The sequence below is a fragment of the Ursus arctos genome, unplaced genomic scaffold, assembly GCF_023065955.2.
Source record: "Ursus arctos isolate Adak ecotype North America unplaced genomic scaffold, UrsArc2.0 scaffold_4, whole genome shotgun sequence".
NCBI lineage: Eukaryota > Metazoa > Chordata > Mammalia > Carnivora > Ursidae > Ursus > Ursus arctos.
The window spans coordinates 61,842,644-62,419,359 of NW_026623056.1; the positions used below are offsets into that span (position 1 = coordinate 61,842,644).

The window sequence follows — 576,716 nt, forward strand, 5'->3', positions numbered from 1 at the left end:
CCAATCCAATGACTGTTGTCCTTATAAGAAGATGGTCATGTGAAAACAGAGACACAGGGAGAATGCCAGGTAGTGAAAAAGGCAGACATTGACATGATGCATCTACAAGCTAAGAAACACCAAAGATTGCCAGCAAATCACCAGAAAGTAAGACAGAAGCATGGAACAGACTCTCCCTCACATCCCTCAGAAGGAACCAACCACGTAAAGATCTTGATTTCAGACTTCAAGCTTCCAGAACTATGAGAAAACACGTCTCCTTTTAAGCCACCCGGTCTTGGGAAACTAATACAGGGTTGTTGCAGCAACTTATATTCATGAGGGGAATAGGCTGAGCACAAGAGTCAACATGCCGAGGATGACAAGACATAGATGGAGAGATGGCACACTGGGGATATATCGACCCACTGAGTTTACCAAATCTAAAATGGTACCTTTGGATTTCTTACCTGGGATAATAAATCCTCTTATTGCATAAGCAACTTCGGACACTATCCTCTGTTACTTGCAACCAAAAGCATCAAAAGTGATATGCCACACAGCCTGTATTTTTTAAAGCAATCCTGACTTCAAATATTCTATTTCACTGTCCACATAAGTACAATCAAAATTATTAACAATTGCTTTCTTCTCTTCGGTTCAGAAACTGAGGTAACTGTAAGCAATCCTGGTGCTGTGAGGTAGGTAGAAATGAAGGAGGGAAAGGTTTGCAGACAGAGGGCAAGGCAGTGATACACAGAACCACAGAGAGTAAGGCAGCCAAGCTACCGAGTGATTAGGACAGGTATCAACTATTACAATCCAGTCTTCAATTATGAGATGTGATGAAGCAGAGTAGAAATTTTGAAAACACTGGTTTGTTATCAAAACTGATTAATACTTCTCTAGTGAATGGCAACTTGATTTCTTGATATGTATATAAAAGCTAAAGGATTTTTAAATTAACAAATTAAAAAAAAAACCACAGACACTCTCACTAAAGAACATAAACTGGCATGATTTTAAATGCAAAGTTTAAGAGAAAGCCATCTAACTATCTGTGCTCGTTTCACTATACCCATTTGCATATATACTAAGGGATAGGATACAATAAGCATTATGAAGTGACAGGATAGGTCTCCAGGCAGAAAAAACGTCAGTAACAACTGAAAGATTAAATATGCAAATGGACCATGGCCAGACCACGTATAAAAATAGAACTCTGACCCACAACCTGCAGCAACATGCCCAGGAAACCAACTCCCTTATCGACAACAAACAGCTCAGGAAGCCAGCCTGCTGTAGGTCAGACTTGCAGGAGGCCAGATTGCTATCAAGTGATAATCCAGAAAGCTAAACAATAACTTCTGTAACAGTCAGCCCAATATGGCCAGGACTTGATTAATAACTGACGGCTTCCCTAGTTTTTGTTCCCACTTCCAACGTAGCACCAACCAGAGAAAACTGAACATGTATCCCTAACCAATCATATAGGACAAACTGCTTCTAGGTAGCCTGTCTACAACTTCCCCAGGCCAACAACCTCCAAATCGGGGCACACCTGAAGCCTTCCTTTTTTCCACTATAAAGCTTTCTCAGTCCCCTTCCTGCCTTTGAGTCTATGTGGCTTTGTTTTTTCTTATTTGGTTGGCCTCCATATATTTGCACACAATTAAGTTTATATGAAGAAATAACCTTACCACCTTCCCTCAAGAACTCCATAATCAATGATTTTCATAATTGTGGTTTTAGGGGGTAAGTCAGGATTCCAAATTAATACTTGCAAAACTTTCTGAAATGATAACAACCCTCACTACCACTCACCGTCCACCCCAGACTCACAGAATCACACCTACAACCAGCCCAATATTGGTGGTTTATCATACTCCTCAGTTATATGAAGCAGAGAATTCTTGAGAACCATCAAGCACTATCTTTAGCTGAAAATGAGGTATCTCTCAAACTCAGCTCAAACTAGTCTCGAGGGAAAAAAAATTACTTAAGGCCCAAGGCGTAGACAGTAATATGATTTATAAGTTAATACCATTTGATTATTATTCAGAGTTCATTGTACATAGAAAAGAATAAAGAGAGAAAGATTTATTTTTATTTTAATTGAGATGTTTCCTAAAAGTTGGCATTTCTCCTAACCCCACACAAATCAGCAAGCATTTCTACATCCCATAGTCCTGCTTAAATAGGTAGTGATATCTCTTATTGACTTGACTTCCTAAGGCACTCCCCTGAAAAGACACTAAGATACTGAATTTATTTATTTAAAAAAAATTCATACAGAGAATTGAGATTTGATGGAGAAATTACAGTTCCTATCCATTTCTACAGATTGGGCTCGTAACCTTTTAATGCTTGAATTGCTCTGCTGATCAATATGGCATATGACCATATTCTGTAGTTACTAAATGAGTCTTTCCACACCATTTGCATGCCTTCTATCATCTCCAGTGTCTCCCTATTAACTTTCTGTATCAATTCAAAACACCTAGTCCTCAATCCATTTCTCTAATGTCATATCTCAGCTCTTTATACATCATTTTTATCAGTTATGTAACTGCTCTAAATAATACTTGCATTTTTTCTGTTAACCTCTTTTCATACCATAAATAAAGGTTTTCCTGCTGAAATTTAGATATACAATCTCCTTCAAGACTCAGTTAAAACTCCTCTGCTTCTGGAGGCCTCTGCTTTATGGCAGTCCAATTTTGATAATTTGATAACTCTCTCTGACTCTCTCCAACTTTCTCTCCCTCTCTCTCTTTCTTCCACACTTGGATATGCGTAATACATTTTCCAGGATTCTTTCTGCCTTCAAATGCTTGTCAAGTGTGTATTTTTTCTTTTCATCTCCATGCTAGACTGGAGACCTCTCAAGGGTAGGAATCCTACTCTTTTGAGTTGTCCCCTATCCCCATCAGCACCACACAATATAAGAACTTAAATGCGTGCTGACTATCTGACTTACCCATGCTTTCTTTCATCTGAGTGTATTAAGCTCATCAGCAGCTGGTTGAGCATGCTGATTTGAAAATGTATACAATAAGTGATACATTTCATATTTGGTGAATAACTGCTCCCACTTTAAAATTCTAAAGTGTAGCATAAAAATAGCGTATGACAAGGCTGTCCATCTGGAAGTAGCGTTCTGTGCATTACAAAGTGAGAAGACACTAAATCCTGAAGAGGCCTCAAATTGGAGAGATCAGTGAAGTGTTTTGCCAACAGGAAAGGAAGATGATTGCTTTTCTCAAACTGTGCCATGTTGCCAAGTATAGGAATCCAGCTGTTATGTGAGATTTATACTCATTTCACTTAACTATAAATGCATCATGCATCATTTTTCTTTAATTACTCAGATTAGCTGGTAGGTGTAGGTGATGCACTGAGGTCTGAGCATAATCAAAATGAGCTACTGTGATAAAGTGAAAGGAAAATATTTTTGTAGTCAATGGAGGAAAAAGTATGTTTATGTGAAAAAACAAGATCTTGTCACTGCAACAATCTAATTAGTGTTAAAATCTCTTTGGTTATCCGGAACTGAGAATCTTCCAATTATAAATGAAGTCATTTTGTAGAAGAAATCTATACCACTTTTTTTAAAATTCTGAATTACTTTTCTATTTTGTGCCCTCACGTTCAGGGCATTCCACTGGGCACCTTTATCCCCTGTGTGCATGTTTGCATTCCTTCTTCCTCAAATCTCTGAAAAACTTTAAATTTCCTGAATTTTGACATCAGCATTCCTGGCCAGATTTTTCAAAACATCTATCCAATTCTTCAACCCTACCTAAAACAACTCAGTTCTTATATGAATTTCCAGCTGTTGTGTGAGTTTTATACTTGTCCAATTTTCTCTGTTGAATACTTTTAAGATTTTTCTCAAAGTGTTCCACATCCTCAAAGTAGCCCCTATTCTGTCCACCATATTTGGAAACAATTTTTATCTCTTACCGGAAACCTTCACTGACTGTTTAAACTTGGTTCCACATTCTAATGTCACCTGCTTCAGTAGCGTATCTACTATGGGCAGCCACATATTTCCGTTATCTATGTATAACATCTGTACACATATGCATGTGTTTCGTTCATCAATAAATGGCTGACACATTGAATACAACTTTGTTACTGTTTGATGTTCATTGCATTACAATTTTATTGAAAATAAAGACTATGTTATCTTATATTGTGTCAAACCTCTTAGCACCTAGAATAATACCATGTACAAAGAAGGTATTAATGATTAAAGTGATTAATCTAAGATAATGAACTTTCCACACAACCATTATAGCCTCCTTCAAGCGCACGGCTCCTGTCGAAATCCCAGCTTTGATTCTATTTAGATGACTCATAAATATTTTTCTATCAGTTTTTATTATGTAGCATATCCATATAAGTACAGGATTCCACAACCATTTATACTTTGTGTTAATCATTATAATTGCCAGACTGCACTGAAATGGTTCAGTTGCTTCCTGTGACTAGAGAGCCTAATAGCGCTGCAATAAGCTCTGTACATTCTCCATCCCACTTTGAGTCTTGTGAGCCCTCAAGTCTCACATGATTTATAAATGTACAGCCTTTGTATAACAACATACCCTGTCTTGTTTTGCACATGTAATCATTTGCACTGTCTTCAGCCAACTGAAATTTCTTAGACATTTGCCTCGAGTCTCACATAGTGCTTCTCCAGGGCAAGTAAGTACATTAATCAAGGATTTGTGAATGACATGGCTTAAAAAAAAAAAAAAAGAATCAGCAGGGTAAATACACGTAATGATATCTGCAGAATTATGGTTACTTTTAAGTGACTATTTTATCTTTCCAATGACCGATCTACGAGAGAGAGAAAGTTTTAATATTTTTAAAAATTGGCCTGGTTTTCAGTATTCTCTGAGGAGGCAATGACCTGCCTGACATCAAATATGAAAGGATAATTTAGTTCCTTAGGCATTCAGTCAGGATTCAATTGGGTCAGAAACAATACCTTACCTTATGAAGGGAAGTACTTCAAATTTTACAAGCAGGCATAGGACTATGCTCCAGGAAATACATAATTTGTTTATTTACTATGCCTCTAAGCTAAATAATACACAAAGCTTTTAAATTCTCTGAACTTTCTAAAGGTACAAAGCTCTCACTTTGTCTTTCTCTCTCTCTCTGTCTCTCTCTCTTTCCATATATATACATTTTTCTAACTCTTCTAACTTGGGAAGCAGCAGTAATGAGGCATTTTGGAATGTCTCTACATTGAACACAAATTTTGTAGTAGAAAAAAACGTGCCACAAGCATGTGACATATTACACCTCCTTTTATTTTACAGGGTTATGTTTTGTGTGTGTGTGCTCTTTCTTATTAAATGCTATTTCTTTGAGTTATCCAAAATATTAGAGAGATTGCTAAAGAGTTTCAAGCCCCTTTCATATAAGAATTGTGCAACAAAAATGATACCATAAATAAGAATGATTTTTTTAAAACACTAATGTTTGGAGCTTTTAAAATAGAATTCTGGAGTGTAATGTTTCATAAGGGTCATACAAAATCCTATAGAGAGCAATATGACTTGAGTGGGGAAAGAGGGATGTACCACATATGGCTTACAAATTGCTTCATCGGATTCTTCACGTTTGCAAAACTCAAGAACAGCAATTCCGATTGGCTCAACAAGTTTAGGCAATTACCTTACAGATGCAGTAACAGTGAAGAAAGTTCAGTTCAATTTCTGCAAGCACTAGTCCAAATGAGAACTGCAAGCAAAGCAATGAGTAGTGATTTTTTTCCCCCAGTTCTTAATGCTCTAGGCAAGGGATTCAATCCTAAGGGCTGTGCTATTGAGAACAGGGAAGAATACTGAGCAATGGGGAGTGATTTCAGTGCATGCTGTTGTTGGCGCTGGTGGAGAAGAAATAACAAATCAGAAGGAAAAAATAAAGGGGCAACTGGGAATAATAAAAGATAAGTAAGACTATCAGTGAAAAATAATATTTTTATAAAATGATAAATGAGGAGAAAAGATTTGTTCTCTTGAGACACAAAAACTTTTAAAAGAAGTCGTCCGATCTTCAGAGGGCTGGAAGTGTTAATAATGTACTTGGGGATATTTAAGTTATTGTTACTGGTTTGCTGATATTGCTGTTTTTAGCTTCCAAATGGCTTTGGGTAAGTAACAATCTTCCATTTAAAATCTGTCTGCCCTGCTGACACTCTCTGATCACATTGCTTACTCAGAGCAGGTGTTTCATGAAACCAGCTTTCAGTGCCAATAATGAAGCACCTTAGAGGGTCCATATCTCAGCACAGATGTATGTAGTTTTGAAGTCTGAAATCTCTGGTGTGCTCGAATTTGGAAATTTAAAGCAAAGAGCAAATAGTTTTCTTGTGTAATGTTAATGTCTTTCTCTTCTTCTTTAGAAAATATGTGGGCTTCATGTGTTAGAAATGGATGTTATTTTCCCTGCATTATGGCACGGTAGGAAAGATCTGTGAGGCAGAGAAGCTTTTATTCTCATTATACTGTATATGTGGAAGCACTAAGAAATATGAAATCCTTCACTGGGGCAGACTAAAAGATTTCCATTTCGTCTGGAGGGGAAATGTGCCAAAGTGGCTGAAAATAATTCAAGTAATTGGCAAAGAGCTGTACTCGAAGGAGCCTTTTGGTGTAATTTGATTTTGTGCCTTTTAGGGGAGCAAGTGAGATGTGATTCTACCTGCCCCTGAGGGCCAAGAGATTTTAAACATTACAGAATCCTTAAGGTAGATGATGATGAACCACAATGCCAAAAGACACCTGGAATTGTGATATTCTTTAGAAATAATAATAATGATGATAATGCTCAACTGAGTTAAAGTATGTCCCTTACCATGCGCAGTCTGTATTTTGCCTTAACACTGAGAAAAGAGTCTCGCTTAAGACCTACACGCTCCTCGGCCTACAAATTTATAGGATTATTGCTAAATTCCATAAGTGCTGTTAGTAATAACGGATGGCAATAACCAACTCAATCAGAATCAGGCATTTGTAATTTATAGATGGGCACCCATGGCATTACAATACAATGACCCTGCTTACCGCGAGTCCTAAACTCGCAGGGCAGCCAAGCTTGTTGTGGCATACTCCTTCGTAAGTCACCACCAGCATCCCTTCTCATTACGGCTTCTTCGTGCATCTTGGATCTTCTTCACACAGAGACTTAGAGTCTATTAGTTTCCAATTTATTCCTCCTAAGGAAAAGACAGCTTTTTATGTGTTGCTTTTACCTTTGGGGAAATGCCAATTTCTTTAAAATAATTTTAGTGGTAGAATTTTAAGCAATTTTACACAAGGAATCCTTAAACATTTCTCTTTTTCTGAGACCTGAATGTAAGGCAGCCTCTGACTCTATTAATATTTCTCATATGGAAATAAGTAGAAGATTTGAGTTCCTATCCACCCAAGACTGTACGACCAACTTGTAACTTCAGCACTGAGTATGCCTACATTCTTTTCACTGCTTACCCACAGAACTAAGGAATAAGAAGAAAAGGATGAAGGAGAAGTCTCAGGACAAGGCCATACATGTATATCACAGTGTATCAATGTCGGAGCTCTGGAGATCCTCCCACCGGCAGGCCACACTAAACTGCAGGAGTCCTCAGGTATTCCCTTAGCTCAGTGGTTCTCAAACTTTAGCTCAAATAAAAATCACCTGAGGGCTTGTTTAAAAACAACTTGACGGGTCCCACTCTCAGAGTTCTTTAATCCACAGGTCTTAGGTGGGGATGGATATTTATATTTTTAACACTTGTCCAACTGATGTTAATGCGGTTTGTCAGGGGACCACACTATGGCTCAATAGTCCCATCCCCCCAAACATTTTATTCCCCATACTCTCAATTTTATTTAGTATACCCTAAGCATCACACAGAAATATGTAATATATGAAGTTCAGAACTAACATTGTCTAAGAAAAAAAATCTGTGTTCATGTTTTTATACAGTTCTATGAGTAAAGTGTCCCAAATTCATTATTATGTTCAATGAAAAACATAGGATTTGAAAATTAGTGAAGGACTTCCAGTTTTAAATACCTCATCTGATAAGGGGTAGATATATTTTTTCCCTGGTGTGCCTATTAAGAAATACTAAAACTCTGGACATTATATATAAAACAACATAAGAAAGACTGTAAAGGGAGGAGAGAGAAAGGCAGACCAGCTGGGGACCTAAGAAGTAACATGGCAGTGAATTCACTGGATTTCCTTTTGGCTCCATTTATCCCAGACTAGATGCTAGAGAAGCAGCAGTCCAGAAATACCACTGGGTGCAAACCAAAAATATCCAACTAAAACCTGCTCTCACAAGACAAAGGACCAGGCAAGGACAACACAGCAAAACAAAAATCTTTTACGGGATAACTGATCTACTGCAGCCAAGCACCATGGAAAAAAACTATAGAAGATGGGGAAAATGGAGAGATGTTGGTCAAAGGGTACAAAATTTCACTTATAAGATAGGTAAGTTCTAGGTATCTAAAGTAGAGCATTGTAACTATGGTTAATAATGTATACTTGAACTTTGCTAAGAGAGTAATCTTAAGTGTTCTCACCACACACACGCGCACGCTAAGTGGTAACTATGGGAAGTAATGGGTATATCAAGTAAACTTATCATTATAATCATTTCGCAATATTTACACATATTAAATCATCACCTTGTATATCTTAGACTTACATAATTTGTCAATTATATCTCAATAAAACTGGGAAAAAAGATAAAAACCATGGCCCCATTTCCACTCTGATCAACAAAGGCCAGTGGAAAGCTTAAAATTCACTCTTCCCCAGCAGCAATGAAGTGCTCATCCTTGTCAGGATGGCACTGGAGCTGGGAATTACGTGTCTTCCTCGAGATAAAAAGCTTCCTCACTTTATGGTGTTAGTGGAGACCACATGGGATCCAGGACTGGCACCTCCAACAGGCTGTGATGAGGTAATCCATTCTTCCTACCAACGTGGTATCCCAGAAGACCCAGTGGGAAGCCTGGACTTTCTTCACTTTCCAACAATAACAAGTCTTTCCTACTACCCTATGATGTCCATGCAAGTCACATGGAGAGCAATATCAAGGAGACACTCCCCCTTCCAGCTCTGATGGGGTCAGCATAGGTCTACTAAGGACCCTAAACTTGATCCCACCAAGCAGCAGCAAGGAGGCAATCCTATCTACACAGCCAACAAAAGAGTACCTGGGCTTGTACCTCCTTTGGCAGTGATGAGGTGACCTGGTACCCCCAACCTGTGCCCACCAGCACAGTATCACGAGGAAGCCTGCTCAAATGTAAGATTTGAGCATGACCCAGAGTCTCATAAGAGAATACACAAAATGTCCAGGATACAATTTAAAAAACACTCAGGGGTGCCTGGGTGGCTCAGTTGACTGAGCATCCCATTCTCAATCTCAGCTCAGGTCTGTCTTGATTTCAGGGTCGTGAGTTCAAGACCTACATTGGGCTCTCCACTGGGTGTAGAGCTTACTTAAATAAACAAAAAACAAAAACACTCATAATTTTTTATTGGTCCTACACTTAGTCACTGGAAAATCAGAGACAAACGTTTTGTTATAGATTCCAACAAAAAATTTTCTACCGTTCTGGTCCAAACCTTACAGTGATTAGCTTTCTAAGCACAGCGAAGATTGTCCTTCTGAAGAACTTTGTCCTTTACAGAGGTCAGTGGAGTGTTTATTACTCTAAAAATCAAAAGGTCTGAAATGGGGATAGCATTGTTTGCTTCTGATAAAGAGTGTGCAATGTACTGAGAAGGTTTTAAAGTCAGTCGGAAAAATCCATTTTCAAATCCTTGTTTTCCCCTTTACCAGGAATATGATCTTGGTTAAATTTATTAACCTATCTAAGCTTTTAGTTTCTTTGCCTATAAACTGTAGTAGTAGTAGTAGCAGTAGTAGTTGTCGTAATAGTAGAAACCTGGTAGTCATATAATAGTAGCATTAATGGAAGCAGTAGTATGTGCTAGTCACTTTACCTATATTATCTAACTATCAGGACCGGGTCTCAAAACCATGGCTGTTAATTTCAAAGTCTGTATCTCATCAGGGACACCATACAACCTCTCAGAGAACTAAATGCAATAGTTTTGGTAAAAGAATTTAGTGCACTGTCAAATCACTATGTTTTATACCTGAAACAAAAATAATATATATCAATTATACTTCAATAATATAAAAGGATGAAAATTTTTTTAAAAGTAAAATTAGTGCCAACATAGCACTGAATGTTATCTCTCTTCATTTTCAAGTGGTATTTATATATGTATATGTATTATATATAATACACGTATACATGTATAATACATACTATATGCATACATATTATATATATCATATATATACATACATATGTGTGTATATCTACACACACACACTTTATGTCAGTGCTTTATGTCAATGCCTTACCAATAAAAAATCTTCCAATTCATTTGGCAAATTTCAATGCTTTAATGTTCTTTCTGAAATCAGATAAACCTAATAGATATAATTTCCCACTAATGTAATTTAAAGGTTATTATAGAAATTTAGTAAGTTTATATTTACAAATTATTATTTTATTCAGAATATTTTATTGAGTGCCTTATGAAGGCACTTGACTAGGTTAATGACAATAAAAAGAAACTCAAGAGTCAGTTACTATTCTGTGTACCTGGAGCCTTTAGATATTCTTATTTCCAAAGCACAATGCACAGAATAATACCACCAACCTTTTCAATAAATTCATTCATAAATAAAGTTTCATTTGATTGGCATCAAAGCCATTTTTTTAAATATGCAAAGGCAACCAATAAAGAAGTCATTAAATCAAGAAATAGAGCTCTAGCAACAGAAGTCTAGGGAGGGGAATTTCCAGGATCATGGCTGCAGAGCTGGCCTAGAAAATCAGGAGCCTATTTTCAAGGAGTAGATAATAATGTGTTCTGGGGGGAATCTGCTAGAGAGACAAATATAATGGAAAAATAATCTGATGTATTTGATCATTTAAAAACAATACTGAATGCTGCTGGAGGGTGTGCAAAAAACTGATAGACAACGAGACAAATGAGAACAATAAGGAAATTTTTAGCTCTAGGGGAAAAAAACATGTAAGAGGAAATATAGTATGCTCCTTGGGTCTACAGTGAATAGTGTTTATGATAATATAAAAATTAAATAGAACTGTAACTTCGAGTTGGGACATGATGCTATTGGGATACTGAAGGGAAACAGAGCAGGATGTTTAAGAGAGCTAAAACCTCATCTGCCGTAATAGGAAGGTAACAGATGAGACCTAAACTACACAAATCAACAATTAGCAATATTATAATATTACTTAGAAATAGGAACACAAATACGCAGAAGAAAAGGCTAAAAAGAGTTGAGAATAACACTAATAAAGAACAAGGCAGAGAGTGAGAAAGGGCAAGGCAGAGAAGTCTATTTTTTTAGAAATAAGATTTTAATAATGTTTTCATTTATTAACTAGGTGTATACTAATTTATTTTTTAAATAAGAAAGCTATAAAATAGCATATATGGTATTAATTTTATTTGTGCAAAATGTATAAAATTAAACAAATATATTAAAGCTTTAGTATTGGGAGTTATAAAACCAGAGGAGACTTCTTGACCTTTCCTCAACATAGTGTATCAGATAAGGAATGTGATCAAGTTTAATAATTTTCCAGTGTATCAGGGAAATGCTTCAGCCTTGTAAAACCAAACACTCTTCTAAATACAAACCTTCCTTTGCATATTTATGGAGTAGATTGCTCAAGGTTGTAGTGAGTTATAAGTGTGAGCAAAATCAAGTTGCCCCTTAATGTTAGGTCTTCTTTGCTTTATTTACCATTTACTTGGTTTTTTTGTTTGCTGTCTTTTCTTTTCAGGTTTTGGTTTTTCCTTTTAAAAAATCTCACTGTATTGTCTGGGCCATCTACATCAATACAGAATTCTGTTCTGTTTCGTTTTCAGACCATGCTATATTTCTCCACCAGGGAAATCTACACTTGAAATTGTGCTATGAAGAAATGAGGACATCGGGGAGAAAATGTGTGAAGGTAAGAGAGCAGTGATCAAGGAGCACAGTTAGGAGGTGGAAATGAAGAGAGAGAGGGAACAGCAATCACTTTACCTCAGGCTACAGTCAGTAACTAGCAGAGTAATAGAAGACAGAGGGGAAAGGTGCCACAGATTTATCATGAATACAACTGCTCCGCGAAATCCAGGGAGACGCCAAGCATCTTTTTTCTGTCTCTTTAAACATTTTATATAATTAAAGAAATAAAACCTGCCTACAAGTTACTTTTAAAAATACTTTTCTTTCTGGTCCCCAATAATTTCAGGAATCCTAAATTGTCAGAAACACACCATGATTTCAAAAACAGAGCTTCCCCTCACCAGAAGGCCTGGTAGGGAAGTAAATTTCAGCCTTTAGTTATGGCTACTCTGGCTTTTCCAGGCTTATTTCTTCTTCAGACAAATTCCATTCCCCCAGAAGCTACTCTATCAAGAGCTTCTCAACCATGCTATTAATGTGAAAATGAAAAATCTGCTTTATAGAGGCAGCACTCATGGGAAGAAGCATGCTGGCTCAGTGAGCTTCTAAGACTCTTGATTACCTGGAATTTCTGAAGCTTTTGCAGTTGTTAATGTACCTCTTGCAAAATAATGAGATTTCAACCTTTTCCAAACACAGTGGCTTTGCTTTTCCTTAGACAAACTCCTGCGCACATTTTACATTTCTAACTCCACTTTCCTCTGGCCTTCTTCCCAGCAATCCCTACTTGCATTCTACCTGCCATTTGCTTTTAATCTAGAAACCAAAATAACAATAATTATTCTATCAGATAACAGGTGATGTTTCCAAATACATGGTAGGAGAGGGCTGTTTTTCTTTTGCTACTCTGAGTTGAAATATGATGGCTAATTCAAAGAAAGAAATTATACAGTTTAACGTTTTATATTATCCAATAACTATTAAAAGAAATACGTGGGTAGGAGAATCCTTACTTTAAGGGAGGTCAAGTTTGCTAAGGTAGCTTACCTAGATTTCAAAAAAAGGGAAGTTTTTAAGGATTCCTGATATGTGTAGTTTTCATATCATATCACTGTAGCCTTAGCTTTCCCTCAACATTTTGGGGAAAAAAAATCCCAGTAAACAAAAATTCAATCTTAATGTCTGAAATCTCTTTACCAAGCCATAGCATTTTCTTTGAGCTTCTATTTTTTGGACTCCTTAAAATTTTCACATTTCTCCCTGGGATTTATCAGAATGTTTGCTATTTCTCTAGTAGATATTGTGAATCCCAGAAGCACATACTCTTACACAAATGAAACTCCTCTTCACCTTGAGCATGTAGCCAAAAGATGTTTATAGCAAAGCAGCTCAGGGTCCAGTGTTGTAACAGTCATAATTGTTTAAGGTTTGGAAGAATAACCAAAACGAGTGGCTTTTCTTTTATCTGCCAGACTCTGTCTTTAACTCCAATTTCTTCATTTTCCTTCTGCGGATTTCCAGTGTTCTACTTACAATTTAAATAGGGGCTGAATTTAGACTGTGAAATATATTAAACCCCAGTAAAACATACACCACAGGATTTTTTAATATAGAAGATGAATATGGATTTATGAGTAAAAATCATCAGACCTAATTTGATAAACTGAACAACACTGGAGAAAATGGTAGATCAGTGGTGATATGTGATCATAAAAATATCCTACTCTTTCTTTTATTAGATTTTGGTATAAGTTGGCATCTCTAAGTCCCAAGATATAACTGTCATAAAATGCACATGATAATTATATTAAAATCCTTAGAATATTAAAATTTACAGTTCAGATTCTTTTGTTAGATGGGTAACTAAATTTAATTGATATTTTGTACACAAAATAATGCTCTAACTTTCTTCCATAGTGAGAGAACAGAGTTCCGCATAGATTAATTTTCTAGATAACTGAAGCTTATAGTACCATTACCTTGTTAAATTATTTTTCTATAGCTGCTATAAATTTACCATTACAACACTCAGATATGCAATAATATCCTCCCATTATTCCTCGAGAGTAATTTTATTTCACTGTTCCCCATTTCTGAAGATTAAGGAAATTTCAATTTTGCAAATTCAAGAGTAGACACAATCACTTCCAATTTAAATCCCAATCTCTTTGAGATCATTATGCAGTCACTAAAGTAGTCCCTGTTCCCTCTTTGGCATGCCTTCTTCTTGGATGGCTCTGGCTCAGGGAAGGCTGACAAAATATCATGGCACAGAGGGACAGCAAGGGCAGAGGGGAAAACACAAGAGCGCTGCAACAAGTCTGTGGTCCTTACCATTCCCTGTGGCCTCCTGAGTGTTTTTCATCCCCATTCACCTACTGAGGATGTCTGAGGTTCTTCCAAGGTCTCTGCCTTTCTGGTACACTCACTCTGCAACCTGTTTATTCTAAATGCTTCCACTTCAAGAGTCTTGGCTGCCCCCCACCCCGACCCCCCACGCACGCTGCTAAGATGTCTGATACCAAGCCATCTAACACTGCTTTCAGGCCCACTAAAAAAGGTAGTAAAACAGTCAGTGCTACTTTACCTGTTAAGCACCATGTTGAGCATGGGGTTTCTTCCCAATGCTTGCTGTTTCCCTGCACACACAAAGTCACCGCAACTAACTCCAGTCACATCTCCAAATCTCCCTCTTACTCCTGTCAGTCAAATTCTTACCTCTTCAGGAGTTTTTACATCATCCTAGAGTTCTCACTCTAGTTGATGCTATAACTGGATCAGAGTCTTCCCATGCTGTGGCTCTTGATATTTTAAGCCAAGGTTTTAGAAATAAAAGTGCCTATTTCTTTATCAAAAATAACGATTAAAAATTGGGGGGCTTTCAAGTTCATAATCTCTGGAGAATTTTAAAATCAATCTACAAATTTAAAGCAGAAAAATTACTTTGTTTTGTCCTAGACTAAATCCGTCCTTCTGCACAGACAATGAATACTCCTAGTGGAGAGTTGCAATGCAATTATTAAAATAATAATACTGATGATGAAAAAAAGAAACTGGCTAGAAATCCCCAAATATTATCCCATGATAACAAGTTTTAAATAACAAAGTCTCTTAGACTTTAACACTTTCCTGCCTCTCCAGGTAAAATCACTTAGCCTTCTATTTATGATTCGGAGTCAGTTTTAGTTATCTCTTTAAAAATGTGTATGCTGCAATTATGATGTTCTAATTTAATCCCTTACTCTACCATGTATTAGCTTGGCAAATGACTTAGGCTCACATGTAAATTAGGGATAAAAGCAATATCTATCACATAAGATAGTTGTTGGGAATTAGTAAAATGACTCAAATAAAGTGTCTAACATAGGGCCTCCACATAAATGCTCAATAATTGTTAGCTATCATTGTTTTAAAATTATTAACTATACAGAGGATTTCTTCAAGGTGCACAGAATGTAGGCTTATATTCTGAATAAAGCCACATAGGTTTACTGTTTGAGTTCCTCTCTTCCAATCAGGATCAGTTGATACTGTCCTCTTTTTTTCCAGATTAGATTATAAGACAGAAGAAGCAGAAACTAACCAAGTAAGAATGAGGGCCTTGAATTTGAGGCTATTATTACAAAAACATAATAATCTCTAGAAAGTAGTTTGGGTACCAGATTAAGGATGAGGTGGTATCTTTATCTTTTTCATCATTAATACATTGAAAAAAAATACTTGAAGTTAATTTTGATTTTAAAAAAAAAAAAATTGCATTAATATACCCTTTATTTATTTGGATTACTGAGTGTTGCCATCTTAAATTTTATGCTCAAGGTAAAATCATCTCACCCTAATCCTAGCCCTGTTGGGTACTTTAGAAGAGTCATGGGTGGAACAAGAGTAAGCAGAAAAAGGAGCCTATCTTTATATGACATATCAGGATAAGAGTTGCAAATTCAAATATTTTCATGGGCCAAGACATTGAGATAAGTGATTCCAGTAGGTTTGGGGTAAAATGGCAGTGTGTGATAGGACCTGTGATTAAAGCAAATGCTTGAAAATCTAAGGGCATTCAAGGGGCGCCTGGGTGGCTCAGTCCGTTAAGCCTCTGCCTTTGACTCAGGTCATGATCCCAGAGTCCTCCACTCAGATTGAGCCCTGCATCTGTCTCCATGCTCAGTGGGGAGGGGAGTCTGCTTCTCCCTCCGCCCTCCCCCTGCTCATACTCTCTCTCTTTCACTCTCAAATAAATAAATGAAAATCTTTAAACAAATATTTAAATAAATAAATAAAGGCATTCAAATTCAGAATTTTAAAGACACTAGCCAGCCAAATTAAAAAGACTGAGGTTGAAATTTTGTGACCTTGATTTAAGAGAATGGTCTTGCACTCACCTAAAGTCAGAAGAAGCTGGGATTGAATTTTCTACTGTTTGGCTTCTACAGTTGGATTTTGCTACTATTAGAATAGTGCTAAATCCTCCAGAGTGCTGAGGTTGGGAATAAAGATTTGCATTATTTCCATTGCATGTCGCTGTGTGTCTTCCATGTGATCTTAAGATAAGAGAGGTTGCAGACCTGTATTTAGCATTAATGTCTTTCCTCTGTCTACTTTCTATTCAATATCTCATGTTAGGGACTAAAAAAATCTGTTAAGCAAGCAGTAAGATTTGTTTTTAAATAAAAGATGTGGCTCTAAGTGAAGCCCTAAAAGTTCCTTCTATAGATAAAATTGCACATGTTTTAAATCTAGAATGTTTTAAAGTTTACTTTGAGAGATAGAGTGCCATATCAGAAAGAGTATGAATAGCTTTGGAGTGAGCTATAGCTAGGTTCAAATCCCAGCTCTGCTACTAATGAATTATGGAAGTTCAAGCAGGTCATTTTAGTTCTATTGCTATATTCCTCCTCTGAACAATAAGACTAAAACTTCCCATCTCATAGGTTATTGTAAAAAACAAATATCACAGCATACAGCGCTCTGTATATGATAGTTGCCAATAAAATGTTCACACATCATAAAATAATAATTAAGAGGCAATGTTTTACCTACTCTTTCACCTCTTGGTTATATTGCAGATTAATAAATTCACAAAATAATAACCACTGAAAAGCTGATGGGCTGCTTTATACATAAAGAATATAAATGAGCCACTGTATATGAGTCTGTGTATAATAGGGAGACAATTATAAGCGATTCTATTTTTGATGTCCTCAAATGTGACTTTAGACAAGTCATGTAGGCAGAACAAAATATGTTTAAAATATATCACTACTTCTCAATTCTTACTTTGTCAGGACTATGCTTTTGGTTCTTTCCTATAAGAGTAAATAAAATCTTTAATAAATGTAAGTCCTCCCCCCAAATTAGGTATTATATGTTGATTATGCCACTCAACCAATAAATGTGTTAGTAAGCCCTTTAAGTCATAAAAAGATTTATAAACAAATATTCACTAAAAGAATCTAGAGTTCAAAGTACACCCAATTAGAATTCAGAAAAGAGATGAGTTTTTAAATGCAATTTTAAACTTGGAAAGGGAATCTATCAGGAGGTAATTGATTCCACCAAAGAGAAGTAATGATTGAAAATGTTCTGTCACTAGAGGATCCTCTGGAATATAAAAATGCATGGAAAAAGCAATAAGTAGGTTACACATTTGAGAACACATTTGAAAAATAAAGCTTTGTAGCGTACTCATTAGCAAACAGCAGGAATCCCTAAAACAGTATGAGATTATTCAAACACTTTTTTCTTAAGCAATATTCCAAGGAGAATAGTGGTGTGGCAAATAAATGTATAATCAATTAGAAGTGTCCTCAACTACATGAGTGCACATTATTGCATGTCTTGTTATACTAGTGACATTCCAGCCCCGTGCGAGCCCAGTAGCTGATTTTACAAGATACACAGTAATACACTCCCCTGTATGAGAAAGCAAGATGGAGCACTAGGGGGGTTGGTGACATGGGACTAAAACTTGCCTGTGCAATTGTAGATATCCATAGTGCAAGTCTCATAAAATTCGGAAACAGAAGGAACACTGATTTGACTGAAGCATATTTGGCTCTGATCCTTTTCCCTTGGATTTCTAAGATCAAAGCAGATGATGGTACCAGAAAATATTATAAAAATCAAAAATAGTATTTACTAAAAAAAGAACATGTGGCTAAAAATTAAAATTGAAGGCCTATAGTTTCTTAAAATTTGGGATCCTTTGAAAGATTTGAGATTTCAAGGGTTATTTTGTGTGGGCTTTTTCAAATGTCCTTTTTTATTGCCTAACTTTGTAATGATCTTCCTATTTATGGTGTTTCTCTTTGTTAGGCTGCAGCTTTGCCCTTGCTCTAATCAACTCCTAGTATAAATAAATACTTTGGTTATAATGTTTCAAAAAAGCTTATGAATGTTAAAATAGAAAAGGGCTTCTTCCTCTCTAAACCTATAATTCCTCCTCACCCCCGCATCTCCTGACCAAACCAATCCTCTTGTCTCACCTCCTTTGGCCTCCAAAGTCGTTCCTTCCAATTCAGAAGACTTCATTAAATGTGATTTGGAATGCTGTACCAATGTGTTCTTTAAGGGAAAATATACTAAAGAAGTAGATATAAATAGAATAAATAGATGTATAAAATCGTATTGGAGAAGCTCAGAAGTGCTGCACTCAAGAAAAGCACGGCGATTGACAAGCAATTTAAGCTGGAGTGTGAAAGGATGCAGAAATAACAAGATTTGCATGAAAAATATTGAGATCATGAGAACATCAAATTTAAACGAAAAACTCATGTGCCTCATGATTTAATCATGAGGGTTGACATTACTGTTATAACTTTCAATATCCTTGGCTTTTGAAAATAGTTCTATAATGAGGGTGGAGTATATCTATCTATACAGAAAACCAGTGTTATTTTATCCAGTCAGCTCATTACTATGAAAAACAGGGTTACAAGAATCTTAAATCTTAATCTGTATGTTGGGATGCCCAAACATTAGGTATGGCTGAGCACTTATTTTTGGTCAGGGACTCAAAGCAAAAGAGAAAAACTAAGTCAGGTTGTGAAACAATCCATTATGTAATCAATTATGATTAACCAACCCACAAAAAGCGAAAGGAAATTGTTTGATGTTAATATTTCTGCACTTATCATATGAAAACATTTAACAACTGTCCAGGAGCAAGGATGGAGATGCTTCTGTAGAAGTCATTTAAAGGGCTCTATATTGACCTGGTAAGCATCATTCCCACGGATCAGGCAGCTGACATAAAGTAGGTCTTATTTTTCTTTCCCTTTTATTTTTTATGGCATAATAGGTGGTCTGAAAATCTAGATGCACTTGTTATCTCAGAGGAGAAATGCAGTTCCGACTTCTGTTTATACTTTCATATCATACTGTATTGCTGTGAACCTGGATGGCACTTCCAGTGGGACGCCATGTTTAGCCCATGAATGAGAAGACTGTCACAATCAAAAGTGCTTCAGGCACAAACAGATTTGAAACAATCTTCCTACTGACTGGAAGAGAAAAGGCTGGTTCTGAAGATCATTAAAGGTTCTATTGATGTGGTTTAGGGGGCACACATTTAGATTTTCAAATGTGTTTTACATTTGGAACAGTTTTACTTGCATTAAAGCTCAGTTGCTTTCCCCGAGAACTCTCCTTCTTTGTCATCATTTGCAGAAGCTTTCACAGAGAACTTACTGTTCCAACTGGGAAGGAGGTGGGAGAGGTGGGGAATGCAAAGCTGGCGTTTGAACTAGCTCTCTTGACTCCGAGATGCCAGGATCACCTGCTCGGCAACATTCTGCAGAGTGTGAAGCACAGAGATGAAAGGGGCCACCTGCAGTGTCCCAGAAAAAAAAAAAAAAAAAAGGAAGAAAAAAAAACTTTTGGCATTTAAATGTGCTAGCAGTCTCTGATTTAAAAAGTAAAAAGGCTTTCTACCAATATCAATTATATCGAAAGTAATTAGGCCGAGAAGTTGCCATGTCATTTCTTGGTACGCATTTGTGTTATGTGTATATGGTATGTGTACTCATCTGTTGTGGTGACATTTGCTTGACCACTTCATTGTAAAGACACCTCGTTACACAACTTTTCACTGTAGGAACATTTCTCCATACAGCATCTTATCACTGACATTTTATCATTAATGTTGTCAGGGGCCTTTCGTCATGCAGTACTCCGTCATTGACATTTTATCAAAACGGCTGGCTGTGGTGGCCCTAGCTCGGTGCTGACAGTCAGTATGCTCAACCCCTTAATTACATTATTACACATGCAATTAAGTTTTCCAGTTTCTGATGTCACACTATCTCTGTGAAAAGAAAGAAGACACCTTTTATTTCTCACTGCCCTGAATCTTTTAAAACAACCATGAGAGTTTCACTTAACTAAAATGTTGTTTATTAACGTTTTATGTCCTCAAAATGTCTTTGAAGGCCATTTGAAAAGAATCTTCTAGAGCAGGAGTGGGAAAACTACTGCCCTTGGGCCAAATCCACTTTGCCACTTATTTTTGTTAAAAAATAAAAAGTTTTATTGGAACAGTTAGTGCCATTTTACGTGTTGTCTGTGGCTGCTTTTGCACCATGGCCAGAGTTGAAGAATTACAAAAGAGATCTACTGACACACAAGGCCTAAAATATTTACTGTCTGCTCCTTTACAGAAAAAAGTTTGCCAACCCCTGTCCTAGCAGATGCTTATTTAAAATGTGGGTCTTCAGCCCCAAACCCATGCGACAGAATCAGAATATCTGTTGATAGGATTTGGTCATCTGTATTTCAGCAATTATTGTGTAAGATTTTCAATGGAAAACAAGCAATTATAACTGGGAAGGAGATGCAACTGGAAGAGGTGGGGGACACAGTCTTCAAGTTTCCTACCTACTGTCTTTACAAAAAATAAATAACACTTGGAAGGAAATTCATAATTCATCTGATTTAGTCCCATGCTCAATTGTCTTCTGTCTTTTATAAGAGAAAGTAGGTGTAGGAGATACATTCATTCATTACCTAACCAATTAATTGGTCCTATAGCCTTGACAGTTATTTAAACAATATGTAAGCAATAGTTCAGTCCATTTTTTGCTTTGAAAAATGTTTAATCTTTGAATTAAAAAGCTATGACATATTCCTATAAAAATTCAAACAAAACTGATGAAAATAATCATTGAAAATCCCTCTTTGCCCAACTCCCCCATTTCCATTTCCTAGGGCTTACAACAATTCATTCGGTGTTTATCCTTTCAGAATCCTTTTTCTTTTCATCTCCAAGGAATTACTATGAGTATTTCATTTTATAAGGTCTTCCTACACTCTCCATATTTACATTTTCCCCCAGTGCTAGATTAATTGCATAACAAGTCTCATTCAATAGAGCTTTATTCAATGTTGACTCTGAGCAACTTCTGATGGTACATGACTGGTATCCCAGCAAAGAATGGTCGTGAAATGGGCTGGGAAGCAAGTCACAATTTCTCATTTGCTTCTTCCTTTTTGTTTCATACTCTTTTATCCTCCTGGCATTCACTTGATTAAACCCTAAAGATTTTCTGCTTTCTCAGGTACATTTCTGTTCTTCTTTTCCCCTTTCCATTTATTTCTATTCTCTTCCTTTTGATTTGGTTGGTTTTTTAACTATAGATGATCCATACATTTTCTCCTTAGCACTGCCGTCTCAACCAAAAGTCCTTTTCCATGACTCTCAATAAATAAATACATACCTTTTCTGGAAAGGTGTTTTATGGCTGCCTTAGACATTTATAGTAACTTTAACTAGTAGCCTCTTATTGCAAAGCAAGGCATATGCCATCATTGTTTTGTTTACTTTTCATTTCATTCTGCCTCTTGAAATAATAGGTATTATCATAGTCATCCTTTCCATCTATGTCAAGTTTAGTAAACCACAGACTACCCCTTATAACTTGTTGTTTATAACTTTACATTTTTCTTACAGGGACCTTTTTTTCCATGTTATCATCTACTTACCTTTCTCTTCCTCATTTTTTGAAAAATTATTTCTGTTCTCGCCAACCATGTAACGAAACTTTTAAACCTGGCCAATATATCACTCCGCTCGCCTACCTTTGAAATACACAAATATTTACCTGTGAAATAAATCTGCATTGGTGAAATCTAGTTTTTGATCAATTGAGAAACGTTGGGTTTCTTCTGTCAGTTAACCTTATGTAGAAAGAAACTTTACAAAATGGATATAAGGGGAAATATGCATCAGAAACTGCTTAAATCATTTTTTCTGTCCTCTAAAATGCTTCTCTATTCATCTTTTCTCTCTTCCTCTTCCTTCTTATAATGTAGATTAAAAATTGTCACTAGTACCCCTTATTACAACATGCTAATTTTTGTTATTATTTCCCAAATCCTATGATTTGTGATTACAGGGTGTTTTTATTTTGTATTATATTTTTTAATTGAAATGTAGTTCACATACATCCAGAGTGTTTTTGAAATGAACATTCTTCTCGTCTTTGTTGGAAACTGACAGTAGGATAGGAATTAGCAGTGAAAATGCCAGCGAAGGGGAAAGGGGGGAAAAAAGAATAAAATAAGGAGGAAAAGCTTAATGGAAACATGTGTAAAACTACAAACCAAGAACATGAGAGTATCATTAGTTTGTTGTTTTTTCTTTTTATATAGACCAGGGATAGAGAAACATGCTGATTAATTGAATGAATCGTATGGTATAAACTTTCCAAGAATCATTTGCTATATATGATTGCTACAGTCAGTAAAAAGTTGAAAGTATGGTCATTGTTCTATTTATTTCTTGAATAAAATTGTACAGTGATTAATAGAATAGCATAAGAAATCTTCATACCTCTTCCTAGTGTATATCCCATAGATGAGAATGATAATGAAAATGTTAGTTTCTTATAACCTCCATGTATAAGATAAGAAAAAGAACAAGAGGGCTTTCTATCTGCCTATCATTTGTCTTCCCTCATCTCCCCAGCTTGCATAGAGGTGGTCCCTTGGGCTTCAGCTGTACTGGGTACAATTCTCAATTATATAAGTTCTCTGACTACACTGTAACTATTTGTGTACTTGCCTGTCAGCCCTACTAGACTGGAAGACAGCTCAGAAATTGATGCTCATTTATCTTTTCATTCCCGTGCACCTTGCTTTATTTTCTCAGGAAATGTTTGATATATGGGTGGGTGAAAGGATGAATGAGAGAGTAAGGGCAGATAACCAAGAAGATCATTCTCCTGCTTTTGTTATTGTATGAAAATGACTAGACTATCATTAATATATCAACTTCCACTATTTTTGTGCTACTCATTCCAGGTTTGTGTGCCACTCAACCACAGGCTCTCCTCAAAAGGAGCATGAGAGAATGAATCTCTTTGATTACTGAAAAGGAATACCATGACTAGGGCTCTGATTCATAATAATTAATAATAATAATAATAATAATAATAAATAGCTAAACTGTATTGAATGTTTGCCATATGCCAAATGTTATTCGAAGCACCTCATGAAGTAGGTTATATTTTCCCCGTATTACCAAAGAGGAAACTGAGGCAACAAGTAGTTAAGTAATTGCCTAATGACACAAATAATCAATAAAGTTATTGAATGGGGCGCCTGGGTGGCACAGCGGTTAAGCGTCTGCCTTCGGCTCAGGGCGTGATCCCGGCGTTATGGGATCAAGCCCCACATCAGGCTCTTCCACTATGAGCCTGCTTCTTCCTCTCCCACTCCCCCTGCTTGTGTTCCCTCTCTCGCTGGCTGTCTCTATCTCTGTCGAATGAATAAATAAAATCTTTTTAAAAAAATAAAAAAAAAATAAAGTTATTGAATGATAAGCCAGCATTATCATTATCAGATGAGATCAGAATATTCTCATGACACTATGTTCCTTGACATTTATCACACTTCATACATTTAGTTCTTTTGATGTATGGCTAACGTGTGGCTTTCCTACTATACTCTGCACTTCTTCAGGACTCTGTCTGGTTTTGCTCATCTGACACATGATAGGCACTCAATACTTCTTGAATGAATGACAAGACTAGCTGCTCAGAGGCCAGCACCCCATAGATGTGGTACAAGATAAGAGCAAATTGTCCTGGAATTTGATCTTTCTAAACACTCATTGAACATGAAGGATCCTAGAAGCATTAGTGGGAGGAGGCTTGACACTTAGACGACATACACATCTTTTAGTCTGCATGTTGCCAACAGCATGAAGAGCCTCAAACATGACCAACCTGAGACATGACTCAGGTGTATTATTTTCCTTAAACTCTGTAGAAGGATATTTCAGCTTCTTCAGCGTTTTTTTGTTTTTCTTACATTATCTGAAAGACATCATCTCTTTATACTATACTATTTTCTCCTGAAGCCCCAGTGAATCTCATCTTCTCTCCTTCAGCAGAAGATATCCCTGAACATACTCAGATACTGAAAGTTTCTCAACACCAGTGCCCAGCCAGTTAAAATAAGTGTCTTCCTACCTAGGTAAGAAGTCTCTTTGTACAGAAAAGGTGACTATATCCTCATGTTCTGTAAGTAAAGTTTTTGTTTTAGCTCATTTACCTCCAGTGGATTCTGGAGTCATTCTCTGGCTGTTTCCTGATAAGCTGTGATTCTGCTCTGGTCATCTCACGTTTCTTCATTTCCACATGTGCTAGTGCATTCTTGTAACCCCTTGTGTTCCACTTAAACTGCATTTTACTCTCCCCAAGACCATTAACATCACAACACTTGCCCATCAAATGACTATTTCTGCCCACATCAACTTTTTCATTCTTTAGGAGAATTTGATCCAAAAAGCATAAATAGAATATCTATCCCTCTAGACATAAGACACTTTGGGGGAATTCCTAGATGGATAATACTCTTAGGTTCCACCTCACAGAGCTTAAAGAGCCTTTTGGGAGATCAAATACAAACAATAATAAAAGTTAGAATGGGTCCTATTCTACAATACACGTAAAAATAGACTGTTGTGAAAGATTAATCCAGCCATAAAATGGCTTCACAGGGGAGGTGGCTGAGTTGATATTTAATGGAAATGCGAGATTTTGACAGAAAGAAATGAGGAGGGAGGGGGAATAACCCATAAAGTAGGAACACCATCAGCAAAAGCAGTGATTATTGAGTCTATGGCACTTTCAGAGACTAGTGGGAAGATGAGGATAGCAGCAGAACCAGGGTCATGGGGGCGCCTGGGTTGCACAGCGGTTAAGCGCCTGCCTTCGGCTCAGGGCGTGATCCCGGCGTTCCGGGATCAAGCCCCACATCGGGCTCCTCTGCTGTGAGCCTGCTTCTTCCTCTCCCACTCCCCCTGCTTGTGTTCCCTCTCTCGCTGGCTGTCTCTATCTCTGTCAAGTAAATAAATAAAATCTTTAAAAAAAAAAAAAAAAAAACCAGGGTCATGGAACAGGTTGGAAACATTGTTTAGGGCCTTAATTGTCTTAGTAAGAATTTTGGACTTTGTAGACAATAAGGAGGCATCAAAACTTTTTGAGCAGAAATATGTCATGATTAAGACTCAAGTTGAGGAAAATCACTCAATATGTATACCAAACAGATTGGAGAAAGTTTAAAACAGGGACAAGAATTCTAAAAGGGAATACTTTATAGTAATTTAAGTGACAGAGGATCTTAACAAGGGCAGAGGCAAGCAGGAAGGAAAGTAGGGATGAATGAGATGCCCTTAGGAAGCAGAATGGACAAGTCTGAAAAATTAAGAAAGAAAAAGAGTAAAAGATGACAATATGTTATGGTTGGCCTGCACAGCAGAATCCCTACAGAATTTCTCTGACAGTCTCAATATTTTCCACAGTACTTTTCCCAGAGAACCTTCTATTATAGTCCTTACTGCCAGAAGTCATAACACTTCTACCTTTAAAGGCAAAAACTGTGTAAAATTTCACAACACAAAGAATGCAGTCAAATCATCTTACAGCTGGCATGACCCTAGAGATCTAATTTAACCTTAGAGAGTCTAATACATCTCTCTTATTTTGTAGTTGATAAAACCAAGGCACAGAAAATTAATGTGAGCCAGGACTGGATATACATGACTGCTGGTCTGCTCCAGTACTTTGCTATTCATTGTCCTTTTGTAATAACCTGAGAGTCAACTTCTTAGAAGAAATTAGTTGAGAGCCTATGTGAGCAAAAACTAGACACAGAATAAAGGATCTAGGAAAAAAGAGTAACAACTAAGGATGGGGACACTCAAAGATGAACAAGAGCAAGGGAAATTAGACAGACAAATAAAACCCTGTTGAATGTGTTACATTGGGTACTTCAGGAGAGCCCTATCAAATATTGTGTGCCACAGCTTTGCCTTATGTCTCCTAGAAAGTACCTTTTCTTTAAACCTGACTCTGACTTCATGCAATGTGAGCCTACTTTCTAGTAATATGGAGAATAATTATTTAATATCCCGATTAATTTAACCCTTCAAACAAAATATTAAATGCTCTCTTATATGAAATGATATCGCCATAATTAATTTATCTTGTCTTATAAAATACAAAGTTTTGTTTGTCTTATCTATTTCCTTCCCTATTTTTCAACTCGTTTGATCAAGTGAAGAGATCGGGCTGAGAGACATAGCTGTAATAGGGTCATAATGAGAAGAGCTCATGGTTTATTTCTTGATTTCTCTTTGTCACACTGAGTCATGCAACATGTTAGGAATTTTTTCTTACTAAATGTGTTATGTGTCCTTAATATTCTGTCCAATAAGTCCTTTTTTTTAGTTTTGAACATATTTATGCCCTGATAATAATACCCTGTTTTGTGTCACTTTTATTTTCCCCCATTTTTTTTACCTTATCCCTTCATTTTGCATTTATAACTAATTCCTACCCATGTCACAGTGAAAACAATTCTTTGACACCAGACCTCATACTGGAGTCTCCTGCCCACCACCAACCCTCACATTTCCCAAACACAAAGTGGGTTATAATGGTATTCACCTTCCTTGCATTTCTCTCTTTAGCAGGGGAAAGGGGAAAGGGGTTTAGGTAGAGGTATTTGAAAAATGAAATCTTCCACATGTTTATAGTAAGGATCCTCATGCCTTCAAGCCAAGGCCACACTTAGACAGAATTGCTTAATCTTCATTAGAACTCAGTGAAAGAACTATAGTTCATGGTCTCCTGTCTATCTCTACTCTGACTTAGGTGATTTCATCAAGACATGGGACATAATTTGGCTCTTTAATCTGGTATTTCCCAAATTTCTATCTCCAGCACTTATCTCTTCCCTTAATTCCCAACTATATAATCAACTGCCGACTTACCATTTCTGTTTTGATTCCTCAGAGGCATCAAAACTAATCTAAGTTGTCCAAAGAGTTGTGTAGTCCTGGTGAGTTCCCTAATTTTTCTGAATCTTGGTTTTCTTATCTACAAATTGGGGAGAATGCTATCTACTTTAAAGGGTTGATATTGGTATGAAATGAGCTCATGAACATAAAATATCCAGTACTGTATAGGCATCTGCACATAATACTCAGTGACTCTTACTGTATTTCCTCCCTTGTTACTCTCTCTTAACTCATTGCATTCACTCCCAGATCATTCCATTTCCCTGTCCCTACGTTATGCACTCATCTTATTTCCTGGTTCCCTGTTCTCTCATTCACAAGAAACTGTACAACCACTTCTGTGTCCCAGGTAATAATGATGCTATTCATCCTCCTATACTTACTTCATCACCCACCAAACCCCACCAGCAGCCGTGTGCAAAACAAGCAAATAAAAAAAAGTAGATAAGTAACAATTTTTTTCAGAACAGTTTTTTTCTGTTTTATTAGATATTACTTTTGTATTCTTTTGAATATAAATATATTTTGCTGTATTTATAACACTGATGGTTATAACTGCTTGAGATTTCAGCACTTTCCAGTTATAGCAGAACAAAACTGCAGAACATTAGTTTCTACTTTGAAAGATGCATATGTTAATTACTGTAACTGCCTAATCTACATATTCCAATACATTATGTGGCTAATCCATGACTGGGCTTTTCTACATTACTCTGAGAAATTGAGAATTGGCTATTTTTAAATAAATGTCAAAACTATATTTGAACAAAATGAAATTATTTATCCTAAACATAAATGCCTCCTTGCCGAATACACAGATAATGAGCACTAATGATAAACTCGAGCATTGTAACAAAGCAGCTTAAAACCCTTTTAGGATTTCTTTTCAAAAACATCACTCTCTCGCTAAAAAGTACGTAAAGTTTTACCAACAAAGAAACTCTTTAGACAAGTGGAAATGCTGTCTGCAGCTATGCTTGCCAAGTGAAGAAAAGATAATGCCCAAGACATGCAAATCCAAGCTTGTTGGGTGAAGAATAGATTTCAAATATGTTTCCAAAAACATTCATTACAAAACAGTCAGGTTTACCTTTTTGAATTGTTAGTTACTAAGTCATATAAAAAGTTCATGTTCTGAAGATTTTTCAGCTTGCTGTGAGCAAAATACTGTGTGTCAATTCACATTTGACACACTAAAATACTTTTAAAAATATTCTGAATTGGCCTTTTAAAAACAATTCAGGCATTCAACTTTATGTATTCACCTCTATTCCTACTTAAATATGAACATGTGGAAAAGAAGTTCACCAGGGGATAGATAATATGCAGCAATTTGAAGCAAGGAAACATGACTTGACATCTTGTCTGGTTGACAGAAAACCAAATAATAGACAGCTCACAATAGCAAAAACTGATGCTAGAACTGTTTCAGGGGATTATGTCCTGAAAGCATAAGTAACCCTTTGAATCAATTTCTGAGACTAGCTGCAGCAACCTAAGCTTATGCTTCACATCCAATAGAGACTAGAAGAAAAAATAATCATTTTTATATCCTTTCATGAGCCATAATCTCCATAATGGATATATGGGAGTACTGGCCTCTAAGAGATAAAATGTCTCCCAGACTTGTTTAGCATTCTGAGTTTGTAGTGTCTTGAGTCCCAGTTTGCCTTACTAGGAGTGGGGTATCTGCTGTGCTCTTTCCTGAGAAGCCAGCATGTGTTTATTCCCTAGGACACTTTGTCCTACATACCCATGTAAGGCAATGCAACTAGAGAATGCTGGAGGGATCTCACAAGTCGTGTGCACATATCCTAACTGTACAGGTATTTAAATTCAGAGGATAGTTGAGCATAATAAAGGTAATTTGTTCATTATATAGATATTAATAAGGAGAATCTATGTTCAGGTTCCTGAATCTTCAAAGGTAAATGAAATCCACTCTCTTCTCCTACAGCAAAGGTTTATCCAGTGGGACACTTATCTAAAAAGATGGTTCAGCACGTTCCTTTTTAGGTGGTTTAACTCCCAGAAAATATTTCTTTATCATCTATCAGTAATTTGCAGTAATCTTTCCAATTTGCAGTAATCTTCCTCCCCATTATTTTTATCTCTTCTAGTATTACCCTTTGGAGAAGACAATAAGAAGTTTATTTCTTCTACCTGAAACCCTTTCAAGTATTTGGAAATTATTATAATGTCATGGTTATACATTTTTAATTTTGCTTGTTTTTGTCTTTTAATGCTGATATTCCCCAATTTGCAGTAATCATTTCAGTTTTTCAAATGTTTTTCAGGCCCTTTACTATCCTGATTGCACCTCTGGATTCTTCTGATGTATCACCCCCTTCTTTGGGGGTATCCAGAATTGAAAGCAGTGTTCCATGTGTGTTCCAGTCCAACAGTAGAACCATTATCCTGAATTTGTTTATCCAACAGTAACATTTCTTTTAATGTGAGCTATAAGAACATTAGCTTTTGAATGGCTTTGTGATATTTGGACTCCCACTGTGTCTTTGACTAATGAAAACTCCTGCAAACAAGAACATGTCTAAATCTCCTGTTGAGGACATCAGCAAAATGGCCACAAAGGAATTTCTAGTGTTTGTCCCCACCTACCCTGCAACATCAATTTGAGCCATGATTTGTGCATGAAAATACCTTCAAAAGAGCTAAGGGTTCCAGGCGATGGATTGTTGCACCTGAGCGAAGCACAGGAATAAGAAAAGACACCTCGAGGAGGTTAGCAAAGATGGAATCACATTACTGCCTTCACTTCTCTGAAGCCTGGGAAACCCAACACTGAGAAAGACCTTTCTTGTGAGAGAAAGAGAGTGAACCGAGTGCCCTGACTTCACCACAAACCCCAGAGTCGAGCTGCCCCAACACCAGACCAAATCTTATGAACCTAACTGACTCCCTTTGGCTCCTACAAACCCAGATACCAGTCTTATTCCAGTGGCCTGCTGGCTGCAGTGGCCCGAGTAGGCTTTCATGGCCCCAGGCTACCAGCAGGCTCCCACAAATCTAGGCTCCTCCTCATCCTGGTGCCAGTCAGTTCCTGCAGACACATGGCCCCAGGATCCTGATGGAGTCCAATAATCTAGAGCTCCAGGCAGGCACTCACAAAACTGGGTTCCTGGCCAGGCCCACCACCAGGCCTACTATCACAGACCCAGGCTTTCAACCCACCCCAGCAGCAGGGCAGCTCCCACAGTCCCAGGCCCACATCTCATCCCACTGCCAGGCTAGTCCCTGTAAACCTAAACTCCAGACCAGACCTGCAAAACCAGGTTTGCGGCCTACTCCAGCTCTAGGCCAGTCCCCATAGTCCCAGCTTCAAGACCAGTTCCCAAAGATTTGGGCTCATGATCTGCCCCACTACCAGACTAATCTCCCAATAGGCCTCCAAGGCTCCAAGTTATAGGATGACTGACTCACAACCTCACCCTCGAGGCTCACCCTAGCACCAGGCTGGCCTCTGTGGACCCAGTCTGTAGTCTAGCTCCTGCAAAATCAGGTTCCTGCCCATCCCAGGACTAAAATAAGCCCCCATGGAACCAAACACCAGGCCCATCTCAGAGTTCCCCAGCACATATTTGGTCCATGTGAACCTAAGATCCAGGTCTGTACATGCAGTCCAGTTCCCAGGCCCATCACTATGGACTCAATCACAGGCCCACCCAGTGAATCCAGACCCCAGGCCCAACCCTGCAGATATAGGCATCAGGCTGGTAGCCATGTACCCAAACAACAAGCTTGCCCACTTGCTGACCAAGGCACCAGACCTGCCTACTCAAAGACTTCAGCAGCAAACCTGCCTACAGACAGCACCAGATGGTCCACCCAGAATATCTGGGTGGGTTGGCTGGTAAAGAGCTTTGCCTGCTGAAGTCAGTCTATAAAGACTGGAAGAGGTGCCTACTTCCTCAAGTCTACAGACATCAATATAAGTCTACAAGGATCATAAATAATCAAGAAAACATAACACCACCAGAAGAAACTAATGAAATTCCACTGACTGATCCTAAAGAAATGAAGATCAAGAAACAGCCTGACAAAGATTCAGGATAATCCTCTTAAAGAAATTCAGTGTGTGGGGGGGGGGGGGGGAATATATATATAAAACTAGACAACAAAATGAAATTAGGAAAATAATTCATGAACAAAATAATAATTTCAACAAAGAAACAGAAACCAATAACAATAGCAATAATAATAAATTAGAAATTCCAGATTTGAAGAATACAATGACTGAACTGAAGAATTTAATAAAGAACTTCAACAGCAGGCTCAACTAGGCAGAAGTAGGAATTAGTAAACTTGCAGACAGGTCATTTGAAATCATCCAGTTAGAGAAGCAAAAAGAAAAAAGAATGAAAGAGTGAAGAAAGCCTATGTGAATAATGGGATACCATTAAAGGAAAAAAATCTAGTATAATTAGAGTCCCAGAAGGGGAAAGAAAGAAAGAAAGAAAGAAAGAAAGAAAGAAAGAAAGAAAGAAAGAAAGAAAGAAGAAGAAAGAAAGAAAGAAAGAAAGAAAGAAAGAAAGAAAGAAAGAAAGAAAGAAAAAAAAAAGGTAGAAAGCTTATTTTAAAGAAATAATGGCCAAGAACTTCCCAACAAATTTGGACATCCAGGATCAAGAAGCTAATAAGTCATCCCAAAATTTCAACCCCAAATGATCTCCAAAACACATTATATTACAACCATTTGAAATAAAAGACATAGAGAGACATTTAAAAGCAGCAAGAGAAAAAAATTCATACAAATGAGGGAACCTCTATAAGGCTACCTACAGATTTCTCATCAGAAACCTTAAATCAGAAAAGAGTGGGATGATATAATCAAAGTGCTGAAATTTAAAAACAAAAAACAAACAAACAAAAAAAAGCCTGCTAAATGAGAATACTTAGCCAGCAATCCTGTCTTCCAGACAAGGAGAAAAAGAAAGAAAAAGTCTTTCACCAAACAAACAGTAGCTAAGGAAATTCATCACCACCAGACAGGCATCACAAAAAATGCGAAAAGGAATTCTTCAAGTTGAAATAAAAAGATCTTAATTAGTAACATGAAGATATAAAACATACTACTAAAGGGTAATCATATAGGCAAATTTGAAACACTCATATTACTCATATTATTACATACTGTAATAATGGTGTGTTAACCATTTAACTCTAGTATAACAGTTTAAAAGAGAAAAGTTTTAAAAATAACTACAGCTTCAAAAATTTGTTAATGGATACACAATAAAAAAGAAGTAATTGTGACATCAAAAATATAAAATGTGGGGGGCACCTGGGTGGCGCAGTCGTTAAGTGTCTGCCTTCGGCTCAGGGCGTGATCCCAGTGTTCTGGGATCAAGCCCCACATCAGGCTCCTCTGCTAGGAGCCTGCTTCTTCCTCTCCCACTCCCCCTGCTTGTGTTCCCTCTCTCACTGGCTGTCTCTCTCTGTCAAATAAATAAAAAAAATCTTAAAAAATATATATATATAAAATGTGGGGACAGTAAAAGAAGTTTTTATATGAAATCAAACTTGTTATCAGCTTAAAATAGATTATCAAATGTACAAGATGTTTTATGGAAGCCTCAGAGTAACCACAAAGCAAATAAAAAGATACGCAAAACATAAAAAGAATGGAATCAAAGTATACTGCTACAGAAAATCATCAATTCACAAAGGAAGACAGCAAAAGAGGAAGAAAGAAACAAAGAAACCACAAAATAGAAACCAATTAATAAAATGGCATTAGTAACTTCTTACCTATCAATAATTACTTTAAATATAAATAGATAAAATTTTCCAAGCAAAAGTCATAGAATGGTTGAATAAATTAAAAAACAAGACCCAAATATATGCTGCCTTAACTATAACTTAACTATAGAGAACAAACTATTGGTTATCAAAAGTGACATGGGTGGAGGGATGGGTTAAATAGGTGATGGGGATTAGGAAGTGCAGTTGTGATGAGCACCAGGTGTTGTATGTAAGTGTTGAATCACAAAATTGTACACCCGAAAATTTTAAAAAAAGGAAAAAATAAAGAGACAAAGAAGATCATTATGTAATGATAAAGGGGTCAATTCATCAAGAAGATATAACAATTATGAATACATATATACCCAACATTGAAGCATTTAAATAAATTTAGCAAATACTAATAATTCTGAAGGGAGAAATAGACAACAATATAATAATAATAGCAGACATCAATAACTCACTTCCCCACTTTCAAATGGATAGGTCATCCAGACAGAAAATCAATAAGGAAACAATGAATATGAACTATACTTAGACCAAATGGACCTAACAAATATGTATAGCTTATTCCACCCAAGAGCAGCAAAATATACATTCCACTCAAGTGTACATGAAACATTCTCCAGGATAGATCATATATTAGGTCACCACACTAGCATTAGCAAATGTAAGAAGATTGAAATCTTATCAAGCATCCTTTCAAACAACAATGGTATAAAACTAGAAATCAGTAACAGGAAGAAAACTGGAAAAATTCACATAGGTATGGAAATTAACCAACACACGCTTGAACAACCAATGTGTTAAAGAAGAAATCAAAAAGAACATAAAAAATATCTTGAAACAAATGAAATGGAAACATAGCATACCAAAATGTATGGGATTCAGCAAAAGCAGTTCTAAGAGAGAAGTCTATAATGATAAATGCTTGCACTAATAAAAAATAAAGATCACAAATAGATAGCATAACTTTACACCTCATGGAACACAAAAAGAAGAACAAACTAAACTCAAAGATATTAGGAGAACAGAAATAACAAAGATCAGAGCAGAAATAAATGAAATAGAGACCAGATAAACAATAGAAAATATCATAAAACTAAAAGCTGGTTGTTGGGTTTTTTTGTTTGTTTTTTTTTTGTTTTTGTTTTTTTAATGTAAGCTCTATGCCCAACCGGGGCTTGAACTCATGACCCCAGAGTCATGAATCGCATGCTCTGCAGACTGAGTCAGCCAGGCATCCCCGTTCCAAAAAACCCAGTTTTTTAAAGATAAACATAATTGACTAAACTTCAGATAAGATTAACTTATAGAGAGAAGGCTCAAATAAATAAAATTAGATATGAAAGAGCAGACTTTACAACTGATATCACAGAAATAAAAAGAATTAGGGCACCTGGGTGGCTCAGTTGGTTAAGCAACTGACTCTTGATTTCAGCCCAGGTCATGATCTCAGGGTCGTGAGTTCAAGCCCTGCGTGGGGCTTTGCACTGTGTGTGGAGCCTGCTTAAGATTCTCTCTCTCCCTCTACCCGTTCCCCACTCATGCACCCTCTCTTTCTCTAAGAAGGAAGGAAGGAAGGAAGGAAGGAAGGAAGGAAGGAAGGAAGGAAGAAATTTAAAAAATACATGTATATATATATATATTTAAATTTAAAATTTAAAAATTTTAAAAATACATATATATATATATATATTTAAATTTAAAATTTAAAAATTTTAAAAATACATACACACATATATATATATAATGGAATATTACTCAGCCATAAGAAAGAATGAGATCTTGCCATTTGCAACAACATGGATGGACCTAGAGTGTATCATGCTAAGTGAAATAAGTCAGACAGATAAAGATAACTACCATATGATTTCACTCAGATGTGGAATTTAAGAAACAAATCAAACAAAAAGAAAAAGAGACAATTAAGAAAAAAGACAAACACAGAAAATAAAATGGTGGTTGCTGGAGAAGTGGGTAGAGGGTGGGTAAAACAGATAAAGGGGATTGAGTACACTTATCATTATGAGCACTGAGTAAATATTGTACACCTAAAACTGATATCTGTTATTAATTATACTTCAATTTAAAAAAGAACCAGATGATTGTTTAAAAAAACAAAACAAAAATAATCTTGTGTTAATTTCTAATCTCCTCACCCCAAACAGGGTTACATGTTTAGTGAAATAATGTTCTGTTGTCATGTGTAAGTCTTATGAAAAATCATAACATCTGTTTTCTTTTAACATTTTCCCCATGCCTAGTGTTATTTAATTTAATGAATTATGAATGACCATATTATAGGGGATTCTAAAATGGTTCAGACCTGTCCTCAAGTAGCTAGTCTAGTGGGAAGGAAAGATAAGTTTACAAATATTTCCAGCTCAAGAAATTGTGTTCAAGGTATTATATGAGAAGGGAAAAAACTAAGCAGAGTTATACAGAATCAGAAAAATGAAAGACAATGAGATATTACCTCACATCTATTAGAATGGCTATCATTAAAAAGACAAGAGACAACAGTGTTGGTGAGGCTGTGGTGAAAAAAAGAAAAAAAGAAAAAAGCCTGTGCACTATTGGTGAGAATGTAAATTGATACAATCATTATGGAAAATAGAATGGAGTTCCTCAAAAAACTATAAATAGAACTACCATATATATGATCCAGTAATCCCACTTCTGCATATTTATCTACGGGAAATGAAATAGGAAATCAAAGATATATCTGCACTGTCCTGTTCATTGCAGCATTATTCACAATAGCCAAGATATGATCTAAATGTTCAGTGAGGGATGAAAGGATAAAGAAAATTTAACATTATGCTAAGTGAAATAAGTAAGCTATAGAAAGATAAATACTGTATGTTCTTATTTATATGTGGAAACTAAAATGCCAAATTCATAGAGAGTAGAATGGGGTTGCCTGTGGTTGGGGGGTGGGGAAAAAGGGGAGACATTGATCACTAGTATAAACTTCAAGCCATAAGATGAATGCAGTGGGATCTAATGTGACTATAATTAACAATACTGTATTTATCATATACTTGAGAATTGTTAAGAGAATAGATCTTAAATTTACCACAAAAAATTATGTCACTACCAATAAAAGTGTAATTATGTGAAGGAACAGAGATAACTAATCTTATTGTGATAATTTTTTCATGATATATACATGTATCAAGTCATCATATTATATACCTTAAACTTACATATGCTTTATGTCTGTAAAAGCTCAATAAACCCAGAGAAGAAATAAATAATGACTCTATCCCTGACATATATTCATGCTTAGCACATACTAATTACTAAATAATTAGTTGTTAAATGAGTAAATGAATAAACTTTGAATCCTATATTTGATGGTTCTTTTTTAAAAAATCTGAACGCATGACTTGTAGTGAATTTTGTCCTCTGGTTTCAGTCTATAATTTCAAATGTTAATGTATATCTTAACTATTTCTTCTAACTGTATGTTATCCACAACATTGAAAAAACATGTCTTTCTTATCTTCATTTGAATCGATGTTAATGATATCTGAATTGTTTGACCAAGTAGCTTTGCTTGTATTTAGACCATTTAATAATTATTCAAATTTATTCCTCATTCTCTACGCTTCACACCTGTGGCAGAGGTATTTTTGTTCATTTTTCTTCTCAAGGTGTAGGCAGTAATGTTCACCAAATATTCCATTTATCCATTTTCACATTCAGGGACCTCACAGTAGTGTGAGTTGGCTGTATTCTACACCTACTGACCGGATCAGAAACTCTGGGGCTGGGCCTCAGTAATTTGTTTTAACATGTCCTCCAGGTGTTTCTGTTGTATGCTGAAGTTTAAAAATCACATGTATAACCTATTCTGACCAAAAAATACCTCTAACTATTCTGTGATCACCGTAATGAATATAAGCTCCACAGCTGAGATACTCATTTTTCTGTTCAGTGCTATATCCTTACCAAATAGGAAAATACCCAATACATAGAAGGTGTTCAATAAACTTTTAATAGATGAATACATCTTAGTCCAGAGTAAATCATTACTTCTTGAGATATTCTTCTTTCCTATCTTCTCAAAAATAGCTTTGCCTAAAATCAGAACTGATTCTAAAAGAAGAAATAAAGGTATTGTCGAGAAAGAATTTGATTTGAAAGATCTTTCACTTTCTTAAAACTCTTGTTTATCATCATGAGTATTTTTTTTAAAAAAAGATTATTCTATAGTAAATAAATACCTTAGACTGTTTTTTCAAAATTCTAAGAAAAATTTCTTATATGATTTCCCTTAGAAGTTGGTATCTTACAACCTACTTTGGTAGCCATGAGAATGTACCTTTCTAACCTCCATCTAGAGGAGTGTAAATAACCAAGAACCACAGCAGCTAAGCTCTGAAAGCCATCACTGAGGCAAATGTTTTCCACAGACTCCTCAGAGGCAGTAACTCAGTCGATGGAAATACCAAGGCGGCCTCATACCTGAGAGACTCTTCTGACAGCCAACTTTGTCTGAAGGAGTCCCCAACAGCTTTGTGGAACTCTCCTTCAGTTGTGTGGCAGTCCATAACATTTCCACTCAACTTCCCCTTCCTCCTTCACTCAGTCAGACTTGTAACCATGTGAGTTCAACCAATATTTGGAACCTAGTTTTATCTAGGGAATTTGGTGACTTCTCTAAGCATTTGAATGAAGGAAATACTATACTATAATAATCATCTTAAATAAATCTGATTGTGAACCCCGATATAAGGATAAGAAAAGAAATTTAGAATTAATGACAAAGGAAGGCACATAAAAAAACTTTAGCTGATCCATCTAAGTCAGGTAAGAATCTTTTATTCAGCATTAGTCTCAAGAACAGAAATTTGTATGTGATATGACTTACTAAAGACGTTTTCCTACTCACCCTCCACTCACTGCCAAAATTCTCCCATTGCTAGTTTATGACTCAAACTCCACAATTAACACTTTCACTTTCGACAAAACTTTCATGCCATATGAAACATGCACGATGTTTTGAATTGAGATTACTTTTTAATATACACACACACACATATATATAACTGTTAAATGAAATGTATTTCTTAGTAAATATTGATAGAAAGTATGCAGTACTGGTAGCGGGGGGGAGGCAGGGCAGAGAGAAAGGAAGAGAGAGACTCTCAAGGAGGCTCCACACCCAATACAGACCCCATGTGGGACTCGATCTCACAACCCTGAGAGGGGACCTGAGCCAAAATCCAGAGTTGGATGCTTAACCAACTGAGCCATGTAGGTGCCCCTTTCAGTAAATCCGAATAAGAAAATACAGTGGATAGAGTGGATGAGGATACTAGAGTCCTAAATAATTGATGTGTTCGTTGAAGACAGGTAGCACTGACAGGAGTGACTCTGAGAAAATTATGTAGAAAGCAAGGCCGAGAATACTGAAAACTTACTTTAAAATTGTGTACAGCATTGGCATTACTAATAACTTGTAACTACTACGTCCATTAGGAATGCATTCCACAGCAAGTATCAGAAATACTGACCAAGTGTAGTTCAAACAAATTAGTTTTTTTTCTCACATAACCAAAAATCTAGAGATAGCAGTCCAGTGTTGGCACAGTGGCCATCAGGGAATCAACATAGGTCCTTCCACTGCATCGTGTTTCAATGGCCTACTTTCATCCTTATGGTTGTTACCTCATAAGCACAGTATGGCTGTTGTATCTCTAGCATCATACCCACACCGCAGGCAGGAAGAAGAAAGGGTCAAGGGGCATGCCAACCTGGTCTATCCACTTTTATCAGGAAAACAAAAACGGACCCAACAGAATTCCTCTTATATGGCATTGATCAGAATTGTGTCACATAGTCAGTCCTAGCTAGAAGGTAGTCAAGAAAAAGGTGCTGTTTGTCAATGCCAACCACATATCCAGTACTAAGAGTAGCCAAATACTGTGGCCTGCTCAGATACTCTCTTAATGAGAGCTTTAAAATACATTTTCTCAGTGTAATGGAACAAGCAAAACAGCAGCTGTTATTATCTGTCTTTTCCTCGCCTGCATTTTACATTTTATTCTCTTTTCTCATTCCTCATTCCTCCTCAGTCCGGTCATTCTTAGAAGTATTGGCTGAGCCCATAAAAAGTATGAAGAACTATTTAAAGCAAAGATTATGTGTGAAGAATCTTGTACTTCACTTCCCATATGTATGCTTAATGTAATTGCATTATTATATTTATACACAATATATTTCCTGACTTGTATTATCAGTTGTGTGCAAGGGGTAACTTCCGTTTCTCTTATGTAAATAAGCCATGTTCATTGTCTTGAGCCACTTTAATATCTCTCCTCAAGATAGCTAATAATATTACTTAGGAGTTCCCTAGTATTTTTCATGGGGGGGGGTGGAAAGCTTTCTGTAATATCCAGAGCTCTCTACCACCTTATTAGGAATTGCGCCAGGGTTTCTATTATATATTCAGTTACATCTGCTGCTTCCACACATTTGGGATACCAGGAACACAGATGTTCTTGGCTCCCAGCCATCTCCAGCCTTGTTTCCTCTGCAAGTAAATTTTTCATTACGCATTTATCAAAGCGTGTTACTTCCTGGTTGGTCCTCATCTTAGTGCTAGATCAGCCATATTGCAGCAATTGTCCCTTTAGCTCTTTTCTTCTCCTCTCCTCTAGTCCATCACAAGTAACAAAAGACCCTAGAGTTTCACCTCAAAGAAGACCGTAGCTGAGCACAGGCAACTTCAATTCTAAAATGAAAGGATTCAATGGAAATGACAGAAGCAGTTCCATGAAATGTGAAGCACAAAATACTAGAAAGAAGAAAATGAAATAACAAGTGCTGATAATCATTTTGGAATATCAAGTGATGTAATTGTCTTTAACTTGTCAAATTATAGGAGATAATTCAGTATTTCCCGTACTTAAATCACCCAGAAATATTAAAATTACTAATTCTAAGCCCTACCCTAGACATCCTAAACCCAAACTTCAAAAAGAAAGCTGGAAATGTGTATTTTCAAATTTTTATGATCAGAATATTGAGGAACATAGTGGCTCTTGAATATTTGGCAGCACAGAAATGATCAAAAAACCTCAAAATTTCACCCTTAAAATGGAGTTACGATGACTGTCTGATGATGCAGAGAAAATACAGGTAATGTAAGCAAACGAGAGTAGCTACTAGAGGTTGGGTTTTTTGCTTGGACATAAGTCTTAAGATGTGGTTTCTTCCTTATTTTTTTTCACATCATATCAAATGAAAGATTGATTGGAAACACAATAAGAGGGGTGAAAAAATTCTTCATAAGAGTTTTCTCAGGAAGGAAAAGAAAACCCAAGGGAAAGAATAAGAATGTCCTTACACTTGAGTGAGCAAACCCTGCTGATCAATATGAGCTTGTTCCACAGAAGACTAAAACTTCCCTCCACAGGACGCTGCCCTGCAGGGGCAGGTAAATGGGGCTAAACACAATGGGTGGGGTTTCTATGAAAGGGCCAGAGGTGGGATACATAGAGAGTCAAACTCGGAGGAGGAAAATCTGTTCCTTTAATCCTTTTCAAAATACTTTTCAGTTGAAAGAAAACCAAAATCACAATATTCTGATCCTCCCCTCTCTCTCTCGAAATTAATAATATTATTTATTATGGCCAATGTGAGAACATCAGTCAGCCCCTTAAATTATTTAAATGAAACTATTCCACTTGATTTGACACTAATGCTCAAATGGTTTTAAGAAGTAATAATAGCTATTGGGGGGATTTTAAATGCAGAGTTAGAAAATCTCTGCTGGTACCCTGCTTTCTATTAAACAGAGTTATAGAAGCCTGCTGTCCCCATTATAACTGTAACTCACCATGAGGCTCTGAGCCAGTAATATCAGCTCTGCTCCCTGTGGAAATCTGTAGAAAGAAAAAAAATTCAAATATATTTTATATGACTTGGTTGATAGATACATACAGATCTTTCAGGACTCACAGATTAGATAGATAGATAGATAGATAGATAGATAGATAGATAGATAGATAGATAGATAGATAGATAGATATAGATGATGGATAGACAGATAGATGATAGATAGATAGATAGATAGATAGATAGATAGATAGATAGATGATAGATTAGATGAATGATAATGCATTTTAGTTGTTAGTTTGACATTTGACAGCCCTGGTAAAGTATGCCTTTTACCTGCAAACTCTCCCAAATCTACTCTCAGCATCTCACAAAGAACAATAATTGTTTATTGATTTAAGTGTTAACAATGTATCGATGAGGTCTAGAAATAAGACTCAAGGGCAATAACTGCTCAGGACAGTAATCTTAAGGTACTTTTCCATTATCTATAATATGACATGAAATATATATACTTTTGAAATCCCATGTGAATTTTTTTAAATAAACAACTGTTTAAAAACATGGCAAAACTTAGCATGGGTGATCAAAAACAAGTTGTTAAAAAAAACCTAAAAATATCTGTTTGAGAATTCCTAAGACAACAGATATGAAACCATCATGAAAATGCAAAGCACACTTATTACTTGTTAGGATTAAAAAGTAAATAGTAGCTCTTGGAACCATTTGCTATCTAAAGTAGATATTTAATAAATATGGTTTCTGTATTTGAGTAAAGATGATAATAAGAACTAGTTCAATTTTCCCATATCTAAGCCACAAAACATAACCACCAAATACATTACGGGCAAAAAGCCAGATAATATCATATGTGCACACTGCAAAAGGGTTTAAAAATAACTAAAATAAAATAGCCCTCTAGGTATGCTAATTGTTTGGTTTGCTATACACGTAGCAATATACGCAGATCTATATTTTAGTAAATATGGTTTTCCTAGCATGTTTTCTTGTACCCCTACTTCTAGTAGCAGGACACCAATCTTCCTGTGCTGAGCTGTCCTCTTCCCATAGAGTAGGAGAGTCAGTCACAGGTTTGGGATACCACCTACCAGCAGAGATGAGCACTTGATCCAGGGACTGAGCCAGGGGGTGGCCATGGAATCCTTATAGGCCCCATCAGAATACTTTCCCATAAGATATTCTATGAATTCTAGGAGGGAAAAACAATCTCTTCTTTGTGAATTAGGGCTGCCACTAGCCACTTTTCACATCACATGAAGAGAGCTAAGCTTTGGCAGGAGAGTAAGGGCAACACACAGAAAGATGCAGAAACAAGCAAGAAGAGAAAAAAGTGGGAGGGGTGAAGGGGAGAGAACCAGAAATAATTAGCAAACTGCTGGGGTTCCTGAGTCCTGTCATCCTTAAAGACTTCCTGGTTTAAGCCAGTTTGAGTTCAGTTTCTTTCACTTATAAGTGAAGAAGTTTTGATTAATACACACACGCAACAATCAATATCCACAGTTCTGTAGACAAATCCATCTGAACAAATGTATTAAAAACATAAGTTTTTATCTTCTCAAGACAGAAACTCTCCACAAACCATTTCTTTGAGACTCCTTTTTCCCATTTCTCCCCTCTTCCAAAGAAGACCTCTAGATGGATTGCTGTCTTACTCTGGGCTCCAATTGATAAAAGAAGAATCAGACTCAAAAATATTTTGCAGCGAAGGACAATGCACCAACTTCTCAAAGGGTCGTTCCTCCAGCTCTACAACTGTTCCACTGAGAGCCAACCTGGAGAAATGCTATCTCCTTAGCAACAAATTACAAAAGAAAAAAAATAATAAAAGACAAAAGAAAAGAAAGGCATCGAGAAAAAGACAAGTGTCAGCCAAGGAGACATCTCACTGAAGATGTCCCTGAATTTGTTTCTTTTTTTTAAATCACCTCTGCACGGGTCTGGGAGACAGAAAGGAGTGAGCCAAACACCCAAGCAAAGGAACAGGTAAGGCTAACAGGAGGATTAAGTTCCTGAAGTGCGAAGACATTTCTATGATTACATCAAAATTAAAGTCAAAGTCATATGAAACACCCTTCAGATCTATGTCATCATCCCATTCGGGTGCCTGACAAACCTTGAGAAGCCAGAGTGACAATTACTGATTTACCTTTCTGTGCTGAAAATGGAACTTGAAAGCTAAGTGGCAACATAAAGCTAAGCACCTCTGAGACTGAGTTTCAAGTCTGGACTAGACAGAAATGACAGAAAATCATTAAGAACAGAAGGCATTAAAAGGTCAGAAATAAATTGTTATCAAGCCCTATTTAACCATTTTATCAGTCAGAATTTTCTCTTTGCTCTCAAGAATGTGGTAGCATTTTCTTATCTCTGGAGATGACTATGATATTAGGAGGGGTGTTGCCTATGCACCGATATTCCGACTCTGAGAATGTTTTGTGCAGAAAGACTGTTTGCAACAACATGCAATCTCAAATAGTTTTTTTTTAAGATTTTATTTATTTATTTGACAGAGAGAGACAGCCAGCGAGAGAGGGAACACAAGCAGGGGGAGTGGGAGAGGAAGAAGCAGGCTCATAGCAGAGGAGCCTGATGTGGGACTAGATCCCAGAATGTCGGGATCAAGCCCTGAGCCGAAGGCACAAGCTTAACGACTGCGCCACTCAGGCGCCCCCTCAAATAGTTTTTAAAAATACATTATTGTCTTGTCTCCATCTGTCTGGAATGTTGCTTAGTGTTCAGGTGCTGTGAAGTTTATCCTTTGTGGAGGAGAAAGCCAGCAATGTCTTCATGTGTTTAGATTTCAGTGCAGTTCTTGGTGAGATTGACAGATTAGCCCCAAGTAAGTCCTGCAATAAGCAAATCTACCCCCCCCCTTTCCTCCCATTCCCCATTCTCTCTCCATCCATTTGGCCAAGAATGGTGATTTGCCATATCAGTATCAAGAGACCACAGATAATCGATGCAGATATCTTAGAAGCAAAATTTATCTTTAGCTAAATGAGCATGTTAGTGAATCACAATTTCTACACTCTGAATTTAAATTACGAAAGTGGAAAATGGTGGGTTAAGGGATTGAGTACAGGAGAAGGAAGAGCCTTAATCATTTTAGCAATTAGTATGTAACGTCCTAAAATGATCCTCTAATCACAGCTGGTACACTGAAAAAACATGGGGTACAGAAGCATTCCTCAAATGTCATAGTCCAAAGGGATCCACACTTTGAAGAGTACGTGAAAAACACCAGAAAAAGGAGAACCTGTAGACTTGCCTTCTGAAACACACAGAAGCCTTGAGTAAACTGAGCAGCCTATGGCTTAGTTCATTTTGAATGATATTATCACACGTCAATGAACATAATAATTATAACTATCTTTAAAAAGAATAATATATTTACCAAGAGAAGACCTTGCACTAAATCTTCAAGGGCTTTTCAAGGATCTTTTTAGGTCCCAATCACAGTGGTCAGCGTAATGTAATTTTTTTGGACCTACTTTATCAAAATTTGTATATGCTACTTAAACAAACAGTTCCATCTGCAGGTTTTTCATAATCATATGTCTTAATACTTAAGATATCATATCTACCAGACACAAATTTAAAAAAACTTAAAAAAAAAAGGAAAGAAAGGAAATGGAAGGGAAAGCAAGGGAAGGGAAGGAGGGAAGGAGGAGGAGGAGGGAGGGAGGGAGGAAGGAGGAAAGAAGGAAGGAAGGAAGGAAGGAAGGAAGGAAGGAAGGAAGGAAGGAAGGAAGGAAGGAAGGAAGGAAAACCACCTGAAAATAACATTCAAGAATTACACTGGAGTTTTTGCTTCATGTAACACAAAACATAATGTGCTACTCAAAGGTAAGAGCTTTTCTTTCAGTAGAAGCTAGTAATACGCACCCACCCACAGGTAGTTGATGATAATGATGACTTAAATAGTTATATACCTCTAATTATCTCATGTTTTATTCTTCAGATTCCCACATGAGGATATTTTTTGCTTTGGTATGAATTTGTATGCTAACCTCACTGCTAGCTACAACACATTCCTAAAACTACCTGTCTCTCTACCTTACTATATAGTGTAATCAAAAAGAAAAATGTTGGCTGGGCAATAGCTATTTGGCTCTGATGCTGCCTTCCTTTAAATTTAGTAAGAAGGTCTCGGACCATTTCAGTTTGCTTCATTATCAGAATTGGTATCCATTTACCTATGATTTGTTCTTGACAGTGATCGAATTCAGAGGTACTGCACTGGGTGTATGGTAAGCTGACAATTGTCAAGACTCTTCCTATGGCCATCAGTGGCTCCTTTTACTCTCCCCGACTGTAGATTGTAAAACTGATTCAAATTACCTAGAAGCCCTTAGGTTATAATGATGTTCATTTATTGAGAGCCTTTATTCGACAACTCAAAATGCTGTGTAGAAAGTCACTGTGACAAAAACTCCCTTATCAAATTATGAAGAGTTGTATCTATGTATAGTTAAATTCAGGCAGAAAATATGTAAGTAATGAACCAGTGTGAAGAAATGTGGAATTACATTGATTATACCTTCATTTTCAACCCATTGCAGACTATTGTTTTTCTCAAGTCGGCTTTATTTCTAAAAACGATTAACATATGCGTGTTCATCCACACAGTTTGCCATGCACAGCTAAGAGCAATTCATGGATGGTCGTATACTTAGTGTGCAGTTAAGCCACCATTCATGCACAAGAGTTAATAGATTCCTATAAAACTTCAGCTACTTTATTCCTCCTGTCATCTGAATAAATATTGGGAGTCGTTTCTGGAGAAAGGCATTGCTTTCTCCTTTCTTTTTCTTTTCGCCTGAGGTTGTGTTGCGTGCCTGTGCCCGTCACTGGCAGGAAAAGAGATATTCGCTCTTTTATAAATAAGAACACAGTCTTTCTCTGTATATTAGATTATTTTCCAGCTAAATGGATTATTTTGGCTGGGCTAAGTTTAGTAAGAACCAGAATAGCACTAAGTTCATTGATCTTTAGTTACTTTAAAGAAAGAGGGAACAGAAATTCAGAAATGAAGGAGGCAATTCTCCATTCCATGCATAGAGATTGCAAGAATTGGAGGTGAAGAGGACGCAGCTGCATTTCTTAACTTTTGAATGAAAAGCAATTATGCCAAGAGCCTTCATTTTAGATTGTCAGCATGGGCCTATGTCATACCCATCCTGACACTCCCAAACTGACGATTTTAAAGGCCTCCTGCCTTTGTCATTGAGACACCTGTCACCAACTACACTGAATCAGCATCTCTAGATGCTGGGAAATACATATTCAACATGAATCTATGTAAGAAGCAACAGTAGGGAGGCTGGAATTCTTCAGAATTCTTAAAGAAAAAAAAATGAAAGGAAAATTTAAGCCTAAAAAAGAAGCTGAAGTTGTGAGGAAATTTTCCACCCCATAAAGCATCCTTCTGATGCTATTTTCACTTGTTTGCAATTGAAATAACTTAACCCCAATGTCAAGTGAACAAAGAAAATTTCTGCAGAAATTGTAAAAATATACTAACTACAAATATTAGTGGAAGGAAGTGTTAGGGGAAATATGGTTTTCTACATGAGATTTGTAACCTGAAGCGCCATTTGAGCGTATTATTACAACAAGAAATATTTCTAAAGACTATTTGTATTTTAAGATAGAATAATAATTAATAAGGATGAAATAATCGATCAGTCACATACTCAATTCTCTAAGAAGCATGCTAAAGAAAAAGAAACTGTATCTTTAGAGTACTGGAAAAATTGTGGTACTCTCTACATGTTAAATCTCATTTTCAAATACATTTATTATTCATTCTTACCCTCTTCATCCTGGCCCTCCTGCTTAGGAACACATCTATGAGTCAATTGCAAAAGCAGTGCTCATTTCCCGCTTGCTCAAGTATATCAAGATATTCAATTTATGATTTCTGAATTCAAAAGAGAGACATCCCCCGGAACTCCAAGTGACACTCAGAAGAACTCGAAATTTTATAGTTCACCAGCTTAGATATCTTTCTGAAGAAAGGCTAAATGATTTCTTTATACCTTATTAGCTATTTGATGGCACATTTACACGAATGTATTCAGCGTTAAAAAAAATAGTAATTTTATATAACCAATGGGGTAACAAAATCAAAATGTATCATTTCATACTAACTCTTTCAGGAAGCACCAAATCAAATCTAAAACACATGATTTTATGCATTACTAAAATTAGAAATATGGCTGTACTTACAGTTTCTCCAATTGTAGCCTATTTTATCTTGAGAAATCAGGACCAGCCAAAACACTTAAAAAAATAAATTTCTAGAATATTTAAGGCAGCCACTCAAAGGGTGCATATTTCCAAATTGTAATAGCTCTTCATATCTCGTGACAATTAAATTATAGTATTAGATCAGGACTGAAAATAAACTGAATGCAGGGAACATGAAATCCATATATTTACATAACAAAATCAAGAGGGGAAAGTTAGGTGTAAAAAAAATTTTTGACAGAAGTACTTGCCAATCTGTCTTAAGGTTAAAACTAACTATTTTATCATGTAGAGTTCAATTTTTATCCATTTCTTCTGGATGTAACTATGATCTATTTATTAACTGACTAAAACACCTATTGGCTCTCATTTGTTTTACTTTTTTCAACCGAATCTATTTAATTGAAGATATTAATTTGATTAATGTCCGGTCACCAGCCCATGAGATCATAGACCTAATACTTTCTGATATTAAACATTCAGCTCTGCATGTCTTTCTGATGAAGACTCTGAGGCAAAACTTTCCAGCAAGAAGTGAAATTAGCCAAATGAAATTTTATTTTCCCTTGTCTGCCTTATCCTAGCAGGTAAGAGCATACAATAGAACATCCGCGCATCCTTCTTCTCAGGGCCACACCAAGGACTTTCCAAATGCTACCTTTCGTTGTATTTAATAACCAACCCATGTACTTACCAAACAATGCACTGACAAAATTAACAATTAAAACTTCAGGTCTTCCTGTTTAGGTAGCTAATGAATTAGAAGTCAAGAAATTACCATGCTAACTGTTAATAGAAAGAACAGCATAAGGCTTTCCAAAGAATCCTATGAGGTAGGCATTATAAGTTCACGATCCAGGTAATAAAATCGAAGATCACAAAACCTTCAGGAAATACCCAGCAGTAGCGTGATTAAAACCCGGAATGATCAAAAACCTACTTTTTCCACCCCATGAATCATCATATTTACTCAATTTTTAATTTTATTGTTTTGATGTTGAAATAGTCTTCTGTTCTTCTACTTTGAAAATAGCATCACAATGTAAAATTACCTTTTAAAAGAATTTAAAACCTTATTTGTCGCCTGTGATAGGCAAAGTAACTCCCACCCTCAAAGACGTTCACATCCTCATCTCTAAAACCTGTGAATTATTACCTTATATGGTGAGAGAAACTTTGCTTCTGCAGGTGTGATTATGTTAAGGGACTTGAAATTAGAAGAGTATTCTGGATTGTTCAGGTGGGCCCAGTACAATCATAAACTTCCTTAAAAGAGTGAGACGGGAATGTCAGAGCTGAAGAGAGATTCAAAGATGCTATGCTGCAGATTTGAAGATAGCGGGATGGGATCGTGAGCCATGAAATGAAGCTGGAAACTGGAAAAAGCAAAGAACCAGATTCTTTCCTAGAGCCACCAGAAGGAATACAGCTCTGCTGATCCTTTGATTTTAGCCCAATAGGACCATTTCGGACTTCTGACCTTCAGAACTGTCAGATAATAAGTCTGTGCTGTTTCTCATCACTACATTTTTGGTAATTTTTTTATAATAGCGATAGGAAATACAAGTGCTATAGGGCTATTTACAGGGCCACTTCCCTGTGGTCTTGGCAGTGATGAAGCTACCATAAGCTTGTAAGCATCATAATCGGCGTCAATATCCACATTGACAATATGAGGAGAACCTAAGTTATCCAGTTTGGCTCTCTCTGCAGCATTTATTTGAGTCTCCACTCCACTTTACACCACAGAGGCCATTTTGTGCTTTATTACAATACCATCCCCAGTACATAATACAAATTGGAATTAACCGTGTGTCAATTACTTAACAAAAGCGTCCTCTCTTTATCGAAAGAGACTAATCATTTCAGTTTTAACTGCTTGGCTTTCAGATTGGAGCAACTCTCTCCTTTCTTGCTTTGGAAAGGTCACCATAATTCTATTTTAAAATCCTAAGGATCACAAAACATTTAAAACGCCTCCTTGAAATTTTTGAAAGCTCCCAAAACACAGTTAGGTCAATAAGGAATTATCATTTAATATTTGTTAAGCACTCACAGTCTGGAAAATATCATATCAGACAAAGAAAAAGAGACAAACACTGAAAAATAATGAGGGCTTCTTTTAAAGAAAATAACCCTTACCTATAGGTCCTGGGAAGAGATAATTCTAATTGATCACACGTAACGACCCTGCAACTTGATTACAACCAACAAACCATGATTTAAAAAAAAAAAAAAAAGCCATGCTAATCTCTGTTCCTGGTTAAAATGTCGAGGTCTATGATTCAACTACAGGAGTCAAAGATCTGAACCGTTCTCTGATCCGTTTGAGAGAAAGGTCAGCGTATTATGATATGTACTTTAGTAACGGCCTTGCAAATTTTGTGAAAATAATTTCCTCATCCTCTCTACTTGTGGCTAATCTCTGAATTATTTTGAACAAAGCACTGTGCTACATTTTATAGAAGATACAATAATTAACAAGGCCGTTCTTTCAAGGATATCACCACCTGGCGGAAGACAGGAAAATATGTATGCTTGCGTATGTTTCTATTCCTTCACAGTGCGTAACAGAACACTGCCTTATTAAAAAAGGTTCTTAATGCTTGACTAATTATGTAATTTCAAAACAAGGCAGAATTTGGTAAATATTTAGTTAGAGGTACAAACAAAATGCGATGTATTAAAAAGTTTCCTAATATCTGAAGAGTTACTAATTTATATAATTGCCATTTGCTAAATTATAAAACCAAGCTTGGCATTATATCTTGCCTAAGGTCAAAGCCTTTTAAAGTTGAAACAAAAGCAAAGAAATTTTTAAAATTTAATGAACTTTTGGCTTGACTTTAAAGGAACCCCCACATAGATGTGGTGACAGGAATTTGCAACCCCACCCTTTCATATCAGAGGAGAATCTAATACCAGAAATTAATTTGAGACTCATGCCATTCCCCATCCAACAGAGAAAGCAACCATTAAAAGTTACTGTGTTTCTTTGTGATGATGCCAGACCCCAAGTGCTCCATTGTGCAATACTGCAGACCCAAAGCAGGGCATAGTTTTGCTAATAGAAGAAATATTCTTTCTGCAATATAGGTTTAGATTATGTTATATTTAAAAGGAAAAAAGTTTGTATTTTTATGATGAGTTTTCTTAAATGTTTGTCTAACCATGAAAACAATGGTGTGAAGGGAGAAATGAAACATAAAGTTGAAAGATTTACTTTAAACTTCTTTCAAGGGACTGGGACCTGGGAGACGAGTTGCAAACAGACATGCCCCCCTAACCAAAACCGGGGAGCCCTGTCGTATCTGTAGGACTGAGGAAAAATATAAACAGTGCAGCTGCAAACTGTTGGGAGAGTTAGCATTTTCAGAGGGAAATAAGATCAAATTTCAGACAGAGAAACTTGAAAGGGTAAATAAAGAACATAAACAAACCTGAGGTCAGGAAAGGAGGGAGTACCATGGCAATCCCCCTCCAAATTAAGATGTATTTGTAAAAGATATTTTTGACTTGGGTAGCAGGTTCAAAAGGAAGTCCCAATTGGTTAGAACTTCAATTTTTTCTCCCCTGTGAGTAATTTCCTTATGAAATTTCCCTGACTACATATATCTGCAGTTTGGTGCATTAGTCTTCGGGAAACTGAATAACAGGGTGAAAAAATAGAAGGGATCTGTTCCATCCATTCGCTTCAAGACCCAATCAAGAAAAGCCATTAATTCACTAAATAGACTATAACTTGCAAAACAGGTGACAATCAACAGTAACCAAAAAAAAACAGTCCCAACGAGCATTGGTGAGAGACCCATAACCACAGAGGAGCATTTGCATAGAACATGTTAAGAGACATCTAAGCTTAAACTCTTAAATACCCAGCAGATTAGGACAAGCACTAAATGAGAAGGAAGGGGGGGGGCATATGAAACCTTTGGTTTATATACATTCAATATCAACATTTTGAAATAGTAACCCAAAGGAATTTTTTGTTCTTAGACGTGTCTTTTACCGTGGCCTTTCTGTAGTTAAAGCTGGACCTTACAGGAGAGCCAAACTAGGAATACAAAGTGTTGAATCCTAAAGTTTTGACTGTCAAAATAGAGATGATCACTTTAAAAGCCTAAAAATTTGATTGCAAGATCCAGTTTTCTTATTGAAAGAATTTTTTTTTTTTGAGTTCTGACTGGGTCAAAGATTAAAATGTGTACCATAATGAAGAAAAATGAATATTAATATGATTCCATTTTCTTACCCAAAACTATATAAAGTTCAAACAGACTGGAGGAGAGTGTTGAGGTGAAGGAAGCTGTAGTAATGCTTGCCTTTAATGGATCTTGACATATCTCACCCCTAAACCAAGCAAACCAAGTAGGAATATTGATCATTGCTTCCAATGATCTCGTTTTTATCATATTCTTAAAGTTAAAATATCTTTTTAACTTCAGTTTACAATCTCTTGTTTCTTTGGTAATAGCATCCTCTTGATTATGTTTTGCTTTCATCTTGTGATCAGTTTTCTGGATAGCCCATTCAATGGTCAAACAAATCTTAAAATAAGGTATCCAAATGACTAAGGGAAAGCAGTTACTATGTTGTGTAACAATGTCTGTACTAACATAGGAATACAGATTTCCCGATACTTATTTTTTACACAATACTGAGGTTATGGTAAAAAACGTTTCAACTTAAAAGAGATTATAAGTTATCAAGTTTCTCCATTTCTTTACTGTTTGTAGTTCTCTTAAGAGCAAAATTTTCCTCTCTCAAATTATGGGAAACACTGAAAGAAGCAGAGCTGACCACTCTTCCTTCTAAATCACTGTACTTCTTAAGACTATTCAGGTGGAACCAACAGAAAACACAGCTAACACTGGCTTAAACAATAAAATGAAATCCATTGGTTTTCCTGCTTGGAGGTTTGGGGAGCCTCAGAAGTGACTTAATTCCACAGCAAGATGAACTTATCAAGAACCAAGTTCTTTCTGTATCATGGATTTGCCTCCTTGAATTGCTGCTTCACCCTAAGGTTGACTTATCTAATGCAAGCCGGTCACCATCAACTCCTAGGACTACCTGCTTCCTAATCGAAGCCCGCAGAAACAAACAGTTACTTTTGGAAATTTTCTTGAAGACATAGTTTAGGTCCCAGAAATCTTTCAGCGAACTGCTTCTCATGTCTCATTAGCCCATATTGAATCAGGTACCCTCTCCTGAATCTATGCCTAAGGGATGGGTTTATACTAATGGACTTAGGTTTGAGCCACTTGACCTAACCCCAGATCAAGAGATAAAGCCAATTTCCTCCAAGAAATCTTAGGCTTCTCAGAAGTTGCATAAAGAATTACCTAGAGACAAAAGAAGATATTTGAGGAAGGAACCACAATATCCATTACACGTATTCACCTTTGGCTCACATCTTGTACGCATTTATGTTTTAAAAGCTTTGTCCCCTACCCCACTCCTCTCCAGTTCAGAGTAAAAGCTCATGTTAATAAAATTACTAGGTAAACACATAGTATTTTTGGCATCCAAGAGATTTTTAATGGTATAACTAAAATAAAGTATGAGTAATATAATGAAACATAAATGAGAGTTGATTATTATTTTTTAAAGGATTTCAAGACTAAACTTAGGGAGATCTAGGGAGTTTTAGAGTTTTCCTTATAGGCTTTGTTTGCCTTCCTCTCCAGAGTAAAGAAGAAATATGTTTTGGAAATTTGTAGAAAATAGGAAGTTAAAATAAAAGTCATTCTAAAGAGCGCTAAATTATCCATATTGTGATGCCAGAAAAAATGAATGGTTTAGAACTTTCTACTTATAAAAATGATTCTGCTCCTATTAGGATGACTAGACATATCAGAATATAATCTAGCTGAAGATAACCCATATTATCTGGACTGTGGTGTTAGCATTCAAGACAGAGGTTATGTGGACAGGTTTATTATAAACTTTGGAATAATATTTATTGGACTATGCTGGTGGATTAGACATGGGATATGGGAGAAGAAAAAGAATCAAGGTTGACTCTTAAGATTTTTGCTTGGATGTCTGTCATTTCATATAGTTGATCTGAGGAATATAGAGCGGCAGGGAAATTGATCAAGAATTCTGTCTAAAACAAAATGTTTAAGATGATTAGGAACACAGGTATTGAGAAGAAAATGGCTATGTGAGTCTGGAGGGATCAGGGGTAGAAACATAGATTTGAAAATCACCTAAATAGGGATTACACTTTCAGCTATAGGACTAGATTACTCAATAAGAAAGCTCAGGAATGATCCCAGAATCAGTCTATAATTTGAAGATTTGGAACAGAATTTCTTAAAGAAGTTTGAAGTAGACCACACTTGAAGTAAAAATAAAACCACTAGTGTCTATGTCTCAGACCACAAATAAAGGAATGTATCGAGAAGGAAAGGCCAACACGATTGAATTCTGCTGAAGTCAAGATAAGGACATAGAAGGGACCACTAGATTTGGCAACTGGTAACATGACAAGAGAAATTTGAGTGTAGAAGAAAAATAATTGAGCTTAGAAGGTTGAGAAGAAAATGGAAAGTTAGAAAGCATAGACAATTATTTTGAGAAGTTTTGAAATGAAAAGGAACAAGCAAAATATATAGCAGCAGACACAGAAGGTGGAATCAAAACAAACTGAGTGTTTGGTAAGGTGAGAAATAATGTATTATGGATACATGTAGGCGGAAGAGAATTATCCCATAAAGAAGAGAAAATCAATGATACATGAGATAGATGATATATTTGTAGAATGGAAGTCATGGAGTCTTGAAATACTGGGGTCCTTTTTTTGGAAAACCACATACTTTACCACATGGTTAGTTGAAAATAATTGGGTTATGTTAATCCTACATTAAAATTGTGATTCCTGAAATATCTGATTTTTACAATTAAATTTCTATATTTAAGTTGATGTTATACTTTGTTTCCTCTTGCCTATAACTGATATGAAGGATTGAGATCTAAGAACAAAGGGGTATCAAATACCGAATATTCTAACAACTGAGAGCCAAATACCTTGCTTGTAACCAGACTCACTTTGCTACCCACACCACTAACGTCCACTGCCTTCTCTCTCCCTCTCCCTCTGTCACCTCTATTAAACCAAATACCAGGGAAAGAACGGGAGGTGAATCTCCTTGGTTTTGAAACTTCATCCTAGGAAGAGAGGGCTATGGCTTACTCAGCTCACAAGAGGGAGTCCTACAAACAAAAGTGCTCTCTACCTTCCCATTAATAAGGTAACACATCTCTGTATTTGCCCAGGAAAATCCTGGTTTATGCCTCTAGCCCCTTCTATTCTCGAAAGTGACTTGGTATGGACAATGAAACATATGGTCACCCTACCCAACAGCCAAGTAAGGAGTTAACTCTTTCCAGATGGGGAGATTGGAATCGTAGTTCCCTGGAAGGAAGTCAGTTTATGCCAGACGCTCACTAGACTTCTTCTGGGACCTATATGAGCAGACAAAATAATAATAATAATAATAATCTAGAAAAGACAATGTGAAGAGATTTAGAACAATAGAACAGTCTGCATTTCCATGGTCTGAGGTGATGAGAATGCAGCAGATTTCTGAGTCAAGTAGACATGAGAAAAGGTACTCAGGTTTGAGTTGTCTCCCTGGTCCCCCACCAGTGAAAGCTGGACACAGAGAGGAGAGGCTGTGAGCTGAGAACAGGGCTGAAGATTTTGGGCATGGAGGGAAGAAAGGAAAAACAGAGGAATTAGAGTCAGTGAATGTCCTGCCTCTGGGATTGTGAGATGGGAAGGAACATCTCATGGCTCCTAAAGAATCTCACTTGTGCCTAGAAGAGCAGCCCTCCACAGCTGACCGTTATTATGTTCATAAGTATTCACAGCAGGAAATGTACCAGTGACGTTAAAAGATTTCTGCCTGTTTCTGCAATGCCTCCTACCACCATTGTCAATGGGGTCTTCAAATCCGGAAAGAAGAGTGAAGGGGCAAAGTCCTGGAAATGAAACATTCCTTGGTCAGCATTGGGAGGACAGAAGGTGATGAAATAGAAGTTTTAGACTGAACAAGACTTTTTAATAACAGAAGGTGACAGGAAAGTGATGGGATTTTCCAAGATGTCACTATGGGTTGGAAAAAGGATGATCAGTGAAGCATGGTTGAAGCAATGATTGGAGAGAATTAAATTATCTTGGGTTTGTATATCACCAAGTTTAGTTTGTCCAGTAAACTTATTTGATTAAAAACTTACCTGTTCTTCCACCAGGTCATTATTACAAGGCTTATTTGGGGTTTGGGGGATTTGGGGTGTGTGTGTATGTATGTGTGTGTGTGTGTGTGTGTGTGTGTGTGTGTGTAATTGTTTTCACAAGATTTTTTTTAAATTGTGGTTTATTTTATTCATGAGATTAATGAGTGGCTGGTGATGAATTCTGAGCTCTAAAAACAGAACGTCCTTCCCTTTCTAGAATACAATATTTTCAATCACCAAAAGCAATAATATCTAACCCAGAAGGTAAAAAAACATAAAAAGCTGACACATTAGGAACCTGCATTTCCATCTTGCCCTGCAGTGCACTAAATAAATGCAGAGGTTTCAACTGTTATCCATTTTAATTCTCAGATACAGAAGGGCAAGTCAAGTAGGTAACTAGCTTCTATAGATCTCTCCAAGAAAAACTGAAATGATCAACTTCAGGCAGCTAATCTAGCACCGGATCAAAACCCCTCAGGGAAATATTTATGTTTTACTAGTTTACTCAGAGAAACAGCTCTAGGGATCTGCAGATATCCTCTGTGATTTTGACTGAAGGAAACACCGATGCCAGAGCTGAAGCTTGTGATTTAATCATAGAAGCAATTCAGCCTTTAGCAATCCTATCTCCTAAGAAATCAATAGCTACACTTTCAGTTCTATTAAAGGATTTTTTTAACTTCTCCACCTGACCAAGATATTAATTTGTATATGTTCCATTGTCTGCCTTTCTGGTTGGTATTTTGAAAGGTTGAAAGACTAACTCAATGATTCAGTTTGAAACACTTGCCCCAAAAGATCATCATTATTTTAATTATTTATTGATTCAAATACCATTTTTCAAACACTACAGTGCTTTAAAGAATTATCTCCAACATCCAAAGATAACATTTCACCATCAGTCTCCCAAACATAGTCTTCCCGTCAGTTGAAGGTGGCACAAAATAGCTTTCAGAAACAGATTCTGAAGAATTCTCTGTTCAGAAACAAATTTCATTGCATTTTTAAAAAATTAACAAAAATCCAATTGAAGAGCCAGAGAAATTGGGGCAACTCAAGGAGGATCATGACCTATCACAAGGCCAAGGGCATGTGAAATCTGGGTCCATCTAAATTGAAGTTCTCAAAATTTCCACATGATGGAGCTCTCCACAACATACACATTATACAGAGGCTGAGGTTTTCCCTCAATTAAGAAAAATATGGCTGCCTGCTCGGATTTGCTTTACATGAAGACTTTTCATTCTACCTAATGATAATGGTTATTCCATTTGGGTATATGTGGATTTCATTAAATTATGGAGTATACCGAACAATAGGGGTGTACTGAAACTGGCATTAAATGTGGGAGTCAGGAGTCATAGATTCTCTTCTGAGGGCTCATCTAACTGTGTGTCCCTGCTCAGTAACCTAAATGCTCTACGTCTCATTCTATTATCTTAAAACATAGGGTTCTGGAAATAATGACTTTCTAAGCTCTAAAAATTTCAATTCTATAATGTTAAAATTATTAGATACACGTATATTTTACACATTGTTAAAGATAGCCATTCTCTTTGCTGTGGAAACTCTGCAGACAACTCAGTAAACACTTGATTTCTGACAGTATATATTGACAATATTTATAATTACATCTTCTAGAAAATATGTTTTATTATATTACAGTTTGAGTCAATGTTCAAACTGATTTATTAGAAGAAATAGGCTAATGTTCCTATCAATTTGGCCTCTGGACTTTGGGGATAGAGACCATCACTGCCATACTCACAATGTCTTCTAATCAGTTTATTCTTACTAAATACTAGACAGAGAACAGAATGAAGATATTTCTAATTTTAGCAGAAAGAGTGTTTAGAGAAACTGATGAAAGTATATGTATTACAGGTTTTCTAGTCATCTAGGTATTACCAGCTACCAAAAAAGTACCATGTCTTCTGTTTCTATGTGTAAACTAATTTGGTAATATACAAATGTATATCCATTCACAAATATTTATTGAGTTCTTACTATGTGTCGACCACTATTCTAATGACTGGGGATAATAGTAGTGAAAAAAATATGCCCCCTCCAAAAAAAATCCTTGTCCAAACAAGAATATATACATAGAGAGAGATGAAGAAGTGAGGTGGGGAGAGAAAGAGAGAGAGAGAAAGAGAAAGTTTAGAACTAAGAAGTTGTGTGTGCTTACACTAGTAGTTTCACTGAAAGAACAATTTCTTTCCATCTCCTTGGTCAAGTTTGCGCTCACATACACTTAAAATTCAAAGGGGTGAGAATAAATATGCAAGTAGAATTACTTCTGTCTACATCTGTTGAACTCAGTTCAACACCTTTTAAGAGTGCTCAATCATTCGTTCTGGATACAATTGGTACTTGATATCCTCAAAACTTACTCTGACATCACTGTGTTTGGTTAGTGGTTAAAGGTCACTAAGGTAAATCTAGAAATACATTCTTCTTTTCCAAATGCTTAATTTTTTATGATCTTTTCCCCTCACTTTTTCCGAAATAATGGTGTATTTAAGTGAAAGTTTAGAAAATATTTATGTCACAGTTTTTTTCTCATAATGTTTGAATTGTACACTTTTATCAATCTGCAACTTATATCTCTGTTCTTAGTCATTTTTATTCTTTATTTACTCTTTCATTAAGATATAATAGTAAATCATGGAGGGTGTTCATAGCAGAAGTAAGAAATAAGCACTTCCTAAGCTCAAGATATCAACTGTGCCCCTTCTTGTTTCTACCGCTAAGAATATAAATTTCTGTGCTTTTTATATATTTTTAAACTATGACTCCTTGTGTCAGGCATTGAACTCATTGCTGGGAATATGATGGTTGAAATATGGCCCTTGCCCTTGCTGAGATTTCATTTAATACACAGAAACAAAGCACACAAACAAAAAGTTAAGATGCAATGTGATTAATTAAGCTCTGCTCCAAATAATAAGAACCCTAGCAAGGAAAAGGGTTATTTCAGAATAAAAGGCTTATAAAATCTTCACAGAGAAAACACTTTACTTGACTCTTTAAGGATGAGTAGAAGCTCATCAGTTCAGGAAGAAGTAGAGGTCAATATAAACTAATTCATAAAGATTTTTACAGGTATCGGTAATTGCAAATGATCCAATATGATTTGTGATCAACTTTTGAGTGAACACTAAATTTAATGATTTTCACAAGAAAAATTTTTATAGAGCCAAGTTACTTGATGGCTAAATATTCTATGTATTACCTTTTTGAGAACCTAATCTAATACAAAGGTCAGATTAATTCTTAATTTTTAGGAGATGCATGCATTCTATAATGTTATCTCTACGCCTAATCATGATTTATTGGCACCACCCTGTTTTCTTTTTATTGTAACTTCTCTCTCCAAAACTCTGGATCTGCTGCCTAAAAAATTATCTCTACGGCTACTTCTGAGATTAAAAAATATATACGCCTCTATGTCAAGGTTGTCGATTTTTCTGTGAAAATTTGTGTTATATTCAAAATTTAGAGGAAGAGCCATTTAGGCCAAGATATTTCATTAATATTTTTGGTGTAATACACTAACATTTAGTTTTAGTGACCCAATTTATGTGTGTTTTCTGTTTTCCAGCAACAACAAAATCTTATATTAATTTATTTTCTTCAATAAGCTTTGTAGTTTTTTTTTTTTATGGCTTACTTAGAAGTAAAAAGAAAGAAGGAAACATGAGAGAGTGAATGGAAAACATGGTCTTATGATGGAAAAGAAGAAGTTTTATTTCTATGTTTAATCGATCTCTAAAGCTTCCAAAAAATTCCCACAATCTATCTCCTCAGACAGATCAAGGAGGTATTATAAGAAACCTATAGCAGAAAGAAAATGTCAAGGAAACATCACAGATATAAAACAGATTTTTTCCATGAACAAATCGTCTCTAGGACATATATTCTATAAATGTCCAGCACTTGCCTTGTGCAAGTGCTCTTGACAAATAATTCAGACACGTAAATTCTAAAATGTTAAAATCTGATTTCTTTAATATATCTTTTCCATACAAAGGAAATCTAAATTCAAGTTAAAATGCTAATAAAGTATATATGCTTAATGTTTGCTTCTGTCATTTGAACATGGAGAATTTAAATGTCAATACAAATGATTTTATAAATATGCAATACTTTGGAAATCACAGATTCTAAAGTTTATAATGCAGGAATGTCAGCACTCTTAAAGATTCTAAAATACATCATTTACTCTTATTTCTGTTATATGGTTTTATAATACCCATTTTAAGTAGCAAGAGACTGTTACTCTAAATTGAGTTTCTTGGGGAATTTTTTAAACCATAATAACAACAAAGTTATTACTAAAGAGAAAGGATTTATTCCCCAAGTTTCTTTGCAAAAGTCAGTCATGCCTGCAGAGGAACTTGATTAATGGTGCATAATCTACAGATGTTATGGAAGCATTGTAAGTGAGAATGTTAATTATCTAACTTTTTAGCAGAAAGATAAGAGTTTAACCTTCAGAAAAAGAAAGACAGGGCTAAATAACTCATGGGAATTTGTAATGGGATGGTGAGCTTTTTATATTCACAATGGCAACTGAAATCCATCCCAGGTGACAACTGACAGAAACACATGAACATCAGTTTCCACCAAGGCTGACACATGAAGTGTTGGCAGCCTCTTCGGCTTCATCCTAAGTAAGAGTCTATATCTCTAAAGTACTCAAAAATACCAGCACGCACACCAGAGGAAATTTCTTTCTATGGGTTACTTGAAGACAATGGAAACTCTAATAAAGACTAAGAATTACCAAGCCACTAAGCTCTAACTTTTCAGGCTACTTTGTAATACGCTATTCATGATGAATCATACTTTTCCCATAATTTATTGTGTGTTACTTAAATGCTATTTCTTGTGTTCATTTGTTCCTTGTTTTTCTTTTCTTTTCTTCTTTTTTTAAATGATTTTTTATTATATTATGTTAGTCACCATACAGTACATCCCCGGTTTCCGATGTAAAGCTCGATGATTCATTAGTTGCGTATAACACCCAGTGCACCATGCAATACGTGCCCTCCTTACTACCCATCACCGGTCTATCCCATTCCCCCACCCCCCTCCCCTCTGAGGCCCTCAGTTTGTTTCTCATAGTCCATAGTCTCTCATGTTTCATTCCCCCTTCTGATTACCCCCCCTTTCTTTATCCCTTTCTTCCCCTACCGATCATCCTAGTTCTTATGTTCCATAGATGAGAGAAATCATATGCTAGTTGTCTTTCTCTGCTTGACTTATTTCACTTAGCATTATCTCCTCCAGTGCCGTCCATGTTGCAGCAAATGTTGAGAATTTGTTCTTTCTGATAGCTGAGTAATATTCCATTGTATATATGGACCACAACTTCTTAATCCAGTCATCTGTTGAAGGGCATCTCGGCTCCTTCCACGATTTAGCTATTGTGGACACTGCTGCTATGAACATTGGGGTGCATATGGCCCTTCTCTTCACTACGTCTGTATCTTTGGGGTAAATACCCAGTAGTGCAATGGCTGGATCATAGGGTAGCTCAATTTTTAACTTTTTAAGGGACCTCCACACTGTTTTCCAGAGTATCTGTACCAACTTGCATTCCCACCAACAATGTAGGAGGGATCCCCTTTCTCCACATCCTCTCCAACAATTGTTGTTTCTTGCCTTGTCTATTTTTGCCATTCTAACTGGCGTAAGGTGGTATCTCAGTGTGGTTTTGATTTGAATTTCCCTGATGGCTAATGATTTTGAACATTTTTTCATGTGTCTGTTAGACATTTGTACGTCTTCATTGGAAAAGTGTCTGTTCATATCTTCTGCCCATTTTTTGATTTGTTTATTTGTTTCACATGTATTGAGTTTGAGAAGTTCTTTGTAGATCTTGGATACCAGTCCTTTATCTGTAGTGTCATTTGCAAATATATTTTCCCATTCCGTGGGCTGCCTCTTAGTTTTTCTGACTGTTTCCTTGGCTGTGCAGAAGCTTTTTATCTTGATGAAGTCCCATAGGTTCATTTTATCTTTTGTTTCTCTTGCCTTTGGGGATGTGTCATGAAAAAGTTTGCTTTGGCCGATGTCGTAGAGGTTGCTGCCTATGTTCTCCTCTAGAATTTTGATGGATTCCTGTCTCACATCGAGGTCTTTCATCCATTTGGAGTTTATTTTTGTGTATGGTGTGAGAGAGTGGTCAAGTTTCATTCTTTTGCATGTAGCTGTCCAATTTTCCCAGCACCATTTATTGAAGAGACTGTCTTTTTCCCACCGGATGTTTTTTCCTGCTTTATCAAATATTAGTTGCCCAAAGAGCCGAGGGTCCATTTCTGGGTTCTCTATTCTGTTCCATTGGTCTATGTGTCTGTTTTTGTGCCAGTACCACGCTGTCTTTGTGATCACAGCTTTGTAGTACAGCTCGAAATCCGGCATTGTGATGGCCCCAGCTTTGTTTTTCCTTTTCAACAGTTCCTTGGAGATTCGGGGCCTTTTCTGTTTCCATACAAATTTAAGGACTATTTGTTCCAGTTCTTTGAAAAATGTCCTCAGTATTTTGATCGGGATAGCATTGAAAGTGTAGATTGCTCTGGGTAGCATGGACATTTTAACTATGTTAATTCTTCCGATCCATGAGCATGGAATATTTTTCCATCTTTTTGTGTCTTCCTCAATGTCTTTCAAGAGTGATTTATAGTTTCTAGAATATAAGTCCTTTACGTCTCTGGTTAAGTTAATTCCAAGGTAATGTATGGTTTTTGGTGCTATTGTAAATGGGATGGATTCCCTAATTTCTCTTTCTTCAGTCTCATTGTTCGTGTATAGAAATGCAACTGATTTCTGAGCATTGATTTTGTATACCGCCACATTACTGAATTGCTCTATAACTTCTAATAGTTTGGGGGTGGATTCTTTTGGGTTTTCCATATAGAGTATCATGTCATCCGTGAAGAGAGACAGTTTGACTTCTTCTCTGCCGATCTGGATACCTTTGATCCCTTTTTGTTTTCTGATTGCTGTTGCAAGGACTTCTAGTACTATGTTGAATAATAGTGGTGAGAGTGGGCATCCTTGTCGTGTTCCTGATCTTAAGGGAAAGGCTTCCAGCTTTTCCCCATTGAGAATAATATTTGCTGTAGGCTTTTCATAGATGGCTTTTATGAGATTGAGAAATGTACCCTCTATTCCTACACTCTGAAGGGTTTTAATCAGGAAAGGATGCTGTATTTTGTCAAATGCTTTTTCTGCATCAATTGAGAGGATCATACGGTTCCTGCGTCTTTTCTTGTTGATATGATGTATCACGCTGATTGATTTGTGAATGTTGAACCACACTTGCATCCCAGGTATGAATCCCACTTGGTCATGATGGATAATCCTTTTAATGTACTGTTGGATTCTATTAGCCAGGATCTTGTTGAGGATTTTGGCGTCCATATTCATTAGGGAAATCAGTCTGTAATTCTCCTTTTTGATGGGGTCTTTGCCTGGTTTGGGGATCAAGGTAATATTGGCCTCATAGAATGAGTTTGGTAGCTTTCCTTCTGTTTCTATTTTTTGAAATAGCTTTAGGAGAATAGGTATTATTTCTTCTTTGAATGTTTGGTAGAATTCCCCAGGAAAACCGTCCGGGCCTGGAGTTTTGTTATTTGGAAGGTTGTTTATCACTGACTCAATCTCTTCATAATTAATTGGCCTGTTTAAGAAATCAATTTCTTCCTGTTTCAGTCTTGGTAGTTTATAGGTTTTCAGGAAGGCCTCCATCTCTTCCAGATTGCTTAGTTTTTTGGCATATAGCTGTTGATAATAGTTTCTAATAATCCTTCCAATTTCGTTGGTGTTGGTCGTGACCTCTCCTTTTTCATTCATAATTTTAATAATTTGGGTCCTTTCTCTTTTCTCTTGGATAAGTCTTGCCAGTGGTCTGTCAATTTTATTGATTCTCTCAAAGAACCAGCATCTACTCCTGTTGATTTGCTCTACTGTACTTCTGGTTTCTAATTCATTGATTTCTGCTCTCATCTTGGTCAACTGCTTCCTCGTGAGTGAATTAGGCCTGTTCCTCTGTTGCTGTTCCACCTTCTTGAGGTAAGAATATAAAAATTGCATTTTAGATTTTTCTATTCTTTTGAGTGAGGCTTGGATGGCTATGTATTTCCCCCTTAGGACTGCCTTTGCAGTACCCCATAGGTTTTGGACCGTTGTGTTTTCATTCTCGTTGGTCTCCATAAATTGTTTAAATTGATTTTTGATTTCCTGGTTTATCGAGTCATTCCTGAGCAGGATGGTTCTTAGTCTCCAAGTGTTTGAGTTTCTTCCAAATTTTTCCTTGTGGTTGAGTTCCAATTTCAGAGTGTTGTGGTCTGAGAATATGCAGGGAATAATTTCAATCTTTTGGTATCGGTTGAGACCTGTTTTGTGTCCCAGAACATGGTCTATTCTTGAGAATGTTCCATGGGCATTAGAATAGAATGAGTATTCTTTGGTTCTGGAGTGTAGTGTTCTATATATATCTATGAGGTCCAACTCGTCAAGTACGGCATTCAAAGCCTTTGATTCTTTGCTTAGTTTTTGCCAGGGTGTTCTGTCTATTTCTGATAGTGGAGTGTTGAGGTCCCCTACTATTAACGTATTTTTATCTATATGTCTCTTTATTCTGGTTAAGAGTTGGCTTGTGTATCTTGCTGCTCCCCTGTTGGGGGCATATATATTTATAATTGTCATATCCACTTGTTGAATACTTCCTTTAAGAATAATATAGTGCCCTTCTGCGTCTCTAACTATAGTCTCTAGTTTAAAATCCAATCTATCTGATATGAGAATTGCTACCCCAGCTTTCTTTTGAGGTCCATTTGCATGAAAGATGGTACTCCATCCCCTTACTCTCAGTCTGAATGCATCTTTGAGTTCGAAATGAGTCTCTTGTAGACAGCAAATGGATGGGTCATTTCTTTTTATCCAATCTGCAACCCTGTGGCATTATGGGAGTGTTTAAACTATTTACATTGACACTAAGAACTGAGAGATAGAATTTTAATGATGCCATGTTGCCAGTAAAGTCTTTGTTTGTATCAGTTGTGACTTTCTGTTCTGTATCACTCTTGGGGCCTTTTTACCTTTATAGAACCCCCTGTAATATCTCCTGTAGGGCTGGTTTCGTGGTTACGAAATTGGTTAATGACTGGAGATTCTGGAATGTCTTTATTTCTCCATCAATTCTGAATGACAGCCTTGCTGGATAAAGGATCCTTGGCTGCATGTTTTTCTCTGAAAGAGCTTTAAAAATGCCCCCCCCCCAACCCTATCTCTCATTCCAGGTCTGTGTAGACAGGTCTGACGTAATTCTGATGCCTTTGCCTTGGTACGTGAGAAATTTCTTTGCCCTGGCTGCTTTCAGTACTGTATCCTTGGATCTAATATTTGCGAATTGCACTATGACGTGACGTGGTGTAGGTTTGTCGTGGTTGAGGTTGGGAGGGGTCCTCTCTGCCTCTTGGACACGAATTTTTGTTTCCCTTGCTAGATTAGGGAAGTTTTCAGCTACAATTTGTTTAAATATCTCTTCTAGACCTCTGTTTTTCTCCACCCCCTCGGGGATGCCGATGATTCTGACATTGGATCATTTCATTGAGTCAGTAATCTCCCGTAACCTACATTCATGGGCGTGGATTTTTTTAAGACCAGCTTCTATTTTCATTTTTTCCTCTCTTAACCCATCCTCCAATTCACTAATACGTTCCTCTGCTTCAGTGACCCTAGCCGTCAGAGCCTCTAGTTTTGCCTGCATTTGGCTCATAGAATTTTTAATTTCTGTCAGATTCGCTCTCATTTCTGTCCTTAGGGATTCTATATTCTCAGTAACCTTTTCGTTAATACTTTTTCAATTCTACTCATCATTTTGACCATCGTTACTCTGAATTCCATTTCTAATAATTTGGTTACATCCATATCCATTATTTCTGTGGCAGAGGCCACAGACTCACTGTCTTTTCTTTGCTGGGGGGGGGGGGGCTTCTCCTTCTTGTCATTCTGATGAGGAGAGGTTGTGGGGTTGTCCAGAGCCCAAATTATTGACTGGGTCCCAGGCCGTGCGCCCTTGTTTTATAGGGATCTTAGGGATGTGGGCTTCTTCTTTAAAGATTTTATTTATTTATTTATGTGGCAGAGAGCCAACCAGCGAGAGAGGGAACACAAGCAGGGGAGTGGGAGAGGAAGAAGCAGGCTCCCAGCGGAGGAGCCTGATGAGGGACTCCTTTCCAGAACGCTGGGATCACGCCCTAAGCTGGAGACAGGCGCTCAATGACTGTGCCACCCAGGCGCCCCGGGTTGTGGGCTTCTTGATTTTTCAGCCTACTTTCTGTGTTCTGGGGGAGGGGCCTGCTGTGCCGATACTCAGGCAACCCTGTTTGGGTAGAATCTCCGTGTCCCCTGCGAGGGGGGATGGGGATGGGCACGCTGTGAGCCGGTATTTCCAGGCTTTTGTTCTCTGGCGGTTTGCTGTGCCTCTTCTGAGAGTCAGAACAGCAGTGGCCGAATTTCAGCCTCTGTCACAGAACAGAGGGATTGCGGCCCGTTCTCTACTAATGTTCTGGCCACTTTAACTCTGTTACTGTTGGTGCTGCTCAACCCTGCAGCGTCCCGGGATGTGCGCCCCACACCCGGCGTCCCAGCCCTCACTTCCAGGGCCGGCGTCTCTGTCCTTTGTGTTTCTAACGCCGCCGGCCGCCAGCCGCCCCGCGCGCGCTCCGGGAGTTCCCGGTCTCAGTCTGGATCCAGTGAGCGCACCGGGATTCCGGTGTTCCGCGAGATGCCTGGTGGCGCGCGCACCCAGCTCACGGTCTCAGTCTGCTGTTTTGCGGGTGCCGTCCGCGAGCCCTCCCGCTCCCCCGTGCAAGTGGCTGCCGCTTCCCGGCGCCCGAACACGGCGGCTCCCTCCCCCTTCCGTTTATCTTCCGATATCTGTGCACGGTTTCATGGCTCCCCGCTTCGTACCTCAATACTCAGCGCTGGAGATGTTCATTTGTAGAGATCCAGATGCATCTTCCTGCGTCTCAGGCTGATTCCGTGGTTGTTTAGGCTGGTCTGGTACCTATCCAGCTCGACTCGGGGGACCGGCTGAAAACGGTGTCTCCTACTCCTCCGCCATCTTAACTCCTCCTCTTTTTTTTTTTTTTCTTTTTGAGGGGTGGGGTAAACACTGTTTTGTTTGTCTGGTTGTTTTAATAAAACCTCATGGATATGTTTATATGTACTAACACTCAAATTCCCCTTTCTGACTGAAGTCAAAATTAATATAAACCAAAGAATTGCAGGAGTCATTTAGCTGAATTATGTGAATGACAAAAGGCAAGAAAGCCATCTATTTTAGCAATATATAATATTTCCCATGAAACTTAGACACATTAGATGATAAATCTTTTGAATTGAAATTCAAGGCCAGCAATGTTAGACCTTCAGACATAGTCCATGCCTTCAAAAAGTTACTCTAAAAATGCTTCTTCAATATTCTTTAAAGGGTCATCTTCTTCACCTGTTTTAATCTTGGTGTTCTTCAGACATTTTTGCCCTTAACCTGTTTTTCTCCTGCTCTGCATGTTATCAAGGTTATCTGATTATTGGTAGGTTTTCAACCACTACAGAAAAATTGGTGACTTCCCAGTCAATACCTCCAGAAGAGCCTTATCAGTCGTATCCCAGGGTAACATATCCAGTTGCCCACTGTATATAGCAGGTAATAATCCCAGTCTACAAAACTACACACTAAATACATGGATTGTCTTCATCTTTTAGTAAATGAACATATATTTTTGAGAGTCATTTCACCTGAAAATGGAAACTTAATTTCAATCAGAGCAATCTGCTTTCTCCCTAGACTTGCTTTTAAATTCTGGAGACACAGTAGGGTTTGAGGACAATCTGTATACACACTCATCTGTCACTTGCTGACGTATCCCTGTTTCCAGTTTGTACTTTGTTCATCAATCCACAAAAATCAGTATTGCAACCTTCTCTAGATTTACGTAATCATAATGTAAGCATGATATACTAATCTTCCAAAATGATAGGAAAAACTGCCAAGGTTAAAAAAAATCTATGGGGAAGTAAATAGCTGGAAGTCAAAAGATACTATCTAAAGGTGAGAGGTCACGAAGAATATAAGTACATTATTTGGAAATATAGAATAATATACAAGGGCTATGGAGGAACAGAGGAAGGGCATGGAACAATCTCGAGGGAATCCAGAGATTCTAATGGTTTTTCAACAGACATCCAACAATGCTACTCCATCCTGCTTCACCTACATTTCTACGTGTTGGTAGAGCTAGTCAAACCTCTGTGCCTGTTAATAATTCTTTAGTTAAAATAAATTGATTGTCAACTGTCCCATTGTGGAGGACTCAGCTTTCTTGGTTCTGCCTTGTCTGTTACCACTTGTCCTGCTGGCTTTCAGCCTCAAAAGCTTTTACTGCTGAATCTGCTATTGCCTCCACTCTAATCCCTTTGTCCCAGCGGGTTTATGCCTTAAAAAATGTATAAATATACACACATACATATTTATATGCTTTTATTTTATTTTATATTTATTATATATAATATATTTATTATACATAAATGTATAGCATTATATATTCACTAAAGTTTTGGGGGGAGTTTCAGATAGAGAAGAGGTAACATTTATACTCGAACTGACATTTTTTTTCCCTATGATTTTTCTCATCACTTTCAAAAATTCTGTCATTTTTATTCACAAAACATTTTCATTCAGGTAATTTAGTTGTCCAGTACTTGTAATAGCAAAACTCAGAAATTCATTTAATTTTGAAGTTGGGCTCTGGCTCAACACTGGCATTCTTCATGCTGGAACCCACAGTACATGTGGTTGGCTTTTTCTCTATTTCCCCATTTTGTGCTCTTCCTCCTCTTCCCACCATCTGTCCCTCAGCCCCTGTAGGAACTAGGAAGGGGAAGAGGCAGACAGGTCTTAGTTGACTCATCTACTTGTATGTAAGAAATCTAGAGTTGGTGCTTTCTAGTTTGGGTGTATGTTCAAAGATGAATCTCTACTTTGTGGACTTCTTTTGTAGATTCTTTGGAAAACACCATCCCTACTCCTTATCCACAGACCCTGGGAACTTCCAAATGCTGCTCACCTGATACTGCAATGACTCTCTTTATGGTGTTGCTTACATGTCCCTCCTCAATCTCTGGCAATCCGCCTTTCTTAGTCCTTTAAGTCAAACCTGCTAACACAAAGCTATCTCTCAAGCCCACTCTCAGTCTGTAGATCTGCTGACTTCACGAATGCTTGGAGTGCAGGTGACTTCCAACGCAGCACATCCCTTCACTCCAAACAGAACTACCCAGCCACAACCTCTGCTGTTAGGATTTTCAGGAATGGAGCTGGTGCCATCCATTGTGCCTAAAGATGCAGGCAACCCAAGCAGAGCTCTCCAAAGCATTCCACTGAAGCTCCTCAGATTCAGCAAAAGGTGACAGAAAAGCACTTTATTCCCTTCTCCTCTGGGTCATGGGAATACTATCAGAACGCAAAAAAATTTCTCCAAAGGACTATTTTACTTTATCTCTTCAAACTCAATACTTTGTTCCCTCAAATGGACATTGGGCTCAAAGTTATAAAAACCTGTTTGGAGTTCTCCTCAGCAAGTTATGAGTAAGTGGTCTAGAACCTGTTTGGAATGGTATGCCCCTCGTGTTTCTCTTCATCTTGGGGCCTCAGTCAAACATGAGATACAGGGAGTCACAAATTTACATACTCTTTTCCTCTAACTAGCCCCCTTTAGCGAATCGCCTAAACTCCATAACATGAAAAGTTGACTGTAATGATCTATGGGAGTCTTCTGATCTACAAATAAACAAGAGTTTTATACATAGACACTATAGAAATGCTTACATTTACTTTCACGACTGGCAAAAAGCATCAACACAAGAATATCCCACTGTAAGAAAGTATAGAAAATAGCTTATTTAAATATGTTATGTAGATTTTGCCTTCATTTGAATCTTTAATATCAAGAAAACTGAAAGCTGGCTAGGATTTAGAATAACTGGGACACCTGTTCACTGCCAGTGGAATTGTAAATTGGTACAATCACTTTGGGAAACAGTTAGGTATTACCATGTAATCCTCAACATTTATGTGGTCTCTAGCCCCAAATGTTATATGTACTGGAGAAACTCTCACACATAGTTACCAGGAAACACAAAATGTTCATAGTAACATGTTCATAAGAGTGAAAACTGGAAACAGACAAAAGTCTTTCAACATTAGAATGCATAAGTTGTGTTATTTCATACTGTAGATTACTATGCTATAGAGAAAATAAACAAACTGATACATATACAATAGGCATGGGTCTTAAAAATAGATGGTTGAGGGGAAAAAGCAAGTCATGTAAGAGAACATACTGTGTGATTCCACTTATATAAAGTGAAAAACTTAAAAAGTAAAAAAGTATATAGTGTTTAAGGATATATAGGTTATAAAGAGAATGCTAAATTTAAAAATCAGAATAGTGGTTACTGCTGGGGTTGGGTGAAAGGTGTGATCAAGGAGGAACACACAGGGCTTTTAAGGTCCATTAATCAGGATTGAAATATTAAAAAATGAAACCATTTCAAGAATTTGTATTACAGGAAATTTAATAAGAAATTATTGACGTAGGTGATGGAAGAGCTGAGAAACCAAATACCGGAGAGTGAGATAAGCCCAGAACTAGTGAAAGCATGAATCCACTATCATGTCTAGGCCAAAGCGAAAAAAGAGGAGCTGGTATTACCAGAGCCTAGACAGGAACCACAAGGGCCTATTCAAGAGCGATGGAGAATACACAGCTACCCCAGGAGTGTGTATAAGGCAAGACCGGAGACAGAACATGCCCCGGCTTCTTCCTTCTTCCTGTCTTCCCATCTCCTGCCATGGTTCACACTGATCTACCACAGGTGAAAGGGAACTGGGGTAAGGTAACCTGCAAAGTCCTTCCCTCTAGTGATACAGAGCATAGATCTAAGGGCCAATAAGCCCAGGACTGGCACATCAGGATGGTAGGTTCTTTTTCTTAAGGGAGTAGTGAATACATGTGTGTCCATTTTATCATCATCCTTTAAACTAAATATATACATTTTTTTCTTTTATGTGCAATATTTTTTTTTTACTTCTGCTTTTCCTAGCATGGGGAGAAATGTTTTGCTCTATAGAACATATCAGTAAATTTGGTATACTACAGAGATACATGAGCTTTCCAAATTAAATATTTTTTAATGTAAGATCTTTTAAAATTCCAATCAGTTTCCATATTGGTAAAATGGACACAATAATACCCACTGTCCAGAGTTATTTCAAGTTCTATGGAAGACAGTGTGCATGAGAATTCTAACACTGTGGCTGTCATAACTTCAATGAAAGTGACTGGTCAAGCCTTTTCCTCATGAAGCTGTGTAAAAGCTAGTGAGGCTTTTTCTGAATTCAGGACTTGACCAGGAAAGATGAAAAAAATCACAGATTTCCTTTCATATTCTTAAGGAAAGCAATTAACATATTTCCATGACTTTTTACTATTGTATTCATGCTTTGCTACTGGCATATTCAAAAGCAGAAGCCAACACTATGAATTATTGCAAAAAAAAAAGATGTCACTGTTACAGTACCCATTATTCCAAGGGGTTAAAGGAGAAAATATGCTAAGTGCACGGGGAAGATTGGCCACCCCACCCAAAAGAAAACATTTAAAATGAAGCAATAAAGACTTAAAATCACTCTCCATAAACAATGGCAGGAATGTGTAGCTTATCGAGGACTGAAATAATCCCACAGCAGTGCAGTGAATTTTCATTGATATATAAGTGGTTGCCTATTATTCGCAACAATGAAGAGGACTAATTTCACACAAGAATGTAGCAGGAGAGGCAATGCCGGCTTAATAATAGGTTCATTCTCTGCAGGAATTCATATGAGTGAGTAGGGGAAATAAGGATGGTTGCAGAGTGCGGAAGAGAAGGCAGGACGAGATGGCTGCAAACCGCATGGCATCTTTGCTGAGAAGTCTATTACACGAATGTGCTGAGGAGCTGTTTCAGTGCCCTACTGTGGGAGTCAAGAAATGTGACTACAACTTGACAAAGTACAAAAGGTAAAGACTGGGTAAAGCTGACAGACCTCAGGGATCTCTCTTACTGGCTGTTCCCCTTCAGAGTGTCATTGGCAGAAGATGAAAGCAGCCCCTGGCACCGAGAGCTGCAGGTGCACAGCCCTAGCTGGGCTACAGAGCAGCGGGGGAAGGAAAGGTGTACCCTTCCCTGGAATCCAATTTGTTAAAGGAAACTGTACATTCTGTGAAACTATTTACCCTGATTTGGAAATTAGTGGTTGCCTTAGCAACACTTGAATCCCATGAGGCTCACACACAGTGCTAATTTCAATTCATGGACACCTTCACGGGTGAGGAATGCGAACAGTAAGTTGAGTGTCCCATTTGGCATTCCTCTCATCAGAAATGAGATTTCCCTCCACCTATAAAAGTTTTCTGATAATGACCCCCATTTATCAATATCTTCTATGCACCAGGTGATATGCTGTCAGCTTCACACTGAATCTTATTTGATGGTCACTGCAAGCCTGCAAGGTCAGCAATATTATTCCCATTTTCCAGATGAAAAATTAGCTGTAGAGAGGATACATAACTTTTCCAAGGTCACCCAGTGGTGGTTTAAGGATTTAATTCAGATTTGGCTGACTCCAAAATTCCATGTTCTTTTAGCATTTCTAACTTTGTTAAGAATGATACAAAAATTTTTTTAAACTGCAAAGTACCTTTGGGATTATCTGTCACAGTGTCCTTATTTAAAACATAAGGAAAACCTAAGAAGGCCAAGAGATTTACCCAAGGTCACATGGCCAATAATGGCAGAGTTGAGAATAGAATTCAGGTTTCAGGACTCTGAGCGCATTCATTTATTGAAGCCACCTCTGAGCCATCTAAATTATGAGCCTCTCACGGCTGGACTGTATCTCATTGATTTTTGCATGCCTTTTTCTACGTATAGGTAAATATAGATAAAACGGAAGGAGACATAAAAACTGGGAGGATTCCTCTATTTTGTTGGGACAGAACAGTAAGATTTCAACATTTTTAAACCCAGAACATTAAAGGTGACTGATTTGCACGGGCCCTTCCAAACGGTGGGCAGGCACAGCTGCTCATGTCATAAAGTACCCTTGCACAATTTTCTTTCTGTAGTGAGACGCCCATCTGTGTCTGCAGCAGTCACCCTGAAGTTGACAGGAATATGAGTCAAATGGCAGATTCACTTTGCCCCTGGGTTTTCACAGGAGGTAAGGACTAGCCTGAAACAAAATTGAACAGTGAGGGTTGTGTATGATGCTTCTTACTAAACACTTTTCTGTGCCACTGCTTCTTCCATGACCTAATACTCCCTTCCTCAAATTACCAGACACCCAGTGCCACCATCCTGTCAGTCTTGCCATACTGTCGTCTAGCTAGCCAAAGTCCCCTGCTTTAAAATCCCATTAAGACCTGGCCTCCTCCACAGTAACCTTATGCTCCAAAATTGCCTCTCATTCTTCCTCTTCCTATTCTTATCACAATTGCCATTTCCTTAATGATCTCAGCACATTTTTGAGAAAGAATATTTCTGGTTAATTCTGAGACACAACAATAGAGGCAATCTGTACATAAAATTCCTCTTGTATAATGTAGTAAAAGATTTTGTTTCCCTGATCCACCATCCTCCTAGGAAGCCTTTGTGCCTTGCTGAATGTGTAGGTTGGCCTGGTTTTGTTTTCTTTTCTTTTCTTTTCTTTTCCAAATACTTTAATCCAGTGCTGGATTCAGACTTCAAAATCTTGTTAGGTGGTCAACCAAGATATGAGAACCACAGTCCCAAGGTTGAGGAATGTGTCCAAAGGCAGAAAACTTGGGAAGGATGCCTTTGAACTGGAAGAAACTGGTTACTGTTCACAGAGTCACTGAATTGGTCAAGATCTAGCAATCCATTCATCTATCCAACACTTGTTATGTGCTTACCCTGTGCCAGCACTATACTAAGTACGGGACATTTTAAAAGAAAAAAATGAGTAAGGAATAGTATTAACCTTCAAGATATCTATGATATAGATGGACAGATAATACATATGTTCATTGCAATTCTTGGTAATAACTGTTTTGATGAGAGGGCTATTTGGCGAAAAGATGGGCTTAGATATGGATCAATGTGAACTTGAATATTGGCTCTGCCACTTACTAGCTGTGTGGGCCTCAGCAAGTCACTTAACTCCCTGGGCTTTAGTTTTTTGTTTGTTTGTTGTTTTGTTGTTGTTTTTTTAATCTTCAAACTACAGAAAATGTACATTTACTTTGCAGGATTGTTTAGAGAAAGCACATACAAAACACTTATCCTGGTACTAGTGTGCCTGGCGTAGAAGATATTATATACCTGGCAGCTGTTTTTTATAACTGTTATAACGATAAAGATAAATGCACGTATTACAGACAGACACACAAATGACTCAGAATCTATGAATCTAAAGAGATTTCCCGAATTCAGCAGTGCCTTAAAATGACAAGGATAAATCTGGTAAGAGAATGGAGAGAAAAAAATGAGAATTGTTAACAGTTGCATATTCAAAGGTACAGAGAAGCATAATGCTTTAGGGACTGCTGGTGGGTCTGGGTAGCTGCAGCAGAAGACCAGAAACTAACCGGTGAGGTTGAAAACAAGATCACAAAAAGACTTCTCTGTAATAACCATAGGTGCCTGTTTACCTGCAATAAACCTGAGTTATGCCTATTGCCCCAAAGTAATTATTAATAGTAGATATTTTAACTCCTATGCTTAAATGATAAATCGTATGGTCACTCTACTTACATGCTGTGGTGAGAAATGTTGGTCTAACCTGAAAGCTATGAAGAATGCCTGAAGAAAACTAACCTGGGGAATTACATAATCAATTCTGGTTTTAAAGAGCATATTCTGGCAATTCTGTTACCAATGGTGAAGGATGGGTCAGAGAGGGCAACCTGGAGGCAGAGAGAATGTGGAAGCAAAGTCGGTATAAGCCACACTTTCAGTTATTTGATCTGGATGACGACCATAGATGACATATCTCTTCAATCAATTTATCACTTACTCTATGTCAAAGGATATTTACTCTAAATGCTTCTGTGAGTTCTATCATTGTTATTATCTTTCTTTTTTTAAAGAAGAAACTGAGACCTAGAGAAGTTAAATTATTTGCTAAAGATGAGGAGGATTCAAATTCAAACCCACAGAATCTCTCATCAGATCCCATGTATGTAACCATAACTTATACTGCAATTACATAGGACTCAAGCCAATGAACTGATGTCAGGACCCCAACCAGAACTTGCCTAGGTAAACATGAAGTCCAGTCTTCCCTCAAGTCCCACGCCTCCTTTATTGTGTCCTAGAACCCGTAAAGAGTTATTAAATTATTATTTTGTATTCTCTGTTTGTTTTCTTGTTTTTTCCCCCTCACTCATCAAACTGGAACTCAGACAAATCCCCTTGACCCGCAGTTGCTGTCGAGATCACAAAAGGCCAAGGTTAAGGTTTCCATTCCTAATCGAGGGGCGTCAGTAAAATAAGATGTTTACTTTTAAAAAGAACATTTTGACAACTTTTCCATATCTAAAAATGAGACATGATTGTCCACCACTCCCATTCAGATACAAGAGGAAAAATTTCTTCCCACATTTGTCCCAGTCTCTATTTCTATTGCTATTTTATAATTAACCTCCCCCAGGATGATTAAAAGTTATAATATTTATCCCCTTTGTGAAAAATGCATGCATACAATCATGAAACGGTGACACTGGTATATTTTTCAAAGTCTGGGGTATACGGTCCTATTTATGAGCATTTGAATACAAAGGGAAGAATACTGCTGGCATTGGAAATTGGATGACTTATCTGTGATATGGACGAAATAGAATTAGGAAGGCTAAGAACAGATTGCATGTGAGAGGTCAGTGAAGGGGAAAAATCCAGGATGATTCTCAAGTTTTTGTCTCAAGTGAATGAGTGAGTGAGTGGATAGTGACTTCATAAAATTAACCAGGGAACATAATCAGAGGAACTGCTTCAAAGGTTAAAGAGGTGATAGTGAATTCAGTAAATATTTGTTGATATAAATGAATAGATGAATTAAAGATAACATCATGAAATGAAAAGATGATGGAGAAGTTAATTTAAAATGGAACCAGTTCAACTAATTATTTCAAGGTTACCTGACAAATTTGAAGCAAAATTATTTTGGTGCTGTTTATTAGCTGGGCGATGGGTAGGGCAAATGGAAAATACAGACATATGTGCATGTGAGTATAGATCAGACACATCGTCCTAAAAATTTCTGAAAATTGATTACACAGAACATTTAGGACATCTGCATAGTTCTGTTTCAAGTAATCTATTATTGTAATTTTAATCAATTAAAAAGATTGGTTATTAGGTTTTGGGGTTTTTTTAATGCCCTTCCCGATATTGTGTTAGAAAAACTGTTCTAGTTCTTCGTAAGCTTGATGTATACTCTCCTTGGCTCAATTAACTATTTTTTTAATAGTAACTTTTTATTATGTTGGCTCAATTAACTATTGAAGACTATTTAAAGTCTTGGCTAAAATTATCATGCATTTTTTCCCTATTTTACCTGGATTTTTCCTGTATTCTAAAATATGAATAGACCCTTGGCTTAGATGATAAAGGTAATTCCTAATTTTTATTTCCCTGGACATATTTCCACAGCCAATGGTAACATTCTTGCTAACATACTCATATCGTCTATCTCTGTCCCAGAGGTGATGAAGAGATCTGACAGATAGAGACGCATCAGCAGCCATGCCAACTGGCTGCCAACCTGGACATATGTACAGAGAAGAGAGCGTGCTAAAGTTCCTAATGCAGAGAGCCAAGAGCCCACTGACATTCACCAATGACTGAAGAACGTGTCAGTATCGCTACAGCGTAGTCAAGTTTGGAGTGAGCCATGTTAAAGGTTTGGAAAGGAGACGATGACCACCTGGGTAGGGCACCACTCTGCTATGTATATGTGCCTCATTTGGCATCCATTGTGCATGTCTGCTGCTGGGCTTCCATCTGTCGAATCTCAATGTAATGTCAGAGATAAAAACTGAAGACTCCATGGCTTCAAAATGCATTTTTCTGCTGGCTGCCTGATGGCCGTCTGGGTGCATAACATTTAGAAACCAATCCCTGCTGACTAACTCTCTTATATGATATGTATACTTTAATTTCACTTTGCAGAATGTTTATGTAATCTAATCAATATATATCTTCAGAAAGAGCTTTACAAATTTAAAGATACGAAAGTAAGAGAACACAGTCCTTCATCTTTTTTTTTTTTTTTAAGATTTTATTTATTTATTTGACAGAGAGAGACAGCCAGCGAGAGAGGGAACACAAGCAGGGGGAGTGGGAGAGGAAGAAGCAGGCTCCCAGTGGAGGAGCCTGATGTGGGGCTCGATCCCGGAATGCTGGGATCACGCCCTGAACCGAAGGCAGACACTTAACTACTGCGCTACCCAGGCGTCCCCACAGTCCTTCATCTTATCATAGAATCAAATCCCATATAACTGAGTTAAATTGTGAAATATTTTCCCTTTTATCTATTGAATGTGTACCTAGAAAAATATAGTATTAACTGGAATGGAACTTAACTTGTACTACATGTCTAAATTATAACTGAATCACAATATCTAATGTTTTTCAGAATAAATAAATCTAGGGCTTTGAAAATAGTTCACCAATTGTATCTAATTAAAATCCCCCAAATTCATCTATAATAGCATCTTTGACCTTTTCTCAACTATATTTAGTTGTAGCTCTCATTGAAAGAACTAATGAATTAAAAATATGTCAGTAATTCTGATCAATTATATTTTTCCTTCTTTTCATTCTTATAACTTAAAAATGTTTTTATTTTTCAGCCCCATGTAATTATAAACATTTTACCTTTACTTCAGGTGCACTCCAGAAGTGTTTAAGTGTATCTTTTCTGTGTATGAGAAATGGCAATATAGTCAATCATAAATTGGGAGAAATTGAAAAACCAAAGGGATTTTGAAAGAGTGACAGTGGACATTCCAGAATATCTTGGCTAGACTTGTACTAGTTAATCTCCTCCAGGTAAATACAGCTTTATATCTCTACCTTCAGAACTTGATCATTATAGAGTTGCAAGCTCTGTAATGCTATGATTATTTTCTAATAGAACAACTGACCTGCTTCTATTGTTGAATGTGTATGTGTGTGTATCAAAGCTGATCATGTTTTCTCATTACTAAAAAATATTTTTAAAAAATAAAAATAAAAAATATATATTTTTAGGTATTTTGATCAATTCACTGGAGGATGACCTCCAATGAGTTCTGTCCTTGTGCAATTACTTCCCCTTGAGTATGGGCCAAAACTATGAATTTATCTAGCCAATAAAATATGGCAAAGGTAATGGGACATTACTCTTATGATTATCTTACATTATATAAGATTCAGTCTTAGTAGACTGACCTGCTAGCTTTGGGCGGAAAAAAAAAACAAAAAAAACAAAAACCAGTCCTGTCGTGAAATGACTATAGAGGAGAGTACTTAAAAATGAGCAGCAGAGAGCCTCTAGGAACTGAGAATAGCTCCCAGTCAATAGTTAAAAAGAAGAAAAAAAAGTGGGGGTTGGTGGAATGCGTCAGTCCTACAAGCACAAGGAAAAGAATTCTGCCAACAACCTCAATGAGCTTGGTGGTAGATTCTTCTCCAATCAAGCCTTCAGTTGAGAATGCAGCCAAGTTAACACCTTGATTGAGTCTTGCGAGAACCTGAGCAGAGGTTCCAGATCACCTGTGCCCAGACTCTTGACTCACAGAAACTGCCAGATGACAAATATGTTTTGTTTTAAGCTGCTAAGTTGTGGTCATTAGTTTTACAACAATAGAAGCCTAAAATAGATTTATACACAATTCTCCCGAACTCGTATCTCAATAAATAGTCTGAAGTTGTATTAGTTGACTGGAGCTATCATAACAAAATGCCACAAACTGGGTGGCTTAAACGATGGAATTTTATTGTCTGACTGTTCTGGGGCTAGAAGTCCAAGACCAAGGTGTCAGCAGGGTTCCTTCTGAGGGCTATGGGGATGACCTACTCCACAGTCCTCTTCTAGCTTCTGGTGGCTTGCTGGAAATTGTTGGCATTCCTTGGCTTATAGAAGCATCATCCCAATCTCTGCTTTCATGTTCACATGGTGTTTTACCTGTGTGCATGTCTGTGTCCAAATTTCCCTTTTTGTAAGGACAGTATTCATATTTGATTAGAGACCTACTCTATTCTAGTATGACCTCATATTAACTAATTACATCTGCAATGATGATATTTCTAAATAAAATCATATTCTCTGGAAATGGGAGTTACAATTTCAACATAAAAATTTGAGGGGACACAATTGAACTCATAACAGGTGTTTGGCTCTCACTATAAAAGGACTTCTAAGAAAGAAAGAGAACACTGCCATTTTAATTTAAGGTGTCATTTCTTCAAAATAATGAGCTCTCCTTTCATCGCTCACTTTGTCTGTCATGGCTAGAAGAGAGGGGGGACCAAAAGCATTCACATATCCATTTCTTTTTTAAATGTATTTCTTTGAAGACTTGGTTTTCACAGTGACAGGAGCCATGAAAATACATTACATTAAAAAGCTATGATATCAGCTTCACTCATTAAAATACAGAACAAGTACTTGTCTTGGCTTATATAATTTGGTGCCCCAAAATAGTCAGACTTTGAAGACGGTTTGAAAAGTTTGTGAATTGCCAATATTTCATTAGTGGTAACTTATTTAATATCATATTTTAAGGGCAGAAGGCATGAAAATCTATTTAATATTACCTAAGTTTGAAGAGATCATCCACTCCCAAATGATGAAGAAATTAAATAGTGAAGAGAATTGTGGGCTACAGAAATAGCTGTTAGCCAATTAAGAATCCTCTACCTGTGAGGTGCCCTGTAAGCAGTTAACATAGATCATTTCATTATCTCTATAGCAGCCATATGAAGTAGATGTTAACATCTCCATTGTATAAATAAAGAAACTGAGGAGAAAGAATAAGCACTCTGTCCAAAGTCACACTGTTGGAGAATATTAAATCTGAAATTTTAATCAAAGTCAAAAATTTCAAAAATTCTTAGAGACCACTATTACCCACCATCACTTCGTTATACAGGTAAATACTTAGTATTAATAAACACATTGTGTCATTCAGAGATTTCTGTAAACGGCACCGCTGAACTCAAGGAGGAAGCATATTGAAGCTGACAGGAGGAGAGTGCTGGCCTTATTCAACTTCCAACATGTTTCCTCAGCCAGCATTCCAGACACTTAAATTATCTCCCTGAAGTAGAGTTGGAGGAATATCAGATACCAAAAGAAGTTTTTAAGAGGTCCACACGACACTATAATGAAAGGCAAAAGCCTACAATTGTATTTATGTGTCTCTGATTCATATACCTCAAGAGCTTCCACCCCGGCCGCTGTTTTTCAATTTCACACTATTTAGCTCCCTCTCCTGTATTGTTTTCTATGTATCATAAATTGTTACTCGATCTGAGACTGGCATATTTTTGGTTGTATTTAAGCTCCTTATCTAAAAGCATCCACGGATTATAAAAGTGATTCCGCTCGTGCTCTCAAGCTGCAGAAATACCCACACTTACTACAAGTTAGTTACTTGGGAAGGGTTTCCGCAATTTTGTATCTATAGCCCTGTAATCAAATGACCAGATCTGTTTCCTTCATCAGCACAGCATGACCTGATGAGAAGCAATCTTTCCCTCTCTATTTCCCAGCTTAGGCTGTGATTAATTTGATTGGTTTCAAAACCTGTTGTGTCTTTCCTCTGTGCCCTGCCTGAATATTGGCACAATATGATTGCAGTAGGCTGCATTATTTCCATTTTATCTTACATACTTGAACTTCAGGCCACTTAAACCCAACATGTAAATTTCCATAATATTAAATGCAAGTGAACATTTTAAGCCAAAAGCCATAGTACTGGAGGAAGGGTCTATGTAACTGCTCCTAAATTACCATGAGGCATGTTGACACAAAGATATAAAAAATAGCAACATAAAATATAGGAAATTTACATGAGTCTTGGGTAGTATATAATCAATGCATTTGGGTCTACTATACATCATATCATGTTTATTGTAATCCTGATTCTCATCTCCAATCAGCAGAACTAATGGGCTGATTTCTATGATTATATTTCCAAATTAAAGGGCTACATAAATTGAAAGGAAACCGGTTCATTTTTTTAAAAAATTTACTTAGTGGCAATTATGCTTGGAAGAGCTGATCAGGAAATAGATATGCTAGTTATAAACTTTACTGTTAAAGAAAATGTAATCTAACTAAAGTAACTTCCCTCTAATAGTTCTGCACCAGACTTGTCAGTATGTTTAAATGCTTCATTTGGTTCTTAAGATTACCATTTATCCTATGTCTTTTTGCCAATATCTAAAGGTTATTGATATTTTTAAATTATTTTTAATGAATGAAAATAATCTAGGTCTGGTATGTACTACACTTAACATATAACTGCTTTGTTCTCGTAGTTTGAAATTCATATACTTTTAGGAATAATACACTCTTTCCCAGAATAGAATGACTAAAATTTTAACCCCAGCAGTGAGAGGAAAGGCTCATAACTCAGTATTATTTCTATCAATAAAAGAAAACAATTATTTCATTCCTATCTTATTAGCCATTTGAGATTTTAATTCTATAGCAGTTAAGAATATTCTTCTGAGAGCTAGTTGCTTGGTGTACTTTTGTGTTAACACTTTTAAAGAAGTCCTGGTGATGACAGATACAGATTTGGTGGTACAGCTCCCTTGTCACCTTTTCATTCTGCTTGCTCTTGCACCACACGGTTTGTGCTCTGCACTTCAGTGTGTGTGTGTGTGCATGTAGAAAAATTAAAAATTTCCAAAATATGAAATACGCAAATTATATAGTTTTGCTCTTCTAGTAACAGCTGTTTTAGTGGTTTTTGTTCTATTTCTTAATCTGAATATTATTTCATAATTAACTTTTTGGATATTTTTTCATATTTGTTAAATATATGATCATTATTTTCTATTACCTTTCTCTGTAATATGTTAAACATTTGTATGTAATTAGCAACATAGACGAATCATAATGATTGAGGATTTATGATTTCAAAGATAAATGTCACCTAACCATTTACTTTAAAAAATATATTTAAAAAAATGTATGGCATCTTTCGAATAGACGAGTTTACATATAATGAGATAAACTCCTTCCAGTTTTCATAACTTCAGATATCTTACTCGTATTTAAGTTGTATACTTGTTGCAAAGTAAGATGTTTCTATTTTGAATGTTTATTTTTGTGACCTTTTATGTGTAACTGTGAAATTGTCATTTGAGTCTATTGCAACCAGCTGTAGTAAACAGAAACAATACAATAACATTAAATGAAGATGCTTAAATTTTACATAATGAGTGAGTGACAATTGATGATGGAACAGTGAACTTGATTAACTAAGTATAGAGACTAAAATACAAAGAATAATGGTGTTATCCTTCCATGTCACTCAAAATTGCACAGTAAGTTCACTTAGACCATCCCATTACTAGTCATGGAAGCATTACAGTTTCTCCTACAGAATACAGACAATATGATGTAATCAGCTCTTCCCAGAAACAATAGCCATAGAGTCTCCATATTGTTTTGTGTTGGCAAAGAGCTATTCTTGTTTATATCTTGAAATTTAAAATGTTTCCCTTCTTCCTCAGATTATTTTTAAATTGCAAAAAAAGTGGATGAAGACTACAGTAGCAAATATTAAAATCATTTACTTTTAGAACTAAAAATTGACTAATAGATTCCCCTTTACTTTTTGGAATATCATGCAAATTTAGTAATTAAGTTTCTTATGTCACAAATGGAATTAGTAATTTGAAAGCATCACGAATATCATCAACAATGCAAGTACTTTTTACCAGGGATATTGGAGTGCTTCATTTTTTTAATTAGAAAAAATAAGAAAGTCTAAGACTGCTCTTTAAGAATTGATACTAGTGTGCTTGTGAGAATCATAAGTATAGGCACTCTCCTAATTATTTATTTATTTCTAACAAGAAGATAGACCTTCTTTTTTAAAAAGAGTCTGAAGAAATGTTTCAAAAGCCCACCAAAAAGTAATGTGTGACTTCCCCCTGCTGGCTTAGCTGAATAATAAAAATAAGAAGACCCCTATGAGAATTTCTAAAGATAAAATAGTAAAATCCTAGTAATTTAGACAATCTAAGAGGTATACCTTTTGTAAGTTATAGAACATCTTCCAATAGCAGCAACATTCATTTATCTACCGAATGTGCAGACCCATCAGCATTCATACACATTTCCAGCTGCACACATTCCCTTCCAACTGGATCCAAAACATATTAACCCCTTAACCCAACACTATGTACAACATACACACAGGCACACAGCACATACACTCACAGACACATGCCAAAATCCCTCTTTTCCCTAGTGCCAATTTGGGTTTTTGCTTTCTTCTCCCTGGAATTCTGCAATCCTCTCTAGTCCTCGCCAGCATGGGCTGGTTTCCAGGTTCCAGCCTCTGCCTGCTGTCTGTTGGACCTTGGAGCTGAGCATGTCCCTGGGACCTCATGTGCAACACTACTGAGAAACTAGTTCAGTATTAAATTATATATTTTAAATCGCTTAATTATTGTTGCATCTTATTAAAATTAAAAATAACCCAATCTGATGAACCAAAAATAATAGATGCATATTTTATATTACTTTGAATAAAATTTGCATGTTAATCAGCTAATTGCTAAATGCCAAGAAATAACTTTTCGTATTTCCTCCTCTCCCCCTGCCTTGCAGTGGGTATAAAATAAAGATGACCCAAATTAGAAATACAAGATTTTGAGTTACACATAAGAATTAACAGCTCTGAACAGAGCACAGTTATTTGGGGCTAATTCTTTCTAAAGTCACTGCATATGAATTTATCCTTTCTAGAATTGTTTAAGCTGTGCCTATTCACCACCCTTGTTCCTACATTCAGCAAATGAATCAAAGGGTCTATTATCAATAAATAAAATCTGTAAAGGGGCTATCAAATCTGGATGTTGAGACCATTGACCTAAGCGAATCAAGTCCTTTCCATTCTATGAATGCTATCCTGATAAGTAAAGTGACTAAGTAATAAGCTTGTCAGCAGCTTAGTAACTGGTCTGCTCATGACTAAGATTACATTTTATATCAACCTGGTCATAAAGTAAAAATGTACTATGTGGTTACTGTTGTAGGTTGAATTGTGTTCCCTAAAAGATACGTTGAAGTCCTAACTCCCAATACCTGTGACTGTGACTTTATTTGGAAATAGGGTCTTTGCAGATACAATCAAGTTAAGATAAGGTCATAGGGAATTACGGTGGGCCTGCCTAAGCCAGTATTACTGATGTCCTTGTGAGAAAAGAAGAAACACAGACACATACACAGGGGAGAACATGTAAAGACAAGACGGAGACTGACGTGATATGTCTATAAACCAAGGGATGCCGGTGATTGCCAGCAACCACCAAATGTTAGGAGAAAAGTTAAAACAAATTCACCCTCAGAACCTCCAGTAGGAATCAACTCTGCCAACATCTTGTTTTGGGGCTTCTGGATTCCAAAACTGGTGAAAATACACTTCTGTTGTTCTAAGCCATCCAGTTTGTGGTATTCTGTTATAGCAGCCCTAGGAAACTAATACAGCTCTCTCTCTCTCTCTCTCTCTCTCTCTATATATATATATATATATATATATACACACACAGCTATATATATATATACAGCTATATATATAGTTATATATATATAGTTATATATATACATATATATGTATATATACAGCTATATATATGTGTGTGAGTTTTTGAGCCCACAGCATGTAATAAGATCTTAGTCTTTTCCTCAAGGGCACTTCAGGGAGTGGATGACAAAGAAGTGAACCAGCCATTACAATTAGGCATGAAACTATCGTCAAAAGGTGTTACATGAGCATGTAGGAAGAGCCTTAACATAGTCTTGGGGAATCAGACTGATAGTTCCAAAGAATGTGACATTCCAACTAAAATCTAAAGAACAGATAGAGTAAACCAAGAAATATTAGGGACAAAGTAGGGATGGAGATGTGAAGAAATGATGAAATTATTCCAAGCAGAAGCAACAGCATATGGAAAACTTAAGAGGAAGAAAACAAGCCATATGAAGAGTGTGTTAAATTTCCAGAACTCCAAGCCAGTCACTCATTCAGTGGAAAAAAATCACATATATTATTTGTAGCAAACTTATTAGAATCTAAGCAAGATTTCTTTTTCTTTACATGTTTTGAGTTAATAAGATAGTTTCCCAATAACGAGATGTGGTCTCTCCTGTAGAACAATTCCTCAGAACAACATATTCATCAAATGACTGATCCTTTTTACTTCAAGGCATTTTCTGAAACTGAAAGTCTAAGTCCACAGTTACTTAAACAAATATTCTATCACCACCTCTTTACTATTCCCAAAGTCTTTTTGAAAGTGCTTTTAAATTATTTCCACCTTTAAAATCTCCCAAACATCAGAGGCTTGCTCTATAATATAAACAGATTGTCTAAAAATACTCAAACTTAATAAATCAGTAAAGAAAGCATTTTCTTTTATAGTCCAAAGTGCAAGAGAGCATATGAAATCAGCGTAGCTAACAGAATTCAGATGAAAAACTACTCTGAATCTCAGAGGTTACATAAACAGAGTATCAAGATATACTAGTTACTATGGTAACATCACTTTTTAATTAGTAAAGTAAATAGTATTACAAATCTTTACTAATCTGTTAACAAGTTAAGGTTAACCATAGAATTAAATTATAAATATCTCTTTTTATTTTTACAAATATAAAAGACAAAATTAGTGACCAATATTATTCAGAAGAAAGGTACGAGTACTTACATAAAAGTGTAATTGCTTTATTTAGAGTACTGGTTTAGAACTCAAGATATTATAAATATCACAGTGATTTATTATTGAAAACTACTTAAATGCAAAATTGTGATTCTTCTCCATTCTGATCATTCATACCTGCCCATATTATTTGTCCATAATAATCTTTGGTAACTTTTTAAGGATATCTTACACACACACACACACACACACACACACACACACACACACAGGTTTTGTCAGTAGACTATAAAAAAATTGCAGGAGTAAACAGGTAGATCTACTTTAAGATCTCAGGAATTCTTTCATTCTTTCATCACATGACTTCCTTCTGGTAAGGTACTTGCTTTTAGACTGTGGATCTCTAAGAAAGAATAGGGAGGGAATGAGTCCTGGCTCAAAAAGGAAGTGTACTTAAGCTCAAAGTTCAAATCTAACCCATTCGTCATCAGTACTTTGCATGACTAAATCTATTATCTAAACATTCAAAGAGTATTTAAACAAATGAAACTAAAAGCAAGTCAGCAATATCTTTAACCAAATGAAAAAATTGGAAATGTTAGTATTAAATAACCATTACATATCCAACATTATGCATAATAGGTATTTTCAATTCTGTTCAGAAAGACAACTCTTTAAGTATTCAGTAAGCTGGATATTTTTCTACATTTTTCAATATTAGTGGTTGAGAATCTTTTAAGGCATAATACACTCATGCAACTCTCAATTACCTGCTTTATATTCTCATAACTGCCTTCCCCAGATCTTTAAAGATGGGCTCGTTTAAGCTTCCACTTATAGGATCAGTTTCTGACACATTACTCTTTCTGAAATACTTACCTCTTAGTATTAGTTACTATTTATTGAACAATTGGTATGGGCCAGGTGATTTACATAAATACCCCATTACATATCAGAGGAGTAAATAACATTACTTTTTTATTCTTACATCTGCGGAAATTGAGACCTAGAGATGTTAAGTTACTCGATTTAATGAGCATAGCTGTTAAATATTGAAAGCCAGTTAAAAGCTAGGTCTTCTTGACCTCAAACCCAAGACCTGTAATCTCCATGCCAACTCTTCTCAAATTTTAGCATGCATTCTTAAAATGCAGATTGTTGAGCCCCATTAATTTAATGTTTTTACTTTTCTAATATGACGTCAGATGAGAATGATGCTGTTGATCCTAGACCAGACTTTAAAACTATTAAAGTACACCAAATTCTATCCTTCCCACATCCATCCCCACCAAGAGACATATAACATTGTATAACAACAGTCCTCAGGTGCCTGGGTGGCTCATAATGTTAAGCGACCAACTCTTGATTTTGATTCAGGTCATGATCTCAGGGTTGTAGAGATGAGCCCTGCAATAGGCTCTGCACTGAGCACAAAGTCAGCTTGAGATTCTCTCTCTCCCTCCCCCTCTTCCCCTCCCCCCATCATACGTGTGCATGCTCTCTAAATTAATTAATTAATTAAATTTTTTTAAAAAAGAAAAAAATAGTCTTTAATCCCAACCACACCTTTGAATCATGGAAGAAGATTACCAAAATAAGTAACATACTCATACCCGGGTCCCATACTAGACAAATTACATAAGAATATCTGGGGATGGTGTCTGGATATGTTATTTTTAAAAGCCACCCAGGAGATTCTAATGGATAGCTAGGACTGAGAACAACTTAGAAATATTGAAAGAACAAACTTTGTAATTTAACCTTTGAGTTCAGATTTCAAACTTGTGCACTTCCACACCATGACCTTGGGAACAACATTGACAGTTATCTATTAAATCTGGATGCCAACTAAGTGTTAATAATAAAGATTAGAGGAAATGCTTGATAAGTATTTTGATACTACTAAGTTAACTGCAAGGTACATAGGTCATATTTACCTGGGTTATTTTCTCCCCCAAACCCCCACTTTTGTTTGGTGAGACTTAGAATAAAGCCTTCTTCCCTGACCCAGGGGTAATGGCCTTGACTGGATATCAGGACTTCTATTTTTTTTTTCTCATGTATCAGTGTGCCCTAAATTCCAGAGCACACATGATAAACCTCATATCCTCAGAGTTTTAGCACTTGCAACCCCCTCTGCTCACTTCATCTTCCATGGCCCCAGAACCGGATAGCACTAAGCCCTCTCTCTTTTGTTCTGACCTATCTCCCTTCTTGGTTCTTTAGTACACCATTCTAAAGCTCAGCCCATGGTACCACGCTTAGCTCTTATCAATCTCCCTCAGGAAGCCTCTGTACCCCTATGGACCACTGGCAAGGTGGAAACACCACAATATGCTAAATTCTGTCTTCCTCCCCACCAAGACAGAATCCCACCTAACTCCTGATTCACCTCTGCAATGCTTCCTCTGCCTCCCTGCATCAACTGCCAGCATCAACATCTTTGAGAATTAACACATGGAATATTGCACTCAGTGGAAACTATGCTTAGAGAGCCAGTGTCAGGCTCTTGGGCTAATCAAGCTAGTTTTGCTAGCGTCTGTCACACCCTAAGGAAAGAGTCATCTAAATTGCAGCCTCACTTTTCCTCACTGTCATTTCTGACTTTCTAGCATTTCAATTAATGATGTTATCTTACTCATCATTAATGATGAACTTGACTACTCTTTAGGCTGGAGCTACATAGTATGTGGACAGACAAAACAAAGGTTTTTTTTAGTAATTTAAATAAATCAAATGTTCCAACACCTAAATACACTCATTTAATGACCATTCATTGAATGCCTGCTGAGCACCAAACATTCTCCATGTGCTGAAAAATAATGTAGAAAACAGGGGGGAAAGAAATCCTTTTCCCGTGGAGTTTATACTCTAGCAGAGAAATACAAATAATAAGAATAAAACAGGTAAAATTCATAGAATGTGGAAAGTACTACTGAGAAAAGTAGAGATAGGGAGAGCAAGGAAGAAGGAATGATAACTTTTTTTTTTTAACAGGACTCTCAAGGACGTCCTCACTGATAAAGTGACATTAGAGTAAAGATCAGGGGGAAATAAGTAACAAGCCATGAGGCTGTTTGGGGCTGAGGAGCATTCCAGGCAGAAACAAGGAGTATATTTGACTGGAAGGAGGAGCTTTTGGAAATGAGGTTAGTCTTTACCGAACAAGAGGAAATGTAGTAAAAGAAAGTATAGTAAGATCAAAGAAAAAGTTGAGTTTTAGGTCACTGAGTCTTTCAGGAGCTATTTTAGGCAGGTTAGCCTTTATCGTGACATGGGACTCTATGGGAGACCTTGGTCAGAGAAGTGACATAAATAGGATTATGTGAACAGAATCATGCCTGCCACCACGTGAAGAACAGATCACAGGAAGCCAAGTGTGAGGCAGGGTAAACAGGAAGTTTTAGTGATAATCCAAATGAGAGATTACACTGGCCTGGAAAGTTGTAACAGAAATGATGGAAAATAGTCCGTTTCTGAATATGTGTTGAAGGTAGAGAGGAAGAATTTTCTAGTAAATGTAATATGTGGTCCAGAGGACAAAAAAGGACTCTAAGATTTGCGGCCTGAGCCCCTGAATGATAGGGTTGTCATTTATTAAGGTGGGAAAAACTTGCAAAGAAACAGGCTTGAGGGAGAAAAATCAGTCTTTGATGTTGGGTAGAGTGAATTGAGATGCCAATTAAGTTACCACGTAAAAGCTACTGGCTAAATGATATGGTGTTCAAGGTAGAACTCCAGGGTGCAGATTGCATGCGGAGGCCTCCCTGTAGGCCACTAGATGAGATCACGGGGGAGTAGTGATGGGACAGGAATCCTAGAACTGAGCCCTGAGTCACTCTGGTGGTTGAGGAAGAAAGGCAAAGGTATATGTTGTCCTAGAAGCAAAAGAAAATGTTTTCAGGAGGAAGGACTAGCCAACGGTGCCAAACTCTGCCAATAGGCAAAGTATTGGCCCCTGGACTTAGCATCACGAAGGTTACTGGAGAACGTAAGTGGTTTTGTCAGAGAGGTGGGGGCAAAAGCCCAGGTTGGAGTGCGTTTATACATTTTAAAAAAGGTTGCATTCTCAATGTTGTTTTCTAAGTAGGTCAGACATTGTTAGGCACTGATACAGCAAAGATAAGCAAGATCTCTCAAAGAGTTCATAATCTAGAGAAAAACATTTGTAAGTAAACAGCTTTAAATTTCTTCATTAAATACAAAAATAGCGGGATAGATACAGTGTCATGGGAACGATGAAATGAGAACACCCAGCTCTTTGCTTTCTCTTTTTTTTTTTTTTTTCTTTTCATGTAAGCATTTCTTAACATGTGCTGTTTCTGTAGGTGACAGAAAGACAGCATACCAAGGAGAAGCAGTAGCAGGGCACAGAGTATCCGAATTCCTGAAAGGCTTCTGATTCTAGTGCAAATAGTACATCCTCTTCTTATCAGCAAGTTAAGGTTATACAGCTTAGAAAATGTTTGCATATTACATCTCATTAATATTGAGCCCAAAATAAAACATAATCTTCGTGGTTATATCCAGTGCCAAACCTAAGCCCACTGACACGAAACTGATCTGACTCTGGACAGGCTTTGTCAACCAACCTGCCTCCTTGTCTTATTTGTTTTTCTCTCAGCAAACAGACCTCTCCCTTACAGCGGGTAAGAGGTTCCTAAACTTAAGTGGAATCAGTGACTGGGATTTTCTTTCAAGTAAGTATTGCCTCCAGCAAGGGCATCCCTCAAAATGGATCAGATCCTCCCTCTGTAGGAATTCCTCACTTTTCAACTCTCTAGCTGTTTTTCCTGATAGGGGGCCAGAGGAAGGTTAATTGGTAATTTCTCTTTGAATATGAAGCCTATTTAGCTAATTACGTGGTTTTTTGATGTTATTTTTAGAAGAATGATTTAGAGAAAAATTTTTAGAGGTTCTTTTCTTTCAATTTACTTTCAGATGTATTTTTAAACTTAAAGGCAAATAAAGTAGTCTGATTTAATTCCAAATATTATAATTAAGTGGATGAGCCCATTATAAGTCTGAAAAGATTAGACCGTCGTTTTATAGAAGGAAATGAAATAACTCTCTTTATAAATTTTATTAAAGGTTCATGACTAAGAAATAGGAAACAGGCTATAAAATATCAATGCAAAAATTCTGAATCTTTTATCTAACAGAAGTTGAAGTGAGCTCAACTAAATATCACTTTCACGCAGTCACCTTCTCTGATCACACCTTCTGTGTTATGTCACCTCTGTTTAGTGTACAGCAAGCACACTGACTCTTTCCCACACAACCTGAATCATAACAAAATTATTCTTGGCTTCCTAAACTTCTTTATTATTTTTCCCATTAGAACGTAAGCTTCCTGAAATCAGAGACATTTTTTTTTCCTTCTAACTCAAATACTTTTCCCAGTACTTGAAGAAAGTTGAGAATTTAATATGCATTTCTTGAGCAAATGTAAGAATAAATGAATCAACCACCCACCCACCCAAGTGGGTAATTCTCAGGTTAGAATTATACAACTCCCTAAAACAGTAGCTTTCAATTCATTTTACATGACACACAGTAAGATATGCATTTTACATTGGCATAATTTATTACTTTGTTTTAATGATTTTAATAAGCTGTATTTAACAGATTTGGGATTTGTTTTAAAGCCTATTCTCAAATTTTCCTTCAAAAAAAGTATTGGATTTTTTACAATTTGTTGTACTTTGTAACAAATATTATATTTGTTATATAATAATTTAAATAATTTTACTTTTTTAAAAGATTTATTTATTTATTTTGAGAGAGAGCGAGAGCATGCACATGCACGTGTGAGCAGGGGGAGAAGCAGAGGGAGAGAATCTCCAGCAGACTCCCTGCTAAGCGTGGAGCCAGACTCAGGTTCCATTCCATGATCCCGAGATCATGACCCAAGATCATAACCAAGAGTCAGTCACTCAACTGACTGAGTCACCCAGGCACTCCTAAACAATTTTACTTTTTTACTTTAGTTCATGTTTTTTGTTTATTTTACATTGCTCTTTTTTTTTAATTTTTTCTGTTTTGACCAAGTTGCCATGTATTATTTCTTTCCGTGTTGGGAGTATGCAAGTCCTATTACCCTTTCCCTTCCATTAATGGCTACCTTCACTCTTCCTGCTCACTCTTCATTCACCAGACTTAATTCTTCACTAACATTTAAAAATGGGAAAACTGGGACACCTGGGTGGTTCAGTTGATTAAGCGTCTGCCTTCCTCTGGGAAGGTCATGATCTCAGGCTCCTGAAATCCAGTCCCGCATCGGGCTCCTTGCTCATCAGGGAGACTGCATCTCCCTCTGCCTGCTGCTCCCCCTGCTTGTGCTCTCTTTCTCTCTCTGATAAATAAATAAAATCTTTAAAAAAAATAAAAAAATAGGAAAACTCTTTTTCCCATAAAGATGTACTGTGTTCTTTACCAAGACACTCAGTTTCCATCCCCCACTTCCACAGTACTTTCCATATGAATGTTTTAAAATACTATACTTCTCCCATTTTCTCCCTTACCCCCAGATGAGACCCCTGAAATAATTTCCTAGTCTTCCACTGCCCTGCCTACAATTCTTAGCTGTTGCTGAGATATTCTAAAACTAAAAGCACCAAACATTATCAGAATTCCCTTCGTTATATCCCTTGAATCTTAACTGAACTTAATTGGAAACATCACATATAAATTGAACCTAGGTTCATGTATTTAAGTTCTGTGAAGCTACAGGTACCCATAGCATTTTCTACCAATTCTACTCAATTTCATTATTTACAGTGATGGCCACAACATCCTAGACTGATCACATTACTCACAAAAGGATGTAACGCTTTGCTTCAGTTTCAGCTCCTACAGAACCTTGCCTCACCCTGGAGAGGAGCATGCCCCCTGGCATATACATCCGCTCACATAAAGAAGTCTGATAAAAACACTGAGTTCAGTGCCACATCTCAGGTCTTCTAGGGCTATTGGGAACACCTACCAAGATATCTCTTTATCTTGGTCCCATCACTGTAATGCCAGGTTTGTGCCGGAGGGTAATTCCGTATACTCATTCCCTCTAAAGACCTATCTCAAAATACTGTTTCCATCCTCCAGGTGGCCTCAATGTCTGCCTTGGATTTTAGGTTCAGCACCACACACCAACTTTCCCATTCAGCCTGCCTCATCTTCTAGCCATTCCACATTCATCTATGATCTGCCATTGACTCTCCCCAAATCGGAGAATTATAAAAGATACAATTTTAAGAAATCTTAGGGGCGCCTGGGTGGCACAGTCGTTAAGCGTCTGCCTTCGGCTCAGGGCATGATCCCGGCGTTCTGGGATCGAGCCCCACATCAGGCTCTTCCGCTATGAGCCTGCTTCTTCCTCTCCCACTCCCCCTGCTGTGTTCCCTCTCTCGCTGGCTGTCTCTCTGTCAAATAAATAAATAATCTTTAAAAAAAAAAAAAAGAAATCTTAAAAAAAAAAACAGACTAAAAACTTCTAGCTTGATAGATCCAGCCATCCAGTTTGAATAAAATTAGAAAAAGTAATAAATTCAGAGGTAAGATTCTGCATCTTTCCAATGGTTAGGAGGATATATACAATATCCAAACTGATTTTAAGAATTATTCAATACGATATCAATTATCTTCAATGATGTGAAAATAATCTAGCAGCCTTTTTATTTTTCAACAAAAAAGTACACAAATAGTAAGATCTTATATGCATATTCACCTCTGGATTTTTAGCCATTTCTGTTCCCTTAAAAAAAAATGCTGGTGGGTCTTTAAAAAAAAATACAGAGCGTGGGGAATCCTAGACAATGGTTCTCAACTTTTGCTATATAGTAAAATCACCCAATAATTAAATAATAATTCCCCACTGGAGTAGTTTTGAAATCTCCCCAGGTGATATGCAGCCAACTATGAGGACTACTGCTCTACCCAGTGAAACAAAGATACTCAAAAACAAGAAGGACGCCCAGCCTCGAGGGAGACAGCAACAGGAAAACAAAACAAATAAAAATCACCGATGAGGTAGAAAGCAGATGGTCATTCAAAGTTCCCTCCACACCTAACTGGGAAGTTTTATTTAAATTCCTAGACACAGTAAACTGTAAGAGGAATTTTTTGAGGGCTCTTGCCTGATACCACTTACGAGTTACACTGGAGGCAGAGCTGATCAAGAAGGCAATAATCCTTAGGCGAGAAACTTCTTGTGCTTTTTATTTTTTTTTAATATTTTATTTATTTATCCAGAGAGAGAGAGAGAGAGAGCGAGCGCGCGCACTCGCACAAGCAGGGGAGAAGCAGGTTCCCCACTGATCAGAGAGCCCAGCACAGGACTTGATCCCAAGAACCTGGGATCATGACCTGAGCTGAACGCAAATGCTTAACAGACTGAGGCACACAGGCATCCTTTCTTGTGCTTTTTAAAGAGCTGTGTAGGTTGCCCCGATAAACTTAGTGAAGAGAAACAACAAATGCAGTTACATACCCCCACAGTCAGGGTCCAATGAACCTGCAAGGTCCCCTCCTTGCACAGGCTTCTATGACTGCTAGGAGCTGCTGGGAATTGCAAAGATTCAGCTGAGGAAGGCAAGTCAAGTTGCAATCATAAAGCATTTCTAGTAAACAACCTAAAAAGGTCTGAGAAGAGATGGACCTGAGTTGTTTTAATTTGTTCTCACATTTTAAAGAAAACATCACACCTATTTTTGTGTTTGTCATTTTGCACTCTTTTCCTCAAACAGGGTTTGCTTGCAGGTTGCTTTCTGCTCGTATATGCTTTATGAAAAGAAAAAGTCCTATGCGATCAATGAAAGACTCAATAACATTGGAAGTTTCTTAGAGGTCTCTAGGAGGAAAGGCAGGTTTCTTCACCCTGAAGTCAACCCATATTTGGGAAATTATAAAGAAAATAACGGATACTTTGTTAAAACTGAGTTATCCGAATAGTACCTACAGTTTCATAACAATTGTTTCACCATAAATGTTTATGTTGCACAGAAGCCATTAGACGTCTTGGACTACTTATTAGGAATTCCAAATTATGTAGCACTAGTTTTCAGATGCCCAAATACTGCATATCAAGTTACAAGGGACCATCACACAATATCTGATATAATTCTCCTAATGAGACCATGAAGCAATCCTCTCAAGCATTTTTTTTCCTGGCCCTGTGTTTTCCTGTAGACTGATGAAGAAAGTGAACCATGAAAGAGGTTAAATGGATTGTCCCCAGTTGCTCATAACAGTGCGGCATGGATTTAAACCTGGGAACTCAAACTCTACTGCCAATATTGCTCCCACGTATTGTCGCCTCTTCTCCCACTTCCCTGTCACTCTCCACTGCCTTCTCCACATCTACCTCTGTGTACCTTAGACCTATAACAACTATCCAAAAGTACATGCTGAATAATTTCAGTGCGTGGGAAGATAGTCACTAGACTCACAGGAGTGTTGAAAAAAAAATTAAAAATCAAACAAAAAATGAATACTTGAGGCAAGTCAGGAACCGCGAAATGGAAAACCTCATAGGTGCTAGCAAAGTTACAACGCCAGATTCATTTACTCTTCTAAACTCTCTGCCACAGAACATTCAATTCTTTACTCTTTAAAAAAAAATTATTTCTTTATTTGAGAGAGAGAGAGAGAGCATGAGCAAGGGGAGAGGCAGAGGGAGAAGCAGGCTTCCCACTGAGCAGGGAGCCCAACTCGGGCTCCGTTCCAGGACCCTGAGATCATGACCTAAGTCAAAGGCAGACACTTAACCGACTGAGCCACACAAGCACCCCCAATTCTTTACTCTCTAATGAGAAACCAAACTGTATGTTATATGCTTTAAATAATTATCCCAGAAACCACAAAATGCCTATGGAATGTTTGTTGGTTTTTTTTCCCATGAACTTGGGACCTAAATTTGCCTTTTTTCATCAATTTAAATGTTTTCAGGTAAGACTTGTCTACCTAAAACACTTTTTGCTATCTCAGATCACCTTGTCTTAAAGACCACATTTATATAATACTCACATTTTATCATGCGTAAGAAAACTATCGCTTGCTCAGCCGTGATCCTCAGAAGATTCAGAGATGAAGCGACTGGTTTTTTTTTTTTATTTACATTCCATTAGTTAACTCACAGTGTAATATTAGTTTCAGGTGTACAATATCGTGACTCACCACTTCCATATAACACCTGGTAGTCATCACCAGTGCCCTCCTTAATCCCCATCACCTATTTAACCCATCCCCCCACTCCCCTCCTTTCTGGTTGCCTTCCTCTCTCTTTTTTTCCCCCTTTGCTCATTTGTTTGGTTTTTTTGAATTCCACATATGAACGAAATCATACGGTATTTGTTTTTCTCCAACTTACTTTACTTAGCGTAATACTCTCTAGCTCTGTCCACGTCATTCATTGCAAATGGCAAGATTTCATTCATTATTATGTCTGAATAATATTCCACTGTATATATATAACCATCTCTTCTTTATCCATTCATCATACGATGAACACGGGCTGTTTCCATAATTTGGCTATTGCAAATAATGCTATTATAAACATCTGGGTGCATGTATCCCATTGAATTACTATTTTTGTGTTCTTTGGATAAATATCTAGTAGAACAATTGCTGGATCATAGGGTAGTTGTATTTTTAACTTATTAAGGAGACTTCATACTGTTTTCCAGATTAGCTGCATCAGTTTGCATTCCCACCAACAGTACAAGAGGGTTCGCCTTTCTCCACATCCTCGCCAACACCTGTTTTTCTTGTGTTGTTGATGTTAGCCATTCTGACAGGTGTGAGGTGATATCTCATTGTAGTTTTGATTTGCATTTCCCTGATGGTAAGTGATGTTGAGCATCTTTTCATATGTCTGTTGACCATCTGTTTATCTTCTTTGGAAAAAATATCTATTCATGTCTTCTGCCCATTTTTTAATTGGATTATTCACTTTTTGAGTGTTGACTTTTATAAGTTCTTTGTATATCTTGAACACTAACCCTTTATCAGATATGTCATTGCAAATATCTTCTCCAATTCTGTAGGTTGCCTTTTAGTTTTGTTGACTGTTTCCTTTGCTGTGCAGAAGCTTTTTATTTTGATATGGTCCCAGTAGTTTATTTTTGCTTTTGTTTCCCTAGCCTCGGGAGACACATCGAGAAAGAAGTTGCAGTGACCGATGTCAAAGAGGTTACTGCCTGTGTTCTCCTCTAGGATTTTAATGGTTTCTTGTCTCACATTTTGGTCTTTCATCCATTTTGAATGTATTTTTGTGCATGGTGTAAGACAGTGGTCCAGTTTCAATCTTTTTAATGTAGCTGTCCAGTTTCACCGTTTGTTGAAGATACATTCTTTTTCCCATTGGGTATTCTTTCCTGCTTTGTTAAGGATTAATTGACCATATAATTGTGGGTGAAGCAACTGGTTTTGAATATATAATATTATATGTTCTTTTTTAATTTAAAAAGAAGAAGAAAGAAGAAAAAGTTAACATACAACCAATTTCATGGGGCTATTCCAAGTTCAACATCACACCAAAAAACAACATTTTCTGTTTTCCTTTATTTTTCAACTTTCAAAATGTGCTATCCTTAACTATTTCATTTTTTACTGTGATTGCTTAGAATAAAATTGACATTTTCCTTAAACTTTATATTCATTTTACCATTCCAAAAAGCTTCCTGAACTTATAGATGACCTTAGATTTCTGCAATATATGTTTGGTTTCCAATGTTAAAAGTACAGGTATTTGAGTCATTTAATAATAAATATGATATAATATGGCAGAACTGTGCTGTATTTTTAGCTTAAAGTACCAAATACACTTACATAAAGAGAAACGCTAAGAGATGTGATTGTACTGAAAGAAAATCTTTAATTATCACAAGAATGTTAAATGTTTTTAAAAATCACCCGTCTGGTAAAGATTTTTTCAGTAATAAAATCCAGAGTATTTTCCCTACATTTTATTGGTTCTTATAAGCACGGTTATTAATGCTATCTTCAGGAAGTGTCCTATGTGAGAAAGGTAGAGAGAATATAGTAAAGTTTACAGGAATCAGAATACAATGAATACTGTGTCTACAAATCATAGCTGACAAAAAGGTTTAACTCTCATTATCTGTAGGAGAGAACAATAATTAGAAAATTCAAAAATTATTCTTCTGCATGTGCTTTAATTCTGAAAGTGAATTGCTTATTTAAGAGGGTTATGCCTTGATTACCAGCCATTATAGTGAGCAATAAGTAAAACTGTATCTAAGTTTCTAGATATATTAGAATCTCATGTCTTACAGTTCACAGGAGGAGCCAAAGATCAGTCATCACTTTAATATGCTACGCTCATGATAAAGGCATAAGGCTTTGTTTAAACAAAATTAGATTGTGGAATTCAATTATAAACAGAAGGATAATTTATTCATTTACTAATTGGTCCTCCTTCTTTCTGGCACAGGACCATTGGCCTTTAGGCATAGCTTACACATCTATCAAACAAGATCTGAATTATCAGCATTAGGATTTAGAGAGATTGACTGGCTCCGGTCCTAGCTATCTTATACGATAGAACTAAAACAGGGCTTATAAGTGAGGCTTAAATATTTGAACATGCAGAAATTAAAAAACGAAATACCATGATCACCTGCCTATAGCAAATATAGTAGTATCAAGAAGAACAAAAAAATATTAACGTACTTGGTCGTGAAGCCAAACAGTTGAATCTAAAAGTCGTTAGTGTAATTCAAAGAAGGCAACATTGGAAATAAATCAACCAAAAATCACAACTTCAGAGTCATGGTAAAATTTTAAATTAAATATGACTTTCAAAATAAGTTATGAACTTTAAGATAAAAAAGCAGAGAGAGAGGGATTAAACTTGTACTCAAAAGTTCAAAGCAGCTTTATTCATAATAGCCAAACATTGGAAACAGTCCAAAAGTCCATCAACATGTGAACGGATAAATAAATTATAAGATACTTCTATATAAATAAAGCAAGCTACTAATGCATACAACATAAATAGCTAATGCATTATGCTAAGTGAAAGAACAATTATATGAAATTCTAGAAAAGAAAAAACTATAGCGACAAAGCCTATTAGTAGTCATCAGAGGCGAAAGATCACAGAGATGATTTAGTGATAAGGCACCTGAGTTAAATTATTGAGGTAGTAGAAATATTCTAAATATAATATATGACTATCTATATTTTTCAATACGTACATGCATTTTTCAAATCTCATCAGATCATTCAAAATTGGTAAATATTGTATATAAATTATGTCTTTATAAAGTCTTTTAAAAAGATTTATTTATTTATTTGAGAGAGAGAGAATGGGGGGGCAGAGAGAGAGGGAGAGAGACTCTCAAGCGGACTCCCTGCTGAATGTGATTGGGGCTTGACCTCACAACCCTGAGATCATGGCCTGAGCTGAAATCAAGAGTCAGATGCTTAACTGACAGAGCCACCCAGGTGTCCCAAGTTTATTTTTGAAAAATATAAATAGGGGCACCTGGTTGTCTCAGTTGGTTAAGCATCTGCCTTCTGCTCAGGTCATGATCTTAGGGTCCTGGGATCCAGCCCTGCATTGGGCTCCCTGCTTAGCAGGGAGTCTACTTCTCCCTCTGCCTCTCCCCGCTGCTCGTGCTCACTCTCCCTCTCTCTCAAACGAATAAATTAAATTGTTTAAAAAATAAAAAATAAAAATTAAATAAGTAAATACATAAAAATAAATAAGGCATAAAAATTTTAAGAAGACTAGCAACTCTTGTGACCAAAGAAAAAGGATAAATGATAATACTTCACATTCACCTTTATTATTCATTAAGGCTGGAGTTCGAGAAACATGATAATAAGGCAAAGATCACATAGTTAAATATAGGCCAATTGTTTTCATCTATTCAAACAAACAAAAACAAACAACTGTAATCTATTTTGAGAAATTACACCTAAGGCTTAATAGGTTTTTATGAGTGAGAAGCTGTACAACTATTCACCAACTGTATAGTAAGTCGGGGTGCAGCCTCTGAGACCACAATGGCTGTTTTGCCTTGTTTAACCCTTTCCAACTGTGTGACTGACTGATCACAGTCAATGACCTCTCTTTGTCACAGATTCATCATCAGTAAAATTGGGAGGGTAATAGTCTCTACCTCATCGGCTTGTAGTTGGAAGGACTGTTAGAACTGTTGTTGGCATATAAGTTCCTGAAGAATATGACCTATCGCATTACTACTACCACCAGCACGGCTACTACTCCTACTGGCTCCACTGCTGCAAATGTGAGAAGTGTATTAAACAGTGAGCACTCCTGAGAGTCGACCAGTAGCATCTTCCTATGTACCCCACTCATTGAAACATCTTTTCCTAAAGTGCAAACACCAATAATTTCCTGTCTTTCCTATAATTTCTAAATAAGCTATCTAATCAATACTTCGCAATCTATTCCCTCGCTAAGGGGTTGATTACTTAGAGAGTAAAAAAAACTAAAAGGCAAAATCAACTGCCATAGCAGTGGACATTACCATTCATGCAAGTGTGATTTTGAATTTTGTCCTTTTTTCCTACTATTTGAGATTTTTAAAGTCTAGGTAAAGAAATCTGTGTCTTTTAAATAGTCCCGTTAAAGGTATCGCTCTAAATTTGGGGTCCATAACACTCATCCCATCAGACTTCCGAGACCAGTGGACTGGGGAAAGGGAAGGAAAATAAAATGTTCGTGTCACATCCACGCCCTCGTATCAGTCCAGAATCCTCTTGTACCTTAATAGGTCTATTGAAACATTTCCTCTAGTTCAAATGCAAATCTTACTATCAAAAATAAACATCAAAATTCTTATCTTGGCAATTCAAGCCACAACTTGCCAGGTAATTTGTGTTCGGTTATTGTTCTCTATTTCCAAAACAACTCTTCTGCTACTTCACTTCCTGACTTCACTTTCACCCCCATAAATTTTTCTCTCCACTTAAAATGTCCTCCTTTCCCTAGCTCTAACTACAAAAAGCCCATGCACTCTTTGAAGCCTAGGTCAAACGCATATGTTGCACAATGTTGGCCTTGACCTATTCTTCCCCTTGCTACCACAATGTGAAGTACTTCCCCGGACAACTGAGTCCTCCTCTGCTCAGTTTCTAATGGGGTTATTTTTCACCCTCTGGTATGCATGTGCTTTACCATGTATATTGATTATTTATTAGATCCTGCTCACCAAATCCAATAAATATAATAACATAACATAAAAGCAGTTCAGCATAGTGTTGTAAGAAATAACGCAATAAAGAAAATCCCTGCAGATTAGTTTTTGAAAGGAAACCTGGGTCTATGGCCATACCACCCTGAACGTGGCCGATCTTGTCTGAAAGGAAACCTGGAAAGTTGACCTAGCCCTCAAGTCAGAATGTATAGGGGCACTGCTATCTCTTTCAGGTGAAATAAACCACTTTTTGTTGTCCTTACCATCAGGGATAGAAAATAAAGCATTCACTAAGTCCATAGTCGCATACCGGTTACTAGATACTGTATTGATTTGCTCCAGTAAAGAAAACCTACCTAGAATAGCATCCAAAATTATCATTGTCAGTGGTTATGTATATGATAAACCACTGTCATTCTCCAAAATCCATTTGACTTCTGTGCAAGACAAACTGGCAAGTTAACAGGCATGCATCTTTCAACTCTTTGATGGAAACACAAAGACATGCAATCTTACTTGAGATGAAGTGTTTATTTTGTTTGCTATTTTGGTAGAGAGAGGAGGTTCTAGGGGCTAGGGCTTTATTTTTTTTTTTTTTTTTTTTTTTTTTTTTTTGCACTCATCCTACCATAATAGCTCTCATGTCATTTTACTAGGAATAAATGTAGCTCTTTTTCCAGCATTTGGCAACTGAGGTTTAACACTGAGATGCAACCTTTTTCAGAGCCAGAATATAGAAGTAATACTAGATGTTCTTTATTCACTCTTGTGTGTCTCACCCTGTGATTTACTCAAGTATCAATATACTAGACTATTCCTTTTTTCATGTAACTTTCAAAACCTATCCCTTAAACACATACAACATAACATGATTTCTCTTTCAATTAGATGTAGAGTTGTACAAATATATTAATCCTTACTAACTAACTATATATATTCTGGTTCAGTATGGTTTGGTTTTACTTTCCCCAAAACATAGTATAGCAACACAGCACATATCATAATGATGATGATAAACTAAAAATTCCAACTGGTTACTATGAAACATGCACTCTGCTAAGCACTTCATATCTATTATGACCTTATTTTTCAATATAATGCTACTACTAATAGCTGATGCTCATATACCATTTCTATGTTCCAGGCACTGTTACATATATTAACTTATTTAATTCTGACAAGAAGCCTTTGAAGTACCTATATGTTATTATCATCTTTAGTTATATCACTATGAAGAAGTAATACATAATATATACCTGATAGAAAGTTCTAGTAACTTTCCCAAAGTCACTAAACTTTTTGCTAGTTGAGTTGAGATTTAAACTAATGCAGTATAGATAGAGGCAATATTCAAATCCAATACGTTATACTGGCTCTCAATCCTACATCTGGTATTTTTTATGTATTGCTGTTCTTATATGACCCTCAATTTATTTACCATGAACTTTCTTATACAATAGTTGAACTAAAGGTGTTTTCTATTCTAACCGATAATAAATTCCTTGAGAACATGGCACATGATATTTATTTTTGTATGCTCACAATTAACACAATGCCTTTATATTAAGGTACTCAATAATTAAGGTTTTTTAAATTGATTAGCCACTTGTGCTCACATTGGGAAAATAATGCAAAGTAGGGGTTGGTTTTGAGATGAATGCTCTCCATGCAGAATAAAGGATTGCATCGGCTCTGAAAGTTACCAAGTGTTGTTGAAGTTTGATCAGTAAATCCCAACTTACCAACAGGAGACTCCCCAAAAATATCACAGTTTAATAGTTGAGACAATATAATAGTGTCAATATTTGAACCAGAAAACAACGTCCTCATTACTTTTTGCCATTATAACCAAATTAGACTACCTGGGGGTCTAATTAAGTGTTTGATCACTAAAGATAATTTCTAAAAAGAGAAAATCTATCTTAAGTCTGCCTACCCCAAAGTACCTATACAACAAAAAAGTAATAGTTGAATTAATTCAGATATGATAGAGGATTTGAGTAAAAGATTCAAAGGGCAAAATTTTAAATTTATTTAAATATACATGTTTCATAACATGTTTAACCCAAACTTTCAAGTATGTAAATCTTTTCCTATGATTTCAGAGTTATAATTGTTATTTCTAATTAGATACATTATTACTTTATCATATATACACTTATTGCCAGAAATGCCATCTGTAAATACTTGATTACAATCATCACCTCCTCTAAACGACTAAATTAAAGAACGGCTCTAGCAGGCCAAGCATCTTTTATAGATACGACCTCCCAAGACTAATATGAGGATGGAAAATATAAATGCTTAAACATTACATTAACCTAAATGAGGTCTTGTGTAATAATAATTCTTAACTTATAAATCGTACTGCTTTCAAAAGTTCCAGCTAAATAATATATTCTTAGAATTGACATTAGCAATTTATAAGAGATCCAGAGAAACTAGACAGACTTCTATTTTAAGATGGATTTAAAGGTATGTTAGAAGTGTGTGCGGAATGAACCTCCTACATGCAGAATTTTTTTAATAACATCTCAAAACAGAAATGATGCTTTTTATCCTTTGAAGCACAAAAAAATTTAACTCACAGCTTCTCTGGACACTAACAGGTTGGCATAGCCAATATGATCTTTTGATCAAAATGAAGGAAGTGTATTTCAGGCTCAGCCACTGGCGGTGGAGTGAATTAGACAAAATTCTGAGCTTTCTTTTTTCTAACCGTATATACAATTAGCAAGGCACGCTGAGAACCTTGGGTGAAACGAAAAAAATAGGTGTCATTATTCTTATTTCCTGTGTTAGTGCACTTGCTAGTATAGTAAAATGGAAGGACATTGATTTGGGAATCAGTAAACCTGTGTCCTAGCTCTGGCTCTACACCTGAACTTGTCCTGACAATCTCTCTGAGCATTAGTTTCTTAATATACAAAATGATTTTATTAGTCCCTGATCTATCTTATAATTACCACTTTTAGGATAAAATTCAGATTACATTTTGTTTGATTATGTAAATTTTCTCCCTCACATATAATTTTGTATTATATATACACACACACAAATACACATGTACATACCTATATATTTGTATGTATGCATATATATACATAACCCAAGTGTTTTATGAAAAGATTTATACTTATCTATGTGTTTTATGAAGACATTTATTTCATTTACTCTATGAAAATTCATTGGATGAATTTATATGAGTCTGATTCTATGTTAGGCTTCACCTATGCAGACAATCAAGACTCTGGCTTTATGAGGTACGATTCTAGTTAAGTTAGAATATTTAAAGGCTAAATTAAAGACTAAAATGTTTCAAGGTCTATGACAGAATTAGGTATAGACTAAAGAAAGGCACAAGAGAAAAAACTACATTCACCATTTGATAGGTCTGTGCTGGTCCCCATCCAAGGCCTTTATAAACCACGGTTATGAAAAGGACCTTGTAACAAGATGGTCTTATCTGCACAGTAAACACACAAAATAGAGACTCCAGTCTACTATAACTCACATCTAATGATTGTCCACTCTCTTTTATTTCTTCAGTGAATCTAGAAACTACTTTCAGCTTAATTACCTGTAGCATATATTTGATTATATTTTTCCCAATTGATAAGTCAGTTTCTAGGACACAGAGACTTCCTTATTCATCCTCCACACCTAGCAGAATGTATGAGTGAGTGAATAAATGAATAAAAATTATTTATAGCTATACAAATACAAAGATAGGAATCCCCATTATGTAATTTTAACATAGTATTGATCAACTAAGAGAAGTCTCTTGTGCCTTAAATGTTTCACAAACCTGTTAGAAAAACTAAGTCTCCGTGTGTGGGCACACGTGTGTGTGTGTGTGTGTGTGTGTACGTGTGCGTGCATGTACAAATGACCAGGTTGATTGTAATATGGTAAACTGGAAAGAATATGGGCTTTGAAGTCAAATAGAATGGGGCTGGAGTCCAAGTGATATAATACCTTGAATGAGAGCTCTCAGAACTTGTTCTGTCTTGGGATTTAATGAAATCAAAATTGAAAATCAGAAGCTTTTGTTGTTGTCTCACTTGTAAGACTTAGCCATGACAGTGCAAGGCTGTTGAAATATTGCCCATTGCCATAGAAATAATTTACCTTTCATTAAATTTTATAGATGAAGGCCTTTACCACTATTTTTCTCCAATTGCTGGCCTTTGGACTTTTCGCTGCCAAAGCAAAGGTAGCAGTAAATCTGATGGCAGTTCTCAAATATCCCTAATTGGAGCTCTTTGTAAATTTAAAACTTCACATTACAAAATGTGCATGACTTCTTATTAGAAAGTTTGGTCACGCAATGAAAAAATAAAGGAGGAGTCTAATTCTCAAAATGGTGTTAGTGGTATGTTCATATATATATACATGTGCCAAGGGAAGCCCTACCTCAGAGAATTAAATAAGGTCAAAATGCGAAAATTGCAACGAATATGATTTAATTCCACCCAGATACCTAAAAATTTCCCTGACAACACTATCTAGATTGGTCACATCCCTTTGTGGAATTCTTCCAATTCTTCGTGTCTATATTCTTTTGTGAATGAGCCTTAAAAACATATAATCAATTGCTCCTCACAATCCCAGGGCAGATCTTTCTGCCCACGGGTCCTGTCTCTGTGCTTTAATGGAAACATATAATGGATGAGCCTTGGGTATGCAGCTATGCAGCTTGCCTCTATAAACAGATTATAAATTATTTGAGGGAAAGTGCCACAAGCCCCATATATAGGATAGTTCTTGCATCCAAACATTCGTTGATAATGATGTTGAGTCACGCTGAAAAAAAAAAAACTCACAAATTTTCCTCTCAAAATTAGTTTCCTCTAAACTAAATTTGCCTTAGTATCCCCTAAGCACTGCACTATACATTTGGAACACAGAGAGATAGAATGCATATTCCTTTCTCTAAAGAAACCATAATTTAATTAGGAAGATAGAAAACTTCATAAAAAAGTAGACTCAAAGTAACACATAATTGTGAAATAAAGGCTTAAAAAGCAAATTAAACCTACAAAGGAAAATCTGTATTAAAAAGATGTACATGGAATTTACATGTGAACTTTTTCTTTTTATAACTTAGAAATTTGCACACAGAATAGTTTAGTTTCACTGAATCCTTAACTAAGAAAAGTGGTTTTTTTTGTTTGGTTTTTTTTTAAAGATTTTATTTATTCATTCGACAGAGATAGAGACAGCCAGAGAGACAGGGAACACAAGCTGGGGGAGTGGGAGAGGAAGAAGCAGACTCATAGCGGAGGAGCCTGATGTGGGGCTCGATCCCATCACACCGGGATCACGCCCTGAGCCGAAGGCAGACGCTTAACCGCTGTGCCACCCAGGCGCCCCTGAAAAGTGTTTTTTTATATCAAAATGGAGAATTTCACTCATTCAGTTTAGAACAGAACATTAAAACATAAATGATCTTAGAGACAGGAATTCAGCAATTATCAGATCTGATAAATTAGTCTACTTACAGACACAATAATTAGTCTTATTTTTGTAAATCTCATAGGTATAGAATTATTAAAACTTTATTGAAAATATATAAGGTATTCAGATGTAATATTAATATCTGTAATCTAGTTTTTTGTGACTCTCTGCCACTCTAAAAGTTAACATGCCAGTAAAAAATGTACATGACTATGAACTTTGAATTATGAAGCTCTAATCTCCTGAGTTACCAAGAAGTTTAGCAACTATGTCCTAGAACCAAATTTTAAATTCTATTATTTTATCAGAATTATAAACTGAATGGCTGCCAATAATATAACAATGCCTAGTTAAAAAGATTCCTGAAAATGTATGGAAGATTCAGGAATAGGACTAACCTTAGCTAAACTCTGAGGTCCAAAACACCTGTTGCTCTCCGGCCTCTCCTATTCTTACATATTCCTTCCTCCCAGAAATTTCTCCCCTCCAGTGTAATTTGTATTATTTCCCTCTCAGAGGCAGATAAGACTGAGAAAGGAGCAGATAATTAGTTTGACTGACTATAGATACCAAATTGAGTGGATTGGATTTATCCTAGAGTCCAATGGATTTTTTTTAACTACAGTGTCTTGATATGCTATTATATTAGTAATTGGTTAATAATACAATGAAGTCACAAATTATTCCTTAAAAAAAAAAGTTCATCCTCTACTTTCTCTTTTAGTCCCTTGCATTTCAATATGCTTTTTTGAGTGAGTGGGAAGAAAAACAGCAGAGCAAATAGCTAATGAGACTGAAACTAACTGTTCCCAAGCTAGTTCCAAATGAATGTGTACATTAAGACATTTTTATAAAATGCTGAGAAACACTCCTTAGGAAATGGGAGACCAACAATTTACTTTGAACAAAAAAATGTTAACAGATTTTCGCTAAAAAATAATCTGTCAGGGCACTGGGGTGGCTCAGTTAGTGAAGCCATCGACTCTTGGTTTTGACTCAGGTCATGATGTCAGAGTTGTGAGTTTGAGCCCCGGGTTGGACTCCATGCTCAGCAGGGAGTCTGCTTGGGATTCTCCCTCTCGCTCAGCCTCTGCCCCTCCCCCCACTTGTGCTCTCATGCTCTCTCTCTAAAAATAAATAAATAAAGTCTTTTTTAAAAAATCTGTCAATACAGTCCATGAAAGGAGAGCAGCATTAAAGTAAGGGAAGTGAGGGGAAAGGAAGGTATTGTCAAAATCTGGTTGAAAGATGAAGGTCTGATCCGGGCAGTGCGAATAAAAACTGACAGATTCAAAACTGATTCATTTGTCAGGCATTTTTCTAAGCTCTAGGTCAATCCTGAAAATAACTTCAAAAACCAAAATAATACAAGTTTCATAAGTAACTATTTGTACAGATGTTATTTACTAACCAAAGATTGCACAGAACCACTTTTCTGAAACTGTTCTTTGCAACTCCAGCCTTATTTGTCTCTTTGCTACTATTTCAATAACATCCTCTGTTGTCCTAGGCTTTGATCTCTAAAACAAAAAACAATAGAAACTCAGTTTTCTACTGAGACAAGGCAGCTAATTAACAGGATCAAAGTGCTATTGCCCAAACTGATTCCAATAAGTGAAATCTATTCAAGTCACAAAAATGTTGATGTTTGACAGATGGCAGAGAAATTTCAGTTGACTTAAAGTTCACAACCAAAACAACATGGCAGAACTGGTAAATATTTAGGTTTCCATGAATAGATGTCTACTTACTCATGTCTGCATTAAAGACTCAGATAAATAGAAACCCTGAAAACCTTTTTCAAATGGGCCATCTAGTCAACCTTCCACTAAATGATTGCATGTCTTCTACTTGAACCATTAGATAATGGCTGCCAGGTCTCCATTCTAATGCAGAACTTAAATTTGTCTAACATATAGTTCTATGTTTTTAACAAATTAGGTAAGTTTTAAAATAGTTACTACATATGTACTATGATTGGTCTTTAATTATTGGTTTGTCATTGAATAACTGGCCTTTTAGGTGCAATTATAAATAGGTGAACTTTTTACTTATAATATTTTAAGATAAAGCTTAAGGATTTGGTGAGGTTTTTTTTCAACTACTACTCTCTCTGAGTTTTAAAATCATATTTTAACTTTAAAGAATAATAGGTTTGTGTCCTATGGTGACTAATTTGATTACATAGCAAAATAGCAGACATGTCCCATTTTTAATGGGGACTCATGGGGCAAACTGAAAACAAAACTGTATCTTTACATCCCACTATTTTTTCTTTACTATTGAGAGTAATTTTCACTTGATACTGGTTGATATATTTGAAGTTCTCATGATTCTTTTGTTAGTTTTAGATAATTATAGGTTGTACAGTCTGTTTATGTCACAAACATAACAGTCTTATGTCAGAAATCACACTGTTCAGTCCCCAATAACCAAAACTCTGACCTTGATTTACCCTGTCTTCTCTCTTCACCCAGAGCTTGGCTATCAACTGGCCATTTGAGGAGTAGAGGGTACAGGAAACCAGTCTTTCTGTCTCACTCATCTCATCCTGTACTCACCTGTTCCTGTAAATACCACTCCTAAATTAATAGGAGTAGAGGCCAAATAGGAGGAAGGGAAGTTCTCCTTGGACAGGTAGCGTCACAAGATGGCATTGCAGGAACCTGGCCTGGCAGATGTTTAAAGCTTCTGTGGATTTGTTGGATGCTGGCCTCCTCTGGCTACAATACCTGTGACTATTTATTCAATAACTTTTCTTCAGATCCCTGTATGTCCCTCACCTTGAATCCCTCAGGTGTCTACTTTATGCAGAGACTAGCAGTTAGAATCTTGTTGTCTATCCTAGAAATAGAGCTGAACAGAATTCAAAAGAGCTCCAGGATGGCTCCACCCTTGTCATTTCCATCTGGTCTACAGGAAAAACTCATGAATTTTTTGCCCTTCCATGGGTGAAAATGCAGTTATTTCAGAAACTACCTCTCTGTTTTCTCTCAACCCCACCACCTAAGAGAGCCATAACCTTGCCCTGAAGAATGTCAGGGCATTTGTCAGATGGCAGACCAAAGGGTCCCCCAAATTAAGCGGCATATCCAAGTTCTCCCAAACTCCCAATGAAGCTCCTCTTTCTAGGTTTCAGGTAGAGGAAGGAGGAGTCCCACTCCTCACCTTGGAATGGGTGCTGGAACTGAGAATCCAGAACCAGCTCTTGGAGGAAATCTCTGCACAAATATTCTCTTCTTACTCCTCTTTCTTTTTCAATCCTTTCATTGTCGGTTTTAGAGCCTTCTAACCAGTTATTTTTCTTGGATAATTTGCATTTTGATCTGGCATCTCACTTTAGAATTTTATATCTGTGGAATCACAGTGCTTCCAATTTTCAAGTGCTGTTATGTTAATATTGGTCATTTTGATAATAACATACCAGTTACATTTCTGTTAAGTAACAAACGAAAATAAAGATCTTCCTTTATTATACAGACAAATTGTTCTCCAAATTTTACATGTATTATAAGTCCTTTTGTAAAGAAATCAGTACACATTTGAAGCATGCATTCTGTAGTTTTATTAAGATTTAAGAAAGATGTATCTTTTACTCTCTGCTTCCTCTTCCTCCATAGAAACCAGGAATCGATATGCAGATGCTAGATTTACAGACTCTCTTAGGATGACAGATCAATAAAGAGCCCCATTGAAAAATGCTTGCCTGGAGGAGGAGAATATAAACTTTATTCTTAATCTCTATAAGGCTTTGCTCCCAGGACCAAGCACTTCTCGTTCAGTGTTAATAGTACTGAATTTTCTTACTGCTTTTTCATGTCAAAGGCACTCTTCAAATATGTACTTAATTAAGCCTCTCTCTTAACAGAGGTGGCCCTGTTCTCATCCCCTAGCTTCCCTTTTCTATCTCCTGTGTGGAGAGTTCTCTTTGAAGTCATGCAGGAGAGATGTGCAAGGATGAAGGGATGAGAACAGAGCCAAGGGCGTTTGTAATGAACTTTTGATGGAAAAGAAGTTTAGATTCATGCAGCTATTCTAGCTACCCTCTATTTAGAATTCGTGTAGGTGGAAATACTAAATTACAGTAAGATAATGAGTCACCTTTTATATTAGCTCTGAAAGTCTTGCCCTCTACATGCATTTGCAGACATCCTATGGATTCCTGGGGATTTAGAGCTCTGCAGAATTCCAGTTTTATAGGACTTACTTATTTTGTATTATGCCTGGCTCTTTATGTTTATCTCTTATGATTGTCTTGAAGTACACAGCTGGAACTTGACTTATTAAAAGTTACCTGTTTGTCTGAATACTTCCCCTTGGATTGATTCTTGAAGGAACTCCATGGTGATTTGTAACTATGCATATTATCCATAACTGCACTTTTGGAAATAGATGTTGTTCATTTGAGAAAGTGTTTTCTAACTGCTTACAATACACAGGCAATTTCAATACTAGAATTAAATCTAATATTACTATACAGTAGCTGCCAAATAATTCGTTTTAATTCCTTATCTGTGGTTATCTCAGTCATTTCCCAGAAAATTATTTTCTTAGATTACTTATTTAAAGGTTTACAAAAAGATGCAGCAAATATATACAACATAAATAACTTAATGGTCATAAGTTTCATAATTAGAGTAACTTTTTCTTCATTCTATTCTTGTTCAGGATGCTGAATCTTCTTTGGGACATTAAATTTCGTAGATTGGCTCATGTTGTATTATGGCAAATATTATTTTGATTTTTTCATGCATTGCAGGCAGGATATAGAGGTAAAGTAAGAGCCATATTGCATACTTGATTTCCAATTTACCTGAACTTATTAAAAGAACTGTTGACAGTCCTTTAAAAAAAAAAATCCTTATATTGTTTTCTAGGTCGCAGATACTCTACTCCACAGTGAAATTGTCCTTACTAGTTTCTAAAAGATACTGATTGCATTTCTTGTGATATTTTAATAGGTATATGCTTAGAAGTGTTAAAGTTCAGATTTTTGGAGATTTTTACAGAAAAATAGTTTGTGTACTTCCAGTACTTTTCAACAATTTCTAAAATGCATTGATCAAGAGGGACCTCTGAGTTTCTTCCTTTTGCTCAATTACTTTCTGTTACTTAACTATATCTATTAGATTTTTTTTATCTAAATTCAGACCTCTCCAATTTTATTATGCAGTCATTCCAGCCTTTTTTTTTTTTTTTGGTACATGCAATTAAAAATAAAGTTACAACAGTTAATGAGATTTTATTAAATTTTTTTTATTTATTAGTCACCTGGTGGCTCAGTCACTTAAGCTGCCAACTCTTGATTTCGGCTCAGGTCATGATCCCGGGGTCCTGGGATCCAGATGTGCCTCAGGCTCCCTGCTCAGCTGTGAGTCTGTTTCTCTCCCTCTCTGTCTGTCCCTGCCTCTGCTCTCTCTCTCTCTCTCAAATAAAAAAATATATCTTTTAAATTTTTTTATTTATCTATTTTAATTGTACTTAGTTAAAGGCAGTTACATCCTAAATGTACCTGTCAAACCTCACAAAATACTTCATAACAACCGAATTTTGCATGAAAAATAATATAAAGAAAATAAAATAAACTATTATGCTGAATAAGAACCCTTGTTTAAATCTATTTTAGATGATAACCCTTTGCCAGCAGTTATAAAATCCACCTACCTGATTCACACAACATCCAATACTAAGCAAAACGAAGATAAAGTTCTGTATATTTAATTTAGGCTCTCTGTAGAACTATTGACTCTTTTGATCTGCACCTTTATATCATCCATATGCTATTTACTATTACATATACTACTATACTACTATAAGTGCCATATACATATCATCAAAACTGAATGCGAATCCCCTCCTCTAAAGACTTAGCAACTATTGTTCTCCCTGCCTACGCTTTTCACCCATTTCTCCAATGCCTGCCTCTACTTACCATCTAGATCTCAGCCTCATAGGACCTCTGCAGAGAGGAATTTGGGGGCACCCTCTCTAAAGAATCCTCCTCCTAAGTCACTCCCTATTACAGTACCCTGCTTTTATCTCCTTCACAGTATTTATCAATATCTGAATGTTTTTGTGTATTCGTTTACTTACATATTTTCTGTCTCTGCCAGTTAAAATGCAAACTCTATGAGGGCTGCAGCTTTGCCTCTTTCGCTCATCATTGAATCTCTGGGTAATAGACTCGTGCCTGACTCACGGTAAACTCTCAAGAAATACCTGTTCATTCATTCACTTAACACACGTCTGTTGAATAAATGCATACATCATTAAATGGACTATTTACCAGCCCACTTCAAGTCAGGGAAGAGATAATCCATACAGCTGCCCAGGGCGAAGTGGAATTGACAGACAACGTCAAGATGTTGAAGCCTGGCGGTCATTTAGAGCGTCTCGGGTAAATCAGCGAAGATCATGAAAAACACCAAGACTCCTTTTGGCTTTTATCTTTTAGTATCACTGTTAGAGAGCAGCACTGTGGAAAGCTGGAATTCCCAGTATCCTATAAAATGGAATTTGCTTGTACGCAGCACCTGATGATTGTTCAGTGTCCTAAATATTTTCACTCCAACTTGGCCTGATATTTTACCCAACAGTCACTACAAACTGGGATATTGTTTTTATATGACTCCTACCTAAATGAATATATTATCTCTAATATGATTCACCTTTCAGTAGGTAAAATTAAATGTTCTGAGGTTTGTTTTCAAAGGAAAGTGCCAGCATCTAAAATAATGTTATAGCTTGGTTTCATTTGGGACTAAGGTCAGAGTTGTGCTGGGAACAGGTGGGCCATGGGGCACTACACGGAAGGTGAAGAGCTGGTCGACTTGGGGCTGGGTGTTGTGAGGAAGGAAGCTGATAGCTTTGACTGCCTGCAAGGCTTCCAGCTGACCCACTCCCTGAGTAGGGGGACTGAGCCTGGAATGAGTACTCTTCTCATCAGCAAGATCCGGGAGGAGTGCCCAGACCGGATCGTGAACACATTCAGTATGGCGCCCTCGCCCAGGGTATCGGACACAGTGGTGGAGCCCTATGATGCCACCCTCTTGGTCCACCAGCTCGTAGAAAATACAGACGAAACCTATTGCATTGATAACGAGGCCCTCTATGACATCTGCTTTGCAACCCTAAAACTGACCACGCCCACCTATGGGGACCTCAACCACCTGATGTCAGCCACCATGAGTGGGGTCACACCTGCCAGCACTTGCCTGGGCAGCTCAACGCTGACCTGTACAAGCTAGCTGTTAAATTATGGTCCTCTTCCCCTGCCTGCACTTCTTCATGGCCGGCTTCGCCCTATTGACCAGCCGAGGCAGCCAACAGTCCCCGGCCCTGAAGGTGCCGGAGCTCACCCAGCAGATGTTCGATGCCAAGAGCACGATGGCTGCCTGTGACCCCCACCACCGCAGCTACCTGACCGTGGCTGCAGCGTTTAGCGGCCGCGTGTCCACGAAAGAGGTGGATGCGCAGATGCTGAACGTCCAAGACAAGAACAGCAGCTACTTCATCAAGTGGATCCCCAAAAACGTGAGGACGGCTGTCTGCGACATACCACCCCGGGGGTTAAAAATGTCTGCCACCTCAGGAGCAATAGCACGGCCAACCAGGAGCTGTTCAAGCGTATCTCAGAGTAGTTCACAGCCACGTTCAGGTGCAAGGCTTTCCGGCACTGGTACACGCGCGAGTGCGTGAACCAGATGGAGTTCACCGAGGCCCAGGCAACATGAATGACCTGGTGTCCGACCAGCAGAACCAGGACGCCAGGGCCTAGGAGGAGGGCAAGTCTGAGGAAGAGGCAGAGGAAGAGGTGGCCTAGAGCTGATACCCAGTAAAGCGTGTGTTAGCTGTGTGAACTCTTCATTCGCTCACCACCTGTTCGCTGATGGCCACGTCTCTGTATGCACTTGCTCTTTTTCCGTCTTGATGCCACATCCGATACAGACGCCACCATTAAAGCATTTACATAGTGAGAAAAAAAGTCAATCTTCTTATCTTTTTAACTTGAAAATAATTCTAATGGCAATTAAACTCTCATCAAAAGAAATAAAAAAATGAAGAATCAGTTTAGAAAAGTTCTTTAAAGACCATCAACTTTAATATCTCTGGACTTGAGACAGGAGTCAATTTTAAATTTCTGTAACATTTTGTTGACTACTCTATTTTTTAATATCTAGAGATATTCCTGTAGACATCCCTTCAGTGTTTTCCTACTTTAAAATCTTCCATATCCTCAAGACATAGCGTTATCTATCTTCCTCCTCTGTGTCTTGGTTCTAGATATTCCTTATAGAGTAATTTAAATTTCATTCCAAAATCATCACATACAAAAGCACTATGACATCACAGGTTAATTCAAAAATGCATCACTAACATAACTGTTAGTGTCAAAATTGTCTCTAAAGAAAGACAAGATTACATGAGCCTGTCTCATTTTGTTCCAAACTATTTGCTGATGGTAAAAAGAAAAAAAAATGGAATTGCCAAGTTAATAACATACTGAAAATACTACAGCTAGAAAGACCAATTCTGTTGTCCCTGAGTAAAGTGTGGAACCTAGGAGAAGAGACTAATGAGAGATTTTCGTTATTAACAGAGTGGGAGTGAAGGCTTTAAAGTTCTACTTAGCTTCCTCTGTGAGAAGTGCCTATCTAAATACAGAAACCATGTGGAAACAGATGCCTTGAAATGTTCCAGCCTATTTGACTATATGAATGTGTATGGACCCTCCTCTGTCACCAAGACCATCAGTGTAAACAACTGGTAGTTTACAGACTATATAATCCATTTCCACTTGGAAAAAAGCTCTCCTGGCTATTTTTAGACAATCTCTCATATAAGGTACTAAAATATACCCTATAAAATAAGTTAACACACATACTAAAATGCTTTTTTATTTCCATAGAGGAAATTAAATCCTCTGGAGTTTGTGACTAAGAATCTCATGTTTCATAGATATCTTTATGTTTTCCCACTTCTAAGTATTTTTTCTCATCCCCACTTCCCCACCTCTCCCTCAACAGTTAAGACTAAAAACCTGAAGCACTTTTTTATTCTGGCCTTCATCTTAGAAGACCATTTCTTTGCACCAAGCTGATAATTAAAAGTTTTTGGATATTTTCTAGTTGGCGTACTGGGTGATTAGTCCGTTGAAATGTGTTTCCACAGCCTTCTTTTGTAGTTCTCTATTGCTGTGCGTCTTTTTTTTTTTTTTAATGTTTATCTGAATTGAACTATATTTACCATCTGCTGTTTCACGCTCTCAAATGATCTGAAACCTTTGAATTTTGTTAAATCATTCCTCATTATTGCTTTTTTAGTAGTATCTATAAAGTCTATCTATTTCCCTCCTAAGGATTTCCTTATCTCTATCATTTACATACTCTAGTCACTAAAGTACTAAGACGCTGAACAACCAGTTTCAAATGCAAAATCCTCAGCCAAACTACAAACGATCTTCTATTTTGAAGTAAACTATCACTTTGTCTCTCTTCCCTGCGTTGTCTTTATTCCCAGGATGCTGATATGAAGTCCTTCAATGACATTTTGAATTTTTTAGTATATTATGTCCTGAATTTGTTTTAGCTATTGTCTTATAATTACTTTTCTCCCACAATATAAAAGTTTTACTCTTCATGTCTTTATTGAGGAAAGGTTTCCTTATCTCATTTTTTAAATAAATTCCACATTTGGTAGAAATAAGGCTTTATTCTGCTGTTTTTGTGGTTTTTGTTTATTTGTTTTAGTGTTTTTAGTCATGGGCATGATATTGCCTTGAAAAGGGGCAGAAGAGAAGAAAGCTGTTCTGATCTAAGTTTTTGGAGACAAGTCAACAGAACCTTTTCCCCCCCTCACTTTTATCTCAACACATACAAGGATTCAGAACCTTTCTATAGTACTTTGGTGTCCATAGGCAATCACAGGTGCAAAGCTTCACAAAAGGTACTAAGTGGGAGGAAAGGGTAACACACCTTTGTGATAACACACCCAGTGATATCCTAGGTAATATAATCTGCTTCCATTTACAGAGGCCTTTGTTCTAATCAGTCACTGACGCCTTCATGCTTTCATTCATTCATTTTTTATCAGCCTTTCAGTTATCAATGACCACATAACAAATTCCCCCAAAGTTGATGGCTCAAAGCAGTAACAATTTATTATCTCTCACAATTCTGTGGATTGACTGGAATCACCTAGGCTGTTTTTCTGCTCCACCTGATTTGGGCCACTCATGAAGCTTCATTCTGCCCAGGGGTTTTGCTGGAATTAGAATCTCCAAGATGACCCCATTCCCATATTTGCAGGGGCAATTGGCTTAGAAGTGCTGAGCCTACCTTTCCGGCAGAGTAATAAGATGTCTTAAACAGAGGTTCAGGGCTCCAAGAAAGTAAAGTAGAAACTGCCAGGCCCATTAAGGGATAGGTCCAAAACTGACACAGCATTATTTCTTCTGCATTCTAATAATTGAAGGTCACAAATCCAGCCCAGATTCAAGAAGAGGGTAATAGATTCCCCTTCTTGATGAGAGGAATGGCATGTGTAGGCTTGTGAGGAATTTTTTTCCTAGACAAAATTCAGATTCCTCATATATGAAAAATGCACTCATCTACAAATAAGATCTCCAAAATTTTATTCAGTCATGGCAGCAGGTGACTCAAAGTACAAGATTTCATCATTTAAATTAGGTCCAAATATGGTTGAGGCTTATCAGATACAACTCCTTTTAACCTAAAAACCTTTGAACTGAAAAATACAAGTTATCTGACCCTTGCATAACCAACATTCAGTGGTGAGACAGGGACGAAACAACTGTAATAGACACTTCACAAAGGAGAAGAATGGAAATCATAGTTCTGAGTTCATAGCAATTTCAAAACTATAACCAGGCAAATGAAAGAATGAAGGAATGAACAAGCAGAGAAAAAAGAGGTGAGAATGGGTACAGAAGGGAAAAAACGAAAAGGAGAGGAAAGAAAAGAGAAATAAGAAACAAATAAAGTAAAAGAGACTAAGAACATGTTTTCAGATCTCCCAATTTCACGAGGAGCAGCGAACGTTTCTTGATGAGTCCCCAGTTTTGCTTTCTGGCAATGGTTCCCTCCCTAATCCATTATTCTCAGCTTCCTTCACTCTCTGGAGACTCGGTACCTCCCTCTGAGATACCTTTCCTTTTCCATTGAAAAAAAGAAGAAGAAAAAAGTCCATGTTTTAATCTGAGAAGTTCTCTCAGCCTGCTTCCTGCCTGTAGAAATTTGGAGGCCACAGCTCTTTTTTCAGTTTAAACTGTCCTTTTGGGTCAGACTACATGGTATGTTTTCCAATAAAAGTCTCTTAAAAACTTTGCGAGTTCTCTATAAATATTTTTGAGTTTCTGGATGTCCGGGTGGCTCAGTAAGTGGAGCGTCCGACTCTTGATTTTGGCTCAGGTCATGATCTCATGGGTCATGGAATTGAGCCCCATGTCAGGCTCTAGGCTCAGTGAGGAAGTCCTCTTGAAGATTCGCTCCCGCTGCCCCTCCCCGCCTCTCTCAAATAAATAAATAAATAAACCTTTAAAAAATTTTTTTTGAGTCTCCTTGCCCCCAAAGTCTCATGGTTTTGGTTTTTGTTGTGTTAGCACCTATTCTCAGATACTAGTTTCTGTATCACTCCACGTTTAACAAGGGAAGCAAGAGTTAGACTTCACACAAATATGGGGAATATACTTGGGTAGTGAAGACCCAAAAGATAAAGTTGGAGGATCAAAAGAATTAGGTAGTTCTGAGAGGCTAAGCACATCCAGCTACTGAAACAAGCCCTTGAAAAGGTACCTAATAGAGAAGTCTATGGGAAGCTCTTGCTTTTCTGAATACCCATATAAGAAACTAATGACAATACTGGAGTTGCTGCTGGTCATCAGGATCAACAGTCAGGAAGAAGAGCTAGACTCAAAGTAGAGTTGAGAGAGGACAAGCTGGAACCTGCCAATACCTCTGCGACTATCTGTCACCACAACTAGCTATGACAATCTCCAGAGAACAGTGGCTGCTGCTTAACCTTCATGTCCCAAATTTCATACAAGTTTCTGTTTTGGCCAACTCTGACCTGGTCCAGAGAAGGGTTTCTAAGAAATGGCATTCCCAACTTAAGCAAGGTGAAAAAAGAACCATTCAGCACAGGAAGGAAGAGTAGGCATTGCTTCCAAAATTACAGTGATCCCAGAAGAAGCCAACTGATAAACCAATATGCGAGCAATTTACATTTTGACATTTCTACATTTCGGAAAGGTCATTGAGAAACTATGTAGAATAGTGGCTCAGAGCTCAGATTTTAGAGTAAGATAGTTTGGATTTTAATTCTAGACCTGTCACTTACTAGTAATACGGCCTTAGGAAAGTTATTTAACTTCTCTAAATTTCCCACCCTAAAATATAGGAATAATAATAATGGTATTCATGTTGTAAAATAATGTGTCATTGACACAGAACTGGAATATATGAGGTACTTGATTTTTCTTGGTTGGCATTATTGTCCTTGATATCATAAAATGTTTTAATCTTCTTAAAGCACATTAAATTTTCAAGGGGTTACCATCAATTACCACAGCATCTAAGGGCTTGAAAAAAAATGGATATTTCCAAATATGAATATGGCTTTACCACTTGTGATGATTAATTTTATGTGTCAACTTGACTGGCCATGGGGTGCCCAGATTAAACATTATTTCTGGGTGTGTCTATGAGGGTGTTTCTGGATGAGATTAGTATTTGAACCAGAAGAATGAGTAGATTGCCTTCCCCAGGGTGGGTAGGCATTATCCAATCTATTGAAGGCCTAGATAGGCAAAAGGCAGAGGAAGGAGGAATTCATCCCTTTTTTTCCAACCTTAGTACCTGAGCTGGAACATCTCATCTCATCTTCTCCCACCCTCAGACTGGGATTTACAGTATCAGCCTTCCTGGTTCTCAGATCTTCAGACTCATAATAAATTATATCACTGCCTTTCCTGGGCCTCTAGTTTGCAAACTGTGGGACTTCTCAGCCTTCAGCATTGCTTAATATCTTTCTCTCTCTCTCTCTCTTTCTCCTATTGGCTCTGATTCTCGAGAGATCCCTAATATACATTTGATCCTTTGCCTTGATTGTTGATTCTTGTTTCATAATCAGATCAGTTCTAGACTTTGCACCTGCCTTCCATTCAAATTCTTTACCCAAAGTCTGTAAGAGTACAATGAAAACATTGAGCAGGAAAACATAGGTTTACATGCAAGTCTGCTAACTGTGTGAACCTTGGCAGTTCACTTGATCCCACTGAGAATCAATTTCCTCATCTATAAAATAGGAAAAATATAATGTCTGGCTTTCAGGATTGAAATGATATTTATACCATACGTTTGGTTCATAAGCCTTCAATAAACATTTTTTAGAACAAATTCCATCACCTTCCTGATAAGGAGGAAGGGGCTGAAAGTCCTAGAAGCATCACATAAATGTTTCTGCAAAAATATTTTCTGATATAACTCATGAGCAAAATTGATATCTGATACCAAGCAGCTCTGATGATTGTAGAACTCTAAACACTGAATCCTCAGGCTCTTACTCAAGGCATTCATTGATCCTTCCCTTCCCCAACACAAGACAGACCTGAGGGGACATCCCAGCTCCAAAGCTTCCATGAGACTTACTGAGGCCTTTGTTATGATTGTCTGTCAGTTCAAATTCTCCTTCTGTCCAGTCTTGATTTATTCTCTCTTCAATGGCTACTTATGTAGATTATATTCTCCAATAAAATTACTCCATTAAAGTTCTGCATCTCAAAATCTGTTTCCCAGAAAAAATCAGCCTGTATCTGATGTTACTTTATAAGGTGTTGGGGGTGGGGAGAGAGGAGAGAGAATGGGAACTGAGGAGTCTTCCAACTTCAAATAAGTCAAATAGATATCTATAGAACATTCCAGAGAACACTCAAGACAGAGATACAGCATGTGGCACTTACAAAATAGTTTGCTTGGAGCAATGTTCAGATTAGACTACCCTATGGTAGAAATGGGTATCATTAATAACATGGAGATTAAAAACCAGATAAGTCTTATTACTCTGCTTCCTTTCTTTCTATGTCCACACCGATGGACCCCGCCATCCTAATTCACTTCTGCTTCATCTTGGACCAAAATTGGAACTGGCAGTGGCAGTGGCATGTTAAGGCAGAGATACAAACCTCAGACATAAGATGACATTGACCCTGGCCCCCACATGAGCACCCCCACTAGCAATAAAAAATAAGATTTGGAGTATTTTTTAATGTGCTGCAGACTGTTGAAAAGTACAGAGTACCCTGATGGTGCAGTGAAATGTATATCGAGCCAAGAACGAAAGCCAATGTGCTGAGCTAGATGTTTCTCTATAGAAAGTGAACACTATTATTCTCTGAAACATCTTCCCATGTATTTGATTACTAGAAATTTTAACAACAACTTGCTAAAAAGCTTAGTCAGAATAGATTGAAGGTGATCCCAGCTGAAATGAGGAACAGGGCCCCTATGGCTATCCAACATCAAGAAAGATGAAGGACTACAATATTTTGACTACTCTGAGGGGTCCCTCTACCCCTTGCCCACACTTTTTTAATTATGTGTAATGTACTGAGAAGTGGTGTGATGCAAATATTAGGGAGTTATTGCTGTGAATCTCATAGGAATATCCTGAGAGAAGCTCAGGCAGAAATACATATTTAAGCAATTTTTTAAACTGGTATGTTTACATTTTAGAAATGACTCATCATATTCTATTGTGTAAATACATATTTAGACTAGTAAAACTCTTCAGAAAGCTATGAATTAAAGCCAAATGTAAGTATTGGAGTTAATCTTTTTTGCCTGCTTTAAGCGCCATTTTGAATGAGTGGGGTGAAATTGGACATTGTGTGTGCATAATGATGAAAAATGGTAGGCTACAATAAGGAATAATTATTTTGATTTCCAGAGCATAATGGCCTATGAATTATGTTTAAAATTAATGAAAGAGAAGATAGAGAATGATTTGAATCTCATCAGTAGCTATTTTTCTCTTTCTCTGAGGCAGCAATGAGCCATTTTCTGAGGGATTTGAACTTTTGTGAGCAAGTCCCTCTAAGCTTCTAGAAGGTCTTAATTTGAAGCTGAACCTTTTTAATGATGATTTGTTTCGCTTGAAAGAACAAACAAATAAGCAGTTGGACTTCCTGAGAGGTTTTCATTGTATAAAGACAATTTCTTTGCAAATCTAAATAAGTTTTTAACATTTGGAAGGACATGTACATTCCAGCATATCCTTTGCCATAAAAGATCCCTTCTCCCTTCAACATTACAAACAGCTATGAAAAGAGAGGTTATTTTCCTGCAAAAAGCAACTTGGATTTAAAAAGAGAAAAAAAGGTGTTTTTTAAAAAATTTTTCTTTTACTCTAATTGCATCCTCTAACATTAAATAGAGAAAACCATTGTCTTTCAATACAGTCATGTCAAATCTAGAACTATTGCTTGGCCCTATGTTTACCTGTTTAGTCCTCTATTGGAACATCCTTTTATTTCTTAGTCTTCTTAGGAAGAAACATCTCCCGGTGGAGAGAGAAAATAATGTTATTAGGCTATAACTGTATGGAATGCAAAATTCTGCAACATATTTGAAAGGTGAAAGTTACCATCTATCAGATGTTCTAATGTAAATACCCAAATTCCCACTTAGGCGTCAGGACACACTTAGTTCTTGTCACTCATAGTTACATCCTTCATCCTCTATTCTGCAGTTGACTTCAAGGACAAGTGGATACATTCAGTCTGCTCGCAAGCTGTCAATTGTCTTTTGAAGCTAATTCTTTTCCTCAAAACGCAACTCCTTTAAGTCTTCACTATATATAGAGAGAGTGGCTTTTCTTAGTCCTGTATTTCCTGAAATATCATGTATTAAACCACTGGTTGTCTAAAAGTTAGTTTTCAGTGATATATAATATTCTCCTATTGGGTATTAGTTTTATATTTATTTTATAATTAATGATTTTTCCATTTACAATAATACAGTTTTTTTAAAAAGTAAGTCTAAATAATCAATTCAAAATGTTCATTCAAGTAATACGGCATATTTATGAAGAAGCTTATGCAGAATACTGTTCAAAAATATATATGTTACTCTGCTTCTCACTCTCGATATTTGACATTATAGACCCTCTTCTTGATTTTTTTTCTTCTTATCCTATCCTAAGACTCTGACAAAGGGTATATTTTCTTTATACCTACTTCCTTGGTGGTTTTATGTGTTTATTATGCTTGTTTATGTTTATGGCTTTAGCTATACTATCCCTGTGTAGATTGCCAAATCTGCATTTTTCTCTTTCAGCTTCTACTGGCACTCCTTAAAATGTCTCTACAATTTGATCTGACTATTGCATTGTCATCCGCCTATTATTAGCCACATTGTCTTTCAGTTTCTCTCTGCTCCAATACAGCCTACAACACTGCCAGTGTTATCTTGTAAAATATCATTGTTTCAGATTACGCAGTTTTTAAAAATGTCTTCTGTGACTCCTGCTACACGAAAAGTGCATTCTCTAATCTTTATTTCTTTTATTTAATAATATTTTTTATTATATTATGTTAGTCACCATACAGTACATCCTTAGTTTTTGATATAAAATTCCATGATTCATTACTTGTGTAAAACACCCAGTGCACCATGCAATACATGCCCTCCTTAATACCCATCACCAGCCTATCCCATTCCCCGACCCCTCCCCTCTGAAGCCCTCAGTTTGTTTTCCAGAGTCCATAGTCTCTCATGGATCATTCCCCCATCTGTTTATGCCCCCCCCTTCTTCTTCCCTTTCTTCTCCTACCGATCTTCCTACTTATGTTCCATAAATGAGTAAGACCATGTGATAATTGTCTTTCTCTGCTTGACTTATTTCGCTTAGCATTATCTCTTCCAGTCCCATCCATGTTGCAGCAAATGTTGAGAAATCATTCTTTCTGATGGCTGAGTAATATTCCAGTGTATATATGGACACATCTTCTTTATCCAGTCATCTGTTGAAGGGCATCTCGGCTCCTTCCACAATTTACCTATTGTGGACAATGCTGCTATGAACATTGGGGTGCATATGGCCCTTCTTTTCACTATGTCTGTATCTTTGGGGTAAACACCCAGTAGTGCAATGGCTGGATCATAGGGTAGCTCAATTTTTAACTTTTTAAGGGACCTACACACTGTTTTCCAGAGTAGCTGTACCAACTTGCATTCCTACCAACAATGTAAGAGGGATCCCCTTTCTCCACATCCTCTCCAACAGTTGTTGTTTCTTGCCTTGTCAATTTTTGCCATTTTAACTGGTGTAAGGTGGTATCTCAACATGGTTTTGATTTGAATTTCTCTGATGGCTAATGATTTTTGAACATTTTTTCATGTGTCTGTTAGCCATTTGTGTGTCTTCATTGGAAAAGTGTCTGTTCATATCTTCTGCCTATTTATTGATTTGATTATTTGTTTCACGTGTATTGAGTTTGAGAAGTTCTTTGTAGATCTTGGATACCAGTCTTTTATCTGTAGTGTCATTTGCAAATATCTTCTCCCATTCCGTGGGCTGCCTTTTAGTTTTTTTGACTGTTTCCTTGGCTGTGCAGAAGCTTTTTATCTTGATGAAGTCCCACAAGTTCATTTTATCTTTTGTTTCTCTTGTATTTGGAGATGTGTCATGAAAAAAGTTGCTATGGCCGATGTCGTAGAGGTTGCTGCCTATGTTCTCCTCTAGGATTTTTATGGATTCCTGTCTCACATCGAGGTCTTTGGTCCATTTGGAGTTTATCTTTGTGTATGGTGTGAGAGAGTGGTCAAGTTTCATTCTTTTTCATGCAGCTGTCCAATTTTCCCAGCACCATTTATTGAAGAGACTGCCTTTTTTCCACTGGATGTTTTTTCCTGCTTTGTCGAAGAATAGTTGCCCAAAGAGCCAAGGGTCCATTTCTGGGTTCTCTATTCTGTTCCATTGGTCTATGTGTCTGTTTTTGTGCCAGTATCATGCTGTCTTTGTGATCACAGCTTTGTAGTACAGATTGAAATCCGGTAACGTAATGCCCCCAGCTTTGTTTTTCCTTTTCAACAGTTCCTTGGCGATTCAGGGCCTTTTCTGGTTCCACACAAATTTAAGGGCTGTTGGTTCCAGTTCTTTGAAAAATGTCATTGGTATTTTGATCAGGATGGCATTGAAAGTATAGATTTCTCTGGGTAGCATAGACATTTTAACTATATTAATCCTTCTGATCCATGAGCATGGAATGTTTTTCCATCTTTTTGTGTCTTCTTCAATGTCTTTCAAGAGTGATTTGTAGTTTCTAGAATATAGATCTTTTACATCTCTGGTTAAATTAATTCCGAGATAACATGATTTTTGGTGCTATTGTAAATGGAATGGATTCCCTAATTTCTCTTTCTTCAGTCTCATTGTTCGTGTATAGAAATGCAACTGATTTCTGAGCATTGATTTTGTATCCTGCCACATTACTGAATTGCTCTATAACTTCTAATAGTTTGAGGGTGGATTTTTTGGGGTTTTCCATATAGAGTATCATGTCATCCGTGAAGAGAGACAGTTTGACTTCTTTGCTGATTTGGATACCTTTTATCCCTTTTTGTTGTCTGATTGCTGTTGCAAGGACTTCTAGTACTATGTTGAATAATAATGGCGAGAGTGGGCATCCTTGTCGTGTTCCTGATCTTAAGGGAAAGGCTTCCAGCTTTTCCCCATTGAGAATGATATTTGCTGTAGGCTTTTCATAGATGGTTTATATGAAATTGAGGAATGTACCCTCTATCCCTACACTCTGAAGTGTTTTAATCAGGAAAGGATTCTGTATTTTGTCAAATGCTTTCTCTGCATCAATTGAGAGGGTCATATGGTTCTTGACTCTTTTCTTGTTGATATGATCAATCACACTGATCGATTTGCAAATGTCGAACAACCCTTGCATCCCAGGGATGAATCCCACTTGGTCATGATGGATAATCCTTTTAATGTACTGTTGGATCCTATTAGCTAGGATCTTGTTGAGAATTTTGGCATCCATATTCATCAGGGATATCGGTCTGTAATTCTCCTTTTTGATGGGGTCTTTGCCTGGTTTGGGGATCAAGGTAATACTGGCCTCATAGAATGAGTTTGGTAGTTTTCCTTCTGTTTCTATTTTTTGAAACAGCTTCAGGAGAATTGGTATTATTTCTTCTTTGAATGTTTGGTGAATTCCCCGGGGAATCCGTCAGGCTCTGGACTCTTGTTTTTCAGGAGGTTTTTGATAACTGCTTCCATCTCTTCAAAATTAATTGGTCTGTTTAAAAAATCAATTTCTTCCTGTTTCAGTCTTGGTAGTTTATAGGTTTCCAGGAAGGCATCCAGTTCTTCCATGTTCTTTAATTTATTGGCATAAAGCTGTTGATAAAAGTTTCTAATGATCCTTCCTGTTTCATTGGTGTTGGTTGTGACCTCTCCCTTTTCATTCATAATTTTATTAATTTGGGTCCTTTCTCTATTCTTTTGAATAAGTCTTGCCAGTGGCTTATCGATCTTATTTATTCTTTCAAAGAACCAGCTTCTAGTTCCGTTGATCTGCTCTACCATGCTCCTGGTTTCTAATTCATTGATCTCTGCTCTAATCTTGATCAACTGCTTTCTCGTGCATGGGTTAGGCCTGTTCTTCTGTTCCATCTCCAGCTTCTTGAGGTGAGAATATAAAAACTGCATTTTAGATTTTTCTGTTCTTTTGAGTGAGGCTTGGATGGCTATGTTTTCCCCTTAGGACTGCCTTTGCAGTGTCCAATAGGTTTTGGACCGTTGTGTTTTCATTCTCATTGGTCTCCATAAATTGTTTAAATTGATTTTTAATCTCCTGGTATATCCAGTCATTCTTGAGCAGGATGGTTCTTGGTCTCCAATGTTTGAGTTTCTTCCAAATTTTTCCTTTTGAGTGAGTTCTAATTTCAAAGCATTGTGGTCTGAGAATATGCAGGAATAATTTCAGTCTTTTAGTATCAGTTGAGAACTGTTTTGTGACCCAGAATATGGTTTATTCTGGAGAACATTCCATGTGCATTCAAAAAGAATGAGTATTCTGTTGTTCTGGGGTGTAGTGTTCTATATATATCTATGAGGTCCATCTGGTCTATTATGTCATTCAAAGCTCTTGTTTCTTTGTTGATTTTCTGCTTAGGTGATCTGTCTATTGCTGATAGTGGAGTGTTGAGGATCCCTACTATTAACGTATTTTTATCTATATGTCTCTTTATTCTGGTTAAGAGTTGGCTTGTGTATCTTGCTGCTCCCCTGTTGGAGGCGTAGATATTTATAATTGTCATATCCACTTGTTGGATACATCCTTTAAGAATAATATAGTGTCCTTCTGTATCTCTAACTATAGTCTTTAGTTTAAAATCTAATCTGTCTGATATGAGAATTGCTACCCCAGCTTTCTTTTGAGGTCTATTGGCATGAAAAATGGTTTTCCATCCCTTCACTTTCAGTCTGGATGTATCTTTAGGTTCAAGATGAGTCTCTTGTAGACAGCAAATGGATGGGTCATGTCTTTTTATCCAATCTGCAACCCTGTGGCGTTTTATGGGAGCATTTATGCCATTCACATTGAGAGTGATTATTGAGAGGTATGATTTTAGTGATGTCATGTTGCCTGTAAAGTCTTTGTTTCTATAGATTGTAAATTTCTTTTTTTTTTAAGATTTTATTTATTTATTTGACAGATAGAAACAGCCAGCAAGAGAGGGAACACAAGCAGGGGGCATGGGAGAGGAAGAAGCAGGCTCTCAGCAGAGGAGCCCGATGCAGGACTCAATCCCAGGACTCTGGGATCACGCCCTGGGCCAAAGGCAGACACTTAACGACTGAGCCACCCAGGCGCCCCCCTATAGATTGTAAATTTCTGTTCTGTATCACTCTTGGGGCCTTTTTACTATTATGGAACCCCCCCTTAATATCTCCTGTAGGGCTGGTTTCGTGGTTACGAAATTGGATGGTGTCTGGCAATTCTGGAAGGTCCTTATCTCTCCATCAATTCTGAATGACAGCCTTGGTGGATAAAGGATCCTTGGCTGCATGTTTTTCTCAGATAGAGCTTTAAAAATGCCCTGCCAGCCCTTTCTCTCATTCCAGGTCTGTGTAGACAGATCTGACGTAATTCTGATATTTTTGCCTTTGTACGTGAGAAATTTCTTTGCCCTGGTTGCTTTCAATACTGTATCCTTGGATCTAATATTTGTGAATTGCACTATGACATGATGTGGCATAGGTTTGTCATGGCTGAACTTGGGAGGGGTCCTGTCTGCCTCTTGGACACATATGCTTGTTTCCTTTGCTAGATTAGGGAAGTTTTCAGCTACAATTTGTTCAAATATCTCTTCTGGACCTCTCTCTTTCTCCACCCCCTTGGGGATGCCGATGATTCTGACATTGGAACATTTCATTGAGTCAGTAATCTCTCATAACCTACATTCTTGAGATTGGATTTTTTTGAGCCAAGTTTCTGTTTTAATTTTCTCTTCTACCATCCCATCCTCCAACTCACTAATTCATTCTTCTGCCTCATTTACCCTGGCCGTCAGAGCACCTAGTTTTGACTGCATTTGACTCATAGCATTTTTAATTCCTGCCAAATTCGCTCTCATTTCTGCCCTTAGAGATTCTATATTCTCGTTAATATTTTCGTTAATATTTTTTTCAAGCCTACATATCATCTTGACCATTGTTGCTCTGAACTCCATTTCTGACAATTTGGTTATATCCATATCCATCAGTTCTGTGGCACAGGCCACAGACTCATTATCTTTTCTTTGCTGGGGGGAATTTCTTCTTCTAGTCATTCTGTTGAGGAGACGTTGCAGGGTTCCACAGAGCCCAAATTATTGAGCAGGACGCAGGCAGTGTGCACTTGTTTTATAGGGACCTTAGGGATGTAGGCTCCTTGATTTTTCAGCCTGCCTTCTGGGGGAGGGGCCTGCCACGCTGATATTCAGGCCACCCTGTTTAGGTAGTCTCCCTGCCCCCTGCCAGGGGGGATGGGGATTAGCACAAAGTGAGCTGGTATTTCCGGGCTTTTGTTCTCTGGTGGCTTTCCCTGGCGGTTTGCTGTGGCTCTTCTGAGAGTCAGAGCAGCAGTAGCCGAATCCCAGCCTCTGTCTCAGAACAGAGGGATCACAGTCCACTCTCCATTGAGCTCTCCTGGCCTCTTCAACTCTGGTTCTGTCGGTGCTGCTAAAAACCCTGCAGTGTCTCCGGTTGTGCGTCCCACAGCCGCTCTCCCAGTCCTCACTACCAGGTACGGCATGTCTCTGTCCTTTGTGTTTCTAACACCGCCAGCCGCCCCTGGTTCCTACGCGCACTCCTGAGCTCTCTGTTTCAGTGTGGTTCACGCACGCTCTGGAGCCCCGGTTTTAATGCGCGCTCCCGAGCTCCCGGTATCAGTCCGGTTCCAGCGAGTGCTCTAGAGCTCCGATTCTCAGTCAGGTCGCGCAAGCGCTCCGGAACTCCCGGTTTCAGTCTAGTTCGAGTGTGCGCTCTGGAGCTCCGGCTTTCAGTCTGGTTGTGTGTGGTTCCCGGGCTCACGGTCTCAGTCTGTTCTCTCGCGGGTGCCGGTCGGCGAGTCTGCCCGCTCCCCCGTGCAGGTGGCTACTACTTCCCGGTGCCTGAACGGGGCGGTTCCCTCCCCCTTCCGTTTATCTTCCGATATCTGTGCGAGGTTTCACGGCTCCCCACTTCGTACCTCAGTACTCAGCGCTGGAGATGTTCATTTGTAGAGATCCAAATGTGTCTTCCTGCGTCTCAGGCTGATTCCGTGGGTTTTCAGGATGGTTTGGTACCTATCCAGCTCGACTCAGGGGACCAGCTGACAAAGGGGACCCCTACTCCTCAGCCATCTTAACCGCCTCCGTCCTCTAATCTTTAATCACATATATGATATCCTCACTAATCTCAGCCTATCTATCTTTGCAGCATCAACCCCCAGTTCCCAATACCTTTAGCCTTTCCTTCTTCATTTCCTCTTTGCCCCTGGTTCCATGTCTCTATCTTTCCTTAATATATTAATCTAGTTTGTTGCACATCACACAATTTCCTCTGTTGATACTGCTTTATCATATTTACTTTTGGTTGTATTCATTACACGTGATGACACTTCAAAGAATAGGTTTTGATGTTTCTGATTCTGCTTTAATGGTTTGGGTTTCCACATTTATAAAAGATTGTAGTTTTCTTTTTTATTGTTCTGAAACTATGGAGGATTATTTTAAGAATATGAAGATGGAAACTAACCTAATTTTAAGAATGCTTTACTTACAATATCTAGTTTTTTAATTGGTAGAAAGCTTATTATAGAACCCATTTTCAGTTATCAATGGGTATATTATCTAATTATGAGATAATATTTAATAATTTTAGTGAATCACTTCATCATATAAACAAATATTAGTATTAGTTTAATCAAAAAAAGAAAAACATAGAAAGCTAAGCCTATGATAGAGTAACAAAATCAAAGCCGATTCCTCACCATTCTGGACACCCTTCTAAGGACTTAATTTATCCAGGTCGTTATTAAAATGAGGCACCAAGACTGAGAATGCTATTTGACATTTCTTCTGACCATTGAAGCTTCTAATAGCTATATTACTTGTGTGACCTGCACTACTAGCAAAGTCTAATTTTTTTATATATTTATGTAACACATTATGTTTTTCATGGTTCTTTTTTATTTATATTATTGGAGCCCCTCAAAAATCCTCTGTTGTAGGTGGGGCAACTTGTAATGTTGGCCATTTTTTGTATAGAAAATGCATTTAGAATTTTGTGTTACGTTCTGGGTACTAATAGAAACTAATGGACATCTGAAGGGAGGTATGTGGGGAGTAGAGCTGCTCATAAAATTGTAAAGAAATGAATTTTGAAAGGTTATAGGATGATAAAAGGACCTATGTGAAATGTTCAGGATGGATCAGAGATGAGGCCGTAGTGTGGTGTAAATTTATGATAACCAGCTCTCTAGAAAAAGAGAGAGAAGAGCCCTGTTTCTTAGCATTTGTTAATTTTTATGGTATAAATACTCCCGCATGGTCAGTTTCAAGCGACCAATATGGTATTGCTGAATGCAGGATTGAGAAGAGATATGCATGGCACAACAATATATAGTATTTCTATCATGCAGCTATAGATATAAACAACCTCAATCATAGATAATAGTAAACTAATTAGGAAGTGATGAGCTATGTATTATCTTTTAAATATAATTTCTTTAACTTCAAGTTTGCATAATTTAATTTTTAATAATGGCCAGTTTTAACCATCAGTTTGCAAACTTCCTGAAAATTTAAACATTAACTCTTGTAATCCAGTATATGCCAACTCTAGCAAACCACTAGATTAACCGAGGTATGACCTTCAAATATTTGAAGTACACCATGGAGAAGGATAAGATGTTAGCATTTATTCCAGAGAACATTACCAGACGCAATAGACACAAAATATAAAATGGCAGGTTTGGAATTCATTTTAAGACCACACTTTTTAATAGTGAAATTTGCCAGTGCAATTGTCTATTTGGGGCAACGAATTTTCACTGAAAGTATTTAAAGTAACACTTATTACTGAAAATGTCCAAGAGGCTGAATGACCTTAGGTAGCAATTTTGTAGAAACTATCCAGAACTGCTGTGGTTAGACCTAAATGATGCCTTCCAACTCTAAGCTTTCCATGATTATTTTGATTATCAGATATTTGCTTTTATAGGTCCCTGATTCATGAATTCAAATCAAGTATGCCAAAATTCATTCATGAAATTATTTTTTGCTGAGTCACATGGGTAGAGAGAGGGATGCTTAAAAATGAATTGGGCAGGACAGTGCACATGTCAGTGTTTTTACTACTGGCAAAAGTTAGAAATATTAGGACTGGCTTATATCCCATTAGTCTGATGTTTCCCACAGGAATAAAAGGAAAGCTACAAGGAGAATAAACATTTTCCCCCAGCAGTCTTCTAAAGAGAAGAGAAGGGAAAAATAGGATAGGCAAGAAAAAGAATGTGTCCACTCTCCCCTCAGAGTTTGTCCCCAGTCCTGGCCTGGACTTAAATGGTAGGGATGTTTAGTGAGGGAGGAAAGAAGGTGTGAGGTCAATCAGTAGAGCTGTATTTACAGATTTTTTTATTTGAGGAGATCTCTAAAATAGACGCCAGAAATGGGGGGAAAAAATTACCAGAATTCATGGCTCTGTCTATCTGGGTTTTGATAGAAAATTGAGAGGCATCCATAAATAAAAATTAACTAAAAATAAAACTGTCATTTGAGTAATGTGAATATGCATGCAGTTTATCTCCAACTTCTTCATGATTTTCAGGGTATTTTAATACCATCTAGAGATTCATATTTGAAAGGCTTGAGATGATAACTTAGAGTTTCACAAAAAAGAGAATCTGAGTACAATCAGAGTGGAAAAGAGCTGTGCTAGTGCCAGGCTAGCAACCAACCACAGCCAACATCACCTATAAAGGTTCTAAGAATGATTTTGCATGCTTCATGCATTTTGATATTTAACTTTCAATCAGACCTTAATGCTTGAATCTCTCAAGATAAATAACTAATATATATAAAAAGAGAGAGATGATCATGAGGCTGGTTTATATTGCCCTTTTATCAAATTATAAAAAAATCAAGTTCTAATCTGCTAGTCTCAAAGCAAAATTTTATTGAATCTAGACACATTAACCACTAGCATTAAAAAAAAAATCGTCACTCAAGCTGTGATAATCATATGGCCAATGAAACCAGTATTTTAGGCCATACATGTCACCTACCTAAGAGCACTGAGACCACTGCCATCCAGGAATAGGAGAGGAGAGTGAAGGAGTGTCCCTGGGGGTCACTGGGGGGACAATCCAAAGTTGTCTGAAATTATTTTGAAGACTTAGGTCTTATTTTTTGAATCAATGCAAAGATTTGTGGTTTCTACTCTATAATATATCCATATTTATTATAATAAAAATAAAATTCAAATTCAAAATGTTTGTCTCTAACATTTTTAGCATTATTGACATGGCAGGAAGATGGACCATGTGCATCCCAAAGTTTCACATATATCCTGGCATAGCACTCTGTCCCCCTGGGGTTATGCATGTTCCAGTTTGAAAGGCTCAGACCTCCAGGATCAACAAGCTATCGCTTGTCCTATAAACTCATTTGCATATGCACAGGGTAATTTCATGTGCATTTGGCATTTTCACAAACACGTCACTTAGTGGAGATGATAAGGCTGAGCTGTGCACAGGTCACGAGATTGAAAGGGACCTTAGAAGGCTACTTTGTCTAGTCTCTGGCCTTCAAGGATAATCACATTTAAATTACCAAAGACACAGGAGGACACATTGTTCCATAAGCTCTGTGGAGAGGATTTCCACAAACAATCTTGGAAAATCATCCCATTTTAATATCAGGAAGTTCCTTCTTCAATATAGGTAAAATGCATTTTAACTCTACAGGTCTTGGGAGACCTATAAAAAACAAATTCCGATAATTTAATTTAAAAACAGCCACTTATACTCAGGGCCATCAGTTATATCCTACATGATGGTAACAATTTTATTAGGATGTCTCCGGAACATACATGGTATTGATGGTGAAATTAAAACATCAGTTTAATTTTCTGTTATATTTGAAGTTTGATATTTAATCTTAAATATTCTTCTTTTCAGTTGCTAGGTTAGAATGAAGATATTTTATCTTACAAAGAGTAAGCAAGTTTTTAAACAAAAACTAAACATATGCTATGCTAATAGTTTAAATAAGCAGAAAAGTAAAGACAAATCTCCTCTTCTCATGGGCAAAAATAAAGAAAACCTGTTCTGTGTTTACAGAAAAGGAGTGTAGCTCTGCTGGTGAGGCTTTGTCCATATTTCTTCATCATCTGGTATCCATGACGAGCTTAACAAATATCTGATGAATGAACAAATGAATACATAAATAATGCACACACAACTCTGAAGAAGGATGTCTTCTGTTGACGAACTAAACCAAGCCAAAAGCTGAGAGATAAGACTCTTTGGTGGTTATAGTCAATTATGTTTACAAAGGAGAATGAGAAGACCATGTATAGACTCACTGTGACTTCATGGACTCAAAGAAAAACGTGATCTTGAAAACACATAAATCTTTTAAAGTTATCCATTTCCAGATGGGGACTTTACCTCTCCCGGTCTCCCCCCACCCCCTGAAAGAATCCTACTGGAGAGAAAGAAGCAATTAGAAAATTAGCATAAATTCGTAGTATTGACTAGAAAGTTAAAGAACTTCTGAATATGCAAAATAATTGGAGACAGATAGGGAAATTTAACAGACCTAGTAACCGTTAGTAAGATATAGGAAAAATACAGATTTGCTCTGAAGTATTTTCCTCAGAACTCCAGAATAATCTCGTCTAAGAAGCAGAAATACGGGGCAATTTTTGATGTAAATTAATCAAGGAGATACAGAGCAGCCATGACCAGCCCCTTGCTCTCAGATTTGCCACAGTATTTGTCTCCAGGATAAAGCCTTAGGACAGGTTTCTAGAAAGAAAGGAATCTGGCATTGTTTCTGGAGACACCAGAGTGGGAGCTGGTGTTTTATTCTAGGTGACATTCAGTCACTAATAGACAAATACTTGAGCTGCACCGGCAACCTCTTTACGGGTCTTAAAAAACAAACCGAGGATTTCAGAGGGGATGGGGGTGGGGGGTGATGGGCCCCGTGAAGGGTATTAAGGAGGCCACGTATTGCATGAAGCACTGGGTGTTATATGCAAACAATGAATCATGGAACATTACATCAAAAGCTAATGATGTACTGTATGGTGACTAACATAACATAATAAAAATTAAAAAAAAAAACAACCACAACCTTCCACTATGAACTTCTTCCCTCCTTACATAAGTAGGCGTAATTAATTATTAATTAATTATTATAATATAATTGGTATTATTCCTGAGACCATCAAAAACATAAAATAAAAAGAGGCAAGAATATAGTTTACAATTTTTAAAAGCACAACTACTAAAATTCAAATTCCAGTACAAGAGCTAGGTAACAATGAGCATGCAAAAGGACACAGAGAAGAAATATGAAAGAAATATTTAAGGAAAGATTCTTATAGATACAGATGTGCAGTATAAATTACATATTTTGTTTTATTCTTCACAACATAATTTGACATTTAACTGCATCATCATATAGATTAGAGTTGTTTTAATAAAGATAAATTTGTTTCAATTTTTTTTTCAGATTTTTATTTATTTTGGAGAGTGAGCGTGTGAGCAGGGGGAGGGGTAGAAGGAGAGGGAGAGAGAGAATCCTCAAGCAGACTCCCTGCTAAACCTGGAACCAGAGCCCTGGGGTTCCACCCCAGGACCCTGAGATCAAGACCTGAGCCAAAATCCAGAGTCAGCTGCTTAACCAACTGACTGAGCCACCCAGGCATCCCTGTTTCTAATTTTTAAAAACCAGGAATTTGTGGTCTACTAATTCCTAGTGCTATGAACATCTTCATTTAAACAGGGAAGTACATGACTTTCTATTATCATTCAGAAGTAACAGTTGCATGTCAATTGCTTTCATCTGATGATTTCCTTCTTTGTACTTCCCAAATATTCTGGAAGGTAATTACTATACCCACTTTATATATGAGCAAACTGAGTCTGGAGAGGTATAGAAATTGCAGAGATCACAAAACAAGCGGCTTTTAGGATTTGAATCCAAGATTTATCCAGTACGTAAGCTGTTTCTCTAATACATTCTTTCTAGGTTTTACTAAAATTAATGCAAAAATAACAAAATTTTCACAGCGCTTTAAGCCATACTAATAAAATTCTAGAGTAAAAATTCCATGAAGGAAGCAGAATAATACCAGGCTATGTTTTAAACATAAAACTGGGAAGTATAGCTACTGTCCTCTGAGGCTGTGGACACAAAAAGATTCATTTGCTTTGCTTTTGGTTTGTTTATTTTTAAATATCTGATGTACTAAGTTTCATAACTTCTAACTAATTGATTTTAAAACGTTATTTATAATGGATTAATTTGGAGAATCAGATAGGAAAGTTCCTCAGAAAACAGATTAGTAAAATACAGGTCCCAGATTACCGTCTATTGTTACATCTACATTTTTAACAGCTTAAATTTCAATCCTATTTTAGTGACTAGAGTAACGTTTCCCAAAAGGTGTTCCATGGACTGAATACTTTTCCAACAAAAGTGCTGGCTGAGGGCCAAACAAGTTAAAGAAACACAGTAACACATGTGTCTTGTTAGAGAGTCATAAAACATGTATTTTTTCCTCTGGTAACATCTACTAACGTCCATCAGATATAGTGTGGGCAATTACTGATTATTTTATTGAGTCCTCAAATCCTGTGAAACGGATGAACTTCTTACCTTTTTGAGACTGGTCAAGGTACCAGGCGAGCAAGTAGCAGAGGCAGGATTCACACTCAGATCTTCAGAGTAAGTCCAGAGATCTTTTCCCTTTCCACTTGGCTACAGTTCTTTTTTTATACCGACCAGTAAGTCCATGCTCTGTTTACTTTTAACCCATGTGTCCCATGCTGAAGGAAATTGCTTTTGCTGTCACTTCATGCAGCACTTTAGGATCTTGTTCCAATTTTAAGAGAGAATTCTTGATAACAGAATGGCTGTGTTGAGTATTTGTTTAAAACTAAAGCAGAAAACCACTCATGAGTGACACAGGCAGTTAAATGGTACCATCTGGAGCAAGAGGCATCCGTAAGTATCCTTATTTAAGAACCAGTTTACAAATAATAACAGACCCCTGGAATTAAGCAGTTAGCTCCTTTGTTGTGAGTAACAGCATTCAAGGGAAATAGCTTGCTTCATTGCTTTTGAATCTTCACAAACAGAAATACCAGGATATTTTGGCTCTTTCCTTAGAAATACCAAGATGAGGATCTCTTAAATCAATAATATTAAGAGTAACAGATAATCCAGTCTCATAGATACGAACCAGAATAAAGTTTCATATTTAGAAGAGCAAGTGAAACCGCTTAAAAGCATAAAGTTGAACAAAAATCAAAATGGCCGCACTAACGCTTCAGCGAAGCTCAATTTTAAAGTAACCCTTTTCCTCTCTTCTGAGAACCTTCCCTCCTCTCTTCTTAGCCTTTTGTTTCAGTGAACCTTTTTTTTCCCCCTGAAAACCCTGAAAATGACTAATTTACAAGGCTGGCAGCACGTACACAATTCTTGTCAAAACTGGCTAGATCTATATTTCTCTGTAAAACCCCCCAGCCCCTTCCTTGGGAGGGCTTGCTGTTTTTTGAAGGCCATAGTCTGCTGAAGACTCCTTTGCCCAGCAAAGCAATAAAGCAATCATTCCTCCTTATCCCAAACTCTGTCTTCAGGTTTTACTTTGGCTCCGAAGCACAGAGGTGGGTTTTCGACAACGCAAAGATATTAAACTTACCCAGATTACAGCACGAGAAAGAAAGATGGGGTGCATTTTTTAAAAAAATTCAAGATTCACTTTATAAATAGAAATATTGTATAAATTAGACAAAGTGTCTAGTCATTATTTGTTGCAGATTGTGTTTTCACTCTATATATTGCTTGTCTGCATAGCATTCATCAAAACCAGATTTTGATTATTTTGTACTGTGTATGACATATTACATGTGCTCAAGAAATATCTGTAGAAGAGATATAGATAAGAATATAGACATAGACATGGGCATAGATACAGCAGGGAGTACAATCAAAGACTATTCCTTTACAGAAAGAAATGCAAAGCAATTCTCAGACCCAGGAAGTCGTAGCTCCTTAGGGCAATGTTTTCCTATCTTAAAATGGTAATACTTGTACTGTGTCCTGCGCTCTAAGGTAAACAGATACAACCTAAGACCAAAGAAGACTGGCCAAGAGCAGTTGGGGACGGGGCTTGCCGTGGCCACTGGTGGGCTTGCTCAGCCATACTCAGGCCTATGGGCATCAAAATCTCTGCAAGCTAGGCCCCAGAGACTAAAATTTTTCTCTTTCATTTGCTTTCTCTCTGTCAGTTGTATAGACTTCATTGAAAACAGATTTTTTTTGGTATAAATTTGCACATCTCCCTGAAGTTAGCATGAGCAAGTGTATTACTAAAAAGAACCCCAGGCTCACTTGTAAAACCCAAGTTACACCATACCTAGGATCTGTTTTCATCCCCAAATGCTTTTGTTTCTCTACAGACAAAACAACAACAACAACAACCAACCAAACAAACAAAAAAGACTTTTAAAGGAAAATTAGTTTCAAGCATTTACAGTATCATTGTTACACTATACTGAAATCACACATATGCACAGTTTGTAAAAAACAAAACATTCTGAAGATCCTAAAACCATCAGTGATTTATGAATTTGTAGTTTTTCACTATCTCACTATTCCCACGTGCAATGGAAATCATATTCTGAATTTACGTAGTTTCCTCTCACGCTTTTCTCAAAAGAAGGCTTCATCAGTGTCTCTGAGAGTTAAAGGAGGAGAGGTAATGAGTAGCAGAAGCGATGGAGAATCCAAGAGAGTTTAGAGATGTAAATACTGTAGAGCAAATGAGCAAACCATCCAGGACAATAAACTATGATAAAAATAAATATGCACAAATGTATTAAAACACATGTATGTAACACATACATATGAAAACTATTGAATATTAGATGATTCCTCAGTCTCCTTGCCTCCATGGACAAATAATCCATGTTTCTCTTCTTTTTTATTAATTTATATTAGGAGATTTATATTAAATATAATTTAGATTAATTTATAATAGACATAAAATATTATAGTTAACGGTTATTTAGCTAGAAGTGCATTTTTATTTTAACGGTAGCCATCTGACAATACTTATGTGTTTTCTGTGAAATATTTTCTGTGTCTATATAGTGTGTAAGAATTTGAGAGTATATTGACTCAACCAAAACCCCTTTAAATGGGCAACCCTGTAGAATAGATTACATCATCTAAGCTCATTTCCTTTTTAAATTCTTAGAAGCTAATTTTTTTTCTTTTCCACACTCAGCTCCCTTTTTTGTTTCCTCCCTGATTCATTGGCCCTGTGCAAATTTCCTCCCTAGACACAAATAACATAAAGGACTTTTCAAGTCCTTTTTTTTTTTTAATTTTCTGTTTACTTAATACGGTGGTTAAAGACTACACAAAGAGAAACAGAAACATCTTAGCTCTATAAATTCCATCTCTTCTCCTCAGACCCTGTCCTATCACTGGGATTTTGTGATGTCCCATATGCATACAATTAATAGCATGGAGGGAACACAGGAGAGAGGGTTAGTATGTCAATCACAGCTCAAAAATAGTGACAGAACAGTCTCGAGTATCTAAGCGTCTCGGCTTTACTGAATTTCGTCTTCTCTGTCTCTGAGGATCTGCTCCAACAAATCTCTTGTCCACCTTAGAACTAAGACCCCAAGGAATCTGAAGAGCCAATGGTTACTTTTGGAGCAAGTAAAGGGTGGGAATGGGAAAAATTCCCCAACGCCTAGTTTCATCAAACTTCCTTCATGTTAGTAGTTGTGCTTCAATGATTAGGTGCCCTGAGGTGACTTTTCCATGACATTCATATTATTGTGCTTTTAACTTTTTCACAGTGCTTTCATTTTTTTTTTTTTTTTCCCATCTCATAGTTTCACATCTCTTTGGGTGCCTTGAGTGACTATACCATATATTGTGCTTCTCATAGCTTACACAAAACTTTCTATTTTGGTAACATTTAAGAGGTCCTTTGTTGTGACACATTTTGGCAATTTGGGCAAAGAAAAAGAAAGCATTCACTAATATAGTGTATTTGCAAATAGGTACAATAAGCTAGCTTTGCATAATGCTACTCAGAATCAAAAGGTTTAATTTACAGAATGAATGACTGCATAATGTAGTCTTTAAATATATAGAGAAAAAAAAGCCCTCTAAAAATGAAAAGCAACTTGGGCACCTTTTTTTTTTTTTTTTTTTTTTGCATAAATTCCTTAGAAGCTTTCATGAACTCATCTTTCTTTCTCAAGGTAATTATGTTTAAAAGAAGCCTGCAAAAAGCTAAATAATTGATCTGTATAGGCTTAAATGGAAACATGTACCTTTTCATCAATGGGCAATGGGGAGAAAGCAGGTTTTAAAGGCATAAATATGACTGAAGCATGTATTATACTTAGAAAGATGGTATTAATGGGGAGACTTCCTGATGTTCATGTGATTTGCTTTTGCAGAACAATATATACACTAAATTATCCAATGGTTGACTGTGGGAGTTGATTTTGATTTGACATTTTTAGTTCCAGCACTAACTCAAATTTTAGTACTAAGTCATAAAATAAAGTTCCACAATTGCGATATGAAAATAAACTTTATCAGAATAAAAGTAATATCAAAACCAGTGACTGATTCCTCCTATGAACATGTAATTTCCACAGGACAGTGAAACGTGCAAATAAATAGATATATATACACAGACACACCTGCTTTAAAAGCCCTTACATAATTGTGTGAGTGGGGAAGACGTTATTTCACAACATTTCATTTCTAAATTATGCCTGGTTTAATTTAAAATTAAAATTCATTTGAAAAGCCCAAGTCTTTTCAATTTTATAAAGAAGATACATTTGTATTAATTAATAGGAATCACTTATATAACAATTATTATGTGCCAGGCTCTGCACTAAGCATTTTATATGAAAAATTCATTTAATCATCTCAAGAACTGAATGAGATGTGTTCTGTCACTGCGCCCACTGTACAGATGAGGAAATAAGGTACAGAGAGCTTAATGATTTAAAACTTGTCAGTCTCGGGGTCCGCACTCTGACACTACATTATACTTTCTCTAGGTATGTCTTAGAGGCACATTTTACAGCAGAAGTGTTTTATATAGCTAAAAGACTGAAAACGTGCTTGATTATCTACATTGTAGATGCATGTTAGAATAGGACCCAGCAGGCTAGGAGTTTGTTTATCTTACTCACTCACTGTTGTTTCCTGTCACCTAGACCTAGAACACTGCAGTGAACAAAGCAAGCATTTAGTTAAATTTTGGCGAGTGAATAAATCCCACCAGATAATTAGTGGTGCCTGTCGGCAGAGCGAAAGTCCCAAGTTTTTAGTTATGATCATGCTGGATCCGCTGATGATAAAAACAGAAATTACCAGTTCATTTTATAAATATTAATATCTGGTTGATGGGTCCAACGAAATAAAAAAAGAACAGAAAAGATCCCCCCAAAAAAATGTTTCAGGGGGTGTGCTTTTGCCTAAATATTACTGATCTAAGCTTCCCTCTAGGTCTAACATTCTAGAATTCTAAGGAAGATAAAATAAAATCAACTTTTCTCTCAGTTTATTCTCTCCTCTCCCTTGTATCCTCCCTTGCCACTAGCCATGCTTTTTTTGGACTAAATAACTCATATCAACTTGCTTTTCTTATTCTTGCTGTTTTTTTTCCCTAGAATTAGGAAGCAGTAGAAATTCCAACTGAGAGTTCCATTTATTCAGATATGCAACACAAATATCTATGTCATCTTTCTTCAAACATCCTACATCCCCAATTTTAACTCACGATTAAACCAAATATTTTATTGAAAAAATAGATGCAATCAGACAAAGATTACCTCATTTTTACAGATTCATCAGTCTAACTGCCAATGTCCTCCTGTATCAGGCCTCTTTTCTGTTTTTGCTTCTACTGCAGAATAGCCTCTTAGGTTCATCCTATTTCATCACTCCTGACTGTTTAAAGACAATTGTCCTGCAATTATTCCTTTGATCTCCCGCGCCATTAATTTCTCCCTCACTCTAAAACCATTTCCATCAGCATACAAACAGGCCTTAATTGTACTTATTTGTAAACAAACAAACAAACAAAAAATTCCTTGACCTTATGTCTTCTCCTCTGTCACAACAAAACTTTTATCAAAAACTATCAAGAAGACTCAACTCCTTAACTTCCATTGTAACCTTGCATCACTAATGACTAGAACTTTTTTTTTTTTTTAGTAACTCCTACTGCATTTAGAAAAAAATCGAAATTCCTTACCAGGACATATGATATTTTAAAGAATGTGGCTTCCACTTATCTCTCCCTACTTCATCCTCCTTTAATCCCACTCATTATGCTCTGCACACACTCACCTTTCTTCTGTCCCTTGAAAAGTCAAGTTCTCCCCTATCTCAGAGTCACTATCTGTTCCTGCTTCTGCCTGAAGCACTTAGCTTCCTAAGTGTCAAATAGCTATTTACTCCTTGTTCAGGTCATATCAAATATCATATCTTTAGAGAGGCCTTCCTAGCCTCACTACATAAGAGGCTTCTATTACTTATCTTCAGCTGTGTAACTAAGCACTGCAAAATGAAGTGGTTTGAAATTTCAATAATCATGTATTCTTCCTCCATTTCTGTCAGGAATTCAGAAAAGGTTGGGTTGGGTGTTCTAGCTGAGACTCTTGAAGCTGGAGTCAGATGTCGGCTGGTGCTACAGTTACTCAGAGGTCTGACTAAAGCTGGTGGTCCACCCCCACAGCGGCTCACTCACATCAGAACAAGTTGATGTGGGCAAAATTGTTCCTCTCCAAAGAGATTTCTCCAAGGAACTGTTTGTGTGTCTTCACAACATGGAGGTTGGTTTTCCCCAGAGCAAGAAGTCCAAGAGATCAAGCAGAAGTGGCAATACCATGTATCATATAGCCTCAGAAGTCACACACCATATTCTGTTGATCTTATTGGCCAGTCATGATTACATTTGGGAGAGGTGTATACAAGGATGTGAATACTGGGAGGGCACTCAGGAGATTGTTTTGTTTTGCTGTTATCCTTTTACTTTAATTGTGTCATCCTTTCCTCCATTTTGAGTAAGGATTCTTTGCTATTCTACTAGCTTCAGTAGAGTGGTAGAATACGACAGTGCACCTTGATCAACACCTGTTGCAATTCCTGGCATGCAGAGGCTGGGAGAAGAAGAAAAAAACAGTATTTCCCAGATTCTCTTCTAGTTAAGCTTCAAGATATGATTTAGGTTTATCCATCCAGGCATACTGGTCTAAGTTCCTAATTTAGAATTTAGTCACAGGTAGTATGAGATCTATATTACTGATCTGCCGTATTACTGATATGGTTTCTGGCAGACGTGGCTATTCTGGAGCAAGTACTTATAAGAGTAGCTTCCTGATTCAGCAAATTTCTGATCTTAGCAGAGCATACTCCATTTCTATGGCATAGTTTTGGGAGTTGTCATAGCGTTCAGTATTGAATGCTTTTTTCAGCTTTCCCAATGATTTAGGAGCTACCATTATCTTTCCATAAATCACTTTCTGCTATCATTAGCTAGAGTTCTGTTGTCTGTAACTAGAAACCCTGACCGTAAGAAGTTGCATTAGCTGTATCAGCCAAAGTAACACCGAGGCAGTCTTAACAGGGTTTGTGCGGTGTGCGTGTGTGTTGCATTCTTATATATAAATGGCTATATCAAAACACTATCTCATCTCTGAAGAGCAGTGCCCACAGGAACCTTTATCCCTTTCTTTCCTCTCTGCTGTGGCTTTGGGGCTTCTCTCTTGATTTCCTTTTCTGCTCCACTCAATTAATACTTCCCGTGACTGTCTCTTATGCCCAAGTTCAGCCAGTAATAGGAGAGTTAACGATAGCTGGGAAGACCACAATTAACACCTGTGTTCATTCGACACACCCCAGCCACTTGGTTCTTGTGCACAGTTCTTATAAGAAAGGGATGGTATCTCAAACTCAGACACGTGTCCTACTTTTCTACCCTTTTTTCTTCACCTCAAGTTACCGGGTCTTTGCCTCTGCTATAATAACATTTCCAGGAGGGTATTAGTCAAGATTTATTCTGAAATATAAACTCAACTAACTTCAACACTTGAAAGCTATCACAGCATTCATATATTCATAGATTTAAATAGAGGAAAATTAGACACCCAAAATTTAGGTGTCTATGGGTTTTCAGGGAGAGGCATAAGTAGAAAGCAAAGTATAAATAGCAAAGACCAGAAAAAAATTTACCCAACTTCCACTTCTTACCATGCTGCATAAGAAATGCCATGGCCTCCTTGTTTCTGCCCGGGGCGGCTGGGGGGCGGGGGGGCAGTTGTTTTCAGTTGGAACTTTTCCAAAGGAAGGGACATTAAAACACTAGTCCTATAGCCACGACATGCATAAAGAAAGCAAACAAAGATTTCTGGAGATGAAATAACAGAGAATTGTAGCACCTCGCCAGCATTTGGTAGCATAATGGGGAAGATTAAAACCTCCCATAGAATTGAATTGATAAAGACTCAGTACTTAAAGACTGCTTTGAAGATGTGTATAATAAAATACCAGTGTAATAGGATGCCTGGAATGCCTGGTGAGGCAGGGCTTTAATTTGTTTTACTGAGCACAGTACCAGCTGCTTCTCTGTTTAGGCAGAGGTAAAAAAGTCATCTGAAAGCCATTCTTCTCTATGCTGTGCAGTTATGCAGTTATACAAACGTAAGGCATAGTCATTCCTAACTGAACAAATCTCCCGTTAGATTTAGCAGGGCTGCACCTACCTCTTGGTAATCAGAGCTTCGGAAGTAGGTACCCCGATTTACAAGGAATCCGTGGTAAATGAAGGAGGCAAAATCTCAACCACTTCTCTCTGAGGTTAGAAATTAAGGAGAATTATTTAATGGAGGGAGTAGCCCTGACTAAACTCTGGAAGGCCCCTGGGACCCCAGTGTCCCTAAGGGGAATTCACTGGGAGGAAAGAGAAAAATATGTTTGATCTGGGCTCCATGGGATTCCTTAAGGAGGCAAGCCTACAACTGCCCTCGTTTATGACTTAGAAGTAGTGACAGAAAGCTATAAACTTTGGGCTCAAGTATGGAGCTCCAGCATAGTTTGCACAAGGATCTAAACCATCTAATACACGATACCCTAGAGAACCAATTCAGATGGCCTCCAGATGAGAGCCAGCAAAGCCAGTCTCAGTCATGTAGCTATAAGCAAATCAATTCTGCCAACAAGCTAACTGAGCTTCACAGCGGGTTTTTCTCCAAATGAGAACATAGCCCAGTGACACTTTGTAGCTTTATGAAGCCCTAAGCAGAGGACCCATTAAAAGTTGCCCTGCCTCCTGACTCACAGAAACTATGAAATAAGAAATATGTTTGTTTTAAGCTACTACGTTTGAAGTAATTTGTTATACAGCAGTAGATGATGATTTCACTATTACCCTTGATAAACCCCGTTGAGGACTTCCCCAGCCTGCCAGGTAGGCAGATGACCCTTGCTGGGATCCAAACATATTTCCGGTGAGAAAAGAGATCCTGGAGAAGCCTCACGGGAGACTTTCCCCAGCCTAATATTTTTCTCATTTTTTTGGTGAGAATGTATTTTTGAGCTTATTGTATAAAGCATAATTCTGTAAGATGTAATAGAAAGACTGCTCTTTTTCATCAGTTCTCAGAACTCCAAGGAACTAATTCATGTCTCTTTCTTTAGTGGCTCCTGGAGTTAAAGGTATTATATAGTGAGCGTTTGTGTCCCCCAAAATTCATATGTTGAAACTCTACCCTCCACTGTGATGGTATTAGGAGGTGAAGCCTTCAGGAGGTAATAAAGATTAAGGGAGGTCATGACAGTAGAGCCCTCAGGGTTAGGATTAGTATCCTTATAAGAGTCATGAGATATTCCTGTCCTGTGAGGATACAGCAAGAAATTGGCAGTGTGCAACCCAGAGGAGGGCTCTCACCAGACACTGACCATGCTGGCTCCCTGATCTCAGATTTCCTGTCTCCAGAACTGTGAGAAAAAAATTTCGATTGTTTATAAGCTACCCAGTATTTGTGTTACAGCAGCCTGAACAGGCTAAGACATAGAAATAGAAGTGAAGTTCTAAGTAAAGGAAAATAATGTTAAAATAGCAAAAAAGGAATCATTTGCCTAATCCCTACTTCCTACTTCTTGTGGTTATTATCAGTTAAAAATCTCTAGTAATCTTCAAAGGAGTTGTGTGCATAAGAAGCCCATATGGTATTAGGTTTTGCATAAAGGAGACTTTAGGCGGTGTACTAGAAATCATGCTCATATTCACAGGACTTGGTGAAAATTGGAAAAAGCAGAGAATTCCTCAAAGACATATCAGATACATAACCGTTTATATATTATTTATGTGTGATGAACTGTATATATTCTTATTATAATCATTTTTAATGCCTATCACAAGAACTAATCCCTGCCCCCTCATCTCAGTACCATCCCATCAAAGATCTGGACACTTCTCAAGGTTTCGGGGTGGGAAGGACAGATTTCCGTCATTCGAGGAAAGCCCTCTATATTCTCATTTATGTCCTAAGCTTCTGAGAAAACTCCAGGAAAGCCTATCTTCTCCTCAGTTCATCTGCCTTCTCCTCTACACATTTAGGCTTGACAAGAATACAAGTCAACAAATAACAAGAGTGGGAGTTGTCTTTTACGGTCCTGACCAGTTCAGCTCTTGCCCCTGCCACATAAGTGTGATCAAGAACTCCACAAGCAAGGAGTTCAGAACTCAGAACACAAAACCTGGCAAACTTCCTGAGTTTTAGGGAGAAGCAGGCAACAGACTTCTCACATCCTCCCAGCTCCCTGGTTTGAACACAACACTAATTTAATATTGGTAGAATGCCTTGCCATTCGATCCGAAGTTAAAGACCCTCCCCCATAGCTATACTTATATAGAGATACCTAAGGTAGTGGACGATATCTCACCATTAGCATCTAGGATCCAGTGTTCAGTGTGAACAGAACCCATCGCAATATTAACATGGCATTCTTAATTCTGCCTGAATGTGCCACAAGTTATGAATACTTCAGAGAAAAGAAAGGAATTGTTTTATTAGAAACAGTAGGTAGTAGCAAAGAAATAGAAACAGGTAGGTAAATTCCTGAAACTAGAGGTAGAGGGGAAAGAAAGCATTTAACCTTCCGCTTGCCAAGCTTCTATCCTGCTCCTGTATTATGGCTAACCTTTGACTCCCTCAGACTGACGTTCAGGCAACAAGTGTTACCATTGCCTTTTGGGTATGGATTAATAACTACTCCCACTGCCAGATCTTTAAGGAAGGGAAGTCCTCAGTTTTATTGCTGTTGGGGTGATGATTTTCTGTTTGCCAAGCTAGATCTCTGAATTCACTTTTTTTTTTTTTCCTGAATTCATTTTCATCCCAAAGGAAACATTGTTTTTCAAGGTGATTCAATTCTCCTAGACTGTACAGATTTTGTGGTATTATTGGATTAAATAGGCCTTATGGGTTTACCTCGGGAATGTGGACACCATTTATAACATTTCTATGGGGGAAATACATTTCAAGCTCTAAACTAGCAGATCCACAAAAAGCTCATTAGTAAACCAGTAATGCCCTTTCTTCTCTTTGCCTCGCCTTTGCCTGTGAGAAAAGGAACCACACTGGTATGAAGTGCATTCTTTTAACTAACTTCTTTTATCGGTTGGAATGCTTTTGTCTGTAAGTAACAGAAGACTCTGCTAAATGTGGCTTAAACAATCAGGACATTTATTATGACATTCAGGATGAAGTCCAGAGAGAAGCAGATCTAAGAATTGGCTCAGCAGCCTAACAATGCCTTCAGGTACCTAAGCTCTTTCTAACCTTCGGCTTTGCTGTGTTCTGCGTGTCCTCAATCTCCCTCATCCCCAGCCCTTTAGGCAGCAGCAACTCTATGCATTAAATCCTTATAACAACATTCAAAGGCTGGAAAGGAAAGCGAATTGAGGTGTTTTCTCCTATGCATATTTGTTTTATCAGGAAAAATACTTTTTCCGGAAGCCTTACAACAGACTTTCTTTCATGTCCTATTGGCCACAATTCAGTTACATACAAATTCCAAGTGAGTCCCTGGTTGAAAGGGGAATGATATTATGGCTGATACCGTTCATATCTCATACCTGGGCTAGAAGCAAGCTCATCTTCCGTGAGCACATTTTTCCCAAACTTGAACAAAATTAGGGTTTGATTAGGGAAGAAGAAGAGAGGACTAGTTGTTGGTAGGTAACCAATAGCATATGTCACACTGTAATTTTACTCCCTTTTATTTCCTCTTGCTTAAGAGGTTTACTCTAGACCGGTAACATATGGCACTGGGCTGCGAAGATGAGACTTTAATGGGATACAAAGCACATTAACAAAATGTGTGCTAAATTGCAATGCTATGGTTGTGCTGCAAACTCCATGTTGTGAAATTATATTCCTGATTAGACAGTATAAATAACGCAATGCCAGTTTGCATGTTAGAATGATTCATTGAGTTTAAAGACATAAAGTGTGGAAAGCTCCCCTAGTGCTAACTATGCTTACTTTTCTCTGACCTATGTCCGATAAGCCAAAAGATAGCACATGTGAAATTCACATATAAACAAGAATGTGAGTTATATGCCACTTACTGTACAGATGGTCCCTAACTTATGATGGTTTGACTTTTGATTTTTCAACTTCATGATGGTGTGAAAGTTTTACACATTCAGTAGAAACCTTATTTTGCATTTTGAATTTTGGTCTTTTCCCAGGCTAGCAATATGCAGTCCGATCCTCTCTTGTGATGCTGGGTGATGGCCGTGAGTTGCAGCTCCATCAGCCATGGGATCACAAGGGTCAAGAACCGATACACTTACAACATTGTTTGCCCATACAACTACTCTGTTTTTCACTTTCAGTACACCATTCAATAAATTACATGAATAATCAACATTTAATTATAAAATAGGCTTTGTGTTAGATGATTTTGCCTAATCTCAATCTAATGTAAGTGTTTGGAGCACTTGAAGGTAGGCGAGGCTAAGCTATGATGGTCAGTGGGTTAGGTCTATTAAATGCATTTTTGATTAATGGTATTTTCAAATGACAACATTTATCAGGGTTTTATCAGGACATAATTCTATCATAAGTCAAGGAAGATGTGTACATTGAAATAATGGCAGCTTTTCCATGATTAGTGATACAGAAAGTGTCACTAGTAGTCTAGAGATTATTAGCAGTAGTTTTCTCAAAGCAATATCCCCTGAATTAGAGTCAGAAATAACCAACAACACAATCACCAAAGACACCCTTCTCCAGTAATACTCTTAAATATCCTTTTAAATAAAGGCCATTGCTCCTTTTGTAAAGATCTTACTCCTTATCACAAGACTATGTAAAATAATCCACAGCTTGGAAACCTGTCTTAGGTCATCTTTGTCTCAACAAGGGAGTGCAGCTCCCACCATAGGACCCAAGGAGAGGACCACAGAGTTCAAAACTCACTCAACTTCAGTGAAGTAATCTGACATAGACTGGGTTACAGCCAAATCCAACTACTTATGCCTAAAACAAAGCTATAACACTTAAATATACAGAACTACAAAGTCAACAGTCTACTAGAATTTTCCCACGAATGCAATGTAGAAGAGAGGATAGTGCTTCCATAACCATATCCCTGTTTGGAACTTTGTGATAAAATCTGAGTCTGACAGAGGATATACCCTCTGTATCACCTTTCTCCTCTAACTTTGAAACGTCACATAGTAATGAAAACTCTGTGTCATTCTTTCTTTGACGTTATTAACTCCCTTCCTATGTGGGATCAAGGGAAGAGAAGGCTGGGGTTCTCATAATTCTTTATTGAATGTCAATAGTTCTTTCTTCCCAAACTTAGTTGGAGGGTGAGGATAAAGGGATTATTAAAACGGTATTCTTCTCTCTTCATCAGATTTTAAAGTGTGTCTGAAGGAGATGAAAGAAATTCTTATGTATCTTTCCTTTTTGCACAAAACCAAAGGAAGAGGAAAAGATAATAAAAAGAAATACACAGACCACATTTACCTGGAAAGAGATACTTTTAACTAGAATGAAAATTGTCTTACAAATTTTAGTCAGTAGCAATTAAGCTACAGCAATCTTAAGATTAGAAATAAATAATGTTGAGGTGACCCAAAGCTCTTCATGTCACCTCAACTTGAATTCCTAACAGCTGTGTTGTTTGCAATGAACAATCTAACATTGCATGGTCCTATCGAACTTGAATGATGACCTTAATCAATTGATCGATAATTATTTATTGGGTGTTCAGCACTAGGCTTGGCTCTGTGTTAAGGAATACAGAAGGACTATAAAACGTAAAGCCTGCTTCAAGGAGTTTACATACTAGTCGAGGAGATGGCTATTATACTTGAAACAATACAGAACAATGCAGCAACTATGTAAATTAAATGCCAAATTTACATGCAATCTGAAATGTACGCATGTCCATATGTTTCTAATATTTTATTTCTCATCTGCTTTCTTCTTTTGACTTTCTCTACATGCAGTTCCTCTCCATTAGCGTGGCTATTATTGATCTTTTTTAATGTGAGTGAAGCACCAGGCCTAATGTACTGTAGATTTTGTCTAAAGCTGGTGTATGCGACAGTTTCTGTCTGCCTTTACAAAGCCCAAAATAAAACTAAGCTAAAGTATTCTTGAACTTTTTATAATGTGAATAACTTTTTACTCGCTTAAGAATTATTTGGAATTACTTCTCAGGAAAGAACAGACGTTGGTAAAGCTGAAGAACTAATTGGGTTTTGCACAGTTCTGTCAATACATGGGAAAGCTTCTGTCTATCGAGATACCTGCCAGAAAATAACAAAAGGTTTTCACTGACATGCAAAGCAAGAGTTCATTTAATTTTTCAGAATTCTATTTTTCAAATCTATGTTCATTAGTTAAGTTTATCTTCCTTGCCCCTAATTACGTTGTTTTAGGTACTGAAAGCTTTACTTTTTAAAAAAATACGTATAACTAATTACAAAACTAAATAAATACCTGTGCTTAATTGGAGGATGGATAGAGGTAGCTTATTGTGATTTTGCAAAAGGAAAAAACAAGTAACCATGATGTTCAAAATCCAAGAAAACTATATATGTTTTAAAAAGTGAAATGTCTAGCTATAATGATTTCCTTTTCCATCCAAGAATTAACCAACTGACTAAATATAGCCTTTATCAAATCAGTTCTGTATCATAACCTCAGCTTTAAAGTGGAAACCTTAATAAACAAAAATCTTTCACTAAGAACCTATTTAGAATATTTTCAAAAGGTTTCTTCCTGAAACTGAGAAATTTGAATTACAGACGCACAACAGTAAAACATCTACTTGATGAGTTTATTCTGTATTGATAGATAAATATGTAGAAAATGGTTTTAGTCTTGTTGAAAGGAAATGGTCCTAATGTCCTTTACTTCTTCCCATCTTATTGTGAAATAGAATTTTAATTGTTCAACAATTACTATCTTACCTATAAAAGGAAATTGCCTCTTTAAAAAAGTAGGCCAAATAAAATAGGCCAACTTGTTTATGAAGCAAAGTATTTTCATCCACTTACTCATAGTTCTTGGCTTTTGACAAGATGTCTTTGACATCTGAAATGAAAATATTCACTCTATAATTACACAACTTTATAGTCACAGATATATTCTTGCTAAAAAAATTAGGTGAGCTTATTTGAATTGTGTAGTCCATCCATTAAAATTGAAGAGTTTATTTAATTGGGTCTATAATTCCTAAGTATATCCTCATATAACTTTGGAACTTTTTCCTGCCAAATATTTGTACATAGTTTTAAAGTTGTAAAATTTTTATATATAGTTACATCTTTTGGCCACTTATTCCAAGTCCTCTATAGAACAAAGGTAATTTATGCCTTGCGTCATGATACCTAATAACTAAATTATAAAGAGATTACAATGCACACAGGTGATGAATGATCTAAATAGATAAGCAATTTTTCATGCTGTGCTTTAATTTAAGAAGGGGAAATGTATAAAATGTTAGTTTGAAGAGTAGAAACTTTCAAATGATTTACAGCTTTCCTATTTAAATACTGTGTAGCCTAATCTTTTTTTTTCAGTTTCAACTTTCTTGTGGGCTCCGTGAGAATAAAAATGGTTTCCAGAGGGAGCGCCTGGGTGGCTCAGTCAGTTGAGGGACCCACTCTTGGTTTCGGCCTGGGTTTTGATCTTGGGGTGGTGATCTCAGGGTCATGAGATGGAGTCCCCTTCTGGGTCCACACTCTACATGGAGTAGGCTTGGGATTCTCTCTCTCCCTTTCTCTCTGCCCCTCCCCCTGCTCATGGTCTCTCTCTCTCACTAAATAAATAATTTTTAAAAAATATGGTTTCCAGAGAAGACTATATTTTTAGTTACCAAAATCTTCTTTCCTTTACTGAGATGTATTTATTTTGAGATATTTAATTAACATTTAACGTATTACAACAAATCTCATGTTCCTAACACCCCATTTATATTTTACCATTACTTAGGAAACAGCTATAAAAGTATCACAAAATAAAGCATGTATTAGTCAATGACAGGTACACTTATGCTGGGTAATAAGCAACCCCCAAAATCTGTGACTTAAAAAAACAAACTTCTTTTTTTTAAATTTTTCATTGATCCATCTATGGACTGAGTGCAGATCTACCAATCTCAGCTGGGCTCATCAGAATTCAGGTTTGATTTGACTCAAGGCCCCAGGTTAGAATCAAGTCCGCTTCACCTGTCTTCATCACTCTGAGACTACATGTTACTTGTGGCATATTTTTCTCGTAGTGGATCGAGGACCAGCAGCTCAAGCTTAAGCACACCGGTACATTCAAAGTCACTGCTCATATTATGGCTGCTGACATTCCACTGGCAAAAGCAGGACCCATGGCTAAGCCCAACATTAGTGTGGTGGGAAAATATACTCTACCTATCCTGGCAGGAGATAATAAGAAGTTACTTCACAAAGGGCTTCAGTATATAATTCTATAACAGGGAAGCAATGACAAGTTGGGAACAGTAATATTCCATAATATTCCCATAATATTTTATAATAGGCATTCATTACTTTAAATTTCATTAAAATATTTGCAGAGCTTGAGGAATGAACTCTTGATCAGTAAGGTAAAATGATCCACTTGTAATAAGAACTTAAAGTTGAAACTTTAGCCAGAATTTATGTCAATTTATAGTAAGAGTTTAGGTTGAACACACATTTAACATGTGATTGGATTGTTAACATAATGCATGCATTTATATTGTATCTATCAGAACCAAATGAATATGACACCCAACATCATTTGAAACATTAAATTATTTAATGATAGATGCCATTGTTTAGAAATATACTTTTCTTTCTTGATGACTGGAAATAACATTTTTTTTCTAGCATAAATTTAGGGCAAGAAGGGGCCAATAAGAGAAATCCTAACATTCTTCTTGTGTGTTAGGAAAAAATACTTTTCTAATATAATTTATGTGATGTTCTATTATAAAATTCTGTTACATAGGCCTGCTTTCTTTTTTTAATGATAATAAATCTAATGTCAAACTCAAACACACTGGAATGTGATGTCCATAACAATCACCATGTACAGCCCTTTCGAGGGCTGAATGAAAACTTCAATAAGCAAACCATTTGATTTTTTTAAAAAGATTTATTTATTTATTTGAGAGAGAGAGAGAGTGCATGCACGATTGGGGGGGAGGGGCAGAGGGAGTGAATCTTCAAGCGGACTCTCCGTTGAGCTCAGAGCCCCACCCAGGACTGGATCTCGTGACCTGTAAGATCATGACCTGAGCGGAAAACAAGAGTCCCACACTTAAACAACTGAGCCAGCCAGGCGCCACCAATCCATCTGATTGTCAACAATGCTGCCCAGAGTGGTAAGAAATGAAAAGGCTGATAAATTATTTTTTGGTTTTGGTTTTGTTTTTGCTTTGTGTTTTCGGGGCATGAATTTCTAAGCCTTAATGTTGCTACTTTAAAAATCACCCTATGTATGTTAAAGTGTAGCGGCTAGAAGAGAAAGCAATATCTTATGTCGTACATCCCAGCTTAAAAATCTTTGATGACTCCCAAATTGCCACAGAATGAAGAACGTTTTAACCATTTACCTTTCTCAATTCATTTTTCACTACTCCCCTCTCCGACAGTCAAATTAAGCCGTTGCCTATTTCCAAAATTTACTCTAGGCTATTCTTCCTTTTTATTTTTTTCTGGAATCTTCCTCTCCTGTTATCTATGACGCTGCTGACCGTCCAACATTTACTTCTAGTAAGAACATAACTTGAAGGCCCAAATACAACTTGCCTGAAAAACTTGTTCTAATAATCCCAAGACGTTGAGTTCCCATTGCTTTTTGTATTTCTCTGATAGTACATACCAGAGTCTAACTTGTGTACTGCTTGATTTGTCAAGTCATTTACTGAATACCTGCCATGTGTCAGTCCTTCAGAAGCTCAGTCTACTCTGCATGTTTTATGCATCTTAGCAAAGTATGAGCTCTCTCAGATTGAAGGTTGTCTTACTCATCTTTGCCTTCTCTGTGAGGCTTAGCACATCTCTTTCACACAGTAGGTACTCAATAATATTCAAATAAAAAAATAGTTTTATGGGAAAAGGTCTCAGTAATCTTTATTCATTTTGTCCAGGAGTTTTCACAAAATGATATAAAATTTTACTCTAGGCTTCAGCAAAAGCACCTGGATCACTCAATAAACTGTAACAGGGTCATTAGAGGTAAATGGATCTCTTTGAGCCAGGAAAAGACTGTGCCATTTGCCTTGAGGTATTTAAAATCAAAGATAGAACCTCATTTGTCTGGGATAATTTGAGTGTTGGTCTGCATAACAGTTGTGACCCCTCCAGACTATTATGGTTCCAAATTGAGGATTTTCAACATTCAAATAGTAAATGATAAACTGCCAAAAATTAGGTTATACACTCACTACCTGTAACACTTTATTTATATGATTACAGATGTCTACAAAGTTATTACATATTCTCACTTATATAAAATAATAAAGTAGCTAAAATATTATATTTATAAAGTTTTTTTATCCTCATTGATTTTTTTCCTATCTTTCTGAAGTACAGATTTTATATGCCATTAATTGTCCCAAAACATAATGTAGCCCATTATTTCTTTATAGGCTAAAGAAATTTAAATTTTAAAGCTAGAAGACACTAGAAACCATTGAATCTTCTCTATTTCATAGGATAGCAACTGAGACCCGTAAAAATCACTATTGAAGTCTCATAACCTATCAGAATTTGAACTGTGACTGGTCTGACTCCTGATATAATGTTTCTACTTTACCATCTTTTACCTTTTTAAACTCTTCTGTTTTTCAGGATGTCTACAATAAGACACCTTTCTAAGTAAGTGAATTTATTTCCAACTTTACTCTCAACACAAATCTTTACTCAGGGTAACTCTCTTCCATTATACAAACTTTTGTCATGAAAAGTCTCTCTTCAATTCTCTTCTGCCCAAACTCAAAGATTGTCTTCCTTCATGAAAAAAGAGCAGCTGTTCCAGCTCACAGTGACCTCTTGAGTCATCAAAGATATATTCTATATCTACATGTTTAAAACTCAGCTAAATTAGGTGCTAGATGTAAAGACAGCTTTAAAGCTGTTTATAACACAGCTGGGGAGAGTAAATATGTTCATATAAACAGGGCAAAAGATTATAAGTGTTTTAAAATGGCCACAATGGGCTGTGGGAGCACAAATAAGAGAGCTTTAGGTAATAGCTGATGCAAGCATTTAAAGATGGCCAAAATTCTAGAAAGAGGGAAGGACAATTTGAGATGATAGGTAAGCATTGCTGAAAGATGAGAGTTGTAAAGTGCAAAAGGAAAGTAGCAAACATCACATTTGGCAGGGTCTTAGGGTTTGTTAAGCAGGGCAGTGAAGAGTAAGACAGGAGTAGGTCAGGGTGAAGCTTCATCTAGATAACGTTAATTTCCAAGAAAAGGTGCTTGGACTGCATTCAAGAACATGAAAAAAATATGAAATTATTGAAAGTATTTGAGCAAGGCAATTTCTTCATCAGAATTCTGCTTAGGAAGAGTAGGTCAGAATTCTGCTTAGGAAGATTAAACCAGCTGGAGTCTATAGGATGAACTGAAGAATGACAAAACTCATGCTAAATAGACCAGTTGGGAATGGAATGCTATAGTCCAGGAAAGAGTTATCAATGGCCTGGACTAGAAAAGTAAGTGGAAGAGGATATAGGGGGTCAGATGTGTAACAATACCGGGCTATAATCAATAAGAGTTGGTAATTGATTGGATCTAGAGAAGAGAGTGGGAGTAGTTAACAGACATGTCCATAAACAGAGAAAGAAAAAAAAAATGAACATCCAAGTATCACAGAGGAACATTATTATATTTTTGAAAAGTATTGAGTTCTAAGTTAAATGCACAACATGCATACCATAATCTGTCCCACAAATCAACATGTATATTTAGATATAGTAGCAATTTAATGCTTAATTACATACTGACATATTGTTCATTAATTGTTTCAACCATTTCCATCTTCAGTGATTGGAGATACTTTTGAGGAGGGAAGAAGAGGAGTGGGTGGAATGAACTAACATGTAGAAAACTCTGATCATATCTCGCATTCAGGCACAATACATATGCTGCAATTCCTATTTTACAGATAAGGAAACTAAAGCTCAAAACTATCCGCTGGCTTGTCTATATTGCCAGAGATGATATAATTAGTCCCTGGTTTTATTGATTCCCAGAACTCAGAGACTTTCAGTGTTATTAATGAGTTAAGGTTATCAATGAGTTGAGGTTCTGGGAAGCAGATTTTGGCTGAATATAAGAAAAAACCTTTTCAACAATTACAACTGTGAAGTTCAAGAAGAGAACGGAGACATACAGGGAAATTCCAATGAGTTTAGGTAGGTATGCAATCTATAAGCAAGGGAAATCCCAAAAGTTTTTGTCCCAAATGGTTTCAGCATAATTGATATGTGAGCAAGGTACACAGAAACAAAGATCATTGTTTATGGACATATACCATATATCTGTATCTCCTTATTAAAGTTTTTTTTTTTTTTTGCTTGATTTTCCCAGACACTCTTCATTAAGAAAACGATGGATATTTTTAAAATTTTAATGTTTATTCAACTTTATTATAATCCATGGAAAAATATGTATGTGAACTGGGTGTGACTTCCACATAGGGTCTCCTTACTGTCGGTCAGGTTAAATTGTAGTAGCTTGACAGACATGTAGAAACAGCCTAGCCGAAGATGGAAATGGTACCCTTTGTCAAATGAAGGAAAACTCCTTTGTCAACAGTCAGGTACATTTCAACATCTAAATCCCTTCCAAAAACCTACAGCAAGGTATGATGAGGTAGCAAGAGCTGAAGAATAAAAAAAATTTAGAGATCCACGGAGAAAAAGGTAGAAATTTTTGGCCAATATTTAGTGCAAGAGTAGGTCTAAAATCCCCTAAAATTCTACCAGATTCCTTTTGGGGCAAGTCTATGTCTAAAGAATGAATCACCTGGCTCTTGGAGTTTATCACAATGTCTCAAGCTGAACAGATTGGTGATCAGGAACTCTGGATCCTGTATTTTTTATAAGACTTCTTCAGCTATATAGGGGTTCACATCAGAGAGGATTACTATGCCTCTGTGTGTGACTTAATGCTATCCAAAAGTATATTTTTATTTTTCAAAAAGAGAACCTGAGACTGATGGAAGCTAAGACATGTTCCCAGCATTATGGAGTGAGTCAAGAAAACATGTGCATTCAGACTTCAGAGTTCATAATCGTTAGTTACACTGTATCAAGAGTTGTAAAATTACCTAGGCAGGTCAAAGTTTTTCTTATAAAAATTGTTTCCAAATTAGGATTCATATTTCAATTTCTAAGTTGGTTTACTATTTGAATGACTGTATAGGTCATAAATTAAACCTCTGGATCTGTACTATCACTTGAACTTTAACGTTTGACTCCCGTTGATAATTCTGCTTAAAGTTACACTTTACCCTCATTGAACTTCTCTCACAACATCTCAAAAATATATCTCAAAAAAATAATTTTTCTAAGTTCTAACTCTTCCTGACCAAACCTTCAAATAAAAAGAAGAAAAAAATAAGCCAGTTAGCAAAATTATTTACATTTTGGAATTAACAACAGTATGAAAACATAGAGCAACATCCAAAAATGACAAATATAGAAGAGCTCTCAGATATCAGACAAGAATATTACAAATAAAGAGATCGAAATAGCAAGTAAATATTTTTTTCATTTTTTTTTAAAGATTTTATTTATTTCTTTGAGAGGGAGAGAGCATGAGCACGGGAGGAGCAGAGGGAGAAACAGGCTTCCTGCTGAGCAAGGAGCCTGATGTAGGACTTGATCCCAGGACGCTGGGATCATGACCTGAGCCAAACAGATGCTTAACGAACTGAGCCACCCAGGTGCCACGACAAGTAAATATTTTAAATATTACTAACCAAAGGAAAAATCCAAGGAGATATTTTGAATTTGGGCAGCTCTTTTCTGATCATTTCCAAATCAGCACACCAAAATTAGGAAGGGTACTTTTGGTCTGAAACAATCTGCAAATTGTCATCTTTTGTGGTCAGTCTGACCATTTGTGATTAGAGTGGGCTATTTAGAAAGAAGTCTCTCTATTCATTTAGACTATTAACCTCTACACACACACACACACACACACACACACACACACACCTCAAAATACATACACAAAAGCCAAGTATAAGCTACTTTTTAATATGTCTACATGTGATCCTATTATATTATGTATGACTCAGAGAACACTGTACCAGGTATAAGCAGACTTAGATTCTAAACTGAATTTTACCCCTTATTAACAGAGTCACTGGAGAAGTTAGTAATAACCTTGTGCCTCAGTTTTCTTATCTGTAAAGTAAAGGAGTTGGGATGGATAATTTCTAAAGTCGTTTCCAGCTCTATGATTATATATGATTCTCAGACAAGTGAGATGAGAAAATCTATGTGGCTGTATTGAATTGCCTTTGTCCTTGGTCCTGAACAGCTTCAGACTTTAGGGCTGATTCATTACAGCCAGGAAGGAACATTTCCATTTCAATTTCTAAGATAATCACAGCCAGGTTTAACCCTTTCAGATTAAATGTTAATTTTCTTGTTTTTCTTAGGCCTCCATATTTGTTATCCCAGGACTTTCCTATAATTAGATGACTGTCTTTTGATTAATTCTGTATTTGCTTCAGGGAAGTGCCTACTTTCAGCCCTTAGATTATTTCCAGTGTGTGTGCTCCCTGCCCTATCTGTACTTGCTTTTGTGTTTTTGTGCCTTTTTCCTTATACCGAAGCAGCACTTTACTTTAGTTGGTAATTCTCTTTAAGAGCCTGATCTTGCCCTTTAAGATTCAACAATTATGCCCCAATAATATACAGAAAGATGCACTTCTCATGCTTCTATCTCTGTTTTAAACCAAAAACATTTTATCTCAAATATAAAAAATCTTCTTGTTATTGCTTTTTCTTGTTCCCAAGCATCTCTAATTTCCTTAAAGTAATGGGGATTAAAGATTCCATAAAATCTTTTCCAAAGTTTTAATTGGGTAGACAAGAATAAAAATGTTCCTCTTATATAACTTAAAGATTATATCATTGCTCCATAACTCAAAATTAGAAAAGTATAGTAAATCAACTAGTGCTCACATAAGAATCACTTTACCAAACTGTAAATTTAGTAATGAGTAACTAAATTCAAAGGTTCAAATGGCTGATGCAGGTGATAATTTATTAATGAGTTTTTACCACTCAAACACATGTAGTGATATATTAATTGTTTTAATTAGCAAAAAAGATATAAAAATGAAAAAGAATACTTTCTATCTTCCTCCTCTTTCTTGGTTTATCATCTAGAGGTTGTCTCTAGCCTGAAGAAGAGAAGGGTGGATGGAATAGTAAATCTTTACTGTATAAAAACTTAAATAGGAAATAATTATCCTAACTAAAAGTCTCAGAAATTCTGCACTGATTCATTTGAAATGATCTAAATAACCCTCCCTTTCATTTATTCCATAATGTCTAAGGCAGAGTCGCTAGCTTCTGGCACTAGACAAAGACTCAAGTTAAGAGCAGAGGGTCAGAAACTGTCTCTGTCAGGGAATGCTTAAATAAACACTACCATATAATAAGCACATAAACACCAATTGTTGCCGAAACAGGTGAATATGACTGTGTCATCATATATCTGCTTTCTACACACACTTCTGAGGAAATGTTTTAGTCTTAGCTCTTTTCTGAGTTCTTTAACCCTTCAAGGCTATTCTTTGGGAGTATAGAGGTAGAGGTATAAAGAAAAAGAAAGTTAACATCATTGAGAAACATTTCTCTAGAGTCTCCCAACAAAAGCCTTTGATGAAGCTCTTAAATTTAGATGCCTCAGTTGTTAATTCTATAAAAAATTTTCCCAAATTTTAGTGCTTTTCTAGAGTATAGTGAACACTTTTAAGTATTTCCACATGCTGTATGAGAAAATGAAGCCAGATTATAAACTTCCTTGGATAGTTTTTTAAGGTGATGTAAACAATCAGAATCCCCTTCCACTCCCAGCATTCTCTAAGCAAATTATTGGTTGCATAGTGTAATTTATGTTTACTATGATTAACTAATAGTTTGTAATATAATAAATTTATAATATAGAGTTGTGATTTTTGTTATGTATATAGTTTATTACACACCAAGTCCTTTTAAAATAATTACAATGTGCAGTTAAGTATATTTATACTCATATCATATCCTTCGTAACAAAACTATATTTTAAATTTCTATAATGTCATGAGTGCTTTTTTAATTTACTAAAAATATTTATTGAGAATCTAGTATATGTCAGACACCCTCAATGTGTCAGTAATATAGTAATGAATAAATCCTGATTTGAATAATTATTGTTGTGAATAAATCCTGATTTGAATAATTATTGTTGTGAAATAATATTCATACTGTTTTTGAAATAGTGATTTCTCTCTTTAATATGGTATATGAGAATTGTTGCAATGAAACAATGATTTTTTTTTTATAATTTAGTTAGGATAAGGCAATTTTTTAATAGACAGTCATTACTATTGCTAACTACTCTCATGACCAATTACTTTTATATCATCTTGTCAGTGAGTTTTGTTGCCCATCCAGTTTCCACATGACTATTAATGCTTTGATTTTATTGCTCTCATTTTATACATGATGGCAATGGAAAATTCTACACAACCTGTTGAATCTTGCAGTCCCACAGGATGGTTCATCTTTCTACTTCACTGTGACTGGATAATATCTTTTCTATACACAATGTGCTTGTCCTTTTAGCTCATCTCTTTCTATTTTATTTCCTGTCCTACCTTGTGAGTTTGCTATTATTCTTCTTCACCCCCCCCCCCACTCTGTAACAAAGTTTCCCAGCAAACTTGACTCCAGGGTTCCTTTGTGCCATCCTGAAGAAAGAACAGTATGTGAAATATGCTTTAATAGCATGCCCCTGCTGCTTATATAAAGAAACACTGTAGGTAAAATAATGTTGCATTTTTCTATGACATATTGCCATTTGACAGGGTAGCCAAGGGACTATAACTTTATTCTATTTTTTCAGTGCCTTTACACGAAGTATTTGATAGTAAATTTTTCCAGGAGCATAGCAATGGGAAAGAATATTTATTATTCTTGATAAACTGGAAATTTCCCTATTATAAGCATTGTGTAATCAACTACATTTTTTCTTTAACTGCCAAAAAACTTAAAGCCAGGAACCAATCCCAGCTTTATGGGACCTCAGGTCTATATAATTTTGGGAGCCTTGTTTAAGAAAAAAAGAATTTAAAATGATGAATACAAAATTAGGAATGAGGCTGTGGAAGAGCGTCATCCAAGTTCAGGGCTTTTGAAGCTTAGGTGTTATTAGCTCGTGGCAAATCCATCTCTGCCCAGAACTAAGTTTTATACCCAACTGCTACAATTTTCCTCTATCATCATTTCTTTTTTTTTTTTTAAGATTTTATTTATTTATTCGACAGAGATAGAGAAGGCCAGCGAGAGAGGGAACACAAGCAGGGGGAGTGGGAGAGGAAGAAGCAGGCTCATAGCGGAGGAACCTGATATGGGGCTCGATCCCATAACGCCGGGATCACGCCCTGAGCTGAAGGCAGACGCCTAACCGCTGTGCCACCCAGGCGCCCCTCTATCATCATTTCTTAATACACTAGATAACCTTACACAATTGGAACCTAATTGGTTGATTAACTGAAATTTCTGGAAAATACAGAAATTATTAAAAATTGCATATACATTGGGGTGCCTGGGTGGCTCAGTTGTTAAGCGTCTGCCTTTGGCTCAGGGCGTGATCCCGGTGTTCTGGGATCGAGCCCCGCATCAGGCTCCTCTGTTGGGAGCCTGCTTCTTCCTCTCCCACTCCCCCTGCTTGTGTTCCCTCTCTCGCTAGCTGTCTCTCTCTCTCTGTCAAATAAATAAATTAAAAAATCTTTAAAAAAATTACCTATACATAAACAAACATATGCTTTAACACATATAAATATTCATTCGTCAATCTTTTGATTGATATCCAAGGCTTTTTATTTGCGTAAAGAATTAAGTGGAAGTTACAGAGGTTTTTCTGTTTAATTTCCCCCCATCCTCACCTTTTACAATTTGATTTGTTTATTTTAATTTTGGACTAATGGCTTAACATTTCCTATACCTATGCTTTTGTAATAAACTACCTCAAAATTGTCTAAAAATAGGCGGATTAAAGTTATCACTCATGATTACTTGTACGTAGATTGTCTCTTTTGTAGATTGCCCATGGCAGTGTTGTAATACATGGCTGATTACCTTGGACCTTTCTGTGTTGCTGCCTTTGGTTCCATTTGGCATGTGCTGTGTAAATAAAGTACAATTCATCCCACTCAAAACATATGATAAAGTTTTTATTTTATATAATTTTGAACTGTCTTTGTTGCTTCAACTTTCCAAAATCCTAGGTACTTCATAACTAAATATGCATTAGATGTCATTTCTTATACACATGGATTATTTAATTATACTGAAAAATAATAGGGGTGGGAGACTTTTTTTAATCAGCAGGCAAAAGTAGAAATGAGTTAATTTGTTAACACAGCTTTTTGTTGTAATCAACATATGATTTAAATTTGCGTAGAAACAGATTGTAGAAATATTAGCTATTGCCAATCTGTTTAGTCACATACCAGTTAACAGCAAATGGTCACTGGTATTTTAATTTGACCTTGTGGTGTAGAGTTTTAAGAACACGCATTAGTGCACAAATGTGTACTACCCTTTGAAATCTGCATCCAATGTTGTGGGCTCAGTTACAGAACCCAGTGCTATCATCTAAAACAAAAATAGTTTTTTCTTTTATCTGTGCAGCATAACAGAAGAATTTTAATCAAAGTCAGATACATATTCTGAAAGAAATCACTATCTACCCTTCCATGAAAGAACTAAATTTCAGCACCTTACTTCAAATTTGCATTGTGCAATAAATTAATTTCACACATCTTATGTTGACTCATCCAAGATGGAGTGATTTCATTTCTTACCAACCAAAAGATGGTTTGTTTCATAATGTGTACCTTGCTATGAGCTATAGTAATTTTTGAAGCCCATTAATTCAGGAAATTTGATTTTACACCAGTTTGCAGACAAAAATAGCATGTTATTGCATGGATGAGAAAGAACAATTAAATACTTGAAAATATTTTCTGAGGGGAAGTGTTAGTTTAGGTTATTATAAAAATACTGCCTAAGTCCATAGGCCTTATAAAACTATAAAATTTTAAAATATGAGTTCTTTTAGAATTAACAATCTTGGTTCTTTTCTGATCATAACATAATCACACATTATTATAAAATATGATTTCTGAAACTTGGTCATTGTTTGAATGTATGATATTGGAGAAGTACCTAAAATGGATCATGGAAAGGATGGGGAATTAAGAGTGATGTCATAATAGAGGGGCACCTCAGTGCTCAGTCATAATAGAGGGGCACTTCAGTGCTCAGGTCATGATCTTAGGGACCTGGGATGAGAACCCCACGCAGCAGGCTTCCTGCTTCCTGCTCAGTGGGGACTCTGCTTCTCCCTTTTCCTCTGCCCCCCCTCCCCCACGTCCTCACCTCATGCAAGCTCTCTCTGTCTGTCAAATAAATAAATGAAATCTCTTTTTTAAAAAAGAATGATTTCATAATAAAAAGGGCTAAAATTATTGGTGCTGTTAGGCCTGCGAAACCTAAAATAAAGAGGAAATAATACTGAAATACATTAAAATATGGGAGGTATTAATAGGCTGAACTGTGACTTTTCTACTAACTTCAGTTTTGTAAGATGTTTAGAAAATGAAATTAAGAAACATTTTTTTAAGCTCTTCCTTTCATAATGAGTTCTAAACATAGGTGATTTGTCAACCTTAGGAGATGGTATGTAGTAAAAATACAAAATAATTCATGCAAGATTTAGATATGTATGGATGATGGTACACAACCGGGTTGCTGCAGGAAATCAAGAAGCTTGAGAGAAGTACTTCTTATCAAAACAAGGAGAGCAACCATGCCTGGTGTCCCTGTGCAATGGAATATTGCATAGACAAATAGCAATTTGTCTGTCATAATTTTTTTAAAGATTTTATTTATTTGAGAAAGAGAGAGAGTGAGCACGAGTGGGGGGAGCACAGAGGGAGAAGCAGACTCCCCGCTGAGTGTGGAGCCTGACACAGGGCTGGATCCCAGGATCCAGAGATTATGACCCAAGCCAAAATAGCAGAGGCTTAGCCAACTAAGCCACCCAGTTGCTCCTGTCTGTAATTATTATGCTTCATTTTTTCACTTTGATTTTCATAACACAGGCTATCAAGAAAAATGAATGATATAAAGAAGTATTATTTTGAGTGAGTATAAGGAATAACTGATTTATAAGACAATTCATTCTAGTTCTCCACTCTAAGTAAAAAAAAAATTATAGTCACACGTATATTTACAATAAAGTTTAAGATAGTACAAAAATTCATTGTGATTGCTTGCCTCATAGTGACTACGAAAGTATTAGGTATTGACTTCATAAATCATGGATCCAATTTTAGGATATGAGTTCCTGTGAAACAAAATGGGCAGCCTATTGCGATAAGCATAAGTATGTCATGAAAGGCTAAAAATGAGGCATTCTAAAAATGCCGCTTGCTTTATCCAGTTTATCCTTTGAATGGCCACAAATTTTCGTTTGTAATTCTTTTGCTTATCTGTCAGGATAGGCTTAGCTATGCTATAGTCACAAACAGCCCTAACTATCTCAGTGGTTAACACAACAAATGTTTTTTTGCTCACTCTGTACAACCAGTGCAGATCAATTGAGGGTTTTGCTCTTCCTTGTCTTTCAGAGACCAGGTTGATGGATGTTGTAGCCACTACTTGGAATGCTGCGGCAGAGGAAAGACAGTTTATGAGGGTCTCCTTCTGTCGATTAAACGCTCTAGCCCTGAAGTGGCCCGTGTTACTTCTGTTCGTGACTCCTTTGGCCAGAACAAGTCACATGGACTCACCTGAGGAAGCCAAGTAAAAAGGAAATCAGGAAAGAAAGTCCCACTAGGCAGCCAGAGCAGAAAGAGTTGGTAAGAGCACTAATGATTTCCACACTACTTCTAGCCCCAACCTTACTGTTTTAAAGGCAACTAGTATTGACGGAGTAACTCATTTAAGTGTTGACCTCTTTAAAACACCACCATGACTGAAAAGTAATATTAATAGGAGACTTTTTCTGACCTACTAGAGTAAAACAAGCCTTCTCGAGACCCACCTCCTGCTGAGGCGGCTTGCTAAGGCTTCAGTGCACTTCAGATGCCTTTTGCTAATTGTAAGCTTGGATAAAACGGCTATTTTGAGAGGTTGAGTGATGCCAGCTACAAAAACATTCAGCAGGAGTGGTCAGCTCTTGGCAAGTGATCTGCCTCGCTGGGAGACAAAGGTCTAAAGAAGGGAAGAACAGGGAAATACTGTGATCACTGTTTTAAACGGAGACTGATTTCAGCCTTTAAATTTCTTTCATCAAGGCATTGTTGAAAACTCAGGCTTTTTAAGGATAGGTGTTTTGCCCAAATACCTTTTGACTGGCTCCTACTAGATAATGTGTAATGAATAAATTGAGGAATAGACTGAAGTCTCCAATACAGGAACAATCTTCCCAGTCCATGAAGGATATGAGAGAAAACGATTTTAGGGGTGGTTTGAAAAATACATCGGTGTCTGGATCTCAGGACAGTATCTGTGTGGTGAGAACAGCTAACAGCACAGTTAGTTTCACACAGAGTCTTATGTTCCATTTCTTATTTTCTCTGGGATGATGAACATTTTGAAAATGAAATAGTGGTTTGAAGATCAAATAGCAAAGCTTTTAGTGGATGCTGCTTTTGAAATATTGTTATCTGTGACATGCTGATTTTACATAATAGGTCACAGAAACCCAAAATATTACATTTATTAAATAATACTTAGCATAAATATTTCAAACTCGGCTATTTTAAAGTACTGGGAAATTAGAATAAAAGGAGAGTATTTTTTAAAATTTTTTAGTGCTTTGCATTTATAACAATAAGAGAAATATAAAGAAAAGAGCACTATTTTTTAGAATATAACAACCTAATAATTATTTTATCATTAAACAAAAATACTAGTAGCTAATGTTTCTTGAACGTTTACCATGCGCCAGACTTTATCATTATAAAACCCATATTCACTAATTTTATTCTCACAACAATTGTCTAGTGTGGGTATTATTATTATTATGAGCAGTTCACAAATGAAGACATTTACAACACAGTCTGATTCCAAAACCTTTGTATTGACATTCTTTTGAGAATATGGGCTGTGGAGACAAAGAAACTGAGGTTCAAATCTTGCTGTGCTGTTTAATAAAAGTGGCAGCCACTTTGAATCAGTTATTAAACCTTTGTAAATACCCATTTCTTCATTTGTAAAAGTCATGAGCTTTAGGTGAGAGAAGAGAATAACTAGGAGTTGAAATTGCTTAGTACACTGTCTTTCCCCCAGGAAGTTGCCCAAAAAACATCAGCTATTATTCTTATTGTAATCACTAGGTATAAAGGGAAGTATCTAGCACAATCTCAGGACTACAGCAGATACTTAATAAATATTGGTTTTCTTACTTGTATATATTTAAAAATCTTAATAGACTGAAAAATAAAAGACTACACCACACGTGACATGGAATCCAACCAGGGTGGAATTCCACAAGATTATGGGAATGTGTCTGTGAATGACCTTGAAATGAAAACCCAGGGGCTATTTTGAATTCTGTTTCTAAATTTAACTGTGTCATCATCTCATATTATTCCTCTCATTGCCAGGGAGTTTGGTGTTCATTTAACATACACTGGGTACATTCTTCAAAGTATCAGCTTTCAAATCCTGGCATTGAACCAGTTTCAATGACTATTCACATTTCCTACAGAGGCATAGTGGAATTTAATAAAAGATCTGTGGATTGGAGGGGGAATAGGGTATCTGGGTATGAGAGGTTCGTGATGGCTCTGATATATTTCTTCCCTCTTTTCAAAAGCAAAATTCACAAAGTGCTTTAAAATTACTGACAAAATTGCAACTAAATATTAGCACTCTTTAAGTCCAAGCATCACCACTGACTATTAAAATGAATGTAATGCTAAAGTGTATTTGAGGTTCAGTGCTCTAAAAAAAGTTCTCTGGGAACCAAAGGTAGCTCCTGTATGGTCTGATTAAAGACACCTGTCTGCAAAACTACATGATGCATCAACATTGCAAGCTCAAATCAATTTAATTGATTTGTGTGCATCATTATCCTATCTGTTATGTTTATGTTTTCAATTGTCAAAAGCAGACTTTGCCGATTAAGGGTTGTGTTACAGTATAGCAGTTAAAGGATGGAGAGTCCAATCATTCGTCTGTATCATACAGAGCTGGCCAAGAGCATTATTCTTCAAAAATGGAAAAATAACAGCTTGAGGAATGGGTCCAATGGCACATTAACTCGACAAATCCAGGAAGCTAATGCGGAGGTGATGCTACACTTGAAAGGCTAGTTCAGTTTCCAGAACTGCCAAGTAAAACTTCCAAAGGTTGACTGACGGCAAACTTGACCCTATTATTATGTTAGCTTTAGCAAGTTGAAAAGTAATATCATATGAATTCTATTTTGAATTAGCTAAGATTTTTTTTTACTAATAATTGCCATTAAAATTAATTGTGCAAGTAAAGCTGAAAGAATGCATGATCTTGCTTATTTCTAGTAATAATTAGCCACACATTATATCATTTTTTTGTTGAGCATTCGTACTAAGTTTTGGTTAGGATAAAAATATAAAACTACAAAATTTAATAACATTTCATCTCTTTATTGTTGCTAACAGATTTCAAATTTCAAATTTCTATCTGTATAAGGGATATTTAAACTTATTTGATATTATCTCATTGACAGAGATGAGGATGATATTATCTCATTGACAGAGATGAGGAAAGGCGAATATATATATGCCAAACTATTATGGGTGAAAAGCATTTTGATTAAAAAAAAAAAAGACCGGGTAACAATCTTGTATTGGTGGGCTACTGCTCATTACAGCAAATGTTTTATTTCCTAGTACTGCTAAACTTCATTTCACTGGGGAAAATAAATCGAGGCAAGTTATAAAATTAAAGGTTCCATGTCCAGCAAATATTACTTTGGAGGAAATAAGCCCATGAGAAGAAATGCTCCTACTTCCCCATTTCTCATCTAAAACATTCTGGAAAATGGATTTGTGAGGAGAAGCTCATTCTTCCAATGACAAAAATTAGGGTTAAAACTATATACAAAAGTTGAATTCTGCTATCTTGATCAAAAGTGCTGTTTCCACAGGGTGATCTTACTCTTTTGAAACGTGGCTAGTAAAAAAAAAAGCAAATCAACTGCAGGGAAGCAGCAGATCCAAAGTCCAGGAAGAGCTGGAACATTAGGGATAATGGACACCATTACTCTTTTTTTTGGTGCCACGCACCCCTAACACACAGTCTCAGCCTTTCTTTTTTTTTTTTAATTTTCCCAATTACTCAATATATAGTACATCATTTGTTTTTGATGTAGTGTTCAACAATTCCTCAGTTGTATATAATACCCAGTGCTCATCATGACACATGCCCTCCTTAATGCCCATCACCCTTTACCCTATCCCCCCACCCCACAGTCTCTTTTTAAAAAATATTTTATTTGTTTATTTGAGAGAGAGAGAGAGAGAGAGAGCAGGAGCAGGGAGAAAAAGCAGGGGCAGAGGGAGAAGCAGGCTCCCTGCTGAGCAGGGAGACTGATGCAGGACTCAATCCCAGAACCCCAGGATCATGACCTGAGCTGAAGGCAGACACTTAACTAACTGAGCCACCCAGGTACCCACCACAGTCTCTATCTAAAGCTTATTTGGGCAAAATCAACTGGAGTTTTGGTGGGTTTGGGGCGTTTTTTGATGTTGTTGTTTTACAGAATTAAAACAAATAATACTAAAATTCATCTGGAACCACAAAAGACTCTGAATAGCCAAAGCAATCTTGAGAAAGAAAACAAAGCTGGAAGTATCACAATTCCAGATCTTAAGATATACCACGCAAAATTGTAGTAATCAAACAGTGTGATACAGCACAAATATAGACACAAAGATCAATGGAACAGAATGGAAAGCCCAGCAATACACTTGTGCTTTTATGTCAATTAATCTATGACAAAGGAGGCAAGAATATACAATGGGGAAGAGACAGTCTCTTCAATAAATGGTGCTGGGATAACTGGACAGCTACATGCCAAGAGAATGAAATTGGGCTTTTACACAATACACAAAAATAAACTCAAAATGGATTAAAAACCTAAATGTGAGACCTGAAACCATTAAGCTCATAAAAGAAAACATGGACAGTAATCTCTTTGGCACTGGCCTTAGCAACATTTTTCTAGATGTATTTTCTCAGGCAAGGGAAACAAAAGCAAAAATAAACTTTTGGGATTACACCAAAATAAAAAGCTTTTACACAGTAAAGGAGACCATCAACAAAACAAAAAAGCAACAGGGTGCCTGGTGGCTCAGAGTCCTGGGATCAAGTCCTAAGTTGGCTCCCTGCTCAGTAAGGAATCTGCTTCTTCCTCTCCCTCTACCTCTCCTTCTACCTCTCTCCCCACTCATGCTCTTGCTTCCTCTCTCTCTCAAATAAATAAATAAAATCTTTTTAAAAAAATCAATCTACTGAATGGGAGGAGATACTTGCAAATGATATATCCAATAAGGGGGTAATACCCAAAATATATAAAGAACTTACACAACTCAACACCAAACCCCCAGATATTCTGATTAAAAATGGGCAGAGGACCTAAATAGACATTTTTCCAAAGAAGAAATACAAATGGTCAGCAGACACATGAATAGACACATACTCAACATCGCTAATCATCAGGAAAATACAAATCAAAACCACAAGATCTCACCTTACATCTGTGACAATGGCTAGAATCAGAAAGAAAGAAGTAAGGAAAGAAAGATCGGGAGAGAGGGAGGGAGAGAGAGAGAAAAAGACAGGAGAGGAAAGGAAAGGAGAGGAAAAGTGAGGCAGGGAGAGGAGGGGAGAGGAAGAAAGGAAGAGAAGAATTAACAAGTGTTGACGAGGATGTGGAGAAAAAGGAACCCTCGTGCACTATTGGTGGGAATGTAAATTGGTGCAACTACTGTGGAAACAGTATGAAGTTTCCTTAAAAAAAATTGTAAATAGAAATGCCATATGATCCAGTAATTCTACTACTGGGTATTTACCCAAAGAAAGCAAAAAGACTAATTTGAAAAGATATATGCACTATTTACAATAGCCAAGATATGGAAGCAACCCAAGTGGTCATCAATAGATAAAAGAATAAGGAAGAAGTGGTATGTATATATACAATAGAATATTACTCAGCCATGAAAAGAATGAGATTTTGCCATTTGTGATAACATGGATGGACCCAGATGGTATTATGCCAAGTGAAATAAGTCAAACAGAGAAAGACAAATACCATATGATTTCACATATATGTGGAATCTCAAAAACAAGAGAACAAACTCATGGTTATCAGAGGGGATGTTGGTGGGAGGTGAAGGAGTGAAATAGATGAAGGGGATTAAGAGATACAAACTTCCAGTAATAAAATAAATAAGTCATAGAGAAGAAATTACAGCATAGGGAATATAGTCAATAATATTGCAATAAGGTTGTATGGTGATAGGAGGTGACTACACTTATCATGGTGAGCATTGAATAATGTATAGAATTCTTTAATCAATATGCTGTACATCTGAAACAAATAAAACATTGTGTATTAATTATACTTAACAAAAACAACAAATAAAGCTTATGATCAGTTCTTAATCTGATGTGGTTGGGAAGAAGGAGAGGGGAGGGAAAAGGGAGAGGGAAAAGGAGGAGGAGAATCAGCAGCTGTTTCCACCTGCTCTTAATTCTGACTTGCTTAGGAGCTTTTTGTAACATGCAAGAGCATGCAATATTTTAAAAATCTTCATATTTTTCCAGGAAAAACACACTCCAATAATCAAGAGTCCACTGGGATAAGCCATTTGACAGTCATAGCCATACCTTACTGAAAGTAACTTTTAACAGTGACTTGTAAAATTGTGCACTGAATTGTAAAGATCATTTGTGGGAAGACAATGATGAGTTTTCTTTGTGATTAGTTCTTGCTTTTCATGCACTAAAGGATTGGTTGTTTCTTGTTTTTTTTTGTTCTGTTCTGTTTTTAACATCGAGCTCTTCTACCTTTCTCTGCTATTCTTGAGCACAGCTGAGCACATTTTGATGATTTTTGATGCCCCCAGTTGGCTAGTCATGTTTCTTTAGGTACAGTTCGCTGATATACACTGCTTGACAAGGAAAAAAAATCCGCAAGAATTTCCTCTGAAGACATTCACATGCAGCATGTGTTAGATTTTTCATTTTCATTTGGCATTTTCCAATTCAACTAATTATGTTATAACGCAATGTAAACTTTAAAAAAGAAAGTCCTAAGTAAGAAAAAAGACCAAAAAATGAAGTTTTGCTGCCCAACTTTCAGAGATTTTCCTGTAATCTTTAAATAGAAGAAAATTATATTGTTGCTTTTACATACCTACATGTCAGTTCATGTTCAACCCTCCACCCTGTCTCTCCACCTTCACCCTTCACCCTCCTTCCCCTCTCTCTATGTATCTCTAATGACTTGTTTCTCTAGAATACAGGGTCTTTACTGATCCATTCAAATTCAAGAATCTATCGCTCTCTCTGGGTTGTTTTCTGTGGAAGTTTTGTCATGTTATAACGCTCCATCAATGTATCTATTACATAAGTTTCTCATTCTCTTTCACAGGCTATAACTTATGTGGCAATTCTGCCAGACATATAAACAAAATGGTCAATTATGACATGAATTGAATGGCGATGAACATACGTTACTAGTATATATTTATAAGCAAATACTTTATTTCAATCAATCATTCTGAGAGGTCATTGATTATAAGGCACATCATTATATGCATCACTAAGAAAGAAAATATTTTTCCATTTAAATTTGACATATCAGCAATTGTAAGATACATCCCGATTTCATAGATGAGAAATATAGAGAAGGGGCGTACCATAGAATTGATAAAATGTTGTAGGCTTATGTACACTGATGTGCCTTTTTCCCTTGTAGTACTTCCAGTATCAACCACAGAGCTCATTATATTTTACTTACCTGCCTCTTTCATTTTTCTGTTTTCAAATCATATTTATGTGCAAGTAATTTTGCTGATTTGGCCTTGATTTTAAGATGCAGTTTAAAGCCTGTGCTTGGGTTCCCTCCAATTTATGTCATGGAACTTGGCACCATTTATTCCTGCAGAGTTAATTTCACTTATTCTGCCTTCAGTTGGCCAGTGGCATAGATATCAGAGAAAGCTGGCACAAGGGTGCAATGTCTGGGCGCTACTCTGTTATTCCATATTAAAAGGATTACTCCAAAATACATATCCATTTTAAAGGCATTTGGGCTAGTTCTACAAAATTGTGAGGGAGGAAAAGTTAGTCGTCAGTGCCATCCTTTCTGATGGCCAATTTTCTTAGCATTCCAAAACATGAAGGTCAGAGGGTGCCCTCCTGTTCTGGGTTAAGCGTACAGCCCATAGTAGTAGCGATGTGTTCTTTCTCTCATATCCTCAAGGATAGCATTTAGCAATTAGCAAATCTGATAATCCTTCCAATTGGCCAGAGAAAGGGAAGTGGGATTCTGCCCCCAGGAAAAAAAAAATGATATGCATTAACACTGACCTTTTAGAAAGCAATTAATATTTCATCCCATAATTATGGATTCCAAGTGACTGGGTGGAGGCAGGACAGTTTTAGAACAAACAGTAAGGAAGAGAGTTATGATAGGTTACCAGGTAAGATATTTTGGGGCAAATGGCCCTTTTATCTATCCACAGTATGTAGTTAAAACTTTAAGCCATTAATGCCAAGAACCAAACTAGGCTTAGAGAAAGCATTTGCTTCATCTCAAGGAAAAGGTTATAATATAGTTTACAAATATAATATGTTTTTAGTCACACAGAATTCTGGAAAAAAGTCATTCATTCACTCCTTTAATATTTTTAAACATCTGTTATCAGCCTGGTCTGGGCTAGGTTTTAGAGACATAGCAATAAAATAGATTTGGCCTTTGCCTTTGTGGAGTGTATAATATAGAAGAAAATACAGATATTAAATAAGTGTATGTGTAACAGGTGTTATAAAAGAGATGTGCGGGACCCAGCCTAGTGTTTGGCAAGAGCCAAAGAGATGACAACTTGCTTAAGACTTCAAAGATGGGTGCATATTAACTTGGTGAAAGTGGGGAATGGGTTATCCAGGCTAGGGGAAGTACATCTCTTCGAGGGCTCATAGGCCAGAGAACTAATACCTTACTAGAGCCAAAAGAAACTGCGAATGTAATATAAAGAAGGAAGCACATAAGGGAGAGGTTGAAGGTAATAGGTGGGACCATCCACACTGTGGGAAACCCTGTAAGTCATTTAAAAAGTTTGGACTTTATTCTTAAAACCGTTAGAAAGCTGTTAAAGGGTCTTAAGCAAGAATTAATTCATTTTATTCTTTAAACTTTTGTTTAAAAAATTGAGGCTGAGATTAAAGAATAGTTTAGAGAAGGAATCAATTGGATGCAGGACACTGCCTCAAAGACCACTGCAGTAAGTCCAGGTGGGACTGCGGTGGTGGGAGTCAGAGCAGGATGGTTGGCAACAAAGCTGGAGAAAAATAGATAAACCTGAGAGCAACTTGGAGGTAGACTCTTGAGATTTACATGGTCAGTAAAGAAAAACAAACCATCAAGGATGACTGCATGAGTCCCAGTTTTCTCTCTTGAGTAACTGGGTATGTGATGATAACATTTCTAAAAGGAAAAAGAAAACCAGAGAGAGAAAAAAGAAACAACAAAAGCAACAAAAACAGAATTAGGGTGAAAAAACCCAGAGGGACTCTGACATTTAAGATCAGGTAGGAAAGAAAGATATGACAAAGGAGATGAAAAAGGTACAGCAAAATCAGTAGACAGAAAATCCAGAAAAAAAAAAATGTATTAAATAAACCAAGGAAAGAACTTCTAGAGCGAGGTCAACAATGTCAAATGTTGCTGAAAAATAAAGTTAGATAAAAACTGGCATTGTTCTATTGGATTTATTGACATGGAACTCACTGACAACTGTGGTTAGACTAGTTTGGGCAGTGTAGTACGAATAGAAACCACTCGGAATGACTGCAAACGGAGGTAATGAAATTATAGAATAAAACTCTTTTAAGAAGTTTGAAAGTGAAAGGGAAGGTGTGAAACATGCATATGAAAAGGTGACAGATATGAGAGTGTATGTTCATAAAGGTTTTTTTGAAAGCAAGTAATAAGAACTCACCTTAATCTAGTTTAAATAAAAAGAGAGGAAATATCTTACAAGGATAGAAAGAGATCTCAATGAACCCAAAGGCAGGCAGGGAACACAATTTACCAGAAACCAATTCACTAGCTTATTAATTTCTGAATTTATTTGTTTGACTACTTCATTTTAGTTGACCAGATTTTATTGTGATTGCATAGTCATAGGAATATTTATTTTTGTCTCTTCCCTAACTCTTTATTGCTAGAATGGAAGACCAAGGTATAGGTAAAGAAGTTTGAGGGGCATAAGATAGTATAATCACAAGAATGAGTATATTTTTGGTGTATATATTCTCCTTATGAATATATTTTTATAAATATAATAATGGCAAATACATTATTTATGAATAAGTCTTGACAAGGATATGATTTAAGAATATTTATATTCAAATTACGCTGTTGTTAGAGTGTCAAATTACAGCCTTCTTACACCCTTCATTGCATGACTTCACATTAGTGGTCAGAAATTAGGAGAATCAGTGGCATCCATGTGGAAGAAGAAAGAGTATATAGGTTTGGGAACAGCAGGAGTAGCCAACGGATGAGACATATTATAAGAAGGGACTACTGAGAAATATCTTCTCCTAAATCAGGAGTAAAGGGCAGAAAGTAAGGAAAGCTGATGGGGTTCTAATCTCAATTAAAAAAAAAAAAACACACATTTCTGAACTAGGATGAGATATCTCTTATTATAGTAACATAGATCTTTAATTTTCTCCACAACTCGTTTGACCCAGAAAAAGGAGAAATGTATCTGTTTATCTTCTGCCTTTCATAGTCAAACTTCTCAAATGAATATATGGCTTTAATAGGTAGTTTTACTGAACACTTACTACGTGACAAGGTTTTTACTCTGTCTTTACAACCTATGATGTAATTATTATTATATTGTCCTCATTTGATCAGGACAGAAGGATTAAACAATTTGGCCAAAGTTATAGCATTTTTTAAAGGATGGAATCAGTATTTAAACCTGAAGAATCTGATTCCAGAACTAGTTTGTCTCCATAGCATCAATTCCCTATCCCACCACTCTACTAGTACTACATTCTTACCGGTCACAAATGATCATCTCATCATTGATTCTTAATGTCCCCTTCTTGACTTCACTATAATTTTTAATGAAGTCTGTTCTGAAATTTTTTCTTCCCTTGATATCTGTAAATATTCTTGGTTTTCTTTTACCTTTTTTAACATGTCTGTCCCCTTTGTCTCCTTTTTTGGCTCTTCTGTATCTGCCCTTTAAGGGTGCTTTTGTCTCAAGTCTCCAACCGTGAGTACAAATGTATATATAGTACTTTAGTTTCCTTTAGGAACAAGGCCCTTAAAAGAAATTCTCTGAACAAAGACCTCAATACCCTAGTAGAACTATATACTGTAACCTCCACTCCAGGAACAAGCAACCTATGTTTGATCAGCCTTGCTACACTGGTCAAAGCTATGTACACAATCTAACTAGATCAGTTTCCCCAGTTCATGTGATCCTGCATTGCTTTTCTCTGCCATTTCCAATGTTACTTCCTGGTTCTAGCATGCCTCGTGCTGTAAGTTAACATTGCAGTGTAGTTTCCCTATATGGCTTTATTACTGTAGACTAGTTGGTCTATTGATAATTCCATAACAGTCTTTGTATTGTCCAGGAGACTGTAGAGCTGAGAATGTGTTCAGAAGTCAAACTACCTTATCATTGTTTTTTTAAGTTCTATGTATTCTGGTTAGAGTCATTTTTTGGATAAGTGCTTTGCAAATATTTTCTCTCAGCCTGTGTCTTGTCATTTCATTCTTTTAAGAGTATCTTTCAAGGAACAGAAAAATTTAGTTTTATTAAGTTAAATTTATCAATATATTTACTTATGGACCATGCTTTTCCTTTGAATCAAAGAAATCCTTGCCTAATCCAAGGTCACAAGAGTTTCTCCTATGTTTTCTTCTATACTTGAAATGGTTTTAGGTTTGACATTTAGTTTTATGATTCTTTGATGAAATTTATATTTAATTAGTGGTATAGATCATATGGAATACAAATACATATAAAAATCCAGTTATTTAGTATCAAAGATTATCCCTTCTGTATCAAATTTCCTCAAAACCTTTGTCAAAAATCAAATGATTACTTGATATGGATCTATTACTGGACTTTGAATTCTGTACCAACAACCCATTTATCTATCTTTGCCCTAAGACTACATTGTCTTCATACTACAGCTTTATAGTAAGTATTATAAATCAGGTAGTATTTATTCTTCTTTTTAATGTTTGTTTTGGCTAGTCCAAATCCTTTGCATTTCTATTTGAACTTTTTAGAATCAATTTAGCAATTTCTTAAAAAAAAAAAAAAGTCTACCAGGATTTTCACTGGGATTGCTTTGATTCTATGGATTAGTATGGAGAGAACTATCATCTTAACAATATTGATTCTTCCTATCATTGAACATATGTCTCTACATTTATTTAAGTGTTCTTTAATTTGCTGAAGCAATATTTTGTAGCTTTCAGTGTACAGAACTTGAACAACTTTTGCCAAATTTATTCTGAAGTAGTTCATATTTTATTTTTAAAGATTTTATTCATTTGAGAGAGAAAGAGCATGAGTTGGGGAGATGGGTAGAGAGAGAGGGACAGGAAGAAGCAGACTCCCTACTGAGCAGGGAGCCTGATGCAAGTCTAGATCCCAGGACACCAAGATCATGACATGAGCTAAAGGTAGACACTTAACTGACTGAACCATCCAAGCACCCCTAAAGTACTTCATTTTTTTTTTATGTTCTTGCAGTTGCAATCTTTTAAAAATTTCAACTGCCTCTCATTAATTGCTAGTGTACAGAAACTATTGATTTTTGTGTTTTGATCTCATATTTTGTAATTTCATTTAACTCACTTACTAGTTCTAGTAGGTTTTTTTGCAGGTTTCCATATAGACAATCACATAATCTGTAAATAAATACTTTTTTTTCTCTTTTTTTACAATTTAGATGACTTATTTACCTTCCAAAACGTACTGTCCAGAACTTTCAATACAATAGTGAATGGAAGTGTTGAGAGTGGACATGCTTTATTGTCCCCGATTTTAGAAAGAAACCATTTAGTCTTTCACCACTAAGTATGTTAGCAGAAGGACTTTTGTAGATGACCTTTATCAGGTTGAGGAAGGTCTCTTCTCATACTTCGCTGAGAATTCTTATCAGAACTGAATGTTGGATTTTGTCGCATTCTTCTCCTGTGCTTACAGAAATGATCACATTATTTTTCATTTTAGATTTTTCATATGGTGAAATATATTGATTAATTTATAAATGTTAAACCAACCTTGCATTCCTTAGGTAAACCTTACTTGTTCATGATATATACCTTGCATGGTTGAAATTTATTTACTAATTTTAATTTATTTACTAATTTTCCAAAAACTATTTTTTGCATATAGGCTTATTAAGGATATTGGTGTTTAATTTTCTTTTAGTAATGTTTTTGGTATGATTTTGTTATAATGGTAATGATGACTTTATAGAATGAGTTGGGAAGTATTTTCCACTCTTCAGTTTTCTGGGAGAGTTTGTGTTGAATTGATATTATTTCTTCCTAAAAGGGTTGATAGAATTAACCAGTGACACCGTCTGGGCTTTCTTCAAGGGAAATTTATTTAGTACAAATTCAATATCATATATATACAAATATATATACATTTGTGTGTTTACACATGCATATACATATATACTTAGAGATTATCTATTTTTTCTTGAATAAGTTTTAGTAGTTTGTGTCCTTCAAGAACTTTTTTTATTTTGTTTCAATTATGGAATTTACAGGAATGAAATTTCTCATAACAACCCTTTAATGTCTTTTTAATATCTGCAGAATCCACAGTGTTGTTCCTGCTTCCATTTTGGATATTGGTATATTAGTAACTTGTGTCTATTCTCCTTCTTTTCCTCATCCCCTCCCTTCCTTTAATCAATCTGGCTATGAGATTACCAATTTTATCAATGTTTTCAACAAATTCGGTTTTGGTTTCTGTGGTTTTCTCTATTGATTTAGTTTTCTATTTCATTGGTTTCTGTTTTGATCTTTTAATTTCTTCTACTCACTTTGATTTAGTTAGCTTTTCTTTTTCTAATTTCTTAAAGTAGAAGCTGAGATCACTGATTTAAGACATTTCTTCTCCAACAGGTGTTTAATGCTATACATTTCCTAAGCACTGCTTCAGTAGCATCCCAAAAACTCTTTATATTTTGTTTTCATTGCAATTTATTATAAAATGTTTTCCAATCCTCTTCCTCCTATTTAATCTTTAATCCATGTGTTATTTAGAAGTGTGTTATTTATTACCAAATATTTGGGGATTTTCCGGATATGTTACTCCATGTGCACTGGAAGAGTGTGCCTTCTACTTAAGTTGGATAGAGTGTTACAGCAATGCCCATTAGGTTAATGTGTTCAAATGTTCTATGTTGTTACTGATCTTGTCTATTTATTCTATCATATATTGAGAGAAAGGTATTGAAATCTCTAATACTGTATTTGTCTATTTCTTTTCAGTTCTATCAGTTTTTGCTTTATGTATTTCAAAAATCTGTTATTAGACTCACAAAGATTTAGAATTACTATGTCTTTTTGATAAATAGATCTCTTTATCATTGTGAAATGATCTTCTTTATCCTGGTAATATCATTTGCCCTGAAATGTACTTGGTCTGATATTAGTATGGCTGTTGCAGCTTTAGTTTGAATAGTATTAACATAGCATCTCTTTTGTATTTATATTTAAAGTGAATTAATATAGGCAACATTGAGTTGGGTCTTCTAATCTGACAATCTCTTTTTCATTGGAATGTCTGGACCTTTTATATTTAATATGATCATTGCTATATTAATGTCTATCATCTCCAATTTTCTTTTTGTCCTTTCTGTTCTTTGTTCCATTTTCCTGCCTTTTCTGCCTTCTCTTGGACTCAGTATTTTTCAGTGATTTCGTTTCATCTTCTTTATTAGATCGTTAGTTATATCTTTTTTTTTATTGTGTTGAGGTTTATAGTAGACATCTTTAACTTACCACATTCCACTTTAAGTGATTTTTATATCACTCTGTGTGCATGTAAGTTGACAATAGTACACTTCCATTTCTATTTCCTAGTCTTATACTATTTTTTCATTTGTTTTCTTACACATGTTATAAAACACACAATAAATTTGCTTAAATGGTGAATTGTCTTTTAAAGAAATTTAAATTATAAGCAAAAACCCTTATTTTTTTAATCCACGTAGTTACCTTTCCTGGTGTTCCTTATTCCTTTAGATGTATATTTTCATCTGGTATCATTTTTCATCTGCCTGACAAATTTCTTTTCAGTTTATTGTAGTGCAAATATCCTCAAAATTATTCTTTCAGCTTTTATATGTCTGAGCTATTTTTTTTGCATTTATTTTTGAAAAAAATAAATTCTTTGAGTATTAAATTCTCGGTTGTCTGTCTTGTCTTTTACATTTTTAAGATGTTGCTCCACTGTTTGAGTTTTTCCAATGAGAATTCTGCTGTCTTCCTTATTTTTGTTTGTATACATATCTTTTTTCCTTTGGATGCTTTTAAAATTTTTCCTTTTATAACTGGTTTTAAGCAATTTCATTATGAAATGTGTTGATGTGATTTTCTTCACTTTTTTTGTGTTCGAAGCTCATTTAGCTTCTTGGAATGTGGGTGTTTAATATTCATGAAATTTGAAATAAATTGGCCATTATTTCTTTAAAAAATAAATTTTTGTCTTTGTTTCTTCTTTTTTCACTACTTCAGGAATCCAGTTGCATATTTAAAAGATTGCTTGAAGTTGTTCTGGTGCTCACATGGTATGCTTTGCATTCTTTTTAAAAAGTATATTTTCTTTTTTATTTATTTATTTATTTATTTTTGAAAGAGCATGCACGTGCACAAGTTGTGAGGTGGGGAAGCGTTGCAGAGGGAGAGAGTATCTTAAGCAGGCTCCACATTCAGCACAGAGCCCAACACAGGGCTTGATCCCATGACCCTGATATCATAATGTGATCTGAAATCAACAGTTGGACGCTCAACTGACTGAGTCACCCAGGCACCCCATATTTTCTGTTTTAAATTTTGGTTAGTTTCTTTTGCTTTCTTCAATACCCTAAATTCTCATTTCAGACACTGTAGTTTTCATCTCTACAAGTTTCGTGTGGGTCTTTTTTATATCTTCAATATTTCTACTTAACTTTTTAGACACATATATGCAAGGCAAAGTAACTGTGTTTATTCCTTGTGTCTGCTAATTCTAACATTTATGTCAGTTTTAAGTCAGTTTTGACTGATTAATTGTTCTCCTCAGTGTGGATCATATCTGTCTGCTTCATTGCATGTCTCCAAATCTTTGGTTGGGTGTCAGACCTTGTGGATTTTACTTTCGGAGTTTTGTTATTCCTATAAATATTCTTAAACTTTGTTCTTGTGTGCAGTTAAGTTACTTGGACATAGATCCTTTATGGTCTTGCTTTTATAACTTGTTAGGTGGCTCCAGAAAAGCACCCAGCATAGGGCTAATTATCCCCCACTACTAAGCCAAGACTTTTCTGAGTATTCTACCCAATGCTACATGAATTATGAGTTTTTGTGGTATGGATATATGGAACAGGTACTTTTCCTGGCCTGTGTGAATGTTGTGCACTGTTTGCTTTAATTCTTTTGAATGCTTTTCACTGCCTCTGGCTGTCTGCTCAAATGCAAATCCTGATCAGTACTCTGGGGAATATTCAGCTGAGCCCTTCTGCATGACCCGGGGTTATTTGTCTGTGCTGGTCCCTCATTTGTGGTGTTGTCCTATGAACTCTAGGCTGCTTTTTTTCCTGGACCTCCACTTTCTCAGGCCAGGTTCTGCCTGTGTTCTTCTCTGAACCATAGCTTGGAAATTGTCTCATGACAGTAAACTAAGACATTTGTAGGGGTTACCTCAGATGTCTTCTCTTTGGTTGCCTGATGCCCAACACCTTGATTTGATATTGTTTTTGTTGTTTCCTGCAGGAGGGTAAATCTTGTCTTGTTACGCTGATTTGAAACTGAAGTCCCAACTGATCTTAATAATGGAGATGGGCCATGGGAAGATTAAGAAATCTATAGTTCTTCTGCAGAAAATCCACCTTATGGTAAAATATTGGATCAAAGTTTCTTTCTACATACACATGCATATGTATATCTTTTTAATTTAAACGATGTTATCCTACTCTGGGGAAGTATCAATTTTAATGAGCACCAAATTCAATTCTAAATATTGTTCACTTGAAAAAAAAGAGAAAAAAAAAAACTACTGGATACTGCAAGAGTGTCTGTCATTTAATAGGTAATATTGACTTTCTAGAAATACATACCTTGAATCCAACCTCTACAATCCTTTTATATTGAAACTATTCTTAGATCTTAAAGAATTTTCTGACCTCATCACACTAAGGAAAAGTTTCAACCTTTACCTGTCAAATACTATTTTTTTTTTAAGATCAAAAGTATAGTATAACTAGTAGAATATTGAGTCAGGTGAAATGATAAACCCTCTTATGAAATAATTTAATGGTTGGCTTAGGAAATGTTACCTTCCCACATGAGAGTTAATTTAAGAGGTGTTCATGAATGCAGGTAATGCAGAGACATATGCAAGATTAATTATCTCCGAAAAAGTTCTCAAAATAAATTTTGATATAGGTAAATTCACGCCTAGATTATTAATTTTGTGTAAAGACAGCGTTTGTTTAAAAAAAATCCTTAGTATTAAAACCAATATCAAGTAAATAACCTTGGTTTCACTGGAATATCTTTGAACACTGTGAGTCTTTTCAAGTTTAAAAGGCATTATTTTAAGGGCACGTGGGTGGCTCAGTCGGTTAAGCGTCCAACTCTTGGTTTTGGCTCGCTGTGATCTCAGGGTCCAGATTAGGTTCCGGGCTCAGCCTGGAGTCTGTTTGGGACTTTCTCTCCCTCTCCTTCTCCCTCTGCCCCTTCTCCCTGCTCACTCTCTTTTTCTAAAATAAATAAATATATTTTTTAAAAAAAGACATTATATAAGGGGCGCCTGGGTAGCTCAGTCAGTTAAGCATCTGCCTTCAGCTCAGGTCATGATCCCAGGGTCCTAGGATCCAGTCCCGCGACAGACTCCTTGCTCAGCGGGGAGCCTGCTTCTTCCTCTGCCTGCCACTCCCCCTACTTGTGCTCTCCCTCTCTCTCTCTGGCAAATAATAAATAAAATATATCTAGAAGGAGAAAATCTTGAAAATAGGATACATTTCTAGATAAGAAGGAAACATTTGAATGAAAATCGATGGGAGTAAATAGTGGCAGAATTAAATTAGAAACTTCAAAAGTCAATAGCTTAAGAGATTCAGTGTTACGAAAATTTTGTATTAAAAAAAGGAATTCCATTAAAATTGTTTTAAGAATCAAACAGTCTAAGGAAAATGATCTCAAAGTGAGAAAAATAAATTCTTAAAACCTAGGTCATTTACCTGAGATTTCCTTTATTTCCTGCAGTTTTGTGCTTTAAACTTTCTGATGCGTCACGTAGAGACAGTCACTTTTTTTTCACTGAAGATCAAGTTATCAGCAAAGTACAAAATGGTAATTAAAAATTTCTAGTTCAGTACCAGGCACACATTGTTCTTTTAATGAATCAGATTATCTCAACTTTGTAAGGATTAATTAGGCACTTGTAGCAGTTCCTTTAAATTTCTCAGAACACTATGCCACCAGATAACTAAGCAGCAGCCTTGTAAACTCAGAGTTAACAGAAGCTCAGAAAATCCATTACACTTAATTCACTAGAAGAGTTAGAAGTTTTTTTATTACAACATTCTTAAAATATTATCATATATTTTCATTTGACATTAAGGTTTGTGTAAGCACTAAATACCATTAGAAAAAAACGGTGATGTCAATATTGCAATATTTTTCTTTTAGAAAAAAATTAAAATTATTGAAAAATACATATAACAATAGTTTTTGAAGCCTGCATATATTTTCTCTCCAAAATCAACAAATATTAAGATTTCTGAAATATAGATATTATAGGTTTAAGAAGAATTATTTTGGAATAACTTCAGATTTATAGAAAAATTACAAAGACAGTATAAAGAGTTCCTATATACCTTCACCAAACTTTCTCAATGCTAACACTTTATACAAACACATGTATTAAAATTAAGATCTTAACACTGGTACAATGCTATTAACTAACCTGAAGATTTTATTAATATTTCATCTTTTTTTAATTCCAAGATCCATTCCAGAACATCACTTTAACTGTAATGTATGTACATATGTACATAGGTATGTATGTAGTTTTCTATCCAACACAACTTTATAACTTTGTCAGAACTATACATATATTTTTCTTTCCATTAATCTATATATATTTTTTTTTTGGAGATTTATTTATTTGAGAGAGAGAGTGTGTAGGGGGTAGGGGAAAAGGGAGAGGGAGTCTTAAGCCGACTCCAGACTCATAGAGGAGACTCATAGAGGAGCCCCACACTGGGCTCGATCTCACAACCCTGAGATCACAACCTGAGCCAAAACCAAGAATCAGACGCTTAAAACAACTGCACCACCCAGGTGCCCCTATCTTATTTTTTTTTAAATTGAATTAAGTTAATATGCAATATTACATTAGTTATAGGTGTAAAAGATAGTGATGATATTTTTATACATTATGAAATGATTACCACTATAGGTTTAGTTAACATCTGTCACCATGCAAGGTTATTACAAATTATTGACTATATTCTCTCTGCTCTATATTATATCCCTGTGACTTATGTATTTTATAACTAAGTTATTTTATAACTGGAAGTTTGCACCTCTTAATCCTTCACCTATTTTGCCCATCCGTCCACCAACAGCAACCAGTAGTTTGTTCTTTCTATCTATGAGTCTGTTTGTGTTTTGTTTTGCTGGTACATTTGTTTTGTTTTTTATATTCCACATATAGGTAAAATATAGTATTTGTCTTTCTCTAAGTTATTTTACTTAGCACAATAGCCTCTAGATCCATCCACATTGTCATAAATGACAAGTTTCATTCTTTTTTTTTTTTTTTAAAGATTTTATTTATTCACTTGACAGAGATAGAGACAGCCAGCGAGAGAGGGAACACAAGCAGGGGGAGTGGGAGAGGAAGAAGCAGGCTCATAGTGGAGGAGCTTGACGTGGGGCTCGATCCCGTAACGCCGGGATCATGCCCTGAGCTGAAGGCAGACGCTTAACCGCTGTGCCACCCAGGCGCCCCAAGTTTCATTCTTTTTTATGGCTTCATTCATACACACACACACACACACACACACACACACACACACACACACACTACAATGTCTTTGTCCGTTTGTCTATCAATGCACACAGGTTACTTCCATATCTTGGTTATTATAAATAATGCTGCAGTGAACATAGAGGCACATATATCTTTTCAACTTAGTGTTTGGTTTTGTTTGTTTGTTTGTTTGTTTTTCAGATAAATATCCAGAAGTGGAATTGCTGGACTGCTGTAATTGTTTGATGGATCTCTATGCTGTTTTCCATACTGGCTGCACCAATTTACTTTCCCACCGATAGCGCACAAGCGTTCCCTTTTCTCCATATCCTCATCAACACCTTATTTCTTATCTTTTTGATAATAGCCATTCTGTGTGTGAGGTAGTATCTCATTTTGTTTTTGATTTGCACTTCTACTGATGTTCAGCATCTTTTCATATCCCTGTTGGCCATCTGTATGTCTTCTTTGGAAAATGTCTCTTCAGGTCCTCTGACTATTTTTCAATCAGTTTCTTTGTTGTTGGTGTTGTTGTTGTTGTGTTGTTATTGAATTGTATGAATTCTTTTTATATTTTAGGTAATAACTTCTTAACAGATGTATCATTTGCAAGTATCTTCTCCCATTTAGTAAGGTGCATTTTTGTTTTGTTGATGGTTTCTGTCCATGTGCAAGAGCTTTTCAGATTGATGTAGTCCCATTTGGTTGTCTTTTTTTTTTTTTTTTCTTTTTCCTTGCCTGAGAAGATGTATCCAAAAAAACATTGCCAAGACCAATGTCAAAGAACTTATTGCCTGTGTTTTATTCTAGAAGTTTTATACTTTCAGGTCTTACCTTAAGGTCTTTTATTAATCCATTTTGAGTTTATTTTCATATATGGTGTAAGCAAATGGTCCAGTTTCAGTCTTTTGCATGTAGCTGTCCAATTTTCTCAATACCATTTATTGAAGAGACTGTCTTTTCCTCTTGATATCATCTTCTCTCCCTTTCCTAGATTAATTGATCACATAAGCATGGGTTTTTTTCTGGTACTCTATTCTGTTCCACTGATCTATGTATCTCTTTTTGAGCCAGTACCATGATGTTTTGATTACTACAGTTTTGTAGTACAGTTTGAAATCAAAAGACCTAGGATATCACTTAACTTTTAGTCATCATGTATCCTTAGCCTTCTTCAACAGCTGATAGTGTCACAGTCTTTCTTTCCTCTTCATATCCTTCATAATTTTTAAGAATATTGATCAGGTATTTTATAAACATCTTCGATTTGGTTTTGTCTGATATTTACTTATAATCAGAAATTCTCAATTTTTTTTTGAAGAAATCTCAGCAGTGAAATGTGTTTCTCATCACGCCATATGAAGGCTTATATCACAACACATCTTATCACCAGTGGTGTTAATTTTGTTCACTTGGTTAAGGTGGAATCTGACAGGTTTCTCTACTGTATAGTTCCTGTCTTCTGTTTCTATATTCTATTATTTGGAAGCAAGTAACTAAAGTCAAGCACACCTTCCAGTGGAGGAGAATTAAGCTCCCCCTCCTCGAGGGAGTATAATTTATTTAGAATTTTTCTGGAGGAAGATTTTTCCCTTCTCCCTCATTATTTTGTCAATTGATTATGTACATTAGGATGTACTTGTGAATATTTGTTTTGTTCTTTGAGTTATAAATACTATTACAGGCATAGCCCAGAGATATTGCAGGTTTGGTTCCAGACCACCTCAATAAAGCAATATTGCAATACAATGAATCCAGTGAATTTTTTGGTTTCCCAGTGAATATGAAAGTCATGTTTATATTGTACTGTATTCTATTAGATGTACAATAGCATTATATCTAAAAAAAAGTACATGACAATTAAAAAATACTTTATTACTAAAAAATGTTACCCATCATATGAGCTTTCAGCAAGTTGTAATCTTTTTGCTGCTGGAGGGCCTTGCTTTGATGGTTACTGACTAATCAGGGTGGTGGTAACTTAAGGTCGTGGGTGACTATGGCAATTTCTTAAAATAAGACAACGATAAATTTTGCTCCATTAATTGACTTTCTTTCACAAACAATTTCTCTGTAGCATGTAGTGTTGTTCAATAATATTTTGCCCACAATAGAACTTATTTTAAAACTGGAGTCATCCTCTCAAACCGAGCCCCCCACTGCTATATCAACTGTTTATGTGCTACTCTAAATTCTTTGTTGTCATTTCAATAATCTTCAAAGCATCTTCACCAGGAGTAGATTCCATTTAAAGAAACCAATTTCTTTGTTCATCCATAAGAAGCAACTCCTCATCTGTTAAAGTTTTATCACAAGATTGCAGGAATTCAGCAATCTTCAGTCTCCAATTCTAATTCTAGTTCTCTCGCTATTTCCACCACATCTAGAGTAACTTTCTTCACTGAAGACTTGAACCCCTCAAAGTCATCCATGAAGATTGGAATGAATTTCTTCTAAAGTTGATATTTTGACCTCTTCCACTGAGTCATAAATATTCTTAATGGCATCTAGAATGGTGAATCCCTTCCAGAAAGTTTCCAATTTACTTTTCCCAGATATCTGGCAGCTATAGTCTTATAAAAATGCACTTCTTGGGGCACCTGGGTGTCTCAGTCAGTTAAGTGTCTGCTTTCAACTCAGGTCATGATCCCAGGGTCCTGGGATCGAGCCTGGCATTGAGTGGGGAGTCTGTTTCTCCCTTTCCCTCTGCCCTTGCCCCTCACCCCAGCTTGTGCTCTCTCTCAAATAGATAAATAAAATAAAATCTTTTTAAAAATGCACTTCCTAAATAGTAAGATTTGAAAGTCAAAATTATTCCTTGATCCTTGGGTTGCAGAATGGATGTTGTATTGACAGGCATGAAAACAACATTAATCTCCTTGTGCACCTCCATCAGTGCTATTAGGTGACTGGGTGCATTGTTAGTAAGGAGTAATGTTTTGAGAGGAATCTTTGTTTCCCTGAGCATTAGATCTCAATGTATATTGATGTAAAATATCAATGTAAAAAAATCAATGTAAATAGATGTAAAATATTTAGTAAACCGTGTTGTAAAGAGATGTGCTGTCATCCAAACTTTGTTTTCCCATTTGTAGATCACAGACAGGGTAGACTTAGCATAATTCTTAAAAACCCTAGGATTTTCAGAATGGTAAATGAGCACTGGCTTCAACTTCAAGTCACTAGCTGCATTAGCACCTTAACAAGAGTCAGCCTTTGAAGCCAGGCATTGACTTCTCCTCTCTAGCTATAAAAGACCTAGATGGCATCTTCTTCCAATAGAAGGCTATTTCATCTACACTAAAAATCTGTTGTTTAGGGTAGCCACCTTCATTAATTATTCTAGCTAGATCTTTTGGATGATTTGCTGCAGTTTCTACATTAGTACTTGCTGCCTCACCTTGTACTTCGATGTTAAGGAAATAGCTCCTTCCCTTAAACTTTAGGAACCTGCCTTAGGTATCTTCAAACTTTCCTTCTGAAGCTTCTGCTCTCTCAGCCTTTATAAGATTAAAGAAAGTTGGGGCCTTGCTCTAGATTAGGCTTTGACTGAAGGGAACACTGTGGCTGGCTTGATCTTCTATCCAGACCACTAAAACATTCTCCAAATGAGCAATAAAGCTGTTTGTTTCACTTTCTTATTATTCAAGTGTTCACTGGGGTATCACTTTAAATTTCCTTCAAGAACTTTTCCTTTGCATTCATAAATTGGCTATTTGACACAAAAAACCTAGCTTTTGGCCTAGCTCAGCTTTTGACATGCCTTCCTCACTATGCTTAATCATTTCTAGCTTTTGATTTAAAGTGAGAGACATGACGGGGCGCCTGGGTGGCACAGAGGTTAAGCGTCTGCCTTCGGCTCAGGGCATGATCCTGGCGTTATGGGATCGAGCCCCACGTCAGGCTCTTCCGCTATGAGCCTGCTTCTTCCTCTCCCACTCCCCCTGCTTGTGTTCCCTCTCTCTCTGGCTGTCTCTCTCTGTCCAATAAATAAATAAAATCTTTTAAAAAAATAAATAAATAAATAAAGTGAGAGACATGTGACTCTTACTTTCACTTGATTACTCAGAGGTCATTGTAGAGTGATTCATTGGCCTGATTTCAATATTGTTGTGTCTCAAGAAATACGGAGGCCCAAAGAGAGAGAGACAGATGAAGAATGGCTATCAGTGGAGAAGTCAGAACATACACCATTTTATGTGAGTGTGGTTCATGGCACCCTAAAACAATTACAAGAGTAACATCAAAGATCACCGATCCCACAGATCACCATAACAAATATAATAAGAAAAATGTTTGAAATATTGTGAAAATTATCAAAATATGACACAGAGACACAAAGTGAGCAAATCCTGTTGGAAAAATCTGGCCAATAAACTTGCTTGATGCAGGGTTGCCATAGACTTTCAATTTGCAAAAAAATGCAGTATCTGTGAAGTACAATAAAGTACAATAAAATGAGGTCTGCCTATACTACTAAGAGTCCAATACTACTATTATTTATTTTGCTGCTCAAGTGATTCCTGCTTTGACTCTTTGTGACTCTTTCTGTTTGGTTCCTCTGTCTGTTTGACGTGGCCGCATAGTTGTCTCTGTCTCTTCCTCCTTCTTTTCTTCTTCTCTTCTTCTTTTTCTTCTTCTCCTTTTTTTTTTTTTTTTGTTTTTTGTTTTTTTTTAGATTTTATTTATTTGTTTGACAGAGAGGCAGTGAGAGAGGGAACACAAGCAGGGGGAGTGGGAGAGGGAGAAGCAGGCTTCCTGCTGAGCAGGGAGCCTGATGCGGGGCTCCATCCCAGAATGCTGGCATCATAACTTGAGCTGAAGGCAGACGCTTAATGACTGAGCCACCCAGGCGCCACTCTTCTTCTTAGCACTCTCTTTCTGGCACTATTAAATGCTCCAGGTTTATCTTGCATTTTCTCTACCCAGCCCTAGAATCAGCCATTTCTTCAAGGAGCCCTGGTTCTTTTTGTTGGAGAATGCTGTCCAGAAACTAAGATCTCAGTGTGGGTATGCTTGTCATTACTATGATGTCACTGCTTCCATGTCCTCCCAGCAGACAGAGCTAAGAAATACATGTGTTATACAGATCAATGTATACACATTTAAAAACATATATTTATCTTTTTGTGGGTGTGTGTGGGGGGGGGGTAGGTGAGCTCACATCACTATCTCTGAATCTCAATTCAGAACCACAAGGTTTACTCTATCCTTCCCCCATTGCTTATTTGTAACTTCTATCTCTGACGGCATGGCACCTGGCTCCAGTTATCTACAATTTCTTTACTCATTTGCTCAACCAATTGTGGTATGCATGCAGAGTAGCCTTAGAATTCTTAGTCCATATTGCTGTGAAAAATAAATTTACCAAGTAGAATATAGTGTTTATGTACAGTTCTTTTTGTTTTTAGCCTTATAATATCCAGTCAAAACAATATTTTCTGAATTTAATTTAGGTTAGCTTTTTTTCTTCAATAATGTGGCTTCAAAGAAAATTCTCTTGAGTGAAAAACACAATATAGGTGATATGGAATTTAGAAATGTAATGTTGCAAAGGTTCTTTTGGAAGATGATTGTCATTAATTTTTACAGAAGCAGTATTCTAAAGCATTATAATCCATCATAATTATAACTCACCTCAATATTATCAGAGCTCTTCGTCTTTTAAGTGGGGCAATTACAGCATTATATCAGGTCCTACTGTAGTGAAGGCAGAGTTGGGGAAGATTACCTGCTGTGACTTTTATTAAATACAGCCACAATAGCACAACTCTGCCTCCTCCCCTCTAAATTAATTGAGTTGCGTTGGTCTGTTACCCTTCTTGTCATGGTCTTGATATCATATTTAAATGTCATATCTTCCCAATGACCTGCTTTACTGTATCTAAATTTTAGAAAATGAAACCGAGTTTCTGAAACTGACTTGTCCAAGGTCATATGGCTTGTAAATGGTAGAGCTAAGACTAAAATTCATTTGTGTTTAAAGTAAAAAATATGAAAAATTATCATATTAATGTTAGAACTTCATGTCCTGCATAAGAATACAGTGAGGCTGGGTTCATGATTAAAACACCCACATTATTTTGCTTTAGCAAATGGACATTTTTATAGTTTTTGAGTCATCCATTGCCTATTTCTTTATTGTCAGTTGGCTCAAACTATGCAACTCTAAAGACACTTCTACCTAAAGAATATAAACAGGGTCTTATTCAAGTCAACCTTCTCATACTTTACAGTTTGTCTTCTGTCTCTAAATAACTTGCGATGGTTATTTTACAATGCAATTTGAATAGATTGGCTTTACTTGAATAATTTAGCTTTTACCTTGAACGTGTGAAATGAAAGCGCAATTTCATTAAAATGTTTGCAGTCAATATAATTCCTATTCCATTTTTGTTTTGTTTTGTTTTATGAGGATTTGGGAGTGTCTAGTATGTACTCATGGGGACATTTGCACAGATAAAGAATTTTCTGAGAATAGTTCTGGTTCTATCTAGTACAGGCTTATCAAAGAAAAGATTTCTTTCTTTCTTTCTTTCTTTCTTTCTTTCTTTCTTTCTTTCTTTCTTTCTTTCTCTTTCTTCCTTCCTTCCTTCCTTCCTTCCTTCCTTCCTTCCTTCCTTTCTTCCTTCCTTCTATCCTTCCTTCCCTCCTTCCTTCTTTTTTTTTCCCCTATAACCAGTCATGGATTGATAACTTCTTAAAATAAAATTAAAATATTTTCCTAAAGATATAAAAAATTTAAAATACCAAATACAAAGCCCAATTTCTTATCGTTATATTTTTCCAATTGATATTGAAGTTTCTAAACACTTTTTTTCAATTCCTGTATTTTTCTGTTTGTGGGTTGGTCACAAGCATTTGTTTACCAGCATTGATCTATGGAACATATTGGTCACTGGTTAGAGGATTCCTTTAGAAAACCTCATGCCCATCACATTCCAAGTCAGGTTTCACGGACATATTTTTCCCCTTAGAGGTGTGTTAACTATCCTCAAGATCTTAATACTTTCTTACTTTTGTACTAATCTAAGTTATTGGAAAACATTGTATATGGAAGACATTACCTTTCTTTGCTATAGTATTGCCTTTGCAGAAATATAAATATTACCATTTATTAAGTCATTATTATATGTTACATACAGTTTTAAGTATCTTATATGTATTAAGTCATTTAATTCCTCAATATGAAAGCAGGTACTATTATCATTCCCACTTTATAGAAATGGAAACTGAGGCACAAATAAATTCCCATGATCACAGTTAGTGAGTAGCAGAGTTAAGATCCAAACCCAGGCAGGCTGACTCCTAAGTCTGTATCCTTGCCTTATCATGCTGCTATCCATAAGAAGAAACTATTTGAAAAGGTCCTTCTGTTTTTTTTTTTTTTTAAAGATTTTATTTATTTATTCGACAGAGATAGAGACAGCCAGTGAGAGAGGGAACACAAGCAGGGGGAGTGGGAGAGGGAGAAGTAGGCTCCTAGCGGAGGAGCCTGATGTGGGGCTCGATCCCATAATGCCGGGATCACGCCCTGAGCTGAAGGCAGACGCTTAACCGCTGTGCCACCCAGGTGCCCCGGTCCTTCTGTTTTTCTTAAATTGGCTTCCAGGGGGCGCCTGGGTGACAGTTGATTAAGCATCTGCCTTCAGCTTAAGTTGTGATGTCAGGGTCCTGGGATCAAGCCCCACATCGTGCTCCCTGCTCAGTGAGGAGTCTGCTTCTCCTTCTCCCTCTACCCCTCTCTCTGCTCATGCTCTCTCTCTCCCTCTGTCTCTTTTTCAAATAAATAAATAAAATCTTTAAAAAAATAAAAATAAAATTGGCTTTTGAGTACATGGTTCAAAATGTTCCTCAATACCTATCACTTAGGGAGTAATTTTTTCTTTTTCAAGTTTTTATTTCAATTTCAGTTAGTTAACATATGGTGTAGTAAATTAGTTTCAGTAATAGAACTTTATGATTCATCACTTACATATAACATATAACATATAACACCCAGTGCTCACCATAAGAAGTGCATCTCCCATTTAACCCATCTTCCTGCTCACCTCCCCTCCAGCAAACCTCAGTTTGTTCTCTATGTTAAGAGTCTGTTTTCTGGTTTGTGTCCCTCTTTTCTCTCCCCACTCCCATGTTCATTTGTTTTGCTTCTTAAATTCCACATATGAGTAAAATATTATGGTATTTGTCTTTCTCTGACTATTTTGCTTAGCATAGTACACTCTAGCTCCAGCCACATCATTGCAAATGGCAAGATTTCATTCTTTTAAAACAATTTTTAATTTAAATTTAATTTAGTTAACATATAATATATTATTAGTTTTGGGGGTGGAATTCAGTGATTCATCAGTTGTGTATGATAACAGGTGCTCATTACATGAAGTGTGTTCCTTAATGCCCATCACCCAATTACCCTATCCCCCCACCAACCTCCCCTCCAGCAACCCTCAGTTTGTTGCTGATAGTTAAAAGTCTCTTATGGTTTGCCTCCCTCTCTGTTTTTATCTTGTTTTATTTTTCCTTCCCTTCCCCTATGCCCATCAGTTTTGTTTCTTAAATTCCACACGAGCGAAATACGGCATTTGTCTTTTTCTGACTGACTTATTTCACTTAGCGTAGTACGCTCGAGCTCCATCCATGTCATTGCAAATGGCAAGATTTCATTCTTTTTGATGGCTAAGTAATATCATCTATCTCTATCTATCTATCTATCTATCTATCTATATCTATCTATCTATCTATCTATCTATCTATCTATCTATCATCTATCTATCTATATCTATCATCTATCTATCATCTATCTATCTATCTATCTATCTATCAATCATCTATCTGTATCTCACCTCTTTATCCATTCATCAGTCAATGGATGATGTTTGGGCTCTTTTGAAAATTTAGCTGTTGCCAATAATGCTGCTATAAACATCAGGGTGCATGTGTCCCTTCAAATCAGTATTTTTGTGTCCTTTGGGTAAATACCTAGTAGTGCAATTGCTGGATTGTAGGGTCCATTCTATTTTTAACTTTTTTGAGGAATCTCCATACTATTCTCCAGAGTAGCCACACCAGTTTGTATTCCCACCAACAGTGTAAGAGGGTTCCCCTTTCCCCACATCCTCACCAACACTTGTTGTTGCTTGTATTGCTAATTTTAACCATTCTGACAGGTATGAGGTGACATCTCATTTTGCAGTGCCATTTCTAAATGGAAGGGACAATTTAAAGCTTACAGAGTTACAAAAATTAATATCTTTCCTCTTTGCTTTTGCTACTGAGCACCAGAGAACTAAGGTCGGAACTCAAATGCCATAGATTTTCTCTATCCTGAGATTTTTGTTTTGTTTTGTTTTTTGCTTTTGTCATGTATCATTTTACTTATTCAAAGTATCTTTTTTAAAGATTTTATTTATTTGAGAGAGAGAGACAGAGTTTGCACTCACAAGAATGGCAGAGAGGCAGAGGGAAATGGAGAAGCAGACTCACCTCTGAGCAGGTAGCCTGATGTGGGGCTTGATCCCAGGACCTTGGGATCATGACCTGAGCCGAAGGCAGACGCTTAACTAAATGAGCTACCCAGGCACCCCCCCCAAGTATTTTTATTAGTCACCTCGAATTTCTTTTGTTAAGTAGATGGTATATAAATATGCTAATTAATGTCCTAAAGCAGTTCTTCTATGATTTAAATAACAAAAGTATATTCTCTAATAGTTTTGGAGATCAGTTTTCTGAAATCAAGTTATCAGCAGGGCCATACATCCTCTGGAGGTTCTAGGGAGAATCCATTCTTTGCCTCTTCCAGGTTCTGGTGCCTACTGACATTCTTTGACTTCTGTCTATATCACTCCAATCTCTGTCTTCATGGTCACTTTTTCTTCTTGTGTCTGTCTGCTCTGCATGTCTCTTCTAAGGACACTCATTGGATTTAGGAACCAGATAATCTAGATAATCCAGGATGATCTCCTCATCTAAAGATCCGTAACTTAATTCTGTCTGTGAAGACCCTTTTCCCAAACAGTTAACATTCACAGGGCCTGGGGATTCAGACATGGGCGTATCTTCTGGGAAGCCACCACTCAAGCCACTGCAATAGGTAATGGTAGTTACATGAGGCTTTAATCCATGGCCTTTGTGACTTAAATTTTATACGTAAAAAGTCTTTTTATTTTTTGTCCACTTCCTCATTCTTCATTTTGTTGTGGACCAGTTAAATTAGCCAGGGACCTGGGTTTCATTCAGGTAAGGTTGATAGATACACGGTGTTTTAAATTGTGTCTAATTTTTGTCTTGAAGTCTTAAAAAAAACTCTTCTACAAATTTGTCTTCATATTCATCTTTCTAAGAGGTAGGATAAAATAGCTCTTAAAATCATAGACTGTAAAAAGTGTACCTGGATTCAAAAACTGACTGATTCCTACTATAGCTGTATTACCTTAAGTGATTTTCTTCATCTCTGTGTACCTTCATCATGGGGTTAACTAAGGATTTTACACATACACACCCCACCACACAATGGTTAAAACGGTGCGACTGTGGAAAGCAGTATGCTATTATTATTAGCTATTATTCTAAAGAAGCACTACAGTCTTCTTCTAGAATAAGTCTATTATGATAGGCTCAGCTATCTGATCCTTTCTTACAAGATTTTATGCCTAAAAGTTTTGCAAAATTTTCAAATAAGGGACAATTGAGAAGTACTGAAAATTTCACATATATAAAATAATCACTAGAGATAACATGAGGGCATAAAGGAAGCCTGTAACTCTGAGTGAAATAAAAACTGCCATTTTGATTGGGTAGTTGGAGACCAAAGAAAATTGTTTAAGTTCTAATGGAGAGGAAAAGGTGTTCAGAGGATTTGTCACAGAAGTGAGAGCCTTTCACCTTTAGGGCACTGATTCTCATCCAACTTGCCACAAAAGTAATTGAAAATCATTATCATCTAAAAACCATTAAGCACTGTCTCAGAAAAAAAGTTGTTTGCCTCACTCTGACTTCCAGGCAGTGACAATTACCATCACATTGAACACCGACCATTTGGCCATCGAAGTAGAGAGGTTAGAGGGTGAGCAAGTCTGATGATAAAATGACAGTCTGTACCTCCAGGGTCCTCTGAGAGGCTTGGCAAGTGTAGAGGGGAAGTTTAGCTGGCTACTGCCTCTGCTGAATTTAATCCAGAAATAAGTGGGTATCAGTTTGGAGACTGGGATAACATAACTTGCTAGCCATTACATACCGTGTAAGGAGATTCTTACAGTCTTATATAAGAGAAAATTTTTAACTACCTTCATGGAGTGTAATTTACATCATAAAATTCACCTGCTTTAAATGTATAATTCAATGATTTTTGGTAACTTATAGAATTGTGTAACGTTTGCTTCATCCAGTTTTAGAACATTTCTGTGACTAAATCAACTCAACCCCATTGTAAACTCTTTACTTGGAATGCTCTTCCTCTCATGGCTTGCTCCTTGTCGTTACACTTCAGCTTAAATGTCCATTCTGAGAGGCCCTCCTTTACCACCAGAACTAAAGCAGACATATTAGCTTAATTTTAATTCTGTACATTTATTACTATTGCATGTATTACAATTGGGCATTGATAGGTTTTGAGAAGCATTTCTCATGTTAGTTGACATTCTCTCCCTGAACCCCCCATGTAAGCTTTATGACAACTGGGACTTGTCTTGTTTACCAATTAATCCCAGTACCTAGGAAACTGAACTGGCTGTCACATGGGACTTCATTAAGTACTTGCTCAGTAGTGAATAAGACGGAATAGGTCCCTGCTCTCTTGGAGTTTACATTCTAAAGGGTGGGGAGATCAATATGTAAAAGAGAAAAAGAGAGAGAGAAAAAGAAACAACTAAACTTTGTTAATTGCTGCATAGGAGAGAAAGTGCTATAATAGATGCTGAGGAATCTTATTTAAGTAGTGGAAGCAGAGGCTTCTCAAGATGAGTTGACATTTATGCTGAGATCTCAAAGAATACTGGGAAGAAACCAGCCCTGTAGAGCTGAGTCATTAAGAGAATTCCCAACAGAGAAGGCCACATAAAAAATCTCAAAGGCTACAAAAGTTCTCAGTGAGTCCCAGGAAAGTCAGTATTTCCAAAGAATAGTAAAGCCTGATAAGATGAGAAAAGGTGACGAGAAAAGTGGTGGAAACATAGTCAGGGACCAGATTATACAAGGGTTGTTAGGGAATGGTGAGAAGTTTATATTTAACTCTGAGTGAACCAGCATGTCATTTAAGTTGTATGATTTATTCCTTGGGTAGAGCCTTACTATTCACACTATGCCCCTAACCAGCAAGAGCTGCATCACCTCTGAGCTTGTTAGAATTGCAAATCTCAGTACCACCCAGAACTAAATGAGACTAAGTTCTTCTAGTGATATCCTCAAGTGATTTATATGCACATTAAAGCTTGAGAAACACTAGACAATGGATTAGAGGTGAGAAAGAGTAAAGAGGGAAACCAGTTAGATATGTCAGTCCAAATGAGAGGCTGCTTGTATAAGTGACAGCACAAAGGATGAGAAGACTCATTTAGGGTGTATTTTGGAGATAGTTGGTTTAGGACTTCTGGCCAGCTAAGTGGAGATTTCAGTAGGCAGACAGTGATACAAAGGTGGATTTCTGAGAGAAGTTTAGGATTGGAGATAGATTTGTGGGTCTACTGGGTAACTTGCTTCTGCATTTCAAGTGTTGTTTTACAGTGTTTTGTATTTTACCAACATTTGCATGCTGTCATCTTCATGGAAAATAAGACATGCCTTTCTGAAGGTTGTCCAAGTCCTGCACACTTTCGCTTTGAGGTCCTCTATTGCTAGGTATCTCTCATCAAGTCCTTTATTAACCCCTTCACAAAAAATGTTTTGAAATTCAAGGCCATTGCTAATCAACACTCTTCCTTCTCCATAGCCCCCAGGATTCTCCATACCCAAATCCTAACTGGGAAAGAGACTCAAGTCTCTCCAGTTCCTAGGTTCAAAGCAGTTGGAAACTCCTGGGTTGGTAGGTCCAATTCTATGTACATACAATACTGTATTCTCCAAAAAGAATCGATGAGCTAGAAGCCAGTTAATGGGAATGAAAGAACATAGGCAAGTTCCAATTGGGGAAGTTTACATAGGGTTCCCCCTTCTTAAGCCAAGAGGAAGAGAGCTATCTTGCATTAGCACTTCATTAGTAAGTGGTACAGTTGAAATCCAATGTAATGTTCTTCCCTATGCCCTTTGTCTTATCAAGGATAGTTCAGTTTAATCGTTGAAAAACGTTTGTTACAATTGTAAACAAAAGTAAAAAGGTGTTTTTGTTTTTACCCCTTTTTCTTTTGTTTCTTTTTGAGGTATGGGAAATGTGTAAAGTTCTTGCCTTGGTTTCACTTCTTTGCCGCTGGCAACCCAGAGAATTTTACCAGAACATCATAGTATCCCTGGGACCTTTCCAGGAGTTCTGGTTAGACAATGATGTGAACATTCTCAAAGGTATTACTATATCCATACTTGACTGTTGCCCTCACAGTGAATTTATTTGATCTGTCTGCAATACTGCCCCAACAAGAAATTCTCAGAACTTTGAGAAGGTCCCCTCCAAGAAAATCACACATCCATTTGAAAAGGATGCCACCAGTTGGAGTTGTTTACAGGAAGAAAAGCGGAGGGCTAGCGCTGGAGCCAAGTACGGATCAGGGTAAGGGAGGGCAAGGCTGAGCTACGGCGCCTGGGACCCGCCTGCCAGGGTGGCCTCGGCCGAGCCGGGAAGAGGCTGGGGAGGAAGGGGCAGGTCTCCCCGGCCTTTAGGTGCTAGCCGCGTGAGTGGGCGGAGGGCCCTGGACGCCTCACCCCCCGCTCGTGAGGTGCGTCCGGGAATCACCCTGGGTCCCGCTCCGCCCCGCCGCCGGGGGAGGGGGGGGCAGGCGGCCGTTCTCTCCGGCTATAAAGGGCCCTGGGCCGCAGAAGCTCGCCCCAGCGTCCTCCGGCTCCGCCTTCACCGTCTTCCTCCCAGCTAGAGCTCCAGTTCCCGCTCAGTTTCCAATCGACCCTCTCGGGCTCGGCTACTCGGGCTGCAGCAGAAGATGGCGGCTTCCGAGGCTCGGGCCGACTGCTCCGAGGCGGCGCTGGCTGAAGCCCTGGCGGACGTGCCGGAACTAGCTCGGCTTCTGGAGATCGACCCGTACCTGAAGCCCTTCGCCCAGGACTTCCAGCGCAGGTACCGCCTGACGCCACCTCAGCTCTCGCGCCCCCATCCCCCGCCCCCCTCCTCTCAGCGGGACAGGCTGCGTTCCAGGCGCGGGCTCTGGGCTGGGGCCGCCCCTTAGCTCCTGTGAGCGCAGGCCCCGCCCCTTAGCGGCCCCGCCTCTTGGGCCCCGCCCCGTCCTGCGCTGGCCCGCCCCCAACCCTAGAGGGTAGCAACTTCTTTGGGTGGGCGTCGGGTTGATTTAGTTACCTGGTTCCAGTGGCTTCCAGAGTAGTGGTTTGATAACTCCGGCCCCCGGACCAGACGTGACAGTGCCGAATAAACTTTCCTTATCCCCTGTCCCTTCCTTTCCAATCCTCGGTTTGCGCCATTGGGTACGTGCTTTGGCTCCCAGCACTAGTTTCTTCAGGCGCGATACCGAGCGAGGCAAAGCCACTGCAGGTTTTCTGACCTTTCCATTCACAGAGTTGCCCTGTGAGTTAGCGTGTGCGCAACACCCGGCGTGTGTAATCGCGCGTTTACAGTTTTCGTTTATTTCATTGCAAATACTGTGATTTTATGTCCAACAGGATTCTTTCAGGCAGCTTCTGTTCTTTCCTTGTTAGTATTTCCTCTCTCAGGGGGGGATTAAGCGTATCTTGGCCACTTTATTTCCCGCTCCCGCGGGCCAGCATTGATGAGTAAACGCACAGCAACATTTGTCAGCAACATTTGCCTGTGTTTGGCATTGCCATCCTGAAGAGGGAGAAAGGCCCGGAAGGCCAAACTTCTAGAGGCCGATGTAGGAGCTTTAGCTTTAGTTTGTCCTCTATCATGCTATAGTAAATTGGTTTATCACAATTAAGTTGCTGGGATAATAATTCTAGTAGTCAGCTCAACTTCAAAGGTATAGTTTTTAAGATTAAAATAGTTGTTATGCTAGTGATAGTAGTTACATTTGTGAGATAAGCACATTGTGATTTAATGGTTTCTGCCCTTTTAGCCAAGTGACTCCAGGAGGAAAACTACTATGGCAACAGAATATGCATAGTCACATTTTCAAGTAATAGAATATTGCCTTTATTTATTTAGATTTTATTTGTTTATTTGACAGAGAGAGAATGAGCTCAAGCAAGGGGAGCAGGAGCGGGAGAGGGAGAAGCAATCCCAATGTGGGCTGGGTCCCAGGACCCTGGGATTTTGACCTGAGTGGAAGGCAGATGCTTAAATTGACTGAGCCACCCAGGTGCTCCAGAAAATGGCTCTTTAGTTATTGGCAAGAAGCAGTATTGGGGGTAATGAAACAGGGTTGATTTGGAATTTGGGAAAAAAAAATCATAGGTTCACGACTTGGCATTGTCACTTACTACTTGGATCTAATCCAACAACTGTTTAGTAAGGATTCCCTATGAACAAAAGAAGCGGGGGACGCAAAGTTCAATATAGCATCTCATTGCAGAGCTTATATGTCCTAATGAATGAGCCCTCCTCAAAGTAGTCACTTTGAACTGTTGCTCAGTTAATCAGGTGATTGGGCCCTTACACAGCCTTATGAAATTGCTTTCAGTATTTACAATTTACGCTTTCAAAGTGACTGCATAATCTTCATGGTTCAAAATTGGATTTGATTTAGAAATAGTCAAAAAATTTTAGAGCACATGATGGTGGTCAGACTTTTTTGATGTGCTTATTAATGACGATCCTAAATGTATGCTTTGTAAATGACAAAAGACGTTTCTAAAAGAAGACTTGTGGATGTTTTATGTTTCCCCACCTTCTTTAAAACAGAAAAAGGTCACAGCTGACGAACAACCCTTGTTAAGTGTTTCTTTCATGTAATTCACTTCAACTCCATTGGGATTGAAGCAGTTATGATCCTCTTTCATGGTTTGTCAAAATTAATGAGAGGGGCAAAGGCCAGAATAAGGAAGTGAGGGCAATCCAGTGTTGTTGGTGAAAAGGCTAGTCTAGTGGGCCCTTGTGCCTCACTCTGACCTGGATTCTACTTCTGGCCTTGGTTCTGAGTAATTGCCATTTTCCAGCACACATGTTCCCTTTAGGCATATCAAATAGTAATTTGGCATTTGGCAGTAGCAACTTTTACTGTTAACATGTGAAGAATAAAAAAATTCTTCACTCATAAAGTTTGGTGCTGGTTACTTTTTCTATTTTCTGTTTATTTCTAATAACCCAGTGGGACATTGTGTCTTTGGCCTAACAGAAAGGAGTGTGTCACTCCTACTGAGGAGTGAAGAAAATTTAGGGCACAAACAACGGTATTTAAGAATGACGATGGGGGAGGTAGTTTCTTGACATTGATGGACTGTCTCATCCTTTCCCAACTAAAGTTATCTCATTAACAGTTCTGTTATGTACATTTGTTGTTCTTGTTTACCTTCTCTTTAACTGTAAGAATGTCAAATCAAGTGTGAGGATTAATGAATTACTCTGTGACATAAAAATTAGTACATTAGTGTGTGTGATAGTCTCAATGATGTCTCATTGATTACCTTCTAAGATGGGATTTTCCTTTTGGCTGTCCTTTTTTCACCTGTTATTTATACTGCAATTATTTGCTGTGATCATAATTTCAAAATCTTAGTGTTTTAAAACAATAAGATTAATTGTCCCTATATTACATGCCAATGTGTGTCAGGCTGTCCTCATGGTCATCACTCAAGGATTTAGGATGATGAAAGCTTCTTTTTGAAACATGCTGCTATAATGTTAGCTGTACGGAATACAGAACATGTTAAACTATGCACTGTTTCTTACAGCTTTTGCCTAAGACTGAGTCACTTCTGCTGACATGTTATATTGGCCAGTGTAAGTCAAATGTGACTTCTGAGCCATGGGTGTGAAACAGAGAATTGACATTTGTGAACAGCTTAAAGAACAGCACAGTTGCAGTAGCACTTGTATACCCTCTGTTTAAAGTTTATATAGTATTTTTAGATTTTAATTTAATCCTGATGACAAAACCACGAGGCAGGAAGGGTTTTTATTTTTCATGACGTACAGAGGAAGAACCTGAGATTTGGTCAAGTGCTTAAATTCACATGGCTAGTAGTACTGAAGCTGGGATTAATCTTCTTTCTAGAACTATTTTCAATAGGTTTCACAAACAATGACTTCTTGGTAATTTAGTGGATACCTCTTTCCTTCTTTATCTCTAGCATTGGACATTTTGGGCCACTTCTTGTTACTAGAAGCCATGAAAATCTTTTGCTTTTCTTCTATTACCTCTGATGGTTTTTCCTCTCTTTCTGACCATTTAACATAAGAGATTCTCAGGGCTCTTCCTTATGTCCTTTTATGTATTTCTACTTCTATACTTTCCCTAGGCATTTTCCTCCATCCCATAGATTCCATTTATGTACTGAGGCTGCCCACATCTATCTTCGACCTCAAATCTCCTGGTCTCAGTCATATTTATAAATACCTTCATTCTGATGTCCTAGAAGTGCAAAACTCAACATGTGTAAACCAAACTTCGGGTTTTTCATCCCAAACCTGTTTGTCGCTTTATAAGCTATCTCCATGTGTGGTATCCTTATCTATCAAGTGCTCAAGCCTAAAAAACTTAACACCTATACTTAATTCTCACCTCTTCTTTCTTCTTCTTTTTTTTTTGATTTTAATGTTTTTTTATTATATTATGTTAGTCACCATACAGTACATCCCTGGTTTCTGATGTAAAGTTCGATGATTCATTTGTTGCGTATAACACCCAGTGCACCATGCAATGCGTGCCCTCCTTACTGCCCGTCACCAGCCTATCCCATTCCCCCATGCCCCTCCCCTCTGAAGCCTTCAGTTTGTTTCTCAGAGTCCATAGTCTCTCATGCTTCATTCCCCCTTCTGATTACCCCCCCTTTCTTCTTCCCTTTCTTCCCCTACCGATCTTCCTAGTTCTTATGTTCCATAGATGAGAGAAATCATATGATAATTGTCTTATCTCCAAGTAGAATTGATGATAGCTCCTGTTTTTCAACTACATGTCACTTTATATTCCTACTGCTATCATCCTACTCAAGTTGCTAACATCTCTGGCCTGGTTTACAAAAACAGCCTCATAGTTGCTCCACCTTTTTCAAATGTCCTCAACAATTCCCCATGGCTACTTCTCATGATGTGCAAGATTCTGTATTATCTGGTCTCTGTCTCCCTTTTTAGCCTCATTTTTGGACCTTTCTTCTCACTCTGTACCATCTAACCAGAGGGGGCCTGAGGGTTTAGAGAGGCAGCTCAGATGTCTAAGGGCCATTCTGTAAGGGGCACTAAAATATCACTAGAATAAATTGGAAACATGTCCATTTTATGCATGCACTTCTTTTTTAATATTGAAGATTTTCGTTTCTTCATTTGTGTGGGCTCACAAGAAGGTAGGGGTCTAGAAAAATCATGAATAAAAGGCAAGAGAGATTAAGAATTGGAAACATTTTTTATTTTTATCAGAAGTGACTCCTTTAGCTCAGTGGAAATGAATTAATAAGTGAACCCTTTTATATATTTTTATGAATATAATTTTCCTCTACCGCATTAAATAGATCTTTAACAAATGTTTGAAGGATATCAGTTGGCAGTGTGCCAGAATATTCTGCGTTGGAAGCCACATGTTTTGGTAGACATGGTTCCAGCTGTGCTTTTGTACTTGCTGTTCATTCTGTTTTTTGGATACTTTGCTTCTATCTTTTATGTTCCTCTATGTGCTTCTGGAAACAGCTTAGAAATATATTCCTTCCCTAATTTCTCTCCATCCTTATGAAATTCCAGGCTGTCTGAGGAGCCTCACTTCTTGTCTACCACCTTGAACACCCCATCCTAAGGATGTTCATCCACTGTAATGTAGTTGTCTTTCTGCTCTTCTGTATCCCCGGCTAGATCGTTTGCTCCTGTGGGTGGGCACTTTTTCTGTATTGTTTGTTTACTATTGTCTTCTCAGTCCATAGAATTATACCTGGCTAATAGGAAGCAGTATAGTATTTGCATGAATATGTTCTGAGTCTATTTTTCTGTTTTTTCATAGCAGTGAGTCTCAGGTCAACTTACCTTAAGCTAAAAATGTGGGGAATACTGGGATGAACAGAGAAGCAGCGGTAGTTACCAGAGGATTATGTATGACAGTCTAGGGAAGGGAAATATATGTTCAAGTAAAGGGCTAAAGATAACCAGAGAAAATCAAGAAAATCATTAATTAGATATTTCCACAGAGCCTAAAGGTTTAGTCACTAAAGGGATGTTCAGTTTGAGAGAGCCTGATGTCAAATTGTGTGCCCAAGGATGGGAGGAGAGGTTTTTGTGACCCTAAGTATACTAAGTTTTACAATTACAGTGAACATCTCTGTTTTGTTAGGAATGAAAATAGCTTTTACATTGGTAGCTAATCAGAGTTGGAAGCACTTTGGATTTGGTGTGTCAGCAGCCACACCAAAAATTGATTCTCACAGCACAGAAGTATATCATAGCTGCATGGTGCACTTTTTTCTCAGTGCCTGGCCAACTTGTTGGCTCTGAGGAAAGTCAAATGTCAGTGATTCTAGAAGGCAGGGAAAAATCTAAAGATTACAAGATGTATCTTGCCCACTCTTCTGTACTAGTAGATTTATTTGCCCTTTGCAGCTGAGCTCTGTACTAACTCCATTTACTCCTGAATTTTCTACGGTGATGGGCAAGAGGCTCTGACCTCTTTTCATTTTCAAAGTGCCTTAAAATGACTTGATGGAGCATTTTGGTTTAGTTTGGGTTCCGGTGCCTGCTGTACCACCTCCTGAGAAATGACTCTTTATGTGATAACTTCTTAGAGGATTCAGTTCAGCTCCCACCAAGCTGGCCCTAGGTAGTCAGCGAGATGTTAATATAGTCCCTGTGAAATGTGCTATAGTTTTAGACTGATAAGAATATCATGCTGCTGTTATTTGAAAGCATGTATTAAACTTCAATTATACATTTATAGATATTAAAGGAAAACATGAAAGTGTTTTCATTGGAGAGAATTGCTGCTACCAGTTCATTCTAAAGTCAGTTTATTTTTTACTAAAGAGTACATTCTCTTCTTGTGATGTCTACCCGTCAGTAGATGCTTACCACTGTTTTGAATCCAGGGTTCTTTTGTGTTTAACATCCAAAAGCAGCATATTCTGTTTTGTGTTTAGAGTAACAGGAACTGAGTACATTAATAAAAGGTAAAACCACATTAAATACACGTTATTAGATGACCTACATTCATTAATTTATTATATAATTACGTTGCATCTTATTTGATGTTGTTGTAAGGACTTGTGAAACTAGTGTTTTTGATATTTAAATGATTAGAATAATTTCTATTCTGAATTTAGTTCCCTAACATGTAAAATGGGGAAATTTATAGAAATATTGCTGTGTATATGTTGCAAAGTATAAGAGCAAGATGAAGCTTGAACTTGAGCTCTCGTGTGCTAATCGCTTTGAATCTGAGGACAAATTAATCAACCTCTGTGAACCTCAGTTTCCTTTTCTGAAAAAAATGGGATGGGACCTACCTTCTAGGAGTGCCTTGAGAACTAGGGATATATTAAAGATCCTCAGTAAATAAATAATAGTTATTTGATGATGATAATATTATAAGCAAAACAGCCTTCCATCATAAATATTCACTAGGATATTATTTTCAAAAGATTTTATTATTGTTAGCTTCTTTAATGCTGTATCCTGAAATCAACCATCAGATAAGTAACAGGACCAGAGATTCTCCACAACTCTTCCATTTTGTTGGATGGCATCTTTACTTTAGGGGGTTCTTTCTTTTTTCCTAGTGGAGCCATTGTGTGAATGAGGTGAGGAGGTGGTAATTTTAATCATAGTCTAGTATACAAGGAAAAGAATATGTTTAAACTTTGATCCTTAATTTGGAGAGGAAATGAGAAGGCAATTGCCTGTTTACTATAAGCTGAAGGCAAGACGAGTCCCGGATATAATGAGCACAAAGCTCCCTTTAGAGCGAGAGGTAAATGCTAGCCTGCAGAAGCTCACAATCACTCTTCTTTTGATCTTCCTTTTCCGTCTTTTCTCGTCTTTCATCTGACTGCTAACTGTTCATATTCTTGGGCATCAAACGGCTACAGGGATTTTCTTCCTCCTGAACTTTGGATGGTTGGAGGAATGGTCATATCAAGTTTACTGATAAACAGAAATAACTTGGAAAATAAGAAAAAATATATAGCTGCAGCTTAAAAGTTTGAAAATGAAAGAATTGTCCAGTGAGATCTGAATATATAATCTATTAGTAAGAATAAAATTTTAAATCCTGTGTCTTGCCTTGTCTTTTCTCTCTCTTTACTTGATTATTTCAGTTATTTTTAGTATGTTTGATTTTGCAATGAGATGTATAAAACAGAAAAATGGAATATTTATGTGTGTTTTAGTAGATCCATTGAACAGAAATCACAATGAGTCACAGGTCCTGGGTATGTATCAGAGGGACTCCTGAGTGGCTCAGTTGGTTAAGCGTCTGTCTCTGGCTCAGGTCATGATCCCAAGGTCCTGGGATCGAGTTCTGCATCAGGCTCCTTGCTCAGCAGGGGAGCCTGCTTCTCCCTCTGCCTGCCGCTCTCCCTGCTTGTGCTCTCTCTCTCCGACAAAGAAATAAATAAAATTTAAAAAAAATAAATAAAATACGATAATCAGAAACCAAGTATACAGGTACACTTCTTGTATAGGTAACCTGGAAGTTTTCCAAATATTTAGCAAATGAGAATTAAATATTTCTTTTACGAATGAAATCATATGTTACTTAATATCATATCTAATTTATTTTCATTTTCATAAATTATAAACAACAGCCACAGGTTATATTGAATTATGAATCACTGCGTAATACAGGTACGTTCTTTGTTACAGAAGCATAATAAAGTCAGTTATGCATGTAGGTCTATGTAACAGAAAACCCAACGTGCCCTCAATTAACAGAAAATCCCACAAACTGAGTTATTAAAGAAACTTTGTGTTTCTCACAAAGAAAGAGAAGCTGAATGGTTTGGGCTTTAGCACTGAGCCATCCTTTATCTTTCTGCTCTACGGTCCTTTTCTCATGGTCTTTATTCTTACGCTTAGAAGATGGCGGGGCACATCTAGGCCCCACATCTGTCTTCCCAGCAGGAGCACATTCATGCTAGCTTACTCTGTCCATTTTAGTCAAGCATGTGTTAGATTTCCTGTAAACTCCATCTAGGTCTTTCAGTTTACAAATTATTGACCAGAACTGTCCCATGGTCATTCTTAGCTGAAAGTGAACCTTGATAGTCAAGGCTTTTCGTTATACACACCTTCTTGAGAAAGTCCTTTTTGGCTTCATCTATCGGATCATCCCAGACCTCTTTCCTTTGCTCCAAAAGGACACTACTGCTGCCTAAGATTAAGTCTTAGTGAGACTATATGTTGTAGTTCCCTAATATCACATCTGTGTACAGAAAGAACCTTCTGAGTAGAACCCAGGTGTTTTCATTTCTCTCAAGTCTATAGCCACATCCCTCAATATCACCAATCTCTGAGTTATGGCTTTCACTTTTCTAAACCTGATCTGTATTTTTTCTGGATTATTTTCTTAGAGGACTATAGAAACTTTTGACTGCTGTGATCCAAAATGAGCTGATTGGGTCTCCTCAGCTACCTGGCTCCAAGACTTAGGAACACCACTGTCTTTTTCCTTTTAATTTCACAGATATATTACTCTTAAAAAATAATGAGAGTATTTTGAGAGGAAATGAGTTTGTCGATTGCTAGTAACTTTTCATGTATTCTTGGGTTCATTAAAAAATGATCTGATTTATCTTTAAGTTACATCATGTTTGTGAGGTTAGAAAGAACTAAATTAAAGATGTCAGTTAATTTACACTCAAACTTTAAACACAAATTCTCTGTTATCTAATGACCTGCCTGTTTATGAGGCTTTAACAGTATACCTTCCTATGCTTTTCTTTTGAAAGCTTGAGATGTGTGACTGTCATTCTCACATCATACCTAGCACAGACTTTTTATATAAATATAGGACTTTATCATCATAGGCAAGTTTAGTGTTTCGTCTCTGATAATAAGACTAAAGAGAAATTTGTGGAAGAGTGCGATTCCTCTTTGATGTCAGAGTAGAAGATCATTGCTGTGTCTGGGGTCATATAGGTTTTCTCTCCTAAGAGGTTATAGGCCTACTACCCATAATTGTTCTGTACTATTATTTAGATCATGAGTAACTAATGTTTGAGTTACTATCAAATTTTAATTGTTTTACAGTCTTCTCTCAAGAGGATTGGTTATTACTCCCGGATTTTGGAAGTTCACAAATGAGTTCATATTTGTCATTTCTATGTTTTTTTTCTTTCCCTAGCTCTGTTCTTTCTGCTTTAAAAATCTCTGATACTTTTGTTACTTGTACATTTTTGTTGCTGTTGTTTACACGTGGGAGTCTTTCATCCTCTTGACCGTTTCAGTTGGCAGTGTTATGTTGGTTGTTTAAAATTGTGCTTGCTAGCGATAAGAATGTAATGAAACTAACAGATCTCTTTTTGCTTCACTTCCCTAAGGTGCCCTTTATTGAAAACTATATGCTATCCATGCAGTATTAGGTAAACCTCTACTCACAAATACAATGTGTAAGCAGGAAGTATATAGAAACAAGAGTATTAAAATAACTGAAGTTTTGTTGTAGTTGTCCAGAGTACCTTTAGAGCTAGAAGACTTTAAAAACAAACAGAAAAACAGTGACCCCCGCCAAAAAAAGGTTAGAGAACATTTAAAAATAGAGTGAATTTCGAAACTGCAAATTGTATTAGACTGGATTTTAAAAAGAAATGTTTTGAAATAATTATAGATTCATAGGAAGTTGCAAAATAGTTCAAAGAAGGCTCCTGTGCCCTTTCTCAAGCTTGCCTCCATGGCAATATTCTTACATAACTATATTGCAGTCTCAAAACCAGGAAGTGAGTATTGTTACAATCTATAGACCTCATTCAAATTTCATGAGGTATTTTTTACATGCACTTAATTTTTGTATCTACTTTTTTGCAATTTTATCAAAAGTATATATTGATGTAACCACCACCATAATGATGATACGGAACTATTACTTCCATGGCCCTAAAGGAAAGTCCTCATTCTTTTATACTCACACTATTCCCTTCCCCCATCTCTAACCTTTGGCAACCAGTGGTTTTTTTCCATCTCTATAACATTATTTTTTCATTTTTAGAATGGTATGAAAATTAAATCCTACAATATGCAATCTTTGGTGATTGACTTTTTTTCACTCAGCATAATGCCCTTGAGATGAATCCAAGTTGCATAGATTAATAGTTCCTTTTTGTCACTGAATAGTATTCTACTGTGTGTATGTACCACAGTTTATCTGTTGAAGGACATGTGGATTATTTCTAGTTTTTGGCTATTAAAAATATTGCAGTAAAGTCGAGGTATTAATATTTACATATGGGTTTTACTTTTCTGGGAGAAATGCCTATGAGTGTGAATGCAGGGTCATATGGCGAGTATATGTTCAGTTTTATAAGAAATTGCCAAACTTCTCCATAGTGTCTGGGCCATTTTGCATTCCAATCAGAAATATATGTGAGATCCAGTTTATCTTCATCCTTGTCAACATTTGGTATAGTCACTTTTTTTAATGTCAACAGTTCTGATAGGTGTATAATGATAGATCATTGTGGTTTTAATTAGCATTTTTCTAATAGCTAATTATGTTGAAAATCTTTTAAAGTGTTACTTGCCAACTATGGATCCTCTTTGATGAAATGTCTTTTCATGCCTTTTGTCCATTTTCTAATTGGATTGATTTTTTTTACCTTTGAGTTTTGAGACTTTTAAAAAAATGTATTCTAGATATAAGTTCTTTATCAGATACTTGTTTTGCAAATATTTGCCTTTTCATCTTCTAAGACGATCTTTAACAGAAAAGTTTTTAATTTTGAAGAAGTCCAATTTGTCGATTTTGTTGTTGTTCTGTGGATTGTGCTAAGAGCTCTTTGCCTAGCTCTAGGATCTGAAGATTTCCTCTAATGTTTCTCCTGGAAGTTTTATTGGTTTACATTTTACATGTCAGTCTATGACTCATTTTGAGTAAATTTTTATGTAAGGCTTGAGGTTTAGGTTGAGGTTTATTTTATTACCTATGGGTATTTGATTATTTTTAAAGATCATAAACTGACAGACTTGTATTAGGAAGTCACCTGGCCAAAAGTAAATGTGTTTAGTTAGGTATCACTGAAATATATGAATAATGACAATTGTCATCTTGTGTTACAGTTTTTTCAATATTTAATTTTCATATTTTTTCTTATGCCATAACATTACTTGATTTATATTATAAACATATGCAGATTGAATTTTAATTTGACTTTTTAAGGTTTTTCTTATTTCATGCCTTAGAACTCACCTGTTTGTTGGTATCACCTATTGTTCAGTTTTATATTATAAAAAATACTGCTTTTAAAAATCAAGTTGCATTCATTTTGTCTGTTTACTTGGCTTAAATAACAAGCAAACTTTCAAAAATTTTTTGTTTTACTTATAGGAATGAATGTGTTAAATCTTAACTAAAGTAATGTTAATATTCCTTAAGATTAGCTGCTTTTTATCTAACTGAAATTAGCCTTTGGTTTATTTCAATCTTAATATTTACTTTGATGTTTGTCAGATTCATTGTGCTATTAATATAATAGAAATCAGAGCATGTCAATTTCCAGACAGAAATTGCTTAGATGTTGAGAGATGAAAGTTCTTAGCACATTTGTTTGGCAAAATTTGTAAAATTTATGAGTAAGATAGCTAAGAATTTACCCATCTTTAAACAGAAAAGGTAAGTGGAACTTTTGAGGATTCGTTCATTCTAATTATTCACTGTGATGAATATGAGGCACTGAGTATCTAAAAGAGACTTCTGCCAACTCTACTGATAATAAGTTATCATCATCACAATAATAATAATTATTATTACAGTTTATGTGTACATCATTTTATGTGCACTGGGTCTGAGATCTGCATTTCTAAGAAGCTCCCAGGTGATGCTGGTGCTGCTGTTTCACAGATATTTTGATTAGCAAGGCACAGCATGACCTCAACCTCAATTTAAAACTGAGTTAGTAATGGGCCAAATTTTATTCTATTAATGTTTAAGTTATATGTTCTGATTTTTTTGAAAATAAATAACCTATATGAAAATAAATAACCTATATAGACTCATATAGTTAACCACATTATTTAATTTTATAATGGTCACAATGATTTTTCTACTTACAGTAGGTAAAGGGAGTTTTATTTTATCATTATCAAAGTTACTTTTTCTTACATCTGCGTTGTGAGTTTCAATGTTGCATATACGTCTTTGGATAAGATATAGAAAATGACTACATAGAGAAAATTATTCCCCACCCTGGTGTTCCAGGGTATATGTGCATATCTGAGTCATAGGCTGTTTTATTAATTTGCTTATTTAACAAATCTATTTTCAACATCCGCATTGTCCAGTCATTTCTCTATGTGATAGTAGGACAATTATGAGTAAAGTAGGCTTCCTCTCCTACAGGAGCTCTAATTGGGGAGATGAACAAATAAATGCATTATAGTAGATACTTGTGCATAAAATTCAGTATAAGACAGATGAAAGCATATCCTGTTCTGTTAAGGAAGGGGAGTATGTACCACATAGAAGTTCACTTGAATTGCCTGAAATTCTTAAAATCATTTCTCTATAAAAGAAGTACTGAGTCTTGACGAATTTGGACAAAGCCTGAGACTTTTTTGGAAGGAGTCAAAGAATATGATAGCTAAATCATTAATCTTCATTAAAACTATAATGCAGTTATCATATGACTTTTACACAGTTTTTGTTGCTTTTAAGTGAAAGTTTACTTGCAAAAATGGTTCAGTTGCAAAATATGCTTGTGTAAGAATAGCCACATTGTGTAAGAACGGAAGCCTCTAAAATAGTTCATAAATCACATTTGATAACCTATCAGCATATTTCTTTAAAACAGAGAAACCCATTTTGGAAGGGATTGTGGACTCTTTTTAGAGGCAATAAAGCAATTCGTAAGTAAGCTAAGGGCACCCATTCCTGAATGAGTCAGGGAGATATTTTGATGATTGTCACCTAGTCAGGAAGGTCTCAGAAATGCACTTGAATGCTGAGTGCCTCCTCCTGACTGCACCCTAAATGTCTCGCCTGGATAGCACTACTCAATAGAAATACAGTATCAGCCACATAATGTAATTTCAAATTTTCTAGTAGCTACATGGGAAAAGATAAAAATAAATGGATAAAATGAATTTTTATAGTATATATTGTTTAACCCAGTGTATTCACAATATTATATATTTGGCAGAAGAGTTTTTATAGAAAGAGTTGGTATGACTGATAAGGACAATGAAGTGAAAGATTAAGGAGGGCGAGAGGTTTAGTCAGCTCTGTGTTCTTGGTAACAGTGGAAAGTATTCCCATAGTGATTCTGATTTTGCCTAAGAGAGGGAGTCAGCAATTATTGACTGGTGACTTGTTTTCAATACTTAATACTTGAAAGAGAAACGTAAGTGTATTATGTCATAAATGTAAACATGGAGATATGCCACATACTTAATTAACTGGGGCTGACTAGGTGGCCATGTCTTACCCAAGTGATTTGACATGGCTTGTCCACAGTGCCCTTTTCATTTAGGTGATTCTTATTTATGTCATATTTTCATATGCTAAATGCATTACATCTGTCCCATAAAGCAAAAACAAACACAAAATGAAACTAAACAGCCAAAGTAAATCTGGTCTTTCTTGATAAAGTGAGATTAGGTAGCTCCTCTGTGCTGTAATGGCCCTAGATCCTCCAGGATGTGCCAGCCTTCCTTTGACTCAGCCAATGACAGCTGTTCCTAAAGTTGTTGTCCTAAGAACCTAGCTTATTTGCAGTGACTCATTATGACTTGCATTATTCCTGAGTTGGTCTATGCTTGTAAGAGAGAAGGGTTGGAAGGGTTGCTCCTTGATCACTCTTGAAACTATTGTCATGTGGGTGGGTGTGCATGCATGGACATGAGTGTTCTGTATTTTATGCCCATTTCTTTATTACTTGCTTTTCTTATTTCGTCCATATGGTAGTTTCTTTAGTATTTATACTTTTTCTTTATTTTGCTCCTGCTCACTTTTCATACTTAATAGTTACCCTTGTAATAATAAAAAAAATTACTGTTTATAAAAGTATTTGTGGGCATGAAGTGCCAAATTCTTCCAATGGAATGCTGTTTTCCTTCTCTCTTTAGTACTGTGTTGTCCACATTATAACTGCTCAGTACATGCTGACTCACTGTGTATCCCTGGGGTGCTGGATGTGTGTCTTGGATTTAAGAAGAGAAGAATATATTTAGGGAACACATTATTGTCTTTTAGTTGTTTTCCAGAGAGCTTAGAATGCAGGTTTTTATTCAGGGGGTGCTTTGCAAGTAGATATTGACTGGGGGTCTGGTCCAGCTTGTTCTGGAATATTAGAAATACAGAAATATTTATTACCATCGTTGTTGGAGGGTCCCTAGAAATCTTGAAAGTAATTCTTCTATCATGTAGTGGCCTGTGGTCGGCAAAACCTCTCTCACATACAGCTTAACCTTTCTCACGTCTAATACTACTTGTGAAGAAGATTGTAATTTGTGCATTGTGCTTTTATCAGGTTGCTGTTCCCAATGCAGTTTGTGTAATTTTTCATTTCCTAACCGTCCTCGGGCAATTCTATTTAACATGCTTTCTATTTCAGAACATTCTCCTATTTAAAAAACTTCTTTTGCCTCAGGCCCAACATGCTTTTCCAGCCAGGCCAGTAGTAATTTCTATCCTTGCTGGCTTCATTCACCTTCACTGGTAAAATTTTATATAGATTTCCTAGGAATGTCTTTTTTTTTTTTTTTTAATGGCTTAGCAAATGCTGGGATGTGTAAGCCTTCTATTTGTTGATGTTACTTTGGTTTACAAAAATATTATTTTATTTTTATTACTAAGGAGAAGAAGACGTCTCTAGTTCTTATTTTTTACTTCAAATCTGTGTTAGTTTGTTAGATTGTAAACCAGACTTTGTTTTCTTAATGAACAGAATTTTAACTTTCCACCTGAACCTTTAAAGTCGTCCACATAATGTTCTTGAACAACAGTATTAACCTTAGAACAAGAGGCTGTTTCACTGATTTAAAAAAAGGGGCTCATTCAAGTTCATTTAATAGATAGCAAATTCCTTTTTAAGGTGGTCCCTTAAAAATGAGTGAAACAGATTATCTGGATTGCCATCCTGAATGATCATGATTTTGGCTTGAGATAAAGCAGCATTGTAAGTTGAGCTCTCGAAGTTGCTTTTGGGTCTGAATTCAGTAATAATGATATACTTTAGAGGGATTTAGGTTTTTAATGGGGGAAAATCTGGTAAACAGAGGCATCCAGGAGAAAGCCTTTGTTTTCTTATCATTAGCCACTCTGCCTTACATCGAAGTAGATTTTGAAATATCTCTTAACAATACCAAGTTTTTCAAGTGATTGTAGGGAATATATATAGAGATCTCAGTTCTAAAATTTGAACTCTGACTATAATACAAATACATATTATATGTGTGTTTGTGTGTATAAACGGCCTTTATATTGTGTCTCATCCGAGTCGGAATAAATGTTTTCCTATTCATTGTGCTGATATCTGTGTAGAAACATGGCAGAAAATGGGGCTTTTTTCCTCTTTGGGGATAGTCATCATAGTGTTAAAGAAGAGTACTTCTTTTTTGGGGTTATAGTTTGCATTTTAAATTTCATTGCTGTTCCTCTCAACTTCCATCTGTGTTGACATTTGGGAATTTTGTCGTTGCTCTTTCTCAAGTAGAGTGGAAAAGCTTAAAACAGAATTTACACTTTAAAATATAACAGAGGCTCTCTCACATCGTGATTCACGCCAGGTCTGAGCACTTTTTCTTTGGCCAAAAAAATTTTTTGTTGTTGTTGTTGAACGAGGTATTTCTCAAGCTTGTAACACCGCTCATTATTATATATTATTAACAACCATTTGCATTAATGGAAAGTTCTGGCTGAAAATACGATGGTAAATATTAAAATTTTAGGCACTTAATATTTTATGATATCAAAGAGATGTTTCCATATGGATATATTGTGAATTGATTGCTATTTATTAATGACATTGTGGTTTATTTTATTTTACTTTATTTTTTAATTAAGGTTCATTTGCAGCCTTGGAAATAGTAAAAATGTGAATGAGTTGCAAATAGCTACAAACAGATTGGGTGTTGTATGACCTTTTTTTGTTTCCTTATTTCCCTAACTTTCGAAATCCCAGTCCATTGGCATTCATTCATTCTCTCTTTCTCACTCTCTGTCTCTCCCTCTCCCCCGCCACCCCTTGCCGCCACCCCCCCCCCCACCGTGCGTGCGTGCGTGCGTGCGTGCGTGTGTGCATGTGTGAAGGAAAGAGAGAGAGAATCTCTTGGCTGAATAACTAGTGACCTAGACCTCCGTTTAGTTACTGACAGGTTTGGCTGATTGATTCCTGTTTTAGTCAGTTCGGACTGCTATCACAGAACACCAGAGTGGCTTAAACAACAGAAATTTATTTCCCACAGTTGTGGAGCCTGGGGAGTCTGAGATTAAGGCAGTGTCTGGTAAGGGCACTCTTCCTGATTTGCAGGTTTCTGCCTTCCCCCCTTGTATCCTCACTTGACAGAGAAGAGTGAGAGAAAAGCAGTAAGCTCTCTCCCATCTGTTTGCATGAGGGCACTACCATTCATGAAGGCTCCACTGTCATGACCTAATCACCTCCCAAACACCCCACCTTCTACTACCATCACATTGGGGTTAGGATTTCAATATGTGAATTTTAGGGGCATGCAAGCATGCAATCCATAACAATTCCCTAAGACTTCTAGCCCTTAACATTTGTGTTGGATTTTGTGGGTAAAATTAGTTTTTAGATTTTGAGCAATGTGTACATTTGTGCATGCATGTGTGTTTTCCAGCACTCTGAGGCAATACAGCAGAAGCTCATTGTCATTTTCTAAGGCAGCCATGAGACTAGTGATCATTTAATAATCACTTTTAATAATGAAGGCTACATGATTGAAATTAGAGAGTGGTAGGTTTTGGGGGCCACTAATTTTAAGTACCGTGAAAGGCAAAAAAAGGAACAGTGCAAGTCTCCCAAATTTGTTACCTTCAAATTGGAAAGACTGGGACCATTAAATGTTCCAGGGTTCATGGGAAGTGAGGCAGAGGTCTGGTTATAGGCAAACATAATTCGTTCATTCGGTAGCCCGGGAAGGAATAGTTAAGCTATTTATTTTCTTAAGTTGAAATAATTATAATGAAATTCTTTTGGAGAAAAATAAGAACATTGCAAATGAGGTTTATATAAGATCTGAGAAGGAAAAGATATTTTAAGAGCATTTACTGCATTTTAGATTTTCTTACAAAAAGTAACAATAAATATAGTGCTAACTCTGGACTAAACAGATACAAGTGGTTGTCATACCAACAATTAAGCATTCATTTTAATGTTTTTGACAAGACCTTAAGCCATTTCTTTTCACCTTCCTCCTTGCCTAGTCATTAGAACTCTGTAGGCACATTTAACTTATAATGAAGGAAAGGATGCAAATAATTTATACTAGATTTCTTTGTGTTTTATTTTGATGTTTCTGCGTAGTGCAATGTAGTAGAATTGGTGTATATTTTTTAATGTATTAGGGAAGTATATGCTTCTTGAGTAGAAGCGTAGATGAAGGGTGGAGACCCTACCACATAATTTCTCTGTAATTTTAGTAAAAGTTACTTATGAATTTCAGAGACAAATAAACATTCATTAGATATTAGACATATTTTGTGGTAACTGAGCCTTTTATTGTTTCCTTTCCTCCTGTTTGCTTTCTGTTGGTTCCATCTCTTTTTTTGTGACCTTTAGTTGATTTCTGGCTGATCAGCCAATTAGAGGTAAAGTGATAATAGCTGATAATAACTTAGTATTGTACTGTTATATATTATATACATTTAAATGATTGTATTTGCAGGCTAATTGAAGATCATCCATTTGAGAATTTTTGAACTTTCAGCCAGGGAGCGTTTTTGTTTTTAAACTGGTGTCCACCTTTGTGTAATGCTGACCCTTAAGGAAAAGCCAACACAGAGCACCTGGGTGGCTCAGTCAGTTAAGCATCTGTCTTTGGCTCATGTCATGATCCCAGGGTGCTGGGATTGAGTCCCGCATCGGGCTCCCTGCTCAGCAGGGAGTCTGCTTCTCCCTGTGTTAAAATACCTCATATTAGAACCAACAGAGGTGTTCTGGTGATCATCCCTGTAGAAATTGCATTACTTCAGATCACATTCCTGATGTCTTTTAGAGAGATTTTTGTGTGTGGAACAGAATTAACGTGTCAGGATTTCATCACAAATGAATCATGATTCAGACTTTCAATTAGAAAATCATTCATTTTTCCACCTGACTTTTCTTAAAATTATCCAGTACCTAATATATGCCCACAAATACAGAGAAGGAAATGTTTGTGTTACAATCTGCTGGAGAAAATTAATGCAAGAAAATATATATTAGTAAACTGCTCTATAGAAGTGGTTATCCAGTGGGAGTTTTGTACTACAAAGGGGAAGACTGAAGTAAGTAGACTGTTAAATTGTTAATATTCTTTAATATCACATTTTCTTGGAGCTAAGAAAAAATTCAGGCGTGAGGTAGACAAAAATGAAAAAGTATAGGTTAAACAAACGCACTGTAATATATAATGGTTAATTTTTATTTTTAATCATTTATTATGGGGTATAGAAAGATGTTCTTGAAATTTAGAAAAAGCCATGCCTGATTTATATAAAGTTTGATATGTGTTTATGTATAAAAATAAGAAAACTAGCAGATATATTTTCTAAAAGAGTAGATTATATGACTCAGTCCTCAAAGGATGATGAGCCAAGGTAAAATTGACTTAACCCATTTGGGAAGCCTAATGGAAAAGAGTCCAGTCCAGTAATGAAAACATTCTCAATAAAATCCAGTCAGCTAGCGAACCAGTGTGATCACATTATTGCGTTGCCTAAGTTGACGGATAGATTAAACTATCTTTCTATCAAGAAAAGTTAGTTTCTTAGATCCAAACTCTCCTGAAGTAGGCATTAATTCACTCAGTATTTACCAGGCAGTATGTTAGGTACTAGAAAGGGTGCCTTTATCTTTTTTTCTTGAGTAATTATTGCCTAGTTGGAAGTACTAAGAATAATCCAGTGATGCATGCCAATATACAAAACTTTCCTGATGACCAAGATGTAAATAAATTCCTAGTTCTGGAAGACATGGACCCAGAGTTTTTGCTGAGCTTCCTGAAATATTTTATTTAAAATACGTGAACTGGTTGAGTGGTGGGTTGACTATATGTTTTGCAGTATCATTTGGTCTGTGTTCCACTCCCAACTCCCTGACTTATTAGTTAAGTGATATGGGCAAGTTAGTTAATGTCCCTAACCCTTAATTTTTTATCTATAACATGGGGATAATGGTATTAAGTTTGCTGAGATTTAGTGAGGATTAAATGAAATAATCCATGTAAAGACTATTTGGTAAGAAGTTAGTGCTCGGTAAGTATTACTGATGATGATAAGGAGATATAGATGGTAAGGTGATCTTAGGAATTACATTCCAGGGCATGCAATTTTTATGATGCTATAAGCTGATGAAGGCAACCAGGGCAAAATACATAATCATCCCCAGTCCCTAGAAGTTAGAATTTTCTCTAGATTTCTTTCCTTAAGAGATTGCATCTACTACCATAGCTTTTTAAATCAGTGCTTTCCAACCTATGGAAAAAGATCAGTCTTTTATATATTTTTTAAAAAATATATCTAATCTAATAGAGACATACTTTTATAAAATTCAACAAGTTATTAGAAAAATTAAAATAAAAGCCCTAGTTTTTAATTTACAATAAAATATATGAAAATTCTTTGTATAGTTGCTATAAAAGTGTCTAGATGCTTATTCTCAAGTGCTCTCCTTATCTCATTATGGACCAGTGATACATAGTTGGCAGCTCAGCACTGGTCCATGGAGCACATGTTTGAGTAGTACTGCTTTAATATATATATACTGATTTACTTCAAAATTTATATCTATACCCAGATCTTTTCTCTGATCTTTAGATGCATACTTGGTGATGACCATCTCTGTCTTTTAAGTAAATGGTACCTTGTATCTACTCAGTAGAAATCTACCATTATGGGGTCCTTTCTTTCCTCTCTGCTCCTTCCCCCACCAGTTCATCTCTGCCCTATTGAATCTCACCATTGTTTTAATCTCTAGTGTTAACACTCTCATCCAAGCCACCATCAATGTCTGATCCAATTTGGAACTTGCCTTCCTGTTTCTACTCATCACCTCCCACCCTATGTCTACAAGAATGACTTTTCTGGAAATAGTCTGTTTATAACCTTTTAATGCCTTTATGTTTTAATTATAGTGTCCTTGTCTGAGTGGTATGTAACAGGTACATTTTCCAAGGGTTAGGAGGAAATTGCAGCATTCTAGGTAAGTGATGATGGTAGCTTAGATTTGGGTGGTATTTGTGTAAATGGAAAAAAAAATACCAATTCAAAAGATTTCCAAGTATTAAAATCAATATGAATAAACCAGAGGTACAGACACCATTTTTGCTTTTATAGAGAAAAGAATACTATTCTTCTCAAGATCTACCTGTATGCCTCTGAATTCCTTAAGGCCCAGAACTGAGTCAGATCCTAGCCTTTCACAGTGAAGATTGGCATTTTAGGTAGGCAGCTAATTTGTGTTAGCAGCAACCTGGAAATAGCGTACTGGGTTGAATTCTAAGGCAAGTAGACTGAGGAGGATGGAATATACTGATATGAGTACACCTAATTCAGATTGAACCAAATTTATCCATTTGAGTATTCTTAACAAGAATCTGGATTTATCGTGGATTTAATTTAATGGTTGCAACAGTTTGCTTGCTTATTTGACTGGAACCTGAGCTCAACAACAGCCAACATTTAATGAGGTTGAGATGCTTGAACATTCCTAGGCTGTGAAGAGGGAGAAAGGCATGGGAAGATGGGAACGGTAGAGTAGGTTTATCCTGTACAGTCTCATCCACTATGTCGCCCTGCCCTCGATGAAGGTACACCTTTGATTAATTTAAAAATGTAGTGGTGAGAGGAACAGACCTCTGCAGGAGTAGCTACAGGTTTGGAAATATTATTGGGATATGTTGCCTTTGAACTGGACTCATTGATTTTGGTGGGGATTATGGGATCAGGTAGCAAAACACTTTGCAGTGCTTAGGCTTCATTGATTAAGTAATTGTAATTGCCATGATAAGCTTCAAGTGTAGAGTGACAATCATTGTTTTGAAATGTAGGGTTGTGTGGTGTGAGTAATAGATCATAGTGTCCTTAGGAATATGACATATTGGTAGATGACTAAATTTTTACCTGATCTATATAACTGGGGAAATTCTAGGTATGTTAAGTAGAAACCTGACCTGTGTTACTGAAATAGGGAAAACTGCTTCTCTTGGAGTCATTTGATTAACTGAGAGGCTGATTTCCCTTGAGAAAGGACATAAAATACCGCCATATATATTTTTTAAATCTTTCAAGGCTTTCCGAAGTCTTCTGGAAGAAGCCAGGCTTTTGAGAATTAATAAAAACAGAATGTGGAGTAATCCTGGGAATGTAAATGCCACAGTGGCATATCAGTTAGACTTGAAGCTTCTCTAGGTCACTTGATCTTCGTCATTATGGGTCCAAATGGCTTGGCAGACTGATCCTGTAGTTAGTTTCCAGTTTCCTGAGTGCATAGTTGCAACAGACTTGGGAATTGACACAGTTTTCACACTGACTTCTTGTGGAGTGAGGACTATTTAGGAAGGATGAGTGGAAGCCTCTAGAACTACCCCTCACTAACAAAAAAGAAAAATCCTAAGCGGTATCGCATCCCTGGAAATATTGCAGCAAATAGGTCCACTCTTAAAGACTTGAACGATACAGCAAAGATGCAAGATTCCTATAACATTCCCTTTTGATTTGCTGATTTGATGGATGATCTCAGAGAACAACTGTGGAAACCTAATTAGAATGGCTCCAATTGCTTTGTTTTCTAAAATGTAGTATCAGTACAGTCCTTGGTACCTGGTATGCAGCAATTGATCTGGTGATTTTTTTTTTTCTCTCTATGCCAATTAGTAAGGACAGTCACAGACAGATGGCCTTCAACTTGCAGGGGAGCTAAAAAAACTTTCATATTTTTAGAATAGGGCAATGATAGTGTTCTTGATCTCTGTCATAATATGGTCCATAGTGATCCTGTGATGGTTAATTTTATGTGTCAACTTAACTGGACCACAGGGTGCTCATGTATTCAGCTAAATATTACTCTACAGGTGTCTGTATGGGGAATTCTAGATGAAATTAACATTGGAATTGGTAGTCTGAGTGAAGCTGACTGCCATCCCCAATGTGAGTGGGCCTAATCCAATCCATTAAAGGGCTGAATAGGACGAAAAGACTTGGAGTAAGGGAGAATTCTCTTTCTCCCTGCCTGTCTTTGAGCTGAAACATAGGTCTTCTCCTGCTTTTGGACTTGAAGTTGGACCAGAACTTATGAGCGCTCCTGTTCTTAGACCTTGGAGCTCTGATTGGAAGTATACCATCAGCTCTCTTGGTTCTCAGGCCTTCAGACTTGAACTGGAAGAGCTAAACCATTGGCTCTCCTGGTTCTCTAGGTTGTCCACTGAAGATCTTGTGACTTCTCAGTCTCTAGACCACATGAACTAATTCCCTGTAATACATCTCTTTAATAAATACCCATATATCTCCTATTGGTTCTTTATCTCTGAAGAACCCAGAATAATACAGATTTTAATCATTTGAATATCTAGAAAACATCACCCTGGGCCAATACAGTAAAGACATCATACTCTTTGAATCTGATTAGTAGGGAGAGCAAGCAGTCTAGATGCCTTAGGTCAGACTCACACATGCCAGATGGTAGATGATAAACTCTGTGCTTTAAACTGGTAATCCTGCAAAATTTAACCTAATACAGTGTTCAAATATTGGGACAACACTTCTGAGTCTATAAGGTTTTTTCCTTTCCCCAAATGACTGGTGTTAATTAAATATAGAAAAATAAAGAATTACACATTAATTTGAAAAGAGGACACTCATTTTAAACAACTTATACAGTATCAAACCTCTGAAACTTATAAAGTTCTATAGCTTTTTTAACTTAAGCTTTATCTTTGAATAGTGATTTTCATGGTAATTGGAAAATAAATTTCTGGAATTTAGTGTATTTATTTTACACACACACACACACACACACACTCTCTCTTAAATATACAAATCAATGTCATATTTAAAAATAAAACTCTGTAGTTGAATGACTTATATGTAAAAATAAGAATAAGTTAGATTGGAAAGCTTTAGGAACAAACTAGAGTTTCCATCCTCAAGGTTTTCTTGTTTTTGTTTTTTTAAAGATTTAATTTATTTATTTGAGAGAGAGAGACAGAAAGTGAGAAGAAGCAGACTCCCTGCTGAGCAGAGAGCCCGACTGAGCCACCCATGCCCCCCACCGTTCTCAAGGTTTTTTTTTTTTAATTGATTATACCTAATACTTTTAAACAAGTAAAATTTCATTTATATTTAGTAAAATAACGGATGACTAGGTAAGAGAGGCAGATTTGTCCAACTGCCACCCTTTGTGCATGTAAAGAAACAATTCATTTCAGCAATTTATTTAGTTTCTACTATGGGCTAGGTACTATTACAGGCATTTGGAATATGAGTAAACAAAACAGATTAACATCTGTACATTTGAGGAGCTTGCTTTATAGTAGCAGGAGACAGGTGATACACAATAAACATAACAAATATTGGATGATAAATGCTATGGCAAAAAAGGAAACAGAAAAGTAGAAATGACACAGGAATTGGAGCAGCAGTTTTAAATAGGCTTTTTTTTTTTTTTTTTTTTTTTTTTTAAGGTGGACACTGTTGAGCATCTGGCATTTGTGCAAAGATGTGAAGGGGAATTAGTTATGTATATACTGGGTGGAAGAATGTTCCAGACAGAGGAAACAGCCCTTAGGTGTTTGCCTGAAGTATTTAGGAAGTCTGTTCGGGACATAGTGAGCTGGGAGCAGAGCCATAAGAAATGGCATAGAAAGATAAATTGAGCAAGGCTCAGATTATGCAAGTACTTATAGATTACGCTAAAGATTGGTTGGTTCTTACTGTGAGTGAGATGGGGAGCCACTGGAGAGTTTTGAGCAGAGAAATGACATGATCTTATGGTTTAAAATGATTACCGTATTGGGGTTCTCCAGGGAAACAGATCAATACTCTCTCTCTTTCTCTAAGCCAACAGATAGATAAAAGTTTTATTATGAGGAATTTGCTTATGTGATTTTGTGCACTGAAAAGTCCCATGATCACCTGTGTGCAAGCTGGAGGCTCCGGAAAGCCGGTGGTATAATTCTAGTAAAAGTCCAAAGGCCTAAAAACCAGGAGAATGGATGGTATACATTTTAGTCCAACTCTGGAGGCCTGAGAACCACAAGTACAGATGTTGTAAAGCCAGGAGAAGATGTTGCAGCTCAGTAGCTGGGCAGAGAGATTTTTTTTTACTTCCTCACCTTTTTTTCTGCTCAGGACTTCCATGGATTGGATGATGCCCACTCACCTTGGGGAGAACAATCTTCTTTACTGGGTCTACTTGTTCCAATGCTAATCTCCTCTGGAAAGATCCTCACAGACATACCCAGAAATAATGTTGAGCCAAATATCTGGGTAATAGGTTTTAGGAGACGGAAAATAGATTGTAGGAGACCAGGATGCCAAAGGGAAGACTAACTATGGCTATTACATAATCCAGGTGAGAGAGAGGATCGTGGTTTGTACTAATAGTTTAGCAGTGGAGGTGGTAAAATGTGATTGGATTATGCATCTGTTATAAAATTTGAATCAAAAGGACCTCCTGATGGGTTGGATATGAGAAAAAGAAAGGAATCAAGGGTAAGTCCAAGGTTTTTGTTATGAACAAGAGGAAAGAATTTAATAAAGTGGCTATATTTCACTTACTTTAGATGGAAATGGGCTTGCGGTATATATTTGCCTGATGTAAAAGGTACTATACTGTAGTCTAATGTCCTATTTGTGAGTGTTAATTATCTTCAATAACAGTAGGCTTTCTATTTCATTTTACTTACTGACCTGGCTCAATATAGTTCTCACGTGTTATATATATTCATTGATTTAACAACTACATTTCAATACTTGCTATGCATCAGGCCTTGTGTTAGGTCTGGGCTGCAGCATTAAACATGAAGCAGATAGTTGTCTTCGTGGTGTTCAAATCAGTATGTCTAAAGGGTTTTTTTTTGTTTGTTATTGCTTTGTTTTTGTTTTTCCCATTATTTCCTGTGGAATTGGATACAGAAATTAATGTTTATTTGGGGGATAAAGATAACTTTTTAGACATACCTGTCAGGCCTTCCACAGGAAATAGATGTCAATCAAAGCAGTATAATGTAAGGCTAATTTATTTATAAAGTGAGTATTTATAAAGGCATAGTGCAGAGGACAATAGGGGTTGGGGGGGAACTAAATGGGAAGAAGTCAGAGAGGGAGACAAACCATATGAGACTCTTGACTCCAGGAAATAAACTGAAGGTTGCAGAAAGGGGGGATGGGGTAACTGGGTGATGGGCATTAAGGAGGGTACGTGATGTGATGAGCACTGGGTGTTACACAGAACTGATGAATCATTAAACATATCAAAAACCAATGATGTACTATACCTTGGCTAATTGAATTTAAATTAAAAAAAAAAAAAGATATGGTAGTAAGGAAGCCTCAGTGGATAATGCAGCGACCAAGGGCTTAGCTTCTGAGCTGTTTCCATGGGTAGTCTGAAGGAATAAGGGAAGGGGAAGTTAATATAATCTGGAAAGAGAATATGCTATAGAGACATGCATTTTGAGAAGAACGGTGGTCCTAGTTCAGGGGACATGGTGAACTCACTTGCAGGGAGGGATCCAGGAGCATAAGTATCCTGATACCTCCCCCGCACCCCTACTCTTCTCTCTTCCTGGATCTCTCTAGTGGCCAGAAATCTGTTAATATAGTCCATATAGGTCATGGTATTGGAACAGAGAACAGTGTGCAGAATGACGGAGAAAGAGTCTAGAGGGGCAAATGAAAGATGTCTGGACGGTTTGCCCCTTTTGCCTGTCAGCCTACACTATTAACCTTTCTCAAGGTGAAATGTTTGTGATCCTAATGTAGACAATGCACCAAGTCCTATCATCTATGCTACCATCAGGTGATGTCAGAGTGGTCCAACCCTCACTGAGGTAGAAAACATTGGCTACCACTAATAATCTTTATATAAGATGGCACAGAGGGAAAAAGTAGATTAAAAAAATGAGCAAGTAATACAAAATGTAATTGCTGCAGGCCATTGTAATCACACTTCACCTTGGCTGGATGGGATTCTTTGCACGGTGAAACTTTATGGGGCACCTTTTCAAGGTTCATTTCCACAGGATCTGAGTCCTTGATAGTTTTGTTTTTATTGGGTTATATCTTACTGGGACTGTGAGGCATCCCAGTATATCTCCTGATTTTAAATATAGTCCTCTGGCCTCCGTTGTGAAACTACAACTCATTTTCTTCCTCGTCTTCCCATGGTTCAGTGACAAATGGAGTATGAGATAGCCATAGAGTAGTCTTAGCCTTCAGTTAATCAAAAGTGTGACCATATTTCTTGTTGGAAGAATTCCCGCTCCATTGGGAACTGGGACCTCCACATCCACCAAGCCTAAAGTTGGTGTGAAGCAAAATTCTTCCTGTATCTGTTATCAGATATGATAATGAGAGGGGCTATGCCCACATCTTCTATTTGATTCGTGGACCTAAATTCTGTCTATGGAGAGGTAGTACTGATTATTGGCTGCTAGTTTGAGACATATACTGAATCCTCTAGGACAGGAGCTCAACCTCTTAGGCTGTTGCCTACCAGATGTCATAATGGAACCTTCAACAGGCCATTCTACTATTTTATAAAGCCAGCTGTTTCTGGGTGATAGAGCATGTAGTAATATCAGTGAGTTGCCTAAGCATTAGCTATTATCTATATTATATATCCTGTTGCCAGAGGCACTGTTGTTTCATCCAACATGACAACTGATAAAGTATCAGGTAAATCCATGAATAGTAATGCTGGTGGAAACATCAAAGGCAGAGCTATACCCAGAATATGTTTATCTTTATGAGGACAAAATACTGCCCCTCCTTGAGTCCCTCCTCGATGTGATGGGTCCAGTGTAATCAGCCCATTACTAAGTGGTTAATCAGCCCAGAAAATGGTAGTATTCTTGGGTTTTTGTGGGGACAGCCTGCTGTTGGCTGGCTGCATGCTCAGCACAGGTAGTAGCCAGATTAGACTTGGTGAGGGGAAGACGGTTTTGTTGAATGCAGGCATCCATCACTGCCACCTGAGCAGCTGTGTACATGAGCACGGGCTGTATTGGCTGAGGAAAATGGCTGACTGGCATGAATATCATCATACTCTGTACTTACTCCTAGAAGTCAACCAGCATACTTGTCTGTCACTGATTCTTAATTTCTTTGTTTCCAAATTTATGCCTTGCTGGCTAGACCCTGTAGTTACTACCCTGTAAGTCAGTGTCGAACTGTACTTCTAGTTACTTCTCATTCCACTCCAAGTAGAAAACCAGATGTACAACCTAGTTTTGCTCACTGGGAAGGTTACTGCTGAATGGAATTGTGGTATACTCCTAACTTACACAGGCTTTTATGCAGATGCATTCATTATCCAAGCGCAAGCTTTTTCCTCCTGTGTCTTGGCCGTTGGGATCTTAATCCTGAAGTCAAATGTGCAGGTTGAGGTAGGGGCAGCAATGTAGTAGGAGCAAGTGCCTTGGGAGTCTGAGCCTCTTGTTTTGTGTAGCTTAGTTTACTTGTAGAAGCCACTTCCGTTTTGTAATGGAATTCATTCTGCATTTCCAGAGTGGAAGGTTTGGTGGATCAGATAATACCTAGTTCAACATGGGTAATTCCAGTCTCATAGTCACTTGGTGTGAATGGGCAGGTGGTTATTAATCTCTACTAGCACCTAGTAGTAGTAAGCCAGGAGCTGCTTTTCAAACTGAGAGCAGTTGCCTGCAGGGAATGTCATGAATTCCCTTTGATGTAAACCACATATATTAGCTTCTTGTGGTGAGAGGGCAAGGTGGAAAAGGTTGGACCATGAATTTGGAGGGGCAAAGGGAAGGTATCTGGCATACTTTGAACTCTTTGAAGAATTTCCTCGTCTTTTTAATGATAAATATTTAATCAGCTTTTCTGTTACTATATATCTTTTGTATAAGAGGGCATTTGATATTAGAATTTATTTATTTATTTATATTTTTTTAATGATTTTATTTATTTATTTGACAGAGAGAAACAGCCAGCGAGAGAGGGAACACAAGCAGGGGGAGTGGAAGAGGAAGAAGCAGGTTCCCAGCGGAGGAGCCCAATGTGGGGCTCAATCCCAGAACTCTGGGATCACGCCCTGAGCTGAAGGCAGACAGCTAATGACTGAGCCACCCAGGCGCCCCTTGATATTAGAATTTAGATTTAATTTCATAGTCTTTTTTCTCGTGCTTTTTTTTTCTTTAGTCAGAGACACTTACTTCTTTTTCTTTCCTTTAATCCCCCCTCTACATGGCCAAGTAATAATTAGGGGTATTTCAGTTGTATATTCTGTTGCAATATATGCCTAAGCTAAAAGGGTCAGCTCCAGACTAGACTGGTGATTCACTGCTAGCCAGAGTTACCATTTCTAGTTTCCTTTCTGTTAATACCTGCCTGTTTCTGCTATTCAGAGGAAAAATTGGATGAGGTGGTTTCATATTTTTTTCATTACAAATGAAAATATGTTGAGGTAGGTCTATAGCGAGCGTAATTAAAAAGCATATAATTGGAATAAATCAATTTATCTAGCACTATTGTAGTTCTTCCTTATCCCTACCTATAGAGTCCCTACTTCATTAGTACTAAACTTTTGTATTGTTTTTTACAAAGTTCAAAATACTTTCAACACATTTAGCTATCTTTAGGATGACAGATGTTTTTATTTCTATAATATGTACGTATGTGCATGTGCGTGTGTGTATGGCAGATTCTTGCTCAGTGAGACCTTTTAAATTCAGAAAGTTTTCATATCATCCTTTTTTCCCCTCAGTACTATGTCTTTTGGTTCATTTTCAGTGTTTTATAATGTTTATGATTTAACAGCCAATCTGTACACAAAATAGGTACTGCCAAGAAACTAATTTTTTACTGGTAATTCTGAGGTAATTGGGAGGTTAATTGATAATTCTATATAATTAGCTAATATAATTCTAAATAATCATAATATGAGCATTTTTAAAAATAATCTCTTTCTTGACAATTCTGGCTAGGTATCAGTTTTAGTGAAAAAAGGCTACATTTAAGAATCTGTTACTTTGGAGGCCATCAGGACAGGCTGGAATTATGAGAAACCAAATGTCACTTCAATTTATTCAGCATGAATTTATCTTCCAGAAGAAGCTTAAAAATATACTGCCTACTTTTTTCCTATTTTTGCTGAGAGTCTTACTTTATAATGACATTCATATTCTCTTTTGTATTTCAGCTTGAAAATTGTTGTTAAAGTTTCTTATCAAAGGAAGAATTGCACTGAGATATCTGGCTTTATATTATGTGATGATTGCTCAATGGCAGGGGATTAAAAATTACTTATTCGTAAACATTTAAGTATAGAAAGTTAACATGTCTGGATTGATAATACTTGATAAGAAGTAGTTTGCTGTTCTGGGAATGCTTGATCAAATTCCCATCTATTGGCTTAAAGATCCTCTAACACTCAACCATATAATTAATGATTTTTTTTTCTGTTCTCATGATAGATTAATAATCTGTGACTTTTGCTTTCATATAAGATATGATCTGTTAGCCTCTTTTCAGAAGATGTTCCACATATTGCATCAAGGGAGGAGAATGTATGACATTTACAGAATTCCTGTTTGAAGGGAATTTTGCCTAGGAATTAAGCAGGTTTACATTTTCGCATTCTCTTTAAAAAAATACCAAGTATCCTGCCCATTGAACTGCCTCAGTTTGGTCAAGTTGGATATCACCATGGGTATTATTTCAGCCTTAGGAGAGAAAGCAGAAGGGACCAGTAACTCCTCACCAATATCCCTTCTCCCTTGCCACCCGCTCACTGAAGTCACCGAGGTAAGGCCACATGTCTTAACTGGGCAACATCACTTTGTTTGGTGCCCAAAGGTAAGTGCACATCATAAGCTCTGGGAAGTATTGCTGGGGCATTTGGAGTAATCCCTCTGTTGGTACAGACTTGAAACACAATTCATATAAAGCCCAGTGTTGCTTAGCAACTTCTATATATAACCCTTTGAGTGATCTCTGCCTCTTCCTGTCCAGAATTGAACATCTCATTGTTTTTAAAAAGAAACTATAGGCCTGTTTTAGAGAAGGGATATTTCTCATATATATTCTTAATGCTGATGTGTCTCAGGAGAGTCCCAAAGTCATTTTTAGTATAAAAAAACATCCTGAAGGGGATATATTGTTAGAGACTATTACCCTGGGAGGAGAAATATGATCTTATGAAAAATAAATGTACCAAAATTGGGACCTTGGGTGAAATTGGGTTATTGATAATGTTTCATCTTATTCTTTTAAAGAGGAAAAAAAAATCTTCTTGACGATTGGGTTTAGTAAGCTTATTTAAGAAGCAATCTACCTACCCATCAGTAAGCATTTAAAACAGATTGATGTGCATAGTAGCGATGTGGAAAAGTTTTGTTTACAAGGCTATTTGTGGGCTTCATCTCCAGAAATCAGGTCTAGTAGCAGGCATTTTGGCAAGCATCTCAAAAATCTTGATTTTGATAAGCAGCCCAGTTGAGTTGGATGCAAGAGGGACAGCACTTACAGAAACACATGTTTTGGGAATTTTGTGTAAGTTAAAATGCATTCATTGGTTTTCGAGAATTTATGTGATGTAAATATCTAAAATTGGTATTAGTATTTAGATATGAAGACACTTTCTTTTTTTCATATTTTAAATTTGTATTTTTTACTTTCAGAAAAATTAATTTTTGCTTCTGATGAATGAGATTTTTCCCCCCTGTGGAAGACACCACATTTTTATGCATACATGTCAGAGCACTGTTTGCTAACCCTAAGGTGTTATAACTGTGAAGGGGTTTTGGGATTCCCTAGAGGAGCTGTGGAAACTGCACATCAGACTCTGGAATGCTTATTTTGTAATTGGTTGAGGCTTTTAGATTTTTTTTTTCTTCCTTGAACAAGAGAAAACATTTTCTCTGTCCTGAAAATCTGTCTGTGATTCTTTTTCTTGACCAAAAAGATCTTGGAGAGTGGGAGATTTTGGTTAAAGATGATAATTTTAAGTCCCATCTTGATACCACAGAACTGTAGGAAATAATTAGTGAATAGTATCATAATTTACTTAGGATCCTACTTGGAAGCATTTTGATCTTTTAAATTTAGAATGTTAATAAGAAAATGCTGGCAAATGCTATTTTTAGTGTGAATTTGGAAACAAATCTAGTTTTGTTTAAAATGAGTTGTATAAAATATTTTAAATACATACATGTATATTTCCTGTAAGATGAATCTTTCCTTGCATTTGGACTTCTCTCAATTATAGCCAAGTTCACTGAACCAGGACAGGAACCAAGAATGGAGTCTTGTGGAGAAAAATGTCAAACATACTTTTCTCAGCAGTTGTTGAGCTGCCTGGCTCTTGATGGGGTGCAATTATTGTTTAGGTGTTCATTCTAGTAGCAAGTTAGAGGGAAGGAATTTGAAACCTAGTGTTTTCCAGGGAGGAGAAATAAAAGAAAGAAAGCAAAACAAGCCAACACACAACCAAAGCTCAGGCTTTGATTTTGGAGTTGATTTGTGAGACTGAATGACTAATGCTTTTCATACTACTGCACACTGTCTATAAAGCAGGAGGCAGGGCCGAGAGAGAGGCTGCGGATACATAATTACATGGCTGCCTCTGTCTTCTCTGGGGTTTTAAAATAGAAATAATGTTACTCTTGAGGGTGCAGAGCTGGACTTTTGTGCTCTGGTGGTAACCAGTCTTAGAAGAGAATGAGTATGTCATGCTTCAGTGCCACTGCTTTTCGTATTTATTGTTTGTAAGCATGGTTTTGAGAATGTTGCTGGAAGTAAGAAGAAAGGAGGGAAATAGGTATTGAAGCAAACAATAATAAAATAGATCTATCACTGGAACTGTCTGTGCAACAAGCAGTGAAGTAATTTAAGATGTGTTGCACTGTTTTTAAAGAAAAAATACATGGTGAAAAAATTGAATGGCTCATTCTACTGTTCTACAGGTGGATAGTTTTTATTTAAACATGGCACTCTTGATATTGCAGTCTTCTTTTTTTTTAATCATTAATTTCATTTAATAGGGAGGATGTGTGTCAGTTTCTGCTGTGGGGTGAGGTTGACCTTTGGAGAGTGAGTAAGGAAGTATCAGGGAGGTTGTGGAGGTTATATCCTTCAGGAAATGATGCTGTTAAGCAAATAGTACTGGGGAGCCCTACCAAACTGAATTTCCTTGAAGACAGGCACTACATTTTGTTCTTTTTTTCTTTTTAGCTCAAGAGATATTTTCTTCCGGATGCCTGCTGTTGTTAGGTACCTGATTAGGTATTGGAGATTGAAAGTAGGAGAATTAATAAATGCATAAAGGGGGTGAGGAAATGTGTATAGGCAGAATCAGTTCGTTTAAGGCTTTAAAGGGCCTTGTGCATTGCATTTCAACAGAGCGATCTGTGGTAGTAGATCATATTATTGACTTCAGGAGAGTTATGCCTTCTATTATAATGATTTGAATAGTAGAAGAGCTAAAGAGATGTAAGTTTTCATTATGCGGTTGTCTTTGCTTTTCAACAAGTAGTCTTTCAAACTTTTGTTAAATTAGATGAAATATGCTCTACCTTAGAATATTTTAATTATTTTTTAGATAATACACTTTAAAATCATAATTGTATTGTAGTTCCTTTCATAATTTACTTCAGATTCTGTTGTCTTTGCATTTTTATAGTAGGAAAAAATAGAAAAATAAAGATAAAAATACAGTGAAGTTGGTCATAAACTTCATTATTCTGAGATCATTGTTAACATTTTGATGTATAATCTTGAGATACTTTTCTATGCATTTATAATTAAACAACAAAAGACCTTTTAACCTTTATTATTTTTCATACAACAGTGTACTATGAACATCTTTTTATGTCAGTAAATACAGATTCAAAACTTATATTGTATGTGTGACATAGCATACATATTCAATAAAACCGTACCTGTGATTTGCATGGGGGTGCTCAAAAATTTGAAGATATTATATAGGAATATTAATCATAATGGCTAAATTATTCCACATGAACTTTGGGAATTCTTATAGAGAATTCAAAATTATCTTGAATGTACAGCCAAAAGATTAACCACTGATACACATCATTACAGTTGTCCACCCTTATCTGCTGGGGATATGTTCCAAGAACCGCAGTGGATGCCTAAAACTGTGGATAGTACCAAACTCTATATATACCATGTTTTTTCCTATACGTACATACCCATGACAAAGTTTCATTTATAAATTAGGCACAGTAAGAGATTAACAACAATAGCTAATGATAAAATAGAACAATTATAACACTAGACTTTAATAAAAGTTATGTGAATGTGGTCTCTGAAAATATTTTATTGTCCCGTACTCACCCTTCCTCTTGTATGATATGATATTATAAAATGCCTACATGATGAGCTAAAGTGAGGTGAATGACATAGGCACTGTAACATAGTGTTAGGCTACTATTGACTTTCTGAAATCAGAGCATCATCTGCTTCTGGACCATGGTTGACAATAGTTAACTGAAACCAATGGACAGTGAACCCGTGTATAAAGGGGACTACCATATTACAATGATGACTGACTATTTTTTTAAAGATTTATTTATTTATTTGTCAGAGAGAGAGAGAGCACACAAGCAAGGAGTGGCAGGCAGAGTGAGAAGTAGGCTCCCTGCTGAGCAAGGAGCCCCGATGCGGGACTCGATCCCACAACCCTGGGATCATGACCTGAGCCAAAGGCAGACGCTTAACGGACTGAGCCACCCAGGTATCCCTACAATGATGACTATTTTTCAGATACCTTAACACAGAATTAAAGAAATCTTTAAAAATTCTGGTTATGACACAAATGCCATATGATTTCATTCATTTGTGGAACTTAAGGAACAAAACAAACAAGAAAAGGAAAAAAAAGAGACAAACCAAGAAACAATACTCTTAACTGGAGATAACAAGCAGAGGGGAGGTGGGTGGGAGGATGAGTGAAGTAGGTGATTGGGAAGAAGGAGAATACTTATCATGATGAGCACTGAGTAATGTATGAAATTGTTGAATGACTATATTGTACACCTGAAACTACTATAATTCTGTATGTTAACCACACTGGAACTAAATAAACTACTATAATTCTGTATGTAAACCACACTGGAATTAAAAACTTAAAAAAAGGGCACCTGGGTGGCTCAGATTAAGCATCTGTCTTTGGCTCAAGTTATGATCCTGGAGTCCCGGGATCGAGTCCCGCATCTAGCTTCCTGCTCTGCGGGGAGCCTGCTTCTCCCTCTCCATCTCCTACAGCCTGCCGCTCCCGCTGCTCATGCTCTCTCTGTCAAATAAATAAATAAATAAATAAATAAATAATGTTAAAAAAAACACTTAAAATTCTGGTTCTGACAATAACTTGCTGAGTGATCTTGGTCAAGTTGCTTATTAGTCTCTGATCCTTGGGTTCTTCCTCATTTGTATAATATAGAATTCCTAACACATAGAATTGAGAGAATTAAATGAAATGTTGTTTGTAAAGAACTTAGCACAATGCTAGGTACATGGTAAGTCCTCAGTAATAAGTAACAGTTATTATTATTATTATTTTTTAAAGATTTTATTTATTTATTTGACAGAGAGAGAGGCAGCAAGAGAGGGAACACAAGCAGGGGGAGTGGGAGAGGAAGAAGCAGGCCTCCCACCTAGCAGGGAGTCCGACGCGGGGCTTGATCCCAGGGACCTGGGATCATGCCCTGAGCTGAAGGCAGTCGCTCAACGACTGAGCCACCCAGGCGCCCCCAGTAACAGTTATTATTGAAATCTCCCCAGGCTATTAAGACATTGTCTGTGATTGTAAACGCCCTGTGGTGAAGCATACTGAGGGAACCGTTTGTTCAGTCCCTATTCCATAATTGATGCTGTACTAGATGTTGAGGATGTAAAATTAAAAGATGCTCCTTAGTTTTATGGTACCCATAATCTGGTGGAGAAAAATGTCGGCGGGGAAATTTATGAAACTGTATGATTATAGCATTGGGACAGTTTGGCCAGAGCTCTTTGTGAACCCTGTCTTGGGAATGGTTGGCCCATGAGCAATGAGGAATTTGTGGGAGTTCATAGCTCTAGTAGTTTTGATTATGAGTAGGCCACATTAATTATATCATAAGTACCACTATGTGATCTGGCCAGAGCATTGTGGGAACACCAAATTAGAAAACAGTGGCCCATAAGCAATAAGAGTCCTAGATGAATTTGAAGTTTCCATTTTACTGATTTTGAATAAGCTACCAAATTAAGCTTCAGTGTGGCATTATTAGCAAACAGATTTGCTTGCACTTGAATGGAATTTAACATTGGGTTTTCTTGCAGATCTGCTTATAGCATTATGGTCTTGGTTATAGTAGTTTAATTTGGTGCAGGGACTCTTGATGGTATGGTAAGTGAAATTTATAAATGTTCTTTTACACCCATACTTCATTATAAAACCTACAGAGTAATATAGCTCAATAAAACTGAAGTGCTTTAATCTCAATTTGGAAATATTTGAAAGAATGATATATGCAATTTGGGAGAAATAATTAACTGGGACATGTAAACAATATAGCAGATCACCCTGCTTACCAAACTGTACTGTGGTTGCAGACCTATTGTGTTCAGTCTGTTTTAGGTCATTGGATATAAAAAAAGAAATTTGTGTATGTGCATGTATGATTTATATATATGATATCATTATATATAACATATATCATTATATATAAAACATGTATGCATAATATATATGTGTATATATAAGCATATATGATACACACAAAATATTTATATAAACATATACAAATAGATGGGTAGAAAGAAACTTGGATTTTTTTTTTTAACTTAAAAGAAATCTTGCCAATATGTTGGAAGTCACAGTGAAAGCTCTTTGATCTTCTGGTTTTGTAGTTGAGAGAATTTTGAAACCTTTGTCTCCCTCAGTAAAGGCAAAGAACTGTCAGGGTATTTGATAGACCTTTGAAATTTCATGGCTATTTAGTCCAAAAGATGTGGATTTTTTTGTTGGAGATATATATATCTCCTTAGATACTTTGATATATATTAGGATAGTGTGTCCTATGCCATTGTCAAAGTGAAAATTGATTCATTTATCATGTTTCTAATATTAAAAACATTCACAAGGATAAAGTTCATGGCTAGCTGGCTATATTTAATAAATTAAAGAGTGTGATTGGGTTTGTTGATTTGCGGAGTGCCCATATTTAAGCTTTCTGATCTTTGGCAATTTTTTAGGTAAAAAAAAAAAATAGTGCTTGTTAGTTTTTATCTTATAATTGGTATAATAACCATCCAATTTGAAACATATATCAGAGGTATAAATAGTATATGCATATTTTGTTTCAGTAAATTAATTCAGATTCATTGTGACAGATACATCCATTCCCCAAATAAAATTTTCTGGGCAATTAGAATGTAGCACCAGGGGCGCCTGGGTGGCACAGTGGTTAAGCGTCTGCCTTCGGCTCAGGGCGTGATCCTGGCGTTATGGGATTGAGCCCCACATCAGGCTCTTCCGCTATGAGCCTGCTTCTTCCTCTCCCACTCCCCCTGCTTGTGTTCCCTCTCTCGCTGGCTGTCTCTATCTCTGTCGAATAAATAAATAAAATCTTAAAAAAAAAAAAAAAAGAATGTAGCACCAATGTAATTTCTGCTCTTAGGCTTTAAAAGATAAAATTAAAAAAATGCTTTGTGAATTTATGTAGTCAGTGTAAATATGACAAGTTTTTTTTTTTCAAGAGAGTTTTCTGATGATTTTATTTTTTGATCATTTCTATCACTCTTACTTGTAACAAAAGGGTTTTTTTTCCTTAGAAGTTTAGCTTATTAAAATTATTTAGCAAATATTAAGTAACAAAGAATTTAAATTTAGTAAGAAGTCCCAATCAGCTGGGAAACTGTAAACTGCAGTTGGGTAGTATTATGGTTAATGGCTAAGGTCAGATACTCTGGAAACAAAATCTTGGGTTGACATTCCGGCTTCACCTACTTAATAGTTTTGTGATGTTGGCAAAATTATTTAACCTCTTGTTTCTTCATCTGCATCATGAGAATGACAATAATACTCTTCACACTGGGTTATTGTGAGGGTTTAAATAAGTTACTACATAACAGTGCCTAGAATGTAGTAAATACTCCATGAGTTTAGTCATTATCATTCACGATTTGTGATATTTACAATTTATTATAATTTTTTTGTTGATCAACTGTTTTTCTTGTTTTATTTGCTGTGTATTTTACATTTCATAGATGACTTATATGCTGCATTTTATTTTAAGAAAAATACATATTTAAAATTATATCACCTGTGTATGGTAAAATGTACCCTTTTTTTGGTATATGTGGGAGATGTCCAAAATAACCTTTGTATTGGAGTACATTTTTTTTTTTCCTTTCTTGGTTTTGAAATTAGGACCCAATTTTGAATTAGAGATTAGAGTATGGGTTACAGGTTCTTAGACCTGGATGGGACTTTTCGGTTTAGCGTCTTCAGTTTTACCTGAGGAAGCTAAAGCTTTGGGTGGTTATCTTCCTGAAGTTCACATGGCTAATGCCCTAGACTCAGTCTAGAACTTGTGTCTTTTGACTTCTTAACCTCCCTCTCTGTTTTGGTGAGTAAAGAATTTTTGGCAGTGTTTGAGTAACAGTGACATTCTTATCATATTAAGAGATGAAAAGACATGACCATCATTGATTTTCCTCTATTGATATAGTGAGTCACATTAAGAAGAAGATTCTGGTGGTGATTTGGAAGATTGGAATTGCTTCCCGGCGGATTAGTTGGCCATATGTTGTCAGTAGCATTGCTTACTGTGTAGATTGTGGTCTCCACCATCACCTAAAGCCCCTCTCTAACCCGAACCTGTGCTCTTTGCCATGTAATTTTTCCAAAAAGAGAAACCTGACCATAGAACAGAGTGTTATTTGAGCCAAGAGCTGTTGAAACATTAAGTTAGATTTCTTCCTAGAAATCAGTAGACTAAGACTGTGTTAGCTCATGTTTCATATTACACGAGAGAAAATAAACTGAAAGGTCAGTTGAACAGTTACAGCATTGCCCTTTTCCAAGGTAATCAGCAGAGCATGTAGCAAAGACGTGAACAGGAGCGTGACTGGAAAGAGAGTGGCTGATAAAGAGGCTGGCTGCTCAGAGTGCTTGGGACAATACTTGACACTTCCAGGCCTGACCAGATGGGCCGTCTCACAGGGCTTACCTTCAGTAATTCTGATTTATTACATTCACATGATTTTTTTCTAGTTAGGCAGTCAGGTTTTCACATTGCCAGAAGACCCCAGAAATTTTAATATTGACCATTAATCATACCTTGGTAAAATGCAAGGGCAATATATTATTAATTTGTTTGCAACCAAGAGACAAGGCATAGTGATTAAAATTAATTTCTAGCTACAATTTGTTAATTTATTCTAATTAATTAATCTGTTAAGAAGTGAAAATATGTTTACATTAATGGCTATATTGTAGGTTCTTTAAGTTGTGTCATTAAATATCATTTCCATTATCCTAAATGTAGGATTCTAGAGATAAGTACTTTATTACTAAAGTAAATAGGGAGTTGTATAAGGCTAAGTAATACCACGAAGCAGAGGTTTTCTAGTTTTTCATTAATTGGACGAGAACATTTCATGTTTTTGGTTTTGTAGGATTTAGAACTGGGAGGATCTCAGCAATAACTTGCCCCAACCCCTTCACCTCTATGGCCCAGAACCAGAATAAGAAAGAACATTTAATAAATAACAACCCCTATTTACTTTCAGGACACTATTTTAAATAGTAGAAACAAACTTTTAAAAGTTAATTTTTAACAGTTTCAAAATGAACTCATTCTCCCCCTCCCTAAAAAAGAAAGATTTAATGATTTCTTTTTTTTTTCTTTAAAGATTTTATTTTTGTTTATTTGATGGAGAGAGAGACAGCTAGCCAGAGAGGGAACACAAGCAGGGGGAGTGGGAGAGGAGGAAGCAGGCTCCCAGTGGAGGAGCCTGGTGCGGGGCTCGATCCCAGGACTCCGGGATCACACCCTGAGCGGAAGGCAGACGCTTAACGACTGAGCCACCAGGCACCCCTAATGATTTCTATGTAATCATAATTTCTATATCTATTCTATTAATTTGAAACTCAAAGTAGTCAAATTACACTTAACTTTAGGTCAAGTAAGAGCAAAACTTATTTAAATAGCTTTTATTCTATACATTAGAAAATAAGAGATCAACTATTTGTTCTTACATGTGATCTGAGGATGTATTTATCGGATTGGCTCTGCATTTGATTGTGTTTTAAATATGGTACAAAATGAATAAGGTTTTTTTAAATGATTAAAATTAATAATGCACTTAATGCTTGCTTATAATTGAATTAATATTTAGATTTTAGTATTGCACTATAATTAGCATGATAGAACTATTTCATTTTTTTCAAAGTTTAATTGATTTCTTTTTCTAATTAGAAATCCCTTAATTTCTTTTTTTCTTAAAATATATGAGATATGCCATAAAATAATTTATTTTTAATAAATTTATAAGTAAATTATTTATGCAGTTGATCCTTAAACAATGCAGAGGTTAGACGCATCAACCCCCTTCACACTTGAAACTCAGTATATAACTTTTGACTCCCCAAAATGTAACTACTAATAGCCTACTGTTGACTGAAAGCCTTACCAATAATATAAACAGTCTATTAACATGTATCTTGCATATTGTATATATTATGTATTGTATTCTTACAATAAAGTAAGCTAGTGAAATAAACATTATTAAGAAAATCATAAAGAAATGAAAATACATTTACAGTACTATACTGTATTTATAAAAAAAAAATCAGCATAATTGGACCTGCACAGTTCAAACCCATGTTCAAAGGTGGACTGTATGTAAGTACAACCCTGACATCAATAGTATTATCTTTCTGCTTTATTAATGGGCAAGCTGAAACTCTAGGATCATTAAGTAAAAAACCTGACAGTTTGCTAATGTGCATAGCAATTTGAACCCAATCTTTTATTTCTAAAGTCTGTTCTTTCTGGTATGCCATCATGCCTGGGCACATAGTAGGTGGTCCATACCATTCAGTCTTAGGCTAATTCCATATGTGAAATAATTATTTTAATTAACATCGAGTCCCAATTCTCATGAACACATAGGCATTGGTAAGGATTAGGATAGTGAGACAAACTACTTGAATAAGAACCACATACCTGCACGATGCTGTGTTTGAATAGAAGTGAGATGATGGGAGTTAATTGCCTTCCACTCACTTTTGAGCAGTTCTAAAGCACAGAATGGTTTGCATTCATCTTAAATAGCACTGACTGCTGAGGAGGATGTGTTTTGGCTCCTGGCAGCAGTCGGTGTCTTTATTGGGTCATCACATCCCCCGGTTTGCTATTCACTTTTGTGGTTCCATATGTTTGATCTTGATACAGCACCAAGTTGATGAATTGGCTTCTTATGTGAGATCGTGTATTTCCTTCCAAAGCTGGTTGGTCACACAGGACCTTCAGGAGACAGGGGGAAGAATTTCTGTGAGGCCTCCTTCCGATTTTCTATATCTCATTGGTCAGAATTTGTCCCGTGGAGTCTTTATTCCTCCACACGTCCCTGTTGTAGAATCTGACCTCCACTGTTAGTGGCTTGCAAGCCACAACCTCTGGAAGTCCAGTCAAAGGAGTGCACGAAGCCTGGAGCGCCAGAGGGACTGAGTGAATCAGCGAGTGGAGTGCAGTTACAATGCATTGTAACTCTTACAGTTTAAGAGGCTCTTGATTTTTTTATTTTGATCTCAAATGCAGCAATCATTTTTATTACTTTTATTGGCCTCGTGGTGTTCATTCATTTCATGCAAAGGCATCATGCTAAGCGTTTGTAGGTATATTATCTCATTTGATGATCGAAGAAACCTTACGAAGTAGGTTCTGTTATTATTCTTAGATTAGGAAATTTGGTCTTAGTTATAGCTGGTAAGAGGTAGGATTGGGATCCAAATCTCTGCATAATAATTCTAATTTTAAACCTCAGTCTGACCATTGTATCACCATTGCTCAGCCACAACCTGAATGTAGTAAGTGCTCACTAAAAATTTTTCATTGAGTAATTACTACGTGCTAGTACTTTAGGTGTTTGGTTACCACAGGATGCAAAACAGATAATTTTCCCTGTCTTTGTGGAATTTATACTTTAGCTACTTCTGTTTTCTGGTTAAAAGCCTTTACCAATGCCTTATATAATGCTTTCCCACTTCACTTTTTGCTTTACTAACTTCCACACATTATGAACTATGTCTTGGAGTCACTTAGTAATATCTTTTGTCTCTGTTTGCAGTGACTAGCATAGCACTAGATACATAGTAGATGTTCAGTAATACATATGGAATAAATGGGTGGATTTTACCTTGTTCATCACCTTTACTTAAATTGGTCCCATCTCTGGTGTTTCCTGGTAGATGAAGTTGAGTAGACACTAAATTGGATAGAGATTAGAAAGGTGACTGAGATTTTAAATGGAAGCTTGGAAATTAGATTTCCAGATTTCATTAACCTATGGATTCTGCCTAACAAAATTCATCCTTCAAATTGTTCCCTTTAAAACCTGTCTTTGATCATATCAGTTATCTCCTTTTTAAAGTCTTTAGGGTTTTTTTATTTTATTTTATTTTATTTATTTATTTATTTTATTTTATTTTATTTTATTTTATTTTATTTTATTTTATTTTATTTTATTTTATTGTCGAGCTAAAAGTTGTCTTTTCCATCCTGATTGGCTTCTAGATCCCTACCCATTCTCTTACTCTAGTTGTCATGTCAACAAGAACCTCCTGGTTTTTACATATGTATTGTCCTTCTCTGTCTTTTCTCTAGCTTTCAAAATATACACTTATCCTTCAAGATACAGCATAAATGCCCACTACTCCCTAAAGCCTTCTCTAACCTCCCCTTCTTCCTTGCTTACTCCTCAGTGAATGTTTGCTTATCCCAGCCTTCTCCTGTCATGAGTTGAACGCTCTTCCATTGGGCTAAGGAACTTCTAAAGCAAAGGATTTTATTTTATGTAACTGAATTATTAGCACACAATAAATATTTTTTTGTAATAAAATATGTTGCAGTTTTTGTTGTTGTAGAATACTTATCCCTAATTAAGAGATGTAAACTGTTCACTTTAAAGTCTCAAATGCCTAAATCTTCACTTGACATTTTAATATATGGATAATTGTGCATATTCTGGATAGTCTTCATTTGAGAAGAAAGTTTCTTTGAGAAACCTTGAAGTCTTTTTAAAGGCTGATTTAAAAAGCTATTTTTTTCCTTCAAAAATCCAACTCCCCCCTCTTTTAACCTTATTTTCCCATATTTTAGCTATTAAAAATTCCTATTGAGCTTTTACTTCTGTGCTTTTTCTTGCCTCTGATACAAGTCTCCGTGAGGAAGCAAACGACAATATAAAATCTTGAAAATTAAGCTAGCAGGGAAGGAATTTCCCCCATGGGTTCCTTAGGTTTCAGGACCACTCGGAAACACTTGAGAAAGGATTCTATATCCTAGACATTTCTAGATAAGGTATGATTCATCTCCCTTGACTTATCTCCTATGTTCAGAATTCTGCCTGGAATTAGAAATTCAGTACTGATCTAGGATGAATTAACTTCCAGGAGAGCAAAGATTTCAGTTTGTTTCTTTTTCGTTTTTTTTTCTTTTCTATATTTATCTCCTGTTACCTCTGTAAAATAACTATCCCCCCCGCCCCGGTCAATCCAATCTATTTAATTTTTTTCCAAACTTTCCATAACCCATGCATTCAAGTCAATATGGCGTACTTAGTATGTGCTATGTGTTACTATGCCTTTATTTGTAATTTCCACAGCAGGAAAAAAATGGTAAAGAATTTTGGAATTTGAGGGGGAAGAACCCTTAATGTTTGCTAATAATTAATATATATATCAAAATCTAAATAAGTGCTATAAATAAAGATAAATTAAAAAGTGTTCTACAGCATTGCCCCTCACTGAAGTGGAGAAAAGTTGCAGCCAACAATTACTGAGCACTTGCTGGCTACTGTGGGGTTGGCTCCCAGTGTGATTTCATTGATTCCTTGGAACCTATGATGTTTCTCCCATTTGACAGTGGAAGAAATTAAGGAAAAGGGAGGTTAAGTGACTTTGTATAGTATGTAACAGAGTTAGAAGGTAACCTGTACTTTATTTCTAAAGACTAAGCTGATTCTCCTAATTAAAAGATTAATAGCTTTATGAATTAAACTTTAAGGACTTTCTTTAAAAAGAAAATGTGACATTTAATTTGAGATTTTTGTCTCTTGATTCACTTAAAGTATCCCTTTTATGATGAACAATGCTTCATCTCTATTGCTCCTTACCTTCTTGACCTTGGACAACCTAACATATTTATCTGTGCCTCTGTTTCTTCCTTTGTAAAAAGGATTAAAAACATCAATGTAGAGATCAAATCTGATGGTATTTATAGCATTTTATATCTGTACAAAATGCTAGTTGCTCTACTAACTTCATTTTATGTTCTTTGGTTACTAAGAATTTGACCTAGTTTTTAAATATCCTATAAATTCATAGCAAAATATTAAGAGAGATGACTGTAGTAGGAGAGGGCACAGGCATGATGAGCGTGCTGTATCCTCAGGCATTTTCTTTTTTGAGCCACAGTGATTTCAAAGTGGAATGTGTATTTCTGTATCAGAAGCTATAGGGCTGACCTTGAGGGAAGTCAAGATATTTAGTTAAAGTGATATAATGCTATAATCCTGTTTCTGTTGAAATTTTAGTAAATGGAACGTTTGTACATATTTTATGAAAGTTCTTATGAATGATTTTTTTAAACTTAAACTTAAATCTAAAGTGTGTTTTTAAGACATCAGGCTCACGTTAACAATAAAATTATTACCGCATTTGGTTTAACCTCCCAGAGCTGTATCTTTTTTTAATCAGTAATTTTCCTTATATTATGTATATATGTGTTTGTATTCTTTTCACCCTAAATCCAAATTAATTTTGTTGATTGTTCCTTACTGTTTGATCATTTTATGGAATGTTGTACTATGTTGTTTAATATGGGTTAGAGTTTTCATACACCCAAGAATTACAGCTGAGTGATATTTGTAGGAAGTAAAAACAAAACAAGAAAACAAAAAACACATTTTCTCATAGGACTTTGAAAATATGAGTCGGTTTGCATACTAGTATCTCATTATATATGTAGACCTTTTTTTTTGGTCCAGGTCAGTATTTTAAGGATTTTTGAAACATTGCCAATATTTAAATTAGGGAGAGTTCATAGAAAAATCTTGGATTTTTTTTGTGTATGCTCTTTGTTAATATGCAGATTTAATTCTTTTTTTTAAGATTTTATTTATTTGAGAGAGAGAGTGAGCATGAGCTGGGGGGCAGGGCAGAGGGAGAGGAAGAAAAAGCGGACTCCCCACTGAGCATGGTGCCCCACACGGGGCTAGATGCCAGGACCCAGAGATCATGATCTGAGCCAAGCGTTTAACCGACTCAGCCACCCAGGTGCCCCAAATATGCAGATTTAATTCTGAGAGAAAACTTTCCAGCTTTATATTTTTTATATCCGTTTTATTTGGTTTTGTTCTTCAGAGTCAGCAGCTATCCTTATTTTAGATCATTTTTTTATAATTTTTTTTATTATATTATGTTAGTCACCATACAGTATATCCCTAGTTTTTGATGTAAAGTCCCATTATTCATTACTTGCGTATAACACCCAGTGCACCATGCAATACGTGCCCTCCTTAATACCCATCACCAGCCTATCCCATTCCCCCACCCCTCTCCCCTCTGAAGCCCTCAGTTTGTTTTAGATCATTTTTGTCCATTTTGCGTATCTCTTAGCTTCTTTAATATACTCCATTTCTTTGTCTTTTTCTTCTCTAATTATATAAATTTCCAATTATTTATTCATTTAATAATTTGCTATTTTTACCATATGTGCATTTTATTTCTTGCCAATTCTAATTTATTATTTTTCAGTGATATATTTTGTTCCACCTTTTGTTTCCTTAGGTCTAGGAGTCTCATTTTACCTCTCATTCTATTGTTTTCTCATATAATCCCTCATCTCTTATTTTTATTGAGTTCATTTTTTTAAAGATTTTATTTATTTTTTAGAGAAAGAGAGAGAGAGTGTGCATGGGTACGCATGAGAAGGGGGAAGGGCCAGCAGGAGAGGGAGAAGCAGACTCCCCACTGAGCAGGGAGCCTGACCCAGGGCTTGATCCCAGGACCCTGGGGTCATGACCTGAGCCAAAGGCAGATGCTTAACTGACTGAGCCACCCAGCACCCCTATTGTGTTCATTTTTAATTAAGTCGAAATATAGTGTGAAATAGTCCCTGTATATCCCCTACTTGGATTCATGTCATCTTTCTGGGACTTTTATTGCTCACCCCTTAGGGTATGGGGAAGTGCAAGGAAGTTTTAGCATTGCTCAGTTCATTGTTCTGGAACCTTCACTTCTGACAGAAAGCACCTACCACCTGCCTCACTTCAGTTTTACCTGTTTTGTCCTAGCTTCTCTCTAGACCTGTTGCTGTTAGTGATAATAATAGCATTTTTTTGGTGTAGCTGTATGGACTCCGGATCTGGTAGAGGGTCAGGAACAGCCATGTGCTACTCTTGTCCTCCTTGGGAGGGAATCTTTGGTTTCTTCTCGTGGCCTCTAGCTTTTATAGTTTGACATGATGTAGTATGTTCTTTCCATGCTTAGTTGCTATAGGGCAGAACTAGGCAAACCACAGCCCATAGGCCAAATTTGGCCAATAACAGTTTCATAAATAACGTGTTATTGGCATCAGCCATACCCATTCATTTAAGTGTTGTCTGCCGCAGTTTTCATGCTTCAGAGAGATAGTTGAGTAGTTGTGAAATGGACCAATTCACTATCTACCCTTTAACAGGGAAAGTGTGCCAAACCCTGTTGTAGGGCAGTTTTATTTATCTTGCTGGCTTCTGACTATTTTTCTTTTATTTTCTTAGGGGTTAGAAGAAAGACATATAGGGATGCTCCTTCACCATACTATTTTGACATAGAAGTTGCTATAATGCTGATTTTTAAAATTTCATGGAATATAGAACAATCGTATTTTCTCTCTTAAACCAAAATGCATGAAATTACCAAAAAATTTTAGATTGGTTCAGTTTGAGATAAGAATGATTTTATCCTGTGAGGTAACTGCTACCTTATATGTGAAATTATTCACATTATTCCTCTTTATTATCTTTTTTCTTTTCCTTTTCTGAATAAGAGTAAACAAAGCATTGACTTAATTACGGTAGCTCTCTTGGAAGACAGTTTTATTTTCTAACTTCCTTCTTTTGTACTTTTTCAAAGGTATAAGCGGTTTAACGAGACTTTGAACAACATCGGAGAGAACGAAGGTGGTATTGATAAATTTTCCAGAGGTTATGAATCATTTGGTGTGCACAGATGTGCCGATGGTGGTTTATACTGCAAAGAATGGGCTCCAGGAGCAGAAGGAGTTTTTCTTACTGGAGACTTCAGTAAGTATTTGAAAGATTTGAAGTTAGTTGTACTGTTTCATTTATTTACTTAAAACATAGACTTGTTATACTTCATATATTTATATGAAAATTAATGATTACAAATATCCGACTTTTGAAATAGAGCTATAGGATTTGTTGTCTTTACCTTCACGTGTACCGGTGTTCCTGAAAAACTTGTATGTTCTGTAAAATCATGTCCCAGAAGTAACAGAGGTTATGAGAAAAATAGTGCTAGGCAGACTGCTCCAAATTTATTCAACTTTGTTAGCAAGCCCTGACAAAATCAATAGCAATATGGGTAAAAATATTGTTGTAAGTTAAATCTCCACTAGCATTTGCACCTGGTTAGCTGGAATAGTAGTTCTTGGATCCTCTGGAGCCTAATATCCTTTCTTGAGACCTCAGTAAAAGTAGACATCTAATCTAGAGGATAAACTTCTTCATGACTCAATTCTTTTGTTTTCCTTTTCCTTTTTTATATAATACAATCTCAATTTTTTTTTAAACAAATATTCTCTTAGCCTTGTTACTTGCACTGTTAATTTCATTAGGCTGTTAACCCTGTGGAAAGCTTCAGTGGTCTAGACGTCAGGCTTCCAGCTTACACTCTAGTAGGAGGAAGGACCTATATATAAATAACTATAATACAGTTTGCTCAGTTGTATTCTAGTGGTATAAATAAATTACTGTAATAGCGACAGGGAAGAAAGCTCAGTTTTGGAAGTAGAAAAATGAAAACTAGGTCTTGGCAGAATGTTCGTAATACAAGGAAATATCAGAATGATAATCATCCTTTAGTGCTGTGAGAGTACTGTAGTATTTAAAATTTTGCTTTATCAGATTCAAAAGTCCACATGGTATATGTTTTCATTTATATGATATTCTAGAATGGGCAAAGCTATAGGGACAGAAGGCAGAGTTGTCAGGGTTTGGAGGTAGGAGTTGTGCGTTGATTACAGAGGAACATGAAGGAACTTCTTGGGGTGATGAAGATATTTTATGTCCTAACTGTGCTGGTTGTTACATGACTGCATATATTTGTCAAAATTTATAGACCTATCCTCGTAAAAGACTACATTTTATTGCATGTAAATTATACCTTAAAGAAGTTGACTTTTAAATAAAAGTTTTGATTTTATACATGTTGTCTAAAGCAGTACTAATAGAAATATAATGTAGGCCACTTACATAATTCAGAACTTTTAGTAGCTATATTAAAGTAAAAGGAAGACAGGTGAATGAGTTTTAATAATGAAAAATTTTATTTAACCCAATATATCAAAATATTTTAATGTTAATATAATCAATATAAAATTCACTGAGCTATTTTTGTTCTTTTGTATTCTTTTAACTCTGATATTTTTTCATTGAAAATACTTGATCTATATTTAGATTTAATAAAATTTTCAGTTTAAGAATACAAACCCAAGTTTTTTCAAACATAATTAAAAGTTTAGTAACTGAGTCGAATAGTAGTTTTAAAATTTAAATTTAATAAAGTAATTAAAATTAAATTTAAAATTCCGTTTCTCATTTGCACTAACCTTATTTCAAGTGCTCAATGGCCACATATGTCTATTGGCTCCTTTATTGGAAAACATAGGTCTAAGGACTTGCAGTCCTCCAAATTAGATGAGGCCTGTTTCTTGAGAGTTATTGAAAACTTTAATAAGTTTTGAGAAAGACCATGTGATCTGCTGACTTAGATTAGTTTTGTTTGCCTGATGATAATTATGAAATTATATAAAATTATGGGGATAAGAGACTTCTTACTTAAATTATTGTTAAAATAATCATTAATAATTTTTTCTTATACACAAACATTAATATTTCCCCATATTCTCTATACAACTGCCTTGGTTAGTAGTTTTTTGTTAAAGCCATTAGACATCCACCTATCGTTAAGGCACTTTTTGGCATTCTGTTTTATTACTTCTTTTTTACGGCCATTTATAAGATTGAGAAGTATTGATTGAAAATGTATAAGTTAATTTTTACCTAGGGATACCAAAACTACTGTAAGAACCTCCATTAAAATTTGGTACTTGCATTAGGTACCCCCTCCAACATATTTACGATTAAACCCACTAAGTAGGTTTTAGAAATATAAAAATATGGGAAAGGAACTCTATGAAAATTAGATTTGGGAACTGTCATAAGGACTAATGCTGATTTATTAGAAATTGTGCCTCATAAATATAGTTGGGCCATATGTGCATTGGAGAACTGCATTTTAAAATTTTATTTATGATTTAATGCTTACATATTGAAAGTATGGTAATTAAAAGATTTTTTGTAAACAGAAAACTAAAAATTATCTACCTCCTGTTTTGATGTAAAAATGCCCTCTGTTAACGTCTTGTTTTTTTTCCAATTCAAGTTGATTTTTAAAAATGCCACCGTTTGTGAAGGTGTATAACATAATTTAAAATCTATCCATACATTTGGGATAGCATTTGGTGAATTATTTTCATCAGATTTAATCAGTGAGCCCTTATTTTTACTGGAGAGATGGGAAAAACTGAGATAAATGAAATTATGATAGAAAATAGTTAGAAACAGGCAGTATTCTGGGAAAATTTAAATGACTAATCTATTTTTTCTTTCTTTCTTTCTTTCTTTCTTTCTTTCTTTCTTTCTTTCTTTCTTTCTTTCTTTCAGATTTTATTTATTTATTTCAGAGAGAGAGAGATGGAGCACAAGCATGAGTGGGGGAGGGCAGAGGGAGAAGCAGGCTCCCTGCTTAGCAGAGAGCCCCATGCTGGGCTCCATCCCTGGATCAAGGCCTGAGTCCAAGCAGACACTTAACTGACTGAGCCACTCAGGCACCCCACTAATCTATTTTCTTATCTAGATGAAAAAATAGCTTTTCTGCCCAAAGTTACAGGGTTTCGGGGTCTCTGTATACATGAGATCTCAACTTTTTCTCACTAAGGAGCTTTCACTTAAAAAAGTTTGAAAATTGAGAGTAGAACCAAACTTTTGGGTTAATAATGCATTTAAAAGAATATGTCTTTGGAAAGAAATGTACCTGTGAGTAGTGAGCATTAATTTGATATGACTCTGTAGAGCACAGAATTTTGATGATGATGACAACATAGCTGAAAATATACCCTTAAATAACTGAACTAACCATGCCTTTAACACAAGGAATTCTATATTTTGTTTTTCCCTACTTAGATTTTCTTTCCTCTTTTTTCTTTTTCAAGTGGAGTTGAGCAAGAAGAAAGTCATTTTTCTTTGTTGAACTTTTTCTCAGGATCAAAAATAGGTCAGATAATTTTATTGTTAAAGTCTTATAGTGTATAAATTTGTACTAAACCAAAAGGAAAAGAAAATGGATATTAATTAGCTAAATAATTATAGTATCTTTTTTCATTATAAAATGCATATGTTCTTGGTAGTTTTGCTGATCATATTAAAATGTTTTAAAAAACGTTTAAAAACATTTAAAAAACATTTAACTGTGTTCATGACTGTACTCATATTTATCAGCTGATAGGATGACACAGCAATAAACTTAAAAGGTTTTGTAGAATTAACCTCCAACTATAGCATTGATCAGTTTTTAGAATTCTATTCTTCTAACACAGTAAGCTTGACTTTCTATATATGTACTTGAAATACTACCTTAAATTAAAAAAAAAAACCACAATTGCTTCTTCACCTATTGGCAGAGATTTAAAAAGTAACATAATTTTATTTATGTTTTTATCATCGAAGTGTAATATAATTTAAAACATTGCTTTTGTACCTACCTCTTCTCTTAACCCCTGAAGATAATATAAAACTGATCTTCAGACACCAGCAACAAAAACTTTATTTCTGCTAATCGTTAAATTGACTGTTACTTATATTTACCTGAAAATGAAACTTTTCTTGCTTAGTTTTTACCTAAACGATTAGACATCTGTGCTATTTTTTCAGAAGAATTTAAAATTAAAGAATGTCTAGACTTTAATTATGTATTATGAAAAATGATACCTGTAATCTAAATACTTTAGCATACTGTGATATTTGTCTCCTCTTCTAATCACTTTAGAAATGGACTTCACTGTACATTCTTTCTCTGGGCTTATTCATAATACTGCTGGTAAATATTTGTTATTCTATTGTATTTTTTTGCCAACCGACTTGAAGATATTCTAGGTACAACTACTCAGAATAGTCAAATACAAATGATCTTTAAGAAAGAAATTGCCATGAATTGGTATGTTAAATAAAAAAAAAAAATGCTTGCTATCATAGTTGAGCTGTCGAAACACAGTTCTTCCCTTGGCTCAATGGGGATAAAGTGATGATATTTGTCACTTGCCTAAACTGGGTTGCTGTGCTGTAGATACTAACTAGATCGTAGATGTGAAAAGATTTTATACCTTATTCAGTGCTAAAGAAATGTAATTGACGAGACTGAAAAAATTCTCTAGTTTGTAATGGTCTTTTTTTCTTATTAAAGACATTACCATTAATTTTAAAAGGCAGTTGACTCTTGCATGAGTCCAACGGTTGTCCAAACCAAAGTGGATCTAGCTTTTGCCATCCACATTTTTAAAACTTGGAAAGCAACTTCACTTTACATATATTACACATATTTTTCTTTATTTGAGGGAAAATGAAACAATCATTTCTTTTCCTTTCAGTCATTTTTTAAAAACTAGCTTTTTAAGCAGCTAGCAGCTGCCGTAGCAACCCAGGAGGACAGTGGATGTATAATGACATTCATCAGGATTGGAATCTTACCACCCAAAAAGTATTTCTGGGCAAGCCAGAAACTACTTAAAGGTTTGAGATGGATTTCTAAAACTTTGAATCATCTTCAGTAGAGCAAAGATTCATTCTTTAGAAAATTAAATGTGATTTAAAATATACTTGGGGTTTTGGAACTAAACCATGTTTATTGCAGGTTGCTAAATAATTGAAGAAAACTGGGTGCTTTCCAGTAGCTAGATGATAATAAGTAGAAAAAAAGGCAGTAAACTACATATGTCAATATAAAATAATTGGGTTCTATTCGCTATAACTGAAAACATTTCATTTAAAATTACTAAGTCTGGGAGCTAGGCACTTTTCAAATAACCTAAATGTCTATCACTGATGGACTACAAAAAAAAAAAAAAAAGGAAAAAATAACACCCTGATTTTTAGGCCTATAGGAAAAAGGAACCACAGATATTTTTGCAGAGTAGGAAAGATATTAAGGAGAATTTTACCTGTTTCCTGGGCAAAATTAGTCTATAATTTTGTTTTCAGTTATACAGTTGCCCAGAAGTTTACATCATCATAAAAGCCTTTGTGTTTCTTAATTCCACATGCTCTGAAACAATGCTGCTGAAAGTGTGCTCTGTGGACCTGTGTGGTCCATGCACTGTAATTGTTTGGCAGTGATGCATTGGCAGAAATTGGGATTGTAAGCATTTAGAAACTTAAATAGCAGTTTGACAGTAATTTTTTTTCTGGTGACTCTAATGATAATATAAAAATTGGGGCTGAAGTTTTGAAAGCCTTTTTTTCTTTTGATTTTCTAATATTCCTTTTATTACAGTATACATAAGATTTGGTCTATAATAGATTGGAATTTTTTTTTTAAAGTAACTGATCCATCAGCACAGATAGTTGGAGAAACACTGATCTGAAAATAAAGGACTATTTATTGGTTTAGAAGTCTTTTATGGTTGGAAGGTATAGTTCTGATGTCAACCTCCTTTGTATTATCTTTCTTCCCATAAATCTATCATGGCTGTGTTCGCCAGCTTTCACTGTGGTATGGCCCGTTACAAAAAACTCTAACATAATGCTTTGCAACAGCAAAGGCTACAATTATCAGCTGTGCCTCAGTCCCAAGGGTCAGATTCTTCCCAGGATCAAGGGTGATGGAGCAGCCCCTGTGTGGGACACGCTGATCTCATGACAGAGAGAAAGGGTAATGGAGGAAACCCGTTATGGCTTTAAAAGCTTCAGCTGAGAAGTGACAAATGTGATTTGCACTTCCATTTCATTAACCAAATAATTTGGCCAAGCCTTATGTCAATAGAGCATGGAAGCAGAATCTTCTTTTATGGAGGCTCATGTAAGTTTGGGAGTAATAGTATAAATGACCCCCATGGCTAAAAATACATACTCATAATATTTCCAGATTCTTTGATATTCTAGATTGTGTGTGTGTGTGTGTGTGTGTGTGTGTGTGTGTGTGTGTGTATAATCAGAGGGGAGTTGGTTAGGTAAGGTAGTGCCGTAGTGTTCTCTACCTTGATATTGTTGAGGTTCTTTTCTGGAATCTCCACTCACCTCTGGATTCAAGTGGAACTTCGAGGAGTTTTTTGTGAGTTAGACACTTTCAACTCTTCTGTGGGCCTTCTGTGAATGCATTTTTGTTATGTGGGTTCTCATAAGTTTGGCTCCTTGGAGATTGGGATGCTTCTCAAAAGCAACTTTCTGGGATGGTCTGAGAACTCTTGATGTTGTTTATTTTGGCAAAGAGGTGGCAACTCCAAGGTAGAGAGAAGGCATTAGGACTATTAACCAAACCAACACCGATGCTGAGAAATAGCCTCTTTGCTGTATGTAAACTTTAAATAACTAACCATCCAAGGCGTTTTGTAGAAAATTGTCAGGACCTTCTCTGGCTTTCCAACCTGATGTTGCTACTCTCACCCCTTTTATCTGTTTTTACTGATAGATTAATTGTTTTCAATGGAGTAGAGTTACAGTGGAGGCTTACTTAGCTTATGTCTACCTACCAAACCTCGTGAATTTACTTCTGCTTGAAAGGCTCACTGGAAATGATACTGACAGCCTTCCACGGGATACTGAGCATGCATGAGTAGACTGTAGTCTACCACATGTACGCAGTTTGGCTCCTGCCAGTTACATTCAGTGCTTCTTAGTGAGCCAGTTTCCCACCCCCTTCAAATCCTGTGAATGCCAATTCTTCTCATTATAATTCTGCAATATAACATTATATAAAGTGATGAACTATAAGTATGACAGCAAAGAAAATTATTAAGTATTGGGAAGATCTCAGTAAGGACAAGTTGGAAAAAAATGATTTTGAAATAAGTGTGCACAAGTGAACTGTGAGAAAATGATATACATCTAACAGTTTCACATGCAGATGACTTTGTGTTTACCTTTTAGCTTCTGTTCCATTACAACCCAAAGGGAATTGGAAATATAAATGTTGCATTGGAGGCATGGGTTCATGTAAGAAAGATCCTATAAAATCCTCATCAGAGGACCTAAGGAGAAATGGCTTTAATCTTATATCAGAATATGGGTGAATATTTATATTTGTATTTTAAGTAAAAACAAAATTTTTACTGTTTTTTGTGTGGGTATGTGCACATATACATATTTTATTATTCTCTGCTTTAACCAATATTTTCACTATATGTACCAATCCTGCCCCAATTGTGCTGGATCAGAGAGCTTTGTTGTAATGTCTAATAGGATTATTTTTATAGGGAAGCATCCTTACCTCCTGGGATTTTAGGAAATTGCTGTTAGAGACCTTAATGCTAGAAGGTAGACTTTGAACTGTGTGACATAAATGATAATTTTCTAGCCTCGTGTTGCTTTTTTATAAATATCCTGTTAAAAATTTAGCTGTTTAGATACTACAATACTTTTCGTTAGGTTTCAGTTTTTTATTCTCATTTATTTTTTGTCATTTTTTTAACATATTTAAAGATGAGCTATAATTCCCATTTACCATTTCAAAGTAGACACTTCAGTGGTTTTTAGTATACCTACTATGGTGTACCACTGTTATCACTGTCTAATTCCAGAACATTTCCATCACAGTAAACAGAAACATCTAACCGATGGCAGTTAGTCCCAAATGTCCTCTCTCTCCATTCTCTGGCCACTACTAATCTATTTTCTGTCTCTGTGGATTTGCCTGTTTTGGACATTTCCTATAAATGGAATCATACAAAATGTGGCCTATCTTTCCAGTTTCTTTCACTTACCATGTTTTCAAGGTTCATTAAGAGTGTGGCATGTAACAGTTCTTTATTCCCTTTCTTGTGGCTGAATAATATTCTACTGCATAGATACACCACATTCTGTTTATCCGTTCTTCAGTGGCAGGACATTTGGGTTGTTTCCATTCTTTGGCTATTGGGAATAATGCTTTTATGGACATTTGTGTACAAGATTTTATATGAACATGTGCATTCAGTTCTCTTGGGTCACCTTGGTTATTGATGTTCTTACCATTATTTGCCCTACGATCACTTACCCTGCTGTACTTGGCACCGCATTTACGTAGCTCCCTTGGCCTCCACTTCTGTTGAGCTGGCTTGGGGGAGGTACTAATGGATTACTTGAGGGTGGGAGGAGGGAGAAGCCAGGGAATTCTTCCCTACCCCCTTGCCTGCCCCTCTGTCTAAAGTGAGACTACCCGTTCCTCATGCAGCAGTCGTGTCTTGTAGTTCTTGTTGCTTTTCTCTCTCTAAGCTCAGCTCCTGCCAGGTAGGCTTACCTTATTGCCAGCTTCTCTTGGATGGCCCTGGATTCTGAGTTCCAGTAATCCTGCCTCTCCCTTGGGGGTATTACCAGGTTCCTGTTATCACTCATGTCTATTTGAATTCTTAGTTCTTCTACAACCTGTGTAACCAGTTTCCTGTATTAAAGCTCCTTCTTGGAAATAGGTAGCTTGCTTTCCACTCTGGCCTCTCATCGCTGGAATAGTATTTACCTTCCATTAAGTGTGCTGAGTTATGCAAATATACAGGACACTTTTCACATTGTGTTTTAGGTATTTTAAAGCAGCCCTGGAATGGTTCAGCACAGTGGCCCTGCCTCTGTTAAGGTATTTTCAGTAATTTTTTAAAAAATAGATTTAATAACTTTGTGAATTTTCAAGTCTTTTTTGTGATAAAGAGATATGTATTATAGAATTTCAGTTATTTTTTTTAAAGATTTTATTTGTTTATTTGAGAGAGAAAGCACAAGCAGCAGAAGGGGCAGAGGGAAAAGCACGCTCCCCGCTGAGCAGGGAGCCTGCTGAGGGGCTCGATCCCAGGACCCTGGAATCATGACCTGAGCCGAAGGCAGATGCTTAACTGATTGAGCCACCCAGGTGACCCCGAATTTCACTTATTCAAAGTTCTAGAAAACTCAGCAATAGGAGATATAGTTATACTCTTTCTTTATATTGTAGCAAATTAGTTATACTTTACTTTAACAGGATTTTGATGTTTCCTGTATTAGAGAAGAGTTTCATCTCCATCATGCTTTGTTAAGTCAAAAACAACTTTTCCCAGTGTGTGGTCCATATATCACTTGAAGCAGTGTAACCTGGTGTTGGTAAAATGAATATTCCAGGGTAAATAATAAATTTTCTGAATCATAGTCTTAGGGTAGAGCTTAATGTTGATGATGTGTTTGCCCTCCTTTTTGAGGATTTATATCATTTATATGCTAGTGGCTGTTGTAGTATCACATATTCTTCCTTTTCATCTCTCACCCTACATCTTCATGGGGAAGTCATAGACATAATTTCTTTTCCTAGCACGTAGTAGGTGATGTGCAACCTAAGAGGAGCGACCTATATATTCTTTATTTAGGAAGATTTTGTAGAAGGAAGGATAAACATGTCTCCTAGGAAAGAATCAGATGGGCACATCACTTACAGTGGAAGGTAGAGAACAGTGAAACAATTATTTCAGATTCCTGGGGTGGGGGAAATTTGGTTGTTACTCCCTGGCCAATTTATCATTGGTGTGTAGGCAGAATTGAGACCTTTTCATATATGTAGGGATGCAGAAAGTTTATCTTCAAAGCATTCTTCCTTAGGATGTTACATATGGATATCAGCAAAATGAGGGAATAAATCAAGACAGAGGAGGACATAAGATGCAGGAAACAGTGGCTTGGGTTCAGGAAAAGAGTAAAGTGGAAAGGGAATTTGTCAGGTTGTGCAACAGGCATAAGAGAACAGATATTAGGAAGGGACCAAGTAGAGAAGTCCTCACAGTGTTCCCTGGGAGGAGGTTCCCTGGGACGAAAATGGCAGGATGTAGAAACCATTTGGGAACTTAGAAAACTTTAGGATATGAATCGATGTTTTCAGTAGAAGAAAAAAGTAAGGCTCAATTTAAACATGATGCTGGGAAGAGTCTTCTTTAGGTGGCTGTTAAGGATTGAATTTTTTTGTATCACCCCAGATTTATATGTTGAAGCCCTAACCCCTAATGTGATGGTGTTTGGAGGTCTTTGGGGAGTAATTAGGCTTAGATGAGGTCATGGGAACCCTATGATGGGATTAATGTCCTTAAAATAAGAGGGAGAGAGACTAGAGTACTCTCTCTGTCTTTGTCCCATGTAAGGACACAGTGAGGAGGTGACAATTTAGAAACCAGGAAGAGGGCCCTCACCATGAGCCACATCTTCTGGTATTTTGATACTGAACTTCCCAGACTTCACAACTATGAGAAATAAATGTCTATTGTTTAAGCCACCCATTTTGTTATGGCAGCCCAGGCAGACTAGCAGAGTGGCACATGGTCATGTTATTGTACTGTGGACAAGCCTGCAATCCTAGTCTTCTACTTGGCTCTGCAATGAACAATATTTGCTATAACATAAGAACCATTCCTTAGTTTTTAACTTTTGAGTTGACCTATAGAGGTATCATTAGACACTTAGTGTTTTAATTATTTCTGTAAAAATAATATTGAAAGATTTTGGAAGATATTTAAAAAATATATTTATTTATTTGAGAGAGAGAGAGCATGAGCAGGAAGGAGCAGAGGGAAAGGCAGAAAGAATCTGAAGCAGACTCTGCACCGAGCATGGAGGTCGCCATGGGGCTCCACCCCACTCCCGTGAGATCATGACCTGAGCTGAAACCAAGAATTGGTCACTTAACTGACTGAGTCACCCAGGAACCCCAGATTTTGGAAGATACGTTTTCTAAAGATTTTATTTTTTATTTATTTGACAGAGCACAAGCAGGGGGAGCAGCAGGCAGAGGGAGAGGGAGAAGCAGGCTTCCCGCTAAGCCGGGAGCCCATCGTGGGGCTCAGTCCCAGGACCCTGGGATCATGACCTGAGCAGAAGGCAGACACTTAACGGACTGAGCTACCCAGGCAACCCTGGAAGATATTTTTAAAAGGCTATCATTATATGAGTAACAATAATCATGTAATTAAAAATTACTCATTAAAAATATGTGAATTATATCTATGGTGATAAATATTTATCTATATCTATCTATCCATTTAATATATATCAGTATAATATATTTGATACACCTGCCACTTGATGAAACAGATATGCCGGGCAAATATATGCCTAATCTAGACATTGCTTTATGGTTGGAAATATGAAGACGTTTGTTCAATATGTTCATCCTAATTAGGGGAAATAGGTGACAAGAGAGCTTGATCAGGACTGAAAGTGAATGAACCATGTGCAGGTTCACCACTCTGGGCACATTATACGAGTTTGCTTATTTGTTTTTAGCCCAGGCTGTTCTAATTTGCTTTCTTTATTCTTGCTATCTCAGTTGACTGATAAGTGCATTTGGCTGCAATGAACAAGGCTGTCATCTCTTGGTAAATTATTCACACGCTTGCTTCTGTTGAAGAGTTTGGTTGAGAGTCACGAGATTTTAGCCTCTGTATTAGTCGGGGAGCATAGGACACAGATGGCATGCTCAGGGGTTTCACTGGAAAGAGTTTAGTGAAGGGCTTTTTGCAGAAGGCTGGTGAGGGTTAAGGGAACTACTAGAATTGGAAGCTGTTACCTCTTAGGTTGTAGGTATGAGAAAGGAGGGAATGGATTACTGGAACATAGTTAGAGCTGGAGTCATAAAAGAGGAATCTGATTACAGGATCTGTGGCCAGAAAGGCAGCCACTGCCAGAAGGAAGCAGGGATGGAGTAGGTGTTAAATATCTTCATTTCTCTTATGCCAACATCCACCATTGGCCAGTCCCAACTTGTCAATGGAGTACAAGGGAGTCCTGGAATTGCCGTCTACTGACGCCAGTCTCTAGGGCCTCGAGCAGGTCTGAGAAATTTAGAAGGATCTTAAGGTAGTTCCTAGCGTGGAGAAATGGAGAATAACCAGGATAGCTACCCAGTTTCTCTTAACATGATTTAGAGGGAACGTAAATTACTGGAGGCATTTCTGACTTTATTTTCTTCTAAGTGATAGCAAGTTCTTTAAATAACTATATCAGTGTATTATGTACCTTTCCATTCAGAAAGGAAGAAAACATTTTTGGTGCGTTGGTTTCTTTCCCCCTTCCTTCCTGCCTTGTTTGAACCCTCCCTATCCCTCCTTTTCTCTCTTTCTTCCCCTCCCATCCTCCCTCCCTCTTTTCATTCTTCCTTCCCCTCCACCCTCCCTTCCATCTTTTCCTTGGATATATCTTTAATCTTAACAATCCTGAACAAGGCTAGTGGCTAATATTAAGAAGCTGAAGAGTTTCAGGTTTTGAAAAGGGTCTGGGTTCTTAGGGAAAAGGAGATGGAACTTTTATTTCTTCATCTACTTAAAGCAAGCAATTAACTTTGTAGCAATTTATCAAAGACTTCTAAAATAATATAAACCAATGTATGCACAATTACCAGTACATCTAAAATTGGAGCAAGTAAAATCCAAGTTTTTCTGTTTTCCCCCCTGAAATTATAGAGTATAATCTTAAAATCAGGTGCTTACTCTGTTAAAGTTGTAGTGTCTCTCAAATAAATACACAGTTGCATGGGAGTATACAGTGATTTTTTTTTTTTAAAGTAGATTCATTTAAAAAAAATCTGCAGTCCTTAAAGTTAGGATCTGGAATTTAAATTCAACAATTTCAGCTTCATCCATCCCTACTTCCCTTTCCCTTAAGCAACAGTACTTATTGAGCACCTACTGTATGCCAGAGACTGTGCTAAGTAATGGAAAGTCACCAGTGCAAAAGAAGGGAAATAACCTTCTCTTGTAGCAGGGGAAATGGGTGGTCTCCTTTTAACTAGCAATAATTGCCTAAGGTCATCTAAATTAAACTGGGATTTTGATATTATTCTAAGTATTGTGGGCATCCCTATATGACTTTTTAGGTAAAATAAATAAAAGATCAACGATACCACTTTATAAAGATATTTTAGGAAATAAAAAATTATGTAAAGATATTTCCCTGAGTACTTTCTAAAGTTGAAACAACTCTTAGAATATAATTTAGTAATAAACAATATACTCTTTCAAAATACTGGATTTTTTTTAGGATTTATTTTATTGCTTATTTATTTTGGTAATATTTGGTGTGTTTATTTTTAAACCAAAAGTATGAAAATGAAACTTTTGAGGTATATTTCCAGAGAATCTGTAATTGATTTAAATGATACATGAGACATTTTTTGTCAAACTGAAGTGAGCTAGAAAAAATCTCTTAGAATAGCTGTATTTAGATTTGAATGAAACTAGGCAGAAAGGAGACTAAAGTGAATTTCCTTTTTAGTCTTTTAAATGAAAAAGTGCATCATTTGTCCTATATATCTTATTCATCATCAGTCATAGCAAAGCATTCATTCCCATGAGAGAGATAATGGATTCAGAGAGCCGAGAGGAATGGAAGATTGTCATTCAATGCAGATGAGTTTTAGTAATATTTTTATCATGAGAAATTGGGTTGCAGAACCTTAAGATTTGGAATTAAGTTGCCATAGATATATTTAATTAAAAGTAGATTGCTTTAACCTTTCTTTAAGTTTGAAATAGGTTTAAAATCTTAAATTAAATTTATAGTTAGTTTGTATTTAACTTGTATTCAGGACTTGCTTTTAATAGGGATTCTTTATAAGGTTTAGCCCCCAAAAAGGTACATTTTAATTGAACTATTACAGTGAACATATAAAGAAAGTTTCTGAAAGGATGTTATAACTTTGTATATTGGATCAAAGTATGGTTTACTTTTCTGGTGATGGAGAAAGTAACTAAACTTATCAAACCAAACTGAAAAGGGAGACCGAAAGGGGGATCTGTGTCCTGAACTCTCCTAACCCCTCATCAACACAACTCCTTAATCAGTATAAATTATATTTCCTAGTGTTTTATTGTTATCACATGACGGGTTGGTTTCTCATTGATAATACTGTTTAGTGGTTAATACTTTTCTAGAAGTTGAAATTTATGAAGAATGAAGTTACCAAAGTAGAAAAGCAAACGAGCATATAAATGTGTGTGTATATATATATACATATTTATACATATATACACATTTATACAAATATATGTGTCAGATGTGTGAACTCTGATATTACAGAATCAGTTTTAGGTTCATTAGAGGAAATTAGAATGCTCCAAGCTCATTCTGTGATCTTATCTAATTGTGCATTCTTAGTCCAAGGCATTAAAAAAAAGTAAGTTAAATAAAGAAGGTTGTGTTGTCAACTACTAACGTTGACCACACCTGCCAGGCCTGGAAATGCATCCCCTAGTTCGGGACATTATTTACCCCCTCATTCTGAGCAGGCACTAGGTTTGGGCTGTGTTTGGAGCCATGCCAGTTCCCTGCTTGAGGAAAGCCAGAGGAGTAGAGATGGGGAAGCTGCATCTCCAGTCTGTCGTCCGGCCCGGGGCTCCTGTCAATTAACTTTTTTCTAAGGGTTACAAAGTCAGAAGAGGGGCTTTATCTTAGATCTACTCAGACACTTAAAGCTTTATTCTTCTTGGGAATTAAAACTTTTTTGATACCTAGGTCATGCTGACTAGCACAAAAGTATCTCAGATTAATTGTACATATTAAATCAAAATAAATTCTGTCAAAAGGTAAGTCTGTTCACTGCAAGTTTCATTTCCTTTTTAAAGGAAAATCTTCTATAGAAAATAGTCCATATTTGTTCTCCTTTTCCCTCCTCTCCACAGGGTGAGGCAATCACAAACTGCAATCTCCTATAAGTATACCATCATTACCCAGAAGGTAATTGCAACATTATATAGTTGTTAATCTTTTCTCAATGAAGATTGAGATTCATTCACTCTCAGAGGCTTAGTAAGAAAGCGTGGCCATGTGAGGCATACAGAAAATGGGAATTCATTGTTGTTGTAAGCGTTTAAGTTCTCCTCACCTAGACTTTATTTTGTTTCACACCTTGGTCGTCAGCCATGTGAGAAGAGCCTGCTCTGTACCGTGCTGTAGAGCAAGTAAGATCAGATGAAAATGTGTATGTGAGAGCTCTTAGCACAGGGGCTGACATCTGGTACATTCACAATAAATATTTCTTCACTAACTCGTTTTTGCCTTTGTCTGGCACTTTCCAGTTTAAAGGAGAATGTGAACGTTATTGTCTAGATGGTCAAAACATGCCCCGGCTGGGTTACTTTTTGAAGCTGCAGACTCTCCAGCTAGGCTCACTGGTGGTGGTATTGTTCCAAATTGAAAGCGTAACAATTTTTTTCCTATGGGATAAGTAGACTATACCTGGTAAAACCTACCCTTAAGTTTCTCTAGGATAATTCGTTTCTTATGGAATTTGGATTCATCCCTTTACCAAAGTGTTTCAGTATTTTGTTTAGAAGCCATTGGAACAATATTAATAGAGAGGTAAAGATAGAGCCATGGAAAGCTCACATTTAGGAGTATAAGAATGATGAAGAAGAGGTGATGAAGGCATGAAAGAAGAAATAGTATTAGGAAAATGAGAAGACTGTCCTATCATAACACAGAAAGAGGAGAGGGCTTTTCAAGGAGGAGATGGATGTTCATAATATTACTATATTATCTTCATAATATCTAAAATATAGTGAACACTTAACTGGGCAGTAAGTGCTTAATACAGACTTGCACTAAATCTTCCCAGTACCCCATTGAGGTAGATACTATTACTGTCCTCACAGTCCAGACAAGTACACTGAGACCTAGCCTCTGGAACTTACAGCTGCTAACCTGTGCCAGACTCAGGATTTCATTCAAGCCATTTTGTCTGTATGCTGTAACCACTGAGCTGGAGAAGGGTTGAGGACCTCAAGGTTTCAGGAACGTGAGCTCCATTTGCAGCTTTTCTTTGTAGTGATAGAGAGTTTCCTTAACAGAGAGTTGTTTCTATACAGACAAATGTGGAAATTCAAATTCAAGAAGTTATATAATCTGCCCAAAATCACTTATCTAGTAAATAGTAATTGAAAGGTTTATCTGTAAGTATGCTACACATATTCATTCTATTAAAGCTCTGTTTACCAATAGCATCCCAATTTGTACCTTTGAATTACGTATAATTCCTGTGATGTACATCTGAAACTCATGTTTATATCCCTAGAAGCTGATTTATACTTTTGGGATATTTTATATCTAAACTTTAAGACATCAGTGTTGAGTGTGTGTGTGTGTGTGTGTGTGTGTGTGTGTGTGTGTGTGACATTATGTACGTATATAATAGAATAGATAGATGTATAATTAAATGGTTTACGTTCTTTACCTTCGAGTTGCGAGACAGGAAAATTCAAAGTGGACTGACTTGAAAGAGAACTCCTATATTTAATTTCTTTTCATTTTTTTCGAAGTATTTGAAGAATCAAACTTTGTCATTAAGATTACATTTGTTTTGAACCTTGGCTACCACTTTTCAAATCTACACTTATTTGGCTATATCTGCCATGTAGGGTTTCACTGGATTGTTCCTATTGCATGAATTTCACCTCTCAAGGTGATTTTGAAACTAATCTTGAAGGAAGCTTTCAGAAATTTTGTTTGTTGGATGACATGACCTGATAATGAATTGAATATGGTGCACAAGGGAAAGGCAAGGGAAAGTTACAGAACATATAGCATTCAATATTATGTCATTTATTTTAAGACATACACAAGCATACACAACATATACATAACTTTTTGCTCTATAAATAAAAATAAATATATTTATAAATGTGTGTATATGAAGTATATATGAATGTATTGAAGTGTGTGTGTGTGTGTGTGTGTGTGTGTGTGAAGTAGGTATTGAAGAATCACATGACTTTTGAATGTCCTATCTTAGGGAAAGGAGGGGGCTTTGGGGAGGTGGTCAGTTGAGTTATTTTGGTCAGACCTAATCACACTTATAACTATTGTAATGTCTAGTATAGGAAAACAGAACAACAAAAAGAATTATAGATGCTTCTCAGATGAATCTCATAGATTTAATCACAGATGATTCAAAAACAGTTGCATCATTTAAAATTATTATTGGGCTGCTCTTCTGGAATAGTTTGGAGATATTCATTCAGTTAGAATAAGTAGTAATGATAAAAAAAGAATTATTACCAAATGTTTAATTAGCAAACTTTAAGATGAATAATACCACTATTGTAGTTTAAAAATGCATATTAAATGTAACCATAAAATAATGAGTAGTTTTGGTAGCTATTTAATGCACACATCGATTTTCTGCTATGTGCCTGCTCCACTACTAGAGCTGGAGAGGTAGCTACCCTATTACTCTTTGGTTGCTATTTCTGTATCTAGCTCTTATTGTCTATAGTGCTACATCTGAGATCCAGTTCATTCATTTCTTTAGGAACCTTAACAAGAGGAATTTAGAGAGAAAGCAATGCACATAGAGGTAGGACTGAAGGGATGTACACATTACATATGACTTTCGTTGGTGTTGAGTGTCCACCGAGTATCGAATAACTTGAGTCCGCATAGTCTCAGGTAGGTCAGCAGTCTCCGTAACTGAGGATATCTTACTGTGTTCAGTAGAGACCAGGGGCAGACACAGAGAAAGCAGATAGTTCTCTGTCCCCAGAGTATCAGATTCAAAGGATTTGTGCAATGGGCAGATGGCCAGTGGTCGAGAGAGGATGGAGGGAGCTTAGAGCTTAGTCTGTTAAAAAACAAAGTGGTACAGTGGACTAGCTCTTCAGTGATGGGGGAGAGTGTTAATGGGATAAGAAGGCAGAGCCTTGCAGGCTCTGTTAGGAGGTGGTTAAAAGTGACAGAAACATTTTAATGATTTTGTTTCAAATTTTAGAGTTTTTGAATCCGTTCAGTCCAGTAGTTAAGAAAAACACGCTTATTCACTTTGACTTTAGATAAATGGCTATTGTATCAGAAGGCAGAAAACCTGGAAATAGTAAGTGGTTTCAATGTGCTTTATTTTAATGGAATTGCCTTAATGGAAGTCAGATTTATTCTTGAACATGTTAAACCTCCATATAACTTGCCAGTATTTTCCTGAAATTGGCTCTCTGATTTCTGAAATGGGAGTGGGGAAAGATGTGAAAATTGATGGCCTCAAGCTTTTTAAAATCCAAATTGAAACTTGTACTACAAAGAGAGAAGTTTAACCTGAGAGTTTATGCCTATATCAGCATGACACAGAGCAGCAATTGAAGTTTTCTTACACCCCACAGATCTAATAAACACATTGGTTCATTTAAAAGTGATTCAATTTTCTTGGATTTGGGATTTCAGAAAAGAAGGAGCGTAGCCTAATGAATTATGTGTTATGTGTGTTATAAATGTAGAAATCACGCATAGAGGTCTATTTTAGATGCTACTTGTATGTAGATAGGGATAATTAGGCATATTGTGAATCTTTAGACTAACAGCTTATTGAACATTTTAGAAAATCAGCTTTGAGTGGTGATACTTTTTTTTTTTTTTAAGTAAGCTCTATGCCCACCGTAGGGCTTGAGCTCGTGACCCTGAGATCAAGAGTCGCATGCTGTACTGACTGAGCCAGCCAGGTGCCCCTTGAGTGGTGATATTGAATTATATATATTAGATTATATAATTATGTATATTAGATTAGTTATATATTTATATGTTATATTACATATAATATATATACACGCACTTTTAAAACTTTTTAATTTTTATAACATTTTTTCACTTTATGTACATATTACGTATATATTACGTATAATTAATACATTATTAAATACTACCATTCATAAGAAGGTGATCTTCTGAAATGTTTATATATTATATAGATTATATATAATAGCTTTAGAATTTAGAACATAAAAGAGAAAATCAAGATCTCCCTTAAAATACATTCATGTTTCTTTTAATATAATTTTGCTTTTAAGTCTACATAATTTAGTTAGTGATACATATTAATTGAAAAGATTTATAAAATTACCTAAAATTTAAAATTTTTGTGCTTCTTAATAATTTGTTACTTACTAAATATAGATTTTTTTATAATCTTAGTGTATAATGAAGTCTTATTAAAGGAATACTATTTATGTTCACTTGCAAAACTAAAAAGAAATGATTTTTTTGTTAATTCTGTTCTTTACTGACTTTCTAGTTGCCCAGTTATCTTGCGAATTCAATTTGGTATAAACAGTTGAAATTTATTCTTTCATTAAAAAGTCGTTGAGTACTTATTATGTGGGAGGTACTATACTAGGTGTTGCCATACAAAGATAGATAAAACTTGATCCTTACCTTTAGATAGTTTATAGTAAAAAACAAATCAGCCACAGACACATGTAGTAAGTGCTGTAATAGATACAGATTTAGGCTACTTGTGGGATGTTCAGAGGGATAGTGCTCATTCTTACCTGGTGCACAAGTCAGCTGTGGCCACAGTAATGCTGTGTAACACACTATCCCAAACTTCATATGTAACAATAGTAGCATTTATTTCTCACTCATGTATTTATAGATCTGCTAAGGTGTCTCTGGTTTGTAGAGGTGTAGGTGTACTTATGGAAAATGATGGGGTAGCAATCAAGATGTTTTTGGTGGGGGATGAAGCTGCTGATGAGGGATAGGGGAATTGTTGCAAACCATTATCAAAACTCATTGTCTGAAAGGTGCAAAGAAAAAACAAAGTGCAAATATTGCTATAGCAGCATTTCCCTGTTCCAGACTCCATGATGCAGGTTATTCCAGACTCAATGAGACCTCTTGATCCATGATGCCTTCTGACATGATTAGGTTTCTTTGATGTCTACTCCAATCTCTCCAAACACTGCCTTCTTGAAAGTTTCTTCTTCTTGAACATTGACCTTCTACCACACTTGCCCTGCAAGTCTGCATCAGATTGCCCAATATCTCTGCTCCTACACAGCTTCTAGGCCCATGAGGTAAAAATCACACAGCCATATGTACTGCTGCTTCTGTGGGTTCATGGCCATTGACTCTCCACAGAAACCATTTGCACACCCCCCAGCCTGCTCTTCCTTATATCCACCACAGGAGCTATTTAGTTTCACCACCTCTTCCGAATCCCTCATTTCATTGCCTCCTCATTCTCCCTTAGCGGAAGACTTGCTCTTACTTTTCAGAGAAAGTAGAAGCCAACAGGAAGGAAAATTTCAGCTTCCACACCATTTCCTTAAAGAGATCTATTCATCCTTCCCATATGCTTTCAATAGGTAGTAGAAGAAACTGATGTCATGAATCCCTACATGACATCTCTTTTCTTCCTTAGTATGGTAGATGCTTACCTCTTTTTCTCCCATTAGCTTCTCCCTCTGCTGCTTCCTTTCTTTCTGCATACAAAGTTTTTCACATCTTTCCATCCTTAAATATAGTGGAAAGCTAAAGATAATCCCTTCCTTAATTCTTGATCAGATTCCTATAATGATATTGTAGATCATTGGTTACCAAACCTGTGTGTGCACAACAAAAAATTAGGGAGCTTTATAAAAGTACAGTCGCACTCCTGGGTCTGACTCAAGGATCTGGGATGAGGTCTGTTGATTTCTAACTTTTAAAAGCAGCCATGTTGGTAAAGTGCCTGACTTGATTTGTGCTCAGGTCATGGTATTGGGGTTATGGGATCAAGTCCCGAGTCTGGCTCCAGGCTGGGCATGGAGCCTGCTTGGGATTCTCTCTCTCCCTTTTCTTCTGCCTCTCCCCTCTCCATGCTCACTGGATCTCTCTCTCTCTTTTTCTCTCCCTCTCATCAATCAATTAATCAGTCAAACAATCAATGTGTTTTAAAAACAGCCATGTTGGGGAACTCTGGTCATAAATGAGTATATATTGGCAGAGATAACACTCAGTATGTGAATAAGGTTACAAAATTGTAAGTTTAAGTAAGTATTTATATACACATACTTTTATATATAATTCATATTGTGGAAACATATGTATGTGCGTATAAATACCTATATAGTAAAAAAAAAGAAAACTTTATACTAAGGTATTAATGTAGAGGGAGTTGGGTTTATGAATGCTTTTTTTAATTGTATTTTTTGCCTTTTATTCTACACAGAATACACATTCTTTTGTAATAGGAAAAAAAATAGAGAGATAATAGTACTCTCGTGCACATATGTTCCTCCATTAAGCCTCCCATTCCCTCAAATTAGGTATTTTTTCTGTAGTTCTTGACCTTAACTGCTGTCATAGATTGTGTTGACCATTTCTAGTCCTTTTGAATTCTCTTTTCTCTTACTTCCATTTTCCCTGTCCTGTTTCAGTAACCACCCATGCAAGAAATTATCACTGTCACCTCTAATAACCAAACACTGCTTCTTATCAATTTTAACTCTGAAATAGCTTTCAAATGCATTCCTCCTTCCTCCCCATCTTTACTGTTGTGATGTAAGAGAACCAACTGAGGTGGGTATCACTGACCCCCAAGGAGGAGTGACAGGAGTTTCAAATGCCACTGAAATCTCATGTAATTCATTGAAGTCTGAAAAAAAACAGTTGGGATTGGAAAGTTGGAGGTCTTCACTGATGAACTTTGCCAGAGTATTTCAGGAACATTTTAGGGGGTGAAGAAGTAGAGGAAGTGGAGATAGTAGCCAAAAAGTTGGGCTGTCAGGGACAGGAGAAAGAGAGTGACTTGGACCGAAAGGGGTGTTTTTCTTCATTGTCATTGATGTTATTTGAGAATTAGCAAATATATCAATTCATCGTATTTGAAAGCTGACAGTAATAAGCCTGTAGAAAGAGAATGTTTGAAAACCTCAGAACATAAAAAATAATTAAAAACAGACAAAAGGAAAGAATGGAATCAAGAAGTTAGCCTTGAACAAGAGAGAGAGAGAGAAAGAAAACCAAAACCCTCTTCTATAGACTAAAGAGAAAGAGGTAAAGATGGCTGCTGGTAGCAGTTTGTAGGTTTGAAAGCAGAAAGCTGAGGAGTTCTTGCCTGATGGCTCTAGTTTTCTCTGTGAAGTTGAAATGAAGTTTTCTGCTGCAAAGAAGGGAGTATATGTGTTTACCTCTCTGTGGACGTACTGAAAGCTACTCAGTAGAAGGGGTCATTTTTTACTCTCTTTCCCCTTTTCTCTTTTTCTCTCTCTCAGTCTTCTCCTTCCCTTCCTCCTCTTTCTTTCTCGGTCTTGCTGTCCTCTCTTTTACTTTTGTGGTTGTCAGCCGTATGGCTATGCACCAAGGATAATGACGGGATTATTGTTGACAGTTCAGTTTGAGCGTCTAGGGAGCAGCCTGTATCCCATGCTCTATCGGTTGCTTGGCTGGGAATGGTGACTTGGTCGGGCATTGCGGTCCAGAGTGCCCTGCATTTAACGGACTGATGCAGCTCTTTCTCTGGTGTAACTGCCACAGACCTGCCTAACAGTTTTAAGGCTTTGCAAACATTTACTGTCGAGCTTTTTATTAATGAAAAAATCGACATGCAGAATTTATTTCTTAAAACATAAGATTCCAGAAGAATAGCCTTAATTCATAGTGCAGACATAAAATCTAGTTAAGAGCCCACTGTGTGGTATGTACATTTCTAATGTAGAGAGACACTGGACTGGGTCCAGATTGTTTATGTATGTCGTGCAGGGTAAGAGTACACACAGACAGAAGCAGGAGTCAAGCCAGCATGGATTCAAATCCGGCTCTGTCACTTAATAGCTGTGGGACTTGGGCTTTATTGCTCTTCCTCTTTGAGCTTGTTTCCTCATCCATCAAATGAAATCTGTATTACTTTATAGGACTTTTGAGATAATTGAATTAGATATTGAATGTCAAGCTCTGAGGACGATCCATAACTACTGTTGCTGCCATCAGTGTCACCAAGTCATCCTATTTTTTGTTAATGTAATGACTTTTATTACTTCTTCTATCACAATAAAACTCGCCATTCCTGTATCATTTGAGACAGCCTCTGCTCAAACCATTTTTTTTAAGAGAGTGGGTTTTGTGATAGTTTTATAGATTTCTTTTCTTTATAGGACTCTTCCAGAGTCCTGTGTAAGTTCTAACGTCGGCAGCAGCCGCAGCTTGTATGTTTTTGTTGGTAATCACCCATCAATCTGTTGCTAGTCTGGCCTCGAGAAGAAGAGATCCTTTTTTTTTTTTTTTTAAATGCTTAAAAGCCTGTTTCTCCCCTCCCCCCCCCATCTTCTAATACGGTCAGGTTGTTCTAACTTTGCAAAGCCTTGAAACATTTAATCATTTTCTCTTCAAAGAAGTCTTCAGCTATCCAACTTGACGCTTTATTCTACCTATTGACCAAGCTATCTTCTCAGCATTAAATTTTTATATATGTCTCCCTACGTGGTCTTTCCCTTTACGATTATCTCTGATACAATCTGATTTTAGTGTAGGGCAAAAAGCTCAATAGAAATGAACAGATAAAGGCTATCTGACCTTTAAAATATTTTTTACTTTTTTAACAGCTTTATTGAGATAGACTTCACATACTATACAACTTAACTATTTAAAGCATACAATGCCATGGTTTTTAATGTATTAAGAATAGTGTTGTGCAACCATAGCCACAATCAATTTTAGAACATTTTCATCACCCCAAAAGAAACCCCGTACCCTACAACTAGCATCTCACAATACTCCCATCCCTCCCCTAGTTCTAGGCAACCAATACTTTATATAATTTGCCTAACCTGGATATTTCATCTAAGTGTAATTATATGTGGTCTTTTGTGACTGGCTTCATACACTTGACATAATGTTTTCAGGGTTCCATGTTGCAGCATGTATCAGTACCTCATTCCTTTTTATGGACAAGTAATATTCTATTGTATGGATATGCAAAATTTTCTTTATTCGTTAATTAGTTAATGAACATGTGTTTGCCTTTCACTGTCATGAGTAATGCTGCTATGAACATTCAAATACAAGTTTTTGTGTGGATATATGTTTTTATTTCTCTTGGGTATATAACTAGGAATGGGATTGTTGAGTCAAATAGTGACTATATCTTTGACTATATCTTTAGCTTTTTGAGGAACTTTCAGACTGTTTTCCAAGGTGGCTGCAAACGGTTTTACATTTCCACCAGCAGTGAGTGAAGTTTCCAATTTACCCACAGTGTCACCAATAGATATTATCCATCTTTTTGACTGTTGTCATCCCATTGTGAATGAAGTGATAGCTCATTGTGGTTTTGATTTGCATTTTCCTACTGACTAGTGAGGTTGAACATCTTTTCATGTGCTTATTGGCTATTTCTACATCTTCCTTGTAGAAAGATCTATTCAGATCCTTTGCTCATTTAAAAATTTGGTTGTCTTTTTATTATTAAGTTGTAAATGTTCTTTGCATATTCCAGACTTAAGTCTCTTATCAAATATATGATTTGAAAATATTTTCTCCCATTCTGTAAGTTATCTTTTCACTTTCTTGATCTTCACTTTCTTGTCAATTTTCCTTTGACACAGAAAATTTTTAATTTTGGAGAAGTCCAATATATTGTTTTTTTCTTTTATTACTGGTACTTTGGTGCCACATTTAAGAATTGGATTGCAAAGATTTACCCCTGTGTTTTCTTCCATGAACTTTATAGTTTTAGTACTTACATTTAAGTCTTTTTAAAAAAAGATTTTATTTGTTTATTTGACAGAGAGAGAGAAAGAGCAGGGGTATAGGGACAGGCCGACTCTGCGTGGAGTGCAGAGCCTGACACGGGGCTCGATCCCACAACCCTGAGATCATGACCTGAGCCGAAATCAAGAGTTGAGGCTCAACTGACTGAACCACTCAGGCACCCCTAATTTTAGTCTTTGATTCATTTTGAGTTAGCTTTGTGCATGTTTTGAAGGAAGGGTCCAAATATATTCTGTTGTATGTAGAGATGCAGTTGTCCTAGTACTGTCTATTGAAAAGACTATTCTTTCCCCATTGAATGATCTTGGTTACCTTTGTCGAAAATCACTTGATCACAGACACCCGGGTTTTCACATTGCTAGACATATTAGAAAATATTATTTTACTTTCATTGGTATACTTTTGTAAGTGGCTATAGGGTTAGGAGGGAGACTTACATAATCGCTTTCCTGATTACTGTAGACTTCTGTCATGTGTCCATCCCAGGGGCCAGTTCAGGTAGAGTATCTTAAATTGAAAGATTGTGTTGTGTAGAGAATGGTTTCTAGCCTCAAATGTGTGCTGAAGCCAGGGAAGTCAGAAATGGGTTAAATTGCAATCTATAGTGATATAGCATGTAAGTGTGAGCTGGAGTGCGGGCTCTAAGAGAGCCTCCCTACTCAGCTTCAGATATTTGTTGACATGGAGGGATACAGTTCAACATACTAGTCAGTTAAAACATAATCGAGGGCCATTCTTGGCCTATGAAATGACGTTGCTGCCTCTGATGATTGATCGTATTGCACCAGTACCTTTCTCCCATTCTTTTCCTTACTATTTTGTCTTTTCCATGTTCTTTCTAAGCAAATATTGTACCACTTCCTAGCTCTAACTATCAATTTTCCCCTGCTTCACTGTCACTTAAAGATTATAAAATAAAAGGATGGTCAAATCCAGACCCAAAACAAACCCAGGTAAAATGGTATAGAAATCAGTAATAGAAATCACAGCAAAGATAAATGCCATTATCCTTAGGTCCCCAGTAACATTTACTTTTGGTTAAGTATAGATGGCAAGAATCACTAGAAATTGGATAGGTTTTCAGACCCAGTTACCATGATAGAATTTAGTATACTCTTAATTTGTGCTGAATCAAGGAAACTAAAAATAAATGGAGAATTTAAAACAAGTTATGTAATTTTCAAGGATATGGAATATCTACAAAGGTAGATCATATATCAGAAAACTTTCTAGAACTGAGTTTTGAGTAGTGGGCTCTGAAAGAAATAATAAATGGTGAGTAGGGGTACCAGCTAGGAAAGGGTACTTCAAGCAGAGCAACCTTGCTTTCATATGTTTTGTGTAGTTTTCATGCTGGAATCTATTTTGAGATGACTCAATGGCTTATACTGTTAAAAATAAATAGATTGATAAATAAATAACTGGGTTGATCACCCCCAAATTAGGCCATAAAGTACACCACATTTTTAATTTCATTTCAATAAAACTAGAAATAAGTGAAAAAGTTTGAAAAAAATATATACTCACCACCCAATTCTTCCCGATAACAATAGAAGAAAAGAGAATAATCAAAAGTTATAATTATAGCCTGTTTTGAAAAGAAATGCAAACACTGTGTATCAAAAGCTATCTGTTATAGCTAGGACAATAATGAGAGGCAACTTTTCTCATGTCGGTTCCTCATCTGATCCACAGAACACAGAAAATGATTTAAATGTCTACTTTCTAAATTCTCCCAAGTATGGCCATAATGAATACTATTCTACATGTATTGAAGAGAAATTAATTTATTGTACAGTGGGTCTTTTGGGCCTTACGGCCTCATTCTCTTAGTGATCCCTGGCTGAGCGAGGCTGGCATGCCTTATTAAAGTTATAATTCCCGGTGTTGATGAGGATGTGGGTGGTTGAGCATGCTCATATGCTGCTGGTGGAAGTATGATTGGAACCGCCTATCTAGAAAATAGTTTGTTAATCTGTATTTAGAACCATAAATAAATTAAAATCTTATACTCTTTATTTGATAATTTTTTATAATTGATAACAAGGAAAGAGATTTGGGCAAATATTTAACATGGAGACTTCACATTGATTTTTAAATTTTTATTGTGGAAATTTCTTGGTCTGTGGAAAAGTAGAGATACCCTTTGTCATAGGCTGTTGGCCTGCTATAACAATACCATGGCCTGGGTGGCTTATAAACAACAGAAATGTATTTCTCATAGTTCTGGATGCTGGGGAGTCCAAGATCACGGCATCAGCAGATTTGGTGTTTGGTGAGGATTCACTTCCTGGTTCATAGACAACAGTCTTTTTTCTGTGTCCTTACTTGGGGGAAGGCACCAGATATACAGCTGGGGTCTCTTTTGTAAGGGCACTAACCTCGTTCATGAGGGCTCTACCCTCATGACCTGGTTACCTTCCAAAGGCCCCACCTCCAGATACCATCACATAGGTTCATTTATTTCGGTTTCTATTTTAAGGGATTTTTTTTTTATTATCCCCCTTTCTGACAATAGCTTTTTGATTGTATGAATTGTTTACCTTGTTCTATAGTCAAAATATAACAAGGTGCAATCCTAAACTACGAATCTATATTACTCTTTCCTACATACATAATCATTTCTATTCATTTTGGGGGGTTATATTTTCATGCTACTTAAAATTGCAAGAAACAACATACATTCATTTGCCATCTCCTTTCATAAAAAATATCATTATATAAATACTGTTCCTGTAATAAAGAAACATGGTTAATCCTATTTAAGTCACATTTGCCACACATGTTTTGATCATGGAGCCCTTTTCTTCCATGCATGCCTTTAAAAACAGTTCAATAAGTGAAGCTCTAGATTATTTGATTTGTTCTCTGATTTCCAGAAAGCTGCATTTCACAGGACTGAACATTGTTCTTTATAATAACCAGGTATTAGTATTAGATTGGTTCTGAAGTTAGAGGCATTCTGATTTACTCTAGATTTTGTTTTTGAAAAGCACATGTAGCCTTAATTAATGTGTGTTAAGAGAATTTCCCCAAAGAAATAATGCTGGAGGTCTCAATAAGATTATCCCTAGGGTACCAGCTGCCAGCAGAAGTTGAAGAATGGTGGTTCCCAGGCATCCAGTTAAGGGAAAGAGCTATCTGGAGGAGAAAAAAAAAGAAGAAGATAAAAAAATCACAGGGATATATGTCAGAAAGGACTACTGTCTTCCACTGACTACCGTAATCCTAGGTAGGGGCAATGCCATAGGAAGTTTCAGTAGTGAACATTATGATTTCTTGGGAACAGAGCAGATGTTTTCTTGGTATGAGAGAAGTCTCCAAAACTTCCGTTTGGCAAGCTAACTTTGCATAAATCTATGTAAATGCTGCATGATATGAAGCTTGAAACAAATAACATGGTGTGATGAAGAAGGGTGTTCAGTTGCTTTGAGGAGGTGATATTCCAAATATTTAACAACTGTTATAACATAAGGGACATCCACGCAGATGGAGAATGACTAAAATGTGCCATACAGGCCAGTAGTGGCCTTACATGATTAGCCTTATCTGCTGCATTCTCCAGGGATCTGCATCACTGCTGGGTGAAGTCTATGTGGCAGGGGTTGACCTAAGTGTGGACCACGTTCTCCAGCAGACTAGCATCCACATCAGAGGTGTAAGGCTCTACATAGTAAGTTGGAACAATTTCAACCATACATAAGGAAATTTTGTATGAATCTCAGGAACTCTACGAAATGAGGTGGCTAAATGCTGATGAAGAGAAATACTTTACTGTGAGTTAAAGAGTTTGGGAATATATGAAGGAGGTTGACATTTAAGAATTTTATGTGAGGATTATTACATTAGAAAAAGAAAGGTTGTTGGGTTTGAGACAAATATAGAGTCTGTTCTCCTGATGCAGTGACCTTAAGTTAATGTTTGATGATCTATGCCGAATGTGTGTTTGCAGTTCATATTAAACTGTGCGTCACACATTGTTTCTTTTCCATATCTCGATTTGAATTTTGTCTGCTGGTCTTGAGTCTATGGACAAATAGAATCTTTTGCATTATCAAATATGATGATATATTTTAGCCTGTTAATAAAATACCTATTAACATGTTTGCTTTAAAAATGTGTCAGGTCATCATAACTTGATAAATATCAAATGTCTTAGAAAATGTTACAATAAAATAATTTATACAGGCAGCAAACATAATCTTAAAATTTGATCAAAATTAGAATAATTAAACACATTGCCTTGGGTGTTCCGAACCCTTGAACCTGGTGATGTCTACATTATGGTAAGAAATGAGGCATAGAAAGGAAAATGAGGTAATATGTTAACATTTTAAAACTTTAATATTACTTTTCTAGATAAAAGACCTCAAATTTTTATTCATGATCAGTCAGTGATCAGTGGCCCAAGCATTTTAACCAAGGGATCTCTTAATGAGAATATTCTAGAAAATGTTATTTATAGACATTAATAACTACATTGAATAATGGTCTTAATATATGTTATCTTTTCATGTTCAAATTTGTCAATTTTTGTTCCCTTACATTAGTACATTCCAATTCCTTTATATGTTAGATCTGTTCTATAATCTTTATCTCACTTGTCATCCTTGTGGGCTTTACAACCCTTTTCATTCCCAAATCCTAAATCCTGAATTTCATGTGAGTAATATTGACCTTGAAGGGTTATTAAAGATATATGATATTTCAGAATTTCCTTGACCTATTGATTTAGAACATTATTTGGTAGTCCATAAATCTCGTTTAATTTAGAAAACCACTTACAAAGCTAGGAGTAGAGAACAGCTGAACATACCTATTGAACCAGGCAGTTGTTTCTAGTGTGGTCCCTAGGTCAGTGGCATCAACATCACCTGAGAACTTGTTAGAAATACAAATTATTAGGCCACACTTGAGATCTATTGAACCAAAAACTCTGAGGGCGGGGTACAGCAATCTGTTTTAATAAGCCCGGGTGATTACGGCATGAGGTAAAGTTTGACAACCACTGAACTACAGAACTCTCAGTGTTAGTTCTGTGCTTGATAGAGAAATAAACAATTGTCCCATGTGGTAATGGGATATTTCTGGTCCTGTCCTGATGCCTACATAGAGATATTAACTATTTGCATTAAGTACTTAAATAAAGTTAATGCTATCTTGTGTACTCAGAATATAAGTCATACAAGATTAAAATGAAAAAGTGTTTGAGTAATCTGGTTCCAAAAGTACCTCTTTAGATTTACTCTAGTATGGCTTAGAATCATTTATCATTGTTGTTATTACTTTCGGTTATATTTAGGAATAAAGTCTCATGACTTATTTCATAAGACAGAAAATTTCCCTAAAATATGTCTTTCAACTTCTTATCTTGCCTTCCATATTTTTGTGAAGCAAATTCTATTTACAAATGAAATATTCTATTTTATTTATGGGGCGCCTGGGTGGCTCAGTCAGTTAAGCATCTGCCTTTGGCTCAGGTCATGATGCCAGTGTCCTGGGATAACCCAGGTCAGGCTCCCTGCTCACTGGGGAGTCTGCTTCTCCCTCTATCTCTGCCCCTCCCCTTTTGCTTGTCCTTTCTTGCTCGCTCTCTCTCTCTCTCAAATAAATAAATAAAATCAAAATATACTGGCCATTTGATGTTTAATATTTGTTTATTTATTTTTAATCGTGTACTTCCACAGTTGGTTCCTGCAGTTATACCTGGCTGTACCTTAATTTTGGTTCCTTCTTTCTTAACTAAGTGTTTAGTATAAAGTTTATAAAAACAGGTTCAAATCCATTTTTTTAAAATTATTCTGTTTCTGGACCTTAGATATATTTATCCCCTGGAGAAAATCCCATCTTCTTAGTCATTTTGAAAAACCCATTTTAGGGAGAAACAATCTTACATCTGCATGCTGTACTGTGGAAGTGGAAATGTTTATTGGTATTCATGTTTCCAATAGAAAAAAGCAACACTATTTAATAAAGGAAAATGAGTGAGGAAAATTTAGGGCTAACAGTAATTGGAAAAAGAGTCAGGGTCACCTGGGTGGCTCAGTCGATTGTGTCTGTCTTTGGCTCAGGTCGTGATCCCATGGTGCTGGGATTGAGTCCCACGTTGGGTTCCCTGCTCAGTGGGAGTCTGCTTCTCCCTCTCCTCCCTGCTTGTGCTCTCTCTTGCTATCTGTGTCGCTATCTCTGTCTGTCTCTCTCTCAAAAATCTTAAAAAAAAAAAAAAGTCAAGGAGATAACAGACTGCCAGTGGTGTGGCTGAAGAGGGATTTACGTGGGGCAAGTTATCTAATGCAAAAATCTTAAGTTGTTTCATGCGTATATGCCTTGTAAATGTTCCTCTCCCTTTCTTCTATGAAATCCTTAGATATGTTCTGCATCACTTATGATGGTTGGTGGAATGGATTTTCTTGGGGTGGCATATGTGAAGGTGTTCTAAATTTTGCTTTCAAGGGTGGGGTTTAGCAAGAAAAATGTAACTGCAGTAAAATTAAACACCTGAGTTTCCGTGAGTAGGAGGGGTGCTAATAAAAAAACTTGAAGATGATAGAAAAAAATTCACAGTGTAGAATTACAAATAACATGTGCTTTATGAGATTTAGAACTCTAAGATTTTATAAAAGGAAAACATGATTCAGTAAAAGTATTTTCTTTATCCAAATACTAATACTTGTTTAACTAGACCTTAAAACTCAAGTGACTGCAAGTTGAAGCACTAGTTAAACTGATATTCAGTCACTAATATTCAAAAGCACATTGATTTTTACATTACTGAAAACAGCTTTTAAATAAATCTGCATATCTAAATCACCCATATAGTTGAAGATTCACTTTCAAAGTAACAAAATCTTATTGATAGTTGAGTTTTCAGTGACTCTGTATTATAAATTTATTCATTTTGGTTTACTGTTACTCAATTTAACTTTTTCTTGAGGAGATATGACAGTCATTCTGAACACTAATTTTGAGTTTGGCATTGAGCAGGGCCTATATTAAGCATTCAGTTCATATTTAATGAATGAATGAATGAACTAATGAACTGTACCCTTTATTTTCAGATCTAACTAACCAGGAAAAGATCTGCTGCTTGTCTTAAGTTTATTAATTGTCTGAAGTGATTAGCTTAAAAAGAAATTCAGTAAATGTATGAAGTGTTACAGTACCTAGATATTCGTATTTCAGGCTTTTTTTTCCCCCTAAACATGCTGTCAATTCTGTGCTTTGGTAAAGGAATGTCACACTGTATGTAGGTCAGATATATTTGAGATATTAGGAGCAGGAGCATATAAGAACACAGAACTTGTTGAGCTGTTTTTTAATGTAAACTACTTTAGACATTTTCAGATTGTCTTCATGATGAGGAGTGGGGAAATGTTTAGAAGGATCTTTATTTAAATAGTATTTCCTACACCCACTGTGTCCCCAACATTCAGAGTGTCTGGGGTAAAGATCCTTAGAACTAATGGGGTGAAAGAGTTGGTGTGTAAAAAAGGAAATCAAGACATAAAACAAGTTCCCTGATGCTTTTATTACCTCGTCCGCTGAGAGTCTAATGTCATAGCACTACGGTGCATGGCATCACAGTGCTGCTTAATTATTTTTAGGACTATGAAATATTTTAGGCATAAACAATAGGAAATAATATAATAATCATCTCTATATATACCACCTACCATAAGATATAAAATATTACAGATATTCTTGAAGCTTCCTGTGTTCATTTTCCTTTATCCGGTGGAAATCACCCATAGAATTTGATGTTTAACATTCTCATTTTTCTTTTGGTATTTTTACTATATGCATATGTATCCATAAGTGTTATGTAATATTCTTTTGTATATTTTTGAACTTTGTATAAATGGTTTTCTTCCGTACCCTTTTAAATTAACTTTCATGCTTTAGCTATTTGTATATATATATATTTGTTCTTTAGTTTATATTATTGTATAGCGTTCCATTGTTTAATTATACCAGAGCCTATTTACTCATTTTGTGTCTGACATACATTTTGATAGCTTCCATTTTTTGCTATTACAAACAGTTCTTCATTGAGCATTTGTGAATGCTATCTTGTGCACATTTCTCAGAATTTCTCCAGGCTGTTACCTAAGGGGAGGATTGTTGGGCTTTCTAGTGAACGTATCTTCAACTTTGCTATACAATGCCAAGTTGTTTTACCAATTTATACTCGCAGTTGCAGTGTTATTTTATGTCCTTGCTGACTACCTGATATTTTTAGGCTCTTAAATTTTGCTAATCCAGCGGGTGGTAAGTGGAGTCTCACTGTTCTTTTAATTTGTGTTTCCCTAATTACAAGTGAGCTTGAACATTATTACATGTTCCTTGGCCATTCATGTGTCTTCTGCTGAATGTCTTTGTCATTTTTCTGTTGGTTTGTTTTCTTTTTCTCATGAGTTATACACATTTTACATATATTTTGGATATTCTTTCTTGGTATATTCATTATAAATGTATTCTCCCAGTTGGTAGTTCGTATTTTCATTCTTTCTATCCATCCAGCTATCTGTGAAGATAAATTTATAATTTTACTGGTCAAATTTACCAGGCTTGTTCTTAATTTTTATTTTTGTATCTTGTTTAAAAAAAAACAGTTTTTATGCCTGAGATTATAAACATATTTCCCTGTATTTTCTTGCAAATATTTTGCAGTTTTGCCTATCATATTCAAACATCAAACATCAATCTATGCTCAAATGATTCTTGGACATAGTAATAGGTAGAGATCTATTTCTTCTTTCTTCCTTCCTTCCTTCCTTCCATAAGGATAGCCAGTTGTCACAGCACCGCTTATTAAACAGTGTGTCCTTTACTTACTGATTTTGTTTTCATGTGTTCATGGGTCTATTGTTCTTCATTTTGACTCTCTTCCAAGATCTGTGATCTACCTTTCCTTTGCCCCCTATAGTTTATAACCTTCCACCTTTCTTGCTTGTGGAATTTCTTTAGGTTTTTAACTCAGTTCTGTCATACATTTGTAGATTTGGATAAATGTAATATGATTTTAATTTTTTTCATCATTTTTCTGCCATGAGATGTATCTTGTGTAAGCACCAAGAATACATTTCTGTTTTTTCATGTTAACTCCCATTGTTGATGGTGTTTCTTACAGAAGGACCCATCATTTTCTTTTACATTCTATTTATTGATGGATATATTAGAATTGGAAGGACAATTGAAAATGTTATAATTTTTAATTTTAAGATGCAAAAGGCTAACTTTCAAATACATTTCTTAAAAATCAATTTAAAATAACCTGCTTTTTTCTAAATGGCTAGTGGCATATTTTACTTAACACCCTAGAAAACTTAACATTTTTTAGGCAATTTGATTCTGTATAAGTAGGCAGTATATTATGCTTTGCTTAAAATTCATTTAATATTAGTCATACCATGCTATTGTTAACTGATCTTTTTTTTTTTTTTTTTAGATGATTGGAATCCATTTTCGTACCCATATAAAAAACTGGATTATGGAAAGTGGGAGCTTTATATCCCACCAAAGAGGAATAAATCTCTACTTGTACCTCATGGATCCAAATTGAAGGTACTTTCTACCCTCCTGTTTTGTTTTGTTTTTTTTCTTAAGATTTTATTTATTTATGTGACAGAGAGACAGCCAGCGAGAGAGGGAACACAGCAGGGGAGAGGGAGAGGAAGAAGCAGGCTCCCAGCCGAGGTGCCTAATGTGGGACTCGATCCCGGCACGCCGGGATCACGCCCTGAGCCAAAGACAGATGCTTAACGACTGCGCTACCCAGGCACCCCTACCCTCCTGTTTTTATATGAACTTATTTTCTTTTTGTTTCATTTGCAAAGTTTGATTTAAAATATTAGAATGTAAACGGTGCATGATAGTTATGGGAGAAACAGTCTAAATGTTTAAATAGAGGAAAATTTAAGAGACATCATCAATAAATTGTGTTATATTGGGACTGTTTGGTAAGGTACTGAACTTATTAATTGTATTATTATCAACTTTGGAAACTTTATGTAAGGAGGGATTCAGTGATTGCAGAAGTCTAGCTTGAAAAACAGAAAGTTTAATAGAAAAATGAAACCTGTCTTCAAATCAACAAATGTGGAGAGAATTTTTCCCTATAAAGAGAGTCTTGATAAAACTGATTTTTGGGGGGTGCCTGGGTGGCTCAGTCAGTTAAGCGTCTGCCTTCAGCTCAAGTCATGATCCCAGGACCCTGGGATCAAGCCCCATGTCTGGCTCCCTGCTCAGTGGGGATCCTGCTTCTTCCTCTCCCTCTGCCTCTCCCCCTGCTTGTGCTCTCTCTTCTTCTCTCTCTCAAATAAATAAATAAAATCGTTTAAAAAATTGATTTTGTGATGAGCTACATGAATGGAGGAGGCAATACTGTGTGGTGGAGACCCATGCATTTTGGGGACATGATTTGCCTGGTTATTATTCTTTCTGGTCTTTAAAATTAAGACTCTTTTTTTTCCAGTTCTCCTGTATTAAGCCTATTTGGATTAGCCCAGGGACCTGCCTGTCAGGGGCAGGCTGAGTGTCCTTCAGAATACCCTCTGCTTTGGCTCACGATGTTTCTGTATTCAGGGTTTACAGAGCCCATGTAGCTAGCCTTTCTTGTCTCCTCCAGGGAGGCTTGAGGGGATGGGTTTGAAAGCCTAGATTACAGATTTCAGGCATTTGATTATTTAAAAGGTTATCTAAATCCTTTGATGTTTACTTGATTTTATCCAGTGCTCATAAAATTATATAATATTTCCATGTCCCCTTGTTTCTTTCCCTTCTTTGGACATGTGATTGCATTCAAAGCACTTACCGTGATAAATCCTGTGACTAAATTGTTTTTTTTTTTGGTATTTGTTATTTAACATTATTAACTCAGTTACTTAAAGTAAAATCAAAATGTATTGTATTTGTATGGTTGTTTTGTAGGTTTTTAGTTTTGTTTTGTTTTATAAATAATGAAATTTTAAGTACATCAGAAAATGACTGAAATCAATTGCCACACATAATATAGTTACCAGAAGAGCATATTATCTGGGATAAAGAAACATTTTGACATGGAATGGCAGCCAAGGTTCTTCTTAATCTATAGTGAAAGGGAGAAAATGTAGCTACAGTATACAATAAGAGGGATTTACATTTAATATAAATAATCCCTTTCCACGTCAGTATAAACTTGACGAAAGCAGGGGCATAGGCCCTAATATTGTCTATTCTCAATTCTTAGAGCTTGGCACACAGTAGGCACTCAAGAAATATTTATTAAATATTAAAGCCATTTTTAGGCCTGGTCTTTGAAAGAATAAGCCAAAGAGCTTGATTCTTTTATAGTTTATGTAGCCTGATTCTAGGAAACTGTGAGGCAAGGCAACTCTTCTAGTACTGCTTTCAGTGTCACTTTAGGTCTTACGGCCATTTGTTCTGCTTTGCTTTGTGTTTTTAAGAACGCAACTTATCTAATTTTTAAAATTTTTTTGCCTTTTTAAATTTGTTTGCCATCTTAAATTAGAAAAATTTATGAGCTCTGACACCTTACCAACTTCTTGTGTTAAATGGTGACTGAATTAATTTTGACAGGTTGTTTTTTATACATGGGGAAAGTAATTGATTACCAATATGAATGATTATTGATATATACAGGGAATAATGGTAAGCATTTGTCTCTCCCATCCAACTCCTAATCCTTTATACTTTATGCTGTGGTCTGAATGTTTGTATCCTCCCAGAAAACATATGTTGAAATCCTAATGCCTGATGTGATGGCGCTAATAGGAGGGGCTTTGGAGGTGCTTAAATTTGAGGGTGTATCCCTCTGAATAGGATTAGTGCCCTTATATATAAAAGGGGCTCCAGAGAGATCTCTAGTCCTTTTATCATGTGAAAATACAAGAAGCCTGCACCCCCGAAGAGGGCCCTCACCTGACCAGATTGGTACCCTGATCTCAAACTTCCAATTTCCAGAACTGTGAGAATTAGATTTTTGTTGGTGTAAGTCACCCAGTCCGTAGTTTGTTGCTATAGCAGCCCAAACAGATTAAGATGCTTCGTACGCGATGTTATGTACTATACTACGCTTTCCTTTAAAAATTTATTTGACTTAGATGAGATGAAATGATCCTATAATTTAAAAAAGGTAACTTTTACCTTTCACTTTACTTTGTAAATCTATGTCTAACATAAAATAAATGTTTAGCAACTATCAAGTAAACTGTTGTGTAATTGTTCTTCATTATTATTCTCTAAAAATTTCCATGAGGATAATTAACTAGAAATTTAGGCCCAACATATTACTCATAGTATTTAAATGTTTCAAATGTTGAGGAACATTTAGATGCTGTTAATATGGTGATATAATTAGTTTTTCATTTATGGGAAATGATGTATCAGATTCTTTGAGGGAGGGGTTAAATTCTCTTTAAAAAAAATCAACTAACTTGAGATTTTTGGCCTTTCAGTTTGAAGTGATCCCTAGATAGTCTGTCTTGGTAATTAAAAATCTTGTTTTAAATTTAACTTGAAAATTTATTTCAGTTCACAAGGGATTGACCTTTATAACTCACTTGAGGATGTTTCTCTTGTGAATTATCTGGTAACCGCTAACAAAAAAAGAAATGTTACCTACCATTAAGATAATAGCTTTGTTTTCTCTGTAAAACATTTTTCAGTTGACTACTTTAAAAGAAAATATCTAGCTGCTTATGTGGTCATGTAAATGTCTCCTTTCTATGTGAGTTTATCAAATAGAATATATTTAAAAATTGTAGTAAAGGCAAAATAAACATTCAAGACTATAGAGATAGAAAGAAGACTACATCCCTGAAGGAAAATGAGACATATGTTATTCATATCTTTAATACTTTTTCTTCCTGGGTACTTTAATACTTTTACTTCCTGGATACTATTTTAAAATACACATCTTTAATTGTTATATTAAAAAAAAAGAAAACTTCTCAAGTTGTTTCATAGACATTTAACATAATGACTGAGTGCTGTATGTCAGGTACTGTCCTTGATCTGTGATGCTCGTACTGAATTGTAATATATATGTGGGCTGCGTGTGCTTTTAAAATAAAGTGCTATTAGAACAAAACATTAGTGGACAGTACACACACACACAGAAAAAGAGAAGTTTGAACAATGTTTTTTGTTTGTTTGTTTCTTTGTTTTTCCAAAAGGCTGTTTTCAAAGTTGAGCATGCAGGAGATCCACTCAAGAGTTCAAAGAAGGGTGGGATGAGGGTCCTAGTAGCACCCAAATTGCTACCATGCCTAGGCCACAGGGAACAAGGGATCGATTACTAGAACTCAGAGGGAGAAAGAGTTGGCGGTCTTGAAGGAATCACCGAGCTCTGGGGAGAGACATGGCTAATTTATGGCGACCTTGCAGGGAAGGAGCCAGGGGAATAAGGAGACAATTTCATCTCTCACTCTTCTTCTCTCTGACCTCTTACTGGGGCTGCACATGGGCCAAACCCAAAGAGAAGCCAGTATTTTAAGGAATATGGTCCACATGAGTCAGCATCCTGGGACAGAGAGCTGGGTAGGAGGTAAATCTGACCTAACTCGTAAAATGTAGCTCAGGAGGTCGGTAAAGACCTCAGGTCAGGAAAAGTAAGAGATCAGGGAAAGTAAACCTGGAAGGTGGGTTGGAGGCAAACTGTGAAGAATTCTTTTTCTTTTCTTCTGATTCCCATTTTCTTTTCTTTTCTCATTCTTAATTAATGCCCAAATGACTGCCAAGGACAATGAGAATTGTCTTCTTTTTAGTGTTTAGGATGTTTGTGTATTTTAACTTTTCCTTGCCAATCAGTAACAAAATGGACTAGAACAGAAGTTCCTTGATACCAGACCTTTAACAGTTTCAGGAGATTCATGTGTCAGTCAGCTCGGGATGTTATAACAAAATTCTATACAGTGGGTGGGTTCAACAACAGAAATTTATTTTCTCGCAGTTTTGGAGGCAGGAACTTTGAGACTAGTCAGCATAGCTGGATTCTGGTGAAAACTCTTCTCCTGGCTTGCGTATGACTGCCTTCTTGCTGTGTCCTTACATGGCTCTAATCCCATCATCAGGACCCCATGCCATGACCTCATTTAAACCTAATTATCTCGCAAATGCTCCATCTTTCAATACTAACACAGTGGGGGTTAGGGCTCCAACGTATGAGTGTAGAGGGGAGCACAGTTCAGACCAGACCATATTGCTTTTCTAATTATATTGAGATGTTATACCATCGATAGGTAGAAAAGGGACACAGAACCCAATACGTACATTTTCAATTTTCTTAGATAAGACACAATGAAAAAAAAAACAAACAAACAGAGATTGCTTTACATTCTTATTTAATTTTATCCTGATGGTAATACTATGAGAGAAAGTATTGTTATTGTATTTTTTATTTCCTACATGAGTACACTGATCTGTGGACTTGAATTCAGGCTTGTCTGACAGCTAAGTCCACGCTCTTAACCATTACGTTACAATGTCCTTTAGGCTCAGGATTCACAGAGAGAAGGGAAAAAAGTGATAGAGAGGAAATAAAACTGGAGTCAGAGATTTAGCAACTTATTTTATACCATATTTGTGTTTACTTTTTTGTGTGGAAACCATTATCCTCAATTTTCAGGGAGCTGAGAGAATGTGAAGTGACCTTCCCTGAGAATAGAAAGGAGATAGGTAATATGTAGAAAGAGTTTGGGTTTTAGGGGGTAAAATATCAGATTTGTTAAGTAAAGTGAAACTACTAATTGAGATCTGGCATGAGATTGAGAAGCAGAAGGATGCCACTGAGTAGTTTAGGGGCAGGGATGTGGCATGTTGAAAAATCAGTATCTGATTATTTGCTTAAGAAGGTAAATCTCATTTGTACATGAATGTTCATAGCAGCATTATTCATAATAGCTAAAAAGTAGAAACAGCCCAAATGTCCGTCAACTTATCTACAGACAAAATGTGGGAAACCCATACAGTAGAATACTGTTTGGCCATATAAACACGTGAAGTACTGATACATGATACATTATGGATGAACCTTGAAAACATCGTGCTCAGTGAAAGAAGCCAGTCATAAAAGCCAAATTTTGTATGGTTTTATTTTTATGAGCACCCAGAATAGGCAAATCCATAGAGAAAAAAAATAGATTAGTGGTTGCCAAGAGCTGGGAGGGGATGGGGAATGATTGCTAATGAGAATGGGGTTTCCTTTTAATGTGATGGACATGTTCTGGAATTAGATCATGGTGATATTTGCATACCATGCAACCTTGTGAACCATACTAAAAACCATGGAATGCTTTGAAAGCGTGAATGTCGTGTTATGTGAATTATTTCTCTGATACAGTGAGACATTTGTATTTGGTCTTTGTCCCAGTTGCTGGTGTATAGCTCCTAAAACTCTTGGGGGATGGGGAGAGAAGAAGAAGGTAAATCTTATAAGTACTTTATCCTTCATTTCTGGAATATTTTCTTGTGTTATTTCTTTGCCAATTTTCTTGTCCCCACATTCTCTGTTCACTATTTCATGAATTTCTAATATCTGGGTATTGAATCTCTTAAATTTTCTTACCTTTTTCTCTCAAGTTGCCCATCATTTTGACTTTCTGTTCTGGTTTAAGAAATAACTTTATTTTCCAACTAATTTCATCTTAATAATCACATTTTTAACATTTCTTTTTTTTACATTTTTTTAAAAGATTTTATTTATTTTTTTGACAGAGAGAGAGCACAATCAGGGGGAATGGCAGGCAGAGGGAGAGGGGATCATGACCTGAGCTGAAGGCAGACGCTTAACCACTGAGCCACCCACACCCCCTTTTTTTTTTTTAACATTTCTAATAACATGCTTTTGTTCTCGCCTTTTGCATACATTCTTTGTTAAATGCCCAAAGATACTTTTATCTCTTTGAAAATTATTATAGATGTTTTCTTTTATTTCCCCAATTTGTTTCTTACTCCCGACCCACTACTCTCATTTTCTTTCTTTCAGATTTTATTTTCTTGAGTTTCTTTTAGTCTCTGTCTTTCACGCTGTATGCTGTTTTATTTTATTTTTTTATTTTTTTATTTTTTTTAAAGATTTTATTTATTTATTTGACAAAGACAGCCAGCGAGAGAGGGAACACAAGCGGGGGAGTGGGAGAGGAAGAAGCAGGCTCTTAGTGAAGGAGCCTGATGTGGGGCTCGATCCCAGAACGCTGGGATCATGCCCTGAGCCGAAGGCAGACGCTTAACGACTGTGCCACCCAGGCGCCCCTTGTATGCTGTCTTAAAATGCCTCATGATCCATGGCTATATGGTCATATTTTAGAATGAGGTAGGAAAAAGCATTTGAAAATTCTACGCACATACACAGGGCCTTATTTCTGGTGAGCTTCACTGTTTGGTAGTCAGAAAGTGAGCCGGCTTTTAAATTGGAAGCAATAAATGAAGGTTTTTCTTTGAGATCTTTCCAGATGAATCTTTCTGTCCCCTTCAGGGGGTCGGTGGAAGGAGTGTGGACCGGAGGTCTTTATACCTGGCTACTGGGATTCATGGATAAAGACAGGGAAAGTGGAGGAGGGTTCTACCATGACAGGTGACACTTAGACACTTAATCTCCCTACTTTCAATCATATGAGTCACCTCTGTCATCTACTGTACTCATTGTCTCTGGAGCCTTCCTAGTTCATTGTTTTTTAGAGCATGAACCTCTCACCTCCTGTTTGAAGGGTAAGAGGTTGTGTTCTGGAGGTATGTACATTTATGTGTATAGGCTAGGGAAAAGATGTGCTCCAGAGCCCACAGTCCCCTTGTTTAACACCCCTTGTTTAACACAATCCCCTTGTTTAACTTACCTTCTTCTGTAGCATTAGGAGCCTAGAGATGCTGAGTCTCCTCGTGGTGCTTTCAAGCAAATTGGCCAGCTCTCTGAAATACCCAGTTTTAATTTTTGCCTTAGTTCCTTCTCACTTCAGCTACCTTCTATCTTACAAACATTTGTTGAAATTTCTGTTCTCTTACTCCTTTTCTGTTAATACTGTATGTATTGCTTTGCTGTTATTTCAACAGACATTTGTTAGGCTTGTCATCTTTAATTCATACTTCTAAACACCCTTCTTTAAATGGAAGAAGAAAAAAGTACATCTACTGGTTAGAAGAATATTTTAAATTTTCTGGGTCCTCAGTTAGGTCATTATATTCTCATCGTATGCCATGATTATAAGATTTTGGCCAAACTGATTATTTCTTGCTTGTGATGTCTTTACATATTATTATATGTGATAAAGATTTTCTTCTTTATGACCCACAGAAAATCCTCTACTCACTTCATTTGTTACCTGGTTCAACTTAATCAACCTTTAAGACCCTGAAACATCTAATTTGTGAGAGAATGCGTAGTTAGAATTAGATGCTCCTTCCCTTACCACAGAGATTGTAATTCTTTGTGTTTGCAAAATACAATATGAATGTTAATAAACCTAAATAGCATACCAGAAAATAGTCTTCCTCTGTAGATGAGAATAAAGGCTTGTTCATTGATTCATTTTTCTTTTCTTTTTTTTTCTGAAGTTCTCTAAAATGTTGATAGAAAACACAAAATAAATGTGTACATTTCCAGAGGAGTCTACTTGCCAGTCCAAAGAGTAACTCTGTCTGCCTAGAGAGGATGGGTGAGGTAGAAAGTGGGAGTGGTTTTTCTACTTTGAGTTTGCTCCACATTAATTTCTTTATCAAATTTTGCTCTTTTTCTTTCTTAATATCTTAATTAACATATATTTAATTTTATATTTTCCTCACTTGATGTATTGTACTGTCTTCCCAGATATATGTGAAGAAATAAATGATAAAATGCCTGCACTTTGAATTGATCGTTCATTTGGAGAAAACTCCCCATAAACAAATGAGTTGCTTGTGCACTCTGTGGCTGGGAAGGAAGTAGAGGAAGAAGCTTATATTTTTGGGAGGGTTGTGACAGGAAAAAGAGGAATAAGTAAATGGAATATGTGGTTGTTTCCCTTTTTTTATTTGTTAGTGATTTAGTTCTCTTTACTTTGGCTACATATTGATGGGGCCAAGAAGGAATCCAAGAGAGAAGATGATGGGGAGAAAGAACAAGGAATTAGAGACAGATTCTTTGGGAAGTGGATAGATGGAGAAGAATAAAGGTCATAGGTTTAATAGGTAGTCAGGGAATGATTATGGGAGGAGATGCATTTTAAGCTTGGTCTTTTGGGAGTTAATAGATGTAGATTAATGAATAGGTTGTCAGGGGTCAGTTAGGGAATCAAAGAATATAAAGTCAAGCAAGATTGAACAGGAATTAACAATTCTATGTAGGAGATAGTGGCCAATTTGACTTATGAGGATATCATGTATAGGGAGACTAAAAAAATAGTGAATCTCTTTGAGGAAATTTTACTCTGAAAATGTGCAGGACAACATAATTGCTAAACTTTTTTTGCTTTTTTTCTTTAATTCTGCTTTTTAAAAAATCCTTCATTTCTTAAAACCTCAATAATTTTTAATAGTGGCCAACTTAGTCTTTAACCTGTGTTTTCTTCTTTTTTATCCCCAGGATTTTGACCCTTAATCTCATTGTTTTCCTCACAAATATTCATATTCTCTCTCCTAAAGCATATAAAAGTAGTCTCATTTTCAGTTAACAAAAGTTAGCTACTATTAATGGACCCTGAATGTTCTTTTTCTCTTGTATGGTAGAGAATCCTGGAAAGAAGAACCTACTATCGTGTACCTGTGGTCTTTCCATCTTCTCACTTCCCATTCATTGGTTTTTATCCTCCCCTACTCTTAATAGTTTAATAAAAGAAAATAGTATAAATAACTGGTTGATGGTACTTTTAAACTTCAGACCTGTGAATGAAGCAATGTAAATCTCATTTACCATTATAAATCATTTGAACCATATATTTATATCAATATTTCATATAAATTCATAAATGCGTTTTACCGTGTCAAGGCCTATGATAGGGTCTCAATCTTCTGCCATTTCTGAGGGATCATTTCTAGTTATGCTATTGGAAAAAATATATCCTTTTGCTGTGTGCCACCTGCCAACTCAAACTTGTCATAAATCATTGTTTTTATAGTTTACTTGTTAACACTTTCTTTTCCTGGGCACATTCCAATAGAAATTCTTTCAGCAATGGCTCGAGATCTTATTTATTTTACATTTTGTCTAGGATTAAAGTTTATGTATTATGGATATCTATATTCAAAGTTGAACATAGGGAAGGGGAGAAAAAAGAGAGAGAAGCAAACCATAAGAGACTCTTACAGAGAACAAACTGAGGGTTTCTGGAGGGGAGGTGGGCAGGGGGATGGGCTAAATGGGTGATGGGGATTAAGAAAGGCACTTGTGCTGAGCACTGGGTGTTATATATAAGTGATGAATTACTAAATTTTACTCCTGAAATGCCCCAGTCCATTTCCATATTATAGCCACAGTCATCATTCTAAGATTTGAAATCTGCTCATGTTATGCTTCTGCTTTAAACCCTTTGTGATAAACTCTCCCAACCCCTGATTTGTTTATAGCCAGGGTTTCCACACTGTGTATCAAGAAGCTGACCTAGTGAGTTTTCAGATTCCCCAGCACTCACTTGAAATAATGAGATCCTTTCCCTGTTTTATACTGGGCTCCCATGTATGAGTATGTTTAAATAATTTTTCTATTTTGAAAGAATTGAACAACACTGGCATCTAGTTTAAATTCTGTACTGTTAGCTTGACATACAAAGCCCTCCATGCCCTGGCCTCTGGATTCCTCTCCAACTGTGTCTTTAGCCTTGCCTCAGTCCATTTGGGCTGCTATAACAGAGTATTGTAGATGAGGTGCCTTACAGACAACAGAAATTTATTAAAGTTCTGGAGGCTAGAAGTCTGAGACTAGGATACCAGCATAGTAGAATTCTGGGGAGGGCTCTCTTTTGGTTTACAGACTGGCAACTTCTCAATGGTGACTTCTCGTATGGTGAAGAGCAGAGAGAGGAAGCAAGCTCTGAGACTCTTATAAGGACCCTAATCCCGTTCATGAGAGCTCTACCCTCTTGACCTGATCTAATCCTTATTACCTCCTATACTCTCTGCTTTCTAATACCATCACATTGGGGGAGGGGTAGGATTTCAACATATGAATTTGGGGCGAGGGAACACAAACATTCAGTCCATAACAATGAGGTATACAGTCTACACCAAAGTACTTGCAGTTGCTCAAATGCTATTCTCATCATGTCTCAGCAAATGCAAAGGCAATGTCCCTTCTACATGGAATGGCTTTCCCCTGCTGCTGTCTGACAAACTCCTAGTCTTTGATATAGAGTTTAGGGACTAGTTAATTTTGGTGGAATTTTCCTTAATGCCAAACTCTACTTTCCACTTACCAACTACCCCTTCTGCCACAAACCTTTCTGGAGCCTGTTCCCCCCTCATTCACTGTGATGATATGTAGTTTTAGACTGTAAACTTTTTGAGGACAGTGTCGATGCCTTGGTCATCCCTGTGTCCCTGAGACCTAGTAATGTATGATAGAAGCTACTCAATAAATGTTTACTGACTTCATGGATGAAATGGATTGAGACCATCAGGTAAGTCCATTTGCCACTGTTGGAAATATTTTTGCATATGCACATTATACAGAAAGTGAAAGAAATTTATATAGTTGTATGTCAGTAACTTTATATTCTTTGAGTTTAGGCATATTTGACCTATAGAACTGTTATTTATGGGAATCCTGTTGATATCAGGGTTAAAAACAAATGAACAAATATTAGAATCTGGAAATCAAAGCTAGTTTTAATGAGTCTTTAGCATTTTCTGTGTTAATATAAAGATCCCTGTGAGTTACTATTTAGAGAGCTCAATATAAGAAAAAAGTTTGCTTTTCTCCTGAAGATTCGAAATGTTTATTTTTATCTCACGATTATTCCGCCTTTTCTCTTGTCTGTCAGAAAACTTAAAATTAAGTGAAATGTACAATTGCAATAACCATCCAACTCCAGAGCCCTATACCATTTTCTAGCCTCCTTGCCCTCCGGCCCTTCTTGCCTTCTGTCTTCATTGTAACTGTTGATTTTTCTTTCTCATTTTATTTTTAAATATTACATTACATATTTTTTAAATTGTAAGGTTTTTTCCTGTTTTTGGAAGTTAAGGATATAAATTAAATGTATGTAAATCTGTGAATAAGGTCTTGAAATTCCTTCCAGTCAAGACCCAAATTTGTTTTAATATTTCTTTACATCACCTGTGAGTAAATAAACAGGGCCTCAATCTTTTTCCTTATAGTTCAGAACCAGTTAGTTAGGAGGTTACAAAATGGATTTACTATGGGATGTGCCAGAGGTCAGAATGTTTAGATGAGTAACTATGAAGAAAGACAAGTCCAATTATGGGATGATGTCACTCTTACCTATCCCAAATTAATAATCGTATGTTATTTCTGTACGAGACACATATCATCTGTTTTGGACATTTTCCTCATTGAAAACTTTCTCTAACCTTGAGGAATATTTACTTTTGACACAATGAAATAGAAATGTGGGAAGCACTGTTACTATATGTAGGTCTATTTTGGTTAAGCTACAATGAATTATGATGAAAGAAAAAAATGGCTCAAGTCCTTTTGAGATATATAGATGCAGTCTTATTACAGCTTGTTTATATTAAGCATTGGAGTGTTCCATGGCAGGGTGAGGAGCGGCCTGGAGTATGTCGTTTTGTTTTCCCTTTTCATTTTCAAGCTAAAGCCCTGCCGAGTAGGAGGCTGTTAGTGAGCCATCACTGGCAGTATAGGGATTGCTTTCTGAAGTCATTATGAATTAACAGCTAATGGGTAGCGTTCTTTGGTAGCTCGTTTATAATTGAGTGCAGATAGATGAAAATCAAACACAAAGGGAACTCAATTTTATCATTAATTTTGACTTTGTTTAACGGATGATTTCTGGGCACCACCGCAGCCTTTCTAATTTGTCTGTGTATGATGAAGAAACTAATCATACACAGCTCAGAGAACAAATAACATACGTTTTCTCCAAAAGGTCACCTTCAGAGACAAGCACAAGAAAAAAAAAAAATCTCATAAACCTGTTGATTCTTTTTCATTTCTCCTATGTTTTTACTCTTCCTTCTTTTAAGAATTCAGTATATAAAATAATTATTTCATAATTTAATATATGCAATGATTGAGTATACAGAATTTGTAGCCTAAGTTAGGCTATAAATATAATCAGCCTGTTTCTTTGTAAAAAGATTCCTTTGTTTATTTTATAGAACTTAACTATGTGCCAGGTGCTATTTTAAACACATTGTAAATATTAATTCATTTAGTTCTCAATGCAGCCCTATCAGGAATGTCCTATTATCATTGTTCCCATTTTTCAGAAGAGGAGAATGAGGCACAAAGAGATTATATAACTTTCTCAAAGTTACCTAGCTAGCTGATAGCTGATAGTTGGTAGAGCTGGGATTGAAACCCAGGAAGTCTGGCTTTAGAGGTTGTGTTCTTAACCATTATGCTATGATGCTATAATTTATTAGTTTAATTACAATTCCTGTGACTTCTTGATAACTCTGCTTAAAAACACTACCACACATAGCCCTTGGCTTAAATGATAAACCTTTGCAAATTCTGATATGTTTTTAGAATACATGTTTTTGTATGAGCAAGTGGCAATGCAATGGCAGTAATAAATTTGGAAGAACACACACACACAAATCTGATATATTTTTAGTTGTTAGGAACGTCAATAGAACATATGGTATAATTAATATACATATATATGTGTATATATATATATGTATTTTGAGTTAGGTGTTTGATGGAATCATGACTACTATGTGAGGGCAGCTTACAATGAAGATCCTCAAAGGAATCCATGCCCACAGATTGAAACAGTTTGATCTTATGATATTGCTAGTCAGCATGTAGTATGTATGCATACATGTATATATGTTTGTGTGTGTGTGTTGGTAGATGTGTGTGTAGTTAGTTTTATAGCTCTGTAAGCCAGAACATTCTAAAGTAAGGTGGATTTTACTTTGCATTTTTTAAATGTAGACTAGTCCCTATGCCTAGTGTGACCATACATTCGTGTTCTACCTCTCTAGCTAGACCTGTCAGCTTGGGCACTGATGAGGGGGCAAGGTCCAGAAAGCAAGGAGCTAGTGGTTGGGTGAGACCATACACGGTTAACTGGAAGGACATCAATGTCATTATAGAGTCAAAAAAGAAAGAGACTAAAGTATCCACATGGAAAAGCTAAGGATAGAGGTTGAAAGAAACCCAGTTGTTTATAAAGCTTGTGTGGCTAGACAGAGGATAGTTGGAGAAGTCCCTAATGAATGTGGTTCAAGAAAGCAAACAAGGTGTGAGGTGAGCCAGGTATGGTGAGTGTGGTGAGTGGGGCTCCACCATGCTGTTCCTTTTTTTATTTTTATTTTTTGGTAATGTGCTTTGCTGGCCTAGGACTACACTTGGTTGACTTTATTAAGGTTGTTTCAGTGGGCCATAGGCATCTTTCTCAGTCACCATATTAAGTAAGATATTGGTTATTTTGCTTTGTCAAGCACCAAAATAACAGTGTCTTAATCACTATGGATGGTTAATTTCTCTCTGAAGTAAAAGTTCAGGTCAGTAGGTGCTCCATAGGTAGTCTGTGTCTATTCCATGTATGTTCCCACATTTCCTTGTTACCTCCTATTGGCCTTCTGTCGCCAAGTATTTACCCACATGATAAACAACACCTGTCATCTCTGTGTTTCCTACAGAAACAGGAAAACAAAGTTAAGGCGTTCTCTTTTAAGGATGTGAACACATCATTTCTATACACATCCTTTTGACCAGACCTTAGTTTTATTGGCCGTCCTCGCTCCAGGGGTTGTTGGGAAATGTGGTTTTAGCTTGGGGGCCGTTTGTCCAGCCAAAATTCAGCGGGTTCTGTCTTCAAGAAAAAATGGAGGATTGCTTTTGAAATGCAGTTAGCATTTACTGTCATAGCCATTTAAAAGTAACTTTTTAAGGAAATGGAAAAAAATTAACCTTGTGCTAGAAACTTTTATTTTTATATACTTCTCAGGTCAACTGTAAATAATATATCCTTTAAAACTTAAAAAGTTTTAAAACTCTTATGAGTTCAATCACTATAAATTAGAAAAAGAGTGGTATTCTTAATAAAAAAAAGAATTTAGAGGGGACAGCTGACAATATACACTCCAAAATATAACTAGTATTAGTAATATACAATTATAATGATATACTTGAGATCATTGTGAACTCCAACATTACACAAATAAAGTGAAAGTAAAATCCTAAAGCAATCTGGAAGTTGTTAGATAATATTACATGAGGCTTAAAATTTTGCCACTTTTTGAAGGATGTCCAAGTTATCATGAAATGCTAGTCTCACTTTTAATGCTATTTTTAATTTCACAACAACTTCTGCATAAAGTAAGAGCAAGATTTTAATGAAAACACTGCGTGTAAATATAGCCGTGTGGGATGTAAGAGCATACTGAGCAGAATTTACAACTGGACAGCATACCAGGCTCTAACCTGGTTTTCTTGAATAGCAAAATTGAGCACGTAAACTGATCGCCAAAGAATTCTTAGGACAGCTGGATGGGTACATTTAAGCTACCTAAGATTTAAATTAAGGTTTAAGAAGAATGATTTTCCTTCCCTTCTTAAAAAAGCTAAATAGGTATTGGCTGTAATCATTTATTTTTTGTATTGGTTGTGAGCATTTTTAAATGCACACTTAATTTTTCACTTTTTAAAACAAATTTGTAAGAGCATCAGATAAGAAGGAAAAAGTATGAGCTAGCATTTATCTGTAAAATTACAATAATTAATGAAAGAACTTGTAAAAATATTTTACATAATATTAGAAGGGTTTTAGGAAGAAGACTGCTTCTTAAAGCTGGTAAGTTGGTAAACTGAATCTTACTAAAATAAGAATTATATTCTCAAATTTATCTTTACTAAAAAGTAAAATTTTAGGGAAAATCATAAAATATGGGGAGGACAGAAGCACCTCAAAATGTTTCAGTTGTACCCCCTTGAAAGGATATTTTAAATAAAAATAATTTTGTTGATTTCCGTATCCTGATAGGAGACCTGCCAGCATGCTGGCCTCTCAGTTCCTTCACCCTCCTCGGCTCCAGTGGTCTTGCCCTCCTCTCCCCTCACTCCTCGAAGTTGTATGGCTCTCACCCTCCCGCTGGAGCGATCATACTGCAAATACTGTTCCTACTCATAAACAGCCTGGGTAACAGTACCTTAAAGCACTGGTCCTCCAGCCTCAGCGTGGGTCGGAAGCACCGGGTAGGCTTGTTGAAAGACACTGCCCAGGGTGCCTGATTCAGGAGGTCTGGGATGAACTTGAGAATTTGCATTTACAAGTTCCTAGATGATGCCAGCACTGCTGGTGTGGGGACCACACTGAGGACTGCTCAGAGGACTATTATTACAGAGCCTACACCTCTAGTTGATGATGCTTTAAAAACCAGAATTGTGTCCTCACATCTTTTTTCTTTTTCTTTTCTTTCTTTGGGTTTTTGGTTTGTTTGTTTGTAGGTCTCACGGTCCCTTGAAAAAATATGATGGGTTCTTTTTGGATTAGTTGTATACCACTGTTTTAATTCTAATTGTGAAGAATATGGGCAAGGCGCAATAAAGAGGTGCTTGAACAAGATTTTATATTTTATTTTGTTGAGCAGAGAAACTCAAGGGAAACTCTATTAAATGCCTTTTTTTTTCCTTACTGCCCAAAGTATGCTCTTTTACTGCCCCACATCATATCACCCTAATTGGTGAAACTAATACAAGCACAGTTGCAGAATTCCTTAAAGTCATGGAGACCTTCTTCAGCCCTTTTCCTCTTATACAAGATTAGGATACACGAACTCCTATGGTTACTTTATGTTAAGCCAGCCCAGGAGTCCCGCTCTAGCAATTTTCTTAAAGGCAAAGCCTCAGAAGTTGCAATAGCTAAGTCAGTGTTTAAGAAGAGTCCATTTACTGTCTTATTAACTAGGTGTCATGACAAATTATTTTATATAGAGAATTGGATAAAAGTCTTAGGAATATAGACGTTTATTATATGCCGTTTATGGCTTTAAGCAAGATACATATCTCAGCCTCTCAGGTATTCCCCAATTTGCGTTTAAAAAAATGTAACTAGTATTACAAAAACTTTTCAAATAAATAGTACTCAAGTAGATTTCAATTTTTCATTTTTTTCATATTCATAATTAAGAAGAAATATGGTGATTGTTTTTATTCTCTCAAGATACATACTTCATTATTTAAATTTTGTCCTCTCATCATACACCCACAGAACAAATCGTCTCTTTTGAGTATACTGCCCAGTAGCTTTCTTCAGCACAGTGTACCATGTCTCACCGGGGTATCTAAATACATCTGAAGGCCGATACCATGTGACATTACTCCTGTGCACTCTGCCTATTAGGTGGCTTTGACTTTATGTCTATGCCACTATGACCTATATTTCAGAGGATAAGTTTCTCCATGTTCTCTTGAGTAGTGGTGAAAGCATAATGCACATATATACGGACTCCAGCCAGACTGATTGTGTTCACTTGCTGTTTCCAGTACCTGCTATTGGTGTGGCCTTCGGCTCATCATTCTTGTATCTCAGTTCCTTCTCCTAAACTGGGATTCCTAATAGTACCTCATGGAACTGATGAGAGGGTAAAAGTATTTACAACAATGCTTGGTACTAAGTTAATTCTCTGTAATCTCAGCTGTAGTTGTGCATACCAGTGCTCAGAGCCATGCTTGTTATGCTTTCAGTAATCACATCTTTGCAGATTTTGTGAGTACAGGCCAAATATTTTATAAATTGTAAAATAAGGCAGTATCCAAGGAGTCTCTAAATCAGCGTCGTCTTCCTCCTAACAAAATGCTCTGTTTCCTGAGCTCAGCTGGTGTGTTCATGGGATCACTCCACCAATGTCTGAAAATTCATGAGAATGTTTAAAAAACTGTGTGCTTTGCGCAGTGTTTATTCATGTAAAGAATTTTATTTGCTTTTGAGTATTCATTTTCTTAATTCAGCGTTTACGTTTTAAGAATCTTGGAACTGTACGTAAAATCTCTGTACAACTTTAAAAGGAATCTTAATGAAATGTTATGGGCGAGATCAAGGAGACTGAGACCAAAACGAAGCTACTACAGTGAAGATGGATGGAGAATCCTTAATGAAGAGAGAACTGTTGGAAATGAGAAAAGCCAGTTGTTTTGAAACTAATCAAATACAAGGACTGGAGGTGAACGATCAATAAGATCTAATCAATGTGAAAAAGCATATCATAGGAAATGTATTAAACTGTGAGCACTGGAATGAATTTGGATACTGTTCTCATATTGCACACACGTTTTTGTCCGTCAGATAACCAAGAGGGTTAGGGTTTTCATATTTCGGTGAAGACAATTCCCACAGTCTTTTTGGTGACCTCTAACAAGTCACAAGAACAAATGTGGCTGTTTCTGCTTATAACTCCTGAAGGTTATCAACTATGTATTGACTTAACATGTAGTGCAATTATTTTGTGTTTTATACAATTGTCTAAACATACTCTACTGAAATTGCCTTAAAAAACCATAAAATTTACCTTAATTTGTCATAATTCATAAGTAACATATAAATATGACAAATTTCTTAGACAAATGGTTAATGGGAATGTATTCTAAAAGAAGGATGCCTCTGCAAAAGGATCCTTAGCTTTAATGTGATTCAACTTTTTTGAAGAGTAGTTCACACATGTATTATAGACGATCAAGCAAATGTTTGCTTTACTTCAACTAAGTGCTTTATATTGTTTATAAATGATCCTTACTTGCTTGTGAGAAGAGGGCTTCTGCTAGACTTACTTAAAGGATACTAATTTAAATTAGACTAAACTTTGAAAATAATAAATACTTGAAAATAAGGATTTTTATAATTTATACTTACACAGTTTTGTTTTGCTGGCCTCATTAGCTAAAAATAACAATTTTTTTCCAGAAAAGTAAGTAATGAAATTAATATAGTTTAACTTTTTAGCTCTGGGTTTTGACAGTGCTTGTGTTCTCCTGAGGTGGGGTGGGGAATGAGAGAAGGTACACCTACGCATAAAGTATATTCATGCGTAAACACTCATATACCACATACAGTTTTTAAGTTGCTTAATATTAAACAAATCTCTGATCGTATTGCAAAAATACATATCTTTCAGTTACATGTATGAATCAAAACTCTTAAGTGAGGTAAATCTGATGAGATTCAAGTATACAGTTAACATTAAATATAAGGGAAAAAGCCAATTTTTTTCAGTTGTAAAGCAGCATAACCTTTCAACTGCTGTCATTCTCAAAGGTCTGCCATCCTCTTAGTCCCCAGAACTGTAAATACACAGTTCTTTTATCTCTTGTCTTCTATTACCATCACGTTCAATCAGTCAAGAAATTTAGCTGATTTTACCTCTGTAGGATTTCTCGAATATCGTTTTCTTCACTAGTAGCTTGGGCCTTTCTTGCCTGTTGTCTGAATTACTCGAGTGGCTTCCCCTTCCCACCACAGCAGAGAGTAGTTTTCAAAGATAGCTTCTGTATCACCCTCACAGAGGAAGAGGGTTGTGTATTTTTAAACAGCTCCTGATGATTTTGGCGGATGGCAAGTTTAAAACTACTGGCCTTATAGAAATAACATTGGGCAAGGGGTCAGGCACTTTGGGTTATTACTTAACCATTAGTTATTAGCTGTTTGATTTTATATCTTGGTTCCTCAGTTTATTAGCTAAGTATATTTATATTTTACATGTCCCACGTAATGACTTTGTGAAGATACCTTTAAAGGGTAAAAATGATCTAATGATCAGTCATTATTGTTTTATTGTACTGTTGGTGGCTTAAGGAGTTGGTACTTTTTTAGCTGTTACTCAGTACTAAACTCCTCAGGATGGCATTTCCATTTTCTTCATTAATGAATTAATTGCTATTGTTTCAAACTTTCTTGTGTTGAGCTTGTCAGTTTTTTTTTTATAATAATTTTTTATTATGTTATGTTAGTCACCATACAGTATATCCTTAGTTTTTGATGTAATGTTCCACGATTCATTATTTGCTTATAACACCCAGTGCACCATGCAATATGTGCCCTCCTTAATACCCATCACCCTCCCCTCTGAAGCCCTCAGTTTGTTTCCCAGAGTCCATAGTCTCTCTCAGCTTGCCAGTTTCTTATTTGGAGGTTTGTATAATCTTCTAGAATCAGGTTTTATTAGTCTCACTGAATTTGTTTCCAAGTCTGAATATATATTTTATTTTATTCACTTCCTAGAATGGCCCATTTTCTGTGTTTGCCTTTCCAGATCCATTTCTTCCTTCAGAATGGCTTAGAAGTCCCTTCCATAATGAAATAACACAGTGATTAAGCATCTAATTTCACATAAATATTTCACATAACCTCAGAACTTACATATGCTGTTTTTCTTCTTCTTCTTCTCTCGTTCTTTCTATATATATATCTGTCTGTACATATGTAAATCAGTTTGTACACACACAGTATTTTCTCTTTGTAATGAGCAATCCTAGAGTTTGCAAACAAGAAGGAACCTTTGAGATCATCTTCGTCAAATATAGCTGATATAGTTAAGAAAACTGAATTTCAAGGAAGTTATAACTTGCCCAAGATTCATGCATCTCTTCACATTAATAAGATCTGAGCCTGCAAAATACCAGCTCATGCTCATCGCAAAATAAATCATTTGTAGTTGCTTAAGGTTTAAATAAGGAAATATTATCAGTACAGTTGTTTTTATTTGCAGTATGTTTCCTGACCATGAATAGTCTTCCACGGATACTATTCTTTTATGAGTTTAAATTGTTAGAGCATTTTAGTTGGAATTTTAAAAAGTCTTATTGTGAGTATTCAGCATGTTAAAGGTACTATTTTGAACATTTTATTTGTTTTAACAGCTTGTTTTGGTTTATAACCCTTACTTAACAGTCCTATGAGGTATAGATACTGTAATTATTCCCAGTTTTAGCTGAAGAAAGTGGATGTTAGCTAGATTAAGTTTCTTGTCCAGGGTCATAAGTGGCTGAAACAGTAATCAAACTGAAATGTTCATCTTCTAGTCTCTCTTCTGCAATATACCGACTTATATGTTGAGGTCGGGAGAACTGTAGTAATCAACTAGCTCAAACCTTATTTTAAATGTGTGGAAACTTGGTGATTTGGCCACATGCTGATTAAGAGAAACAAACCATCTATTTTTAACTGTAATTACATAGAAAGTGGGTAAAATAAATAAATATGGTAAATAGCATTCTGAATAAATAGGTGCCCTGTTTTCAACTGTTTTTGCTTACTTCCATTTCATATTTAAATGTATATGTATATGTATTTAAACTGGAACAATTTCACATTCTTTTTAGAATATAGATTTCCAGAGAATGATACCATTGCTGTTATCAAGTTGAATTAATATCTGGGTTTTGATACTAATATCCCTTCTTTCATCATTAGTGTGTCTTCTTGGTTATAACTCAAATATTTTTTTACTTCGAGCTTTTTAATTCAGTGTTGATATTATTTTTCATAATTTAGAAACTAGGTTATATTCTTTTTGTTTTTCAAAAGATGCAGTACGTTTTTTAAGATTTGATTTAGTTTATAAAGTAAATTCCGCGAACATTGTTTTCAGTAGGAAGCCCCCAGGTACAGCATTTGATATTCATGTTTTTAATAATCACTGCAGGAGACAGCGTTCTGTCTCTAGTTCTTCTGAACGATACTAAATCTTATTTTCAAATAATAAGAAGAACCCATAATTTTTAGTAACCGTGACATCTGTGGTCTCTGAATCAGTGTTTTTTCAAATTATAAGCAGTATAAGATCCGTGTCGTATTTTTATGCTACAATTGAGAGTTTCGTAAAAGAGTTGGAGCAGCTTCCATTTATTATTTTGGATCATGATATTTTTCATAGATTTCAGTGTGCTCTTTAGGCAATTAAAATCATAAGGCTAAAATAAACACATAATTTAAAGTTTTTTCTTAAAATTATTTTATTTAAGTAGCTCAGTAAGTTGTGTGTTTGAATGTATCGTTTATGTAGCCAATCGATACATTTGTGGCAATGGAGTTATATCTCCCTCTTTTGGAAAGTGAAGGCATGGCATTTGATTGCAATTAAATTATAGATTTTCAGTTTACACAATTTTCTGAGCAAACAGTTGTAAAAATAATATTTTTCTTTGGAATAGTTTTCCTTTTGAATTTTATAACATTAATTTAAAAAGCTTTGATTTGCACATATGTACATATTTATTTGTTTGGGCTTGAGGGCTACAGGCCAATTTGATGTGTTTGAACCCAGGAAAACTATATTTTCATGTTTGAAATGCTTTCATTTTTACTTCAAGAGAATCAGTTTTACTTTTTTGTCAAAGCAAAATCATTAAACATGATTTATAATGTCTGTTAAAAAACAGAATTTCAAACAATTAAGAAATGGAGAAATGAAACAGCAAAGTAGCTCTTCTCATAATTTAACAGCCTGGCCCTCCCTCCTGCCATCCACTATTTTGAGTTTTTGTAGGTCTTCTTCCTGATGTATTTCTACGCATTTATAAACTCTTTTTCCTTGTCACTCTGCTTCTCCCTGTGTGTGTGTGTGTGTGTGTGTGTGTGTATGCTTTTTATTATCATAAAAATGTGATTATACTATACTTATTGGTTTCCAATTTCCTTCTCTTATCCGCCAACTAATCCCAGCCCCCCCTTCAATATATCATGCAGATCTCAAAAGGTACATTAGTATTTTACTACTTGAATCAACTCGATACTCATATTAATGAAGTGATGCCGACAAGCTAGAAACTAACGGCATTCTACCTTGGCCTAACAAACAATTATAAAAAGAAATAAAAGCTTACTAATATACTTAATGAATGTCACACAAATCTGTTTGTTTTAATAGCTAACCTAATTTTATAATAATTTTGTGCTTTCTTGAGGTAGTAAAATCGGACTTCACCTTCACCACCGTTGTTTAGAAGAACATTTTCTTTTCTGCCCTCTTTGCTGCCCACACCAGCAGCTTAGCAAGTGCCCCGACTTTACCTGTAAATTGTTCACCAACACTGAGTGTCTTGCTGGATATATTCTTAGATTTTGTTTTGTGCTCCTTTGTACCTTGCGTACGGAATATAAAGGGATTCAGATTTAGAGATTTTCAGTTTACCATTACCATATCACAAGAAGACTGCTTACATGAAATATAAAAAGAAAATGTTTGCAAGAGTCAAAGTAGGTTCTTTTACTTTAAAAAATCTCACGTCTAATATCAATTTGGTAGTTTTCATTTGTTTGATTCTCATAAATTACTTGTTTGATTCTCACAAATTACTTTCAGAACTTAATCAGCGTTTCTAAGAGGTTGAAAACATGACGTCAACCTACAGAGTCTCATGCAATAATATATGTGAATACACACACACACACACATATATATATATATAACATATGAAACACAGTTGTGAACTGCTACTGAATTTAAGGAAAAAAAACTGTCAGAGTAGGTCTTATTTCATATACACATTAGAATTTAATTAAATTGTGTAAGTCCAAGTATATACAGGTAATGCCTTTTGTTTGTTACCTTTGTAAATAACAATGTCATTGACATTTGCATATTTTAATTAAACTGGATTTACTCTATCATTATGCTAAATATTATTAGTTTATGATGGCCAATTAATTCTATGTCATTGACTTAAGAAGTCACATTTACAAGTAGTCATGTTGAGAGGTTTGTGATAATAGTAATAATGAAATAATAATTCATAATGCCTTATACTGGTAATTACAGTGGGTGATTTTTGCAAATCTTTGTCCATGTGAATGTTTTCACCATTCTTTCAAATGAATCTATAAGTCAGAAATGAAAGTAACACCTCACTCACCTATAAATCTTGAAACATTATTTCTGGCAAATGGGTGATTTTACTGTGGGTTCTTTTAATAAATATTTGCTTAGTGATTGAAGCAGTTGTAAGCTATCCCATAAACCTGGTCTTTTCTTTGAGCAACAACTGTAAACTGTCTCATAACCAGTTGTTTCTAGCTTTCTGTTTGTTCCTGAGACATGAACTCATTTTTAAGTTAACAATTTATATCAGAAGTAATTTTAACATCTGAAGAAATTTATCCTGTAGGCGTTTTCTTTCTCTTCTCAAAGCTTTTTGGTCATCTTGTTACCAAAACCCAAAGACCAATATTCAAGAGATGAATTTTGATTGGAAAGGAATAAGAGCTTTATTCAGGAGGCAGCCACCTGAGGAGAAGGCGGACTCCTGTCCAAAAGCAAACTTAGTGGTTTCTGATTGGCCCAGAGATTTTTAACTGGATTTAGGGCAGTTAATCACTTAAGGGAGTGCAGTGGTCTGCCAATTCTTGATTACATGCAGTCTCAGTGGTGCCAGCCACAGATGTTTTTGTGATGCCCAAGGTCGTACAAGGGGATCTGGTTCCTTCGTGCCCAGGATGGTACCAGAGAGCCTGGTGACATGTGGAAGTGCTCTGTTCTTTCTAGGAAAGAATGCACGCTCTATAAATATACAAAAGTTTTAGTTAATCACACCCCTAAGGGTGCTTGCTAAAACTTAAAAGACTACTAGGTTGGCCAGAGGGCCCCAGGCAGCTTTAATCTTAGGACCGGGTTTGGACATAATTACACTGCTTGTGTTAATGTTGGCACTTTGACAGTCTTAGGAGTTTTCTGGTTTTGCCCATCTCATCTTGAAGTTTGGTCCATTCTCCTCCAATTCTTTAGGATTCCAGTTTCCAAGATCTACTTCCAACTTTTCATCATATGAGCTCACTTATTCTACTTCTTTTCTCAAACTGCTGTATATCATATTCCAAATTTGATGTGTTCTTTTAAAGTCATGTCCTATCTTAGGTCAGTGCATCTTCCTCTTATTTTTCATGATCAGAGTACTGCTTCAAATCCCAATTTAGGTACAGATTATCCCTACCTCTCAATCCTCTCTCTCTGCCCCCTAAGGATTCCTATATATTGCCAACATCTGTTTCTTTTCATGTGAGAATCATATCAACTCTGCGTATAAAATTTAAATTTTACAATTTCAACTTTGAAACCAAATGCAGGGAGAAAAGAACTTTCTCCATGCCAAACAATTTTTTGTGATTGTGTCTCATCAAGAAGCTAATTCTGAATGTATACAGAATTATGTATAGGGAGGTATAAATGGAAATAATGAATATGTGAGCTAATTAATTGTGGCATATCAATTATCTTTGAGTTTTCCACTGTTCATGCCTATGGAGATAATGGCATTTTATTAGTTTAAGCATCATTTATTATTCTTAGGCAAGAAAGAGTGATCTCCGTATGATTTACCTCGTGCACTAGTTTCTTTCTCCCAGAGCTTATGTAGGTGCATCTTCTAGGTACAGAAACCTAACTGCAAGGAAGTGTGAAAAATGTGATTTTAAGCTTTATATCGTCTGTTACAGGAAGGAATGTCAGAAAATGGTTGGGCTGACTGAAGAGCCAGTATCTGCTACAACTTTCAAATAAAAATTATAAATGGAACTCCTAAGAATATAGTGTTGGAAAGAAAATCATACAATTTTAGTAATGGCATTTAAAGTAGCAACGATAAATATTGTTTTGCAAAAATGATTTGTGTGATACTTGGTAGAGAAACTGTGAAGTATTTTAAATAATGGGTAACAACTATACGATAAGATCAGAAACTTGAATAGGTTCACCATACCCTCTTCTGAAGACATTCCTAGCTACAGTAGAAAACTTAAGAAAAGTAGATGATGTGAAGACATTCATAAACATACTCAGGACCACAAATGAATAAGCTTGGAGCCAGCATAGATGCCTTCAGTGACTGAAGTGAGATTAAATTTACCAAATGATTGAGAATAATAAATTGGTAGGGAGATTAGACTATGAAGAATGAAAAATAATTGTAAATTATTACTGAATAAGAAATAAATGGAAAATTCAAAGTAGGGATTGAGACAAATCTTATTGCAAAATACCTTTTTATCATCTGTAAAGGTATTCATTTGTATGAAGGTTTAGAGAATCCATTCTCTATAACTCTGGTGTGAGTTTTCCTTTCTTCCTTCCTTCCTTCCTTCCTTCCTTCCTTCCTTCCTTCCTTCCTTCCTTCCATTTTTAAATGCACTTTATTTTTTGCTTTCTCAGGCCTGGCTTTTATCTGCTAAGGCATGAGACTGCAGACCACAGAATCAGAATCAAGGGTGATAGGTAGTGTTGGTGGTACAGGATACAAATAGGGCTCTTTATCTTAAAATGTTCCTCAGGTAGTCCTCGTTGCACATCCAGGGTTGAAAACTACTGCCAAAGACACATATAAAAGTCTAATATTCTCTTTACTGAATTCAGGGGGAAAATGTTCATATTTCAAACATGTCACAGTTCAGCATATACAAATCAATTTCAACAAGTGTTTAATTCCCTCCGTTAAAGCCACAAGGGAATGTATAATACATTTTAGAAAGATAACTTTAAAAATATTCTTTTCTTCCTCCAGCTTTAGTGCTTATAGAAGTGAATCACAGGTATCTAGAAAATTAGACTGTCCATAAATACCTTGCTGCCTGATTGCTTTCTTGATGTCAACATTAATTCTAGAAATACTTTAAATGTATTAGCAGACATCCTTTTCCTCATATCCATGTACTGTGAAATATCTTACACTTATTTTATAAATTTCTTTTGTCCTTCACTCTGGGCATACTAGATTTTAAATAGGATTATAAAGTCTGGAGAATTGAATACTTTCATTTTTCCTTAGGAGTATTTTTTTTTTAATAAAAGTAGTTCATGCTTTTGTCCTCTAAATTATGTAGGCATCAGTTTTTGTTTTTGTTTTTCTTTTGAATCGGGCTTTTATTTAGGATTTGATCTCTTAATATTGTGCCAGAAAAAGGAAGAAAATTGAATTTTGTAACTGTTAAGGTGGGTATTATTTTGAGTTATATTTAATAGAAGTATTTGCACTTTGGCAAAGTATGCCTTCAAATATTAGTGAATAAAGGTACGCCTACAGAACATAACCTTTTTCTCATGGGAAAGTACATACTATATAATCTTCTTATGATTAAATATTTACATATAAACTAAGTTATTTTATTGAGTAGCACCATTAAGTATATGTTAAATGTCAACATTAATGTTTAATCCTTTTCAATTTGAAGTGGTTATATTGCTTTGTTTTTGTTTGTTTTTTACTTTTCAGTCTGTTCTTCTTTACTTATTATAATAGCTATAAATTTCTCCAAGTGAGTCAGTGTGCTCTGATTGGAAAAACAAAGTCTCATGGACAGATACAGAGAGATAAATAGATATGTTTTTAAAAAGTCAACTAGAGGTCACTGCATCTTACCACATGTATATTCTCTGAGCCTCACTCAAAAGTCAAGTAGGCAATTCTCTAACCTGTGCTTTAGAGACCACATTGTCAGAGAAGTTTCCCTGCTTCTCGAGAGGTCTTATCTGCTTCTCCAGAGGACTTGGAGATTAAAGCTTGTTTGCTGTCCTGTGCCTTTCTTTTCTACATAAGATGGGAGTATCTATGTTTAATAACTTAAATACATCTGAACTAGTAAAGTTTCAAGTGAATATCTCTATTGTGAAGACTTCTATTATTTCTCACTACTTTCCATCATCACTGTTGCCACCTCCAGTCCATTATCAAAAGGATCGCTTTAATACTTTGCCAAATGCTATAAATGCACATCAATCAGTGTGATACATCACATCAATAACAGAGTAAAAACCATATGATCATTTCAATAGACCCAGAAAATCTTTCAACAAAGTACGATATCCATTCATGATAAAAACCCTCAACAAGTAGGTTTAGGGAACATACCTCACCATAGTAAACGTCATATATAGAAACCCATCGCTAACATCAACCTTAGTAGGGAAAAACTGAGAGCTTTTCCTTGACGGTCAAGGAACAAGACAAGGATGTCCGCTCTCACCAATGTTATTCAACATAGTACTGGATGTGCTACCCACAGCAATCAGACAACAATCAGTGTGATACATCACATCAATAACAGAGTAAAAACCATATGATCATTTCAATAGACCCAGAAAATCTTTCAACAAAGTACGATATCCATTCATGATAAAAACCCTCAACAAGTAGGTTTAGGGAACATACCTCACCATAGTAAACGTCATATATAGAAACCCATCGCTAACATCAACCTTAGTAGGGAAAAACTGAGAGCTTTTCCTTGAAGGTCAAGGAACAAGACAAGGATGTCCGCTCTCACCAATGTTATTCAACATAGTACTGGATGTGCTACCCACAGCAATCAGACAACACAAAGAAATAAAAGTCATCCAAATCAGTAGGAAAGAAGTAAAACTTTCACTATTTGCAGATGATATGATACTATATTTAGAACCCTCCAAAGACTCCACCAAAAAATAGCAGTATTACTCAGCAATAGGAAAGAATGAATCTTTCCATTTGCCACAACATGGAAGGAGCTAGAGAGTACGATGCTAAGCGAAGTAAGTCAGAGAAAGACAAATATATGATTTCACTGAAAGAGAGAGACAGAGAGAAACACCAAGAAACAGACTCTTAATTGTAGAGAACAAACTGATGGTGACCAGAGGAGAGGTGGGTGGGAAATAGGTTGAATGGGTGATGGGGATTAAGGAGTGCACTTGTCATATGAGTACCAGGTGATGTATGGAATTGTTGAATCACTACATTGTGCACCTGAAACTAATATTACACTGTGTTAACTAACTGGAATTAAAATATAAACTTTAAAAAATGCTATGAAATCAGCTGACAGGAAGATATCCAAATGCATATCTGGAGTTAACATTTCACATATAGTCACCTATTCCAATTAAACCATCTGTTTAATCATCACGTTCTCATTTCTTGATGGGTGTACTTCCTTATCAACATTTATATATACCTCTTTATAGATCTTCCCCTAATACTATGTATACCTAGGAAAATACTTTTGTGGATGAAAAGAGAGAAAAGAATGTTAGTGTTGTAATCTATATTATGAGACCTTAATATATAAAGAATAGTAAATATTCAGGAAGAATTCTTTTCATCATTAACTGTTTACTTAGGAGTCATCAATTACATTATCAGAGATACTAGTCTCAATATATATTAAATATATAATTGTATGTTTTCTCAAATCTTATAATTTTTACAATTATGTATTTTGAATCTAGTCTCTGTAATTTCTCTGCATACCTTCTAGGGGCTGAATTATTTCTTTCTTTTCCCCCCACACTTTGTATCTTACCTCACTGCAAAAGCACTTCACGTGATTGCTTAAGAATCGTATTCTTTTCTTCAGATGATTCGATTTATCACCATATAGACTTTTGTAATTATACCTAATAAAATATTTTTAAAGAGAACTTTAACTCATCTTATGAAAGTACCCCCATCCTAGCACTTCTGAAAATACTTCAGATATTTTTCTATTGGCATTATACCAGATTATAACTCTGTTTACTTAATAGAATTCTAGCCTTCACTGCACATGGATGAGTCTCTTTGAAGCACACTTTTTCAGTAATGAAAACTCACTGATTTTTTCCCCTTTTCATAGCTTTTTTCTTTTATTACTGTATTGATCTTTCAATATCTTGGAAGTTTAAATCCTATGTTTTTATATCATGTGTAATTCATTTGTTTTCTAGTCTAAGACACTTAATCAATCTTTACCCGATTACAACATTTCAGCATTGTTCCTATTCTTTTCACTTAGGAGTAGTTATTCTCACTTGCTCAGGGGTATCGTTTTCAATGCCTGCTTCCTAAATCTCGCATAATCCCTTTGGATTTTGTCTTTTTATAGTGACCTCACTTTATAAGGTTTTTGTTCAGGTAATGTACTTGAAATGAAGCAGACACTTTATCAGTTCTACTTAGTTGTTTCTTTATTTCTTTAAAGATTTCCCTCAGTCAAAAGACAGAGACAGAAAAAAATATTATAGTTGTAATACTTCTTAACAGGACTAGAAGGTCAGGGAACTGGGGTGGAAACCTTTGGGAGTAATACTCCTTTTTGTAAGTACAGGAGCGTCTGTCTCTTTAAAAATCATTCTAAATAAGAACCTGCTTTTATGAGAAGCAACTACTGATCTTCATTTATTTCTTTTTTACAATATTCTGAAGTCCCTTCTCTCCCATGTGTAAGTATTACAGAAATGAATGTTTATGTCTCTGTAATTCTACAATTGGTGTTAAATCAGGAGCAAAGTAGCCATGAGTGTTATGCCTCAAATATAATCTCTTTTTGTTCTGTACATTGGTGTCCTTGATGTCAAACTTTGGTATAATTTGATCTGATACCCCTTTGTGTCACATTACAAATTTATTTTTCATAGCTAGTATGCTTAATCTTTTCTTTTAAAGACTTTTTTTTTTTTATAGTGGCTTCATTTTTTGAGAGAAATACTTTAACTTAATTTCTACTCAGGCCATTCTTACTGGATTCAACATTGGAAAGGCTTCTTGTTTCTTACGAAAGACACACGTACACACACAAAAACACCTGAATTGTGATGCCATATTTTCAAATTAAAAAATCCATACAGAGCTAAAATAATGGGAGTCAATGAAAATTTATCAATAGGTTATTGCTTTTGAAGTTCAACTGATTTTTTTTTTTAAGATTTTATTTATTTATTTGACAGAGATAGAGACAGCCAGCGAGAGAGGGAACACAAGCAAGGGGAGTGGGAGAGGAAGAAGCAGGCTCCCAGGGGAGGAGCCTGATGTGGGGCTCGATCCCATAACGCCGGGATCACGCCCTGAGCCGAAGGCAGAGGCCCAACCGCTGTGCCACCCAGGTGCCCCTGAAGTTCAACTGATTTCTATCTTTTCTTACTTAAGCTACTAGGAAGGATTATCACCTTTTCTTTTGTATAGTGTCTAGTACTGCATAACATAAGAGTTAATGGACTTAATCTAATCACTTAATCTCTTTACCATTTACCTCAGCCTCTGAATATTGTGGATATAAAGCACATCACAAAGATGTGATCTTTTTTTTTCAGTTATTTTTGAAATTTTAGTTCTAGTGTAGTTGACAAATACTGTGTTATATTAGTTTCAGCTGTACAACATAGTGATTCAACAATTCTACACATTACTCAATGATCATCAAAAACAAGTGTACTTAATCACCTTCACCTATTTAACCCATCCCCCAACCTGCCTCTTCTCTAGTAGCCATCAGTTTGTTCTCTATAGTTAAGAGTTTGGTTTTTTATCTCTTTTTTTTCCCTTTTTCCCTTTGTTCCTTTGTTTTGTTTCTTAAAATCCACATATGATATTTGTCTTTCTCTGACTTATTTTGCTTAGCATCATACTCTATAGCTTCATCGCTGTCATTGCAAATGGAAAGATTCATTTTTATGGCTGAATAATATTCCAGCATGTGTGTGTATATATATATTGTGTGTAATATATATATACATATATATATATATATATATATATATATATATGTATATATATATACACACACACACACACACACACACATTACTGCTTTTTTTATTTTTTTAAGATTTTATTTATTAGAGAGAGAGAGAGAAGGCATGAGCAGGGAGAGGGGAAGAGGGAGAAGCAGACTCCCCACTGAGCAGGGAGCCAGACATGGGGCCGAAGGCAGATGCTTAACCAACTGAGCCATCCAGACGCCCCTACACGTTACTTTTTTATCTATTCATTAGTCATGGACTTTGCTGCTTCCATATCGTGGCTATTGTAAATAATGCTGCAATAAACATAGGGGTGCATTTATGACTTTGAATTAGTATTTTTATATTTTTTGGGTAAATACCCACTATTTTTAACTTTTTGGGGAACCTCCATACTGTTTTTTCACAGTGGCTGCAGCAGTTGCATTCCCACCAATACTCAGGAGGGTTCCTTTTTCTCCATAGCCTTGCCAACACCTATTGTTTCCTGTTTTTCACTTTAGCCATCTGACAGGTGGGAAGTAATATCATTGGCATTTTCCTGATGATAAGTGATGGTGAGCATCTTTTCATGTGTCTGTTGGTCATCTGCATGTCTTCTTTGGAGAAATGTCTATTCATGTCTTCTGCCCATTTTTTAATTGGATTATTCATTTTTTGGGTGTTGAGTGTTTTAAGTTCTTTACATATTTTGATTACTAATCCTTTATCAGATATGTCATTTGCAAATATCTTCTCCCATTCAGTAGGTTGTCTTTTAGTTTGGTTGTTTCCTTTGCTGCAGAAGCTTTTTATTTTGGTATAGTCCCAATAGTTTATTTTTGCTGTTGTGTCCCTTGCCTCGGGAGACATATCTAGAAAAATGTTGCTACAGCCAATGTCAGAGAAGTTACTGCCCCTTCTCTCTTTTAGAAGTTTTATGGTTTCAGGTCTCACATTTAGGTCTTTAATCCATTTTCAATTTGTGTGTTTGGTGTAAGAAAGTGGTCAAGGTTCATTCTTTTGCATGTAGCTGTCCAGTTTTCACAACACCATTTGTTGAAGAGACTGTCTTTTTCCCATTGCATATTCTTTTCTGCTTTGTGGAAGATTAATTGGCTGTATAACTGAGGGTTCATTTCTGGGCTTTCTAATATGTTCCATTGATCTATGTGTGTATTTTTGTGCCACTATCACAGTATTTTGATTACTACCACTCTGTAGTATAACTTGAAGTTTGAAATTGTGATACCTCCAGTTCTGTTTTTCAAGATTACTTTCTTTGGCTATTCTGGATCTTTTGTGGTTCCATACACATTTTAGGATTTTTCATTCTAGTTCTTTGAAAAATGCTCTGGGTATTTTGATGGGATTGCCTTAAATGTGTAGATTCCTTTGGGTAATATAGACATTTTAACAATATTTTTTCTTCCAGTAAATGAACATGGAATAGCTTTCCATTTATTTGTGTTCTCTTCAATTTCTTTTGTCAGTGTTTTATAGTTTTCAGTCTTTCACTTCTCTGGTTAGGTTTATTCCTAGGTATTCCTAGGTATCTTATTATTTTCAGTGTACAGTGTTTTATAGTTTTCAGTCTTTCACTTCTCTGGTTAGGTTTATTCCTAGGTATCTTATTATTTTTGGTGCAATTGTAAAAGTGATTATTTTCTTAATTTCTCTTTTTGTTGCTTTGTTACTAGTGTACAGAAATGCAACAGATTTCTATAGATTGATTTTGTATCCTGTGGCCTTACTGAATTCATTTACCAGTTCTAGTAGGTTTTTTTGGTGGAGTCTTTAGGGTTTTCTATGTATAATATAATGTCATCTGCAGATAATGAAAGTTATACTTCTTCACTAGTTTGGATGCCTTTTATTCCTTTCTTTTGTCTGTTTGCAATGGTTAGGACTTCCAGTGCTATGTTGAATAATAGTTGTGAGAATGGACATCCTTGTCTTGTTCCTGAACTTAGGGGAAAAGCTCTGAGTTTTCCCCCATTGAGTATGATGTTAGCTGTTGGTTTTTCATATATGGCCTTTATTATGTTGGGGTATGTTCCCTCTAAACCTATTTTGTTGAGGGTTTTATTCATGAATGGATGTTGTACTTTGTTAAATGCTTTTTCTGTGTCTATTGAAATGATCATATGGTTCTTATCCTTTCTCTTATTGATGTGATGGTGTATTGTGTTGATTGATTTGTGAATATTGACCACCTTTGTATCCCAGGAATAAATCCTACTTGGTCATATTGAATGATTTTTTTAATGTATTTTTGAGTTCAGTTTGCTAATATTTTGTTGAGGATTTTTGCATCTGTGTTCTTCAGAGATATTGGTCTATAGTTCTGTTTTCTTCATGGTGTCTTTTTTTTTTTAAAGATTTTATTTATTTGAGTGAAAAAGAAGGAGGGCAAGTGGGGGGGGGCAGCAGGAGTGGGAGAGGCAGAGATTCTCCAGTGGACCCTGTACTAAGCACAGAGCCTGATGTGGGGTTGATCTCACATTTCTGAGATCATGAGCTGAACCAAAATGAAGAGTTGGATGCCCAGCCAACTGAGCCACCCAGACGCTCCTCATGGTGTCTTTTTCTGGTTTTGGTATCAGGATAATGCTGACTTTATAGAATGATTTTGGATTTTTTCCTTCCTTTTCTATGTTTTGGAAATGTTTGAGAAGAATAGGTATTAACTTCTTGTTAAGTGTTTGGTAGAAATCATCTGTGAAGCCCTCTAGTTCTGGACTTTTGTTTGTTGGGAGTTTTTTGATTAGTGACTCAGTTTAATCACTGGTAATGAGTCTGTTCAAATTTTCTTTTCTTCCTGCTCCAGTTTTGGTATGTTATATGTTTCTAGAAGTTTATCCAATTCTTGTATGTTGTCCAGTTTGTTGGCACATAATTTTTCATAATATTCTCCTAAAATCTTTGTATTTCTGCAGTGTTGTTACTTCTCTTCTTTTGTGTCTGATTTTGTTTATTAGAGCCTCCTTTCTCTCTCTCTCTCTCTTTCTCTCTCTCTTTTTGATTAGTCTGGCTAGACATTTTTGTTGATATTTTCAAAGAACCAGCTCCTAGTTTCATTGATCTGTTGTTTTTTAAATTTCCATATTATTAATTTCTGCTCTAATCTTTATTATTTCCCGCCTTCTGCTGGTTTGAGGTTTTGTTTGTTCTTCTTTTCCTAGCTCCTTTAGGTTCTTTGAGATTTTTCTTGCTTCTTGAGATATGCCTGTATTGCTGTAAATTTCTCTTTTAGAACCACTTTTGCTGTTTCACAAAGATTTTGGACCACTGTTTTTCATTTTCTTTTATTTCCATGTATGTTTTGATTTCTTCTTTGATTTCCTGGTTGATCCATTCATTGTTTAGTAACATGTTATTTAACCTCCATGTATTTGTGCTTTTTCCAGATTTTTCATGTGGTTGACTTCTAGTTTCATAGTGTTGTGGTCAGAAAAGATGGATGATATGACTTCAGTCTTCTTGAATTTGTTGAGACTTGTTTGTGGTCTAATATGTGATCTGTTCTAGAGAATGTTCTGTGTGCACTTGAAAAGAATGTGTATTCTGTTGTTTTAGGATGGAATGTTCAGAACATATCTGTTAAATCCATCTGATCCAGTGTGTCAGTCAAAGCCACTGTTTCCTTATTGATTTTCTATGTAGATGATCTGTTCTTTGATCTAAGTGGGGTGTAGAAGTCCCCTACTATTATTATATCACTATCAATTCCTTTATATTTTTTAGTAAGTGTTTTATGTATTTGGATGTTCCCATGTTGGTACATAAGTATTTATAATTGTTATGTCCTCTTTTGGATTGTCCCCTAATGATTATATAGTGTCTTCTTTGTCTCTTATTACAGTCTTTGTTTTAAAGTCTATTTTGTCTGATATAACTATTGCTATCCTGGCATTCTTTTCACTTCCATTTGCATGATCAATGCTATTCCATCCCCTCACTTTCAATCTGTATGTGTCTTTCAAGTTGTGATCGTTTTTTATGATGATTTTATATGCACATGACTTGTGTAAGGTTGTTTGAGTAAATAAAATTATGGTCTAAATTATGAGATCAAAAATGGAGATCTCTAAAGTGTATGAACTTTATTATCCAGATAAAATTAATAGAATTTTTTTAAAAAAATTCAAATAACAGAGTTATGTTATTTTCAGGTTCATAGTAGGTTCAATATATAAACAATGGTAATGCCAATTATAGTTCACATATAAACCTAATTTATGTAATTTTACCAATCAAACATATGTAGTTTTATGAAAGTGTATCTACAAAGTGCTCATTTACATAATATGGGCTTGTTATTATTAGAAAAATACCTTAATACTTTTATTGATGTCTTGGTTTTTTTCCCTCAATTAATTGAAATATGAACTTAAAATTCACAATGAAATATCCTTTAATATCAGTTAGTGTTTCTGATATCCCTAATTAGAAAATTCAGAATGAGGGGTGCCTGGGTGGCTCAGTTGTTAAGCATCTGCCTTAGGCTCAGCATTCTGGGATTGAGCCCCACATCAGGCTCCTCCCCTGGGAGCCTGCTTCTTCCTCTCCCACTTCCTCTGCTTGTGTTTCTGCTCTTGCTGGCTGTCTCTCTCTCTGTGAAATAAATAAATAAAATCTTTAAAAAAAAAAAAAAAACAAAAAAAACAACGACAACAAAAAAGAAAATTCAGTATGAAATTTCTTCAATAAGCATTGTTATTATTTTTGCTAACTGATTATCTATTGAAATAGTCTCATCTCTGTTTAATGAAGCAAATATATCAGATATTGGGTAGGAAAAATAGCCCCTTAGCTTTTGCTTATGGTAAACTCAGAGCTTTTATTTGCACCATATAGAGTAGTTCCTTTTATTCAGTCTCCGAATATAATTACATGGGGGTAGACTAGCAATAAAAACTGTGTATTACAAATTCACTTTTTTTATAAACTCACCCAACAATTCTGAAGATCAGCAACATTTACTCTGAAGGAGTTTGCTTTTCCTGGGAATTGTCAAGGAGACTTGTTTAGTGAAGGTTACTGAAATGCATTGGTATATGTCTTCTTTTGGGGAGTAGGAAGTTAATAAGAAATAAAATATGTTATTTAGACTATTCATTAAAATAACTTTATCTTTTAACTCTGTCCAGCACTGATGTTTAACTAAACTTAAGTACATTCCATTTTATTCTTAAAAAGTGATTGCTTGTAATTTTTCCTTCCTAATTTAGTTTCCTGTAGCTGCTGCACAAATTTGGTGGCTTTAAATAATAGAAATTTGTTCTCCCACAATTTTGGAAGTCAGAAGTTCCAAACCAGTATCACTGGGCTGAAATCAAGGTGTTGGAATGAGCACACTCCCTCTGTTCTTTGCCACTCCCAGCTTCTGGTGGCTGCTGGCATTCTTTGGCTTGTGTCTGCATCACTCTGCCTCCTTGGTCACACTGCTTTTTCCTCTCCTATCTATGTATAAATATCCTTTTTTCCCTCTTATAAGGATAAATGTGATTGCCCTCTTGTATTATCTAGATAATCTCTCCATTTTAAGATTCTTTTATCATATCTGCAAAGACCCATTTTTTGCTACATAAAGTATCATTTACAGATTCTAGAGCATAGGATGTAAGTATCTTTTGAGAGGCCATTTTTGAGCCTCCCAAAATGGCAAAGTGATTCATTCTTACATAATGTTAGTGAATCTTAAAACTGATCCAAGTCAGAAGAACAAACAAAACTGTGGAAAAAACATATACTCATATGTCATTTTTTTAAACAAAGATTAGGCATAAAACTTCAGTTGAATTTAAAATGAGATTTAAGAGCTTCTTTAAAATTATATTAAGCTATTTTAAGTTTTAATAATTATATCTATGCATTTAAAATAATGTTGGGGCGCCTGGGTGTCTCTGTCAGATGGATGATGACTCTTGATTTCGGCTCAGATCATGAGACCGAGCCCCACCTCTGCCTCGGTGTTCAGTATAGTCTACTTGGGATTCTCTCTCCCTCTCCCTCTGCCCCTCCCCCTGCTCATGCTCCCTCTCTCCTCTGTCTCTCTTATAGGTAAATAACTCTTTAACAAAATAAAATAAAATAATGTTTATACTATGTTATTTGTAAATATTAAAAAGTTATTTCTTCAGGATTCTGCTCACTGATAAAATCATCACATTCTCTGGAATATCACTTATTTTCCAACTTAATTATGAACATTGATTACTTTTTCTAAAAATTTATCTTCTTTATTTTTGCCCCATGCACTTTTTTTTTTAATTTTAATTTTAGTTAACGTTCAGGGCGATATTGATGTCTGTAGTAGAACTCAGTGATTCATCACTTACCTACAATACCCAGTGCTCGTCATAACAAGTGCCCTCTTTAATACCCATTACCCATCTAGCCCATCCCCCACACTCCTAAAAATTGCTTTAAAATAAATTGCAATATATTTTCTATGTATGTATACTTCTCTTTCTCTGTAAATATATATATTTATATATACATATATGTATTTCAGTCACATTTTAAATGCACAAAGAATATTCATATTTAGTATTGTACAATGGTATGATAGATATGTATATCAACATATATAATGTATATTTGTATATATTTGTATGTGTTGTTATATAATAGTATATAATATGTACTATATCAATATATTATATTTATATATTTTCTGTATATGGTATCACTTAACAGTAGATATTATTATATAAATTAGAGGTAATTTAGAAGTGGAGATAACATTGATTTGTAAATTAGAAATGACTTTTCTTCATTATTTACTTTAACCTGTACGCCACTAAATAGTTATTTTTATTACTGTATTTCTAATAACCTCCCTGATAAGCTGCTTTTTTTTTTTTAATAAGGAAAGGTTTTCCTTGTATCACATAGTTGCAATTTTGGTAGTATAATTTAAGCAAATTGAATTATAATATTCAATATCTGTGCCTTTTCTCTTTGTCTTCTACACATTCATTCATGAAACCCAGAATTACATTCAATACCATTTTCTAGAGTATGCTAATAGTTCTAAACAGCTGAACCCGACCACCTGAGGAGCATGTTATGTCATAATTTTCCGGTTCATAGGAACAATATTCTTTGGCAAGAAGCATTTCAAAAGATATTCCTAGAATGAATGAATACATACACACACACACACACACACACACACACACACACACACACACAATTTTTTAAGGTGTTCACTGCTTTACCAAACTGTTTTTTATATTGTTTATTTGAGTTCTAAGTGACATTTTCTAAATAAAATTTGACTTCATATAGTTCACTAAGTCAATTTGATTTTTGAAGAGACAGAGGTTTCTTTTATATACTTGTTTATTTATTAATGTCTTTTGATAGTAACTTCCCATAAGTCAGAGATAATTTGATTTATTAAAAAAGGAGCCTGATAATATTTTTACCATGTTACAAGAGGTTATAATTTTACAAAGTATCTATTTACCTATAAAAATTCATCACAATATCATATTCATTAGTATATTCCTTTAAAGTAATTTGAAGTTTTTTTTAACACCGTGTCAATATATTTAAGGTACATGATATATGCAACTTGAATAGCATAGCTCCACAAATGTGTATGCAGTTATATAATTAATGTATCTACAGTCCTTACTAAAATACTTATTTGTTTCTGATCAAAAAGGTTATACAAATGAAGGGGTGCCTGGGTGCCTCCATCGGTTAAGTGTCCAACTCTTGATTTCATCTCAGGCCACGATCTCAGGGTCCTGGGATCGAGCTCTGCAGTGAGCTCTCCGCTGAGCAGGGAGTCTGCTTGTCTCCCTCTTCCTTTGGCTGCCTCCCCCCACCCCCAGCTCACACATGCACATGCTGTCTCTCTCTCTCTCTCAAATAAATAAAATCTTTAAAAAAAAAGTTATACAAAGAAATGAAGTGATACATACACACATACAACCAGGAAATAAAGGCTACTAATAATCTATCCATAGCCAGTCATCTAAATATTTTTTTCTATTGTGTGCATTTACATTAGGAGATGGAATACATTCTTTTTCATAACATGAAAGAATTTTCTTAGAACCTTCAATATAATTTAGTACTATAGTTTTTACAACTATACATTATTATTTACAGCCACATATTATACATATTATTTAGTCATTCACTTTTTGCCAATTAAAGTAACACTAAGGTCAATAGACAGGGATATAATTCTTTGGACACATCTCTGATTATTTCCATGGCAAAGTTCTATCATTAGAATTGCTAAGTCATTGAGAATTACTTTTTTTTAACACATATTGCCAAATTGCTATTCAGAGCTTTTGTACTATTTTAGACTTACACTAGCAGTGTATAAGACTTTCAATTTGGTAGTATCAAGTGAATTCTTGTACTTCATCAGCCGTTAGACTTATTATCATCGAACGATCTATCAAGCTATCTCTTTTCAATTTGCTTTATAGTATGTGCTATTTTGAGGATGTAAATTAAATGATGTAAAGTCCTATCTCATGATCTAAAACACCTTTCATCTGAATCTGAACTCATGAGATCCAAATTCTAGGAATTACCCTCTCCCCCAAAAAATGTGAGCAGAGTTTAGTCAAGAAAGATTATATTCCCCATTCATTGGAACATCTCTCAAGTTAGCTTTATTTAGATTTAGTATAATACTCTTAGCTGGTTACCACAACAATTTAAGGACAGCAAATAAAAAACAAGGTAAGGTGGCTTCTATAGGCGAGTGCTTAGGAAAATTGAACTAGTGTAATAAAGAAGCCTCCAGGGGCGCCTGGGTGGCGCAGTCGTTAAGCGTCTGCCTTCGGCTCAGGGCGTGATCTCAGAGTCCTGGCATCGAGCCCCACATCAGGCTCCTCCGCTGGGAGCCTGCTTCTTCCTCTCCCACTCCCCCTTGCCTGTGTTCCCTCTCTCGCTGGCTGTCTCTTTCTGTCAAATAAATAAATAAAATCTTAAAAAGAAGAAGAAGAAGAAGAAGAAGAAGAAGAAGAAGAAGAAGAAGAAGAAGAAGAGGAAGAAGAAGAAGTAGTCTCCAAAATTTAGGGGCCTAAAGAACAGAGAAATATATTTACTTTTTATGTAATGATCACAGATAAGTGTTCCAGATTTGGTGGGAAGTTTTGCTTCACTATATCATTGAAGGACCTAGACTATAATTCCATTACTGAGAAGGAAAGAGGGAATTTGGTATTTAAAAGTTTCCATCCTAACAACACTAATAGGAATGACTGTTAGGGAAGTAAGAAACGGAACTTTTGGAAACAAGAATATTGAAGTCATTCAGTGAATGATTAAATAATCCTTTGTCAGGTGTAGAGTTTGATTTTACCCTGCCTACAAGCTTATAACTTAACTTGTTTCATGCCATCTGGCAGAATGCACACAACTCCTGGGTCAGAGACAAATGATTTTATTAGTCACAACACAATAAGCAGTATGAGCATCAGATTTGCATTGGTTTTCTTTGTCTTCCAAATCCCATGGAGTGACACCAAATTGTCTGAATGGATGCTGCTCACACAGTTGGTTTGCCTCATAGCTCCAGAATATTCATCTGGGAGAATCCATTCTTTTATAGCAAGCAGTAAGCAAGCCCGTTCTGTATTTTCAGAGGAGACATTATCATAATATTCCTCAGGGTTACGTGCTACAAACACAACTCTGAGAAATGGCTTCTGTCATTCTGAGAATGGCAATTGTCAGGGCCTTGTATCCTTGGCATACCTGGCAAAATTTGTAGGAATATGAGACACCAATGAAGGGACTATTCCTTCCAACAGCCATAACACAGTAGCCTCTGTAGACATGTGTATAACAAGCAAATTGATGTTCTAAAGAATGTGAAAATTACATCCAGCATGAGGAGATTCTTGATGTCCTCTACTTAAAGTTTCAAATATTCTGTCTGCTAACAGGCACCTTCACAAATAATTACGGGTCTTTGAACATCCTTTGGAGGGACTGTGGAGCCATTTTGCAAAAGAGAGACAAGACAGATAGATGGATTAAGCAGAGTGTTATTTACTGAAAACAGATTTCTGTATTTTATTTCCCTATGGCCTATTCTCAGTTGATGAGTGAGACAAAGGACCTTTTCTTAAGCATATTACTATTGTATATTATACCATGAATTCATGTGGCTCAAGGGACATATCTTTTGGAATGAATACTACTGAAATGGATGAATCCTATTCATTCATCTTTTTGTGATAATTATTTGATAGCAATATTTAGCTGTCAGCGGGAGGCCTAATGAAGGAGAATTTTGTTCATGTAAGTTAGACATTCCTTTTCACCACTCACCTGCTCTTCCATCATAAATCATGATTTATTATTTTTTGGTATCTGTAGGAAGTGCTGTGGTTGCCTTTTAAGAGCAAGAAAGTGAGTATCAGAGGCTCCGTGTTTAGCTTTAGGCTCTGTTATTCAGTGACTTTTGACAACTTAGTCTCACTTGATATTTGGGTCCTAAAGATTCTCTAGAATCAAGTAAGATATAATGATGGAAGTCCTTTCTAAACCTTAAAGCGTTACACAAATATTTAATTACCAAGAATTATGCACACTAGAGCTTTTCTCTATTAAAGGAGACTGAAGAATATATTCTCTCTCAATGCTAAGGGCATAAGATAGCTCCTAATCTGAACAATTTTGATCATCCTGTATCTACTTCTAAAAGGTTAATTAAAAAAAAAAACTTAAGAAATAAAGCTACCATTTCCATCACTTGGAAACTCTGCTCATATGGCTCACTTTGTTATCTAACCATGTTGATAAGTTAAAAATCTTTTATTCAAAATTAAGTCTAGAAGGGTGGATTTGCACATTATTGGGGTTTTTTTTTTAATTGATAACAATAGTGATACTATTGGCAAATATAGGAATGGATGGCTAAAGGGGGAAATGCTTGGTTTTATCTGATAAAGCATACTTGGACTAGGGTATAGAAGAAGTTGAAAAGAGGTGGAAAATATTTACAGGGTGTTATTTGTTTGTATGTATGTATGTATATTTTTGTGTGCACAATACAAATGTTAATCAAAACTCATTTTCCTCCTTTAGCTTCTTGAAAATGTTATAATTGTTATGAAAACAAAATGAAAGAGATGGCAATATAGCTCATTACTTTTTTTTTTTTAAATACATAGTAGGGTTATGTCCTCCTATTGACTTATTCACAGTAGTTTCCAAATAATATTCCTGTCTTTTTACTATCTACTTTATGTTTACTTCCATTAACCACTGTAATGGTTGATTGGCAATGATGGAAGTTGCCAGAGAATCATAAAGTATTTCAGCTGCAAGTGACTTTAAGGATCATATACTATAACAGATAAGAAAGCAAAGTCCATGGAATTTAAACATTTTAAGGGTACACATCTGTATGGTACTTTCGATTCTTAAGACCATTCCCCTTTTTCTTACTTGTAGCAGTGCTCATAAACTCTTATGCATTATCTTTGAGTTTTCAAAGTATTTTAAAGCAATAACATCTCATTCTCTTTTTAGGTGGTTATTAGGAGTAAAAGTGGAGAGATCTTGTATCGTATTTCACCATGGGCGAAGTATGTGACTCGTGAAGGTGATAATGTGAATTATGATTGGATACACTGGGATCCAGAACACCCATATAAAGTGAGAACAACAAATCTTTAAATAAATGCTTGTTCCAATATTTCTAGGAAAATTAATTTTTACTTTCATAACTTTTATAGTAATGTTCAACTTCTCTCTTCACTAACAGTTTTATATTTTACATCGTAGTGTACCCGATATACTTACCATACATATATCAGAGTTCATCATCTGTAGCCAATAAAACATAGAAGTGAGTTCTTGTTTTATCATGTGTTTCTGAGGTTAGGAGGGAGAAAGAAATCTCTACATACTGACCTGAAAGGGATACTGCTTTTTTTTTTTAATCACAATTTCTGATTCATCACAGATTCTTCAGTGATGTAATATTTCTCATTGTGATTGGTTTGAAGCAGGATCAGTGTCCTTAGAACAAGGAATAGGGAAGATACCTCATGAATGTATTATTTGGGTTTATTTCTAAAGCCTTATTATTGCCAAGGTTTATATATTTGAACTCACATTTGAACTCACTTTTCTGTCTTCTGCGTTATTGGAGCTTGTCGATAAATGCTTTTCATTTAATAATTATGTGTGCATTTTAAGCTCTTGTGTTTTCTTTAAGGCTCAAGGAAAAGGCATAAGCCATTTCATGATTACTCTTTTAAAACAGACCCATTGGGGCACCTGGGTGGCACAGCAGTTAAGCGTCTGCCTTCGGCTCAGGGCGTGATCCTGGCGTTCTGGGATCGAGCCCCACATCAGGCTCCTCCGCTATGAGCCTGCTTCTTCCTCTCCCACTCCCCCTGCTTGTGTTCCCTCTCTCGCTGGCTGTCTCTATCTCTGTCAAATAAATAAATAAATAAAATCTTTAAAAAAATAAAAATAAAATAGACCCATTAACATGATCCTAAAAAGGAATTTCTTTTCAAGAGAAAATTTAATGGATGTAGCCAAATGCCTTTTACATGCGAAAGCAGTTCCAAACTATTTGAGTTGATTCACCATTTCGTTTAACATGCTTAATCAGTTAGTATCATACCTGTACTTCTGATCTAATTCTTCATATAATTTTATATTCTGTAGTTTAAGCATTCCAAACCAAAGAAGCCAAGAGGTCTAAGAATTTATGAATCTCACGTGGGAATTTCTTCCTATGAAGGAAAAATAGCTTCTTATAAACATTTTACATGCAATGTACTACCAAGAATCAAAGACCTTGGTAAGTAATAACTGTGATTTTTATTCAGATAAAATTTTAATGAGTCTGTTCTCTTATTAGAAAAGCTAATTACAAGTGTCTCTTTTTTTGTGTTAAGAGATTAAATATGTAATAGAAATGCATTTTATTTTAGGCTTCTCAAATTGCCCTGTAATAGTGATAGCATAGAAAAGAGAAATGGAATAAGATAGAGCATAAGAATTCAAGATATTATTCCAATTTCAATTTTAAGTAATGTGAACTGATGGCTTCCAAATTGTAGATAAATATGTAAGCATAATTACTTTTCTACAGGAGAGAACTTTTATCAATTTAAGTGGTCATTGATTATAGCCTTTTCATTTTAGTCTGTTAGGGAAAAAAAATCTTACATTTTTTTAAGGTTACTGGAACCCATTTTGTATCAGAGTCAAAATATATACATACATATATGTATATATGTATGTGTGTATATATGTATATATATGTATATATATGTATATATATATGTGTGTATATATATATATGTATATATATATCCACATCTGGTCTGGATGACTTATTTGACAAATATGTATGGTGCATCTTTTTTCTAAGACACATCGTTCTAGATATTTATATGTTAGACTGTAATGACACAGATCCTTGTCTTCATGGGAACAACCAGGAGAGTTAATAGTGTACTGCTGAATTATTGATTCAGTATGCTTTAAATTTGTTATTTTTCTTTTTATTGGTAATTTTTTTTTATCATTTCACAGCATATTAGTGCCTGGTCCAACAGCTAGGCAGGAAGATAAAGTACATTTAATCATTCTGCTTTTGCTAGGCAGTCCAAACTTTGGCTAGAAGAAAGGTTTGCAACTCACTGTTAAAGTTCTTAATTATACATGGATATTAATTGTCTGTGATGGTGAGGTCAGATTCCAGAAACCAAAATTAATTAAATATATGAAGAATTTAATATTAATTATATTTAATAGTTATTATATTTAAATTGTTATATTTGAGATCTTCTGCCATTTCATACTGTAATATGTTGTTTATGACCCTGGTCTTGCAGAAGGTTTGACAAAACAAGGATTCTCTTGTTCATTGTTGTGTTTCAGTTGAATAGCCCAGAACCCCTGCATAAATGAATCTAAGAATGAGTAATGCCATAAAATTAATAATAAAAACTATAAATTGGTGCTTGATCATAAGAATAATATTTATTGCATAATAGAGAAACTACAAACTGTATTTTGTTATAAAATATAAAATTGATTTATGTTATCTGGGCAGGAGTTTATGTACATATTTCTATCATGATAGAAATGTGATAGAGTTAGATTGTTTTTATAATGAAAAAGCCAATAGCAGATTATGAACCATAGTTCATGTTATTCTTGAAACATGAATCTGTAAATCTGAATGTGACTTTGCAATTGTTCCAATATTAATTCAGTACTGAAATATGTACACGAGAAGCTATACTAACATGAACTGAACTTTGAGAACAGATTATTTTCTGTGTATGTTACAGAAATGTAACTTTCAAAGCAGTCAAATCATATTTGAAAATTTTACCAAATTTTATCAAATTTGGAGGAAAACATTGTTTTCTTAGTTATTTTTTTAAAGATCAAAAGTTTCTTCTTCTTTGATTATTTCCTTATATTAAAAACACATTAGTAAATGCTTTTAAGGTTATGTGTGCCTGTGTGTGCACACATACAACTTTGCAGTACTTGTGTAGGTGTAGAAATTGCAGGAAGTAGAAGGATTCTGGTTTTGTAAAAGCTGCCTTGTGGAAAAATGGATTTACTGGTATATCTTATGTTATATGGTAGAAATAATTGAAATATAAAGAAAAAGGTAAAATAAAAAGTACATGGCATGCAACTGGTTACTTTTATTTAGCTTTCATAATCTTCACTATGAATATTACAAGTGCAACTGAAGTTTAGCATATGTAGATTGCCATCTTTAATATTCTAAAGTCAAATTAAGAGTATATTTGCATATCATTTATTACTTGTTAAAATGAAGACATTTCAAATAGCTAGTTAGAGTACAACTCTCAAGAACTAACCGTCCGATTTTGTGTTAGAAGGTCAGACAAGCAAAAGATGTTAAAGTAGTAGAACTTTTCAAAGTGATCAAATCATTTATATGTAAATGATCATATGTAAAATTTAATGTCTTCAGAACAAGAATGCTGTGTTTATATATTTTTTTCAGTTCTTTTTTTTTAAATGTTGCTTTTTCATCTCTGTTTGACCTTTACTTGTGTAGGATACAACTGCATTCAGATGATGGCTATTATGGAGCATGCTTACTATGCCAGTTTTGGTTACCAGATCACAAGCTTCTTTGCAGCTTCAAGGTAAAATGAAAGTCCCAATTAGAACCATTTTTATTTAAGAAAAAAAATAAAATGAATTTTTACCTTTTATATGATGTTTTGTAACCTAATTTACAGTTAACAGAGTTAACAGAAGCTGAGCATTTTTTTTTTAACTAAGATCCTAGACTGTCTTCCCATCAAGCGTCAGAGATTGGCCATGGATCAACATTGCTTTTCATGAAATGATTTCTGATAAAGAATATCCAGTTAACCTACTGAAATTGTCATGCATTTGGAGGCCCTAGTCTTAGTCAGGAAATCATGTTTCATGGAAGTCATTACTGCCAGAGCTCATATCCTTTTCTGGAAAGAGATTGACTCATGGTAGGAATGTGACCGAGAAGGCTCTTGGTAGGTCATCCTACTATCTGCAGAAGGATTGTCCTTTCCAGGCTAAAATCCAAGGAATGTGACTCTCCGGGCAGAAAGAAACCAGAGTCCTATAACTGAAGAAATGCTGACCTAAATGACTACGAGTTGAATAAGTCCAACATTGTCTCCACCTCATGGAGCTCACACTGTTGTGTCATATAATGTTAACCCAATGATCATCCATATTGATTTCTACCCATGATAAAAACTAAGAAGAAAATGACAGAGTGCTATAATAGCCTAGAATGAGGGATCTGATCAGTTTAGATTTGATCTGAACTGATGTTGGAACTGAGATCTAGAACATAATTAAGAGTGACCTGGGAGGAGGGGTAAAGTGGGAGTAGGGAGATAACATTCCAGGCATAGAGAAAAGATACTGACTCTTTTACCTGTTTCTCTTTATAGTCATTCTCCTTGAATAAATCACCTTTATTTATAATTTCTAAATATTTCATTCCTCTTCTTTCTTGAACTCATTCCAAGTTGGCTCTTTACGTCTTCATTGAAATTGCTCTTATCAAGTGTAATGATGACCTTCACACTGCTAAGTCCACTGATCAGCTATTAACTTACTTGAACTGTCAGCAGCATTTGGCACAATTAGTTACTTATACCTTGTTAGGACATTTTTCTTTCCTTGGTTTTCAGGAAAACTATTATCCTCCTGTTTGTGTTTTTCCTATCTCTCTTGCTACTCCTTATTTATTTTTTTAAATTTCCTTTGCTTTTTTTAACCACGAAATATCAGACCTCCAGGGATCAGCCCTTGGTTCCATTCTCTTCTGCATATGTATGACATATACATTGGGGGTCTTATCAAGTGTCACCCACTCTTATGGCTTAAATACACTTTACATTGTACTGGACTCTTCCCTTTCTGTCCATTCCTATAATCTAGCTATCATATAACCTAACCATCTTGTAACTTCTAAATGTATCCCAAATCTGGCTTCTTCAACTGTCACTACCCTGGTCCAGGTTGCCATTATTTATAACCTGGATTATTTCAGTAGCCTTTTAACCGATCACTCTGTTTTCTCTTATTCTACGCCTTCCCTAGCCTTCTTTCCCTCCATACACATGGCTACTTTCTGCATAGTGACAAGAGTAACCAGTTTAAAATAAAAGATCGTGTCACTCTCTTGCTCAGAACTTTCTAATAATTCCTTATCTCTTTCAAGTTAAAAGTCAAAGGCCTTATATTGGTCCATAAGACCCCGTGCGATCTGGGTCTTGGCTGACTCTCTGGGCTCATCTCTTTATTGATCATTCCACTCTGGCCATACTAGCCTATTTGCTTTTCTTCCAAGTGTTCCATGCTTTTTTCCCCAGTGCCCGTCCCTTTCTAAACATTCTGTCTTTTAGGTATTCACATCCCTTACTCCTTTGTTCTTTCAGGTGTTCATTCGAACATTGCCTTCTTCATGAAACTTTCACTTGATAACCCTGTTTAAAGTAGCACACCTGCCCTTTCTACCAGTGGTTTTGCTTCATTTTTCTTTAGAGAAGTTATTGCTATCTGACATCCCCCATGTTTTGCTTATTTGTGGTCCTCCAAATAGAATGTAAATTCCATAAGGGCAGTGGTATTTATTTTGTTCACTGCTGAATCCCAGAGTATAGAAAATTTCATGACACATGGTAGATAGCTTAATAAGTATTTGTTCAAAAAACAAATGAATGAATGAAATTTTTAGGCTATTTATTCTCTGAACACGCTGTTCATTGAGTAGGGAAAAAAAAAAGGCTAGGCAGCTGCGATAAGGAGAGAAAGGGGTAAAGTGTCATAAATCTAAAGTTATTGGAAGGAGCCAAATTAAGCAGTGCAGTAGGTAATGATAAGGTCCACAGTCTTCATCCTAAGGACAATGGGATTGCAAGGTAAAGATGAAATGATCACATTTGCATTTTGTAAAGATAGATCTTGCTGCCCAGTGGAGTTGGCTACCAGCAGACCTGCTATATACTAAGCACTGTACTGTATCATGGGAAACCAGATGGCCACAGCCCCTGCCGTCAATGAGGAAGTGAGACAGTAAATAATCACAAGGGTAATTGGGTGATTATTTTATTTAAAAGCAAAGTTGCTGCTGTAGAAGGCCAATATTGAGATTTTATGTAGGTTAAGAAAAGCCTTCCCTCTTAGGAGTGATTTGTTTTCTATTTCATGCAGACTAGAGAACTGCTATTAACACAAACACACATGCCTATGAGCTATTCATGTTTTCTGCTTGGGTGGTGACAGACATGACACATTCTCTTGGCCTTCTGGCATCTGGGGACATTCCAGTTTGGGAGTAAGTAAGTGCAGGATGAATGGCTTCACTCAAGGCACCAAGGATATTCAAATAATACTCCACAAGCCTCCAACCCTAAGCATACACGTTCACAGTAATGGCCAAGTATATGAACAGGGAAGACAATGCTCTCCAGGCCAGGTAGGCCTGGAGAAGGAAATCAGAAGCTCTGAGTATGGAGAAACAAAATTTACTGCCTCCCTACTCAAAATGTGAATTTTCACTGGGATATAAATCTACATCTAATAACTGGAATTACATTATTATTTTTTTATCGAATACCTGTAAAATTTGTTTAATAGAAAATATTATGCCACCTTGACTTGTATCTAAGTATTATATCATATTGAATTTGCATGTATAAAGTATCTAGTACTGTACTGGTAAAACAATTGATACACAATAAATGATTAGTTGTTTGCTTTAAATATGATATGATTTTGTTTTTGCTTTATTCTTTCCCTTTAGCCGTTATGGCACACCTGAAGAGCTAAAAGAACTAGTTGACACGGCTCACTCAATGGGTATTACAGTCCTCTTAGATGTGGTGCACAGCCATGCTTCAAAAAATTCCGAAGATGGATTGAATATGTTTGATGGGACAGATTCCTGTTATTTTCATTCTGGCCCTAGAGGGAATCATGATCTTTGGGATAGTCGATTGTTTGCCTACTCCAGGTAGGTACCTATCGTATGGAAATGTCTTTGTTTAAAAAAACATTTCAAGGAATATTACTGAATTCATTGTGTATATAGTCTTTCACTGGTGTATAATTTCTTAATTTGATTATTTAACATTTTATAAGGAATGTTTAACACACTTATAGAATTTACCTTGTTTCGAGCAGCACATGTATTTGTGGTAAGTTGTGTTAAATTTCGGTTTTACCAATCTTATGTCATTTAAAATATATTGGTTAGATGGCCATTTAAAAGGATTAATGTGAATATTTTTTTAATATCTAAAAAAAATATATTTTATGAGGCTGAATTAACTGTAGCAAATCTCCTTTTAATACAAATATGCACATTGTTTTAAGTAGGCAATTTTTAAAAATTGTACTTCATATTTTGTTATCTTAATAATATTGCCATGTTCTTGATCGCAGCTAAATTAATATAACTTTAATAACAACTAACATATGTTAGTATGTAATATGTCAGGGATGATATAAGTGTTTTAGATATATTAGCTACATATTTTATTTATTCTGCATAGCAACTCTACTTACACATGGTAAGTCCTGTTATTAGGACCACATTACGTAAAAGTAAACTAAGGCTTAATGTTGAAACAATTACGGTTAAACCCATTTCTGACTTCTTTTATCACTTAAATAGAAGGGCGTTTTAGGTGATTAAATACCATAAGATGACAAAAATATTTCAAAAGTCAAAAATACCATCCCTTTGTATCCATTATTGATTATAAGTGAAAATATAATGAAAACATGCTGTTAGGAATATTAAAAGTAGCAGAGTATCAATGTATAATTAATTTTTTATAATATTTTTTTAAAGAAGTTTAATGAATTTTCTTTTGGGTGTTGCATTATACATAAACATACACATATCTGGAAAACGAGCAGTGTAGAAAATTGCTTTAGCAAGTACTTTGACAAAATGAAGATTTCTAATTTTTCAACATAAATTAGATGACTTTCATGTGGAGGAAATTGTTTTGCTTTGCTCCTTCCTGAATATTATACATTGTTTTATATTTCATAACCGTATAGGAATCACTCACGCCAGACGAAGCCGCATAACATATGAGAAAAGACACAAGAGGTAGAAGCGGGTGGCAGGGTTCCAGGCCTAGTTTCGTTCTGGAGCAAATCACTTAATCATTCTGGTTCTCAGGTTTTTCATTGTAAGAGCAGGCAGAGTGTGTTTTTCTCTACCCCGAGCTCTCATAGTCCATTAAAAGTTATCCACTTTTCTAAAGAAAAGGGATTATACATAATCGTTTTAAAAAACATTTCTATTGTAGAAGTTAAGATATATTTAACATTTTATTTAATACTTGTTTTCTTTTGTTATGGAATTAACTATTAATCTTTCTCAAGTGCTTGCTTTTAGCAAATAATATATAGCATGGTTTTTGCTTGTTATTTTTATTATGACTAATTTTTTGGCTGTATTATGTCATATAGGCTTAGTCCTTTGTAAATATAGTTCCATTTAAAATCCATTTTATTATTTTATGTGTTGTTCTGTGTGATATCTATATTTTCCAATTTAATAGAATTAGGTTTCTGTATCAGTTCATACTAAGTGGTTATGACATCATTGTACAATATAGATAAAACCCTACAAAGCCAAATTAAAAAGTTTAAATCACTAAACTTAAACAAATAATTTTTTAATACTTAGATTTCTCAATATATGAAATACTAAAGATTCTAGGACTCTGAATTATTTTCTCAATACTTTGCGCAATTTATTAAAGGCTTTTTTGACAAAATTTATATTAGCTTGATGAAACTTAACGGCTTTTCTTTTACATTTTCTTCCTTCTATTCTGATAAGTTATAGCATATGTAAAATAACATGGCTCTGGTACAATGCTAAAGCCATTTTTTATAATCAGAATTCATGTTCAAAGTCCTATTCTGTTTTTTTGGTTATTTATTGCTGCTTAACAAACCAGCTCAAAATTTAGTGACTTCAGATAACAGCAGTTGTTTATTTTGCTTCCAGATCTGCATTTTGAGCGTAGCTCAGGGGAACAGCTCTTCCTTTCTTCATGTTGTGTCAGTGAGAGTGGCTCAGTTAAGGAGTGGCGCTTTCAGCATCCACTTTAAAGTTGGTTCACTCGCATGACTGACAGCCATGGCTGTGGGCCACAGGGCCCCAGCTCCTCTTCTTGGAGCCCACTTCACAGCCTACTTGGGCTTTCTCACAACTGTGGACGTACTAAATAACAGGACATGCAGGCTTCCATTTCTTATGGTCTGGGTCAAGAAACTGACACAGCATCATTTCTGCTATAAACTATAGGTCCAACAGTTACAATTTCAAGGACAGGGGACATGGACCCCTTCTTTCAATGGCAGGAACATTAAAGAATTTTCCCGCTATGTTTTTAAATCCCCACATCTTGGGAAGCCTGGAGGGTGACTCAGTCGGTTAAGCATCTGCCTTCGGCTCCAGTCATGATCCCAGGGTCCTGGGATTGAGCGCCACCCCCTCCATCCCCCCCCACCCCAGGGCTCCTTGCTCAGCAGGGAGCCTGCTTCTACCTCTCCCTCTGCCTCTGTCTGCTGCTCTGCCTACTTGTGCTCTTTCTCTCTGTCAAATAGAGAAATAAAATCTTTAAAAATAAATAAATAAATAAATAAAATAAAATAAAAATAAAAAAATAAAATAAAATAAATTTCACAAATTCAGAAAAATATTGAAATACCTGTCTATGGGGTAATACTTTTTTTTTTAAGCCATATTTCTGTGGTGGAGAGTTTTGTCTGAAATAAGCAAGTTTTGGAAAAAAAATAATGTCATTGCTGATAATTAGAAAGTATAAAAAGGCACACATTATCCAAAATAAAAAATTATTATTCTTAGTAAATATAAATACCATTCTCTGTACATGAATGCATTTAATGAATGTAAGCTCATTAAACATGCAAAGAACACATGGAAACCTAGCCTTCACTAATACTCTCCCATAGAGTAGCTACTCTGCCTGTAATTTTAGGTTTGTTCCTTATCCAGATGAAGTCAGAAGCTATGTATTTTAAAATATAAGTTCTTTTCCACTCCTTATCTTTGATTTGTTGATTAATATTATCCTCCATGGAAAAGTATATATAAAAATGGTACCATGGTTTACGTAAGGCCTAAGCCTCTTCTTTGAAAACTTGTAATAATTTTTGAAATTATTATATTTACTGTTTGAAAAAATTAATCTTATATAGAATCAGCTTCTGTAAGATATGTTGCTGATGCTCATTTCATCCTATCTATATGTCACAACCTGTCACCGTTTATAATCTCTGATTCAAGTGCCATCATCAAAGTTATCAGAATTAAATCTCTCACTCTGAGTAATACCAGAGATCCTGACTGCGCTATTTCATTACCTGCTATGAATAAATTTCCAATCAGGAGCTGCCCATGTTTTAATTTTCTGTCTACTCGGCTGAACTGCCTTCTAGCTCTGCTAAATTACTAATGACAGTTCATAACAGAGATTGGGTTGTCCTTACTTTAGTTGGTAAAGAGAACTTTCTGACAAATCTGTCATCTATAAGTTTCTGAAGTTTCTAGAGTGAAGAAATAATGGATACAATTTAGAGGTCTCAATTTTAATTTGTTTTGCATATTTGGCACTATGTAAATGCACTTGATAAAATAACAAGACAACTGCAGATTTGTTGAGCTTAAAAATTGTTATGCCTTAACTATTACTAAAGCTTCAAATGAGTACCTTTTCTTTGTTGAATATTTCTTTCAGAGATAAGATATTGAACCTCAAAGGAGATAAGATAGTAGAGCTAATGCTCATATTTTCCCTGAACCTTACGTTTGGATACAAAGGTAGTATAATTATATTCCATCAGCATGGGGTCATGATGAAAAAACTATTAGGTAGGAAGATACTCTACTGTTATCTTGAGTTACTAGAGTTCCTTCTAGAAACAAAAGTAAATCCAGTTTGTTTTTTAAGGTCATAATCATGAATGGAATGAAATACTTCTTAGTACAGACACCATAATAATTGGGTTTTTAATCATGGTAGGCCTTTTCCATAAGTTAGAATGTGGAAGGAAATTCATGGGGGCCTTCCCTGTTTAAAGTGGATATTTGTATCTTAAGTAGTCTATGATGTCATATGTTTTTTTCGTTTTTTAGTTTGTCAATATAGTAAATTCCTTTTATTGATTTTTTAATGTTAGGCCAGTCTTGCATTCCTGGGAATGACCCTCATGAACACAGTTGCTAATATTCTAAACAAAATTTTAGCATATTTATATGACATTTTATCATGACCAAATCAGTTCTTAATGATGAATCTTAAGGATTATTGTGCACTGATATATTAGTTAAGGAGTGTGTGGCACCATCATGATTAGCAAGATGTTTAAAAACTAAGCATCCAGGACATGAATAGAAACTTCTAAAATTACTATTTTAAAGTCATGTACTTTTTTGTGGTTTCTTAAAAGCAAAAAACGAAAAAGCACATATCATTGGGCAAAATAATTTTGCTTTTTTGCTGTAATAGAAATGACCACAGGGCACCTGGGTGGTTCAGTCGGTTAAGGGTCTGACTCTTGATTTAGGATCAGGTCATCATCCCAGGGTCATGAGATCGAGCCCCCAGTTAGACTCTACACTCAGTGTGGAGTCTGCTTAGGATACTCTCTCTCCCTCTCCCCCTTCTACCCCCGCTGCCCTCCCCACCCTCCCCGCCCCCACTCTCACATGCTCTCTTTCTAAAAAAAAGAAAAAAGATATGATCACAATAACAAAGAGATAATAGCATAAATACTACTTTTGAAAACAGTTTGGTATTATCTGGAAAACTTAAAGATTCATGTGTCGTAGGATGTGTTACACAATCTATATGCTTGTTAACTCTTGAGCATATGCTTGTCAGAAGTTTGGGAAAAAATAGACCAAAAAGTCATTCCCTTCAGGGTACAGGTGATATTTTTTAAATTAACTTGAAGTAATGGTCTTTAAAGAAATTTTTGCTATGGAGAAAACATCAGGGGAAAATACCAAGAGAAAATTTCTGTCATTGTGATTTTATTGCCACAATTTCAGTCATAAAATTTCTTTGCATACACATAAATCTTGGAGGTAGTTTTTACCAAACTTTTAAAATGGTTTCAGTTTTAGTATATCTTTAGCCCATTGGTTATAAATATAAATGAGTCCTCTTGTGGTTATTTGGCAAAAGTCACCTGACTAACTTCAAGGAAAATGGAAATACACAAGTCAGATTTCAACAAAGATGGTAGATGATGGAGGGAGTTGAAAAAAGAATTTTATAATTTAATAATCATAGTCATTATTGATCCTCTCATTTATATCTATATATTTTAGTGAGCTGTTACAGCCAGGACAAGCATTAAAATCACTTTTAACTTTAACCAGACCCTTGATTATTTTTATTTATTTGACACAGAGAGAGAGAGCACAAGCAGGGGGAATGGCAGAGGGAGAGGGAGAAGCAGACTCCCCACTGAGCAGGGAGCCCGATGTGGAACTCTATCCCAGGACCCTGAGATCATGACCTGACTGAAGGCAGATGCTTAGCTGACTAAGCCACCCAGGCACCCTTAGACCCTTGATTATTTTATCTTTAAAATTAGTTTCTCTGTGTGTATGAGTTAACAGTGCACTTAATGTATTACTAATGTGGCACATATATACAATTAATAAATATATATAAGGGAGAATGTGTTGAAAAGTTTACATTGATAGAGCACACAATCAAAAAAGTTTACAAATCACTGAATTAGACCATTTTTTTAGGTAGATTAAGCTTGACATCATAGACTTTTAAAAAATAAACTATTTTTAGGTTAACATCATAGATTTTTTAAAAATAAACTTTTTCTGAATAATTTATTCCATTGATTTAACAAACATTAAACATCTACCAAGTGTCATGTCTTCCGAGAGTTGATATTTTCAATATATTTAAATGTAGCACAAACCCTAAAATAAAATATATGTTTTTAATTTCTTTGGATAGATTTCCAAATATTTCATGTTTTTTAATTGAGGGAATACATCATCATTTTAGACAGACAAATATCTGTCCTATTTACCTTATAAATTTACAAAAAGTAAAAAGATGATTTTTATAGAGCAAATGATGGATGATTAAAAGACAATTTTGGACATAGATTTAGCTAACAGCGAACTATTCCAAAGACAGACAATTAAAAACAAACAAATAATAGCCTATTCTTCATTAAGAATATTAAAATCTCACAGAAAGATTGTTAATAGCTTCAGTGAATGCTGGATATCCCTCCCATAAAAAGTCTTAAATTGTTTTCTTCTTTCATAATATTTTTTTTCTTTTCCTTTTAGTATTTCTTTGTTGTATAAGCAGAACCTTCTTTCAGCTTGATTAAGGAAAATGGTTAAATCTACTATTTCAAAAAAAGTAGAGTTAGATTCAAAATTCAGACAGACTAATTCTCTTTTGTAAAAGAGATTAAGACAGTTGCTGTATCAATCTAATCTGTCCGGATTTGAGTGTGAATAGTAGAACTATAACTTCTCCCACAGGGTTTATGAGCTTACTAAGCCTCGCAGAAAGGTTTCTGTTCATGCAGAGTGTGCACAGGGGTGAGGATTTACTGTCTTTGTATGAACTTTGTTCCTGGTATTATCTGCCCCGTTTATTCGCCTCAAGTCTAAAATTTAGGTGCACAGGGATATAGTGGAAATATCTTGAGTATTTAGGTCTTATTCACCTGTAACATTCATTCTCAAATCCAAACCCACTCCAAAGTAGGACAGTTCTACTAGGTAATTTGCCTTAAATTTGAAAATGCTGTGCTTTCCCTCTAAAAGCTGCTGCTTTATCTTAAGGCAGTGGTCTGTGTTAGTGAGAATGGTCGGAAAGTCCCTATTCAGTGATTATTCATAAGTTTGGAAGCGACGTGAAGTCTATAACAATATCTGGTTTTGTTAATTAAACAAGCAAGTAAAAAGTGAAAAAAAATCTTTTCCATCTGTGGGTAACAAAACAACTTATTTAAGCATGTCTGTTTTCTAGGGTACGGACTGGCAGTTTTGTAGTTATAAAGTGATATTTCATAGTTTCCTAGCCGAATGATTTCCTCAGCATTAAGCTGCAGATGAATAATCCATGTTGTACTGAGCCAATTATTTTCAGAAAATATGGGTATCTTTTAATTTTGGAGGGACACATTTATAAGTAATATAGGATGATTCATTTTTGAAGGCTTTTCCCCTATTCTTATAGATTAGTGATCAGGGCTATTTTTCTTTAATTCTTGAATTTCCCTTCCACATTTTGTGATGTGTGAGATATCCCTGTTTGGTTTTACCTCAGGCCTTCAGTCTGTCTTCTTTTTCTTTCATTATTAGTAAGAAGCCCTCAGCCTCAGGATTTATTTCATTGTCTCCTTCCAGGTTAATATATCTTCCAAAGATTAGACCTTTGCCTGTGTAGCCTTTCAAAATTCTGTCTCCTGAAAGTGTCAGTAAAACTCAGAAGCAGTTGCAGTTAACATTTTCTCTCAGAGCTTCAGGAAACAAAACAGCATAATAGCCAACTTTTCTAAAACTTGAGCTCTGTTCTTGGCTGTGTTAAGGGTAGCAAATGGGGCCGACTAGCTGTCCAGGTGCGCTCATCGGGTCTTTATGGAGTAATGATCATGATGATGTCAGTGGTCACCGTTGTTAAGGGACATTCAATTTGGAGGCATTATTGAACTTCCTTCTGTGACTACCTGATATAAAACGACTCCTCTAGCCCCCCCCCACCGTTCCCTCCCTCCTATTCTTGTCTAATTTTTCTCCATTGTACTTATACCACTGTGTGACATTCTAAATAGATATTGTTTGTTTTTAATTTTCATGTTATATGTGTTGTTTGTATATTAAATATGGAAGTGAAGTTAATAATTCAGTGTTTTTTATAGAATATATTTTATTTGAAGTAAAGCAGTCTCAAGTTTTCTCTGTCGTATAAGCTTTTCACTACCCAAGTTGCTTTCCATGGTGGTGACACTGCACCGTATTGATTTGCTGGGGTTGCCGGTTCTTTCCAACTGAAATCGGTGAAGGAAGCTACAAAAGATACACCAGCCAAAATACTTATGTAATTAATACAGTTATAATTAAGAGGGTAAAGATCTGGTATAATAGAAAGTAAGTGGTTTTGGAATTAGGTGACTTGGATCATGAACCAAGTAGCTTAACGCTTGAAAATGTTTCATGTATAAAGAACTCATAATGATATTATTTATGTGCCATAGGGCAGTTGTTCAGACTACTTTAAATAATAATTGAAAATGCATGCTAAACTAGAATATAGAGTGTAAAGGAGAGTTTGGAGTTGTACTTTCAGATTTTTACTAAGGAAGGTAAGCAGGGCCCCGCTCACGAACCGGGCAGGTAAGTGAGGGAAGCAGGCCAGGTGGCGCTGTTGGCCCCTGGCGCAAACAGGCTCAGTCCGAAGGGGCTGCTGCTCCCAGCTCCTGCCCGTTTTCACGTGAGAAGGTGGCCTATGTAGCTACATCTTGCAGTTCTATAAGACAAGTCTGAAGCCCACACTTTATTTGAAATCTCTCCATTTTTAAATGTCTCCAGTTGTTGGAAGAGGTAAGCAAGAGGTTGTATCCATGGATTGACCTGCAAAGCTGGACTCAGGCTCCTCACCCCCTCTCCTGTCCTTGGAATGTACACTCTCCCTACCATTTCCATAGCGGGAGCTGTTCCATGGACAAAGCCTTGAGATAGTGGGTGGTGCCTAGACTACCTGGGCAGTATATGTACCTGAACACAGTGAGGGCCCCTCTACAAACTTCCAAGATTCTGGTGGGCAGGTATGGAGATCTACTCATCTTGTAGCCGCCCAAGACAACCTCCTATTGCAATTCCCTTGCTTATTAAAACTGTCACCTCCCAATCTGGAGTGGCCTGCCTCTTTCTTGTTCTCTCCCTGCCCCTCATGTATTCCGGTTTCAGATCATACCTAGGAAGCTCCTGAGGTTGCAAACTAACAGCAATTAATTTAAAATTTTGGAATTGCCACAGACCAAAGGAGTACACGTTTGAGATGGATATCATCCCCGGGCTGCTGGGGCGATCTCTGTACCCTAAGATGTGCCCTGGGTTGTGACAATATCAGATTCTACCAAACTTCCAAAATTAAGTAATACATTACGAAGTGAGGACATTATGCATAAGGACAATGATATTTTATAGATTAAACACAACATTGTAATTCTTTTTTTTTTTTTGGATTAGCAATGAGAATTTTATAAACTTGAACTGATGGTATGTTATTATCACTCAGAATTATGTTAACATCTCCTTGATTTTAAGCAGCAGAAGCATCAACAAAATAAGTAAGAGCCTTTTAAGACAGTCTCCACAAAACAAAACGTACATTTATTGAAGAGATCTACATAGTTAAAATGCAGTAACCTTTGTTTCTTTTAAGACCTTGCATCTAAGTTGTGGTTTCTTTAAAAAAAAAAAAAAAAGTAAATGTGGTTATTGACCTTTGGAGGTAATATAGAGAATGGGTGGGGGCCTGGGCTGTGGGTATCAGCCTGGCGTCAAATACTAGTTCCACCACTGATCAGCATGTAAATACAGCCAGATTAATGAATCTTTCTAAAATTTGATTTCCCCCTCCGTAAAAAAAAATTCTAATTGTACCTCACTCCTATGATCGTGAAGATTTAGTGATACATTTATCCCCGTGTCTGACTTGGCAGTCGTGATAATTGCATTGCCACCATCATTGCCATACCGTTGTCATAATTTTCTCGGGGGCAGAGTCACCAGCCAGCCTCATCCTCTGATACATGGTTAGAGGCATGAGGACAAGTAACAGCATTTTATTTTCATGAGCCAGAATGTGTGCTGTAATCACTGTGGATCTTTGTTCACATGGTCTCACACTATATTTCAAAAGCATGTTAAGCTGGGGTTTTTTTGTTTTTTGTTTTTGTTTTTTGGTAGAAGCACAAAATTAGGAACATTTGTGGGAAATGACTGATGATGATCAACATGTAGTGGTGTTGAGAAGTCACAGCCAAGAGCAAGGGGAGAGAGAGAGAGAGAGAGAGAACCCATCAAGGTCAGAGAGCAGAATGGAAAGCACAGCCCTCACTATGAGGCCACTTCTTCAGAGCAGACAGTTCCACACTCCATGGCCTCTCTGAGCATCATTAAACTGCAGTGTAGAATAATCATAATGAACAGGAGTCATTAAAAAAAACTTTGTCAAGTTTGAAAATTTTCTTTTAAGATGGCAGGAGAAGGGAAAATGTAGCTTCAAAGTCTTTCTGTTAAAAAGGTTAAAATTTCAATTGTTTTAAGGATTAGGTAAAAGTTATCTGTCAATTTTTTTGATGAGGATTAGGGTGAAAACTTTATTTGCGTGGACTGCTTTGTTCCCTTTTGTTGTGGGATAAGCAAAACTTCTCTCTACGTACTATTATTTTTAAATTTTCAGGTCCAAAAGGCATTGTATTAAACAGTATTGAATTAACTTTTAAATCAAGGGCCATCTTTTATATTTCTTAGGACAATATTTTATGGTGCTCTGTTCTGCTTTTTAGTCTCAGAACATTGATCGTCCATCAGATTATTTACTCTTCCCCAATAATTGGGGTTTTTTTGTTTTGTTTTGTTTTGTTTTGTTTTGTTTTGTTTTGTTTTGTTTTGTTTTTACTATACTGGCTAGGCTGTTTTTGGTAATAGTATCTAGGCTAATTCAGGCAGGAAGGGCCTACTTCATTCTTACAGTCCTCTGGTCTTTCTGTTTTGAGTGGCCATTGATGTGGCAGTGGTTGTAAGTAGGGAGGTCATAGCTTCATGCTTGCTGTTCGGTGCCCAGTCTGGAATGGCATTTACCCCTGATGTTTTTCTTTCTGACAAAGTGTTGTTATTAAGAGTTGCCTTATAATAAGCTAGCATGGGCTTTGCTTGACCTACAGTTTGTCCTTCTTGCTTCTGCCATGAGCTCATCTACCAGCTTGTGTGGTTACAGTTGAAAGGCTATCAGAAATAGTCTCTATCTTTTCCCAGCCCTTTCCAGAAGTAAGATATCTGACATCTCCTGTACAAGAAGAGAATTCAGGGAGCTTAGTGATAAAATGAAGTGGATAAACAGAGCAAACACTTTCAGGCCGTAGGGGTGGTGAGAGAAGCAGTAAGGGTGCCATCTCTGCTGCCAGGCTGCTGGCTGGCAGGGGCAGTGGGAAGTTATAGGGGAGGTGTACATTAAATAAGAATGCAAAATAGGAACTCAACAGTCCTAATGAGGCACCCATAGAATAATACTGCCCAAAAGAAACATAATGCAAGCCACATACATAATTTTAAATTTTCTAGTGTCCACATCCATCTCTAAAGTGGTGATTAAAAAGGAACCTACCTCGTAGAGCTGTTGGAAAATTTTAAATATTCTATGTACAATTCTTAGCATAGTTCCTGGAATATAATAAGAGTTAGTTTTGTTTCTTAAAGCTTCCATGGTTTGTTCCGCATCCAGACTAAGTTGTTGAGCTCAAATTTATGTGTCATGCAAACTAGGAACATATATACATTTAGCAGGTACAGTTCCTCTTTATATCATGTCCAAATTATTTCTCAAATCAAGATTGTCTTTCTTACCCCCCACCCTGAGTTAAATGCTCTTATTTGATTACCTGCCTTCGCTCTTGCTCTCTTACCTGTGAATATGTGTTTTATTATATCAGTTACTGGATTGCATTATTATTATTATTTAGCTTTTCTCCTCTATAGCAAACATGAATGTAAGCTTCAACGACGCAAAGACGATGTTTGTCTTGTTTCTCTCATTAGCCCTCAAGGCTGGAACAGTGCTTGACTCTTTTAGACACAAATTTGTTGGATGGGTAAATAAATGAATGAACGTATTTATGCTTTCAAAGGTTCCCAAATTAGAATATAGGTCTTATGCATCTTATAACCCTATTGTTAGGCACAATCCCTCAGAACCTACCAGAGTAGGCTGTCAAATGTTTGTCCAAATGAGTAACAATGAAACCCATTATCTCTACAAAGTAATACTTTTTGAATATTTTAGCTCCTTTTATTCCAGATACAGCAATGGTGTTTCAGTTAATTCATGAAGTAACAATAGCATCTAGGTTTGTCACAGTTCTTTGTTCCAATATAACTACTTGGGAAGTGATCCACCAAGGAGGAGAGTTCAGCAGGATATCAATGTGTGTCTCATGAAGAGTGTTCAGTGCTCAAAATATATTTGGAAAACCCTGAATTGAATCAAGTTCAACACGTTTCTTTATCGTTGAAATTCTTGAAATGTTTAATTAGCTAATGTGCATTTTGAACCTCCGAGTAAGTGCTATACAATAATACTTCATTTCTTTTTTTTTTTTTTAAGATTTTATTTATTTATTTATTTATTTGACAGAGATAGAGACAGCCAGCGAGAGAGGGAACACAGCAGGGGGAGTGGGAGAGGAAGAAGCAGGCCCACAGCATAGGAGCCTGATGTGGGGCTCGATCCCATAACGCCGGGATCAGGCCCTGAGCCGAAGGCAGACGCCTAACCGCTGTGCCACCCAGGTGCCCCAATAATACTTCATTTCTTAAGTTTCTTTTACCTCAAAGTACTTCAATGCACTTTGAAACGATTAAAAAAAAAAAATCTTAACATGGCTTAAGAGGTTTATGAAGGACCTGGACCTGATCTCATCTTAACATATTCTTTCTATCACTTATTAATCTCTTACCACTCTGGTGCTTTCCCCGCATTGGGACCTCTGTGTATGCTTCTCCCTCTGTCTGCAGTATTTCCCTTGTATAGCCGTCCCTATTTATTTTCCAGTCCATGGAGTAAAAGCCCCTTCTTAACTTCACCAGTGTAAATTCCCCTGGAATGCTTGCTTGTGGCTTTCTCTTTTCAACCTTCCTTTATTTATGATAATCTGTTGTTAAAATTTGTGATTATATTCTCATTCTGTTTTTTAAAATAGTTATCACTTACCTATTTTTCCTTTGATCTCATATTTAGGAGATATCCCATGGTACCAGTGTGCATGTGAAAATTCCATATTATAAACATCGTTGGGGCGCCTGGGTGGCACAGCGGTTAAGCGTCTGCCTTCAGCTCAGGGCGTGATCCCGGCGTTGTGGGATCGAGCCCCACACCAGGCTCCTCTGCTGTGAGCCTGCTTCTTCCTCTCCCACTCCCCCTGCTTGTGTGCCCTCTCTCGCTGGCTGTCTCTATCTCTGTCGAATGGATAAATAAATAAAATCTTTAAAAACAAATAAAATAAACATTGTTAATGGTGGCTTTACATTTTTGTAAAGGATATCCTCTTTGAAATTTGCATCCATGAAATAAAATAAAAATTTTCACTAATCCTTTAGCCAATGAAAATATAGTGACAGTAACATGTCCATTAGGGGAGGGAATTAGGATAGGCTGGCTTTCGCATTCAAGTTCTGCTGTGTCCAGGTTGTGGGCTGCTCTGCTCCTTCCACAGGGGTGCTTGTCATCATCTTTAACTGTTTACTTCACTGAGCTCTTTGCGTTTCCATCTCTTCGTTACCACTGCCAAACCCCCATCAACATGTAGTACTCTTTATTTATAATGTATATTTTGAAGAAATGAAACTTTTTTACTATTATTTCCTCAAGCAGAGAATAATAGCACAACCTCCTTAAGAATTTATACTTATTTAAAAAATACTGTATATCAATCTTCCCCCACCAGCCCATCAAAAGTTTGTCTGGCTTCCTTTCTTCCCCCACTTCTTTTCTGTGTTCTCTCTCTCTCTCTCTCTCTCTCTCACTCTCATAGAGATCTCAGCTGTACATTTAGCAATTTCAGCTTTATGATATTTAAAAGAAGATAGCCAAAAATAAAAAAAATTAAGGATTTTATTTTTTCTTCATGCTTGTCAATTTTGGAAGGAGCTGAAGGGAAATTATCTCTATGTTCTTTTTTAAAAGTCTTAGTACATAGACTCCAATTGCTAAAAGAAATTAAGGCGTACAATATTAAAATATCATAGCCAGTATGAAAATAAGTACCTCATTCAGAGCAAATACTCTTGAGGAGAAGTGATCCTTTGTGTCTAAATTAGTCATCTCTGTGTTGATAAAGACTTTTTCCTGTCAAGGCAGGAAGGAAGCATTGTTTTTTTCCTCAGGAATCTTTTTTCCTTCTTTCCCTTCTTTCCCTTCTTTCTTTCCTCTCCTGCTCTCCCCTCCTTGTCTTCTTTCTTCTCTCCTTTCTCTCCTTCCGCTTATTTATTTATTTTTTAATAATAGTACAAGGGAGGGCAGGTTCTAAGGCAAGGGAGAATTTGGATGTGTGTCCTATTAGCTGTGGTTTTCTCTTTGGTCCTCCTCTTTGTCTCCCCTTTGTTGGGTTTGTTTTCCTGCTGTGCTGATTATTTTAGCATGTGGAAAAGAAATGGCTGTGGCTAGAAATTTACCTTAAGAAATGTGAACCTTTGAGGCCATTTGAGCATAAACCTGAGTGATTTAGAGATGGTGGGAACAAACCTGAGGGAGGTCTGGTCCTTTTATCCACTCTTCATGCAGGATGCCTTAACATCATCCATTGTATGTCTTTATAAATCGCCTTGCCTTACAGATATAGCATATAACTATTGCATCAGGATACGGATATCACACTAGGCATATAGATATAGCGTGTTGACATTGCTCATATGAACGTGCACTAGGTTGTTTTCCTGTGTTTTCTCATGATTTATATACGTGTGTGTATGTGTGCGTGTGTGTGTGTGTGTGTGTGTGTAAACACATCTAAAATCCAGATGTTTATACAGGTTAGTCATAAATTAACATTTTGGTTTCTTTCAGTTAACTACAGCTCGTAATCTCCACACATCGAAAATTGATAGAGAATAGGGCAAGAATATCTATTTCTAGGCTGTGCAAGTGGATTTGCTTTAAAGAAAAGGAAGTTTTGTTTTAAAAATATATATGAAATACATTTTCTGTATTAGAAATGTCTATAAAATGTCTTTAGAGAACATAAGTGTGTGTGTGTGTGTGTGTGTGTGTATTACATATATACATAAGGTGAACTTCTGAGAGTCTTAGCTTTTTAAAATGAGTAAATAAGTGTTAGGGGTCAGAGACTTTATGGACAGATACTGATGATTAAGTAATCTGTTGCTGAGAATCACTTATCAAAAATATATTTGGTGTATACAAGTGCTGAAATAGCTACCTTGTTTATTTAACAAAAAATGTATTGAGTAAGTACTTACCCATTCCTAAACACTGAGAATGAAACATTAAAAAACCAGTAAGACACCAGTCCTCAGAGCCCTGTCAGTGGGGAAGGCAGACAATTCAAAGCAAATTTTCAGACAGTAACAGGTACCATGAAGAAAAGCAGCTAGTTCAGGGGTATGTTGTTGCATGGCAGCTGTCTTTTAGTGTAGTCAAGGTAAGCATTTTTGAAGAGGTGATATTTAAACAGAAACCCAAATGTAAGCATGAAATATAAAATCCAGTATAAACTGTGAGGAGAAAAGCAACTGTGGAGTCCCTGTATGGGGATTGATTGGGCTTGGTGCATTCAAGAGAAGGCAAGAGGAATGTAGAATGGTAAGCAAGAGAGAATTTTAGGAAAATCCAGAGAGTTTGGCAGTCATTAGACCATGGAAAGCCTTGTAGGCCTTTATAAGGAGTTTGGATTTTCTTCTATTTTATTCAGTTTATTCTCTGTTTGATGGGAAGCTGTTAAAAGGTTTGGATCATGGGAATGGTGTGACAATATTGAAAAGGTAATTCTGCCTACTATAGGATAAAATAGGAAGAAGAGGTGTGTGGGGCAGGTGTGGAATCAGTGAGCTGGCAATTTAAAATCAGAAGGTATCTGTTAATAGAAGTTATTTCAAGGGGTGCCCCGGGTGGCTTGGTTGGTTGAGCATTGGGCTCTTAGTTCTGGCTCAGGTCATGATCTCATGAATTGTGAGATGGAGCCCCAAGTTGGCCTCCATGCTCAGCAGGAAGTCTGCTTGAAGATTCTCTCCCTCTGCCCTTCCCCCATTCTCTCTCTCTCTCTCTCTCTCTCTCAATTAAATAAATCTTTTTTTAAAAAGTTATTTCGAGTTGTGAGATTATATCAGAAGCACTTAAAGAGAGGGCGAGGAGAAATATGATCCGATCCTGAGCTCTGAGTTACTCTCACATGCAGAGGTTAGGAAGACAAAACAGAAGGCAGCTAAGAACACAGGGAAAGGTCTGCAGGTGAAACAAGAGGGAGTGTCCAGCAATGCCAGCTGTGTCTGCAGGGCCCAAGACCACTGATTTGGACTGTTGGTCATTTATTTGGACTAAAAAGGGTTTTTGGTGGAAGAATTGGGCTGAAATTCTGCATGTCCCACTACTGGGTGTTTACCCAAAGAATATGAAAACACTAATTCAGAGGGATATATGTACCCTTATGTTTATTGCAGCATGATTTACAGTAGCCAAGTTGTGGAAGCAGCCCAAGTGTCCTTTGATAGAGGAATGGATGAGGAAATGTGGTATATAGCCCTAAGAAAGAATGAAATCTTGTCATTTGCAACTACATGGATGGATCCAGAGTGTATTATGCTAAGCGAAATAAGTCAGAGAAAGACAAATACCATGTGATTTCACTCATATGTGGAATTTAAGAAACAAAACAAATGAACACATTTTTAAAAAGAGACAAACCAAGAAATAGACTCTTACGTTTAGAGAACAAACAGAGGGTTACCAGAGAGGAGGTGGGTGGGGGATGGGTTAAATAGGTGATGGGGATTGAGGAGGGCACTTGTGATGACCAAAGCGTGTTGTGTGGAAATGTTGAATCCCTAAATGATACACCTGAGACGAATATTACACGGTGTGTTAACTACACTGGAATTAAAATAAAATAAAGTTCCGATTCCAGATGAGTTAACAAGAGAATGGTAAGTGAGAAAGTAAAGGCAGCAAGTGTAGATAAATTTTATGAGGTGATATTCTTTAAAGGGGAAGTAAAAGGGAAGGTTAATGTCAGAAAATTTCTTTTAAGAGATATTTCAGCCAATGGGACTGAACTGATAGAGAAGGGGAAATTGCTAAGTCATCAGAGATTGGTAACTAGAGGTACAAACCCCTTCAGAAGGGAAGGAAAGATGGGGATTTGGTATACTAATGGAGGGTTGCTCTTGGAAAAGTGCAGGGATAATTCATCTGATACACTAGGAGGCGGAGTCTATGGGCTTTAAGCAGCAAGGGAGGTAGATTTGATTGGGGGTTAATGATGTTTTCTAATTGCTTCTATTTTTCCAATTAAATAAAAAGCAGGACAGTCCGCTGAAAATGAAAAGTTAAGGGAGAGGTCTTGGAAATTCCAGGCGAGAAGAGGTATAAAATTGTCATCTGAAAGGGTGGGGGAGTTGTTTCTTTAGGGAAATATGATGGGATTCCTGAGTAATTCTGAGGACCCACCTGGGTGTGGGCTAAGCAGAAAGTTGGATTTGACAAAGGCTAGTTCTGCTAGGACTAGGAGCCTTTTCTTAAATCCTGCTGAGAGGTCCTGATCTTGCGGATCAAGCCCCACGTTGGGCTCTGTGCTGTGTAGTCTGCTTCAGATTCTCTCCCCCACCCCAATTCAAATAAATAAATAAATAAAACTTTTAAAAATCCCACTGAGAGCTGTTTTAAATTTTTTTTTTTAAGATTTTATTTATTTGACAGAGACACAGCGAGAGAGGGAACACAAGTAGGAGGAGTAGGAGAGGGAGAAGCAAGCTTCCTGCTGAGCAGGGAGCCTGATGTGGGGCTGGATCCCAGGTCCCTGGGATCATGACCTGAGCCGAAGGCAGACGCTTAACAACTGAGCCACCCAGGTGCCCCTGAGAGCTGTCTTAAAGTTGGGAGAAGGACAGTCTCCTAGGATTCCCTCCATAAATTCATGAATGACAATTTTGCTTTCTCCATTTCCCTTAAATTTTCATAGAGTTAATTCTTCCAGAAAGTTAATAATAACAACAAAAAGTGTCACAGTTTTTCAGGTCAGATCTGTTAAGTAATAAGTCACAGCAGGGGGTGTAATTAATGATAAGTTAAGTAAGCTTGACAGACATTTGAATATCCTCAGTTCATCACTAAGTATATTCTTCATAGTATTACCGGAGTGATCTTTCTCAACTGCACATTTGGTGCGTGACTCACAAAGGTAAATTATCCAGCGGTGAACTATAGCCTATGCAGTTGTTTCTAAACAGATGAACGCCAACAGCGCTGGTGGAAATGGAGATCTCATGTCTGTTGTAGAGTCTCTCATACTTGAGGCTGCCTCCTCCTTATCGATGTTGTCATAGCCTGATATTTGTTTGATCATATGAGGTAGAAATATGGGACCCAAAGACATAGAAAACAGCGTTTCGTGTGCTGGTTGATCCATATCAAATATGATCCCAAGTATTTCTCAGATATTATCCTTACTATTTCCAGTCCCACTGACGAAAGGTGGGATTCTTTAGAATGCCTGAAATGACCGGAGCACCAAAAATGCCATCGTTCACTAGGTGGTTAGAATTGCAGTTAGTAGTAGACAACACAAGAGTGTTGTCCAGTTTGCAGCTATGTCGAGAAAAGCCTGGTATATGTGTGTGGGTGGGGGGCATTGTGTGAGAATGTACACAAATCTGTGTGTGCATGAGCACATGTGTTTGGGATAGTACATCGGGTATGTCAACAGAATCCTAACTCCTTGTCCTAACTCCTTGTATTGTTTTTACCCAGGACAGAAACTGTGGGTCCTTGGATACATTCAATTATAACTTTTTGATGTATAAAAGGACCTAATTCTAAATTCTAAGAAAACACACATATTAAAAGAGATGGCATTATTTTTAAAAGGCACTTGTAGCAGGGATGTGGCTGCATTTCTTCTCCCATATTGTACATGTGCCCTTAGCCAGTCTCTGGGAAGAAGCACACAGACCTTAAGAGCAACAGACAGTAGTTGCAATGGGTTATTCCTGTCTGTGTCTCCAGGTATCAAGGTAGGGTGTTTCCTCAACTGTCTACTCCCTCAGGCCCTTGATTCCTATCCACTGGGTGCTGAGGTATCTCACTGAAGCCCTAGAGGGGGAAGGATCACATATTTAGGTAATGGTGCCAGAGGATGAATTCTAGGTTCTTGCAAGCTGAGAGTTCTAATTAATATCTTATCTCTTTCCACCTCTCTAAATTCTACAGTGTGGAGTTCCTCTCACATACCAAGACTCTAGTTTTTACCCATCCCATTCCTTCTCCTTTGAAATGCTCTCCTTCCTCTACTGTTCTATCTGGAACATCTTATATTTCAAGACCAAATATCTATCTCCCCTTGTAGAAAATTTTCATGAAAGCCTACTCATTACCATCTCAGTCCCTGCCCCCTTAAATGCTTTCCTTCCCTCTTCATTCCAACAGATTTAATCTGGACTTCCCCTTCTTAAATACTGCATTTATAGGCCTAATAATGTATAACATTGAAAAACTCTGCATGTTAGTCTTTCCTACTGGATAACATATCACTTCAGTGGACTGCCATTTTTTCTTTGTTTTGGTTGGGGTTTTTTTGTTTGCTAAGTGGCACCGTGCCCAATGTGGGGCTCAAACTCATAACCCTGAGATCAGGAGTTGCATGCCCTACTGACTGAGCCAGCCAAGTGCCCCCAGTGACCTACCTTTTGGCTTTCTTTCTACATCATGTGTTTGCTCTCCAATGCAAATTCTTATGAACTATTAGAATTATACCTAAAATGAAAGTATGGATCCTGAGAGAGTACTCTGTACATTTCTTGAGATATTTTAATGCAAAATGCTCTACCATTTACGTTGGCTTTTGATATTAAAAAGTATTTCTATTTCAAAAATATTTTCATCTTCCCATGCTGCCACATAGTACAGATTTTTTAATTGATATATTTTATATCATTTGATTTTAATTTCACATGTGCTCTGAGTAATTTATGAAAGCAATACTTTTTTTAAAAAATAGGAAGTCATGAAATGTTTTTTAATGTATCAACTCATTTATAAAGTTCACTTCTTCCTATGTATAGAGATATTTTATTTATAGGTTTGTGTATATCTTGATGGTCATGACATTTTAATACTTTACTGTTTTACTTATGATGGAAAGGTTTTACTCTAAGAGACCTACTAAAAAGACCTACTACTAAAAAGTAAATAGAAAAACTGTTTTAAATGTAAAATGATGCTTTGCTTCCTCACATTAAAATGCATTTAAAAATGTCAAAATAAACATGCAAAGCTAAAATTAAATCTCTTGATCATATTTTTGAGAAGTGATAACTCTCTATTTTAATTAAGTCCCCAAAGAATTTTTAAATGTGAATGTCTGTGACCCAGAAGCTAATTTTCAAACAATTATGTATATAATTATTTGCTCTACAGTTTTTCTCCTTCCACATAAAGTCATGATTTTGTCAAGTACTTGTTTTACCCACCCTCCATGAAATATATGAGTGTTAAAAAATTTATAAGTTCCAACCTGCCATCTCATTATCTATCATATCTATCATGGCATATAATTAAGTGCCATAATTATTTTTATTTATAAACAATTTGTATAAATATAAAAATACAGAAATATGCACTTAAATACAGAATAATTGTCAATTTTATATAATTAGCATAGTAGCCTGAAATTGTACATTTGATATATGTCATTTCTCTTTATTCTGACTTCAACATGGTCAAATATGGCAGAGACCATAAAACCAGTATGTTCATTCTAAGTTTAAGTGGAAAAATTATAGGTTTTCTTAATATGTATGTATGTACAGATCTATTTGTAAGACAAGTTTGAGTCAAGTTAATATAGGTGTTGATAATGGGAAGGATATATTTTCTATAGAATGAATATCAAAGTTATAGTTCAGCCATAATGCTAAATTTCTACATAAAATGGTTATTTATGCTGCTTTTTGTATGGCAGAGACCAATGTGTCAATATCAGCACTGTTAATGGCCTTATCACTTAAATGATTTCTTTTGAAAAATAAGTGAACTAAAAATTATTTTTCAGGGCATCTGGGTGGCTCAGCCATTTAGCATCTGCATTTGGCTTAGGTCATGATCCTGGGGTCCTGGGATCAAGCCCCGCATTGGGCTCCCTGCTCCGCAGGAAGCCTGCTTCTCCCTCTCACACTCCCCTTGCTTGTGTTCCCTCTCTTGCTGTCTCTCTCTGTCAAATTAAAAAAAAAAAAATTACTTTAAATATGTGGCAAAATTATAATAATTTTCTACCTATTTCATTATTTTGATGTAAAGAATCAGTGTTTGAAAAGTGTCTCATATACAAGTTCAAACATTTTCAAGGATGTATTAGGTAAGGTGTTTCTGGGTATGTAGCAGTTTTTCAGCCCCAGAAAGTGCCTGATGAGTAGATTTACTAAAAGGTAAAAATCAATAGTGGAACACAAATATCTCTGGCTCTAGTCATAACTTTTCCAGTAGGCATGTAAGTAAATAATTTTACTTTCTCAAGGACTTATCCTATAGTTATAAAGTGTAGCTTGGCATAAATTCACCCCTGAACTGTTTATACAAAGGAAAATTCAGTGTAGGAGATGTAACCAGTGCAATTTCTGAGCTACGGGAAAGAAGTGAGGCAATAATGTCAAAGTGAACCTGAGTGGGAGAAACAGGTGCTGACTGAGAATGTCAAAGGCAAAAGAAACTTCTCACTGATATTCAAAGTTTATGATTCTCTGTCATTTTGATGGTTAAATTTTTGTATCAACTTAACTCAGCTAAGGGATGACCAGATAGCTGGTAATCATGATTTTGGAGTGTATCTATGAGGGTGTTTCTAGACAAAATTAACATTCAAATCAGTAAACTTAGTAAAGAGGCCTGCCCACCAGTGTGGGCCAGGTATCATCCAATACTTTTAGCACCTGAATGGAACAAAAAGGTGAAGAAAGGGCAAACTCTTTCTCTCCTTGACTTGGGACATCTGTCTTTTACTCCCCTTGGACACTGGGGTTCCAGGTTCTTGGGCCTTTGGACTCTGGGAGTCATAACAGTAGCCCCATGGTTCTCAGACCTTCAGCTTGGGACTGGGAGTTACACCATGATCTCCCCTTGAACTGAATTATGTCATTGGCTTTCCTGGTTCTCCAGCTGACAGAAGGCAGATTGTGGGACTTGTCTGCCTCTACAACTGCATGAGCTAATTCCTTTAATAAGTGTCCTCATGTATGTCCACATATATCCTATTGGTTCTGTTTCTCTAGAGAACCTAGACCAATATAGTCATGTTTAAAAATTAATATAAGTGATCCCCAATGGTATCACTTGAATTCATAGACTATGGAGATGTAGGGATCTTCTGAAGTGAACTAGTCCACCTCTCTCTAGGAGTAGGGATAACTTCTGTCACTACTTTTCATGGTTATACTTTTCTACAATCCTTTTGGAAAACAGTTTGTCAGTACTTACATTTAAAAATGCTCTAGCATGATCACTGAGTCTGCTCTCACCATTCCTATGTAACATGGTGTTGGAAGACATAACCAATGAAAAAAGGAAAGGGAAGGAAAGGGAAAGGAATAGAAGAGAAATGGATTGGAATAGAACAAATAAAATTGTACCTATTTACAGATGATATGTAGAAAATCTCAAGGAATACAAACAAACAAAAATCCTCCAAAATCTGAGAAGTTTAGCAGGGTTGCGAGATGCAAGAAAAATATACAAAAATCAGTTGTTTCTGTACACTAGCAATGAATATATGTTAATTAAAATTTAAATATATGATGCCATTTATGATTGCTCTCTCTTCTTTCCTACTCCCCTTCCTTTATCTTTCCTTCTCTTTCTTCCTCCCTCCTGTTTTCCATCTCTTTTCTCTCATAAAAGAAATATTTAGGTACAAATCTAATAAAATATGTACAGGACTGTATAGTGAAAACTATAAAACACCAGTGAATGAAATAAAAAGATGGAAAATGGAAATGCATACTGTGATCATAGATTAGAAGATTCAACATAGCAAAGATATCATTTCTTCCCAAATAAAAATCAGTTTAAGACAATTCCTATCAAAATCTCATCAAGATTTTTTATAGATATAAAGAAGATCATTCTAAAATTATATAAAAAGCTAAAAGGTTTTAGGTATTCTAAAACAATCTTGTAAAAGAGAAATGAAACGGGAAGAATCAGTCTTCCCAATTTTAAGACTTATGGTATGGTTACAGTAATCAAGACTGTGTGGTATCAGTGAAAGGATAGACACAGATTGAAAGAACAGAATAGAGAACCCAGAAATTGACCTGTACTAACATGCCCAACTAATCTGTGACAAAACTACAAAAGTGCTTGAATGGGGGAAGGATAGACTTTTCAACAAATGATGCTGGAGCAATTGGACATCAGTGGGCAAAAAAATTAGCCTCTACCTAAATTTTACACTTTATATAAAAGTTAATTCAAAATAGATCATGAGCTAATATGTAAAATGTAAAACTGGACAACATTTAAGGAAACAAACAAGAAAAAAAAGAGAAAAGTCTTCAGAATGTAGGGGTAGTCAAAGAAGTCTTAAACTTGATACCACAAGCATAATCTATACGAGGAAAAATTGATCAATTGTCATCAAAATGATATTATAAAGACTTGGTTAAGATGATGAAAAGAAAAGCTACAGAGTGGCAGAAAATATTTGCAAACCATATATGCCCAACAAAGATCTCAAATCTGGAATGTATAAAGATGTCTCAAAACTCCTCAGTAAAACAAACAAAAAAAAAACCCTAAAACAAACAAAAAATGGAAAATAGTCAGAGGACATGAACAGTATATAAATATATTAATAAACAGATGAGAATGCATTCAATATCATTAGCCACAAAAACTACAGTGAGATATCACCACATACCTATCCAAATGGCTAAGGTAGAAAGCAGTGATGACGCCAATGCTGGTGAGCATGCCAGGAGATGATCATTCCTGGGGGAATGTAACATGTTACAAGCACTCTGTGAAACAGTGTGGTACTTGTAAAACTACGTATGCAACTACCATGCAACCTAACAATCGCACTTCGGGATATTTATCCCAAAGAAATTAAAACTTTTCCCACACACACACACAAAAACATCTACATCCTTATTCCTAGCAGCTTTTTCATAATGCCCAGTACCCAGAAACAACCCAGGTGTGCTTCAGTGGATGAAAGGTTAAACAAATTGTTGTACATCCATACCAAGGAATACTATTTAGCAATAAAAAGGAACACTGCATGGTATATACAGCAGTTTGGATTAATTTCCAGAGGATTATGCTAAGTGGAGAAGAAACTGTCCCAAAGGGCACATACATGGTGTTTGATTCCATTTATATATCATTCTTGTAGCGACAAAATAAAGAAATGGAGAATTAATTAGTGCTTGCCAGGGGTCAAGAATAGTGATGGGAAGACAGGAGGAGAGTGGTGTGACCATAAAAGGGCATCAGAGGGCTACTTCTAGTGATGTAATTGTTCTGTATCTTGACTATATCAATGCCAATACCTTGGCTGTGATATTGTACCATAGCTTTCCAAATGTTATCATTTGGGGAAACCAGGTAAAGTCTACCCAAGATCTCTCTGTATTATTGCTTTATAACTGTATGATAATCTGTATCTCAAAATCAAAAGTTTAATTAAAAAATATAGAAGTCTTATATGTTAACTACCTGGAATTTAAATAAAATTGGGGGGAAAAAAAGCCTCTTTGCAAAAGGAACAAAGTGGCTAGGAGAAAATATATGAAAATGTTAACAGTTATTTAACTATTACCTCTCATAGGGACTTGATAGTAGTCTTCATTTTCAAAAACATATTGACATAAGTAATAACTTTTCAAATAGATTTTTAAAAAGTAACTTGTGGTTAAACTTAGTGAAATCAGGACATCTGGTGTGCATGCAGTCTTAGAATATCAATGCCAGTTAAAATCATTGTGGTTCAAAGGTGATCGTCAACTTTAAAGTCCAGATTTCCCCCCCTAGATTAGAATGAGCTATAGAGGAAACACACTGAACTCGTAAGAGAAAGGTATAAAAAAATTAATGATCTAATAGTAGATGGAGTATATGCCTTAAAAAGTTATTGGGATCCTTGTGTTCAATAAGCAAGTTACCTTTGTTCTGTTCCAAAGAGTTTTTTAATCCCAATAAGTGATTTTAAGGATTTTTAAATGAGCATAGAAGTAACAGTATAATAGTTACATGGTCTTAAAGGATAGGCAATCTCAGTGAAGTAAATTTCTTAAGAACCATTCTTGTCTCTCAAGTGCTATTACTCCTATATAAGTGGAAAGTTTGTGTTCAGTAACAAGTGTTCCTTTGTTCCCACCACTGCTGGATTAGTACTAATGCATATTAGTAATAGTAAGATTAGTAACAGTGTTTGCTTTTACTAGGCATAATGCTGATCATTGCTCTTTCCTCAATACATTAATCTTCTTGAGATTGTTCTCACATTCTTCACTACATCCTGGTTTTGACAATTCACACTTGTCACCCTGATTGTATTTGGGTATTCCCTAACTCCCCAACAAAAAAAGGGGGGGGATTTATAAACTGTGTCTTAGTTACGTTTATTTCTGCTGCTAGCTAATGTTATTCATTATATACTTGTGTTTGTTTTACTCTGAGAGATTCTCTTTATCAGTCTGGGAGCTGTCTCATTGTAGAGAATTCTTGTAGCAGAAAATTCATAGACACAAGATTTTGAAGAGGCCTCTATCACAGCTTAATCTTTAGTCCTTTGTTCAGTAGCCCTGATTCTGCTTGCCCTTACATGTCTTCAGTGATGTGAAGCTTACCTCATGAGAAGCCCAGTCCATATTTGGACAGGTCTCTCAATTAAAAAATGTTTTGTTATATTGGGTTAAAAATCTGTCTACCAATTTGTAACCCGTGGAAGTTCACGAAACAGATCCAGTCACTTTTCTATAAAGTGTGCCTTTGATATTATACTCTGGGGCTCTTTCTATTTCCAGTGCATGGATTTCCATCTCCCCACCCCCAGTTGTTTTTCCTGTTGCATTACGGGTTTTGAATTCTTATTTATTCAGCAAATGTAAATTTGTGTATGTCTGTCTTAAATGTGGAATTCTGAACTACATATCATATACCAGATGAGTTCTGACTATATCGTATTACAGGATGTCTTAGCCATTGCCCAGTATAGGAATGCATTATATCTTTGTTGTTTACTACTTATTTTATGCTTTGAAATTGTAATTGTGTCAAAATGTTAATTGTGTGTTAAGAATTGGTGCTGTTCTATCTTCTAGATTTCTAACTTGTAAGCGAGGTAACGGGAAAAATCACTGTTTAGTGACAATGCTTTGTTTTTAACCTCATTTAATCTCCATGGAGAATATTGTAAAGATTACTTAAAAAAAAAAAAAAACACTTCAGTGTATATCTAGTCAAAATCCTAAAACCAGTCATTTAATTTGAATTGAATTCCATAAGGTCACTAGATGAAATTTCCTGCTATACTTAGTGAATGAATGGAATATGTTAAAAGAGGAAAAGCAGACCATGTTTGTTTTCAAAAGGCTAAATTGGAAACTTGTCTGTACTCACAGTCCAGTTCTTCAGAATTATAAAACTGAACTTGAAAGCACCCTGGTCCTCTCTGACCCACTGGGGAACATAGTGGTCACCACTGGAGAGGAAAGTGGTACGTTTCTTTTCAAGTGGAGCCACCCGCAATCACAGGTGTCACCAACAAGCCTTGCAGCTTCAGAGAGCTATTGTATTGTTGCTTCGGCCAGCCATTGTGATAATAGCCTTTCGGAGGTGGCTGGGCCACTTTCAAGCTTCATCGTCGCTTAAAAGCCACATTAGAAGTGTATATTACACCTCTAATTTATCAAAATCACTTTTTCTTTCTTGTTTTAATAAGATCATAGACCTTCCAAGAAGCCTTTCCTTATGAAGTGTTATGCACTAGGAGAAACGAATGTAGGCCTTTTATGTTATAAACACCACAAATATTTTACTCATAAAAACGTATTTGTCTTCAACTAGACATTCCTCTATTTCATCTTTAAAAGAGACACACTTTTCATAAAATAAACTGTTGCCGAAGACTAACAAGTATCTATAAAGCAAAGCATCTTTCAAATCATTCTTTGATTAACTCACTGTATCAAACAAAGGTCAAAGGATGGTGAGGAGGAGATGCGGAAACATCACGTTCAGACTTGCTTTGCCTGGCTTACTGGTGCTGTTGCTCTGGTGATAGAGGAGGCTTATTTTGAGCCAATGGGGTAGACATGTAACATGGGACATCATAATAGTTGGGAAAAAATCAGGAAATTATTACAAGAATTTACACTTCAGAGCAATACTAATTTCCATGTAAGGCCATATTTTCTTCACCTTTCCACTTGCCAACATACCTTTTTCATCCTCTGTTCACATTTATATATTTATTAATTTTGTATATCCTGGGGTTTTTTTTTTCTCTTTTTGCTTCATTTGTCCCTCATGCAACTGGCTGTGAATAAATTTGAATCACATTTTTATGCTGGTGACAAGTCGGAGTGCCAAATTTGAGCTATTTGAGGCTCTGTTGTGAGAAATGTTTATGTTTACGATTTCTGACATCTGTATTAAACTACCCTCATATTTTAATTATTTCTAAAGTATGTTTGATCATTAACAACCAACAGTATCAACAACAAAATACATTGTGGCTATAATTAGTAAGTTAGGAGAAAGCATTAGTGAGCAAGAGGGCTCTAGAAAAGGCAAGTTGAGATGGCTAGTGAAGTGGCACATTGTGGTAAACTCCATGAACTTCCTGGAATAGACCTAAAATGTTATTAACTTCACTGGTAATCAATACCAGCAAGATAACAAGAGAAGGCAAAAAATAAAAACAAAACAAAAAACCTAGGAAGCAAAATTACAAAATAATTTGGGAGGCAGGGAAACTTATGGGTTATAATCATTGGTATATTTTGCTGTGTCTGAGAATAAAATCTGACATTATGGTTTTTTGTCTTTGAGCATTGTTTTGGAAGGGGGATAGTCGGACAGATGTGGACCAGTGTCCCCGTCATCCACCTGTCTGCCCGTGATTTTGGAAAAACCACTTAACATCTCTTCTTTTAGTTTCCTCATCTGTAATTAGGGTATAATAATCCCTACTATAAATATAATGAGAAAATTAAATATAATTAAAGGGATAAAGCATTTGCTCCATTATAGATCCTTAGTAAACATAGAGTAGTTTTCTGTGCTTTCTTGGTTTCCCCAGTGTACAAACTGTCAAACAGGGAAAGGAAATCATCCTCAGGAGTTAACAAAATATATCATGGCTGCCAGTTATCTCATATTGCTTATCGTTTGGGGGTCATTGAGTAATGTAGTGGGAACTGTTCACAGTGACAGTTCTATATGCCAATGAAAAAGCAAATATCAGAAACCTATTCAGTGACTTTCAGTGCATGATCTTGAAAAAGGAATTGAAAATGTAGTTTGGGAGGGCTTTTCTGAAAGGGAAAAAGATGCCATAGCCCAAATAAAGAGCTTTCCTAAATGCCTGATTTAATCAGAGAGTAACATTCAGAATTCATATTTCTTAAAGTTTCTCTCAAGAACAATATTCAGTGGAGGAAGCACAGTAGATTTAACTACAGAGTGCCTGCCCTTATTTTACTCCCATATTATGCAAAAATAATGTTATGTGGCATAGCTCATAACCAGTGATCGTAGAGGAAAAAAACACAGGGCACAGGTTGCAGATTCCCTCTTGGTGGAAATAAATGGTTTGGTGTGGGAACATTGATCACTAATCCAAAACCATTGGTGGTTGTAATGACATACTGGTATTCAACAAGTATCCAATTTAGTGATTTTTAGCAACAAGAATTAATTTTGGTAAAAGTAGCAGATTTAGTTCTAAGAAACTTGAGGGGCTAGTACAAAACTAATCATAAATAAACAGCATTAGGGAAGCCTGGGTGGCTCAGTCCGTTAAGCGACTGACTTGATTTAGGCTCAAGTAATGATCTTAGGGTTGTGGCATCAAGCCCTGCCTCGGGAGCTCAGCACAGAATCTACTTGTCCCTCTCCCTCTGCTTCTCCCCCTCTTCTCTCTCTCTCTTTCCCTCAAATAAATAGATAAATAAAATCTTTAAAAAAATAAATGGACAGCATTGTGACATTCCTTGCTTAAAACATAGTGTCTTCTTATATGTGATGCCCATTTATCTGCACTCTCTGTGCTGTCCTACAATAAACTAAGAACAATAACAAATACGAAAGTAATAGTAAGAAATGATTCAAAGTCCATCATAAAAATTAATGAATTAAAACAAAGCTGAAATTTTGAGAAATTTAACTACAAAGAGTTAAAACATAGTATAAATTGCATAATTTCTATGAGGCCTGGACACTTCTTTCTCTGCTTTCCTATGGGTGGTTCTCCAAAGTTAAGTAAATAAACAGGAGGAACCACATGGTACAATGTGCACAACGGGCTCTGAGCTCTGACGCCTAAGTCTGGGCTTCCTCACCTCTCTCATTTATTCCTTCATTTTACATGTATTTATTATATGGCTCCTAAGTGCCAGGCACTCTGCTAGGCTCAGGGATACAGCAGTTGTAACAGGACACCTCTACTTCAGAAGCTTAGATTTATTATGTTAAAGATGAATAATGAATTACTTTTTAAAACCACACAGTGTTACATAATTGCTATGTAGAAAATAAAGGAACAACAATAGCAACAATAATCTCAAATAATAAACCAGAAAAAAGATCACAGTATCACGTAAGTGGTAAGCAAAACATAAATGAGAATGAGGATGTCGTGGTTGGTAGAGTTGCCTGGTGTCCAAAGAAGGCCTCTCCAATGTCCTATTTAGTAAAATCTGCTTGATGTTTGAGCTGGGGTCCCATTCAGGGGCAGAGAATTCCAGGCAAAATGTGACATCCCTGTGCTTGAGGAACAGAAAGAAGGCTGCTGTAGCTGTGCTTAGGGGGGAGGAGAAGGTCATGGTATTAGCCTGCTGCCAGGTTATACTGGACCTTGTAACCAGCTCTTCAGACTGGAGTTTATTCTAAATGAGATGGGACTTGATTCAATAGGGTAGTGTCGCTCTGAATGGGCAGGATTTGGGCCCAACTGTGTGTCATTATTCTCTGACATCACACTGCACATTTGCAAAGAGACTGGGCATTAGCTCTAATACCATAACTCTAACTCTATATATCATAAATATAGTATCGTAGATACAACATATATATATATTTCCAATGGGGTGGTTTTAGTAGTTCAACCCGAGTCATTATATAGGAAAAGAAATTGTAAAACATACCATGAAACTTTAAAATAATTTTGTGACTTTTCTTAAAAAGTTCATTTTGTAAACATAGGCTAAATTCTCAGACCTTTCACCAGATACCCTGATATTCTGAAGAAGAGACGTTTTTATTTCCCAGGGCCTGCATCCATTGCAAATGCGAAGTTTCTTCTACTCTGTTGTCTTATCTTTTACAAACATGTCACTTTGCATTTTTCTCTAGAATATATTTGCGTTTATTTTACTCTTAAATAGCTTCTTAAATTGCTGTCAAGAGACAGATATCCATAGTAGTCCAGCTGCTTTGATTCTGCAATGAAAGAGACCTGAATTTAAACACTTACATCATCACTGGTCAGCTGTGTGGATATGGATGAGGTACATACTGACGCTGGTGAAATGTGGCTTTTAATTGCAGTAGGAGGCAGGCTATGGTCTGTGGGCCGAATCTGTCCAAATCTGTTTCCTGTTTTTGTAAATAAAGTTTTAGTGATATTCAGGCATGCCCATTCCTTTACGTATAGCCTATGACCCCTCTCATCCAGCAGAGCTGAGTTATTACAACATAGACTGAGACCATACGTAGCCCACAAGGCCTAAAATGTTTATATCTGGCTCTTTAAAAAAAAAATCTAGTAACCCCAGTTATACTGCATACCTCTGAATGTTGTTGGAATTCCATGTGGGAACACTTCATATAAAGCATTTAGTGTAAGGCCTGACATTTAGTAAGTATTCAATATATATTTGTAGGGGCACCTGGGTGGCTCAGTCAGTTAAGTCTCTGTCTTCAGCTCAGGTCATGATCCCTGGGTCCTGGGATCGAGCCCCACATCAGGCTCCCTGCTCAGCGGACAGTCTGCTTCTCCCTCTCCCTCTGCTGTTCTCCCTGCTTGTACTCTCTCTCTCTCTCTCTCTCTCTCTCTATATATATATATATATACACATATATATATCAAATAAAGAAAGAAATAAAATCTAAAAAAATTTTAAATATATATATTTGTAATAGAGTTTTTAAAAATTCATTTTGTTTACTTTCAAATTAATCAGGTCCGATTGAGTTTTAAGAAGATGGATCTTTATGTATATCTTTGAGGGGTACCAAGCATCCAAGTTTGAGACATCTGTTTTTAAGCTGTAGTGTTTTGGTGACACTTGCCCATTTCTGCATTGATAACACTCCTGGACGTTGGAAGTTTTATTTTGCCCACTAATGTGTCCTTGGTATGGATATTATCAATTATACATAGGTAAAAGTCGTTGGCTATATTACAGCAATATGGGTAGATTGTTAAATTAATCATTGCAGAATCCTTTGAAAATCTAGGCAGCAATGTGCAAATGCAAAATTTATAACTGGAGCAAACAAAAAGAAACTGATGATTCCTTAAGGATACTGATGTTTTTGTGGTTTCTTCCTTTTGTTGTTGTCACCAGAGATTTATATAACATTTGGGGAAATTTTCAATATTTAATCATAAGCATTCTTATTCCAGTGTAGCCTGTACATACAGGCCATCCTGAAATTACTCTAACTAGAGGCTGGACATACTGTTGTTTGTAATTGGGGTATATGTTTGCAAAATGCCCTCGTGTATTAAAATTTCTAATAAACAAATACATGTATTGATAAGGAGGTATGATTAGTGAAGAATTTAATAATTTCACTCTTCATAGTGGTAAACATGTTGTAAAAGTTCCCTAAACAAGGATTGTAAACTGGGGGGAGGGGGGCAAAGAAAGAGGATAATCTTTTGAGTGTTCCAACTAAATAATTTCTTAATTTGTTTTCTTTGTGAAAATATCCTGTTAAAAGTCTACAGCATACTAATTACAGAGCCATTTTGTAGGTGTCCAAAGTATCGTAATCATTAAGTTGCATTTATTCCAGTGGAATAGAGTGTGTTGTTCTTACTTGCCATTTCCTATTTCGTTGACTCTGAAAATGGGATTTCTTAAATAATATGTATTAGTTTAATTTGTTTTTTTTGTTGTTATTGTTTTTAGTGCTTTAGAGTTAATGTTGGATTTTTTAAAATGTTGATTTGTTATTTGAATTTTTTAAGTTTTCTTTGCACCTTATTAAATCAGTTTAGGTCAATTTGTTTAAGATTAATTTTTTGAAAAAGTATAGTATGTGGTTCCTACCACATGGACATTTATGGTTAAATTGGGAGACCAGGTTTATTAGTTGCATGAACCAGTTTATATCTCCTGTTATCTTTTATGTAGCACAAATGTAAGGAATCATCAGATTTTGTGATACGTATGCCAGGATTTGAATAATGAGTAGCATTTGGATAGGAGAGAAATAGCAAATGATTCTTATATTGGATCCTTTAGGACGTGTAGGCTGGATAGTTTTAGTTTTGTTTTTGAATATAGTTGTTTATTTTTCCATTTCATCCAGAATTGTTTTATTGTCTAAAACACAGTATTTGATGTGATAAACCTGTAGGTCTAGAATCTGTTAGTGTATAATGAAATGATTCAAATTATTTAGTCTATATCCTAAAAGTCAGAAATTTTTTTACCTTAACATTTTGCTTTAACAAAGTTTATGAAATTAGGAGAACAAATAATGGAGTACCCTCTTTTAAAAATTATCACATTAAGATTCAGAGAGATTATATATTTATACTCATTTTTGCAAAATTGGCTTGAATACAGTTTTCTTGACTCCTAATTTACTGCTGTTTCTTTGTGAATACAAATGTTTTGTTAATTTTCATTAAGTAGAGTAAGGCATAATTTTCTCATAAAATGCATCAAACCAGGGTACCTAATATCTGTAACTTTTCAAATTCATATATAAATATGTATATTTATATGTATTTAATAGATTTCCAGTAACAGCTGGTTTAGTTTGATTGGCTTTTACTTTGCTTCTTCAACGAAGGTTTAAAAGGAAAAGAGGCTAACGAGAGAAAAGGGAAAGAGGAAAGAAGGAAAAGGAAAGGAAAGAGAAGAAGAGGTCATATGGAGAGCTAGATTAGATGAAGGAGCCACAGAGAGCAAAGGAGGAAAAGAATGGATTCTCAAGAGTGACAGAAAAATCAGAGTCTGGCTTGAAAGAGACAAGAATTGGAACAAGAGTTAAGAACAGAGTGAGATTTGATAGGTAAAGAGGCTATGACATAGAGTGGGGATTTCCCAGAGACATATATTGCTAGAAAGAATACTATTTCAAAGGTATTCTCTTTAAAGAGGAACATTCTGGAAAAAAACATGATTGAAACAGTGAAGAATAATTGATCTTTGTGTGGGGAGGTCAGTCACAAAGTGATCACATAAAAATATTCATCTTATTTTTTCTTACCCTCATCTGTTTGTTTGATGGCTCATTTGATACTTTTCTGCAAAATCTGATAATGTTGACCACACATTAGAATCAGTTTTTAAAGGAGGCCTTACGTTAAATGCTACACTAGAAAACTTATAGTAAGTAATAAAAATGTATTCCTGCTATGTCTGTCAGACATGGATTGGCAGCTTTTCTGAACTAGATTTATTTCTTACGAATTTGAATGGGTGATGTATTGCCTAATTTATCCTATAGAATCTTCAGGATTATTAATCACTATTGTAATTAAATGTATTTATGGTATTATTTATAAAATGTCTGTCTCTCCCATTATGCCCCAAACCCCATGCAAATGGGTATTGTGTATTTTGTATTCATTACTATATTCCCAGCACCTAGCACTGTACCTGGCACAAAGTAGGTACTTAAGAAATAAATGTTGAATGCATCAATAAGTAAATACTACACTACTCCAGAAAAAAAAAAATGGTGAGTTAAAAAAATAAGGCTTGTTTTGTTTTGATACTAGCCAAAACATGCTTATCTTTATGAAGATTTATTTTCAATATAAAAAAAATATAGTACTAGAACACATTGGCTTGTTCCAATTTATACTTAACCTATTATATAAACAAATAGACATCTAAAATCTGTTTATTATCTAATAGGAGTTCTCCTTAGTCAGTTCTTTATTGTATATCAAACTGCTTATAATGCGATTATCCCATTATCTCATTTAATCCCCTCCTAGAGGGTGCTGAAATTTTCTTCCATTTTACAGTAAGGAAAACTGAGGCCTGGAGAGGTTAAATACCTTGCTCAAGTTCATACAATTAGTTTGACTACATATAAGAGCAATGAATATGTGGGACTTATGTAGTGTTAAAAAATTGGTGTACCAAGGAAATTGCCAAAAATAAGAATTAATATATTCACGGTCATGCCAAATGTGGCAGTATAAAATTATACTTAAGAATTATTGTTTTTTTGGGTGTGTGGGTGGCTTAGTTGGCTAAGTCTCTGCCTTCAGCTCAGGTCATGATTTCGGGGCCCTGGGATGGAGCCCTGCGTTGGGCTCCTTGCTCAGCAGGAAGTCTGTACCTATTACCTGGGTGACCCTGAGCATTTTGTTTAACTTTTTTAAATTTCAGTTTCCTCAACCATAAAACATACTTGATATCACAGCCTCACTAAAGTGAGACTATATATAATAAGTGGAGTCTAGAAGCCAGTAGACACACGCAGGGACTTTGAATTCCTTTTTATTTCCTATTTAATATTTACATTTCTCCTTTCTATTCTACTCCAGCCAGCCTACCAAAAGCTGTTCCTTTGTAGGGTGTGTGCAGATGTACATTAGAGAGCTATGTACAATTTAGCAAGTTCAGGGCAAAATTGAAGACTGCTGAAGAAGTGATGGTTGAAGTTTAAATATGACTAATACCAGCTACATACTGTTTTCCTTGGGTTTCCCACCCCAGAACACACATACTTACATGCACATGCGCGTACATACACACCACTTCCTGAGGAACTAGGTGCCTCTCTTTTTGTCCCGGGCCTTACCTCTCTCCCTATGTAACTGGTATTCCCCAGTTCACCTTCTCTCTGGAGTATATATCGGTTTTGGTCACAGAGTACATTGTTGCATATTGAAAACAACTTCCTTGGGGTTCTAAATATCTATATTTAAATATCTAAATATCTTTATATAAACTATATAAGCCTCGAATGTTGTCCTAAAATAGTCATTATTTGGGGCTGATAGTCAAGGAAAATCTTCTTATAGTCACTATAGTCTACGAAATCATAATTATTTTGGACTGGCAAGGAAAACTAATTATCAGATGCTTTATGCGTGTATATCTGCAAGATCTTTATTCTCCTTCACCTGTATTTTTCTCATTTATGTTTGATGCTATTCAGATATATTGATCTATAAGTTGCCTCAAATCATCTTTTGAAATGAAACTGACTAAATAAAAGTGAATGAACATGTTATATCTAATTATAAATTTTAATTAGATGATAGGAACTTATCAAGTTCAGGAATGTGTTTTTCTATAATACAAATATTATAATAGCTTACTTAAGTATCATAGTTAATTTACTAGAGATAAATCAATTAGAAGGGGAAAATGAAAAAGCGGAAACATATGAATAGTTAATGTTTCCAAACTTTTCTATTAAAATAAGCGTTTAGGGCACCTGGGTGTCTCAGTTGGTTAGGCATCTGCCTTCAGTTCAGGTCATGATCCCACAGTGCTAGGATTGAGCCAGTGGCAGGCTCCCTGCTCAGCGGGGAGTCTGCTTCTCCCTCTGCCCCTCCACCCTGCTCATGCTCTCTCTCTCCCTCTCAAATAAATAAAATCTTTAAAAAATAAGCTTTTAAAAGCTGATTACCAATTTTGGTTTAGTATTTGTCAATTGACATACATATATGTACATTCAAGTCACAGTCACTTGTTTTGATCTGGGGCACTAATGAGCTTCATTCTATAAATAAGGGAGGATTTTTAACCTTGTTTGAAAGACATGGGTATGTGTGTATCTAGGTGCCCATGTCTCTATATATATTTAAGTATAATTAGTTAATTTACAGTGATTTATTCTGGAGAAAACAATGTTTTGTTCAGATGAGAACAGAATCCCTCACCTGTGTTCCACCAGAGAGTGTGTCATCGTTGGGCTCTCTACTTTCTGTACCTTGGCTTGCTCAACTTCTGAGTCCTCTACCTTGAAAAAGATTTAAGTTCTCTCCAAACGTTAGTAGGATATTTTGTAAGCATTAATGCTTTGAAAGTTCATTTTTGGTAACAGTTTTTGTGAGGAAGCAGAGAAATAAGAACCAATTTAAAAACAAATGATGTATTAATTTCTTAAGTACCCAGGGTAATCATCATCAGAGTGTGTTATTATTTGATTTATATTTGTCTTTTTCTTTTCTATCAGACTGAAAACTTTCACTTTTGCTCTGACTGATTGTCCCTGTGATCTCTCACTACTCCCCAAATGCACAAGCACACACGCACACACCTACATACCCAGGTACAAACACACGCCCCGTCAAGTATGCCTTTTCCTAATCTTACTTGAGCAGGAGACCAAGCTTGTTAAGAAATCGATCAAATTAGAGAAAAAAGAGACTTGAAAATTCTCAGGTATTTTTTTAAGCAAAAAAATATAATTGGAAGGATTTAGCATATATATAAAGGTACAATATGCTATCTTTTCGCACTTATTTCCTAGAGAATACCTGATTGGACTTATAGATACTACAAATAGAGGTAATTTTTATACATTATTTAATAAGCTAAGTACAGTTTAGGCCTTCAGGGAAAGAAAATGTTTTATTGTAATAATGAATGTAGATAACCAGAGCTCAGTGAATATAATGTTATTAAAGAACATAGTAATTTATATAAAATAAAGTTGCGTGGGTTGAAATCTAGAAAATAATGTGATATTGAAAAGAAAACTTCAAAATCATATTTTATAATAACCATTTGTTCTGAAATTTATATTATTACAGATTTTAGTAGTCAAATTAACAATCTGTCTCACTAGCATTTTGTGCTACTTGCTATCTAATTTTTTTAAATTAATATATAAACAATAGCTTCAATATAATTCTCAGTGTCCAAAAGTCCAGATACATTTTATGATTGATGACACTACTGTCTAGTATTAGATATGATCATTAGATTATATTGATCATGTTTCTCGCTTAATCATTTCCTATTGACTGACAGTGTACAATTTCTGTTGACAAAATACAAGCAAAATACAACATTTTTTCTTTAGTGGTTAATTTCATTAAATTTAAATTGATGAGTTTTTTTTAAATGGAGTAGGTAGATATTACCTGCTTTTCAATGTCAGTAGCTTCCATAGAGTATCTTCCTTTTAAAAATGTTATTTTTATTATAATTTAAGATTCTATCCTTTTATTTGCCATGCCATACCTTCTTCATAAAAGAAAAAGTCTTAAAGTATTTTCTTTGCTCAAGGTCGACCTACTGCCTGAGTTGAAATACCCAGATCAAAATATGCAGTTTTGTTTCATGGTGTTAGACTGTACTATTTGATAGCTGTTCAGCTTCAAAGATTGTGGAATAACAAAGAAGAATTTATAATTTTCTTCAGAATTTTATATTTAAGACTCTTTACTAATGTTTCCTATTAATTATAGAATGCTAGTAGTTTTAATAACATCCAGTGGACAAAGTTGCTTATTTTGAAAATCCCAGAATCTATTCAGGAGCATAATTAAAAACAACATTTTGGCAAATAGGTTTAAATTACAAAATGTAGCTTCGTCTAATAAATGTTGTTCTATCTGATTATACTTGTTCACCAAGAAAATTTGACAATGTTTTATTTCATTATAAGAAAAATTGACAATGTTTTATTTCATTATAAAGTTCATTGGCAGAATGTGAGACAATCAACAGTTTTTGATTTTAGAGATACTTTCTAGAAACCTTAATATTGGAATTATCTGTGTAACAAAATTTGCTTAATAAATCTTCATTACTTGATTACAGGTTGAATATTTCAGACAGCTAAACCAATTAGAATCCTGATTATTTTGATTGCTAGAAATTCTTAAATGTATATATTATTCAGCCATATATTCAGTTTTTATATTAGACACCTGTTTATGATTCACAGGAAAGTCAGCTGCATTTTATTATCTTTTTTTGGATCGTAGCAATTTTGTTTTCCTTACAAAGAATATGAATAATCTGATCAGTTAACTTGGCAATATAGATCACATAGTACTTGTTTCTAACAACTTACATGTTGATTAGTTTAAGATATAAAGCTAATAAGTAAAATAGATTACTTCTCATACACATTCATCCTGGCCCCCAAATCATATTTGGCATCACCTTCTAAAATTTAACATCTAACTCTTCCAGTTATTTCTTTGGTTTCTAAGAATAGGCTTTAAAAACTTCATGTCAATGGAGAAATCTTAAAATCAAAGTCCCACCTTGTCTGCTGGAACACATCAGAGTAAAACTGCTCCTAAATTGCACTTTATATTTTTATGGGACTCTAATCAATGGGATATATCAACTGTGTTATGGGCTGTCTGATGACATTTTAAGGTAGAAGAAGTAAATTGCCTTTTTTATTGTACCCTTTGCCAGACATTTTCACACTTTGATCAAGGCAAACCATACAGTTGAGATGACTCAGTTTATTTATTACTAAAGAGCGTGTTAAGTAATATTTCTAATTCAGTCATTATTCAGAATACATCATAACCCTTCTTCTCAGCACCGTCCCCCCGGAAGAAGGAAAAATGGAATTTATGGGTATAGGACTTGAAAATTATGATAGTAGAAATAGTAATAGACATCTTTCAAAAATCTGTGTTTCCACTGGTACTTGTTCCTGAAGCTTGTTCTGCTGTTCTCTTTAAAGGCAGATCTCAGATTCAGTGAACTCGTTCATTCATGTACAAGCTTAATGATTTCATGTCCATGTGGTGCTGGAAGGTAGCATGCAGAGCAGAATGCTTCAACCTGACCTCCTTACATATTAGATTTCTTTAAGATTATTTATTTATTTTAGAGAGTGAGAGAGCAAGGTGGGGAGGGGCAAAGGGGGAGGGAGAGAGACTCTCAAGCAGAGCTGACAGGGGCTCAATTCCATGACCCCGAGACCATGACCCAAGGAAAAGTAAGAGTCGGAGGCTTAATTGACTGAGCCACCCAGGTGCCTCCACATTTAGATTTTTAATGTGTATTTAGAGTCTTCCACTTGGTTTTGAAATCTCAGTACCTCTGAGAGCAAATGACTTTAAAAGTAGTTTTCTCCAGTAACCTATAGTAAAGGTTTTATAATTATGTAATAAATGTTAGGCTTTGCTTCCTGCAGCAAAGAGTTAGTATAGCACAGTTAAGATTGCTATTCTTAGAAATGCCTCCTTGCAAGATTGGCCCCTGGCTAGCCATCGGGGACCTGGATTTGGAGAGGGTTCTCACCATTCCCAGGACTGAAAACAGTGGTTCACTGCACCTGAACACTTCATACAAGCAATATGTCTTATACTGAACACCCAGTTTCCTTCTGGGAATCTAGATTTTGATATGTGTCAAGGCAGAGGATACCCAGTCACCAGCCTCCAATAAAATCACTAGGAACTGCGTTTCTAATGAGTTTCCCTGGTAGACATTTCACAAGTGTGGTGACAGTTTGTTGTTGGAAGGATTAAGAGCGACTCTATCAGGAGAGGACTCTTGGAAGCTTGTGTCTACGCTCCTCTGAACTTTGCCCTATCCGTGTGCCTTTTCTTTTGTTTATTTTGCTTTTTATCCTTTTGCTGTAATAAATCATACCCATGATCACAACTACATGCTGGTTCTTACGACCCCTGGTGTACCTTTCCCCTTGTAATTTAAGTTCAGTGATCTGGGATAAATATATTTATATAATAGTTAAATACAACTGTCTATATTCAGTTGGATATTTACCTAGTGTAAGAAGAAAAGGGAGGGGAGCCACGTCTTCATTCCAATGGCAATATAAACACTCTATGACCTACTGTTTTTTAAGCTTTGAGTTCTGGGTCATGTCCATGATCGTTTATAGATTCTGTATATAGATCATTTATGGGTTCTCTGTCTTGTTAGATCTCTAAAGTTCTGATTTTGTACAAACAATGTGTTCTAATGTTAGTTTCATCAGGATTCTGAGTTTACCGAGAGTGAATTAGTCCCTCTAGATTAATCATGTAAAATGATAAGAGACACAAAATTGGGACCACAGAGATATTGAGAATATATTGATGAGTCTATCTTTCCCCCTATTTCCTGCATGAATAGTTCATTTTTTCTTAATCAACAAAAGCTAATTATTTATAAAATATTACTCTTATAAGACTAATTGTTGTGTTGTTACTTAACTCCTCTTAATAGCCTAGTTTTAGAAAATGTATATAACGAGAGAATTAATATTTTTAACTTTTGCTTTTCATTTGCTGCTGCCAGCTTTAAAATTTTAGATCTAACTTTTTTTTCTTGAATGTATTTCCTGAGATTATGTTATTAAAAAAATAAAACTTTCTAGATTTCACCTCCCTACTGTTTTTGTTCTAGTTTCATCCCTTATAGAATTTTGTGTATCTCTTTTCTGTCTCTACAGATAACAGTTTATGCTTCAGCCATGATTCATCAAAATAAAATAAATTATTTTGAAAGCTCTACAAATTTGATTTATTCCTATCAGTTTAATCTTGTGATCCCCCCCCCCCAGGATTGTTGATGTTGTTTAGACATTGTTTCAGGTTAAGAGCATTTCAAACTCTAACATGTAGAATTTAGTATTTTTTTTAACCCATTCGATTTTTTAAATTTAGATGCTCCATTGTCATTGTTGTTTCTTTTCAGATTATCACAGGGAATTCTTTTTCTGTTTATCCATGCCAAGAATCTGTCTATGCATATAGTCACAGCTAAATATGTCTTTTTCTTTTAATATGTTATACTTTTTTTGGTCAAGAAGAGAATAGATTAAATATTTTAGCAATAGGAATGACTAGGCCATTGATAATGCTGACCATAATCAACTAAGTGATATTGTGCAATGCTTTCTTTTCCATTATTAAATTCACTTTTTTGTTTTTATTGGATTGCACTATCATTGGTTCTTTTTTTTTTTTTTCTCTTTTATAGATATTAGGACACAGTTTTTACATTTAAACCTGTGTCTAGTCTGCCTAGGAAACATTCAATCCATAATATTTATATTAGGAATTGATAGCAACTGTCTACAAGCCCAAGCTGGTAGTATAAATGAGTATAGGGCTGGTATTGGAAAACATGGAGTGGCAGGAACTGGGAAGAGCTTAGGAGGTCCACGTTCTCTCTGCAGGCATTCAGAGTGAGAATTTGCAGTCCTCTGCAAGGTAAACAAAACAGTAGTGCATGCCACATTAGGCCCAGGGACAGTTTGTGATCTTTGGTTTATGTGTTCATATCTTCATACATCTACCCAAGATATATAGTATTTAAATAGGTTTTGTTCCTACTCCGGGGTATTTTTGACTAAAAATATCTTTCCATTTACCTTTCAAAAGTAAAGTATACATTACCAGTTGTGAATAGCCAAATTAGAAAATATGTCCTTTTCAAAATATTGTTTACAAAGGTTTATTGATATGGAAATTTCTTCATGTCTCCTTTCTGGAGTACTCCTATAGCAACTTTGTTTAAAAAGTATGGACATGCTTCCTATTGTGCTGTGAACCAAAGTGCCTCTAAAAAAATAAGTTTTTTAACTTAAATGAAACTTCAAAAAATGTATCGATATTAGAAAGTCCTATACAAAATAGAGTAACTTTGATTATGTTCAGTTGTGGAATACCTCTTTGTTTTTATTAATTTCTTTTTGGTAAACAGTTATTTTTTTTTCTCAACCCTTAAATAAATATGTGTTTGTAGAAACATTGGGAAATTCTGCCTTCATCATGGCTTGGACTCAACAATGTAAAACCTCCTCACTACATTTTCAGATCTACTGGATTGCTTGTATTTCTTTTTTTTCATTGTTGTTTTTTTTTTTTTTAATTTCAGTAAGTTTGCAAAACTCAAAGTAACTTATTTAAAGCAGTTAGTTACTAACAACTCATCTTTCCCCAAAGTTTGGATTAACTCTTCTGAAGTTGATTGTGATGACTTAATATCCACATATGTCAGATTGCTGTTTAATATATGGAAGGTTTAAAAAAATACATAAATTTTAACTGGGTTAAAGATTTGTGTTCACTATAACTGCTTTGTCATTAAACTAAATGAGGTATTAAAGTCTTAAAACCGGAGTTATAATAAGATAGAGAACTCAACCATAACTGTATGACTAAAGAAAATACTAATTGACAATGCCTTCTTTTCAATTGTCCGAAATAGGCTTGTTTCGTGTGGCGTTTTTAATTGAGTTATAACAGTTCTTTGTTTTCCTTCTGTTTTTATGGATGTACGACTCTTTAACTTGTAAAACTTGTTACTTCATTACTCATGTGTGTTTTAGTAATTAGGTTTCTTTTTCTTTACCCTCACAAAACACAATAGTCTAGTAAATGTAATATTGGTTATCATGTGGTTGACTTTAAGTCTTTTTCTTTTAATTTTTTATTCTAAATATATGTTTGAAATTGTAGAACGAGGAAATATTTTAAGCAAACATTGGAGGTAGTTTTTCTAATGATGACGAAATTATATTTTCTGAAAGGAGGAGTTATGTAAATAAAGTTATGTTGCATGAAAACTCTTGATGAAAATTTAGAGATCAGTGACAGATTTTTTCATTGCTGTTGCTGTAAGCAATACTATGGACTAATCACTGTATGGTTGCTGAGGACACAGCGTTGAACAAGAGAGTCCCTGCACTTTGGACCAAACTTACACACTTTCTCTCAGTTTTTCTTAGATATTAAGTGATTTTGCAACCAAAGAAATTTAATAATCTCTTAGAATGAATTTCATCAAAGAAATGTGATACATAATAGTTTCCTGGTTTTTGTATATTTCTTTGAACGTCATGATTCCTAAGATATTTAAGTTATAATTAATACTCTTAGCAAACAGTGTATAACAAGGAAACGACTATAAACAATGCATTCAAATATATTTTTTTCTAATGTTTTAGCTGGGAAGTTTTAAGATTCCTTCTGTCAAACATAAGATGGTGGGTAGAAGAATACGGCTTTGATGGATTTCGTTTTGATGGTGTTACATCCATGCTCTATCATCACCATGGAATGGGTAGGTAGCCTAACATATTACAGATGCAACTAATGATTTCATTTTTTTTTCTTTTTACTGGAATATTAAAACCAGGTTTAGGGTTCAGGTACAGAGTTGCAATGACCATTATTTTTGGCTTGATTTTTATCAATTTCATTTGTATGTCCTTTCTCTATTGACTTCTGATCCCTTTTTGGCAAGAGATTGGATATAAATACATTTTATAAGTAAATAAATGATAATGCTTTTCTTTGAAATATATCTACTTAATAATATTGCTCTTCTTAATAGGTGGCTTTCCTTTAAAAGTGTTTTATGTAGTTTAATTTTTTTCTATTCAAATATAGCATACAGTGTTAGTTTCAAGTATACAAAATAAAGATTCCACCATTCTGTACATTACTCAGTGCTTATCACAATAAGTGTATACTTAATCCCCTTCACCTATCTCACCCATCTCCACACCCACCTCCCCTCTGGCAACCATCAGTTTGTTCTGTATATTTAAGAGTCTGGTTTTTCGTTTGTCTCTTCTTTCTTTGCTCACTTGATTTGTTTCTTAAATTGCACATATGAGTGAAGTCATATGGTATTTACCTTTCTCTGACTGACTTATTTCACTTCGCATTATACTCTTTAGACCCATCCATGTTGTTACACATGGCAAGATGTCATTCTTTTTTATGGCTGAGTAATATTCCATTATATATATGTGCGTGTATGTATATACACACACACACATATACACATATACATATATATAATCACAACTTCTTTATCCATTCATCTCTGGATGGACACTTGGGTTGCTTCCATATCTCGGTTATTACAAATAATGCTGCAATAAACATAGGGGTGCATGTATCTTTTTGAATTAGTGTTCTTTGGGTATTCTTTGGGTAAATACCTATTTGTGGAATTGCTGGATCATATGGTAGTTCTATTTTTAATTTTGGAGGGGGCCTCCATACTGTTTTCCACAGTGGCTGCACCAATTTATATTCCTACCAACAGTGTACAGTTTCCTTTTTCTCCATATTCTTGCTAACACTTGTTATTTCTTGTGTTTTTTATTTTAGCCATTCTGAGGGGTAAGAGGTGATATCTCATTGTGGTTTTGATTGGTATTTCCTTGATGATTAGTGAGGTTGACCATCTTTTCATGTGTCTGCTGGCTGTCAGTATGTTTTCTTTGAAATAATATTTATTCATATCCTCTGACCATTTTTAATTGGATTATTTGGTTTTTTGATGTTGAGCAGTATAAGTTCTTTATATATTTTGGATATTAACTTCTTATCAGATACATCATTTGCATATATCTTCTCCCATTCAATAGGTTGCCTTTTTGTTTTGTTAATGATTTCCTTCACTGTGCAAAAGCCTTTTATTTTGGTAGAGCCCCAGTAGTTTAATTTTGCTTTTGTTTCCCTTGCCAAAGAAGACCTATCTAGAAAAATGTCTGGGTGATGTCAAAGAGATTACTGCCTATGTTTTCTTCTAGAAATTTTATGGCTTCACGTCTCACATTTAACTTTAATCTATTTTGAGTCTATTTTTGTGTATGGTCTAAGAAAGGGGTCCAGTTTCATTTTTTGCATATAGCTGTCCAGTTTTACCAGCACCATTTGTTAAAGAGGCTATCTTTTTCCCACTGTATATTCTTGCCTTCTTTGTCATAGATTAATTGACCATAAAAGTGTGGGTTTATTTTTGGGCTCTCTATTCTCTTCCATTGATCTATGTGTCTATTTTTGTGCCAGTACTATTGTGTTTTAATTACTACAGCTTTGTGCTAGATCTGGAAATGTGAGATCGTGATACCTCCAGTTTTGTTTTCCTTTTTCAAGATTGCTTTGGCCATATGGGGTATTTCGTGGTTTTGTGCAAATTTAGGATTATATGTTCTAGTTCTGTGAAAACTGCTGTTGATATTTTGATAGGAATTTCTTTGAATTTGTAGATAGCTTTGGATAGTATAGACATTTTCACAATACTGGTTCTACCAGTCGATCAGCATGAAATAGCTTTCACTTTGTTAGTATCATCTTTAATTTCTCCCATCAGTGTTTTATAGTTTTCAGAGTACAGGTATTTTACCTCCTTGATCAAGTTCATTCCTAGGTATTTTATATTTGTTGGTGTAACAGTAAATGGGATTGTTTTCTTAATTTCTCTGTTACTTCATATTAGTGTATAGAAACTCAACAGATTTCTGCATATTAGTTTTGTATCTTGCAGTTTTACTAAATCCATGTATCAGTTCTAATAGTTTTTGGTAGAATCTTTAGGATTTTCTGTATATAGTATCATGTCATCTGCAAATAGTGAAAATGATGAAAAACTGAGAGCTTTTCCTGTAAGAACAGGAACTAGACAAAGATGTCTGCTCTCACCAGTTTTATTCAACACAGTACTGGAAGTCCTAGCCAAAGAAACAAAATGTTTGTAAGCTAACCATTTATCGAAGCACCCATAGGATGTGAACGTGACAGCAATTATAATGAGAAATAAATAACAAAAAAAAAAAAAAAGAGAGAGAGAGAATCTTTGTGAACGTCTGGGTCTCTTTGCATATTAAACACTGATGAAAATGTGTATATTTTAAGTATAGATGTTCACAGTTAAAATTAAATTAGAAATTAATTTGTAATTAAAAACATTGATCAGAGATCTTCAGTTTAAAAATTGTTCAAAGAAGTGGAATCGCAGAATCCTAATTCCTCAGTATATAATGTGGTGAATAATTATTATTTTTTAATGGCCAAATATTTACCAGCAACAACGAATCTGAAAAAGGGACATAACTATAACTCTTGAAAAGTGGCTGCCAGGGAAAGAAGCTATATTCAAAGCAATCTGCTCTTAATCATGGTGCTGCCCGCATGAAATGTCCCTAGAAAAGAAGTTGTGTCTATAAAACATGACAGGTTGCACTGGTATCCTCCAGTTTGGAGAGAAACTGACTGAAGGGATGAAGAAGGAAGGCATGGCAAAGTTCCAGAAAGAGCCTCTCCTAGATTACAATACTTGTATTCCCCTGCAGAACTTCTCTCTGCTGAGGGCTTGGTATTTTCCAAGGAAATGTGGAGTTAGTAAATGAACTGAAAAAAAAAAAAAAGAGATAGAGCAATTAACGTCAAAACACTAAGTGTTCAATTTATAAAAATTGAGTGATAAAAAGAAGTTCAGCAGGTGACAGAAAGAAAAAGCAATTTACCTGTGTGGATGGAAACAGTGGCTGAACTCATACTTTTCTGTTGCCAACAGCATTGTCTAAAAAATTCTTAGGGAAACAAAATTTGACTCAAGAATTTGATAATTAAATTGCCATTCAGGTATTTAATTGAATGAGCTTGAGGAATAAAACTTCCATAATTATATTTGAAAATATCATTTAGTGATGGGATCTAGCAAACTGGAAAAAAAAAGTGAGTCAAAATAAAACGCTTGATATAGGGAAGAGGGAAAAGGCACGTGTTGGACACTAATTTGACTTAATTACAAATGAATAAACAATTCAAGGAATCAGAAGTAAGTGCTATGTACCATAAGCAATCAAAATTAGGATGTGGGGGAAGAGAAGGTAGAAGAAAATTGGAGGATGTTAAAGTCTTTTGTCACAGAAACTCTGTATTGCATAAAATGGAGCACATATTTAAAATAATATAAACACTGTGTCTCAATGTTATGATGGTTTTCATATTTGCTTTTCTTTACTTCAAAGGGTTCTAATAGGAACTAGCTAACATTAACACCTCTTGACACGAGAAAAAAATGTAAACATTGAAATCTAGAATTTGGCATCATTTCATTTTTTTGCTTTAAAATTATGTTAAAATTAAATTAAAATTTTCAATTAAAGTGCTTTGTTTGCTTTTGAAAAACAAAAATTAAGTTGCAGGATTGTCTGAATTCCAAATGTTTGCTATGGAGTACTTTTCTAAGGTAGAACATATATTTGCTGATGATAATATTACATGATATTGAGGCTCATTACACTTTGCTATGATAACAAAACTGTTCTCAATAAACTAATTGGTGGGGGCACTTGTGCTAAGTTAAGGCTTGCATGTTAACATCCATATTGATTTTCTGTTCCCTAGGTCAAGGTTTTTCAGGTGATTACCATGAATATTTTGGACTTCAGGTAGATGAAGATGCCTTGATTTATCTCATGTTGGCAAATCATTTGATTCACACGTTGTATCCAGATTCCATAACAGTAGCTGAGGTAAAGCCATGATGATCTCTACCCTCTGACCCCCTTTAATATAGAACATTTTGTCAGCATACAATATTTGAATGATGAATCTCATGTTGTCAATAATTGCTTAACTGAAATTACACCCTGACTCTAGAGCAGCTATCTTGTATGGGTGGCACATTATTTAGAATGCAGTGTTTTCTTATTTGGAGAACAGTGTGCGCTAATTACTTGTCATCATTCCATTGTTACAAAAGAAAATGCCAGTGGTTAGAAAGTAAAATATCCTAATCAGTGGACAGGTCCTTCCGCCGTGAGACCTTCACTGGACAAAAGAATTGAATATTAATGTGTGTCTGTTTTTTATTTATTTATTTTTTCTTTTCTGATTTAATCATTAGAGATGGCATGGCTCACTGCCTGCGAGCTTCTCTGAAGTCTCTCTTGTTCTGATGCGATTACCTTTCTTGTTTACGTTATTGCTCTTGGATTGCCAAATGTTCACTGGTTATTCATGATTACTGAAGGTTCATGATTAACTGTCCCAAAGCTGCACTGTAATGATATAATTCGGTATATGCATAATTGACAATTCCCCCCTTGGTGATAAATGTGATAAATTAAGAAGTTTGTTAAATGCTTATGCTAATTTAGATTTAGTTCTAAAATCCCTCTGGTTTTCTGAGTCCTCTTACTAGAAATTATTATTAAAATTGAAGTTGGTATGTTAAAACTGTTCTGTACAAAGTGTAGTGGCTGGCATATGAAAATAGCAAGAATATCGTTAAAAGAGTCAGAGTTCAGTTGTATTTGCACATTGGTGGCATTTAGTTCATGGGAATGAAATGCAGTACTGATGGTCTCCTTCCTGTGGTATTTATTATTATAGACTTTTTATTATCCATCTTTTATCAAAACCCTGAATCTTCAACTAGATGGAATGATTTCCTTGTTTATCTTTGAATAGAGAACAGTTCCTTTCTTTAGACATTTTGTCTTCTGAATATATTCTGGGAACAGAGCAATGGACCCTAAATTTCTGGAATAAATACTTATACAGATTTTTTTAAAACACAATTATAATAATATTTTGATAAACCTATATTATTCTACACTATCTTCCTGCCTATGTTTGGTCATACCTTATAAATCTTGCTAATACTTGTGCTAATTACTTTATGTGCCAAGTATTTTTTAATGTCAGAGTGTTTTTGAAACTTTTATTTTGTCTTTTATATGAATTTATCTGTCAAACATCAAAAAACTTTGTCAGTTATATTTATGACAATTCAAAGCAGAAACAGTATAAATGAAAAGTTACTACAAACAATTAATGATAGTACAAATCAAACATGGGTACTGGAAAAAAAGAAGCAATTATTTAATACATGAAACTTAAAATTGTTACATTGATCTTTCCGTTCATTTCAAGTAATATAGTTTCATCATCTAGGGAGCCCTTGTCCGATTATCAGTGTTTCTACCAATGAAACTTTGAGACTTTAGCCTACTTTATATTACTTGGTTTTAGATTTTTTTTAACAAGATGTGTCTTCAATTTATTCTACTTAAATTGAAAACTACTTCAATTTCAGTACATCACTTTTCTGTCTAGTGGGAGTCTCTTCAAAATGTGAAATTGATCCTCATGAACTTTTTTTTTAAGAAAGGAATGTGGTGTAACAAATAAGTAATGTAATTTATATAAAGTCCTATAGTAGAAATTTAAATTTATTTATAATGGCAGTTACTAAAATTGAAGACGTTTTTTCCTAGAATATATCTCCCATTTCCCATGGTTCTATTTGCTATATTAATTAAAAGTATTTTTTGACTGAGGTTTTCTGCCCCTTTTGGAATAGTCATAAGATATCCTTAGATATTAAAAAATAAAACTACTTAAACTTTATTTGGAACACATGATCATTTTATATGGTTGGTATCAACTTTTTTATATTTAAAGTATATTTATTTTAGTGGCCTTTATGTTTACCTTTTTTTTTCCTTTCAAGATTTTAAAAGGATACTCATTAACTCTTTTCTTTCAAAGGAGAGTACAAATATCTCATGTGCATTAATGGAGTAGCTTTCTAGGATTTGGATTTAGAAGTCAAGACCAATTGGTGTCCAGATATTTTTCTTAGCATATTCTATTTCCTATCAAAGTATGCACCTTAATGTTTCTTGAGAAAAATTATCTTGATCTTTAATACCAGCCTATCACTAGTCTTAGGAAAACTCTTAGTCTCATGAAAACACTTCTGGGGAAAGCATTTTATCTATAATTCCAGTGTGTAACATGAGTGGCTGGTATTTAATACATATTCAGCCAATGTTTATAAGGAACCAAAATAAATGCCTACTATACTAGTGAAAATATGACATATTACAAGATATAACTTCTTTAAAAATGTTTCTGATAAATATTCATCCTTTTCACTTTTTTGGTCCTTTTTTCAGTTATAAACTATGAAGTACTATGTAGAAATAAGATATTATTGACAAATACTTCATTTTCTTACAGACATATTCCACTATGTACTATATTTAACTGTATCTCTCTTTCATTAGAAAACAATTAATAAATTATTTTTGAAGTCCAAAGAGGTCATATATTTCTTTTTTACCAGCTCTTCTGTTTGAAGAGTTTGGGGATGGTGTAGTGTATGAAGAATCATTTGAGTTCAGTTTCAGAGAGTTCAGAGTATATGATAGTCTTTTATAGAAAGTAAGGATAATAATACAAGGAAGAGTTTGGGCAGTGACACACATAGAAGAGTTTGTGACAAGCACAGGGAAGAATAAATATTTCAAAGTGAATGATGTATTTAGTACTTGAAATATAGTAGTAGAAATTATGGTGGAAAGCTATCGGTCTCTCTGTTGTGCTTTCTGTGTACTTCAGTTAACAATTATAACAACTACATCACATTATCATTTGATGATAAGTGTGTATATGTTTATTTAGGTTCTAGTTTATAAATCCTGAAGGTGAAATATTGTGTCTTATTTACCTTTAAATTCCTGACAGCGAATTTATTCATTCACTCACAAAATTGTATTGAGTTCCTGCTTTATGCCAGGTACTCTTAATACTACTCTGAATTCTTGTCATGTATCAGTGAACAGCAACAACCACAAAACCCTTGTCCCATGGATCTCACATTCTAACAGAAAGTAAGGAGGCAAATAATCAAATAAGAAATTATATCATCAATACAAAGTATGATTGTTGAATTGAATCTTTAGCTAAAGAATTTGATTTTTGGTTATCGGCCATTGGAAGCTATTGATGGTCAGTGATAGGGCACTGTCTCATAAGATGTTAATTTGGGGGGGGGGGCACCTGGGTGGCTTAGTTGGTTAAGCACCTGACTCTTGATTTCAGCTCAGGTCATGATCTCAGGGTTGTGAGTTCGAGCCCTGCATTGGGCTCCATGCTCAGTGGGGAGTCTGCTTCTCTCTCTCTCTCTCCCCTCTTCTCTCTCTCTGTTTCCCCACTTGTGCTCTTGCTTCTCTCTCTAATATAAAAAAATGAATCTTTAAAAGAAAAAGATATTAATTTGGCAGCAGTTAGAGTGAAGGGAAACTGGAGATGGGGAATTCCATTTGGAAGCATAATGGTCTAAGCAAGGAGCAATGAAGATTAAGTAAGACAGTGGCTATAGAGACAGAGCAAGGGAAAAGGATTTGTTTGAAAGATATTGTAGAGTTAGAACTGCTAATATGTGGCTCATATTTCACCATAGTTGCTGATATAATATATTGTGCTACATCTGGGTCCTTATGCCATCTTTTTTTTCCTTATGTATCTCTTTGATTATCTATCAATAATCTAGCGGTGGCATGACAGAGAAGGGAGGCGCTCTGTCGAAGGGCCTGACGTCTCAGTCCTGACTCCACTTTTGAGAAACACGTCTTTAGAGATCCCTTCACCTGAGTGAGCTTCAGTTTCTGTATCTTCTAGAGGAAGAGGGCCCACCAGATAACCTTAAGACCCATTTCAAGTGTAGCTGACTATAGTGAAAGCCATCTTAGTGCTTCATTCTTAATGTACTAAGTGTTCTTTCTATCTCATCAGAAGCTAGGTGCTCCCAGAATACACTCCTTGCTAGTACTGTCTGCAAAGATAATAAGTATAATAGATAAATGCCCAATGTATTTTTGTGTTTGATGAAAGCAATAACAAAATGTTCATACATTAGCTCAAAAATAAGTCTAAGAAGCTATGTTTTAGCAGCAATTGTCTTACTCTTTTGTGTTCTCTTTGTGATACTAAGGAAAAGAAAAAAAAAATCGCCTCATGAGATTGAAGTTGTCCTGCGGTAAAAAGCATTACACAAAACGTTAGGGGAAATGAAATATGCTGTTATAGTTGTAACTACTTTTACAATTATGCTGCCAAAACACCTCAAAAAGATATGCTCCTTTTTACTGTTTTTATTTATTGGCCCAGAATTTACTGTCAAAAGAATAGTTAGTAAAAATCTGAGCAATGTGAATTGATAATGTTGGTGTATTTTGTTGCAGGATGTATCAGGAATGCCAGCTCTCTGTTCTCCGATTTCCCAGGGAGGGGTTGGCTTTGACTATCGATTGGCCATGGCAATTCCAGATAAATGGATCCAGGTAAGATTTCATGTAATCTTTTTTTCCCTGTAAATACCATGTATTATGTTGGTTTATTTATTGTTTCTTTGATTCATTTCTTAATTTGTGGTCATTAGTTACAAATATTATAATTAAGTATTATCATTGAAGTATTAAATTTTCCCATTAGTGTGTTGATTCTTGTGCTTTTAATAAGGTACTTCACAAATTTCTAAAAGTTTTAGTTTAAAGTATTCATACTTGAATCATTCAGACAAGGAAAAAATATTAATATAACATCAGCTATGTACATGGAATTTTGCATTATCAATGCAGTTTTTGAAACTTCGGTTCTCTCTATTTAAAACACATTAAATGTCATCAAGGCGTCCATGTCTGCCTCCAAATCATCAGTGTAGAAGTTACTCCTTAATTCCCAGTACTTGCCTCATAACATGTTTCTTCCTCAACAGATTTGGATTCATCCATTCCTTTATTTAACCTTTAAAAATTCTTACCATGTGTCAAGCACTAGAGATGAATAATTGTACATGATACCTTGCACATAATTTGTAATATAATTTTATTAAATTTAATGACATTTAAGTGCCTTGGATTATATTTTGTTTTATTTAATATTTGCCTGAAAGACCAATGTTGTTATATAGACTTGGATTTGACATAGAACATTTTTGAGGGGCTATGTCATAGGCTGAAAATGTGTAAGAAGTCAGCTATGTCTCAAATAATCGTAGTCTTCTGATGAGCCCTTTGGTATAGACATGAACTGATGCGGTGACGTCACAGTGACAGACCCATTTAACTTTGCATAGAAAAACCATGGAGCCCACTCTGAAGGAAGTGGTTATTGTAATCATATCTTAACTTTCTTTCCTGTGCCCCCAGGCAGTTTGTAGAATGCACAGCTGTGACATTAAATCTTTACCAACATAATTTCTGCTTCTCCATTTATAGTGATTCCTTAGACATTGTCAAGTTAAAAAAGCAAATGTTTTCCAGAGATGATTAGACTCAGAAACCAAAGAAACAAATATGTATTCTAGCTTTAACACCTGTCATTTAAAAAAAAAATGCTGTGGTCTTCAGTTTTCTCATCTTGGTTTAAGGGTCTTGACCCACCATCTTTTAGGATTTCTAATCTTCCATGCAGACTTTTTTTTTCCCTCACAAATGCCAAATTTCCCTTTTTTCACCTCCTACTGGAAAGCCTTCACCAGTTTTTGTGCAGATTCAAGAATATTTCAAGGTGTACATCAACCTAGATTTATAGCCCACACTGGGATATTTCCTTTTCTGAACATGGTCACAGTTTTAAAAAGAGGAATTAATTTAACTTACAAAGCATTTTAGTACCTCGTATGCTCAAGGTACTGTCCTAGTCAGTACCTCATAAGAATGGAAAAATATATTGTCCTGTGTTTAGGATGTGACCATCGTGTCTTCTTAGATCATGAATTCTCTAAAGGCACATGTGATCTTCTGCTTTATGTAATTATTTAAAAATCTTTTTGCATCACCAAAGTGGTTAATAAGAGAAAGTTAAAATAATATTTTAAAAAAACTCAGTGATTTCGCCACTTAAGTAATTCGTGCATTTAAAAGCAGAATTCCGTAAATGACTACTGTTTCCCCAAATGTCAGGAAAGCACACCAGAGTATTAATCCAAATGATAGCTGTACCCAGAATGTACGTGGTATTCATCGTGATCTACCCATAGGATCCGAGTAAGATTAGAATGCTAGATGCCATTCATGTTTTTGTTGTTCAAAAGCAAATTATTTACCACTTTCTACTTATATTATCTCAAAGTCAGTAGTTTGGAATGTCACATTTAATCATATTTAATCACTTCCTAAGCAAATATTTGCCTACCTAAAATATGCCAGATTTGCAGCATCTCTTTTCATTTTATTTGCTCGTTTTTATTACCTACCTACCTTTTATCACCTTTTTGTGTTAAATTGATGTAAGTATTTAAGTGAATTCATTCATTTATACATTAATTCCACCAATATTTATTAGGCACCTTGTATTTTTTCATGTAAAGTTTCTCAGTTAAACTTTTTATATGAAGATAATTGTAGATTCCCATGCAGTTGTAAGAACAGTTGTGATACAGTGAGGTCTGGTGCAGTCTTAACCAGCATTCCCCAATGATGACATCTTGCAAAGTTATAGTACAGTCTCACAACTAGGATACTGGCAGTGGTATAGTAAGGTGTAGAATATTGTCATCACCATAAAGTTCTCTCGTGTCGTCCCAGTCACTTTCTAACCTGTGGCAACCACTAATCTGATCTCCATTTCTGTTATTTTTTTTTTCATTTCAAGAATGTGATATAAATGAAATAATTTAATAGGTAACCTTTTGGGATTGCCATTTTTTCACTCAGCAAAATTCTCTGGAGATTTCATATAGGTTGTTGCATGTATCAGTAGTTTATTCCTCTTTATTGCTGAACGATATTCCAGGGTATGGATATGCCACAGTTTGCTTAATCATTTGCCTGTTATAGACACTAGTATTGTTTCTAGTTTTTGGCTATTATAGATAAAGTTGCTATAAACATGTGTGTGCAGATTTTGTATGACCATAAATTTTAATTTCTCTAAGATAAATGCACAAAAGTGCAATTACTGAGTCATATAGTAGTTGGATATTTAATTTTTTAAGAAACTGCCCAACTTGTCCAGAGAAACTATACCATTTACATTCCCAACAGCAATGTTGGAGAGATCCAGTTTCTGTACATCCTTGCACCTATTTTTGTCATTCTTTAATAGGTGTGTAGTGATATCTAACTGGTTTTGATTTGCGTTTTCTTAGTGGCTTATGATGATGAACATCTTTTCCTGTGTTTATTTGCCTTCTATATATCCTCCTTGATGAAATGTCTATTCATATCTTTTGACCATTTTCTAATTGAATCACTTGTTTGCTGTGGAGTTTTGAGAGTTCTTTATATAATTTAAATTAAACTCTTATTGGATATGTGGTTGGCAAATGTTTTCTCCCAGTCTGTGGCTTGTCTTTTTATCCTGTTCGTGTGGACTTAGAGCAGAAGTTCTTTGTCTATATTAAATCTGATGAAGTCCAAGTTATCATTTTTTTTCTTAGAGAGACCTTAATTTTGGTGTCAAGTCTAAGAATTCTTTGACTCTCCTACGTTTTGTATTAAACATTTTGTACTTTTATATTTAAGTCCATGGTCCATTTTGAATTAATTTTTGTGTAATCAGTCTTTAAGACTTAGTTCCTTAGTCCAAGTTTCTTTCTTTCTTTCTTTCTTTCTTTCTTTCTTTCTTTCTTTCTTTCTTTCTTTCTTTCTTTCTTTCTTTCTTTCTTTTTTTCCTGATTTCCAACTCTTCCAGCGTGATTTGTTGAAAAATCTATCTTCCGTTGAATTGTCTTTGCACGTTAGTCAAAAATTAAGTGGGCGTGTTTGTGTAGGTCTATACATTAGTGTCAAATTGTTGCTGTCCCTAATTACCACAACACTGTCTTAAAACAACACAAAAATTTGCTGTTATATAGTTCTCATAGTTTTGTAGGTCACAGATCTAAAATGGATCTCACTAGACTAAAATTAAGGCATTGGCAAGGCTTCATTTCTTCTGGAGGCTCTAGTTCCCTTGCCTTTTCTAAAGGCTTCTAGTTTTTTAAAAGCCACCTATACTCCTCAGCTCTTGGCCCCTTCCTCCATCTTCAAAGCCAGCAGGATAGCATCCTCAAATTTCTCTCTTACGCTGACAGCTCATGCCCACTTTTGAGAAATATCCCTATAATTACATTGGACCCATCCAGTTATCCAGGATAATCTTTTTATTTCAATATATTTAACTTTATCACCTCTGAAGTCCTTTTGCATGTAAGGCAACATAGTCACAGGCTCTGAGCATTAGGATGTAAACATCTATGGGTGGTCATTATTCTGCCTAACACAATCTGCTGTCTGGTGTCTAATGATTCACATTGAAATTATGAGATGTGGTAAGAACATCTGAATTCCGTAGGATGAAAGACAACAAAGGAAGATTCAAAGAAGCCTGAACCCCATTTCTTGTACCGAAATCTGCATTTTGTATTAGTTGCTGTGTAACAAATTACCACAAACCTAATAACTTAAAACATTATTCAGTTGCTCTCATGGTTTCTTCAAAGGACATCCATCATATTCCAAGTTCCCACCTCCACTTTCAGTAAAGGATTGCACAGAGATGTGAATATGGAGGAGCAGGAATCATGGGGACCATCTTAGAATTCTGCCTTTCAAAGTGAAATTGACACTTTGGACAGAGGAATGAACCCATGCAGAAAGAGTGTATTGAGTAGAAAAAAGAGGCTATTTTTAGGAATAACTTCCAAGAGCACCAGCTTTATAGGATAGGCAGAGGAAGAGACTGCAGGATGCCTAGAGTGGTAGGAAAACAAAACAAAATAATCAAGAGTTTCACACTGGTAGACTGAGAAGGAAAGTGTTCCATGGGAAGGGATAGAGTCAGCACTCTCAATATGTACAGTGAATTCTTGCCTGAGAAAGAGAAATTATTACCTAAGAGACGGTCATCTGCAATCTTAGCAAGGTCATCTGCATCGAAATGGAGCAGAAGCTAGATTGAAGACTGAGTGATAACTGAAGTGGAGAAAGAAATGTTGGTCTGTTAAGATGGTAATTATTTCATGATAATTAGCCTTTAAACTTTGAAATAATAGGTTTTTTTTTTTTTAGTTATCATTTTTTAAAAGAATGGAACAAAACATTATTCCTGCTAAAATTGTCTTTATTCAAACCTAAAAATGTAACAAGTATATCTCTCTCTTGTGAAAGTGACAGAAAGATATGAGCACAATAACACTTCACTGTGGTCTTAATCAAGAGGTAGCAGTTGTTACAGGGGAAAAAGGTTGAAAAAAATCCCAAAGTGCAGTGATCAAACCATCTGCACAAAAGCAAACACACACACACCCACACACCACATCACTGCCATTTGGTCAGTCTGTATTAAAGCTGTGATTTTACTAAAAGTTTAACCAAAGATGTTTTTGCTACATGGGTGCACTCGTATCTATATGTCAAATAATTTGGATTAATATGATGGATGCCCTCAGAGAGTGACTTAAGGTAAGAACAATAATGGTTTATTCACATTATTTTCTTTCTTGCATTTAGCTACTTAAAGAGTTTAAAGATGAAGATTGGAATATGGGCAATATTGTGTACACACTGACAAACAGACGCTACCTTGAAAAATGCATTGCTTATGCAGAGAGCCATGATCAGGTAAATGAATATATGTATAAATTGTATAAGTTAAATGTGTCTCTCTGTGTTTATTAACAGATCTAATACAAACTTATCTAAATGTAAATTTCTATAGTTTAATGCAGTTAATTTATAGCTATCTGTGCGTGAAAACTGCTCATACTTGGAAAACATTTTAAAATTATTTTGCAGATCTATAAATTCCAACTTCAAAATACAGTACTATTTTTACTCTGCCAAACTGTAATTAAAAAATTGTAAATGACAGTTGCAAGTGTTCTCTTACATGTTTTCCTTTGTTGTAACAAGAGGAATATTGGTGCTGATCCAGGTTAATTTTAATTTCCATTTTAGATTTCCTCCTAGAGGTTTTCTTTTTATGCCTTTTGACAAGCTTTCATCATTTTTTTCCTGCAATCACTGAAATCTCTTGCTAAGGAATCACTTTGACCCCTGTTTGTCCAGCTTTGGCCCATCCTTTCTAACGCAACCTGAGGTATTTTCCAAAGAGCAAAGCAAATGTCCTCCACCCATTTTGATTAAGTCTTCTCATTCAAGGCCTAAGCCAAAGTTTCCACCTTCATTCTCTGCTTAACTCTCCAAGCATTTTATTCTTCAGTACAGTAAAATTCCCACCCATTCCTGAAAAGGTCAACCTTTTTCCGATCTTGTGCTTTCCCCCACACACCAGCAAATGTCTAGTGCACCTGAGAAGCTTCTATGAAGTCTTACCACCCTGCCTCAGGTGTCATATTCTCCCTCAAGACCTCGTCTAGTTGTATAGGGAAAAATAGTTGCCTCATCCTCCATGTTTCATCACATTTTAGGCAGAACATTTGTTTCCATTACCTTTAGATTGCCAGCCTTACCACTGTGACTGCCCCTAATAGTTGTTCACTAAACATAAGTAAAAGGGGGAAAAAAAGGCCATTTAGTTATTTAAAGCCATAGTAATTCTCATAAGCATAAGCAACATAAAATGTTGTACTCTTTGTACATTAAAAAGGAGACAGTAAAAATATTTGAAATTATTTGCATGAGGTACCTGGGTGACTCAGTCAGGTAAGCGTCTGACTCTTGGTTTCAGCTCAGGTCATGATTTCAGGGTCCTGAGATCAAGGCTCTGTGCTCAGCATGGAGTCAGCTTGAGATTCTCTCTCTCCCTCTCCCTCCCCCACCCCTGGCTCACATTCTCTCTCTCTCTGAAGTGAATAAATAAATAAAATCTTTAAAAAAGAAAAAATTATTTCCAGTATATGTATTAAGAAAATTGAAGCTCAAACAATGAGCCTGTTATTCTTACAGAAATTGACCATTTAAGGTAAACAGGTAGATTTTCAGGTGTCTTCGCTAATTAGTAAGAAAGTGTAAGTAGACCAGAGGTCAGCTACTAAGGCCCATGGGTCAAGTTCTGCCTGCTGCCTATTTTTGTGAAGGTAATTGGAACACAGCCATATTCATTCACTTATGTCTTTTCTGTGGCTGCTTTTGAACCTTAATGGCAGATGTAAGTAGCAGAGACTGAGAAAGTGGCCCACAATGCCTAAAATATATACTAGGTTAGCCTTTACAGAAAGTTTTCTGACTCATGATGTAAACCCATGTTAAATTTTGAATCTTCCAAGTCAGGGTAAGGCTCTTTTTCCAACTTAAATTGGCCACGGAACAGATCAAATAAATACCTACAAAAAATGCGAACCAAAATCTAAAAAAATTAAAAATGGATAATATTAATTTAAGCATGGAGGAACTCTCACCAAATACATAACAATATGAAAACTGAAATACATGTATAAATTCTTTATATTGCAAATTCTTAGCAATTATAACATATTTCAAGCTCCCTAGATATGTTTATTTTATATAAATGAATAAAAGAATAAACGAGTGGATTCAACAAATTGAAGATGAAACAGATTATTTTCATAGTTTTCTTCCCAAAATATACAGAAAATTATAGACTTACCAAGAATTATTTCATACTTTAAAGATTCAGGTAATTCTGCCTTTTATTACAAAATGTCAGAATGTACAAAAAGATGCAAGTTTCCTAGTTCTTTTTAAAAGCAAAAATAGGGCGCATGGGTGGCTCAGTCGGTTAAGCATCTGCCTTTGGCTCAGGTCATGATCACAGGGTCCTGGGATGGAGCACCCCCCCCCCCCCCGTTTGCTGCTCAGCAGGGAGCCTGCTTCTCCCTCTCCCCCCTGTTTGTGCTCTCTCTACCTATTTATAATCTCTAACCTATTTTGATTATTTATTTATAAATAAATAAATAAAATGTTTAAAAAAATAAAAGCAAAAATACATTGAATCTGGGGCGCCTGGGTGGCACAGCGGTTGGGCGTCTACCTTCGGCTCAGGGCGTGATCCCGGCGTTATGGGATCGAGCCCCACATCAGGCTCCTCCACTATGAGCCTGCTTCTTCCTCTCCCACTCCCCCTGCTTGTGTTCCCTCTCTCGCTGAGTGTCTCTATCTCTGTCAAATAAATAAATAAAATCTTAAAAAAAAAATACATTGAATCTTAAATCTGATAAAATTATAAAGATGTATATTTGTAAAATGAATAATATAGAAAAATATACATCATAGTAAAAATCTAAGCAGAAGTTATCAAAATAATTTTGTAATAGAATCATAGATTAAAGAAATAAATACAGTTACACATAAGAATAAAATTAAACAATTCCAAACAAGGGAAAAGGACAAATCATTTAAGAACCAGTACTGCCGGGTGCCTGGGTGGCTCAGTCGGTTAAGCGTCTGCCTTCTGCTCAGGTCATGATCCCAGGGTCCTGGGATGGAGCCCTGCATCGGGCTCCCCACTGAGCAGGGAGCCTGCTTCTCCCTCTCCCTATGCAGCTGCCCCTGCTTGTGCTCGCTTGTTCTCTCTGTCAAATAAATAAATAAAAACTTAAAAAAAAAAAAAAAGAACAAGGACTGCCTAATAACTAGTTAACAAATACATATACATAGTCTTCAAACGTTTTTAACAGTGGAGCCTATTTTTGAGTCACACTTCTCTAGCACTCTAAGTTATATGTCAGATTGAAGCTGCGTTTTATTGGTATGTGTGTAGTCCACTAGGGCTTCCATAACAAAATTCCACAGACAGGGTAGTATAAACAACAGAAATTTATTTCTCACAATTCTGGAGGTTGGCAGTCCAAGATCAAGGTGCCAGCACATTCAGTTTCTCCTGAGGCGTCTGCCCTAGGCTTGTACATGACCATCTTCTTTCTGTTCGCACCTGCTCTTTTTTCGTGCACACTCATCCCTGGTATTTCCTCTTCTTCATATATGGACTCCACTCACACTGGAGTAGAGCCTCACTCTTATGACCTGATTTAATCTCGATTACCCCTTTATAGACCATCTCTCTAAATATAGCCACATCGGAGGTTGAGGTTGGAACTGCAACGTGAATTTGGGGAGGGCACAGTTCAGTCTATAACCGTACACATTCACTTTATATGTTTAGACTTAAAATATTTATCTATAAGTCGGAGAACAAAGAGTCTACTTTGATAAAGTGAAATCATTTGAACTCAAGTAATACAGATGACAATAACCATCTAATCAAACTGAAAATTCTTATGCCAGGAACCATATCCTGAGCCAATTCTTTCTTGGCCCTTAAAATAAGGACAAAACCCACAAAATGAGTAGATATTCTTCTAACAGTATTTTAAAGAAAAGTCATTTTAATCAAAATAGTTTAGAGATTATAATAGATTTATAAGTAAAAACATTTTTTTTCTAAAAATGAAAATTATTATAATGGGGTAAGGAGCTTATGGTTTTATCTCTATTATATGTTTCACAATATATTATTTTTTGTCAATGAAAAACACTTTGCATTATTAGTTAGCCATCTTTTAACCATAAATAATTCAAATTGTTAAGAAGCCTCTCTTCTGCTACTCAGGAATTACCTGCCCATTTATCAACTGTTATATTTTCATATAAAACAAACTAATTTTAGATTAGATGCCAAATTCAATGAGAAAGCAAATTTTACATTTTAAGGAAAAGCTGTCAACCCTCTGCTGAAGGGAAAGAGGGTCCATTTTACTATATTTATGTACATATTTTATATATATAAATACATATGCATAAATATAAATACATATACATATAAATGATTTTTAAGAAAGTCTTCCATTCTTTCAAAACAAACAAAATCATGGTGATGAAAACTATTTTCAAAATTTATTTAGTATTCTCAACATTGTAATAAACATTTATTCCAATTTCAGAGAATTTGAAGCATCAGCTCAGGTACAACAAATATTCAGGGGGCTTATCCTGAGTTTTCAAACAAGCTCTTTAAAAATAAAAATCCATCCTGAAAATAGATGGTGTTGCTCTCTGACCAGCTCACCTGATTTTACCCATTCACCTTCTGCAGAGAAAGCAACTATTGGAAAACACATGAAATTAATACTAATTCAAGCACCTCTCCTACATTGTTTCCCATCCCGTATCATCACGTGTTACTCTAGTATAAATCACAACTGCTTTAGTACCTATTCGTTGCATTTATCTCAGTGACTTTTATTTCCATAGGCACTCGTTGGGGATAAGACACTGGCATTTTGGTTGATGGATGCTGAAATGTATACCAACATGAGTGTTCTGACCCCATTTACTCCAGTTATTGATCGTGGAATACAGCTTCATAAAATGATTCGACTCATTACTCATGCTCTCGGCGGAGAAGGCTATCTCAATTTTATGGGTAAGTATGAGTTGAACACATATCCCATCTATGTTCAGAACGTTAACTAATATTACATATGACATAAATCATGTAGAATAATTTGAATTACTGTTCAGATTTAAAACAGAAAATTACAACTTTGTTTCTTTTATACACTGTCATATATAAGCTGCACAAATTAAGTTACTATAAGATCATTGTTATACTAACAGATGACGCAAAAGTAGCCTAATAGCTGGCATTTTATTTAATGTTTTCGGCAACAAGGGGGTGAACTATTTTTAAAACTTAGAATTATTCTGAATTTAATCATTGGAGTTTTTTTATTATTTTAGTGTTTGCACATTAAACACAAGAAAGATATCATTGTCATATCATAACATATCAAGCTAAGATTATTGGTCTTTGAGGTAATTGTATACCAGTATGTTTATATTATAAAAGTGAAAACCAAGGCAAAGGGTATTGTGATAGACAAAAATATATATGTATATTTATTTTAAAAATAGGAAAACTATGAATATTCAAAGTTCATTGTTGCCTGAAGGATCTTGAGTGATAAAATATAGAAGTCAACTAATAATATTTTCTGTTCTGTTTGGTCAACAGCGATTGTTTGAGCATTTGAGTTTTAGGAGATTTCACCAGTTCTTAGATTAGAGAGAGATACAAATACTGGGCAATGTATATGAGAGGCTGACTTATTTTTCTATAGTAAAAGCCTTAGAGCTTCAAATTAATTTATTTCTCCCTGGAAGTATTTATGAGGAACCTCAGATTGGACTTTAAAAAAGTCTCTGTTAATGAATAAATAAATAAGTCGGTCAGTCAGTCAGTCTCTATTGTTTGCTAACGTGAGGTTAGGAAGGCTAACCCTATAAACTGTTTACCATATTTCACCTGTATGGCCTGTACCTTTGGCTGTATTCCTCTCCTAGGATCACCACAATTTGTTAATATTCCTAAGCTGTCCAGAAGTGACCCTCCCAACGTGGGAGACCACACTGTGCCAGCCAGGCTGCAGGCCAGGTTTCCTGAGTGGACTTTGCAGGCATTATATCCCTAAGTAAAATTAGCCTCAGTTCCTTAAAAGCAACGGGTCCTGCCTGACCCAATAGACATTGTCACAAATACAGCCATTCCAGTAAGGCCTATATCCTGATAAAAAGATAAGGTCTATGAACCTATGTAAATATGTCACCATGTAAAGTAAGAAGTGGGGGTTTAGTAGAGAGATTTTTTTTAATGTTTTAGTTCATTTACAAAAACAGTTCATGAAGTTGTTACAGTCTAGGATAGCTTAAAAAGAAATGGAATGGGCTTCCTTGTACGTGTGGAAGCTAAAGCAGTTTTCCAAACAGAGAACCAAAATAAAACCTCCAAGTTTATGCAGTCAGTCCTATGTCATTAATTCTTGAAACCCACTGCATTCAAAAATTCTAGTAATCTTGGGGCACTCTCACTGGCTAGCCCAGTGAGTAGAGCATGCGACCCTTGATCTCAGGGTTGTGAGTTTGAGCCCCACACTGGGCATGGAGCCTACTTAAAAAAAATAATTAAAAAGGAAAAAAAAGATCCTTAAAAAAAAAGAATTCTAGTAATCTTGACTCAGTTTACTGCTTTAGTCTGTTGTGTAGGCAATGTCAACTTAGAAGCCTATACCTAATGAGTGGAGAGTGTGGGTAGTTCAAAGTACTTAATAAAGTCCTTTTGCTGAGACTGTCGTGCTTTGTGGAAGACAGTTCTAGCCTGTAGCACATCACAGAACCTGCAGGCAAGCATCAGTCAAACAGACTATCTACACATGGCAGAGATTTAACAGCCCTAGTTAAATTAATACTGATAACGTTTAAATAAGAAAGATCTAATGCAAATTCATATTAAGAATTATTTCCTGAGTCTTGCGGTCTATTTCATGGGCAGCTAGGACATTAACCAATCTCAGTAACTTCATAAACTTGGTGAAGTATTTATATTAATAATCACCTTAACTGTATATATTCCACTAGGGCACGCTGAGCATCTGTTCTGTTTTGGAAACTCTTCCCATAGGAACAATAAATAGTAACAATAAAAAACATGATTATTTCTAACATCTCTTTCTAGAAGGTCTATAAAGTGAGCATATTTGTGGTATCAAATATAATCGTGAGATTATTCTTTGATACAGGACTAAGAGATCTTCGAAGATTTATTCTTTTGTCCTTAAAACAAATGGCTCCTAATGCTTAACATCAGTATAACACCTTTCATTTATTCCTTCTGTCTTATTATCTAAATCTTAGCATTTCTCTACAGACGTTAAAATCAATAATCTCCAAATAGCTCTATAATTTCTGATTATTGATGTTGTTTTATGAAGTTTAATATTTCCCTATGAGCTATCATGACTTTAAATATTTTTTTTTCCATTTCCTGATCATGTCACTGTCCTGCTTAATGGCTTCAATGACTAGTGTCCTCCAGCTGACCTGTAAGTCTCACATGAATGGTCTCCTGTGGGTCTCCCTGTCGATCGCTCGCTCCAGCCAAGCAAGCCTTCTTTCAGTTCATTGAATGTAACAACCTCTGAGCTCTACACATTTGCAGTTCTCCTTTCTTAGAATCTTTCCACTCAAACACTCCCTCCCATACCTGACCAAATCCTTCGTCTGCAAATCTCATTTCCCAGGGGAAGCTTTTCCTAAAGCCTCATGCTATGCTAGTTTTCCCTGTTATACATTTTTATATTATCCTATACTTACCTTTCATGGCACTTAACAAAATTACATTTGAAAAACTATTAAATATATGACTCCCTTGGTAAATTTAAGACTCCGTGAAAATAGGGGTCATCTGTATCTGACTCACTATTATATCTCCAGGAACTAGTAGCAACTGCCACAGTATCTAGCACATCACAAGACTTTGACATTTTTCTAAAAAAAGGATATCGGGTAGATGTGTATGTATGTAATAAATAGATAAATATATATAAAAATATTACCTTGTACTATTTTCAGCAGTCGTTCATTAGCTGCAATCACCAGTTGTAGTAACAAGCAGAGTAATTTTTTTCAAGTGGCATATAAGAAATTAATATTTAAAAAGATCAATTTAAGAGGTTTTTCAAGGCTGACTGAGGAGCAACCTGGTTGTTTATTCATGTTTTAGGCATTTTTAAACTTGTTAGCTTTCTGGAATTTTATTTTTCTTTAGTAGAGGAAGAATGAGTTAAGAGAAGAAAACATGTTCTTATGGGTTTTTTTTATTAAATCATGTTTACATAAGTTCATTAGTCACTTAGATATGTGTTCTATTCATCAGAAATCATTAGGATCAATACTGATTTTCTCAGAATGAAATCAGTTTGGCTGATTTGTTTTGTTTTGCTTGTTTTTTGTCTTAGGTACTCCTAATTTTGAGTTTCAAAAAAAATCTTTCACTCCGGTTAAAGCAGAGGAGTATTTGCTGTGAATTTTTTATTTGCTAGATAATTTTAATTGGCTATGAATAAATACATTTCTATTTCTTATTCTTCTACCATGTAGTCATCTGAAAGAATCAAATACAGGAGAGGAGAGCAGGGATGGCTAAATTATGTTTATATTTTTATATTTCATTGATCATACGAGAGTTAAAATAATAAATATGAATAAAAGTGAATTTATATTGACATGGCATTCTGTACTTTCTAAAGCACTTTCCTCTGCATCATCGAACTTAATCTTCATAATTTTTTTTTATATCATGTCTTAATTTAAAAGAAACCTTGGTTGAAAAAGTTAGAGGAATACTAAGGTGTGCTAGGTCAATGTCCCAAGTCACATTTTGCCAAAACTGCAATTCGCGAAGGTAGAGGGACATGCGTAATGTTGTACAGCTAGAAAATACAGCGCAGCTGGTTGTCTTTTTCTTCTGATTTCCAATCTGAGAAAATTTTTTTTAAATTCTTTTATCAATATGCAGATTAGCCACCACAGTATAGTTAATGAATATGTTTTAGAAAAGTAGAGCAAAACGGTTAAGAAAGCTCTCTGAGTGGGAAGCCAAGACTTCTAGCTGCGTGACTTGGGTCAGATGCATTGCCTTCTGGGCCTTCGTTTGCTCAGTAATAAAATGGCATACCACCCACCACAGAGGACTGTTTTGAGGGTGAAATGATTTAATATGGATACGAGACTCGGAGTATTGCCAGGCGCATAGCTCATCATTAACTTTTATTTAAATTAAGTGAGTTGAACTTAAATTTACTGTTAACTACTTTTAATATTACTAATTATTCCATTAAATAAATAGGACCTGAATACTGATGTTCCAGTTCCATTTAAGTATTTCTTTAGAATCTTGCCTCATGGTACATTGTTTAAAACAAAAGTTTCTTTTTTTTTTAAGTTTTTAAGTTTCTGAATTTTATTTTATAATATGGTGAATATTTTTTTAATATTTTTTATTATATTATGTTAGTCACCATACAGTACATCCCTGGTTTTTGATGTAAAGTTCGATGATTCATTAGTTGCGTATAACACCCAGTGCACCATGCAATACGTGCCCTCCTTACTACCCATCACCAGCCTATCCCATTCCCCCACCCCCCTCCCCTCTGAAGCCCTCAGAAGTTTCTTAAAATGTTTCATTCATTTCCTCTTTAAAACATGAGTAAATGTAATAATTCTTTGTTAGAAACCAAATGACATTTCCAAGTTGATATATATGGTAAATTAAACCATTTCTGTAGTGAGTCTAAGAGTAAATATTACTTCTTTTGATTTTAATTCATAGTGACATTTACTGAATGTTGCTGCCAAAACACCCTACTTAGCTTTCATGCATGAAGAGGTCTGAGGGTTACCTCCGCTAGTTTTTATGTCTAGGATGATTTGTAGGATATATATTGATCAGTTAACATTTATTATACATCTACTATATGGTATTCATGTGTTAGTCTATGTGGGCATTAGATAAAACTTAATATCTTTTTTTGGCATACCTTTACAGAGAATTTCTATACACACACACACACAGAGAGAGAGAGAGAGAGAGAGAGAGAGAGAAGGCAGATTGACTTAAAATAAGTTCAATTTTAAAAGTTAGTAAATTTGAGATATGTATCAATTTAAACTATAAATTTAACATATGTGTAACACATTCTAGAATGTGTTTTAACACAATTTATAAAATTCCTTCATGCTTCAGACATTTATATGTACCCACTGCGTACCAAGTATTGCTAAGTGATAGATGTTCTGAGGTGGAAAGTAGTTCTTGCCCTCAAGGTCTCAAAACCCAAAAGGGGTCACAGACAAGTAAGCAGACAAGTATCTTTATACTAGTGCATTCACTAGATACAGTGATAAAGATAAGCAGAAAATGTCATATAAATATATAGGAAACTGGGTTAGGAGATTGTTGGTGGAACTTATGAGCAACTTCAGTTAGACAAACGTAGATAGAAAGGCACAAGGAAGCCCTGCAATGAAAGTCGAGTAGAAATAGGACTGACGTACTGGAGTGAGATTGAAGTCATTTGGAAATATTAAACTTCAAATAAACGAAAAAACTTGGTCTAAGGAAATGAATTTAGTGATCATTCATTGATTAGAAAGTTGAATGAAAAAAATGTGGTTGTTGGGGCACCTGGGTGGCTCGGTTGGTTAAGCGTCTGCTTTCAGCTCAGGTCATGATCTCAGGGTCCTGGTATCAAGCCCCAAGTCAGGCTCCCTGCTCTTTGGGGAGCCTGCTTCTCCCTCTCTCCCTCTGCCTGCTTCACCCCTGCTTATGTAAAATCTTAAAAAAAAAAAAAATCTTAAAAAAAATGTGTTTGTCATCACTTTAAAATACCATGAATTCTTCAGCAAGAAGGACCCATTGTTGATGACTGAATGGCTTTGTGGTTTACTTTTTTCTGTATTTATAACTAAAAGAATACGGATTAGAAAAATAAGACATAAGATCAGTGATAATCTATTTGGATATGTCTTGCTACCCTTTGTAACCACTGGTTATTCAAGCATCTTTAATAGATGGCTAAAAATAAATATAAAATAAAAAATATCTGCCGTACACATAGGATAACCTCACTAAATATATGTTAATTGCATGTAGATAAACTCCTAAAGCCATTCAAAGGAGAAGAAAATAAGGATAGGGATATGTTTTGCCCAGGTTTCCGGTAGCTATTTGGTTATGTTGGAAGGACTATTGTTTCCTGTATTGTATATCGTTTCAGTCATCTGAAGCAGAGGGTGTAGTCACATGACCTCATCATGTGACTCATCAGGAGTTACTAGAAAGGGGTGTGGTCAGGCAAGCCCGTGGGCTACTATGCCCAGAGATCATAGTACTAGGGAAGAAGTCAATACCAATACAGTGGTCCCCTCTTTAGGTTCTGCTTTCTGCAGTTTCAGTTTAACCATCCCGTTAACTTAATCGGATGCAGATGATCCTCTTTCTGACCTATGGTCAGAGAATCAGTTGTAGCCTAAGGCTATGTCACATTGCCTAAGTGGTTCACCTCACCTCATCTCATCATGGAGGCATTTTACCATCTCACACCATCACAGGAAGAAAAAGGGTGAGCACAATACAGTAAGATTTGTCGAGAAAGAGAGAGATAAAGAGAGGGAGAGAAGACTTTTACATTAACTTTTATTAGGTATATTGTTGTAATTACTCTTTTATTTATTATTGTTGTTAATCTCTTACTGTACCTAATTTATGAATTAAACTTTATCATAGGTCTGTATGTATGTATAGGAAAAAACATAGTATATATAGGGCTTGGGACTATCTGCAATTTCAGGCATCCACTGAAGTTCTTGGAGAATATCCCCCGCAGATAAGGGAAGACTATTACAGTATTAATTTCATATAATGCCAAAATAATGGGATTGATAGTGTTTTTTATTAAAGACTGTTTAGAATTCTAGGAAGAGAGAAGAAACTACAAATTTCACTAATTTTAAATAAAAATGTACATAAACATTTTACAGTATCAGGTAGAGCATAAATTAAAATCTAAGCATTAAGCACATATCTTGCAGATTTAAAATACTGGCAGACAAAGCAGAATGGAATTTTAAGAATCAGGTATCCAACAAAATGAAGAAAACTTAATCATAATTTTGAAAATGAAGTATCATTTAATAGTTCCCTAAATGTAAGTTTCAAAAATAAGCTGCATTAAAATGTTGCCCTCCCTGAGTTTCAAGTTGGTTTTTTTGGAAAATGTTGTGGCTTTTCAGAAAGCTCTTTGTAACCCCGTCCTAGACTAAGCAGTGGTACGGAGAAAGTTATACCGAACAACTAACTCCAAATAATTGTCTTCATTTCCCAGTAATCAGGTGTCTTATCTAATAATGTTAAGAAAATCTTTTTTCAGTAACTTTTTTTTTTTTTTGGTGGGGGGGATATCTTTTTATTGAGAGCTTGCTGCCAGTTTTGTTTCAGAGTAAGTTGTTTTGTTTTCCCCTCTGATTTGACTTCATCTACTTTAGTTTTATCATATATAGGTAGAGATTCAAATGCAGAGTGGATGCATCACTTTCAGTACTGTCGTGTTCATATTCCACTTGTTCAGAAAGCCTTTGAACTAAAGTAAGAATTATTCTTGCAACAGAAGCCTTGCTTTCTCGGTTGTCATTTTCTTCTTCCTCTTGGGGATAGTGGTACAGAAGAACACTTTCTAAATGAGTACACCTTCATTCAGTTTGAAATATTAATGCTGCATCTAACTTTCCGGGTATATCTCAAAACATAAATGATTCAAATTTCTCATTTAAAAAATACTGAACTAGCAGAGTTAAATCAACAAAACTGGTAACGTTTCACTGATATAATATATAGCACTATAGTCTAGAAAACGGAAAAGTCATGTCGTAATCATAAAACACATATTCCCCATGACATCAGATGTTAATAAACTGAAATGTCAGAAATAACCTGGAACCAGTGGGACTCATTGATTCATTTGGCCATTCATTCATTCAAATTAAACTCATGGTTTCCACGTCAATTTCTGGATACAGGTATAGGTTGGTTGTAAGTGGAGTTGTGTGAAGGCGAAGAAGCTCAGGTTCGATAGCTTTGTGCTCTCAAGTGAGGTCATCATCTGGGAGCAGAAGGAATAGGGATGTTTGAGAAAGTAGGAGCATGAAATAGACCACTCCAGATATGAAAATACTAGGGAACCATAGTAGGATAGCCAAGTAATATCAAATGATCTTTTCAGAATTGTAATCAAGACTGTAAATTGAATCAGCCTTGTGATTGTGTGACATTTTTTCTAGAAGGCATGGTTAATCAAGAGTAGGAATTTTGTCAGGCATCTGTCAAAAAAAGGGACGAGTTTTGAAAAGTATTAAAAACTCGTAAAGAACCAGTAAGCCACTGGTTCCTAAAATTGCACATTGGAATAACCTGTGGAGTTTCCAAAAAAAACAAAAATTAGAAATTGTGATTGATTTAGTGTTGGCCATAGCCTGGGCTTTGGAATTTTTGAAAGGTTCTCAGGTGATTCTTAAGGCTAGGAAGTAAAGAGAATTCCAAGGCGATGTAAAGGGTACAGGAAAGTCCTCTGGTTATAGAACAGAAATTATAGAAGCCGCAAGAGGAGGATGTAAGGGGAAGAGAAGAACAGTTGGGACAGATGATGCTGTATCATGGGTGCAAACTGTCAATTAATGACCAGAAGGCTGGACTTGTGCTTCCTGGAAGCAAACAGAGCAAGCAGGTTTGGGACTGCTCCTGAAGTTTTCCTGGTTGGCATCAAGAAGCTTTCTCAAACATATTTTTATCAATACATAAAATTTAAATCAGCAGCCTTTTCTGCTTGTCTTATACTGTTTGCTCTATTGATGAACAAACTAAAATCATGACAATAGAGCGCAAACTGTATTTTGTCCGTTATGTGGGTCATCTGATATGTGCACATGTGTTTTTACTACTTTCTTGTTTAGGAATCTCATTACCATGATGTTATTCTAGTTTCTGTAATGAGTGATACCTGTGGAGAAAGAGACATAATTACAAACTGGCAATTTTCTCTCTCAGCAGTGTAATGAAATTTCTATTACTAAATTTGAAGGATTTTCTCAATATGATTATATTGTACTTTGACATTTGAAATTCTGTGGGACATTCTTTAATGAATATGTTACATTCTCCCCAAAGTCACAGGGAAAGTTGGATGGGTTTTTGTCCTAAGTGTCAGTCTGCATTTGGTGATAGCTGCATTATGCTTCAGTGTAAAATGTGTGATCTTGCTTCAAATCTTCCATCCATGATTGTTTAGTGTCAAACTAGTAAATCCTTCTTTTTTCTGGTAGATAGGAATACAATAAAAATTTAAATGCCTTCCTGCTAAGTGCTGGAATTGAAGCAGTTAGAGGAAGACAAAATACACTCTCCTGAACAGTAGGAGTGCTAATTTTTGGCATTTTCTCTTACTTGTTGAGGCAAGTTTACCGAACATAACAGGACTAGTAGATGTCTATAAAACTGAGCTGTGAAAAACTGCAAAATTCTCAATATGAGCAGTTGTGAATGGCATGAAGCCCCGTTAAAATGCTCAGCGACACAAATAGCATCGATTTTAAATGGCATAGACTTAAAGGTAATGGCTCCGGTTTGATTCACAGCCCACTGATAACCAGTCTTAGCCGGCATTAGAGGAGAACTTACCATGAGTTTGACGTTGTGCTAAGAGTTAAGGAAGTGCTGCTACCGTTAGCTGGGGAGCTTTAAATACTGAAGCCTGAGCCCCACACCAGCCATTTGGGTCAGAGTCCCTGAGCGTAAGGTTCTAGCAGCAGTAGTTTTTAAAAATCTCGCCAAGCGATTTTAATATGTGGAAATACAACATAGGGATCCACTCCACTGATGGAGAGAAATGCAAAAAAAAAAAAAAGTCGGTCCGGAGATAGATCTATACTGTGAAACAGACAGATCCAAGTCACTGGGAGTTAGCAGACGGACTCTCCTCTCCCTCTCCCCATGTGATTGAAATGCCCTCGGTACTGGACATGTTCTTTCTGACGGGTTACTCTTCACAAAGGAACCTTCCAATCTTTGCTGAGGATCAGAACCTGGAAGCCGAGTCTCTTTCAAGAAACCACGTTAGCCTAGTGGGGAATGTTTCTGATGTAACCTAACCCACGTTTTTCTCTAGCCTGCTCACATTGACCAAATTGAATACATCACACCTTTACAATAGGAAAAGGGTCTACTAAAAATCTGAATGTTGAGAGGAAAAAAGAAGCCACTGAACCTCACTCTGTCGTTCCCTCTTTCAGCCTTGGTCTCAGGGTAGGACACTTAGACGGCCCCTGCATTTCTTCTTTGGGGCTGTGTGTGGTTGTCTGTGGCTGCCAGTGTGTGTGGTGTTAATGGCTCCTCCTGAACTGCTCTTCAGCGGGGCTGACCTCGCACTGAAGTTGCAAAGAAAGAGCAGTGGGGTGGGACCCACCACAGCTCCTCATCTAAGCAAGGTCCGCTGCTATCTGTTCCGCGGCCTCTAAGCCTCTTACACCGGAAGCAGGAACTTTTCTCTTTGGTTTATTTATACAAAAGCCTGCCAGAAAAGTGGAGATAGTAATTATTGCTGTGAGTTCACTTGTTTATTTTCATTATAAAGACTTAGTGGTAAAATAAAACTGTTTTCTGTGCAGAACGTGCTAACCTGTGCCATGTGACCCCCTCATGTGTTAGGGATTTTAAACCACGACCTACCACTGGGGGCATTGATCTTTCTCCTGGTGAAGGTATATCACCATACTATCAGAAAGAAAGAAAAGTCCTGTGTACAGGAAGGCACTTGTTGTTCTTGTCAGCTCTGTTTCTTCAAGGTGAGGTCATCACAAATAGGAATTTCAACTTGGAGGCTGCAGCGCCTATTTCCTAATCTAACAAAATGATAAAGTAGGACTGGATCTTAGAATAAGCCCCAGTGAAGAAACCACTGTGTTTTCTAAAATTAACATCTGAATTCTTTGCTCGTAGGCCAACATACACACACACACACACACACACGCGCACACTGAATATGTGCAGATGTATGTGCACACGCACACACGTATGCATAAACATATACTGAATGGACTCACTATTTACACAGGCCTGGATTAGGAGACCCATAGTAACCTCACCAGCTCCATTGCTGAGTTGTAGATGATTGAGTCTATAGTACTATTTACTTTAACGCTTCTTGGAAATGTTTAGAAATACAGAAATTTTATCAAACCTTCTTTATTACTTATTGCCTTGCATTTTGCAAGAACGCCAAAGCATCACTGCATGAGCTTCAGTGTCTCACAGAAGCTTCTCCTAAATCCAGAAAGGCAGCTAGGTCCAGGATCCTCTATCAAATTGCTTGTCTTTGTAAGGAGGGAAAAACAGATGTATGCAAGGAGATGTGAGTGAAGATAAATTAATACATAATGGACATTATACGTAACCCTGAATTCCTAATTCAGTCTTACATCTTCAACTAAGCTTCTTCCCAATCTAATCCCAAAGACCCATTTGAGCAACGACCTCACCTTATTGGTAGAATCTTCCTAAATGACATGCCATGGAATGAATAGTATCCCACTCACCCCACCCCATCACATGGTATGTATTTATATCATGCTTCGTCATATTTCCTCTGTGGTATTAGGCTCTTGAATTATTTCCTACCTTCACTAATTCTCTCCTTTCCAGTTTGACTACATAGTAAGTTTCATTATTGGGCTCACAGTCTCATAGAACTTCCCATAGGTTTCTAGAGATTATCAAGAAACCCACAGATCTTCCTTCCAAAAAGTATTGATCAGAGAGGGTTTTTTTTAGCTCAAAGAGTACATGCTGATTCCTCCAGTATTATTTGCAGATTGTAAAGATCCTTATGACCATAGGATGCAGAGTGTGATTGATTCTGCATTACCAGAGAACTATATGGTTGTCATCTTTTAAAATGCGGTTGTGAGTGCTCTAAACACAGTCTGCTCTGGCAACCTTTCTCCTGAGCTTCTTGCCAACAGGAGACAAGAATTTAGAAGATGAATTCCTCTGCCCCTAAAACTTTAAATCATTATCTGAGTCTTACCTTGCCCCAGCTCACTCCCAAAACAAAGCAAGAAGATGAACTATACACAATAATCTCAGGTAATAGTAGAGAAGAGTAATTTATATTTTCTAAGTTCCTTGGAAAACATAGTCATTTTTCTTTTTATTTTCACTAGAGAAACATAAGTTTCTCTTTGGGAATATATTTTCCTCGAGCGTTGGGGAATGCAGATTATATGGGTGACTTGTCTTAATTTGACATGCTCTTGTCAAATTAGCGTCTTTGAGGGTCTTTGAGCACACTGTTCTTAAAATACCTACAGCTTGAATATTCTCCCTGAGCCAGGCAGTATGCTAAATGTTTTACTTATGATAGCTCATTTAAATTGAGTTCCAACCCTGAGAAGTAGCAATGATTACCTTCATTTTACACATGAGGAAAATGAAAGGATAAACTTCAGTACAGAAGCCAGAACTTGAACCTAGTTCTGTCTGCCTCCAAAACACATCATCCCATACAAGCCAATAATATCATTTTATCTGAAATGAATGCTAAGATTGGCAGTGGTGTTCGCAAATCTCTAACTAGAGACATCCACCAAGAAGAGATGAATCAAAGAGAAAAACAGTAAAATAAATGTCATACTCTGTGGTGATCTGTGACACAAATCAAGTGACTTATTTCCAAAGTTTGAGCCAGTCTTACAAATCACTTGTTAGTCCTCTTTGCTTACTTCTTTCTACCACTGGGTCAGGCACTGCCGAGAACCTGAATATGCAAGCGAAGACCTAGCCATTCACTCCAGGAGTCCATGTCCAAGAAGAAGACAGACAAAGCAGACAGAGATAGGTGTGTTAGGTGACATGTGACACCTTCACAGTCCACACAGAGCACATTCTAGAAGAACACTGAACTGATAGGAAAGGAGTAAGTTTGGGCTGTCAGGGGAGGCTTACTGCAGCGGGTTGAGTGTAAAGTATCCCTTTCCTCTCTATCCTGATCCCTCACTGGAGTGGTACCCACGCAAAGCTAAGAAGGTGAAACAGAATGAGGGACCCATCAATTTAGAACATGATTGATGAGAGAGGAGGCTATAGCCGGAAGCAGAGGCCAGGTCATAGAGAGCTATTGAGGGGTTTTATAGGAGATTGACAGAGTCAGATCCACAGTTTAGATATGTTACTCAACTAAAAATGTGAAAAATAGATTTGAGGGGGCAGTCACCTCAGACTAAATATAGCACTGCAAGATTTTCTGCTACCAGAATTCTTTAAAATTGGTTTAAAATTGTAGGTCTAAATTCTTCGCACACTGTTCACATCACTCTATAAATTGGATATATCCCCTGAGCATGGGTTCAAAGTCATTCACTTCATTTTTTTTTAAGTAAGATTTTTCTGAAGATTATGAGGAAAATAAAGTTACCATTTTTCAGGGCCACACAGATACTAGGATCCTTCTGGTTATTGACTGAAATGAAAGAAATATTTAATGGTAAACTCTGCCTAAGTTATATAATACGAGATAAAAATAACATTATCTTATTTAAGTAAGTTATTTTTACTTCATATTTATAGCGTATGTAACCAAACACTTGAATGCTGAATATTGGTTTGTTTGGGTTTGTTTTTTTGTTTTGGGGGTTTTTGGTCCTATGTGGTTCATTTAAGAGATGTGTTTCTTTGAGCAAGTTTGAATCAACCTGTGCATTTTATTTCAGAACCCAAAAATGATCCAGGTACTTGATTTAAGTAGTTTTAAAAATATAAGGTAGTACAGGTATAACTCACATTATACAGTAACGATCATTTGGAAAATTTTTCTTTAATTTTGAGTTTGTAAAATGAATAATTTCAGGTGTAAGCGAAAATGCTATTTTAAAGAATTCTGTGATACAGTCAAGAATGATCACCTGATTTATCTTTCATTAAAACATTTTCATATATTCAAGTTGTTTAAAGGGGATTGTTTCTATAGAAGCATAAATTACAAATAAAAAAGAATAATAATACAACTTTAAAGCATAAATACAGTTTATAACCATGTTGTAAAAATGCCTGCAATAGTTACCTTCCCTTTATAAATACATTTAAGAAATCTATTGACAGTTAACTAAAAAGCTTGTATGTATATTCTTAAAATGTAAGTCAACACTCAGTTTGTATAGAGGAATTTATAGATTGGGAGGAATAACCCAGAAACAGCTTTGCAACTTTGTTTGCACGCTGTTGTCTAATACACTCTTGAATTACTTTTAATAAACACAAATGATAGGTGTTTGAGTCTCACCAGCGCACACAAACCCACTGTCTTTGAAAGGTCCCATTTTGACCTGTGCTGAGATGACCATTTTGTGATGAAGAGATGAGATGAGAAAAATAAAAGTTTGAAAATCTAGATGTTCCACTCCTTTTCGATACTTGAATCGTATATACGTCATGCTTGATTATATATGGGTCATGAGGTAAAGTTTCATGTTATACCTAGTAACAAACTGATAATGTGGGTAAGTAAATTTACTGTTAGATTGTTATACTGATTTGTTTTTGTGGTCTTGCCTTCCCACCACACCAGTCAGCCTTAGTAACACCTTTCCACAACAAAACATGCAGATATCTTGGATTATCATTCCCATAAATTATCTACAGTTTAATGAAAAAATATTATTGTGTGGTTAAAAATTCACCCCACATCTTATATTTTCTTTCCTTTCCTTTTTCTTTATTATAATGTGAAAGTGCTGTGCACTTAAAAATACTTTTTAAAGATCAGTTTATTTTATCCCTAGCTTTAGACTTTAAAGTAGACTAGTAGTATGATATGAGAACTTAATTATTATATGTTTAGCAAATAAACATTTATATCCCTGGTACAGTTTTAAAAATCCATTTATTGACTTTTTGAAAGTTATTTTATTTATTAAAGCAAGAGTCTTCTGAAAGCTATAAGGACTAATAGTAATCTCTCTGTCTTTTAAGTAGAAGACTTGAATTTTGTGTGTATTTGGGTTCTCTGATAAAGAAGACCAAGTAAATATTAGCAGAATAAATAAAAATAGTCGAACATATTCTTTTGCTTACAAAGTTGGAAGCTACTACTATATTTGTTAGTCGATCTCAATATTTTTGGAGCAGACCTTTCTGACAGCTCTTAAAGAGCTTGATGGGAATCAAATGGATGAGGTAGGATCCCTTTATATATTCTTTGAAGATGTGCAATCAAACAATTCCTTGACTACCTGCTGCAGACGGCATGGCCTTCTATACATAGAGAATATGTGTACCAACTTCCAGCAATGGAAGCTTCCTGGTTTCATTAACATGCCTTCTTCATGCATTCTTGGTGGGGTAATATCACCAAAGGGGGTGGAAATTGACAGTTAAGGGAGGGCAAAAAGTAATTAATAATAATCTTAGATATTGATAGTTTTTGTCCTTCAGAGCATCACAGCATATAAACACATATCCAGTAGATCTGTAGTATTTAAATTTCATCGGGTGGAAGCAATTAGGAAAAAAGTGTCTAAAAAGGCTCCTGAGTGTGTGTGGAGTAGGTGGAGTGGGACTTGGGGGAGGGGCAGCAATGATAAAAAGGTTCAAAAGCACTAGCACTGTGTTTTTTCATTGTCACTTCTGGGCCTTTTCTACTCAAGTACTTGCCGGTTAAGTTCTGTTTCTTAAAACAGTATCTCCAAGATACTCATTTCCGTTTTCTGGGTTGATGTGTAGATTCTAGTTCTGGGATAGACAGATGAGATTTTAGTCCTGGCTCAGACATTCCTGTGTAACTAAATGTTCTATTGTATAAAGTAAAACAAAGACTTTGGCCTCATATTTTTCCCAATAGGTATTGATGAGTTCTTATTCCCTTGGAAAATATTTTTCAAGTAGCTAAAAATGAACAGGTTTAAGATTTAAATATTTTTGAAAGTTGGGGGGAGGGGGGTTTCTTCTGTGGCTGCCAGCTTACTTCCAACTTAATTCTTTTATTCTTCTTGGCTTTTTTCTCCTTTCCTTGCCAGTATATGCTGCCCCTGACTGAATGAGGGCAAGAGTTGGCTGAGCAAATATAACATCAAAGGCCAAGACAGTTTAAGATAAAGAGGAAATTCTTAAATTCGAAGTTTCCTTCCTGGAGACGCCCATCATTTTTTTAGTAAAAGACAAGGATATCCATTCATATTTAATCATTTGACTTTAAGGTCACATGTTTACATTGGAAACAGTACTAATATCTCTATATTATTTTATGCATATTGTAAAAATGATCTACTTTCTTAGAAAAGAAAATACTATAATCATTATACACATTAGCATTTACCACTGAAATCCATTTGTAGAAACAGTTTTGTTTCCTAATATCATTTTCTATCTATGTAAATTTGGGTACACCAAATATGTGTTTTCTTATGAGTCAGGAATATTTTCATAAGTAATACCTTGTTTTGTCTCAGAAAGATTAACTATAAAAGGCAAATATAATTATTATGACTTACTGGTAGAAAAAAAACAGATTTTTGCATTTTAGTAATTAGCAGCAGATTTGCTCTTTTCTGACCCTTAGCACGAGATTTTTATACCAAGCAGCATTCGCTCTGCAAATTGGTGCTATACATTAGCGACACCTAAGTTGTTTTTGTTTTTAAGTTGTAGTTAAATAAAACAGTAAATGTTTCCATTTACAGTGTGGCTAAACATGCAATAGCAACAGTAAGCATTGGACTGGACATAGTTCTTTTTACCATGATTTTGATACACATTTGTTTTACTTATTTTCATAGCTACAATAAAATAAGTGAATCTGAGAAAATATCAGAAAATTTTAAAACATTGCACATTTTACAAGTTGAGAAATAGGTTACTAACACATAAAGCTAGTATCTTACCTGTTTTTCCTCTACTTTGCCAAACTTCATCATGTGGTTATGTGTGCTAACTCTGCTTTCTCATATTCAACACTCAGACCCTCGCAAGTGCCCAACGGGGAAACTCTGGTTTCCACAGTCATCATTGGCTTGCAGGTCTCTGCACCCACTCCCTGAACTCCCTCTTCACCTGATTCAGTTGACTTTCCCTGTGTTTTCCTTCCCTGCCCTCTCTGCTGTACCAGCGGTGCCTCCCCTGTCTCCTGCCACACATTCCTTTTCATCTTGTCTCTCCTGCCACATTCATGTTTGCTCCCTTGTCATCATGGGCCTCTATAATGTCGGCCCTATTCTTTATTTCTCAGAAAGCTCATCTACTTTTAGGTTTTGGACATTTCTTTACGTACATAATTCCCAAGTCAACATCTTAGGATCCAACCTTTTGCTCTAAACTACAAACATACGTTTTGAAGCCACCTTTCTGAGATCTCTATGTGGTATCTTGCGGCTCCTCAAAGTCACTGAATCCAAAACTGAAACCATCCTTCCTACAAATTATGATGCCTTTTTAAAATTGTTATTACTATTAGTATCATCCCCTTTATCCAGTAACTGGTGGTTGAGCTCTAAGACCCATTTCAGTTGTTCCTTCCCTTTCCTTGTTCTTAACATTCAGCCAGTAGACGATTACCACATCTTTATTATTCATGCCCTTTTCCCTATATGCATTCCCACATGATTCACTATGTATATTGCATTTGTTTAGACTTTTAAAGTTTTAAATCACTTTCACATAACATGATTTCACATAGTGAAACCTGCAAAGTCAGTATCCTTTTTATAATGTTGATTTTTGAGGCAGTGTAAAATAATGGTTAAGAGTTCAGGTTTAGGGGCGCCTGGGTGGCACAGCGGTTAAGCGTCTGCCTTCAGCTCAGGGCGTGATCCCAGCGTTATGGGATCGAGCCCCACGTCAGGCTCCTCCGCTATGAGCCTGCTTCTTCCTCTCCCACTCCCCCTGCTTGTGTTCCCTCTCTCGCTGGCTGTCTCTCCCTCTGTCAAATAAATAAATAAAATCTTTAAAAAAAAAAAAAAAGAGTTCAGGTTTAGGGGAGCCTGGGTGGCTCAGTCAGGTAAGCATCTGCCCTCATCTCAGGGCATGTTCCCAGGGTCCTGGAATCAAGTACCACATCATCATCATCATCATCATCATCATCATCACCATCATCATCATCGGGCTCCCTGCGCAGCAGGGAGTCTGTTTCTCCCTCTCCTTGTGCCCCTCCCTCCAGCTTGTACTCTCTCTCTCTCTCTCTCTCTGAAATAAATAAATAAAATCTTAAGGAAAAAAAAAGAGTTCAGGTTTGGAGACAGTCTGCCTGGATTCTGATCTTGGCCACTTTACCTCCTGGTTGTTTTCATCTTTGGCCCAGTACTTAATCTTTCTGTACCTCATTCATCATCTCAAAAATAGGGATTATAATGATACCTATTACAGTGGGCAGTTGTAAGAATTAAAATATTTAATGATGTTAATAGTTTGCAGTGATGTTTCACATATAATAAGCGTGTGATAAATCCAAGTTCTAACTATATTACAAGTAAGGGAAAGTTACAAGGCTTGAGGTTTAAATCATAAGCGAGAAACTGAGTCCTAAAATTCATGTCTTTTATATCCGTATCCCATGCTTCCCCTACTATATGACACATAATTTTGTCTATTTCCTAGAGAGAATTTCTTCATTTTATCGGATGGCCTAATTTATCGTCAGAAAATTGTTTGAGAGCATAAAACTGAGCAATAGAATTTGTAGTTCTGTGAGTCAGTTAGCATGGTACCACTCTGTGCTCCCACTATTCCTATAAACTTTTCTAACGGATCCCAGGAATAGCTTTAAAGCAAATATGTCTATATTCCTAGATGGTTGTTTAGAATATCTGCTAACTTATGAATATTTAAATAGTCATGAGTCTTGACATCTGTCACTTGGAATGTTAAAAGTTTCTTTTTCCCCCCAAATACCTGACACATTTAATGATTCTTTTTTTTCCCCCATTAAATGATTCTTTGTAAAGCTTCAAGAAGTTTAGGGGAAACTTTGACAGTTTGTGAAGAAACCAGATAACTATTGTGCCATAATTCTGGCTGTTTATTTTAATCTTCTGTTTAGTATAATTAGAGTCTCTTGGATATTTCTTTACCCTTTAGGCAAACTATAGTGTTTATTTCTGAATAGCTTTATGTTAGGTAAAATTTAATATAATATATTTGTTTCAGATTGACTTTAATATATTCTTTGAAAATAGCATATTTTATATTGTTTCTCTCTGCCCTATACAAATACTTTCTAACCTGAAGAATGGAGGTTTACTTAGATACCTGTCACCCCTTTAGGCTTTTTGGTACAATTAGGTGAAATTCACCTAATTGTATTTCTGTATGTACAGACATTTCACAAAACCAAAATGCCGCCCTTCCTATATAGTCCAAAGTACCAAAACACCCTTTCTACACAAGGAAGGAGGAGGAACAAAAAGTGAATATCTCCCCTTTGAATCAGCTCTTTTGAAACAATCTTCTCATAACAATTCTGCTGGTATATCACTGGACAAAACTTAGAGCCATAAATGGAAGTTAGAAAATGTGTCTTTTCTTGAAAGTAGTTTACTAGCTTGGAAAAAAAAAAAAAAAAGGTTGCTCGGACTAAAGGAAAGATATATTTCTGACATAAGAGATGATAGTTAAGCTGGTTATTGAAGAATAGACAGGATTTCTGGAGGCAAAAACAAGCATTAGAACTCAAGGACTAACTAGAAAGAAGATGTACAGGCAGGAAACATCGGCCAGGATCATATTACTTGGGTCATCTTTTTGATTGAAGCAAGACCTGTGGGAGATAAAGCTCAAAGGAGAGCAAAGAAGCTTTCCTCATCCCGGGACAGATAATAGTGATGAGTATTTCTAAATGGAATAGTTTAATGAGATTGTTGTATATGATAAAAGTTAAACATAAAACTAATCAAAATACTAACTGTATTGCTTTGTTTCTGTGTTCTTTTCTTTACCAAACTGTTTCCCTCATTTAGAATTTTAACTTGTGGGGCGCCTGGGTGGCACAGCGGTTAAGCGTCTGCCTTCGGCTCAGGGCATGATCCCGGCGTTATGGGATCGAGCCCCACATCAGGCTCCTCCGCTGTGAGCCTGCTTCTTCCTTTCCCACTCCCCCTGCTTGTGTTCCCTCTCTCGCTGGTTGTCTCTATCTCTGTCGAATAAATAAATAAAATCTTTAAAAAAAAAAAAAAGAATTTTAACTTGTAGGAGAGCGCAAAGAATGATTAGACCAATGGAAAATGTTCTGGTTTATATGGGGGGGGGGGTGGTAGTTTACATTGTATCACACCTCTCTGGGACATTTGTATAGGATCATTTAAACGTCATTACTTTTAAGACATTAACATTGTTTACGTGATTTTGAACCCTCTCTTTTAATTTCCTTCAAAGACAGTTGACAGGCTAATTCATAACCTTGTCATTATGTTTTTTACAATTCAAAATCCGTGTTACCCAGAGCAAATGGAGACACCTGAAGCAAGGCAGTGCAAATACTGAGAACTTTTATTCTTTGGGGGGAAGAAGTTCACAGTGTTTCCCGCAAGCCATCATGCTGCTCTGGAACTTTTTTCTCATTTATTTGGCACCAGTGGCCTGAGAGGAAGCAAGAGCTGACAGCAGGGAAGCAGAGAAGGCTAACTAGCTGTTGGCAGGAACTTGGAGTGATGGAAGCATCTTCCAAAGGCAAACTGATACTGGTCCTTTGATTAAGTTATAAGCAGGTAGTTAAGTCTCTCTACTAGGGGGTTGGAGTTGCTGACTACAGAAGAAAGGCTGTGGGAGATTGAAACCTTGGAAAGCTGTAGCAGGCTGTGCCTTGAAAGAGCCTGAGGTTCTTAGGCTCATCTAGCCTGGAATGATATCAGGATTGAATTAAACTGATGTCAGTTATGGCATACAGAGGATTTAAGTGAACGGTTTCTTTCCAGTCTTATTGCCTGTGGTTATATGCTTCCCCTTTCAATGTCTCTGCTTAGCTCTCAATAATTCTTTAGGGAAATTTGTTCATCTCTATTACTATCTATGTTTGATGTGACGAAAAGGAACTAACCCTGACTCGGTGGTGGCAAAAGCCAATTATAGGCAAATTTTAGGGAAAAATAGCACAATTTGACTCAGTTACTAAATTTGGGGGTCTAAACCTAAAGTTAGAAAAGCCACAAAATCACATGTGTATAATCAATTTTGAAGTCATCCAATATATTGTTTTTCACATTTCCTGTTTCCTTCACTTGTTTCCTACCACCTGAAAAGGGGTGGAGTCTTTCAGCTGGTGCCCTATTCACTTGCAAAACTTTTACGCTTTTTACAATGCTGTTCATTAGCAAATCATTTTCTAAGGCATTTGTAATTTACTTGGGAAAAATATGAATTCAGTTAGGATTGTATTAAATAACCTCACTTTTCCCCCACCATCCCTTCTCCCTCTTAAAGGATATTTTGAGTCTTCTGCTTCATGCAGCATCAAAATGGTTTCAGAACGAATGGCAAAATCCACTACTGTTGCTTTGAATTTTCTTAAGAAAATAATGTGTGGTTTTTAAGAAATTATTTTTGTTCAAAAATGACAGGTTTTCTCCATTTAGGCTTATATGTTTTGTTCATTTTTTAGTTGGTTTGATTATACTTTTATTATTTGTTTTAAATCAGAACGGTGCCACAAAAATTGCATGTAGGTCAAAGTATAATTAGCAACATGAGCCATTTGAAATTCTACCTCTTATTGGGGTGGCATTCAGAGTGGGAAAACACCCAAGAAGGCCTCAGGAAGAGAGAACCTAAGTGATTTATCTTTTCTCCTGATTTATATCCCCTTCTCTCCAAACTATGGACAGCCTCCTCTTTATGCAGCCCTTTCCACCCCCTGGCACTTTTCCTCTGTGGTGTTTTTTTGTTCTTCTTTTTTGTTTTGTTTTTAAAGATTTTATTTATTTGAGAGGGGGAGAGAGAGAAAGAGAGAGTGAGCAAGAACACAAAATCAGGGGGAGGGAGAAGCAGACTCCCTACTGAGCAGGGAGCCTGACTCGGGGCTCAGTCCTAGGACCCTGGAGTCATAACCTGAGCCAAAGGCAGATGCTTCACCAACTGAGCCACCCAGGCGCCCCTCCTCTGTGTTTTTTATGGCCCTCATTTTGCAATCAGTAAGGAAGCATTTGTTATATACTTTCTTTGAGTCCTTCCCATTTGAACTGGGTATTTGAAAGTAAGCTAGAACTTTCCCTCAGTAATATATAGCCTACTATAGGAAACAGACATGATTTCCTTCATTTTCTTCTTTCAACACATGTTTAATAAATCCTCGAATGTGTACTGTGTGCCTGCTATCACATAAATTAGGTAATAAGGATAAGAGATGAAAACATAGTGTGTCTATCCTCAAGTCTAATAAAGAGACAGGCAAAAACAACAAACACAAAAATCACACCGTTTAATAATTGCTTTAATAAGGGAAAAAAATTATACCTATGTATAAGTGGAAACGCAGGCACCAAAGCTTTCCTGCAGGATTTTAAAAAGGCCTCATGGAGACCAAACAGCTGTAACATGGAGTAATAACATCAAGACAGCAGAACATGTGAGGCACAAAGGGAGCACAGGTCTGTAATAAATATACTTTATTTGTATACTTGATGGTGAAATTGGAAATACATCTTTACACATTTTTTATAGCTTTTTTATTATCTTCCCTAATGTTTATACATTTGTAATAGGTTTCCAGCTAATGTTGCTCAAATCAAATACCTAGTGCCAGATACCATGGAACGAATACAGACAAATCTAAGTTAGGATACTGACTTTGATACCTTATACCTGCATCACCTTGGAAAGTCACATTACCTTCCCGATCTATTGGCTGAAAATGGGAACAATGTCCCCTCGTAAATTGAAGGTTATTGTGACTATCATTTGAAATAATTTCTAAAATTCTAGCACAGAGTCCATGTACATAGAGGGCTCTCAAGAAATTACTGTTGCTTTTATTATTTTAGTATAGTTTTACGATTTCATTTATTTAAAATGTTCTCCCATGGTCTTGATTTGAATAAAAACATGAGATATATCATTATATATTATTATCCTTCGGTATAATAATGCTAATTCTTTAGCATTTCAAGTAAGACTGGTTTATAAGTGTGTATTCATATATTCTACCGCATATATATGCAATATAAAGTTATTCTTATTTTGTACTTATGGACATTGATGGTTAAGAATGTTTTATGTTTGTTTTATTTTGACAACCTTCTTATCAAAACACTTGACCTAAGTACTTGCTTCATCTACTATCCTGTTCCTTGATGATAGGAACTTACATTTAAAGCAATTCTAATCATGTACATAAGTGAAGGGATTGATGGTTTGGGCCGTGGTCCAAGCATAGTTCAAGTTGGAAATGTTTTCTTTCCAAAGTGCCCAGAGCTCATTTGGCCATTGCTTCAAGACTTTTTATGCATAATGTATCAAGGGGAAGACTGGGGAGAGCAGAACAGATGGAGGGTATCGACCAGCCTTGCTGCAGTGGCTCTAACCTTCAGTGCCATTCCTGGCCCCTTTCAGCTCAGGGGGTCAGGGGCATGGGCGGTAATACCGGGTGGAATGGGAGCGCAGGCATAGCATTTGACTCAGGCCATCATCCCCTTTACCTAGGGGATGAAAGACTGGAATTTATCATGTATTTTCTTCAAAATATTAGTTTGTAAATTTGTTATAGGAATTTTAAGGAAACCTAATAGTATATACTAGTCTTTTTTCTTAATGTCTTAAGATATGGTGCATATTATATACCATGAAACACCTCAGAATTCAAAATTTATGAATACAAAGCTTACATATCATTAAGACAGACCATTCACTCCCAGGAATTTAGTTAAATATTACCTGTCAGAATACCCTAGAATAAACAAAGAGAAAAGGTAGAGCACTTCATCCTCACAGCACTATTTTCAGTTCTTTACTTTTACCCCAGACATCACTGCTATTGTTCACTTTCTGTTTGTGAATGTTTTCTCTTATTACTCAGTGTAGTAATTATAGGACTTCAGGTTTTTGTTCAACTACAACTCCTATTACTGTCGACCATTGTCTCTCCTCGGAACCCCTCCTTCCCCGGGGTCCATCTCCTGTCTCCCACCCACCATGGTTTTCCTCATCTCTCCCTCTGGCCCTTCCTTCTCAGGCTTCTTTCCAGGCCTCCTCTGCCCCACCTGGCCATGTGAGTGTTCCTCGGGCTTTTTCCATTGTACTCTCTTTCCTGCGTGCTCTTCCCAGGCAATTTCAGCCACATCGTGGCATCAGTTACCCTGAATGTTTCTAAAAGCCATGCACATGCTTAGTATGCAGAGATGTTTTTTGTTTCTTAACACCCCAGGTAATTTCTAGAATTCCAAGATTGAGTCTCTAGACTGACACTCCCCCCTCTCCCTGTACAGTGGCAGAGTTCCAGGTCTGTCCTCTCTACCTTGCTGTGCCACTATCTCAGCACCTTCACATCTTCTTTTTTTTTTTTTTAAGATCTTATTTATTCATTTGAAAAGTGGGGGGAGAGCATGAGCTAGGGAGAGGGGCAGAAGGAGAAGAAGAAACAGATGCCTCACTGAGCACAGAGCCTGACATGGGGCTGGATCCCAGGACCCTACAATCATGATCTGAGTCAAACGCAGACACTTAACTGACTGAGCCACCCAGGCACCCCGACATCTTCTTTTTGTGAGGGGAAGCGGGAACGCGGGGAGACTTGCTAGTATTCTTTCCTCTCCTACTACCCTTTGTTGTTTTCACTCTTTAAGTCTTTTTTTGAGCCCTCTCCTAAGGAAATATATATTGTTATACTTGTTTAATTCTGTCTCTCTCCTCTATTAGATTATGAGATCTATGAGGACAGGGATCATGCTGACCTACGTTAAGCGTGTTATCTGATGCACAGGATGCACTTTAATACTTTTGAAATTATAATCTTGTGTTATAGTTGAGCATATGACCAATATAGCAAGTCCTGGGGCTCAGAATATCATCACTGACTTGTATTTTCAAGGAGGAATGCGCATGAGAGGGGCTCCACAGGAGAACCCAGAGACCTAGAGACCAAAGCATTTGATTTCAAAATAGTCTTGAGGCTCTTAAGAGGAACGGGCTTTGAAATTTGTTTGTTTTTAATGTTCTCTTTAGGACTGTACCATATACACATATCTACACGCACACCTGTATATATTTACACATGTGTAGATGTGTATTTCAAGCGTATATATAGATACACTTGATATCAACAATGAGTTACTAAAATCCACAGCATAGAGGCGGTGGTAGACTTTAATGGTGAATCCCCAGCAGCCCTGTCCTCCTTGCCACCTTTATGTCATCTTCTGGATCTGATTGTTCTATTTTGTTTTTGTGCGTCAAAAGAGATGGTGTTAGATCTTTAACAACTGTAGAGAGAATAATCCAATTTCAACAAATATTAAGGGAGTACCTGTTGTAGGTATAGTACAGTGGAGCATACTATGGAGAGAAAAAAAAAAATTAGGCATGGTCCCTGCCCAGAGCCATATGATCAGTATCAAAGGTGGGCCGGAGGAATGGATAGCAGTTTATTTTTCTAAAAAGGGATATCAGAGTCCCTGATTTGGAAAAATATTTTATGTTGTACCCCACTCTTTGGAGAGTTGAATACCCACTAACGGACTAGAGGAAAACCAAAGCATTTGATTTGAGAATAGATACTTCCTTTTAAGAGTTAATCTGCAGTACAGTTAAAGAAGAGTAGGAACTAAAGTTTTTTTACGTTCTTAAGAGGACTATACGTTATTCTCAAATATACATAAACTCGGTATCAACAAGGAGTTATATAACATCCACAGCATGGGGGTTGTGATAGGCTTTAATTAATTCCTAGGTAAAATTAGTATGCATTACAGTTTAGAGAAACAAAACACACAAACCTGCTAATCAAAATGTTCAGCTAATAGAGCTGGGGCTTTTTTCATTAGTTGTATTGTCTCAAATTCCATCACTGTACCAGCTGGCTTCTTGTCAATTTATAGTTTGGACCTTTACATCAAACAGCAAAAAATTAATTACAGGAAAAGCAATCCCAATAGGAATTTTGTACCTAGAGGTTTTACACAATTAACCAGACATGAGTGGTGCAGTTTACAGAGGAAATAGAAAGGAGAGAAGGAACTTGGTAGAATTTTCTAGAATCATTAATTAACAATAGCAATGTTAGTTACTTGCTTCCCTGTTTTGGTTTTAAAGTTACTTATTAGCCAGAACTTTCTGCCTTCTCATTTCTGGAAGCAGCCAGTTCTGTTATTATAATGAATTTAGTGAATCATGGCATGAACTATGAATTCTCTTACAAAATATCCCAGGTGACAGCTCAAAAAATTACTGTCTTCCCTTCATTTTGAAATAAGCAACATTTTATGTATTACATCAGTGATCATAATCATAATTTAACAAGCAGAAATATCATCCTTTGATGGTTAGTGCCAGGTTACTTGTAATGCATATTTTTGACTTGGAAGTATTGTTCTCAAATGTCACAGTCTTTGCCTCCATGTACTAGAGTTAGTTTAAATGTGACTTTTCTAAGCTTCTTATCTGTTGAATAAACCAGCCCAAGGTTTGAAAAATGCTTCCCTCAATTTAGGCTTTCACTTTTTTTTCTTTTTTATGTAGCTTAGAAACTCTTACCTGTGACGCATTCTTCTAGTTACTAACATTCTAATACAGTGAGTGGTACTTACCCTTTTTAAGACTCAGGCTCCCAGAGAATGTGAAAGAAACCTCTCTCTCCCCTCAGAAAAACACGCAGGTGAACATGCATACAGTGTTTCACACGAAATATCAGGAAATCACCAGCAATGCATGAGCTCCAAGTTACAAATGCCTGTTGCATTCATTGAGGAATATATACCTATATTATGTATGCATATATACCTAACATTTTTATGATTTAGAAATATATACATATAAATTTTTTATTTTGTTAAATTAAAATACTTATTCATATTATGTGTTTCTTATTCCAGCAAGTTATCGGTACTAAAACAAATCAATTGCCCTTTTTGCCATCACCTGAATAAATTTAGATTTCGTATCCATCTTTATATAGCAGCCCTTAGTTATAAGCTTATTTGGGTAGCCATATTTCACTGTACCGTCTCAAGAGCTGCCACATCCCCTAAGTAATTTGTAGACCATAGCTGAGAAGAACATTCTTAACTTGTTTTAATGATAGTATTTTTCTTCATTAGGTTTGTGAGCTGTGAGCTAGTGTAAGATACTAACAGGCATTTTCCAGTTTTCTCTGTTCAGTCTGAGAATGGTTCACTATTATTCCAAGGTCACTTTGAAAGTCTTTCTGTGATTTGCTTCCATTTATTTTATGCTTGTGTTTACAGTTTTGAACCAAATATGAAATTTAATGTTGCGTTTGTCTACATTAAATTTAATTTGCCCCTTGTCAGCTCATTTACAACAGAGATAACATTCAAAAGCCACCCTGTAGAATGTTTTGTCTGCAATCACTAATGTAATTTTTCTATCTATTTCTTTGTTGTATGCAACTTTCTATATCTTTCAGTTTAAAGGAAGCCTCTCCAGGAAAAGATTTCCAGAAAATCTAAATTAGTCTCTAATAGAGATTAATAAACGATTCTCTAATAGAATAGGGTCTTCATCATATCTTGAATTTTTTAAAGTAGCTCTTTTTTCTAACTTAGAAATTCAATTTATGTATAAATATGCTCACTGGAATGTTTTTTTTTTAAAGTAGTGACTTTGTACTCATAAAGGATAAATGAGGTGAAAGTTAAAATACATAAAAAATCCTAAATTGAATTATGACACCAAACATTCGTACTGCTTTCATCTTTGTCTTTTATTTTTTCCCAAGTACGTAATTTGATCTCATGTAATAAGCTTTTTTATTAATTGTTACTAATTTTTAGATATGCTATTAAAAAGATAAATGTTTAAATTTGACGAGTCTTGGAGCGCAATAAAATAAAATCTTAAAATTAAATGATGAAAAATGCTTTTAAAGTAGAATGTCAAACATATGCATTAAGGAATACAATTTTGTGTGTGTGCTAAACATTATTTCCAGTAACAATTTGTTAACTTATGCCTGTGTCTTCAAATGATTAGTAGTGTTCAAAACTTGGGAAATGTTTTCTCTTAGAATCATATCTGCTTTTTACCTTCTCAACAGCTGTTCTGCATATTCAGTTTTCTTAGGTAAATATTAGACAAGTGTACAGACATGGATTTATAAGATTGCTCATGTTTTATAATACTAAAATAGTAGAAAAAGCCAAAATGACTAACATGAGGAAAATGGTTGAATAAAACTGCTTGTGCACACATAAAGAAGTACCATCGTGGAGAGAGATATATACTTGTTGACACGGAAAATGCTTATATTAAAATTCAAAATAGCATATAACTCTATTTTTGTTCAAAACAAGTTGTAGGTAGATAGATGGTAAGATGGAGATATATATGGATATAGACATATAGTTACAGATATAAATGAAAATAAATAAAATATTTACCAAAAGGAAAACGGTGATGTCTTAGTCCACTTTAGCTGCTATAACAAAATACTTATAATAAACAACAGAAATGTATTTCTCATGCTTTCTGGATTTTGGAAGTCTGAAGGCCAGGAAGGTTGAATGAGGGCCCTCTTCCCGTTCTCAGACTTCTAGTTGTATCCTCACCTTGTGGGAGGGCCTAGGGAGCTCTGTGGAGTCTTTTTATTTATAAGAACGCTAATCCGATTCAGGCTGGCTCCACCCTCGTGGCCTAAGCATCTCCCAAAGACCCCACCTCCTAATACCATCACATTGAGGATTAGGATTGCAACGTAGGACTTTTGGGGGGATGGTAACATTCTTATTTTATAAGATTTTAGATTGTGTGTGTGCGCACATGCATGTTTAAAAAAATGTGAGTATGTTACTTACATAATAAAAGAAATACTAAAATAATAGTAACTAATATTTATTGTCACATACTATGTGTCTTGTACTTTCCTAAATAATTTGTATATCTTAACCTCATTGTAATTGTGCTACTCCTAAATATTTATTTATGATTATAAGGATGTGAATTTTCATGCTAGAATGTTAGAAATAAATGCTAATGTGATTTCACGTTGTATCCATTTTCAAATGGAATTCATGAACCCTTAAGGCTGTAGCGTGCGCAGGCGCGCACCTGTGTGTGTGTGTGTGTGTGTGTGTGTGTGTGTGTGTGTGTTTCGGGGGAGCAGGTACTTAGCTTTTAATCAGATTACGAGATGGGTTCATACCACCGTCAGTAGTTTTGGTCAAACTCACCATTCAATTCTATACTGATGAAAACTATACTTCCAAGGAGGAATACTAAGAGAGAAACTAAACCATACAGTGGAGAATTTATATTTTCACCTTCTTAGTATACCTGAGACAGTTAGAAGAGATAGAAAGCAACAGAGGCTGTAACCTGAGGCACATTTTCAAGAAGCGTGGGGAGAGATCAGGAGATGGGGGGGCCTCTAGTGTCAGTAGTGTTCCAGCCAAAGGAGAACTCTGGTTTTAGAAGGTTCCTAAAATGTTAATTTTAAGTGGAATGTAATCAACTGTATACTATATGCCCTATAAGTATATATAGTATATGTGATAATAAATATACTATATAAATATATATGCTATATAAAGTATATGTATAATATATATAGTATAAATAACCCTTGAGAGCTTGTTGAGAGGTTTTGCAGGATGAACATGTAGGAATAATGAAGGAAGAGATGGGAGAGGGAATTCCTTTTTTTTTTTTTAATGTTTTTTTAATTATATTATGTTAGTCACCATACAGTACATCCCTGGTTTCTGATGTAAAGTTCGATGATTCATTAGTTGCATATAACACCCAGTGCACCATGCAATACGTGCCCGGGAGAGGGGATTCCTAACATAGCAATCTGATTTGCCTCATCCCTGTGGGTGTCTTGTAGCAAAATTATTCTCACATCCAATTCTGCCTTTTAAAAATCTAAAATAGTAGATAGCTCAAAGGTCATTAGTACTGGGCTTAGGGAAATTGGTTTGTATTATTAAATTTATGAATAAATGCATCAGTGCACAATTTCAGTACTTTAAAGAAAGGAATAAGGTTGTACCACAAAAACTAAGTCAAGAGGGGGCGCCTGGGTGGCTCAGTCCTTAAGCGTCTGCCTTCGGCTCAGGGCGTGATCCTGGCATTATGGGATCAAGCCCCACATCAGGCTCCTCCGCTATGAGCCTGCTTCTTCCTCTCCCACTCCCCCTGCTTGTGTTCCCTCTCTCGCTGGCTGTCTCTATCTCTGTCGAATAAATAAATAAAATCTTTAAAAAAACAAAACAAAACTAAGTCAAGAGGAGCCAACTAACTAGTTGCCTGCTGAATTCATCCTGGTTACTTGTATGTCTGCTGCAGAGTAGGGCTGGTCAGTTCCGTAACTCTTGATTTTAGCTTTGTTATAGCTCTCATCTATTGCCCGTTATGTAATTGTTTCCTGAACAACATCTGTAATACGTGGGCGTGTGTAACATAAAAGCTTCCATACATTGAAAGCTGATAGCTGCCAGACCCTGTGCCCAGTGCCTCGTTTACCATGTTTGAATCTTAAAAGAACTTTTATGAAACATATTATCCTATTTTACAGATGAGTAAACTGAGCACGGGAGAAATTAAATTGCCTAAACTCATAAGGGGCTCACTCAGATTAAAACCCAAGTCTCACCGTGTCCATGGGCATCATGTTGCATAACTGTCTTTTCCTTAGACATATAAAGAACTTTAAAATCTCTACTCTTCTCCTTCAGGGAGTGGCCTTTGGCCCTCCTGCTTTCGGTACAGGAAGGTTGATGAAAATGTAGATGCCTGTCTGGGACTTCCCCCAAAGGTAATGAGACAGGTTCCTCCTCCAGATGAACATTTTTAACAAGCTTTCTTGCAATCTATATGTTTTCTCTGGAGCATTCCATAGATTGAAAAGCACAGCCCTACATTATTTCATTCCTATACCAGGTGGGTGGTAGGATAGCAAGAACTGGGTTTCGGGGGTTTTGTGTGTGTTTGTTTGTAGCACTTGTCACTGACCATCCTTTTTGAAACTCTTCTTAGGCTTTGATATATTTTTTCTTGATGTCCGTCTTACTTTGCTAACCATTGTTCCTCAGTCTTTTCTAATTAATCTTCTGCCTGCAGTTCCTTAGGATGCTGTCCATGGGCCTTTGTCCTTTTGTGGATGTAACTACTGTCTCTTATTGAGGCCTTAACAAATTACTCTTGGTCCTCACCCCCCAGTTCTCCCTTGAATTTCAGTACCTTATTTTTATCAGTGTTATTGTATATCCATGAATGCCTGTGTATTCTTCAGGTCTTAAATTTAGCATGCCAGAAAACTCATTATCTCCCTCCCACACGCTTCTTCTGTCACCATTGTTCCCTAGTGTGGCTGATGCCGGCACTACTCAGTCACCTGGGCTTGAAACTTCAAAACCGCACTCAGAGTTCCCTTTTTTTTACAACCCGCATTCATCAGGCGGCATCACATCGTTTCTTTTCCTCCTCAGAAATGTCATTTGTTTTGTGTTTGTTTGTTTTTGTTTCAGTATAGTTGACATACAATGTTATATTAGTTTCAGGTGTACAACATAGTGATTGACAAATTTTACATTATGCAGTGCTCACCACAAGCTTAGCTACCATCTGTTACCATGCAACACTGTTACAATATCATTAGCTTTGTTCCTTGTGCTGTGCCTTTTATTCCTGTAATTTATTCATTCCGCAACTAGAAGCCTATAGCTCCCATTTCCTTCACCTATTTTGCCCATCCTGCCCCAGCAACCATCAGTTTATTCCCTGTTTTTCTAAGTCTGCTTTTTGTTGTTTATTCATTGTTTTTTACATTCCACATATGAATGAAATCATATGGTATTTGTCTTTCTCAATTGGACTTGTTTCACTTAGCATAATACCCTCTAGATCCATCCATGTTGTTGCAAATGGTACAACCTCATCCTTTTTATGGCTGCATAATATTCCTATTTTTTATGTACGCACACACATACGTACATACACCACATCTTCCTTAGCCATTCATCCATTAGTGGACACTTAGGTTGCTTCCTTATCTTGGCTATTGTAAATAATGCTGCAGTAAACATAGGGGAGCACATATCTTTTGGAATTAGTGTTTTTGTTTTCTTTGAATAAATACCCAGTAGTGGAATTATTGGGTCATATAATAACTTTTAATTTTTAATTTTTTGAAGAGCCTCCATACTGTTTTTTTACAGTGGCTGTACCAATTTACATTCTCACCAGCAATGTACAAGAAATGCTATTTGAATCATTCTTTTCCTCATTCCCACTGCATCTTGTCATCTCTTACCTCATTCTTTCGATTCCTGGATAGTTTTTTACTGTTTTGCTATCTCCAATATCCAATGTCTTTTTCACACTGTAGAGGTATTTTAATAATAAATGCATTTGAACTTCTCATTCCCCTACTTAGAAAATAGCCTTTAGTTCCCTACTGCCCACAGTGTAAGCTTCTAATTTTATGAGGCCTCTCCTAATCTAACCTCATCTTGTCTGTCTCACCTCTTCTCCTCACCACTAACCCTATTTTATGGCTAAACCAAACTCCTCACTACATCTCACCTTCTCACTCCAGTGCATCTGCACGTGTCATCCCATTAGCTTGGAGTCTCTGTCCATATATGAGAAGTTGGTCATTCTTTGCGCTGTATTTCCATGGTATTTATTTCTGACAATATGATGGAGTAGTAAGAGTCAGGGTGCTAAAGCCAGACTGTCTGGATTCATAGATCCCAGCACTTAAAAAATGTCTGTGACTCGGCTTCCTTACTTATAAACTTGGGATAATAATAGTACCTCCTTTAGTGTTGTTGAAGATGGAAAGAATTGATTCATGTGCAGTGATGTGCCTAGCGCATCATAAGCAGACCCTAAGCATATGCTGCTGCCCCCACTGTGGTAATCATAATGACAATGATGGAACAAGGAATTGCTTATTGATACTGTAGTCAACCTAGAGTTCGTGGCCATACAAAAATAAAAGTATTGTGCTTATCGAAAGCCCAGATCCAGTTTGTAGGCTGCTATACTTTGGCCAACTCATGTCATTTCTAGTCTTTCTAAAGTTCTCCACTAGTTGAAATCTCACCAGTACTTAGACATGTAATTCCCCCCCCCCGGCTGGCAGTCCCTTCCTTAGCAGTAAAGACTGTGCTGCTCTACAATTCTGAAGGTGCATGAGTTTGCCAGCTGAATGGCCATTAGAGCGGACTGTGCCATGGCGGAGCCAGGGGACAGGCTCCAGACCTAAGCAGAACTCCTAGGCATGGCAGAGGGAAATTCCGTGTGTCACTTGACGGCAGCCTAAAGTAAATATAGGCCCATAGCGTCAGAAATCTGGGTCCCTCCTATGTCACCTCGCAGGTAAAATTGTGTAGAGTATTATATAGACTGAAATACTAGAACTCAGCAAAATGTTTGTAGATACTTTAATTCTTATGAAACTGCTGCAGACATATTTGTTCGGAGGCTACTTTTACTTTGATGGCTATGGTCCCAAAAAGTTAAATGCAAATTCCAGTGTTTCTTAGCAGAGTTTACTGTTTAAAGCAACTCTACAATAAATCATTTTGAATTACATCCTACTTCACTAGTTTACTAGTTTTTCTTTATTAGAACATTAATACATTAGTTTCTTGAATGTAGGACATTCTTGTATCCGCTATAGTATTTCTGAGACAAAGGAGACGTTCATGGCTTAGAAAATTGCAGCACCAAAGTGGCGAATGAAAGCAAATTTTGGAAAACAGAATTTAATTTTTAAGGAGGGAAAAAAAACAAGCTGTAAAGTAGAAATCCACCTTGGGGGAAACAGTAAGAGCCCATCTATTAGACAACCAATATCTAAATTTAATTTTGAGAATGAAAAATATTAATGTGTTACTATTTTATTTCATTTTTCCAGTGTATTGAGTTTTTGGTTCTCATCATTACAATGACAAATAATATTTAAATAGTTCCAAATCAAGTGTCCTAGCTAAACACACATGCATGCACATGCATGTGGACACGTTGAAATTAAAGATACACATCTAATGGTAACACGTAGATCTGAGAAAGAAATAAGGAAAATGAATACTAAGAGTGATGACTTGGGTTTCTATGGCACCTGAAGTTTAAAACGTACTTGCCTAATGTGTGGATGAGGTAGAAAGAACCTCGTTAAAATCTTTGGATCTTAATCAGAACAACTAAATTTTAATGGTTGCTTTTGCACTGATTATCTGTGTGAGCTTGGGCAAAACTGTCCAAAGCTTTGGATTTCTCATCTGCGAGATGGATATAATGAAGAGCCCCACTGAGGATCAAAATATAATGTACATTCAAAGCCTTGGGAAATTGTAAAGCATTGTACAGATTACAGAAATGACAGAAATAGAGATTTTGGGAATTACTCAGAGATATTAGAGGTTGTTTCAGAGATGACAGAAGTATGATAGAGATAAGTGTTCTCAGTTTGTGCGTGAGGAAAAGGAGGCGTGCAACAAGGGCTCTATGGCTGGGCTAGAACCAGACCCTGGAATTCGGAGTCCAGATGTGGTCACCACTCTTTGTGCTACACCGTGCTGGTTTTGAACGAAGGTTGTATATCATTCACAGGGCACAGCCATAGTAAATTATAACCTAAACTGATTTTAAGGACTTTAACACTTATAATTATTGAGTCACCTTAGCAAGAAATGCTAATATTACTGGGTGAGGCTTATATTTGTTTTTTAACACAGGTAATGAATTTGGGCATCCTGAATGGTTAGACTTCCCAAGAAAAGGAAATAATGAGAGTTATCATTATGCCAGAAGGCAGTTTCATTTAACTGACGATGACCTCCTTCGCTATAAGTTCCTAAATAACTTTGACAGGGATATGAATAAATTGGAAGAAAGATGTGGTTGGCTTTCAGCTCCACAGGTAAGCTCTTTATTCTAAATGTTATGTTTTAGTCACCAATGTTGTACATGCTTGGAATGGCAATCGATTTAAATCTGTATGCGGATCTTTTAAACACCACTTTATTATTCAGTGTGTAGTGCCCTGGAACATACTTCAGGTTGTCAAAACATGTCACTGAAGTCTCTCCAATAGATAATGAAAATCTTAAACACAATGCCTTGCTTACTTTCCTGTTTAGTTTGTTGTTGGTTAAATTTAGTAATTTTTATTTCTATTGGTTAAAATAAATGACAAAAGCTCGGCATGGAGTCCATTTTGGAAATTGCTGTGGAAACATCTTAATTGTTTTGACTGTTTTTCTTTATATAAATAATTTTGCTGTCATAAAGAGACTACTTTGACAACATGTAGATTTCTTTATTCCTATTTTTCCCCTCTTTCCTTTACTGGTCTCTAACTTGTCATCTCAATAGATGCCATTACACCTGCATGCTGTTTTGTATTTTTCATGAGCCTGACTCTCCTCTGGAATTAAAGTCTCAGTTTTCAATAAGTTTTAGAAAATGTAATTAACAGGTGCAAATTTTATACAGGCTTTTTTCCCTTGCAAAAATTAGCATATAGTATGTGTTACTTATAATCCATTTACTTTTTACTGGAGCTATTTGAAATTACTGTTGATGTATTTGTACTTTGGTGTCTATGATTTTTTTTTTTAATGGTTAAACAAAGGTACTTATATATTCACCAAGATTGGCTACATGACACGAATGCCCTAATCATGTTTATTAGTAATGCAATTTCCAGAAGAGAGAGCAAAATGATGCTCCTTTTCAACAGGACATTGTTGAATACCAGAAGGCACGCTGTTTACTCTAGAGCCTTAGTTCACGTTGCTAAATTACTAAGAGTGGTGCTGCTGATATGCATGGAAATAAGTCCTTTCAAAACTGGAGCTGCAAGAGGCTGGTGTTGAAAAAGCAAAGACCTCTCACTGCCTACCCTAAAACATGGTGTATATGGGAGACTTTGTAGATATAATTTCTTTTCAGACCTTCTCTTTTATTAGGAAAAAAGATATATTGTAAAGAACATTAGGTTGCCATTGAATCTGACAAAGGTGTGCAATAATGTAAAGTTTTTAAGATAACTACAACTTCAGAAATCTCAATACAGTAACAACGTTACATTTTATTTTAAAACGTAATTTTATGTACCTTACTTCATTAATCTGGGGACTAAAAGTCTTAAAGAAAATTCACTTGTAAACGTCCAGTACACACACACACACACACACACACACACACACTTTTATACGTAACATAGGTACTGTGTTCTTAAAACCTAAGCCACAGTGCTAATCCTCTATGCTTTATTTGAAGTTGTCAATGACTACTGAGATTTTTATCCTCTTTAAGCCATTTTTGAGACTTTTGTTAGTGTAGAGTTTGATATGTCAAAATTGCAACATGTTCAAAAAATATAATATGTTGGGGCGCCTGCGTGGCACAGCGGTTAAGCGTCTGCCTTCGGCTCAGGGTGTGATCCCGGCGTTATGGGATCGAGTCCCACATCAGGCTCTTCCGCTATGAGCCTGCTTCTTCCTCTCCCACTCCCCCTGCTTGTGTTCCCTCTCTCACTGGCTGTCTCTATCTCTGTCAAATAAATAAATAAAATCTTTAAAAAATATATATATAATATGTTTTCATTTGTTGGCTCAATAACTAAGAAGTCTATTAATAAAGGCAAAAACAATTTTTAATAATTTTCTTATAGCAGCATCTATCATGTAATAATGTAATATATGTGTTAATTCTTGCAGGCCCATGTGAGTGAAAAGCATGAAGCCAATAAGATCATCGCTTTTGAGAGAGCAGGTCTTCTTTTTATTTTCAACTTTCATCCAAGTAAGAGCTACACTGATTACCGAGTTGGAACGACTCTGCCGGGAAAATATCCTTTTTGTTGCTGGTGAATGTAACTGTCTGCATTCCATTATTTATTACATCATAGAGAATAAGAAAGACAAATGCAGATATTGGTGACAGTAGCTCTCAGTTACTCTTTTGAAAAATGAGGGACTTGAAATAGTTGATTGGTGGTAAATCTTTGCTCTGTTTGGTTATACTGAATCAATCCTCAGCTTCATTCTGGTTCTAAAATGATTCTGAACATTTTTTTTTTAATGACATTTTGATCCAATATGCAATTCAGGAGACGATCGTAGTTTTTCTTTATGAAAAGATTTTGTAAGTCGCCTTTAAGAATTGTCTCTTTTCCGGGGCGCCTGGGTGGCACAGTGGTTGAGCGTCTGCCTTCAGCTCAGGGCGTGATCCCGGCGTTATGGGATCGAGCCCCACATCAGGCTCTTCTGCTATGAGCCTGCTTCTTCCTCTCCCACTCCCCCTGCTGTGTTCTTTCTCTCTATCGAATAAATAAATAAAATCTTAAAAAAAAAAAAAAAAAGAATTGTCTCTTTTCCCTTTCTCCACGGAGAAAGCAGGCAAGAGCTATAGAGATAGCTTCCTTCCCTTTTCTTTCCTCTCTCCTCAAATGCTGGACATGGCTCATTTCTGAAGGCCTGAACTGGTAAGGAGTCAGGGCACAGGAGTGTGAGCCAAGGAAATGACAGGGAGAATGTTTTTGAAATTCTGTGTATTCATTTACTCATCCGTGTATTTGTTGAGCACCTACGTGTTGAATACCAGTGAGCCAGCCCTGTGCTGGGTGCTAGAAATACAGGAATTCTCCTGGCAGATGTAGTCACTGCCCTTGTGGACCTTTTAAACTAGTGAAGAAGAAAAACATTAGTAATTGTAAGTTTGGTCATTGTTGCAAAAGGAAAAGTGCAGTGTATTTTAAGAAGATTATGACTTACCAGATCTGGGAAAAACAAAAACAAAAAACCAGATTCAGGACCTAGCAACAACCCAACACAGATTTTTAAGCTGACCATGTCAATGATCTTCTTGTCCCCTGAAGCCCTCACAACGATCAGCGTCTGCCACCTGAACAAGGTACCCGATGCCAACATGAAAGCTGATGTGTCAGGGTATCTCTAGCTACAGTAAAAGAAACCTCCTATTCACTGGCTCAAACAGTAAGGAAGGTGTATTTTGCCACACACTCAAAAGGTAGGGTGAGCCCAGCACTGTGACAATATCATCAAGTTCCCTGGTTCATTCTGTCTTTCTGCTTTCAAATCTTGGGGTGCCACCAACACCCAAAGGATGGCACCTGCCATCGCTGCAAGACAACAGCCATGGTTGCAGAGGTAACCTTCAGACGCAGCAAGAGGCAAAGAGACCTTTTTTCTCTTTTTAAGAATGAAGTCACTTGAGCAAATTTTCTTTCATCTTCTTTCTTTCATCTTTCATCATCTTCTGACCAGAATTCAGTCACACATCCCCAAGGAAATGTCTAGGAAGGAGAAGCGTATTGCCATGATTGGCTGAATCAAGGGAATTACCCTGGAGTTTCCAAGAAGTGGAAAGTGGACTCAGGAAGTAGACTCCTTCCTTGGGGAAGCAGTTTCCCAGACAGACTGTTTCTCCAACAGTAAAGAAGAAAGGGCCAGTGCTGTCTAGTTAAGCAGCCTGCGGCACCTACCCCTACCCTGTGCTACTCAGTGAGTGTGGTGAGAGATCACAGTTCCACGTGCCATCAGAGCAATTAGGAGAGATGGCTGTACCTATAACTAATAGCCCCAGTGTGCCCCAGTTGACACACAGAATGTTCCATCAGGGGGTGCCTGGGTGGCTCAGATGGTTAAGTGCCTGCCTTTGGCTCAGGTCATGATCCCAGGGTCCTGGGATCGAGCCCCGTATTGGGCTCCCTTCTCAGCAGGGAGCCTGCTTCTCCCTCTCCCTCTACTGTTCCCCCTACTTGTGCTCTCTCGCTCTGTCAAATAAATAAATAAAATCTTTAAAAAAAAAAAAAAATGCTCCATCAGTGTGATGGGATTGCCTGCACCAAAGAGTTGCACTGTTCCAGGAAGCAAATGTACCCACCAGTTTTATAAAGAAATGCAAATAAATGCTAGATGTTTAGTAACTCATACATGACCCCTCTCAGTTCCGAACTGCTGAGGTAATGCCCCTAGACTCACTCCCCATTTACCTGAAAATGTAATATAATCGATATGCAATCAAAATTATAATTTTTGATAATCAAACCAAAATACTTTTACAGTATACTTGGGAACTACTGTAGTCTTTGTTAAGCACTGTCCTTGACTCTAAGCCAGTAGGAGAGAAGAGATGTATAAAAGCAAACTAGGATGTAAGACATAGTGCAATAAATGGGAAGGGGACAGGAAAGTTCCATGGGAGAACAGGAGAGAAGTAAAAGAAAAAAATAAAGACAGAGAGAAATTGATTGATGGAGTGATTGATTTAAGGAAAAGACCTATAAGCCTGGACCTTGAGAAATGGATAAAATCATACTAGACAAAATTGAGGAGGGCCATCTCAGCTGTTGGAGAGCATAGAACATTCTTAGCTAATGAATGGCACAATGTATTAATTGGAGAATGATGACCCTAAAAAGGAATAAGAGATAAAGCTGAAAAGATAGACTGAGATTGCGCAATAGAAGATTTCAATGCTATATTAATTAGTTTAGACTTTTTTCCATAGTTCTGTATTGAGTCATTGAAGGTTTCTGAGTTAGGGATCTACCTGATAAGAATGTATGCTTTAGGAAAATTCTCATGGACCCAGTGTATAGGAAGGCTTTCTTGAGGAAAGAGACGGGAAGTACAGAAATTAATTATGAGAAATTACAGTACATGTAGAAGATAATTAGTACATAAGCCAAAGAAATGACAATAGGATAGAAAGAGGTATATGAGCATCTTCGTAGAGTGAAAGAACTCAGCAGTTGTTTGGACTTAGATGGAGAAGAGAAAATATAAGGTTTCATTTTGAACAAGGGGAAGAATGATAGTGGTGATATGACTTAGGATACCAAAGCAAGAAAGCAAGGAGAAATAACCAGTTAGGGGAATAGAAAATATAAGTTTAGGGGTACCTGGCTGGCTCACTTGGTAGAGCATGTGACTCTTGATCTCGAGGTTGTGAGTTCAAGCCCCATGTTGGGTATAAAACTTACTTAAAAAGAATATATATATATATATTAAACACACACACACATATATATATAAAGAAAATATGTTTAATTTAGGATTTTGATAAATGTAAATACATAGAATTTCAATGGTAATGTTTCAAAGAAAAATCTTGATTCAAGCTACATTGATCTCATGTGTAACTATGTAATCTATGTAACTTTAACAAATATTATTAAGTGAAAACATAAATAATAGCATATTTTATGAGGTGTAGAATCTACCCAAAAGTTAATTTTATTTAATGATATAATATTAAGCTGTACATGAAAGTCTAGTTTGGTTTTTTTGTGTTTTGTTTTGTTTCTCTAAAGTGATCTCTACACTAAACACAAGGCTTGAACTCATGACCCTGAGATCAAGAGTCAGATGCTCTTACTGACTGAGCCAGCCAGGTGCCCCTCTAGTTTGGTTTTGATAAAACCTTGACACAAATTGAGTCTTCTGAAATTTAGTGATTTATCTAGATGTCTGTAGGCATCTTTTATACAGAAATTCTCTATATTAAACATTGAATGCTTTACGTTAGTGACCCCTTTCAGAAACTACTCATTGAAAGCTCTAATGATGTAGACACCTGGGAAAATTGGGCCATATCTTCATATAAGTAAAACCTGAGCCTTGATCATCTATTGAATCTCTAGGAAAACCTCGAAGAAAATATTTTTGGTTCTTTTCCTACAGGGATTTTGTTTTCTACAGATTTGTGCCCACTTAGACCTTATTTACTCTTGCCATCTTTCTCATTTTGTCTTTCTGTCAGCAAGCTGTAACTAACTCCCGTATGTTACTGCTTCCTCTGAGGACATTTGCATTTTAATAATGATCTCTTTGAAAACTCAAGAAATATGCAAGACCTCATGGACTTGTTACCTAATGTAATAATTGTTTTATAACAAAGTGTGTTTTTTTTATTTTTGTTTTTTTGTTTTTTGAGGGGAGGGGAATAGGGGAGGATCTCCAGCATACCTTAAACCACACCTAATTAGCTACAGGTTCGTAATACCAGCTTTAACTCCTATACTGATCTTAAAACCTTTTGGATTTTGTGATGTTCTATACTCCAGAGACCCAGATCAGTGCAGAAATACCATATATAAGTTCCTCCACACATCGTAGCTAACCATCAGTAGAGCACATTCCAGTCCTAGAAATCTCACTATTTCACAAGGTAAGCAATTCACATTTGTTGGTTTTTTTTTTTTTTTAGATATTGCCTTAAATGTATGAAAATAAATGCATTAATTCTGTACTCTGGCCCCAAGTCTGTTCTACAAGCCGCCACTCAAGTCACAAGGGCATTTAACATGCTCCTCACAGTACTTCCCACTCCCTGGTCTTCCCTCTTCCAGACCAGATGCCTCTGGTTTCTTCAACAGATTCTCATGATACTTTCCAGACCTCTTACCATCGCGTCTCCCTCTTCAAAATGCACTCGGCATGGTGCACATCCCTCTTACATCATGTCTCCAGAACTAACAGCACAATATTCCATATAGAGGCCAGCAGGTATGACGTACAGTACCCGATTACCTCCCTTTATCTTGACACTACTCTCTTTATTAATATAGTCAAAGGGAAACTAGCTTTTCTGGCAACCATCACATTTTTCACTCATATTGTGTTTGCAACCAAATAAAAGTCTTTGGTTTTTCTTGATGTGTAGTAGTATGATTCACATAGCTCCCTTATTCTTTTTTTTTTTTAAGATTTTATGTATTTATTTATCAGAGAGACAGAGAGAGAGCAGAAACAGGGGGAGCGGCAGGCAGAGGGAGAAGCCCTGACGTGGGGCTTGATCCCAGAACCCAGGGATCATGACCTGAGCCAAAGGCAGATGCTTAACTGACTGAGGTACCCAAGTGACCTATTCAGCTAATAACTTTAACCTAAAATCCCAAATTTAATATGGAACATGAAAAAATATATGTATTGTTTTTTGCCTCTAGCCTGTTAATGGGGAAGACAACAGTTCTCTGTTACTATTATGACTATATCATCTTCCATAAGCAGCAGATAGATCTATGCTTTCTTTTGGCTCTTATTTTTCCAAGCTTAGCTTTAAGGGCTCTTTTTATTATCCCTAACATTTTACAAGTCTCATTTCTTTTGGGTCTTTCATCTTTCTGACTTTATTCTTATACCTTTACATGACACTGTGGCTCAGCATTATAGAATCATTTCAGAGAGGGAAAGTACAAAAAATCAGGATTTCTATGCTGTATTTTCTGCCTTTGCCAAAGTGTTCTGTGCCATTGGTATTTCCAACTACTGAGCCAGTGAATTGAATACAGATTTTTCTGTGAAGAATGCACAGTGGCAAGATTGGATATATTAATCAAGTTAAGAAATTCATCAAATTTTTAATTCCCTGGAGAGCAGGTTTGGTGGCAGAACAAATTTAAAGTTTCTAAAGAAGTCACTTGAACTTCTTCTGTCACTATGAAATATAAACCTGTGAACAGGTAACATGTCTGAATTCTTGAGTAGTTTTTGAACCTGTATATCCTGTGTATCAAATAGCAGAACGTCAACTTTCACTCAAATCTGTGGAGAATAGGTGGTGACTGTCTTCCCAAGAAACTGTTGTAAGGTGAACTATTTTGGGGATCATGACAGGCAAAGTAGAAGAAACACTCCAGTGTTTAGAGTAACTATCACTTCAAAATAAGATGATACATTTTGGAAAGCTAAAAGAGAAGTCTGATTTGCATCACTAAGGTTTGGGAATGTGGCCTTAATAGTGACTGCTAAAAGACATAATATTGTTTCTGCAACAAGAATCTATAGCCATATTCTAGAAAATTAAACACACACACACACAGCAGAAACCCTTTGCTTATATACTGTCTCACATTGGTCTTTTTAGCTGCTAATCTTCAGCGTAATAACCACCAACATTCTTTAATTTGTAAATAGCACTGTGGGTGATGCAGAGCTCAGATCTAAACATACGAGACAAGTAGGCAGATCATACATTTCATACCTAGGAAAATAAAACACACTTTCTTAATGTGTTATATTTGCCTATCATTTCACATTGTTTAGCTGTAGAGAAAGAAAAAAACATAATGCCCTTCATATTATCAGAATCATTACTGTCTTTCTTCCATTACATTACTTCACTTAGAACAATATCAAATCAGCATTGAATCAAAAGGAAAACTGCTAAGCCCCCAAGGACAAACCATTCTTTCTTATCTATTTTGAAGAACATAAATGATGATACCCTATTTTGAGTGATGTCAAGGAAAGTGGGTGTTGGGGACCTCTTTCTGAGGACCTTCTGTTTGCTGGCCATTTTTAATAAGTATCTAGTTCCATAATCCCAGCAGCCCTGTGAGGTAGGTTGTGTTAGTCTCATGGGACAGGTCAGTAAACCCAGGCCTTTAAGTCACTCCCTAACTTCCCTCCAGCACACAGGTGTAAAGGCTGAGCAGCGTTCTGCAAAGCCACTGGGCTGCCATTTTCTGTTCATGGCTGCCTATGTGTGGTTGGTGGTGGTAGCAATGGTGGCATGGCCGATGATGACTTATTTCTGTTATGCTCAAAATAACTTACGTGTAGTTCTGGGGCAGTAGGTAGCATAAAAAAATAAACCTGTACATCCCGTATGTCAAATACACAAATTCATGGCACAGGCAGCTTCTCTCTCTTCAACTAACTGCCTTCACGCCTCATTCGTAAGGTGTGTGTCTTGGTATTTATGGATTCACACTGTTCTGAGAGCGTAAACAACACTAAAATCAAATGTTTTTAAATTATTTGTCACCATGCTGAGATGGGGGTGGAAATAATAGTGTAATAGCAGCCCCCTTTCCAAATGGCGTTTCAAACTGTTACAATACCGAAATGTTAAGAGGAGAGTGATCATAAAGGATGGCTTGTGAAAAATATGTGAATCCCAGCCAAAAATATTTAAAGCTAAGGGAACAGATGAGTAAATAGTTGAATTTGACCTGAGATCTTTGAAATATTTTCATTAAACTGCCGCAAGATGTACTTTTTAAAATGTAAATTCAGACTCTGACATTTGCAACCTGTACACAGAGTTTCTAATGAGCAAATAAGGTCACTTGGATGATTCACTGGAGTATGATTGCTGAAGGCAGAGATGTTGCTGTGAGTTGCTTAGTTTACAGAAGCCTTTGAAGCATGGTTATGTAACACTCTGTGTTTATTAGAATCTGTGCTTAATGCAACAAATAAAAACAAAGGGCTTAATTTAGGTTGAGCTAAATGCCACATTCTATCAAGAATTTATATATAAAGGTTAATTTCTCGACCAAAAAAAAAATATAGAGCATCTCAACTTTCTAGTTTTCCAGGTTATATATGTTTTAGTTAATAAAAAAAAAAACTTAAAAAAATACAAGGTTTTCTCATAAAAGATCTACAACGATCACTTTGAACAGATGCAAGCATGTTTCTTTTCCTTGCGTGTGTATGTGTGAGTGTGTATGTGTGCTTTTGCTCTGTGCTACAATTTAATGATCTCTTCTTTCTGTGAATGGAGATGATCCTACTAACAATTTCATATTTAATATAGGTCCTACTTTTGTTTTTATAGCTTCAAAAAGGACGTGCCTTCATTGCCAGGTTAGCCCTCTTTAGTTTCAAGATGACGGTAATACTTGTAAACATTATCTAGAGGTCTTTTTGACCATTTTTTACTGTTAAACATTGTGCAACAATCCCTGTGATTTAATGATAATGACAGATGTGTATCCGCACTTCCATTGGCAGTAAAGAGCCTATGATTTAGCATCATTTTTCTACCCAGGAATTTAAGATGAATCACAAAATGAGAAAAATAAATCGCATGATTAAAATATTGCAACTGCTATAACAGTTTTAGATTAGCTTAATATATATTCATACGACTATAGGCAGTAATGAATAATGAGCAGGCCCTTAAAACACAAATAGTTTAAGGTGGGGGTTTTTTCCTTTCCTTTTTTTTTTTTTTTCTGAAATATCTGAGTCCTATTTCTGGGTCCGTGTTCTGAGATATTCAAAGCATTTCTGGGTTTTTTTTTCCTTCATAGCTCAGTATATAGTCTCCTAGGTTCCAGAAATTCATCTAACAATAGCTCAGTCAAGATTTCTGTCTATTTCTTGTCCTTCTATGGGAAAAAAGAAATCAGAAACATTGTAACCATTAAAAACAATAGACACTTGTGTAACAATTGTATCACTGACAAGGGGAAAAAACATTTGTGCCGAGGTTGATTATTTTTACCAATTTGTAAAAAGAGGTACTAGTATGTGGAAATTGACTCTGAGGTACGTGTAAGACTAAGAGTCTTAATCTGCACATTAGCAATTAGATCTTTAGTTAAAATGTGTTAGGTACTCACACATAAAGCTAAATTTCTTTTGGATGGATGATGATGAATGGAAGGCTGGGCAGTCAGAAGTGGATGGATGGATGGATGGATGGATGGATGGATGGATGAATGTTGGGTAGATGAGTGGAGAAACAGATGGATGGATGAGGTGCATAGATAGAGGATACAGCTACCTAATGGCCAGAGAATCCCTGGGGTTGTTTAAAATTAAATAATCAAAGTACAGAGATTACTAGAATTTATTGTTTTTCCCTTTAAATAGGTATTTAATTAAATGGTAGAAAGGAAAAATTGATAAAATATTATCAATAAGATGCATCACGATTTTGTACAACTCAAAATTAATACAATAAAATGTATTGTCAGAATACTTGCTGAACAGACTTTTGTAATAAGATTTACCATCCATTACAAACTTATTAGATGCCCTCCAGTCGGCGAGCACTTTACACTTATTATCTCATTTAGTAAACCTTTTCCTTTCCTAGCAAACAGTATTGCAAATATGGAAGAAGAAAATCTACAATGAAAACGTTGGCCTGAAAAATTCCGTATCTAACCTTTCTTTTAAAATAGTCCTTTGTTGGGTACCTGGGTGGCACAGTCAGTTAAGCATCTGCCTTCAGCTTGGGTCATGATCTCAGGGTCCTGGGATTGAGCCCCACATTGGGCTCCATGCTCAGTGGAGAGTCTGCTTCTCCCTGTCCCTCTGCCCCTCAACCCCGCTCGTGCTCTCTCTCGCTCACTCTACTCTCTCTCTCTAATAAATAAATAAAATCTTAAAAATAAATAAATAAATAATATAGTCCTTTATTTAATCAGTCCAAAACTGATTAAATCATTCTCTACTATTTAAAAAAATTATATAATTGTATCCATCTTTATACCCGATGCCCGTGGTCTTTAAATAGAGCATTCTGTGTCTACAATAAATTTCTAATATTGAATGTTAAATTACTGTTTCCTTCTGTATCTCAGTAGAAATTAGCCTTTTATTTTTTTCAGTAAGTATCTCCTGCCTGCCAAAAAGCTGTTTAGATCTTCTATAACTGAGGTATTTTCATTTTCATCATTTTCTGTTAAGCTATTCTGACTCCGAATCTCACAAGGTCAAACTGAGCAGTCACTGTTTCGTTTATGTGTGAAAATAGTACCTGAATACTCCAGAAGAGTCTTAAAATGAAGCCATGATATAATTATTGGTTCACTATAATTATTTAAGGGCTCCCGAGAATGTGTGGATGCTGCAACCAAAGGAAGAGTTTATTTCTCCAGAGAAAAGTGGAAAAAGTAGAGCTATGAACACTGTGTTCTTGGAAACAGTGGCTTCAGTTATAACCATGTGTAAAAATCATTTCTAATTCTATTAATGTCATATTTCTTGGCCTAATGGTGGAAAAATAACCTAATTAATTCCTATTATGTCTGTGAAGTTTATTTGTGAAATTAATTGATTCTTTTTGGTTGCTATATGGTATTAATTGTTGAATTAGGAAAGTATTCTTTAGATGTTATTGAGAAAAATTATTTAATTAATGTATAACTTAATGAAATGCAATCATATTAGCTTTTACTGGCACACAATAAGTGTTTCATTACAGGAACATTAAAACAGAAAATTATTTTGTCTGTAAAATTATAAACATTACTGTAATTTTTTCTCCATCCATTTCTATTTAGAGACAGTCCATTATTTTCACTTTAGTACCTTCCCTTTCAACACTCTTCCTTTCTTTCCAGCTAAGGAAAACAAGAAAAATAAGTTTCTCTGATGGTAGCATTCTTTTCGGATTCTGAAACATTATTTTCTTCAGTTTGTTGTCTTACTCTTAACGTTTTTGTCTCCCGAAGGCTGACTAGTTCTAAGTGTTTCCCGTTCTTATATGTGTAAATGTAGAGAAATTTGGTTCTTCTTATTAGGATAGTGGCTAAAAGCATGGGCTCTTCAGGTGGAGAAAGACTGTGTAAGGGTTCAAGTTCTCTCTCTCTCACTTACTTGTGTTATAAAAGTAACCTCACTGTTTCTTAGTTTCCTCATCTTTAAAACACCGACTTGTAGAGTAACTGTCAAAATTAAATGAGTTAATGCATATGAAAGGCCTACCAACAGCTCAGGCTGTAGCTCAGGGAGTGTTACCTGCTGTGCTCATCGTTACTGGCATCATCATTGCTCTAAAAATGCCTTACAAATCTGATAATCAAAGGAAGAGAAGAAAGGATGGGCGGAGTAGGTACTAATCCCCTTCCGTACATGCTCTGGTCCTACTTTGTTCCTTTCCTAGTCCCCGGTTCACCACCACAAGGTTGTTTCTGTCCTGTCACAGTCTTGGAATTAAGTCTTCTGCTCCTGGCTAAATCCTTTCCACACTCTTGCATTACTGGCTCACCTTTCTTCCTCACCCCCTTGCTCCATATGCTGCAGCACTAGCGTGAGTTCCCTCTCATCTGCACCCACGCTGTTCTATCTTTTCCCCTCAGGTCCAAATCCAGTTATTTATTCTGCTTCCTTCCTTGCACTCCCCTCTTGAAGAACTCACACATGATCGTAGCTTCAACCCTGTGAAGATGGTCCCTAATCACCCCTCCTATGTCCATGTGTGACCTAGTCACTGACTGATTTTGTGATATTTAATGACCATTAGGAAATACCCAGCAGCATGGAATCATGGGTTTTTGAGAGGTAGCAGAACTCTAGCATGACCTGGTTCAGCCCATTGAAATTAGATAAAATCATTTGGGTTAGAAGATATATTTTAGGGAATGGTTTCCAAATTAGTATCGAAAATCAAGTCTGCATAACACTTCACAGTGTGTGAATGCTTTTATTTACATTGACTCCTCCTATCTTCACATCATCTTAGTGACATGGATCAGGCAAGTATTCTTATCCTCAGCTTCAGTATGAGCACTAGAAAGATTTATAACTTTCATAAGAGCATATTCCTAGTAAGTGAATAAATGTAATTTAAATCTACCTCCCCTAATTTCAGCACGTTTTTTCATGTGAGCACCAGATAATTCACTTTTTTGTTGCCCTGTTGAAATGCCATTAAAGTAGGTAAAGCATGTCTCACTAATTATTTATAATTTTATGTTTCCTTTGCATTTCTTTGTAGAAGTTAATGGTGCCTCTGACTAAATGTCATTTCTCTGCAGTGTTATACTGTCCTAGTTTCTAACACACTTATAAACACAGATCAGTTTAAATGGGATATTTTTTGAACAAATATACTCATTTTAAAAATAAACATTTTGGGGGCACCTGGGTGGCTCAGTCAGTTAAGCATCTGACTCTTGATTTCGGCTCAGGTCATGATCTCAGGCTCCTGAGACGGAGGGTTGGGCTCCCTGCTGGGCATGGCACCTGCTTAAGATTCTCTCTCCCTCTCCCCTGCCCCTCCCCCTCAGTCTTGTGCACTCTCTCTCTCTCTCTCTCTCTGTCTCCCTCTCATAGACAAATAAAGACACAAACAGACTTTTTAAAGATAAAGTAGCTTTTTTAAGGAAAAAGATGACTACTCAAATTTTTTATTAAACCAGGATATAAACCTAAGGATATTTCAGCTTCAAGTGCTGACTGGGAAAGTGTAGATCCTGAAGGATATTAGAGGATAAAGGGTTTGGGGACTAAACATCCCATGAAACAGAGCAAAGAGCACTTTACAAAGTGGTGAGAGATGAGAGTTCTGCTTTCATCAGCTTTCTTGATAAGCTGTTACGCATGTTCTTCCCTGAGCCGTGGAACTTACCGCCTGGATCCTGGTTCCACATTACCAGCGTAGACTTACAGCACGGGAGTTCTGATCTGTTTTAGCCACACACAATAGATACAGTCTGGGACAGATCTGGGGAGATGAGCCTCCATGTAGATTAATATTGGAAGCATGTAACTGTACGTATTTCCCTTTCTCACCTTAATTTTGAATGTAGGAAATTCATCCCTGGTGACATTTTGTCTGCTGGCTGCCTCAATTTACCTAAAGGATCCATAGAATCCTATCACTGTATTCGATTAACTCTCTCATGACCACAATAGTCTCATCACCTTGGAATTTTAATAATTGGATAGTCAAAATAAAACTCACATTTGTGAAATAACTATGAAAATAAATACTTAAATCTCATAGAATTTGATTCAAAACCTGCCAGAAATTTTGCTCATTTGGATTATACAAGTCCTTTCCATGTCTATCATAGCCAAAACGTTTGTTGATTTCGTTTTGAATGGCATAAATGTGCACTCTGCAGAAATAACTTAGCAACTTTACTCTTTGCTTATATTATTTCCTCTGTCTACCCAGTAAAATTAAACCAATATGATTGTTTTAAAGATGATTGCGAACTACTGTATTAGATTTATTATGCCCCAGAAAATATATTTATTAGCAGTCATGTGTGTGTTTAAAGCTCCTGCACTCATTTTTTTTAGTGCCTACAGGGAAGTGTTTACTTTGAATCTTTTCCCTCACAATCATTAATCTAGGTACAGTTATGATAGTTATGGGCTGGATGCCCAGAAGTACTTAGAATAACTGGGAGTGATGGGGCACGTAGGGGTGTGGACCTGTGTGCACCCATACGCCTGCAGCCTTTTTTTTTTTTTTAATCATTTTTCATGGGACGCCAGCTCAGTCTATTCTCAATCAGTTTTCTGAAGCACTGAGTGGGCCCTAGAGTATTAGGATTTTCTATTTTGCCTGAAACTTCTAAAAAGAAAGAGGAATATACATTAACTATACATATAAGTCATGACTTCAAATAAAAAAATGTTTACTATGAACAGTAAGGTAATCAGCTTTCAAAAGTTGGAGTATTTAATCTTCACAAACTTTTAAGTCTTTCAGTGGCAGATGGTGGGAGAGTGGGAGAACATATTATCCCTAGATGTATATCCTGGCCCTGCCAAATTATATTTTATATATTTTTGTTATACACACACACACATACACACACACACACACGCACATATATATATGGTTTTTGACTAGTCATTTGATGTTCTATGCCTGAGTTCAATCATCTGTATAAAAAAGCTAACTGATGAGGTTGGTAATTCAGGTTTTTATATGCTGACTTTAGTAAATGTGTAATCAATCATCCACTTCAACTAACAAATATATAAAGTGTCTATCTCCAGGGCTCATACCAATCAGTTATTCACTTTAAGAATTAACTACTTCAAACTGACATGCGTGTGTTTTACTATTGTGACTTCTCCAAAAAAGAAGGAAAAAAATCTTTTAAAATGTCCAAGTAAAACTTTATAGATAATGAAATGGGATTGTGTTAGAAGGGAAATGTTAACTCTATAAAACAAGGAAAGAAAATCAAGGTTAGTTTTTTATAACTAAAGTAATATTAAATTATTTCCTCAGGTTTAGCAAAAGCATGCATAGATCAAAACCCAAGAAGGATACGGTTATATTCCAATAATGAAAAGATCCACTCAATAAATGTGCTGGGGACTAATCTAGGGCCTAGGTAGCGGGGAAGTGAGGGGCGGGGTAGGTAAAGGCAAAAATCCCTTATAGAAATTGTATTTTAGTAAAGGAAGACAGAAAAATGAAATAGGTTTATAGTGTGTTAAAGGTTGATAATGATATGCTGAAAACCTAGGATGTGTGTACAAAGAGGGTATGGGGAGGTGTTTAGTTCTCAGATAGGGTATTCAGAGGTAGGTCTCAATCTCTCTCAGTACCTTGAGGAGAGTTTTCTTTAAAAAAATAATAATAATAATACCTAAAATTTAAAAAGGCATCTAGTTCTCAAAGAGTTTGATGTACTGCCCTAATAATCTTTAATGTTAAAAATTCTATCTAATAGGAAAACTTTGAATCCTAGTGAGAATAAAGAGAAGGGCGTGGAAGTATGGGTCATTAAGGAAGGAGAGGCCAAATTGGGTATAAAAAGTAAGACAGGGAGAAAAGACCCACTTGCACATTTTCATCACTTATGACATCACTTTAAATGATCCAGGGGCTATAATAATAATAATATAAATAGCAGCTAATAATTTGAGAACTTTCCCCCACACTAGACACAGCGCTAAACGCTTGAAACACACTGCTTTAGTTAATCTTCACAGCAACCCTCTGATAGGGGCACCTCGGTTTTAACTGAGCCGCGAGGAAGTTCAGTAGCTTTCTTAGAGACACACAGTTAGCAATTGCCAGAATTGGTATTAGAACATAGTTGTTGGACCCCAAAGTGCATGGATGTACCCACCATATTTTCCTGTTGTAGGTAGGATGTTTCTCCTATTCTAGTCTGTCTGCAAGACATAGCTCAGATGATACTTACTGCTTATAATTGTCATTATTTTTCAGGGACTTTGAAGTTTCCAATTATCTTTTCCATTTATATACGTTTCATTGGATTCCATTGAAGGCTGTATTAGAGTAAGTTTGGGAAAAGGTGTTTCTTTATAGCCTAAGTCAAAATTATTTTGAGTTCAAAAGCACAATGTGTTTGTAAAAAATGTTGACTCTGCATGGTCAAAACTCATTTAGATGTCAAAGTATGTGGTTATAGAGTGAATACAAATCTTATTTTTTCTTTTTCAATTCTAAATAGTTGCTGTTGCTTCATCAAATAATTGAATTTACAAATTCTTTGTGTAATCCTTAATGGCATAGACAAAAAGCAACAGTTTTAGAGGATGGTTAGGCTAGAAGTGTGGGCATAGTTTTTCATTATTAAACTTTAACTGTGAACATATTTTTTCATTATTTTTCCTTGAGTTTTTGAGAAACAATGATATTTTTTATTTCAAGTTATATAATCTTCTAGGACAAAGAAAAGTTCCTAGTTGGGTTAGTCAAAGTATTCTGTAAAGTATTTAGAATAATTTTCCTGTTTGCATAGAGAAATATATGGTACTCAATACTTAGTATTATCATTCAATTTGCTATTTACTGGTGTATGTTATCAAGCATGCCTAAACATAAACTAGTAATTTGCATGAAAATTTATTTCAAAAAGCATAGCAATACATTAATTAACATGGTAGATAATATTTGAGCCCCTCATCCTTTGAGTTTGTTTTATTGCTACTCTGCATTGTATAGTTTCTCAAAATTTACAGCCAAGGAAGTAAACTTGAAGGAATTGTAGTAAATTACAGAAACCTGATGAAATGAGCATATCCTAGAATATACTAGAAATATACTTCTGTTTTGTACATAATTAAAGTATGTGGTTGTCATTTAAGCTTAATTAAGACAGTGCTCACAAACTTGAATGTGTATGTGGCTTTTTACAAAAACACCAAAATATTAATATGAACTGATAAGAGTAAAAAAAAAAGGATTGTTCCCTTAGAGAGAAGTTGTGATGTTTGGCATTTATTATATCTTAAAATAAACTTTGGTTATATTCAATAATAAATTCCCTTATTTATTTTCACATTACTCTCTGTTTTAATTTTGTTTTAGAAAAATAATATTTAGGGATGTTTTAAAACTAACATAAAGAAGAGAAAAATTTTTAAATGGATATTTTCTTTTTAATGGATATTTTCCATTGAAAGTAGCATAGTCATAAATGCCACATTGCCATAAAATAGTTTTGAAAAAATAATTAAAATATCAGAATTCCTTTTCAATGATGAATTTTTAAGTTAATATATATTTTAGATCACAGAAGTAAATGTGGGAATGCATAAATCAGACACAACACACACACCTACCCAACATTCATTACAATATATGGCAACACATCACAAGTCTTCGCTACCTTTGCATTTGGAAAAAGACCAGAGAGAGCAACTAAGAGGTGTAATGTATGGCCCCGTGTATTGCCTAGGCATAAGTTAGCTGTATTTATAAAATAAAGGAACATCTGTTTAAGATGGTATACAATTATAACTGAAGATTTTGTGGATTGCAGCTGGCAATAAATAAAATTCAACTCATGAAACATAAAAAGAGAAGGATTATGTTGGAACACTGTGGCTAGTCCTGTGCTAGTGGTGGTTTTTAGATTGTTAAAAATACAAAATTGTCTTTGCTCTCCAGCCCCTCCCTGTTCTTACTCTACCAGATGTTTGTTCACGGTTCCTTAAAATTTCATATGGAATATTTCCTGCCTTTGGTATAGATTCTTTCTCCTGGGATCATTGAGCTTCCAGAAGTTATTGCAATCATAATAATATGGGTTGGTTGCTTAAAGAATCAGATCTGAAAATAATGTAATAGGTGCATATATTCTAAGTTGTACATTTTTTTCACATTTAAGCTTGTCTTCATTTGGGATATGTCCTACAATAAATGGCATGGTAGTGATATTTTTTTTCTCTTTATTGGGGATATATAAAATAATTCATCTTAAAATTGATGATGCCTTAGATGTAAAGACAGATGGTAACTTACCATCTTTGCCATCTTTATGGTCACCTAGTGACTGGAGAACCCCTTTCATTGTCACTCAACTTGAAACCTCAGGGGTTGTACCTTACAATAAATTTCCTTAGCTTCATCAGCGGGAGTGAAGTGAGTTTAGTGCAGAATGATATAAATGATAGTACTTCTTACATCAAAATCCTTATACTTTGAACAGACACTTTATCAAGTGGCTGAGCAAACACAGCAGCTTTTGAAGTATTTGAAGAGCCATTGAATTTAAGAGTCTTCATGCCTTCACTCTTCTTTAATCTTATTAGTACAGGTCTTCAGAACATGGCTCTTTCTTGGTTCAAATTTAAGGACATAGATTATACAATAATGCTTAAAACTTCTTATCTATTTCAACCTGTTGATATATCAAATACTTAGGAAGCTCTTGAATTTAAAATAAGAAGAAATCATAATATTTTTAGATGACATTCAAATGGATAAGGACCTATTTGATCTCTTTTGTAGAAAAAAATCTTCATAAAATAATTCCATCATTCTTTCTTTTTTTTTCCTACTGTATTTTCCCAAATTGAGCAAGGTAAAATTTTTGGTCCAATATTTTGTATTCACCAACAAAATGACCAGATGAACCTAATGAATAAGAATGGGTCTAGAGCAAATACAGTAAATGTCAGATATTCAGACTCCATAAGGAATGTTAAGAATTCAGTCTTTTAACATCAATCTTTTAAATTTAATTAGATTAATCATTGAGATGAATATCACTTTATCTGCTTTTTAAATTTTTATTCCTCTCATGTCATATTCATTCTGGCCTCTTTATCCTAAGAGTCTCAACGTTAGAATTAAACAAGAAACTGTCTATAAGAAGACTTTGCCTGATTCTCCGTATAAAACAGGTGCCCAGGTGTAGAGAGTAGAGTAATTAGATTACATTTGACTGGTGTGTACATCCCAGCTCTGCTACTAAACTGGTTATGTGTCTCTGGGCACACACATTCTCCACTCTGCTTCTGCCTTATGTTTCCATCCAAAATCTCATTGCTATATCTATGCCCCTCCGTTCATACTCTGCGAGGTTAGGTCTTTTCTTTGTCCATCCTATTCTACCCGCAACCTCCAGGTTAATTTTCTTGGTTGTCATACTGTTTCTCACCAATCTTCAACATTCTCATACTTAATTACCAAAATAAATCTTAACAGCCTAACCCAGCCTTCAGAACTCTTTAGAGACCATCAATCCAACCTTTCCTCCTTGGACCTGCCCCCCATTGCATATTGCTTTCTGCTTTATTTATAGACATTCAGGTGCATGGTTGTGTCTCCTTACAGCTGTAAGTTGTATGTAAACTAAGACCATATCTTAGTCATTTTTTTTATCTTGCACAGTGCCTTATACATTTTGTGTACTTAGTACATGAGTGGGGGAATAAAGATAACTTATTCTACTTTCCTCTAATACAAAAATATGAGATATGGAATTTGACTTTCTTGGTGAATCAGAATTGTCCTGAATGTTGCAAAGATATATCGAGAACCTTTTATGAAAAGACATTCTGTTAAGTGTCAGGAGGTAGCTATGAATGAAAGAAGGCCTTTTGAGGTATTCTGCTAAATTTATTCTATCGGCTACAAAATTGGAAACCATATTTAAAAAATAATTTAAAATAAGTGTAAATTGGCTCAGAGTTGTATTTTCAGAGAGATGTTCTTTAGTGAAAGATGGGGGTTTGCAGGGTTTGGGTGCTGTCTGGGTGTCCTGGTGTGTGTGTGTGTGTGTGTGTGTGTACATAAGAAAGCAGGAATAAAGGGATGCCTGAACGAGAGACCGGAAATCAATCAATCCAGGTGCTCAAATAACCGCTTTAAAATTGTTTGTTCTAAGCAGTGTCTCTAAAAGATGTGTTTTCTAATACTCAGATAATACATGGTAGTGATTCACAATTATAAGCCTCCTCCACAATTATTACTTTTAATCTACTGTTTTAAATTATTGTAATTTCTGGAGCTCAAGAGTTGCTTTTCTAAAGAAAGTTACTGTATTGCCTGAGTAATGTAGACACAGGGCTGGGTAATTCCAATAGTGGCCACGGCAGAATTTTTTCTTTAAATTATAGATCAGAGAAATAGGTCCAAACTGACGTTTTAAAACTTTTTTCTGGCTTTTGTAAGCTTTTGCTTTATAACTACAAATTACATATATTAAGTGAGTAGATTCCAACCATCTTAAGTGTGATGATCCCTTTCAATGTCAAAAAGAAATGGATTCTTTTATAACAACTGTTCTTTCAGTATCCTTGATTGAAAAAATATATAAGCAAAACCTTACTCTAAATTTTGTGACTTTTTAAGTGAATCTGCATTTTATTAGTCAAAAAAGATGTACATTATTTGAAATACAGTATCCAATGTGTATAATAACATAAGTTAGTCTTCAGACAATGCCTGATACAAATATAGATTCCCAGTCTCTTATAGTAACATAATTACTCATTCGGTGAGATCCTTATAACAACACAGCTTCCAGTGAATATCAACCCACAGGTTGGGAACCCTGGCTTTTGATGAGATAATTGCTTTCTTCAGACACTACTACCAATTATCTGTGATTTTCACTACTAATTTAATAATTGATACTCTTTCGAAAGTTTTTAAAGTATTCTAGGACATCAGTCTCTAAAATTACTCATTTTTGTTCTTGTTTTTGCTTTTTGAATATTTGTACAAGTATTTAATGAACTAGGATGAAGAACAAAAGCTAAACTTTAATTTAGCAGTTTCATTCCACAAGGCTTCATTTATTTACAGTGTCTCCGGTTATTTATTTTCACTACCTGTGTTTCGCCATTAAATGATTTCATATGCTCAAGTCATTTTCAGCTATATTGAGTGACTTTAGAATCTGCCTGTGCCCAGTAGTCATCTTTTGAATCTCAATCAATCTTTCTCTGTCTCTCTCTCTCTTGTTAAACACTAACATTCTGATTATCAGTTTGAATTTGAGTCAGAGCAGGCTGACCTAGATTGAGTGAAATGGAGCCACCCCTCCCAGCAAAAGTTCCTTTAACGAGTTTGTCTGCATCTCTTACCCAGACAGAGGTTCCCGAGGCATGAAAATGATCATTGTTTGTCTCCGCATGTACTTCTAATGTGATACTTTTTAATGAAAATATACAAACATTTCTGAATTAAAGATTTATATACCAGAAAAAGAAAACACAAAGCACTTAAATCTCTTTGTATCCTCATTAGGCTATATGTACTGATGTACATTTACTTAAGGAATTTTGTATTAAGTATCATGTCTAGACATTTAGAGCATAATAAATTTGAACATAATAGCCATAGCTTTTATTTTGTTGTAAATACAGTAATAAAATGTAGCTAATAACTCACTGAAAAACCAGATGTTAAATTGTAGCAGACTGTGTGAACGCAAGATGAATCTATGTGTAACGTGGATGGATAGTATGTTTTCATATCATGTGCGTTAATAGCAGGAGGACGCCTGCTTAATTCTGAACTCTTGAGACCACACATGGACACTTGGTTCACTTCTGTGTTCCTCACCTTGATAACCTGGATCTAGAAAACTGGAATGAAGCTGGAGATGAGGAAGGAGTAAAAAGCCGTATCAAATGAGAAATTCTTAAAGGTTCTGGGATTACATTTAGTATGTATTTAGTAATAGATGTGGAGGACACATGGAGGTAGCATAACTATTATTAAATATTTGCAAGGTTACTATATTTTGAATTTATTCTTTATGGCTTTTCCAGGTTGAAAGTGCCAAGAAGTCAAATTTCCGTTCACTATGGAGGTGAATTTCTAATGAATGGAATGGGTTGTAATAAGAGAAAAGTAGATTCTCTGTTAATAGGTACAGTCAGTCCCAGGTTGGATGATCAAGTGATAAGCTGTGGTAGGATAGCAAGTATCCCATGGGCGTGTGGACCAAAGTGTCTCTAACACCCCATTTCAAACATGAGTATCTCTGAAATATTGGAAAAGAAATGGGTATATAACACAAATCATGATTTAACAGTGTTCAGAAGACTCACTTTTAAATTGCTGTCTCAGAACATACTTTATAATGTCTCATTTCACTCCTGAACCATTGTGATTCCTTAAAAGCTGTACATTCAAAATTGTGCTCGATACAGATGCAGCAGAATATGGAGGACATCAGAGATTGGACCACAACACCGATTTTTTTTCTGAAGATTTTAAACATAATGAGCGTCCGTATTCTCTTTTGGTAAGTAAGGTCTTTAAGATCTTTTCATTACATTTTCATTTAGCCCTTTATTTTAAATGTGGTGTTTTTGTGCAAAGAAACAACTCTTCAACAAGTAAGTGGCATGTAAAAAAACAAAACAAAACAAAACAGGATGGGGTTGATGGAGAAGAAGTGAGCTGAAACATTCAGAGGCGGCATGCTTGGTGCTGGACTGAATTTGCTTTTGGAAAACTGATAGTAAGGGTTATTTGGTGGACAATTGGGGAAGTTTGGATATTAATATGAATAAAAAATATTTCTCAAAAAATAAAGGGAAGGCATTTTTTTCTATTTTTTTATGCAACAATTTACTTCCCTTCTGTTCTTGCTTTCTGTATAATATTTTACATCCAGCAGATTTCTACATGATTGACTGTCTAATGAAGTTTAATTTAAAACACCTTAAAAGGGTCTATAAAAATCTCTTTTTTTCTTTCCTGCAGTCAATTAAAGACTGAATTCATTCTACTTGTAAAATTTTCTGATTTCCTCATATCACTGAGGAAAACATTAAATTATATAACTGATTTTTACTTTGTGTTGTTAACACATATGAAAGAAGATTGCTTTAAACTACAAGGTTTCAATTCTTTTAAAAATGTAGGTTTTAGAAACTCTCCACATTTGGAGGAAGAATTTTTTACTTTATGTCCAGATGGTAGGCTCAGATCCATATATCTATATTATGTATTTTTTTTTCCTTTTCCTGATTAGTCCTATACCACTCTCCCTCTCTCTCCCTCCCTCCCTCTCTTTCACACTCTCAATTTCTTGTCCTCTTCCTCTTCTATCACTCTGCCTCAGATACGCAGTTTTTCACCATGGAAGGTCTTGGATTAAGATTTGTCTCCCTTCTGTGAGGCCAGGATGTATCTAAGGAAGGTATAGATAGCTTTATCGCAGCTGTTAAATTCTCTTGTTTTCCAAAAATTTAAGCATAAGTCAAAAGGGAGAATCTGTAAGAGACCCCTGGTTCCCTCATTTTTCTACTAGAGTCCCACCTCTTAAAGTGGTGCGAGTACATCACCATGTAAATCACCATATTCTGCGCGGAATCAGCTTGCCAAAGACAGTGGCATCAAATAAATTGAAAGAGCAGAGATGAGCAAGATTGAGTTGTGGGTTATAGGCTCCGAGGAAGGTGTGATGGCCGCAGGAGACGTGAGTGTTACCTGAACAGTCTGTGTGCATCTAGGTGGTGAGGATGGTGACACTTACGTAGCTTGAGATACAGATATAGATACATATGCATTTTTAAGAGGGAGGGCTTAATGGTTCTATCAGATTTTTTCTACAAAGAATATTGTAGTTCGTCAGAACATTCAGTTTTGCCAAGTAAAGATTGATAAAAATGTCTCTGAAATGAATTTTTTAAAGGTTTTATTTATTTATTTACTGAGAGAAAGAGCACATAAGTGGGGGGAGGGACAGAGGGAAAGGGGGAGAGAAAATCTCAAGCTAGCTCCACGCTGAGCAGGAAGCCCAAGGTGGGGCTCAGTCTCACAACCCTGAGATCATGACCTAACCTGAAATCAAGAGTCAGAAGCTCTTCCAACTGAGCCACCCAGGCGCCGCTCTGAAATAAATTTTTAAAATTAACTTAGGGGACACCTGGGTAGCTCAGTTGGTTAGGCATCTGACTCTTGATTTTGGCTCAGGTCATGATCCCAGAGTCCTGGGATCGAGCCCCTCATCGGGCTCCCTGCTCAGCGGGAAGCCCTCTCCCCCTGCTGTGTTCCCTCTCTCGCTGTGTCTCTCTGTCAAATAAATAAATAAAATCTTAAAAAAAAAAAGTAACTATATACCTCTTTTCTTTAAAAAAAAAAGAAGAAGAAGAAGATTTTCTCCCAATTTGGGGGAAATTATAATCTTAGGCAAGGACTCACAGTCTTTGGGGATGGGCAGAAAATATCTTGCCATTCTTTCAATTTTTGTAAGAGTAAAAATATTCTATCATAGTTAAAAGAAGCCAGCTAACAGTGGCAGCAACAGTCAGGAGATTATTTTGCAAGTACTAATTGAATTTATCTTGCAAATAAGGAATGCACAGTTCTAAATTAGCAGGTGGGGTGGAGGGTAGCACATAAGCGCTGATAACTGGTAGAGGAATACAGTGCTGCAAGCACGTGAGAAATAGAACATAGCTTAACCACTGCCTGTATTAGAATTCTGATCCAACTTGGTCAAAAAGGTAATGATTAGCTCTGTCTTCCCAGCAGCAGCATCTTGTTTCAATAACTTCAGGTGCTTCAGGAAACACCATTTAAATGTCTTTAGGCTCCAGGTGAAATGATCACTGGTTTTAATATAGGAATAAGGGAGCACAAATAGACCAGAAAATCCAATAAAACATGTTCCTTCTTGCCAGAGTTATCCTTTGAAGAGCCAAAGGAAAAAAAAAATCACATTAAAAAACGAACCTATTCTAAGAATGCCTCATTATAAAGGGATTCTTTATTAAACTAGGTCATATGTGCTGGGATCCAATCAGGTTTCCTGAGCATGACTGTAGGTACTCTAGATCTCATTCCACCACCGGCGAGAGATCACTTTTGCCTCCCACCTGCCTGGAATAAAGGGAGAGAAGAAGGCTTCTTTCCTTCTCCATGAAATTTCTGCCCATCATAACAAGTACACAGTATTTACTAAAGCTCAATTTGCAAGCTCAATAATCCAAAGGATCTGCTGAACAAGTGTCAAATCTGTTTGCAAAGATAGTAACAAATAGAGCTTGAAGGAATCTTAAAATATGAGGGCGTCTTAAAATAGCCATCCAGGCTGCTGCATCAGCAGGTACCGTTCCAGCATCCTCCTTATTATGTACTCCATCAGTTGAACCTGGGAAGCCAGACGAGAACCATGTGTGTACTACCACTGAAACGTGTTTGCTAAGGTCAGAGTAGCCTGCAAAAGCCAAGAAGCGACAGGGCCAAATTTCTCCTTTCTGCTTTACTGGCAATTATTGGAAACTCCATTTTAGCACACTCATTCCCTATATTTTGGTTTCTGATAGAGGAACGTATATGAACGTATGTGTTACTTACATGGCAGTCAGCGCACTGGAAGCAGGGAGGCTTTCTTTCCTTTCTCTGGTTCATAAATTCAAATTCCATGGCACAAATGGAAGAACAGATTATTGGACCTAAAATGAATTAGTTTCCTTTACAATAACTCAAGTAGTCTCAAGGGAAATATGCGTAAGAGAGTAATTTTAGCATTTATTACTTTGCCAGTTAGGCTCCTTATCATTAAGAAGTAGATCTGTTTGTTATTTTTCTAAATTTGGGAATTCAAAAGCAGACTTTTGGGTTAAATAGGGAATTCGGCATACATGTGTCTTCTTTATTGGCCCTCAGTTGTAAGTATTGGAAATACAATTTAGCAATTGGGAAATGTTTTTTGCTCTATCCCAAATCATGAACATGTTTAGGTATTTCAGAAAAGAAAAAATCAAACTCGATTCTTAAAGCTTACTCTTTTCTAGTATTTCTAAATGAGATAACATAGATTTCTATGTAGAAATAGTTATTAGCATCACTTTTCTCTTAGCCTAACACAAAATAATGAATTAGAATATGATTTATTTTTTCTCAGAAAATATTTTATGAACTTAAGCACATATGTGAAAATTAAAATTATTTTATATATCAAACTTATTTTTCAAAATAATTTGTGGCTCTTTTATGACAAATGTGTGTATGTAGACTACTAACGGTCTAATGCCCTTTCATCAAATGACGTTATCACCCTTCAATTATGCACTTTTGCCAAATTTAGCAATTTCTAAGAAAATTTAAAAATTATTTTTTACTTAAAAGTTATTTTAAAGCTTTCTGTTTTCAAATTTTTGACACCCTCTTTTCAAAAATCGTATAATTAATTTTTGCAACTCAATTATGATCCTAGAAGAACATAATACTTTGGATGTCATCATACAGTAGATTATTGTGTGATCCATTTTGGTTTTTTGTTGTGGGTTTTTTTGTTTTTGTTTTTGTTTTTGTTTTTAGCCATGTTAGTGTTCAGCATAGTGATCAAGTCATTAAGGTAGTCAAACTAACTGGGTAGATTAGCATGCATTTTGCCTCTCTTAATAAGTGAATTGGATTATACTGTGACATTCTGATTCCTTCTGAAATGTTGACTATAAATATAGCTAGAAAGAATGAAATTCATGGCCATGCATTACATTGTCTCATATGTCCTTAATATGATCCTAACCACAAGATCTTTAGGGCTTAATGGCATACACATGGGTGTGGTATGTATGTTTATCAGCGTATATTATCTGTGATGTACATACTAAACAGTGTTTCTATACGTGTATTTAAATATAAATTGTTTATATTTAAATATGCTTAAATATTTTTATGTTTAAACCTACTTAAATTATGTTCATATTTCTTTTCACTTGCTGTATGAATCAAAACTATTTTTAGAATTAAAATTATAGAATGAGTGTTACAGAGCCAATACTTAGCACTAAATTATAGAGCCCCCAAACCGTTCATGTCTGTAATTGTCTCATCATAGGGATTAGTTCTGATTATCTTAAATCCTTTAGTATAATTGGTAGTCATTTCCTAACCACTAAGAAAATTGATTTACATACTCAGAACCCTAATAAAGAAGAAAACTCAAAATTCCATAAATAGCCATAGTTAAGAAAAATCACTTGCTTGGGGAAATTCTTTCATGTTGCCTATACTGCAAGGGCTCTAGAGCAACATAAACACATTCTAGTAATTAACACTGCAGTGAAAAATACAATTACACAATATACCCGTTAATGATACTATACAATTACCAACGGAAGGTTTCTGAGCAGATAGTATTAAGAGGTCTCTAAGTGTGACTGGAATTGGCATTATAAAGCTCCTTACATAACATGACCAGCATCATTTAGTAAGAGTTCTTGGAGTATTTTTTAACCATTAAAATGCCCAAATAGGAAACTCAATGCATATATTGCAAGCCTTGAACTTCTTATGTCATCCCTTTTGTTTTACTCTGACATTTGGGGTGGCTAAGATACCAAGAGATCACAGAAAGGAAGGTTGTTTCCAAATGATAGGTTTATGGTTTTCATTTGTGTTTTATTAATGAAATTAGTTATGAGGTTATGAATCGAACAGAGTAGATACCAAAATCTGTAGGATTCAAGTAGGAGATTGATGTGACCCATCCTGATAGTCACTGTGCCACACTGAGCAGAGACCTGTCATTATTTTAGGTCTGACTTGTTTGTTTCCTTGCATCTGTCTGCAGAGCCTTGAACTTATCTGAATCCTTTTATATGCATATAAAACCATACCTAAAATCAGAGAAATGTTTTTAATGTAAAGGGAACTGAAATTCTTTTGTCTAGTCTTTGGTGCTACTGAAAAATTTAGATTGCTCTTCAGTTTTAAAATGCTTAGAACAGTTCAGAATCATTCTATTATAACCTGCTGCCCCAGTGATGAGTTATACCTAGTTTCTATGATTCCCCAAAACCACGCACATAGAATAGAGTAAGTACGGGGCAAACTCCTTTGAAAGGGCAGAACACTGTCTCTAGACTCCTGCCTATTTTAGTTAAGAGTTGGAGAGGGAATTGGTTGAACCTGTAAATTATAGGAAAAATAGAGGGAAACAGATTATGGCATTGACATGAAGGGTTTCCCCACACTGAATGACTGCAAAGATAAAATATTTATCTTTTGGAAGTACTGGAAGCAAATCAAACATTGTGACATTGAGCTACCCAGTGACTATTGGCATTTGTGAAATTTTTTCTCAGATGATGGTGATCATTTTCTAAAATCACTATTAATGGAATATTAGAAAAACTTCTCTAGCTACTACATTCATAATATGAATTTCTTTTTAAAATGCCATCACTTTACGACCACTTTAATCTTTATTGTTCAAAACTAACCAACTATATTAGTGTATCTGATCTTTTTTTTGAATTGTGAGATTTCTTTATCACAAAAACCTTAAGGGAAAACATTGTGTTCATTTGCAGAGTTGAGATGTATTGGACATACAATAGTCTCATTCAGTGAAAATCAGCTGTTCTGTTCTTTTTTTTACCCCCCCTTAAGCCCTGCCTGCTTTGCATTTTTCATTCCGGTTCTAAACTGTAAAAGCTGTTTTTTTTCTTTTTTTAACCCATCAGTCAGACTTTCACTTAAAGATAAAATGACTGAAATAATAAAATCTTCACAGTGTCAGAAATGGAGAGATACTGTCACAATGACAGCAGCAGTCTAACATTATTTTTACTGTTTGTTAACAGTAAATATGTTATATGTAAAATACCACATAGATAAACATCAAGGATCACTTCTCGATTTTATAAAAAGTATTTCAGATATAAGTATATTAAAGAATATCTTATGATATATGTACATATTGGGCCCACCCACTTTTATTTGTTCTTTTATTCATTGTTCACTATTTTATTTTGTCATCATTGGCACCTACTTTGTCCACGGGTACCTACGAAGAGTTAGAAATATGAAGACATAGGGCTTCTGCCCTTGTAAAGTTCATAGTCTGGTGGGGAGGACAGATCATAAACCTGAAAAAAATCGCAAATTGTGTTAGATGCTCAGAAAGAAATTAAAATGCCCGTTAACCAGAGAACTTGGATTCAACTCTTATTTCTGCCACTTACTAAGTGTGTGTTGTTGGGAAAATTATTTAGCTGCCGCGTGCCTCCATTCCCTCCTCTGAAAAATGGAGGCGACAGCAGTACTGCCTCACAGGGTTGTCACGAGGATTCAATGAACTAGTATTTAAAAACACCGAGACTGATGGAGGGCGCATGCTGAGCACTTAGTAGCTGTTACCTGCGGTTGTCATTGTTTGGTGCCTCACCATACAGAAGGGAAAGCTGGGACCCAGAGAGGCAAAGCAACACAGCCAAGGTTGCCCAGATTAAAAAAAAAAAAAAAAAAAAGGAAGAAGAAGGAAACAAACAAAAATGGAGCTGTCATAGAAAACCAAGTGGAGAAGCTAGCCCACCTAGTGTTGTCAAGGGCGTGGAGCTGGAACTTTTTAAAATCAGGAAATAAGGAACTAGCAAGATAAAGAATATTCTGAGCAGAGACCCAAAGGAAGAAAAGTCCCCCTGTGGGCAGAGCCTGGTGTGAGGGGAGAAGAGACTTTCTCAGCAGGAAGGAGCGGAGTCAGGACCCTGCTGGGCGTGGAGAGGATGCGTATTGTATTTTAAATACAGTGGCAAGCTTTTTGACTGGTTTACATTGGGGAGGGGACCTAAATACCCTTAGGATCCGTTATACCACCTTTAAAGTTTAGTTCTTAAAATGACAGAAGACAAAACTGGATGACAAATAAGAGTGTTGGTGTAGAGCAGTGTTCTGTGTATTACTTTTATTCTCCTGAATAGGATACCATTGTAACCTTAGGGCAGCCTCCCCGTACCACCGGAGAGTGCCTCATCAGCCTGAGTGTCCTTTACAGCCCTCGTGTCTGCAGATCCCGGGGTTTGTAAAGTGTATGGCGCCCTTTAGTGGTGATTGCTTCAAAGGATCCTCACGTAGTTGTCAGGACGGCTGAGCCGTGGACTGTCTCCTGGGAGCCCGCAGCAGCGTAAAGATAACTGTGACTTGAAGCAAATGTGAGAGGGCATCATGTCCTTTTGACATAACGTCATCGTGTTCAGAATTTCTTTCAATTGCACTGACATGATTGTGTTGACTTAGGTGTACATTCCAAGCCGAGTGGGCCTCATCCTTCAGAATGTGGATATGCCCAACTGAAGGGACGGAGTTTCAGCTTCACCGGAGGACGTGTGCTTTGTTTTCCTGTTCTCGTTGCCACAGAGCTTGTAATGTGTGAGCTTGCAAAACACAGTCGTCTAGACGAAACATCAGACGTCTGAAATTTAGTATTAGCTTATGCAAATGAATGTCAGACTTTAAGTAGGGGGGTATATTTTTGAAATTTCGAGGATCCTGTACTCTATTTTCCAGGCGTCTGAGCAGCTAGGATTCTCAAATGAAGTATTCTATGTAATGCCTTTAAACAACTTTACTTTCTAGGCCAATATTTGATCCTTAAAGTTCACATTTGAATCGTGTGTCATGTATGATGATTTCTGTTGAATGTATACAGTATTTTTTTAAGACGAATATTTGGTGACTTTATTTGTTCTAAGTATATCTTGGTTTCAAATACACAGCACCAAGGTTGTTACTATGTTTTTTTTTTAATTGTGTTTAGAAATACTGTAATAACTATGTAGTAATAGTGTAAAATTAAGAATTGGATCAAAGATAATATAAAGCCATTATCTATAACCTTGTCCATGCTTCATTTTGCCTAAGTTTTATCTTGTAATCTCTGCTTCACTTAGTATCTTGGTGGATGCTGATATTTCCGTCTTTCTGAAGACCTGAATTGGTAATTGTAACATTTCAGAAAACGTCTTTTACTTTCAATCAATAAAAAAAAATTGCAGATTTGCCTTTGCTAATGTTTGCTTTGTGGTACTACCATGGGGATTGATTTAGAATGAACATTAAAGTGCTTATCTTACCTCTGATACCTTCCCCATATATATGCACACTTGCGCAATGGGCCAGGCACACGGTTAATAATGGTTTTTCTTTAGGTACTATTTTGTAATGTAAGATTATACTAACCAACTCAGATATCCAGGGTACTCTGCAGCTATAAACCTGAACACTTTCAGACATTGAATTAACTGTCTCAACTCAGTGGGGTACTCAGTCATGAAGTTGCCAGTCAATTCACTAACTAGTAGGCCAGGGGTCTAAAATCAATGATACGTCATTCACTCATAACTGAGAAATGATGATGCATTTATAAGACGAAGTATCTGTCACGTTTTGTGAAGATCTTATTTTCCCCTTTATATTAACACATTAATAGTGACAGCTTCTTTTGTTTTTTAAAGACTTTGACACAGAGAGAGCATGTGCGCTTGCGCACAAGCAGGGGGCGTGGCAGGCAGAGGGAGAAGCAGACTGCTGGCTGAGCAGGGAGCCTGATGTGGGACTAGACCCCAGAACCCCGGGATCATGACCTGAGCTGAAGGCAGCCGCTTAATGACTGAGCCACCCAGGCACCCCTTCTTTTTTTTTGTTTTTAGCCTGATTATTCATGACTAATGATCAGTACTCGGAAGTCTTTCTATTAAAACTTATTCAGTACTGGAAAGGGTTAGCAAAAGAGACTTTTATAGCTATACCTAGTATATATTTACCATTTTTCTTATAACTTAGTTCTGAAACATAGTGTTTGCTTTAACTTCAAAGTAGAGTAATAGTTTGATTTCCTGACAGAATCAGTGATGTTAGCTGATGATGATACCTACTAGGAAGCATTACTGAAAGCCTCTATGTTGCTTTTCCTGTTACAGGAATGTTCTGACTATCTTAGCACTGCCATGATCTGTGTACTATACACCTTATTGATAACAATACAACGTACAGGGGCGCCTGGGTGGATTAGTCGTTTAAGCATCCGCCTTCCATTCAGGTCATGATCCAGGGTCCTGGGATGGAGCCCCACTTCAGGCTCCCTGCTCAGCGGGGAGTCTGCTTCTCCCTTTCCCTCTGCTTCTCCCTCAGCTTGTGGTCTCTCGCTCTCTCTGTCAAATAAATAAAATCTTTAAAAAAAAAAAAACAGTACTGGGGCTCCTGGGTGACACAGCGGTTAAGCGTCTGCCTTCGGCTCAGGGCGTGATCCCGGCGTTATGGGATCGAGCCCCACATCAGGCTCCTCTGCTGGGAGCCTGCTTCTTCCTCTCCCACTCCCCCTGCTTGTGTTCCCTCTCTCGCCGGCTATCGCTATCTCTGTCAAATAAAGAAATAAAATCTTTAAAAAAAAAAACCAAAAAATAAAAAACAGTACAACGTACAACCATGATGTTTTGTGTTCTAGTTTATAATTTCTTACTTTTGCATTTCTTTTGTATGAAAAGATATGGGAATTTTCTATCACAGCTCTTTGAAAATAACAAGAAATTACTTCACTCCTGGAAGCCATCTTCTTTCCCTTATGACCTCTGTAGCAAAGAATAATCATAATGCTATATTTTCATTATATTGATTGTCCTTACTAATATGATCTTTAGATTTTACAGTCTAAAGTTAAAATTTAACAATGTAATATAAATTGCCTTTGTCAAATGCCTCCCCAACAAAGAGAACAATAAAAGGATGTTCCTAGGTAGAAATTGTAAAAATACATTCAAACAAAATATTAATTCTCAAATAGAATGTAGTTTTTTGTTGTTGCTTTTTGTTATTATTTTTCCTATCAGAGCAGACATCCTTTCTAGAACATTCTAACATTGTACTGTATTTCCGAGTAGGTCTTCATTTTTGTATCAATAACATTCTCATCATCATGTACTCTAGTGAGAAGTTCTGTTTACTGGTTAAGCATTTTCAACAATCACAACAGAGAGATGCAAAATTTTACTCTGTATGCCTTGTAATGTTTTTTTCTCTGATGTGGTTATCTTTCACATCAAAAATGAGAGTCCTCCATCTTAGTTGACTGGTTTAGAATAAGTATTTTTACCATTCTGGTCTTCTATGTTCTAGAAAACATAGATGATTACAGATTTCTTTCCATTATTTTTCAATATCAATGAGTGCTAGTAATTATTATCCAAAATAGAATTTACCTCTCATGTTAATGATGCTTAATGTTTTATTTTATTATCAGCTTAGGTGGAAAATGCCTGTGTTTAATAATAAAAAACTGAACTGTAAACATTTTTCCTAGAACGTTTCCCATTTTGTAACACTTGAACTCTGAGGGTCAACTCCTTTCATATAATTTTTTTCCTGTACATTTGATGTTTCTTACATTGCCCTGTTCTTAGCTGATGCATTCATCTCTAACATAAAATGAGGGATTTAGCCACCATGTTCCTCAAGTTCAAAAAATAACCAGTGACAATAAATTGACTTTTCTTGTGGCAACTGTGAAAGAATGCATGTATTTTTTCCTCTGACTGGAGCACTCCCCTTAGCAATATCAATTCAACATTTGTCAACCATCAGGGTTATAGCCATTGCTGTGCGGGATCATACAGGAGGTTGTCTGAATAAGGAGCCTATTCCTCAAATAATACAGAAGAGAGTGCAGACAGATCTCAGGGAAGCGATGAAGGGTAATATGTTTTCCTCTCGTGTTCAGCTGCGGCTTCAGGGCAAATATCTTTTCACTGTCTCTGGTCCCGCAGCCATTGAATCCCGTGATGAAAGCAACATAAAATAGGTTTCCTGTTGCTCTTCCTGTTTAGAACAAGCCAGAGCAGACATACCTGATAGGAACCAGGACAGTAAAGCAGCTTTCTGGCTGGCCTCACACCTCGGAGACGATTTCTTTTTGCCTCTTTCGAGTCATGTCCTGAACCGAGGGTCTTTAGAGTCTTGGGTTTCATTCATCTATATATTCCTTTTAGGGAGACAAGCACTGAGCTAGGCACTTTGCTAGGTAGACTATTTTGATGAAAGAAAATAGAAATCTAAGCCTAGCAATGTCATTCATGTCCTTTGTACAGCTGAGTTCACTTATCATTCACGAGGCGTTAGAATTAAAATGCAGATAAATTTTCCCACTAAAGCCAGCCTTCGGGGGGGGAAAAATCAAATGAACTCCCTACTAATTTTTCTGCTCTATTATCTTATTAATGGTGATTTGTAGAGAATTGCAGAGAAACATTCATACTTTAGGGCAGAATTTCTTAATTGGTAGTGTGAGAAATTAAGATACAGTAGCTCTAAGTGTTTTTGTCTTTCTGTAATTTAAAACATTACATCTGGATTTTAACTCTTGGCAAAAACTGTACAGTGAACGTAATGTTTATTTACATGAAAAAATGTATTTTGTGATAGATATGCTTATGCTACAGGGCATGTCATTCAGAAGTGTCCTCACGCCTTACAGTTTTTCTTGTGATTTGTGCTGGGCCGGAGAGAAGTATCCAGCCCATGCTCGGTGTAGACCACTTCACCCAGGAGCCTGCACTGTATTAAAAGGGCAGTGTGATAGCATGGTCGGAAGGCCTGAGTTCCAGTTCTAGCTCTTCCTTTCAGTGCCTCATATTAGAAAGCACTCACTGACTCTTAGTTCTCACTCAAGGCAATAAGACAAAAGGGGGGGCGGAGCATTGGTTTTATAAATGCTATTGTTTGATCAATAGCCAAATGGATGATGAGTCAGTGGAGACATCTTCCAAATTCATTGTCAGGGACACACTGTCACCATCACCTGTCTGTCTTTCAAAGCTTCTGCGCTAAGTTGTCCGCCGTCCCCCAGGCAGGGATGTGTGGGCTGCTTTACAGAAAACGGGATTTTGCATTTCCTCCACCAATGCAGGTGACCAAAATGTCCATCTTCCTCCACTGCTGCTTTCCTTTGCTTTTTTTTTTTTTTTTTTGGCCTTTTCTCTGAGTGCACTAGGACATTCCAGTAACTTCCATTCCGCTGCAGTCGTGTTCTGCCTCCTTGGTGGGTCAGCCACTCCCAAACTTGGCACGTACGTAGCTCAGCCTTGTGAATGAAAGTTAGCAACCCCTTATGGGGACCCACCGGGCAAGGTACACCGTCTATGCAGTGAAATAGCCACAGGTACCCTCCAGTGAGGCGTGGCAACCAGGGCTAAGGGTCTGTTTCTCTCCCTCTTCCTCTTCTGCTCACACTACTAACAGAAGGAATGAATTACGGAGAAACTTAAGAATTGCAAAAGAGAGCTCAAGGTCAGAAGCACTTTGGCCCATCATTGTTTTGGATGGAAAGCCTGTACTCTCATCAGGCATACGCATATTCAATAAATAAATGTTTGCACAACTTAATAGTAATTTTTTCAAGAGGGGGAGCGATATCAGCCATTGATCTGCAATTCCCACTGCTGTTTGGTACTTAAAATAAGACAATGCGTAGCAGAGAACTAGCAAAAAAGCTATCACCCTAAATTACTTTACCATGCAAGGATATAAACTAAGTGAGATGTGTTCAAACTGTGCATGCTTGTCTAAGGTCATACAGAAAATACAAAGCTAGGGGCGCCTGGGTGGCACAGCGGTTAAGCGTCTGCCTTCGGCTCAGGGCGTGATCCCGGAGTTCTGGGATCGAGCCCCACGTCAGGCTCCTCCGCTATGAGCCTGCTTCTTCCTCTCCCACTCCCCCTGCTTGTGTTCCATCTCTCGCTGGCTGTCTCTATCTCTGTCGAATAAATAAATAAAATCTTTAAAAAAAAAAAAGAAAATACAAAGCTATAAGCACATGAATAAAGCCACCTACATATAGAATTTGTAAGTAAACTGAAAACCCACAAAGTCCACTGATTCCAATATTTATCTTGAACTAATGAATCGCTTGATCTCCATGTGTGGTACTCCTCCATTTAGGCACTTTTCTGGTCGTATTATGAACATCAAATCTAAACACGTGATTTTATTTGGATTTAAAGAGTTTTCAAATCTTGGAATGAAAGGCAATATATGTTTCAATCCCTTTAGAGAATTTCTCACCTCAAACTACGTTGCTATGAGTCTTTTATTTTTCCTCTAGAAAAAGAAGAGGAGGGAAATGAAATACCTTTATTACTTCTTTATGTATGTCCACTAGGGATGCTTTTTAACTGAGTTTGTAGTGTCACTTTCCATTCACTCCAGTAATATACATAATGAAAAACACTACATGTAATTTCATTTCACAAATGCCTCTAGCCTTGTTGTCAACTATTGATTAAAACCAGCCATGTGATATGCAAGTCCCCCCAACATACAGAGTCACTTTCTACCCCCTCTATCACTCAGTTGTATCAAAACTGCAGTAGAATGCCTAATTCTGTACTACATATATTTTCTTATAAGATATACCGTATTGGCTATCATGTACTGAGTGCTTTCTTCTTACTCTATGCCCCGTGGTGGTACTTTATGCTTATCACTGCGTCTCTTAAACTCTGCAAAATGATTATAATTACCCTTGTCTGAGTCAATGCTCCTCCTCTTACCACTGCAGTCTGCCATCTTCCACCGCATATCCTTGGCCATGTCTAAATCGGCGGCCGAAATCTGGCTCTCCCATTTGTATTAGTGTGTCTTTAATTGGATTTGAGCGTCTTTGGTGAGGGAAGGGGGTGGCACGTGAAATCACCCTGGGGTGTGTAATGCCCCACACTCTGTTGTCTGACGGTATTCAAGTTCCAGGAATTATTTTTGTCATGAATTGCATTAAAAAAAAAAGTTACAAGATCATGACCCCAGCTCCCAGATCCTGCTTCCTAAGGCTATTCTGCAATAAAAGGAACTAAGACTCCTTGGAGAGATGGCTGATACTACAGCTGGAGCAGGGAGTATACGAGATGAGCCTGGGGCTTCGTGTAGCGCCAGAGCGTAAGGAAGTGCCCCCAAATCAAAAGGATGGGAGCATGTCAAAGGGACACAGGAGCCAATTGAAAGGTACCCAACAGCTACACCTGAAACAACTTGAACAACAAAATAAATAATGTATCACTGCATAAAGTACAAAATACCCATGACTTCATACTGATATAAATAAATGCTTGAATAAATAAATCAATGGGGGAGAAGAGACAAATCTCCCGCACAGAAGAACGCTAAATAATTTTTACCGCCCAAGAAAGTAGGGCTGGACTCTCCCCACCCCAACTCTCTCCGTTGTGCATGGACTTCACTTAGTGATCAGCTTCTAAAAAGCAGAGTGAGCAAAGGGGGGAAATAAAAGGTAGCGGGACACCCTGGAAAACTACCTCAGCCGCGGGACTGTGGTCAGCATCATCAGTGAGTCGCGTTGGTAGCACGTGCTCTTGATACAATGTGATGAAGTGAGGAGAATGACAAAAATACAGTCCTCCAAACCTATAACTCTAGCCTTACCATGAAAAAAGAAAAACATAAAAAAATTGAGAGTGTTTGTGTATATCGATTAGATATCAGATTACACATATAAGATTATGTGTGTATTAGATTTCATATACGTGTGTATATATCTCTATATAATATGTATGGCATAGAGAAAGAGTTTTATTTTCAGGAACTGGCTCCTGTGATTAGGGATACTGGCAAGACTGAAATCTGCAGGGCAGGCTGGCAAATTTGAAGCTTGGACAAAGAATTGATACCACAGTCTTGAAACAGAGTTCCTTCTTTTCTGGAAAACCTCAGATTTTGCTCTTAAGATCTTCAGCTGATTGAATGAGGCCCCGCCCCCATTATCAAGGGTAATCTTTACTTAAAGTCAACTGCTTACAGATGTTGACCACTGTACTGACAAAAATAACCAGGTATTATAATCTAGCCAAGTTGATATTTAAGAGTAATCATCGTAGAGATACCTGCCCGGGTAAGGGATGCCAAACAAGGTGAGTCTAAGAAACTGTCACAGCCCAGAGTTGGTACGGAAGCAGGACGACTGAATGCACTGTAATATCCAAAATGGGATTCTGAAACAAAAGAAACACTGGGGGAAAACTAGTGAGGTTCAAATGAGATGTAGCTTAGTTAGTAATATATAAAAAATTGCATCAAAGAGGACAGATGCCTGAACAGACAATTCTCCTTTGTAGAGGAAAGATAGTGTTACAACAGATCACATCCAGTGTTCCCAAGGAAACAAACCAAGACTGAAGAGAGGAAGCATAGGAGCCTCAGAGCCTGACTGCAATTTTCTAAAGTGACAGAAATAGTGATGACCAGTTGTCTTTTCACCATCTCCTTTCCTGACCCACAGACAAAGCAAAAGTCTAAAATCATGACTACATGGCAGTATGTCTAAATGTCTAAAACTTATGTCTTGTTGCTCTGTACTGGATTATTTCCTCTGAGACATTACACTTAATATTTGGGTCGTGGCCTCCAAGTGAGCAAATACAACGTTATGAAACCAATACTTGGGATTTTGGGTAAAACTTCTTCCACAAGTAACTTATTAGCAATCCTATAGGCAAAATCATTCATTCAGCTGCTCGGGCATATAGCTTTCAACCATTCACCTTAGAACAACATTTCATGTTAATAAATAAAATGCTTATAAATGTTCTCCCAAAATTAAGAGCTTGACTACAATCCAGAGGCTAGGCAAAGTTAGGCTGAAATTATACATAAACCCTAAAATCTTAATGACTAGACAACATGAAAGTGCTTTTTTTTTCACTCACATCACATTTCAGGGCAGGACAGGTAACCCTCCATCTTGCAGTCATGCTGTCTGGAATATGTGGCCTCCAAAGTCACAATAAAGAAGAGAAAACTGAAGAATTATAAGACTAAGTCCAGGTTTGGATGTAGTTTATACCCCTTTTGTCCCACCTTGTTAGAATTCAGTCATGTCCTGACCTAACTGCAGAGGAGGCTGGATCTTTCTGTGTTCAGGAAGGGAAAACAGTGCAATAAAAACATAGCATAGCATTTGCCATAACTTTCAACTAAGTTTGGAAAATCTTTTACACTTAATTCCTCCTTATAAGCTCATAATGCAAATTAAATATTAAATATGCTGTGAGTTCCTATAATAAGGAAACTAATCTAACATTGTTTAATTAATTGTTTCCCAAACTTACTTAACATTGTTTAAATCAATTCTTATCCTTAAGGAACATCAATAAACATCTTGAAAAAGAAACCACTATATTTGTTTAAGCACCATTTGGATACACTAACTTGAAGCTACAGGGCTCACCTTTTTCTGTGCTTCTATGACCAATAACTCCTCTTTCAAAATCTCTGTGTGTGTGTGTATTCAGTTCACTTCAAAGTCAGCTTATCTAGGAGCCAATGTTCCCATTAAAATCATTTCTTGATCTCATAATTTAACCAGCAGTGAACAATCTTATTTCCCTAGATTTAGAATTCTCCTGATAGGTATTTAACTGAATTCTCCAATACAGGCATACATCCTTTTATTGCATTTCACAGATATAGTGGGGTTTTTGGGGATTTTTTGTTTCGTTTTATTTTTTTTATAAATTGAAGGTTTGTGACAGCCCTGAGTTGAGCAAGTGTATTGGTGCAATTTTTCCAATCACATTTGCTTACTTCATGTCTCTGTGTCACATTTTGGTAATTTTCACAGTATTTCAAACTTTTTCAAGATCATTGTATTTGTTACGGTGATCTGTGATCAGTGATCTTTGATGTTATAATTAATAGTTTTGGGGTGCCATGAACTGCACCCATATAAGATAGCTAACTGAATAACTGTTCTGTGTGTTCTGTGTTCCACTGACCTGCTGTTTCTCCATCTCTCTTGCTCTCCTTGGGTCTCCCTATTCCCTGAGACACAATGATATTGAAATTAGGCCAATTAATAACCCTTCAAAGAAAGGCCTCTAAGTGTTCAAATGAAAGGAAGAGTCACATGTCTCTCTCTTTAAGTCAAAAGCTAGAAATGATGATGTTTAGTAAGGAAAGCATATTTAAAGCTGAGATAGGCTGAAAGCTAAGCCTCTTGTACCAGTTAGCCAAGCCAGGAATGCAGAGGAAAAGTTCTTGAAAGAAATTAAAAGTGCTACTCCAAGGAACACATGAATGATAAGAAAGCAAAAGAGTGATATTGCTGAAATGGAGAGTTTGAGTGGTCTGGATGGAAGATCAAACCAGCCACAATATTCCCTTAAATCAAAGCCTAATCTAGAGCAAAGACCCAACTCTCTTCAGTTCTATGAAGGCTGAAAGAGATGAGGAAGCTGCAGAAGAAAAGTTTGAATCTAGCAGAGACAGGTTCATGAGATTTAAGGAAAGAAGCCATTTCTATTACATAAAAGTACAAGGTGAAGTAAAAGTTGGTGTCGAAGCTGCAGCAGGTTATCCCGAAGATCTAGCAAAGATGATTAATGTAGGTGCCTACACGAAACACCAGATTTTCAATGTAGGTGAAGCAGTTTTACATTGGAAGAAGATGCTATCTAGGATCCACATACCTTGAGAGAAGTCAGTGCCTGGCTTCAAAGCTTCAAAGGACAGACTGACTCTCTTGTTCAGGGGCTAAATGAAGCTGGTGACTTGAAGTTGAAGCTGGTGCTCACTTACCATCCTCCAAATCCTAGAGCCCTTAAGAATTATGCTAAATCTACTCTATAAATGGAACACAGAGCCTGGATGTCAGCACATCTTTTACAACATGGTTTACTGAATATTTTTAGCCTACTGTTGAGACCTTCTGCTAAGAAGAAATGATACCATTCAAAATATGACTGCTCATTGAAAATGCACCTGGTCCCCCAAGAGGTCTGATGGAGATGTGTGAGATTAATGTTGTTTTCATGGCTGCTAGTACAACATGCATTCTGCAGCCCATGGATCATGGAGTAATTTCGACTTATAAGTATTACTATTTAAGAAGTGCATTTTTGTAAGGCTATAGCTGCCATAGACAGTGAATCTTCTGATGGTCTGGGCAAAATCAGTTGAAAACTTTCTGTAAAGGATTCCCCATTCTAGATGTCATTATGAACACTCATGACTTATGGGAAGGGGTCAAAGTATCAACATGAACAGGAGTTTGGAAAAAGTGGATTCCAACCCTCATGGATGTCTTTGGGGGTTCAAGTCTTCAGCAGAAGAAGTCACTTCAGATATGGTGGAAATAGCAGGAGAACTCGAATTAGAAGTGGAGCCTGGAGACGGGACTGCATTGCTGCCATCTCATGACCAAACTTAAGCAGATGAGGCATTGCCTGTTACGGATGAGCGAAGTGGCTTCTTCAGATGGAATCTGCTCCCAGTAAAGATGTTGTGAAGATTGCTGAAATGACAAGAAAAGATTTAGAATAGTACATAAACTTTGTTGATAAGGCAGCAACAGGGTGTGAGAGGATTGACTCCAATTTTGAAAGAAGTTCTGTAGGTAAAATGCTGTCAAGCAGCATTGCATGCTCCAGAGAATCATTTGTGAAAGGAAGAGTCAATTGATGTGACAATCTTCATTGTTGTCCTATTTTAAGAAATTGCCACAGCCACCCCAGCCTTCAGCAGCCACCACTCTGATCAGCCAGGAGCCATCATCTTTGAGGCAAGACCCTCCACCAGCAAAAAGATTACAACTCACTGAAAGCATGTCAGTGGTTAGCATTTTTTTAGAAATAAAGTACTTTTTAATTAAGGTATATACATTTTTTAGGAATAGTGATGTTACACACTTAATGGACTTCCATATCATGTGAACATAATGTTTACATATGCTGGAAAACCAAAAAAATTCATTTGCTTCATGTTATTGGGATATTAGTTGTTTTGCAGTGGTCTGGAACTGCACCTGCAATATCTCTGAGGTGTGCCTCTCCTGATCTCACAGTTCTCTGGAAACACTTTCCCCAGGTTATGAGAAATCTGAGAACCAAATTCATGGCTGACTTCTGGAAAGAGAGTAAAATTTTGTGGCATGCATGTCATTTAATTACCTAATTCCTGAATTGATCTACCCTTAATTTTCCTTTGCTCTGATTATTGTTACCTGGACATTTAAATTTCATTTCTGTATCACTTATCATAATATACATTTGTAAGCCACCTAAATCATTTTTGGAGTAAGGCAATAAATAGAAGATGTGAAGATAGATCATAGATTAGATAGATGATAGATGATAGATAGATGATAGATAGATAGATAGATAGATGATAGATAGATAGATAGATAGATAGATATAGATAGATGATAGATAGATCATAGATTAGATAGATGATAGATAGATAGATGGTAGATAGATAGATAGATAGATATAGATAGATGATGGATGGATAGATAGATAGATGAATACATTTTTTAAATATGGCTTTTGTTGTTCTGATCGCATCGTCTGTGGCTATGTGTTTCTGTATTTTGTGACTAGTTGCTGAGGAACCACTTAGAGCTAATGAGAAGTATAGGAGTTTCCCTTGATATTTCATTAGTCTAAAACCTGGATTTTCTAGATTCATGAAGATTTCTACCCAATATTGTGGCAGCAGGATGTTAAATGTAATTATAATGTGTGAAATATATTAAAATATATTATGAAAAAAATGATAGCTTTTTCTTGTGTGACAAAAACAATAAATTCTTACGTGTACTTTATCAAACTTCTATTCTTTATATAAATATATATCTTAAAATGTATTATATTAGAAATCTGAAGGTACTATAAAAAGTTAAGATAAAACTCAATATTGGATGAAACTAAAAATTAAACTTGGGTAAAATAATATATATTTGTTGACAGGCAGAAGTTAGTAATATTCAGCTTTAGTTTCTTTCTTTTGAAGGAGCATTCCCAAATACAAATCATTCTTGTCCCGCTTGGCCAGTTATTTTCTGGTACTGCTCAGAGTCCTAGCACAAGTATGATGTGGGCCCCTTCTTGACATTCTGGCTGGCTAGCCAAATGTCAGTTTAAAAAAAGATAAGGCTGTTATTCATTCATTATTATTCATCCGTGTATTGCGATACTGTGCCAGGTGCCAGGAATGTAAAGATAAATAAGTAATAGACTTTCACAATTTAGTATGCTGACTGTAGTCTCAAAGGAGCAAATAGATTTGTTGTTGTGGCAGAGTCTACAAGTTTTCTATCCAATGTCCATTCTTCTGTCTTCCATAATAATATAATCATTTTCAGGTGCCAAAAGACATCATTTTTTCAGCCATGTGACTAAATTCCAAACAAAGAAAGAAGTTGGGTAGAACTTCCAGGAAAACTCCTTAAAATGGAAAATAGAAAATTAGGGTGTTTTCTAATAACAAACTTTACCTTCTTCTTCAGCTGCTTGGTGTGTGGATTAAATGGCTGGAGGTCTACATCCCTCTTAGCTCATGAGACACCTTTACATGCTAGATGGTAGAAAAGAAAGAAAGAAGATGCCAGATTCTTGATGACTATAGACAATCATACAGCCGTGGACCACCTTTACTCCAGATTCATTTTTTGTAAAAGAAAAATAAGCCTTTATATATTTACTAATATATTTAAGATTTTCGGCTGAATGCAGCTAGAAACATAAATGATTCACTTATCAATGAAACTAAATGATCTAATTAATGAAAAAAATCAAGAGCTAGGCCTTGTATATGTAAGATTCAAGTAAGTAGGTGAATGAGGCTGTCAATACACAGAGAGAAGGCATATTAGTATATTAGAAGTAGGAAGTTACATAGTGTTCTCTAAACACATTAATTCATTCAACGTGAGTTACTAATTCAGAGTCTATGAAGAAAAACATAAAGAATAACAGAGGAATGATAATTTAGAACCAGTTTATAAATGGTCTTCAGTGTCTAAGCTAAGAAGATTGGTTTCTATTTTACTTATGATATGTTCATGAGGATTATTTACAAAGTAGGAAAAAAGTAATAATATTTAGAGCTGAACGGACCTTAAAATCTCCTACTCTAGTGGTTTTCAAAATGTGCTATGGGGGATCCCCATGAGAACTACTTTGTGGTCAGAGGGCTGGGGCAAAGAGCTTGGGGCTGCTAAGTCTACATAAACCAGGATCTCTCATTCAGAGCAAATCTCTTGTTATCGGTTTGTAATTCCATATAGTGCTTTTTTGAAAAGAACATTACAAGGCTAAAAGAATGTGAAATCTACCAACGTACACCAATCCCTTCATTCTATCTATTGGAAAATTTTGACTCAGAGGAGGCTTTTGCCCCCTCTGAGGGAGCATCTATTTGACCCCACTGCAAGGAAGGACTTGGTCACACCTGTACGGAACATTAGCCAAACTCCCCCATTCTGTTGTGGTGCACATGGAGCTTTGCTTCAGGAAGGTTCTCTGAAGTATACTTTGTAGGGGATCAATGTTGGTGGCTTGGAGACGGGTTGTAAAGTCGAGTGCAGTTGCTGCCCCAGACATGGGGATGGCCTGAAGCCAGGGTAGCTTCAGTACAGCTGCATAGTAGGGACAGGAATCAGTCACCCTAAATACATTTGAATCCGCTTTCATCAACACTGACCAAATTCCTACCTTTAATTCCCTGCATCTTTAATACTCAGATGGTTTCTCTTTTTTTTCTGGGCGCGTCCTGACTTACACGCAGATCAATGCCCTACTTTTTGCTGAAGAGAACTGGTGAAGAAGGAAATGGGACCTGCCCTATGACTTGCAGCCTGCAGCCTCGAGCTTCCAGTCTCGTATTTGGACTCATCAGTCCTGAGGCTGTCAGAGATGAAAGACTATTTCGGGCTAGTTTCCTGATGGTGTTTTGACCCGTGAATCTAAAACCCTGAGAATGTTCTTTCTTAATCTTAGTGTGCTCGGAAGTAGGCATCTCCCCCACAGTCCTTACGCTCCTCTGTATCACATCATTTTTCCCAAGAGTCACTTGCAGTCCCCACATTTGCTTTCATGAGGCTTTACATGCTAGGTAACTCCCAGGGATAATTTGCATAGCTGTTTTTCCCTGTATCTTATAGATGACCGGCTCATGTTCACTAATGATGCAGTCACTGCTGCCTTCAATTCTCACTATGCAAGATAACCAATACGAAGCTCACGGTTAGGTGGCTCTTTACCTGGGATATTCTTCTGACGCCAAACATTGCATCAGTCGGGGGCAGTCAGGAAAACCCACATTACTACAGGTATTACAAATACAAAGTGATTTATTTTAAGAACATGAAAGGGCTGGTAAAGCAACAGTAAGAAAGATTACTTCTGGCTTTCAGAAATTCCAGAAATATAAGGCTTACAGAGAAGCCACTACTAATAAAGTTGGGTCTCTGCAACACCAAAGTCAGTGATTCTCGGGAGGATGCCCAGACAGTGCTGGAAGCTGCTGTTGATTATTGCAGCTGTCTACGGCCCTGAAGTAGGTAATTCTCAGGAGAAGGCCTCGAAGCCCCTGGCAAAACTCCCCTTGCGCCGTCGGCTGCCGCCCTTCTCTGAGAAGAGTAAGAAAGTTCCCAAGCAAAAATACCAAAATACAGCACGGGACACATGCGAAAACTGTTGGAACTGAATCGATAGTATCCCCAGTCCTTGGTTTGCACATTAATGAGGAACCATAAAGATGACCGTACAAGCTGAAACTATGCAAAAGGACCTCATAATCAAGAAGCAAAAGGTGATGATTGTTTTACAGCCTTTCAAAATATGTGTCAAAGCATTAGAACCTCTCTTACTCTAGGTTATAAATGTAAAGGGAAGTGAAAAAATAGCAAAACTAATATTTATTTAGTCCACAGTCATTTTAAACATTTGAAACACGGACAATGAGTGTGTTTGATTTTTCTGTATAAAACATATCAAGAGCAGTTTGAACAGTGCTTGCCTCTTTGTCGCATAACTCACTGCACAGAGAGAACATCTTTTCTATGCCTGGGTGAATTGTACTCCTTTCTAGGTTTACATAAGCTGCCAACATTTTATGCTTTGAACTTTCGGTGCCATGAAATATCTCTGAGAATTCCTTGAATGTGGGGGTTTTTTGCCAACATCACTTCCTCCGGGACACCTTTATCCTTTTCATCACAGCCACTTGCCTCACTTGTGTCAATAAGCTACCTGCCGTGACTAGTGACTAGCCGCATGTCTAGAGTCTCTCGAACGTTGGTGGTGGCAACATTCCCACAGTCAGTGGTGTTTTCCTATAACTTCATTTACATTTGATTCTAATTTTCTTTCTAGCATTATCACTTACCATTTCTTTACTGTACTTTCATCTTTGCTGGTCAATTCCCTGTACTTTCATTTTTGCTGGCCAACTATCCATTTTTGTAAAATAGCCTGTGGGTTTATCATGGGAGACAGGAGTCAACGCAACTATATGTAATTTGTTCATGAACGGAAAACCAGACGTACAGTGACCAATAATCAACATCCCTTGAAAGAAGTGATGTTATTGGCCACTAATCATGATGCAGAGATGTTACTTACATAATGATTTACAGGCTGAAGAGGTATCAGAAAGTTCAGGCTTTATGCAATGACACAGTTAATATACCATGGTAACTGAAATTTGAACCTTATTTAAAACAGGTATTATTTAACTAAAACATGATGACCAAAATTATATACTGGAACCTTGCTGAGGGAGGATTATCTGGCTTGGTGACCAGTTGGAGTCCTGTAATGGTGTGGGGAGTAACAGTTGAGAGGAAAATAAAACAGGAATGATGACGTTAAAAATTTAAAGAGGAAAAATGTTAACACAAATAAGTGACATAGAAACAAGTGGTGGGGGGCGCCTGGGTGGCACAGCGGTTAAGCGTCTGCCTTCGGCTCAGGGCGTGATCCCGGCGTTCTGGGATCGAGCCCCACATCAGGCTCCTCAGCTATGAGCCTGCTTCTTCCTCTCCCACTCCCCCTGCTTGTGTTCCCTCTCTCGCTGGCTGTCTCTCTCTCTTTGTCAAATAAATAAATAAATAAATAATCTTTAATAAAAAAAAAAAAAAGAAACAAGTGGTGGAGAAGTTGAGGAAAAACGAAGATATTGATTTTGAACCACTTAAGTTTTAGATCCTGAAGCTAATCCCTGTGGAAATATCCAGCAGGCTATTAAAATTGCAATCCCTATTTCAGGAGATATAGGAACCAGAGATATAAATTTGAATGCCATCCACAAAGAGGTGGTAAATGAAATCAGGAAACAAAAATGCTGAAGGCAGATCTTTCCAAGACCTCACACATATTTGTTATGTAGAAAATAACAAACCAAGAAAATGGTGCATGTAGCATCCCAAGAGACATAACAATTCCAGGAAAGGCAAAATCACATAGCCAAGGAAAGTGAGTTTTTAGAACAGAAGCAACAGCAACAATGACAAAAGGAAGACAAGGGTAAGAAATGTTGCAGAGAAGCAAGACAAGTCCTAAATAAGAAGCCATTATTAGAGCTCCCATTTAGAATGTCCATGGTGATTCTTTAAGAGAAAACTGTCAATAAAATGCTGGGAGGTAGCAGGAGAAAGAGAATGGAAAAAAATTTGACAAGTGGACAGTAGATGGTAGATGACTAGCAAATGTGAGTTATACTTTTGAGATACTGGTTAGAGAAAGAAAGGAGAGCTTGGTAATGCACCTGGAGAAGAAAAGCATAGTCTCTTTTCTTAAAAGAGGAGAATATCCATTTTACTGCAGAGAAGGAGCCAGTGGAGAGATAAAAATTGAAGATGTAGGTTCAGAAGAAGTGGAGAAGGCTGGATTTGAGAACAGATGGAGGGTGACTTGGACATGAGTAAGGGTAATATTTCTTGAGAGACAAAAAAGGAGATATCACATAAGATTTTTAGGCGAAAAAGATGGAAACAGGTGTAGGCTTCATTAGCCCCTCTCTTCACCTTGAAAAGTACGAATGCAGTGTCAAGTTGAGAACTTGTGAAGAGCTGAGAATGGCTTCCAATACTCATTATAGGGGTTGGTAAAACATATCTAAAGGAGTTGTTCAGTACTTGTTTAACCTCGTCTAGTAGGTCAGATCACAAGACTGTGACCCATGGATAAGCTGAACTTCTATGAAGTTTTTTCTATTTCAGTTCTTACCTACCTGAAATTTGGATTGGAAAAAAAGGAACAGTAGTATTTCTAGAGGGATAGTGACACAGCAGGAAGTTAAGCAAGAAAGTGATCTTCTAGCATTAGGAAACATTTTTAAAAAGCAAGTCTGAGTGAGAAGTGTAAAACCAGTGCAAAAGAATTGAGAATATATGTTGACTATAGGACAGGTGATAACGAACATCAAGTTTATTAAGGAGTGGCAAGCAATTCTTTGTTGAAAAAAAAGAATTCGTCTTTACAAGGTGTTCAGTGAATGTTCACCAATGTCAAATACTTTACCTTCAAGTTCAAATACATAATTATATTCATACAACTCTAGGGTGCCTGTTCAAGCCCTGCATGTGTTTATCTCTTTTTCAGAGAATTATGTCAGACTGTTCGATCTTCTGCTTTTTTCTTGGGAAGCTTTTTTCTATGGGATCCATTTCTGACATTATTCAATGCAACTTCATTTTTGTTTCTGTTCTATCAAATAGATTTTCCCAGAGCTTTAAAAAAAAAAAAAAAACCTTATTATTGGGTGAAAAGGGAGATTTTGCTCTTTTTTGTTTGTTTTTAAGAAAATCTAATAGCTTTGTGTCTTTTGGTACATGAGCTGGAAGAAACAAGTTACAAGTATCTTTCCTTCCACATAATTATTCGCATTTCGGTGTGGTGTTCGGTAAACCACGGACTGGGGGTGAGCCGCGTCTGTTTGCGTTGTGAGTTTGGTGTAGATGTGCACACTTCCGCTCTATCAACGCATTTGCCATTCTTGCTTTGGAACCACCTGGAAAAAGAAACATTGGCTCACAAGAGAAAACCTAACTGGGATGAAGCTTTGAGCTAAGGAGAAGAAAGAGAAATTAATTCTTTTACATATAGACTCATGTCCTACCTGGTGATTAATCAAAGAACTTAACTTATATTGCAAGTACATGTATTCAAGATCAAAAACTGGGATGCTGATATGCTCAAGAAAGGGGTAAACTAAGTCACAATCAACCTTCAGAACTCTGCATAATTGCCAGTTATAATGGTCATTATGGGGGCTTAACTCCTCTGTTCCCGAAAGGTCTTTGACCCATAAATGAAGAAATTTGACCATAGTGCACCAAGGGGTCAGTGGGAGAAGAAAAGGTATGCATGCTGAGGCAACCGACCAAGAGACTGAGCATAAACAAGAAATGGCTGAGAAATAAATCTACAAATATGTGTAAGCGGATGCTCTAAACCTTTCCTGAGTTCACCACTGGGCTGCACAGCAGTTCCCAACTATCAAAAGTCTGGTTAAAAAATGCTTTTAATGCGGCAGTTACTAGTGATGTGCTGAGTTAAGTCACAGGAAAGAATACTCACTATACAATGCTTTTGAACCCCCCCCCAAAAAATATCTTTAAACCTTTGACGATGAGCTGGTGAAGGGGTCTCAGGAAGACAATAATTTGGCAGCTACAAAGGGATGCAGGTGTTTAGATTTCTGTGTACACCAGTAGATTGGTTTCCATATGCCCCTACTTCCAGACTTCTCTTTGCTCCTGCTAACCTGTGCATGCTTCGGCTGTCCCATCAGACTTCTGATTTCCATCCTCCAAGTGCCAAAGTTATCTTGCTCAAAACCCACTTCGAATGTCCTTAAAGAAAGTAATGTAAGAAAAGCATCTAGCATATGGGATGTAGTGGTTTTCAATACAACAGCTGAAATGAATTTGATTTCTCGACCCACCGATTTCCCTGAACTCAGAGCATTTAACATTTCCTAAGGATGTCTCTTTTTTAAGGGTTGTAGTTCACTGCTGTGAGAATGTCATGTATTTGTGTCTTGTTTCCTTAACCATATTACAGATCTTCCCCAACTTATGCTGGGGTTATGTCCTGATAAAACCATTGTAAGGTGAAAATATCGTAAGTCAAAAATGCATTTAATACACCTAACCTCCCCAACATCATAGCTTAGCCTAGCCTACCTTTAGTGTGCTCAGAACACTTCCATTAACCTACAGTTGAGCAAAATCATCTAACACAAAGCCTGTTTTATAAAAAAAAAAAAAAAGTGTTGAATACCTCATGTAATGTATTGAATACCATACTGAAAGTGAAAAACAGAATGGTTTTAAGTGTCTCAGTTGTTTACCCTCATAACCCTGTGGCTGGCAGTTTGGTGTGGCTTTGGTGCCATTGCCCAGAGTAATGAGAGAGGATTGGACCACAAATTGCTAGCCTGGAAGATCAAAATTAAGATTTCTACTGAATGTGTATTGCTTTCACACCATCATAAAGTCACAAAATTGTAAGTTGCACCATTGGAAGTCGGGGACCTCTGTATTATGAAACCTTGAAGTTCAATTCCTAATATGCTATGACTTCCTTCCTCCCTCTTCTTCCTTCCTTCCTTCCTTCCTTCCTTCCTTCCTTCCTTGCTTCCTTCCTTTCTCAACTCACAATTCAATGTATTGCACAGTGACAAGAGAATATGATCAATTAATTTTTGTGTGAACAAATAGTTTTTCCAATGAAGAGAGAATTTTCACCTAACTGTATTATTTATTCCCTCAATATTTTGCCTACAAAAGGCTCGTGTAATGCAGGTCACTGACTCCGATATACTGAGATGATAATCATTTTCATTTTGCAGTGGTGCAAACTAGGAGGGCTGATTGGATTTAGCTCTTTCATTTTGCAGGTGAGGAAACAAGAATGTTTACTCAGATGGCTTTAAATTCCTGAAGACAATGGAGGAAAACAGTAGCAACAGCCAGGACAAAAGCCATGTAACATTTATGCAGGGTTGTTGTCTATCCTGAAATATATTGTTTTCTGACCTGAATGGAGAAATTTAGTTTGTCTGGATTTTCTACAAGACAAATTTGAGGCATAGGAATAATTTCATTACTTTGAACCTGAGTCACTTTCACACTTACTTCTTCATAAAAATGTTTTCCGGGGTATGAAAAGAATTAGAATTTCTTATGTTTGGACTGTCTTACAGTAAAGAGGTGGAAAATAGAATTAACTGCAACGAAATGGTGTGTTATGCATCACTTTAAATTATTCATTTTTTTTATTTCTTTTATTGAGCTTGAGTTTATCCTCGTGGTTGACCTTCAGATGCTTCTGAATATCTTTCTGCCACAGAACTGAGTAGACTAGCATCTGGCCTTCCTAGGTTATGAAGTACAAATTCAATTGACTCTCCTAGGGCTTAAGGCTGAGGTCATGGAGTGTCTTTTAATGGAAACTTCAGAATTGAATAGTCAAAGCTTGCTCTTTGAAAGTTAACGTCCACCTATAATCAAAGTCCATTTGTGCTTTGGCCTCTATAATTTTAGTGGTGACTTTATTACAAGCTGAGTTTAGCAGTATTTTGGACAAATTCTGATATGAAGAAGAACCGAGCAACATAAAAAGCATTATAGTAAGTAGTCAACATTTGACGAAATTCTTTTAAAACTGTCAAGGCAATCATTCAAGAAATGTATTGTGCTTCTAATGGCATACGGAGAGCACAATGACAGCTGGTGTGATTCACCTTAGACCACCAATATCATGTTGCTGGGCACTCTGGCGAGGACAAGAAGTATATGACACTTTCCTTCAAACAGCTCAAAATCTATTTGGAGATACAAAATAAGAGAATGGTTATATGTATAAAAATGAGAGAAGGGAGAAGTTATGATAGGCTAGAATATTTTTAAAATTTTTTCTTGAAACTGGATTCTAATTTGGCCACAGAGCAGGGCAGAATTTGGACTTACCGTGAGAAAAGCAAGGTCAGGTGAAGCAGATGAAGCAACAGTAGCAAAGACACAGATGTGAGCATGAACATTGTACGTCAGAGGACAGAGAGAGCATCAGGCCGAGCGGAATAGAATATGCTTGGTGGGGCACGGTGGGGAACAAGGCTTGAAGGTGTAGACCTGTAAAGGACTTAAAAGAACTGGATACCGTATGCAGTGGAGAATCGATATTGTGTGTGGTATTGAGCAGAGGAATTGGTTAATGACATCACTCTCCTGCAAAGAGTAATCAGACTGATGCATTAAAATGATTGAAAGGGGAGAGAGGTGACAGTTGGAGAAAATAGTTACACGTTTCCAACTCTGAATGACTGTTGAGAAAAGGGAATGGAGAGGAATGTATAAATAGAAGAGAAATTTTAAGGAAAAAACAATTGAGCGTTATGACTTAGTTGAAGAAAATGGAAGTGAAAACACAGTCAGCAATATGCCAACCTTACAAATGACCAAATATCTCTAATGAGTAATAAAATGTTCGGTGTGTTTACCTAGCTCTGCCACCTTGACTGTTCAATGAATTTATTCATTAAGGGGTAATATATCAATGTCAACCCAGTATGTAGGAGGCTAGCAAATAACAGGGAAGTGGCCTCACCAGATACTGCTCTCAGCCAAGGGAATGGTACCCATTATGTTTTACAGAAGGCCCTTCATGACTGCCAAACAGGGATCAAATCTTGTTTCATTATGATATAAAGCATTGCAATTTCCCAACATTTATTCTTCTACCCTTGTGCAGAATCCCTTCCTTCTTTGAATTTCATGCCACACTCTACCCCTCTTGAAAGCTGTCATTCTTCAATTATCTATTGCCCTCAGACATTTTTGAAATATTGATACCTTAGTCATTGCTTCCTTTCTCCAAGATCTGCCATGAGGAGCTGCTGTCCCTCCCCTGAAATCCTGAAATCCAACATGCCTTCGTGGGACCACAATCTGTCTTCCTTCCATCTCTCTCATACCTACGTTCCTGATACGTATAATTTCTCAGTGACTGTTAGCTGTTTTTGCCTTTACCAGAAATATTTAGTAACATCCTTATGCTCTCAACTCCCTTGCAGATCTCCCACAATACCAACAAAGCAAAGCTCCAATCCTGAACTTATGCCAAAACCTACCACCTCCCCTTACCTATTTGAGACACAGTATGAGAATATCCACAATCCTTAATCTCAGGGAATTCCTCATATTCAAGAATATGTCTAAAGAAGAAAATTACAAATATTTTCTATTTTTAATATCTCTACCCACTGTCTGAAAAAAAACAGCAAACTGCCAACGACTGTTTCTCTACTTCTAGTCTGTGTGTACACAAGCTTGTGGGTATGTACGTGTGTGTTCTTTTCTGGGGAATAATACAGATTAAGTGAAAGCAGAATCAACTGGCTCATTTACTGCAAATCAACCCTTACACTCTGCCCCCCTCAATTTCCTCTAACACCTCTTACTTCTCAAGTTGCTTCCCCTTGTGTCTCTACTTTTGTGCGATGCCTGATCCTTCTCCCCCTAGAATAAATGTGCCTAGAAGTTTTCCAGTGTAAGCATGACAAATGGATTTAGGACTTTAAAACTTTGCTCCCCTGTTCAGCAAAATTTTAGATAAAAGAAAAAAAATAAGGATGTATGTCAGGTTATGTGTATGTGTGTCTGTGTGTGTGTCTGTGTGTGTATGTGTGTGTGTGTGTGTGTGTGTGTACTTGTGGATTCCTGATGCTTATACCAACCAAAATACACAGATAAGAAAGAAACTTTAAATTCAATGGAACACTATATTTGCCTGTCTCTACCATTCTAAGTATTACAATATTCTTTTACTTAGGAAAACCGAAGTCCCAACATGGTTCCTTGATTCTCTCATCAGAAGGGATTAACATACAAGTTTTCTTGACCTGAAAAGTAACCTTTAGCTGACAAAGCATGTAAGGAAATGAAAAACAGCAGTGTTTCTACTCTTATCCATTTTTTTTCTGGTCTTTTCTGATGTAAAAATATTTCGGCCTTCAAAAAGCTATTGTTTTATATCTGCATATGTTAAGGAAAGCTTTAAATAATTAAGGTGCTTTCCAGAAGTGAGCATACATATAAATTTAAAATTTAAGGCTAAGCAATAAAGTATTCTCTTTGAATTAAAGTGAACTCGTTGAAATGATTCATTAAATCCTTAAAAATAATTCAAACTTCAAGAATATATACTAATGAATATTTCTTATCTAGCTTGCAAATTAACTTGAAAAAATCTACAAAAAATAGCTATCAATAGAAGAATGCTGATAAATCATACAGATTCATGATTTTATTATAAAGGTTCATTAACACATGAAATTTATATGATTGTATACATTTTGAGTATATAATTGGGAACTTCACAAATCCAGTGATTTCACACAGGTAGATTTTTCATTTTTTAAAATGTACCCTTAAATCCCCAAAGATATAAATTCGTTGTAATAAAGTATTACCAAAAGAAGCAGAGAATAGGAAGATTGGAGACGGCTTTCTCAGAAATACCAAAACCTCATGCAGTTTGTCACCTTGGACTTGGCTTGATGACACCAGTCAAATAAAGTCAGCCTCATGAATGGTTCCAAGAACAATGGAATAATATCAAGAACTTAGAAATTCCATGGAGACATGTATTATTTATTTATTCTCTAAGTGATAATTTTGAAAATACTCATCTTTCTCCAGACATATAAATTACTCACACTTAATTTGTTTAAGATATAACAATATTTATCAATCTCAAGATTAAACCAATTATTAAAAGTTACATTTTAAAGAAATTTTTAAGTTCCTTAGTTAAAGTAATAATGTACAGGGGCGCCTGGGTGGCTCAGTCGTTAAGCGTCTGCCTTGGGCTCAGGGCGTGATCCTGGCGTTCCAGGATCGAGTCCCACATCGGGCTCCTCCGCTGGGAGCCTGCTTCTTCCTCTCCCACTCCCCCTGCTTGTGTTCCCTCTCTCACTAGCTGTCTCTGTCAAATAAATAAATAAAATCTTTAAAAAAAAAAAAAAAAAGAAAGTAATGATGTACAAAGATGTAGGTAATGTGAGTTCCCTACGTCAAGGAGTTGGTGGTTAACATAGGAATAGACTAGATCTTTACTTTCCTGAAAAAAGAAAAAGATATTTATTAAATGTTGGGATTTTTAACTGGACACTAGCTAGGCATTAATGTGCCATTTTTTGTAACTGAAGTGACTGAAGCTCAGGTAATTGCCCCAAAATTATATGGTTAGTAAGCAGGGGGAGCAGATTTTTGAATTTGGTTTGCTTGACTCTGAAGACTATACTCCTTTCACTTTAACGAATTTCCTTTACTACTTTTCTGTGACTCTATATGCATTTCTGAAGTATTCATTATTCGATCTTTTAAATAACAGACACATTCCAATTTATGACAAAATACATTATAAGTCATGACATTTTGGGAAAGCAAATTGGCAACATGCAGCAGATATCTATTGAAGTAACAGAAGACAAAATTTCTGGAAACTGCCTGCAGCAATGGGAAGGGCTAGAATGTTGCTGGACACAGAATTAGGTGCTTGGATGTTGCTAAGGAAAAGAAAAATTGTTCAATGACACTTGTTAAACATGATAAGGAAGACTTTGTTCAAGGGATGTCATTACGATAGAAATAGGGAGCATTGGGGCACCTGGATGGCTCAGTCTGCTAAGCATTCAGCTCTGGGTTTCTGCTCAGGTCATGATCTCAGGGTCTTGGGATCAAGCCCAGTGTCAGGCTTCATACTTAGTGGGTAGTCTGCTTGGGATTCTCTCTCTCTCTCTCTCTCTCTCTCTCCCCCCCTCTGCCCCTCCCTCCTCTCTAAAAATAAATAAATATTTAAAAACACGATTTATTTATTTATTGAGAGAGAGAGAGCACAAGTGGGAGCAGGAGAGGGAGAGGGAGAGAGAATCTCAGCGGACTCTGCCCTGAGCATGAAGCCCCATGCAGGGGATCCCAGGACCCTGAGATCATGACCTGAGCTGAAGGCAGATGCTTAACCAGTGAGCCACCCAGGCTTCCCTGGACATACAGTTTTTAAAGATGAAATGAAATCAGTTTTCAACCGCCCTTTCCTGACTCCCACAATCTCTAGTTACGAAGCTCTTGGGAAAACGTCCTAATCTGTCTTGAGCCGTGTGTCTATCCCTTGGATGAATCACAGTTAGCCAGGGATATAGGGAACGATGACAGGCTGAGCTTGGGTCAGGTGCTCATTCTTCAACCAGTCACTATTGCCAGCAAAGTACAAGATGCAAATGACAAATAAGTCTGCTCCCTTCAAAACATTTTCCCGAGGACGGAGATAGGGTACTGTTTTGGAAAAACAAGACAATAAATGCATCTCACATAACCCAACGTATTTCCTCATTTGCTTAAACAAATTCAAATGGGTTCCAGTCACTGTGACCAAAAAGACTTAAATTATTAAAGTATTTTTTATTATGTATAATAAACTCTGCTAAAGAAGAAATCCAAAGGAAAGAGAAGGTTCTTTACATACAATGTCCATTTTAATGTAACAGTCGATGTTTGTTACCACCTGACATTCCATTTTTCCCCCATCCTTTTCATAACCCAGTTTTCATGTACCTGTTGACTCCTCTGCAGTCAAGGTGATTTTCTCAGGGAAATTTCCCAGTGATTAGTCCAGTGACCCAGACTGAAGTCCATCAGTGAGTGGCCTCCTGCTGGCCACAGGACTCAGGTACCAGGATTAATGTAACACATGACCATGACATTAAAGGGCGTTTTCCCAGGAGGGACAGAAAAAGAGGTCTACTAAGTCTATGTGAGAGAAGTCTGGGGGGAGAAAATGTTCTCTGTTCTGCCACCATCTTGATTTGTGCACCTGTAGAGATTGGTACTACCAGAGGTGTTCTGTAAACACGAAAGAAGCCAATGGCCCTGGAAGGGCACAGCTGAGGAGTCACAGAGAAATGAAATCAGCACCGCTGTATTAAGAGAATGGAAGTTTGTCCTGTTTCTGGATATACAGCTATCTAAACAAACACATGTCCCTCAGATTTAAGTTATTTAAAATTTAAGTTATATAAAATTTAAGTTATATAAAAGCAAAAAATATGTTACAAAACCTCTTGAGACATAGAGCTTTAATTACAATATCATTACAAACAACATAAATGACCAACCAAAGAGGAGGGGAAAAAAATTTTTCAATATTCACTCAAAGAAATATTTTGGAGACATTAAATGTTATAGTCATAAAGACTATAGACTATGTAGATATATCCCACATCTATGTAGGTTACTTTTCAGGTTAAAAATAAATTATCTGCTTCACATTTTATTACCTGAGCTATCAGTCAGCCACTGGCAGTCATATTTAAATTCTTACATTCTGGTGTTAACGTAGGTCTCAGAGGTCTGACATCGCTGGGAATGAGCTATTTCTCGAGAGTCTACCCAGAATACTCATGCTTTCTTCTTTGTGTTATTTTTTTTAATAAGCTAAGTATTTTTATGGGAATATTTATGTGATGTGTTAAATACTTCCTGCCTTATTGGGGCAGGATGCACGATTTCATGTTTTCTTGATGACTCACGGTCATCTTTGTGCATATCAGTTGTACAGTGCATGGTAAAGTAACCGTTTGAGGAGACGTTTGCCTCCAGATGCTATGCCTTTTAAATTCTTGGGTCTTTTTTTTTTTTTTTTTTTTTTTGGGTATTTACTTTTTGTAATTATTTTGTGTATTTTACAGTTCTTATGACTTGCGCCCTCTGCCAGGCTGTCAGATGTCATTTCTTGCTGCTCTTTGATATCCCGCCGATATGGTCATGCCCCCTCCTAATTTTCTGCTTTTAACCTGTTCTAGATTACAAAGTCAAATAAGCAGTCCTTTTAGAACTCTGTCTAAAAAAGAAGTCAAGAGTTTTTAGTAAGGGATTTGTCTAATATACCAAGTTCTGGAACAAAGACATTGAGTTATTTCATTTGGGCTATTTTAAGACTTCGGGACAGATGGAGTCAGGAGAAATGATCTTACCATTTGCTAATTACAAAATAAAGAGCTCACTTGTGTGTGAAAGGGATTTTTCTGTTAAATCTCTTAAAATTGAAGGGATTGTTTTGAGTAATATTTACACTGAGTTAATTTGGATTTTGCCCTGAAGTAGGCTTGTTGCCAACTGACATGTAATTTTTAGATCTGTGTTGAATCTTGAGCTAGAAGGCACATTAGTCAAGATGTCATATGATCCTTCAAATTACTGAAAGCACACTAAGTTTTAATGGGGTTCGTTAGCTGTTCCCAGCTAATGACAGAGCTGGTCTGTTATCAGCACCATTTTTTTCATAGTGTCCTGCTCTCCCACACAAAAACATCTAGTAAAAGTGTTCCTTTTCTTTCACTAAAATTACACTTTTTTCAGCTGAATGAATATTTTTGAAAGAAAAATGAGCTATTGGCCTAAATACTGTTTAAATCTACAATACTTTGAATTAACATCTTTGGATTGAGTTTAGCTCTCAATGGATAGTATTTAATATGACATCAATTTGAAACTCCAAGAAGACCATATGGAAATGATGACTGAAGTGTTTACTCGAAGCTTTAAATACAACTATTTGTATGGTTATCTTTAATGTTTCTACTCTGTTTAATAACAGCCTTTAGTCATTGTCCTTGCTCCAGCTACGGCATATAATGTGCTGTCTGGTGTAACAAAGTGTTATTAGAAACAAAATCTTTAATATCTAATTTGCTAACTCCAATTTTACAGTTTTTGATCTGAAATGCAGATGTAAATTGGATCAAAGAGAAAACATTTCACTTGGAGAAATATTCCCAGAAGCTTTTAAAGTAAATGTCTTTTTCTTTTCCTTTTCCAAGAAGGATGAAACTTTGATTGTTTTGCGAAGTCCTGTGGAGTTTGAGCCTCTAAACAAAAAAGGTAAGGGGAGGATTCTAGAACTCTCCAGTTTATATGGAAGGTATTTGCTTCATGGGAAATTTCCTTCAGATTCAGTCCATATGGATTATCTTTTAAAATGTTTTCATCAGTTTTGCCTTTCTGCCTTTAGATTGAAATGAGCCTACCCCTTGAATGTTGCTGAATTTATAGCTCTAGTAAAACAAACTCTTCTGGCATTTTCTACACACAATTGGGTTTTTTAGCCACTCCAAAGACATGAGCTACAGTAGTTTGCTTCATTATTAAAGACATATGATGCCTGTTGTACAGATTTCCCGTTGGGCAACAGAGCTGATAAAAGAATAAAGAATTTCAAGAATCTGTATCTCGAAAATAAGTCCCAAGGTATCATTCTTTCATTTTTTTTTAAGTTGGAGGAAAGCTTGCAAAATAATTTCCATTTTTATTTAGCTTTGTACTTAGTGTACAAAAGCTGTGTGAGAACACAGCATTTATCAGATAAAATTATTTGCCCTATGATAAAAACATGTTATTTTAACTTTTTACCTACCACTGGTATATTAATGAGAACTTCCTAAAAATGGGTATTTGACGTCAGTCCCAATCAGAATCCTGATTGCAGGCACAGTGTAATTCTAAAGGGAGCAAATGTGGTTTACTCCTGAATGTTTCAGACCCTTTACTAGAACACTATTTATCCTAAGTAAATTTTTTTGGCATGGCCACTTGTGAAGTGTTTTAATGGTGACAGCTTTTATACATCCTAATGCCTTAATGTCAGTCCAGTGGTCCCGTGTTCAGAATGTCATTGTGTTAAAGCTATCAAATTACCAGGCCCTTTGCAAGCAACTTCAAAGCAGAACGTGTAAGGTGCAATGAGATACTTTGTGCTTGTATGTCAGGGAGAGAGGCAATCCTAGTCTAGATTGCTCCCATCTACTGATCTACACAGCTTTCCACAGACGCATTCAGTGGCCGGGAGACTCCTTTTGTTAGTGCAAAGGAGGGCAGCTGAAGTAAAGAGGAGGGATTCACATGGGGAGGACATCTGTTAGAAATCAGCCCAGGATCAGGAACTGGCAGTGTTCCAAAAGTGGTGTTTCAGCCTCTGCAGAGTCAGCCAATGACAGATGGACTTGCAGCCAAACGTCACGAGGGAGAAAAACACATTCTGGAATTTAGCATTTAGGTCCTTTCACCGTCTGCGTCGAAGATGCTAGAGCTATGCAAACAAAGTGCTGTAGCTGGGGTGCCTAGATGGCTCAGTCGGTAGGGTCGTGATCTTAGGGTCGTGGGATTGAGCATGGCATGGGCTCTGCCCTGGGCATGGAGTCTGCTTGAGAGTCTCCCTCTCCCTCTGCCCCTCCCCCTGCCATGCACCAGCCCTTCCTTCCTCTCTCTGTCAAAAAAAAAAAAAGCTATAGCTATACAAATGAGGTGTTGTACCCATAGCTTTAAAGATATGGTTTTAATAAATATAATATATTATTTGCAATATAATCCCTAAATCGGCAGGAACCCTTTTGTGTCCCAGCCCTGAGCCCAGTGCTTGATGAAGAGCCTTGGTAACGGGAAGTGTTCAGTAAGCTCTTGCTAAATGTAACAACGCCAAGCTATTGCTTAGCGCCGTCTGCGTCAATCTATCGCATCGTTGGCTACTGAAAAATGCATTTACAGAGCTCATTCCTTACCTCTAATTCTCCTCTTTAGTTATTTCAATTTTACAAATCCCTGGTTGGGAGGGGATTAAAGTTAGAAAATCATGGAAGTGAAAGGCTGAAGTAGACTTTAAAGAGAAAGGGTATATTAGATCTTTAAGTTGATAGTTAAGGAGACTGTGGCCCATAGAGGTGGAACATTTCAGGAAAAAATCACAAATTTAGCTGGTTGTAGAAGTTCAGACTAAAAATTATGTCTTCTCAACTTCAATATTGTGCTCTGTATTTTTAAGTAATTGGAATGTGTCCATATTTCTCCATGTGCTGTGGTATGAGAGAATGACTTTATATATTATCCCAAAAATAATAAAAAATATTTATTGAGCACTTATTTAACAGGCACTACTTTTAACATAAATCATTTCAGTAAATCCTTACAACAATACTATGAAGTAATTTACTTCAGTTTTACACAAGTCATATTATATATATAGTAGATATTTATGTTTATTGCTATATATATTTAAATCTATTTATCTATCTTTCCATCTATCTAATTGTTTTTATGGCCACAGAAAATAGGTAGATGCAGAACTGTTTAGAGTGAGAAGCTCACTCTATTTCACTCAATAAACCAAAGCAAATGGCCAGACGGTAAGCATAAGCAAAAAACAGTCAAAATGCAGGACTGAACCACAGTGTACTCAGAATACACACCACCTTAATTTCAAAAACAGTCACGAAAAAAAAAGGAAAAGAAAGAAAGAGTCAAACAAGCAATACAAATGAACACAAGTAACTTGATGCATACCTAATATTTTAGCAAATATACACACATCTGCAAAGATTATTAAGGACCTTTATTGTGCTAAAAACATAGTTATTGACTTTCTGATCGAGTTTTGAAGAGCTAGGGCAAGATACAACTCAGGGAAATGCAAACTTTGGTAACAAAGGTGATCATAGTAGTGTATTTGGATTCACAATGAACAACCCTTATATAGTCATGATGATGTCAACAGTAAACACACGGAATCCCATGCTGTGGTAGAAGTCCATTTGGTGACTAGGGATGGAATGTAGGTGGTGATCACTGAAAAATGGAAAGCTACACCTTTAATCATCATAACAGGCAGGAAGCAGATGCAATAAGTAGATTATTGTACAGTCTGAACTCAAGAGGGTAAAAACAAGGAAAGAGATCATTTTTCTCCATCACTGTGTTTAAACCCGCTCTGTCAGATCTCCTTCCCCTATCACCTTCCAGTCATTCTCATTTGTTAGAGAAAGTTAATTGTGACCACTCTCGGATATTATGTCCACACCACTCCAACATAAACCTTCAGCACCATCCCTGATTCAGTTTTCCTCCTGCCCCAAGCTCAGACACTTGCCAGGGGGAAGAGGTTATAGCTTTGCTCTTTCGCTCTTCTTCCAGCTCTCACCCCAGCCCCCATATCTGCAGGAGGAGGAGGAGGAGATGGAAAGGGTCAAGTGCTTAGGGCAGAAGTGGCAAAGGTCTTATGTCAGTGGCACTTCTGTAATTTAGCCACTGCAATTCACAGTCTTTTGTGCAGCAAGTATAAATGGGCTCGCTCTCTGGGGGATCATAGTAGAGATTTTCTTGGGGAGTCTATGGTGATCTCCAACCTGCGCAGTTGCCTATACTGAGTGAAGCACTGTCTCTTGATGTCTTGTGACCGCTGCTCTTATTTTACCACCGTAGTTAGTATTCTCAGTCTTCCTCTCTTGCCAATTTATCAGCATTTACTGCTGCTCCCTCAAAAAACCATGTCGACTCAGCACAGAGTGAAGGCTCTTCGTTGCCACCCACCTGAAAACCTTTTTGTCAAACAGAGTGTATCAACCAAAGCTTACTGTTTCCTTTTCTCCTCTACCCTATCTAAGGTAAGAAATCTGGGAGAGTGAGTGGAACTGGTGCAGGAGGAACATTTGAATTTGGAAGGCAGAAGAAAACCCTTGGATACAGTAGAGCCTGACATTAGGGAAGTGCTATTATTAGGGACAGGGTTAGGGCTAAGCTAAGTGCTATGGGGGTGTGCTTCATTGAACACTCTGTTCCTGAACTTCATAGAAATGAAAACCTAAAGTAGGTAATCTTTTGTGTCTGGTATTCTTGCTCAATATATTTCGAGAATCACTCGTTGTGTTTTATGTGTCAGTGTAATTTGTTATTGTTGTCGTTGTTGTTGTTGAATAACATTCCAGTATATGACAGCCGCACAAATTGTTTTTCTAAATTCCTGCTGAGGGATACTTGAACTGTGTTTAGTTTTGAGGTACAATTGAACAAAGCTGCTATAAACCCTCATGCATGAGTTTTGGTGTGTAAATTTTTTTTCATTTCTCTTTGGTAAATATCTAGAGAAGGCATTGTTTTGACAAAGGTAAGTTAATGTTTAGCTTTATAAGAAATGTCAAATGTATCTCCAAAGTGGTTCTACTTTTTACCGTCTCCCCAGCCATGTGTGAGGATTCCAGTGGCTGCACATTCTTGCCAACATTTGGTATCACTTCCTTCAGTTTGTTTCTTTTTTTTTTTTTTTTAAAGATTTTATTTATTTATTCGACAGAGATAGAGACAGCCAGCGAGAGAGGGAACACAAGCAGGGGGAGTGGGAGAGGAAGAAGCAGGCTCATAGCGGAAGAGCCTGATGTGGGGCTCGATCCCATAACGCCAGGATCACGCCCTGAGCCGGAGGCAGGTGCTTAACCGCTGTGCCACCCAGGCGCCCCTTCAGTTTGTTTCTAATTGAGGTGATGCGGTAGCTCATTGTGGTTTTAATTCATATCTTCCTGGTGATTAATGATAGAGTATCTTTCTGTGTTCTTATTAGCCACTTGGAGTTGTTATTTTGTAAAGTGTCTTTCAATATTTTACCCATTTTTAATTTTATTGTTTTTGTTTTCAGTTGTAGACTAAATAGTTTGCATTCAAATCCTTTGTTAGACATATGAATTACAAATATTGTTCTAGCCTTTTCATTTTCTTATGGCATATTTTAATGAGCAGAAACTTTTTAAAAAATATTTTATTTATTTATTTGACAGAAAGAGACAGAGATTGAGAGCACAAGCAAGGGGAGCAGCAGGCAAAGGGAGAGGGAGAAGCAGTCTCCCAACTGAGCAGGGAGCCCGTTGCGGGACTCAATCCCAGGACTCTGAGATCATAACCTGAGCTGAAGGCAGACCTTTAGCCTACTGAGTCACCCAGGCACCCCAATAAGCAGAAACTTTTAATTTAGATAAAGTCCATTGTATTTTTTTTTCTTTTTTTGTTAGTCCTTTTAAAAAAAATCTTTTCTTAGAAATGTTTTTCTGCATGAGGTCCCCAGAAATATTTGTCTCTGTTTAAGTCTAAAAATGTTACAGTTTTGGCTTAATGTTTTAGTTCTATAAAACATCTCAACTTATTTTTTTTTTACCATTATGAGATAGGGCTTAAAAGCGATATTTTTTTCATACATCCATGCCATTTTCCTTCACCATTTGTTGACAAGACTGTCTATTTCCCCAATGAATTACCTGGATGTGCCTTGTGAAAAATCAGTCTTTTTCTGGATTTTCTTTTCTCTTCCATTTGTCTATTTGTCTATCATTCTACCAATACTGACCTGTCTTGATTCCTGTAACTTCATAACAACAAACAAACAAACAAACAAATAAATAAGAACAGTATTTCTTTTCCCCACACCTGCTTTCAGTTATGCCACATTTGGTCATATGCTTTAAGAACATACGGTAAAAGATTTAGTGGTCTTCCTGACATTTTTATACTACTAGTAGCCTAAAATTCCAGCTATGATATATCACCAGACTCTTGAAAGATAGCAAGAGATAATTTAACCATACTTTGTTACCGCATAATACGTCATGTCAATGATCTCCCTGGGGTAGGCAAATTCTAGCTTTCTCTTATTCCACTTTGACTCAGTCGTTTCAAAAGTTTATACCTTACCCCCCTGCAAATATCAATTTCAATTTCTGTACATTTAAATCTTTAAACTATAAGTGACAGAATCCCAATTATAAACTTGCTTAAAATAACAATAAATAGAAGAAGGATAATTATTTGTTTATGTCACAGAAAAATCCAAAAGAAGAGAGTCAGCTTTAGGAAGAGCTTTATGTATGTAAAGAGTACCCTCAGCCCTTCATCAGTCTCTTCCCAACACCCACCCTTCTTTGCAATCACCACTTCTATCCATCTCCTAGCTCTTTTGTTCTCTCTGTTAATTTCATTCTCAGGCAGGCTCTCACCATACAGAGGCCCTTGGCTTCTCTTTCCAATTATTTCTGAAAAAGTCTTGGTCTTAACTCCCTGACTCAGCCACAGTCACATGCCTGTCCTTGAGCTACTCATTGTAAATCTGTTTGACTGGGTGTAGGCTCCTTCCCATCCCTCAGAACAGGATGGATTGGGGCCAGGTTTACCTGAATTAATTTGCAAAGAAAAATAGAGTTGTTAATTTCCAGGAAAAGGGAAAATACATGCTAAGCAGACAAAAGAAGAGACTATTACTATAGTCTGAGGATATCAAAGAGTCAAATTAGATAAATATGCTGAAGTATGTATTTTTAAAAGAAGTCTCATTCCATAGTTTTTTTTCTCTACTTTTCGCCCGCCTTCTGCCGCAGAGCAAGGAAACATCCAGTTCCTTCTTGCAACGTATTTCAAGGTGTCTCTGATGTAAAATGAATGCTCAGAGTTTATCTGAAAACATTGAAACCGTATCACGTTTGTCTTATTAAAACTTGTGACACGTGTGGTTGAATATCAAACAATGGATATTTTTTTACTTTTCAATAACATTTCCGGCCAGTAGCAATAGTGGTATGGATACATTGATCTGCTATAGTCAGTTCTAGGCTGGGTTTTGATAGTTTACAATGTAATTTCTCTGAAAGAAATTTAAGATAAAATAATTGCTGATCTCTGCAAGTATGCTTCATTTTTACAGTGATTAAAAAAGTCCATTTAGCTGATTTGTCAGCCTTGTAAGAACTTGCTGTTAGAAAATCATCAGAGTTCTTCAGAGAAGGGCATTTTATATGGGTAAAGGGGAGGAGGGTTTAAATCTTTTTGAAGTTATTTTTCAGTCTCTGATTCAAATCACCCGAAGTCCACATATAAATTAACTCCAACATTACCTCAAGTTCAGCAGTCTTGTTTTAACATCACCTTTTGATCCCATTTTGACAAAATGGCTTTACATTTCTGTGGCTCAGTGTGGCTACCACAATATGTCACTGTCCTCAGGATACTCTAAGGGTTGTCTTCAAATACCATGACTTAATAAAAACACACGCTGAAAAATGAATTGTTATATACTTCAATACCATCTTTGTTTGGTGTTAAGAACTTGCCTTCCTAATTACGTAGTCAGGGCCTGAGTGTCCCAGAACAAACTGGACACCGCTCCAGACATGCATTAAGCAATCCATTCTACTTGGCCAGCATTAAGTGTGGAGACTAGCAGACCCAATTATCCTTTCCTTACTTGTACAGATATTTCACCTTAGCCCTTTTAGCTCCAGAACATACCATACTGTGATATCACAAAACTCTCTGGGAAACTCGTTTATCTTATGGCCATTAGCATCTGTTTGTTTGGTTTTTTTTCAGCTTCCCCCTTGTGTGCTGTCCATGGCTATTTGCAGTCCTCACTCCTTTCATGGGTAACCAAGTACCTTGCAAAGGGCCCTTTCCCTTTCTTTTGTTGCTGAAAGCGTTGCTTTCCATTTCTCTATCTCCTCTTCCTTTTTATTATTTTAAATATATTCCTAAATATGAAAAACAAGTGGAACACATTTTTTCAATGAGATGCTATCAGGATGAATAGCCTCATGCAGGCTGTTTCTGTCTCCCTTTTCCCTAGTAACCTCTAGACCAGCCTCTACAGATTGTGACATTTATGTAGAGGGAATGAGGCACACTCCACATTGACAGCACTCCTTGACCCAAAATGTATTCGCCTGTCAGAGAAAAGTAAGAGGACGGGCCTCCAGTAGTCAGCTAGTTCAGACCCTTGAAATCCCAACGGACTGTTCGGGTGAAGGGAAAGAGGAAGTGGAGATCCTCAGTTGCCTCTTGGACGTCTGTGGGACTGCGGTTCTGATTTCTGGGGTCCCTGCTTTTCAGCGGTTGCCTTGAGGTTTCTCTAAGCTTCTAACACAAAGTAGTATACAATAGTGGAGAGAAATCTTAGGTCTCGGTGATGAACTGCCTAAATTGAAGTCAGAACTCCAACTAGCTGTGTGACTTTTAAAAGCAACTTAACCTCCCTGTGTTTCAGTTTCTCAACAACAAAATAAATCTAATAGTAATACTAAATCAAAGGTGATTGGAAGCACTAAGTGTCTACAACCCTTGTCTAAAACCCTTGCAAGTAGATGTAGTCTAGAATTAAGAAATTTTTATTTTTTGGAGAAAGTTGATGTGGAGTATATACAATATATCACACAATGCCCCATGACAGAGTTTGGGTAGCATAGTCAAACATATTGACAGTTCTGTAGGAAAGCATAAGGGTATACACACCAAATAAAGACTAGAAATAACCACGCAGACATTCAGGTCAGGTGTTGCCATCAAATGACTTGTAAAGTATGTTTCAGAGTTGGAACCACATGAGTCTAAGTGTTTAGCCAAGTGTTTAACACATAGTTAATTCCTCAAAGACATTGTCTATTATCATTATCATTTAATAAAAACATTTGTTGAATGCCTAGCATATACTATTTATTTTGATATATGTTATTGTTTTATGGAACCTCTCAGGGCCCCTCTTATCTTATCTGGTTCTGATTAATTAATACTTAATTTTTTTAAAGACTTATTTATTTTAGAGCAAGCAGTGGGGAGGGGTGGGGGGCAAGGAGAGGCTGAGGGAGAGGGAGAGAGAAACTCAGACTCCACCCTGAATGCGGAGCCAACACGGGGCTCCATCTCACCACTCTGAGATCAAGACCTGAGCGGAAACCAAGAGTCAAGCACTTAACCGATTACACCACCCAGGCGCCAATTCTTAATTTTTTTTAAGATTGAGTGAAATTTTCAGAACTTGAGGAGGTAGGTATCAGAAGGGTTTTTAAATAAAATTCTTTCATTTTCTCCCCTGGATAACTTTTAATATTCAGATACGGTTTACATTATTTTCTTTCAAAAAAGGTTTTTATTGATGGATAATTGGCAGATAAAATAGTGATGATTTGATATATGTATACAATGTAAAAGAATTTCCTTCATCAAATTCACACATCCATCACCTTATATATTTATCTTTTTTTTTTTTAGTGAGAACATTTAAGTTGTACTCTCTTAGCAAATTCCAATTATACAATGCAGTGTTATCAAGTATAGTCACAATGTTATACATTAGATTCTAATCCCGTGGTGGTGGGACTCCAAGAAAAGCTGGAAATAGCTGCTAATCGCGTCTAACCCACCCCCCCCTTCACGACAGTGTTCATACAGCCTCAAGTTCCTCCGAACATCTGGTCTCTGGTCCTGAGATGATTCATCTCATTTCTTTGTACTTGAGATGGCAGGCAATGTAAATATTCAGTTACACTTTGTTTCCTTTTTGGAGCCACTGAAAAGTGGGCCATTTCATATCTTGTACTGGACATTACATGGTAGCAATCATGTGAAAAATGTCATGACAAGTTACAAAATACACAGACTATAGAATAGCCCATACTCTCCTTCCCCACTTAATTTATATGAATTATACTTCGGTATTAGAGCATAGGAAGACAGGATACTATCCACTAACAATAGTTTATTGAATCTGTAAGTTCAGAGATGAAAGAAGTCTTATTCCAAGATAACCGGCCAAGGCTTTGACCTGTAAGGTAGATTATACATATTTTAATGTATTGAATTAATACTTTCATGTATTCAATGGTCTGCCTAAATTATAGGAGAGGTCATTATAATTTTTTTCAGGAAAACATCTATAAGTCACATGGCCCCTAGTTTTATTATTATTATTACTACATATTTTTAGTTTTATAATTATAGAACAAATAAAACAAATATCTTATAATTTTTTGTGTAAGCAGGTTGGCCCCTGCTTTTCATTTTTTGTTTTACTGTTAAATAACCACAAATGAATATAAGAAATTATATATGTATATATACACACATATGGTATTTGAGGTATATAGATACAAAAATATCTGTAGACAGGCCGACAGAAATCCAGATATCTCTCATAAAAAGGCCACCTAGACTTCTTCCCCAAAAAGCTTTTTTTCACATCATGATCCACTCACTGAAATGTGAAATTCGCTCAGAAGTCCACTTTATTTCCAGCCTGAAATTCCTGATGTTTTGGACACTTGATATTGTTGGCCTTTAGGCATACTGGCCGTGGAACCTAAATTCTGGGCCATTACCCGGAAAAGTACATCAGGCTGTGAACCAAGCTCTTAAAGGAAAGTAGTTTTTCAAGCTACATTATGGTGCTTTTAAAGAGAATAAAATCCTTAATGAGAAAATGAGTCTCCTGAGACTTCTGGCTCTGAGGTCAGTTTTGCACACTTGCCCTTTTAGTTGGCAGAGAATCTGTTAAGGGAAATTTCGGGGAACGAATTCTGTAAAAGGTCCGGGATAAAATAAAATGACGGCCCGTTCTCTGGAGCCTCTGTTGGGCAACTTTATAATACTCTGACAGATTTTCTCTGAAGCTGTTCCCACACAATACCCAGTAACCCAGCCTCTCCCCCGCTACATACCAATGGAGGAAAGAGAAATTGTGTTGCTAAGAAACCTGTTGCAATCACACCTGATGGAGCCAACACTTGTCAGCTAATAACAGTTTAGTGTGAATAAACTTATCAAATCTTCCCAAGTGGATTAATACATTGTCAGCTTCTAGAGGGCTTGGGCCCTGTATTTATTTATCTTTATTTCTATTCACATCTCATACTGCGCTAAATAAATGCTTTTGGAGTGTCAACTGAGGTCAGCCTGCTCTGCTATGTTGCTCTCAGCTGGCTCTTCCAGGAGGGAAGGAGGAGGAGGAAGAGGGTCTTTTCCTAGTCGTTGGCGCTCGCTGTTCTGCTGCTCGAGTCTACTAGGTAAGCAGTCCAAAGATGTGGCAGCCTAAGAGGCCACCTGGTGGGTGACAGAACTTCCCTGACCTTGCAGCGTGATGATAAGGGGAGAAAAATGACACTTCGATTCAGAATCGTTCGCGGATCGCTAAGATGGGTATCTCGAATATTGCTGAAAAAGGGATAATGGAAAATCTCTAAAAATTACTGTGCATAAGACTTTTGGGTTCTCTCTAGGTGATCTCCATTAGCTGGTGGTCTAATTTTGGTGTGACTGACCCTCCTGTAGGAGAGCGGTTAAATGAAGCTTTGATCATGGGAGACAGAAAGCAGGATTGGAATAACGTTGTTCATTCCCACCTCCCGTGCACCCACATTTAAGGCTTCTGGGTAAGCTACAATGAACACTTCAACGTTGTGAGAAATGGAGATGACAGTAAAATGTAATTACATTTAATTTATCGAATGCACAATAATAACATTCTGTAAACTAGGACAAGTAAGAGAAAGGGAAAATCTAATCTGGTTTCCTGAGTCTCTCCTCTCCATCTCCTTAGCATTAACCGAGGCTCACTGTAACATGTATTATAAGGAGATGAATTCACTGGTGTGGTTCTTTGTTATTTTACTTTCACCCAGAAATGTAATTAAGAAGCAAATCATATTATCTAATGACAGAGACAAAGTATGTCAGAAATGGCATTATTACTGCAAAATTACGGAAAACACAGGCTCCGTTCCCACTTCTAATTTATCACAATAGTGATAAAAGGTCTAAATGCTCCTAAACAGTGAAATTGAATGAGAGTTATCGGCCTTTTGTTACTTAGGAGCACAACTAATTTCTTTCCACCCTTATAGAGTTAATCATATGATTTATGATGTATTTTGCTGCTTTTGGTGGTAGCAGTGTATACAGCAATGACAATCCTCGGCGTTCTACTTTGACGAACTTTCGTCTCAAGCTCTTAGGTGCCTATAAATTCACAGGACAACTTACTAGTCATCAAAAGGGGAAGTAGTGTTCTTGATTAAGAAAATGAAACACAAGCAGTTCAAAGGTTTATGAACTTAATTCAAGTTTATGCAGCATTTATTTCCCAGGAGGGGAAAAAAAAATCACCGCCTGCTTAATTTCAGATGCCTCCTCTCTCTGAGCCTCTGGGACATAATAAAATCACTGGAATATACTTTCACACCCTGATGAAATCTGCTGTCACATGTGACCTTTGTTCTTTCTGTTCAGACCAAACCCAGTCACCAACATGTGCCTGGAAGAGGCTTCAAACCTCCACTTAACTCCTTGTATGCGGTTTTTTCTTCTGCCAGCTGCCCAGAGGCCGCATCTAATGTCTCCCATGCTCAGAGCTGTGGAGTAAGTCACACACTCCAGCAGTGACCGTCTGATCAGCAGAGGGGCCTTTATGACATGATAGGCCCCTTCCAGGTGCTTTTTATCTTCTTAGAGGGACCACGATCGTTTTAGGAGGCCGTTCTCAGCTCAGATACCGTGGTTTCCTCTGTAAAGACTCCCCAGCATCATTCTTTCCTGACCCTTGCCCTAGCACTTTGGTAGAGGGAACCAATTCCTCCAGGATCTTTCTGGCAGGAGAGGGTACGGGAGAGCCTTTCTTATTTAGGGCAAGTCCAAGGGAAAAGGCTGAGCTGAAAGTGACATCAAGACTGACGGTGTTGAAATTTTGCCCCAGCCCTGTGATCCTGGAACACAGGGGAGGTTAAAGGGATCCCACTCCCCTTTATGTTCCAGGAAACAGTGTCCTGCAGAGAACCATGCTAGGGAATATGACTACAAATGGTCCCTCTTTAGCTAGGACAAGGCCGGACACAGGTGCTCCAAATTTTCGTTCTTTGCCTCACACATGTGTACCGGAACTGCTTGTCCACACTGAGCAATTGTAACAAAATGATGGATAATGAAACTTAAGTACCTTCGGTATTGTTCCTTCCCCCAGGTAGCTGCACTTTGACTCACCTGCAGCCTGAGCCAGCATACAACCAGACCTAAGGGCCCCTGAGCAAGAATAGGCTGGTCTCACAGTAAAACATTCTCTGATCTACTGTCCCATCAGGACACCCCAATCCTACATCACTGCACCTGGTTCTTTCTAGCCTGTTTACTCCTCCCTGGAAAGGAAAAAACCCTTTTCTGCTTAATATGTAAGACATTTGCAAATGTCGGCTTAGAGCATTCTCTGAATTGCCATAGTCCCTCTCCCCTAATCTTTACACTTCCAGTACACGAGGCCATATCAAATGTCTACACACTTCTTCCCCAACCACCACCCCTCTCTTTCTCTCTCTTTCTCAAACACACACACACACACACACACACACACTCTTCACACAGACTCTTCTCCTGAAAGACTCCAGTATGGCTAAAATCTACATTTCTCTAATAAAAAGACAGGTATAGTGATTGAGCAAGTTACAAGGAGATTAACACAGAAAAGCAAATTTTTCTTCATCTCTGAATTTCTATGTACCTTTGATGTTTCCCAAATTGCTTGGCAATCTCGAACCCTTGTTGAGATCTCCGTTTTACAGAGATGTGTCCTTCAGAAGCCATTGGTAAAGCCAATCAGTTTGCCCCAGAGGGAAAACAAGATTAGAAAATCCTTGTTGTAATTGTTTCTTTCCCCTCCTAGGAAACAGAGTATGATTTACCACACAAATGCCAGACTACCACATCTGACAAAATAAATTCTGAGGATTTGAGACAGAATAAATAATGCTTATTCTAAAATCGTATTGTTTTGGTATTTTTTTTTTCTTATGGGAGAGGACCCATTCATGTCTTTTGAGTTAAAAATAGTATTTGTTTTTCTTAGCATTCATTACTAGACAGGGTCTATGTAGACTTTCACGGTTTAAGGCTTTTCAAATTAAATTTGAAGGACCACTATTCTTTCCTATCAGAGTAAAACACATTCTAAATCCTAATAAATCTATTTCTTTAATATGCCACTTGATGTATAATAGGGCAAACAAAAACACATAATGGGTTCCTCTTGAGAAAGAAAAATGTATTCACTCCTGATGAAAGATCTTTTGATAATTCACTCTTGGCTTCACCACTTGATTTATATCGTCTTCCCACATTAATTTGTTTTTAATTTTTTTCCTGCCTTCTAAGGTTTTTCTCATTTCAGTGACATATACGTGACAGATAAGGTTGATGAACTACAGAAGATTCTAACTCAGATGAAAAGCTTAAATTATTCTGCACTCCCATAGAATCCATGCAAGAAGCTGAGAAGTCAGGATTTCCAAGGGCTTGATCATAGCATTTTAGAAACAAGTGATAAAATCAACAACAAAAAAACCCCCATTAAAACGGAGTGTATTTTTTTAGCCAATACCGAGCGGCTCCCTGGAGTGTATTTTTTCCAAGCCTTCAGCTGATTCAACTGCGTGCTCTAAAAGTGATGGCAAAGCTATAGAAGCTCTATAAAAACCATTCTTTATTACGGATCTTAATTTCAAAAATATATTCCCTCTATGAACTTAATTGTAATTTAGGGAACAGTAGTAACTGACCTGACCATCTTCAGGTAAGGAAGGAAGCAGTATAGGTGACGATGCCCCAAGGTGAAACCCACTGTTTTTAAAAATAATACCTAATTCCTTTACAGGGTATAGCCCATGTACCTTCATAGGGAAGCTGGACGACGTCAGTCCTGTTCTGTGATTCACCAGTCAAATTAGATGCCACACACTGGAGCATTTTTCCTCATTCGGTCTCAGTAATAGCAAATACATTTCAGTCATCTTTTCTCATCCGTGATCAGACTGCATGACTGTATTTTATGTATCTTTTCAGTGGTCCCTTGATTTCCACCTATACCCTTTGCAATGATGATTGATGTGAGGGTGTGGCCCTAGCCAGGATCCTGGCATTCCAGCACTGGCTCCTGGGGTAAGAAAGCCTCATGATATGTCAATCTCCTCCTCTGTAAAATGGAATTCTTGGGAAGATGAAAAAGGATCATCTATTTAAAGCATCAAATGCTGGGCATTTAGCTGTATTCTCGTTTGCTTATTATTTATTTATGCTTCTAAATACTTAATTAAAGATGATGTGTTCTACTTATTTCAATTATTTCTTTTTTTCCACAAAGCACCTGTAAATTATATCATACTTTTACTATTAGTCTGAATTGTATTAGAAACATCTAACCTAACTGACAGTGTACCCACTGGATGCTAAAAATGTCCTGGTCCTGTTTAGGAGTAAGTTTGGCTCATAAACAGAGGCAAGCAATGCAATTTTTTTTTCTTAAAAACACATTTTTTTTCTTTATGCCTTCTTATAAATAGAGTCCAAATTAACTTCATTCTATGACAATAATTTGGGAAAATAAATTCTTCAGGAATAGGTAGGAATAGCAATACTTTTAGACAATAAGTTCCTTACGAATTAATCAGCTTAGTTAATTTGCTACTTAACATCCCTGAGGGCTCTCTGTATTCAGAGCCCTGGACTGGAGGCTTTGGGTTTGTTTGCTTAAATTTAAGGATCTGTAAGCTGCAACTCGAGCAAGGTATGACAGAGACACTATTCCTGTTAAATGGTGAGCGTCCTCTCAGCTCTATCGTGGGCATCTCTTTCGAGCAGAAATCACCTGGTTATTACAGCTTACAAGTGGGATATTTTGTACAACCTGTGACAGTATGCAATATCTCCAAAATATATGTTTGTGGATGGCCTTGACCACTTAATTCTTATCATTTAATTTCCACATGGACCCATGTTTTCTAAGCTATAACATAAGTACTTTAAGCTACAGCATTCCCTAGCAACCCACCCACACGACTGACTTATTTAGATGTGTTCTATGGAATTGTGTGTGAGGAGCTTTCGTGAGAAGCCCCCCACCCTTTTTTTGTTACCAAGAACAGATATATTTCCCACTGATTAATGGCCTAATAATTAACAGTTAGCAGTGTGAATTTTGGAAGAAACTATTTACAAACACTGTTTTAGTTTTATGCATCCATGCTCTAAAAGACTCTTTCAATAAAAAGCACCCCCATGGTTTACTAAAGAGTTATTTTTTAATCTGATCCAGTATTATTTTAATTTGTTGCCTGATCATTTCTGTTTTTGAAATTAAGAATTTATATACATGTCCTGATTACCAGAATTCTTTTTCAGAGCGAAGTGTAATAATCTAACGAACTGATCAAGATGGAATACCGTAGCTATCATATTAATGTTAGGTGCTGTTTGTATGTTTATTAATCCCCATGACAACCTTGCAAGCATATCTTCTACCTTATGGAACAAGAAATATGGCTTGGAGAGTGTAACTTGCTCACATCCTACAGTCGGTCACCAGCAACACTGGGATTCTAGCCCTGTCGCCCTATTCCAAAGCCCATTCTTGCCCCTTGCCCTGTTCCCAGCACGTTATGTGTGTTGTACGCAACACGGTTACTGGCACAGAAATTACTTGTTGAGAGATGAAGAGTAAGTACTTGATAAAGCAATACAGATGTACATATATTAAATCTCCATATTGCATTTTGTATTTTTATATTTTCACGAAAACAAATGCAAATGGTCAGACCTCGCACAGACCCGTCTTGAGGAAGTATTTATTTAGAATATTCACAAAACAAGAGGAGTTGCCCCATGGGTTTTTCTGTTGATCGGTACACTCTGGCTGAAACAGAGATCAGACTTGGGAGACAGACCCCAGCTCTCCTGCGGTGGGGTTTTGAAACTGTCGTGATCGCAGGTCCAGCCCTGTGCTTGCAGCTCTGTGACGCATTGGTGTAGGGCCTGGGCTGCCTCTTCAGCTGTCTCGGGGTGGGGCGTACCCGCTCTTGCCTGGCGCGGTCGCGGACTGGAGTTTATCTCGCGACTACACTTAATACAATCTGGTGGACAGGCAACCTGCTTCCCCTCCAGCGTACTACCAGCATTATTTGCCTTCAGCGCCTGTACTGCAAGGTTTCGTGGAACTTTGCAAGAGACCAACAGGCAGGAAATGGATTTGAATAAGTTGCCTCTTAACTTTTATGTATGTTACCATTTTTGTTTGTGTAATTTTATTTTATTTGTGTTCACAAAAATTGCTGTTGGTGCCATAGCTCCTTGATATCATCTGTTTAATCCTTCACGGAGTTCAATTCAACTTCTTTTCTTCTTCTCCTTTGGGGGAGAATATATCAACTTTCAAGGGAAAAAAATGATCCATGAATGAGAATAGCAAAGATAATGGTTACACTGATAAGACAGAATTAGTATAAGAACTACTTCGGCTTCACACTTTTCCTGCCAAACAAGGCCTGATTTGTTAAGGAAAGAAATGGAGTGGACAGCCACCTCTGTGGTATGGTAAGAGGCAGCGAGGAAAATTCCTTGCTCCTCAAAATATTCCCTTTTCTATTGACTACGTTTCGAAAAATCCTGCACTCAAAGATTGTTCTGTTTAATTAAAGGCTTAAAGTGACAGTTCTCCTGGGAAGGCTTACACTGAGCAACTATCAATCCCTTTTGTGTGAATAAATTTCTGAAGAGTTAGTAAGAAAAGGCATTTAGAGGGGGCCAGTGGCAAGGGGAGCGTCTACAAAGTTCCTGAATAATAGGACAGGAACTGAGGGTAGCCACTCAATAGGAAAATTAGGTGATGTCATTAAGGCCACATCTGTCTCTGCGGAGTTTTGCCTATGCCCAATGCTGCCCTAATTTATGACTTATCGAGTGGCAGTTGCTTATTCGATTTTTAAGGCTTACATATATCCAACATCTAGATAATCGAAAATTCAGTTAGGTACTCAATATATTCAAGAATCCGGAAATAAATGACTAATCGACTACTCTTCTTTCAACCTTCTTTCCAGATGGAAAGAATCATAATCCTAAATGAAATTCCAGGATCACCCGAGCATTTTAGTTTAATCTACTTAACAAAAGAATAAACATGGAAATGATAAAATGAATAATTTTTCTCTAAACTAAATATTATGGATAAAATTATAGAGCCATTTCATTCAACTAAGATTACATATGATTTTAGTTCTACTGTATACCCCAGGGGACTATAAAGGCAGCATTTGTTTTTTTTGTTTTTGTTTTTGTTTTTTTATTTTAATAATGATTTTTTATTATATTATGTTAGTCACCATACAGTACATCCCCGGTTTTCGATGGAAGGCTCGATGATTCATTAGTTGTGTATAACACCCAGTGCACCATGCAATATGTGCCCTCCTTACTACCCATCACCGGTCTATCCCATTCCCCCACCCCCCTCCCCTCTGTAGCCCTCAGTTTGTTTCTCATAGTCCATAGTCTCTCATGTTTCATTCCCCCTTCTGATTACCCCCCCTTTCTTTATCCCTTTCTTCCCCTACTGATCTTCCTAGTTCTTATGTTCCATAGATGAGAGAAATCATATGATAGTTGTCTTTCTCTGCTTGACTTATTTCACTAAGCATTATCTCCTCCAGTGTAAAGGCAGCATTTGAATTTATTTTATATTCTATTGCTTTTCATTCAGCAGAGTCAATAACGAAAAATGATAGGGAGGTTGCATATGTTGTGTTTTGAACAATTTGTTGCCTTTTCTTGGGCTACCTTCTATATGTATTTTTAAAGACACAAGTGTATCATTTGCTTGGATGTAACAAAATCCAATCATAATTACCTGGCAGAAGCAGGAGCAATCTTGACATAGCTCAGGAAATGCAGACACCAGGAGTGAGGCCAGACTCTGTAAGGGACTAAAACTAAGTACTGAAACCAAGGCAATCAAGACAACCTGGAAATCCTCGCCTCTCCCTCCCTCTCTTTGGGTCTATGTGTCCCTTCCATTTTGCTTTCTGCTGGGCTTTACTCTTCTGTAATTGCCCAACAAAGCTGCTAGGCAAATAACGATTGTAGCGGTCCTAATTTTACATAATTGACAGAGGCCAGCACCCACAGCCAAATAGAATCTGTTCCGACTTCACATTCTTGAGAAAGTGAATTTGCTTGGTTGAACCTGGGTCATGGTCTGACGCATTTATCATTTCATCAACATTACTTGAACCATTTTTGAATCATCAAAAAGTTTTCTAGGTACCTATCTTCAACTGTCTATATATTTTAAAGTACAAAAATATTTGAACTGGTACATGGTGTCGCTGCTTGATGTTTTATTCCAAGCTACAAGTAGCCATTCTGGTAAAACTAGGGCCATTGGTATTTGTTCATATTTATAGGTGTATGTTGCAGTCTCCCAAAATAAATAACTACTGCATGGATTTTAAAAGTTATCTTTACGTGGCTTATTTGTCATAGCATTCAACCCACAAAATTAAATCTACATATTTGGGGGGGGGGACACCAATTTACTCCATTCTAATATTTTCACTTGATTCCATCAAGTTTCTTCAGTGTGGAAAAGGAACATTAAACACACACACACACACACACACACACACACACAGAAAACAAAAACTAAACAAAAAACCTTAACACAACATTCCTCTCCATAACAAAATTTAGTCTAGTTATCACTTCTTTGTGAAGATGTCCCTTATAAAGTTCCCTACACAGCCCCCTTGCACAACCAAGATCCCGCTTCCCACTCCCCTAGCACATGAAACATGCCAGAGATTGCAATACTCATGTTTGTAACTGTTTAATTTTTCTCTTTTTTCGATTTAGGCAATCAGCTTAGAGGGACAGGAATTCTGTCCTGGTCAATTTGTATCCTCGGTGCCTACTTATCACAGTGGTAAGTACATAGTAGGTGTAAGTCAGTCAATGATGACTTAGAAATTGCTAAGGGTTGCACAGATGGCTAAAGTATTATGGTGTCCCAGGACCAAATGGAGTTTGTTGTATTCTAAGATACAAATTTATCTATAAATGGCTATTTTCTTTGGATTTAACCTTGGTTATCCAGTTATCTTTTCACATGTTTTGAAGGACTTTCAAAAATAGAGTAAATTTTTTATAGAGAACAGTACAAAGAACACCCGTTTTATAAATGAGAACTGTGTGAAAATTTGTGTGACACCTGTAATATTCACATGGAACATAGATCGATCTATTATCATCTTTGGCGTAAAGGGAAATGAGGAGTTAACTACTTGGTTCCAAAAATATTAGCATAAAATCACATTGTTTTTGACCCAAGCTTCTTATGATAACCTATGTTATATTTTTAGAAATCACCTTATAATTTTCTTAAGTTATAATGACAAGTCAGAATACTTTAATGGAGAGTGAGCATAGAGAGAAAAGTGAAGTATAATAGTGTCACATTTTTAAGTCACAAACTTAGCAATTAATTGTATCACAGTCTATTTCAGTTTAACAATTTCTTTCTGACTTTTTCAGTATCTTTGTGGTACCTCTCCAGGTTTTCAGGCTTTGTCTCCATCACCCCTATTTTACTCTTTTCTCTGGATAACATTTAGGCACATTGAGAACAGACATAATGTTATGTTATCCTTATCTCTTGGCTTCTGGGTCTCTCCAGTTGAGATGTAGATCACCTTGCCCGGTTTCCAGATTTGGTTTCTGTCCTTGTTGTACCTTCTGTGAAGTGTCATAATGTCATCTCTGTCTGCACAAAATTCTTGGAATGCTGGACATCTTTTTTTTTTTCCTTTTTCTTTTCTTTTTAGACTTTATTTATTTGAGACAGACAGAGAGCATGTGAACAAGCACAAGTAGAGGGGAGGGGCAGAGGGACAGGGAGAAGCAGACTCCCCACTGAGCAGGGAGCCCAGTGCGGGCCTTGATGCAGGGCTCCATGCGGAGCTCGATCCCAGGACCCTGAGATCATGATCTGAGCCCCAAGCAGATGCTTAACCAACTGAGCCACCCAGGCACCCCTGGCCATCTCCTTCTGTGATCCAGGGCAAACACCTCAGTTAATCCTAACAGAAATCCTAGCAAAGATTTCTGATAATGTGATATGAAAGTCTCTGACTTTGGGCTATCTACCACATAACCACTGAGATGTCACACATAAACCTCTAGATTTAGTTCATGCTTTTCCCAGTCTGTGGAGAATGAAGATGTCACCATTTCATGATCTAATCACTGCCTAACTATGTTATGCCACCATACTACCTTGTGTTGTCAGGCTACTTCTTCAAAGAGCTTTGAAATTTTGTAAGTTATAATCTAAAACGGGGAATAAACCTTCACCTTTAATATGGATATTTCTAACAATCTCTCCTAGGACTGTGATCCCAAGGCAGATGGGATTTTTGTGTCAAAGGACTACCTTTCACTTTCCCCATTTCTTCCCTTCCACCAAGACCAGAAGAACTCTTTTTGGAAGAGTATCACTTCATATTATGCTATGGAATTGTGTCCACCCAAAATTCATCTGTTGAAGCCCTATCCCAATGTGGGTGGTATTTGGAGATGAAGCCTTTGAAAGGTAATTAGGTTTAGATGAGGTCATGGAAAAGGCCTCAGGATGGGATTAGTGTCCTCATAAAAAAGAGGCATCAGAGAGCTTCCTTTCACTCTCTCTCTACCATGGGAAGACATGGCAAGAAGGTGCTGGCTGAATGGCGGGAAGAAATCACTCACCAGAACCTGACCATGCTTCCACCCTGATTTCTTCCAGCCTCTAGAATTGTGGGAAAAAAAATTAATTTTTGTTATTTAAGCCACCTGGTCTGTGGTATTTTATTATGGTAGCCAAAGCTATGACACATTATATCTTTTTCTTCCTACTGCATGGCTTAATCTTGATAAGAAGGTTTATTGCGGGACCAAATGCAATTTACCAAGAAGGGAACATACACTAGGGGTATTGTAAAGTATTATTGCTATTATGGGTAAGAGAACACAAAGAAGACCTCAAATCCAGACTAAACAATGAGAAATTAAGTATACATTATTTTTCAAACTGTAGGGTACAACCCATTAATGGACTGTGAAAACAATAAAGCAGGTCACAATTAACCCTTCTCTTAATGATTTAGAATAGAACAAAATAAGATGGAAAACATCAGAACATTGCTGTGTGAAAATTTTTATCATTTAGTTGGATGCACGGGCATGTTTGCTTCATGTGTGTATACCAGTTAATAATATAACATACACTTCTTCCTGAGACATGAACTATACAGTCACAACCAGCATGCTCAAAGAGAGGCAGATGTCAGTAAATCCTCTCATGCTAAGTCTCCATGGCCTTAAACAAGGAAGCATTGGCAACAATGCCTTCTGAAAGGGACAGTCAGTCTTGGAGACCATTTTGGATTCTGTCCTCCCAGTCTGTTCCCTGTACCTCATAGACACATTGAATTTATCTCTATGGGATTTCAAAAATTGATGATGAAACCCCCGCAACTTTTTTTCTTAGTTCTTTGGAATTTATTTTATCGATGTCCTTCAATTTTCCCCACTCTCCTGCCAACCTAGTTCTGACCCCTTTAATTTCCATTGTATGTGGGTTAACTTCTCTTGAGCATTATTTTCTTTATTTGGAAACTAAGAGAGTTGGACTTGCTTTTATTTAATGTCTGTTCTATCCCTAAAATTCTATATATTTTTGCTTTTATGTTAGAGTATTGCATTGATGACAGTGTTTCTCAAGCTGGGATTCATGACCAGCCTCTCAGGGTCTGGAGGATATATTCTCAAGGATTGGAAAGCTTTAAAATTTGTTGCCATAAATTTTTTTGTTTGCTTGTTTTCACAGCCTTGGGAGCTCAGACATGCTTTTCTGGATGAGTGGCTTATGCAAGGGCTCAGGAACTTCACGTCGTTTAGCATAAATTGGAGCACATTGTACTGGAGGTAGGGATACAGAATGAGGCAGGAGCTATAAGCAGAATACATACATGAACAGCCTTGTAAGCCAAGTTAAGGATTTTGATCTTTATCCTAAGATCAATGTGTATATGTGTGGAGTGGGGGTGGGTCATGAGGATGTTTATGGTAGAAGACTAGAGAGAGAGTTCATTAAAAGGGAGAGATAAAAGGTTTTGTTTTAGAAACACTGCCAAGGGAGAGAGCAGATTGAAGGCGACAAAATCCTGGGTCTAGTCAGGAAGGCTTTAATGTCAGCAGAGTGAGAAACAGTATTTGCCTGCACGAGGGTGTGAATAGAGAGGGGAGACGCAGAGATGCGGAAAAAATGGAGGAGAAATATATTCTAGACAGATTCATCAGAACTTCTTGATATTGGACTAGATTTGGGGATTAAGGGAGAGGCATGTGGAGGATGACGTTGGCATCTGGTTTGTGCAGTTGGCAAGGGGATGAAAAGGCCATCTTCTGAGAGTGTTAGAAAATAGTGAAGTAGGAGGTAGGGAGAAATTAGACAAAATTATTCATGTGCAAAGTGGGAGAGAAAGCTGCCCACACATATCCTCGTACTATCATGCAGTGCGGAGAGCTCACTTGGAAGCAGACGTAATGAATTTGTCCGTGCTTTCCCCAGCGACATCCAACAGCCAGTAGAGACTAGGTAGTTATTAATTCAGAAATGGGGAGAATGCAAAAGATAGACATAAGTCTGGGTGGTATTCTAGAGACATCGGAGAGCCACTAAAATGTTAGATAGGTGTTTTAAGTACATCAATTTGGGTCTCACAGTCCATGTAGGATCAACACCTACAGGAGGAGAAGGGACACAGGATTGGACAGAGGGGAATATTAAATGCAATGCAATTTGCGTTGGCAAGGAGGCCTGGCTTTAATACCCCCAGTCTGGGGTCTGGGCTGCTTCCGTGGGGAAAGGTGTGACTTAGGGTGAGGCAGCTCTTTACAGCTTAGGGCAGTGGTTTTCAAAGTGTGGTTCCCCAAACACCAGCATCGGCATCCCCTTGGTGCTTAGTGAAAGTTGGAATACCAGCCCTCACCGCAGACCTCCTAAATCAGATCTGGGGCACAGTCATCCATGCAGGAAACTCTCTCTCTCTGACTCTAATACAAATTCTAGTACTAATTGAGAACCACTGGCTTCAGGAAATTTTGGAGAGAGACTCAGCTGAAAATTGCCAGCAGTCTAGACTCTCAGAACCTGGGGAATAAGCGCATCTCTCCTGAAGGGGAGAACTGTGGGCACCACCCCCGCATCGCCAGCAGGTGAAGTTGGAAGGACCAGTCTGCAAGCAGCGGCTTCTGTTCTGAGTTAGCAGTATCGCGGGTGGCTTGAGTAGGAAGGACAGAGGGGCCAAATTCAAGAATTTGAAAATAAACTATGAAAATGTACACGGAACCTCCTTTTCCATTTGCCTTTTTCTTTATTTCGAGTATTCATCTAATATATGCAATTAACTAGGCATTCTTTAATATCAACAGCTCTTCTGAAGTCAACTACGGTTATAACAAATACTTATGGATAAGGAGTTTTATGTTGTGATTAATCAATAGAATATTTTACTAGTTCAAAAAGTTAACAGTAACTCACAACATTTTTTCCTTTATTATGTATAAGCTGGCAAAAGTTAAAAGAGGAGCTTTTGAAAGTAAATCAAATTATATTATACAGAAGTATGAATCTAAAGCAAATACGTCTTTCCTTTGTTGATTAGCATAGAAGTCAAGTTTGCGTTAGAATAAAACACCTAATACTTCATTAAGCACCTGTGAGATTGTGTAAAACTTGCTTTTAAACCCACATTCAATCAATTCTTTTCCAAGGCTATTGGCTATATATATACTTTTATTGCTGAGCTTCTGCATCTTAAATCCTTGTAACACCAACCTTGACTAGAGAAATATTCATTGCCAACGCACAATTTATTTAATGCACAGAACAGCTTGATGGTTTGGTTCAGCAAAGTCTAGATGCTATGAAGTGGGCATCTTGAAATTGCCCCAGCACTCGGGGCTAGTAGTACCTGGAAAATGGCAATCCATCTTGGAAGGGGATAAAGAGGAGACCTGTCAAGTCCCTTTACCCTGTTTTTAGATTACACGCAAAAGCACTTACTTTTGCAGGAACCAGTAAGTTTTCCACACCACTTGAAATAGGATAAATGCTGCCTGGCAAATAGAAACAAATAAAGATATAATGGGTTTAAATAGCCCTGAAGACAGAGATTCAGACTTCTAGTTTAGTCACTACCTAAAGATAATTAGTAGCTCTTTAGGAAAAATTTAAGGTGTAAATCTCTCATTAGAGGCAATTTAAAACAAGGTAAAATATGGAGCAAGCAACCAACAGAGTATTACAATGCAGAAATATGTCTCAGTTTTCATGCGATATTTGCTTTTGGGGGTTTTTTTCCTCAAAGATTTTATTTATTTATTTGTCAGAAAGAGAGAGGGTGGGAGAGAGCGAGTGCGCAAGCAGGGGGAGCAGCGGGCAGAGGGAGCAGCAGGATCCCCACTGAGCAGGGAGCTGGAGACAGGGCTCCATCTGAGGACCCTGGGATCACGCCCTGAGCGAAGGCAGACACTTAACGGACTGAGTGACCCAGGTGTCTCTGATTTCTGGTTTTTAAAGGACCAAATCTCCTAACTAGGTGTAAGCTCAACACCGGGAAGCCGGGCGAGCCATTTGTTCCTTGCCAGTGACTAGTGGGTTTGCTCCTCCTGGCTTTTTATTATTCATCATTTTACTGTTGTAGAGAAGGAGGATGACAGAAGATAACAAGCAAACTGTACAGCGAGTTTGTGGCTACTTAGAAGATAAAAAGGAAAGTCCAACTGAGGTTACAACAGGCATTGATTAGCGGTGGTAATTTGGGATCTCCTAAAGGCACGTGGAAATGGTTATGGAGTTCTGTTGTGGGTGAAGGTAAATATCAATTACCTCAATCTATTTCAGTGAAGTTCTTTCATTATTCCCATTAATCCGTTTTACAAATGAATTTTTTCTTTTATTTTTTCATTGAAATTATTTTCTTTGTGTGCCCTGTTCATGTAGCCCAAATACATGGCTACAAATAGTAATGATATTTTAGCGTGTGTATTTGATTTTAAAGCCAAAGTCTGAAGTCATTTACTTGACTCCTAAATTTATTTCCTTTCTTTATGATTTTAATGAACGGCTCCTCCTGCTCCCCTGAAGACCGTGTGTTCAAGAAGCTGACTTTTGGGGCGCCTGGGGGGCTCAGCCAGTTGAGCGGTTGAGCATCTAACTCTCGGGTTCGGTTCAGGTCCTTAATCTCCAAGTTGTGAGCCAGAGCCACGGCGGGCTCCAACCTCAGTGCTGAGTCTCCTTGAGATTCTCTGCCCCTCTCCCTGCTCTTGTGCACATTCCCTCTCTCTCTCTCTCTCTCTCTCTCACACACACACACACACACACACTTGTGCTCTCTCTCTATTTCTCAAATCAATCTATATATATATATTTTTTTTTTTTTTTTTTTAAAGAAGCTGACTCTATTGTTAGGTACAGAGGTGTCACATGGGCTCCCTGTTCATAGTGATTTATTCAGAGATGGATCTGTGATTTGACTAGTCTGACCAGAATGAGTCTCTGGATATTTATTTGGAGGTTGTGGCAGAAATGCTGTCTTTGCCGGATAGGAATGCGGAAGTATGATTTCTTAGGATCCGCTGTCATCCATCTTGGACTATGAGAAGAGAAGGCTCCAATAAGCAAAAGACACACCAGAAAGAGGAATTTAGACATACAAAATGGATAAAATAAGTCCTAGTACTTCCTTTGAAGCTGTGGTTCAAGTAGTACTTGACTTTTCAGCCACCAAAGCAGTATATTACCTTCACTAATTAAGCCTGTGTGACTTGTGTTTTCTATCATTTGCAAAAAAAAGCATTCTGATAAATGTGATAATCCTCCATTCTCCAATCCCTAAGTCATATATTTTTCTACAAAAAAGGAAGAAAGGGGTACTTGGGTGGTGCAGTCGGTTAAGTGTCCAATTCTTGGTTTTGGCTCAGGTCATGATCTCAGGGGTCATGAGATTGAGGCCTGCATCAGGCTCTGCTCTGAGTGCTGAGTCTGCTTGAGATTCTCTCTCCCTCTTCCTCTCCCTCTGTCGTTCCCTCTGTACTCGCTCTCTCTCTAATAAATAAACAAACAAATAAATACATCTTTTAGAAAAGAAGAAGGAGAAAGAGAAACAGAAAATGACACACACACATAAGTAACAATATTTCTATAGGAGTGTCAACTATTTTCTGACTATCCTATATGTAAGTTATGGGTACATGCGATACCTTACTTTGTTTATCTCATAGTAACGTAGTCGTAGTCATAAATAGCCATTATCAATGAGCAATTTGGAGATTGCTTACTTTATTTTCTTATCTTCATTCACTGCCAGGGAAATATATGTAATATAATCAAAGTATTATTTAGGAGTCAGGAGGGTTTCTCAACATTAACAGAAGATAGTAATCTATAAACAAAAATCCTGTTTCATTCAAATATTTTGCTCATGGTAATAAAGAGCATAAGAAAGAGAATGAGAAATCACAGAACAAACAAACAGTTTCTTCTCCTATTTCAAAGATTACCTGGAGGTATCTGTTGCCCTTTACTATATAATTAGAAAGATGCATTACTTGGAGTTAAAATTTCCAGTGAATAGAAAACATCTTTTCATGAATATATTGATTTAAATAACTTAGAGAAAACTCATATGCTTTTATTGCAGGTCAAAACTCACCAGTGAAGCTCCATCATTAAATAACCACAAATGTCTGGTTTTGTTGTTTTTTTTCTTCAATTTGACTGCGTGAGTATATTTTTATAATAGTTGTTGAGTACACATTTTAGCATTCTTGGTTTTGGGGGGGGGTTGGGTTTCTTTGTTTTTTGTGTGTTTTTTTAGTATTAAGAATCTACAATAAGGAGCCCACTAGGGATATTGACAGTGAAGGAAGTAATTGGCTCTCTGGGAGATAAATGATAAAATCAATATTAGATTACAGATCAGCAGACTTACGACAGACCAGATGGCTTCTGGTTGAAGTATTAAGATATTTAAAGAAAAAAGGTACCACACAGAAGGGGCATCAGTGAATCATGGAAATGCAGGAAAAGCTATGTCTTTGGGCAACTGGTAACCGTCATGAAATGAAGAGAGGACCCTAGTCATTGGACATCAAGTTATTTACGTCCCACTAGCAAGGCTGGCCCTTAGATTTGGAGCCCGGGGGCCCTCAGGTCTTTGTGATCTGAATGGGAAGTCCAACTCTATCGTGAGATAGAACAACAGGTATTCTCACCTGTTGCCATTAAACGTTGAATTCATCTAACAATCAGTTTTGATCTTGTGCTCACCAAGAAATCTGATTCCCATATCTTCCTCCTTTTCTGTTTTTCAGTCCTTTCACCACAATTTCACAGTAAATCAATGAAATAGACTTTGATTATGTTTATTGCGTGGCCATATAGTTTGGCCACTGGGAGCCAATATACCAACACTAACTCAAATATGTATGGTTTGTGTGAAAGTTGTATTTCTCAGTGCATAGAAATAAGTTGGTATTTATCTTACATATTGTTTATTAGTAACTGAACCAGTCCATTCAGGACCTGATCCCATTCTGGCACATTAATAAGACAGCATTCTTGAGGACTTCAAAATGAAGAAACATTATAGAAGGTTTCCTCTGTATGATACCACTTACTTATTTGTATATTAATTTCCAAGGTATCCATCGAAAATTGTCAGGCATCATTTTTATTTTTATGAAATGTTTAATAACCTTTTAAATATCTTTGATAACCTCTTATTGCCATCAGGATAAAGTTTGAGCTGTTTAGGGTGACAGGTAAATCCCCTCATGATCTGACTTCCACATCTTCATCTCTTGACATCATGCTGCATGTAATGGATGTTTTATTCTCCATCTCTTATAAACTACCTGTGTTTCAAGGTTCAGCCCAAACATAACATTATCATAGGAGAGTCACTCCTCCCTTCTCTCCTTTTCTTTTTTTAAATACAACCCTTCTTTGGAACTTTAGCCTTTGCTGTCATAATAGTCATAGCAATACTATGGTGTGTTGTAATTATTGACTTGGCTATAAGATTACAAGCCTTTTTGGAGGAGATATTCTGAATTTTATCTTCGCATGCCTAAGACATAAGGATAGTGCTTATATATGAAACTCAAGGGAGTTTACTGAATGGATGAATGAATGGAGAATGAATAGAATTTTGCTCCCAATCCAATTCACATTCCTTGTTACAAATTACAGTAGACTGACATAATGACCCAATTCTTGACCTCTCCCTGTGTCCATACCTATTATCATATACCTTTGATAGGACCCTCACACTCTGACTCTTAAACTCTGCCCTGTGACTTGCTTTAGGTCATTGGAATGTGGGTACACAAGATGCAAGCAGAGACTGGTGGAGAGGCATAGGAATTAGAACCACTCGGCAGAACAATGCATGAGCCCAGCCAAGGCCTGTCAAGCCTATCCTACGTCAGCTGAATCCCAGCGATGCACGGCACATAAATGCTCATTATTATAGGCCACTGAAGTTTTGGGTGGTTTATTATGCAATGTTGTCACAATAGATGAGTGACACACCTATGATGATTGGTGATCTTAATGAAGCAATACCTCTGATAAAAACAAAGCCATAATTCGTGTTGACTATAGACCGTATGGAGCAATGGTTAACATAGCATGCTCTAAAGCCAGATGGCTTGGCCTTAACCTCATTTTTGCACTTACTAATAATTTGACATCGATCAAATTCCTGATTCCTGCCACGCTTGTTTTCTCATCTATAAAATGTGGACAGTAATAGCAAGTACCTCATAAATTTTGTTACGAGTATTAAGTTGTGAATACATGTAAAACACTCAGGCCTCTGCCTAGCATGAGTATTCAAGAAATGCTATTGGTCTTCTGTATAAAAAAACCCTTGTTTAATGAATTTCCTTCTTGTTCTTTCCCTTGATGAGCCATGTTCTTCTTAGCTATGATGTATGGTTCTGTACATCTGTGAAAAGTGATAAAATATGAATGTTTTATCTGTTCAACAGCATGGCTCTTTTGAACTCAGAAGTAGGCAAATCCTAAATTGTAAGCCACACTCGACAACTAAAGGAGCAGCAGTGACAGATTTCCTGAGATAGTCATATAGCATATCCTAATAAAATAGGGGAAATTAGAAGCTAAGAAGGTAAATCTGTTCATGACAAAGCTCGTATCCAAACTCCAAAATCTTAAGCTTGAAACTCTTCTTGCCCAACTTCCCTTCCTTTCAAAGAGATCAGTTCTCCATGGGAAGATCAGCTCTGACAGATCCTTAAGGGTTGAAGGAGTTAACTTTCACACCTACTACATGTGAAAGGCCATTTCTGGCTTTTCTCTATTGTCATACACATCTGCTGGGCTCCTCATGAGTCGGTACCCTGCAGTATCTTATGGGGTCAAGTGACACAAATGGTATGGGTTTTACCCCTTCACCGAGAGGGCCTTTGGAGAAGGAATGCTTAGTAGTAATATGATCAAGCTCCTTAAAGCCTTCTACCATTATGCACAAGGCTCTCTATTGAAAACTCAAGAAGCTGCTGAGGATAATTTAAAGCTTTACTAGAAGCTGACAGGGAAGGCGGATGAAAACGGTAAAGCCATCGGACTTTGCCACATCCTTGCCAAGGATCTCTAAACAAGAAGGGGCTCCTTAGACATCTCCACGGATTCTTGCCATAAAGCACTGGTAATGTGTCTCGGGATGCAGCGCCTGCCATCACCATCTGTAAAGAAGAGAGTCAAAATGCTGACTGCAGCAATTGGCAGCACTTGTCATCTCTCTCCAACACTGGCACAAGCACTGAAAGAGCTGCTTTCAGTCAGTTCCTGTGCTGGACTAAAGAACTGTGTCAGACACAGGGCTAGTTTTCGCCTGCAGTAAGAACGGTATTTTCTTGCTCGGAGAGAAATATAAGAAAGAATTTGAATAGTTGGATACGTGTCTCAGAACTTTGCATGGACGTGTTTTCAATTATTAGCAGGCCGAAAACTGCAGTACTTCTAAATAGATATGGATACACATAGAATTAATTATGATCCAAAGCTAGTACATGAGGTGATGGCCTTGGGGGTGACAGTTGAGGGCTGTGTTAGAGCCATTGCCCATTACTAATGGTATACAAGTATAAATAGCTTGTAGGTTTGGCTTCAGGATCATCTTTTCCTGAAGGCCTGCTTAGGGAGATGAGAAATGAGGATTATGTTATTAGAATATAAATTTGGTCTCTGGGGAAGCCCTTCCAGCTCAAAAAATTAGGGACATCTTTACAACACTCAGAACCGTTCTTCATACACTATAACTCACCCGAAATTCAGAGCCAGCCACACACAGCAGAGACACGTAGGAGGGTGTCTTCATTTGGAAGACCGAAATAACATCATCGCCTTGCACCATGATGACCAAGGATAATCCTCGGAGATGCAGACATGAACGCTGTCGGTATAGCCTGCTGCCCTGTAAGCCTGCTGAGAAATTACTGTTAATAGCTCTAGGTGAGAGAAGAGATCTAACCTTTGCTTGGTGCTAAGATACCTTGAGAATTCATGGGGCAGTTCTTAAAACAGTATCCCCTTTTCCAGGGCCACCCTCTGACACGGTGAAAAATGAGGCAGTAGAGCAGGTCCTGGATGCCAACTTTTCACTCTGGGTGCACTTGGGGAAGTCATCCAGAGTGGGACGAATTCATTAATCTCCTTTAAGCTTTGTACCTTTACTCACAAGGCTGTAAGTGGAATGCTCCACTTTTTTTTTTTTTTTCTGAACAGTGGAGCTCTATTTACATCAGAAGGGACATCAGGTACCAGAACAATCACTAAAAATGAAATCCTACAGCCTAGCTGCCCACCAGCGTGGAAAGTGTGTGGCTGGAAGTGAGCTTCACAAGGCAAGTCCCGCACAAGGGAGGGAAGACGGCAAGATGCCAACATAGCTTATGGATAGCATGAGAAAGGGGGGCAGACAGAACGGCAGGCAACAAAACCGAGAAAGACTCACAGAAGAGAAGGATTTGGCTTAGCTCCCTTGAAGCAGACAGACAGAAAGAAGAACAGAGAAACCACGTTGAGGCAGCAAGAGCAGTGTCAAACTCAGAGATAAGACCTGCCCAGAGAGCCTGCAGTCATAAACGCAGGGTTACGGCCATGTGAACCCAGGGTTCACAAGGACCCCTGGGTTATCTATCAAACTTGACAGCTGTATTTGATCCTGTCACAGTCATCTGTGTCACTGTTGAATATAAAGGTCAAGACACTAAAGAGTTGTAGAGACATCTTAAATATGAAGGCTATACAAATGACACTCTCAACATGAGATCACAGCCGTGAACATTTCAGAAAAGGTTGTCTACACGTTCTATGGATCTGCTATTTTTATGGATACTGACACCTCCATGTAAGCCATGAAAAAAAAAGGGAAATTCCATTTCGACTTAGGTTAGCATCTTCCCTACTCTTATTCTGTTAATTTGTTGGCCTCTGTGTGCACTTATCTGAGATATGAAACATGAAGAAAGAGTGAGTGTGAAGGAGAGGCTGGCGTGTCTATGGGCTGCACGTACCTGTACGTTCATTTGCTAAAGCCTGAGCCCGTCCATACCTTGTCGGAATTCTCCCGGCTGCTCTGAAGATCTTCAGTACTTAATCTCTATTCATGTGAAACAAGAAACAACGTCCTTCTCATTTTATTCCAAAGCCATCTTTAATGCCAAAGATGAATGCGGATATGGGGGAGGTTGACATTTACTCAGAATTATTATTCAATCAAAGTTCTATTTTCTTCTTATGATTTCATTTGTCAGAGTAGTTTTAATGCAAAGCTTGTGATCAGGTTTTGTTTTTTTTTTTCCTTAAACAATTGGTGTTACCATCTGTGTCACCCGAGGCTTCTTTTTGTTGATTATTTGCCTCGTAGCCTCATGTAATGTGACACAATGAAAACATAAATAATTCGAGCCTTGTTTTGTTGGGAAAGAACGCGCCACACAGTTGCGTGGTACCCGAGTACCGATCCCAGAGAAGGTGAGGCAACATAATATTCTTCCCACAGAAACGTGCTACACTTTTTTTTTTTTTTCCTTTCTAATCCTCTCTTTAAAATTCTTTGTTTAGTTTGATTGGAGAGCCACATCAGAGGCGTTTTCTAGGGCATGGGACCTGCCTGCTTGGGAACTTCCCGCTGTGCCCATGAAGCACTGTTCACCTAGTCTGAGCCGCTGAAGTTCAGAACAACCCTAGGGCATTTTTGTTTACTGTTTTATATCTCGTTTGTTCTTTCTCTTTGTTCTCTTCCATTCAGAGAAAGGTGTGTGCTAATGCCAACTTGTTAGAAGTGTACCCAGCAGGAGCAGAACGTGAGCTGTTTGGATTCTTTAAAATAGTTCTTGCTTATTTGCCCAGTGCGTTAGGTAACAATTAGAGGGTAGTCTCTCCATAGGTACAAGGGGCTCACTCTTCAAATAGCTAAGGTTACAAATGTGTTACCTACAGACTTCGATGGTTTACCCCCAATTCTCTCCTACTTCTCCCTTCAGGCTCCTCCTCCCAAGCCCAGTGCAAATGATTTCTGGCTATTCTTTCCATAGCAGAGCTCTCTTCAAACAAATGAGATATGTTGGAGATTGACTCTGAAATGTTGTATTTGGAGAATGCTGGGTTCCAGCATATGTTTTCTGCTATCTTGCCAAAGCAGGCACTCTCTGGCCTTGCCTCTTGGAATAGCTTGAAAACAGGAGTGCTGAGCTCAGTTAGTAATCTGGTAGTATTTTTTTAAACTTAAATTTCAGAATATGTCACCAGCAGCGGAGTGATAATAAATCAACATCCTTGCAAAAATTTTTAAGAGCTAGAATTTTGGATCCAGTTTCGTGTTTAGCTTATTGACCAATGCAACTTCTGGATTAGCTGCTTTTGTTGTGTCTGTGTGTTTCCGTGTTTGTGCTCTTACTAGGGCGAAGACAAAATATCCTGAGATACTAGAAAGCATTCAGGGGCGATAAGAAGAGGACTCCTCCAATACCCTCTTACGGCAGGAAAGCCATCCTGAGCCATTCATTCTGCACCTTCAAACACTTGCCTCTTTATATCCATAAAAGAGCCAGATTTTAAGTAGCAGAACTTAGAGCCAACGGACACCAGGGATTTTGATTTCCTACATGCTTATTACTCAGAAAGGTTGATTAAGTATGTTTTACTCAATTAACCACAGATGTGCCCTTGTGCACGACTAGGTTGTAATTGTCCTAATTGATTCTGAGGAGAGATCTTTGGTCAGAGTCAAGCCAGATGTAGGCTTTGTTAGTGATTTTGATGGAATGACCCCAGGAAGCTCCATTTTTACAGCTTTGATATAAAAAAAAAAGCCCAAGAAGCTTGCCCAGGCCTCTCTGCTTGCTTAATTATATTTTTGATAATTTATTTTACCAATTGACTTGTAGCCAGGCCAGGTTATGTTTAATTTTGATGATGTTGCACAGACTTGCTGGAGAGGAAGAAATGTCCTAGCTCATTATCTTCTATTCTTGCTTTATCAGATCTGTTTTCTGGAAATTGTGTGCAAATTCTGGTTATCAGACACTGTCTTTGAAAAACACCCCTTTCTTTCTATCTCCCCTCTTCTGAATCCTTTTGTTAGCACAGGGCGAATAGTCGGCTTCCTGTCTTCTCATCACTGATGTTGGAGATTTCACCATCAGCTACTCATTCTCCTTTCTTAACTCTGGTCTTTCCAAGTATACCCACAAACTAGTATTATTTTGGTAAAGTGAGGCTTCAAGGTTGGGTTAAGATAGAGTTCCATTACATACAGCAATCAGATTAATTCAGAATTCTTAATTAATTAATTCTTAATTAATTCTTAGAACTTTACTGATAAAAACAGTGGTAGAAAACATTTTGAAACAGAATTTTATTTTTTACATTTCCAAATTAAATTCAGCATTTATAACCTCCTTCTCCTTCCCCAGAAGGGAAACAATAATAGAAGGCAGAGAGGAGGCAAAGGTATGTTTTCTGTCATGCGAGAGAATGAGGAGTGCAGGTAGAAATTAAGTGATGGAAAAATTAAGTTTTCTGCTTTTCATCTGCATCTGTAGACAATGAGATCCATATCCATTACGTTAGCTTCTGTATGTTCTGGATAATTGTTCTTATAAATATTTCTTACAGGAGTTCCACTTTTGTTGGCTCACACAGGCATATTCTCTTATGTGGCTAACGCTGGGAATTGGAAAATAAAGTCCTTTGCACCCTAATCCCCACCCACATGTAGTTCTTGCAGAGAAAACAAAAGATGCTGCAATCCAGGAAGTATCTGGCATATATGTGTAGTTAACAGATGAGCAAAGATTCGGTGTAGATTCTGCGTGTACGTTTTGTTAGCCTAAAAATAAAATCTTTTTATTTTTAAGTTGTTTTATCAGCAAAAGACGGGTTTATTCGGGACTAAAAGAGAATTGGAAGCCGGGACAAACAAGCTGTGGCGAGACTGCAGGCAAGTCCAGGAAACAAGGAGACAGGTGTGCTTTTATGAGGAGGAGAGGGATACAGTGGGAAGGCTGTGATAAACTAAAAGTCCATTGGTGTAAAGTGGGAGTTTGAAGTGTGGTGCCTTCTCGTTGGCTGAGCCGTTTTGGGGTTGGGAGAAGGAAAGCATCTTTTTCTGCTGCTGGAGGAGTAGAGTAGGACCCAAGCACAAGGTCAAGTCCATGTGAAGCAGGAGAGCGAGGTTCTTGTCTCACGGAGTCGAAGAATGAATCTCGCGGAAAACGGAGAATGAGCGACAAGTTTATTAAGTGAAAATACAGAAACAGCTCTCAAGATTGAGAGGGGTCCTGAAAGGGTTGCCACTGACGGCCTTTAGGGTTGGTCTTTACGGAAGGCTAACCAGGGTACTTAAATCCTTTTAACATCTCTATTGATATTACCATTGAGCAAGGACTAGTGATAACACCTTCAATGGCTTACTTCCTTTTTAGGGTCTGCTTATTCTTTGTTGGTCACAGGTGATTATCATAAAAAAGACACCCATCCCACATGCCAAGGGCAGGGTGGTCTGGCTTGTTCCCTTATCTCTGGTTTCCCCCCATCTCCACATTTTTGGGATTCCTGTGAGCCTGATCACGTGGCCCCCAATCTATCTCTCCTTACCTAGCCCCGCCTGTCCCTTACTCATAGGTAAGGTCAAATGTGTCTCTTCTTGGTGGGTCTGCAATTGATAAGGCATGGTAGAGCTCGAGAGTTCTGCCTGCCTAACCTCCCGACTCCAATTTAGTGAGGTTTCCCATTACTAATTTTCGGTTTCTTCAGAGGAGAATGCATAAGTTCTGAGTAAGGGGAGGAATATGGTCCTGACAACATGTAAGTATTATGTAATATCATTTAGAGCCCCAGATGTTTTCGTTTTCTCAGTCACATTTACCAGGCAATGCATAGTCCATGGACTTGCGAAAGAGTATTTTATGCAAAACTTTTAAATTTTATTTCAGAACTTAAACCTTTACTTTGGTGGATTTTGTAAATGTTGTCAGTTGAGTGAAATGTCAGAGTGTGCAGGTGTATGGAGTTTGTACCAAGATAGTGGGGGCAGTGTTGTCCATGTAACAGGCGGAATAAAAAATCTCCTCTACCATCTCAGGTTCTCCAGCTGCACCTGAATTAGACAGATGTTGGGGAGCAAGAATTTCTGTCCCCTTAAGGTCCTTCTAGCTGAACAAAGAATCAAATTGACATGAGATAAACAGGAGAAAATCAAATTTAATTTTGTACATATGGGGAATCCACACAGACATGGAAATTCCCCAAACAGGCAAAATGAGGTATATATGTCGCTCTGAACTAAGGAGATAGCAGTCTGGGACTTAAAAGGGAAGAAATGCAATTCCTAGGAAGATGAAAAAGTAAGTGTTTGGTAAGCAAATGTTTGCTGGGCCACTGAGAAACAACGGGACACAGAGAACTTCGGTCAAACAGGCCTTGCTGGGGTCCCCCCGTCCACCATGCCTACCATATATCACAGTGTAGTGATCTATGGTGATAGCTCTCTTCCTAGAGCAGGTCCTCTATTTAAATTCTTTTTAAGCAGTTGTAGGGGAGGTAAAGAGCTTTTCCTGAATCTGCTGTGTTTTGAGTGCTTTTTTTTTTTTTTAAGATTTTATTTATGTATCTGAGAGACAGAGAAAGGGAACGTGCGAGCATGAGGTGGCAGATGGGCAGAGGGAGAAGCAGACTCCCCACTCGGAGATGCCCTGCTGAGCGGGGAGCCCGACGCTGGGCCAGTCCCAGGACCCTGAGATCTTGACCTGAGCCCAAGTCAGACTCTTAACTGACTGAGCCATCCAGACACCCTTCTGAGTGCTTTTTAACTCAAAATAACCTTCATGCCAAAGCAGCCCATCTTGGGCTAGCTTGTCCTTGAGCCACATGCTGGTAAAAGATGAGCAAGAGAAAAACTACGGGAAGTTTATTAACATATTTATCATACATACACATGGGAGCATCCAGTGATGAGTAGCCCAAAGGAATGGTTAGAACTTGGGCTCATATACAATCTTAGGCTAAACAAAGGGAAAAAGGTTTTGGGCTCCTGGGCCCGGGAGGCAAGCTCTGGGAAGGTGATCGGGAAAAGTATGGTAAATAAGTGTTGTTAGTACGGTTTGTTATGCAGATTTGTTCCTTCTCTAATGATAAGAGCTGTTAGGAGTCCTTCTCTTACTGGTACAGAAGCGGGAGAAACCTTTAAAATGGAGATTTGCTTTATAAATGTAAATATCTTTTACAAAAGGAAAACTTGCGCCCTGTCTGCGGAGCTTTTCATACAGCTGCTGGTTCTCAAAGTTCTTTAGGTCAAAATAATCCATATGCCAAAGAGGCCTTTCGGGGGTGGCATATTCTGCTACCTTTCATTCATCACTCCCCTCACTTGCATTGTTGAAGATGCTTTCAGTTACAAGTTAAAGACAAGTGAGCTCAAACTGTCTTAAAAACTAGAAAGAAATATAAAATTTGAATTCTATGAAAGTTTTAGTATTAGGTTCAATCCATGTGAGGAGGGAGCAGAAGGCTACATCAGCTGATACTCTGCAACCTCCCCCCACCCCCTACTCTTGGGGGGGGGACACTTGACATTCTTCCTGGAATCTCCCAACTATCTTAATGTTAATACCTTGCTAAAGGGGAAAACAACCTTAACAATGGCAAGGCCCCTGATACCTTGTAGGTCCTCTTTAGCATATAAAAGTTCTTTTGAAAACTCCCTTTTCCTTACTCCCCCCAACCCCATAGTATATAATCAGCCACCCCTCACAACCCCGGTGCAGCAGCTCTTTCTCCGGGCGGCTACTATCGTTGTGCTTTAATAAGACCACCTTTTTGCACCAGAGATGCCTCAAGAATTCTTTCTTGGTTGTTGGCTCTGGACCTCATCCCACCAAACCTCACCTATATTCCAAAACCACATCGCATGGACTCAACCTGGTTATCAAAGACACAGTTTTGGTTTATTTCTCCTTTCTGTTTTTAAGGTATTAGCTCCTAGGCTGTGATAGTTTTCCCCAAGGTCATGTATGTGAAGATTGCCAGCAGATTCTAGGGCCAAATAACTACAACAGAGGGAAGAGAAACTTAGTCTTAGAATTCCCAGCAAAATTCCGGATGGCCCATTTAATTGGTCCAGAGAAACTTTCTGATTTCACACTAACTGACCCAGCTTCAGTTACACGCCTGTACCTGAAGCAATTTTTTTTTAAGATTTTATTTATTTATTCAACAGAGATAGAGGCAACCAGCGAGAGAGGGAACACAAGCAGGGGGAGTGGGAGAGGAAGAAGCAGACTCATAGTGGAAGAGCCTGATGTGGGGCTCGATCCCATAACGCCGGGATCACGTCCTGAGCCGAAGGCAGACGCTTAACCGCTGTGCCACCCAGGCGCCCTGTGAAGCAATTGTTATGGGCAGGAAATTGAATACGTTGTGGGCTTAACTGAGGCCACATTCTCTAGTCCTGGTTGATCCCAGCCCAAGATTCAGATTTGGCTGAAAAACATGGACAAAGAATGGGAATGGATGGTTCCCTTAAATCTTAATCCTTTAATCTTTCCATAAGAAAGGGAAGTGGTTGCTGGAAAGGAAACAACAATCATTGACTATTTTTTGAGAATCACTGGTTTAAGAACTATATACATATATAATATAGAGAAAAAATTAAAATGCATTTAATATTTGTGTGTGTATTAAGCAAAGGTGGTGGAAAACTTGAAAAGACCGTTTTTTATCTGAAGACGAGTAGAGCTAAAGAAATACTGTTGTGGACTAGAATGGGTGCCTTTCGAATAAAATTGTGGAGATTTAGTGTCCTACAATTTTAGGGTTGAATGCAAGAAAACCAGAAGAAACTCCAGTTTTTAAAACCTTCTTTCTTGAATTGAGCTGAGCTTCCTCCCTTTACATGTTACCAAACCATTTCCCCTGATGCTACCATTTGAAACTACTTATAAAAAGAAATTCTTCTTTTACGTGACAGCGCTTCAAACATTTGAGGTTGGTTGCAGATAATAACCAATGTAACACTGTCTTACACTGGGTAGTACTTTAAAGTTTTCAAAGTCCTGTTATGTTCAATATCTTATTTTATTTCTAAAAGAAACATTTATGAACTTAGAAAAGTTAATCAGAATAGGAATCTTCTTGGCAGCAAGGGATAGATACCAATTTCAAAGATGAGGTAAGAGAGGAGAAATGTACTGGTAAATGATTCCAAGGAAAAGTTGAGCGACCAAGTAACTAGTGTCATAGGACACAGCTAAACTTGGAATGACTCAGGCAGCAAAACAACATGACTCTATTTCTCAACTGTCTCTCTGTTTATCAGCTTCTTCTTATAGCAGGCCACCTTTCTTTGGTAGTTCCTATCATCAGTAGTAGCTTCTTAGCTGTCATATCCCAGCTTTGGCTATGGAAGACCGTCTGATCACTCTCTGGTTCACAAATACCACGCAGTCCCTCATGAACTAACCAGAATCAGGTTCATGTGCCTCTTACAACCAAATATAGATAGAAGTTTGTTAGGGGAGGTCAAGAGGATGTGACCACAGGTTGACCGTAGAGCTGGACCAGGGCAATAGGAGGTTCCCTACCTCCTCCTCTGTCCTTGGAATGTATGTAACACCCACCATCCCACACTAGGAGCTGTTTCAAGGACACAGCCTTGACAGAGCAATGTTATTGAGACCATCTCGATGGAATAAGTGACTGAACCCACTTAAGGCTTCTGTATAAACTTTTAAGATTCTGGTGGGTGGGTGTGGAGATTTGCTTATCTTGCAGCTGCTGGAGAAAATCTTCATAAGTAAATTTCTTTGCTTATTAAACCTGCCACCTACCAACCTGGAATGGCCTGCCTCTTTCATGGGTCTCTTCTTGCCCTCCTGTATGGGGGCCAGGTGCAAATTTCAACCAGAAAGTCTCCTGAGGGTGCAAATCAGCAATTGGTAAGCCAGCCAGAAGACTGAAGAAATGAGTCTTGGGAAAGAGGGATCTGAAGTGGAAAGTTCTAGTGACAGTCAACCTGTGTGTGTGGAGGAGTGGCCCATATGCCAGATGCTTGTGGACCACCATGTGAGTATGGGGACACTCCCAAAACATCGGTTGGTCTAATGCTTGTGTTGGAAGAAGTACGCATGGCACACTCTGGCAAAGAAGGGAAATGAATGGTTGCTGTAGTGGGCTGACCTCTACTGTGGACACTTTGGCTGGCCGCTGATGCCCAACTAGAAGCTGAAGCTGGAGTTCAAAAGACGGAAGAAAAGCTGAGATGAGAGAAGGATGTGTGGTTGTCCACTACTCAGCTACCTTCAGAGCAGGCAGACAAGGTGAGAGAGCAGGATAATCATTTGGAGGCCTTAGTGTGCTGCTTTGCAAAGTTCTAGAAGGGTGCAAGCTGCCATCGATTAAAGTCAAATACTTGTGACGAAGCCTGATTGCAATAATAAGAGGTGGAATCCCTAGGAAAGTGAAGAGGAAGAAGTTGTGGTGATTGAGATGCCAAAATGCCCCGACCCCTAATACAAAGAAAAGCAAAAACATAGTAACAGCAACCCCAGCCAGCAGAGCATCCCCAATTGGGAAATGTTCATGATGAGAGAATATACTCCCACTGAGCTTATTGGTATAGCTACCAGGTTTTAACAAAAGACCAGGCAAGTATCCAGGCGTGGTTAGTGCAGCAATGGGATATAGGGAGTGATAGCATTTCTCTGACCAGGCAGGGGGCAGAGAAAATGAGCAACATCACCACACATCCCGGTGTCTGGCAGCTCCCACATAATGGCTTGAGGGCTTTAAGGCACTGTCTTCAAAGAGTGGATTTTTCTAGCCCTCAGGGAGGCTTGGCCCGATGAAGGCATCTCCCAGGGCACATGGACCCCTGGAAATCTATAGACAAGTTATGACAAATTTTTAGGTAGTTGAGAATGAGACAGGCCATCCATGCTCCTATCTCTGAAGGGCCTGAGCATGTCATATTTACCGCAGGAATGAAAGCTGAGATACTCTGAAGTCCACCCCGAGCACCTGGTATGAGATGCTGATATTCATACTGAGACCGGTTGTGGGAGAAGATGTTTATGATGTTGAGCAATCCATTGCTGATCTGGAGGAAACTGACAAATCCTAGCAAGAGGTACAAACTGTGGGAAAGACCCAAGACAGAGAGGGAACTCAAAAAGGTATATATATATATATACCACCTCTTCTTTATCCATTCACCAATCGATGAACATTTGGGCTGCTTCTGTAATTTAGCTGTTGTAAATAATGCTGCAATAAAAATAGGAGTGCGTATATCCTTTGGAATTAGTGTTTTTGTATGTTTTGGGTAAATACCCAGTAGTGTGATTACTCAATCATAGTGTAGTTCTATTTTTAAATTTTAAGGAACCCTGATACTGTTTTCCACAATGGCTGCACTGATTTGTATTCCTACCAACAATGCACAAGGGTTTCTTTTTCTGCAAATCATCGCCAATAGTTTTTGTTTCTTGTGTTTCTGATTTTAGCCATTCTGACAAATGTGAAGTGATATCTTATTGTAGTTGTAATTGCATTTCCCTGATGATGAGTGATGTTGAGAGTCTTTTCATGTGTCTGTTGGCCTTTTGTTTGTCTTCTTTGGAGAAATGTCTGTTCATGTCTTCTGCCCATTTTTAAATCGGATTATTTGGTTTTTGGGTGTTGAGTTTTATAAGTTCTTTATGTATTGGGGATACTAACCTTTTACTGGATATGTTCTTTGCAAATATCTTCTCCTATTCGGTAGGTTGTTTTTTAGTTTTGTTGATTGTTTCCTTTGCTGTGCAGAAGCTTTTATCTTGACAAAGTCCCCAAGGTTTATTTTTGCTTTTATTTCCCTTGCCTCAGGAGACATCTCTAGTAAAATGTTTCTGCAAGCCGATGTAAGAGAAATTACGGCCTGTGTCATCTTCTAGGATTTTTATGGTTTCAGGTCTCACATTTAGGTCCATAACCCATTTTCAGTTTATGTTTGTGTGTCTCTAGTATAAGAAAGTGGTCCAGTTTTATTCTTTTGCATGTAGCTGTCCAGTTTTCCCAATGCCATTTGTTGAAGAGACTTTTTCCCATTTCATAGTCTTGCTTCATTTATTGAAGATTAATTGACCATATAATTGTGGGTTTGTTTCTGGACTTTCTATTCTGTTCCATTGATCTATGTGTCTTTTTTTGTGCCAGTACCATACTGTTTTGATTACTGCAGTTTTGTAATATAACTTGAAATCTGGACTTGTGATACCTCTAGGTTTGTTTTTCCTTTTCCAGATTGTTTTGGCTATTTGGGGTCTTGTGCAGTTCCATACAGATTTTAGGATTATTTGTTCTAGTTCTGTGAAAAATACTGGTGGTGTTTTGATAAGGATTGCATTAAATGTGTAGATTGTTTTGGGTAGTATAGAAATTTTAACAGTATTTCTTTTCCCAATCCATGAGCATCGAATATCTTTCCATTTGTTGGTGTCATCTTCAATTTTTTTCAACAATGTTTTATAGTTTTCAGAGTACAGGTCTTTCACGACCTTAAAAAACTCTGTATTTTTCACTTGAAAATATTTGTTAGGTTGGACTCACTAATCTTATGTTAAAACATAAATGTCTTTGAGATTTCACGGTTTAAGTATTGACAACTTTTTTTCTTTTAGTTTCTCAAAATTTTTGAAGGCCATTTTGCATTAATCATTATATGTCAATAAGATTTTCCTAAATACAAACATCTGGATATGTAATCTGATGGATCTTCATGCTGCTTCCACATATGTAATTCCATCCAGCCATCAACATAACTGGAATGATTTTAAAAAGGCAATTCATTTCTGTGCTCAAGTGATATCTTCATGGCACTATCTCTATTCACCCACTCTTCTTCTTTCTGTGAATTGACTTAATTCTCAGACAGGTGTTCTTCATGTTGCAAGGCTTTAGGAGCCCCTAGTGGAAATCATCTGCATTTCCCACCATCCAAAATTAAGGGAAAATCCATGAGCATCTAAAAAAGCATTTACAGAACAAATTTCAGGATTTTGTGTCGAAAAGAGGAATTCTATTGTTGAAAATGATATGACACTGAGTTTAAGGATTTTTTGAAAGGACGTCCAACTTGTGAATAGGAGAGCTGCGCTCAAACCAGGGCTCAAACTTTACACGTCATTTCAGTTGAACATGCACAGTCTAGCTCAAAATATTTTACGAGAGCTATAAAAATTCTCAATCTTTGTTTTTCTTGAATGATACATGTATGTATCCCCCTGAAAAACTCATTTATACTTATAATGTAAATGAAAGAAAATCTTACCATCTTTTTTTTTTTTTAAGATTTAGTTATGTATTTGAGGGGGGTGAAGGGAGAGGGAGAGAGAGAATCCCAAGCAGACTTCCTGCCTAGCGTGGAGACTGATGCAGGCCTCAATCCCATGACCCTGAGATCATGACCTGAGCCGAAATCAAGAGCTGATGCTTAACTGACTAATCCATTCAAGCACCTCCAAATCTTATCATCTTTATTCATTTGGGTTCTCTGTACATTTCTATGGTCACAAACTTGTCTTTGTATTGAAGTCTCCCAAGTTAAATGGAATATTTTATTTATTGCCTATAAATAATAACTAATATACTTGGATTTTATAAGATGGTATATCTTGCCTTTGTCATATTTTACAAGGTGTGTTCATTCTCAGTTAATAGTTGCATAAATAAGAATTTAAAACTTAGCTATTTAATTTAGCTCTAAAATGATTTACCTTCAAACTGTAACTGTGAAAGAACAAAGAGTATTATTTAAGATTCTGTTAGTTTCGAGTGTTCAAAGTACAACTGGAGCAAGCTTAAGTAGAGTGCAACTTAATGGATGGCTTCCAGGCTGTTTTACAGATTGGAACTATAAGAAGATAGCTCAGCCTCATAAAAAACTGGAATCAGGGGCCTAATGCCCTCAGAACTGCATCTACCTGTCTCTCTCCCTGTCGTTCCCCAGTTCAACCTCCTCTACCTCTCCATTCCAAACCCAGAGTGATTGCCTCTAACTCATAAACCTTGTTTGTTTATGTATAGTATAGCTTCAGACACTAGAGAGGGGTTTGTTGTCCTTTTTCTAGTTTTATAGTCTTCGGACAAAGACTCTTACTGGTTCCTCTTGGATCAGGGACCCATCTTGGTAACCAGAAGTTGAAATTTGTCCTAGCTTTTGTCAGATGTTTATGCCAGTTAGGTCAGATGCCCACTTGTTGTCAGCCAATATCACATCATGTGAAAATACTTTATCCATAGTTACTAAGTGTATGGAGAAGGAACTCGTTCTCAGAAAGGGGGTTCTCCAATATTCAGCACACTAAGTAATGGATTTTCTCATAGCTAGTGGTAGCTTTAGGATATTAGTTCAAGCCCCCATTGAAAACTTAACATATGTATCCTAGCTATAACTGGATTTTAAACTTCGACATTATTGCTGATAACATTATATGCAAATGGACTTGTCCTTTTCAATGCCCCCTGCATACCTTTTAATTATCAACTCTATTACTAATTTTATTTCTATTCATCCCATAACAACTCTTGAATATTTTTGGCATTAAAATAAGTACATTTTTTAACTTAACTAAAGGAATGGCAAGATTATAGAATTAACAGACAGAATGATATATCACAAAAAGATGCATGCTTTAGAAATTGATGGTGTTATATATTTGTTTTGTAAAGGACATGCTTGGGTTGGAAAGGGTTCTAATAAGACTCATACACACATCTTCTACTTTATATTTCTAAGAGGACTTTGTTACTATTTGGGATCTCTGAAATTTCTATAATAAGAACTGTAACTAATCTTTATAATTATGAAGGAACAGTTGATTTTAAAAGCCAGCTGAAATACTTTATCAGGTAAAACTTTTCCAGACTATCCAGTGCACCAAAGAGACTGGGACACCATTATGGTACAATTAGGTTTTCCAAAAATAAAGTCTTACATTTTAGAAAAAAATATATAATTCAGTTTCTCATGCATTGTTCCATAAGAGCACAAATACGTCTGAGTAGATTATTAAACAGAAAATCATTTCAATAGGTGGTTTAGACAGAATTGGTAAGAAACTCTGAATTCAGGCCAGCCATAAAAATTTACTAAAGTTTGCCATCTAGAGGCCTTCAGGGGTATATTTTGGAAAGTATTTTCAGATGCTTTTTCTATAATCTAAAGTCCTGATATTTAAATGTTTAATGTCTTAATACGATAAAGATTAAGATAAAGGGAGAGCCTTACTTTATTATTGAATCTACACAGGACATTTTAAATTTTGAGCTTTAAATCTTAAATGGAAGTACGTTTGTTTCTAGTTTTTACTTATACAACCATTTTGGTAGTTACATTATAAGAAACCTTTTAGTCGAGACCAATTACAGATTTCTTCACCTTACATGCGAAAAGAAGAAATAACACATTACAGATTGGTAAATGTACTATGGGGCGTGTAATGATTAACATTTTCTTGACTATCAAGGTAGACTGTCTTAGGGTTATTTGCATTCCTGGCCAGTACTGCTGCTTGATGGATGGAAAGAGAAAGTTGTTCATGTTAAATCACTACAAGAGTAGGGAAAGCAAAATTCTCTGATAATAAAAGACAAAAGCATCATCTGAAACTAAGTTTTAAAGCCTAGAACTATATCTTTGCGTGTGTGTGTGTGCGCGCGCGCGCGCGCATGCGTGCGAATATGCACGTGTGTGTAGACAATGTGTATTTGTGAATCTCTGGTACTTTAAGAAGTAATTGTAATGCATAGATCATTGCTACAATAGATTACACAGTGGAGGCATTTATCAAGATTGCAATTGTGTTTTCATGAATGTTTTACAGTTGTCAGCTTATCAGTGCTAAAACAGAGGATAATGAGCTTTAAAATGTAGGTTATGGGGCCACAATAGAACCTACTTCTAATGAAAACTTTCCCATCAACTGAGTTGAAGGTTGGGAACTTTTAATTCTCACTACATCACATGGTGCTGGCTCTGGCAGGAAGAGAGACAGGCGGTTATGGTTGCTGCCTCTATTGATGCTCTCCGTCATCAGGAGGAGGTGGTGAGGGTTCCATGTGATCCAGACAAACATGCTCCATTTTTAGCAGCTGCGGAAAACTCTCAAAGGGGTTTCTTTAAATTTTTAGAAATTATTTCTATACCATACCAATATTGGATTATTTCATTTCTCTCCCAACACCCCCCACCCCCAATTTTAAGAGACCCTCCAGGTAAGATGGACCTTAGAATTAAAATCAACATTCGGGGACAGGTATCACCTCACTAAATGCATGCATTTACATCTGATTTCAGGATGTTAAGATGCATTCTGGTGTCAAACATCCTATACGGCGGGATGTGGGGGGGATGTTTCTTAGGAATGAGAAATTGCTACGATAAAAATGATTTTATCTAGTGGAGGTAATATGCACCTCTGTAATTAAGTGTCTCATGTTATGGTGTAATTACTCCATGTCCTCACACTGACCTCCAGGAAAAGAGTGTCTAAATATTACATTATAATTTTAACATTTGTCTTTTTAAATAGTATAGTTCCTGTGCAATGCAGTGCATTGTGTTGATAAAATATCCAAGGCAATTTGCCGACAAAAGGGCATGTCAGCAGCAGTGAGATTCCTCCACTTTATTCTAGAGACCTCTGATATCTTGAAATCGACTTAAAAACAGTAATAAGGTTGAACAGATAGCTCAATCTCTGTGCTCATCAGTGTTTGGGGACGGTGTGAACTGTGGTTTCCCGCGACAGATTGTTCATTATGCACCATTCACAGCCCACTAATGACAGCAAACATTTTATGTTAACAGTATCAAGATCTGATGATGAGGAAAACTGGTTCAGAGTGTTGCCTGAAGGAGAGACACTTCTTGAACCTAAAGCAACTTTCCTCTTACCACGGTCCAAGCATGCAGTTTATCAAAGCGGGAGTGTCTACTTACTGGTAAGTAGGTAGGCATAATGGTAAGCACAATGCCATGCGGGGTCTTCCTGACCACAAGAGCACATCCTACCACTGCGATTGTTAATAGTGTGTGTGTGTGCATGCGTGCGCGCGCGCGCGCGCGCGTGTGTGTGTGTGTGTGTGTGTGTGTGTTTTAGTCAGGATGCTGAGCTGCTTTCTCTTCAAAAATAGAGTTGTATATATCTCAATAGTCTTATTATATATTCAAATTCTTGCCTTATCAAGGAAAGGTAATTCATTTTCTTTTGAAAAAGGAATCCACTAATATAAGTCTCGTGCATTTAGGTCCTCATGAGTTCTACGAATTTAACTCCTTTAAAGATTTTCTCAGCCTGGCATAATGGTTAATCTTATGGCTCTGGAATTAGATTACTTAAATTCCTATCTCGGCTTCTGCTGAGCTCGGTAACTTTGGGTAACTTGCTTAAAATCTTCCTGCTATACAATTATCTGATGCAAATAGGGGTAATAATAGTACCTTCCCTTTAGGATTATTGTAAGAAACGAATGACTGAAACATATTAAGAGGTCAATAAATATTCACTATTAGAATGATACTTAATTACTAGTCAATAGCCTTGAAACCTACCCGTCTAGTTTATTTCTCTGTGTCAACAAAATCTCGATTACTTGTTCTGACAAGAGACTCTTAGGTAAAAATCAACACCTGGATTTTACAAGAAGGTTTTGAGGTTATTAAGTGTAAGAGGCAAGCTGAGTTTCAATTTGACAGTATTCCACAGTAATTTTAAAAATGCATGATTTTCTAAAGAACTAAATATACACTCTTGAATAAGGAGCACAATACTGAAAAATAATGAAAGTCAGCACGGTGTTATAACAAAGGGCATTAGCACCATACCTGAGTTACAATTACAGGTCTGTCATGTGGTCAACATCTCTAGGTCTTACATCTTCATCTACAACCTAGGATAATGCCATTTCCTTAATTAGGGCTGTTTTGAGGCTTAATTGAGATAATATAATTAAATCTTATAAATAAGAGCTAATGAGTAGAGGGTTTTTTTTAATAGGGAGAAAAGTCAGCATGGCAGGGGTTGGCTAGATATAGGCATATTGCTTCGAATTTCCCTTAACAATTCTGGTTCTATTTTTCTCTGTCTATGTCTATACAAATTATTCCCTGTTGCCCTACTTACTTACCTCTTTCTTTCACAGAATTTTCCTCTTGTTCCATGTGTATGTTTCCTCTTCTCTTCCCTTTTTGTCCTGCTAATTTTTTCCACTGAACTCAAAGTAGGATTTTGATGAAAGCATTTTCTAAGTTTGCTGAAAAGAGATTCATGTTTAAAATTACTCACAAAGTAGAATATAAGAATGGCTAACACACGTTGTTTTGAATAAGGGGAAATATGTATAAACGTATAATTGTCTACCATCAATTGACATGATATTCTGTAGGCCAGGTGTTGACAATATTTTTGTAAAGGACCAGACAGTAAATATATTAGATTTTGTAGACCATATGGTCTCTGTTGCAATTATTCAACTCTGCTGTTGTTGTGTGAAATCAACTGTAGACAATACATAAACAAATGAGCATGGCTATGTTCCAATAAAACTTTATTTATGGACACTGAAATTTGAATTTTATATAGTTTTCACATATCATGAAATATCGTTCTTCTTTTGATTTTTTTCCAACTGTTTAAAAGTGTAAAAAGCAACCATTTGCAACAACATGGATGGAGCTAGAGAGTATTATGCTAAGCAAAATAAGTCAGCCAGAGAAAAACAAATACCATATGATTTCACTCATATGTGGAATCGAAGAAACAAAACAAACAAAGGGGGAAAAAAAGAGAGGCAACCAAGAAACAGACTCTTAACTCTAGAGAACAAAATGAGGCTTACGGTCCAGGGATGTGGAGGAGCATGGGTATTGGGGAGGAAGGAGGGCACTTGCTGTGATGAGCACCGGGTGATGTCAGGAAGTGTTGCATCACTGTATTGTACACCTGAAACGCATGATACACTGTGTGTTAACTAATTGGAATTTAAATAAAAACTTTTAAAAAATGTAAAAACCATACTTCAACCACAGGATGTACTAAAACAGGCAATAGGCCAGATTTGATCCATGGGCCACAGTGTGCAGACCATCGCTTTAAGCTATGGGATTTATACTGATGTTAAGAAATGATATATTCAAAATGCACGCTAATTAAACATAGATTAGTAGAAACTGTCATATCAGGTTGAGTGGGAACAGATTATGGAAGACTTTGAATAACAAAAAGAGGCATTTAGGTAAGTGACATTGTCAGTAGATTGCTTTATTTATTCTTAAGTAGAATTAAGTGATAAAAACAACTTTTGAGGAAGATTCATCTGGAAATGCTGTGCAGTGTGGGCAGTGAAAGAAAATGAGCTAGAGTGAACTCCCAGCACACTTTTGCGTCAGCTAGCCCAGGTGTCAACTGAAGAGGGCCTTGGCGTGGCCGGCAGCTTTGAGAATCATGAGGGAGATGGGAAAGGAAGAATCAACAGAACTTCATAAACAATTGGACTTAAAAGTAAATGGAGGCGATAGTGAAATAAAATGGTGACTTTAAAGTCAGCAACTGGGATAAAACAAGAAAGTAAAAATGGGGAAGAGAAGTCATAATTTGAATTATGTATCTTTTCTAGACCAAATGACTAAGTACAATAGGGCTTCTCTCTTTTCCAAAGAGATTCACAAAAGAAAATCCTCTGAAGATTTTTCTTCGTCATTTTTTGTAGTTTAAACTGTTAGTTTTTATGTTGCAATTAACTAAGTCAGTAAGTTAGCTAAATAAGTAGAGACTAAATAAGACGAAATAAGCGCATTACTGGTCTTACCTACATGAGAGTAAAATAAGAAAAGTCTCACATAAAAATGCCATAGGCAACAACTGAAGTGATGATAGTTTAATAAAGCACAGAGTATATAAACACATTTGTTTTTCTTTGCTCTATTAGTATGTAATGGAAGAAAAATGGCGTTTCTCAGATCCTATTTTCTGGACATTTTTACAACATAACCTTCAAGGATGTGCATTCCAAGTAAAACCTTTACCAGTACTCTGAATCACTGACAATTAAATAACTCAACATTTTCAATAGAAAACTCAATTTCCAAGCTATCGTATCTCATTTCTTACCAGAGACATGCTACCCTACTCATGGCTCCGCTATGTGAACTTTTTCTCCATCAACTGAGAGAAGCGTTGTGCCTCTAAGAAGTAAGCATACAATAGGACCTTAGGGCTATGGAGTTCTAACTTCTTATTTTTCCCAATAAAAACTGTTTTTTACAAAATAAGGTATTCCCCCAAGCACAGATTGAGCTTAAATAACACATTTGGTTATTTCCTAGAAGTTTGGTGGTATTATGTGACAAGTTAAATGTATTCATTTCTATAACGTAATTGACAAATGGGCATGTGTGAAGCAGTTTTGGTCCTTGTGAGTTGTCTTTTGGTAATTTGAATGATCACTTCCCATTTCTTTTTTCACTCTGAGAAGCAAAACCATCTTTCTCTGTTTTAAACTAGCAAAGTGATATCCACCTATAAAAGCAGTTAGTATGTAACATCTTTATGTCATATCCGTGTATCTTTGGGATTGTCTGTGGCTAGCATAGCAAAAAGCCTTCTGCCAGAAGCAAGTGGTGTAGATAGTAAGTAGGTCAATTAACTCAAAAGGTTGTTTACAGTGAGAAATCATGAGATAATTTGTTATATGCATACACTAAAGTTTTTCTGTTAAGCTAAAACCTATAAATACCTGTTCATTAACTTTTTAAAAATATAAGACCAAAGTTGCTTTTTAAGGATGCGTCCAGGGATTGGAGTTCACTGTATTTTGTCTTAAATTGTACATATAATACATCTTATATGAAAGCCAGTTTTATTTTTAAGTGGAGCAAAAACTTAGAGACCATTGTGAAGTAGTCTAACTTAGGTAAGAAAAGACTTTAAGACATATTTAAATGTCTTTTTTCCTTCAGTTGTTTAAAGTTGTTTCTACTGAAGCTAATTCAGCCCTATTGGTGACTTATTGGGTCTTAAAGCATTCAACCCAGTTCTTCCAGAGAAAATATCAAAGAAACACTTTTATAATCATTTTTTATCAGTTTAAGCAATATTTAATTGAATTATATAATTATAATCATAAACGTAACTCATAGAAACATGTTTAGGAAAAAAATCCAAATTACCCTCATGGTAAAAACAAAAACATAAAAACCCTCAACTAGTGGAAGAAAAAATATTAGAGTACATAAGAGATCTTATTTTTGAGCATTTGGTATGATATGGACATCAGATATATCATCATAGAACTAATTAAGAGCGTTGGTTAATATGATGAAATATTTAAGTGGTAGTTGTATGGCATATATATTGGATTTTTGAAGTTGTTCTATTAATGTTCTTTAACACTTTTTTGAAAAATCTAGAAAGTACTACTAGGTTTTCAGCTCTTGAGAGTAAAAGATGAATCTTATAACTATATGACCATTGCCTGACATATAATAAACATTCAATTATTATTTGAATGGATAAATCAGTGGATGGTTGAATAAATAGCTACACCAAAGGGGAAAAGGATAATATGCTGACTTCTACATGGTTTCACAGGACATAAATCTAGATTACTAAGTTAATTTCACCATGGAAATGTACTCACCTTTATATTACTACGGGAAATGTTTTCTTTGCTCATTAGATAACAATATAGAAAGCCCATTCTCTTTGTAATTTTATTCTGTCTTAAACTAGCTCAACTAACCAGATCCTGCAATTTGTAATTTGACTTCCACTCTCAACAGAGTTGACATAATTTAAAGGTTAAGAGTGATCATCTAAACATCTAATTACGTACTTAACAGCAAACAAGATCAGGGAGATTGTCTGGGTAGCTGGTCACGTATTTTCATTTCTTCACTTTTTATACTCCTACCCCCTCAAGCTATACAGAATTTCCAAAATGCAAAACATTCAGGCTACATGCAGGCTAAGTTACCTGTGGGTAGTCTGATTCTCCTCCTACTGTATTTTCTAAGTCCATCTACTTTTCTTCTTAAAAATAGTAACCACTGACTACAAAATGGCATGCGGGCTTCTTATTCCTGCATCAAGAATGATTTCCCCCTGTAGTTTAATTGTGATCGTTGGTGTAAATTTTCTAACTTTTAAAAATGTTAATAATGATAGGTTTCTAAAAAATTTCATATTATAAAGTCATAAGAAAGTACAAAATCTTCATCTAATGCACTATTAAAATGGTGTCACTATGTGCAAATCACAGTAATATATTGAAGTTGCTTTGAATAAATACTTTCTTTTCAGTCCTCATAAAGCTATTGATATATCATATTACTTTTTATAGACTCTGTTCTGTGATATGATGTTCCTAGGTCTAAGTGTACCCAGCATGGGAAAAAAACTTTCCTTCTGATAAAATGACTTTCATTTTGCCCCCAAATATTTTTTGATGGTATCCAGTGAGCACAGAAGTCAAAAATCTAGTAACTCTTTCTTAGTTCTTCTTGATCTGTCTCCTTTCTTTTTGACTATTTTGTTCTCTGACAATAAATAAACTTACCTAGTTATTCTTCTAATATTTTTTCTTTCTATCCCTTAAATAGTTGTTCCTCAGGTTTTTTGTTTTGTTTTTTGTTTTGTTTTTTTTGTTTGTTTGTTTGTTTTTTGTTTTTTTTTTTTAAAGAATTTATTTATTTATTTGACAGAGAGAGACAGCCAGTGAGAGAGGGAACACAGGCAGGGGGAGTGGGAGAGGAAGAAGCAGGCTCCCAGCGGAAGAGCCTGATGTGGGGCTCGATCCCAGAATGCTGGATCATGCCCTGAGCCGGAGGCAGATGTTTAACAACTGCACCACCCAGGCGCCCCCGTTTTGTTTTTTATTAAAGCACTCCTCATTTTTTTTTTTTTTTTTACACAGTTAGCATTATGTGGACAACTCTTAAATCACTTTCTAAAATCCTGGCTTCCTTTTTAATTTTAGTCCTATAAAGCCTCACTTGGCTATTCAGTTGTCATCAAAACTAGAGTCACCATAACCCCCTTCTCAAATTAAGACATCTTGTTATTCAAGGGCTCCACGTTTCTGCACTTTCATCACCCATCATTGAAACTTAAATTCTAGAAGTCAATTGGCTTCTAAGTAGGTTCTGGTATCAACTTCAATGTGGGGAGGTTGGGGGCTTCCCACCCAGCACCAAATATTCTCCAGATACCAGCTGGGTGTCCTACAATTCAACTCAATTCTGACTCTATCTACCCAGAGATAGTAGATCCCACAGGTTGAGGGTTGAGTCCTACAAGACTAACCCCCACCCCCTGCTTCAGATGCCAGTCACACGTCCAAGTTATTATCTCTGCTTCTGACAGACTGACTACAGATTAGAAGTTCCCATAAACTCCTCCTCCAGTTCCGTTCTTTCATCAGAGCAATTCATAGAACTCAGAAGAAACATTGTAGTTACTAGACTACTAGTTAATTGTAAAAGGCTATAACTCAGGAAGAGCCAGATGGAAGAGATGTGTAGAGCAAGGTATGGGGGAATGGGTACAGAGAGTCCATGCCCTCTCCAGGTGCCTCACTCTCCCAGCACCTCCATGTGTTCACCAGTTAGAAAGTTCTCCAAAGTTCTCCAAACCCAGACATTTTTTTTTAAAGATTTTATTGGTCAGAGAGAGAGAGAGAGAGAGAGAGAGTGCTCACGTACAAGCAGGAGGAAAGGCAAGCAGAGGAAGAAACAGGCTCCCCGCTGAGCAAGGACCCTGATGCAGGACTTGATCCCAGGACTCTGGGATCATGACCTAAGCTGAAGGCAGCTGCCCAACCAACTGGGCCCCCCCAGGTGTCCCTAAACCCAGACCTTTTTTATGGAGTCTTCATTGCATATGTATGATCGATTCATCATTTGCCATTAGTATTTTATTGAACTTCCAGTCCCCCACCCCTTCCCCGGAGGTTGGGGAGGTGGGATATAAAGTTCCAACCCTCTAATCACATTTTTTTTCATTTTTCCTCACTCTTCATATTCTAGATTGAACATGTATATTAGTGACTATTATGTGCCAGTGTCACATAAGATCCTGGAGAACTAAAACCTGCCAACTCATTGTTCCTGATCTGGAGAACACTTAACTTACTCATACAGAGTGAAAGAGGTTACGGGAAGAAGACAATTAAGACGATAAGGGGGAAAATGAGCAGTCAATTTAAAATTTGTATTAGATTTTGAAGACAGAATGGGATTTTGGCTGACAAAGAAAGGACAGAAAGAACACATCAGAGCTCATGTTTTCATTCTTTGGGTATTTGTTTGTGCTCTTCTTTCTGCCTGTAATTACCTCTCCTTAATCTCTACTTATCAAAATCCCACTGGTTTTAGGGTTCATCATCTTGTTCAATATTTTTCAACCAATTGCAAATGTGTGTGTCAATCTTATTAACTTTAGTATCTCCTGCTAACACTAGCATTGTGTTTGGCACATGGTAGGTGTTCAAAAATATATTTTGCTAAAGTAACAACTAACTGCATAAGGAAATGAGCTATTCAGGAAAACAAAGTTTATACACGGAGTTTCAAATTGCCCAGGCTTTTTCTGCTGTATTCACATATGAAATCAGGAACTGACATTGGGATCCCCATTGTGAAGTGCAGTGTAAAAACTCTGGTGACTTGTAGTCAGAGATAATCAGTCTTTTCACATCAGGTGATGTCCACAACAAATGTTATGACCTATTGTTCTAGTGTCTTCATAGTTAGGAAGGAGCTGAAGTTTAATTACAAATGGAAATTCAACTATAGTGAATAATAGTTATCTGGATCTTCAGTTTCTCGTAATCTTCTGTTCTACTTTTTTCAAACTGTAACTAACACTTGGTCCATCATCTGAATTCAGGAAAAGTTGATTTTTACTAATTCACTCACCGAAATATTTTGTGCTCGTAGAAGTAAAAATATAATGACATTTACTATTTATTGGGTGCTTGCAATATGCTACTCACTCTACATAGGTTACTTCACTTAATCTTTATAGCCACCCAGTTAATTATTCATATCCCATTTTATGGATGGAACTAAGGATGGGAGTGATAAAGTAATTGCCTGTTTATAGTCCTAGGAGGTAAAGGCACTATATTTGGAAACTAGGTCTAACATTAAAAAGCTGGTTTTTAATGTTAAACACCCTGCCCTCAACCACATAAAAAACAAACTTGACATATAAGGGGACATGAATGTTGAATGGGTTGCTGCTCATGTTCACAGTCATCAACGGAGAAAAATAGATTTGCTTTATTCATTGTATATCATGAGCATAAAATCATGATTTATTTTAGAATTTATGTTTAGGTGGGGCCATTCTCTCAGCTTCAGCTTTTAGTCTTTGAAATAATCCAATTGGATTTGATGAATTGTATAGGTCCTTCAAGCTCTAACATCTGTAAGTCTTCACTCTGAATAGTTAAAAGGGCTTGCTTAGCTGCAGGCTGAATAAATGTTTTCTTTTAGAGGTTAAAATCCACACTTGCTGGATATTGAAGAGAAGATGACACTTGTCAATTATACCCCAAGAAAGCTGAAAAATAAAATGGCTGCTCTTCCATTCCTCGTAATATTCTATCAATTGTGGCTTTAATTGCTATGACACTGACAAAACAACCAGGGAAAACTTGAGGTTGAAAAAGCCAGTCAGTGTTTTGGGCTGTATTATGGAATAACAAAGTTGGAATTCTTTTCATTCTCTTCTTCTCACTGAATTAATTTATGGTTTTCATTTCATATCAACACATTCACTGAAGAGCTACTCAAACTTGGCAGTCACCCCTCCCCTGACACTCCTTCATACAATGGCTTGAAAGATACATTTTTTTTTTAACTTCCTTTTTTCCTCTTCTTTTGTCTTCCTGGGGTGTTATATATCTAAGTGACAGGAGTCTTACAAAAATTTAGGAAGATAAACACTCTGCGTCTGTTAGGTACAACAGAAGGATTCATACATCACTTAAGAATTTCCCTCCTCACCTGTCTGGTGTGGGGGAGGACAATAACCCTGAATGGGCTCAGTACCTCATGGCTGATTGCTGTCCAGGACATCATTATCGGTGATCTTGTCTTGTCATTGGTTTATGGATGTCACAGAGGACGGTGGTCTCAAACTGGGATCTCTGCAGCAGGGCCAGGAATCATTATAGGTTATTATCCACTTGCAAGATGATGAATGCTATGTTAAGATTCGAAACGGCTTTAGGAGGTAATTTTCAAAGAAATATACATCTTATCATTTTTCTACAAAATTTCCACTTTAAAAAAGTAGATGGCTTATCATTATTTTGTAAATAAATTTTGATATTTTAAGATGTGTTTAATGGTCAATTCTCCAAATCCTAGTCAACCTGGAAACCAGAAATCTGGAAAACATGTCTGTAATACTCTTAGTGAAAAGTCTAGGATACCAATTGCCCCTGATTTCATATGAAACCAGATTGGCTTATTATTATTATTATTGGCTCCTCAGTGAATTGATTGAACTGGAGCTGAATTCCTTGCTCAATCATTACATATGCAAAACTTACATTATACAATGGTTTTGAGTCATGGCAGGCTTCTCAGGGAATTTAATGACCAACTTGTGTTTAGTGGACCAGATGCCAGATTTGCAGCTTCTCCTACATTTAGCATGACAGTGAGCTGCCACTGCCAACACTGTCTATCTGCAAGGCATTGCTTACGGGTTGGAGAAGGACCGCTGGCCACATCCAATGGGGGGGTTAACCCGTAGAGGTCTGGGTAACCCTACTACATGCACTGCCTTCTCCCAAACCACAAATGCTGCACTCGAATCGTTATTATTTTTACTTAGGGGAAAGTGAAATAAATTAACATCCTAGGTACTTGGGTGGGAGCCAGGCTGCAGAGGCCTTCTCCTGGATTTGTATTGGCTGTGTTAGATTTGGGGATATGTTCTGCGGGCCTGTTCTATCCATAGGAGACGCCTGAGATTCCGACATTAGTCTGCACTTGCTTGACAAAGGAAGCATCCCCAGCCCCCCCTCATGCATCTCTGAATATCTAACAATCACCTTTCCATGACAGCTTTTCCTCCTCAAATACATTCTATATTAAAACCCTGCTTTATACAACCTTTGCATGGCTCTGCATATGAAATACTAAAACATCATCAGTTTTAATGAAATAGTCAACCTACTACTTGAAGAATTTATATTTATGGCCAGCAGACTAGCTACCCTCCAACATGAGCTAGGTGATGCATTTCTAGAAACTTCAAATTAATCCTTTTCATTACAGAAGTAGGTACCCATGAAAATGAATAGAAATAGCTGATCTCATTAAAGGCTGAATTGAAACCAATTCTTATGGTGGCGGTGGCTACAACCTGTGATAATTTCCCTAGCTGCTGTATGAGTTAAGTCCTGTAATTACTTTTAAAAAATTCTAAATAGCATAATTTTAGGTTATATTGTATTTTTTATGTGTATATTTGTATGTATGTTGGAGAACAGGGTATAGAGATGTATTTAAATAAGCTTGAATTTTAATTGGGTTGGCTTGGTTTTTATATTCATAGGGCTTTATACATGTCTTTCTACAGACACAACTTTTTCCCTCTAATTCTTTTTGATTCTCATTCTCATTTTGTGAGACTGATCCTTAGATTATGACTCTCGTTATAAATGCATACTATGCTAGAGGGCTATTTTTATGCTCACAGACTCAAATCATTCTGGGATTTTAATTTCTCTTCTATAGTTCGAAACAAATTTTTAAATTTAAAAAGATGAAGACATTTGTCCTTGCCCTAGGGCCCTGATTTAAGGTTTAGACAGAAGGTTAAATATCAAAACTTTAATATAAATCAAGTGAATACATTTCTGAATAAAGGTCTGGTGCCATCTGCAGAGGGCATAGATTCCTCTAGCCAGAGGGCCAGGGAGTCTGTTTACAAAAGAATATACAATTTAGACAGAACAAGTGCCCTTCTATCAAATAGAAGAGAAGAGTCATGTTCATTTGTCATTACAAGCACACCATTTCCTTTTTGGTGAGTTAATGCCCTTCCTTAAAAGGAGATTAGTCCTTTAAAGTAAAGAAATTGGAGCTGGCAGCTAGCATCCAGGAGTAGATACAGCTTAGAAATTCTTTAAAAGCCTGAGCTCCGTCTGACCCATTCAGAATCTCGTAAAAACATCACCGGAGAATACTGGTAGTATCCACATTCACCCACCAGGATTATTTCAGAATCACGACCACATGACTTTTCACAGTAAGAATCTGTATGCAAATAGACATCAGTTCTCAATGGACACTCTGGAAACTCTTTGGTTAATGCAGCAAGAAAGTAAGCACAAAGACCGTGAGGGAAAGATATTAATCTTAAGATATGACAGGAAGGGTCATACCTTGATTTTAGCTAACGTCTGTCCTCTACAAGTAGATGACCCCAGTTTCTTTAATAACTTACCCTCAAAATTAGATGCAATGGGTAATTATCTTGGTAGAGAATTTAAATTCAGCCTTTGATTCCTTTCACAGATGAATCTCATACTATGAACACAAGGATAATAATAGGCCAAGGAGCATTTAAATATTTATGCAGATTCTACTTCAATTTATATTTGGAAACTTTGCAACCCTGGTAGAAAGAATATTTCTCTTCTCACTGCATACTATAATTTCTAGGACTTTAAAAGTAAATATTTTAGTACAGAAAAGCAGTGGAGAAGCTCAGTGACCCTGTAGCTTTGAATAAAGACAATTCTATTAAACTTTCATTTATAAGTCACAATCAGGGAATTGGCTGAGAATAACAATATGCACCATAAATAAATTGAAAATTGTTACGGGTATTCTAATGTAATAAAAATATACACAACGCCAATACCATATTAAAGATATTTTAATATTTCCTTAATGGTTTCAAAGCCACTTAGAAAACTTGCCTCAATTTAGGATCTTCATTAATGGCATTGCAATCTTGGGGAAAAATTACTTTTTAAGTTATCTGGGCTGTTTGAATTTAGGACAAAAGCCTGATTGTTAGGATAATTTGTTTTATATAAACCAAGGCTTTAGACTTTTTTCCAGCAAGTTATTATGAGGTATATTATCTCAGTAATGATAATACTGCCCTTATTTTTACAATAGTTGTGATAGCAAAACAAAGAGTAGAAAACCTAGAGAGGCTTATTATTATAGATGGACAAGCAATAAAAGGAAGGGTAAAAGTCTGTATGGATGTACTGTAATATGAAAAATAAATAAATAAACCACTCTGTTATACTTTGTTCAAACCCTGGCTGTAAAATGAACTAGCTGTGTGATTTGCAAAATGTTAGTTCTGAACATCATAGTTTCTTTTTTTTTTTTTTTAAGATTTTATTTATTTATTTGATGGAGAGAGAGACAGCCAGCAAGAGAGGGAACACAGGCAGGGGGAGTGGGAGAGGAAGAAACAGGCTCCCAGCGAAGGAGCCTGCTATGGGGCTCGATCCCAGGACTCTGGGATTACGCCCTGAGCCGAAGGCAGATGCTTAACGACTGAGCCACCCAGGCACCCCTGAACATCATAGTTTCTTCATTCATACACATAAACATAGTTCATATTGCATTCGACCATTGTGGGCATTAAAGGGGATGATATGATATATGGGATGTGCTTGTAATATAATGTTTATTATATATGTCTATCCCCACTACCCTCTTAGGGGAGAGAAGGGTCAGGCTGCAATGGTTACTCTCATCCTAGACCATTTTAGGTCTCAGAAGAAAGATTTCTTCATTTCCTGGTTCTCGGATTTTTCTTCCAGGCAGATATGCCAACCAGTAGGTCAGGCAGAACCTTGCGGGCGTGCAAGCTCATTTATTATGGGCGCTCATATGATGAGCGTCAGTAGGCAAAGCAAATGGTATGCAGTGCTTCGGAGCTCAGGTGAACTTGTGATATAATTTAGCCTTCTTGTACTTAACTCTAATTCCTTTCCTCATGACCTTTCCGTTTTTCTGCAACATAAGTACCTACTAAACCTGATTCAAAACCTAACCCCTAAGGTAGATCTAAATGTCCTCATGTGATTCAGCCTGTACTATACACTTCATTTCCAAGCACCATTATAACAGCATTATCGCACAGATGAATACCACTGCCATCTAAGTGGGGGTGGATTCTACACTGGGCAGGTTTTATTGAAAACAGTATCAATGTGCTTCACCTTCCACATTGTTTACAGTTCTCTTCATTTGTGATGGTTAAGAATTCAATAAACCAGTAGTAAAACGTAGTTGTATAGATAATGTAGCCACAATTCAAGCACCCAGTCTTTAGTCTTGTATTGGTCAAAGAAAAAAAAAATAGCCACAAAAAAGAAATGTCAAAAAAATTAAGTTGATTGCATGTCTCAAGCTCCACAAGAAGATACAAGGTTCATAGTGATGTGACTCTCCTATCTATCTTCAGCAAAACCGGTATCAAACCCCAATATCTGAATCACCTAAAAAAGTGCCTTCCCCAACCTTCCAGTCTCTAGTGCAATTTCTTTCAGTTTTCCCATAATATTGCATCACAATAATACAAAGATATGTTTGGAATTGCAGAATGCTCCTCATGTTTGAGAAAAAGGAAGAAAATTAGTAGAAAGAGCAAGAAACACCTCTAGTGAGAAGTGGATAGGGAAAGGCTGAAACCATTAGGATTTTTATTTCAGTTTTCAAATCTGCAAGCTTCAGCTACCATAGGGCAGAGGACAGAGTAGAAGAACCAAAGAGGTACGTTGGACAATGAGTATTGTCAATGGAGTAGTGAAGCAACTTAGTAACATGGGAATCAAAAGAGAAAAATATTTCTGCTTTATTAATGTTTTGTGATTTAAGCTCTGATAGAAACAAATTTTAGAGATTATAAAAAGGACATCAGACAACATAGAGGACATAGAGGGTATTATACTGAATGAAATAAGTCAGACTGAGAAAGACAAATAACATGATTTTACTCATAAGTGGAATCTAAAAAAAAAGTAAACAAAAACAAAAAGCCACAAATGAACGAACAAACAAAAAGCAGCATCAGACCTATAAATACAGAGAACAAACTAATGGTTTCCTTGAAAGGGGGGGGTTGCACAAAATGGGTGAAGGGAGTGGGAGATACAGGCTTCCAATTATGGAATGAATGAGTCACAGGAATAAAAGGCACGGCATAGGGAATATAGCCAATGATACGGTTAATAGTGATGTTTGGGGACAGGTGGTAGCCATACTTATGGTGAACATAGCATAATACATTAACTTGTTGAATCACTATGTTGTACACCTGAAACTAATATAACATTGCGTGTCAACTATGCTGAAATAAAAACAAACAAATAAGTAAATATGTACTTACATACATACATACAGATTAAGAAGACATGAATCTGAGTTTTGTATTCTGGCTGACTGCAGTTTACTCAACATATCTTTTGTTTGGAGATACTTTCTCTTTCTTTTTCAACACTGATCAATTAAATCAATGAAATATTATAAATATAATAAGTTTTTATTGCCCACTGCCTTAGTAAATAAAAAATAACAAATGTCTGATGGTAATTTATAAATTATGAATAAGTAGCTCTTCTCCAATAAATAATTCCTGAAATGGCTTAGGATGAAAGCAAATGTTCTGTGTTGCCTGTCTTCATTATGCTTTAGAAATGCTTCAGTCCTGATATAGGCAGAGAGGTTGACCAGAGAACTCTATGTTACCTTCATTCTTCCATGCTAAGATTCTATAATTCAAATATAAAAATGAATGAATTTAAAATGAGTATTTCAAAAGGGCATAATCCCCAGTTTAAACTGACTATCCCAGGGGTGCCTGGGTGGCTCAGCCGTTAAGCATCTGCCTTTGGCTCAGGGTGTGATCCCAGGGTCCTGGGATCGAGCCCCACAGCAGGCTCCTCTGCTGGGAGCCTGCTTCTTCCTCTCCCACTCCCCCTGCTTGTGTTCCCTCTCTCGCTGGCTGTCTCTCTCTGTGTCAAGTAAATAAATATAATCTTTAAAAAAATAAAACAAAATAAAATAAAAAATAAACTGACTATCCCCTAAATCCTATTTTGTTATTTTTGTTGGGTTCCTTGGTTTCTTAATTTTCTATTTAGTATTTAGAATCTCAGGGCTGGTTTTCTCCTTACATTTATTTAGAGCTTTTATTTTGTATATGCCAACATTTATTTCTGTATTCAGTGCTAAACAGGTTCTTTTCAGTGAGTACTTCTTTTCCCCTTCCACTACCCTCCCAACTTCCTTCAGATCCATCAATGCTAATGGTCTCTGAATTTATAGCTTTTCAAAAAGGTAAATCTGCCAAACAAACAAACAAAAAAAAACCACATTGGTCAATTCATTTAAAGTGATTTCAGAGGCTGTCAAGATAAAGATTTAGATGACATAAACAAACAAAGAAATATTAACAGATTAAGAAGTCGTAATTGGAACATAGGAATAAATATATCTGATTAAAAAATGAGTCAATTATTTTATAAATGAATCCTTTCTATGCACAGCCATAGCGTAATTGCATTTTACAATTTATGTATGTATGTATGTATGTATTTATTTATTTATTTTAAATAAGCTCTATGCCCAACTTGGAACTCAAACTCATGACCTCGAGATCAGGAGTCCCACACTCCACCAATTGAGCCAGCCAGGCAGCCTGCGTTTTACAGCTTTTTGAAACCTTAGTAATATGGCTGTTTAAAAGTTTTATTTCTACTGATTTATATGTGTTGTAATAGCAGCTATGCACTGTGCACTCACTCTTTGCCGAGAATTATATTAGCATTAAAAAGGTTATTTTACTGAATTCTTACATTACGGCCTATGTAATAGGTATTATTAATCTTGTTTTACCAATTAAAAAAAAAGTACTTCCAAAGGTAAGGTAAATTTCCCAATTCCACATAAGTAATAAACGTCAAATCTGGCATTCAAAGTCAAGTCTATTGTTCTCCAGAGTCTAAGACTATTGCCTTTACACAATAATAACCCAAAAACTTGATTTCCAAATTTCAAATAGAAAATATTTACTAAAAATTATTATTCCTTTTTTGAATTTTTTTCTTTGATCTATTATGAGTTCATTTAGACTTATGGAATCTTAATGGGCCCTTCTCTAACTTTCATTTGACTCAGGAATCCTCTCTACAGTATTAGTGATAGATCTGTTGCTTCTTGGTAGGGTTTCTAATAGCAGGAAAATCTTGTTCTTTTAAGGCATCAGTGTATCTACACCAATCAGAGACCACTGTAATTTTTTTTATTCTCTATTATTGAGTAGATATTTGCCTTTATTAACGGCTACCATCAATTCTAATTCTGCAGTAACCAGAACATGTAACAAAAGTCTCTATAAAAGTCTGAGACTGAAGAGGAAGTAAGCAAAAGAGTAAGTAAAGCTTGGTGTATAGGTATTCTAAATACAAATAACAATAAATTCATGACAATATTCAATCCTAGGATGGTTGGGAAAATGATTTATTTTCTAGCCTTAAAAAATTTATAATCTGGAATCCTATCTGGGGTGCATTATTATTTTAATGCAATAATATTGTAGCAACAGAACCATGTAATACTATGATAATCCTGTAGAAAATGTGGAGAATTGTTCTGAGTCAGATGTAGCTAAGGTTATCCAGTGAGGAAATCATTTTAAATCGGGTATAAGAGTGTGAAAATGCAAATAATGATGATGATAATAATAATAATAATGTTTCAAAACATTCCATGTGACTTTTGATAATATAAAACAATAAAGAAGACGTTTCCGGCATAGACAATGTTTGGTGGAAATGCTTTGGAAGGACCTAAATCAAATATATGACATACTGTTCCACATTATCAGCATTCTTATGTAGAATAGCCAATAGCTTTTTGATAGTATGTATAGTTCACGAAACTGAGCAATTATAAAGAAGGCAAACATGATATTTACTTTTTATACTATTGAAAATCTTCTCAAAAGGAATGCTGGGGTGTTTAAAGTAGACCGACTAGCTAGTTGCAGGACTGTCCTCTAGCTGGAAGAGACCGAGGGGTTAGCAGTTCTTTGGGACCCTGCCTGAAAAGCGTCATTAATGTGCAGGGCAGGAAAGAACTAAATGCAGGTATAAGTTGTACATTATCCACCTGAAGCAGTTGTTCACATTGCTTTAGTCAAAGTGCCTGATCTGATATATAATAGTTCCAATCAAGCACCGGGGCAGACACCACTGTGGAACATTGATCTTCTAATCCTTTCTGTGTTCATCTTTCATTTTACTTGTTCAAAGCCTGTCTTGTGTCCTCCTCTCCTGACTACTTGTCCCTACATTCACCCGTACTTCCATCATCAGAATCACTCTCATCGGAATCATCAGTACTTTTGTAAAGTCAGTGTGGGGCTTCCCGTGGAGTGCGTGTCTGAATCACATGCTAGTTCCAGCCCCACTACTTCCTAAGTGTGTGATCTTGGGAAGGTGATGTACATGTTTGGGCTTCTATTTACTCTTCTACTAAGTAATACTGTTTCTATGCACTAACTTACTTAACCATCTTAAGAATCTATTGAGGTAATTTGTGCTATAGTTTACATTTTACAAATTAAGTAAAGAACTTGCCCAAGTTTACAAAGCAACTGAAAATTTGCAGAAATAAAGACTCTCTCCCAGGCAATCTAGCTCCAGAGTCCAGTAATCTTGACCATTGTGTTCCATCACTTCTGTAATATTACCTAGCAGCTGTAACTTTGAAGCTTTTTTTTTTTAACTTTGACTCTTAATACTATTTGGCTCTATGTTTAAAAGAAATGAAATTTTATGTGCTCATCTCTGTTTCACAGGAAACTGTGTCATTCAGATTACCAGTCTTTAACCTCATGGAGTAGTCAGAGCAAAATAACAGCTAATACCCAATGTGTTCTGTTAGGATGAGTGATTTGTTTGCCAAGTGAATTCAAATTTTACTTTTGTTTCATTTCATTTTTCATTCAACAGTTGGAGCCATTCTTGGACCTTCCTCTACGACTCCTCATGAACTTGTTTCACTACTTAAGGCCTCCTGTAGCTGTGAACTGGGTAGGAGAAAACATCTGTTGGAAGACTCTAACTCATGTTATTTGTAATGAAGTAGGTAGCCTTTTGGACTCCCATCCTAACATAGGATGTCATCATCTATAATAATTCTTAAAATTATTATGTGTAATAACAATAATTTATAGTAGATCAATAGTAATTTGGACTACAATGTATATCTCTATCCCATTGGATTTTATCTGTATTATCATGTTAAATCTCACCACACTCCTGATTAATCTCCTTCCATTTGGCTTCTTCAATGTGTCTTTTGATTCCTGAATAGCCTCAAGAGATGCTTTTAGAAGGACTTTCTAACTTTTGATGTCCACGGGGCGATGGCATGCAACTGCTCTATGGTACTCCCGGAAGATGCTGCTAATAGATCTCCAACCAAAACCCTCTTTGGAAGAAACCAGTCTTTATTGTTACGGTTGGTATTGCCAGCATTGTGAAGAAGAACATGAGTGAAACGCTTACACATTATTCAAAGAAGTAGCTGAAAATACCTGAGACTTATCTCTGAACCTCCGAGAAGGTATTCCCATCCCCTCCCTTTGTTTGCCTTTTTTGCGTGGAGTGTTCTTTCCAGTCATACTGTAGAAACCTACCAGGGGTTTATTTGTGATTATGGCTGGTTTGCACACTTCAGGGCTCTCCAGACTGTGGAAGGGATGGTCACAAATCGAAAGCCAGCACATTACCCAGCACTTCCTGTGCTCTCACTTAGCATGCCTTTGTGAATATGTAGCCTTTTTCATTTTCCCAGCTGAGTCCCCAGACCTATTATTAGCATATTATGATTTACAAGAGAGTGGGTTTTTTAATAACAACACTGAGATAGCAAAATCCATTTGTTCATCCGAAGAGGTTTGAGAGCACATTATAAGCGCAGGGTGGTCAGTATAAAAACTGACACAAGTACACAGTCCATGATTGTTCCTAATTGAAGAAAACACCAAATTAGAGCCAAAAGGCTGGGAAATAAATTGTTTACCACAGTAAATCATTCTCATAAGTATAATTATTTAGAACATTTGAACTCTATTTGGGGTTATAAACAGTGATGTGGGTTTCACCAGGAACACTAGACAGCTGGTTGGCTTTAAATCTTAGTGGCAACCACATTGGAGGCTGCCAGGGGCTTCTACTGTTCCCTTTTAGCTAAAGGCAGGATTACTGAAGCTGCATTATATCCTCCATCTCATTTTCAGCTCTATTGCACCAATTATGCTGCATTGAGGCTTATAGGGGCTTACACTGAGTCTCAGATAGATGGAAGAAGCCAGTCTATATTCTTTGTGATAAAAATAGTCATTAATTACTGAGACTTGTAAACCGCTTAGCATCCTTCTTAATGTGGCCCGTCAGGTGCTTCTCCTCATTCTATAGCTAATCAGCAAAAGAGGAGAAAAATCCTCAGGAAGAAGATGATCTTTTTTGGCTCAAACAGAAAGCCAAGGTTAAAAATAAATCTAAAATACACTGTAAATCTAAGCCCATGTGCACTCACTGGCAAAATACTGTCTTGTTTTCTTTTCAATCAGTGTTGATGAGAGAAAAATTTCTTATAACGTTGTCCCATGGGGAAATTAATTATCAATATAATTTTTTCCCTCTCTGATGGAAAACAATGCGTTCTGAGGATTTGGATGCATGAAAACACATTTACAAAGAGCTCAAATGGAGTTAGATAATTATCTAATTAAAGAAAAGTGAAATGTCATAGGTATTAATGAGTAATTCAGGAGAGAGGGAACCCAACTAGTAAAGGGTCTGCTGAAAGCCACAATGAATAGGTTCACCTCTGAGTGGACAGCTTAACTATGCTGGTGGAATTTCAGGGTAGCCGTTTCAGAACTGACTGCCACATCCAGTATTTTAATTTTTAACAATAACCTTATGTTTAATTGGCAAAAATGCCCATTAGGTTCCTTTGTGAAGGCACTCAGAATCATGGGGTAGTAAATGTCAGTGCGATGAACTATAACAACCTTCATTTGGTAGACAAAATGCAGATAAATGGCCTTTGTGTGTAAAAGTATCCTACAGGTTGGAAAGATAGAAAGCATGCTGCTAAGGGAGTGTAAGCACTTATAGAGGGTTTCTTTCTTTAATGTGCATATTTTATAAGTAAAAACCATGCTTTAAGGAATGCAGTACAACCACATTTCATGCATTTTGATATGACTAATATTTGTGAATGGGAGTACCGTTTTTTCAAAGCAATGGGCAAAGAAAATTGGAGTGATGGCATATCGACTAAGTTGATTTCTACAAAAGCCTTGTAGAGGACTTTAAAAATGAACAGTATGTGCAGGGAAAAAAAAAAACAACTATGAAAGAAATTACAAGTGGGTTTCACTACATTACAAGCTTGAGATTGCTTATTAAATACATAACTTGTTTTTCTGCTATACCAGTCATTTTACATAAGTGTGTGATTTGGCTTCCATTTATAATGTGTAACTGCAGCGTGCTTCAACAGTGCCACAGGGAATACTTGTTATGGGTTGAATATTTGGTTAAAATCTCTGGAAAAATTCCAAAGGCATCTACATACCCATGGTAGCTTTGGGTAAGCAGCTTTTTTTCAGTTCACTTCTCTCCTTGGCAAGTCGGGAGAAAACAACTGCCCTCCAGACACAGGGCAGATAATATATCCCTATTTCCTTTCTTTCCACGCCACGTTTTTATGAATTGGTGGTATCTGTATTTGGAAGTAATTTAAATTTTTACTGCTCCTTAAGAAGAAGCTGCTTTAGAATCTGTAAAATGTTGAGCTATTAATGTGTACTATATTTATATATAGTTATTTTAATCACAAATAATTATAGTGTTTAAAACCAACAGTGAAATATTGACTTCTTGGTACAATTTCTATGTAAAATCCCATTGCACAACAATTCTGAGGGGCAGGGAGGGGTGGAAAAGAAGTATAAAAACAGATAAGCAAGAAGAAATTTGCCCAAAACATAGAGAAACGGGTCCTTCATATGTTACACCAAGTATAGATTCTGGCACAGATTTTATGATGGACAACTGTAGAAAGTAATATATGCACAACAGGCATTTTTTTTTCCATTTTAAAGCTTCACCGGAGAAAGCGAGATATATATATATATATATATATGTATATATATATATATATATATAGCCTTTAGATGTAATCATTGATTTATTATAAAAAAGGCAAAGACCCCCGCAAAGGGACACAGAAATGGGACTCAATGCTGAAAGAGTGGAGAAGAAACATTTAAACATGTTCTAGGACTGTTTATTCTCTAACTGCTTCGCTATGACTTACACAATTTAAAAGGCTTTCAGGAACAGTCTGTTAGCAGAGGGAACACAATCTTATTTTTCATAAAAAAGAGAGCACACAGAAACTGTAGATGATACAAAACATTCAGAAACCATTTCTTTCTCTGATATACTCTCTTTTTCTTAGCTGCATCCCAACCCCCATACCATAGTTTCTTCTGCATCTTTTCCAATTATCTCCACCCTCTTCACCAGGATCTTAGGGCCTTGGCTCCATCCTTATAGGGAACTTTAAAGTTAAGGTCGTGCTGAAAATCCTGGGTAGGCTCAGGTGTGGTTGACAGCAACTCTGTCCTCATGTTAGGAGTAGGCCTAAGGCTTTCAAAATAATCACAATGAAACATCAAAAGACCTCCTTATCACCAAGTGTGAGGAAACAAAGGAATGAGAAGAGCAGAGAACTCCCCATCCCCCTCTTCCTCTAGGCTCCTCCTTGAGGTTTTGGAAAGGATGCCACTGTTTATGTTTCCTCAGTGAATGGATTTGTGTTTTTGGAGTTGGAGTAAGGTATCTAAGGACCACATACCATACTTGGCAGATAGTAGGTCAGTTATGCATGGAACTGAGAAAACAGCAAACTAAAGTAAGTAAAAGAGAAACATTATTGACTCACATAATTGAATAAATCTGGGCACAATGTGGTCTGAGGTGGAAACATTTTCATCATGGACTAAATATCCTCTCTATTGTTGGATGTCTTTCTCTTGGTTTTGGCTTCCTTCTTCAGCTTCAAATGTCACAAGATGGCTGCCAACCTTCAAGAGTAAAACTGTTGCCCTATACGATACCCCAACCCCTATGGTTAATATCTTGTGCCTTGGGGGGAAAAACCTCCCAAACCTTGAACATCCTATGACAGAATAGCTTCTTCCTGCTGTTTGCAACTCTGAATCTTCCTCCTGAACCTTTTACCCATTCACCTCCCTCATCTAGCAAGGAGCAAAGATAAATGTGGGTGGTGAAATCATAGCTTTTCTGGTTTATAGCATGGGATAGCTCTAGGCTGCCAGCCTTCTCCTATAAGGGAGATAGTTCTCTATCTTTGGGAGATGGCTGGCAGCCCATCTCCACATGTCTTATCAGCCTGTTGGGGCCTATGAAACAGAGCATCTGCATTGATAGTGCTTAATCTTGATTGACAATGAATTATAAAATTAAAGAATGTAAAAGCCTTCTTTTAGTGCTTTGCCTTTGGGTCTAATTCAGCCCTGGTAAGGACCTAGGAAAGAGGGTTATTTTCAATTCACATTTGAAAGATGCCCTCTATATATACTTCTTGCTGATCAAATCAAAGCTTAAACCCAGTTTATGAATAATTTAACTGTCCTCATGCCATGCAGGCATTAACCAGTAAAGTCCACAGGTTTCCTGTATAACAGCACAGCCAAATATTCCAAGGTTCACGTTCCTGAATGCCCACTGGACATCTTCTTCAGGAATGTATTCATGATCTGGAGGCCTGGCCCCTGCTGACACAAAGGATCTGCAGGAAGATTTCCTCTAATGAAATTATGACAGGTTGCTAGTTATCAGCAGAAACTCTGATAGATCAGCTACAATGACTACTGAACCCCAACATGTGTTTCATTCTTCGAAGTTGTCCGGAGCATACTTTATTATCTAAGAGTAATGAAAAAAGGCATACTTCTCTATTCTCTTTCATCTAAGCATTAGGAAATAACTAGTCCAATAAAGCAGGTTTGAGCTGACAAGGGCTGGGAGTGATGATGTTATAGCTGCTTTCTGAAAGCATGTTTGAATCCCTGGCTATTTCTTAGTAGGCAGAAGATTAGGTATTTCGTTTTTGAATTTTTATTTTGTTTTGTGTGGGTGTTTTTTTTTTTTTTTTCCAGAATAGGGTATCTATAGGCAAATAAATCTTTCTTGTGAGAAAATTGACTACCTCTCCTGGCTTAGATTAAATGAAGTTACTCTAGCACCCTCCCACCAGGGACATAACCAAATATGACTGGAGAGGAATGAGTCTCTTTCCATGACAGTTTACTTATTAATCCCACAAGTATTTATTCAGGGCCTACTATATACCAACTGTGCACAATAAAAATATCTTCCCTGACTTTCTGTATCACACGGATATTAAGGTCCTTTGGTTTACTGAAACATTTTTGTTTGTTTTCAGATCTTTCTGAAGTTCAGGTGAAAACTAATACTACCAGAAAAAGAGAGTTGCTATTCCCTGGCCAGTGCCACCAATAGCCTGCTTGCTATTCTCAGGCTCATCTTCAGTCAGAAACAATTGTCAACACTAGTCAGCATCTGAGGACCATGGAAAACCCAAAAAATAAAAGCAGAACAAGGCTCATCAAGTACAGGGGTCCTTGGGAGGATTGTGAATATTGGTATTGGTATTGGGGTTTGAGTTTGAATCTATACTTCTAGGTTGCCTCTAGAAAATCAAGGGTATATTGGTGGAAGTTAATTGGGATAAGGTTGATATTTGATTTCAGGTTTTACTTAAATATCTTCAGAGTTTATTAATAAGCATTTCAAAGTAATTTGTTAATGGAAAATTTAATTGTTTTGCTGAAGTTGATGATTTCAGATTGTCTGAAATGTTCTCCGTCAAAGAAGAATATCATAGATTGTTGATGAAAGATTATTGACTGCATGCCTGACTTGTTGGAGTCTGATGTATCAAAAGGATCGAAAATAAGTTTTTAAAATTATGGAATACAAGGTGGTCAAAATGTATACATGACCTTGAGTAATAAACATGTTTATAATCTTCATCAGTGGTTATAATAAAGAATTCCTTTCCTGAGCCCAAATGGAAGGTACATCAATAATTGATCTTTAAACACTTATGTCAGACATTGTAGTTCTTGTCCTCAAGGAATTCATATTTTCACAGGGAAGATTGACCTTATTCATTAATTACGAAGTGCCTAACATGTTTCAGATGTTGCTCTTAGTTCTAGAGAAACAATGATGAAAACAATTGATTTTGTCCCTGACCTCATGTTGCTTAGATTCCATTGTTGGGAGAGAGAAAAGGAGTAATAATTAATCAAACACTACCAGGTAAGTGGTGTCAAGAAAAGTTCATAGTTCCAAAGAGAGCATAATAGAGGGATTTGATCTGGTTGGTGAGGTTAGGAAGTGTTTCTGGGGACAAGATATTTAGCTGATATCTGAAGAATGCTTAAGATTTAATTAGAAAAGATGGGAAAGACCAGCAGGCAAAATGTGTAGAGGTAGCTATAGCGGTACTGTGATGGAAGGAAACAGATCCTTCCTGGAATCGAAAGAGCAATGTGTACAGATGTTATGTGGAGTAAAGGGCATATTAAAGATGTTGAATATTGTCCTGAGAGTTCTAAGAGCCTACCGAAGTGCTTAAAGCAGAGTGCAATATGTTTAAATTGTTATTTCATGAAGATTGTTCTTGTGGCCATATATGTAGAATAGATTTACACAAGTGAATATGAGCAGAACTTTCAGGCAATACTTGCAATATCTCGGAAGAGAAATGATTGTGCAGAGCAGTGGGGGTAGAGATGAGAGTCCTGTATATAGATCTGAGAGATATTTAGAAGTTATAATCATTAAGACTTGATAAAGTATTGGACAAAGGCAGTGAAAGGGAGGGAGGTATTTTAGATAATTCCTAGGTATTTGGCATTTGTAATTGTACTCTTTGTTGGCCAATTTCATCAAGAAAGGATGCCAAGAGGAAGGGTCAGTTTTGCTATCATAACAGCATGCACAAATTACTGGAGAAATTAAAGGAAACTGCTGAGATGTAACACAGTGTTGGAGAGCTCATATTGAGATTTTTCATGCACACACATGGACACCCACACATATATGTTCATTGAGGGCTGGGATAGAATTGGCAGCATTGGGGCCAATTAGGATCTTGTGTATGAATTTTTTTTAAGTAAGCTCTATGCCCAATGTGGGGCTTGAACTTGCAACCCCGAGATCAAGAGTTGCATGCTCTACCAACTGAGCCAGCCATGTGCCCCTTGTGTGTAAATTTTGGAATTTTTGATTGCAAATGACAGAAATCAACTCAGGTTAAATTAAGCAAAAGTTAATTTATTGGGCAAATAAGGGGATTACAGAATTCATGGGATGCTACATGTGAACATAGGACTTGGAAATAAGCTGGTCAAGTAGCCCCCAGAGGCTAGAAAGCAAGAAGAACAAAAAAGAGTCTAGGAAGAGTAACAATCCGGGTGATTTATAACTTTTTAGCATGGATGGATTCCAATTATCTCTGGTCTCTTTGTCCTGCTCACGAGAGAGCATCTGATTGGTCTAGATCATGTTCGATGTCACCTACTGAATATGGCAACAGCAGACCTGGAGAAGGTACTTTCTCAAAAGGATCTCAAGATTCAAATCAAAAACAGAAGTAAAATCTGAAAAGCAAAAAACTAATCTCTGCTACATCGTGGAAGGCATTTACCTTTCTCTTAAGTATTCACTGAAGCAATGCAGCAATGAGGTAACCCTTCCAAACATTTGTTTGATCACACGTGTTAAAAGGAAGCATCTTCTCTTAATTGGCAGTGACTGTGAGTGCATTATTAGTTGAGCTTAACCTCTCTGCATCCTCGTTCCCTTCTTTTCGCTTCACTTTTCTAGTTGGGCCAGGTTTATTCATCTTGTTTTTTGCAACCACTGAATATGTTACATTATAGGGGGATGTTAGTTTGAGTGGAGGGAAGAGCGTTCCTTTAGTACACAAATACAAGCCAGTTAAACATACAAACTTTAATAAAGTATGTTTACATGGTTGTCATAGTCAAATTGAATTCTAAAAGCACAGCATCATGATTCAGAGAAACAAAAATGTGGCTTTTATATATACTGTGTTTTTCTCTCCAAGAAATAAGTACTTCCCTATATTTCAGCCCTAACTGTTCTATCGTTACATACTTTAAAGAAGAGGCATTCATATCGCTGTAGATTTCCATATATTTCATAATACTGCCTCACCCTCCACAAGACAATTCAAAGAGATTCATCAGAACTTAACACAGTTGCATATGGAATAATTGTAAGAGTTTTGTTTGTGCCCATCACTTTCCTGTCAGTACAATTCTCCTCACTCCTCTCAGGAAAATACGAATCTTTTTCTGAACACAATTTTGGTTCCCAACTGTGTTAAGTAATTTATCTCCAGTTGTTGTCCCAAATCCTGCATCAAATTACCTAAGTTGTCAGTCAGGTTTCCACATATTGATTCAGCAAACTCAGCCTTGTGTCCTGCCCAACTCCAGCAGAGAGTTGATTGCTTTACTCCAAAATCCGTTGAAAAGTTAAATTGTTAACAATACAAATTCACTGGAAATTGGGATAACTCTTCACCTTGGCTTCAATCTCTTCACCTTGAGCCCTGGGCATTTAACACTCATCTCTGGGCAGCAGGGCAGGGAATTGGAAAGGAAAGTAGTAATGCAGTTACTGCCAGGAGTCAAAGGAGTAGTTAGAGGTCTACTGACTCTGGCAGTGGGTGTAGGTGTTGCTCAGACACTCACCTGCCTCCCAAAGCAAACAGCTACTGATAGAGTCAATTAAATATAACCTGCATTTCAGGGTCCCTGCTTATACCCGACCAAACATGCATCCAGGAGATAAGGGAGTCATTTACTTTAACCCAAATCTTTGCCTTGATTCAGCTTTTGCTCCAGAGAGAAACATTACCTTACAATACCAATTAGAAACGTTTTTCTCTGGATTATTTTCGTAATAGTTGATGAAAACCATATCTGTTTGCAAATACCATACCTTTATAAGAAGGCACGAAAGCCTTAAATAGCCTTGAGTGCTTTTTACTTAATGTTCAATTTGTAGCAAATATACTTTAGGAGTTAAGTGCTAGTGTTTAACCAGTTAAGATATTGTAAGTTAACTTGGGTGTTTAACAATGAGTTGTTTTGAAGAGTATTATAAGTGAGCAGGTGTTTAAGAGAGTGGATCATAATTTAAAGTGCTTGACTGAAAAATAGGAATCTTTTAATGGTATTTATGTGTTAAAGTCTTTGGTAAAAGCTCTATATGAAAAAAAATTAATCCAGCAAGGCAGAATAGTGCATTTGCGTTGCTGTTGCTCGCATGATCATGACACAGATCTTGAAGTTCAAAGGGAGCCTAGAGATCATTTATTGCATCTTTTCATCCATCCTTTTGCTCCATTTTATCTTCAGCAACTTTCCAACTTCTCCATCCTCTTTCTAACAAAAGTCCTTAAAAGAGTCGTTGATAGATGCAACATTACTTTATCTTCTCTTACTTTCTTTACACCCACTCCAGTCAGTACGTTGACAGTGCCACATCATAGAAATGCCCCACCAAGGCCACCAATGACCTCCACATTCCAAAATCCAATTGCTATTTGTAATTCTCATCTTCGTTGATATTGCAAAAGGATTTTATACAATCGATCCTATCCTCCTTTATAAAGCATTTTATTTGTTTGGCTTATGGTGCACATTCTTTGTTGGTTCCCCTTTTCTTCATTGGCTGTTCATTCAGTTCCTCTTCATCAATCTGATAGTTTTATGTTCAAGGAAGTCTGCCGACATCTTCTTTTTTCTTTCTATACTCACTCCTTCCTCATGCTGTCCAATTTCATGGCTTTCCTACTTTGAACCCTAACAAAGATAGAGTGAATGGTTATAAAATAATTATCCTTATAGTTATGTTATATTAAGTACATATTCCATCTCAGTCAATTCATATGCATTATCTACTTTATAAATATGTACTTTATCCCACTTACCTCAGGTACACCAGAGAATCCATATACTTTGTCAGTTTTAAGACTAAAAATTGACACAGTATATTAAGACTGAACCAAAGACATAGAAACACCTCAAAAGGACAATGGAATGAAAGTTTATAATAAAATACTTTAGGCACTTGGAAGAATGTTGGAGGTGGTCAGTGACAAGATGTGACCACTATTTGACCCAAGAGCTGGACCTAGACAATCAGAGGCTCCTCACCTCTTCCCCTGTCCTTGGAATGTACATTCTGCCCACCATCCTACATTGGGAGCTGTTTCAAATATGCAAAGAGGGCAATGTATTGTTGAGACCAACCGGCTGGTGTATGTGACTGAACCCAATTAAGATGTCTACCTAATCTTTTAAAATTTTGGTGGGCAAGTACAGAGATCTAATTATCTTGAGGCTACTGAAGATAAGCCTTTTATGTAAGTTCCCTTGCTTATTAAAACTGCCAGCTATCAATCTGGAATGGCGTCTTTCTTCAGTCTCTCATTGCCCTTCTGTATGGGAGCCAGTTTCAGATTTCATCTAGGAAATTCCAGAGTTTGCAAACCAACAATTGATGAGTCAGCCAGGAGACTGAAGAAATGGGTCTTGGAAAAGAGGGATCCATGGGGAAAGGCCGAGGAGGAGTACCGCATACGTCAGATGCTTGTGAACTACCACATGAGTACAGGGACACCCTGAAAATGCTGATCTGATTCACTTGTTTGAGGAAATGTACATAGAGCACAAAGAAGGGAATGGTTGCTGCAGTGGGCTGGCCTCCACTGTGCATAGTTTCATTGGCCACCAATGCCCAACTAGAAGCTGAAGCTGGAGTTAAGGAGTTGGAAGAAAAACTGAGGAGAGAGAAGGACATGTGGTTGTCCACTACTCTGCTCCCTTTGGCCAGCAGATAATGTGGGAGAGCAGGATAATAAGTTGGAGGACATAGTGTGCTGTTTTGCAAAGTTAGGTGGGCGCAAGCTGCCACTGGTAAGGCCTGAGCACTTGTGGTCAAGCTTGATTTAGACGCTAAGAGGTGGAATCCCTAGGAAAGTAAAGAGAGAGAAGACCAGGATGTTGAAGTAATTGATGGTGAAATGGCCCCTAATACAAAGGAAAGCCAAGCCACAGCGATCTCAGCCAGCAGAGCAATCCCCAGTGCAGGAAATGTTCATGATGAGAGAATATACTCCCACTGACCTTACTGATAAAGCTGCCAAATTCTAGCAAAAGGCCAAGGAGAGTATCGAGGTATGGTTAGTGTGGCGATAGGGTACAGGGGGCGATGCTGTTTCTCTGACCAGACAGGAGGAGGGAAGAATGAGCACCACCACCACACACCCTGTCCTCTGGCAGCACCTGCATGGAGCTCAGGGTATTCTAGGCACTCACTCCTTACAGATAACATTTTTCTGGCCTGCAGGAAAGCTTGGGCCAATGAGAGGCTCTCCCTGGGCTCATGGTTCTATTGGAAATCTATACAGGAGGTACATGAGCTCTATTAGCCCTTTGTAGTGACAGATGAGTTATTCTAAAGGGATTAACCCTATGACTTGGACAATAGGAAGCCAAGGGATGGATGATCATGAACAAGCCCTCATGGGATCAGTGTATGTGGGAAGACATTTGGGGTTGCCTGCAGGAGTCTGAGGCGGTCCTCACTGTTTTCTAAATCCTGGTTCATAAGATGCTGACACCCCGTGGCCATCATGAAGTTGACGCCATAGTTCAGGTAGAAACCCCAGCAACTGACCTTTCAGTAGATAAAGCAGATTAGGTGCACGGAAAGAGCGGCCACCACAGTGCTGAGGTGGGATGGCATATAGCCAAGGACTGCCCTTGAAATACAGTGACTTGGTTAATGCAGTAAAGGCATGTCCGGTATGTTCTAAGCAATGCTCGAGGCAACTGCCAAGGAAGGCTAGGGCCATCCACTGGAGTTTCCAACTGGTGAGGGATTGGCAAATCGATTATGCTGGCACCTGCCTCCAAGTGAGGGTTCTAAATATGCCTTGGTTTGTGTGGACACTGCATTTGGCCTCTGTCACTGTGCACCCCAGCCTTTCACCGTTAGGAGATTAAAGAAGCCAAGTATCATGTACAGATACCCTCATCAAGTAAAAAGTGATTGGGGGGGGGTCACATTTCAAAAGTCATGATGTATAACACTGGGCAAAAAGAATGTGACATTGAATGGAGTTTCCATCTCCCCTATAATCCATAAGTATCAGGGTTGGTAGAAAGGAAGAATGGAATATTAAAGCAGCAGAACAAATTACTGACAGGTAAAACCACATTGGCTGGGTGGACTAAAGTACTGTCTCAGGATTTAATACATTTAAGTGATCAACCAGTAGGACTTGTTGCTGCATATACCAGACTGGACACCCTGCAGAGAAATCCAATACCATCATGATTTGGAAGTTGAGGGAAATAGCCATTGCCCAGACTCTCACCATGGATCAACTCTCATCATGGATCACACTGAGAACACCAAGTCTTATCATACCAGGAAAGATACTATCTACTAGAACTTGTGATGGACTCCCCAATGGGATGGGTGAATTACTTTGGACCCCTAGGCGAGGGGGAGCTACTTAATCTCAAATAGAATCTGTTATCCTCCTTCATGCCAGACCTGTTGAAACACACTGTGCCTGGAATGGAACACACACCATTGAAGGAGAGGAGAAGGTGAGTGTCCTGGTCTGGGATATCCCACCTCCAATCTGTTTTCTTATGCTAGCCAGTGCTACCTCCCCTGGCCAACATATATGGTATGCGCAACTAGGTCCAATTCTTAAGCTGCAGCCGTATTAACATCTCTGAATCAGGTCATAGGTGTAGATCTTATAGAAAGGGAAGATCTTCCCATATAAGTTCCTACTAAATATCTACCTTTTTGACCTTAGACTTGTGTTGTTTCCATGGTATTTGGTCTCAGGATGGATACCTAATGGAAATACCTTTCTACAGTAGGCCCACTCAGATGCCTAGGAGAGGAATCAATCCAAGTGTCGGGTGTGCGGGCAGCTGCTCCTCTTGACCTTGTCAGGATTGCCTTGGGAGGGGATTGGAAGGCCTTAAAGGAGTGCATTAAGGTAGGTCTAGTGCTCTTAATTCATGAAATATTATCAGTACTGATCCAGAAACCTGGCCTGTGGGACACACTCTTAATAACTCCGGGCATGAATATTCTTTTTCTGTCAATCAAAATACATAGGCAGTCCATCAAACCACTAACTGGAAGTGTCCTAAAAAATATCACCATTAGAGCTATGAGTGGCTCTGCTCTGATCTGAGATAGGTTCACGTGGCTGAGCCTGGGTTATGGACATTTGAACACCTAGGCACCCCTATGTTGGGAACTGAAAAAAAGGATATGCTGCTTTGGCACTGACCTATCCTTTGTGCCAGTATTTATTAGGTAGACTCAAAAGGGACCCAGTATTGGATGGCACAAATCTTTGACCATGGCTCCTACTTGGGTGGTTGGGCCACTGTACCCCGGGTTTCTCCTGGACATAAGGGAGAATCTGGCCCACAGTAATACTTTTCAGCCTCCCCCTCCTCAGACCAGACGGGCACATTCTGTATTCCACTGGTACGATCATTTGGCCACCTTCTTTGTCCCTTCCATTGGCCTAGAGGGCATCGTAGCACACTTACAAGCCTTTACTGCATCCACCCAGCAAGCCTTAAAGATAGCTAGAAAGCCTGTCTTGACTGAACACTGAAATGTCGCTAGTGAGAAAAACTGTCCTCCAAAATAAAATGGGCTTGGACATTATTGCCCCCCAAAGAGGCACCTATGCCATTATCCAAACCGAATGTTGTGTGCTCCGTAGCCGATGAATCCACCCAATGCATCATCTTTGTTAAATCATGTAAGGACCCAAGTGAATGCACTGAGTCAGCTGATCCCCAGCCTCGGGGACTTAGTAATCAGTGGTTCGGATCATGGCACTCTTGGCGGAAAAAGTGGTTACTTATATTGAGAATCATTATCTTAATCTGTGTTTTCTCTTGCTTGCGCTTAGCCTATTGCTGTGGCATCTGCCTCCGCGGCAGCCAGAGAGCCATCAAACAAGCCGCCTCCACGCTAATAAAACCCCTTGCTGATTGCCAGGGCACATTGTGGGGAGCATTTAACATTGTAAGAGCTGGTCACGTGGCGGGGGGCGGGGGGAGTGTTGTAGGAGGTTATTGGGAGGACGTGACCCTCTGGCGACCTGAGAGCTGCATCCGGGCAATTGGAGGCTCCTCCCCACCCCTATAGTTGGAAGTTAAATTTCGCCCACCTTTCCCATGGTGAGCGCCGTGTTCAAGGACACAGCATTGTGAAAATAAGGTGTTGTTGGCCGGGATATGTGATTAAACCCTGTTATGGCCTCTAAATGAACGGTAACATTCCGGCGGGCAGGTGCGGAGATTTACTCGTCCCGTTGCTGCGCAAGACAAGCCTCGCAAGTAAGTTCCGTGTTCGTGTAGACTGCTACCTACCAGTGGGGGGGTGGGGATGAGATCCGTTCTTTCTTCCGTCTGTCCCTGCGCTCCGTGTCCGGGGGCTGGTTTCAGTTTCACCTGGGGAAATTCCTGAGGTTTTTATTGGATAGTTTTACAGATGACAAAAATTCTTTTTCTCAGAAGTGCCAAAAATCACCTCAAACACTTCCTATCGAATATTCATCTATTATAACCTGTAGGCAACAAAACAAATGCCTTTTTTTTTTTTTTAAGATTTTTACTTATTTATTAGAGATTGAGAGAAGTAGAGAGCGAGCACACATGCGCGCATGAGCAGGGGGAGGGCAGAGGCGAAGGGAGAAGCAGGCTTCCGCTTAGCCGGAAGCCTCGGGCAGACTCGATTCTGGGATCCTGGGATCGTGGCCTGAGCCAAAGACAGAGGCTCAACCGACTGAGCCACCCAGGCGTCCAAAACAAATAATTGCATGTTAATTCTTGTACTCTAGTTTCTGTTTGAACTGGTATCCTTGGAAGCAGTTATTGAGGTGGAGTTTGGATATATATTAGAGACGGAAACCTGTGAGGGCAAAGGACAGGAGGCAGGCTTGGGCGGACAGAGGGTCAGACTAGACAAGGCTTTCACCAAACCAGTGGGGGCTCTGGAGCAAGTTCATTTGCTGGAGTGTGGTGCATGGGACTGAACTGTCTGTACGTGCCCCCGCTTAGTAAGCAGTTATGGGCTGCCCTGTCACGCGTGTGACCTCGGGCGAGGCTGTTGTTTACTGCAGAGGCCAACCCTGAAGAGGGTAACAGCTGGACGTGTCTGGTGAGCATACATCCCACGTCGGGTCCTTCCTTTAGGGAGGATCCTGGGGGCTCATGTCCATACCCACCCGTGTACCCCTTGCACCACAGGATCCACTCCGTACGTATTCAGACAGCAGGTCTATCTCACCTGCCAGGTCCAACGTTTTCCTAATCACAGTCCTGACTGCAGTGTAACCCACTTGCCTTGGTTGAGCATTTCCTCTTGTCAGTTGTTGCGCATTTAACCGCTGGTCTATTAGATCCTGTGCTTGGTCTTTGGCTTACTCTGTCCTGCCACACAGATGATAACAGTGACTTTGAAGGCACTTGAACAGGCTTCTGGCTTTCATATTTGGCTTTTGGTTGCCTGTTACCTTAGCTGTTTGTTTCCTTTCTAAGTGGAGCATTGGTGGCCCTTAGCCATAGGCACCCCGTCCTGTTATCCTTACACCTGCTAGTTCCTCCCTAAGTCCTAGCACCTGATCTTCTCCTGTGCTGAAGTAGTCCCCCCTTCCCTGGTACACCGTCCCATTTTACCACTGGTAAAGCATTAACTGCCACCTTTCTGGAGGAACGTTCTTGACTTGCCACCAGTGAGGCGTCCTCATTGTCAGACATGGCCCCCCTCTTCATTATCTGCTGAGTCAGCTAGCCCTGACTGCTCTCCATCTCATGGCCTACGTACTTGGATCCCATTTCTGGTTCTCCGAGAGCTGAGATAGAGCTTGGGGTGCAAAGTGTTTATTAAGGATCAACTTCTACAAAAGGGAGAAGAGGAAAAACCTGGCTATGGAAGTCATTGGATTGCAATGTAAGCCTCACAGAACCCTAACCAACTTGGCAAGGAGCTCTGGAGTGAGTAATGCCCACCAGAGCATCATATCAGGCCCAAATTCTGGGCCAAAATTGACTTGCTCAGTCAATAAATATGGGCTCAAAAATGATGTGACTTCTGAAACTGAGGCGAAGCCTGCAGGAGCTAACAGGTGAAGGCTACTTGTTGCATATGCTGTAGGTTAGCAGCACGTTCATTCTTGAAGAGATGCCTCTGGCCTCACATTATCTGTGTCTGCTGTAGAATTCTTACTATATTCTGTTGGTCAGTAAATACACCTGTATAGATATAAGTAGATCTTTGGATTTATCATTTCAATTTTTGGAAAGTGCTTGTCCTTACCATTGTAATTAAATGCTCTCTTTTGCCCCCAAAACCTTCTTCAGTTTTGTAAATTAATCTGTTTTTCTTATTTATGCTTTCACAGCATTAACATTGTCTTCCTCTGCCATACTTGTGATGAGATTATGTCCCAACAGGCATAATACTTGTGAGAAATTTCTCTGTGTGTTTTGCTTACTGGAAAAAAAAGTGTTTTTTCTCACTAAAATCTGTCCATAATTAGGGTTAATGAATGTGACTTTATGCTCCTTGAAAAAAACATGAGAAGAATAAAGCATATGGTATGTATCTGCCGACAGAAAGTAGTATCAGAAAGTTCTTCTTTTTCTCCAGAGAAGTGTAGGATTTACAGGATAGATGGGAGAGAAGTAGTAAGCTGTTTTGTCAAGGAAAAAAAAAAGAGCAGGGGCGTGCCCTTTTTTCCTACTTCCAATTTGAAATCTAGAATGAGAATTCCACATGGGGCAGCTGTAATATCAGAGTAGAAAGGGATGTCTATCCTATTTGTGCAAGCAGAGAGAGAGAGCTGGAGCGAGTTCTGGTGTTGCTATGGGTGCAGAAGGGTAGAAAGAGATGTTCCTCCATGAGCAGGTGACTGACACTGCTGGCTGATGAGCTCAGAGGAGGATGAGGAGGGAAGCTTGATCTGGTGAGGCAAAGTACATAGCTGGCCAAAGCTATACTGAGAACGTAGGGAGAACCCAAACAGCAACAAGAATCGAGGTGTTGAGAGTGCAAAGGAGAACTGGGTTCAGCAGGGAGCAGCCAGGATTCAGAGGACACGATGCAAGTTGGAGGAAGTGTCCGAATCCTCAGTCTTGTAAGCCCCATCTCTCCATATATGCACAGGTTTCTTGTGAAAAAGTGGAGGTACAGCAACAGCAATGATGGGGGTTTAACTTTGAATTAACTGAATAATTAATAAAATAAGAATATCAAACAAATTCAAGGAACCAATCTCATCATTGTTATGCACAAGGGTGGAGACTTGAAGCAAGGTTAGATCAGACATGAAGAATAAATATCCTTAGTTTTCTCAGCAATTATGAACAATATAGTATGAATTGCAATGGGTTTTTATACTTAATATTCTTTAAGGGATTGTGGGCTCCTCCAAGTCAGACATGGCCCCTCTTCATCTTTTTATTCCTGAGGCGAGCATTTATAGGTCCTCAATGAATATTTGCACCTTTAGAGGAGGGGACTTGTTTTATTTTTTTGTATTCCTTGTAGTGTCAAAAACTGAGTTTTGCAAATAGAAGTCATTTAGAGAATGCTTTATATTTAATTGTATAATTTCATAGCTAGTTTCTTCTGTGAGGGTATGGATCTGCCATTTATGGGAGAAATGTACTTAAAGCATTTTCACCATCTTTGATATTAAATTTATCTGTTCTTCTGCATTTCTGAGTATTATAAAGTGTGTTGCTACTTTGCAGTTCACCTAAAATTATCTCTTGGTTTTAATTTTAATAGATGGCTTTAGTGGTGCTGATTGATTTCTTTCCTTGCTTATATACTTAAAAAAAATCTCCAATACTTCTGAGCAAGACAATGGGCTTAATAAGAAGTATTTATCGCTAATTCACTTAATACTTAATATTTCTTTACCAGATTTTTAAATATAAATGACACCATTTACTGGAACAGAAAATTTCACAAGGTTTTTACATTAATTCTTCCTCTAATTCTTGCCAATTTGCTGCAACAATGTAATTGCATTGCCTACATTATGGTTAACAGGAAAGATTAGGTATGTAGCATTTTATTGTCTTTGACAGCTTGATGAATTGTGACTTGAAGTGAGCAAGTGTCTTTGTTCTAATTGTCTCTTTTTCATTAAAGCTGAGAACTGTACTTGGGCATTGGGGGAATACTCTTCTTACTGCCTTTAAGTAAGAGCTGTTCACACTGATGAATGTTCTCCACCTAAATATTGTGCAGGCAGCTCTTTGTTTATATTCCACCCTTTTTATCATTTCAAGGCTAAAACTGATGAAGATCAATCAATACAACAGACTGAAAACAATTGTCAGAGAAAGTGATTTCGAGAAACAGAATGCATTTTCCTGCTTTCCGAAAGAGTAGGAGAATAAGATAAAAGAATTCTTGGTATTATGCGTTCTCTTCCATGTATACATATGGGTGTTTCTGTACATCTGTGTAGGGTGAATCTGTGGCTCATTAACCCAGTTACTCAGCTTGGTTAATGCAGGTTAACATCATTAATTTGATCCCTCTGAGTGCACATTTGCATTTCTCTTTTCCAGAGCTGTAAGGTAATTCTAACTAGTTACCTACTCATTCATTCACGATTAATTAATTTCATCCAATTGGCACACTCTTATTGAGGGTCAACCATGAGCCAAGCTCTATACTAAAGACAGTATGGACAAAAGATGAAGGCGATGTATCCAACCCCTAAAAAGGTTACGTTCTGCTTTTAAGGGAGATCAGATAAAAGACTTTGACTCCAATTGTGAAAATTCCATTATTTCCTTCAAATAATAATCCCATTAGTGTGTGATTAATGTCTTTTGTGGGATGGAAGGGCAGCTTCAATCAGGGAATAGCTGAACAGAGTGTGTTGAAAATTTTCCCTGTACTACCCAGTTTCAGCAGGAACCTTTCACCTGGAGACAGTACACAAGGTCCCACTAGGGTGGAATGTGGAAGAAGAAATATTTGCTGTATATTATCCTTTTTGCTAGGTGAAGGAGTCTGATGAATTTATTCTCAGGTTGGGAAGAGCCACTAAGAGTTTTAAAGGAATGAATGATGGAAGTGTTTCTCAGTTTTAAAAAGCTAAATGGTAGCATCAAGTGTTATTAGAAGGCAGGGAGAATTTCAATATTCCATTTGAGGTAAGATGAAACTAAATGTTTTTAGTATTTCTGTGGTGAAAAATGGCAAATGTATCAACTGATTTAATTCCAGGTAATAGCGCATGTGGTAGAAGGAAAGGAGATGCTTGGCCTCTCTCCTTCCCTTGCTACTTGATTTCACCTGCCCATCTCCTGCTTTTGTTTCCCCCATTTACTCTTGATACTCTCTCCACATGCCTTGTTGACTTGTGCTTAACTCTTGGGTGGCCTAGCAGGAAAGCGTCAGACTCTAAGACTTGTAGCTTTGCAAAAAAAAAAAAAAAAGTAGGAGATCAGTAAATTGACATTAATCAGGATGAATTTGATGTATCTTTTAAAGCATGTTTTAAGGTACTTAAGTCAAAGAGAATGCAGCTGTTGCAAGAGTGGACCACAGGCTCCCTGGAAAAACTTCTTTGATGCCGGTATCTTTGATGAAAGATGCCCTGGTTGAGGTGTTCAATGCTGGGAGAAGAAAGTAGTGTCCTGAGCCAGGAGCTGTCGCATTGGCTCCCTTGCCAAATGTGTGTGTCACACACATTCCATGTTTTATTCAAGATGGGTAATTTTTGGATCCCCACTCCTAAATTACTTTTTGCCGACTTTATTTTTTAGGCTCAGTGTTCCTGGCTGAATATATAGTCTCTCTGAATAATAGATGTTTACTTGAATACATCAGAGCTAGAGCTTAAAACCAAGTGTCGGTTCATTCATAGCCTCCAGGTTGGTGACTGTAAGGTTCAGTCGGACACCTGGTAACCAAGAAGACTTCAATATTTTCCTCAGCTTGAATACATTTAGAAAGGTTTTTTCTAGTCTCTAGGCCTCTGATCTCCCCTTTCTTAGAACATTTACTTTAGAAAACTAGTAAAATTGTAAATTCTTTCCCTGCCCCTTTGAGGTATAAATCTTTAAAAAGCTTCTTGCCAGTTTTACAACCCCACATAGTCTTTCTCAAAGACCTGAGAGCCATCCCTTTGAAATGTAATCAAGGAAGATAGTGCCTCTGTCTTGCAGTCTCCGTAGGAGAGTAAGAATTTAATTTAGGTGCGATACCTTGCTCTAAATTGTGAAACTACTTCCCATGATTACTTTTCCTTTGGGTGAAGCAAATTAACAAATACAGCTGACCCATGATTCCCCATCCCACCTATCTCATTGCCTTTTGAGTTTCCTCTAAAAAACCCTTACTTTACATTTGGAGTGGTGGGTGAATGAGTCTTTTACATAATAACAGACAACCTTGAAGGAATGTATACCACTCCATTCTGGGTTTTGTGTTTTGGGAAATAGCAGAGCTCAGCTATGGTCCCTTCCAGACTAAGGAAAGTGAAAGAGCTCATACTTGAGTAACATAGACCCAAATTAGGTGAGTTACCCTTTGTGTTCCAAGCTCCAAAGACAATAGGTTCTCTGTAGTGTCTGTTCAGATCTATGCAGTGGTTGGGAAGATGCAGCAAAATCCCGTGATCTGAAATCTCAGAGTGTTGGATTTCCTGGGAAATAAAACAGTAATGAGGCTGTTAGTAACTGGTGGGAAGGAGGCTGGACTGAGGACAACCGGAGTAGCCTGGGTGGTAGAAGAATCCCACTCAATGTAAATGAGCTGACGGCCAGAGGATTGATCCAATTGCAGGGAGGAGCTGAGCTGGGGGCCGGTGGCTGCGTTTGAGGAAGAAGGAGCCTAAAACGGACTTAAGAATATTATAAAAACTAACGCCCTAGGGAAGGAAAGGCAGAGACTTCTAGAGAACAAAAACATTTGGGATGAAACAAGGTAGGGACTGCTCAGAAATGCATCAACAGATACCAATACCTGGAATTCATTTGGCTACTTGTGCAGTGGAAAATGTAAACAACTCAGTGCATTAATGTGAAAATGTGGATTATTGGATTTAAGGAAATTATGAGGAAATGTCATTCTTACTAGTTGTTAATCATTTTGTTGGGGGGAGGGCCCTGACAGAAGAGGGTTCTGGACTATGCTTGTTCTTCTGTGTTATCCTGTCTTTAATTAATATGGATGTTACGAGTGCATGGGTTTCTGGACCTACTGGTCAGATACATTGTGACTTTTGTTGGTCGCTTCTCGAGTATTTGAATGCATGGCTCAGAACTACTTGTAAGCTTAAAGCTTGCAAAGGTTGTGACATTGAAATAATGTCCCCTTTCACAAGAAGGAGCCAATTTTTTTCTTCTCATCCAAGCATCATTGGAGGCTATAAAGCAACTTCCCATTCTAGCCAGTGAAAATTCATTAAAAGTCACCGGTACTTGGAGACTTACTATGGAGTGTCGAGGTTTACGAAGAAGGAACTTGTTCTTGTAATGCAGCATTTCATTACAGTGACTAAACAAATAGCTGTCGCGTAAACTTGGGCATTGCTAATGCCCTCTTTTCCGTAGTTCTTAACTAAGAATTCCCCAAATCAGTTCGTCATTACTTGACAGGTAACATAGTATGTTTTTATTCACCCAAGCCTTCCTGGGAAGTGTCATCAGGAATTGGACAAACTCAAGTACAATGTAGATTTCTAGATGAGGGCTACACATTCTAGAATATTGATGATATTTTGATAGTAGTCCCCACTGTGAAATGTCTTATTACATAAGATGGCATCCAAATACAAGTGAGTAAATGTGAACGGGACCTTAAATGAGGACAGACTCCAAGGCTCTGCCATACAACTAACCTTTGGGGCTATTACAGACATTTCATGGCCTAATAAGTATAATTTGCTGGCCTTTCTATCTCCCACTATAAAGAAGGAAGCCTATCAATTGTTTGACCTCTTTGGATACTGGAGGAAATGCATTCTGTACTTGGAATTTTATTAAAATCTCTATCCCAAGGCACTCAATTAGTGGCCAAACTTGACTGGCAGGCCATAATTTTGAGAAGTGTCCAGATGACAGCAAGACAAGTTCTGTGTGTGGGTTACCAATTACTTTAGATCCCCAATTCCAGATTCCTAGAACCAATCTTATAGCTATAATGAGCCTTAACAAAAACAACCAAAATCCAATCCAAACAAACAAAACCCTCTACTGGTATTCAGTGGCTTCTGGGTTTTTGTACTTGCAAACTTTATTCTGAGGTCTAGCAACAGTTGCTAGCCTGTGATTGGGTCCTACTGAAGGCAAATCATTCTCACTAAAATAAGATTGTTACTTTTCCTATAAAGCATCTTCACTGAATCATAGGTCTTACAAGAAAAGTTTATATTTTTTTTCAGAGAAGCAGGCTCCCTGCTGAGCAGAGAGCCCAACCTGGGGCTCCATCTCAGGAACCTGGGGTCATGACCCAAGTCAAAGGCAGATGCACATCCTACTCAGTCACCCAGGCACCCCAAGAAAAGATAAGTTTAAAAAATAAACTTTTGAAAAATGAACATACTACATCCAGTCAAGAGCTAGGTTTGGTTTCTGAGCCTTAGTTAACGTCATGAATGGGTGACTCCCTACTCATTTTTCACAAGATGGCTCACCTGTAGCCTGACCCAAACTGTTAGCTCGGTAGAAGTCTTTTTTTTTTTTTTTTTCCTTTAGTAGAGATCTTGTCAACAAGACTTTTCACCTTAAGAAAGGGCATGAATCACGGATAAAACAAAACAAAACAGAAAACGTAGCCCTCCTCCAAGGTGGGTAAATCCTATGGAATGCTATAGCCATCAGCCAAACTTAATAAGAGCAAGTTGTTAATAACCCACAACCTTAGTGGTTCTATGCTATCAGATACATTTTTGTTCTGATGAGAGAGCAGCATTCCTGAAATTGACAAAAACATTCACATAGAGGTGTGGTATGTGACAGAGAGCCTCTGCTGGACCAAAGGTTACTCAGGCTTCCTTGAAGTTTTCAACTAGACTTCCATTTTTGGACTAACATGTTTGTCTCTGTATTGCCCGTTTTTAGCAAGAATCCTGCTAGGTTGACTTACCTCACCAACTGTAAAATTTGAAATACACAGGAGCCGAGTGAATATATTTGTTGCTACTTAACTGTCCTAACCTGCTAGTCCCAGAGTTTTAAAATGCTCTTTTTAACTTTGTTTTTTATTTAATTACAGATGACTTATTCTATGGACTTAGAGGTTTATCTGTTGTCTTATAACAGTATTACATGTCAACAGTGAGGCTGTTTCATTTATTTGTACAAAATCCAAGTATTGGGATGCCTGGGTGGCTCAGTCAGTTAAGTGTCTGCCTTTGGCACAGGTCGGGGTGCTGGGGTCCTGGGATCGAGTCCCACGTTGGGCTCCTTGCTTAGCAGGGAGCCTGGTTCTCCCTCTGCCTGCCGCTCCCCCTGCTTGTGCTCTCTCTTGACAAATAAATAAATAAAATCTTTAAAAAAAACCCAAGTATTTAGTTAATTTACCATGCTATAATTTAATCTTTGTATATCTTCCGTTTTTAACTGCTTAAATGACTACTAGATAACCACAAAAATGTGACATAATTAGCTGACCATTAAAAATTTACTTCTACAGATTAAAAAAAATGCTTTTTCCCCCATATCCCATTACCCTCAATAACTAATCAGGTTCTTCATCCTCTACTATCCTCCAGGTAGTTTCTCATCACCCTGGCCTGCCTTCAGCAAGAATCCTGTTAGATGGTTTAGCCAGAATCCCCCCCCTTGCTCATGATAATTTACCCACTGACCTGCACCCTGTTCTTTGGCTACAAATTTCTAGTTGCCAGTGCTGTATTTGGAGTTGAGTCCAGTTTCCGTCTTCACCTATAAGACCCCCTTACAGTAGGTCCCTATATCCACTGCCATGCTCGCACTGAATAGTTTCCCTTAGTATATTTGAACAAGTGGAATAGAACAGGATAATTGATGATAATGCCCCATGGGAAAAGTTTAGAATAATAAGTTTTTGCCGCTTATTCTAGCCTCTCCATTAATTACATCTAGCTAGGCTGGCTGCTGCTGCTGTTTAGAAGTTATGTACTGTTACATCTACTTTGCCACGGCTGCACAACAGTGCACCCAGGAGTCACGGGGTAGAGAGCCAGGTTAAGTTTGAAGAGGAACATTGTGGCCATCTTCAGTACTTTAAAGATTTGTGTTTGCTTTGGCAATGGTATATGGATGGACAGTTTATGACCTCGGTGAGTGGACGCATAGTGTATATGGTCCAGATTGAGGCCATCTGGAGAGAAATAGTTTTGGAAAGTGACTTTGCCTCTCATGGTTGTACAAAAACCTTCTATGCCCAGAAGTTGCTTTTGATAACAAAAGGGTAATTCCTAAATCTTGGAAGATCTTTTAATTTTTTAAGTGGATATACAGCCTGACTGATTAACAGAGAGGAATGACAGACCTTAATTAGTCACGCATGAACACCTCTGACCCCAGAAAGTGTCTGGTGTATGTGATTTCCTATTTCAGATATGGATGAAAAGGCTGAAATTGTCTTTCACAACGGTTTCAAGCAGTGGCTTGCTATCTGTCCCAACTGCAGGAGACCTCCCAGACAATTATGCGAGAATCACTGTGAACCAGAATCCATGAGAGCTAATGGAAAGACTCACACTTAATGAGCCACCAAGGGCAGGGGGTGGACTGAAAAGAGACGAATTTGGATGGTTCTGGGGCTCATTCTCCCCCTCCCCCCCCCAACTCACACTTCCTTCTGGTAGCTTAGCAAGAGGCTAGCACAGCAGTTTTGAATTAGCTCAGTAGTAAAACAGCCTGATACCAGAAGCTAAGCGCAAAGACTCTCCAGCTGTGCTCCACCCAAGCATGCCCCTCTCCTCAGTGCTGAGAGGATGGAGGAGTCATGCACTCTGCTGCCTCTCTGCTTGTGAGTTTTCCCATTCAGTCCTCTTTTATTTTGCATTTACACCTCATAGGGCCGTGGCATATGTGTGTCCATGCATGACAAATGCGGAAGAAATATAAACATCATTTTTACCCATGGACTTTTGTT

At 36.7% G+C, this 576,716-nt stretch overlaps 1 protein-coding gene, 2 long non-coding RNA genes and 2 pseudogenes across 4 annotated transcripts; all 5 read left to right on the plus strand.

The window, feature by feature from the left end:
* Nucleotides 1-5,740: 5,740 nt before the first annotated feature.
* On the plus strand, nt 5,741-19,368 carry LOC123000592 (uncharacterized). The gene is made up of 5 exons (XR_008957352.1): nt 5,741-6,151; nt 7,497-7,630; nt 8,255-8,487; nt 11,992-12,077; nt 19,314-19,368. It is a non-coding gene; the product is annotated as an uncharacterized LOC123000592 (long non-coding RNA).
* Nucleotides 19,369-112,887: 93,519 nt separating this feature from the next.
* On the plus strand, nt 112,888-113,912 carry LOC113247828 (tubulin beta-4B chain-like; annotated as a pseudogene).
* Nucleotides 113,913-164,363: 50,451 nt separating this feature from the next.
* On the plus strand, nt 164,364-185,539 carry LOC130542664 (uncharacterized). Its single transcript, XR_008957374.1, has 4 exons — nt 164,364-164,683; nt 179,848-179,900; nt 181,084-181,205; nt 184,553-185,539. It is a non-coding gene; the product is annotated as an uncharacterized LOC130542664 (long non-coding RNA).
* Nucleotides 185,540-198,050: 12,511 nt separating this feature from the next.
* Nucleotides 198,051-460,853, plus strand: GBE1 (1,4-alpha-glucan branching enzyme 1). 2 transcript variants are annotated; one of them, XM_026488982.4, is made up of 16 exons: nt 198,051-198,566; nt 245,507-245,676; nt 279,818-279,933; nt 322,450-322,575; nt 323,602-323,737; nt 325,994-326,084; nt 329,246-329,455; nt 372,822-372,937; nt 377,026-377,153; nt 381,657-381,755; nt 386,910-387,020; nt 391,572-391,743; nt 426,594-426,778; nt 428,583-428,713; nt 449,734-449,851; nt 457,588-460,853. In XM_026488982.4, exons 1-16 carry the CDS (start codon nt 198,433-198,435, stop codon nt 457,642-457,644), a joined length of 2,100 nt encoding a protein of 699 aa, XP_026344767.1. In that variant the 5' UTR covers nt 198,051-198,432; the 3' UTR covers nt 457,645-460,853. The 2 variants fall into 2 exon arrangements, with proteins under 2 accessions (XP_026344767.1, XP_057162787.1); XM_057306804.1 differs by lacking the exon at nt 457,588-460,853 and having other exon boundaries at nt 449,734-455,703.
* A 6,111-nt stretch (nt 460,854-466,964) lies between these two features.
* LOC130542625 (tigger transposable element-derived protein 1-like) lies at nt 466,965-472,081 on the plus strand (annotated as a pseudogene).
* Nucleotides 472,082-576,716: the final 104,635 nt, after the last annotated feature.

What these genes read in the sequence shown, in the direction of transcription:
- GBE1 (XM_057306804.1), top strand. Translation starts at nt 198,433, where the DNA reads ATGGCGGCTTCCGAGGCTCGGGCCGACTGCTCCGAGGCGGCGCTGGCT. An exon ending in GCCCAGGACTTCCAGCGCAG is followed by an intron (nt 198,567 to 245,506) that starts GTACCGCCTGAC and finishes ACTTTTTCAAAG; the next exon opens with GTATAAGCGGTTTAACGAGA. An exon ending in TTCCAGATAAATGGATCCAG is followed by an intron (nt 381,756 to 386,909) that starts GTAAGATTTCAT and finishes TCTTGCATTTAG; the next exon opens with CTACTTAAAGAGTTTAAAGA.